At 38.9% G+C, this 576,716-nt stretch overlaps 2 protein-coding genes, 1 long non-coding RNA gene and 1 pseudogene across 12 annotated transcripts; 3 read left to right on the top strand and 1 right to left on the bottom strand.

The window, feature by feature from the left end:
• Positions 1-12,129: 12,129 nt before the first annotated feature.
• LOC141421297 (uncharacterized) lies at positions 12,130-116,558 on the bottom strand. Its single transcript, XR_012445906.1, has 3 exons — positions 116,462-116,558; positions 21,947-22,075; positions 12,130-12,249 (listed from the first exon to the last, which is right to left on the bottom strand). It is a non-coding gene; the product is annotated as an uncharacterized lncRNA (long non-coding RNA).
• A 45,731-nt stretch (positions 116,559-162,289) lies between these two features.
• Stxbp6 (syntaxin binding protein 6) lies at positions 162,290-396,918 on the top strand. Of its 10 annotated transcripts, none has more exons than XM_074068246.1 (7): positions 162,290-162,423; positions 233,249-233,437; positions 314,631-314,681; positions 349,759-349,889; positions 350,822-350,987; positions 389,661-389,818; positions 394,958-396,918. In XM_074068246.1, the coding sequence occupies exons 2-7, from the start codon at positions 233,284-233,286 to the stop codon at positions 394,979-394,981; spliced, it is 684 nt and encodes a 227-aa protein (XP_073924347.1). In that variant the 5' UTR covers positions 162,290-162,423; positions 233,249-233,283; the 3' UTR covers positions 394,982-396,918. The 10 variants fall into 10 exon arrangements, with proteins under 10 accessions (XP_073924347.1, XP_073924348.1, XP_073924350.1 ...); XM_074068247.1 differs by lacking the exon at positions 162,290-162,423 and adding an exon at positions 187,696-188,331; XM_074068249.1 differs by lacking the exon at positions 162,290-162,423 and adding an exon at positions 187,696-188,000.
• Positions 396,919-543,068: 146,150 nt separating this feature from the next.
• On the top strand, positions 543,069-546,231 carry LOC109680646 (granzyme B-like). Its single transcript, XM_020155404.2, has 5 exons — positions 543,069-543,224; positions 544,226-544,373; positions 544,837-544,966; positions 545,124-545,381; positions 545,982-546,231. Exons 1-5 carry the CDS (start codon positions 543,170-543,172, stop codon positions 546,123-546,125), a joined length of 735 nt encoding a protein of 244 aa, XP_020010993.1. The 5' UTR covers positions 543,069-543,169; the 3' UTR covers positions 546,126-546,231.
• Positions 546,232-565,288: 19,057 nt separating this feature from the next.
• On the top strand, positions 565,289-567,169 carry LOC109680625 (granzyme B(G,H)-like; annotated as a pseudogene).
• Positions 567,170-576,716: the final 9,547 nt, after the last annotated feature.

Genomic DNA, 576,716 nt, shown 5'->3' on the forward strand with positions numbered 1-576,716 from the left:
CCAAGTGAGCACCCAGTAGAAAAAGGAAGTAGGTGGTATTTACTAACTTGGAAGGAAGCCTAAGCCACCCAAAGGTGAGGAAGAGAAAGATGTCAGAATCCAAATAGAAAAGTGTGTTTCTTCAACCCAAGGAGAGAGGCAGGGAGGATGGTTCTTACTTCTTGGAGAAATAGATGTATTAGACATATTGGATCTGAGTCAAGATGTGATAGAACTTGTATCCAAGTCATGGCACCAAATATATTACTAAAAAAGTAACATTGATAAATACATTAGTTTTTGTGTCTGTCAGGGAAAGAATTCTAGCAGGTCACAAAAGATGTAGTTAAAAATAATAAAATTTATTAGAAAAGAAATTTACTATAACAGGATAAAAGTGGGGAGAAATGAAAAAGAAAGGGAAACATTTCTTCCTCCCGTGCAGGAAATGGAAGTAGAGACTCAAAATGGTAGCCCCTATCTCTTAGTCTTATACTAGAGAACTGGCAGAATACACGTGATCAAAGATAATGGATCTGAGTGGCTGAGATGGCTGTTCAAACAGGGAGGGGTCATCTTGGCTCATCTAAAACTCAGGGATAAATAAGTATGCTTTAGAACTTCCCCCGACATGGTATTGTCCGTTCATCCAAGGAGCCTAGGATCTTGTTAGCATATCAAAAACGAAAACAGAAGCAGGTAGCTCCTATTCCTATAATTTAGCCTCTAAAAAGAGACAGAAGGAGGTTAGCTGCCCTCTAAATATTTTTTTAAATAGGTGGACAGACCGAGATGGCAGATAGCCAGTAAACTCTAGAACCCTCAGCCCTCACAAGTCTGTAAGAAATCTTCAGATTCATGGTAGCAAGGATCAGATAACCTGGTGATACCACCAATAAGTAGGTGGTACATAATGTATAATAACTGACTTTTAAATTAGCTTTTAATGGCATATAATGGTCCTTGAAACCCAGGCAGTGTGGCTGCTAGATGCTATGCCAGTCTACCGGAAAAAAACTGAAACAACCCCCTGCATACTATCTGACCACAATGGAATAAAACTAGAACTCAACAACAAAGGAAACGGCAGGAAGTACTTCAAACACCTGGAGACTGAACAACATGTTGCTCCATGATCAGTGGGTTACGAAGAAATAATGGAAGAAATGAAAAAGTTCTGGGATTTTTTGAAAATGAAAGCACAGCCCATCAGAACCTATGGGGCACTCCAAGGCAGTGCTGAGGGAAAGTTTGTAGGCATGAATGCATATATTAAAAGCACAGAAAAATTTCAAATAAATGACCTAATGCTGCATCTCAAACTCCTAAGAAAACCAGAAAAAGCTAAACTCAAAACTAGCAAGTGAGAAATAAAAAAAAAAAAGGAATGAAATAAAGAAGAATTAAAGAAACAAAAAGCTGGTTCTTTCAAAAGATAAACAAAAGATTAAAAAAAAAGATTGATAAAGCCTTAGCAACAGTCACTAACAGGAGAGCAGGGTAAAAGAAGGAAGCTAAGAAGGTGAATATGGGTGGTGTACTTTCTATACAAGAATGAATATAGAATTTTCACCATAAAAAGGGGACTAAAATAGAAAGGAGAAAAATAGAGTGGATATATCAATTAAGGTTATAACCACATGTATACATGGAAATATGCCTGTATTTACCTCATACAAACAAAAGTGCCTTTTTTTCAAAAATGAAGAACAGGAAGGTAAAACAAATCCTGTCTGGGGAATTGGCACCAGTGGGAGTGGGGAGGATATAGGGAAAGGGTGAAATACAATGTACTCATGTATGAAAAAGGAAAAATGAGACCTGTTGAAACGTTTCAGGAATGGAGGAGGGGGAATAAAAGATAATGATGGAGAAATGAATTCAACTATGATATATAAGAACTTTGGTAAATGGTAAAATGTACCCCCAGTAAAACAGCAAGATTAAAAATATTTATTAAAATAATATAATTTCCCTCTCTCCTCATCTATCTACCCTGCCTCACTATGAGGTATTATAAAATAATAGTAAGTGAATACTTATGTAATGGACGTACTTGGGAAGCAGGTTTCCTACCTTATAACCCAAGCAAAATATTTATATTGTGTAAGCAATTACCTAAAGAGTGAAGAAAATTTGTGAGAGATAAAAAAAGAGAGAGAGTTAAAGGAAGAGATGAAGAAATGGAGAAAAAAACAGTATGGAAATATCAAATGGGATAATAAGCCAAATCAGCTAATTTGAAAGCAAATTAGCTTCCCAGGAATCATCAAATCACATCTTAGATGATAGACCACTCCACCAACTTGCAGAGCCAACCTTGGTAAGGAGTCATCAGTGTCCCATCACCATTTAATCAAGATTACATCATCTAAATCTATATATGGCACTTCTTCCACTCAGTCTACTTCACTTACATGAGTTCTGCCTAATACCCTACCATGAGCTATGTGATCCTACATTAGTCTTTTTCTTCTGAAGTCTACATTCTTTTTCTAGAATCTCAACATCATTCAATGGACTGGGCACTTTTCCACAATGTTGTGATTCCTTATGCTATCATAAATGCGTGTCTAATTTGTCCAGCCTTAGTTAACAACAAGAGATTGCCAAGAAGTGATAAAGTCAGGGAAAATTCTATGACTGCTATTTTTTTAGTTATCTTAAAGTTTCATGTAAATAGTTATCTAGAGTATAAGGCTAGGTGAACAGAGTTAAATTACACAACCATCCAAACCAAAAATATGTAAATCCTGCATACCTTACATGATACAGATCTTTACTCTCTTCAAGGTGTTCTTGAGTAGATTTTCTATTCCCACTCATTGATCTATAATGGATCCATAGCCTGACCTTGAGGGAAAATATCATGGGTTTGGTCCCTTCCTGACACATCTTGTCACCTGAGCTGAGCCCCCTACAGATGCATTCTCTTCTAGGTTTGTTGCCTCTAACAAGTTCAGGTGATCACAAGTTATTCATCTTTATTTCCAAAGCACTTTGAGAGATTAGAAGAGATGAGAATTGATTAATGTTCTCCATGAAAAGTTCAATAACTGTTTAATCACAGCTTGGAAATAAAGCAATACTTCTGATCTTTTACAAATTAATTTAACGTTGCATTAAAAATAAAATAGTCTGTAAATTGTGCTGTACAGAGATAATCAATGGCTCATTATCTTTTGCTTCTAGCAAAATGCACTGATTCTTTTAAAGCCAGTAATGAGCAATATTGGACAATACACAGTTGCAAATGTGTTCAAGTATTATTGATCCTACACCTATAAAACTAATCTCATCAGGGCAGAATTTATGAGCAGTAATAATGTGAACTGTTCCATAGTCCGTATTAAAGAAATAAAAAAGAAAATTCATGTGCATAAGGCAAGATTATAAGATCACTAGGGAGGGACAATTTCTGGACCCTTATTCTTTGTGCTACAGGCACACCATGGCATTTAATCATTGCTAAATATAAATCTAATTTTAAAAAGATCATTAGTAGTGACCAATGAAATGTTAATAGTCTTTCCATATAACCAAACCACCATGATAAATTCTGTAATTTGTATTGTTGTCACTACTTTCCCTAGACATTACCAGGACATTATACACAAATCACCTATAAGGTTAGTTTTATATAATTTTGTATTTTATGACACGAAGGTAACAGATATTTTGCTATGAAACAGAGCAATTGACTAACTTTGTAAAATATGTGCTGTGCTTGTGTACAGTTCCCCATCACACATCTCCCCTTCTGGTGGCCACTAAGCCCTTTGAACCTAATGTTTCTGAAAATCTTGGGCTAGCACACAGGCAGCTGGAGTGGCTAATGAATATTAGCATCTAGTTTATCCTGGATGCCAGAGGATGGGGAAAAGGAAGAGATGGCTCTTGTGGCTTCTTTAGAAGGAGAACAGCCACAGAGTGGAGAATCCCTCACAGATAGAAAAAAGAGGATGGAAATGAAAATCTAACAACTCCAGCATGCATCAGACAAGATTTTATTATTTTGTTTCACTTTAATTGCTACAAAACAGAAGTAAAAGCTAAACTATTTTCAGGTAACACTAAGAACTTACAGAAATAGGATCATCGCTAAAATGTGTCATAAAAAAGAAATTGCATCTGGCTGAAAGCTGACAGACCAGAGACTATAAAATTAGGGAACTTAAGGTTTTTAAGCTGAGTACTGAAATGTAAACATTTAACTTTCTCCCCTTACTACTTATTTTTATATCAGATAGCAGTAATAAAAATAATAATTCAGATTATACATATATTGAAATTTCCAAATTTTGCCTTTTTAAAAACTCTATCTAGAAATTTCAAACTAATTGCATAGCAATTTCAGGGGTTTAGGAGTGCTGCTGCTCACTAATGTAAAAGTTCATGGGGAAAAAGCAGAACTTGATTTCTTCTCTCAGCATTCCAAGGCCCCAACATTCAGATAAGTGACACATCCCAATCTAACAATAGTAAGGAGAGATGTAAGGGACATATTCCCATTCAACTTCCTTACACAGCATTTAATTCTAAAGGATCTTTTTGCCTATTTAGAGGAACATAATTTTATAATAGAAACATAAGTAAAAACTCACTGCCCAGCATTTCCTCAAAAATGCTGTTAAACTTTTTGCTAAACTGTCAATGTTTCAGACTTTGTTAACATTCAGTTATGTGAACTTAGTTCCATTAAAGGCCTTCTCTCCAAATGCGGTCATGTTCTGAGGTAGCAGAAATTAGGCATTAAACATATTAATTTGGGGGGGGGAAATCATTCAATACATAATAATATCTAAGATAATTAAAAACATATGTCCACATAAAATCTATATATGAATGCTCATAGCAGTATAAACCCAAAGTGAAAGCAACCTAAGTGTTCATCAGCTGATGAATGAATAAAATATGCTGTATATATACACAATAGCTTAGGTATCATGGTCATAAAAAAAACTGAAGTATTGACTTATGCTGCTGCATGGATGGTTCTCAAACTTGTTGTGCTAAATGAAAGAAGCCAGCCATGAAAGGCCACATATTGTTTCATTATATTTATATTAAATACCCAAAGTAGGCAAACCCATACAAGCAGAATATATATTAGTGGTTTTCAGGAACTGTGGGGATGAAGTATGGGAAGTGACTGTTAATGGGCTCAAGGGTTTCTTTTGGAGAAGATGAAAATTTTCTGAAATTAGTTTCTGGTGATGGTTGCACAACTGTGAAGATACTGAAACCATTAATTTCATATTTAAAAGGCTTAATTTTTGCATAAATTATAGTTTAATAAATTCATTATTTAAATTTAAAATCACAAGTACATTCTGAGCCCCAATTCCAGAGATTCTGATTCAAGATCTAGGAGAATGTTAGAAATCTGCATTTTAACATGGTTTCCCTACCCTCAAAAATTTTATTGAACTTGGGGAAATAATAAGCTTACAGTTTAGTAATATGAACTTTGGGAATCTTATTTGAATGAAAGGCCAGCAGCTAAAAATAGAACCCATATACATTATGCAGTTGAGGGATAACAGTCAGCTTTGGGGTAGGAAAGGAACAACCCCTGAGTAGAGAAAGAGAGGAGGTATGCAGATTTGCCCTTCAGCAGATGGGAAAGGAGAAGCTACAGCCTTCACCACTATAACAGACAATCTTTTGGGCTTTGTATATCCCAGAAAGAGAGAGCTATAATTGAGACAGTTAACTCAAGTATTTATTCACTAAGAACTTACATATAAAAGCAAATGCATATTGTCTAAATAGTAGTGTTTTGCACTATGGAAGAAAATGTACTCTTAATTTTCTAGATTCAACTATGACATAACAGAAAATAGAACAAATATTACCATAGTCAAATAATAGGAAAGTTATTACTCTGGAATAGAAATATGGCCTTGGATTTTATCAGCTGTCATTGGACTCATGTAGCCACTGAGACACTTTACAGGTACACAGTCCCAAGATCATGTGTTTTCATATCATGAATAGCCAAAAGGAGAGGCTTATGTGGCAGGAACTGGATAAACTGGTTAATAGCTCTCTTGAAAGCAGATTCTTCTGCCCAGACAAGCCTTCAGATGGGACTGCAGCCCAGCCAGCAGCTAAGGCATCCTGAGCCAGAATCACCCAGTTAAGTAGTTCTTAGATTCTTGACTCTCAGGAACTGTATGAGATAAATATTTGTTGTCTTTTTAAGTTTTAAGATAATTTTTAAAGACTATTAATTTCTAGAGCAGCTTTGGGTTCACAATAAAAACATCCCATAAGCTTCATATGCCCTCATATGTGTAGCTTCCTCTGTTATCAACATCCCCCACCAGAACAGTAAGCTTGTTACAATTTATGACACATTACTATTACCCTACTGGGATAAGTTTTACATAGCAGTAGATAACTAATATGCAAAATTAAGACTATTTTTATACTGTATTAATGGATCATTGGCATGTAATATCTATCATCTGCCAAAGAAACAAAATGTGTAAAAAGTATCTAACAGTATTAATGAAAAAGTCAGAAACCTCTAGAGAAATGGAATAACATGGCAGAAGGGGTTTGGATTCACTACAAGCTCCACCTATTTTTTGGTATATATTTGGTGTGACCTGTGACCTTGGGCAAGTTTCTCCAACTCTCTTGGCGAGTCGGGGAAATGCCTTCCTCATGAAGCTTTTGTAAAGGTTAAATACATGATCAGATATGTGAAGTGTGCATAGAAAGCACCCAGCTGTTTCTATTCTTTTAATTTCAGCAACATGAGTGACCTGGACATGAGTAACTACATAATAATCATATTTTCTTCCAGCATAGTGTTCCCAATTACTTGTCATTAAAGTAAAGTATATCAACCTTTCCTGTTATTTTATGAAAGAAATCTTCTAGGTAGGCATTGAATTCTTTGAGAATGACAGGATCCTATGACTAAATTGGAATGCATATTTTCATTTGTTAATCATAGGTAAGTGGCAGGAATAAATATTATTAAATTTACCTCAGAATTCCAACTTCTTTTACTACCCCCATACTCACAGATAACCAAAAAAATTGGTGTTAATGAGGTTTGAACCCTGGGCATCATGTTTACTGGGCAGGCATTCTACCACTTGAGCCATGTCGCCAGTCCATCTTGCTCTGGTTATTTTGGAGATAGGGTCTTGCTTTTAACCCAGATTGCCCTGGACTGCAACCCTATTTTGTACTTCCCACTGCCTCTGGGATGACAGGCCCTTGCCACCATGCCAAGCTTTTTTCATTGGGATGGGGTCTTACAAACGTCTTATCCCCCTCCCCACGCCCCAAGCTGGCCTTAACTGTAATCCTCCCTATCCCAGCCTCCCAAGGACCTAGGATTTCAGGTGAGAGTCATCAAAGCCTGACGGAGATAACCAATTTTAAAGTGACATTATATTCTCTATGCTGAAGGACAGGCAGCATTTTGGGATCATATACAAGAATATTCCAATCTTATAAACAGCAAGGCCTATCCTTTCCAGTATAGTGAAGAACAGAAATTTAGTAGAAGTTTAGAAAGTCAAAATATAATCACACCTGAACCAGTCCAAAAGAACAAGAAGTTTCATCATTAGATAAATGTTTTGGGGAAAGGTTCCTCTTAAAGCATGTTTCTTAAGTGATAAAACTCTAAGGCTCTTCAATAGAATAGAAGGTATATTAGGATATCAACCTTCCAGTCTTCTGCCATGAGAGATTCCCAGTAGAAATCCTCTGAGTAGTTGAATTACTCCCACCCACCTGCCCTTCCTATCTGCTCTTCCATATGTATGCATAGGATTCTGTCTGATCCAACCACAGTGAGAGACAGGTGCCATCTGCCTCACCAGCTCCATGACTCACCTTGTGATACATCTAACACTGCCAAGATGATGAAGACTCTAGCAACTCAAGCTTGTTAACAGCCCATCTGCTCACCTAGACCTCTACCCTAACTGGATATGAAAACCAGTTGAGGAAGGCCTAGCAGAACAAACCTACACACTGTTCAGCAGACCACTGTGATAGTACTAAGTGAGATTTCAAGATTGTTTATTAAGATGATATATGCTTATTGTGAAATTAACTGAGTTTAGAAACAAATGTAAATAATCTGCTTAGTATTAAGTTTTTCCATAACCATAAACTCCTATGATAGCTACACCACTTGTACTTTTTCTCAGGTGTTTGCTTAGATATCACCTTTCTATTGTCTCTTTCCTGGACCACACCATTTAAATTAATAGCCATCTAGCCAGGCATGATGATTCATGCCTGTAATTCCAGCTACTCTGAAGGGTCGCTTCAAGAGGATTGCAGTTTAAGGCCAGCCAGATAAAATTTCATGAGACCCCCTTCTCACCAATGTATGGGCATAGTAGTACAAAACTGTCATCCAAGATGCACAGGAGGCTGAAATCAGGAGAAATCATGGTTCGAGGTCAACCCAAGAAAAAATAGTTTGTAAGATCCCATCTCAACAGAAAAGGCTGAGCATGGTGGTATGCACCTATCATCCCACTTAACGGCAGGAAGCAAAAGTAGGATTGCAGTCCAGGCAGGCTCAGGCAAAAAGCAAGACTATTGCAAAAGTAACCCGAGCAAAAACAGCTGAAGGTGTGACTCAACCAGTAGAGTACCTGCCTAGCAAGCACAAAGCCCTGAATTCAAACCCCAGTCTGCCATAAATAAATAAATAAATAAATAGACATCTGCCTCTTGGATATCCTATACTTCCCTCCTTGAAGTACTCCATGGTACTTATCACCATATCATAATACATATATGTACATAGTTATACCATCTGTATATCCCATGTATATGATACTATCTAGTTTACCAATGTGTTTGCTTCATATCCACTTGCCTCCACTAGAGTAAAAAGTCCATGAGATATTGCCTGTAAACACAATAGTACCTAATTAAGAGTACTTATTAAATATTTACTGAATGACTACAACTCTGTTCTCTTATTTTCATATACAAATACACAGTCTTAAGGTTTTGTTTCCATCTCCTAACGAACCTTACTACGCTCCCCCACACATAACAGACCAGATCCAGTGCTAAACCCAGAATAAAACTGCCATGAATATTAATTAATGACTTGTACCATTGATTCCAATATAGGCACAGGACCAAAGAGGGTGGAGAAGGAAATAAACTATCAACTCGGCTGAAAATTGTCATGATAGTGTTAATCATTTGTCCACTGGATACTTGCTAAGAACCTTCTATCTGTGCCTTTGCAAATGGCTCTGCCCCAAAAAGAGACTATATTGTAAACATCTACAATCAGTGTAGTCACCTCAGTATGCTGCTGGTTTTGCTTTTGTACAGAGTTCCCAAAGCAATAAAATAGAAGCTTAAATATAAAATGGGCAGTCTCAGAATCTGGCATGATTTTGTATACTATTTCCTTAAATCAACTACTTAGCAAAGGGTAGAAAACCCTTCTGATTTATTAGGAGGAACTTTTAGGGCTCTCTTTGAAATATAGAAGTGCTTTAAAAGCTCAATAACAATAAATGGGCTGATAGCTTATATAAGGGAAATAGAGATAAAGGAGAACTGGAGCTTCACTTTAAAGTTGGACCTAAAAAGGACAGTTTGGGGAAAAGAAGGAGAGATCAGTGAATCTCACATTGATGAAACGCTCCAGAAGTATTGGCATTCTGATGTTTCTTTGCTGAACTATTAAATGGTTTATGATTAACTTGCAAGAATGGACCCAGATTTCAGAAGACATCTAATGAGCAGTGCCTAACACACTGGAGGAATCTTGTTCGCAGTGTGAAAATGGAAGATTAAAATGCACCTATGATTGAGCACATATAACATGTACATTATTTGGAGGTAAAGATTTCCTGAGGATACAAGAGCTATTTCATTTGTTTGTTTAACAGATATTAATCAAGCATCTATCTCTCTAATCTCCAGGACTATGGTGGTGGTGGATCAGACAATCTTCCTACTTTACAGCGCTGGCACTTGAGATGGAGATGCAGACAAGAAGAAGAAGGAGAGGACGGCAAGGAAAAAGAAGTAGAAGGAAGGAGGGGAAGGGAGAAGGAAGAAGAGGAGTAATCTGTAGATGGTGTTAAATGCTGTGAAAGAAATATAGGGAATGATGGTTAAAGAGAGTAACTAAGAGAATATACTGAGAGCAGCTGACATTGAGGCCTCTGGACGTGGAAGTTGTATTTGAAGAACAAACTAGCAAAGATCTACAGATAAGGATTCCAAGCAGATGGAGCACAAATATGAGGCCTAGAGTTAGGAAAGAGCTTGTTGTACTCTGCAGCAGACAAGAAGTCAGTGCAGCTTGAATAAGGAAGAGAATTGTGTGTGATGAGGTTCGAGGGGTGCACAGCAGCCAATTCATGTAGAGCAGTGTGAGCCAGCTAAAGAAGTCTGAGTTTATTTTGAGAAAAATGGGGAATAACCTCTTCCTAAGACTTCCGCTTAAGTTACATAATGTGAACTTCCACTTGCAAACATTAGAAGAGCTAGATAAAATGGCATACAGTTTTTCAAACTTAGTACAGAGCTGAACTTATGATTAAAAAATAAAAGGTTTTGAAGATTCCCAGGTTCTACAGTGAAAAGTGCTAGAAGGGACAGAAAGGGGCACTCTGAATGCTGACATGCTTTAAACTTCCATCTGGGTGATAGTTATACGAGAATATACTTTTATATGAGAATGTATTTATATAAAAATAACTAAGTTGTATGCTTATGATATATGCACTTACTATGTGTATTAGTACATTAATTAAAATTTTTAAATAAATGAAAGCAACCAAAGGACAGAAAGAAAGCAGCTAGAATGAAAATGAATCTCTTAACTGTAACAACAAAGACTAGCATCCAAAGGAATAGAATTCCAGCATGCTGAGAGAAAATTTCTCACTACATAGCTTTATAGCCTAAGAAGTCATCGTTCAAAATATGTGAACAAAATGAAGACATGTTTAGACAAAGACTAAGAATCTTACCACAGATCCTCACTGCAGATAGACATAAATAGGAAATTATACCTACTAGAAAGGAGCAAGAAAGCAAGAAATGATCAGTGAAAAATATGCTACAGATGCCCCTGAACTGAGGCCAGTGTTAAGGGGCCAGCAAGTTATGTTGTCTTTATGTTTAGATAAAATTTCTCTCTTCCTTTGTTTTCTCATCTATAAAATGGAGGTAACACAAATGCTTTATGCATATAATAGCTGTGAAGATTGTGTGTGTGCACATGTGCAGGTACACAGCACATGTCCTTGAATAACTGCCTAGAGATGCACGATGTCCCAACCCTTGACCAGAGGCCAAGGTCCAGGAGCCAAAGAGAGCTCTTTCAGAAGTGTTATTCTTTTCTCTCATTTATCACAAATTGCTTATTTTCTATAAAATGTCTTCTAGACATTCATAAACTAATGGCATACACTTAAAGTTTTTACACTGAAGAGAAAAAGACTCTGCTTAACAGTTTTAAATGGTCATTGTAGCTACTGTATGGTTTAAAAAAAAGTTAGAAGAGCACAAAAGTAGAAACAAGGAAGCCAATTCTATATCAATGGAACAAGTAGTAATAGTGTCCTAAACTGAGCATGAATTATTTTAGGAGAAAATGTAGAAAAACAACAGAAAGAATGAAAAATCTGTTATGAATGATTTAGCAGGATCAGACATGGTGATGCTTGCCTATAATTCCAGCTACTCGGGAGAATGAGGAAGGAGGGTCACAAATTTGAAACCATTCTGGACAATTTGGTGAGACCTTGTCCCAAACTAAAGTTTAAAAAGCTTTGGGATGTTAGCTCAATGGTAGAGCACTTGCCTAGCATGTACAAGAGCCTGGGTTCTATCACCAGTATTATTTTAAAAATGGAGCAAAAAGTTATTAATTTTATCTAAATTCAAAAGCAGAAAGTGCGTTCCTGAAAACTGTCTTTTACTGCAGTCTCATATTGGCTTTCATTTATGCAATACTTTCAGTAACCCCAGCTTCCCCTCCAAACTTATCTCCAACTATTCAATTTCAGACTATACAATTATACTCCCTTGCCTTAGATCATATGATTGCATCTGCCGAAATAGTTCTTTCCCCTTTCCCTGCACAGTCTATGCATACCTCAAAGACTTGATCAGATTTCATCTTCTTTACTCCAGATTTTCTGCAGTTGGAACCAGTATTTCTTTCCCTTATTTTCCAAATGGGCTATGCCAGGCTGCTTGTTTTACCTGCATTGTCACTTACTCTGGATTACAACCCTGAAAATTAAACAAGATAATACTATATTCAATCTGCATTTCTCTACAACTTGTAACACGATATCTTTAAAAATATTGAAAGGATTGAAGTTGAAATGAAAGGCAATTATCATCACTGAACAATGAGAACTCGGAAGAGGAGAATGGGGTGACCATTTATTAAGTGTGGAGACTTCAACACCCACGGCTGCATAAGAGGCCTCGGATCGCATTATCCCAAGAAGTTTGCGTTTGTGTGCTTCAGGCCTGGTTTCCTAAATATTACTTAATCATCAGATATGGGGGGGGAGCTAAACACAATAGATTTTATTTGCTCTCACCACCTTGGGCTCCTCAGTTTGGAGATGATACTCTTATTTAACAGGAAATCTTTTTATTCTTCAGCGTTTTACTAGTTTGTCATCTCCTCCTTCACTTGAGTGATTGACAAAGTCTTTCCCATAAAATCCTTCGTGGAAGTGAACATTATGAATCAGAAGCAGCATCCATGAAATAAATGAGGAGAGTCCAGCTCAAAGACAAAATAAAATGGAAACACTTTTTCTTACATAGTGAAGCAGGTTTAGCTGCTCTTAAAACTACTGCAATGATGTGAAAATTTTCAAAGTTCACCTGAGGGCAACAGAGTTCACAGCAAGTTGGACTGTATGTAGCCAATCTTACTTGCCAGTGCTCATGTCCTTATACAGTGGCTGTTTTGAGGTTTGTCTATGAAAGCTACATACATGTCCTCTCCCAAATGCCCCAAGGCCTAGTTTCAAAGAGGTCATCAACTAAATCATGAGGTTGAAGGTACAATAGGCTTTTCTCAAATAGCAAAAGCATAAATTTGCAAGTTCTAAAACTAAAAGGTTTGGAAAATCCTCTGCTCACTACTGAAGATCCCTAATCCATACAAAACATTTCAGACCACATCCTTTACAGCCCATACATTGGGCCAGTCTTTAGCCCTAGAATGTGGAAATTGTTGCCTTCTTACCATGTGTATGGAATAAGCAAAACTGTAAGGGCAGAACTAAAGCAGTTTCTTTACCTGAGGCTAAAAGATGACAAATGGCCCTGAAAAGATAGTTTTCTGTGGCATAGAGGCAGGAGCGTATGCTGCTGAGGCTCAACAATCTGAGCTCTTCCACTCACAAGATAGTTCATGTCTCTGATTCTCTCTTTCTCCATCTATAAAATGGGAGTAATAATTACTTCACTCACAGTGTGATTATTTATTAAATAATGCTAAATGAAGTGATCCTAATGTCAGCTGTGTGGGAAGTTGCTTCCACACAAATGTGTATGTCCCTTCTAATAACTAATTCCACACTCTCCAACCTTGCAATAGCCACACTTCTCAAAGAAGGAAGGCTTGCAGGAGAGCCAGATGAAAGAATAGACTTTCAGGATGGGTTGTAGCTCAGTGGTAGAACACTTGCATATCATGCATGTAGCCCTGAGTTCCATCCTCAGTTTATTTAAAAAGAAAAGAAAAGAAGTAAGATGTACATGAGGTGGTAAACTCAAAAGGCTCAAATATCTCTAAGAAAAATGGACATTTTTCATACCCACATGGAAAAACTTAAAAGGCTCTTTTCTATTAAAATCTCCTAAATACCAGTGCCAGTGCCTAAAACCAGGCACCAGTGGCTCACACTGTAATCCCAGCTATTCAGGAGGCAGAGATCAGGAGGATCACAATTTGAAGCCAGCCCAGGCAAATAATTCCACAAGACCCTATCTCAAAAAATCCTTCACAAAATTATGACTGGTTTTGAGTGGCTTAAGGTGAAGGCCCTGAGTTCAAGCCCCAGTACCACAAAATAAATTAATAAATGTCCTAAAGCCCCGTCTGTTAAAGGCTTACTGCATGGCACTGCTGGGAGGTAGTAGAAACTTTGAGAGGTGGGCCTAGTGGGAACTCTTCCAGTCATTGGAGTTATGCCCCTAGAGGGATTGTGGGAGCCTCCCTTTTTCATGACTTGGCCATGAGGTGAGCAGATTTGCTCCACACACACTTCCTGCCATGATATACTGCCTCGACATCAGCCCAAAAGCAGTGGGGTGAACCGAACCTGGGCTGAAATCCCCAAACTGTAAGCCAAACTAAAACTTTTCTCTTTATAAGCTAATTATCATAAGTATTTGTTATAATAGAAAGCTAACTAACACACACCCATTCAGCACACAAATTTTTTTTCTACAGCAACTTTTTCATCTTTTTTTTTATTGTTGTGCTAGGTGAGGGAAATTGTGGCATTTATAAAACTTCTTACAATATATCAAATATATCATACTTTAATTCACCCCCTCCACCATTCTCCTTAATCCTCCTTTCCACCCATTCCTGGAATAGTTTCAACAGATATTATTTTTCCATTTACATACAAGTGTACACAGGATTTGCCCCATATTCACCTTCCTTTATCATTTCCCCATCTCATCCCCCCTCCCACTGGGATAACCCCCCTCCAGGCAGGACCTAGTTTACCCCCCTGTTCTCCAATTTTATAAAAGAAAAAAATGACATTTTTATTTGCTTAAGATAGCTATACAGGGAGTTTCCTTTTGACATTTCCATGTATATATGTACTATAACCTGAAGTGTTTCATCTCCTCCATTTTTCTTCTTTCTACCATAGTCCCTTGCTTATGGTGGTTTCAATCAACTTAAAAATTCTGTATTCATTCTTGTACAGAGAATACAACAACCATATTTGCCTTCTTCACTTCCTTCTTTTACCCCCCTTTGTGAATTCTTCTTAGTGTGACCTATTTTTCATAATATCACTTATATTTCTATTGTGTCTATCTCCTACATGTGAGAGAAAACATGCAACTCTAGGCCTTCTGAACCTCGCTAACTTCACTTAAGGTGACGTTCTCCAGTTCCATCCATTTAACTACAACCAACAAAATTTCATTCTTCTTTGTGGCTGAATAAAATTCATGTGTATAAATACCACATTTTCTTAATCCATTCATCAGTAGTGAGGCATCTTGACTAACCATAGCTTAGCTATTGTTAATCATGCTGCAATAAACCTGAGTGTGCAGGTGCTTTTATTGTACCCTGACTTAATTTCTTTTGGGTATATCCTTAGGAATGGAATTGCTGGATCACATGGAAGTTTTTTTAAAGTTTTTTGAGGAGCCTCCGTACTGTTTTCCAGAATGGTTATACCAATTTACATTCCCACCAGCTGTGTATGAGAGTTTCTTTTTCCCCACATCCTCTCCAACATTTGTTGTTGTTTGTGTTTTTTATGGTAACCATTCTAATAAGATTGAGGTGGAATCTTGACATGGTTTTGATTTTCATTTCCTTTATGGCCAGTGATGTTGCATTTCTTCATGCAATTTTTAGCTATTTGGATTTTATCCTTTAAAAAAGCTCTGTTCAGTTTTTTTTGCCCATTTCTTCACTGGGTCATTGATTTCTGGGGGAGTTTAGTTTTTTGAGTTCCTTGTATATCCTGGTTATCAATCCCTTGTCAGATGTATAGTTAGCAAAGATTTTTCTCCCATTCTGTGGGCAGCCTCTTGAATTTAGGGACCATTTTGTTTTGCAGTCCCATTTATCAATTATTTCTCTTAGTTGCTGAAACATATGAGTTCTAGAGAGGGAGTCATTGCCTATGCCTATTAGTTCCATTGGATTCCCTGCTCTTCTCTGCACTAGCTTCAAAGTTTCAGGTCCTAGATTACGGTCCTTAATCCACTTTGAGTTGATACTGTACAGGGTGACAGACATGGGTAGTTTCAGTTTCCTGCATGTGTATGTCCAGTTTTCCCAGCAACATTTATGGAAGAGGCTGTTTTCTCCATCTTATGGTTTGGACTCCTTTATCAAAATTAGGTGGATTCATGTCTGGGTCTCTCTTCTGTTCCACTGTTCTTCATATCTGTTTTTGTGCCAGTATCATGCTGTTTTTATCGCTATATAGTATAGTTTGAGGTCAGGTATTATGATACCTTCAGTGTTGCTCTTTTTGTTCAGTATTGCCCTGTTGTTTGTGGTCTTTTGTACTTCCAAATGAACTACTTTAGGATTGACTTCAAACTCTGTGATGAATATCATTAGAATTTTGATGGGAATTCCATTGAACATGTAGACCGCTTTTTGTAGTATAGTCATTTTCACTATGTTGATTCTACCAATCCATGATCATAGGAGATCTTTCCATCTTCTGTAGTCTTCTTTGATTTCTTTCTTCAATGGTTTATAGTTTGGATTATTATAAATGCAATTATTTTACTATATTCTTTTTCAACCTGTTCATTGTTGGTGTATAGAAAGGCTACTGATTTTTGTAAATTGATTTTGTACCCTCCTACTTTGCTCAAGCTGTTTATGGATTCTAGGAGTTTTTTTGGGTCTTTCAGGTATAAGATCATGTCATCTATAAATAGAGATAGTTTGACTGCTTCCTTCCCTATTTTTATTTTCTTTATCTCCTCTTCCTTTCTTATTGCTGTGTCTAGGAACTCTAAGACTATGTTGAATAGCAGTTGAGAGAGTAGACACCCTTCTCTCATTCCTGACTTTAGAGAAAATAGTTTCAGTTCTTCCCCATTTAGTATGATGTTGGCTATAAGCTTGTCATATATAGCTTTTATTATGTTGAGGTACATTCCTTCTATTCCTAGTTTCATCAAGCTTTTACAATGAAGGGATGTTGTATTTTTCCTCATCTATTGAGATGATCATGTGGTTTTTGTCTCTGCTTCTGTTAATATGCTGTATTACATTTAATGATTTGTATATGTTGATCCATCCCTGCATCCCTAGGATGAAACCAACTTGATCATGGTGTATGATCTTTTTAATACGCTGTTGATTTCACTTTGCCAATATTTTATTAAAGACTTTTGCATCTATGTTCATTAAAGAGATTGGCCTGTAATTCTCTTTTTTTGTTATATCTTTATTGAGTTTTGGGATGAGTGTAATGCTGGTTTCATATAATGAGTTTTGTAGTTCCTTCCCTTTCTATTTTGTGGAAAAGTTTGAGGAGTATTGGTGTTAGTTCTTCTTTAAAGGTCTGGTAGAATTCAATGGTGAATCTGTCAGGTCCTAGATTGTTCTTTTTTGGGAGACTCTTTATTGCTGCTTCAAGTTCCTTGTGTGTTATAAATCTATTTATCTGATTAACATCTTGTTGGTTCAGTTTTGGATGGTCATATGTATCTATAAATTTGGTCATTTCTTCTAGATTTTCCAATTTATTTGAATACAGGTTTTCAAAGTGATTCCCCATATAATTCCCTGTATTTCCTTGGTGTTTGTTGTTATCTCCCTTTTTTCATTTCTCATTTTATTAAGTTGGGTCTTTTCCTTCCTCATTAAGTCAGATTTGCCAGGGTTTTTTTTAATTGTTTATTCATTTATTCATGTGTGCATACATTGTTTGAGCATCTCTCCCCTCCCTCCCCCATTCCCTGCTCCTCTCTCTCTCTCTCTCCAACCCCCCTCACTTCCAGGCAGAACCTGTTCTGCCCTCTTCTCCAATTTTGATGAAGAGAAAACATAAGAGATAATAAGAAAGATGTAGCATTTTTGCTAGCTTGAAATAAAGATAGCTACACAGAGAGATTCCTAGCATTGTTTCCAAGCACATGTGTATTACAACACAAATCGGTTCATCTCTACCAGACCTATTCACTACTTCCTGGTCACCCTCCCATAGTGGCCTCTGCCAGTTTAAGGTTACTTATTAGCTACTCTGCAGTGGGCACATCAAATACTTTGAGTTTTGGGTTTCCTTCCCTTTCCCTGTTCCTCTGGTTTGCATTATCCCCTTAGCATGTGACCCATGTCCACTAACATTACTGCATTTGTTTTAGGTCTGTAATCCGCATATGAGGGAGAACCTATGATTTTTGGTCTTCTGAGCCTGGTTAACTTTGCTTAAGATGTTCTTCAGTTCTATCCATTTACTTGCGAATGACAAAATTTCATTCTTCTTTGTGTCTGAGTAAAATTCCATTGTGTACAAATATCACATTTTCTTAATCCATTCATTGGTAGTGGGACATCTTGGCAGTTTCCTTAACTTTTGCCAGGGGTTTACTGATCTTGTTTATCTTTTTCAAAGAATCATCTTTTTGTAACATTGATTCTTTGGGTTTTTGGTCTCTACTGTGTTGATTTCGGTCCTTATTTTTATTATTTCTCTCCTTCTGCTAGTTTTGGGTTTAGCTTATTCTTGTTTCTCTAGGAATTTGAGATGTAGCATTAGGTCATTGATTTGAGATCTTTCTGTGTTTTTAATATATGCACTCATGACTACAAACTTTCCCCTTAGTACTTCCTTTAATGTGTCCCATAAGTTCTGATAGGTTGTGCCTTCATTCTCATTAAATTCCAGGAACATTTTACTTCCTCCCTTATTTCTTTGATGACTCACTGATCATGGAGCAAAGTGTTGCACATTCACCAGTTGTTTATTTCCTGCTGTTTCTTTTGTTATTGAATTCCAGTTTTATTCCACTGTCAGACAGTATGCAGGGGGTTATTTCAATTTTCTCATATTTGTTAAAACTTGAAATATGTGCCCTGAAAATGGTCTATTTTGGAGAAAGTTCCATGGGCTTCTGAGAAGACTGTACATGTGCTGTTGCAGGATGGAAAACTGGCGATGTCTGTCAGGTCCATTAGATCTATGGTATCATTCAATTCTAGAGTTTCTTTGATGTTGTTGTTGGTTTTGTTTTTTTTTTTCTGTATGACCTATCTATCAGTGAGAAAGGACTAGTGAAGTCTCCCACTACCACTGTTTTGGGAACTGTTTATGTTTTTAAGTCCAGTACTGTATGTTTAATGAAGTTGGTGCACTGACATTAGGTGTATATATGTTGACAATTGTTATTTCCTCTTGATGTACTGCTCCTTTCATTAGTTTGAAGTGAACTTCTTTGTCTCTTCAACTAATTTATGTTTGATATCTACTTTATCTGATAAAAGTATGCTACTCCTGCCTGTTTTTTGGGGGACATTAGCTTGGTAAAATTTCTTCCATCCTTTCATCCTAAGGCAATGTTTATTTCTATCTGTAAGGTGGTTCTTATAAACAACAGATTGTCAGGTCTTCCTTTTTAATCCAGTTTGCCAATTGGTGTCTTTTGATGGGGGAGATGAGTCCATTAACATTCAGTGTTAACATTGAGAGGTATGTGGTGATTCCTGCCGTATAGTTGCTTTTATTGTGTAAGGATTTGTGTATGTGCAACTAATTCTATGCTACTCTCTGATTACTTGCTGCTTTTCTCTTGAAGTTTAATAATTCCTATCCATCATGGCTATGTTTGTATTCATCTTCTGTGTGTAGAATTCCTTTTAAAATCTTGTGTAGTGATAGTTTAGTGATCATTTATTGTTTTAGTTTCTGTTTATCATGGGAGATTTTTATTGCTCTGTCAGTTTTAAATGATATAGCTTTGCTGGGCAGAGTATTCTAAAACTGAAATTGTTTTCAGTCAGTGCTCAAAATACCTCACTCCATGCCCTTCTTGTTTTTAAGGTTTCTGTTGAGAAATCTGCTGTTATTGTGGTAGCTTTGCCTTTGTATATTATTTGATTTTTCTCTATCACAGCATTTAGTATTCTTTCCTTGTTCTTTGTGGTAATTGTTTTAGCTATAGTATGCCTTGGAGAGGTTTTGTTTTAGTCATATCTGTTTGGTGTCTTGGAGCCTTCCTGTATCTGAATGGGCATCTCTTTCTCTAGAACTGGGAAGTTTTCTGCTATTATTTTGTTGAATATATTACATAACCCTTTGGCTTGCACCTCTTTTCCTTTTTCAATGCCCATAATTGTCAGGTTTGGTTTTTGATGGAGTCACAGAGTTCTTTTGTATTCCTTTTGCAGCTCTTGAGTCTTTCGTCCAAGGAGTGTTCTGTTTTTTAATTCAATATCTATTTTGTCTTCAAGCCCTGAAATTCTGTCTTCCACTTTTTTCAGTCTGCTGGAGTGGCTTTCAACTGTGTTTTTTATTTGATTTAAGGGACATTTATTCCCAGAATTTCTGCTTGATTATTTTCTCTGAGACTTTCCATATCTTTGTTACACTTTTTTGTCATATCTTGTGCTGTCTTCTTTATTTCATATATATCTCTTTTTTAAAATAATTTCCTTAGTTTTGTTTTAGAAATTGTTGAACTTCTGAGTTCACTTAGTTATTTATGCATCTTCTTGTGGTTTTTTTATCTATGTTCTCTTGATATTCATTGAGTTGTTTTTGCATGTTCTCCTTAAGCTCCTCTTTAAGCTCATTGAACATTCTTATCATCATTCTTCTGAGGTCAGCCCTCTCCTTTACTTTCACCAAATCTTCTATTATGTCATTGGTAGTCTTCTAAGGAGTCATATTACCCTGCCTTCTTTTTCTCCCCATGTTTATATTTTCTGCTTTGCCCTTGCCTTGTTTAGTTGGGGGTTTTAATCACTGTTATCTTTTCCTGACTTAATTTCTATGTTCTGACTAGCTTAGTTGTTAGCTAGGTTGTCATAATATTTCTGTTCCCTGACCTGGAGGTATACCTTAGCAATAACAAATTCACAAATTCAATGCCAAACCAGTTATTTATATTATCTATAAGGAACCTATTGGTGTTATTATCTATCAATAGTGGGTATTGGGGAGACAACAGTTGTTTGGATAGTTATAGATACTTAGGTAATTAAAAAGATGGCACTAGAAGAGAGGGCAGGAGGGAGGATGGGGTAAGGGGAAGAAGTGTGAGGTGTGGGGGATTAAGTTCCTAACATGTGTTCAGTCACTGTGGGAGAGGGTGCTATCGTTAGGGATTGCAGAAGGATAGGAAGGATGTGGGTAACGTGTAAAGTTGGTATAATAGATTATTCAGTGAGTGGTGAGTATGGAGGAGGTAGGGGCAGTGGGCAGAAAGGGAGGGTGAGGAAAGGAAGGAAAGGAGGAGTGAGGAAGAGAGGAACAAAGAATATGAAGGAAAAAAGAATAAAAATACAAAAAGAGGGGTCAAAAAAGGTACGTGGAACTGGGAGGGTTAAGCAAATTGATATTTGGGTAGAGTGGAAAAAGGAGATAGGTAACAGTAAATTGAAAAAAAATGAAAATAAAAATAATAATTAAAAAAAACAGTTCAATGAATGTTCTGAAATCTTTCCTCTGATTTCAAATCCAGTTACTGATAGTTTTGACAAGGCCTCTCTCTGCATCTCTGCCCCTTCTTGAGGTTGGTATGGTGGGCTGTGTGGAAATAGTTGTTGCCTCACTCTATCAGACAGCTCGGGAGGGGATGCTGCTCAGGGTGTTTGAGCCAGAATTCTCTTGGTGGGATGGGCCATCTAGTGTAGACAAGTTCTCCAAAGCTGTCATGTAAGGAGCTGGTATGTGAGTAGTCACCAGCCCCTACTGCCGGCAGGGTAAGCCTGGGAACTAGAATTGAGCTTTTTGGTCCACCACTTTTCTCTTGGAAGTTTGTCAGTTTCAGCTCATGACCAGTTTCTCCAAGGTAGTGGAATGTTTTGTTTTCACCAAACAGCAGGACCACTCCACCCCCACATAGGCTGGGTCACCTCAGCGTTCCACCCCACCCCTGCCAGGTAAAGGTGAAACATTCCTTCCATTTATTTGATGACCAGTTTTGTTGAGGGGGAGTGATGCAATGTGCCCGCCAACTGCAGTGGACTATGTGGTTCCCTTCAGAGCTGATAAGGTATCACACTTACCTGGCAGGGGTACAGTTTTCTCACTTCTGGGACAGCAAAGGCAGGCAGCACAAGCAGGTTCTGTGTCCACAAATTATGGCAGATCCAGGACATCACAGATGGTCACAGGTTCTCTGTGCTGTGTTTTCACTTTTCCAAGACAGGAGAGAAGAAGCCACAAAAAATGGGAGTAGAAGAAAAATGATTTCCCAGTGGGTGAATCAGAAACTTCTGCCCATCCCAGTGCCAGGGCTTCCCCAGGTATTATGTGCTATGAAAAGCTAATTTAAGGGCCAGTCTTTGAACATTATATGCACCCTATGTATTGACGGTATCTTAGTTGGCAAAAAAAAAAAAAAGCAGGGTTACCCAATCCTTGCTACATGAATCTGAAGTATTTTTCTGAAATCATGGAGCTCAGGGTTCCGGGGTCCCTCAGTATCCACCATCTTGCTTTTCTCTCCCATTGCACATATTTTCAATTTGAATGTCAATATTTATATAACATTTTTTATATATAATCTCCTGGAGCCTTCCCAGGAGGATAGATTTTGTTAACTAACTGGAAGATCTTTTTTTTCCTGAGAACAATTAAAATTTTCATCTTTCTTGTAATGGCTATTGGGTACTTGAAGACAATATTAAGTAGTGGGTGGTAACATATAAATTTGTAAATGAAACCAAGAAAGACATAAATTGTTCTGAATAAAAAGAGTGATGGAGATGTAGCAAGGGAAGATTCAGGAAAAATAAATCAGAACTGCCAAGGTTGGAGGAAAAAGTAACAGAGATAATGAGAAAGCAAGAAAGAGAAGCAGAGAGAAAGAAACCCAAAGCAATAGGGTCCAGAAGAGGTGATGGGAAGTAGTGAGATATCCAGTGAAAATTTCTGGGAATGCCACCTCAAGATGTGAATGATGACCTTATTTTCTTATAGAGCTTTAATTACATTCTACATTGGCCAATAATGCACTTAGGCTGTAGCAGGAAAGGACAAGGGGGCCAGAAAAGGAACAAACAGACTGTGTTCTGACAATGAGACAGGGGAAAGGGATGGCAAAGCAGATAGATAAAACTTAAAATAATTGAAATATGAATGTCACATAGCACTGGCAAAATGCAATAGCTATAAAGTCACATGCAGACATATTGAGCTTTGCTTTCTGTTTCTGTAACCTGCTTGCAAGGGTAAATAAGGTGAGATCCCTTCTGTTCTCAGGGCTCAGCCTTTGGAAATGAGTCCGCTGAGTCTGTACCAGCACAATAAATGTTGCTTCCTGCTAATCTGCCTCAGTGTCCTGTATCTCAGCTCATAATTTCCCGGAACATTTCTTGGGGGCTCGTTTGCTGGGATTGTGGAGATGGTGAGTTATCACCTCCCTTGTCACCATGGTGCATGCCCCAAACCACTGGGAGGAAATCCCACCACGTGCCAATGGACAGCTTGATCCGGTGGGGGGATTCATTCCCCAGGCAAGTCGGGGCGAGGGCCTCGGATGCACAACGGAACCCAGTGAGGCACAGGAATCAACTTGGGAACAGTGCTCATCAGACTGGTGAGAACCCAGATTCAAATTCAGGCCTTCCTGAGGAGGCAGAAGGGGAGGTGATCAGCTAATAATAACTACCTTTTGGGGTGAAGCCATGACTCTTAGTTTGGGGAGAGGGGCAGAAATACTGTGCTTTACAGAAGAGTATAAGACACCTCCAAGAGTTAACAGGGGTTTGAGCTTTTCCCAGGAAATAGTCACAACTGACATTAAGGAATAGATAAAAAATTCAGCTCCAAAAGGGGAGACTCCCACGAGAACAGATGCATCATCCACCATTCCACCGGCTAGCCCTCTGGGTATAATTTTAACATTTTTTTCTTGTTTTGAGAGTGCACTCTAATTGTGTGTGTGTGTGTGTGTGTGTGTGTGTAAATTTGTTTAAAGCACGGTGCAAAATTTAATTTGCTCCTGGAATCCCAGCTCATCTTATGTGAGCTTAAGTTGACATTTTTTCCTGGCAAACTTAATTTATAATATGTCTCTGTGTGTGTACATATATGTAAGCACCTTCAAAATGGTTCTTAAACTGCTGTTATAAGGTTAATATGCTATTCAAGGTAGCAAAAAAAAACTGTTTATTTTAAAGATCTCTGTTACAAACTGCTTAAGCTTTTCACATTTAAATATGTAAACATCTTCAGGATGGATCTTATTATAAAGCAAATGTAAAAAAAATTATTACTCTATTCTACTGCTACTTTTAAGAAAACAGGTTTTCAAACTTGTTTCAATCAGGTCTCACTAAGATGCAGGAATTCAGGGGTTAACACTCCAGCTTAGACCAGAAGAGAAAAAAAAAAAAAAAGGCAGGCTACAGTCTGCAACAGAAATCTGAAAATTTGGGTAGTTAAAAAATGACTTTAGCCTGTTATATTCTGTCATAAATAAAATCTGGGATTTCATTCTCTGTTATAACACATAGGTCTATTAACAAATGGGCTTTCTATAAATTGTTTTTATACAAAAAATAATTTTAAGGTTGCTTTCTTTCTGCTTTTTTCTATACAGATAGAAGGTTCTAAGTTAAAAGGTTTTATAAGTTAATTTCAACAAGTAACCTATTATATAATATAGGTATGATATTAAAGATATGGTTTTTTAAATAAACGGATAAAAAATACTTTTAAATTAAAAAAAAGATAAAGGGAGCTCCCCCAGGGGATACAAAACAAGTTGTCATAAAGGTGAAGAATAAGTTGTCATAAAAGGATAGAGCTTATAAATGCTTATGTGATTAAGTTGACTAAAATCCTGTTACATTAAAGGTTTTTGTAAGGTCAAAATTTAATGTGCTGATGTTAAACTAAAACTTAATTCTCTAAGCTCATGACAACAAGACTATCTTAAAATGTTGTTCTTAATAACATTTACAAAAACGGTCTTAAAAATGGTTTTTGTTTTGTCAAGTTAGCTGTCAGGAATATTTGGCACTACAGGTTAATTGACAAATTTGTCAAGACTAGAATTTATTAAAACACAGAGAAGCAAGAGGCAGCTGAGCATAGGGAGCACTGCTACATTGATAGGAGGGTTAAGACAGATTTACTTATGTAAAGCAAAATTTTTAAAAAGCCAAAGTGCACCCTCCAGATAGGATAAGAAATAAAAACTCAAAAAGGAGCACTACACTGAAAGTTAAGACCTCCAGGTTTTATTGGAGTCAACAGAGTGGAGATGTTAGTCCTATTTCCACATATCAGGCAGAGGGAATTTTTGGCCTGGAATGGCCAGATTGGGCCTGTTATTTTAGGGAGACTCCATTGACTACAGGTTGGTGGGATCCTGCCGTATGTCATGAGCCATCTGTTAATGTCAACAATCTGGGATATGATCCCTTATCAACATCTGAGCCATGATTCTTGGCCACTATGTTTCCTAACTCCATACTTAGTCCCCATAAATATTTACCTGTGTTCTCTGGTGATTTTTGTCAGAGTTTTGACTACTAAGGTAACTGAGTCATATTCATTTAAGAGTTGGTTTATGTTGGGGTTAACAGTAAGGACAGCCATGTTAGGATAGACCCCCTCCTCCTTACAGATGGCTTACTAGAAACTCCCCACTCAACCCCAAAGACTGGCAAAGAGACAATTGTTAACCTTTATCTCCCTGATGGATGCCAAGGACAGTTGGGCAGACAGTGACCTAACTAAAACTTATCTTTCTTGGTTGCCCAGCAACAATATCCCTTAGTGACCTTCCTGGTACTTTTCCACTAGCCCCCTATATCTAGCCCAAGTCTGTGTTTGGCAATGGGCTCTGGCTCTCTTTCTGGGGTCTCCCTCCACAGGACCCCTGCCTAAACAATAAATCCTGTACTGGTGTTTGAGCCATCTCTCTGCCTCTTCCATGACTCTTATTTTCTAACAGTTTATATAAAATTTTCTAGATAACCTCATGGTTAAACAACTGTTGTCTTGGGTGATTCTAATGCAGTCAGTATCCTATATGTGTCTGTGACTGGACTATTTGGATTTGCTAAAACTCTTCTTCCCCCCCACAACTGATAAAAATCTAAGGTTATACTTCAAGAATGACTAAACTAATGTGTATATATAACCTCTCTAGAGCTATGATGCTATTGCTGGTTCCTTATACTAAATATATTTATGTTTTTCAAGTGTATCAAGCCTTCTAAAATACAAAATTTAGATAAACATGGTAAAAAAAAGTTAATGATACTGATAAACTGTTCTGTTAGTTGCTAAACTGTCTATCAAAATTTTAACCAAGGCTCTTTTAAGAGTTTTGTCATTATAGTTCTGATCCTTCTGGGGCATTTACAATCAAGTCCATAAAAAAATGACTCTAATAAGTGTTTATATGTCAACTAGGTTAACTTTTTAGATATCTGATTTTGTTGGATTTTGTTCTATACTGTCCTCGTTTAGAAGCCAATTGTCCAAGGGCAACTCCTTCTATGACTCTTTGTTTCTCAAATTTAGCCAAAATGGTTTAGTTGGCGCTGACTCCCACCTGATCTGCTCATCATTCCCTCCACCCACCAACATGGGACCAAAACCAAATAAACAAACAAAATCCAGGAAAAAACAAATCCTCAAGAAAAAAAATTAGCAATCAAGAAAGATCTTCAGTCTATGGCCGTACCACCCTAAATGCTCCCGATCTCATCTGGTCTTAGAAGCTAAGTCAGGGTCAGGCCTGATTACTACTTAAATGGGAGACAAATCTACAAAAGAGGCTGCTCAGAGACAAACAGTTTGGAGAAAAGGGGAGGATTCCATCAAAATTCAAATGGAGTCACTCATGCCAGATCTCTCAAAAATAGCCAAGGCCAAGAGGATTGAGGAAGTGTTTCTTATACACGTGTGGCCATCTGGCATTAAAGACCTTCCAGATACAAACTCATATTTTTAGACAGGGTTTTCTGCTTAGAGACAAAATGACTATTTTTGCTGTCTCTAAACATGTCCTTTAATACTTAATGATAGTCGTTTTAACTTTTTTTAAAACAATGTGTTTTCTTGGACATATATACTGATACTATATTGTTGCCATGGTAATTCTACTCAGTTAAAAAAAAAGACATTGTCTGGATAAAAGAATAAAATGTCCAGTCATTAAAATCCTATTAGAGGGGCCCTATTGTTGTCTTGTCTATCCCCACTACAGGTAGAGTAGCAGAGATTGCTCCTTGGATCCATCACAGTTGAGTCAAGCCAGCTTCTCTTGAGTGGGAATGCATCCCTGATCCAGCTTCACCATGTGAAATCACCCTCTGGAACATTAGCACCCTCCTTCAGCAGGACTCTGCTTCCCAAGAAACAACAGGGGACCAAGAATGGTAGGACAACAGCCCTGCTGTAGTCACCCCAGGAAGCTGACTAATCTACACATGGCTGAAGCTTGAAGACTCAACTCTCCAATGGGACAAATGAACTGTTTTCCACACCAGTTATTTCACTGTAATGTATTGTCACTCCTTGTCTGTATCTGTTGCTATAGTTCTCACCCTAGTCTTCACCATAGGTTTGGCAGAAACTGCCTCCACTGACTGGATTTATTAGCTCTCTTCTATCTCTTTTGGGCAGGATGCATAATTACTATTTATTTTTACTAATATGGCCTCTTTTCATGGTCCCAGAGCCCTCATCTTGTGACTTATGTATGCATACTACTAGGCAGGAAGTGTTGTCACTAGGACTTTTGCTTTTCCATACTTACTATTCCTGTGCAGTCTCTGTCATTGGCTCATGCACTCACAATCACACCGCCTATCTAGTGTGCTCCCATGGTAATCAGCATATCTGCTTCAACCCCACTTACTTACCCCAGGAGTAATGGTTAGAGATCCGGAGTGTTTAGCCCTGATAAACCAGTGTCAATGCTCTGTGATGCATGTGCAGCTATAGACCAAGGTGGACATGGAGGCACAGGCTGCAGCTGTGGTGGTTTAACTTAGGAAAGAGCCTATACATCCAATTAAAAGTATATGTGTCAGGATATACATATCACACTCTTGGCTGGGTGGTGATGTAGGTTCTGATTATTGCCTTTATTGAAGTTGTGTTCCATAGCCCACATGACAGAGGGCTAAGCACGCAGTTCTCCTTCACAAGGAAAAAGCTGCCCCTGACTGCACCCATGGCATCTATAACCCTGTAAATTTCACTAAGCACACAGGGACATATAACTGACATAAGGATAGATGGAAAGGGCCTTGACCCTGAGAGTCTGATGCACCTCAGATTAGTAACTGTTACCCATGAGAGTTCCTCACACAAGTTTTTCACTCCTTTTATGAGGAGGTGAGGAGTGAATTTTCCATCTCTGCCAAAGCTAAAAACTTGTTCCTCTCACTGGGTGAGTCTATAGCCCAGACACTGAATGTCACTTCATGCTATGTTTGTTTGGGACCAACATGGGAGATCACTGGCCTTGGGAAGCAAGGGAACTAGCTGAACCCTCAAGAACCTTTTGATGAGACTGCTTTTCCAAAACACAAAAAAGGCATCTGATTCCTAAAAACTTCCATCATCGGAAATTATTGTATCTCCTGCCCAGAAGGCTAATTCTCCACCTCAGTGGGGGATTTAACTTGCTTAGGACAGAAGTTTTATAATGACACTGCTCAAGAGACCAAATGATGGGGAGTTCCTAGCCATACAAAACCCCAGCCCCACACACTGGCCCCTTGTCTAATTTCAGAAAAGCTTGGGAAAATCTTACAACAAACATAGATTGATAGGCACCTAGGGGCTATATTGGATCTATGGGAAGCAAGCGTATACAGTGCTATCTAGTAGCTGGTTTGGATCTTACCTGCTAGGCTTAATACGACAATCTTTCTTCTTGCTTCCCCTCAGGCAAGGTAAAAAGAAATCAGGAGTCCCATATATAAAGAAAGATTAAATGGACAAAAACAAGTCCTGGGGCTATCGCACCCCTATACATGTTCAACCACATCATCAGGCTGCAGGCTGTTGGTAAAATTATAACTAATAAAACCACAAGAGCTCTCAAATTGCTGACAAAACAACTACACATATAATGATGCTGTAAAAATACAAACCTCTAAGTCAAGATGATCCTCTTAGACCCTGGGTGGGTCTGAACATCAAAGGGGGAATAATGTAGCAAGAAAGAGGGGGAGAGGGCAGAAAAGAAACAGACAGATTGTGTTCTGACAACGAGACAGGGGGAAGGGATGGCAAAGCAGAGAGATAAAACTTAAAGAATTGAAACATGAAGGTAACATAGCACTGGGAAAATGAAATAGCCAATGGAGTCACATGCAGCCTTATGTGGGTTGAGCTTTGCTTTTTGCTTCTGTAACCTGCTTGCAAGGGAAGGTGAGACCTCTTTGTTCTCGGGGCTCGAGTCCCCTGGATCTGTGCCAGCACAATAAAAGTTGCTTCCTGCTAATCTGCTTCAGTGTCCCTTAGCTCATAATTTCCTACAACAAGGCAGGTACATTTTGTTTTGTTTTGTTTTAAGGGAAGTTGAGGTGGAAAAGGAAGGATCAAATGATACAGAGGAGGACTGCAATTTGCATCAAAAGTTGCTTCTTCCCACCTCCACTAAATAGATGGGAAACAAATATTTCATCATAAGTTTGAAGGGTATTACACTCCTGGTCCGTTCATCTGTTTCTTTAGGGAATAAGAGAAGCCAGATCAAGAAAACAGAAAGCTGCTCAAGGTCAAGAAAGGGTTGGGCTAAGAATCATCTGTTAGGATGAATCAGAGTTTGCTAACATATCCCTACAGAATGGGATAAAAAGAAATTTTCACGAAAGTCATATGTAGGAAGAGGAAAGTACCAATGTCAGTGATACTTGCAAATTCTGGATAGTTTTTTAATCTCATAGCCCCTCCACCCCAACATCAATTAGTGTTTTCAACTAGGTCTTCATCACTTCCCACCTGTGTTATTATATAATTTCCTTCTGGTCTCCCTGTCCAGCCTGGCACCACTCCACCACTCTGCCAGAGGGAACTTTCTGAAACAAATCCAATCATGCAAATATCTCAGCATCAATAATTTACATGGATTTCATATATGAGAAAAATCATCCACCTCTGTTTTAATTTTCTTCTGGACAAAGGGTATCATGCTGAATTTATCTATAGCAAAGACTTTCTGTGATGATTAATTCAACCCTGCTTTCTCTAATCTAAGATTTTAAGGATTGTAAATGTCAGAGAAACAAGTCTATAATATAAAGCTAAACTTTCAAGTTCTAACTAGAAGAATACTAAATTATATTTTATAGTGTAATGTCATTAGTATAAAATGTATAGTAAAATCCTAGGAGGAAATAATCTAAAATTTTAATGGTGTTTGTCTCTTAATGACATGATTATGGACAACCATTTTCTTCTTCATAATACATTTCTTACCTCTTCTACCATGGGTATATAATTCTTCTATAATAGAGGGAAAATACTCAACTTTTTAAAACCTGAACTGTTTGGAAGAGGCACTAATTCTCTTTCCACAAAAGAGAGTTCCTGGTATTTAAAACTGCTATATTAATTTGGAGGAGAGCTCTGGGGTTACTTCTAGAACTTTTGGAAGGACTGGGTCCTCACTCTGTATTTTCTCACGGCTAATGTCCAGGAGACATTGCCAGGGACAATTCCTGGCTAAGGAGGATAAAAACAATACAGAAACTGACAGTCAATTAAAAGAGGCTGCTCTGCAACTAATGAGTCAAGACTGGTGCATGACAATTGTAGCTCTGGCAGGCCTTAACCAAATTCCAAATGCTCAATTAGGCACTAAATGAAGTAGACTTTATATCTGGACTTTGAGAAAATTGCTAAGTGAAAATCATCCAATAATATTCTCAACAAATTTTATGCATAACTTATGCAGGGGCTGGAGGAATAACCCAAATGGAAATCATTAGTAATGATCCTTTTTGTGGCACGTTGATTTCATTAAAGGACTATTTTTTACTTATCCATACTTTCAAATTTTTGGCTTATCTCTTCCCAAGATTAAGTTCCTTTTAAACATTTCTTCCATGCAGGGGAGTAGATTCATGCTAATTTTCATGCTAATTACAGGGTACAAATAGATTCCCATGGCTCAGTTCTTCTCACACCACACAGAACGAACTGGTGAACAACTTTAATATAATAGACATAAAGGTATCATTGGAAAAACTTGGTAACTTTAAACAAATGGTTCCCAACTAAGGGTAATTTTGTCCCCATAAGGACATTTGGCAATAGCTGGAGACAACTTTTGTATATGCATATACACTCTGCAAAGAATTATCCAGCTCAAGTGTCAATACTGAAAAGACAATAAAAAAGAATAAAACAATAAAAAAGAATGCAGTTCTAATTCAAGTTCATGATGACCAGTTTTCAGGAATTTCAGACCAATTTCTTTCTTTCTTTGTCAGACCCAAAGTCGTCCATATTTCTCCTAAATGCCTGCCCAGTAAAACTCAGGATTCTCTTAAATGTCTAGTCATTTCCAAACTTTTTTCTCAGGATCCGAGCAGCAAGCCTTTCCTAATCAGTACAAAGCAGAAAAGTTTCCTTCTAAATTTTATACACACATAGTGATCACATTAATGGTCTTTATCACACTAATTATCATTCTATATTTGGCATAAACTGTTCCACAACCTAAGAGCAGACAACATGCATTAGGTATAAATGAGGTTCTAGGGTGGTGTGGCACCCTATGATGGAAGAAAAGAGGTAGATAAAAGAAAATATAATTAAAACAAAATCTAGTATCAACTACCACCTAAAATCTAGTATCAACTACCACTTAAATTCAGGCCAAACAAAATACATGAACTTGAACAAGCAAACCTGGGTTCAAACTCCAACTCTAAGCTTGGTAGCTACACAACACACAAGTAACAACCTTTTGTGAGTCTCAGTTTCTCATATCGAAAGTGGAAATAATAGTTATATCTACATTCCCGGGCTCTTTGTTGTTGTTTTGTGTTTGGAGGAGATTTCAGGGTATTTTTTTTGTTTGTTTGATTGGTTGGTTGGTTTTGGTTTTTTGATGATCCTTGTTGTGTAACTGGAGAATTTAATTTGATAATTCATACAATGTTTTAATGTTTACAATTTGGATGTTTTGATATATTGCTACCATTTCTGGGGCTTTGGGGGAAGGGGATTGATTTGGTTTGGTTTTTGTTTTGTCTTGCTTTTTATTTGGTTTGGTTTGAGTTTTTGGGACAGGGTCTTGCCATATAGCCTGGGCTGGCCTCAGACTTGTAGCTTCTAGGACTCTTTCAGCAAATGGTCAATAGATAATTGTTTTCTTCTCCCTTGCATATCAGTGTTGTAACAGTGACCAGATAATTCATTTTCGAACACTGTTTGTTCTCCAGCGGGAAGCTATAAAGAATCTCAAAGTCTTGGTTTTCACATTGTAGGGTATACAAAATAAATACATCAGCATCTTGTATGCTACCTGGCACTCTGAAAGTACAGGACGCTAAGATGGCAGCTGTGTTATTCTCCAGGAGGACCTAGCGAGTACGCATCATCCTGAAGGTGATGCCTCAGCCTGATGTGTGTTCTGATCAGAGGTCTCCTGCATCTATGTGATCCTGAACCAAGTGGTTCACTCCCCTGGGTGTCTCTCCTTTGGAACACCTGAACACACCACTCATCACTCTCATAGAGTCCTCGGGCCCTGGTGAGAGGAAAGCTTAACATCCAGCAAGCATATTTCCATTTTCCTTCTATTCTGGGACATACAAGAATAAAAAATTTGAGTTTCAATTAGGATGACATTTAAAACTTTTTTGACAGTTTTGGGGTTTGAACTCAGGGCCTCATGCTTGCAAGCATTCTACCACTTGAGCCATACCCCTATCCCTTTTGGCTTGGTAGTTTGTTTTCAGATAGGGTCTCACTAACTTGTTGCCTGAGCTGGCATCACACCATGGTTCTCCAATCTCTACCTCCCACATAGCTGGGATTATAGGTGTGTACCACCATGCCTGACCTTACTTTATTTTTAACATATACACAAAGCAAAAAAAGGTACATATTAATGCAGTAACATTTGATGTTCCAAAATCTATACACATGGTGTAATATTTGAATCAGGTTAAACATATCTGTATCAAACATCTATCATTTCTTCATTGCTGAAAACATTTGAACTTTCTTTTAGCTTTTTTTGAGATAACTGTTATCTGCAGCCACTCTACTATGCAATAGGACCCTAGACCTTCTTACTCCTAACTTTTCAAGTAATCTTTATACAGTTTCCATGAGTGTACCAATTTGCAGTCCCCACAGTGTGGGAGTGTGCCATTTCCTCCACATCCTGGCAGCACTTGTCATCTTTTGTCTTTTTATGGTAGCCATTCTTATAAGGGGTAAGATGACATTGCATTGTGGTTTTGAAATGTCAGGTTTTATAGTCATTATTGTAGGTAGACGTTGGTAGAAGCTAAATAAATTAGTAATGATATAGGAACAGGAATCTGTCATGTTTGGTGCTTTGGAAGTGAAAACAGAGGGGTCCTTAGGCCCTTCCTTGATTATTTGAAATGCTCCTTAAAATGTTGCCTGCCTCTCAGCTTCAGAATTCACTTTTTTTTCCTATATTTTAGCAATTTTTGTAGCATATATTTCACTATATTCTGCTCTCATCTTTTTACAGCCTTTGACTCTGAGCAATCAAAGTCGGCTTTCAGAGCCACAGTCCGCACTGCATTGTATCATCAACCGCACGATGAACTCCATTTCTCCTCTAGGTTTGTACTGCTTCTACCCTTCACTGAAGCACTGAACTGCTTTAGCAAATTCTTATAAGTACAGGCACTCTTAAGTCCCAGAAAAATTTCCATCATTATTCCCATCTTTCTGTTACTATGGGTTTTTGCTGCCCTAGCTAAGACATACAGTATTAGAAGGAAATCTAAGATTAATCTTATGTGTTTTTCATGAACTAATGCCCAGATAGTTCTCAATACTGGTGCTCCATTCTCCTCTCCCAAGACACTAGTAACAACTCATCTTTCTTTTACTACTGCATTCTTCTTTATATACAGCTTAATTAGCATTCACCCTCTGGCATTATACCTACTTACCTAACTTCCCAAACAATACTAAGAAGGTGCTAAACAGTACTGGCTCATTTATTTCTGTAAACTGACAGCACAGGGTGTGGTATACTAAAGTTAATCAATAAATGTTTATTGAATGAATTGCACCTAAAAGACAAGGCAATTGTACATACAGCATATAGTACAGGGAAACTCTATAAAAAGTCTAAAATCCATGAAAAGGCAGTGGATATAATGGTACCAGCTTGTGCATCAGATGGACTACCACCTGGACTGATTGCAGACTGAGAAAGGTCAACTGGTCTTTGTCTAACGTGAGGTGATGTTGCTAACCAATGACACCACCTTAGGGCTTAATCCTTTGGTTTCATTCCTATGAAACCATGGGCCCTAAATCATCCCTCAGAGGGATAGCTTCTTTAAGGAGCTTGGACAATTACACATTTGAGACTCACTCTTAGAAAGTTTCCTCACCATGAGACTCATGCCAGTAAGCAAAGCCAATACCTGAAATTGTTGCAAGTAAGCTGAACATCGGTAGAAACAGGACAGCCCTTGTTTTCTCTTATGTGTAAGATCTAGACCCATAAAATAATAAATAACATGAATGTAAAGGGAGACAGGTAGAGGAAGTCAGTAGGAAGAGAGGAGGATAGGCAAGAGTAATACAGGATGATATGGTCAAAGTACTTAATATGCATTTATGAAAATAGAATAGAAAAATGAAACCAATTGAATTATAAAAAGGAGAGGGGGAAATGAGAAAGAGTAAAATAAAAAAGGAATAAGAGAAATGTTTTTTGGTGTTACTGTAAAACAATCTTGTGCACAATGTTGTAGAGAGAGTTGAGAAAGAGTATGTCTGACAAAAGCAGCGCCCTCATCACTTTCAATAGTAGGGATATTCTGAATAATCAGTATCCATGAGCAAAGCAATGGCAGTTGATGCTTAATCAGTTTTAGAGATTTGAAGTACTGTCTATGATATCTCAAACCTGAACCACTAATCTGAACCTGTAATTTTCTTTAGAAACAAAGTTTAGAGCTAAAATTATATCTTAAAAGCTTATCTGGTTCAAATCTCTACTTTTACAGATGAAGAAACAAAGCCTAACCAGTTAATTTGTTCAAACTCACCACTGGTTTAATTTCAGATTTCTGTTTAACTATTTTTACTTTAAGTTGTTCCAGAAAAGATTTATGGCAGATACAAACATATGGTCAGTCAAGAGGAAATGTATAACCAAATAAGTTGAAAGAAGCAGGCAGGTAAGAACATGATCAGTGTACCTCAAAGTCTTATAGATTGGATAGGTATGGGAGATAAAATAGCTTTCCAGCATTTCAATAGCCAATCATATAAAGAAAAAACCTCATCCTTGTTCATGGTTTCATAGCTATAAATTAAGAACATAGCAGTTGCTCAGATAACTATATGAGGACCACAGAATAATTTCTCCCTGTGACCTCATAGAGAAATCCATGGGCTTCACAAAACATACTACAGTAAGAGTCAGCTGGTCCTTTCTGCCCATGTAAAATGATGGCAGGTCAATAAAATTTAGACCACTTGGTAGACCTAAGATGTTTGAGGCACATAACTCAATACAGGACTAGAACTAGAAAATAGAAATAGGTGGACTGCATACTCCTGAGTTCAATATTGAACTCCTGTTCAATGAATAACATTTTTCATAAACATCATTGTTATAGATGTTGAATGACCTATTTGTCAATATTTAACCTGTTTCATCATCACTGTTTTCTCCCAACATTAGACTTCCACTCATCTATCTACTGTTCAAGTAAAGGAGCCGAGAGTATTCCTTGATGTCCCTCACTCTCTTCCCACCCAATCAATCATCATGCTTACTAATTTTGCCTCTTTTTTTTGTGATACTAGGGCTTGAACTCAGGGCCTTCACCTTGAGCCACTCCGCCAGCCATTTTTGTGAGAGGTATTTTCAGATAGAGTTGCAAACTATTTGCCCAGCTGGCTTGAACCATGATCCTCCTGATCTCTGCCTCCTGAATAGCTGAGACTACAGGTGTGACCCACTAGCAACTGGATAATTTTGCCTCTTAAATATGTCAGAAACAACCATCTCCCTCCCTCTATGCTGAATTTTTACATCAGCCAGCCATCATTTCTCCTGACACAATTCCTTGAAGCCAGTTTTGATCTCCTCAAGTCATGGTCTACACAGAAACTCTGTGACCTTTCCAAAGACAACTTTGATGATAGCTCTCCTATGCTTAAATTCTTTCAGTATTTCTCTAGTGCTCTCAGAATAAAATTCCAAGTCCTTAACCAGCAAGCCCTGTATTACCTTGTTCAGTCCCTGTGTGTCCCCAGCCTTCTGAGGGCCACTCTCGACTCCAGGCATACAAGTCTTTGGGAATGTCTTTTAGGTACTCTACTTATGTCCATTAGAACCTTGGTGTCACCAACTATTCACTTCTTTAGAACGTTATTGGCATTTGTCTCAATTAATTGGATATTTGTATGGTTATGCTATTATAATCTCTCTTCCCCCATGGACTGTAAGCTTCACAAGGTCCTTTTCTTGTGTATCTTTCTGCTCACTACTCTGTTTCTAACCTAACAGTACCTGGGACACAGTAAGTATTTAAATACTTGAACAAAGAAATACTGGGACAATTAAAAATGGATTAAAAAGTGAATATAGTCGATCTATTACCTTTTTCCTAGATAGATACATAGACAATTTTATGTGCTATGTACCAAGAGCATGGATATACTCTGAGATCAAACAAAAATGTGTGTGTTGTATAACTAGAACTGTATTAAGGTTGGGCCCAAAGATGAAGCATATAATACATTTTCAACACCAAACTCTTAAAGTTACAGCCATATGTTCACCTCACTCTCCTTCCATCTTCTCAATGTTTGCAACAGTTCCACCTAAGTCCTTCAATTCTATGCATCACCCTCATATAAACATTTCATAGATAGATGATGGATGAAGAGAGAGAGAGAGAGAAAGAGACAGAGAGACAGAGACAGAATATCCAAAATCTCCACTTGGAAAAGGTCAAGTATATAAGATGGGTAAAAACAATTTGTAAAATTTTACTTTAGCAGAAAATACATTTATAGAGTACTTCTCTGTTTAAATCTATAAATGAAAAATTAAATGTTATTCTCCAGCAAATAAAAAAGGCCAATATTCAATAGTCTTTATCGCTAAAGTAAGGTCTGCATTTTCTGCTTCCTTTATTTCACAAATAAATTCAAACCCTGCAGTTTCCCAGTATGACAAGTACTGCTTGTTCAATGCCAAGAATGAAAGATCTAATTACTGATGTAAACTCACCTGTGAACACAGCCTGGCAAGAGCAGCTAGCAGGACTCATTTAGAGACTCCTAATGGTTCTGATTCAAAGAACTCCCTGAAGACTGAACTGATTACATCAGGATTTCTGACTGCAATGGTCAAAGTAATACCCACAGGATATGACAGAAATTATGATGGATATCGAAAGCTCTGTAAATCAGAGTAAAATCACTTTCTACCTGAGAGTTCTGCTCCATACAAACTCAGAATATATCAGAGAAAAGTTATTCTCTTCCCCATCAAAGTAATGAAGCTATACAACATACAAGTGTGCATAGGATAAAGAAAAATATCTCTCCTGCATGAAGATTTTCTCTTCAATCAATCTAGTTAGCAATTTGCATATGATACCAAACAATCCATTGCACTATTAAATATATCCATGAGACAAACATGGAAAAAATTGATCAGCCTTCACATTATATATAAATTTATTGTTGAAAACATTCTCCTTTCAAATCAATGTCTTCCAGATATCAAGACCTGTCTTGAAAGTGATCTAAAGTTTAGCACTAGGTAAAAGGATGAGACTGGAGAACATCATCTTAAGTGAAGTTATTCAGGCTCAGAAGGCTAAAAGCCTCATGTTCTCCCTCATACGTGGACTGTAGACCCTAAAACAAATGCAGTAATATTATTGGACATGGGTCACACTAAGGAGAGGCTGTGCAAAGGAGAGAGAGGGCAAGAGAAGGAAGCCAAAAACTTGAATGAGGTTGATGTGCTCACTGTACAGGAGTGAATGTAGTAATCTTAAACTGGCAGAGGTCACTATGGGAAGTTGATTAAGGACAAGTGAAGAGGACTGGACAAGGCGAAGCAACTGGAGCTGTAATACATACATGCATGGAAACAACACAAGGAAGCTCCCTGAGCAGCTATCTTTATCTCAAAGTAGCAAAACATCATGCTTCTCATTTTATCTTTTATGTTTTTTCTTCTACAAAATCAGAGAACAGGAGGGCAGAACAGGTTCTGTGGGGGAGTTGGCATTAGTGGGAGTGGAGAGGTGGCAGGGAAAGGGGTAGGAGGATGAATATGGTGCAAACAATGTATACCCATGTACGTAGATGCAAAAATGATACCTGTTGAAACTGTTCCAGGAATCAGGGGAGGGGGAATGGGGGAGAGAAGTGGAGGATACATTGTAAGAACCTTTGTAAATGTTACAATGTACCCCCACCCAGAGCAACAATAAAAAATAAATAAATAAAGTTTGGCACTGTGACAAAAATGTCAACTTATAGAAATAGTGTTGGGAAATTAATATTTTCCTTATTTTCAAATCTGTATTTATAGGGGAAAACCTACAATTCTGAAAAAATGTACATTTAAATTGAGAAACATCTAAAGCCCAAAATTTATGTAAATATTACACCCCTGAGGAGATGAAGCATAACTCCATTTCTTATTTATTTTTGTTTGATTGTTTTGAGTTATACAAATTAATGGAGGATAGTGTGATATTTCCATACATGTACACAATGTTTAATGACCAAATCAGTGTAATTGGCATATGTATCACAAACATTTATCAATTCTTTATTTGGGAAACATTCAAAGATCCTCTCTACCAGCTCTTTTGATATACAGTTAATTGCCAACCCTAATTACCCTTCTGTGCTGTAGGACATTAGAAGTTCTTCCTCCTATCCAGCTGAATGCCAGTACCCGTTAACCATCCTCCCTTCATTCTCTCTCAACTTCTCACCCTCTTAATCACCATTCTACGCTCTATTTTTTGAGATCAACTTTTTTAGCTTCCACCTATAAGTCAGAATGTGCAGGATTGGTCTTTCTATGCCTGACTTATTTCACTTAAAATGTCTTCCAGTTTCATCCATGTTGTTGCAAATGACAGGATTTCATTCTTTGTATGGAGGAATAGTATTTCATTTTGTATATGTACCATATTTTCTTTATTCATCCATCAATGGACACCTAGTTTCATTCCATATCTTGGCTATTGTAAATAGTGTTGCAATAAAACATGGGAGTGCAGAATCTCTTTGAAATAATGACTTGTTTTCCTTTGGCTATGCAACCACCAGAGGAATTGCTGGGTCATGTAGCAATAACTCTTCACTTCCAAAGTGTGAGGAGTGCATAGTGACTTTCTTCCAAACACTATAGAATTTAAGTGGGGTAAAAACTTACTGAAAAATACCTGAGCTAGGTGATCGAGGTTCATGTCACCAGTTATAAATCATGTAATCTTCATATGAGATTATAAAAATAGCACTTTTCCTCTCTGGCCCACCTCCTCAAAACTCACAACCTTGGTGTAATCACGAAGGAAACATCAGACAAACCCCAGGTGAACGACATCTTACACAATGCCTGACCAGAGTTCCTAAAAATTGTTGAAGTCATCAAAAACAAGGAACATTTGACAAATTGTCACAGCCAAGAGGAGGCTAATTTGGTACATGATGACTAACTGTACTCTCCAGTGGGATTCATGAACAGAAACAAACGTATTAAATACAAACTAAGGAAACCTGAAAAACCTGGACTTTAGTTTTAAAAAAGGATCAGTATTGGTTCAATAATTGTGATAAATGTAACATACTATAAAATGTTATTAGGGGAATATGGAAGAAGGGTGCATGGGGACTCTAGTTTTTCTGTAAATTCCAATTTATTTGAAAATGTAAAAATTTTAAGTTTTTTAAATGAACAAGTGAACTATTTTCTGCTAAAACAAATTAAAGCTACAGATACCTAAAGCCAGACTTGATGGCAAGCCAGTAGTGGTTATCTGTTTATATCCATGTGGGCTAATTCTTAAGTAGTTTTATTTCAACAGTACTAGATAACATCTAAAAGCATGTGTTATATTTAATAATTGAACAAAAAAACCAAGAATGTGCATAAGATTACAAAATCTTATGTGCACTCACTAGCATCTTTTAAAAGTCAATTTTTCTCATCTTCTGGAATATAAGCATTCCAATCTCATCCTGGAAAATGCAAGTACTCACCTTAGATGAGAGCAAAAATAAAGTATGCATGCCTAACAACGTCATTTATGGGACTAACTCTACCTTTCCTTTTAAAACATTCTTCAGTAAATACCTGATACCTAAAAAATCCTTCACAAGATATAAATGTCCTTCTCACAGTGAAGGACATCTCATTGCAAATTCTTCTGGCCCATGGTAAATTTCTCCTCAAATCTAAATGAATGGTAGAATTATTTGGCTTCCACAGCTTGACAATGGCCTTTCATGTAGATGTGGATTTAGGTGAGAGAGAAAGAGGCCAAGAGAAATGTGTTATTCATACTATTATTCAGCAGTTTAGATGTGTTTAGGCTAAATATAGGCTTACAAGATTTATTAAGAACAAAACACCAATTATAATATTCATTTTCATGTAAAATATCTTCCAATTTCAAACAGTGAATTATAAACAACTGACATACATTCATACGAGGAATTTTACATGTTGTTATATGTCCTTTGACTAATACTGACACTATTTACTCTAAAGAAAACATTAAGGGGATAAATAAAACTCTAGTTGCAGGTTTGTTCCTTTATAATATTCATACTAAGGAAGAGCTAATATGTTACAAAATGGAGATTACAGAAATGGATATGTAGATCTGTAAATTGGTCTGTTACACAACCACTAAATGGCTATAGAAACATATGTAATATTGGGAGGGATTTTAATGACAAGCTGTGGTGGTCAAATGAGTGTTTTCAGATCACTCACCATCATCCTCTGCTCTGTTCCATCTCACAGGGAACCATTTCCTTGCTCTCTGGCATCCAGTTTTTTTCAAAAAATGAAACACACTAACAATAACCTAAACATGGGTTTAGTCAACAGTGTTATTACCACACACAGATCTCCTTGGAATCCTCTTTTGTGCTATTTATGTGCACCCCTCCCCCTGCCATACACACACACACACACACACACACACACACACACACACACACACACACTTCCAAGTGATTTCACTTCAAGGGAATACTTGCAGTTAATTTTCAGAAAATTCTTTTCAGGTTTTAACTAACAGAGCCCACTTTGCCTACCAAAGAGCTAGAGATGCCTAGGAATTTACTTTCAGGAGAGGGCAGTCACCCCTAACCAGTAAGGAGATGAACTGGAGTAACAAAACCCAGCACCCAGCTCCTTAGCTTCAGGTCAGGGAACTGAGAAGCAGCCAACACTCCAGATGCTTCCTGTAGGATGCAGCTACAGCTGCCCTCTGAGGAAGTTTCCTGGGCTCTTACCCTTCTCTCATCCTGCCTTTCCCACTTCCCCATGGGCTTCCCAGAAGCATATCTGTTATAATGTCCTTGCTCACAAGGATATTGTGCTTACTTGCCCCATAGTAAATCATCCTAAGGCAGAAGAAAGGGAGACCCTAGGGTATTCTTCTCCTCTCTTTGGTTTAACAGTGTCCCCAGAAGAGGCTACTGGGCCCATTCCAGTTGTTCAATGCAAGCACAACTCAAGTACCTTGTTAAGGTTAGATTATTTGGAAGATGGTAAGTATGACTGAGGATGGAAACATGCAGGTATCTCACATGAAACCGAAGAATCTTGAACTAAAAACTCTTATCTCCATGCTATTTCAGAACAAAAAAGGTGAGGAAGGGCTCAGCAATGGGCTTGCACTGATGTTATTCCCTCATCTTATCATAAGTCCATGGTCAAGAAGCAGCTGGCCGACAGGATAAAAGATGGTTTGTATGGGATTCACCCACATTGTTGTGCTGTTTTCCAAAGTGCAGTGTATATTGATCCAGAGACAAACATAGGGTGCTATTTTTCCCATTATCAGTACACATAGACCCGAAATCAATAGGTGGAAGCAGAAATGATGCTTGTCACTATTGCACAGCATATATTCCATCATTGCAACCTTGGGTACTGATGGTTTACACATCTTGGTTCTAAAACAGTTAAGTTTCCACAAAGAGGCACATAATCCCCCCTAAATTATAAATTGAAACTACTTTCTGAAAAACGTGGGCACTTTGTGCCATCAATTTACAGGAGCAGTTACTCTATCAGCTGTGATGACTTAGCCAATCTATCAAAGGGAAATACATTGCTGCTGCAGAGTAGGGTCAGGAAAGTCTTTGTCAGAATCTACCAGAATACCTCAGAGGACAACCATGACCAGTAGTGAGTCAGTGAAAGATTATAGCAATTCAATGAAGGCAGGACCACTAAAGACCCAAACGATTCAGGAAGAAAAATGTGACTCACTCTGCGCAAAATGAACACGGAGTATAAGAGAATGTAGGTACAGATAGTGAATGAAAATGATTAACTATGGCCTCATGACTAGTTACAGAAATACGCACTGTAGCAGCTAAGTGTATCTTTCCTATACATATGCCTGTATATATCAACAATATATCCATTTTTATCTTTTCTTTACTATTTTATTTGAGAAGTATTTGGCAGTCCTAATTTTGTAATTTAGTTCTCAGATGACTTGGCAAAAAAATAGGTATATAAAACTAATAGAGGGGACTACATCTCATCTAAAGAACATAGACTTGGATAACCCAGTCACTTTTTGCCTATATTTTGAAAGAAAGAAGGAGAACATTTTTCTGTATAAATGACAGCTGCCTCTAGGGTACGGAAATATGAATTTATTGGGAGGCTCTAAATATGAGTAGAAGGGTGGGAAAGTAACAAAAAGGATGGATTGTAACAGCAATTCTCCTTTTTTTCTCAAGTCCCTTTCTTTTCTTCTCAGCATCTGTCCCATCCCCCCTTTATAACAGACAGCTAAATTCCCTAGATCACAGTGTTTAATCAAAGGAAAGAAGAAATGGAGAAAACAGGTTACTTTCTCCTTCTGTCTCTGCAGCAAGGACACCTCCAGCAGTAGCTACATCATTTCTGAGACTCCAGCTTCCACCACATTTTCCTATGACCCCAGCCCTACTTATGCAGCCATTTCCTGGATCTGGCTCTTGCTGGATGGCCCCAGCATCTGAGTTCTGTTAATACCACCCTCCCTTCATCCCCTCAATTCTATGAAAGTAGTAAGCGTTTTTCCACTGTTGATAATTTCTGGGTTGCCTCGTCATCATGCTGGCACCTCACCTTTTGCATCAGCTGTGTAATTCCCTTTACTTTTCACAGTGGTTTCTGTTTATTGATGTTCCTAATACCATTCATAAGTAAAAACACAGAACAACATAGCAGTATGTACCATATTACTTCATCCTTTTAAAGAAAACACACATATACAAAAAGGTTCTGAGCCAGGCACTGTACATCATGCTTATAATCCCAGCACTTGAGAGACATGGGCAGGATTACAAGTTCAATGAGCTACTGAACTACATAGTAAGATCCTATCTCAAAAATTTCTGGAAAGCTATTTCCATGTTGTTAACTAAACCAAGGAATTCAAATGTTACAGCTTGTATATGGTATGTTCCCTCAAGGGATCATGTGTTGGGGCCTTGGTCCCCAGCTGGTGGTGCTACTTTGGAAGGCTCTGGAAATTTTAGGAGTAAGGATCTCACTGGAGAAAGTAGGTCCCTGGGAACAGGTCACTGGGGCTATATTTTCCCTGGCAATTAACTGTCGAATCTCTGCTTTTTCTCTTCCATGAAATGATCAGCTCCCTCCTCCACACACTCCTGCTGCCATGATGTTTTACCTCACCATGGGCCCAGAATCAATACAACCAAGGACCATGAACTGAAATGTCTGAAACTGTGAGTCAAAATAATCTTTCCTCAGATATACTTTATCACAGAGACAATAAAAGTAACAGATCAAGTATTTCCAAATTCTGCACTTCATAGCAATAACTTCCCTTTGAAGTCTCACAGAAGATATATTAAATGCCCATAATTTCTAATAACTATTAAAAGCATCATTATTATAGCTGACCCCAAATCTTAATGACATGAGTGACACGAGACTATGGAGAATTAGTTTGTCCTTACTCTGGAAGGAAATCTAGTGTCAGAGGAGAAGACAGACAACTTAGAAAGGGGTAAGAGATCACCCGATTATTAACACATTTCTCAAAAACAGTTCATAAGTGGCACAATAGCTTTGAATCCCAGGAGCACTGGTCACAAAAACTGTCTGCTCGACTCCAACATTTCTTTTCAAAGATTCTTCACCCAAGGATCATGCAGAGGATTTTGGGTGGGACCAGAAAGCAGAGAGACTTCCCTGAAGTGGACCATGGAATCCTAGAGAAAGAAGAACTAAGAGAAACTCCTTTTAAGCATTCTGGCCCTTTTGAAGTATAAGCAACAGTTGTCTACAGCTGAGGGAGATGCCAGAAGCTCAGAATGCCCAACTGAGGCACAGGTTCATGAGGCTTTGAAAATGGTGGGATGCAAGGTAGGAGAACTGAGAAGAAAACCAAGGTACTGCACACCACTGTGAAGCATGAGACAGAAGCTCCGAACAACTGGGGAAGAGCAGGAGAGTTGAGGGACCTCACCTTCACTGCAGTACACACACGAGAAACCAGCTGACAGCAGAGATGGGACAAGAGGAAAGAACGCTCACTTACTGCTGCTTCCCTATTTGGGAAGCAAATAATTACCTAGGGGGTAGACCAGGAACATAGTCCTTTATATACCTCTGGGTGTTGCCCTTGACATCTTCAGTCTCTTCCAATGGCCAATCTTCACTACTGGGTCAATGTCACTGTGATCCTCTTTTCAGGACAATCTCTCTCTCTCTCTCTCTTTCTCTCTCTCTCTCTCTCTCTCTCTCACAGACCCTGCTGTGTATACAAAGACCTACCCTTCTCTGGACATCCATGTGCTTTGTCCTAGATCCTACAGAAAAACACTGCTTAGTCTCAGCTATTCCCTTTGCCAGTGGTCGTGTGGTTGCTTTAGGCCTGAGCAATGAGGCACTTGTGTCTCATGAAACATGAGCTGTTTGATCAGAAAAACATCTCCTCAGTCTTAAGAAGATACCTGAGAAAAGTTGGTCTTTTCTAGTCAAGGTCATGATTGTCCTTGACCCTTGGACCCAGTACAAGATTCTTACAACTGAGAAAATACCCAAAAAATAAATATAAAAATGCTGAAGTGTGCAAAGCAGAAAGAATCTAGAGGCCATTATAATGTAATTTATTAAACTAGTCAATGCTTGAACTGCCCTGCCATTGGCTTATGAGATGCTAAATATCCTTGTTTAAGTCAATCAGACTTGAAGTGTTCTGTTGCTTATAGCCAAAAATATCCTAATAGACATAGGAACTACCACAGACCTTCTGAGAATAGAGGGTTTTAGTTCTGTTGTTTTGTGGTTAGTAGCTTTTTTGAAGCAAAATTGATATACAAAAATCTGCACATATTTAATGTGTAAATTAATGAGTTTGGATATATATAAACACCCATGATGGTCACAATAATCAAGGTAATAGACATATCCAACACCTCCAAAAGTTTCTGTGCCCCTTGCTGTGTGTGTGTGTGTGTTTGCATGTGTGATAAGAGTACATGAGATCTACCTTCTTAACAAATTTTGAAGTATACAATACTATAAACTATAAACCATTATGTTATACAGCTGATCTCCAGAACTTATTTATGTTGCATAACTGATACTTTATACCAGTTATTGAATAATAACCTCCAATTTCCTGCACCACTTTCTCTCCCTGGGAACATAATAATATTGTCTATTGTATTCTTTGCTTCTATGACCTTGACTATTTTAGGTTCTTAAGATAAATGGAGTTATGTGATCTTTATCCTTCTGTGACTGTCTTATTTCACTTAGCAAAACACCCTCCTGGCTCATACATGCTTCACAAATGACAGAATTTCCTTCTCTTTCAAAACTGAATAACACTTCATTGTATTAATATACCACATTTTCTTTCTCCACTTATATACTGATGGACTGAGAGATGATATTTTAGTTGTTCTGACCAACAGCTCCAAAATCTCACCAGTTTAACATGAAAGTTTTTTAGTGGCTCACATCAGAGTCTGATCAGATGTTTCGCAAATCAATAGTGGTCCAAAGATTCTTACTTTTCCTGTGTATGGTTTAGCATCCTTTGGTATTTCTGTTAAGTCATCTGTGGGAGCCTTTATATTCAATCAGCTGACAAGTGAATTTAGGGAGTATGGAAGATGACACAGGATGATGATTTAAAAATCAAGTGTAGTACATCCCTGCATCTCATAAATACATCTAATCTATTTTGCAGGTTTGATTATGTCCATGTTGAATAGAAACCTAAGAACAATAACACTGATAAGTTAATTTTTCCACACACATAGAGGAAAGATGGCAGTCTATCACTGTAATGAGGATACTAAGGTGCCATCAGGGGCCCAGCTTTCTTATCTTTTCACTTTACCATACTTATCATACATCCTTCTTCTTATGCTTCCAAAATGTTACCCATCACTAGAGATTAGAGCATCACATCAAGTTCCAGACAAGACAGGAGAAGGGAAAGGGCTAAGACAGCTTTCCTAGAAAGCACATCCAGTAAGCTCACTTAATTTTCATTGGCCAGACTTCATTTTCTATCTGAAAAGTATAATTAGTATTTAAGAAGGTTCATTGTTGTAATGAACAAATTGAGCTGTGCAACTAAAAAGGAGGATAGGTATTGAGAAGGCAGCCATGAGCATGTGCCACACCCAGATGTGCCACTCCTCCAGGTTTTAGTTGCCACCTCCAGTGCACTGATGTTTTTCTCCTGCCTCATTTAAGGCCTTTAACTAGGAGCCCAGCCAATCAAAACACACATCCTCATTTTCTTTAATACCCATGAATTGAAGAATTGAAGATTTCAGATTTGCTGTGTCACACAATATAACTCTATGTCCCTGTTGAAGTCACACAGAAATTTAACTTGAGATAGAACAATGTAGGGAAAGGTGACTTTTCAACCAAGGCATTTTCTGCTGTACTCCAACTTTATCCATGTTTTCCTGAACTGGGAATGTGACTCAATTGATTATGTCTATAACTCTGGTTAGCAAGAACAGGAATCAGCAGTTCTGATCTCCTTGAGAACTCATACACATAATTGAAGAGAGGCCCCTGGGGCACATAGCTACAGTCACTGCTTATCACACAACTTTGTCTGGGATGGAGAAGCAGCTGAGAACACTACTTTGCATTCCTTAATGTGTTCACTTGCCCAAAATATCTTCAAAATATTTTCTACTGTATATAAGGTTGATGTTAGATAACTGTGAACACATGAAGATATATTAGACACAAACCCATCTTCAAATATTTTTTTAAATATAAGCTATATGATATCTGAATACTCACAATTCAAATTTGACTACAAGGAATATAATGTGGGTACTTAAAATATACAAAGGACAAGCCAGGCATGGTGGCACATGCCTGTTAGTCCCAGCTACTTGGGAGGCAGAGCCCAGGCAAAAAGTTAGCAAGACCCCTTTTCAACCAACAAGCTGGGTGTGGTGGTTCACTTTGGAACCTTTGCCACATGGGAGGCATAGGTAAGAGGATTGCAGTCAGAGGACTGGCCCAGGCAAAAAAAAAATCAAGACCCTATCCAAAAGGGAGATAGAGAGCTGGTCTAGCAAGCTTGAGCACCTGAGTTCAAACCAAAGTACTGCCAAATATATACGTGTGTGTATGTATTTCTCTGTCTTTCAATCTCTCTCTCTCTCTCTCTCTCTCTCTATATATATATATATATATATATATACATATAATAGTAATATATATGTATATTATGTATACATACATATACAAAAAGGAGTTAGAAAAAGTCACTTCCTTTGTCAGCGTTTAGGAAGGTGATTATGACCTACCTCTAGTCCCTAAGAACAAGTAGACTTTTAAATGGTGAATACAGTAAAAAAAGAATTTTAAAGTGGGGGAAAATATAAGCATATAAATTCAAGAGAAAAATGATGAACTTTGTTCCAAAAAGTATAAAAGACACTTGGAAAACAAAGTCGACATCATGAGTTAAGACCAAGTTATGGAACTGGAGAAGCCTATATCCTTGATGGTTTGACTGTGTGTTCTTGTTCTGTGTTGTAAAATGGGTAAGCCCTTCTAAAAAGTTTTATCTTGGCTGGGCATGGCAGTTCACACCTGTCAAAAGCTACAAAAGAAGCTAAATAGCAAGATCCCAGTCCAGGTCTGCCCAGGCAAAAAAACATGAAACCCTATTTGAAAATAACAAAGCAAAAGGATTGGGAATGTGGTTCAAGTGATGGAGTGCATGCCTACCAAGTGCAAGTTCAAATGCCAGAACTCAATACATACATGGAAAAGTTACATTTTGAAAGGATAGGGGAAGAATTTATAAATGCAAATTTTCTAAAGAAAATGGTCCAAGAAAAAGGAGGTTGGGGCCTAGAATCAGGAAGTCAGAAAGGCACCTTTCTACAGTTTACTTGATTTGAAGGGAACATTAAATCTGTCTGAACTAAACATAATTGTGAGCTAAAACATCATTAATGAATTAGGTATCTTTTGAATAGTCATATTTAAGGAATTGGATATTTTAGGTGAATTACATAACAATTTTTTGTGATGATGGCTTTCTTTTAAAACTGAAAACATCCTTGTTCTCATAAATTATTAAATGGATGCATATTCCTGAGTACAGGCCCACAAGTCTGCAGGGCTGCATCAAAAGCAGCATCTTTGCTTGGCACTGTTGCCCATGGCTGTCTCTTGTTGTTCTTTACTCAGTTTTAAGAAATCAATGTCGTTAGAATAGCAAGCACTGTCCTCCTGCCAGCATAACCTGAGTTACTATGTCAGTCACATGAAGTTGGGAAGTTAAGGTTATTTTCATGGTTGCTACCTAATCTGATGGAAAGATACAGTGAACTGCTCTCCTCAAGTGTCAGTGAAAATACCATCCTGAACGTCATTTGAATGATTCATAAAGCACAATGAAATTTGCCTTTGCTGAAAGGCAGGGAGAAACATGTTAAAGAAGGAATTAACAGGTAAAGAGACTCTAAAAAAATAGGTTCATAGACAAAATATTGGGTGACAATAAGTGATGGTAACACTGCCTCTAAATAGCTCAGTTCTTATTCACTCTTTCAGAACACATCTGAAAACTTCTACTTATTTTCTGCTTGTTCAACTGTACAGATGGAAAGCACAGTAAGATTTAATGTGGAGGGTATTTCCAAAAGTTATTTATTTGAACATCAGTTGAAGAAAAATCCTGTATTCCCAAGGTGAGAAAACTGACCCACACACACACACACACACCTTATCAAATATTTGGTCTGTAATTAAGTTCCAAAATTAGGTATTGGAAGAACATATTTGGTCTAATTCCACTGAAGTGCTTTTAATAGGATATTTAAATCATCCCTCTAATTCCTCCTATACTCATTAACAATTTTGTCAGATAATTTTATGAATAATGTCTCCTCAGAGATTTACAAGGAATTTTCAAAGCTGTGTATCAGCAAGACAAAAGAAAATACCATTTTGTTTTTTAGCTACTTTCTCTGTAAGTGAATGGGGAGAATTACAGGTTTAAATTCATGAGAAAATAACCACTGTCAAATTATCTAGGAACCCAAACTCAAGTAAAAAGTATCTCCATATTTTATTTGTTAAAGTGCCACCTAAAAATAGATGGAGCCAAATTTCAGAAAGAAGTCATGAGATTCCTTATTTTTCTTGCTAACCCTAGAGTCCATCTATTTCTGCTTTGAAGTCTGCATAAGGTTCAAAAGATAAAACAAAAGCTTAGAGAAAGTATGAGGTAAGGAATCCTATACAAATCTCTCCTTCATTAGTCCAAAATTCCTATGAACTTCCAACCCAATGTAAAGACTAAGAAGTAATAAACAGTCTAGGTATAATAATCCCTTGCCATAAAGGAAATGCAAATCAAAACCACACTAAGATTCCACCTCACTCCTCTTAGAATAGCCATCATCAAGGACACCACCAACAACAAATGTTGGCAAGGATGTGGGCAAAAAGGAACCTTCATACACTGCTGGTGGGAATGTAACCTAATACAACCACTATGGAGAATAATATGGAGTCCTCTTAAAAAACTAAATATAGATCTGCCGTATGATCCAGCAATCCCACGCCTAGGGATATACCCAAAGGAATATGACTCAGGTTACTACAAAGTCACCTGCATACCCATGTTCATTGCAACACTATTCACAATAACTAAATTATGGAAACAGCCAAGATGCCACACTACCAACAAATGGATTAAGAAAATGTGGTATTTATACACAATGGAATTTTACTCAGCCACAATGAAGAATGAAATTTTGTCATTCACAAATAAATGACTGGAATTGGAGAACATCATCTTAAGCCAAGTTAGGCTCAGAAGGCCAAAAATCTCATGCTCTCCCTCATATGTGATTATAGACCTAAAACAAATGCAGTAATATTATTGGACATGGGTCACACACTAAGGGGAGAACATGCACAGGAGGAATAGGGAAAGGTAGGAAACCTAAAACGTGAATGGGTTGATGTGCTCACTGTGGAGGAGCAAATATAGTTATCCAAAACTGTCAGAGTGGTTCAGAGATGAACCACTGTGGGTTGTAATACACAAGTGCATGGAAGCAATGTTAGGAATCTCTCTGTATAGCTATCTTTATCTGAAGCTAGCAAAAACACTATGTCATTCTTATTGTCTCTTATGTTTTCTCTTCAACAAAATCAGAGAACAACAACAGGTTCAGCCTGGAAGCTGGGGGTGGGGGCTGGGGGAAGGTGGCCCAAACAATGTATACACATGTGAATAAATGTAAAAATGATTTTAAAAATCACAGATTTTGACACTAGAAGATGAATGGGAGGCAAGGGGCTGTCCTGAGAGTCAGTAACCATAATCAGGACCTCACCCACAATAAAAGTAACAAACCTTAAGATCATACTGCAAAGAATCTGAGGTTCTCACATTTTGAAAATTCGAGTATTCCTCACAGCATATTAAATAACTATGACAAAAGTATATAAAAGAGACCAGGCACAGTGGCTCACACTTGTAACAGCTACTTGGGAGGCAGGGATTGGGAAGATCACAGTTTGAAGCTAGCCCAGCCAAAAAGTCAGTGAGACCCCATAAAAAATGGCCATAGTGGTGCACACCTGTCATCCCAGCTACAAGGAAGGGGTAAATGGGATGATCTCAGTCCAGGCAAAAATGTGAGACCTTTAGTTGAAAAATACCTGAACTAAAAAAGGGCTAGGGGCATGGGTTAAGTGGTAGGGTGCTTTCCTAGCAAGTGCAAGGCCCCCAGTTCAAGCCCCACTACCACCAAAAGTTAAGTCAATCAATAGTTGAAAATATAACCAATGAAATTATAAATAATGACAAAATATATATGAAACTAACAAGAGAACTTCTAAGCAATGTAAAGTAAAAACTCAATAGGTTCATTAAACAACATACTAGACATAGCTAGAGAGAAAAAAGAGCTGAAAGAAATTATTCAAAACACAGTATGAAATATAAAAAATGAAGTTTTTAGATGGAGGTGTTAAAGAAAAACAGAAAAGATTAACAAACTCTAACAGACATGCAATGAAGTTCCAGAAAACTAAAATGGAAGAATTTAGAATAATATTAAAAGAGACAATGACTGAGAATATTCTAGAATTTTTGAAAGCATTCAAACATCAGACTTAGGAAACCCAACAATTATCAAGTATGATAAAGAAATATAAATAGATACAGAGATACAATCTCCACAGTGGAGGTACAGCATTTTGGAAAACTGTAGGATGCCAAAAATCAAACAATCTCAAATTCATCCAGAGACAAGAGGATTATCTTGACTTTTTTTATTAACACTGAAAAGTAGAAACAAAATATGTCCAATCTGTTAGAAAACAAACATAACTACTGATCTAGAATTTTATAGTCAGCAACAAAATCCTTTAATATTGAAGACAAAGTAAGTACATTTCCAGAGGAAAATTAAAAGAGTTCAACTCTGCAAACCTGCATGTATTTGTCAAGGTTCTCCAAAGAAATAGGAGGGAGAAGAAAGAGGAGAAAGCAGAGATGATAGTTGGCTCATGCAGTTATGGAGGATAAGAAGTCTCCTGACCTAACAATTAGCTGGAGAACCAGGAGAGTGAGACGTATAATTCAGTTGAATCACAGAGACCAGAGACTCTAGAATTTCCAATATCCAAGAGCAGGAGAAGATGGAGGTCTCAGGTCAAACAGACAGAACTAATTCACCTTTCTTCTCTGCATTTTTTCTGTCAACACCCTCAACTGACTAGATGATATCATCCACCATGGGCGAGTGTAGATCTTCTTTAACCAGTCTACTGATTCAAGTACTAATTTCTTCCAGAAATGCCCTCATATTCACAAATAATGCTTTACCAAGTATCAGGGCGTCCACTAAACCAGTCACATTAACACACATTAATCACTACACTATACAAAAGAGTGTATATACTTCAGAAAGATATAAAGCATCTCCCATGGAAGAACTAATATTGAAGAAAAATGAAGAGCAAACACAATATAGAATATGAAAACAAATCTAGATAAACCTTGATTAAAGCACTAAGAACAAAGCCTTCTATGATTTGTTTAATAGCAACTTTAAATATACAAAAGGCATATATATATATATATATATATATATATATAAAATTGAGAGGATAAATTGACTTATAATATTTGATTTTTTATTTTAATTGTACAATTTATGATCATTGTAGTATGATCATTTAATACACGTATGTAGTGTGTAGTGATCAAATAATAGTAGTTTCCCTCTCAATAAGAGTTTTTAAACTTTTGATTAATATATAACAATTATACTTATTTATGTAGTATGTGTGATATTTCAATACATGCATATGACATATTCTGATCAAAACAGGGTAATTAAGGTTTCCATCTCCTGATCATTATTTTATGTTACAGCATTCAAGCTCCTTTCATCTGGTGATTCATAAAATGTAACAGGCACTTCACTGCTGTAGAACACCAGAATGTATTACTTCTATCTGATGAGTCACAGTATTTTATGAACCTTGTATTGATAGTCATGGAGGAGGGTTGAGATTTTGATTAATAATAGAAATTTTTAAGTTAAGGATTCATGCTATAATTTGTTCAGAAAATAGTAAAATAGACAAATTGTACATATTATAAGCTAGTGGAAAGAGAAAGTGAGTTGATTTTTTAAAAAGTGATCCAAAAGACAAAGACAAAAACCACTTGATCATCTCAATAGATGCAGAAAAAGCCTTTGATAAGATCCAACATCATTTCATGATAAAAGCTCTAAGAAAACTAGGAATAGAAGGAAAGTTCCTCAACATTATAAAAGCTATATATGACAAACCTACAGCCAGCATTATACTTAACGGGGAAAAATTAAAACCATTCCCTCTAAAATCAGGAACCAGACAAGGATGCCCACTACCTCCACTCCTATTCAACATAGTACTGGAATTCCTAGCCAGAGCAATTAGGCAGGAAGAAGGCATAAAAGGAATACAAATAGGTAAAGAAACTGTCAAAATATCCCTATTTGCAGATGACATGATCCTATACCTTAAAGACCCAAAAAACTCTACTCAGAAGCTTCTAGACATCATCAATAGCTATAGCAAGGTAGCAGGATATAAAATCAACATAGAAAAATCATTAGCATTTCTATACACTAACAATGAGCAAACTGAAAAAGAATGTATGAAAACAATTCCATTTACAATAGCCTCAAAAAAAATCAAATACCTAGGTGTAAACCTAACAAAAGATGTGAAAGACCTCTACAAGGAAAACTATACACTTCTGAAGAAAGAGATTGAGGAAGACTATAGAAAGTGGAGAGATCTCCCATGCTCATGGATTGGTAGAATCAACATAGTAAAAATGTCGATACTCCCCAAAGTAATCTACATGTTTAATGCAATTCCCATCAAAATTCCAATGACATTCATTAAAGAGATTGAAAAATCTACTGTTAAATTTATATGGAAACACAAGAGGCCACGAATAGCCAAGGCAATACTCAGTCAAAAGAACAATGCAGGAGGTATCACAATACCTGACTTCAAACTATATTACAAAGCAATAACAATAAAAACAGCATGGTACTGGCACAAAAACAGACATGAAGACCAGTGGAACAGAATAGAGGACCCAGATATGAAGCCACACAACTATGAGCAACTTATCTTTGACAAAGGAGCTAAAAATATACGATGGAGAAATAGCAGCCTCTTCAACAAAAACTGCTGGGAAAACTGGTTAGCAGTCTGCAAAAAACTGAAACTAGATCCATGTATATCACCCTATACCAAGATTAACTCAAAGTGGATCAAGGATCTTAATATCAGACCCCAAACTCTTAAGTTGATACAAGAAAGAGTAGGAAATACTCTGGAGTTAGTAGGTATAGGTAAGAACTTTCTCAATGAAACCCCAGCAGCACAGCAACTAAGAGATAGCATAGATAAATGGGACCTCATAAAACTAAAAAGCTTCTGTTCATCAAAAGAAATGGTCTCTAAACTGAAGAGAACACCCACAGAGTGGGAGAAAATATTTGCCAATTATACATCAAAGGACTGATAACCAGAATATACAGGGAACTTAAAAAACTAAATTCTCCCAAAACTAATGAACCAATAAAGAAATGGGCATGTGAACTAAACAGAACTTTCTCAAAAGAAGAAATTCAAATGGCCAGAAAACACATGAAAAAATGCTCACCATCTCTAGCAATAAAGGAAATGCAAATTAAAACCACACTAAGATTCCACCTCACCCCTGTTAGAATAGCCATCATCAGCAAACCACCACCAACAGGTGTTGGCTAGGATGCGGGGAAAAAGGAACCCTCTTACACTGTTGGTGGGAATGTAGACTAGTACAACCACTCTGGAAAAAAATTTGGAGGCTACTTAAAAAGCTGGACATCGATCTACCATTTGATCCAGCAATACCACTCTTGGGGATATACCCAAAAGACTGTTACTCCAGAGGCACCTGCACATCCATGTTTATTGCGGCACTATTCACAATAGCCAAGTTATGGAAACAGCCAAGATGCCCCACCACTGACGAATGGATTAAGAAAATGTGGTATCTATACACAATGGAATTTTATGCAGCCATGAAGAAGAACGAAATGTTATCATTCGCTGGTAAATGGATGGAATTGGAGAACATCATTCTGAGTGAGGTTAGCCTGGCTCAAAAGACCAAAAATCGTATGTTCTCCCTCATATGTGGACATTAGATCAAGGGCAAACACAACAAGTGGATTGGACTATGAGCACATGATAAAAGCGAGAGCACACAAGGGAGGGGTGAGGATAGGTAAGACACCTAAAAAACTAGCTAGCATTTGTTGCCCTTAATGCAGAGAAACTAAAGCAGATACCTTAAAGCAACTGAGGCCAATAGGAAAAGGGGACCAGGAACTAGAGAAAAGGTTAGATCAAAAACAATTAACCTAGAAGGTAACACCCACGCACAGGAAATCAATGTGAGTCAATGCCCTGTATAGCTATCCTTATCTCAACCAGCAAAACCCCTTGTTCCTTCCTATTATTGCTTATACTCTCTCTACAACAAAATTAGAGATAAGGGCAAAATAGTTTCTGCTGGGTATTGAGGAGTGGGAGCGGGAGGGGGTGGAGTGGGTGGTAAGGGAGGGGGTGGGGGCAGGGGGGAGAAATGAACCAAGCCTTGTATGCACATATGAATAATAAAAGAAAAATGAAAAAAAAAAGTGATCCAAAAGAATTAAGATAATGCACAGCCTAGGAAACATTTATGGGAAAAACACAAAGATAAAAATGTATATGTAATTCAATATGTATATTGCACTACATTTACAACATAAAAATGTAGGATACTGATGGAGAATAGTACAAAATAATATGCAGATTCAAATACAAATATAGTAATTACATCAAATGTCAATATACTAAGTGTAGCAATTAAAACATGAAAAATTATAAATGCATATAAAAGAATATATGTGTTGCATGTGCGAACCTGAATAAACACACATATAATTTAAGGAATTAGCATACAAAAAATTCAGTTAAAGTTGAAAAGTCCTAAAAAACCTTCTGAGACAATACTAGGCAAAATAAACAGAAAGGGATAAAGATAGTGACAAAAGCTTTAAATCAGCAGGATTTTCACCATTATATTTTATAGCCATCTAATAAAATGACTTCAAAACATACAAAACCAGAATTGACAGACAACTAGGAGAAATTCCAATGCCACAATTATTAAAAAAAAAACAAAAAAACAAAGAAGTATTGTCCTCACTGACTAGTCCCTACAGAAACTAAAAAGATGCCGACACTTCTTAAAAATACAATATAAAACCGTGGCAAGACATAATATCATACTCTCCAGTTTGGAAAAAATATAAAAGATTGAAGAGCTGGACACGGAGCAACAGGAGCGCTCATCAACTTTCAACTGCTTAGGAAAAGGTGGCATGAGCTTCCCTTGACACTCCTGGCATAGACCTTAGAGAAACTTACATGTGTATCTCAGAAGAAAAACATTCACCAGTGAATATATATTACAGCATTTTCAAAAGCCAAAAGTAGAACAGAAGGAAGAATAAAGTATGGTGCATTCCCTCAAAAAAGTTTTAAAGTAATAAAATCAAATGAAACAATGAAAACACAGCAATAACTATACAATGAGAAAATCTCAAGAAAATAGCATTGAATAAAGATTCTAGTCACAGAGCACGTGAATTATGACTCCATTCAAATAACACTTATGGGGTTGGGGTTATACCTCAGTGGTACAGTGTTTTCTTAGAGTGTGCAAGGCCCTAGGTTTCATGCTTGGCACGAAAAATCAAACTAAATAAAGTTTCAAACTGACACAATTGATGTCTGTGTGTGTGTGCTGTTAAAGTCTATGTGAGCATGTGTTACATTGAAGTCTGTTCTGAGTGAGTGTGTTCTGTAATCTAGCATAGAGCTTGCACTGTTTATTTACATAATCCAGGAAAATCACAACATCTGAATGTGTCAGTCACACACCAGACAAGGACCCCCAGACTCCAAGCTCCAAGACATTTTTCAGTCCTCCACAGTTGCCACAAGAAATACATGCAGTAATAAATCAGAAAGGAATTCAGAGTTCAAAAGAATCCAAAGGTGCCAGGTGCCAGTGACTCATTCCTACAATCCTAGTAACTCAGGAGACAGAGATAAGGAGGATGGTGGTTCGAAGCCAGCCAAAGCAAATAGTTCACATACCCTATCTCGATAATACCCATACACACACAAAAAAGGGCTGGTAGAGTGGCTCAAGGTGTAGGCCCTGAGTTCAAGCCCCAGTACTGAAAAGAAAAATCCCCAAGATTCATCACCTTTGCTCCCTCAAATTCCTATTTAAGTATCAATTCCTTATGATTCTGAATTCAACCCACTAAACTACACAAAACAGACATTTTTTTCTATTCCTGATTTTTGTTACCATTTTCCCTTTCTGAAATTGTTCCTGATATACCTCATCATATCAAACTCCTGCTGGTCACTCAGGGTACAAACTAAATGAAACTTTTCCTAGTTCTCCTACTTAAAAGCAATCTCTGAACTGTCAAAGCAGAAGAACCTTTGTTATGATATATAGCATATTCGTTCATTTCTAACTTAAAAACCTGGAATCATATACCCTACACTCAAGAGAACAAGATAGAGTTCCAGGAATTCTATTTACACAATCACCTGCTACATCTCCTGGCAGACATGCTCAAAAAAGATGTTCATGTGACAGATGTACTGACTGATGTTCCTTAAGTAAAAGGAGAAATAAACATTAGACTGGAGTTCTCTTTGGAGAAGATCCCTAGTAGGAAAATATGTGCTCAGATGGAGTAAAGTAAGGTGCCTGGGCCACCCAACCCTGACTCAATGGCTTGGCTATTCCAGATTTCTCATATTTAATCAAAAATTGAATATATCAACCTATCAACTTATGACCGTTATAGACTAAATGTGTGTGACTCCCTCAAATTCAAATGTTGAAGCCCTAATTCCAGTGTGATGGCATTAGAAGCCTTTGGGTTGTAATTGGGGTAGATAAGGGCATGAAGGTGGACTTGATACAATTACTGCCCTTATAAAAACAGAAAGACACCAGAGCTTCCTCTCTCTACCATGTGAGGATACAGCAGGAAGATGGCCATCTCACCAAGCTCTGAATCTGAAAGCACCTTGATCTTGGATGAGTTGCTTAATCAACCCAGTTTTTTATTTTTATACCAGTTATACCAGCCTGCACAAACTAAGATGTGACTTTAAGAACATACAAACACCAACAGAACAACTTTCTGGACATCAGAGAAGAGCCACAGTGATGTCTGTACCAGAAAATTACATAAAACAGCTAGCAAGGGCAGCAGCTGCAGAAATGTGAATCGAGGCCACCAAAGGGCAGAGAGTGATGACAGTCTTCTCAGGAAATGTGAATATGCTTCAACACCTGTTTCTATTAATACTTATCAAATATTTAGGCAAGGAATGTTAATAAATGCATGGAAGTCAGCTTCTTTTTCAAATCCCAACACACTACTTAGATAAGAAAGCTGCAAAAGAATGAAGATTAAAAAGAAGCAACCATCGTCTAATGTTTCTCCATCTCCTTTATGTACAGAAGCCAATGGTTTTGTTAATCACGAAACTGCCCAGGCCAAATGATCAAGAATGAAATGGAATTTCCATATCTTAACCCAAGGATTACTATATTACCTGGAAGCTCCAGTTATACTTCATGAGAAGCCCTGTTCACCAAAGAAGATTGAGCTTGGTACAGCTGAGCTGCTATTTGCAATCTCTCTTTCTGCAGTGACAGCTGCCTATAAACTCTCCAGTCTACCTTTCTGGACATCAGAGAGGAGCCACAGTGATGTCTATAACAGAAAATTACAGTGTGGCCTGAGTGTGGCTTGTTCAATGAGTAGGATAAGTCTCATGGGAAGTGGGAGCAGTCAGAGCATTAAAATCAAGCTGTGGGATACATGTGGCAAAAGACACCAGTTTGGTCTTTGGAAGTGCACACTTGACCCTCCATCTCAGCAGATTTTGCATCCACTGATTCAACCAACCTCAGAAAATATCTGGGAGAAAAAAATGTCTGAATTGAACATGCACAGAACTTTTTCTTGGCATTATTCCTTAAACAATACAATGTAACAACTATTGTCATAACCTTTACCTTTTCATAGCAATACCTGGTATTGGGTACGAGTAATTCAGAGATGATTTAAAGTTTACAGCAGGATTACATATGGTATATGCAAACACTACACCTCACTGTTTTGTATAAGGAACTTGCACACCTTGGGTTTTGGTATCCACCTGGAACCCCAGAACAAATCCCTTGAGTACACAAAGGTACAACTACATTACCTGGCAACAACCCTTTAGCTCTCACCAAACAGGAAAAGTTGAGCACAATCATGTCTCGCTCTGGTCATAATCATGAGTTTAGTACACATTAATTCATATGAGTAAAACATAAAATAAGAACATTACAACTGTCATATTACTAAGGACTAGTTATTCCCATGTCCTGTTCAACCCAAGCACTGCTTGAGTGTTGACTGAAAGTCTGTGGCTTGCAACTGAATTCTTTTTGGGAAATTCCATGCAGCCGGGATATGATGTGTCATTTTATTTAATGCAACTGATCTTTGAATATTAAATTGCTCCCAAAGTTATTTTCAAATGTATTACTTTCAATTGTCATTTACCTGCTCCAAAACCAGCTCAAAAATAATTGAACTCCAGATTTTTATTCAGTCTCCTAGGTCATATGTTGAAAAAGCAGCTAATGAAATTTTTAGGTAAAAAAGCTGATGAAGTAAGTTATGAGAATGCAAAGCAGTGAATTATATATGGCCTTCATTGAAAATGAAAAATAAGGGAAATGTTAGTAGTATTTGCATACTAGTTACCACAAATTTAAGTGAAAGTTATGCATAGTGAGTATCTTGTAATCATAAAATTGAGTTTTCTTAAATTTTTACTATAAGAAAAAAGGTTAAAGTATCTCTTAAGAGATACAAGCTTCATTTGCTTTTTAGTCTTTACATTTCAAGTGTTATCAGAAGGTATATTCGCTAGAAGAACAACATTCTCTTTGTTTAGAAAATGCTTGTGTTGGGAAGTTGATTTTTCCTCACCCACTATTAACCTATCTATGACTTCACTGCCCCAGCTCTAATTTACTATTCAACTGATGTAAGAGTAGAAAGATACTCTTTGTATTAAAAATATACATAAGAGATATCCATTTCTAGAACTGTGGTATGAGTACCATGGACCCTCCTACCAGTGATGTGACCATTCTGGGGCTGAAAACATTATTAAACTGTCCTAAAGACATACAAGAAATGACAAACACCTATTCAAGAAAGTTTAAGTATTAGTGAGAACATTAACAGCATGAAGCATTGCTACGATTTTCTCACATATCTTTACTTACCATAGGCCCCAGATCAATATGGTGGGAGCCTCAGTGTAGGAATGAACAGCCAAGAAGACTAAGACTGTATTATACCTAGCTGCCGAGCAAGGACAAGTAGAACTAACAGACAGCTATGGAATTCTCAACCAATAAATACAGAGTATACATCCTTCCTTAGTGCACATGCAACATTCTCCAAGACAGCCCATATGCTAGGCCACTAACATAGTGACTATTAAGCAAAGGAAAGGTCAAGAAAGTAAGTTAGGTATGCCTACGAGCTCAACTACTCAGAAGGTGGAGAAAGGAGGATCAAGGTTTGAGGCCAGCCCAGGCAAAGTTAGCAAGACGCTATTTCAAAAACAAGCATGCCTGTGGTTCCCAGCGATGAGGAAGGTAGAGGTAGGAGGATCACAGTTGGACAGCAGCTCAGGCAAAGTTAACATGAAACCCTGTCTGAAAGGCAAATATTAAAAAAAGAAAAAAGGACTAGGGGCATGGCTCAAGTGGTAGAGTGCCTGCCTACCACTAGGCCCTGAGTTCAATCCCAAAAAAACCAACAAACCTCACCATCACCAACAACAAAAGCAAAAACAAAAACAAGAAAGTTGTAGGGAAAGCAGGAGCAACCCAGCAGCCACCTACCTTCAGAATTCTTATTAGGAGATAAAAATAAGTCACATATATGAATGCTTAGTTTTGTTTTAAATTAAGTTGGAATTATAGTCCTTTTTCTGAAGAGATATCTTACCCAACTTGATATAAATTGCCAACTCTTTTCTCCTGTAACTCCCACTGAATGGTCTCTTGAATATTATCATCATTAACTTTATTATATGTTCAACTACAATTACAAGAAAAGTCCTTTCATAAACACCAATCAACTAGTTAGTGATGTTTTGTGTCTTAACTTTTTTATTGACAATACTGAATGCAGTTTTAAGTCTACTATCACATAGAGTTAGATACATTTATTGAACCATAATAAACTGTGGTGGCTATGAATACTATTTGATCCATACTTCAGTGTGGCTCCTACCTTGGATTCCTGAAATAATTTAAAACATTTAATTTTCTGTTTTGACTGTGTCTTTAAGAGCACAATGAAGGTAAGAGATCTGGGGATACCATCAATATTTAGGTAATAGAAAATGTAAAACCAAATAATTTGGGATCAATTTAGTTCAATCATGTAAAGTAATTGTTGATTGAAGCAAATCAATGCTTTGATAATGTAACCTAAGAGAGTATAACTTTGATAAAGTTAGGTAAATTGAGAATTCTAAAAAAAAAATGTCTTTTTAGTATACTGCTGTTGGTCAGCAGTTTAATTTCTTGTAGCTAGCTGAATGAATTCATAACTAATTCTATGACTATTCCCTAAAGAGGAGAAGATGGTGTTTACAATTTTAGCAAGAGACTCTGAAGCCTCATACAGAAGAATGGGGAAAGTCACTGTAGACTGGAAGTCTGTGTTTATTTCCCCTCTTACCATTCTATTGTGCACCACATTAAGTGTCACTTGTACTTTGTTTATACCATCCCACCTGTTACTATGCATTACTGTGCACAGCTCCACAATAGCTCAGACCAGTTTTCCATTCTAATGACTGCTCTCTGTGTACCCATACAACAATGGCTAACACCTCCTGTTAGTCTCCTAGGCTAACAGTAATTTAGTAATTTAAAGGTAATTTAAAACCTTTATCTAAGTGTAAGACCATTATCTATGGTCTAAAAGTTACCTTTAACTTGTTCAAATTCCTAGTCCTTTCCAACCCCATGAGCAATGGATCTCAAAATGCAGTCCCCATACTGTCTGAATCAACACCATTTGGGGGCCTTGTAGAAATGCAACTTTTCAGGTCCCCACAGGCCAAAGTTTGAGAGCTACTGTCCTATAACATAAAGGCATCAGGTATATACTTTCTTATTCTTGTGTTATTTCTTCAAATATCCTTTTTTTTTCTGTTAACACCAAAAGTCTGCAGATGACATCCAAACACATAATTTGATCTCAATTACCAAGATGATCACTAACCCCACACTAAGGCACATTGGAGATTTTCTACATACATATCAGAAATGCATAAATCAAAAGTCCACCTGCCAAGTATTTAACTATACACTGTCAACCCCACGAGGGAAGTAGAGTGAAAAGTCTCAATCCAGGAGTCCCCACTGCCAATAGAGACACTGAACCTTTTTCTTCAGTGAATCCATTCTAAGTCATAGGCCTAGCCTATCATTTTTCCATCCTTCTCCCTCTTTCTCTTCACCTAATAGTCAATCAAATGTCATTTAATTTTGAAAATAGCTCTTGCCATCCACCCTATCTCATTTCAATCTCAAATTATTAGCTTTGTTTCCTTCTAAATCCCACACTGTCTATTTTCATTTCTTTCAGCTGGAAAGTGAAGGCTGAGCATTTTGATGAGCTGTGTACATATATCCTAGAGCTTCAACCTAATTATCTTGTGCTAAAGACAACTTCCTATCATTCCATCCATTTTTAATGGACTGTCACTGCAGTGAAAGAATGTCCTGTTTGGAGAAGCAATCTCAGTGTGAACCACCCGGTTATCTTTACTAACCTCTAATTTATGTAAATATTCACAAGGTTGTTTTGTATGCTCTTCACTGTGCATCCCCTAGCAGATTTCTTAAACAGAAATTCCTCATTTATTTTTTCTGTAATATGAAGAATTTTGAAAATGTGATTTTGGTTATAATTCACTAAGATGTCATTCAGCATTGTTCTTCCAACTAAAGATACAAAGGAAATATAAGACAAACCAAAGGCATGAGACTTCTTAGTCTGGACATACAGTAGAGTTTGCCCCAGTTATAATCAATTGTCCCATCCAAAGTGCTATCAACTGACATCTCTCCTTAGGTGGAAACAGTTTGAAGGAATATTTGAAGGGTATGATGGAAATGATACCTGTATGTCTCTCTTTACCATTGTATGAACAAAGCTGCACTCTGCTAGCATTTATATTCTCCTTTGTTTGTTGGTTCCAATATCTCTCTTGCTATTTCACTATGCTTTTTGAAGCTACCCCCAAGTAATTTTGGGGGAAAAAATTGTAACACCAGTGGTATATTCTTAAAAACAATTGTCTGTTACTTTTAGAGATAATTAAAAAGAAGTGTAATTTACACACTGCTTTTAACTTTTCTAAGCATTTCATTAACATTTCTACAACAGAATCTTACTGTAAGGAGGACATCATTTTTGTTGTTTTTAGGGTTTTTTTGTTGTTGTTTTTGAGACAGGGTGTTGTTATGTAACCCAGGCTGGCCTCAAACTCTCCATCCTCTTGCCTCAGACTCCCAAGCACTAAGATTATGTGTCAACATGCCCAGCTGAGAGGAATTCTTTTTTAACAATGAAGGTTTAAAACCTAAAGATGTGACTCTCCAAAGGTCATGATTTAGATATTATTAACAATAACAAAACAGCAGTAGCAAGAGCTTATCACATTTGCTAATTGTTAACAAGGAGTTAAATATAGGTACTCCGAATTCTACACCATTTTCTCTGTGTCTTAAGCCTCTCTGGTACCTCTGAGAGAAAGTAGCTAAGTTACTTAGCGTTACCAAGAAAAACACTTGATGAAAGCCTGAGCCATAAAATACATCATTAGTCATTAGCATATAGTAGAATATTCATTTAGTTTTTAAAATTCTGTTTTTAAGGAAGTACAGAAAAGAAATTAAATGCTACGAAAAAAAGACAGAAAAATAAATCACTGACTTAGGATCCACCTTTGCAGAGGCAAGATCTGCTGTTCTTCCCATCGCATGCTGGGAATGTTATTTGAAACCATTTTTTCTGTCTTGCACTCCAGTATTATGAACTTGGACTAAGTTACTGAGCTCTATTAACTTTGGTCGTTTTGCCTGTAAGATAACATTATTGGAACAGATGATCTCTAAAGCCTCCATGTCCTAATGGTTTCTGCCTCTATGAATGAGAGATGGACAGGTTCTTTCAATAATTTCTGAAGGTGATGATTGAGAACACAGGACTCAGTGATCTTCAAAGTGGATCTGGGCAGCCTCTGCTCAGCGGTTGGCATACTTCACGGTACAGCAGACTCACTGTTCGTCCAGACAGTATGACTCACGAGCCAGCCACATGTTAAGAAACAGTTATTCTCCCCAGTGAATGCTAATCTTGGTGGCTCCTCTGAGTAATACTGACTTCCTTGGGTATGGTAGGAGCCATCAGTTGCTTTAAAATTTTTAAATATTTTGTTTGCCAGTAAACTAAATAAGTTTGCTTTTCCAACAATGCCTTAATACAAAGCGTATTAAATAATGCCACAGGAAGAGAATAAATTGAATACTAGAAAAATAAAGCTATGCTACAATGGTAGGACTCTAAATGTATTTTAAGAATTTCACAAATATTAAGACATTTTATTACAATAGATATATTTTACTTTTATTTAAATTTTCTATCTCAATTCACTACTAAAATAATAAAGTTCACTAATTCTGAATTATTTTCATCATTGTAAAAAAGGTCTGGTTGCTCTATGTATGAAATGGTAACATGTTTTGACAAATTAAACCTTGTAGACAAACCTAATCATATAAATATGTTTTTAAAAAAAGAAAGAAAATTGGGAACAAAACACTGTTCATGACATCATTTCCTCAGTTCTTAAGTATGTCTGGGGGTTAGAAGATAAAATAGTAGATGTCTTTCCCCTTAAATTTTTTATAGAAGCTGCACTTTAATTAAAATACAGATAGATATTACCTTGCAAGGTAAAAGTTGTGACTAGAAGTGCAAAGGGATAACTCTGTTATATTTGTTTTAGGATTCGGATTGCAAATGCAGGGAATCCATAAGATTACATGTGCAAGAAGAACCCGAACCTCATGCTCTAAGTTCTCAACTACATAAACAACAGAAGGTTATAAAATAGGCGTGTGTGTGTGTGTGTGTGTGTGTATATACATACACATATGTTATATATATTCTTAATTGAAAAGTAGCAATTGTACATATTTATGGGGTAGAGTGTGGTATTTCAAAACATGCACAATCTACAATGAGCAGATCAGGGTCGTTGGCATACCCATCACCACAATCAAAATCTTCTCTATTATCAGCTCTTTCATATAGGCCTTTGTCTCCTCAGATATTTGAAAGACTTTCAGAAATGCCCACATAAGTCATTTTCATGGCTTCTATACCTCACCAGTATTGAGACCTCAATAAAATCACTTTCTCAGCATCTTCAAGGTTGGGGAAGGAGGCAGTAAGGGAAGAGTTAGTAAAATACCATCAGAACAACTCATGGCTCGGTACCCTTTTGTATGCCTATTGATTCTGGCTTCAGACTTCTGCTATCCTGAAGGTGCTCATTAAGGACCAGTGGCCCAAAGATGTCTGTGGTATACCATTCTCTCCAGCTAGTAGTGAAGTACTTTCCTTTTCCTCTCCAGCTAGCAGTGAAGTACTTTCCTTTTCCTCATCTACTCCTTCAAAGACTGTCTCAGAGTGGAGTTGTTCTGAACCAGGCAGTAGCTGTTTTTCCCTCCCAGGGCTCAGGAGTAGGTACACAGTTAGCTCCAGGTTTATCTTCCTGGAATACTTATGGATCACTGGTGTGGCCTCTCAGGGTTTCAATCAGGCTACTTTTTTCCATAAGTGCTAACGAGCCATTGCACTATTTATTCTTACCTCCTATCACCCTTTGTTTGCCTTAATTCATTTTCTGCCTCTTCCTCTTTCTTTTCCCATAACTTTCTTTGGTCCTTACAGGTATCCAAATTTCACTATAATGTCCTCTATTTGGTATATCAAGACTGAATCCAGGAGTTCCTTGTACTATGCAAGTTCAGCTTAAAAAAGCACAATCTATTTTCAATAGGAAGACATAGTGCTGTCTGAAAGCCTGGAGATAGCAGTTATATCCATTGAAAATCAATAAAAAGCCCTTTAAAGGCCACCAGTCTCCTTAATAACATTTTTCTTAATGCTGGATGTCCCATACCACAGGCAGCCAGTTAATAGGATTGATTTTTATATAACTCTTGTTCGGGAACATGCATAGGGAAGGTAAAAGGACTTAGAAGAGAAACTGAATTTCTACACCTTCTCCCTAACACAGTCCCGCATTTCTTTTGCAGGAAAAAACTGCAGATATAGCATGAGAAAGTGGTGTTTTTCAGCCACTACATTTGAGTCATGAGTATCCAACCCAGATGTCCCAGAAACTGCCAGATTCCCAGTACTGTCACCAATTTATGGTAAAAATTCCCTCACTTAGCTTTTCTCTGAGAAGAGAAAGAAGAGAAAGATATCTAAAACCAAAAGTCAGCACCACGCTCCAGTCATGTTGACTGATGACTTAATATAGTAAAGTAGGTAGAGACTTCAAAAAAACCCCACAAATTTTAAAAAGTTATCAAAGGAATTTATAAGATCATCAAAATTTTCCAAAATCAATTTTTAATCCAAGGGTAAGCATGATGACACATTCTCCCCAAACAGCAAGAGGAAGAGGCCACTCACTTTCACTTGGAAGACTGGTCCTGGGCAATGCCATCAAATGTGGATCAGGCATTGCACCTCCACCAAGGGCCATGAATTTTCACAGCCAGCTTTTTTTTCTGTTTCTACTCATGTTTCCACTTTGACGTGAGACTCTTCTGACCATCAACTTCATTCCCAGCTCATGCCTTTATCACGCTGGCTCTGACCTTTGACTGGCATCAAGTGGCCAATCAAATTTGTTCCCAATTTTCTCTTTTGTTTATATATTTATGATGATTAAGTTTGTCTGGAAGGTTTAATTTATCAAAACATGTTACCATTTCATACATCAAGCAGCCAGACCTTTTTACAATGACTAAAATAATCCAGAATTTCTTAACTTTATTATCTTAATAGTGAATTGAGATAGAAAATTTAAACAAAAATATATCTACTGCAATAAAATATCTTAATGTTTGTGAAGATCTTAACTTGCCTCATGTGGCCCTATCATTTCTTTCATGGATAGCACTCAAGGTCTGGTATATTCTGACTTTGATAGCCAATGCTTATGGTGAAAACATTCATTTGGACAAACATAGAAGTGTCTGAAACATTTTTAGGAAGGCAGGAGACTTCCTAGCAAATGATGACAACACAGCAGCTCAAAAATCATGCAAGTTATTATATGAATAAAACTCAGTCAACAGGAACAAAATTCTCAGCTATTCCTCTAAAGAGCAACTACAGAAAATATCTGAAAACAACAGACACTGGAAAATTAAGTTGTATAATAAGCCACTACCACTGCTACACACAATGCCATGATATACCAGTCAGATGAAAGATTCCCAAACTCATGCTTGAGTTCTCCCTCTTCTTTAGAAGATTCTTAACTTAGAAAAATATCTGCTGATGCTTCCCCAACATACCTTTCTTTCCTCCTTCCCTCGCTGCTAGAACTCCTCTCAGCTAACAGATTTTCCCAAACTGCCTGACTGCCTGACTACTGAGAGGAAACTCTCAAAACAGTTGATGTCCTTAGAAAGTTCACGGGTTCAGAGATGGTAAGAGAGAAGTTTTAGGAGCTAAGAGTGTCAATTAGAAATGTTCATTTGCAATTTTAAATCAAAGATATTTGTTGTTTTCTTAAGAAATCCAAGGGTAAGTATTCTTTCAGGTTGTCCAACAAGTTAGTGATTTCATCCAACATCCTGGCTTGCTCTTGAGATTCTGCTAGTAGTATTTTGAGATGTTCTCTCAAAAGAGTTGTCACTGTAATCTACGCTGCGCCCTGGGTCATGTTTGTGTATTTTGACTCTCCCCTAAGTGAATTTCTTCTGCACTGAGTACAGTGAGGGGGCAAAAATGGTTGTTGATTTTTGATTCTTAAGCCCTGGACACTCAAGTATGAAAAAGCAATGAATTTCAATCATTTGTATTATTCCAAGAAAGTAGATTACCATGTGAAAGTAATAGGAATACAGTAGAAACTTTTTAACTTATCCCACCTATCACTAATTTTCTATTAAATAATGAAAAATGTATATATAGAGAAAAATCCCAATGCAATATACAGAAGAGTGAGACCACATAGAAGAGGAGTCAGTACATGTTCACAGGTTACTCTGGTACAGGATGTAGGAGGACAGGTGCCAGCAGGCCTTCGGAGAACAGAGAACAGCCAATTGTGCAAAGCAGGACAGCCTGGAGGAAGCGGCATCTGAGTTGGACGTCAAAGGATTAGTAGGATAGAAATGTGAACTGGAGCAGGAGGGACAGCTGAAGACACTTGGATGTAGACCATGGAAGATACATTTAATGAAGGCAAAAAAAAGCATTAAAAGTTGATAAGAAACACAATGAATCAACAGGGAATGGTCTGTAATCCCAGCATTTGGGAGGTTGGGGCAGGAGGACTGTGAGTTCCAGGCTAGCCTAAGCTACATACAAAGACTCAGTATCGAAAAATAAATGACAGTTCTGCAAAAGTGACTAATCTGGAATTGTCATATCAATGGCAAGAAGGAGAGCAAGTTCAAGAAGTCTATGTAGGAAGAGGCTATACCAAGCTAGAGGAGGAGAGTGAGGATGGGAGCTGATGTTGGAACAATGAAGACCAGACGCTGAGGAGAAAGAACCTTCAGCCCCAGAAGCTGAAGGAACAAACCAAGAAAAAGAAGGATGACAGCCAATGACGGACTGCAGTGATTATGGCCACATCAGTGACACCATCAATGGAAGAGCAAGGCCAGAAAGAATAATATCTTATGGAGTTGGAGGAGAAAAACATGGAGAGAATTTTCATTTTGAAAAGCTGACTTCTAATGCTTACTGGCATGAAAATAAATCAATCATGCAGGTGTTTTGAAATGTGAGCCTGGGTTTTGAGAGAAAAATAATGGGGTGCGATGCATTTATATATATGGTGTAGTTGAAACCTAGTGAATGGATGAGATGCCAGGGGTGAGAACACAGAAGAGGGAAGGCCAAGGAAGAAGACGCCAAGCATAGTAACCTAGAAAATGTCCTGCTTAGAAGGAAGATGATTGCTGTCTGCATATATCACACTGTGTAGCAATTACTTGAGGGCAGACACTGTCTTGATCACGATTGTAATCCCTGGTATTCCCCACAATGCATCTGGAGACACTTAATAAATACTGAATAAATAAATAAATCCAAAGGAAAAATAAATTAAAACTAGGAAGAATTAGAGATTGCAATGAAACCAAGTAATGCAGTATCTCTAGAAACAGAATTTTAAGGATAAAGTTGTCTGCAGTGTCATTTCCTATATCAAATTGCTGAAAAAGGAACAAGGGTTGAGCGAAAGCTCCTGATTTGGGAATTCATTCAAAATCTGTACGCTCAAGTTCAGGAGACTTTAATAGAATGGTTAGGGTAGAAGCCATATTGTAACTGGTTATCTGGAAGCCAGCAACTATATATATATGTATACATAAATACATATATGTATATATATATATATACATATATATATTGCTAATGAATAGCATAGTCTAGACTTTACAAACTTCAGCTTTAGAAAGAAGGAAAGACATGATCAGGAAGAGTCACAGAGCCAAGGGATATTTTTGCTTAAAGTGAATTTTCCAAAAGGTGTTTTTCAATGTTAATAAGCATGGAAGAAGAAAAAAAAAGGAAAGCGTTGGTCTAAGATAAAAATAACTTTGCGGTACACTGAGTAAATAAAGATAAACAAATTTCATTACTACAGAACTTAGAACCTTTCACAAGCATACTGTGAGTACTAAATATTCAAAAAAGAGAGAATAGTATATAGAGCAATTTAAAATTATTTAACAGAATGACTCCTTTCCATTGAATATCTCCTAAAATTAGTGTTAATTAGACAGATTTTGGGAAACATGGCTTAAACGATGGGGAGACCTTTATAAGCCAGAAAGAAAAAGATACAAAACAGGAGAAATTGAAGAAGCATTACATAGAGAGATATCTGGTAGGAGAAGGTCTCAGAAGAGTAGGGAGGACCAGACAAAAGCAAACAGATGAAGGAAGGAAAGCTACTCTTTTCTTATCTGTCCAGGAGACATGAAGAGGGAGAGTAAAAGATGTTAACAAATCTATGTAGAGAAAAGGAGTTGAGAGGATTCATACCAGAACACTTTATTCTTTTTAGAAAAGAAAAGCTAAAGTGTGAAAAGGACAAAGGCAAAGCTGGCCAAGGTGAAGAGAAACATGAAGCCATGGGGGTCAGAGAATGACATCAGGAGCAAAAAAACATGAAGAAAGAGAGGCAGACCAAATGTGTGTGTTTTTATTAACCCTCAAAATTATAGCTATGCATAAACTTTGACCAAAAATGTCATAATAATGGCATTTATCCCATAGATATGCTTGTATAAGTCTATAGATATATATACAAGGATGTTCATTACAGTACTGTTTACAAATAGCAGAAGAAAATTATAAACACCTATGTGTAAATTAATTGATGATAATTAATAAATTAGGCCACATCCTTATGTCAAAACAGTATGGAAGCAGACAATAAGAATATACTGACTTGAAATGATGTCCAAGATATGTTATTAAGTGAATAAATCAAGTTATAGAATAATATGTATAGTATGAACCCATGTGAAGAATGTGTGTGTGTGTGTGTTCACAAAAAGTATCTGTTGATTGCATGTCAAAATAGTAGATACTTATAGGCTATAAGTTTTTAGGCTGGTGGAGTTTTCAAGTTTTTACTTACTATCTTCTGTTTGGATATTTTACAGTGAGCACATGTCACATTTATTTTTAGTCCTCCCAGCTCCCTGCTGCACTTCAGGCCCTCCTAGATCTGAAGGCCTCCTAGATCTGAGGGTCACCTGAACGTCAGAGCCATTCAGAGCTGCTGATAATTCACTTTGTGACTGTACCCTGTGATCAGCTCTTTCTGGGTCTCTGGTCTTCAGAATATAAGAATTTCATCCAACTATATTTGATTTCAATTTCATACCAGATTAGAAAGGACCCTTCTGGAACAATGAAAAAAATATTAATTATGGAGGGCAAATAGGTTTTAGATTCCATAGAAAACACAGAATGTCTTCCTGGAACATAAATGTATTTTATAAGTAAAGCCAAATCATGCAAAACTAAAAACTAGTGAAAAAAAAAAAAGAGAGAGAGATTTAGAAATAATTTTTGTAGAAACACAATCTTCCTGAATTTATTTTTTAGGACTACTTTTTGATTAACTTATAATTTTACTGTAATTTTCATTTTATTTCTTTTCAAGGAGGAATTCTTTGAGAATCACTTTTTAGAAAAAGTTAAAATTTGTTCCTACAATGAGCAGTGTAACTATTTTTATAACCACTAGGGGTCAGACTACTACATTAATACAAGACAAGCCCAACTTGAAAAGCCATGTTAGTTGGTTGAGAGCCATTCTAACTTATTTTCCTGCATAAAAACAGAAGACTGGCCATTTAAATTAAACATTACATAAAGAATATAATATGAAAGAAGGAATTTGATAAGAAAGGCTCAGAAAATTGAAACTCTCACTTATAATAAAAAAAATAAAGAAGTTTCATCCTTAATAAAAATTTCAATTATTCACTTGCTCATTCTGGTAGGCAAGATATTACTCCAATCTAAGCGGGCTCAGACTTGAGGATTAATCATTGAACTGGACAAATTCTAAGAGGGCAAAAAGAACTAAAATCAGGAAACTGTCAGCAAAAAAAGGAGAAATCTTCATTTGTAAAGGAGGGCTGTCTGACTAACAGAGGATTGAGATGGATAGCAGAAACACTTTTCCAATGATTTCAGCCATGGTCGTAATAAATCTGAGCCATTTATAGCAGTGAGAATGCTCAGGGTGGGCAGAGGGCAGCCCTGGGATGAGGCCTGTGTTCCAGGCCAGCTCTGCACAAGCCGGCCCTGTGGCCTGAACAAGCTTCTCCTCTTCTCTTGGTCTCAGTGCATCATCAGAATGAAGGAGTATGATCAATCCTCAAGTCCCCAAATTAAACCAAACTATTTTAATAATATTGTTATATGGAAAGTAAGATTGTGAGGGAAAATCTCACCAAACTTCAACATACATATATTTTTTATGAAAATGTTTTGAAGTAAGTACTTTAAATGCAATCTGATCATTCTCTGGAATTATTGAAAAATCAAAGTGAATACCTGTTTAAGTAGGGGTAGAATTGAGAGGTTATAGGTACAGTGAATATAATATAAGCTGTACATCTCTATAAAATGCATTACTATTTCTAACCATGTAAATGTATTACCTACTCAAAATGTTTAAAAGTTAATTTAAGAACTTCATAGATGGCAGTAGTGGTAGCTTACTCCTGTAATTCCAGCTACTTGGGAGGCATAGATAGGAGGATTGCAGTCTAAGGCCAGCCTGGGCAAAAAAGTTTAAGAACCTGTCTAAAACATTACCTAAAGAAAAACAGGCTGGAGGCATGGCTCAGGTGGTAGAGTGCACAAGGCCCTGCATTCAAACCCTGCACTGCCAAAAAATTAAAAATAAATGAACTTAATAGGTGGGGGAAAATGTAGGTGAAAACTACAAATGCAAGTGAAAATCCTTGGTGATTGGAATGTGTTAGGAGTAACACAGGGATATCTATTGCTAATACAAGTTGGAAATAAAACAAGGATATTACATTTTAAATGAGTGGCATCAAATTGGCCAGATCAAAATAGCTAAATCCAAAGTTTCTACCTGCCATTTTTATCACTGGGGCCCCACGCCCTGACCATGCTTCTTATGTCTGAGCTTCTCATTCGATACACTAAGTAATAACAAGGAAATATCACCTCTTTTTCTTTATATGGACACATCCGTGTGTCCTAATGAATATTAATGTAGGCAAATAAACAGTGGAGGAGATCATAGGAAAAGCAGTTTTGCAAATAGCTAAAACCTGACTCAGAGATTTCTTGACATACAGGCTTAATACAATTCCCATAAAAATCCCAACAAAATAGTTTGTAGGTATAAGCAAGATTATTCTAAAATTTAATATGGAAGAACAAAGAAACTAGAATAAATAAAATAATTTTGAAAAAGAATCAGAGGACACAATAAGTCCATTTTATTTTGACTTATTATATGGCTACAGTAATCAAAATTGTGTGATGTTGGTGATGAAATAATCACTTAGATCAGTAGGACAAAATGTAGAGCCCAAAACACACCCACACAAACATGCTCAACTTTTCACACAGGTGCAGAGCTCTTCAACAGAGAAAGAATAACTTTCTCAGCAATAGCACTGAAGCAATTGGATATCCACCAGCCATAAAGATAAATTTTGGTGCAAATTTCACACATTAAGCCATTATTAACCCCAAAAGTATTAAAGGTAGTGAATAGGTCTGGTAGAGATGAACCAATGTGGTTTATAATATACATGTGCATGGAAGCAATGCTAGGAATCTCTCTTTAAAGCTATCTTTATCTCAAACTAGCAAAAACGCTTTGTCTTTCTTATTATCTCTTATGTTTTCTCTTCAACAAAATTGGAGAGGAGTGCAGAACAGGTTCTGCCTGGAAGCAGGGGGAGGATAGGGGCAGGGGTAGGGGAAGATGGCCTAAACAATGAATAAATGAATAAACAATAAAAAATAACAAAAAATAAAATATTAAGCAAAGTAAGAAAAGTATTAAAACTTGGATGGAAATATAAACTATAAAAACTTTTAGAAAATACAAGAACTCTTCAGAATTTAGTACTGGACAAAGCATTTTCAGGTTTGACACTGAAAGCACAATGTGCATGAGAAAAAAATTTAAGTTGGACTCCGACAAAATTAAAAACTTTTGCTCTATAAAAAAACCTATTTACTATGAAGAAATAAGCTACAGATTGAAAGAAAATGTTTGCAAATTATATGTCTCTAGAAAAAATAAACAACTCTCAACACTTAATAAATAATTCATTCAGAAGTAAATAATTCATTTAGAAGTGATGGGAACAGAACTGTTACTGAAGAGAGTATGCAGATAGACAGTGGGCACATTAAAAGATGATTAGTTTCATTAATGAAATGTAAAATAAAAGTACAATGATATATCATTGCATACCTATCAGAATATTAGAATAAAAAATAGTGACAGCACCAAATTCCAGCAAGAATGTGGAGAAATTGGATCCCTCCTATACTGCTGGTGGGAGTTTAAGAAAGATATAGTCACGCAGGACATCAAAATCTAAAGATGTGACTGCCACATAACCCAGAAATTGCACACTCCAGCTTCTAGCCAGAGAAAAGAAAACATATTTACACAAAAACCTGTATGTGAATGTTTTCAGCTACTTTATTTGCAATAGCTGAAAAATAAGATGTCCTTTGGTTATTAAATAGTTGTACAAAAACCGATATACTTACACCATCCAATACTATTCAGCAAATAAAAAAATAAACTATTGACACATACAGCAACTTACAGAGAATTATGCTGAGTCAAAAAAAAGCCACTTCAAAAAGATCATATAGTGTATGATTCCATTTATGTAACATCCTTGGAATGATGAACTGATAAAAAAAGACCAGAATAATGATTTCTCGGGACTAAGAATGGTGATAAGGAACTGAGGTAAAGGAAGGAAGGATGGCTATAAAAGAGCCACATGAGCATCTCTGTGGTCATAAAAATTTTCTACTGTGAGTGTCCCTATGTCAATATGCTGATTGTGTTATTGCAGCACCATTCTGCAAGAATAACCATTGGTAGAAAGTGAGTACGTGGGATTTGTCTGTACTATTTCTTACACCTGAATGTGAATCTATATCTTCAAGCAATATTTAGTTTTCTATCTATAGACTGACAGACTCAAATACATAGATTTATACAACTCTAGTTTTATATATACATAACTATGTGCTGTTTAACAATGGGATACATTCTGTGAGATAAGTCATTAGTCAATTTCGTCATTGTGAGAACATTATAGAGTGCATTTACACAAGCCCAGATGGTACAGGTCAATCACTCCATCTGGATTTGAGGAGGTAAAGCCATAAGATGTATGGCACTGCCACTGGAGTTACATGGCACACTGACAGCAAGCTTTTGTAAAAGTGGAAGAAATATATCCTAAAATAATGATAAAGTATAGTATAACAAACACATGAACAGGTAACATGCTATTTATTATTTTCTATGCATCATATATACAGTATTGTGAACTGTACACATTGTATACTTTCATTTGATTGGCAGTGCAGTGGATTTTATTACACCAGCATCACCACAAAGTGGTGAGTAATGTGTTACACTATGAGAGTGACATCACTAGGCAACAGGAATTTTTCAGTTCCACTGTGCTCTTATGGGATCACTGTCATTTATATCATCTTCATTGACCAAAACATGGTTGTGCTACATGTGGCTGTACATATATATGTTCCTGTGTGGCCTCAAGTTCAGTTATGAGAATTATAGCAGCTAAGCCTATTTTACACTGCTAGTTATGTATTTGTATTATGTATGTGTATGTGAAAGCTATTAAGCAATTGTCTGTCAGTCTCAAATCTATCCAATCTGTTTGTTGTGTGCTTCTGAGACTAGGATTCCACAAAGCACATTTCTGATTTTTCAGCTTCTTCCCTGTTAAGCTGCAATAATAACAGGGAACAAAGAAAAACTAAAAGACTGGAGGATATTGAAGAGGCTCTCACTGTCTCATTTTGCTCTTCTGGGCTTTCTCTGGGTTTTGCATTCATCTGAGCATCATGCACTGATATGTCTCCTTACCTAAGAGTTGCAAGTTCTTCCAGGAGCAGCAGCGAATTCAATTTGTGTTTTTCCCAATACTTGCAAAAAGAGGCACAAAGAACAGGTGTCAGCAAATTTTTGCCCAGATAGTAAATATCTGAGGCTTTGTTGTCCTATGTTCTTGTAGCAGCAACTATAGACAATATTTACATGATTGAATATGGTAAGTGTTTTACCTATAGATACTGGAATTTGAATTTCACATAATTTTCACATCTTATAAAATAGTATTATTGATATAGGTTTGAGTTGCATCCCCTTCCAAAAGATATTTTGTAGTCCTAACCCTGTGCACCTGAGAATGTGATCTTTTGGAAATAAAAATTTGCAAATAAAATTAAGATGAGGCCATTAGGGTGGCCCTAATCAAATGTGACTGTGTCCTCATAAGAACATGAAAGTATTATGCAAAAATATGGACCCTCAGAGAAAAGACCACTATGTTCTCATAGAAGAAGCACAGTGTGGAGTAGGAAGAAGCAGTAGTCCACTACGAGGAGGAAGAAGCAGAAAGCAGAGTGACACAGTTACATGACAACAACAAACATTGACAGACACCACTAGAAGCTAGAAGAGGACAAGGAAAGATGCTACTTCAGTCTCAAAGCAGTGGGTTGGCGGGGAGCATAGCCCTGCTGACTGCCTGATTTTGGAACTTCTTGCCTCCATAACTGTGAGAGAATGAATTTATGGTTATGGTGGCCCTACAAAACATACAATTATTCTTTTGATTTCTTTTATTTAAAAGTGTGTAAAAACATACTTAACTCATAGACCAAACCAAAAACAAAAGTTGGATCTGCTCTCTGGGTCATGGTACAAAGAATGTATTTGTCAAAGAGTTCTCTCCCCCTCCTCCACACCAAGATATCAGCACCATTTTAAACATTATAATTTCCTTATGTTTTCCTCCATTAAATTTTCATTACACAGTTCTTTTGCTTCTTCAGATAACTGTTTGATAACAATATATGTAGTTAACAATGGTTTACATGAAACTCTTTCTGTTAAAATAACTGAGTTCTTTCTCCTGACTACCCCCTGACTGGAATAATTTCCTTTTTAAAAAATTCTTCAAGATTTTGTAAAAAGTACACTGATCTGTAAAACTTTTTTGATGTCTTGGTAATTATTAAATTTAATTTTAGGAAATTAAGATAACTCTTTGCAGAGTTAGAATATCTGACATAAAAATTATATACTTTGCCACAAACTTTAATTAATAACCATTCTTGCTGTAATAAGCTCATTCTCTTAACAACTCTCAAGTACTTTAGAAGAACTAAAGAATGATACCATCTTTCCCTGGAGGAGACATGAATTCTGCCAGGGTCTTTAAAAGTTCAACATATACTTGCCCATTGGCACATCAATTCCATCTGAAGTGTTTATCTAAGAGAAACAGAAATTCATAAAAGGATATACTTGCACAAAATATTCACAATAGCCCTATTGTTAATAATCCAAATCTGGAAGTGATCTAAATACTTATTAAAATAATGGATAACCAAATTGGGATATAACACTATAATGAAATACTGCTCATTAGTAAATAAGAAAGAACTACTGCTAGGCAAAACAACACAGAAAATCTCAGAAACATTATTTTAAGCAAAAGAAATAAAGACACAGAGTGTATATTACATCTGGATAGGAGGAACTAGTTCTGAGCTTCTATAGCACAAGTAGGGTAACTACAGTCTATAACAATTTATGATGTATTCCAAAATAATTAGAAAAAAAGAGTCTGAGGTTTCCCAACACAGAGAAATGATAAATGTTTGAGGAAAGGATAAGCTAATTCCCCTGATTTGATTTTACATGTTGTATAAATGTGCCAGATTATCACACTATACCTCACAACATGTACAACTATTAGGTGCCATTAAAATTTTTATTTTTTTCATGGTTGTTTTTCATTATCATATTATTGTTGTACTGGGGGTACATTATGACATTTACAAAAGTGCTTACAATACATCTTAGTTAAATTCACCCCTCCATCATTCTCTTTTGTCCCTCTCCCCCAGCCCTACCCCGATGTTTTTTTTCCCTTTATTGTTGTGCTGGGTGAAGGTACATTGTGGCATTTACAAAAGTTCTTACAATGTATCACATATATCATACTGGAATTCACCTCCTCCACCACTCTCCTATCCTCTCTTCCCCCCATTCCTGGAGTACTTTCATTTTTGCATTTACATACATGTGTACACATTTATTTTTTGCACTGTATTCACCCTCCTACCCTTTTCCCTGCTTTCTCCCCCCTCCCACTGGTACCAACACCCTCCCCCCACCACAGGCAGGATCTGTTCTGCATTCCTGTTCTCCTATTTTCTAGAAGGAAAAAGAAAAAATGACATTTTTGTTTATTTGAGATAAAGGTAGCTACACAGGGAGTTTCCTTGTAATATTTCCATGTATATATGTATTATAACCCAAATTGGTTTATTGCCCATAATTTTCTTCATTCTACCTTAGTCCCTTTCTTATGGTGGTTTCAGTTGGTTTAAGATTTCTACATTCGTTCTTGTATAAAGAATATATCAACCATATTCAAGTTCTTCATTTCCTTCTTTTATCCCACCCCTCTTGTCCATGACCTCCCCTTAGTGTGACCAGTGTTTCATAATATTGCTGTATTTGTATTAGGTCTATATTCCACATATGAAAAAGAACATGCTGTTTTTGGCCTTCTTAGCCTGGCTAACTTCACTTAAAATAATGTTCTCCAGTTTCATCCATTTACCTGCAAATGAGAAAATTTCATTCTTCTTTGTGATTGAATAAAATTCCGTTGTATATAAAAACCACACTTTCTTAATCCATTCATCAGTAGTGGGGCATCTTGGCTGTTTCCTTAGCTTAACTATTGTGAATAGCACTGCGATAAACATGGGTGTGCAGGTGCCTTTGTTGTAACCTGACTTACATTCCTTTGTTTATATCCCTAGGAGTGGAATTGCTGGATCATATGGCAGTTCTATTTTCAGTTTTTTAAGAATCCTCCATACTGTTTTCCATAGCTAGTTTACACTCCTACCAGCAGCATATGAGGGTTCCTTTTTCCACAGATCTTTGCCAACATTTGTTGTTTGTGTTCTTGATGGTAATTATTCTAACAGGAGTGAGGTGGAATCTTAGTGTGGTTTTGATTTGCATTTCCTTTATGGCCAGGGATGGTGAGCATTTCTTCATGTGTTTTTTAGCCATTTAGACTTCTTCTATTGAAAAGGCTCTGTTCAGTTCATTTGCCCATTTTTTAACTGTGTCATTGATTCTGGGGAGAGTTTAGATTTTTTTAGCTCCCTGTATAATCTGTTTATTGATCCCTTATCTGATCTATAGCCAGCAAAGATTTTCTCTACTTCTGTGGACAGCCTCTTCAATTTAGAGACCATTTCTTTTATTGTACAGAAGCTTTTTAATTTCATGTAGTCCCATTAATCAATCCTTTCTCTTACTTACTAAGCCATTTTGAGTTCTACTGAGGAAGTCCTGCCCATGCCTATTGCTTCCAGTTTATTCCCTGCTCTTTCCTATACTCACTTCAGGCCTTATATTAAGGTCCTTAATCTACTTTGAGTTGATATTTGTACAGGGTAAAAAAACATGGATCTACTTTCAGGTTTCTGCAGGCAGATATCCAGTGTTTCCAGCAACATTTGTTGTAGAGACAGTCTTTTCTCCACCACGTGTTTTTGGCATCTTTGTCAAAAATTAGGTGGGCATGGCAACTCGGATTCATATCCAGGTCTTCTGTTCCGCTGGGCTTCATATCTGTTTTTGTGCCAGTACCATGCTGTTTTTATTGCTATGGCTTGTACTATAGTTTGAAGTCAGGTATTATGATACCTCTAGCATTGCTCTCTTTGCTCAATATTGCCTTGCTATCCGTGGTCTTTTGTGCTTCCAAATGAACTTTAGGGTAGATTTTGCACTATCTGTGATGAATGTCATTGGGATTTTGATGGGAATGGCTTTGAACATGTAGATTGCTTTTGGTAGCATAGCCATTTTTGCTATATTGGTTGAGTCTACCAATCCATGAGCATGGGAGATCTTTCCATCTTCTGTAGTCTTCTTTCATTTCTTTCCTTAATGGTTTGTAGTTTTCTTTGTAGAGGTTAGTCACATCTTCTGTTAAGTTTATTCCTAGGTATTTAATTTTTTTTGAGGATATTGTAAATGGAAGTGTTTTCCTATATTCTTTCTCAATCTGTTCATTGTTGGTGTACAGAAAGGCTACTGATTTTTGTAAATTGATTTTGTATCCTGTTACTTTGCTGAAGCTTTTATGGTGTCTGAGAGTTTTTGATGGAGTTTTTTGGGTGTGCTAGGTATAAGATCATGTTGTCTGAGAATAGGGATAGTTTGACTTCTTCCTTACTTATTTATATTCCTTTTATTTCTCCTTCCTGTCTTACTGCTCTGCCTAAGAATTCCAACACTATGTTGAATAGGAGTGGAGAGAGTGAACACTCTTGTGTTCATCATACTGAATGTTCCCCATTCGGTATGATATTGGCTAACTGTACAATGAAATACTGCTCATCATTAAATAAGAATGAACTACTTCTAGATAAAGCAACACAGAAAATGTCATAAACATTATGTTAAGCAAAAGAAACAAGATGCAAAAAGTATGTATTACATCTGGACAGGAAGAATTAGTTCTAAGCTTCTATAGCACAAGTAGGGTAATGAGAGTCTACAACAATTTATGATGTATTCCAAAATAACTAGAAAAAAAGAGACAGGATTCCCAACACAGAGAAATGGTAAGTGTTTGAGAAATGGATGTGCTAATTACCCTGATTTGATTTTACATATTGAGTAAATGTGCCAGATTATCACAGTATACCTCACAATATGTATAATTATTTTGTGCCAATTAAAGTTTCTAATTTTTTCAGAGTTTTTTATTATTATCATATTATTATTGTACTGGAGGTACATTGTGATATTTACAAAAGTGCTTACAATATATCTTAGCTAAATTCAACCCCCCATCTTTCTCTTTTGTCCCTTCTCCCCTCCATTTTAATAGTTTCAATAGGTCTCATTTTTTCATTTTCACACATGAGTACATAATATTTCCACTATATCCAACTTCCTACTCCTTTTCCTTATATTCTCCTCCCTCCCACTGGCTCCAACCCCCTGAGAGGACCTGATTTACCTTCCTGCTCTCCATTAAAAAAAAAGACATCTTTGTTTAAGAGATCAATACAAAAAGCTTCATTATTACATTTCCACATATATTTGTATTGTATCCTGAATTGGTGCATCCCCTTCATTTTAAACAAAAAATAGTTTAAGTAATTTTGTTTATACAAAGTTTAAGAAAGGATAAAAATAATCATGATGGTAGGAATTAGAAAAATATTTGCCTTTTAAAACATATTTTAATGTATAGTAATCCTACCTTATTCAGGGATTCATTATTATACAAGGTTTTGACCAATCATGTTCAAAATATATAAGTAAATAAATAACTAAAATTAAAAGGAATTTCACAAGTAAATATTTAAAATTCTCACAAACACATGCAGCTCAGTGCTCCCAGCTGGTGTTGCCTTATCATCGGTTGTGTTAAAATCGTTGTGTGATATGCTGGGTGTTTCCCTGCCCTTGATTCTGTGAAAATATTTTCACAGAAAACATTTATTTTACTTTTTGTCTCCCAAAAAGTAAATGGAGTCCAAACACAAGGTAAAAGTGAATGCACTTGATTGAAGTGATCAAGTGAAAATTTGAGATTTTTTGAAAAGCAGCATGTCTTTAGCAAAAGTTGGATAGTGTTATAGGAAAAATGAATGAAGCATCTGCAGTATTCAAAATAAAAAACATGAGCTATGATCAAGTCTTTGGTGAGTAATATTAGCATGTACAACAGTGGTTTTGTGACAGTGATGTGGCCTACTCCATACAGTTTCAAGTTATGGATGCTCAGACCCATTGAAGTGTGGTGATTTGGGTAATTTTAGAGTCCTGAACCCTCTCCACCCCCAGTAGTCTTGGTGTTTCCTCAACAGCTGTCTCCTTGGAACCAGATTCCCCGTGGATAACCAGGGTCTACTACACTTACTTGTCATCAGCTATCCTCTTCAGTAATAAATCTGTTCATGTCTTCTTCCTATTTTCTAACTGAATTTCTATTGTTATATTTTGAGAGTTATTTATTCTAGGAGAGAATGTTGACTACAAAATGGCAGGAATGAATTTGAGGGAGACAGAAGTGTATTTTGATTTGGGAAAGGACTACAAAGACTTATACATTTGTCAAAGCTCGTTATCTGTACTCTCAATGTATATATTGCACTTTAGGTAAACTGTAGTTTAAAATTTTAGAACTAAAACTTTGGGAGAAAAAAGTATAACCTTTGAAATTATAGACTCTAAAACTTTCTTGGAGCAAGCTTTTGCCTCTCGTTCCCTGGTTATTACTGAACCTAACTGGGCTTAACTGGGTGGCAATAGGAGATGTAGAAAGGACACAGGATAGACAGACAGACAGACAGAAAGTTGGGGCCAGGTATGTTGGGTGCTTGAATGGAGACCACAACCCTCATTACTTCTTTTCTCTATTCTCTTCATTTTACTCTGCTTCTTTTCTCTATCTTTATTCTTTAAGGCCTTGCTCTTTTACAATTCTTTAAAACTTTGCTTCTAAAGTCTTTCCTTAAAACCTTGCTTTTTTTTTGAATTTTTAACAAGAAGAAAACTCCATGCTTTAATTAACTAATTCAAATAATTAATATTCATTAAAGAAGCACACAAATACTCTTCAAGTCCTTACCCTTTAATTAAAACTCATACAAATGATGATTCCCAAAAAAATTTTTCCCCTCACTGTGACTGGAAAGGAATGAAATTCCAGGACAATCTAAAGCATGCAATCATACAGGCATACTGCTTTATTAAAACAAGACTGACTTAATATCAGAACATTCATTAATAATTGAAGATCACATCATTAGGTTATAGGAGAAAAATATGGCCATCTGGAGTCAACATCCATTCTTTTTTTTGTTTATTTATTCGTATGTGCATACATTGTTTGGGCCATCTCTCCCCCCTGCCCCTGCCCCCCACCTACCCTCTTTCTCCTCACCCCCCTCACTTCCAGGCAGAATCTATTCTGCCTTTTTCTCCAATTTTGTTGAAGAGAAGACATAACCAATAATAAGACAGACAAAGTGTTTTTGCTAGTTGAGATAAGGATAGCTATACAGAGAGATTTCTAGCATTGCTTCCATGCACATGTGTATTACAAGCCAAATTGATTCATCTCTACCTGATCTCTTCACTACTTCCTGGTCACTTTCCCATATTGGCCTGTTACTTTAAGGTTACTACGTTAGCTCCTCTACAGTGGGTACACCAAACACTTTCAAGTTTTGGGTTTCCTACCTATCCTCATTCCTCCTATATGTGTTCTCCCCTTACTCTGTGACCCATGTCCAATAATATCACTGCACTTGTTTTAGGTCTAAAGTCCACATATGAGAGAGAACATACAATTTTTGGTCTTCTGAGCCTGGCTAACTTCGCTTAAGATGATGTTCTCCAGTTCCATCCATTTACTTGTGAATGACAAAATTTAATTCTTCTTCATGGCTGAGTAAAATTCCATTATGTATAAATACCACATTTTTTTAATCCACTCATCCATAGTGGAGAATCTTGGCTGTTTCCATAACTTGACTATTGTGAGTAGCACTGCAATAAACATGGGTGTGCAGGTACCTATGAAGTTGTATGCCTTTGGGTATAACCCTAGGAGTGGTATTGCTGGATCATATGGCAGATCTATGTTTAGATTTTTAAGAAGCTTCCAAATTGTTTTCCAAAGTGGTTGTACTAGCTTGCATTGCCACCAACAGTGTATGAGGGTTCTTTTTTCCCCACATCCTTGCCAACATTTGTCGGCGGTGGTGTTTTTTATGATGGCTATTCTATCAGAGGTGAGGTGGAATCTTAGTGTGGTTTTGATTTGCATTTCCTTTACAGCCAGAGATGGTAGTATTTTTCATGTATTTTTTGGCTATTTGGATTTCTTCTTTTGAAAAAGTTCTGTTTAGTTCAGTTGCCCATTTCTTTATTGGTTCATTGATTTGGGGGGAGTTTAGTTTTTTGAGTTCCCTGTATATTCTGGTTATCAGTCCTTTGTCTGATGTGCAGCTAGCAAATATTTTCTCCCACTCTGTGGGTGGTCTCTTCAGTTTAGAGACCATTTCTTTTATTGTGCAGAAGCTTTTTAATTTTATAAAGTCCCATTTGTCCATCCTTTCTCTTAGTTGCTGAGCTGCTGGGGTTCTATTGAGGAAATCTTTGCTTATACCTATTTCTTCCAGAGAATTCCCTGCTCTTTTCTGTATTAGCTTTATAGTTTCAGGTCTGATATTAAGGTCCTTGATCCATTTTGAGTTGCTATTAGTATAGGGTGATAGACATGGATCTAGTTTCAGTTTTCTGCAGGCAAATAACCACTTTTCCCAGCAACATTTGTTGAAGAGGCTGTCTATTTTCCATCATATGTTTTTGGTGCCTTTCTCAAAAATAAGGTGGGCATAGCTGTGTGGATTCATATCTGGGTCCTCTATTCTGTTCCACTGGTCTTCACATCTGTTTTTGTGCCAGTACCATGCTGTTTTTATTGCTATTGCTTTGTAATATAGTTTGACGTCAGGTATTGTGATACCTCCAGCATTGCTCTTTTTGCTGAGTATTGCCTTGGCTATTCACAGTCTCTTGTGTTTCCAAATGAACTTTAGGGTAGATTTTTCAATCTCTGTGATGAATGTCATTGGGGTTTTGATAAAACCTTGCTTTTAAAGTCTTCTTTTCTGTTCTTGAAAATCTCTTTCCTTAGACTCACACTGCCCATGTTTTCTCTTAGCTTTTCTTTAACATAATCTCTCTTAAAGTCTTTGCCACCAGACTTGCACTGTCCCATGTTCTCTCTTTAGCTTTCTTAAAGCTTTGGTGCTCGGATTTGCACTGTCCCATGTTCTCTTTAGCTATTCTTTAGCTTAGCTTTTCTATAGCCTATTATAAAGTTCTCAGTGCAGACTTTCTATCAACCCCTCTTTAGCAATTCCCCTTTAAAAGCCCAAAAACAAAAAGCAAAAGCCTCCAGCAAAACGCCCAAAGCAAAAAGCCCTAAAGCAAAATGCCTTGCATCCTCCTTCAGCAAGTCTTTTATATCCAGTGGCAAACAGGTGGAGCAGCAGTTCTTGGGGAGGGGCATGACATGTAACAGGAGAAACCTGCGTTCCTGCTTCTCTGAATGTAAACAACTTAGGAGAAGCTGTTCTGCATTTTCCTCTTCTGTGGCTGAGGCTGTGCCAATCTCAGTCCACAGACAAACATCTTAGGAAAAGCTGTTGAGCTGCATCTTGCCTTGCTAATGTCCAGTTCTCCCAGGCTTCTCATAATTCACTCTCCACACTTTCCAAGACAAGCACCAAAGCTGTCTTGTCTGTTTCATGTCTATTTTAATATGATATAAACTGTATGTTGATCCAATATCTACTAGTGTTAGAAGCATGAGCATTTTTAAGCATTTGAAAAAGCTCTAGCTTCCAAATAAGATCTGTGTAAGAGTTCAAGTTTGGTCTCACCTCCTTTCCACTCTTGTTTTGAAAAGCCTTCAGAAGAAAACTTGAAACTCTTTCATGAAGTTTAACAAATCTTATACCTCAGAGCCTTCTTTGCATGTGCTCCTAAAATGCTCAGGAAGGAGCTAGGCAGGTGTGGTAATCATAGGAAACAGATAGGAGGATTGTCAGTCCAGGCAAAAAGTTCACAGGGATACCATCTCAGCCAATAAAAGCTGGGTGTAGTTGCATACCTGTCATCCCAGCTACGTGGGGGAGCTTAAATAGGAGGCTTGCCATACAGGCTGGCCTGGGCATAAAGTGAGACACTATTTCAAAAATAATCCAGAGCAAAAAGGGCTGGAGGCAAGGCTCAAGTGGCAGAGAGCCTGCCTAGCAAAATCAGGCTCTAAGTTTAACCTTTAGTACCATCAGAAAAAAATTCAAAGCTCCAGAAAGGAGCCCTAGCAACTATAAGATTCTGTAATATATTATAAAACTCATCACGGTGGGTGGGCTACTGGCCCTTTCCATTTTGCCTCTCCACCCAGTAACACTTCCTTAGGAGCTGAGTTTGTGGGAAAGGCTGCAGACATTCTGGGCACTGGGCTGAGGTGAGATGAGAATACAGTTAATCACAATATTATGTCGCATATTCATGTTGCCTGTAGTCAATTCCTTGCATGGTTAATTACTGGCCTTCGCAATACAATTGACTTCCTAGAATACTTCTTCCAGCCACTTTGCTAACTGACCCTCACCCTAAAAATTCATGACCAGACACCTTATTGAGAATGTCCCAAAGGCAGCCAGGAGCCTGTGGGTAGTACAGGATGAAAAGAGTTTGAAGTAAACCAAGGAAGAGACTTGACTCTGAGAAATTTTTCCACTGTGCACATAAATAAATTTGGCAAAATTCCATTCTCATTAACACCTACTCAAAACACAAACTCTTTCCTATTGGGAATGTTTCCTATAACATTTTTATGAGATTGTAAGTTTGCCATACATTTTTTTTTCTTTTCTGGTGGAAACGTGTGAATTATTATTCATGAGAATTCTTATATTTGCAAAATGCAAATCTATAAAGATATTTTAAAAATTGAGTGTATTTGTGGATGAAGTTGCATGTTTCATGTGTCCTGTGAAAAAATAAGTTTAAGGTTATAAAAACACCAGGCTGAAGAAAGTCTTCTGTCTCTTTCATTCTCTGTAGAAAATAACATTATAGAATTATTGTCATAAAAAGAGATGATCAAAAATACATAGCCAAAACAAGTTACAAGAAACATTTTATCTATGTGTCATAAGTTGTCAACTAAAACACTGGATGTTATGAAGTTTGTGATTTGTTGAGATCTTAAAAACTGGAATTTAGGACTGGAGATGTGGTTCAGGTGGTAGAGCACCTGCTTTGCAAGCACAAAGCCCTGAGTTCAAGTCTCAGTCCCTGCATTTTAAAATGCGAACATCAAATTTTATAAGCTTCTGGATCCTGCTGAGTTCAGCCCCTGGGTGTTGATGTCAGCAATCTAAAAGGACAAAAATAAATCAAACCAAACAACAGAGGAGAGAAGGATGTAGAGAAATCATCAATAAGCTAGAACCCTAGAAAGGGGAGGTGAGGAATGGAGGTAATGCCACACCCTCTTCACACAATGCTGTTTTTCTCTTTCTTTTCTTCTATCTTTGCAGTATTTCGAACTGGTAACAAAAAAAGAACTTAAGTTCTGCATGAAAGGTGCTGAGGGATGTGTTTTTCCCTAGAAGATTTTGCTTCATAACAAGCACTGCCTATACAAAATAACTCATTTAAGGGAATATCCACTCTTGGGAAAAGACTAACCTTAAGAATTTTCATCCATTTAAAAATTCTTACAATAACATCAACAACGTGAATAATTTAATCTGCTCATAAAATACTGCCTACTACCGAGCATGACTGGACTCATGCTCAGATTGATTCAGTAAAGACCTGATAGAAACCAAAAGATGAATATCAAGTTGAAAAAGAAGCTCAACTTAACAGCCACTTTCTGAAGCCCACCCACAACATATTATTAGTAATCTAGCCATGCCACATTTTGGTGTGACTTTTATCTTTTGTCATGTGTGGCTAAGAACTCCTTTTATAAAAATATTTACCATTACTTTTACAAATAACATATTGTTGCATATGTGTTGTAAGAAAACTTGGAGAATAAATGAGAAACAGTCTAAGTGCTCACTAATAAGGGAATTGAGAGCCAGGTGTGGTGGCACATGCCTGTAATCTCAGCTATGTAAATCCACTCAGCAATTTTAAGCATATGATGCACTGTCACTAAGCATAGTCTCCATGTTGTCCTGAGCTTATTCCTCCTGTCCAGCTGAAATTCTTTGTCCTTTCTATCTGATTTTTAAACATACTATATTAAGACAACATGGAAGATTTTGTAAATTAGTTTTTTTCTGATCAGAGATATACTACATCATTTTTCTATGCCAATAAATATATATTAAAATAATTGTAAAGTCTTCATTCTGTTCAGACATTCATGATACTTTATACTACTACAATTACTCTCCTCACTTTAATGTTCATTCATTCAGTCAATAAATGATTATTGCACTCTTGTCTTCCCTTCTTTCCTTTGAGAAGGCACAAAGACCTCAGAAGCCATGCATTCTCTGTGTACCTTTATAGTCATAAAAGAAAGACACTGCCCAGGAGTGTGCTGGGAGCAGAAAGAAACCAACATAGTGCTGTATCTTTACCAAGAATCATTAGAATATACTGTTATAAACTGACTAATAGATGCTGAAATGCCCCCCTAATTTCCCTGCTTGCTTTTTCTGTCTGGCTCATTACTATAGCACTTCTGTATTGCTAAAAATAGTTTGCAAACATGCCAGCAATAATTGAGTCTATTTTCCTTAGTCTTCAAGGGACAGAAGACTGATATGAAACTGAAAGTACTCATTTTGAAGAGAGAGCTGGTTTTGCTATTTATTTTTACATGGATTCTCCCCCAGTCTTTTAAACTCTAAATAAAATGATGTCATTTCTCTGGTTTTGATAAGGTACCATACCATATGCACTTACAATGCTCCATAAATATTAGAGAATATAACATGTCTTTTGCCTTAAGAAATAAGGGAACTACCAAGGCAGCTTCCAGTGGCCTCAAGAATTGGGTCTCTGTAATTTTCAGCTAGAAAATGTAAAGCAAATCTGAAACTCTCTCCACTGAAATTTCCGCAGTGCCTCTGTGCTCCAAGCCTCATGGTTCTCTTGCCCTCCAAACTCATGATGCATCTCTCTGCTCCTTATTATGTAGGGTATCGACTATGGCCCACCTGGCCTTGAAAGATTCTGGAGGCTTCCCATAAAAAAGGTACTTACTCCCAGTGGGAATCCAGTGTCTATTCATAGAACAGAAAAGCTCCTAAAAGTTGGGGGAGGTGGAAAGAGAGATTTTTTTTTTTAAAAACAAAAAGAGGGGCATTCAGAAAGACAATATGTTAGACTAAGATCTTAGACAGTTTAAGTGGTGATCTGATCACATTATAAGATTCATATTCAAAGACAGAGAAATGAAACATGGTACAATGCTTAATGCTTTCAGTTGTCCTCTGGCTGTGGGTTGGTCTGAATGAAAAAGATGAAGGTTCTAACCCGGTAGAGAGTAAGCCCTTGGGAAGAAACATAAATTCCTCCTTGTATTACCCCAGATGGGGTATCAGCCCAAATGTATCTGTAAGGAATATGGACAGGCAGAGGAAGTCCAGGCCCACTAGAGGAACTGGGCCTCCCTCAGAAGCTGGCTCAGGTGACCAAACCAGGTCTGCCTCACTTACTCTCAACCTAATTTCCCTATGCTCATTTTTAACCTGTCAGATCACCACAACTCAAATCAAATTCTCAGAAGAATAAGCTCATGACAGGGAAGCTGTACTAATATTCATTTAATTCTCATAATAAAGAAAATGAGATCCCCATGAACTCAGCCCTGCATTGACTAAACCTGGAGAGACATTCAAGGAGCCACATTTGGGTAGACGATGACATATTAAAGTGAGACAGAGGTGAGAGACCTAAAAATCACATTTGGAAAATTGTTAAAGGAAACTAAGGGTGTTTAACTAAGAAAAGAGAAAGTACTGCATAGAAGTCTTCTAGAATTTGAAGGGAGAGGGCATGAAAGATGTTGACCACTCCAGGGCTGGCCAGATGGTAGGATTAGAAGCAGAGAGTGAAACATATACAAGGCAGATGTCTAATCTATATTTCTCAGAAAACACTTAAAGGCCAAACTGAGGTATGATTGCTTTAATTGGGAGTGCAGTCTCAAAAAAAGATGTGGGTCAGGGAAGGAGGAAGAACAAAAAGAAGCTAGTGAGTACCCACAGATACCAAGAAATGCATCAGGCCATTGTTCCTTGATCTGATGGAGCAGTCTGACAGGAGAAAGGAAAACTAGCAATTTACTTTTTGGGTCTTCCCAATCTTCCTATATAGCAAAATACCCCTACAGTTCTTACTTACCTTTCAAACCTGCCCTTCAAGAGGTGCTGAGATAGTCAGAACCCAGTGGACCAAGTGAGCTGCCAAAGACTACACCCAAGACAGAGCTGCTACAGGTGCCACCACAATGCAACCAACGTGAACTGAAGCCCAGCCCTCACCCAGGAAAGTGACACTGGAGTGTAAGGAGGTGAGGTGACCACAGCAGAGGCAGTTTCCCAGGCTTTATAACCATGGAAGTGGGGCTCCAGAGAGGCCCTGGTAGTAGGCAAGGCTGAGGGTGAGGCCACAGACCACACCACACAGTAGGTTGTAGTAAGATGCAGTCATCTAATGTCAAAAAGCGTCTAATGGAGACTAGCTTCTGAAACAGTATGCACAAATACGTAGAGATTTTGTCAAGTGACTGAGCAGGTCTGGGGTAGGTCTCAGACTCTGCATTTCTTACTGACTCCAGGTGAGGCTTTGCTGCTGGTCCCTCGCTCCACTTTGCTTAGTGAGTAGATGCTCTGCTTCATGAAGGAGTGAGTTCTGTCTCCCTAGGTATGTTCTAGCAGATCCTGCATTGATTGATCTTTGGCCATGGAAAGTCAGAAAGGATAGGCAGAAAGTTCTCCTGTCTATCATAAAAGTAAATTACCACTAAAGAACCTTTTGAATTTAAGATATTGATTTATTTTCCAAAGCCCAGTATGTACTAAACCAATGATAAATGAACAATTAGTTAACAAAGAAGAAATGCCTAGCTTAGATCTTGTTCATTCATTGCTCACTTTGCAATGACCGCATGTCAGACCTAGCACACAATTAGCCAGGACCCTAGTGGAAATGTAGAGTTTTTACCTAATGGCAGTTGACCAGAAACAGGTATAATTCATCAGCAATTTATGTCACTAATGCTTTTCTCATCCTCTCCCTTTCGACCTCTCTCCCCATCCATAAGAAACTCAAGTGAATGCAGATGCTAAAAGGTATAGATGATGGTAGGATAATTAGGGACTGTTATTGAACTTGAACTAAATGTAAAGTGAGAATTCAATCATTTCACTTCATTCTCTGATGAATGAAAACTGAAATTAAATCTCAATCCAGAACTTTACAGAATGTATCTCAATAGGTGGGTTTTCTATAAAGGTAAAAGTTATCCCTTTAAGCTAGATATTTGTTTTATATGGATTCCTCTTGTATTGTAAGTATTTGATTCTAATTACTACTTAGAATTGGCTCACCATACTTGAATTACACATAGCCATTTCTCTTTACTTTTCAACTAACTTCTCATATTCTTATAGTTTCCATCATTGGGCATACACAATGATCTCTCCTCCACATACACACTTGGCTTTGTCCCCAAATGCTGGGACTCCCACACGTCAGAGGGAGAAATGGGCTGTTTTCAAGACTGGGCAGAAAGCCCTGGAGTCAGATGGATTTGTAACTGCCACTGCTCTTCTCTGCCACAAGGTGGCACTGTTGAAGACAGACGACCTAGTGAAGTGTGCCCACAGCTGCGGGAGCCTTTGCTGATGTAAACCCAGGAAAAGATTTCTGTGGCTCCAGTGAGAAAGGACAAGCCCACCTCCCAGTGCTGGACAAAGCCACACAGCTGCAGAAACTTGCTTTTTGCCCTTTGGGGTTGCACGTACACACTTCCCAGGATGCTCCCTGGCCATAGCGATGCTGTTCCAGGCTTGTTCCAGTATCCACCCCCTCACAGGTCCCAAGCCTTTTCTCTTTCCTCTCGCAGAGAGGGGTGCACATGTAACTTTTAAGCCCTCGAAATACAATTGGTCTTATTATACTGCACTTTTCTATACAAACTTCGCTAACCCTTCTAGGAAAGCTAACCTGAATGACTCCTAGGTGGTGCCTAGCACAGGGTCCCATGCAATTCCCTGACTTCCTGACAAAATGTATGGAACATAACTGCATTTTTATTCAAGTCTCAAGGTCAACGCTATGAACCTGGTGTCTTGGTTCAGTTTGGTCTAGTTGAGGGGTGCTTGGTTTTTGGTTTTTGGTTGTTGTTGTTGTTTAGTTTTGTTTTAGTTAAATATACAAGTGCCTTTTATGTTATAAAAATTGTAGATTCAAACTGGGCCCCGGGGCTCACACCTGTAATTCTAGTTACCCAGGAGGCAGAGATCAGGAGGATCTCCGTTCCAAGCCAGCCCAGGCAAACAGTTCTAGGCAAATAGCTCAAGAGACCCTATCTTGAAAAAACCATCAGAAAAAAGGGCTGGTGGAGTGGCTCATAGTGTAGGCCCTAAATTCAAACTCTGGTACTGCAAAAAAGAAAAATTATAGATTCAGAGATGATTTGGCTTAATTCATATTATTTTAGAGATCTTAATTTTTAACCCATCTTTGATCCCTAAACACATGTTCTTTGCAACTTACCACACAGCCTCCCTGCCTCCTTGCCTCCCTGCCAAAGGTTCTCTGACAGATGTAATTGCTTCTACTCCAAACTTACTATTCTCTTTTTCATTACTGTTTTTAAGTATGTATCTTTATGATCCAGCTAAATTTGACAACTTTTTCTCCAAAAAAGAGCTATACTTCTCCATCTCTGTGCCTTTGTTCATTTGTATTTCTATTTCATTAAATTATCCTTTATTTTGTATCTGCTTTTTTAATCACTTATCAGTCCTCAAGGTCCACCTGCACATGATTTCTCCTTCGGGTTTTCTATAATCCTTTCTACTGAATATGTTCTCTTCCTCTTCAGATCCTTGTAGCATTTTTTACGTGAGTTTCTTATAAAAATTTCCTTCCTTCATTGCAGGCATTTGAGGACATCTCGGCTTCTATGAACATAGCACTTTACTATTTTATTTCCTGCAGCATCTGGAATGGTATCTTATACTTAATAGGCATTTAGTAAACTCATGCTGAATGGAATTTCAATCCATAAGCATCCCCAAGCCCTCAGGAAGAGTTTCTCTTCAACCTAAACTTGGTCCCTCTTAGCAAACCCAAATCCCGAGAAGGTTAGATACAAAAGGAAAATAGAGAGTAAGAACTAAAGGATGGTATTGAGGACATTTTTATTTATTTTTAATTAAATCTACAGACTATTCCAGTTTTGCCAATTTTTCCAACATCCTTTATAGAAAATAAAATTCTGATCCAGGGACCAATCCAGGATCCCACATTACACTTAGTTACCATGTCCCTCTGAAGTCACATGATGTCAATGTGTCCCATTATTGGTGATGGCATTTTAATGGCTTTGTTGAAGTGGTGCCTTCTCCACTGTAAATTTACTATTTTGAGGATATTATTAAAAGATTGCAAAAGTCCCAAGAGGTTCTGAAGGTTAGAAACTTGTATTGATATATTAACAGCACAGAAAAAAATTATCCATCCCTGCAGAAAAGATGGATAGGGAATTGAGGACGGTGAGTAGCAGGTGTCATTTCTTAGCGCTGATCACACTCCCTTCTCTTGAGGACCATGACAGTGCTATCAGTTTCCTTTCCTGGTATCTCGCTGATCCCTCTCCTCAACCAGTTAGTGCTAGAGTGCCCCAGGAGTTGGTCCCACCTTTTCTGTTATTCTCCATCCACACCTTCTCCCTCTGAAGGTAACTTTTGCCACCTGATTATTTTCCAATCCACAGAAACCAGCTGGTAAGGGGCAGAGACGGGAACTAGTACTGTCACTTAACAACTGTAACATATTTCCAACTTCTGATATTGTCAACACTTGCAGGCTGAGAGGGACAGGCAGAAGGCAAGGGACAGAACCAGAACTTTGGTTCACTTGGGTTCCTCCCAGAACATTCATAATGATTTATTAGGCTGGTATTTATGTTTGTTTATAATGCGTAAGTAGAAACCACCCTGAACCAGTTTCTCTCTGCTTTTTAGAGAGTGATCAGAAAACTCTAGAATTTATAAGGCAAGGCACTGTGTGCTAATGCAGAATAAATGTTTTGTTCTTTGGGGACTTTTGAAGATGTAGGCATGTGTGTGTGAGAGAGTGTGCATATGATGTGTGTGAAGTTCCCTTCTTACCCAGTTCTACTCATCGATCCTTTGTCTGTGATAAGTTGCACTCTGAAGGCTGCTGAACCTCCTGCTTTTCTTCTATGCATAACCAAAAAATTCCAAATAAGTGGGCTTGTAGGACCCTTCACTGCTTTTTAGAGCTTTGTCTGATTTTTACAGTTGGAGAATTTTACCAATAGTATTTAATAGAAGACAAGTGATAGAGGGAAAAGTAAAAAACTCATCAAATTTACCTTCTCTCTAGAAACAGAGTTGTTTAAATCATCTTTAAACTATCTTTAAAATCTGAAATCCATCCAGGAAACCTTTTTCTTTAAATCTTCACAGGAAAATGTGAGTCACACAATTCATAAATTCTTCCCTCTTAGAATGAAATTTTGCTTAGATCAGTGCTTCCTTCTCTTGATAAATTGTCCTATCGTGTCTTCTAGGTCCCGGTCATGTAACCTGTGTGCTAGGTGTGAAAGATTTCACAAAGGTGTGGTTAAAGCAAAAGCAAAGTCTTATTTACTTTCCAAAGTTATAGGGTATATATCCAAGTTATAAATGTGAGGTGTTAAGGACTTTTTTTGAGGCAGGGTCTGTAGGAACATGGGTGGAGAGTTGAGTGGCTGGTCATTGGTCCCTTTGATAGATGGCAGGATGTGCATTCTGGTTAGATCAGCACATTGACCAGAGTGTATTTTAGCCTGGACATTTGTCTTCCGGATACTTTGGTTTCTCAGAGTAGAACAGAGACATCACTAGTTTGGTCTGGTGTAGAAAAGAGAAGCAAAGTTAGGCAGTAGCCTACACAAAATGAAGTTTAGCTACAAAATGGGGTTTCTTAGGCCCATTTTAGCCTAAGAATTTCCAATGTCCAATATCTGAAGGAGCTGAAATATCCAGGTTTAGAAAGAACTCTAAGCCATATGATCATGGTCTCTAAACATTTGCGGTTACATACCCTGTCAATAACACGTATTTGAGCATTCCTATATGTATATGACATATATGTATATGTGTATGTGTATATATGTGTGTGTGTGCTTGTTTGTATATCATGTACATATATTATGGAATAGACTATAAGGTAAAATGGAGATAAATTTTTAAAAGCTGAATTAAAAGAAACATCATTAATTGAAAAATTACTTTAGTAGTACTTAAATGCCTTTCTTCTCCTCCTAGAATTCTTATTATCAGTTGTAATATTTTCCATGCCAGCAAGGTAGTTGAGCACATCTTGTGCTTCTGAGCTTGATTTGTCTTCATGGTCTGGAAGCTTAGTTTCAAATGCCTTCTTGGTCTTGGCAGTGTCACTTGCTCATTGACTAACACCTCAGGTGCACTGCACGGGGACTGAAGTGCGTTGCTAATGAGACTGAATGTGAATCTGCATTAGTTCACTAGGGCGATTGTAATGAAGAGCCAAGACTGGGGCACTTAAACAGGAGAAATTTCTTTTCTCACAGTTCCTGAGTCTGGACATGGAAGATCAGTGTGTCGGTTTTATTTTCTTTTGAGGCCGGGGAAAAGAATTTATTCCAAGTCTCTGTCCTTGGTTTGTAGATGATCATCTTCTCCTTGTGTTTGCTGTGGCTTTCCCTCTTTCATATTTCTGTGACCAACTTTCCTCTTCTTCTAAAGGCACCAGTCATATTAGAGCCTACCGTCAGGAATACATTTTAAATTAATCACCTCTGTAATTAACTATCTCCAGAAAAGGTCACCTTCTGAGACACTAGGAGGTAAGATGGGGTGGGATACAACTCAAGCCTACAACAAAATCCTTATTTCAAATAGTTTTGTTTATAACTTTGAATTTTAGATGTGATGAGCCCTGCTATTGACCATATAATATTAGCTTATATTACTTCTATTATTTAATCTTATTACCAAAATCTAAGATCCTTGTTAACCTAACCACTCTCAAATAAACTTCAAAACATCACAAGATGCCCAAAGAAAACAGATGAATTATTCCACTGCTGTCATCTCCCACCCTTCCCCCAAGACACCTTGATCATCTGACATTGAGACTATTGGAGGACTACCAATTTCTTTATTGCATAGAGTAAAGCTCCAGTTCCATGAACATAGATGTTACAATGTATTTTCCAAGATACTAATGAATTTTCTTGCGGGTATGATCAACTCCACTTTGGAGAGTTCCAATGGAGACCACAGTTTCTAGAAACTACCTGCACATTTTCAAATTCATACTGAAAAAGTTATTTGTAAGAAAGGCCTTTGGCTATGAAGTAGCCTCATTGCAGTCAAACCAAATCCAAATGGCCCAGAGAATATATCATTTTCACTTTCTCTTTCCATCCTCCCTGATACACAGATATTTAATTTTCCCTCCAGGCTCAAGGCAGTGGAATGAGAATAATACAGGTTCTAGCACTTCATTAGTTCTGTGGATGATGCCATTTGAGCCAAACTGTTTGGAGCATTTGTTGAAAATGTCACTCAGAAGATGTCAGCACTATCTGAGTCATGGTTTGATTGAATTTGTAGAATAATGTAATAGAAATTGTGTTCTTCACAAAAGTCACAAGATAATAATGATGGCAGTTAGGAATGAAAGATGCCAAATAATCTTTTCAATTCAATAAAGCAAACAGACAGGCTATTGCACTGAATGGTCCAGGCACTGACTTCAGAGACAAAATGGAATATCACTTATTTCCTAAACAGCTGCAAAGGTAAAATCTCCTTTGTGTAGACTGACTTTGGGCAAGTGTATTCTAGCACTGGAGGATTCAATGAGCCCTCAAAAGAGCAACAATGCAGTTGACACATGACAGATCCAGAAGAAATCAGGCACCTGCAAAAGGAAAGGAGCCCTGTCAAGGAGAGTAAGGGGAAACACCCCTTTGAGGTCCCCTAAGATTCTCCAAGCTGGTCCTGAAGCCAAAATGTAAAATAGCAATGAAAGCCAACTACATGGAAATGTTTTTTGACAGTTTCATCCTCAAAGCGCATTCTAAATGGCACAAAGTAGTTACTTTCTACAATTCTAGGCAAAAAGGAAATAGCCTTGGGTGGATATTACAGTTGTATCTAATCATGGAAATGCAAACAGAGACCAAGGTTGGAGCCTTGATTCTCTGTGACTCAATGATACTTACCTCATTTCCTGACCCACCTCTCTGACTGACTCCCAAACACTCCATGCTACTGTATGACTTAGTGACAGTTCATGTGTCTGCTCTATGAAACTTAATCTGTCCCACTCAGGCCACTTGGCATACTGTCTCTATTTCATTGCACACATTTGTACAATTATGGAGTCTTATTACATTATCATTTTTAAATGCCATTCTACCTTACTAGACTATAAATTCATTAAGATTAGAGACATGTTCTAATCTTTGTAGTTCCAGTGCAAACACTGATCTGGACAATACGCACACAATCAGTGTTTTCATGGACCGCTCACAACAAACGTGTGAACTGATTATAAGTATTTTCATTTTAAGGATTGAGGAACTGTGGTCAGAGGAGACAAGTGACTCACTTGTTCAAGGTCACAGAGCTTTTAGCAGCAGAAGTGGGACATCCACCAAGAAATTCTGATGCCAGGATTAGTCAGTGCTTTTCCACCACCCAGCAGCAAATCCATGCCTTCTATTGGGAGGAAAAAAGAAGCACTCATGCTCCAGGGTAAAGGATGTAGGAGCATAGTGCTGGGTCTGTAAATGAGAGGATCATTTCTTACAGGGCTGGAAGACCTAGAAGAGTGGCTGACTATTCTGTACAATGAGTTAATAAATAAATAAATGAGCAGATGCCTGACTTTAAGGCATAGACAACAATTCACACAAGAAGGTAGCCTAGTGCTGGTCTAGATCATAACTGAATGGCTTTGAGACTGATTCTGATAGAAATTATATGGGGGGGAGGGTAAGTGAATTCTTATTAAAATTGAGACCCTCACCCACCAAGCCAGGTGCATCACTAGTTCAATATATGCTTGCCACCTTTGCCTTGAGCTATCTCAAGAAACTGCAAAGAGGACAGGTGTGAGCCCCTAATTCCCAGTGCTTACACTAAAGCAGGTCCCTGAGGATTCTGAAGTGTTGAGAGAGCTCAAGGAGAGAGGCTTTGGAGACAGAATGAATCTAGAATGGAATCCTGGTTCCTCTCTCACTGCCTGTGTGGTGCTGGGTGTATTCACTAACCTCTCTGGCTCCTAGAGCCCTGATATGTGAAATCAGGTTGGTGCTAATGTCTTCATCTTAGAGCTTCCATGGAATTAAGTAGGGTGAAATTTAGGTTTCAGTTTGGAGTCCTAGGATCTCTGAACATCCTCAGATTTTCCCAAGATTCAAATGGTCTATAAGAATGTAACTTTGTTTTTCCATTTTACAATATTCTAAACAAAATATTAGTACAAACATAACCATGCTGTCTGGTTGAGCAGGAAACCCCTGGCTGTCTATGTATTTGTGTTCACAATTAGGTAGATATCAAGCCAAAGGCAAGCAATGCCACCACACATCCTGCAAGACTTGTGTAGCAGTTTGAACAATGAAAGGCAATGGGGAAAATGTTATGTGGCAGATGACAGTGTTGAAAAGCGAAACATCTGTACCTTTGCCAAGTGTCATATTTATGTTGCCAGAAAATGCACAATGAATACTCTTGTTAAATGCTACCTTTTATTTTTCAGTATGGGGAGTGGGGAATGTGTATTCTAAATTGACCAACCTTTAGTAATTTTAAATGGCTTTATTATTAAAATAGCAAAATTATTATGTTGGAAATGACTACAATTTAAATAATAATTGGCAATGATAGATGTCATGAGGAAAACTTAATTATACCTAACATGTCTTTCTACTATACAGTCAATCAAAATCTGCTCTTTAAAGTGTCATTAATTTGAATTTTACTGATTGCAGTTTTATGTTTAATTTTTGTTTTTGTAATAACATATCTAGATTTAAATTTTTATGTATTTAAGGAATTTTAGAATTTAAAAAATGGTATGTAATGCTGGAAGTCTGCAAGAATTTATTTCATTTTTAAAGAGGTCTGTATAAATTGAAGATCACCCAAATCAAACATTGACCAGAGTCTAAAATCCTCTGATGTGGAAACTAATGACTGGAGGATACAGACAGGAGGGATGGGAACCATGGGGTGACCTCAAATCATTATGAATCTTTTCAGTAAAATCATTGCATAATCTTCTCTCTGCTTTCCTACAAGAGGAAAGAAAAGCCAGCAGAGACATTCTGGATGAGCAAGACTGAAATGTTATCATGCAAATCCAAACTATAAAGGGAAACATCTCACACTTTGAATTGCTGTATCTCATTACTCAGAAATCAGTAAGTAGGGAGAGAGCTAAGAGTTACCACCTAGTCAAATAAGGACTGTCATCCATGGAGGATTCATTACAAAATTACCCTTAATGTTTTTGAACTACAAAGTCTACACATCTGAGTAAATTAACCCAGTGACTTGCTGTAGGAATCCAGCAGAAAAGTGTTTCTAAGTGACAGATAAGCTCCTGTTTTGTCCAAGCCTAAACAAGGACAAAAATATTTCAAAGTTCCAGGGAGGAGGGGAAGGAGATGATTTTTCCTACATAGTACTCTCTTCACCTGTGTCAATGGGCAGCATCACCACCTGTCATTTAAATTTGCCCTTTGGTAATCATGTAATTCCAGAGGAGATGGCAGAAATGACAGAAATAATGCAGCAAGTTCCCCACTTCTTCATGATAATTTAAAGTCTGGCAGATCCATGTAAAACAAGTTTTCTAAATTGTGGAGTCCTACACTAAATAAGAGTTCATTTAGGGTCTGTTTATGACAAGTCTTCTAAATGACTACCTCATAATTGCAGTTTGACAACTATTATTTTTAGTGATTCTAAAGCAGTTGGTGCCTTGTCTGACTAAAGATGGTATAAAGCTCTGTGTCTAAGCGTTATCTAATGTTGTACAAATGCTAGCAGAGTCATTTGAGCCCATATAAAATGATCAGCTGATGTGATCCTCCTTTTTATCTACTACATACTGCACCTAAACTCCTACACATGATAACGATCAATAAGCTATTGATATTTCTGATATTTATGGTCATGCCATTCAGATGGGAGTGGCCTGCCACTGGGCAGCCCTGTTGTTTGGAACCTGTACTACATCTATTTGTCTTGCCTGGGAAAACATTGTTGTGTATATGAGATACACTTATACATTAAAAAGTGGGGCTATTTGGAGTCACTGGCAAAGCCTTCCCTAACTCGTGAGAAATCTAGGATTTTGACTTTATCAGTTCTGTATGCTTGTTATCTTACCTATTAAAAGGTTCAAGGTTTTATTTCAAGAATCAAAACTAAGTTAATACATGTGTATATATAATTAAAACTATGATGCTTACTGTTGTGGCTTCTTTGTATGTTAAATTTATATGTGTTTTCCAAGTGTATAAGCCTCAAAAGTGCAATGTATGAAAAAAAACACTGAACCAAGTTGGTGTCCTCCAAATTAAAAGTTAATGATGGTTTAAATTAGGAAATAAGGCACTTTGAAGGCCACACTTTTAGTGGACTAACCAAAGAGTGTCCTGTAGATGGCACGATATCATACATGTTTTCTTCCTTCCTTTAGTTACAACCTGAATGGAACTTCTTAAGTATTATGTACTGAGACAGAAGAGGGGATCTTACTGAAAACAGCAAATACACAGAATGCCCACAGATGCTTGGTAAGAGAGCTTGGCCCAGTAACCATGACAGTGACTCACTACAGCAGGGTGTGTCTCCTTCTCAAACATTGGAACTGAAGGTTGAGATTGAGAGGCAGTTAGTGATAGATGTGACTGGAAACAATAAGTCAAAAAGTGAGAATAATAGCAGCTCTAAATATGTAACGCCCATTATCTCACTTAATAATCAAACATAGATGATAGTATTGAAAATACTCCCATTTTCAAGACAAGGAAACAGGTCAAAAGAAGCTAACGTGCCTTATTGTAAAGGTAGTAAGCCAGAATTCTAACTCAAGTAACCTCATTCCAAGACTCCAAGCAAGCTACCATGCCATAAGCAGAGATAGGGACGAGCTGTGGATTACTGATAAGAGAAGGCACTAGAGGAAGGAACAGTGACCGTCAGCATCTGGGCAAGTGTGGGATCAGCCTCATCAGTCATTCCAGACACTGAGTAACACTTCACACTCCCAGGCACATACCAGTTCCTGGGATGCCTCACTGTGTTTCAGTGGTTTGTCATGTCCATCCTGGCTGTGCAATTCTTCTGGTTCCTGCAGAACCAGATTTCTTATTTTCACAAGTATCCTTACAATATGCCCTCCCTCCTCATTGCTTTGCATAAACTGTGGGATCACTCTTACCTCTCCAAAGTCTAAGACTGAAGTAGACGCCAAAAGATTATCCAGAAGTGGTTCTTAAAGTTTGGTGTACATTAGAATCACCTGGAATTCTCACTGAACCAGATTGCTGGGCTCCAACCCACAGCTACGTATTCACCAGGTCTGCCTAGGGGCCCAAGAATTTGCATGGGATGCTGATGCTACAGCTCCAGGGGCCTCAGATTGAGAGCAGCTAACCTGGTGCTTCCCCATTTGTAGACAGACTGACTGCAGCAGCCTCACCCAGGAGCTTGTTAGGAATGCAGGGTCTCAGGTCTCAGCACCCACACAGACCTCCTGCATCAGAATCTGCCTTTTAACAAGACCCCCAGGAGCTCTGTGTGTTCATTACAGTTACAGAAGCACTGCTAGGAATACCAGGAAGTTCTATAAAACACCCAGACATCCAGACTTCGGTGCCTGCTCCCTTCCTCCAAGATGCTAATTAAGCAAGGTTAGGAGTGTGGATCACACATGGGGTTTTTAGGTCTCTTGAGGCAATTGTAATGTGCAGCCAAGGTTGTGAGCCACTGACCTTTGGGTCATCCATAGACATTTTCTCTTGCCCCACACCAATTTACAAGATCTATTCTTCAAAGGAAAAAGAGTGGTCATTGCAATATTTATTAAACTGACAGAAGAGGAGAAAGAGTGGAGATAATATTGCATCTGAGATGTCCATTTTGGGCAAGACAGACTGCAGTTATAAAAAGTTGAAAAATAAAATGAGATCCACCATGTAAAATCACTTCTAATCCCAGCAAATACTACTGCAGCACTGATCTGCTACAAATAAAAAAAATATACTTTCCCCAAACAAGTAAAGTACTTTCCCCTTGCCTGGTATTGTTTTTAATTAGATACATAGCTTTTGATAAGTTATCCCAATTCTCTGCACCTGAAGTTTCTCAACTGAAAATCAACAAGAAACCTCTAGCTTATAGTGCACAAAGACTGAATTGGAATCTGTAAAAAGTTCCCAGTGCATGGCCGATCCATCTAGGGAGACCATAACCAGTGGTCTACTTGGGAGAACTTCTCAATTAAATTCCTTAATGATTAGATACTTAATGATCTGTAACACCCTCCTTAGCACCTGCTAAACTCACTTTAGTAAGGAGAGTGTCTCCAGCCTTCTCCAGGAAGCCATAGATGAGTCAGCCAGCAAAGCTGGAGGCAAAGCTGGATCCGTGCCAAAGAGGGACTGGTCAGCAAGTGCTTGAAAGCCAAGTTTGTCAGAAAGGTTTCCTGCAGCTTCAATGGGCTGCAGAGTGGGCAGCAGGCAGCTCTGTAGATGTTACTCTCCTCTGAGAGCTCAGAATGGGAACCCAGTCAGAAAGAGTGTGGGCCAGAATTTCAAGGATTGTATTACCACCAGGAGAGCAGGGTAGGTCGTGAAGAGGTGAGAGCTCCACTAAGTCTCTTGAGAGATCACTGGACATAGCAAATGGGGAGACACAGGGATTGAGATGAAAAGCGAAACATAATTCTTTCAAGTTTGCTTCAGCCATGCTTCTACCTTATCCTCTTATTTAAAAGGTACCTCTTCTAATAGAAGTGTTGTAAAGCTTTGGAAATGCTCAGAGGCATTTTTCAACTTGCAGCCTATATCCTCTGTGTACTGATGAGATTCTGCAGGCACATAATTAGCTGTCTGCAGCTAGTTAATTAAGAGATACTGCAGTAGCTTGGCCTGGAGCACTAAGCAAATCTAGCTGATGAGATGGAATTGGCAAATAAGAGGATTGACAGGACATAGGGGACATGTGTTACTCACTTAGGGGTTTGTTTTTCCAGTGAGTAGATGAGCGGTGGCAGAGACTCCTATAGGTGGATGAGCCCTTCAAGAAGCCAGTTCTGGTCAGGAGAGAAGGATTTCATGACTATTTTGGGCCCATTGTAATAATCAAGCATAAGGTCCACTGATCAAAAGCCTCAAAACCATCTGCACCCTTACTTCGCCTTTGTCACGTAAGATAGAATAGTCACAGGACCTGGAGATGAGGATGTGGACATCTTTATGGCGAGGGGTACAGAGGGAGATTATTCTGTTTACTGCACAGGAGAACTTGGAGCCCTAGTCAAGGATGATAGCAGATGCCAGAAATGCCACATGCCAATTCTACTGTGTGAGGCAAGGCTAAAAGGATGTGAATAGGGAAGGAGGTGGTCAGAAGCATGCAGGTTTGAGGAAAGCAAATTGCAGCTCAGGACCCAAGCAGAGACTGGTGCAGTGCCATTGAAGGCTGGATTTTATAGAGTACCAGTTGCATTCTGGCACCACCACGAGTTTAAAAAATGTGTAATCTACACAAAAATCTCACCAATTAATGTTGTTTGTCCTTCAGTCTCTTATTTTTTCCTTATCCTCATCCCTTTTTTCTATTCTCTGATCTCCTCCACTACTTCCCTTCAACCCTTACTTTTTCTTCAAAGATAGATGAAAGGAAAAAAACTTATGTACTACTGGAGTAAAATTAACATTAACATTAGCTTCTGAATTTTGCTTCATATATACACTACATACCAGGGACATATGGTGTGATTACAACTGCCCCAGGAGCATTGCCTCTCATTCATCTATGAAAATTTTTGCAAAAGTACTTTAGTACCTATTATAAAAAAGCTTACAGTGTCATGAACCCCAGTAAGCATTAAAATGTAAATTAATGGGATGGAGAAAGTATAAAAAATAACTTTTGGAGAAAAACAGCAGGTCAATGTGAAGTTCAGAGTCAAAGCAGTTGCTAGGGAATAGAGACTAAAGGTACTTATAGCACAGGCTGGAGCCTGCTGGTGCACAGGAGAAACCGAATTCTGTTCTGCCTGATGCAGTTCTGCCTGGAGCAGGTTTCTTTTTTTTTTTATTTTTATTTTATTCATATGTGCATACATTTGGGTCATTTCTCCCCCCTTCCCCACCCCCTTACCCCCCCAACTCCCTCCCTTACCCCCCCTTACCCCTTGCTACCAGGCAGAAACTATTCTGCCCTTATCTCTAATTTTGTTGAAGAGAGAGTATAAACAATAATAGGAAGGACCAAGGGTTTTTGCTAGTTGAGATAAGGAGAGCTATACAGGGAGTTGACTCACATTGATTTCCTGTGCATGTGTGTTACCTTCTAAGTTAATTCTTCTCGAACTAACCTTTTCTCTAGTTCCTGGTCCCCTTCTCCTATTGGCCTCAGTTGCTTTTAAGGTTATCTGCTTTAGTTTCTCTGCATTGAGGTCAACAAATGCTGTCTAGTTTTTTTGGGTGTCTTACCTATCCTCATACCTCCCTCGTGTGCTCTCGCTTTATCGTGTGATGAAAGTCCAATCCCCTTGTTGTGTTTGCTCTTGATCTAATGTCCACGTATGAGGGAGAACATACGATTTTTGATCTTTTGGGCCAGGCTAACCTCACTCAGAATGATGTTCTCCAATTCCATCCATTTACCTGCGAATGATAACATTTCATTCTTCTTCACGGCTGCATAAAATTCCATTGTGTATAGATACCACATTTTCTTGATCCATTCGTCAGTAGTGGGGCATCTTGGCTGTTTCCATAACTTGGCTATTGTGAATAGTGCCACAATAAACATGGGTGTGCAGGTGCCTCTGGAGTAACCTGTGTCACAGTCTTTTGGGTATATCCCCAAGAGTGGTATTTCTGGATCAAATGGTAGGTCAATGTTTAGCTTTTTCAGCAGTCTCCAAATTTTTTTCCAGAGTGGTTGTACTAGTTTACATTCCCACCAGCAGTGTAAGAGGGTTCCTTTTTCCCCGAATCCTCGCCAACACCTGTTGTTAGTGGTGTTGGAGCAGGTTTCTTTTTCCCCTAAGTGAAGTAGATTTCAGCATGTGTCTGTATTTCTGTGAAAGACACTGGTGCAGAATCACCCATGATCTCAAGTTACCATTCTCTGCCTCCAGGCCAGAAAGATAGTTCTCTACTAAATGACTCTCCTTCACTTTTATTTGGAGTTTAAATTATAACAGTAACAAATGCTTAATCTATCCTCCCAAAATTCAAACTATGAAGAAATGTGTGAAAAATGTGGGTCACCATATCCACCTCTTGCCCCTTCCACCTTCTCTCCCACAAATAATCACTGAATGGTGTGTATCCTTCCAGACCTTTCTCTATGTACATATGCACATACAGTGTGCACATTACTTTTTTGTTGATCTTCTTAACTTACTTCTATTCAAAATATCCCATATACCTTTCCATGGAAGTAGATTATAGTTCAACCACATTTTTAATTGGTTCCACAGTATTACTTAAGGACAGATGTCCTATAATTTAACTTTTTCTATATGTATAAACATTTACCTGGTTTCAGGGTGATGCCAAAGGTAAAATTTCCGGATAAATTGAGTACATTTTAATGGGTGTTGTCAACTTATAGACCTACCAACAGCAAATCAGAGTTCCATTTTCTCTATACTCATAAAGACACTGGATATGAAGAATTCTTATAATTATTTCTCTATCCAATGGCACAAAATAGCATAGAGTGTTTAATTTGACCTGGTCAGTTACAAAATTGGACATCTTCCCACATTTTATCATAGTGTTTCCTTAAAAGGCTATTGGCCTTCTGAGGACCCTTTAGAAGACTGCTGTGGTCACTGGTGGGCAGTAGAAGGCCACCTGGAGTGAACCTGGCAGAAAGCAAGCTGAGATTGTACAGAAGCAGGCAGAACCATCTTGCAGACTCCTTCGGAGGTCTCTCCTATCTTTCCATAGGCTTTCCTCTTCCTTTCTGTCAACTAAGGAAAGGCCTGTAGGACTGAAACCAATAGTTCTCACCCTGCAAGTTGTCAAGTTTGGGAAATATTAGGATTTTCTTTCACCTTATGGAAGTACTATTGGACAGCAATCCCTAAGACTCCCAAAATGGCATAAAACAAAGAATATGAATTTTAGAGTCAGTCAGACCTGAATCCTCCACCTATTAAACTCATCTTGATCAAGTCACTAAATGATTCTGTTAGGTGTGCTCCTAGAATTGCTACAAGAATTCAGTGGAGTTCATGTAGTACTAGATGCTCAGTAATTCTGAGAATCCCTTTCCTTTTCTTTTCTCTTGCTATCTAGGCCCGTGAAATGTGTTGGATCTCTCTTGCCCATAGGGCATCAATGCTGGCTGGCACAGTTTTTTTCCCCTCTGTTACAATGATGGGCTAGGACTGCTTTTCTGATTCTGTCCAGTCAGCTAATTTTTCTGATGGTTAAGTTTTGTCTGAGATCTTTCTCTACCTTCTACTTAGAAAGATTTTCATGAAGGATACTATTCTTCTTGGTTGTCCCATCATCTTTTCCCCATAATTTAAATCCCCTATAATTTACCAGAAATGCCCCCCCCCAAGCTTGGATTTGGACTTCTTTCTCTTATGTGCCATCCCCCCACATACCATAAATGTATCCCCACTAATGTTTCTGTGTCCCCATCCCCAATCTGGCTTTACTGCTCTGCCATAGTTTTCCTCTACTGGAACAGTGAGACAGCCAGTACAGTTTTACAGGCTCCCGGAAGTTCATGCTGTCTGCTTCTCCAGGTTCTACTAAACGACCAGGAGGAGGAGAAGGTAACAACTTAAGAGAAAGGAATGCCTCTCCTTTCTGTCTCTCCTTCTGGCCTATTAATCACTCTTGGTACAAGAATCTTCCCTACTTCTCTCCAAATATAACAATTTATTAGTCTAGGATAAATCTTTAACAGCCAACTGTATAAACGAGCACACAATATCCCATTTTGAGACCAAGGGCAGAAGTGGAAAACAAAAATTTCTGCTAACACTCCACAAGTATGAGATCAAATTTAAGTCTTATAGAAATGAAGCAAATTTTTGCCTTTTTACATCTGCAGCTGGTCCTATTTCTTTGGTGCTTTCTGAAGCATATGCACATATGATTGCCAGAATAGCAGAGACATAATGTCAATCATTCTTTTTTGGGGGAGAAATCTCCAAGCAGGACTTGCTACTTGGTTTTATAACTAATACCATTAGTATCTTTAAGTATTAAGTAATCATAATACGAAATGCAAACGTTTATATCTTTTACACAGTTGCTATCTGTATTAGTTAGGGCGTTAGCCCAGTTGCTAAACCAAGACCAAATCACAATGGGTCAGAACAAGATAAAAGGCTACTTCTCTGGTTAAAATTCCATTGAATAGGTCCAGCAGATAGAAGCTCTTCTCCACAAGATTACCCAAGGATCAAGCCTCCTGTCTACTTCCGTCATTCCTTAGAATGTTGTTCTTGACTTCATGGCCAAAACCACCTTACTCCACTGCCACATCCCTACATCAGCCTATGGAAAGGGGAAAGAGAACATGGAGACGAGCAGCTTTCTTCTGGGAACAGGGTCCAGAAGTTGCAAGTTCATTCCTGCTCACATGCCATTGGCTATAACTTGATTGTGTGGCCACACTTTGTTAAGGGAAACTGGTACATAATTTCTAACTTAACAGCTATGAGAGGATTAAATTTACACACCATCATTTGCAATAATTTGTTCTTTTTTATTATTCATTTGTTCACATATGCATACACTGTTTGGGTCATTTCTCACCCCTGCCTCCCACCCTACCCTGTCTTCCCCAACCCCCGTCGCTTCCAGGCAGAACCTGCTCTGCCCTTATCTCTAATTTTGTTGAAAAGAAGACACAAGCATAGTAAGAATGACAAAGCGTTTTTGCTAGTTAAGCACAGCTATAGAGAGATTCCTAGCATTGCTCCCATGTACAAATGTGTTACAACCCAAATTGATTCATCTCTGATCTTTACACTGGCTCCTGATCCCCTTCTCGTGCAGACCTCTGTCGTTTTAAGGTTTCTGTATTAGTTCCTCTGGAGTGGGGACATTGAACACTTTCACATTTTGGGTTTTCTACCCATCCTCACACTTCTCCCCTTGTCATGTGACCCAAGTCCAACCACATTGCTGTATTTGCCGTAGATCTAAAGTCCGCATATGAGGGAGAACATACGATTTTTGGTCTTCTGAGCCTAGCTGAGCTCACTCAGAATGATGTTCTCCAGTTCCATCCATTTACCTGCAAATGATAAGATTTCATTCTTCTTCATGGCTGAGTAAAATTCCATTGTGTATAAATACCACATTTTCTTGATCCATTCGTCAGTAGTGAGGCATCTTGGCTGTTTCCATAGCTTGGCTATTGTGAATAGTGCTTCAATAAACATGGTGTGCAGGTGCCTCTGGAGTAACCTGTGTTGCATTCCTTTGGGTATATCCCCAGGAGTGCGATTGCTGGATCATATGGCAGATCTATGTTTAGGTTTTTAAGGAGTCTCCATATTTTTTTTCCCGAGTGGTTGCACCAGCTTGCATTCCAACCAGCAGTGTACAAGGGTTCCTTTTCCCCCCACATCCTCACCAACACCTGTTGGTGGTGGTGTTTTGATGATGGCTATTCTAACAGGGGTGAGGTGGAATCTTAGCGTGGTTTTGATTTGCATTTCCTTTATGACTAGAGATGGTGAGCATTTTTTCATGTGGTTTTTGGTCATTTGAATTTCTTCTTTTGAGAAAGTTCTATTTAGTTCAGTTGCCCGTTTCATTATTGGTTCATTGATTTTGAGAGTTTAGTTTCTTAAGTTCCCTGTATATTCTGGTTATCAGCCCTTTGTCTGATGTATAGCTGGCAAATATTTTCTCCCACTCTCTGGGTGGTCTCTTCAGTTTAGAGACCATTTCTTTTGTCGTGCAAAAGCTTTTTAATTTTATGAAGTCCCATTTGTCCATTCTTTCTCTTAGTTGCCGGGCTGCTGGGGTTCTATTGAGAAAGTCCTTGCCTATACCTATTACTTCCACAGTGTTTCTTACTCCTTTCTGTACTTAATTTGCTCTTTTTAAACTTTGAAAATATGCACAACTGAAAATGGTATCTAAATTTTGTTCCTTTAATTAGTGTATTTATTTCATTAATTATGAATTTAGCATAATAATAATATATTCCTTGTATTTTTTCTCAAGAATCTGTATTTGCCCACTTATTATCTTAGTTTTTTTTTCCATCTGTAAAACAGGATGGCAATAGTGACTACTAATAAGACATGTTGAGGATCAAACAATAAAATGAATAATAGCAACTTTATTTTTTTCTGCCCAATTTGTTCTGATTTCTTGTGGACTGGCCCTGTAGCCATGAGCATAGTGTGTGTTGTAGCTACTATGATGTGGTTTGAGAAGCCCCAGTCACCCTGCCATACCTCCCCATTTTATTGTCTTTGTAGTACTGATTATTATCAAAAATTATATTTTTCAGTGGTTTGGGCTCTTGTCTCTCCCTCCCCAATACAACCAGGATTTAGTCTCTCCTCTTTACTGGTATTTCTCTACCATCAAACAGCATTTAGCACATAATAGGTTCTCAATTAATACTTTCTGGCTAAATAACTGAATCTCTCTCACTGCCAGAATCTCTTGATTTTGTTAGAAATTTAGGGACAATGTGTATTTACCTCTTTTCCAAAGACAAGACATGAAGCTCCATGCACCTTCCCACATCTATTCATTCACTCATACTTCTCGACTCTTCTTGTCTCTTCCCAAGTGTCACACTTACAATCTCAATTCACAGTGCTGTCAACAATTACTCCTTAACATTGCACTGCACTGGTTCACACATAGATCACAGCTTCTTCTAGCATATATACTGTCTAATTGGGAATAAAGAGAACAAAGAGAAAAGAACAACACTGAACTGATTGCCTACAGAGCATTGTCATCATGCAAGTAGGAATGCAGTTGTCTGACTCCCTGGTTGGAATTCTTGAGCTAGCACAAACTGTGCTGGTAACAGAGTGTTTTCACGTCTTCTGCCAAACGATGTGTACTTTTCCAAGCCAGAGTATGAGCAATAGAGTCCATGACTGTGCGCTTACTCCAACACCACTGATGTGGCAGGTTGTAGAAACCCTCTCCAACTCCAGTAAATCACCTTCCTATACCTTGATCAGAGCTCCTATAATTAAAAAATATTTGTATGTTTTGACAGGAATTTCCAAGGACTGTCAAGAGAAGACAGATTTGGTACTTCTAATTTTAAATTCATTTTCTTTCTCATGCAGTAAGAAGTTTTATACATTTTTCTTAGGTACTTTGTCTTATTTTGTTTTCATTTTGTAATTAATATGGCTTCAAATGTATTTTAATATCTTGAAATAAATTTCCTTTTAATTAATAACTACTATGGTCTACAGTACATGAACAACCATTTTAAGAGCTAATAATTATGTAAGTTTCAGGATTTCTTTGTTTTGTTTTGTTTCATTTGTATTTGACAGTACTGGGGTTTGAAAACAAGGCCTTGTGCTTGCTAGGCAGGTGCTCTACCACTTAAGTCATTCCTTCAGCCTTTCAGAATTTCTTTGAAAAATGAAAATGCAGAAAGAACATGTGAGTTGGTTTGGGAACTGAATACTCCCTAATGAAAAAAACTTTCTGCAGTTTCTGTGGAACTTGGTGTACCCAGTTCTCCCAATTCCTACATCTATCTCAACTTCTCTGTCTCTGCTTATGGCTACTTGGCTTCTTTATGAATCAAATGGAAATCTACTCCAGTAACTTCAAATTTATGTCCTGACCACCCTCAGAGCATTCCATATTGGAACAAGGGAAAAATACCCTCTTCTCTCCTTATTCCACTTGAAACACTAAAAACCTATTAACAGGGTGCACTTCACCTTAGAGACACAATACCTGTGTCTTTTCTTTACTTGCTTAGAGAGTCTCTGGTAAAGAGATGAGCAGTTGGCTAGATAAACAAACCTCTTCACCTGTTCTATCATATGATTAGAGACAATGTTCATTTGATGAGGCCAAACACCCAGTGTGTCTAAAATGGAGGCACACTTATTTGTTTCTTCCAGATAAGGCCTGGGAATGACATCTTGGGAACAAGGACAGAGCAGCCTGATATTAATGAGGTGGGCAAAGATGTTTACTATGATGAACATAATAAGCAATCTAAAATATCCCCAGTAAAGGCATCTGATGACAGACTGTGTCTCCCTCCAAGTCTGGCTGTCCTGCTATTGTTGGAGTGGTGATAACTAATTCCAGCTCAGTACTCTTCAAAATGTTCCTCATAAATTGGTGACTTAATACTTTATGACAGGATATTCTTCGTTATGGGAATCTAAGTGATTTTATTAGCATTACTCATGATATTGATTTCTATAATTCAGAAAATGTTAGAAACTCGAATGTCTATAAAACCAGGACTTACAAAACTATCTTGTTCTGGGTTGTATGAGAACAGTGGAGGGATTTATTGGTCTTTAATAAAACCATATTTTATTACCACAGGAACTCTCAGCATTGCACAAATACAGAGGCTCAAAAGGAATAAAAACACTAACACTGATTCAAAGCACTCTCTGACATACGAAGACAGCAAAGTAAAATGGTGCACAAATATATAAAATTCTGAAACAGTTACTTGTGTGGAAGTTTAAAGTTTAATATGTTTAAAAATTTTCAAATTTCTTAGTTGAGAAGATCAATTTTTTTAAATGTTTAGTACATCAACAAAAGTGAACATCAGTAAGACCTATCCCAGGTACTAATGAACCTAGATGATTCAATGGAGACAGATCTATCTCTTTTTTTTTTTACAGTATGTTAAAAGACATTTAAATCTCTGATGTTCTCACATTATTCTTCAGAAGAGTTCAAAGACAAGGCTTTGATAGTGATGGCTTTGAACGTGAGCAGATCTTCATTTCTAAGAGTAAATCAGAAACAAGGTCAAGACAGTGACAGCAAAGAGCAAATGTGGTCCAGGAGCCTGTCCACAAGGTCACCAATGGAAAGGGCAGCTCAGTGAGTATTTTTTCCAACTCTCTCAGCCACATAGAACTGGGTCTTGGGCTTGGAAAACTTCTTTACCAAGTGATAAAGCGTCCTCACAGCCCATGCCAGACTTGTTACCATATGTGGGAGCATTTCAGATTCAATGTATACCTCTTTGCCCTGGTTATGTATGTACGTCTGTGTGTGTGTGTGTGTGTGTGTGTGTGTGTGTGTGTGTGTGTGTGTGATAGCATCTAGCCAACCCCACTACTATAATCTGTCCCTTATGGTGAGGAAACAGGGTCCTTCAGCAATAACGTAAGAGAATTGCATGCAGACCAATTGCCTGATGTCAGTTGTCACAGGGAACTGACACCCAGCACTAAAGCAGGTCTTGAGCAGTGTCTTCTCTGGGTTGAGTGAAGTATTGCTCCATCCAGTACTTTATTGTGTAGTAGTTTCTTTGGGGAGTCTAATACCAAGATGTGATAGGCAGAAGTGGCTCAGACTTCTGCTCCTGTACTCAGCAAAAGATGCCACTTGTTTGGCAGTCATGCTTCAGATGTGGCAAGAGGTCTGGTTCATGGGCACCTTAGGGCAAGGACAAGTTGAAAACACTAAGATAACTGCATAAGCAGATGAGCTTCCAAGTTATCCCAGAGGACTTCTAACAGCACAGGGAGATCTCTAAGATGAGTTCCTCCATTTTCTCTTGAACAGGTTTTAGAAACCTCTAGCAATGTATTGGCCTGAATATAATTTGTGAATCTAACCAACCAGTGAGCAAACCATGAACTGTCTAAATTGCAACCAACCTTAAAAGCCATGTGATCTAAGTTCCTACATGAGTGGCCACGACATGAGGGCTTCTGACTTAGTAAGTCTAGAATTAGCCCCCAAAACTTTTACTTTTAACAAGCTCCACTGTTGGAAAAGCAACTTGGAAAGAGTCAGATCAGACTGATAGAGCTCAGGACATAGAAGTCTGGCCCACCTGATGCCTGGGTGCATAGACTTAGTAGTCAATGGGGAATATTACAGACAGGAAACTGTGGTGTTCAGCAAAGTACTGGGGCACAGCATCAAATAGAGATCCAAACAGACTGGCAGGCAAAAGAGCCTGCAGACTTAAAGTGTGAATACATACTCATTTTTTAATCTTTCTGAACCATAGGATCATTTTTTTAAGTAGGTAGGATAATTCTTACTCCACAGAGTTTGAAAGTATGGCGCCTGGTACATTTCAAATGAGGAAATACAAATGGCCAATAAAAATGTTCAACATCTTTAGCTATCAGGGAAATGAAAATCAAAACTAAATTGAGATTCTATGTCACCTCGGTCAGAATGACCATGGTCAAGAAAACAAACAACAATAAATGCTGGTGAGGATATAGAGAAAAAGGAACCCTTGTACAATGTTGGTGGGACTGTAAATTAATGCAACAACTGTGGAAATCCCTCAAGAAATTAAAAATAGCACTTCCATAGGATCCAGCTATACCATATCTGAGTATATAACCTAAAGAATTGAAGTCAACATGCAATAGAAGTACCTCAATACCGGGGTCATTACTACATTACTCACAATAGTGATTATGGAATCAGCCTAAGTGTCTATCAACATACGAATGCATAAAGAAAATGTGGTATGTGTACACAATGGGGTATATATTCAGCCATAAAGAAGAGTGAACTTATGTCATTTGCAGGAAAATACTAGAACTAGAGACCATCTTTTCAAGTAAAATAAGCTAGTCCCACAAAGAGAAGTATTGCATATTTTCTCTCATACGTAGACCGTAGGGGAAGATAAAGGACATGATCATGAAAGGGGGATTATTAGGGATGTGAAAGGGGAAGAGAAGAAGGCGAGGAAAAATAAGAAGTGTAATAGAGGGGGTAAATATGGTCAAAGTACATTATATGCAGGCATGGAAATGTCATAATAAAACCCCTTTGCACAATTAAAAATGCAATGTCTAAAAGAAATTCCATGGAATCTGAAAGGAAATGTGTTAAGAAATCTACCACAGTTTTCTATATCTGGTTAACTTTACTATCTAGCTTTAAAGTCCTCCGTTGCTCAGTCAGACTCTACACAGCAAACACATTTCTCACCACTGCTTTGAGCCCTGCACTCCACACAGGACTCCGTGCAAGGCTCCTTTCCCATCCTCTCCTTGCAAGGCGGTTGTCCTCACTTTACGTTCTTCCCTTCCTCCTTCCTTATATAAACAGCTAATCCGTATGCACCACTTACTCTGTGCCAAGCACTGTACTGAGAATTTTGTCGGCCTTATTTCAGGGTCACAATTATTCCATGAGGCAGCTATTATTTCAGCACTTTTACTAATAAGGAAAGTGAGGCTTTTTTTTTTTTTCTTTGACACAGGCTCTCACTATGTAACTCAAGGGACCTATGATCTTCCTACCTCAGCTGGGATCACAAGTGTGTCCACCATGCCTGGCTAAACTGAGATTTTTAAGAAGAGACATAGTGTACATAAAATGATACACTTTGTAAATGTCAGAGCCATGAGTAGTCTCAGGTTTATCTGTGGCCAAAGCCCTTCTCTTGGCCCCTGTGGTATACTCTCTGCTGTTGTCCCAAGTTGTCTGCCATTGAAAGCTGAACTAACCACCACCCCCTCCATGAGGTGGAGGGCTATTCTAGGCTTCACCAGATCAAAAGAAACACCAAAAAAATTATTTAAGCACATCAAAGTCTGGAAACCAAATACAGAATCAGTGAGAACACTTCATTATCCCTTGCAAAAGGTGCCCTCGGGCAAACAGGGAAACAGCAAAGCTCACTGAATACTTGAGTCTTTTTCCAGGAAGACATTAGCAAAGACTTGTTTTTTAACACTTAGTCAGAATCGTGAAAACAAATAGTTATAAATGCTTTAGGAAAATCACTCTAAATGTTGGTTTTAACACCATCTTAAGTGGAAAGGGTATTTTAGGATGAACAAGTCAAAGTCTGATGAATTCCCATCTCTGCATCTTTCCTCTGTGCTAGCATTTTACTGTTACAAGCCCTGGCTGGACCCCCTCAGGGCTTGGACAGGAGACATTGAAATCCTCTGGCCTCACACTTTTGGACTATAGTCACTTGGCACTTATCTTACACTCAGTTTCAAAAAGTAAGAGATAATAGATAGATTGATCCAATTATACATATATGCATAGATCTATATATCTATATGCCAATCTAGATGATAGATAGATAATATATGCCTATCATGTGGAAGGTGATTTGGCACAGTTTAACAAAGATTTATAAAGAGACTGCTAAATGCTAGCTATTGTAATTAGGCACTAGCAATAAAATTAGAACAAGATCTGGTCCATGCTCCTAAATAGTTTATACTTACATTTATATGTTACTTCATTTAACCATAAATTAACTCTGTAAGTTATTTTGAACAGAATTTTACAAGACACCAGCGGACATGCAGAAAAATTAAGTAACTTGCTCAAATCTATGCAGAAAAGAGTGGCAGATGTCTCTGCCACCAACAAACAACTTACCATGATAGGCTGCCTGCAAGACTTTCCAAGATCTGATTTCCACTTTGATCCTGTTTCTAGCAGTTCAACTGATATATGAATTGCCTTCACTGATTCCTCTTCCAATAACTTTGCTGGATTCCTCTCTCTTAGGGGCGGAAGTGGTAAGAGTTCTCTAGGGACTGAAATTCCTCCTCTAAACTCCAGGTGGCACTCTGTCACTTTAGGTAGTAATTTGCCAAATGGCAACTGTTGGGCCCTAGGCTCTTCTTTCTGGGGATTCCTTGTCCAAGAAGGAGAGGATCACAGTGCTAGGTTCCATGAGCCTTTCAGTATCACAATTTTTTCTAGTGGTGACCTCCCTGATGCTTCTGGCTTCACCAGATGTCTAACCTCAGTCACTTACCTCCCTGCCCCCTAATACCAATCTCTGTCTCGCAGTCCATACATCTCCTCAGCCTCCTAGACCTGGCTGTATGTTCCAAGTTCTTGCCCTATCCCAAGGTGGTTAATCAATTCATACATACCCACAACCCACAACATAATAGGAAATACCATAGATTAACTCAGTCCTTCGGCACAGAAGTCTGTCCATAAATACTAGTGAATATAAAATGTCACATAAGATAGAGTCCCCCCAAAAAAGAAAGAAAGAAAGAAAGAAAGAGGTCCAATACCAGAAAAGAAGGGTGATAAGTTGGAAGGGATAGTCTAAATCAATGTCTCTTTCTTTCACACACATATTCATACTCTCATTCTCTCTCTCCCTCTCTCTCTCTCTCAATCCCTCCCTTCCTCTCTCCTTTCTCTTTTGCTTCCTTTCCTCTTCTTCTTCTATTTCTTCTTCTTCTCCTTCTCCTTCTTCTATTTCTTTTCTCTCTCTCTTTCTCTCTCTCTCCCTCACCCTCTCTTTTTCTCTCTCCCTCACTTTTCTGAAACTGAAGGCCAGAGTAAGTAGTCTTCACCCCAAGCAAGAGCAAAGGAATCACAGTGATTCATTTGCTGTAGAGCCAGGGCACCTAGGCTTTAGGCCATCTTATGGGCCTCTCTGCCTGTTGGGCTTGCAGAGCATTCCGTGTGGTAGGAAGAAGCCAGGCTACCTCGTGAAGCATGCAGTGTGAGCATTTCTGATAAAAACCTAAATAGATTGCTGAAGAAAGAGTAGTGCATCTCCAAGGAGATATGTTATAATCTTTTTTCTCATTGCAAATAAGTATTTACATTTGTACCCAAGTTAGTATTGAAAATTTTGTGTTTTTTTAAGAAGAATCACAAAGATGAAGAAGAAAAAGCACTACAAAGTCTAACTCTGCTCCTGAGGAGGAGAATATTGGTACTGAAGAAGCAAGGAAATTAAGAACTTGTGCTGAAGCCAAGTGGTACACACTTGTAATCCCCGCACTTAGGAAGGATCACTTGCGCTTAGGAGTTCAAGACCACCCTGATCAACACAGCAAAATGCCCTGTCTCAAAAAAACAAATGTGTTGAGATTCAAAATACCAGGAGACAATCCAGTCCACTGGCAGAAAAGCAAAGGTAGCTAGGAAAACTGTTGCATGGAGTCTGGAAAAAGGGGTCCAGTTACAAGCAAACATAGCAGGAAGGGTTTAACAAATTGCCTGGGTACTTGTGGCTTGTTATAAGGAGCCCCCAATCAGGGAAGAGGGAAATGATTAAGCTGATGAAGATAGAATGGCTAAGGCAAGGCATGGTGTCAGGGACCTGACCATAAGAGCTGGGAATGTTCTGCGGCTGCGGTCCAAGCAGAGGAAATCAGGATGTAAGTGCCAGTGTACAGATGGAAAAGCTAACTGGTGGACACATAGCTGCCAGTCACTGACCCTGAGGACACTACATCCCAATAGTGAGGTCAGATGCCTTACACTCTTAGGCTACATCAGGGACTCCTCAAATAGGATAAAGTGCTAAGCCTGGAGTTATTGGGATGAGTAGCAAAATTTCACCTGAGAGTGGGAATAAGAATATTGCCTATCTCCAGACATTAATGGATGATTTGATCACTAGTGTAGATAAAATGCATAGCCCGGTACTATTCAGTCTTGGAGAATGTTCCAGCAATCTTGACTATAGTACTACTTTGACTATAGTCAGGAAAAAAAGGAGTTAAAAATCTCCTGGTATGAAACTTGCAAATTCATGCAAGGGAATAAAGTAGTAAGGAAGGAGTAACTAATTTCACTTGTAAAAGGAAATCACAAACACAATGCAAAAATGTAGTGTAATGTTTTCTTACTGATTTAATGAATTTTTTGGTAAGCTTTTGTCTGCTCAGTTGGTTCATAATTGTTTTGTTTTCCTTTATAGTAAACTCTTACTATACTAAGAGTGCTCCTTATAGTAATGGCTGCCATTAGTGTATTTTATTTTCTAAATTGATTTCCTACTCTGTATCACTTTGTCATGTTTCCTTGTGTTGTGGGAAGACATTTAGAAATCTTTCTACTGTAATAAAGTGCTTGTGGCTCTCACCACACTTTCCTTCACCCCTGGAATGTGGGGCCTCCTGAAGTTGACCTGGTGATAGCTGTTTATTGGTAATGTCTCCAGGTCTTGGTAGGTCACTCAAAGATCGGCCCTCAGAAGGACATGTTGGTCCCTAGAACTGAGACAGGTCTGCCAAGGCCTTTGGAAGTGATCTTATCATTATGTAAAGAGCTACATTCTAAGTCTACCTGACCACAACAGGTCGAGTCTAAGCTTACAACAAAGCTTCTTACACCAAAACAAGAGATACATGGCTAAACTGTCAAAGGACTTTAGGAGGTTAGAAGCCAGAACTTTAATTCAGTCTAGGTTTAAAAAAAATGTGGATCCTTTTGCTTTCCTCTGAGATGAAAAATGTCAGTATTCTCAGGAAAAAAATTCCACTAACTAAGGTCATGTTCAAAGCATTTACAGAAACACATGGGGTTTTGCTCAGGGAAGAGTATCATTTCAGAGAGAGAAAAGCAGCCAGTCATAAATTTTCTCCCACCCTACCCTAACATTCATGGTTAGTGGAATTACTTTGCTTTTTGTTTAATCTTCATGACAAGCAGTTTTTGTCTGACCTCTCTATTTCTCTTCAGTCTAGAGTTTGTACAACCAGAAGATGGGATTGTAAATTCTCAAGAGACTACAAAGGTGAAAATGGCACAATGTCTGGAATCACTAGCCCTGGCCTGTTTAGGAGTCCTTCCCAAATCATATCCATAAGACACAGAAAGATGCTTACATCTCCCCAGCCATTTTTCTTCATTGATAATCTTTGTTCAGAGATAAGAAACATCTACCTCAATTCTTACTTATTAATACAAGGGCCACCATACAAATAAAACCCTGCAGGTGGAAATAGTCACCATTACTATATACTATTTTCTACATTGTATACACATAATATTCAGTAAAATAGCAAAAATTAAAAGAGAATCATGCAGTACGAAACGAATCCAACTCAGTAGAGTCAAAACCAAACCATTTGTTCTTTAGTAAAGTTGACGATGACAAAGCCTCAAATATGTATATGAAGTAAAAAGCTCCAGAAATAAAAAAACATATGGAGTTCAACTTAGTCCTTTGTGTTTAGTTTGTGCCAAATGAAATGTTTGTGATCTATGCCACCAACAAGTAGGATGACCAGTACACATTGATATGATATTAAGTGAAGTCTGCACACTGTCCACATAATTCAGTTAACTCAATATCATAAATGCCACTGCTAATTTGATAAGTGATGTGGTCAATTCCTCCTTATTTATTTAGTTTATTGATCAGCCCCACAATCCACTTTATGTCTAACCTCAAAACAACACAGAAACATAATTAAAGTGAAAATATAGGACATCTGCTGATGTGATTCAAAATCTAAATCCACGGCAATGTCAGCAGCAAGAACAGAAGTCCTTCTCCTGTGTGATGCCCAGGGAACCAGCTGATAACAGACTGTCCCAACAGAAATGCCCTCACCTGTGAAGGTGGAACAGGCCATTCAGTGATTTCTTTGGGCAAATTTTCACTCTGCTGTAGGGAAAATCTGATCAGGGAATTACCTGATTGGGCACATTGATTTCTGCCCTAAGAGGTATTGATTATCTGCCAGGCCATCACCTCCTTTTAGGTGCACTGCAGAAAAGTCAAAAGATACTTCTCTCACACCAGGCTGGTAACTTAATGTATTACCCTATATGGTGACCAAAGCAGCCTCTGATTAATACAGTTCAGCCAGCCTCAACCTGGTTGGAAAGCAGAGAAATTCAGTGCAGTGCTTTACAAATGATCCTGACTCCAAGGCACCAGAAAAAGGATGCCTTAGAAAACAGTAATGTAGCGAAGGTAAAAGTTTACCTCTGTCCTCTGTGAGTTTTTCAGCAGGCCTGAGAATTAAACTGGCAAAAAACAGAAAAGCATACAAATTAGCATAAGTTTTACCTGACATGGGATTCCCCCAGAAGGAAATGAAGACCTGAAGAAATACAAAATCAAAATACTTTGATACTAGTTTGACCATAGAGGCAATGGTAGAAAAGTACCTGAATTATGTGGGAAGACTGAAACAAGTTCTATTTGTACAGAATTCTGTCAGTCCCACCTTCCTACCCTGATGATAAGAACGGTATTTTTCTTCTAACGCAGGGAGGACATCTTCCACGGGGAGGTTTTATCTGCTCTTTTAAGAAGAAAAGGGAAGGATCCAAACACACTTCTTGCGCCTGCTGGTTTTTTTGTTTTGTTTTATTTTTTGTTTTTAAGTGTCTTTAGTTCAAAACAATCTTTGCGCTGAAGTGGTGTGTTTGCAGGTGGCATATTCTGCTGCCAATAGGTACAAATGAATTGTAAGTAGAAGTGAATGGGTCTGTATTTCCAAGTACAATAAGTAGACCTGCCAGCTTGCCCCCGTGAGACCTTTCAGTGGTTGGCTTTGAAGTTGGCATAATTTTATCTGGGGTTTCTTAGACATTCAACAGTAAGAAGGAACACTTTTACCAGGAGAACTAGTCCTGCTGGCTTTTATTGGATTCAGCCTTAATTTTAGGCAACAAGAAAAACATTCTACAGTGCCATGTGGGAGGAAGAGCACCTGATTGTGAGTCACAAGAGCCAGGTCTGGTCCTGCCTCCGCCAGTGACAATCACATAATCACTCTTCAGACCCTTTACTCCATCTTCTAAATGGGATCAATAGGTTACTTTCTGCCATATCTAGGAATACTGAGGACAAATATTATAAGGTAGTTCAAATAATTTCTAATTGTTTGGAAGAGAAGCAAACCCACAACAATAAGATAGCCAGGGGCATGGGCTGTTTGCCCACAGAGACAGAGAAAGGAGGCAATTATTCAAATAATTAGTGCAGAAACCACTCCTGCCTCCCACAGAGAAGAAAAGACAATACACACACACTTGCCAACACTTACTTTACTAATCGGTGTATTTCACATAAAAGGAAAATTTTGGCTGCTTGAATTACCCAGATAGTTCCTTTAAAAATCTCTATTTCATGTGTGTAGTGACACCCTTATAAGGACACTGTTCTCTCCTTTAGTGAAGGAGATAATAGAAATAAAATTCCCCCTTTCCCTTGGAATTTAATTTCTAAATAATACAAATTATTACATTATGTTCACCAAAGAGAACTTTAGAAGGTCACAGACCTATCTGGAGTTTAGTGGAGGGGTAAGATTCAGGCTTTCAGAAAGCGTCTCTTCACAAGTACATAGTGTCTCCAGCATGTCAGGCTGAATCCTGGGGATTTCCACCTGGCTCTTGCAAAGCATTATAACTTAGCTCTGTGGTTGGGCTGCCAGGACACATACATCAAGGTCTCAATAAATGGCAATGCCTCTGGCTTAGAGAAGCTTTGTGAGATTTTATTGTGATCATTATTCTAATTTCTGGAAAGAGTTTGTGAAAGTTCTTTTCAACCAGCGGATAGGATGGGAAAGTGATAGACTAGCTTGGCACATATAGGTTAAATATTATTTAGAAGGAGAAAAAGGAAATGTTTCTTGGTCTTTCATCCCCAAAATGAATCTACATTCCTAATTTCTCAAACATTTGATATGTCTGTCTGGAAGCCTGTACTTCTCAATTTACAAGACTTATTTACCCTTCTTTGCGTAACTATAACTCAAGTATGTCATTTAGCATGACAATTTCCTTACCTTCACAAAGGGGGTCATTGTAATACTGCATAATAATAACTGAGGATTTTAATTTGAAATGCTTTATTTATCTTATACTTTTAGAGTTGCCCTTAAGTGGAAGATAGTCAGAGCCCTATATTTATGACTACAAGATGTTATATGCAACTTCCTGAGTATAACCTAATTGCCTAGAGGAAAAAGAAAAAAAAAAAAAAACGCTCCTAGAAGCACCTTCTGTTAAAGTATCTTACATTCAGGAGAACATGAGCAAATGTGACAGTAAAAACTTCATACCTATTTATGCTACTATTCCAGTAGCCTTCCACAGCTCCTGGAGGCTGTCAAAATCACCGAGTCTCATAAACTGGGGAAATCAAATTTTCTTGTAATTTACTGCAGAAGTCTTACCACAAACCTGCAGAGGTCAAAGTCTCCCACTTAGGCCTTCATGCTAGGATCCTGTTATTCAAGCAGGAGTTTTGCCCCTATCCTAAGAGACAGATTCTGCTCTCATCTCAGGCCACCCAGCATTAACTCTGCACCCATTCCCCCCCTCAGGAAGCCAAGCTGCTGACCCTGATTCTGAGCAGGTCAAGCTGATCCTAAACCGGAAACCAGTATCAACAAGAAACAAAGCTGTGGATCTCCTGGACCATGGTATCTTCATGTTCTTATTTAAGGTTTTTATAAAGCTACAATTGTACCCATACCAAACCCCAACATTATATTTACGTTCAGAATTCCAAACCAACACACACTGAATTGTTTTAGAGATTGAAAGAGAAAATGTGTCACAATCAAGGAACTTGCTCAAAAACATAACTCTGATTATAAAAAAAGTCAAAGCAACATAACCATATATCAGGTTTTAAAATGTTTTTGTCAAAAAATGTCTTTGTAGACCCATATAAGCCTTCACATTAAAAGTACTCATGAAAATATATATGTATATATTGACTCCTTATTGTGGCATGTCAGTTTTAATAAGGCACTGATGCTCAAATGCTGATCTACTGATCCTCAAATCAGCATTGATGTTCACCAAATCTAAGCAAAGTTAGGGGAGAAAATGTAAAGGATACATATATATATTTATATTATTGTAAGGTCGGCCCTATACTTACCTCCTCCCCCCAAAAAGGATCTATTCTTTGTTGTGACCTTCCTATTTTTTTTATAAAATCTTCTTTTATGAAATAATGGTTATAGCAGAAAGTAGTTATGGTTTTCTGTTGCTATTTGATTTTCTCTCTCTCTCTCTCTCCTTCTCCTTCTCCCTCTTCCTTTTTTTTTTAGGCAGGGTCTAGCTATATTGCCCAGATTGGCCTTGAACTCACCATTCTCCGGTCTTAGCCTCCCAAATACCTGGGATTACAGGCATGAACCACCACACCTGGTATGGCTTGGTATTTTTATTTGGCAAAACAAAATGTTAAAAACCTGATTTGTCTCCAAATTTGGGGGAATTGTGAGTGCTCTATGGAGTTTTAACAATTCATAAGTCTGGGTGTAAGATATATATATATGTATATTATAATATTCATATCAAATGCTATGTGATGACTGGATGTTTCTTCATAACTTTTATCCACTAGTCCTAATCCTGTCTCCTACAGTAACCAGACACAGTTCTTCTCAACAAAAAGTCCTTTCTGTAGTTGAAGACAGTGCCTCTGATCCACCTAACATCTTTTTCTTCAGAATTAAAAATCTTTTATTGTCTTCAACCCTCCTTTTGGGCCAAACCTCAAAATAGAGCCTGGGAGGAGGAAAAATAGAGCTGGGAATAAGAAAAGTAAAAAGAACTTAAAAGAAGAAATACATGTATACTTATACTATTATTAAGAAAGGAAATAACATCTCTTCTATGCTTTGTAAATGAAGGAACTAAATCCAGGTGATTAAGAGATTTAATCAGAATCAAACAGCTTGTTAATGACATTCTGTACACAGCAAATCAACATATCCTACCACTGAGGGATGTATACTTCAAGACAAAGGACAGAAAGACAGTAGCAGATACATGTAAATTGATTCAGCAAACCTTTTTAGTGACAAACCTATGCCATGTGTATTGAAGCTGCAAAGGAACAAGGTAGAGTCCCTGCATTTGTGAAGCTCAGAATCATGAAATGATGTGTAAATAAAACAGCAAAAGTATGAACAAGCCTCATGAAACTACAGAAACAGCTAATTTCACTTTTAGAAGCTAGAAAGGCAGAGGAGAGGACATGACATTTAGGCTGGGCTATGAAGGACACAGAAGAGTTTTCCAAGGAAGGTTTACCATTACCTAAGATATTTACTGCAGAAGGAAGTTCTTGTTTGGCAGAGCAATGCAATGTGTTCAATTCCAGAGAGTTGAACCTAGGTGACTTTGAGACACTCAAAGGAGATAGCTCACAAGCAATTGCACAAGGTAAAAGAAAGTTGAAAAAAAAAAAAAACAGACTTACAAGATTACATGGATACAGAAAGTATAGCTGGAAGAAAACTTTTTTACTCTTCTACCAAATTGGAATATTCTATATGAAAGTTCTGGATGAATTTACTTTTAACTCTGATCCAAGAGGGTTTTCTTTTCATTAATAATGATGAAATAAAAAAGAGAATAGTAAATATACCCTCCAAAGAGGGTAACTCACAAGTATGCACAATTAACCAGCAACCAATAGACCATCTGTATATATGGAACACGTACCCTAGTTTACCATTCCTGGAAAAATAGGATTAAAGCATAGGCTTAGCTTTGAAATTCCATAATGCTGCAAGCTTAAGATTGTTTTCAGATAAGTATGGAAATGACTTCATGATACTTGATAAGAACCCTGAGATTCTTTTCATCCTAGCAGAAATTGGTAGTTTGGTTTGGAGTCTGGGTGGATCAGGATTACTCCATATTGACAGCAGCTGCTCGCAACACAACAGGCTGCACTTGCATGAGACAGTTTTTGGCATGATCTCTTCAACCATGCGCTGGCTGAGCCTACCCACTCCATGTGGCTTCCAACACCCACAAACATCTACTGCTGGGGGTCTCATGACATAAACTTCCCTGTCATCATCTTAACCTCCAGCTACCCTTAAACACAAAACTATGCACAAAGTAACTACTCAAATATTTTTGCTTAGTAAATGCAGCCAAAAAGAACGAAAAGATATTTTTAAAACAAATAAATTTGTGTCAACAATACCCAGCAACACTGTCTCAGGATATATATTTAGAAGTCACCAGCAGGCATGGATACAGGAGAAAACTTCCTGCAGGTGTTGTCTCCTCCTTCCTTTTTGCCCAGCTCTTGAAAGTTTCAAATTGAAATTGAATAACAACCTGATCAATTTGGTTTATACTAACTTCTAGTACTACATTTACCCTTACTGAACAAAATGATCTCTCTGTCCTGAGGCTTCTATTCTGAGTATTCTCTTGGCACCATTTTAGCACTTAAAACTGGGATTGTTTTTTTTTGAGCTTGGATGAGATGCAGAATAATTTTCTGTTATGCATGACTGAGAGGCAGAAAAAATATTTCAGAGAAAGAAGCTGTTTCTAAGTGGTTCTAAGAATAATTTGAAATAGAACTGATAGAGAATTTAATTTTAACAGTACTAATGTGTGGAACAAAATACTAAAATGTTGCTTTCAAACTTTGTGATATATTGCTAATCATACCTGACAGCTATGATCACTACACATTTTGGTTGCACCTAAAGAACTTTTGTCTAGTTGCCTGCATTATTTTGTAAAAATAACTCAAGAGCCTTTCACATCCCTCAGTCACCGAAAAACTCAGGGAAGAATACTTTGTAAATGCAGTCTCATAAAGACCCCAGAACATTTAGTTTGTGCACAAAAGTTACTATACTTATTTCTCTTGGTAGCTTGTCTTACACGTTGAGGGCAAGAAAATTAGGAGCCTCCATAAAAAAAGATAGAGTGCAAAGTACAAAAAAAACCAGACTTTGGTACAACTTATTCACAGATACTGCTCTGGGCTGTTGGTCAGCTTCTCTTCAGTTGAATCTGCCTCTAAGCAAAAAATGCCAAGATCGTCTCAGAGAATATTACACTAAAAAATACTGCTTGCATATATCTTGGCAGGAAGCATTGTTTGGGAAGGAATATCATCTTATTCCAGAAGGATACAGAAATTGTTCAATGAAAAGTGATGAAGTAAATCCAATATGGAAAACCAAGACAATGAAAGTAAAGGCACATTTCACAAAGACTGCTGAAGTTTCAGTTTTGAAATTGTTTGGCTCCTGAAAAGATTCTATGGCTTAAGGCTAAGACAAAGAGTGAGGTTATGTTTCCTTTTTGTCTTCACAGAAAAAGTTGAGGAATAAACATGTGAAATTGTGGAGTGGTTCATTTTATTTTTTAAATATTATTATTTAGAGTACATATTATTTGTACAAAGGCTTGTCACTGCGATATTTCCCTATATGCATATAATGTACTTTGATCACATTCACCCCTCATTTTAAAATGAATTGTGAAATCAAAGCCCTGATTAAAAAAAATTTTTTTTAAGCCTCAAAGGAAGGCTGGGGACATGGCTCAGTGGTAGAGCACTTGACTAACGTGCAAAAGCTTGGGTTCGATCCCCAGAACCACCAAAAAAAAAAAAATGTACAAGAATGTTTAATGGCCTAAAATAAATGTGCATATTTTTTAAAAATACCTCAACATACAGTTTTCCAGCTAATCATGGAATTGGTATATTCCTTGTTCTTTTTCTTTCTGACTTCCTTGTACCACTAATTACAGTTCTTGGCCCCTTAGCCTCTGGTTTCAGCATTTACCTTGTTCTTTCTTTTTTTTCCAACCATGTTTAGTTCCTACATTCCTACCCACCTTGATCACAAATTCATTATCAAAGCCTCAGCGGTGTAAGGCGTTGTGGATCTATCTCTTTAACTTTATGATTTTCTATGTCAAATCTGACAACTAAAATCACATGTTGTCTTTCTTAAACCTGACGTCCTTCCTATTTGCCAGGGCGCACTTCCTCTTCCAGTCTCTCAGACTCTGAACGCCATCAACTATTTAGCTCATACTTCTTCCCAAGGTGCAGTTAGACACTGGGTTTATCCATCATAACATCTCCTAAAAATGTTTATTTTTGAGTGATAGGATTTTGTAATAAATGTATGGTAATTATTTAAACACATACAAACCACATCTCTAATAACAGACAATATGCACAGATACTTCTCTCTATAGATCCATATATTGTATCTGTCTCCTTCTTATCTCAGTGTTAAGCTTTGTATTCATCTTCACTTGTTTCCTCAGCCCATCTCATGGATTTTCAGCCTCCCATTTTCATCTTGTCCATTTAAGACAGACAACTTTCCTACTTGGCTAAGAAAATCGAAGTCTTGAAATGTGGGTTTATTCTCCTCACTTCCATGCTTAAAAACCTCAAAATTTCTCCCACTCTTCAGACATTCTTCCTTCACAGTTTTTGTGTACTCTTGATTTTTTGCCTTTCTGTTATTGGATCTTGACCACTAACCAATTGTTCTTTGTCTTTCTCTCTCTTTCTCTCTCTCTCTCTCTCATATCTTCTACCTCTTTCTGAAAACACACAAATACAAAAACACCTACTTTTTCACATCTACCTACAGCATTTTCAGGTACTTCTCATGAGAATGACACCTTCTTTTAGCTCTGCTGATCACTTACTCTCCACCAGGCCAAGTCTCCCCTTTCCTCACACCACTGCTCTCCAGTGATCTCTGCCTGCCTGCCTACCTTCCCAATGACTCCTTAATCCACTATACTATTTTCAGTCTTGATCACTTTACTGAAATAGAAGTCTCGAAAAATCATCATTTTACTACTAAAAAATGAATCAAGAGACTCATTGCATTTTTTTCCTCTTAGCTTTCTAGATGTCTCTGATATATTTGCCACAGTCAACAACCTCTTGATTCCCAAAATTCTCTCCTTTCACTCTCGAGACTCTCCCTGAGACCCATCCTATTTTCTGGAGATCCACCAAGTTTCCCATTTTGCATGCTTTCCTCTTTCTAACACTTAAGTCAAGATACACCCGCAAAGTCTGATTGTTAGCCCTTTCATTGTACATTCTCTTTGAGGACAGCTTCATTGGTCCACATGTGCCTGGCTTGCAGATCTTGAAATGCATAGATTTCTAATCACTTCCCAAATAGTTTGGTGTTTTTCAAGAACCTCAAATTCAACATGTCTAAAATATAACTTACAACCTTCTCTATGAACTTTTTTCCTTGCCAAATTTTCTATTTAATCAATTTTCATCCATCTTGAAATATAATTTAGTGGGATTATTCTATTTACTGACCCCAAATAGTTCAATCATTACTTTCTAAATATTTTACAGTATCCTATTACTGGAATGTCTTTCTTCTTTCTTTTTAGCAATGCAAATACTGTTTAACATTTCAGATCTAGGCCAAGTCCCTATTGCTACATGGCCTGACCACTTCTGTCGTCTGACTTCTACAGATTTTTCTGATCCATTCCTTCACCACCACCAGTACCCCATGGAAGATATTTAACTTAGGGTCTTGTGCATTTTAGGTGAGCACTGTACCACTGAGCTACACCCCAAGTTGGCCCATTCTTATCATTCAGCAAATTGTTACTTGTGACTCATTTATTTTTGTATCGTAGTTTCATTTACTTTTCATGTGTCTATATTTCATTTATTCAGGTAGATTGTAAGTTTTTTTTTTTTAACAGAAGCAGTGCTCATAGATTATGTTTCCTTAATCTACTTCCCCCATTCATGTACTGAAAGCATGTTTGTGGAGTCAGACTTACCTTAGTCTGTTAAGGTTGCTATGATGAAACAGCATACATATGTCAGGTTTCAGTGACCTATAAATAACAGAAATTTACTTCTTAGAGTTCTAGAAGCTAAGAAGTCCAAGCTCAACATCTTGGACTTCATTTACCTTGTTCTTTCTTTTCTTTCCAACCATGTTTATTTCCCACATTCTTACTCACCTTGATCATAAATTCATTATCTTTATTTATAGATGGCTGCCTTTTTCTTATAACCTCACATAGCAGAATGGAGAAGGCAGCTCTCTGGTGTCTCTTCTGTAAGGGCACTAATCTCTTTCATGAGGGTTTCCCTTATCACCTAATCACTTCTCAAACACCCCACCTCCTTATACTCCTAATAACTTTGGGGTTAGAACTCCTTTCATTTCTTTCTTTTTTTGTGGAAATGAGGTGTGAGCTCAGGGCTTTGCACTTGCTAGGCAGGTGCTCTACCACTTGAGCCACATCTCCAGTCTTTTTTGCTCTGGTTATTTTGCAGGTAGGGTCTTACTTTTTGCCCACACTGGCCTGGGCCACAATTCTCCTATTTTAAGCTTCCCCTATCACTGGAATGCCAGGTATGCCACCACATCCAGGGCATTTAACATAAAGTAAGATGGTTGTAATGGCTTAAATAGGTTCTGTAATTTTCTGGAATTATATGCTGTCCATCATTGACTAAAATTTCATTATATGGTATATGACTATGGTAATAAGCCAATAACAATGTTAGATAATAATGAAAGAAACATATGACATGTCACATGGTATATTCCTGAGTGGAATATACCATCTATTGGAAGACTGAGAAAAACAAATAAGTGCAGCAATACATTGATGTTGTGTTAGAGTTACATGCAGTGTGCTTTGAACACACAAGCGAAACATGCATTGAGAGAATTTAAATTTGTACCAAAAGATGTCACTTGGGTTTATTTTTAAAGAAGGAGTAATAGTTAAAAGGTAAACAATGGGAAAGGGTATTCAAAACACGACAAAAATAAATAGTCCCAAAAAGTACATTTATTTGCAGAAAATTAATAATTAGGCATGGGTAGATTGGGGTGGTAACAGAAATTTGGAAAGACAAGAATCCAAAAGCCTTTAAATATCAAGCCAAGAATTTGACAATGGGAAGCCATGGAGGGGATTTTTAAATGTAACCTTTTCATTCAGAAAGGAATGTAATTCATAAGTTTATAGCTCAATGAATTATCACAAAGCAAACACACCTGTGATATCAACATCTAGATGAAGAAAAAGAATACTTTCAAAACCAATGGAAACGTCTTAGGCACAACAGCATTATGCATAGATTAGAAGGGATGTTTTAAGAACTATTTAGGAGGCAGAATCCACAGACTTTTTAATAGGCAGGTGTAGGAAGCTATGGAGAACAATGGATTAGGGAACCACTTAGAAAGCAAAATGGGCTCCAATCAAGGAACCATTCTGTCCTCAAATAGAGGGAACTGGTGAAGTATACCCAGCTGGACTTCAGAACTGCTGTGGTCTAGTTATTGCTCTGTGCTTCCATTATTCCTGCTTTGGAATGGAAGCACCTCTTACAGTGTTCTGATTGGGTTGTGAAGTGTACAAAGCTTGGTCTTTTAAATTTGCAGATCTCTAGAATAGCATTCACACTCAAGAGTTAGACCACAAATCTTTGTCTGCGTGTGGTCTACATTTAGATGATAATGTTTTTTATTTTGAGGCTGAGTTAGAATGGGGTGAAATTTTTTAGGCAAGAATGGGCATAGTTTGCATGTAGGAGGAATGTAAATAATTGTGGCCATAGGGCAAACTGTGTAAACTAGAAATTTAGCCATTTGATTTTGTAATTCTTATTGTCAAGTGCTAGTCTATTTCTCCACTCTTTTAATCTGCGCTGACCTTAGAACTTGGATTGTCAACTGACTGTACCAGTGGTAAAGTGCAAGTTTTGCAGCCTAACCCTTAAAAAGCATTGTAGTTTCTACTCGTGCTATCTTGGAATGCTGCCAATGGAGCAAGCTGATATAGACTACAAATGGGTAAAAGGACATGCTGAGGGAACAGGGACACTACATTTCTAACAGAACTTTGTAGGTGCTATGGTTTGGATAAGTGTCCACCAAATGTCCACATATTAAATGTGTGTTCCCCAACCCATGGAAGAAGTGGCAGAAATTTTAAGAGATGGGGCCTAGTAAGAGGTGTGTAGTTTACTGGGGGAGTATACTCAAAGCAGATTGTACAGTCTCTTCCCCTTATGCTTCCTCTCTCTGTGTCCATGCTCACCTGCCTTGTCACAAACCTAAAGCAACAGGGCCAATTGATCATGAATTGGAACCCTTCAAAACTATGAACTATAAACTTTTTCTCTATAAATTTATTGTCTCAGGTATTTGTATAGAAAGCTAATTCATTCAGTCTGTGCACAATTCAGAAAAAATATAGATCAGTTTCTGAAGACTGAGCTCATGTTAATTTCATAAGTTCAATGTATAAACCCAGAATACTAATACATTAATTTGCCTTATGAAACAAAAATGTCACACAGACTAATTTTCTTGAGATGGCATGGTTAGTGCATTTCCTCCTCATAGAGCCACACAGAACATCAATTATAATCAGATTACTTTGGAGGTGATAAAATTAGAACAATAGGTGATATTTACAAGATTTACTGTTCTATTAATGTTTTGTAGCATCTAGGATGACCTGGACATATTATATGCAAGGTCAGTTATTTATCTGTATGGAAAGTATTTATCAAATGCCTCCTATGTGGCCCTGAGGACACAGCATTGAGAATGGCAAACATAACTCACCTACATGGAACTTACTCTCTGGATCTTTGCAAAGCCTGCTTTCTGCTGGCTTTTCCTTGAGTCAGCATTAGGAGGACAGGGTTCTGTGATGTGATGTTCTTCATCAGCCACCACTCCTAACTTCATTTAGTGTGACATCTTTCTTTCAGTGGTCTACTAGTCCTTCTTCCTCCCGCTACTAGGCCCTCCTACATGTTAAGCAAGTGCTATGCCACTGAGCTACGTTCCCAGAGTCTCCTTTTCTCTCTTGAAAGTGATTTACAGTAACTCTACTCTTACCTACGTTGCATAGGATCTTTTCCAACTCAACTATTTCTACATTAATTCCTATGTTCAGAGGAAGCAAAATATTCATTCATTCATTCACACTCCCACACTGCTTCTATCTGGTATATTTGACAATTAAATGATATCACGGGGGATTTAAAAAAGGAAAACAATATAGAAAATAGAGGAGATACCACATGTGAAAACAGAAGTGCCCTTCCTTAGTTGTAAATGAGTTTTTAATGTTATTTCTATGAGTCTAAACAGGTACACATACACTTTTCCTATTGTTTCTATTTTAATTCACTTTCTTCTCATCTTTAATATTACATTTATAAAAAGACAATTAAATAGTTCTTGACCTCAACTGTAGTATCTTTTTTTTTATTACACTGGTTTTATAAAGCTTCTTCTTTCTCCTTGGTGAATTGTTGACTTTTGTAGTGCCTAAAAAAAGCTCTGAAATAAAGTGCTCAGTGCTGGCCTGCTCTGGAGTACCACTCTTGCTCATTGTCTCCTACTTATCTGACTCCTTCTTCTTGGTAATAGCTTTCCCATTCCCTCAATGCTAACGGCCTGAAAGCTTCTCTCTTTGGGTTTATCTGGTTTCATTCCATGGCTTTCTTCAAATGACTGGTCTACTCCCACGGCATCATCCACGTGTGCATCTGAATTCTTTGAGAAGCAGAAGCCAGGTATTTAGGGAAATACCTGTGAAAGAAAAACGGGAAGGAAATGTATAGATGTTGGGAAACTTAACAGGTTTCCATGTCGTTCTGACCCTAAGTGAAGGCTATGAGGAAGTATGGAGATGACTTAGACTGTTGTTCAGTTCTGAGGAGTACTGGCAATGTTAGGTATGAGAGTTCTCATACAAAAGTCACTAATTGTAGGAGCCCCCACCTCTGTACCTGACATTGTCTGGGAGCAGCCTGTGTGATGACTGGCCTCAGCACAAGCAAGGGAAGGATTGTAAGGCTCAGCAGCTGAGGCCAAACGCCACTTACGTTCCCTATGGTCAGTGATCTGAGAGAAACTTCCCATGTCTTCCACAAACTACTTCTGATGATTCCCAACCTGTAGTCACCAGCCCTAGTTTCTATTCTTAGAATTCATAACTTTTATTTTGACCAATTGTCTTCAACAGATACCATATATGAACTCCAGTAATGTGTATAATAAGTCATTACTGAATATCATACTATTCTGAGGAAGCTCATAGACTAGACAGGGAGGTGAAAATATAAGAAATAATTACATGTCATTTGTTCTTTCAACAAGTATTGATTGTGTTCCGATTTACATACCAGGCACTAGTACAAGTTCTGGAGTACAACAGTAAATAAAACACGGCATCATGCTCTAGAAGGATAACTAGTGCCAAGTGGATAAGTTGAACGCTTCAACATAGTATATAGATAGACAAAACATTATCTAGGGGTTAAAATACAAATAGGGGTTGTTCAAGTGAGTAAGGGGGAGGGCAGTGTTTTCTAGGTTCTCAGAACTTACGCACTGGCAGGTAACAGCAAGGTGTCATTAACCACATAGCTGTAGCAATTCACAATTTCAAAATTTCTATGAGAAATAAGAAGTACTGGAGCTGAAATTCTGCCCAATGAATAAAAGTCTGTGAAAGGAGGAAGGAGTTATATGAAAGACATTTAGGAGATACAATTGTCAGAATTTGATAACAGACTGGATTTGGGATGTCTGAAAGAAGCTTCTCAATCTTGATGTGTCCAGCACTTGACTCACTTGTATTTTCTGTCTCCCTGATGCCACCATTCACAAAGGTGCTGTCATTGAAAACTTCAGTGGGACCTTAATTCAGAGCTTGGAATGCATGCAATAAGTGCATATTGAGTAACTAGTAACTGTGAGTTAAAAACTATTTGAGCATGAGTTGACATCATTGTCTATAGCTTCAGGATCTTAGTTGGAACCACAAAACCAATACCAATTCTGCTTAGTTTCAGAAGAAAAGGTATTATTTTTATACTTTTAGGTTTTTTCTTTTTTCTTTTTTTTGGCTGTACTGGGGTTTAAACACAGGGCTTTGCAATTGTAAGGCAGGCCATTTACCACATGAGTGATGCCAAAGCCCCAAGAAAAAGGATTTTTTAAATGGAATTAGCTAGTTCATAGAAGAATGGGGGTTTTCCAGAAACACACTAGAGATCACATTTTCAGGAATAATGTTCAAAATCAAACCACAGAAGTATGAAGACATTAATTAAATGTCTCCAATTAAAAGCCAGGACCTTGGTGGAAATGGCTCTGCAGCCAGCCTGGCTACACGTTTGTACCAGGCATGTGGCTATGACAACACTGCATGGCTGCCATTATCAAAATTGGACACACCTGCTGCCACCCACAGTGGGGGAGCCCATTTTGTTAGGTTGCTTACTTCTGGCCTCAAGCCTGCTGTGAATATATCTAACATGGTGGAGCTTTGGTCACATGTATAAGACTTACCTGTAAGGAAGACTGAGGAATTTGGAGTTGTGTCATCAAAGTCAACATTTCTGTATTGGGAAAGGGGTTGTCAGTGGGGAAATTTTCCAAATATGGGAAGTATTCAGGTTATTATGGCTATCCATGCAGACAATGTCCATAGCTTCAGTCCTCCTGTGACTCTAGATAACAATTAATCTGAATGTCTATTTCAAAAACATAGTAGCAGGTGGCCTACATTTAAGAAGGGACAGTCCTTGTCTTAAAGCACACATTTCAGAAACACAGACCCCTCTTTGAAAGTGTGAGGCTCTTCCTTGCTTCAAAGGCATTCTTATAAGTTTTGATTTCAACCAAGATGTGACATTGTTTTCAATGAATGGTTAGCCCACGTTACACAAAACATTCTTTTTCTCCAAGCTTACCAAGCTGGCTGATGATTTCTTCTATTTAGTGTCTTCCATTATTTATTTTGGATTGAATAATAGTCTGTTTTCTTCTCCCTCCTTCAAATTAAACAATTTGGGAGGGCTGTGTATCATTCTGCCAGCTACAAATGTTAATTCTTGAATAAATTTGCTCAAAAGTCTTATAGTCTAATCCAGTGCTTCTAGTAGCACTTTCTGTGATGATAGACGTGCTCTATATTTGTGGTATTGACCAGAAGCCATTAGCTACATAAGACTAATGGCTTAAAGGCAGGACTCGCTTTTTCATTTTATTTAATTTTAATCATAATAACCTTAATTTTAACTTAAATAGTCATATACAGATAGTAGCCAGCAAATTATAAGTGTGGGTCTAATGCTTAACTATCTAAAGAATGAGTCTAGGTCCTTCAATATCTTTTTTTTTTTGGTAGTACTGGAGTTTGAACTCAGGGCTACACACTTGCTAGGCAGGCACTCTATGACCACTTAAGTCATGACTCCAGCCCTTTTTCATTCAAAATATTACTATGCTTAACATCTGGGATGGGGTAATTTTCCTTTAAAGTTCATCATAATCTCTGACAATTACTTACATGACTGTTTCTTTCATTGGAATCAGTTAAAATTGGACAAAATCCAATGTTATAAAATGAGGATTATCTAGATAGCAGAAAGGGAGAATAATCACATTGATTACACACGTGTTTTTAAAGTTTAGTAACAGAAAAAAATGACCACGGTACTATTAGTGCAATCTGTATCACTACAATTATAGGATTAATCATATGATCTTAATTGAAAATAAATTTATAATGATGCTAATCACAGTTTCTATGTTTTAAAAAAAGACAGTAGTGATTGAAAACCACACTAAAACAAGTCTACACTGGACAAAGCATCTAACAAAGCAACTGTCACTCAGAGCCATGTTCAGTAGGCGCCTAATAGTCTACCACACAGTGTGTAGTGCCTAACTTCTGAGCAGTACAGAGATTCAATTTTATCTTACAAAATTTAAATTAGAAAATTTAAATAAATTTAAATAAAGTACAAAATTTTAGAATTCATTGGAGAGGGCAGTTAAACTGAATACAAGTTTGCTATGCACATAAATTGTACATTGCTCACCTGGAAGAATCAAACAATGTGCTTTGCCAAAGATTGATCCAAGCCCAAACAAAAGACTCTTGCCCTTGGAGAATCTCTGTCCTTGAAAGGATCATAATTGAATTTGCTGTGTTCTTCTCCTTTGAGTTATAGACTCCAGAATCTAAATAGATAACTAAGTAGATTCATATCTAAGAGAGAGTCATATACATGTTATTTAACTGGATTGAACATTAAAGTACACTTATGTCTACACTGAGCTCAGTTTTCTTATCCTTCTAGAAAATAATATTCTTCATCATGGAAGCCATCTTGACTGCTGTGTATGAAATTAGGGTGGAAACAAAGTAGAAGAAATGATAAGTGAGGGGATTCAGCAAGAATATCATGCAGAGCACAGGCAAGAACCTGAAAGCAACGTAAATTTTTGCCAAATATACTTAAGTACTGCTCTGGTCTGCAGCATTCTTCAGGGAAGTCAGATCCTCCAGACAAAAAAGTCACTTACTTATTCACTCATTCAACAATATATATCACAGCCTTGCCTTTCAGCATCATTCAAATTACAAAAATACAGACAAGCAAAAACATCATTACTACCTTCCAGGGATTACAGTATTCAGTGAGGCTCATTACCAGACATATTCTGAGCCCCAAGTGACAAAATCAAGTTCATCCTAGCATTAGGTAACCTCTCATTTTTTGGGTGGTATATCACATCTAAATGTTCCAGAAGCTCTAATTCATTTAACTATTTTATATTACTGCAGTACTGAAAAGAAACAAAATAATTAAGGAATCGTTTAGCCATAGCTATGGTAATAAAATGGATAGAATAATATTTCTTTTTTATTTCTTTTGTTTGTTTTTGTGTTTGGGAAAGTTCTCACTGTGTTGCCCAGGCTGGCCTTGAACTCACAATCCTCTTGTCTCAGTCTCCTGAGTGCTAGAATTACAGATTTATACCACCATACTCAGCTTCAAATAACATTTCCATGATGAAAAATAAATATACAGAAGTCACATCTAAACATATAGAGAATTCAAAACCTAAGCATTAGGTTCTCTTATTTTTTTAAAAAAATTATTTGGCAGTACTGTGGTTTGAACTCAAGGCTTTGTACTTGCTAGGCAGGTGCTCTGCCTCTTGAATCACTCCTCCAACCCTTTTTGTTCTTGTTATTTTGGAGATAGGGTTTCACTCACTTCTTGCCCAGGCCAGCCCAGACCACAAATCCTTCATTTTTAAGCTTCCTACTAGGATGGCAGGTGTGCATCACCACACCCAGTGTTTTTTTTTTTTTTTTTTCCTGTTGAGATGGAGTCTTGTGGACTTTTTTGCCCAGGCTGGCTTCAAACAGTGATCCTTCCAATCTCAGCCTCCCAAGTAGCTAGGATTATAGGCATGATCCACTGCTCCCCCCACCTCTATCCCCCTATCCATCCCCCCAGCCAGATTCTCTTATTTTGAAGAGCAATATGAATATCCAACACATCAGGAAGATTTCCACAACTGGAGATGAGATATTCGCTAGGAAAAAAGAGCACTAAATTCATTTTAATGTTTTCTGTGTGGAAAATATAGTGTCCTACGTGAAACATGTGTGAAAGACTTGTTTAATCCTCCCAAATCTTGCTTCCTCCAGCTGCTACATTCTCAGCAGCTCCTTTCAATACCTGGAGGCAGAGAACAGAAAAAATAAATAAATTTATATTAAAGTATCACATTATCCTGTGGAAACCCTTAGAAGGTTTCCTGTAACACACTCATGATACATTCTAAGGTATAAAAATATGGACAGCCAGCTGCTCATAGGGAGCAGTTCTTACAGGCAGGCTCACACAGTGTAACTTCCAGCTTGAGAAGCAGACACACGCAAACTTTTTAAGCTCATCTTCCATGTGCATTCATGCTCTACCTCCAAAGCAAGGTGAAATGTCCCTGAGGGATATTAAGTCACTGGAATTTCAAGGGAAAATAATAGAACATCTACTTGCATAGGTATAAAAAATACAAAATAGATTAAAGGTATAGTGTCTTCCACACTAGGACCCTCACTAGGTGCACATGTTAGATGGGCACATCTTGTATTGTATGTAGAACATAGAGGTCTCCAAAGGGAAATGGAGGGATTCCATGACACCAAGCACTGGTATTTGCAACCTCACTCAATGTTTGCTTCAAACACACTATAATAAATTGTTGTTTACATGTACCTGGTTACATGCATCTAAAGATTATTTTGTCTTCATGAGTAGAATTCAAAGCACCAAGTTTGGTTGTTAAAAGCAGTCACTAAGTCAAAATAGCCAGGGCTCAAAGACTTGGAACAAATTTTATTATGTATTTAACTTCTTCTTGCCTTAGTTATCTCTTCTGTAAAATGGGAATGAAACCATACTCATAATAATGCTTTTATGAGATCAAGTGAGATAAGATTTATAATATGTTTAGCACAATGCTTGGCAAATAGTAAGCATTTATAAATCTCTGTTAAATACATATATTTTCGTGAGATGAGGAGTGTCCCTAAAACCTGTTGTACTTCAGATAGGTCCACTGATTATCTGGTGGCAAAATATTTTAAATTCATGTTAAATTAATGATGAATTATATAGTTTTCTCTTACAGAAAAGATATGTGCTACAAGTTCACTGATCAATTCTGTCATGCAAAAAGATTATTAATACTGAACATCCTAGCAAACATAAAAAGGAAAGAAAAGTTGCTGGTACTTTCTGTGATGACAAGTGCCTGTCAGTAGTAAGCCTCCTTCAAGCACTGGAACCCATACACCTGTCCCATTCTGGTGAAGGTAGTATTTTACCAGTGAGTAAGCAAGTAACTGCTACATTTTGAGTGCTGTTGGAAGCAATAGCCTAAAAAAATGAATGTTTAGAAATGTTTACATTGTTGTGCGTTGTTGTGTGAAATTTTTGTGTGAAAATGTGATTCATTAACATTTTTATTTTTACATGCAAAACAGTTGGAAACAGAACTTTCTAATTTGTATTTTTAAAAATTCAAAAAAGTGCAATATTGCAAATAAATATCTGAAAAGTTGTGTTGGAATTATTTGAAACTTTAAAAAGCAACAATAAATGTGAATTTGTACTTTATATTTTTTATTTATTCTTAAGTAGTGTTTCTTTACTTTTGCCATATTATTCTTAGATGTTTCTTTGATATATGTTCATACCATATTAGTCTAGAAAGACTATGTATATAATTTACTTTTAAAAACAGTGGTAGACCACTTCCCTTACTGAGTTTAATCCCCAGCACTGCCTTAATTAATTAATTAGGTCTACACAATGACAATATTTTTACTAAGATGGGTGTGTAATTTAAATAACACCATTTTACTGTCTGGAAACAGTAATCACTAAGTGTCTACTGTGATTTCCTTAATATATTTTTATTATTGTTGTGCTGGGGGTACATTTTAACATTTACAAAAGTTCTTACAATATATCGTAATTGAATTCACCGCCTCCATCATTCTCCTTTATCCTTGCATTTCTGGAATAGTTTCGAAAGGTCTCATTTTTTCCATTTACATACATGTGTACACAGTATTTGCACCATATTCACCCTCCTAAACATTTCTCCACATCCTCCCTCTCCCCTACTGGTACCAACCCACCAGACAAGATCTGTTCTGCAATCCTGTTCTCTGTTTTTATAAGAAAAAAAAATGACAAGCATAATGGTTTCCTTGTGACATTTCCATGCATAAATGTATTATAACCCAAAATGGTTCGTTTTCTCTATTTTTCTCCTTTCTCCCTTAGTCCCATTCTTAGGGCTTAAAAGTTTTGTATTCATTCTTGAATGGGAATTACATCAACCATATTCACCTTCTTAACTTCCTTTTTTAATCTCCCTCTCTCATGTGTGACCTCCCCTTAGTATGCCCTGTTTTTCATAATATGTCTTCTATTTGTATTAGGTCTATATTCCACATGAGAGAAAACTGCAGCCTTTGCCTTTCTGAACTGGCTAACTTCACGTAAGATCATATTCTCCAATTCTAACCATTTACCTGCAAACGACAAAATTTCATTCTTTGTGGCTGAGTAAAATTTCACTGTGTATAACTACCACATTTTCCTAATCCATTCATCAGTAGTGGGGCATCTTGGCTGTTGCGTCACAGTAAGTTTAAGAAACAGGCTTTCATATTATTTCTTGCTCACAGAATAGGAAGCTAAGGTTTAAGAAGTTAAATCTTTTCCTCAGAACTACCAAGAATGTAAGCAATTGAATCAGTTCTACCTGTCTCTGAAGGCATCATCCTGGTCATGCTGAGTTGCAGCTTTTCTAAATACAGAATACAGTGATTGTGGTGATATTGCCCTTGAGCAGAAAAATAGCAGAAAAAATTCAGACTGGCTACCTTGTAGAAAAGACATTTAACTGAATTTTGGTCACGTGTGCACAGTCTTCAACTTCTAAATGGTTTGTGCTCTGAACTTGGTAACTACTTGTTAGATGAGACACAATGCACTTATGGTGGTATGGCCATAAATGAAATCACCTATTAGGATTGTAGATTCAATTTTCTCTGGCAACAGGATTAAACATAGTGGCTGAATTTCTAGATTATATGAAATACTATTTTCCTCATATCTGAAATATTTGACATTAGCAATTAAAATATTAAAAAGTCAAATTGCTACTATGTCCACAAATACACACACACACACACACAGAATCACAATATTGTTGCTTAAGTAAAAACATGTTCTCAAGAACTGTAGTGATATATAGAATAACTTTGTGTGTTTTCATGAAATAACCTCTAATTTCATGGACGTTTAGAAGTTAATGCTATCAGTTCTTCACAATGCCTAATTTAACTTCAAAGTATATAAATTTAATTTTCTTGATAGAGATATATAATTAGTGTTCCCTTACTTTTATCACAATTGATTAAGCCTGGTTCTTGAGCAAATGGGGAAACAAGGAAGTAGGCAGAAAAAGCAAAGAGTGATTGCAAAATTGATTTTCAATTTTCCTAATGTAGTAAGGAAGAGTTAGAAAAGAAAGAAAATAATGAGATTAACAATGATATGAGTATAATTGTGAAACAATAACAAAGAACACTGTAAAGAGACTATAAGATTGGTTGACACATGGGATGAAGAAAAGAGCCAAGAACAAGGCATATGCTTATTCCCAGCATTCATTGTGGTTCTGCTAGGTGTTTATGTATATTGTAATCTTGTGCAGTGTTTGGATGATGCAGTGTCCCTATACCCCAAGCTCACTAGAAGCTCAGTTGGTCCAGGCAGTTTGGTTGATGAGTGGTGGTGACAGAAATGAATGGACAGTAGGTGACTATGGTGATGGATGTCAGGAGTCTCTGATGCCAAAACCACCTTAAGGTAGCTTTGAGAGCAGTGAATGACCACACTCAAATTATGAGTCCAGGGTTTAAATTTCAGGAAGCACTTAAGATGCAGCATTGTTATTTTTGGCAATGAATAAATGTGAAATCACCCAGTCTGCTCAACTCCAAAGAACATTACAATTGGAATGGTTTTCAGACACCAGGTCATTCCCCTCATCTTTAAGAGAAACATATTTATTTTCTGTGTCAGCTTCCCCAGATTGCTGAACTTAGAAAGATTCTGGTTACCTCTTTCTGTTTCATAATATACTTTTAAATGTTTGTAATTTAACTTCTAGGTTCTCATCCTTGCTAACCTTAAGATAGGGCATAAATTAATACTACTTACCACCTTGCTCTCTGAAACTCTTTTTTCTCTCTCCTACTTTTTAAAAGTGTCCTCCTTCTTCCTCATCTCTGACTTTATACTTTCTATACTTCTAAATTTAATTATCTCTTAACATCTTTCAGCTCTATTTTTCCCTTACAATCTTCCTTGTGATGTCATTCCCCACACAACTCAAGTAATTACTACAACTGAATAACTTCCCAATATATATCTCTGTATTTCTCCCATTTAAATCTCTTGACCCATAAAATGCCAGAACTTTCCATCTAAATTCAATAGTAAATTTACTTGCTAAACCCCATAGGTTCTATTTCCTCAGAAATTTTCCCACTAACTCTCTTTATCCAGTCCTATGGACAGCCTCAGCAATTTTGGGGCAATCGTTATGTCCATCTTGGACTGTTGGATAGCAACACAAATACTCTCTGGACTTCCAGTTTTCCTATGTAGAATCCTTTTGCTCAAGCAGCCTTCAGCAAGTTTTGTATGTGTGTATGTTGTGTGTGTGTGTGTGTGTGTGTGTGTTGTGTGTGGTTTGCTGGGGTTGGAACACAGAGCTTCACACTGTTAGGTCCCTGGCATTCTTGGTGTGGGCGGAAGGACCCAAGGCTACATCTTAAAACCAGATCCCCTGGTTTATGACTGCCTGTTTCTCCCTGCCTGATTGTTTCTCAGCTTGCAAAACAACTCAGGAACCTCCAGTTATTCAACTAGCCAGGCATGTTGACCTGTTTCATCTGGTGGTCACAGATAATCAAATACCAGAGACTCTCTCTCCCTCCCCCATGGCTCAGCCCCTCCTATAAAGCCCACTACCCAATTTACCCAAGTTGCTGATCCCTGATCTTGGGGGGACAGCCCTGCGGTCTGGATTTCTAATAAATCTTTCCTTTCCACACGTGACGTGGTCTTAATTTGGCAGTACCTTACACACACATGCCAGGCAAGTGCTCTACCACTGACCTATACCCCCAGTCCTCTGAAGCATTTTCTGATCACAAAATGTCCTTGTTCAAAAACACTTGATAGCTAATCGAAGATTATATGCATGTACATATATGTATATTATGTCTTAAATACAGAAGATGGCTTCCATTCCCCTTGGTATGCCATTCTCTCTACAATATGGCCATAGCCCAAAGTTATAATGGGCAGCTTAGCTTGTTGGTTAAGTGCCTTGGCTCTGAAGTCTGAGTCTCTGGGATTGAAACAAGTTTTACAACTTAGTACCTGTGATGGGTAGAATTCTAACATGGCCCCAAGAGTCTTGGCCTCTGGTGCACACACATTTTCTTCCATTTATTCAATCAAACAGTAACCTAGGTATTGCTGTGAAGAGATTTTGGGGATGCAATGAAGGTCCCAAGCAATCAGCTTAAGGTAGAACATGACATAATCCCAGATGGGTCTGAGGTAATCAAATGAGCATTTCAAAAGCTAAGAGTCTCCTCTAGCTCTTAGTAAAAGGGAAAGTCAGATTCAAAACCTGAAGACGATTCAACATACTAATACTGCTTTGAAGAGGGAGGTAACCACATGGCAATGAGTGTAGGCAGCCTCTGGGGGCTGAGTGTCCCCATTGACAGACAGCAAGGAAACAGGGACATCAGACTCATAGCTACAAGGAACTGAATGCAACCATCACCAAGAATGAATTTGAAAGCTGATTTCCCCTATTGTCTCCATGTGAAAACTCTAGCTGCATGACACCATAGTTTCATCTTTGTGATACCCTGAGGACCCAGGCATGTTGTGCTGGACTTCTGACCTATAGATCTGTCAACTGTTTTAAACTGACAAATGTGTGGCAATTTGTTACACAGAAATAGAAAACTAACATGTCTTCATGACATGACAGTTAACTTCCCCCAGAGGGAGGAATCCAGGAGATAGTAAGGAGGTAGCTACAATGTTTTTCTATAGAAAAATGATGCCATGGTCTAAATAGTAGAAACCACCAAGTCAGTAAGGCCAGGCCACACTCAAGAGCAGAGAGGTTAGGCTACACCTCTTAAAGGGAGGAGTATCAAAGAATTTGTGGACTCTTTTTTTTAATCACTGCAATTATAATAGTAACAGTTAATGCTTTCCCATTTGTACAGTTGATAGGTGACAGCTTATTTAATCTAAATGACAACCTCCTCAAGTGATATCTTTGCACACATTTTATAGATGAGGAAACTGAAGCACAAAGAAAGTAATCAGTTTGCCCAAGGTCATGGTTAGCAACTGGCTTTGCTAAATGCTAGTCCTGAAACCTTAACTCCAAAAGCTGAGCTCCTAGCTAATATGTCAATTTTAGTAATACGTTTTAAAATGTGTTTCATAATAAAGTCTGTGGACAAAATAATAAAATACTAGCTAATGAAAATGAAAATACAATTGAGTGATTTCATAGTTAGTTCAATTACCATTTTCAGAGATGACTGATTAATGGGTAATTCAAAGTCTAACTGGAAAGAAAATTATAGTGGTTCATCTAAAATTCTGTCATCTATAATTTTCTCTAAAATAGTATTTCAATGCCTTAAATATCAACATAAGAAGTATGCTTACTAAATTAATAAATGGCAATAAGGTAGTAGAGAAACCAATACAACATATAGAAGAATCAAGGTCCTGAAGGTTCTCAAACTAGATAATTATAAAACAAATTGAACACAATGAAAAATTTAATGATAAATCTAGAAGTTCAGCACTTGAGTACTGAATTGGGAAGAAATGACTTAATCTTTGCACTTACAAAAAACAATTTTAGACAAGTGTTATTGACTCCGAGCTTAATGTTTGTCTATTGAGTGTTGTGCCTGTTAGAACTCTGAATAGAACCTTAGGCTATATAAACAGGAATCACTCCTTGATCTTTTGGCTAAGGCCAATGTTATATGAATAGCCAAAGTGATGCTAGTCAGACTAAACCTAGAGAAACCAATTAAGTACTAGTTAATAAAACTGAAATAGGGATGCTGAAATTTAGAGAACAGAGTAACTAGAATTGCAGGAATTGCTGAAAGCATGTCAAAGAGAAATGATTTCTAGGGAGGTGGAGGCAGGGGGATTGGCAGCTCAAGGCCAGACTGGGCAAAGTTAATGAGATCCTATCTTTAAAATAAAATAGCTTAAGTGGTAGAATGTTCTCATAGCATTGAAGAGCCATGGGTTCAATTCCCAGTACCATCACTGTGCAAAAATAGAGAGAAAGAGAATGGATCCAAGAATCCAAAAATGTCTGACTTGAAAAAAAAGAAAAGAAAATGAGAATATATGTTTCCTGACTCAAACACTAGGAGAGCTAAAGTGGGAAAAAATTCCTGCAATTTCCAAACTAGAACCAATATAAAGGCTAGAAATTGCATGTGTTTGTGTGTATGTGTGTGTGTGTGTGTGTGTGTGTGTGTGTGTGTGTGTGTGTGTATGGCAGATTTTTGATCAATGTAAGAACTCTCAAGCTTTCAGTCATCTAACAGCAGTCCAGGCCACCTTAGAAAACACTGATTTCTAGGTCACTAGAGGAATTCCAAAAGTAGCTGAATGGTCCCTTGTCAGATGCTGCAGGGAAGATTCATTTTTGCAGATGGATAGTTGGGAATAAATTACTTTGAGATATGCCTTCAATCTTATCCTACACTATGCTGATAACCTCTTCAATTTACTTCCACTGTTTGGCTTCCTAAACTATGCCCATCAGCCAAACATGGATACTCTGCGCTCTCTATAACTGTCTTTCCTTCCTTGGTTCTATACTTTTTCTCATCTTCTTCCTTTCACCTGGACTGACCCTTGCCATTCTATGAGACTGGTAATAATTAATCTAATCTTCTTTCTGTTTACACTGTGTTCACCTCTCCAGTCTAGCTTTCATGACATTGTGTATTACATTATACACTTCTATGGCTATCTTTATTCCCTATGAAATTGAAAGCTACTTGAAGGCAAGGACCATGAATTGCACATTTTAGCATTCCTATGCAGTTTTAGGTGAAATGATTGCCTATGACTGCCCTAGTAATATATGCTTACTAAATTAGATTTGACACAGTTATTGCATAAAATCAATAGGGAGATTGGAAGGATAATTTAAGCATGTTTTCTGATTAAATGAACTTCTGAAGCAGAATACTTAAGCTTTTCCTTCACCGACCCAGGGTTCTTTTTTTTCTACCTGATTTTTATGGTAGTAAAATGCATAATATTTATCATTTACAGTACACAATAGAGTGTTAGTTAGCACACTCACAGTGTTGTATCATTGTGTAGTTCCTGAACTTTTCACCATTCAAAAGGAAGCTCTGTACCTATTAGTCACTCCTTATTGCCCTCTGCTCCCAGTCCCTGGCATCCACGCTGCTTCTTTCTCTATCCTGATTCAGTTGCAGCTTGACACAGTCTTGTACCAAGTGGTTATTCAGTAAATATCTGTTGAGCTGAATTTGAATAAAAAGGCAATGTCAGAAAATACACATGATGAAAGAGAAATCAAGACCAACAGAAACTTATTGTTTAAAGTGTAAATTATTTAAAAAGGATGCTGTTTCTGAGCTTAGCATGGTATATAGGAAAATGTGAACATTAAGCAAGTACTTTTGAAGTGTAAAGTTCTATGTGAATCTTCTTTTAAAAAAACTTCAAAAGTCATAAAATCAAATCAGAATTCAGCTGTATAATAGTATGCTGGAAGAAAGCCCTTTAAAGTCTAATTTTGCAATTAGAACTTCTAATTTCCCTCCAAATATGTATGAATGAATGATGATAAAGACAACTTGAGAATTTCTCTTGAAGAAATCTTAGGTGTTTCATATATTCTTCACAGCAATAGTTTATCTGTAACTTTCAAATTACTATTGATTCAGATTTTACCTTTGAAAAATGAAATGATTTGGTTAGGGAGGATTTCTTACTCCTGTCTTTGTGATTTCTATAAGATGGAGAGTGCACTGGGGTGAGCTCCCAAACCACATGTCGCTTCCAAATAATAACCCAATTTCAAATGCTAGTTTGTAATCTCATTTATTAGGGATTGCAAAAGACTGAATTTGGTGCATGGAAATATTGCTTTAGTTAATTTTCTTTTCCTCCATATAGTACCTTTATGAGTACCTTTATGAGTTTACGATATTTCTTACTCCTATTGCTAGAGGATCTACTGCGTTAAGCCTCGGTTTCTCTGCCTAAGAAATTAACTCAATAGATCATGCAACTTAGAAGAACTGTGCATTTTTTGTTCAGTGCTAAGAGTTCCTTCACTGCAGAGAGTTTACCAAAGTATAATGATGTGCAAGGCAAGTGACAATTTAATTAAATTCAGTGGCATTAAACTAACCATAAAACTCCCAATGTGTATAAAATGACTCATTTTCAACAAGCCATATTTAATATCATGAAATTAGAACTGACTTAGATATTATTCTAAACAGTCTTGAGAACAAAATTAAGAGGATGTTTTTTTCTTCTGAGGAAGAAAACTGCTTTGCAGCCATGATTATTTTTAGTTATTCTTCCCATTCAAGACATGTAAGGCATGTTTTTCTTTCTTTGTATAACTCAGGAAAAATGAATGAGAAAATTTCTCAAATTGTGATAAGTAGAAGTACAGTAGATATTAGATATAAAACAGGCAATAGGTGTGGAGGGAAGGTCTTCCAAAAAGCAAGAGAGAGTGTTGATTTGAAGGTGTGGTGAAAGTCACATTGCCAGAGGGCATGTAAATGAATCCTGCCTCCTTGGGGTTTTGGCTGACCAGGGTTTCAAGCATGCAAGTACACTTTTCATTGGTAGGATAAGTTCTAGGAATTTATCCTAAGAAAATAACTGGGAAAGTGGACAAGAATGTACAAACAACAATGTTTGAGTATTGTTTACATATAATGGAAAAAATAAACCTGGAAACAACCTAAATATCCAAAGATGGGGGGCACAAAATATGAAGACAGCCATTAAAGATGACTCTTTGTATTATTGTTATGGAGGGAGGTTGCAGCATAATACTCAGTGACAACAGCAATTTACAGAGAGGTGTGCACAGTGTGGGTCTATACAAAAGCCCACATATGTGTGGTTTGGTAAAGATGAATAAATACTGAAATTTTAACAGATTTCTCTGACTGGTGCATTTATGTTTTTTTTTTTTTTTCCTGTTTGCTTATCTGCATTCTCTAATTTTGCTATAATGATCATGGATTTCTTACCTAATTTGAAAGAAAAATTTTATATTGTTTGTTTCTAAGTTCTTATGAGAATTACCTAACATTGACTGCATTATTCTTAGATAACTGTATAAACTGCAAAAATAATAACTGGATAGACAGAATGGAGAATTATTCCCAAATAATAACGTACTGCAGTTCTGTTACTCACACAGCAGAACTATACTTAAGAATATTTGGGTTGGGGAAACTCTTGCCAAAATGCTAGAAAATGAAATGACTTCATTAATGTTGAATGACTTTATTTTTTAATTCAATTTATTTTTATGTAAGTTTATTTCATAAGAGATGTACAGTAAGTTATGGAAATATACAGTATATCTTGGTGTATTTGGGCTGCTGTAACAAAAAATATTATAAACCAGACAGTAAATGAAAAACAGAAATTTATTCTCAAGTTCTGGAGGCTGGGAAGTCCAAGATCAGTAGATTTAGTGCCTACTGAGAGCCCATTTCTTGATTCATAGTTGCTAATTTCCTCTGTGTCTTCACGTGGTGGATGGGAAGAATAAGCTCACTTGCGCGTGTTTTATTAGGACACTCATCCCATTCATGAAGACTGTTCCCAAGACCTACTTACTTCCCCAAAGTCTCCATCTCCTAATGCCCTCCCTTGAAGATCAGAATTTCACCTGGTCAGGATTTTGAAGAGACACAAACACTTAGACCATAGAAGCCTGATTCATTTAAAACTACGTGATATGACTGAGTGATCTTGATGATGCCTCCTTGAGGGCTTAAACTGGAAAATTAGTGACTACAAAAACACATTAAATGCTCAAGGATCTGCAGGTGATAATGGCTTGGCTGATCTAGGCTGGTTTGGTTAGGAAGTTATGCTTCTAGATGCAGCACAACTGGACTTGGCTCTGGCTTTGGATAGGCCTCAGGTCTGCTTCATTTGTGTTTGCTCTGGGGTTCAGGATGAAGAAGAGCAGCTACTGGGCCATGCTCTTCTCATGATAGATCCCTGGTATACAAAACCCAAGTCAAATTATGCGAGCACATTTGTAGCTTCTTTTCACTTCCAAACTTTAGGTTTGGCCAAAGCAAGTCACATGGCCAAACCTAAAGTCATTGAGTCAGGAAAGTACATTCTATTCCACAGGAAAAAGAAAGTAATTAAATATTGGCTAAACACTACTCTTAATTATGACAATAAATGAATCAGTGATGAAAGTAACTTTTAAGCCATTATATGGGTCACTGTGTAAAAAGAGACTTTAATTTTGGGCTTGAGAAAACTTTAGCCAGTCCTCAGGTGAGCATTTCCACATTCAGTTTTTGTTTTAATTTCTTATCTCCTTTGTCTTTCTTTTCCATTCCTCTAAATCTTCAAGTAAACCAGTTGCACACATGTAAACCAATACTACACTAGGGCAACGGACATTCTTTGTGTACCAATATAGCTTTATGGAGTGAGTGTTTGTGTCTCCAAAAATATGATATGTTGAAATCGTGGCCCTCAGTGTGGTTAAGAAGTAGAGCTCTTGGGAGATGATTTGGTGCAGCCATCATGAATGGGAATAGTGTCCTTAGAAAAAGGATTCCAGAGACCTCTCTTACACTTTTTCTGCCATGTGAAGACACACTGAGAAGACAGCAGTCTGCAATCAAGAAGCCCTTCAGCAGAACCCAACCAGGTTGACCTCTCATCCCAGACTTCTAGCCTCCAGAAGTACAAGAAATACATTTCTGTTGTGCTTTGTTACAGTACCAGTAGCTCTTGATCTGATAATGAAAAATACCTGCTCTCAAAATAATTGGACAACTTTGTACCAGGTCTACCTCTAAGAACAGCCAAAATTATTTTCATAGTTCTCCAAAAAAGAGCAGCTGGTTTAAGATAAGACAAAGGTATCATAGAATGGTGTGTTTTCCCTCTGTGACCTCAGAGGGCTCCTCCAACAGCTGAAAAGAAAATCACAAGTTAAACATTTAATTATCTCTAGGTAAAAACTAAAATCAACAACACTACTGGAAAACTGATCTTCCCTGTGCCATCTCATTCTCTTCTTCCTTGAGCAATGGCACCTGCCATGTAAAATCTCTGAACACACTCCTGCCTACCCTCCTCCATCCAGCTGCCAGTTTCTATAGTATTCCCATCTACTGCATTACCCCCAGTGGTACATAGGTTTCATCATGGCATGCATAACACAAAGGGAAAGGATAGAATATTTTCTTGAGATCTCTTAGAGTGTGTCCAATGAAACAGATAAGAGGAAGTAGAAAAGAACGAATACAAATGAATGACAAGATGTCTTCTGTTTCATGAAACATTTATCAAGGCAGTGACTTTAGACTAGCTTTGGTAAATATAACACAGCTGTAGAAGGTTACAGAAGATAATGTGCATGAATTTGAATTCTTGCCAAGAAGAATTTGTATATGAGGAAAGAGTACCATATAACAATATAATTAAAGTCTAAGGTGCAGAGTTAGGGGAAGTCAGTGAGGTTCTGCCAGTTTTGCTGATACCAATCCTTTTGAAGCCTCCTTCTTCCTCTTTCTCTTTTTTCAATTTATGACTGTACAGGGTGGTGACACTGAGTCATTATGAAGAAAATGAATAGTCAAGGTATTTAAGAGGAGGGTTAGAATAAAGGGTAAATGGATTGTGTCATCTCATTCCCCCCATTCCCCAAACTGGAAAGGCAACAGTTCTTGTCTTAACTATCTCACTTCCTTTCTTCATTTCACAAATATCACAATGTAAAACTTGTTTTTGTTTTGATACTTTCAATGATCTTTGATGAATGTTGGTGAAACTAAGACAAGAAATCACCTGAATAAGATAGGTTACTGTTCTTTAAAGAAAATAGCACTTATGAAAAAAGTTCTATAAACAAAGGGATGATTTGTACAGATCATTAAAAATCTTGTATGTGTAGCAAACAGCATTCTATGTGGTGTCTACTGCAAAGCCAGGACCTTTGTGCAGCTAGCAGCTGCACTATTAGGCTGGATAGCTGGCTGGGTTTTAACCTTTGGAAGGTTTAATCCAAGACTGGAGATAAGGAAGTTAACTGTTTAATATATAAGATAGAGGAATGCAAGAGGTGACTAACATAGAGTTTGGGGATTATTAGATGAAATATGGAAGCCCATTGATTTAAAAATCGACTGAGTTCCTGCTCTTGGCTTCAACAGGCCAAGCCAAATGTCACTCATGAAGAAAACTGAAACTGAGTTTATCTGTCCTTCCCAGAGATTAGGAGAGAAATGATAGCCAAATTCTCAAACAGAACAGCCACAACAAGGAAGTCCACTACTTTAACACCACAGTGAAAGTAATCTGAAGCCACTGTCATCCAATCTGATTTTTGTGTAGCACTGCTGCCTTGTTCCTGATCAAGCTGGACTTTTGAATGTCAACTCTTCTTTCATGACCAATGGAATATCTTTTCTAAATCTTTAGGTGAGACCTTGATCAATTAATGAACCACTAATAGAAACCAATTAGATCTTTAAACTAAATTTGGTAAGATTTTGTTTTTTAAGTTTACAGGTTTTATACTTCCAACATTAAGCTATCAAAAATTATCAGATACTGGTTAGATTTTCATTATTAAATAAAGCTTAAACATTATAAAAATGTTTCTAAACCCACTATTCTTATTTTAAAAAATACCATTTGTTTGGTCCATAGGAGCAAATCCTCTCAATTTGCTTCTCAGCAGTAGTAAACAGAGCTGGCTACACCTTTCTTCCTGAAATATTATTTTCTTTATACTCTAATACTCAACATCCTTCCAGTCTCAAAGTCATCTTTGATAGCTCCTCCTCCTCAACAGTCCTCTTAAAGCTGTAATTCTATGCAGTTGAAGAATGGACCTTTTCTTTAATTATTATAATCATTTATCCAATATTAATATCAGTTCTAAACAGATCCATTTTTTGAGTTCCATACAAAACTGTCTAGTTGGTTCTCCAATGTCTTTTGGAAGACATGTCCAAAATGAATTTTTAATATTTTTCTCCCTAAATTTCGAAGCATAACAAGGTGAAAGATCATCATCTACCCAGTGGTTTAAGGAAGTAATATGGAGAATATTGTGGATGCTTCCAGCCCTATTCCCACCCTGCTAGTAAATTTTACTTTTCCTACCTCCAGAAAAAAGTTCAATCCATCTACTTTTCCACACTTACCAGGTTTCAAATTTAATCTAAAATGCTTTGAATTGGTGCTGGTGTCTCACACCTGTAATCCTAGCTACTCAGGAGGCAGATATCAGGAGGATTATGGTTTGAAGCCAGCCTTAGGCAAATAGTTCTCGAGACCCTATCTTGAAAAAACCCACCACAAAAAGGGCTGGTGGAGTGGCTCAGTAAGAACACCAGTCGAGCAAGTGTGGGGTCCTGAGTTTAAACCCCAGTGCTGCCAAAAAAATATATTAAAAATAAAACACTTTGATCTATCTCACCTGAACTACTACAATGATCTTCATAGTATTTTCCCATCTGCTCTTGACTTATTTAAACCCAGTTAGCCCAAGAGTGGTCTTCAAATGTCCACTGCCACTCCTCTGCTCATAAAGCTTCAATAGCTTCCCATTGGGTTTTAAAAAATAAATCCTGAAGACAGTGCACAACTTGGTCCCTTAAATGTTACCCTTCTCCTCTTGTTATGTACTAGTCACTCAGGCCCTTCTTTTACTTCTGTGATGGCCTCAAGCCCTTTCCCACATCTGTGATTCTGTTCCTGCTATTTTTACTTGGAACAGTTCCCCCAGTCTTCTCTTGGCTAATTGGTTCTTTCCTCATTTCCTCAGAAAGGCTCATTGACAAATGCCACCCTCCTAAACAGCTCAGGTCCCCATTATACATTAGCACCCTTACTTAATAGCACAAGTCACAGTTCGTAACTGTGTGCTTACTTGTGGACTGTCATTCTTCCTCATCACACTATCTGGTTCAAATGTAAGAACTTGTACTCTTCTTTTTCACTGCTGGGTCCTTAGTGTCTAGCACAGTGACTGGCCTAGAGTAAGTCTTTTATGTTGGACATGTGATGAGTTACAGTAATATTTTTATATGATTTTATGTTCTGATTTTTTCTATGGAGCTTGTTTCATAAACACCCATTGGTTATCCCATGTATTGTTTATAGTATACACATAATATTGGGACAAATTAATAAGACAAAATTCACTTAATTATGTCCCCATTTCCTGAGATGTGTTACCCATTTTTGCTATTCTAATTAATGTTGAATAATACAGCTACCTCCCTGACGGAAACTTACAGTGGGAGGAATCAGGATTACCGCTTCTAGGTATTTTTGTCCATAGGATCACCAGGTTTTCTCTGAAAGTATTATAACAAATTGCAACGCCCTCAAAATAATGAATCTTGGCTAAAATAGTCTATCTTTTTTACTTTTTGTTTTATGCATTCATTTTGCCCAAGCTGGTCTCAAGTGGCCCTTCTGCCTCAACTTCCTGAGTACTTGGGACGAAAGGCTCATGCTACCACACCTGGCTTGACCACACCTTTTAAATGCTTATCAAAAATTATATGCCTGTTGTATGTGAACTCCAGGTCTTCCCACAAAGTCTCTTGGTGGGATCATGATATTCACTTTATGTACTGCAACATTATTGAGACTACTGAAGTCTAATTTCTTGTAAGTCCTAGGAACATTTCCCATTATATTTTATGTGTGGCAAAATTATAGTAACACCAAGATGTTTGTTAGGAAGATACATTTATGGTGACTATGATATCATAAATCTTATCTAGAGTCAAAGTTATTAACTGATCCAGTTATTCACTAAAAGTAATAACATGACCTGTTCTTTTAACCTTTAAATTGCAGCCAGAAACCCATCCGTCACTTTTATTTGAGGATGCATTACACACGCTTGAATTATGAACACTAATAGTTTTCAAAAGATTTCTTTATAAAGATGGTAGACACTGAAAACATTTTTCAAAACCAGGGGCTGGGGGATGTCTTAAGTGGTAGAGTACTTGCCTACCTTGTGAGACACCCTGGGTTCAATCACCAGTAAGGCAAAAATGAAAGAAAAGAAAAACTACCTCTCTTTCTTCTTCTCCTTCCTTTCTTTTCTTTATTTCTCTTTCTTCTTTCTTTTGCTTCTAGAAAATGAATGTATTAGTGCTCAGATGGGAATAAACACAGTACAAGCAGGCAGACAAAGAGGTGATCATTTCAGAGACCACAGCATGGTTAGAGCAGGGCTCAAGGCTGGAAAACAGAACTGTGATTCTGTTCCTAGAGAGAGGTCTGCTTTGGCCTGATTGGTGAGTATTGTGGTAGGGGTAATTTGAATCTGTTCCAGCCCAGGAAGTTCTGGAAAGCCTGGACAGTTCCATGCCTACAAGTGTCTCGGGCTCTTGTAGGTGGACATAATGATTCCTGGGGCCCTGTATCAAACAGGCTCAAGTTCACCCAGGTCTGAACTTAGTTTTCCAAAGCTATTTACTTCATCAATGGACCTTATGCTCCCCTTCTCTCCCTTCCTTTTTTCTGATGAATAAGCAAGTTTTTTCTGTAGCCCTCCATCCTATATCCCCCACTAGACAAGATAGGAGATATAGGAAGGCTCCAGCAGGGCCTCAGCAGGACAGATGAGCCCCGTGCATGCAGACACGTACAGTTTAAGCAGACCGTGTGTGGTAACAGCCAAAGGGAAGATATAGGTGAAGTAGTGGGAGATGCCGCAGGCTGACACAACCATTGCAGCTCTCCACAGAGAAGGCATTCAGACAGACAGCTCAAAGAAAAACAGGGTAGGATTTAGATATACGGAGACTGGGACTGGAGATTAGAGCAAGAAAGGACAGCAAGGGCAAAGAAAATTGATTTAATCTTTAAAGTGCTTTTTGTTTTCTTCTAGTCTTTCTTGGCTGGGTATCCTAGGGCAGAGCTTCTTAAACTTTCAAGTGTAAATGAATTACCTGGAGATCTTGTTAAAGTGCAGGTTCTGATTCACCAGGTCTGGGGTGGGCAGAGAGTCTGCATTTCTAACAAGCTCCCAAGGTAATGCTGAAGTTGCTATTCCAGAAAGCGCATCTGGAGTAGTAATGTTCCTAGACCTTGTATTTCCAAGATGAGAGCGTTTGGAAATTACAGGGTCATGCATGGGTGTACAGGTCCTCTGGGCTGGACAGCTTCAGGGAACTTGGGAGCGGAACCTTCTTTAGTCTCTTGGAGGGGCTCAGGGACCACACAGAGAAAAGAAAGAACACAGAAACACTGGGTGAGATAGTAGCTCTGTGTAGTCAGTGACTCACATGTGCCCTGGCCGAAGAAGGATTCTTTGTTAATGCAAAGCCTAACAGTTTTTCTGGAGACAGAGTCATTTAGACCTAAAAATAGGTCTTTCAAAATATTGCTGAAATAAAGGAAGCAGTAATTAGGGTGGTTCAGTCTACCAAACTCTGAACTTACCTCAGTAGCCATGTCTGTGTTAAGGTGGAGGTCCTGCTGCTATAGAGAGTGGCTCCAACAATCTTTCTATATCATAATCTTTTTGGTACATGCTATGCATTAATTCAAACAATTCAAGAAATAAGGAAAGAAGAGCTGTATTTAGCTACTTATGGTCAAAATTCAAAGCTAGTCATTCTTAAAGACTAATTTATGGTGTAGAAAGAACTCAGTAAGTTTTAAAACGCCTCTAAACCATTAGTCTGTCCCTTTGGGCCTTTTCTTTGTAAGTACAGTACACATAGAAATACTAGGACATCTAGACAGAAGGTGGAGATTTCTTAAAAAGTACTTTCTATCTATGTAAACTTGTAAAAGTAGAGAGGGTACATTACATCTGTGGAGATAAAATATGATTGCCCATGGCAGAGGAAGTGCTTCCAGGAGAGTTTGGGTTGGAAATCGAAGGCACATTCTTTGTTCCCCCTTCTATTTTTCTCAAAATTACCAATATAGGTGGACAGAGGATGAAAGGAGCAATATTTATTCAGCGTTTTCTATGTGCCAGGTACTATGCTAAGTATATTATATATGATCTCCCTTTTAACCCTCCAATTTAAACCATAACTAGAAGTAATACACATATTTTTGAGATAAGAAATATGATAGAGAAGTTGTTGAATTTGCCAGAGGTTCTAAGGAAAGGACCTGAAACAGTTTCAAACCCAAATCTGTCTATTATAAAACCCATGCCCTTTCTACCACGGCTTGCTGCTTCTCCACATCACGTTGTGTGATGTCCCTTGTCCAGGCAGTGTCTTTCTTTATGACAGCTGATCTTATTAGATGATGAGTTACATTGGGAAATCTGTGGGGTTAGTGACAAGTTAAACTTAAAGGCCTTTAAGGTGCCTTTTCACCTTAAGTGACCCTCCAAATGCAGTCCCCTTGTAGTTGCTATTTTCTCTGCCTTCAATTCTTTCTTTGCTTCTTTTTTGCCTGTCTATTTCTGATTTATCCTGCAGGCCTCAGCTTAATCATTAGATCTTCAAAAAGTCTTTCTTTCATTACACTATTTCTTATCTAGAATTTTAATAGCACAATGTGCCTTTTGATTATAAAACTTATTGCTGATATAATTTAACATTTATGTGTGTGTTCTAAATATCAGATTCCTTATCTCTAAAATGAACTATTTGCTTCCTCTCCCTGATGACTCACTCAAATGGTGACAGGTTGTAATTGTCATTTGTTTACAAGTCTGCCTCAGTGCTAGTCATTGGGTCCGGGAAATTGAAGACCTCTAAGCCTTGTTCCCAACATTCAAGGAACTAACAATCTATCTGGAAAGACATGGATAAGAAACTACTAATGAATAACCAGGTTCCAGATGTAACCAAATGCTGAGATGTAACTAAGTCTTTTTTTAAGACAAAAATTGCTTTGGTTTCATTTCTTCCCACAAGGAACTGTCTCTCCATCTAGTCTCTATTATCTAGATGTTAATATATGAAAACTTAAATGTCTTAGGAGTTCAGAAGCAGAACAAAGTTTAGAGAACAGTAGAAGACCAACAAAGGGAGAGGGAAGCAACAAAGAACTGAAGTTTGCCCTTTCAGAAGTCTTCCATCTTATACTATGCTGAGGAGTCACCAAATTTGATGCCAATAGTCAATATTTATGTTGGTTCTTAACAGCATATAAGAAAAATAAATCATACACCTAGTAAATTGGGGACAGAATACTGTAACATGGAAATTCAGTCAAAAAAGAAGGTGGACTCCAGTTATATACCTACTAAAATTCTTAACAGGTTAAAAACTAAATACCAAGGCTAACTGTGTGAGAAACAGAACAGAATCTTCACTACATGCTCCATGGGTCCATCTGAGCCCACAGTTACCCCAGACCCCACTGTATTGATGCCACTCGAAGCAACAGGTTTCAATCACAATTTACAGATGATGCATAGACTGCAAAACCCACCATCCTATCCCTAGTCTGAGAGGATCACTCCTACTGCCAAAGGAACTATCTTGAAAAGCAAAACAGAGTCCCAAACCTTAAAATAATTCATAGTTTTGATGGGATAGGGGTTTGAACTCAGAGCTTTGTGCTTGCAAAGCAGGCACTTTACTACTGCAGCCACAATTCCAAGAATCCATAGTTTTGAAGGAGAATGGGAAGAAATTATAAAAGTATAGAATGATAGGTTACTAAACTTCTTCCCTTCCTTGACGTTTTGTACCACTTACTCTCAGAATTCTTTTTCATGTCACTGTTCTTTTTCTTTTTCATTGTTTCTGGTGATGGGGATCGAATTCAAGGCCTTCTGCATTCTAGGCAAGTGCTAGATCATCCTGCATACTTCTTGCCATTTGCCACACTCCAAAATTTTGTTATGGTAATGTTCCTTTGAGACCACAAAATACTCTTTAAATTGCATATGTCTTCCACACAGGAGCATGAACTGATCTAATCAAGTTATTTTACTCAGTTATTACTTGTAGTATGCTAAACTAATGTTGGTCTTTAGAAATAGAGAGTAATAGAGAAGTTGGGTTAGATAGGAAAACTAGAGTGAAGATGATAGGTGCATGGAAAAAGGTTTTCACCAGAATGCTAGGAAGTTTAAGACCAACCATGGTGGGTGTCTGTTCTTACCCAGAGAAGAAGAGAAATTTCCTCCTGTTCCTCTATATAGAATTGACATAGCTTCAGAACTTGATATAAATCTGTTAGAATTATAAACCTCAGATAGTAAATAGGTTTCTTGGAATAAGTTTAGTGACATGATTCTTGTAGGAAAATGAATGCTATTCTAAGCAGCTTAAAGGAAGGACTCTTCTATTTCTAAAATTTTGGGGGAATGTAATGAAGATTGAATCTTATGAAATTCCCAATATTCAAGAGATTATGACCAATAAAAATGTCACTTAGATGTAATTTAACCTAAAAAGTCCATAAATTGATGAATTCCTGGGTTTCTTACTTAAAGTCACATCATTAGAACAAAGAATTTGAAAAGTACTAGCTATGCTGTCATAGTAGAAGGATTTGTATGTATGTATATTTCCTTAGTATTGAAGACACTGTGATTGATGATGTTTTATCATAGGTGATGCTATTAAAATAGTGATGTTTACAGTGCCTGATTCCATGGATCAAGCTCTCTGTGCCCACGTCAATTCATTCCATTTGTTATTTAGACGGCACTTTCATCAACAGCCCTAGGCAGCCTAAGATACCTGAACCCAAGGGTGTTTTTAAGTTGTGGTTCACAGTGAGTATCATGAGTTTCAGGGCAACTCTAGATGAACTCGGTTTTTTCTTGCAGCACTTATGCTCTTTAGAGGGTTTTGTCATTTGGTCTGGTGTCCTAGCAGCCATGAGTTTACTTGTGCTACAAGGAAAGTTCATTTTTATGTTTTCCTTGCAATGTAACAGCAATTTAAAAGTCCCTAATGGGGCATCTAGATGTACTACAAGGATTTTTCAGTTCTATCATTTAACAATTAGACTTTAAAAACAAAAACAATTAAGCTTGCTGTCCACGCATATTGTACTTCTGTAATTGTATGCAAGAAACAGGCAAGAATAATAGCTCTTGCAGAGGGAAACTGTCTTCTCTCTATACTGAGCTTTTTTATGTACTGCATTTCTTTTTTACTACCACATGTTATTTACTAATAAGAATTTTAAAATGCAACAATTAATTTAAAAATTGAACAGAAGGGTGTGTGGGGGTGGTTCAGTGGGAGAGCATGTGTTTAGCATGCCTGAGGCCCTGGGTCCAAACCTGAGCACCAAAAAACCCCAAAAAAACAAGAAGAAGAAAGAAAGAGAAAACAGCATAATATGTAAGCAAAGTACCTTACTTGAGAAAGCAGAACCCCTCCCTACATCAATGTTTACATCCTGTTCTTGTTCTTCTTGATGACCTTACCATTATTGTGATTTTTTAAAAATAATAATTCTTAGGAACTGTGGGAGGTAGAACAGAGACACAGAAGATTTTGATGATGGAAACTGATATTTATTCTGCAAATATTTGTAACTACCTGTTATGTGATAGGTCCTGGGCTATATACTTCCTCCTTTCCATAACTTCTGGAAGGCCTCTTGTGTAAACACCCAAGCATTTTTTTTCCTTTGAGAGTCTGCATGCTTAAAATGCTTCCTACAGATAAGCAGTGGTCCATTCTCTATGAATGTGGCAACTGATGAGACACCTGCAGGAAGAACCACTCACAACACAGAACTGAGACACGCCTCGGGTGCCTGTCTGGTTGGGTCAGATACTACACTGATAACCTGCATGAGGGTTAGAGGGCACTTTGTATAGAAGGGGGAGTGATCTTAACTAGACATTTAATATTTAGAAAAGAAAGATGAAAGGGAAGATTAAAAAAGGAAAGTGGTTAGGAAGGAGGAGGTGACTGACTATAGAAACTAGTATAATGCAGGAATGTCTTACTTGAAAAAAATTGTTGAATCACCCAAAAGCTGATTCCAAAGTTTTATAAACAGCATCCAAGTACATTTAAAGAGTTTGCTAAGTCAATGAAACTTGCTACTAAGACAACTTTTGCAAAGCAGTAGGACTTCCTTATTTCAATTCAGATTTGATATAGCTGATGTATAGACAAGAACAATGCCTTGTATTTGGTTAAAGTACTGCCATTTAAAAAACTTCATCATACACTCTTTCTCCAAATCCTCACATGAACTCTGAGAAAATTGTTTTTCATTTCATAGATGGAGAAATAACAGCTTAGAGAAGGAGCTACTTGCCACCTCTAAACCTGATAGGGAAATGGCTGAGGCTAGACCAGCCTCCTTCCCCACTCAAGAACTACCTGTTGGGAATAAGCTAACCCCATGTGTGTCTCTCCAGAGACAGGCATGAGTTTATCAGGGAACTCCCTCTGGTTTTACACAAACAGGAAGCATGCCCCAGTCATCTTTATTCCTCCCATTCTTCCCCTCCAAATCACCTTCCTAGCCAGGATTCCCAGAGTTGAGCTTTGATTTTGCCACTCACTCTCCTCAGCATCTCTGCAAGCTGTCAACCAATTCCTCTACCTGAGTCCCCATCATCCCTGTAATCCTTTTTCCCTTTAAGTCTTGCTCCTTTTACTCCAACCAAGCAGGGCCAAGCTAAGGTAAGGGAGAACACAGAATTTAAGGGTTTGCCAAAGAATACAGCAATCGAGATCAATATTTTAATGCAATGGGTTAAAAATCGAAATTGATGCAAAAGTGCATGATGAAAAAATATCGAATTTTCAAATGAAGATAGGCTCAGCGTTATTGTTAATGCCTTCTGCTTCAGACTCTGAAGTGTCTCTGAGGGGGTCTATTACTTATTTTTCAGTGACTTCTCACTCAGGTACTAATGTGGTTTCCTCAAAGTTAGTTCTCACAACCCCTTTCCACATTAGTTCTCTCTTTTTGAATGCTCTGGCTTTAATCAGTAGCTCTCTTCTGTCAGGGAAACCTATTTCCCCTACTACTATGAAGGCAGTCTGAATCATCTTGGATCCTTTCCAGCGCCTTCCTAAACCACAGTGGGCACTCAGCACCTCTCTGCTACAAGAATGCAGAATACATTGGCTCAAATCGGCTGAGCAAAGAAGGGACCCAGACATGTTTAGTTTGCTCTAGGGTGTTTCGAAAAGATTATTTTGGCAAGATTTGATAAGCAGAATATTTACATGAAAAAATGTAGATCTCTGCCATGTATTGAAAAATCACAAAATCCAGCAAAAGCAGGTGTGAATTCTTGCATGATAGCAATAGGCTTTTAGAGCAGAACAGCCGGCCTGCCATTGCAGCTCTCCCCAGCTGTCTTCCTACTACCGCTCTCACTCATTTTACACTGCCTGCCAGGCCCCATTAGCTCTTTGAGTTTGCCACCCGAAGCAGGGGAACGAGTGGATTAAAAAAAAAAAAAAACCATCTGCCGGGCCCACTTGTTCTTTCCTAAGAGAATAAATGTTTCCTGGCTGTCCTTCCTAATACGGTCTTGCAGAGCGGCTCGCCAAAGCGACTCATCTTTGTCAGTCTGCAAACTTCCACGAGCCTTGAAACTCGCACTGCCTTGCACACACTGACCGGTTTCTCCTGGGTCCCGCGCTCAGGGCCCGCGCCCCTACCCTTCCTCCGCTCGTTCCCTGCGCTCTGCAGCCCCGGGCGGGCGGCGGCCCCCAGCGGCCCCCAGCGGCTGCTCTTTGCCCCGGGCCAGGGCGCTCGGCTCGCCCACGGCGGCACTGGGCATGCTCAGAGGCGGGCGCGGGGGCAGGTTGGCTTCGAGGCGCTCGCACTCGGCGGCGGCGGCGGCGGGCGGACGCGCGGCTGCGGCGGGAGCTCGGCGCGCGGAGTTGGAGTTGCCGGGAGTTTCCCGCGACCCCTCCCTCCTCGCGCGCCGCAGCAGGAGCCCGCGCGGGAGCAGCGAGCAGAAGCGAGCCAGCACCCGGCCGGGCCGAGCCGGGTCCGGAGCTCCGAGCCCCACGCGGGGCAGCCCCCGGGGCAGAGTCTTGCCGGTTGGGACGCGTGCCGCGCACTGGCACCTCCCGGGCACGAGCCAGGCTGCAAGGTACGGTTGGGGCGTGGGGAAACCAGTGGGCGAGGTGGGGTCGGGGCCACGGGGAACAGGCGGTTGATAGTGTCGTGGCTGTTGGGGCGCCCGGTCCCTGGCATGGGGCTCGGCTGCAGGGCAGGAGAAGTGAGCAGGAACCCGCAGAGATGCTTTCAAGTTGGCGGGCGGTGGGAGAAGGGGCTGCGCGTCTGGGCACAGCTGCTTTGTGCGCGCGGAAGGGGACTCGGTTCTGGTTCACTAAAAACCTGGGACCCGGTGCGAGTGCAAGATTAAGCAGACCTCAGAGCGCAGCAGTTTCCTCTGGAAAGTTGAGGTTGGAGTCCTTCTTTTTGCACTGTCCCCGCTGTGGTATAGTTCCCGAGGATGCCGCTTGGAGGCTCTCATTGTGGGGAACTCAGGTCCGCTGGGCCCCTAAACTGAGCTCTTCCACCCGGGCTGAAATCAGCAAATAACCCTGATCTTTGTAATCCCTGGTGTCTTTTCGGAAAATCATTGCTGCCAAAACTGAGGCTGGCTCTTCACACGGGCATGGCTTCCTTCCTCTAGGGCATTTTGCCCTGGGCGATGTCCCCTCCCCAACCTCAGATGTGCCCAAGGGCGCGGGGCTCCGAATTCGCTCTTGCGATGCGCGCCAGAATCCAGTCTCACACACATGGCGGGGCAACGTGGCTGGAGTGGGTGGATGGCCCGATTTTTCCTCTAGCCTTTCTTCAGCGTGAAAAAGCCCCACCACCCCACCCGTTTCATGGTCGCAAAGGACTAGACCTGGAGTGGCAGATGGAGAGTTTAGAAAGACATACTGTACCTTAGGAAAGGGGGCGTGGGGTTTATCTGCCTTTGATAAACCCAGGACTTCATAGTGAATCCTCGCCTAGTATTTATTCTTCCCCAGGGAGTTGGGTGGGAAAGAATAGGGCCAGCGAGTTCACGGAATGTCTACTTCATTCCACCCTCTCCTAAGGTCAGGATGTAGGCGACCCCAGCACCTTGGAACTGGCATTGAGCCTATTGCAAGGGCACGGAGGATGCTCCACTTTTTTCACTTCTTGTTTCGAGAGTTTTGGGATTTTGCCTGCGCACAAGTCAGAGCCATGCTGTCATGACCCAGGGGGGTGGAGGAGCTTCAGCCCAGGCAGTGAGCCGCTGTTCCCCTCAGAGGCTGCTAGTGGGAATCAATCCAGAAATGATTATGCAGGCTAGAAATATGCCTCTCTCTTTTTTTTTTTTTTGGCTGAACACCTTGGCTGTTGGGTTTGTGTGTTAAGTTCTTAAAGGGGCACCCACACATTGCTCAAGTGCCATGTTTTAGGGGCTCACTGTTTCTGTTAGATGTTCTCTACTTTATCCTTGGAGACAGCCCACTTTGGGAAAAAATACACAGGTTGTGGAGTCAAGTACACCTGAGGTCAAGTTGCAGCTTTACAGCTGTGACAAGGGTGATGGACAAATTATTAGTCACTCTGAGCTTCAGTTTTGTCTTCTATGAACTGAGGGGTAATCCTGACCTTATCCTTCTCCATTGCAGGGTTGTTGAAAGACAATGGAAATGAAAAGTGCTAAGAAAACTTTACAATATTATTCATGTCTTAGGCATTGTCTCTGTGATCAGTTTTTTAAATTAACATTCTTAATTATAACAAAACACCTATTTCTTCATCCCCTGTGTACTCCCCACTAAGAGGTTTATTTGCTCCCAACCCAACTCAAATCCATCTCCCGAGTTTAGGGGTTGGAAACCCCTCACACCTTTCTGAGGGAGGCAATGTAGTACAGATTAAGGGACCAGCAAGTTTGCCTTATCAATTCATCATCCTGAGCCCCAGAATTGTCAAGTCAGCAAGGCCTTGGTTTGAGATCCAAGGCTGATGAAGAAATCAGCAAGCCCTGGGATAGAGCTCTGACTTGGCTTTTCATCATGACCTTGAACTAAGGACTCAGCCCCTCATTGGTGAAATCAGTCTGTGTGATTCAAAAAGCCAATGCCAATCAGAAGCAAGGACAGGGGAGCTTGTCTGTTATTCAGTTAAGAAGGGAACATACATACCGGAACCACTGCAGGTATGTATGTTCCCTTATTGCAAGGCCGAGGTGCCAGATATGAGCATTAGAATCTCCTGGAGAGCTTGTTAATCCACAGGTCTGATTCTCAAGGTCTATGATGCAGTGCCACAATTCGCACTTCTGATTTCAGATAGTGCTAATCTTGCTAGCTCCCAGGCCATGCCTGTAGACACAGGGTTTCTTCCAGGTGTTTTAGGAAGTTGCTTTCAGCAGTTTACATTCTAGTTCCTGTACCACTTTCTATTGTCAAGTTTTGATGACTGGTTGCTCTTCAAATGAATGAATTTTACATAAAGATAGGGTTCCCCCCTTTCATACTGTAAAATACACAGCCTCTGGTTTATAGATCACTTGGGTAGACTAAGATTGGTGACCCTTACATTGATAAATCCAGAAACTCCTCTATTTCCTTTCTTTGGAGGTTTTCAGATGTTTGTGGAATGCAGGTTGCATACAGTTCTGGTAGCTTGAACCTTTGAGTTTCAGGACAGGTAAAATCACTTAGGAACAAATTTACAAAGGATTTTCAGTGCATCTTCTCTGAATGAACAGCTTACCCAAGTCTTCTGGAGAGAGTGATGTACACTCCATGACAGTTGTCCCATAGAGGCCATGCCTTCTGGAGGATATGGCCTTGATAGTGGCTGCTGGCCTTCAGGTGGTGCAATATCCACAGGGTTCTGTGGGAGAAGTGGCCTACAATAAAGCACTGTTTGGGCTCAACTCAATCTTAAACTAAATTCCTTGTCCCTCAAACCATCCATGTTCTGTGAAGAGAGCTTGCCTTGACTTGCTATGACCTTGAATTTTAACTGCTTTGTTTCAGAGGCTTCAGGAGCCTGCTTGAGTCTGGAGGGTTCTTGACATAACACCCTAAGGAAGAAGTAGTTTATGTAATGTGGAACCCAAACAGACAAGGTGCATGAGGAGGTCAGTCAACACTAAACTAGTTTTTGTGTTACTATGGTGAATGGAATCCCAGCTGACCATCATCTTTATCTCAGCTTTCCATTTGTGCATTGTGTCAGTGTTAAAATGATTAACACTAGAGAAACCTATCAGTTAATCAGAAATCTATTCAAAAACTCAAGTGTACCACTTAGTGTTTTAGTAGATAAAACTGCAAGGTTCAAACCTGGTTTCCTGACAGTAATCAGCACTTGGTGAAGGGACAGCTTTTGGGTTGTAATTCTTAAGATTTGATAGCTTATTTAAATGGTTCCTCCCACTTACCATAAGCAGGGAACATTTCTGTTTCAAAACTCTTTCCCATAATTTGATGTTTATATTTTGGGTGTTTCCCCTACTTTTTGCTGCTGGGATTTTTTCCAGTGTGAGAAGCCTTCTTCCTTATCACCATTGTTTTCTTTTCTTAGCAGTGACCCCCTGGTATCTTTGCTCCCTTTAAATAAGTCTATTGTGACAAAATCATTATGATACTTTATTTCTCTTTGGTCAACAAGGCTGTTATTACTGAGTCAAAGAGAGTCAAGGCCCTTTCTTCAAACACTGTTCTCAACCTTCCTAGCGGTGCTTTTAAACAAGCACCTAGTTTTGCATTAGCTCAATTCTAAGATACATTTTTTCACATTTCAGCATATTTCCAATTTCAAAAATTCAGACTGATCTTAAACTTAATGAACACATTTGATATACAGTGTCTTTTTCTGTAACCTAGTGTGTTGAGAGTGTCTACCAATTGATGACATCTTAAAACAAAGCAAATTTATTTTCTTATCCCAGTAGAAAATATGGCTTCTACTCAGTGTTGCTTAGTCGACAGAATTGAGCAGTAATTGAATTAGCTCAGTTGTAAGAATGCTATCAGGATGGATGTTAATAGGTGTGCTCTTGTAAAGGGCAAATCAATTTCGGAAGAACTGCCTTTTATTTCCTCCTTTTATGGGGATTCTTAACATGTGATCATCATATCAAAGACTGAGAAGTCCTACATTTAACAGCGGCAACAACAAGAACTTGGCTATATTTATTCCAGTCATCATTTCCAGGAACACAGAACATTTTTGAGATTGTGTGTGAATCTTATAGGACCTCATTGTTGAATTAGCACTTTCTAATAATTCTGTATGTCATTTAATATCAGCTGTGGAGTGAGGCGGTCTCACCTAATAGATCCCTATAATATAGGGACATTTTATGGATGCTGGTTGATTAATGAACTCTCTAAGTGATTATTATTATTTTCTTAATTTCAGAGGGAAGCATTTTAAGCTGTGGAGTCTAGGAAAGTTTCCGTGGAGGGGCTGGGCTGTGATAATGTAGATGAGGGGTTTGCACTTGTGTAAAGAGGAGTTTTTTAGGGTGGTGGTATGATGGAGAGCAAATGTGAAGGCTTATAGTTGTGTCTGCATATAAACAATTTTCAGAGCATACAAGACAAAGGATTGTCTTGTATGATGGTGTGATGGTGGTCAAAGAAGCTATTGTTCAGTTCTCTATTCTGCAAATTTGCTGAAGTAGCAGGTGAGCTCTAGTGATGACAGGAGAACTAGTTGTGGGTGAACAGGGTGGAGGTACAACCTTCAGGATGAGAGTAAGGAGGGTTCCCGGTCAGCAGGAGAGAGTGGAAGTGTTCTGGGCCCTTCAGATGATAGTGGTTCCAGATACAAAGGGTTCATTAACATGTAGGTGCCTTCAGAGAATATTGGAGAGTGGGGAAAAGTGTTCCAGAAAGAAAGTTCTTGACTGGAGTTTCAAAAATAGCAAGAAGAAAGAACTCTTACAACTCAATAATAAAAGGCAAATAATTCAGTTTAAAAGTAAGCAGAGGATTTGCATAGCATAGATATTTCTGTGAAGAAGCATTTGAAGATATGCTCAGGATTGGCAGCCACTAGGGAAATTCAAATCAAAACCACAATGAGATGCCACTTCCTATCCACCACGACGGCCACAATCAAAAAGACATATAGGAGAGATTGGAGCACTCATACAGTAGGTTGCTGATGGGAATGTGAAATGTGCAGCCAATTTGGGAAACAGTTTGCCAGTTCTTCAAAATTTTGAACAGTTCTACTCCTAGGTACAGATTCAAAGAACCAAAAACATGTCCATATAAACATTTGCAAATGAATGTTCATAGAAGCATTAATACTAATAGCCAAGAGATGGAAATAACTCAGATGTCCACCAACTAATGAGTAAAAAACAATGTGGTATATCCATTGCACAGAAAACCATTTAGCCATAAAAAAGAATGAAGTTTTAATTCATGCTACAATATGGATGAACATTGAAAACATGCCAAGTGAAAGAAGCCAGACACTCTAGTGATACTTGCACACCCCTGTTTATGTCGGCACCATTCACAATAGCCAAATGATGGAATCAGCCTAGGTGCCCATCAACAGATGAATGGAAAGAGAAAATGGGGCATATATACCACCCATACTTTTATAAGTATATTGTTTGCTGGAAAATGGATGGAAGTGGAGATCATGATGGTAAGTGAAATAACCAGTTCCAGAAAGACAAGTATTGTGTTTTCTCTCATTTGTGAAAGATAGGGGGAAACAAAACAAAACTAAGTCATGAAAGTAAAAGGGGGACTACTGTAGAGATAGAAGGGGAAGGGAAAATGGGGAGAAAGGAGGAAGGATAAGAAAGAATAATGGAGGTAGTGGATATGACCAAAGTACATTATTTACATACATGGAAATGTCATGATGAAATCTCTTACTACGTGCCATTTGTACATGCCAATTAAAAAAAAAATTCGAAGAGTCAGACACAACAAGCCACGTATTGTATAATTCCATTATGAAGTGTCCCTAGCAGGAAAATCCTATATACTGGAAGTCGAGTAGTGACTGCTGGGAGTGGAGTAGAGGAAGGAAAGGGAAGTGACCATGGATGGGCAAAAAGCTTCTTTTGGGTTTTGGAATTAGATGCTGATGGTCACACTTTAAAACGATTGAGTTGTACCCTTTAAAAGAGTGAATTTTAGGGAATATGAATTATATCTCAATAAAAAATGTAGGAAGAAGTCCACCACGTCTGAGGTCAAAGGATAATTTAAAAAGTGACAAGAGAAGTCCAGGAATAGGGTGTCAATTTCAGGTCAGTTTCTGCTACCTGGAAAAATATCTGGCTTGTCTCTCTTTGTTTGTCTTGAGTGTGCTAGGATTGTCCTATTATTCTTTCTCTGAAAGTCTTTCCTCTGAATTGAAAAGGGTCTTGCTCCTTTTTGCTCCCAAGTCAGCAGGACAGTTCATGGAGAATGCCTGGTTGTCTTCAGATTAGCTTCTTTCTGGATTCCCCTCCTGTTTAGGCTGCCTTGTTGTGAGCCACCAGAGGGCATGCTGAGTAGGCAGCTAACGCTTGGCTTCTTCCTTAAGATTTGACAGTGGTAGACATTTTAGTGTCATTTGCTAATTTGGTTGTGGATCTCTGTCGAGATTGCCCTCTTGCCATTTTTTAAAAGCTCTGACTGTATTCTAACCGAGTTCGTGTGGTTGCTTGGCATCCTGTGAGCATCAGTGTGTTAGGTCCAAAGGTGATGATGTAGCTAGGCTGTTGTCCTGTGGCTAGAGAAACTTCTCTTTAGTGGTGTGGTGTAACAGTCCTTCTCAAATTGGTGCAGGAAGCACCGGGGACCTTGTTAGACTGCAGAATCCCTTGAGTAGGCTGGACTGGGTCCTGGATTCTGCAGTTCTCACACGCTTCCATTGACGCATCCTCTCACGCATCACACTTTGAAGCAGAAACTGATAGAGTGTAGAGAAGGTGGCTTTGGAGCCGTGTGAAACGCAGCGTTACCATCAACTTTCTGTGGGACCTTGGCAAGTTAATTAAGTTCTGGGTCACAGTTTTGTGTAAGATCAGAATAAGACTGAGCTCATAAGCTGTGCCTAGCCTGATTTGCTGGGGATGGTTATGCTATTTATTTTCTTCTTTCCACAAAGGGCCGGCATTGCCTGATGAGGGCTAAAGAAAAAAACACCAAGAGAAAGAGGTTTATAATTTGTGTGGATGGGCTTAATGTGGGCAGTGCTATAGGACGTGGGAACACAAATCCTAGTAGTCAGGGGAAAATTATTTTGCTTATTGACTTTCAAATTACCATAGTTTTGGTGAGATCTCTGTGCTGGTCTCAGCTGGCCAAACCTAAGCTGCTCAGTTGGTGCCACAGTTCCCTGGTTGTGTTGGTATCTGCCCATCCTTGCTAGCTGGCTTTTGCCCTCACTTATTTCTGATGACATTTATTTCTGATGAGGGTGAGAAGAAATAAAAGGAGCTAAAATGCAAACCATTGAGCTTTGGTAGCAGCTGCGGAGAAAGTTTCTGGGAATGAAGTTGCAAATATTTGCTTCACTGTTGACTTGAGAAAATGTGAAAATTCGGTTAGTTTACCTTTTGTGAGTCTGTTAACACTGGGAAGGTTAAATGAATAGTTAAAGGGTAAGCAGTTGAAGAGGAAGAACTGTAAACTCAATCTCGGCATTGACTATGAGTCTCCTATGTGGAGCCTGTGCTACTGGCTCTAGGGAGCCTCGGCTTCCTCTGTGGTGGCCTCTGGCTGGCAGACTGCCCTGTGGGGTTGGTATGAGGGCACTGCAGGCTGAGATGAAGCACTGTTCCTCTGTCATACTTGGTTAGGTAATTCCACCCTCACATGCTTACACAAGGTAAGTTGGTGGCTTGTTCCCTTTTGTTCTGTTTCTGTCTCCTTTGTCATTTGAAGTAGGAGGAAATAAGAAATTGTGTTTATATTTCAATTAAGTTGACACATCCTTTTTGCTTTCTTCTGGGAAACAATAAATAAGAATTTTAAGAATTAAACTGTGGCTTGTGGAGTGGCTCAAGTGGTAGAGCACCTGCCTAGTAAGTGGGAAGCCCTGAATTCAATCCCCTGTACCAAAAAACTGATAAAGCCACAAAATACAGTAAATCCAACTAGTTTCCAGTTGTCACAGCCTGAATTTCATTGCTTTCCTGGAGGTTTGAAATCTACCCCATGAGACCCTGTTCCAGTTCTCATTTGATTCTGTCAAGAGTTGACAGGTTTGAGTCTGTGACGACTGATGATGTTGAAGAAAAGAGGTCGTTTGCTTTGTTAACAATACCAGGGCTGCATTTAAATATCAGTTTAAATACGTTTAAACTGATAATGCACCAACATCAAATAATCAAAGATAAGGTATTTGGGTTGAAGCGTAGTACAGGAGGTCTCACTGAGATGTGCTGTCCTCACAGAAGGCAGAGGGGGAGGTGGCCTGTGGAAGTGGGAACTGCCTGATTGCCAGGGCAGGTGATGTGTGTGCTTTAATCTAGTCACCTGCTGATGACCGAGCCAGGTCAGATAGGCTAAAATCAGTGAGGTGTCTTTGCTTTTAGGCTGCCCAGGGACATGGTGCCTCACACAACCTAAGGTGAAAGCCAGCGGTACCTAGTAGTTGTGAAGTTAGTATTATTCTTGAAGAATTTACTCTACCCCAGCATTAAATAGCAGCAAGGAAGCTGTCCTGCTGCTGAGAGGAGCCAAGAGTACAAAGCTGGGTGTTCCTGCAGTAAGTTCTTTTAAAATTAAATCCTGTAAAACTATAATAATAATTTAAAAAATCCTCTGCTTTGAAGGTAGAATGCCATACTTGTGTAAGGAGCTGAAAAACTAATAAAGTGACCGTCTCTCCCACTTTCACTTACTGAAAAATGAGAAGTGAGACTTTCAGATTCTTTTTCTGATACTGCCAGCCATCCACTGGTTTAATCGCTGATGTAAAAAAAAAATGGAACAAAGAATCCTGAATTTAGAAAGGACCAGCCCTATCTCTCCAACCCCTCTAGATTACAAACTCCTTCAAAAGGGGGAGGGGGCTCATTTTTTTTTAATCCCTGAAAATACAAACTACACACATCTGGATATAGAAGAAAATCAATACAAGTATGTTGAGCTTCTGTTCTTCCAGGATTCCTCTTCACACTCTAGTCCTTTGATCTGTCAGTAAATCATTTTTATTATTTAACATCTACCTGAAGATATATGCTGGCATAGAACATGGTTCTCAACACATTATGATGGATTCCTTTACTCCTCACAACAAATTCTCAGAAGAAGGCACTGTTACCGCTCCCTCTTGTACAGTTGAGAAGCAGATAGAGAAAGGGTAGGTGATGTGTCTAAGGTCCTACAGCCCTATGTAGCAACCGTAGACGCCCCACTTTTCATAAGTCAGCTCTCAAATATGGCCATCCCCCCTTTCCTGAGAGTTACAGAAGAAGGAGACTAGGCATGCCTTTCTACCTTCCTTGTCCTCCTTTCTCCCTCCCTTCCCCCACCTCCCACTTTCTGCCCACTCTCAAGTTCCAGAAAAATGTGACCTGAGTTTGGAAAATAAAGTCACAAGTACAGGATCACATCTTGTTTGTAAGGGCCCGCGTATGGGGTGAGGCCATTCATGCAGGGGCTGGTTAGGATGTATTACTTTCAACTGTGCAAGAAGGAGAAGCGATAGTACTTACTCTTGGGCTCGTATTTCAAGCACCATCTTGCCTAAATAAAGTTAATTCCTAACTCGTGTCCCAGGGAGAAGCATAAGACATTCAGAGAGACATATAGCAAGACAGTGAAGTTGCCTGGAGATAGAAACAAGCTGAAGGCAGAGTGAGAAAGAAACACTGAAGGAAAGTGGGTACTTCCAAGGTGAAAGTGTGCCCATTTCTACCTGCCAGCTGAAATGCTAGCTCCTTATGAAGGAGAAGTGTACTGTGGACTGCCTCTGCAGAGATAGGACCATTTCCTGTTTGAGTTGAAGTGAAATTTCATAAAGAACCCATGCTATTGAGAGTGGAGACTTGAAAGTAACCCCCAGAGCTCCTCAGACTTCTCCAAAGTCGCCTCAGGTTCTCTCTGCTCTTTGCCACCGCCTGCTGTGGTGCGTGTTGACACCATAGGAACAAATGCTGGGATGCCAATGTTTGGTTTTCAAAACGTCCTTGCAGTGCCTCTTTTGATTCTTATAATCACCCAGGCAATTTTTGTAGATGTTGTCCAGCACAAGACATGGGATAGAGCTGGGAGCAGGCCCAATGGATGGAGCGTGACTTGGTGGCTCTTGTGCTTTTCCCTGGGCCTGACCTGTGGACAGTGCATATATTGTCCCCAGTGTGACTGCACAGGAAGCAGCATCTAGACAAGTTTGCTTTTTTGACAGAATGCTGCTGAAGTGTAACATGTATAGAAACAAGTACCAGTGACGTGGGTGCAGTTCAGTGAGTTTCCATTAAATAGGCGTACCTACTTAATCGTAACATAGCAAGAAAGCAGGCCGAGACCTTCCTGTGCCACCCCTTTGGTGGCTTTCTTCTCCACGGAGGTCCCCGTACTGACTTCTCACACTTTTGCTGATTTTGAGAATGTATGCGAGTGCACTAATACTTCTGTGTTCTTTTATGTCTGCCGCTTCAATTTATTTTTAATTGGCAAGTAAAATTGTATTTGTCAGGTATGTCATCATCTTTTGATGTGTGTGTACATTGTGACATGACTAAATCGAGCTAATTAACATGTATCACGTCACCTCTATTTGTGTGAGAACACTTCATATCTCTCTGGCAGTTTTCATTTATACAATATGTTGTTAACTAGAGTGACCACATTGTACTGTAAATCTCCTTAACCTGGTTCTCCCACATGAGTTCTTGTTGAATAATATTCCTTTGTATTGACATACCACAACTACTTATGATAGCTGTTTGCATTGTTTACAGTTTCAGCAAAATAACGCTGTGAACGTTCACGTATACATTTCTTAGTGGATGTAGGTTTGGTTTCTGGTGTGTACAGCCCTGAGTTCTAAGATGTGAGTATGTGTCACTTTAATGGGAACAGCTAGTCTTCCAGTGTGACCATTGATTTGACCCATGTTGTATAATAAATCTCCTAAACTACTTCTTCCATGCAATTGTAATTTTGTGATCTTTTGGCCAACATCTCTCACACCTCCCCAGCCTTGCCTCTTCCTAACCACTGGTCTGCTCTCTGCCTCCATAGGTTTGGATGTCAGACTTCTTTATCTTGATTCTGTGTGTGAGATTCATCTATGCAATGCTAATTTACTCATTTTCACTTTTGAGTAATATTCCTTTATATGAACATACCACAACTGCTTCTGGTAGATGCTTAACTTGTCTCCCAGGAGGTTTGAATTAGAGTCCCATTGCTCCATACTCTTATCAGCACTTACCTTGATAAGTCATTTTAATTTTAGTCATTCTGGTGTTTGTCTAGGGGTTTATCACTATGATGTTACTTTATATTTCCCTCATTAGCATTTGAGCTTATTATGATTGCATGTATGTATAGGCTATTTGGATGCCTTTTGTGAAATACCTGTGCAAGTTCTTGTTCACTTTTGAGTTTTTTTTCTTTTTCTGTCCTTTTTTTTTTCCTAGTACTAGGGTTTGAACTCAGACTCCCACTTGCTTGGAAAGATGCTCTACCACTTGAGCCGTGCCCTATTTTTCTTTAGCTATTTTTCATATTGGGTCTCAGGTTTTTGCCTAGGACCAGACTCTGACTAAGATCCTTGTGCCTGTGCCTTCCACATAGGTTGGACTACAGGCATGTACGATGGTACCTGGCTTGTTCGTTGAGATGGAATCTGGATAACTATTTGTCTGGGGTGGCCTTGAACCATAGTCTTCCTGATCTCCACCTTTCAAGTAGCTGGGATTACAGCTGTGTACCACTACACTTGGCTATTTTGGGGGGTGCTAATTACTTTAAAAAAAGAGCTAAATGAATCATTTGTGAAAAGTATTGAAATTAATAGTCATAGGGGTTACCTGTCACTGGTACCTGATCATACCCTGTAATGTTTTGGGTTAGGAATGCAGGGTCATAAAATCCTTCAGCATGGACAATGTGGTCTAGACAATGTAGCATTAAGAGACCACTTGAAAGCTTAAAATAATCTAATGTATAGAAGTTTTCCTTTTATAAAGCAGTCACTCTGGAAGATATCAAAATATTGCTGAAAACCTTTTTGGAAATGCTTTGAGGTATCTTTTAAAACTATTTTTAGTTGGTTTCAAGATGACATTTGAACCTGGATGTGATATAGGGAAGTAGCCAAATGTCCCTCTTGGGATTAGGGAGTGTAGTTTGGTGATAGAGGCTTGTACAGCACTCACAGCCCCTGGGTGTGAGCCCCCACATGCAAAAGCAAAATAAAATGCCTTGAATAAGGAAGATCCTTCACAAGTGACTTTGTCTATGAGACTTGCTGGTAAAGAGATGGAACTAATTTTCTTTGCCAAGAAGAAAGATTTTAACAGGGAGGAAGAAAGCACCACCCCAAGATGCTGTGTGCAGTGCCCCTGTGGTGCTTATCATTTTGAGTATTCTAAGTTTACAGATGAGCCGGGAGCCAGTGGCTCACATCTATAACCCCAGGTACTCAGGAGGCAGAAATCAGGAGGATCATGGTTCAAAGCCAGCCCGGGCAAATAGTTTGCAAGACCCCATCTCATCACAAAAGAGGGCTGATGGAGTGGCTCAAGTGATAGAACACCTTCCTACCCAATGTGAGACCCTGAGTTCAAACCCCAGTACCACCAAAAATAAATAAATAAATGAAAAAATAATAATTTTACAGATGAAAAATTAGAGGTGTAGAGAGAGAACAGGAGCAGGAGTATTATTTAGGAGTTAAGCCTAGCTGTCTTCCCTTTCCTGGTCCTTATCTGCCTGTGTTAGTCAGCTTTCTACTGCTGTGACAAAATACCTGTGATAAACAGCTTAAAGGAGGAAAGGTTTATTTTGACTCACAGTTTCAGAGTGGGCCTTGAACTTACCATCCTCCTGCCTTGGCCTCCTGAGTGCTGGGATTACAGACATGTGTCACCGTGCTGGGCCCATTGGTGGACATTTAAGATTCAAACCATACCTCTGCCCCTTCTTTGACAAATGTTAAAAGAATTACCAAACCTTCTTGGAAGAGCCAGAAAATTGTGCACTGATGGTGAAGTCTGTTTTCCACACTGTCCTGTTACAGAGCCTGAGGAAATAGCTAGGCCTCTGCCAGCTAGGGCTCTTTGGGGAGAGCCTGTGTCTGGCTTCAGGACACAGTTATTCTTCCTAGACACAGTTATTCTTGTGTCTGTTATTCTGTGTCTGGCTTCAGGACACAGTTATTCTTCCTAGACATGAATGGTGGTGCTGTTTTTTGTGGGTCCTCTGCAGGGTTTTTGGTGTCTCACCAGATCTCATAGGCTGACCTGAAAACCTTGCAATGTCTCTCCCTTTTCTTCTTGACTGGCAAAGAACCACCCAGAAAATGCTTCAGGTCATGTTCATGAATAACGTCATTGTTGAAAATGATATTCTGTGTAGAAAGTAGTCCTTTTTCCTGGATGGATATTTATATAAATTTGGCCATTGAGGCAGAAGATTGCTGATTGAGTAATGTTTATTCATTCCTGATCTTGAAAGAAAGTCACCCTTACTCTTCCCTGAGACAGTGTGGGTTAATGTCTATAGCATCTAGTAAAGACTACAGAAATTAGACCTGAAAAGAATGCTGGTTACCTTCAGATTGATGTACCCCTGATATGGGAAGAACCCAGGAAATATTAGAGAAAGCCCTCCGCCAGGCGAGGCTGGCTCTCACCCTTCCCAGATCATGGACTCCCAATGGCTGATTCTTTCCACTGAGACTGGGGATGTTGTTATAACACCACAGATATAGAAAGCAGAGGTACTGCCTATTTTTCTGGCTAAAAGTGGCATCCTAAGAAGCCTCTGGACTCCCCTTGAGACTCTACACTAGCATGGATTTGTCTTGGGATTCCTTTATTTTTAACTCCTTTCATCTGCACAGACTTGGTTTTCAGGCAGAGCCCTGGGTCATGACCAGGTAACTCAAACTTCCTATACAGATTAGAATTTTATTTATTTTCACACAGTTTTCCCCAGATAAAGTGAGGCACTTGAGAAGAAAATGTGAAGACATTTTTATGAAAACTTCCCTTGGTAATGTGGTTTTCATATCACATTTAATTCCTGTAGAGGATTCCAGAGCAGGTGTGAACTGCTGGGAGTTATTAAGGAGCAGCTGGCCTAGTGGCTGTGAGTACCTGGCGTGACCATCTAAACCTGTTTCCCTATCAGATTCTATTATCCCGTACACACGTGTAGGTTTTATACATCAGATTTGGACTTGTCTGGTGGATATTTCAAATTACTGCTCACCAACCGCCAAAAGAAAAAAAAAGTGTAAATAGTGCTTTGATTTTGAATTTTGCAGTGCAGTGAGTAAATACAAGATGTACATTGTGTGGTAGGACTAGGACAGGATCCTCTGAGTGGTGTAAATAATGACTGCTTCCTGATGGTCACTGGTATGGAGGTTGGGTCCTACTGGCAGCTCTGGCAGAGACACAGCAAACACTGTCTTGCAACACATGGGCAGTATTACCTTGCAGATACAACTGTGCAGCTCTTTTTTCCGAGGAGGGGAAAAAACAAAGGCTGGGAATAAGAACCTTACTTCATAAAATACTTGCAATGTTAATTATATTAAAAGCTAATAGTTGCATGTAAGTAGTGTGATGAACTCCTTTCATTTCTCTTATTTATGTGATCTTCTTAGCCTCATTTTACAGAATAAGAAAGCAAGGGTCAGAGAGGTTGTCCCTTGGTCCCAGGTCACACAGTCCATCAGTGAGTGACTCTTGAATTGGAGCTCCTGACCACCATGCTGTGCTGTGCAGAGACTCTGAGCAACTAGAGAGTGGGGCCAGAAGCTGGGGCTATTCCTGAGAAACTGGATGCTTGTTAATAGGAAGTATATCCTTACGAACACCTCCTGTGTTTGAAGTAGGCCCAGCATAGATGAGGTGTGCCGAAATTAATCAGTTGGAGCAGATTTCATGAACATACAGGATTTTGAGAAGACAGTCTTCCATTGACATTTAGAGTTGCTGACCTACACCCCGGAAAGACTTCTGCAGTGTGACATGGGGGTTGTCACACTCGAGAAGGTCCAAACTGCTCAGTAGTTTATGAATAACCCCCGTACCTCCTCCTCCGTTTATCCAAAGCAAACATACGAGACCATGCTCCTATGCAGAGTCCACTTCTTGTCTATGTCCTGTGGCAGCCTGGGAGAGAAGGAAGAACAAATGAAGATGCCTCAGTCCCCTCTCCATACTCACATGGATGCGGTGTTCCAGTGCTATGCTGGGGTGAAGAGACCCCAAGAAAGTCCCTGCAAAGCATTCTTGTAAAAGGCAAGAGGTCTAGTTTTAAATCATGCAGGGTCATTTATCTCTGTCTTTCTTGGGGTGCCTTTTAAATTTTGTTTTGTATTGAACTTCACCTTTTCACTCATTCAGCAGAAGTGCCTACTGTGTGTAACCAGTTTCCACATGCACACAGCTATGGAGGTACATGTCGAGGGATTTGCCCTACTCAGAGCAATTGGGGCAGTTTTCCTCAGAAAGTGATGGCAAGCTGAGATTTGAAAGATGAGTAGGACTGAAAGAGAAAAGAGGCAGCATTATAGAGGTTACAGAATGTGCAAAGGCCTTGTGGTGGAGGGACTTTGGTATGAGTGAGGGACAGACGAAGGCTCCTGTGGCTGGAAGTGGGGGTTAGTGGATATGAAAGTCGTCTCCAAGAGTTACAAGGTTTCTGAACATGAATATGAAGTGATCTGATTGAAAAGTTCACTTTGGTTGCAGTAAAGAGAATGGACGAATTGTTTGGAGGGAACTCAAAAGGAGACATGGATAGACTATTTAGAAATGCCTCTATTAGTGTATGAACAAATGGTGATAGCCTGACCTGAATGTTAATGATGGAGACAACTGGGTAGAAAGAGAAAGAGGTGATAAAACTGGATATGGGTGATGGACTAGAAGTATGGGGTGAGAAAGAGATGGTTCCTAGTTGTCAGGCTTGCACAATTGCATGATGATGGTGCCATTGCTTGGACATTGCCATGTCTTCCCAAGTGGACAACAGGCTGTTGGATAGCAGGATCTTTTTCTAATTAATGTTGAAGTCTTTACAGTGCTACCCGTAGAAGTTACTCAGTTCGTTTTTGTTGAGTCTGAGTTTCTAGAGAAAAATGCCCTCTGTGCTTGGTGGTAATTAGTAGTTAGTGTGGTAGGAGAAAAGAAAAGCACTGTAGTTGGAGCACAGCCCCAAAGGCATGTGGAGATAAGCTATTGATTTTAGGAAGTGCTCCCAAGTCTTTCTGAACCTCTTAGCACTTGGAGTCTACATTTTTCTATTCCTGATAGACTCACCCTTTCTGACCCCTAGTTTCTTCATCTGTAAGATGAGCTGAGTAACTTCTGGAGTAGTTGCCAGGGCTGTATTTGATAGTGAAATATGAAGGGTTTCACATTAATTGGAGTCTGTCCATCTGTTCTTCCTTCCTCCATACAGTCCTCTCTGCCACTAGCAGATGCAGAGGACACAGGCCCTGTGGTAACAATTGACTTCCGGAAGATGAAGTGTATTCCTTAGAGGGCTCAGGCATATGTCAATGTATTTCTTTTTTTGCCCAAATATGGTAAATATGAATTATTTATACTTACTAATACTTGTAAATATTTATTCCTCATTACATATTTTCGTTCTGTAAATGAGTTGGTGGATGAGTTTTTTGTTGATGTAATGCTGAAGACTGAGGTGGGGAAATGAGTCAAAGATAGGTTAGATCTAGTTTCTTTTTCATGGAGATTGTTTTAGATTTCTGGTCTTGGGTGCTTGAGGCAAGTGTCAACAACCCAGGGTTGAGCGTCTGCTGAGGATAAATGGTCCTCAGTGAAGATAAAGATAAGATGATGAGGTTTACCACCAGCCTTCCTGAAGACTGGAGAGAGGACAGTTCCAATGTGGTGATTGTCACTGGACCTGAGCTCCTACAGCACCTGCCCCCTACACAGAAGAATGCTTGGCACAGGGTGGCGTGTGGTGGCTCAGGCCTGTAATCTCAGCTGCCCAGGAAGTAGAAATCAGGAGGATTGTGGTGGTTCCAGGCCAGTCTGGATAAAAACTTAGCAAGACCCCATTTCAACCAATAAGCTGGGCATGGTGGTGCATGCCTGTTGCCCCAGCTACAAAGGAGGTGTGAGGAGGAGGATCACAGAGCCTGGCCCAGGAAAAAGCATGAGACCCAATCGCAAAAACAAACTACAGTAAGCCCAACTTATTTGTAGACTTATTACATGCATTTTGACCAAGAACAGTAAAAAAAAAAATGATAAACAATAAAAAAATTACAAAAACGTTTTAGGTGCGTAATGCAGCTCAGATGATGCAGAAAAGCTCTCAGTCTGTTCCGAGATATTGTCAGTTGTATTTAAGTCATGTGTTTCCCTGCCCTTAATTTTGTGAAAATCTCCCTCCCAAAAGTACATGGTACCCAAAAGCAAAGTAAAAGTGAATGTGCTTAATTGAAATAATCAAGTGCAAATTTGAGATTTGTTCAAAGGCAGCATGTCTTTAGTGGGCCTTAGGCAGTGTAATGGAAAGAATGAACCAAGAATCCACAGTACAGCACTGAACTTGGTGTATCCTGACCATACGTGTGTTCTTCTCAGAGGTGTTCTCCTTGGAGCCACACCTGTGCATACCAAGGGTCTGTTGTAAAAGCAGAAAAGAGCTAGGTGTAGCCCAAGTGGTAGAACACCTGCTTAGCAAGCACTGGGTGCTTTCAAAAAAAAATTTTTTTTCAGTTGATGTGTTTTCCTCTCATTTGCCTTTACTGTCTTTTATATTTCAATCTTTTTTTCCCATGTGTATAATTTTTCTGTCAATTCAGATATGCTGGAATGACTGTATTTTTTCTGTCTTTACCATTAGTTTTATTCTGTCTTTTCCACTCTTTGCTTTCTCTTTAACTCAGTGATATGGTTGACCATTTCATCCTTTGGTTGGAAATAGGGCATTTCTTAGACTCTTTCTTGGGGTCCAAGAGTAACCTTGTGTTGTTTCCCTTCTGTGCTCATCTGTTGTCTACCACTAAGCATATTAATGGTGACTATGTTACTTTCTTAAATTAAGTAGAGATAATGGGAAATAATAGCACATGCCAAATTATCCTTGTTTGTCTTTTACATTAGAATATATACAACTGAGTATAAAGGTTGCTTGGGAGGTACATTTAGGCATCTCTATAAAATACTTTGTATCCCTCGGTCATTTTTATTTCATAAACTGATGTTTGCATAAAATAGGAGCTTAGTCTTATGCTAAGATGATTGAAGCAAATTTATTGTCCTCTTTTTCTTTGATTTTTAAAGCTTTTATTTTTAAATTGGAATGGGGAATTTGTCCCTTTCTAGAAAAGATCTGTTTTGTATATTTCATAGAATCCATTGTTTTTGAGCAGGAAAAGGCCTTATATATCTAATTAATCTTTTGTCTTCTCTTCCTCCTACTCTGTCATCCTTCTTTATATCTCCATTTTACAGAAGAGGAAACAGAATCAATAGTAATCTTAGGATTCTTGATTGCAGTCTTTTGATTCCTTAGCTCATTGTGATTTTCTAGAACTTTAAGATACTTCTAAATCTTTTCATTTTAAAATCTGACTTTAAAGTCACTTTCTCCTTGAGAATATCGCTCAACTTAATGGTAACCAAAACTTCAATTGGTTTGGGTACAAGGGGAGAAGAAAGCAATGGCTTTGTTTTGTTCTAAAATTAATACAAAGACTTATTGCTGTATGAATAATATCATTGAATCTGGCAATATTATGTGTATATATGAATAACAAATTTTGAAGTGTCCCAGTATTTTATGTGTGGTCTGGCCAAGTTTCCGATAGGTGGAGATTGAATTCCTATTGGAACACACTGTCCTTTTGCTGTTATTTTTGTCTTTATGAGGGGCAAGTACTTGACCTCGTGATTTTTCACTCTGTGTAGGACATCAGGATGTGTCTAATTAATTATTATATAGGGTGTCAAGAAATTGTCGTAGCAGTTATTTTAAATATGCCTTAATTAAAAGTAAAGAACATAAAGAGGATTTTTTTTTCTTTTAAAGAGGAGGTAGAAATCCATGAATCAGAGCAGACAGACTTCTGGAAGCATGAGGACTGCAGCTTTAAATGCCCAGGAAGGATAAGGACCCTGCCAGACTGCATTGTGCCCTGGTGTTTAGGCAGATATTGAAGCTGCATGTGATATGATCTCTGTTCTATTTCCCTTTAAAGCCATCTGCCTAAGATCAGTTCTCCTACTCCCTTTCCCAGCTCAGTAGCATTTTGTTTTCTTTGCTTCCCCTGGGGATGAAGAATTCTTGAGGGAACACTGTCTTCTCCTCAACTCAGGGTCTTGGAGTTATAATTAATTTGACCAGAGACTAGTTATCAGAGTCCATAGGGCTGTAGTGAAATGGGGGTGCCGAGGAGACTTGGAGATCATGCTGGGAAGTGTAAGAAAATGATCTTTTCTATCAGAGTATTTGTTACCCTCTTAGATTACTTAAAAATTCCTCAGGTTGCTGTCTTAGGTGACTTGCATGTTTAAAGGGTCCTTGCTGCTTCTTCTAGATTCCTGTACAGCTCCATTGCCTGCCAAACTGCATGCCTTAACTCATCCCCCAAGTCTTTTAGCCAATCGGGAAAGACTGTGAACTTTGACCTGAACAAATCCCAGGCGAGGGGCAGGTACGACTGCATCAGGAATATAAGGAGAAGCCACTGTCAGCCATTTTGCACCTGCGTGCTTGCTTAGCAGGAGGAAGCATGTGCTTGCACCCTCTGATCAAGAGAAATTGCCTTATCGGATTTTCTGTCTCTTGTGTGTCTGTGTTCGGCACCGGAGGGTTATCAATTCCAACAGAAAGAAGTGGCCAGGCTCTCCTGGTGAGTTCTTGGGCACTTGCCCCAGGCCCTGCCTTGCCTCTCTAGTAGGGTAGGATGCTGTCTTGAGTGTGTGATCAGGCAGGCATGGAGGATTGGGGTTGTTCATCTTTGCTTCCCCAGCCAACTGGCTTTCTCTGTTCCTCCTTCTCAACTTTGTCTTCCCATGGCGGATGATACTGTTCAGAAGCCCTGAAAGTAATTCTCGTCCTTCATCCCACAGGCTCAGTTAGGGGTCTTCACCTCCTTGAAGTCCTTTGTGAGAATCAGCTCACTCAAGGCAGAGCTGATGTGTGCTGATTGTGCCACGTGTATCTTACTCTCACACATGACCATTTGCTCACATGTCTAGACTGAAAACATGAAGAATGAGACTGTGACTTGTGCGTTTTGTACCCTCAGCTCAGAGCCTGGCATACCTTGGGTACCTAAAAGGGGATGGAAGGATGGGTGGGTGGGACACACTCACGGGAGACAGAACACATTTTGGCTGGGATACACAGAAAAGGCATTAAGCATAGACAATAAAGTTGTTTCTGCTCCATACTTACTGGAAAAGATGTATAGTTTGGGTGGAAGTGTGTGTTACGGAGAGTGAGCTTGAGAGTTACCAGTTTTTCCAGAGTAGAAACCATGTAACTGGCAAGAGATGACATCATAGTCATTTGGCTTTCCAATTTCTTTGGTATAAAATGAGAGGCTAAGCTTTTGTGGTAGGTTTGATTATTAATGTAAGGATTAACTGAGATGTTCAACCTGCTCAAGCTCCCTGCTGTGCAGGAAGCAAGGGGTTGGTAGGGTAAATGGTTGCTGTTACATGAAAAAATCAAGTGAATCCTGTCATAAATGTTCAGACAGAGTCTTCACCATCCCTGAAATAAGAATTTGGAGACTCATGGGTATCCAGGTATAAGTATTTATGGGAGATGGGTCATGCATCCTCTTTCCTATTCCTAGTATGTAATACGGTATGATTTTCAGAAAGAAAAGCACTTAACAGCTCCTCAGGGAAAGCTTTACTGTTGCTAGCTAGCACTTGGTTCTAAAAGAAAAATTTTCACATGAGGTATTACCTGGGCATCTTTCTGGTTGTTTTAAAGGATGTATTTGTGTATCAGTGTGTTACTGGTTCTATTTTGATAAGGAAGCTAGTCAGGTTGGTCTGGGATATTTTGATACTGGCTTCAGAATACATTGTATGTGTGCATTTCTTTTCCCCAAACCAGGGAGTCATTTAGAAATCAACAATAGAAGTTACTTGCTAAAAATATGCATGTATGTCTACATGCATGTATGTAGTCAGTCATCCATCCATTTTCTGCTCTGTGCATCACTGTTTTTAACTGGTCTCTTGGTGGTAAATCCCAGAATTTCTGTAAATTTATTTTTAGTGTTCTAAGAGGTTGCTACCATTGTCAGTGATGATGTCCATTTGTATGTGCCCCCAAATCCGGATATCTCAGAGTACTTTATAATCTTCCCATTGCTGTTGGGTGTGTGGCTACTTTCATTTGTTGCATGTCACTCAAATTTATTGGGCTATTGTAGGTTGGACCTTGTACCTGGTATAGGGGCTACTGATAAGAATAAGGCATTGGCCTTCCTTGCCCTGCAGAAGCTCACAGTCTCATTACAATGTGGAAAGTGCTTTAATAGCAGTCTGTGGAGTCCTGGGTATAGTAGGATAATCACAGCCAGAAACTCCATCAACAATGCAGGGGCAAAGACTTGTGGGGGAGAACGTGACCGGGAGCATCTGTAGAATTGCTACTGTCTGTAAAAAGGAAAGCCAGAGATGACGGTGAAGGAGCCAGTTGAAACAGGTGAACATTTATCCTTTAGCAACAGGAGTCTTTAAGACTGGTAATGGAATAATTGGATTTGCATTTTTGAAAGAGTCCTGTGACTTCGTCTTAAGGGATCACTAAAGGAAGTCCCTGCTGTATTCTTGGCAACAGTGCTTTTGGGTGGGCAAATGATTTTTCTCTTGCTTTAATTTCTTTTGTGGCAGCTCTGAGGGAGAGATAGGCAATACAAAAGAAAACAGGTCAGAGATCTGACTTGCCCAAGGTCATCTCCAGTAACTGACCAAAATAGGTGGTCTAATTCTACATTCAGTGTTGTACAGCATGATGTTAAAACATTTTAAGTTACTAAGAGTACTTAAAGGTAATCAACCACCTGTATATCTTTTGTGTTTGTGCTCATTAATTAGACTGTCAGCCCTTTGAGGACTTAAAAGTATTAAATTTGATGTGGCTTTGACACAAATGCAGACCCATAGTAGGCACCACTAAAAATTTGATAGACGTTCTCCTCCAGAGCCAGCACAGGGCTAGATGGAGGGAACATTCGTGAAAACTGAGGAAGGAATGCTATTTTCATTACTGTATATCTCATGTGCACTTACTACGCAGCGTCTCTTTAAAACACTGCTTTATATGCTGTGGAGAATACAAAGTGTAAGCCAATTAGAGTTAAATAAAAAGAATCTTGTCATGAATCAAGCCTACCTGTCTTATTCAGATCACATACAATAGATTTCTTGGCTTTTTCAGCAAATTTTCTTTTTGATGAATGTTAGATGTTGAAATCAAAAGGCCTCCTGCACAGGGCGATTGGAGCTCTCAGGCTTACACATTTGCTTTTCATTAGTGTATGCAATAATTAAGCATAAAAGGCACCTTCCCCAATGAATATTTTTGAAACAAAGAAACAAAAAATATCATTAAATGGGCATAGGATATTACAAAAGAAACTTTTAGCTTGACTAAAAGTTCAGTAATAACACTTCATAAGTAAAAGCCATCTTGTGAGTCACATTTAAGGTCAATAATAAAAATTTTTGTGTCAACCTGTCCCCTCTTGAGTTAGCGCCGAAATGAATGACATTCATTTTCTTACACAACTGGCATACTATTTATGCCAGCGTATTCCTAGGCTCCTAGGAGTTAGAGAAAAGTCAAGTTCTAAATTATTCTCAGTGTTAGAACCCATGTCAGTTAAAAGGCATTTATTGAATTGACTCATTTATGATTTCTTTTTCACCTATGTATAAAAAAGTGGTGCTCAGAAGGCACTCTAGAGCCCATCCAGACCCAGGAGCTAGATGGAGGGAAAAGGATTAGGAAACAAATCCACAGATTTATGTCCGTTCTTGAATTTACTATCTTTAACATTGGGTAATCCTCTGTGAAGTGAGGCTTCTGATAGTATTTTTCACAGATTCTAAAGCATATATTTTTGTTTATTTTACACTTTAACATATTTGAAAATAAGATGTATTTTACAGTGCATTTGTGTTATGGTTTAACTAGTGATGATTTTCTCTCTAATAGAGTGGTGCATATAATAATGGTACATTTTACAATTAGTGGTTTTATAGTTCTGCCAGAATATGGTAATATCTGCCCAATATTGCAGGTGGTTGTCAGGGTCTAATCAGATAATCTTTGCTGGAAAACAATGGCTATGGTAACAAGCCAATAAGTAAATCTCTTTTATATTTGTTCTGAAACTTTTTCTATGCATCTTAGAAATAAATTGGGAAGAAATAGAAAGTGGAAATTGCAAATTTACATGAATTAAAATACCAAATATCTTTCTTGAATATTTAAAGTAACAAAAGAATATCACTGAAGTCTTACAGTTTGCTTCCTGAAAGATTTGTTTTTCTTTTAAAACAATTACCTGAGTCACATAGGTAGAAGGGTAGAAAAATAGCTGTCTTTGGAATAAATATTTGTATACTTACGGTGATATAAACTCCCACTTGACCTTCCTTTTTTTGTGGTGCTGGGGATAAGATCCAGGGCCTTGTGTGTGCTTAGCACTGTACCACTGAGCCACACTCCCAGCCGAGAAGGAGCCAAGCTGAAGCCTTAGCTAATAATCACAGAAGAGTTTCTTAATAGTTTCCACTTGTTTATAAGAGAAGTAGTTATTTGCATTGTTAAATTCTGTTCACAGTTTCCAGTTTTCTTGTCGGAGGCCTTTAAATACTTTTCTGGAAACTTGTAGTACCTACAAGGTTAGGGTTGCGTTTTGTGGTTCCCCATTTAGAACTGCTTTTCTAGAGGGATTTGATGCTGAACTTCTCTCTTCCTGCAATGTGGACTTGAAGATGCCAATTTGGGTAGGAGAGGGGTTGGAGGTGGGAAGAGCATGAATTTTATTTTGGACAGATTGAATTTGAGGTGAGGTTGACGCAGCCAAGTGGAGCCGTTGAGCAGGCAGTTGAATTTGTGAGTCAGAGTTAAAAAAAAAAGTAGCAGTTTTGGTGCAGCAATGGTGGATGAAGTCTCACTCTTGGATGGGATCACCTTGGAAACAAGGAAGATTGTAACTGGAGGTTGACAAACTACCTTCAGCCAGCAGCCACGTTTTACTTTTCCTGTGTGTGTTTTACAGGTATTTGAGTGAGTTGCCGTAGCATATGTTTATGGCTTTTTGGCTGCCCAGAATATATTTTCCCTGTTGGTAGCAGCATCCTGATTTTCTTGTAAGAATTCTCTGTCCTCCAGTCTCAGCCCTTGTGTTTCAGACAAAGTTCTGTGTCTGGTTTCAAATGAAGTGGTTGACCCAGAGTAAGAAGACAGCAGAGAGTGATATGAACTACAATGAAACCGATGTAGCAGGAGCTCCTACTAGAGCTCCATTACTTAGCTCAGGCCCCAAATCCTGATGTCTCTATGAAAGCTCACAATTCTTGTATTGTGGCAATTGAAAAGTACTCCTGGTTTCCAACTGGGTTATACCAAAAGGAGAATCTGCTGGCTCATTTAACTGAAAGACTTGGAGGTACAGCTTGACTACAGGGGTTAATCAATGTGATCAGGACTGGCCTCTGTATCTGAATTCCACTTCTTCCTCGTGGTCCCCATTTTCAGATAAGCTCTGTCTATTCCATGCTGGCAAGGCAACTGCTGGACCTTGTCCACATCCTTCCAGCTTTAAGTAGGAAATAAAGTCTTTCTGGACCTCCTCTTTCACAGTCTCAAAATTCTCTCTGACTGAGCCAACTTCGATTACAAGCTCAGTTTAAAAAAATTTTTTTTATTCATTTATTCACACGTGCATACATTGTTTGGGCCATTCCTCCCCCCTGCCTCCTACCTCCTCCCCCTCCCCCCCAGCCACCTTCCCTTGCTTCCAGGCAGAACCTGTTCTGCCCTTAGCTCTAATTTTGTTGAAGAGAAGACATAAGCAATAATAAGAAAGACAAAGCGTTTTTGCTAGTTGAGTTAAGGATAGCTATACAGAGAGATTCCTAGCATTGCTTCCATGTACAAATGTGTTACAACCCAAGTTGATTCGTCTCTAACTGACCTTTTCACTGGTTTCTGATCCCCTTCCCATATTGACCTCTGTCACGTTAAGGTTTCTGTATTAGTTTCTCGGCAGTGGGGACATCAAACACTTGAACCATTGTGGCTAGGGCAGTAGCTAGAGACCTGTGAGATTGAGTTGGAGTGCTTTAAAGCAGGATGTAATTTGAGGGCTGATTATAAAGATCTGGTTGTAAAAGAGGAGTTACATAAGGTGGTCAGTGTGTGCCAGAGAATGTAGGATGGAGTGGGGTCTCAAGTCCAAATGGATTTCTTAGCTTTCAAAGAGAAGGAACAGAATGCAGCAGGAGGGAAGAAGGCAAATGTTGGTATAGATGTAAGTCAGCCTGATAATGGGAAGTTGCTGTGAGCGATGGCTTCCACGTCTCTTTGTGGTGGCACAGTCGTGTGAGGATGTGGGGATGGTGTGGATGTCAGAAAGGGTGAGATTTCAAAGTGGTGGGATTGCCCAGCATTGCTGAGAACTCATTTGCAGTTTGAACTCGGGAGTTCCACTACCTGCATGTGTGTGACTTTCTTCTTCTATGTGTGTGTCTGCCTCAGTATGTAGACATACTGAAGAAAGTATGTAGACATAGGCAGAGCTACAGCAGACATCACTGAAGGCTGGGATTGGGCAGCTGTAGAAGGAAAAGAGGGTAATTAAGGTAAGTTTAGAACATTTAGTAACAGTGTGATAGAAAGTGCTTTATGAAAATGGTATTCTTTAGAAAGGAAGCTGAGTAAGAATGGACATAAAGTTAAATTGCTGAGGCCCAAACGGTTGATCACAGTGAAAGGGATTTCAACAAGGAAGTTGTATTGCAGTTGAGGGTTGGACAGTTTGGCTGGGTGGTATGTGGCTCGGTTGGAGTGGAGCAGAAGGTGGTTGGATGTGAGTAGAGACAAGAAGGCAGAGAGTATTGATGGGTTTGGATATTGAGGCTGTCCTTGCTGATGGCAGGATTAGGGAGGAAGATTTTGAGCAGAGTTTAAATAAGGTGGTTGGGTTGGCTTATTTAGTAAGAACAGATTTTTCATTTCCTCTAAACCTCCTTACCTATGTTGCAATGGAAATTTACTTAGGAGAATATATATTAATGTTTTTTTAACCATTAACCACTGGTTATGTTAATATGTGTTAATGTCTGTTTTTGAACTATGTATTAGGAATAATATTTTCTCAGGAAAAATGTGTCTTTCACCACTTGTATGTTATGACAGGAAGCGTAAGACATTTTAATATCCTCAGCTCGGAGAATCTTCAGTTGCTGGGATAATTTGCTCATTTTTGCCTTACGTGGTCGTGTTGCCTCTGAAGGTGACTGACAGTGCCATCAAACTTTCAAGAACAGGCCAAGTTAGCTGAATCCCTCGTGGCTGTCACTCCGATGAGGGAGTATGGCTCCACACTGTGTGTTGAGGGAGAGTAAGTAGAAAGCTATGTTGGAGACATCTGTTGTCATGAGCAAAGTGTATGAAGCCAGGCAAGCCCACCAGTCTATAGTTTATATGCAGTGATGTGAGCTCAAAAAAATACTTCTCTCAATGGCAAGGCATCTGAGCCAGTGTTCCTTAGACTTGAAAGGGAAAGGGGGTTGAAAAGCTCACTATGGATAAAGAAAAGCACTTGGGTTTTATAATGAGGCACTAAACCTGTTCATTTCAAAACGTCTGATAGGTTGTGATAAAATCCTCACAACATAATCAGAATGCAGAAATCTGTAATCTAAAAAAAGAACAGCATTTGAGCATGCAGTACATTGGATACAGCTCTGTTACTGGTTCTGAGAAGATTAGTTAATGACAGAGCATAGGTCGTCAGTGTTGATGTTTTCAGGCTGAATTGAGAAAGAAGGAGGCAGGTGAAGCTGCTTAGCACTCAAGGCACCTGCCACAGAATGAAGTATTTTATGGCCTAGAGAAGCTGTGTTGCCAACCAGGCACTGCTCTGCTTTCTGTAGAGCACGCTCTTATTATTCCCCGAGGACTTTGTTTACTCATCCCTGCATGTGCCCATCTTAACACCTCTCTTCTCTTTCTGCATATCATCTGCCTCATCCATTTTCCCAGCAGGGCTAACCTCAAGCCCAACATGGTACTAGATCTTTTCTCTCTCCAATTCGTTTGCATTTACAGTTTGTGTATTTTACTGTTACTGTGAGCGTGCTCTCTCTTCCTAACCCCTAGTCCTTTTGCTTTTAGTTTGCTTTTCAGGTAGGGTCTCACACTACCTTTGCTCAGGCAGGTGTGGAACAGCGATCTTCCTGTCTTGGCCTCCCAAGTAGCTGGAACCATAGGCTTGCCACCTAAGGCAGCTCCTCAGTAAATTTCTAGGTTGTTAGGCTGTGAGAAACCTTAGATATCTTTTCCTTAAACTGTCGCCAGTGCGAGAATTGCTTCTCTAATCTGTTCAAGACTTAACCATGGGCCAGTTCCTTTAAAGCCCAGATGTGTCCAGGAGTCCTGAGACTTGGGTTCTCGCACCTGGGGCTGGAGGTACTTAAGGCTTGCTTCAGTTTTATGTGGAGAACATCTCTAATGCTGACAAACATTGCATCTCCTGGAATTCTATTTTATTCTGCGTTACTCAAGGAAGAACGTTTTTCTCGGGATAATACTTAGTTCAGTCTGGTCCCCTTGTTCTTGCAGCTGTTTATTCTCCTGTGCTTTTGTGCACATCTTTACTAAGAGTTTTAATACCTATAAATGTGAGAGGTGAGGTGTGAGGCCATTAGTATTGCTTCTTGGGCTCAACAGATAGAAGGTGTTTGAGTTAAATTACTGCCAGGGAGCCCTCACTTTCTTATGAGCCTCTGGGAAGTCTCAGCTGAGTGCAGTTGATTGACAAGAATAATGCCTGGCAGAGTGAGATGTTAATTCATGGTAGATATTCTGGGTTTTCTGTTTGTTTGTTTTGGGTACTGGGAATTGAACCATTGAACCCAGAGCATTGTGTATGCTAGCAAGTGCTCTACACTTGAGCCATACCCACCACCCCTTTTGTTTTTGAGATAGGGGTCTCACTAACTTTGTCCACGATAGCCTCGTACTTATGATCCTCCTGCTTCTGCTGGGATTATAAACTGTGCCACCATGTCTGGTTGATGGTATAGATTCCTTTTTGGCCTGTTTGACTAATCAGGAAGATCCTATGATGAAGAACTTTATAAATTAAGAAGTTATCTTTAAGGCTAGAAACAAATCTCGGAAATGTTACATGGAAGGAAGCTGAGGCTAGAAGGATTTTGTTTTGTTTGTGATGCTGGGGTTTGAATTCAGGGCTTTGTGCTTGGTAGGCAGTCACTCGATGACTTGAGTCATGCCACCACCCATTTTTGCTTTGGTTGTTTTGGAGATAATGTCTCAATTTTTGCCCAGGCCAGCCTGGACCATTCCTCTTGTTTTACACTTCTTGTCCTAGCTGGGATGACAGGTGCATGTCACCACACCCAGGTTTTTTCTGTTGAGATGGTGTCTCACAAATTCTTTTGCCTGAATTGGCCTGGAACTGTTATCTTCCTGATCCCAACCTCCCACATAGCTTGGGATGATAGGTGTGGGCCACCTTGCCCACGTATTGGTTGAGATGGGGTCTTGCAAACTTCCTGCTCCACTGGTCTCGAAATATGATCCTCCCAATCTCAGCCTCCCAAGTAGGTAGGATTATAGATATGAGCCAGTGGTGCCTGGCTAGTCCTAGAAAAGTTTGTGACTGTACCAAGCCATGCTATTTAAGAGGCAGATTTGGATCAAGGTCTCAGTTCTCTGGGTTCTGGAAGCAGGATTTGTCTACTATCCTGCTATATACCATATACTATGGTGTATGACCTTGAAAAGTCACTCTTAGGGGAGGAGTTTGGAAATACAGGAGGAAAGACAGAGAAACAGACTGTTAGGAAAGTGCTCTAAGCCACTAGCTCAGTGAGGTTAGAACAGTGAATGGAAAGAAAGTCACACAAAGATCACAGTAAAAATGTGTTTTCTAATGTGCTGAGATGGAGGCAGTATATACTTTTGTTGTTGCTACAGAGAACTTCAGTGTTTTCTTACTTGGGAAGAAGATCTGTTGAGTGATCCATAGCCAAGAGCTTCTGGATAGGGGAAATTCAGGATGGATGCATGAGTAGAGAGAACAAGTCCAGAATTTGACCTAGTATTCCACAAGCGGGGATACAAGCCTGGACAGGTTAGCTTCCTGGTTGGAGAGTTCATCCACTGTGCTGCTTGTCTGCCTTGTTTGAGCTGCCCACTGAGATTCACTGCCTGGAGGAAACAACCATTCCATCAAGTCCTTACTGTTTCAGTTACTATCTTCCATTCAGGTTTGTTAGTTCTAAGAGTTAGTCATTTTTCTTAGCCAGATGTGATGGCACACATCCACAATCCCACAGCACTCAGGATACTGAAGGAAGAGGATCTAGAGTTTGAGGCCAGCCTCATGGGCTACAGAGCAAGGCCATGTTTCAATAGCTCCTCTCTCCCCCTGCACAAAAGAAGTAAACTTTCTTGGAAGTACTCCTGCACTCTGGTGTCCTCTAAGGATTTCATAGAACAAAGTCAGTCACTGGGATGCATTATTGCCCAAGGCCACCCTTAGTCATGTGACAATGACTTCCTGGTTCCTGTGGAATCTGTGATCTCTGAACACATTGCATTCTTACCTTATGTTGCCACCCTTTTATCTTGGTAACTGAGCATCAACTGGTATTCTGTGTGCAGCTCCCTCTGCCTCTGAGTTGCTGTTTCTGTGTCCCTCATATGCATCCTAAAGGTGGCATTTCTCCCACACCTGTTTCCACAGGGAATCAAGTCCCATCTAGGCTTTAAAGAAGACTTGCAGGGTCAGAGTTTGACATGTGTGCTCTTTTACCAGCTTTGCAATCCTGCTTGCACTTTATATTCTTTCTCCCTTGAATATTAATCAAAAAGTTCTATCCAAATTGGGGCAGTCACAGGACGGGAAGGAGTCCTCGCTTTTATATCTTAACAACTAGCACAAATAAACACAGGATTCTGGTGAGTAAAAATGATCTTATTATGTGCACTTCTGCTTGGGTGCACATACATAAAACCAGAGATTCTACTTTGTGTTGAATCCGTCAGGCCATTGACCATGCCGTTACTGGACTTGTTTGCATTAGTACTGCTGCTGTCTCACTGCATATTCAGCATCATCTGCTGTCCCTCTGGACAAGACTCACCTCAAACTCCTTTCATCTCATCTGTCTGCCAACCTCCTTTCTCCAATGTAAGTCTCCAACTTGCTTTTATTTCTATCATTAGCCCCGGGTGCTGTGTGAATCCCATTCCTTCTCCTTGCCCACATGGTTTCTTGTAGCGGGGAATATATTGAGTTTTTTAAAAACAATTTTCATGCTTTTGTAGGCTCATTTATGCTTTCAGCAAACCTTTTCATGTCACAAACCAGAAATCTCTTTGATAACACAAACACACCTGGCATTTTTGCTTGAGTAAATGTCATTGACAATGCTCAGATATTTTTAAGACTTGTGTTCCTTTTTCTGGAATTACGTGAATTTCTCCTGATTGTTCTTTTAGGGCATGAATTTTTCTGAATTCTATTCCTTTGCAAGATTCATGAGAATTTAGTATAATTGGGAAAATAGATTCCCAATACAAAAGATTTTAGAGAGTGTTAGGATGTCACTTAACTCTCTAAATCTCAGGATTTTTTGGAACTTCAGAAATGGTGTGATTTTTTTTTTTTCTAGGTTCAAAGACGGGATTCTGCTTCCATTCATGGTTTGCAGAAGTGAAGGGGACTCTGACTCCATCTTTTTTCTTTATTGTAGACAAAAAGCTATCTTTATTTTATACATGAGGAACCCATGATGTGTACTTTCCCCAAGGTCACACTGCTAATAAATGGCAGATCAGCAATTTTGACTGTGACAATCTATCTGGTCCAAAGCTCATACTGTGAGCTACAAAATTGCGCTGATACATACTCATTTTGACTTTTCTTCATGTTGAATGCACTTCCCATAATACATGTGCCACAGGAAAAGTGGCAGTTGAAGCTTTTCTTTGCTTGTTGTTTGTGTATTTAATAGTAGAGTTGAAAAAGAAAGGCATTATGCAGTCTAAATCAAGCTTTACTAGGCCCATGTGGAAAACAATGGTTATCAATGCCAAGTTCCTATCGTTTTTCTCTTTCATGTTTAATTATTAATAGTTAACTGGTGCATGTATTCTTTCTGAGGGGAATAATTGAAGCTGGTGATAGTTTTCTAAGAATTTTTATCTGAAAGGAGTATTTTCTCTAAAAAGTCATAAATCCATTTCTGTTTACAGGATGCATCCTCCCTTGGAGAATATACTGTTGCTAGGTGTGGAAACTGGGCATTAAACTAAACCGTCCTTTTCCTTCCTCTTTCTTTGAGCTGATGAAGAGGCAGAATGGAGATGGGTGGGTGAACAAAGTATGTATCTGACAGGAGAGGGTAGGAGAGAGCACAGAAGACCCCTACATTAGACCTCAGGTAGCTCTGATTGCTTCCAACTTCTTTTGCTGAAACTGAAGTTTTAGGAGACCCCAAAGTGGTCCCTTGATCTAGGTTATCTAGATAGGGTTTTTGAAAAAAATAGCAGTTCTCCTTGGTTTTGATATCTTCCATTCCCCAAATACAAATAAGTGTGTTATATTGCTTTTATAATCTCCCATGACAGGTTTTATGTTTTGGTTTTTAAGGAAGGATCTTGCTATTTAGTCCAGACTATCCTTGAACTTGTGATTCTCCTGCCTCAGCCTCCTGAGTGCTGGGATTACAGCCATGTGCCACCATGTCTGATTCCATGATAGTTTTATATATTTTCTTCATTATTATATCTTTCTTTATCCAAACCATAGAAAGAGTCATGTAAATAAAACAAAATGTCATTATTATGTAAAAGTAGCCATTGCTAGAACTTTGAAATAAGTGATTTTTTAAAGTAAAAATTTTCTAGTTTCCTCCAAAGTTTAGCATAGTTTGGTAACTACAGAAAATTTGGGAAAAATGGAAGCAAAGAAGAACAAATTCCAGTAGTCTGTACTTTACCAAACTCAGGTCCAGAAGCTAATCCCATGGAAAAATCATTGTTCGAGAAATGAGTGAAGGGGATAAAGAAAGGTTTTACTCAATGGCCAAAGAGAAGAGGGTACTTTGCTCACAGATCAGCTTCCCCACTCCAGGGGACTGAGGGGCTCTCAGATGAGGATAATGAGGGGAGGGATAGGTTGATACAGGGGAGGCTTATTCATGTGTTTTCTGGGAATAGGTAGAGTTCTTCCAGACACTCAGATGTCACCTGTTTTCATCCTTTCATGACCTAGTGTTTCTGGTTATGGCAGCTGGTAGGCATCTTTAGCCTTGAATGGGGAGGAGAGAGACTAGCAAGTCTAGGTCAAGTTAATCCTGCATTATAGTTGTGAACAAAATACCTCTCTACGATCAACATGCAGGACTGAGTAGCATCTGGCCCAAGGGTTCAGGCAGCAAAGGAGACAGACACAGTGGGAAGGCAAAGTTGCCAGGCTTTTACCCCATTCCAGTCACCCATCAGATATCTGCAGGACCAAGTAAAGGTCAGTGTTTCCTGAAAAAGTAGCCTTCACGTCCCTGAAAAGTAACCTGGGAGACTGTTGTCATGAGAATCTACACATCAGAGGTGTTATCTATAGCAAAGCTAGTGGGAGACTAATGCATTGCCCAGCTGTGTGACCTTCAAAACTAGTGACTAAGTCATTTAAGAGCAAGTGAAGTTGGAGGGTTTAGTTAGGTTTTCCCTTGGAAACACCTGTACCCCAGAGTGGGTGGGGGGACTGTTTGCATCTATTTTTTTCCTCTGAAGAGTTTTTTTAATTTTAATTTTTATCCCCTTTTTTGTTTTCTTTCTTGGTTATGATCATATTTTAAAAGTACAGTTTTATATCTTGCTTTGTTGAAAAGAGGTCTGAGGTTCAGAGACAGCTGGCTCAGAACTTCTTTGCTGATTGTGCCCTGTCATTCAGGGTTGCAGATTTTGGCTGGCAGCCCGGTTCATTGTGGCTCCATGACCCACACGATGTGCTGGAGCAGTGCTGAGCAGGCCACACACGCAGCCTTGACCCTGGGCATCTCACGTAGAGCTGGAGAAGACAAACAGGCATTTTCATGGCTACTATTAATAATTTTTAGTCTTTAAAGCTTTTTTCTTTTTTTGGTATGGAAATTTCAAACATGCCAAGCAGAATATAATAACTAGAGTCCATGTGCCTTTTTCCCAGCTGCAGTCGTTTCAATTTATGGTCAGTCTTGATTTATCTACATCCCAAACTCCTTTCCCTACTCCAAATTACTTTAAGTCAAGTCTCTAATATCCTGTTATGTTACTTCATTAGTAAATATTTTCTATACAAATCTATAAAAAATAGGGACTCTTTTTTTAATACTGTAATATTGCACTTAAAATTCAATAATATGTTTGACTATGGATATCTAATCAATGTTCAAATTCATGTTTTTCTCATTTTTCTTTCCAATTTATTTATATCAGTGTTCAAATAACGTCCACATGAAACCATAGCTTTTAGACCCCAGGCCAAACTCGTGGCATTCTACGTGTCATGTCTGGCCACTCCCCTGTGTATCTCAAGTAAAGAGACGTGATGAAAGTCACAGAATGGAGGTTTATTACACAGTGTAATAAACCGTGGGAAGACAGCATGTCAGTTTATCTTGGGCCATCTTCAGGGTATAAGCATTGAGCTTTAGCTTTAAGTAGACAAAAGAATTAGGGCAGGGGCAAAAGGTATGCATAGATAAACAGTCCTCATCACAGGTGTGTTCTAGTGGTCAAATGAGTCAGGTGGGGTCTGGTGACCATTATCTCAGTCCTTGTTTTAAGAATCTGGAGAAATTGTTACTGCTATCATCACGTGAGGGGAGCAATCTGGATCTTCTGAGATGATTATTTTTGCTTCAGGGTGCTGTCCATTACTCCAGCTCCAGGTGATTGCTCTCATTTTGGTGTTGGTTTGTTCTAGGAGGCTCTTTGTTGCTTAGGAATAGTTTTGGTCCCTTGTCCTAAATTTGTTATCAGTCAGTTCTGTCCTTCTTGAAGTCCATCTGCAGGAGAGAATGGCTCAAAGACGGATATACAAATGGAAGTAGGGATGCCAAGCGTTTCTCCTGCATTAGTTCATTCATGGGTCCAGGTTAGGAGTCAGTGCTTTTCAGTAAAAGCAGTTTAAGTATCAGGGTTTTCTTTTTTGTTTTTTTCAGTACTGGGGTTTGAACTCAGGGCCTACACCTTGAGCCAATTCACCAGCCCTTTTTTGTGATTTTTTTTTTTTTTTTTTGAGATAGGGTCGTGTGAACTCTTTGCCCTGGCTGGCTTAGAGCCGAGATCCTCCTGATCTTTGCCTCCTGAGTAGCTAGGATTACAGACGTGAGTCACTGATGCTTGGCTAGTGTAAGTATCTTTTACACATACATTGCAATTGGTTGACATGCCTTTTGGGTCCCTTGCAATCTATCAATTCATCTTTTACTATCTTATCCTTATGATTTTTTTTCCCTAAACCAGACCATTTATTATGTAAAGTTCCTCAGATTCTGGATTTTGCTCATTACATCCCTGGAGTTAAGTGCTCTGTTTAACATATCCCTTTAGCCTTCTGTATTTGTTGTGAACTGTTAATTATTTTCTGAGGCAAGATCAAATTCTATTTCAATTTTTTTTGTCAAGAATACTATATCAGTAGTTTTTTGTTGCCCTCAGGAGGCACTAACATCAGTTTCCTGTGTGAGGAGGGTTTGGGAAAGGAGGAAGGAAGGAGGGAGAGAGAGGGAGTGAGAACAGAGAATGAATATTGACAGCTTATGGTAATTGTTGCTGCCTAAATCTATCAGTTCATTAGGGGTTTCAAAATATTTTTTTCATGTCAATCTCTTTTTTCATTTATTACCTAGTCTAATTCTACAAAGAAAAACTGCTAATTAGCTCATTTGATATCCTGAGATACAGTTTATATAGGAATGGCAAGAAAAGCTTGATTCTTTTCCTTTATTTACCAGTTTTCAAAATAGTAGGTTCTTTTCCATTCATTCAAAGATTACCAACTGGGGAGTAGAGGAGAGGTAACTCATTAAGAACTTATAGATTTTAAAATATTGGTATTTCAATCCCTTGCATTTATCCTTATTGAAACTAAAATTGTCCCATTTTGTCCTCTTTGTGTTGGCTTCTTGATTTCTTTTTTTTTTAATATAACCTTAATAGTCTTTGTCAGCCTTCCTGCTTTCAGTATGCTAGGCCACTGGTTCTCAAAAGTGTGGTTTGAGAATACCTAGAGATCTCCAAGATCTTATTAGGGGGTCTGGGAGGTAAAAAACTTTTCACAATAAAAAAAAACATAACTTACCTCATTTACTTCATCTCACATACCCATGTAAGAGTTTTTGTAGGGACAGTGTGTTGGCTATTAGAATGTGTGCATGTGTGTTCTTGTGTTTTTCAGAATTTTCTAAAGTAAGCTCTTTGAATTCTTGAGTAATTTCTAAGCCTACAAAAGGGTTTTAAGACCAAAAAATTTGAGAACTACTGTTGTAGGCTTATCTTTTGCATTTCTTGCCACATATATGTAATGAGTGGGGTATGTGTGTGTGTGTGTGAGAGAGAGAGAGAGACAGAGAGAGAGAGAGATTTGTTTCATGTCCTACAGCTAATAAGCAGAAAACCAGAATTTGAAGCTAGATGTTTATGCATAGACAGAATCACTCATAAAACAGAATCACTGTGGTCCAAAAGTATATGATTAATTAACGCTTAGAAGCTGTAAACACTGTCCACTGTGCCAGACACAAACATTTTATGGGCTACCAAGTAAAATTAGATGCTCTTTTTCTCAAATGGAATGTCCTTCAAAAACAGAAGTATAGAGTCAGGATGAGTGTTTGGTCTAGCCTCATGGTATGATTAAAAAGCAATGTCCTGAACACGTTGTTTTCCCAGTCACAGCAGGGAAACTTGGAATGCAGTTGTAATTCATTAGTGTGTTAACTTCTGAAAATTTCAGTCATCCAGAGGAGGGCCTGCCTTCACTGTGGAATTCGGTAATGGCTCATGTGTTCTTCAATAATTCCCTAATCTAAGATCCAATCGATTGCTCAAATGTACAATTGAACAAAATCCTGCAAGAAAACATTCAGAAAATTTGAAAGCTAAGTAGTGGTGCTTTAAGCCTTGGATTCTCATTTTTCCATTACTGAATACCATACAAATCTCTAAAATACAAACATTTAAACCACTGGTTTTTGCAACCTCTGGAGCCTTAGAGGAATCTTTGTCTTGTTTTGTTGAGCTAAATTCAGTAACTTGCCATTTCATCACCTTTCCCAGTAACTGCTGCTTGTCTTGGCTAATAGACAACATTAACTCATATTTCCCAGGTATGTGGGAGAGTTTCCATCCTAAGAACAGAAGGTGTGCTTCCAGAGTGGCTAGCAGTAGCTTTTTAAAGTTAGTGCATATAGGAGAGAGGCACCATCTTATGTAATGTCCTTGAGTATTTTTCTAATGTAAGAAATATGTGACTGTACCTGATAGCCTCAGGTGCCATCTGGAAAACTGTCATATTTTATAGGAACTTGGATCAGAGCCCATACCACCATTGGGGTGCTTCCTCATTACTTTGTGGGTCAGGCGGGGGTGAAAAAGCAGATTGTCAAATATTGTAGGGCACATACTGGAATACAGATTTCTTTGTCAGAAAGGTTTTAAATGATAATTCGTTTTTTAATTGATCAGTAAATTCACTTTCCAATAGAACCTCAATTGTTAAATCTGTCATAGTGAAATGATCAAAATACCTGTTTTAGGTGGCCTGTTGCATTTAGATTTCTATATTTGAGATGTCAGTTGCCTGGGCTTTTGTAGCAAGTCATCTCGTTAACTTTGCTAAATTTAGTGTTGGAATACCTGAAAGTGAGAAATAAAGCAGAAGGTGATCTTTTATGGGGATGGGCCATGAAACTCTGTGTCACCACCACAGGTCTTGTCAAAGTTTTATTTAATATTTGGCACTTTGACATATAATATCATATATACACATACGTATGATCTCTGTATGTAAACATATGAGCTATATTGATATGTGTGTGTATATGTAAGTTTCATGCTAAACTATTGAACAGGCCCATGTCCACATGGCAAACATGAATGATGGGTGCCTTGAACTTATGACTGGGGAATGCCAGGAATTTGGGTCTCTGCTGTTACCAAGGAAAATGGCCCCGCCTTTGTACATTTTGGTTTCCTGTTCAGAAAGTTCTGCTTCTTCATAAGAAGAGCTGGAGGAAAGGTACTTTATGTGTGGAGTTTTCCATGAAGTGCAGTCCTAATTATAAGGCTGGGTGAATGCTTTATAAAAACATGTTTTAAATATATGTGAAACATTTCTTAATTTATTCCACACTTACGTAAGTATGAAGTAGCCCAAGGAAATTTGAATTCAGATTTCAAATTTGTGTTTTGCTCACTTCTCATCTTTCTCTTAAGAGCAAAGGATATAAAGGCTTGGCAAGTAGAAATTGGAACTAATTTTAATGGCCCGAATAGGTTTCCTGGAGAAGAAGTTTTATTGAAGTAGAAATGAGGGCCAGATTATTTTTGTTCTTGCTGTGTGTCTAATTAGAGACAATTTTAGAGTAGTCCATAAGTCTGTTTGCAAGTGGGAGAATCCATCATAAAATGAGCCATAATTTAACAACTCTTCGTGACAACTGCCTTGGCTAAGAGTCCCTATGTTGAGAACCCAGAATTCCAGGAATGTGTCTGGAGGTGGAATACATTATAGCTACGATTCCCAAGAGGGAATGAAGCTACGTCAGAATCTCCAAATACACTTTCAAAACTCTAAAGACCATTTCCCTTTCCCCCAAACCTCACTAAGTTACTGTTGGGAACAGTCATGTCTGGTATCTTTCATGCATTTCTGAGTTAACAGCGTGGTTCTCCCATGGGACTAGGGATATGGGGAGAAATTGGGAATGATGGACTATGCTCATGGAGTTTCTTTCTCAAATTAACTGTGGTGATGGCTGGGCAAGTCTGTGAACATACTAAACACCATTGGATCATACACTTTAAATGGCTGAATTTTATGATATATGAATTATGTTTCGAAAAAGCTATCAGAATAGCATGTCTCTGGAGAGTACCACTCTTTCTAGAAAAGATAAATAATGGTACTGAATGATTTACAGTTCATACAGTAGAAGTCATTATTGTTGAAAATTTGGCAACATGTCCTGTATAAATTTGTGATGTTTCGGCTTGATTCTAAATGTAAGTTTTGTGTGTGTGTGTGTGTGTGTGTGTGTGTGTGTGTGGTCTCAGTTTGCATGAAGAGCCTACCTTGGTGTTTGAAGTCTAGTAACAAACCAGTCGAACTAGAAATCTGCACTCTTACGAGAGAGTCAGCACCAAGACAGTGAGTTGTTGAAGAATATACCCTGTTCCTCAGCTGGATTAGGCTGGACACTAGCTGTGTCACTGAGGGGGGTGGTGAGAGTTTCTGGGCATTTGATTATGCTGAATGAGCCTGTGTAACCCAATATTTTGGGCCTTAGGGATGGAAAGGAAGTATATATTATTTATTGGATAGTTTTGTAAAATTTGGTAATTTTTTTCTTTCTAGCTTTGAGAGGCAAGTAGGAAAATGCAAAGAACCAGGTAATCTTCAAATGAGAATAAGATGAAAAAGTCTCAAGGAAATGAAATTAGGTCTGACATACTATGTTTATGTTTTAGGACATAAAATATTTGAAGTGATAAGAATTTTCAACTTATCAAACTATTTTGAGCCAGGCACCCAGTGGCTCACACCTGTAATCCTTGCTACTGAAGAGGTAGAGAACAGGAGGATTGTACTTTGAAGCCAGCTTCGACAAATAGTTCACGAGACTCTATCTTGAAAATACACAACACAAAAAAAGTGGAGTGGCTCAAGTGGTAGACCGCCTGCTTAGCAATCATGAGGCACTGAGTTCAAACCATCAAAAAAAAAAAAAAAAGAAAGAAAAGAAAAAAGAACTATTCTGAAATTTCATTTTTAATTGCTGCCTTAATTTGATGTCTTATAATATGCTTTTAAAGTTGTGTGAGACTACTGAAGTCAAACAGTACAAATTAACTATAAATGATCTTAGTTATTATCCAGTCATTATTTTTATTTTGCTAATGAATTTAGGAACTCCTGATAAAAGTTATATCTTGGAATTCTCCACGTCATCTCTGGATTTAGCACATAACAAGCACTTCCTGAGTTCGGTGCTTGAGTCAGGTGCTTTGGGTAGGGTAGGTAACTAATAAAACTTGAAACAAACCTTTTGAGCATTTATTTGAAGAATGTCTTGGTGAAAAGTGTGACAAGAATGGTGGACGATGTTAGAACAACTCTTCTTTTTGGGATTTAAAAACAGCCATTTTTCTATGAATTGTTAGATGCTAATGTTTACTATTCTCAAAATTTTTAGGATGTAAAATGTTCTGGGTGTATAAAGACTTTTGATGTGAACAATGTCTTTTGTGTAATATATTTTCAAATTGGTAGTTTTACATTACTTTGGGAGTATTATTTAATTACTCTTTGAGAGTCAACAGAGGAGTGAATGAATAGGAATCATCGTTGGCAATAGACACTCTTCTCCATATGCCAGAAACTAAATAAGACACAGATAGAGCTTCATCAAGCAACAGCTTGTTGAATTATAACATCCAGCAATTCCTTAACAGCCTAAAGTAATTTATCTTACCAGGTGCATGGCTGTCTTTGGAAGGCTGAAGTTTAACTTGAACTATACTTTTTTATTTAAACATATTCTGGCTGCTTCCTGTGTATACAGCTGGGTCTAAAGTATGGCAAGTTTGTTCATAGGGAGCTCAGGCGGATTTAAGTCTGACGTAAAGGAATTTCCCATCTTCCTGTCTGGCTTTATGCACAGGGTTATGGTGTAGGCTCAGCCCTGCGCAGAACTGTGGAGAGAAACAGAAGCCAGGCCTGCATGTGTGTGTCTTGTTCAGTGAAAAGCTATCAAAAGTGTACTGAGATTCTGTCCATTTTCAATTTATAGGACAATTAACTTGGATTTTTAGAAGCTCTGTTTTAAAAGTGGCTTGTCTGTGAGATCTCCCTAGATGTTAGTTCCTGGGCTCTCAAAATACTTATGATAGTGACTGGCCCCACAGGCATGAAATGTCACAGTCCTTTACATATCATGGCTGATGGTGCCATCATAGTCACCACTGCTATTGCCCCAATCACAGTCAGAAAGCAATTCTCCACACCCTTTTATTAGCAAAATTGTATACAGAGTAAGTCACACAGCTAAGTATTTGGCCTAAAGACTGACAGTGCTCATGTATACACATGCAGAGGAGTTACTAATGATGAATAAAAAAATCAAATGACTGTTCATTCAGCACGTGTTTACTAAATGATGAGGGATGCAAGGTGTTGTGGAGAATTCACATGGTACCTTGCCAAAGGGTCATGTGGTCTGGTATATGCATAGAATAGACCATTTCCACTCAAGTGGTTTAACATTTGAGGTGGCCTCTGAAAGCCCGTGACAAAGGCTGATTTCTTGTTTTGCTGAGGCATGATTTTTGAGTCAGACACTTCAGAAGGCTGGTGCAGGGTAACTAATCTAGGAGTACATTTAGCAAGTTGACTGGTATCCACATTTGAGGTCAGTGTTTTTTCCACTCATTGTTTAATATATAAAATGCCTTTGAGGTGAAATAGGCTTTCTGTGTGAACAATTGCTCTGCGAAGAAAGTCACCTTCTACTGTTGGAAAGTGTTTAAGTTCAAGTTTAAGGCTTGAAGGTTCTCGGGCAGAAAATGGAATCACTGAAGGCCTCAAGACAACACTTAGCATTTTGCTGCTTGTATGAAGGGGATTATACTTGCCAGCTGGGACCTGAACTCCTCATATGAGTCTATTGTGTGGGTGGGTGCTGTTAGGGCCTTAAGGAGGGCGTGGATGCAGAAGAATTTGTTCCCGACTTGAAGCAGAGTTTCTTCATAAGCTCCTTCTTCTGGGCCCTAATTCCAGGTGATTCCCATTCCTTCAGAAGTAGAGCATTATTCATATTTGTGGGAAGATTCCTGGCATTTATTATGTAGATGGGATCAGTTTACTGTGCACAAGTATATTATATATTTTTACATCTATGTTTATATACACACAGAGACAGGGCAAGGGAAAGTTTGGAAGGGGAAGGAAAAGTCATAAAGTACAGTGGCAGAGGATATTTACTTCCCACCAAAATCCATGTTTTCCTCTTCCTGAGCTGACAGCACGAATGCATTTGTAGCTTTCTTTGTGAATAGGTGCAGCCCTGTGACTGAGTTATAGTCAAGAGCGTGACCATGGTGAAGATAGGGAGCCTGTCAGACTGAATCCAGGGTTTAGCATAGGAAGAGGAACAAGAAACAAAGGTGTTTGAGCTATTAGACATTTCTGGGTTAATTTCAGCAGTGACTAGTTTTTCCTAACTAATACTATAGCTATGTGTGGGCAGAGAGGCAAATCCTGAGGTTTCAGTACCTTAGTCTTACTTTGTCAGGTTACCTGATCTAGTTGTTTCCACCTGAATGACAGACAGGGCTCTTGGTTGAGGGTGGTTACTGTCCTTGTAGGCTTAGACTGTGTGTGTACTACACTCACCATTTATAGATATCTGTGCTTCTGTACTCAGTCCTTCACTCACAGGCTTAGGGTAGAATCTATGGAGTATGAACTGGTGCTTCACATTTTCCTCCTCTTTTCCTCAATTATTTTAGTGCCTGCCTTATGCTCGGTGATATTGGGAATAATGAAAAAAACATGGATTCTGTTCGCAAAGATACTCAGTTGAAATTGAAATTTTGTCAAGAGCTGAGAGCGGTTTTAGCTTCAGGTGCTGTTTCTCTTTTATTCCTAACCCAATCAGGTTTACCAAGACCACTATACAACTCTACTTAGTATTGCCTTCCCTTCCCACATGGACCGCTTAGCAGGTATGGCATTGTCTAGAGCAAGTTGATTGCGTGCCCTTTTCTTCTTAAATTCTGTTGAGCTGGACCCATAGTAAAAGAATCACAATTGTTACTTTTCTGAGGAACAACTGAGTACTGTGAGATAAGGGGAATAGTCAGAAAATCCTGTTCAGCTGTGTTTTAGCTGTGAGTTTCAGCAGATTCAATGGCTCCTTTCATTTCGTTTATCAGTGTATTGCAAGTTAGAATTCAAATGTCAACCATTTTCCTCTTTTCTAGGCACTTACCAGTTTTTATCATTACATCAATTGGGTTATTACTGTCACTTGTCTGTTTTCCTCCTAGGATGATATACTTATCCCCTGAGGTTGGCACCAGACCTCAGCTGTCTTTGCGCTCATTTCACTAGTCCCTTACTCTAAGCATAACACAGTACTCTTTTTATATCATGTATGGCTCAGTCAGTGTTTGGTGAATAATGGATTACTTATATTTCTTACACCGGTAGAACTTCTTGAGTTTCATGCTTGGTGAATTGTTCTTCCTATGTGGAAAGTTAACTTCCGTGTTACTTCCTTATACCATTGTGTTGCTGTTGATCATGTGATATTTCATCTTGTTGTTTACCTTTTGTGACACTACTTTGGCTTTAGCTAGTAACAGGAGTCACCCAGCGTGAGGTTTAAGGAGAAAAAGTGATGGAGTGCTGAAGGTTTCTGTGTGAATGTAGTAGGATGTCTTGAACTGGTCCACCATATAGTTCTATAGCTCATGTCTGGTGAATGGTACTGGACCACATTCCTTTGCTTTTATTGGTAAAAGAATCATCTCATGAGCTGGGTGTGGTGTTGCGTTACTGTAATGCCAGCTAACTTGAGGGAGGCGGAGGCAGGAGAATTACAACTTTTCCAGTCCTGACAAAGTTAGAGAGCTCTTCTCTCAAAAACAAAATAAAAACGGAAGAACTGGGACATGGCTCAAATGGTAGAGTGCTTGCATGTGTGAGGTCCTGACTTTAAAGGAATCTTTTCATGTTACATGTACTATGTTCAGTCTAATAAAAAAACAAAGAATTAATCTTCCTGCCTGGTGACTTGTTTGTATTTTAGGTCCTGCTTGACTCACTGAAGGTTCCAGAGAGTTCTCCAAAAAGGGACTTATGCACATACATAGTTAGGCTGTTTCCCTAATAAAATTACAGCTGAAATTCTTCCCTTGGGGACTTGTTATGTTCCTTCCTAAAAGCGTATTTTAATAGTGATAGTGGAACAGAGTGGTGACCTAACAGGACTTAAGACACGGAGGGCTAGGAGAGAAGCTATGTGTAGGAGGACCTGCCACTCTTCCTTTGTAAGTAGCGTTTTCATCAGCATCTCTGTTTCTTAGTGCAGCAGCAGCAACACTGTCATCCACATGTTCCTTCATTTTTGGGCTCAACAGCTGTCTTCCCTTCCCCGGCTGAGAGATGACTGAAATAAAGGGTCAGACCTTTTCCTCTGATCTTGTTCTTCCTGCCTCTTTTGTCAGCTTAAGGTTCTTTTGTCAAAAGTCGGTGAAATGAAAGATCATCTTCACATCTTTGATTCTTTGACCTTTACATTTAAGAATCTGTGATACAAACATTTTGGTACTGACTTGTTGCTTAACTTGAACTAGGTTTGTGATGACAGGGAAATGACTGTTTCTTTCACGCTATTTAGAAAGCTATATGAATTCCATAATATGGGATTCTCTGTCATAAATTGGCTCCAAGAAAGTATAAGCATTTGTGTTGAAAACAGGTAGGTAATTCTCTCTTTTCAAAGTAGTTTGTGATGATTAATTGTGCAAGCGTTAAATTTTCCCTGCATCTCAAATCACTGTACTAAATGATGCGTTGGTGTATAGCCTCATCTACTTTCAGGAAATCGTTTTAGAGAAGTCCTCTTGAAACATCAATGTGTTACAGGGTTATAAGAAAAGCGCCTTGTTTATTATGAACACAGATTATTGGCGCTTTCTCTAACCGTGCTAAATGGCATGAGTCTACCTTTCCTAGTGGCCTAAATGATGTTGTTTTAAATGGTGACCTGAGAAACTTGCCTATTGACTCTGCAAGTACATGTCAGACCAGAGACCTACAGAAGGGGCATTTTTGAACAAACAGTAATGATGACTAAGTACAAGAAAATGATTTATTGTAAACAATAATGCTGTGTTCTGCTTTCATTATAGTCACTATGATGGAAAAATAAAAAGTTATCACATTAGAGATCTATTTACCTTATGCTTATTAACCGATTCATGTCCAACACTCACCAAAAAAATTATAAGATATACTGAACAGCAACAAAAAACAGAAGAGACAAAGAAATAAGAAACCAGATTCTGATGTGATACAGATGTTGGAATTATGGGATGAGGAATTTCAAAGAATTATGATCTACAAGGGCTGTAATGGAAAAAGTAGACAACATGGAAGAACAGATGGGTAGTATGAGTTGAGATGGAAACTCTTAAGAACAAGTGGAAGGAAAACTGCTAGAAATCAAAAACATAGTAACAGAAACAAAGAATACCTGGGCACAGAGCTGAAAGTTCCAGCCCTCTAGTCATGCCTTGGTCTTTCTGTGATTCGACCCATCATGAAGCAGTGAAAGTCACCTTATTAGCATAAACTCAGGTGTGGTTGAAAGGGAATAGGTCATGACAGTTCATGGTCTATTGATAACCACAAGAAGAATCTGAGAGCAGAGGTTCTTTTTCTCTCCTGTCACAACAAAATACTTGAACGTCTGTCTCTTTACCTCTGCCTTTGGTAACTAGCACCTTTTCAAGGATTTACTTGAGTGATTAGTTACTGTGCTGGTTAGAGTGCAGAGACCTCAGGTCTCTGCCTTACCCTCCAACACACCACGTTAAGAATGAGGCATACACGTGGGGCATTCTGACTATACAAATTAAGTAGTATATTAATGATTTAAAAAACCAAACCCTGTCTTTCAAACAATAATTAACATGAAGAGGCATATATTCACTAGTGTGAGAGCAAGGATTGTATGTACCCAAGAGCAAAAACTTTCTGCACTTTATTCCATGGACAATATGTTTTTGGAAATGAACATTTTATCTTTTAACTGTTAAAGGCAGAATATTGGGATTTTAAACACTTTGTATGAAGTTTTTATATATGGTAAATCAGTATTACCCCAGAAGAGTTTTCTATTAAACAACAAAAAAGGAAACTATTTGAGTTCAGGGGCTGGATCTTAGCGATGCTTCTATCTTCAGTGTTTGCCACAGCTGCAGAAGATGTTCAGTAAATTTAGATTGATGTGTACAAATCTGTGAATCTTAACACATGGACTAAAGTAGCTGAGTTTTGTTTATTTTTCAGAATCCTGTAACGAGGTCACAGTCTCCTCAAACAGTAGTCACTCTGTAGTAACATATAACTTGGTTGAATGAGCATTTGCTTTTTTCCCTTTGATTAACTTGAACTGAAATTCCTACAGCAACAAGGAACATTTTTTTCTTTTATTTGCAGTGGTATTAACAGCTTGACTAGGTGGGGACAGGAGGAACTGGGTTTGAAAGAGAATAAGAAAGCAACCACAGAAGGTGTTTGAACAGACTCTGAAGAGATTTGGGTTTTGATAGTAAGTGGGAGCATGAGAGTAAAAGCCTGGATGGTGGTGTTGAGTTTGAATTTGGTAAGTACAGAAAGTTGCAGTATTTGAGTGCCTGTATATGTGAGTAATGGTGAAGATGGTGAGGACCAAGCATGCTGAGAAGAGAGGATAGGGCTCTGGCCTGTGAATCAGAAAATTGGTTCTTTCCTCTGACAAATATATGCTATGTAGACTTTGACAAAGTCATCTCACTTTTCTGGGACTCAGTTTTTAATCTGAAAATGAGATGTTGGATTAGATTAGTGGCCTCATATGCTTTTATTTTTCCCTCTTTTTTAGAACCTTTTACCTAGAGGAAATTATGCTCAGCATTGGGAGAAAACCAAACAGATAAATGTGGAGCTACAGTACTTGAGTTCTTGCAGTTAACAGGTGTGGTTCCATTGTGTGGAAGGTGGTGCAGCAATTATCCCCTACTCATCGGCAGAAAGCTTCCTGCAGGGGCTCTGTGGTGGCCACAGGGTTTTGGGGGTACACCAGTGGATAACCATGACCTTGTAGAGCAGGACAGTCCTTTCAGGTCTGAAGATATCAAATGCTATTTTGATGACAATACTTCCTTCACCTTTACATTTGTCTCCATTTTGGCCTAATTTCCTCCCTTCTTAAGGTTCTGCTGAGCAGCCATATTCAAGGTGGTTTCTCAGTGCACTGAAAGTGGTTTTCTTTACTTTATGCCTAGCTCTTGACATTTTAATTCTTTCATATCTCTTCTGTTTCTTACTGATTTCCCACTTTTCTTTAGTTTGTGTGCATACATGGACCTTTTTAGGATGAAGAGTTATAACAAGTAACAATTGTTGAGTGCATACCATGGATGCTGTTCTAAACATTTTGTGTGACTTAATCACATTTCAACCTCATGACAATTTCATGAGGTAGGTGTTGACATTATTAGTCCTGTACAGATGAGGGAACCTAGGCAGGCACAAAGAGGCAAATACTGAGACTAAGGTCAAAGATTAACAGTTGTCAGAACTGTGATTCTGATACAGATTGACACAAGAGCATTACCTTTTTTTTTTTTTTTTCACTCTCTTAGCTGTTATTTCCCAGCAAGACTGTGTGCCCATTCATTCTTGTGTCTGTACACTTGGGAGGTAGGTTTCTGCTACTCTCTTCTCCCCTCACCCCACCCACCCCTTTTCAAACTCCCTCTCAAGAGTGAGATGGTCGAGACTTAACTGAAACTCAGCGTGTTTGGGGTATTGCTTTGAGGGAGTTTCTTGAGATGTAGCAGAGGAAAACGTGGCCCAGGGATTCAGGTATAGGAATTTCACTTAGGTTGACATTTGCAACTCAACCACGGAATTTGGTGTAGGGAAGGAAGGCAGGGAGCAGGCACTTGAGCCATTGTCAAAGTCAAAAAACAAGGTGCAACAAGAGAACGTGGCAACACTTTTCTGCTTTAAAATTCTAAATAACTTTGGAGAATGATTCATCCTTTGGTGCTACATCACCATTTTAACCTCATGACAGGGATTTATTAATGTAATTACCTGAAAATAAGTAGGGAGGATATGATTGATTTTTCTATCCAATATTCTGCTAGACATATTGTTGCTACCAAAGATCAAGGGAAAATTAAATGATTAACCAAAATTCCTAAGACTAAAACCTTTGAACTATAAAATGTTACAGTGTTTACACAGCAAAAAATGTCTACTAGTAAATGACCAGGAAGCATTAGAAAAAAAATTAACTTAGGAGCTTTTGGGCAGTGTTAAACTATTTCATCATAAAACAATTTTGGGAGGTTAAGTTTTAAGAAGTAAAATTCATGTACACTTACTATTTTTACTCTCAAAATGATAAAATTATAGAAGAACTAAGCTGTTTCTTTTATCTTTACTATTTGAGGTAAAGGAATCTACAGGAAAAATTTTGAACTCCAAATAGACATGATCAGAAAAGAACTACTCGACATCATGTCATAATTAGTCTGTCAAAACTAGAGACCAAAGAAAGGATAGTGAAAGCTGAAAGAGAACAACATCTTACATGCAAAAGAACACATATAAGATTATCACTTCAGACCTCTCAGCACAAACTCTAAAAGCCAGGAAATGGGATTTTATTCAGCCATAAAGAAGAATGAAATTTTGTCATTTGCAGGTAAATGGATGGAACTGGAGAACATCCTCTTAAGCAAAGAGCCAGGTTTAGAAAGCCAATGATCACATGTTTTCTCATGGGTGGAACAGAGAATGGGTAAAGGGGAGAATGGGTTCCAAATATGGAAACATACCTGTAATTTATATAGTAAAACTACATATAGAGACAAATGGAGAGATGAAGATTTTTTTTACCTCATTGAAGCACTTTTATTTCCACTTACTGAGTTCTGAAAACAGTGTTCAGATTTGTAAAATACTTGGTTTAAAACAGTTTTTAAAATGTCTGTGAGGTTTGTGAAAGGAAAGCAATAAAGTAAGTTTATTGGGATCTCAGCATACATTTTACAGTTAGAAGATGAAATCAGGCTAGTCCTCTAAAAGGGGAATGTATGGGCTGATCATCTTCCAAGGGAGTTTAATTATTATGCTTCCAAAGATAGAAGTTTTATTCCCAAGAAGTGTAATCATTTAGATACTCCTAAAAGAAAAAAAAAACAAAATCTTTTTAACCTATTTTGCTATGAGTCTATAGAAACTAAGGATAATGTCATTTTCTTTAAACTATCTAAAGTGTTGGAGATTGGGCCTAGTGTCTGTTTCACAATCATATTTCCTTAGGAAGCGTTTCCAAATTTCCCTAGTAGGTGTTAATCTATATCTTCCACTCATGGGTTTCTGCATTCATTCAACAAACTGTTACCAACTGCTACTGTGTGGGTTTAGAACTGTGAGCAAGACAAACATGGTATCTCCTACTGTGATCTGCATGTTTGTCTCTGCCCCCAAGTTTACATGTTGAAACTAGTCACTAATGTGATGGTTTTAGGAGCTGAGGCCTTTGGGAGGTGATTAGTACTCTTACAAAAGAATCCCTAGAGAGCTGCCTTGTTCTTTCTTCCATTTGAGAACATAGCCAGAAGATGCCATCTATGAACCGGGAACTGGGCCTTCACCAGACATCAGATCTGCTAGTGCCTTGATAATGAGCTGCTTAGCCTCCAGAATTATGAGAAGTCAATTTCTGTTGTTTATAAACTTCTCAGTCTATGACATTTTGCTACAGACACCCAAATAGATTAAGACACCTGCTTTCCTAGAATACACGGTTTCATGGGAGGAATACAGTCTGTGTACACAGAGATAAGAGGCATGTCTTTAGTTGTGTAATAGATGAGGTTCAGGATGCATGCAAGTCTGGAAAGACTTCTTGGAGAAAGTGCTACCAAAGCAAAGTTAGAATTAGCTGGGTGAACAGAGAAGTTTAGGAACGATATATAAGAGTTGGGAAATAGCCTTGTGAAGGGAATAAAAGAGGCATAGTGGAAAGGAAGCTCAGAGTGGTTCAAGCTTGGGGCATTGGGAGGAGGAATTAGTGTCAGGAAGAGAAGTTAGAAAAATAGTGGCTCTAGAATCCTGATAGCCTTATCAGACCGCTCTCCTGATAGCAATGGTGAGCTATTGAGGTGGCTGTAGACATTTTAGAAGAAGCATAGTGAGTGCCAAGTAGGGAGAATGTATTGGAGGGAGGCAAGGTCTTTGAAGGGTTAAAGAGATAGGATGTCAACACCAGAATTCCATTTTAAATGTTTTATTTCCTAGGAGCCACAACTAGTAACAAGTACTGCATTAGTTAGGTTCCACTGAGATAATAGATGCAAAGTTAGTATTTCAGATAGTGATGAATGAAAATAGGGAATTGCGGATATAGGGTACTGGATGGCCAGAGAGCAAATAGTGGAAGGAGAGGGAATCTAAAGACTAGTAACTTCAAGAGGCTACTGTCTTCCTTGGGGCTGGGGGCCAAAATGGGAGGGGATGTTGTTAACTAAACCTGGAGTGGGGACATTCATAGAATTGATGTGCTGACTGATAAGGCGGTGCTTGGACCTCTAGGGAGGGAATTGCCTTCTGGCCTTGATGGTCTCAGTCAGACCATCAAGGGGGTCTGTGACTGGTAGACAAAGCGCTAAATGCATGGGAATCTAGAGCTATTAGCTACTGTAGAGCCTGACAGAAGCTGGAAAACAGAGTTTCTTCTCTCCATGTCTGCCTTCTAGTCTCCTGCCATTGATTCCAATTGACAGAATCCAATAAGAAGCCAGTTGCAAGGGAGGCTGGGAAATGTAGTTTATAGACTTCTAGCTCCAGTATCATACAATGAAGTCAGAGTGTGGGCTTGGCTGAGACAGCCGGTAACTGATTTATTCCATGCATTTTAGAAGAGTAACTCTTGCTGTATACTGTGGGAAATGAATTGGAGGGAAGGAAACCTGCGTACTGGTCCATCAGCCTGGAGGATGTCAGTAGAAACCTAAGCAGGAAATTATGGTGTCTTGATTTAGAACAATGATGAGTGAGAAAGAGAAGTGAGTAGATGTGGAGAGATTTAGAAAGCAGAGTTGAACAGCACTTGGCAGTGTACATATCATGAGGGACTAGGATCTGTAAGAATAAAGGATAGGGAGGAGTTGAGGAAGCTTACATCTTTGACTTAGGTGTATCATAGTGCTGTTTACTGCGATAGAAACATAGGATTGGAAACTGTTTAGATTCATTCAGTTTTGGACTTGCTGAGTTTGAAGTGCCGGTGGCTGATCCAGGTGGAAATTCATTGCAGATGTGAAGTATTTTCAGCATATAGATGGTATTTGAAGTCTTAGGAATGAATGAGTTCACCAAGAGAGAATTTAGAGTGCATAGAGAAGACAGCATAAGGCAGAACCTGGAGGAACAACAACATTTTAGGAAAGAACACAAATAGTGAAGTTTGTGAAGAGTACTATAAGAGTGGTCAGAGATGTTGGAAGAAAACCAGTGTGTGGTGTCCCAGGAGCCAGGGAACAGTGTTGAAAGAGGAGGTCATGGTCAGTGATTCAGGTGCTCTGCAGTTGACTGCTCTGTGTGCTTTGTGGTTCTGTGATACTCATTACGTCCTCCCGTTTTTCAGAGAACGATTCTCCTCTGCTCGTTTAATCAGTGGTCAGCAAATTCCAGTTTGTAGATCAGCCACTGTGTATTAAGACACAGTTATGCCCATCCACTTATGTATTCTCTCTGACTGCTTTCACACTGTGGTAACAGCAGAGTTGGATGGCTGTATCAGAGACTATATGATCTGCAGAGTTTAAACTATTTACTCGTGGCCTTTTATGTTTGCTGACCCCTGGGTAATGGTCTTACATTAGGTGTTTTATATAAACTGATATGATTATCTTTGACCTTTTATTTTTTCTTTCCCTGTTTTCAAAAAATCTGTTTAACACTGTTAGTGGAGATGTGGAGTATAGATTGTGCCTTCACAGAGTTGGTAATGATTTTGCTTTTGGCATAGAGGTAGAGGAGCCAATGGAATGAAAAGCTAGTGAATGGCTACAGCCATCACTTTCATGACCCTGGGGTTAAGTAGTACTCTTAAAAGGAAAACTGCAAGGAAAAGAAGGTGGAACAAAAGGAGAGAGAAGGAGGATTAGATCCATGGATGCTTTTCCAGCTCTATAATATGTAAGGTACTATATTTGATGTTGGGGTTGCTTCAGTAGCTCAGAATCTGGTTGGAAACACAGACCCATAAGTGACCATTAGTTTCCTACAACATAGTTGACACAGTGATAAGATACGCATATTTGGTGGAAAAGAGTAACACTTAGCCTGGCTCAGTGGGAAGCAGCCGAAGAGGAGTCATGGTATCTAGAGAGGGGCTATTAGTAGTCTCAGGTTTGAGTTGGCAGTAGATATAGAGGATGTGAGCTGAGCTGGGGCCACCTCTCAGCTCTGAATCAGAAGCCCTGTGTGAGAAGCAGGACCCTTGAGCTTGTGCAGTCATGGGTAAATGGCAGTTCTGAGGTCCTAAGCTATCTATTTGTCTGTCTAGGCATTCTTTCTTTTTCTTTTCATTCCTTTATTTTTTAAAGACATGTTTAGTGTGGTTTGAGTTTGTGGGAATCATATCATTGAATTTGTTGATTTTCTCCTAATGTAAAGTACAACAGTTATCTTGCATTAATATATCTTTTGACTGGATTTATCTTGCCTTTGGGGATGATAAAAGCTCAGTGAACTGAGCATCTAGTATAGGCAGTGAAAGTCCTGTGTATTTAAAACTCTGACCTGGGCGGTGTCATTGTATTATCCACACACCTTAATCATAAGAAATTACATGTTCACATTAGTCTGTGTTCTTCTAATGACCTGTGTAAACTGATTTGGGCAGATCTTAGGCCTTTCCTACATGAGTAAAGACAGTGAGATTCATACTTGCAGATTTTATTTGCTGATATTCATTGCTTTTGTTAGGTTCTTTTGGTTGCAAGTAACAACAACTCATTTCAATTACTTTAGGAAAATAGGAGTTTTTCATAAGGTTGTATATGAACTGGAAGAGTGAATGATCCTAAGAAGTTCTGTGTACTTCTCGCTCTTCTTTCTTTTCTTCTCCTTTCCCTCTTTCTTCTCCCCCTCTTTTTGCCCACATATCTACACTGCCCTTTCTTTAACCTACAGATGCACTTCTCTGGAATTTTGCTTGTATATGACTAGTCTTCTTGCAGCCTCTCTCTGTATCATAAATAACCTCAGATCTTCAGCTCCTACTGTTGTATGAACATTAGCTCTGTTTTCTTATAGTTTGCTTTCAGAATCTGATTGGTTTAGCTTATCTCTCTCCTAGTGAGGCTGTATTGTAGCTGGATTTACTTTTCTTGGGTCAAGGGCCTTCTACTGTTCAACCGAGCTTGGACTGGGAGGCATGCCCACATTCATAAAATTAGAAGGTCAGTCAGCTTTCTTCAGAAGCACAAAATGAGAAGCAAGGCATCCTGGGGCACGAATTGTCTTTGCCTAGCCCCAAACTCATTTTTTACACATAATCCCAGTGATCTTCTCTTCTAATACAATCATCACAGGTAAAACTACACAGTCACTTCTTTTCCCAGAAGGAAGCATCTGAAAGTCGTACATTACGAAGCAGCCATGGGGCCACTTACGAAGGATCATTCATTTCAGTCTGAATCCACAATTTTCAATGATGTTTCTTACAACTCCAGGACTCTCCATCCATTTTGCAACTCATAGACTAAATAGTGTATGTGTCCACTCTGCCTGCCTTATGTGCAATGCTGAGGACTGTCAACACTCATTTAACAAAGGGGAGAAGAGATCTCTACCTCTCAATATAGCTGTGAAAGACACATCGTACATTGTCACTGGCTCAACATGGGTTCTGTTTAGAAGACTAGAGTCTACACCTAGGGATGAGCAGTCATCTTGTTAGCATTCTGACGCTTGGAAATAGTAAGGGTTTTTGGAGAATCCATGACTCCTAGGACCTTGGCTTGTGGCCTTGCCTCTTCTTCTGTGAAATGAGTTCCCTGATCTTTAAACTGCCACTTTAAAGGTACTGTCTGTAGGTTGTTGATTGTTCAGGATCTTTGGAAATGCCTTGGAATCTTCTCTTTTCTGTTCCACTTTTCCTTATGAAAATCTGGTTGTGGAGTTATTTTTCTTTTCTTTTTAATGAATTCTTCAAAAGTTAATGACATGACATAGAATAGAATAGAAAACTCAAACCAGGTTTTTTGGGGGGAGTTTTTCCTTCAACCCCTGTTTAAAAAATTAGAGCACCCTAACTTTGTAATAGATAAAGTAGGTATCTATGGGATTTTGGTTCTATAATTCAAGCTTGTTTATTTCTAAGCATTCTTTCTTGCTAATTTCCATGCGGCTTCTAAGTTAATTGCATAGGGAAAAATGAAAAATTTAGTTTTCTTCACTGTATTGATAATACTTTTGGGTTTGCACTTAAATCATTTACTTTTCTATCTCGCAAAATACATTGAGCTGTCTTTATATTTACATACTATTGAGAAGCATATGATAAATGAGCAGAACTGCAATAGTGGAAATTAGCATAGCAATTTTGTAAATAACCCAGCTTGAAGGAACACTGTGGCCAAGAAACACCCATGTCACCAACTAATACCAAGTGACTTCAAACTAATGAAGGCATGGGTACTTTTTAATGATATGTTATTTATCTACCTTATCTCGTTTTATTAATTTTAATTTGGCTAATAAAAGTTCCTGATTTGTAACCCTGTACTCTTTCTCTTTGGGGCTTCCCAGTTCTAGCTGGGTTGCCTTATGCAAAGCCATTCCATCAAATACCACATTGGTACAGTCATCTAGAACCCCAGGCGAATTTCTGTGTTATAGGAAGATACACAGAGTTAGCAGACCAATGGTGTAATAATGGGTTGTCTTAGGTATTTCATATAGGGAGTGAAACACATGGTGATTGTCTAGGAAATAATACCTTGGCATTATATAATATTACGCTCCAAGTGTTTTTATGGTGAACACAGAAATCTAAGAAGTTTGCTGCATAGGACTTTGAGAGAAAGGCTAGATATAAAATTTAAAAACAAAAAGCTAAAAAACCCACAGATCTTCCATAGTTAAGCCCTGATTTGATATCCTTGAAACAGCACCAGTTACACAGAACTGCTTTACAGGTTCAGTGCTCCATCTGGCATAGTCTCCTGACATTTTCTGCCCTGCTGTGCCTCTCCATGGGCAGTACTTGTCTTATTTATCTCTGAGATTCCTAGCACAGATTTGGAACACAGTAGATACTCAACAAAATGCTTGACTGAAAGCATGAAAACATGAATAGATAAGGTCTAGCTTTCGAGTTTCTGTGGAACACTGATTCTATATAAAGAGATTAACTAGTACAGCAGTGGAAGAAAACTACCAGGCTGGGATTTTTAAGAATACCAATCAAGTAGATGCAAATCCTTGAATATACATCTTTGCCTGTTTGTTCAGTGATTTGAATTGGAAAAAGTACCTATGAGTAATATGTGCAGTTTTAATAGTTGTGCCTAGTTTTAGAGTTTGTACATAAACTGAGGTGTCCTGCAGAAGTTTATACCAGTTGACAGTGTTTGAGACTACTGGCATACCACACTACTCTCCCTGACGCACATTATCAGAGCAGTGGGCATGTTGGAAGAGCATATAAACTGTTCATAAATCTTACAAGGGCTGAGCACTGGTGGCTCATACCTGTAATCCTTGCTACTCAGGAAGCAAAGATCAGGAGGATCATAGTTCAAAGCCAGCCTGGGCAAATAGTTCAAAAGATCCTATCTCGAAAAAAACTTATCACAAAAAAGGGCTGGCAGAGTGGCTACAGGTGAAGGCCCTGAATTCAAGCCACAGTACTGCAAAAAAAAAAAAAAAAGAAAAAAGAAATCAAAAACAAAAACAAACTTTTTGAGATTATTTGATAAGAGTAGTTGTTTTTGTTTGTTTGTTTTGCTGCTCACTTCCTCCAACTGAGGGATTGTTGATTCCTCAATCCTGCTTTCCTCTCCCATTGGGCAGAACCTTTGTTTTCTTTCTTCTTCTTTTAATTTTTAAAAAAATCTCTGACCTACTTTCTGAAAATGTATTCTTAGCACTTTCCCAATCATGCTAATTAATTTAGTATTTATGCCAGGTTCTAAATCCTTAGTTATACTTGTGATAAACCAGTTACTAGAAGAACACAGCAACCAGGATGATGAAGGTCAACTAGCATGAAGCCTCATTTTGAACAGTATGACAGGAAGTAGTGGGACTTGAGATTTGAGATTGTAGAGACAGTAAAGGGTACGGGTCTAGTGTTGCCAGGTTCTTCCAATTTTCAAGAGAAACTGGAAATCTGTTACCACTAATTATATGTGTAATACATACATGGGTAAAGAAAACTATTTTTGCAAAACTATTCACTTCTAACCTCAGTGACCATCTCTCTAGAGGTGGGAATGAGTGTTGTTTGGTGCTGGGAATTGAACCAGTGGCCTTGAGCACGCTAAGGGATGAGAATTTTTAAAGTACTGCTCTCTCCCTTTCCATCCCAACACACACAGAACGATGCTTAGTACCAGATGGACATTCAGAGACTTCCTGTTTGCCTCAGACACCTTTTTCCTATAACCAATTGCTTTTTTTTTCCTTTGCAGTTCCTTAAGTATGTAGATTCTGTGCAGAAATGGTTCCTAGTAGAGTATCCTGTGCATTCTACCTTAAGGTGGGGTCAGTCTCTCTGGGCACATCCATTGTGCAGATCACAGGTGGAAGGTACATTAGGTTACTCACACCCACAAACAGCTTCCTAAAGCATCCCTTATGGCTTCCCATTGAAGTGGATCTACCTGCATAATCCATGCAGGCAGCCTAATTAAATTCTTTCATTACTTTTCAAGTAATTACAGTCTCTGAAGGATTAAAAATGCCTCTTGTGCTGGGGAGCAGCAACTTCACATTCTTAACTTAGTCAGTTAGCTTCCTGTTTTCCTTGCCTTTCTCCTTGACTAGATGATTTTTTTCCTTGAATATATCTAACTTGTTTGTGATCTCCAACCCAGGTCATAGTCATTACTCATAAATGTTAAATGAAAAAGGATAGGTACTGTTCTAGATGAAATTTCTTTGTTATTACTGTTACTGTATCCTAGAAACACAAATATTCATCACACCCAGGTGACTATCATCTTAAAAGATTTGGAGAGCTTGGGTCACCACTATTAATTTCCCTACCAGATGATTAGTGGTGGGTGATAGTGACTTTTATTCTTCATCCCATTACTCTATCCCTTTGCTGAACTCACAGGATCTGTCTAAATAGGTTTCTTCTTGAACGCTGCATTGGTTTGCTGACTTGTCAGTTGTTCTTCCCCACTAGCATGTATGTTCCATGCAAGAAAGAACATTATTGATCTGGTTCTCACAATCCTTAATGTCTAGGACAGGGATGCCATGTTGAATGAGTGTATTTATAACCCAACTTTGTTTTACTCTTTGTGCATGTGTTTTTTCTTCTTTTCTTCCTTCTTTCTCTTTGGGGTTTTTTTTTTTTTCAATGTCTATAGCACTCTGCATCTCCTTAGGGTAGCAATACTTCATTCACAGTGGATAGACTTCATTCAGTTGACTCCCATTATTATTTTCTTGATTAGGATGGCAGTCCCATATGCTGCAGAGCAGTGGAACTAGGATAGGATTGCAAAAAGAAGACCCGTTTCCTTCCCCTCATCGGTCTAGGAGAAAAGATACACCTCTTTGAATTCCCTCATAGGTTTGCACAATGAAATAAGAGGCCATTTGAGGAAAAGCTTTGTAAAATACATTGTAATGGACGTGCTTTTGCATATGTAAGCTGATATCCTGACATGCTCATTTGCCTTTCAATCCTGGTCACTTCAAGTGGGAGGAGTCACTCCTAGGGAGCTGATTTCCAATAACCTCCTCTACCACCTTCACAGCAGTCCTGTGAAGTGGGTAGACCTATCGCATTTTAAAGATGAAGATACAGGTCTCAGAAATGTAGAATTTTGCCTATGGAGTAAAGGCAAAGACAGGCTCAGACCTAGATCTTCTGATAACAAATGTAGACTTCTTTTCACCATCCACCTGTCCATCAGGTGGGGGCAGGGTAGAAGTAACTACTGTGTCCTGGCCTGCAGCTTCTGGATGATGATCTTGATCACATGGGCTTGAATGTCTTTGTAATTTGTTAATGTGTGATCCCATTAAGTTTGTACTAGTGTTAATTGGGTTCATATTAAAGTTGTATTCGATTGATAGATTTTTTCTTCCCTATCAAACAGCTAGTTAGGTCAGAAGTTATTTATTTTCTGGGACATGCTGATTAAAAAGAGGTTGACACTGAATGACAGAAGAGCTGATTGAATGAGGCAGAGTCTGCATTTGCATATGAACCTTGAGTCTGACCTGGATTTGTAGATTATTCGCTGACAACCCAAGACATAGACTAGGGATGCCCATGTACCCACTCATCTCACTCCTATGGGGATTTCACAGTCACCAGATGCTGGATCCTCATCATGGCATTCTAGCTTGTTGCTACTTGGGAATCTCACATGAACCTGTAAAAACTCTTCAGTTACCCAACAGGACCTCGTGCAGCTGCCTGTGAAAATCGAGATAATTCTGGCATTTGGGGAGCAGTTTAATAGGGCTCTGATTACAGATTGCATGCACCTGGTGCTGTTTTTGTATCGAGGCTGAGGGGTACAGTTCCAAAGACAAGATCTGGGCTTATCAGATTCCTATTTTCCTACCCTGTTGTGTGCCAGGGCCTGGAATGGGTACCGAGAAGCCCTTACAACAGCTGATTTAGGCACTGGTGTGGTTAGAATGTACCGTTAGGAGAAGACCAGCACTAGAACATTAATTCCCAGACTAATAATGCACGTGCACCTTTGCCCAGGGTGTGTTCTCCTGCCAGTGGCTCAGAGCACCAAGACTGTTGAAGGGGCTTCTGTGGTTGGGGTCAGTACAGAGTCCTGTGGGTTAGGAAGTGGTCAAAGTTATTCTGTGATTCTTGGATTACCCCAGGCTGTTCTACTTGGGCAGACTATCATTGCTTTTGGCCTCCACAACCAAGTGAGAAAACACAAACTGTGAAAATTCAAGGCAAAAAAGGTGACAGCCAAACACCTATGGGCTAGAGGGATTCTAGTCCAGTACTTAATTTTGTGCCATTTCCTAAGAAAAGGAATGAATCTGAGAAGTGTCTGTACTGCAGTTAATCATGTTTTCTGTTTCTTTTTGTTCTCCCACTATACCACTGCTATCTAACTTGGAACTGCTGTAATATTTTACGTAATTATCTCAGGCTTCTCTGATTTTTACTTAAAAGAACATTGCAGTAAAGTTCAGAGCAATGTCTAGTCCAAACCTTAGCTTTGTTATTTTTCAGGTGTATGGCTTTGGAATTACCCTCTACCTCAGCTTCTAAATGAGAAAATTGGATGAAGTAGATAATCACCAAGATCACTGGCATCTATTGAATTTTGAAGCTTAGGAATGCCAAAATTCTGCCCTGCCCCTGCTTTTCAGCCTCAGTATAAGCTATGGGTGGGTAAGGCCTGAAAAGGTATCAAGGAATGGTTGTTGGTTGGCTCATTTGTGAAGATCTTGCTGAGATCCTTCTCACTCTCAGTAAAGTGGAATGGATTAAATTCCCTTGCAGAGCCTTTTAAATGGTGAAACTCAAGGCATTGCTTCTAGGCAAGCTAAAATTGCTTAAGTGCTGGCAGCAAAAGATGGAAGGCACAGAAATTGTGAGGGGGAGGTAACAAAGAGGGTCCAAGTTTTTGCTTTTGAAATGCCAGAGGGGGGTAATACAGTAAAGGAAGTGGAAAGAGGAATTTCCCTTGAGAACCAGCAGAAACCTTTGAAATATGTGCCTTTCATATTTAAGCGTTTTCCGGTTTGGAAAATAGCCTACAAGGTTCATAAAACTGCCTTGTGGAAGCCATCCAAGATCTCAGGAGTTGACTCTCATTGCAAACTGCAGGAATTGAAGGAGAGAGGCCAACAGCTGTGATGAGGCTCAGTGGGCACTGTCCTGTTTATGGAGACAGAGATCTATTGTAGAATCTCTCTGCCAAAGTATTGTCAGCTCCCCAGTTTAATTTGTGGAATCAAAACAGCTCTATCCTAACAAGACTGTGTGATCTTTGCCAAGTCAACAGCGTGACATGCACACTAGAGATGAACAAATATCAAGAAAGAATGACTTCAGACTATAGCCCAACTCATTATCTTTGTAGCTGTTGGGCAGCGATGATAATAATATCTTGCCTACCAGAAATCAAGGCCAATCAGAGGCAAAATTGTGAAGCAGTTGAATTTTGAATACCAAAGTCATATACTAAGTATATGCCTCTCTGTGTCAATATTTGAGGCAATGACAGGGGAAAGTATTTTTGGAGGCTGGAGATAAACCTTTCTACTACCATTCTGATTATACTGCACAGGCATAAATTCACAAAGTTGACCATTGGGGAGACCAATTAAAAGTTAGAATTATAGTCCTTGGTGAGATCCTTATGAGATCATAAGTATTAATGAACCTTATTGAAAAATTTATTTAAAAATCGAGGCATTGAAGAACAGAGTGTCTTGACTTTTAAATTAACAAGGTTTAAAATCGGCCCAGGAAGCATGCCACTTCTGTGCTGTGTCCCGCCATGAAAGACTTCCTGGGAGAGCATAACTCTGACTTGTCATTTCCAGAAACTCACTAACTGAAGCTTCCCAAGAAGTTGTAATGTGGGATCCTCCAAATCAGGGATTCAAGTAGGGGGTATTATTTTAAAAATTGGTGTTAACTGGGTGCCCATGGTTCATGCCTGTATCCTACCTACTTGGGGGCAGAGATCAGGAGGATTGCAGTTCGAAGCCAGCCTGGGCAAATTTTTTGCCATACCGTATCTCAAAAAAAAAAAAAAAAAACAGTGCAAAAACAGGGCTGGTAGAGTGGCTCAAGTGGTATTGCACCTGCCAAGCAAGTGTGAAACCCTGTGTTTAAACCCCAGTACTGCCCACCCTCCAAATGTTAGATTTAGAAACTATTTTAAGGCAGTTATGCTTTGCTTTAAAAAAGAAACCAGAAAACACATATACTCATTTCAGCTATATTTTAGCTTTTTATAGGTTTTGTACACTTAAAAAAAAATGAAGGTTCACTCTATAGGCTCATTCTCTTTTTAGTGTATGTTCCAGGTCTGTTCCAAAACAGAATTAGCTTAATCAAAAAAACTTAAAATTCCCCTGAGATTCAACTCAAGAAAATAACTGGTATAAAAGTCTAATCTTGTATGTTCTGGAGAATTTTTTTTCTTTATTATTAATTGTAGGTTTTTTAAAAGTCCATAATTTCTGGGGGGAGGTTGCCCAAATAATGTATACACATGTAAGGAAATGTCAAAACAATAAAATGAAATTAAAAAGAACCCATAATTTCTGAAATAAATTAAACTGTGTTCAAAGGCAAGGTAATTAACTATTGCCTAACCGTCTGCTTCCTTTATGTATGGGGTGAGTGCCTTTTGCATCTTCTGTCTTTTCTTCAGCATAAGTAAAACAAGCACACCAATTCAGCAAGTAACACAGAGCCTGACACATATGAGGATGTCTGTTTTCATGTGAGAGCAATCCTTGTGTGGTTGTTGTCTGTGTGTGCACATAGTTGGGATAGATTTGGTTCTTTTCAGAACTCTCTGCTGTAATTGATGTCCTCAGGCCAATATATTGTTTACTTAGTTTTCCAGCTAGTCTTTGGACACTTCGGTTACATAGCTCTTTATAGTTTGTTTTATCTTACTACCCATTGTTCTTTGTTTATGGTTAAACTCACTTTTTTTTTTTTTTTTTTTTGCGGTACTGGGGCTTGAACTCAGGGCTGTCACCTTGAGCCACCTCACCAGCCCCTATTTTTGTGAAGGGTTTTTTGAGAGAGGGTCTTGCAGAAACTATTTGCCTGGGTTGGCTTTGAACCATGATCCTCCTGATCTCTGCCTTCTGAGTAGCTAGGATTATAGGCGTGAGCCACTGGTGCCCAGCTAAACTCACTTTTTAAGGCCTGTCTTGAGTTTAGATTGATGATCCTGTCATAATCCTGTGCATGCATTACAGCCTAGTCTTCCTGTTGGTATTTTATTTCTACTTCTTACTGTAGAAGGGGTATGCGGGTGCTTTAAGAACCAACTTAACTGGTCCTTGGAATTTAGACTTACTAAGATTCTATTATCATAATGAAGGATGCTTGTGATATCTTCATCGCACCTTTAAAAAAAAACAACCCTCCAAATGGCATATCCTGCATGTTATGGTGTGAATCTGAAATGTCCCTCAAAGGCCATGTATTTAAGGCTAAGTCACTAGCCTAAGGTGCTATTGAGTGATGGTGGAACCTTTAAGAGGTGGGACCTAATGGGATGAAATTACATCATTGAGGGTGTCCCCTCGCCCCTTCCTCTTTCTCTTCTTTTGCTACTAATCTACCATGAGGTTAGCATTCTTATTTGCTACTTGCTCCCTGCCCTGATACTCTGTCTTGCCACAGGCCCAAAGGTAACAGGGGCAAGCAAAGTTGTACAGAAACCATGAGCCAAATAAACCTTCCTTCCTTTAAATTGTTTAATCTTAGGTATTTGTCACAGTGACAGAGAGCTGACTTAATACCTTAAAAAAATCCTGTGTATCCCATGTGTAGCTTTGTTGGTGGTATTTTTTGGCTTTTTCATATTGTTTGTTAAAATGAGGAGGTAGTGATTAACAAGAAGGTTAAAAAGTACAACTGCAATGCAAATGAACATAAAAACCCAAGCCTCATGGTAAATCAGGGTTCGTTCTTTGGATATTAAACCTACAAGAGGAATGTGCTTACCAAACATATAAACAAGGAAAGAGGAGATGAAAATAGTCTGGGTTTACAGTTGAAGCAAACATGAGTCAGTGGCTCAGAGAATCCTGTGAACATATTTCTCCTGAGAAGGAGAGTTTATATACACAGGAAAAAGAAAGCCGAACGAGCCCAATATTGGAAAAGAGAGTCCTCGTTTCTCTCCTTAAAGAGTTAATTATGACTGTGGCTGTTGTATGGTAGTGTTGTTTTTCCACTGCTCCCAAGGTACCTGTCGCTAGGAGAAAGCACAAGCTGGTACACTGTTCACCAAAGGCTGTGGACCCTGGGGTGGCCCTGCAGTTGCTCAGAGGAAAGGTGCCATTTCCTTTTCAGGCCGAGAGGACTCATGACTATTCATAGTATTTACTCTGCTTTCTCACAACTCTTTGAAGGTGGGAAATTAATAATTTCCCATTGGTTACCAATAACGACTAAACTGAAGTAAAAAAGCAAAAGCAATAATTGAATCTCAATAATATGTTTTTACATAACTTCCAGGTTTGAGAACATGTACCTTAAAACTAAAATGTTTGTAGAAATACTCTAGTCTGGCTAGAGTGGAGTAAGCAATAGATTCTGTCACCTAATTTCATGTTTCAAAATCCAGGGATAATTTTATTAACATGTTGGCAAACATTTTTTCTGGATATCTCCTGTGCATATGATTATACAATTGTACATCCATTAGTTTATTTTCTGTTTGGTAACCTTTTTGTTTTCACTCTGTTATTTTGTGGTCATCTTCCCAAGTCAGTATCTATAGGTCTGTGCCATAATTTTAAAAGGACATGTAAATATTCCATCAGATTGATGGGATATACTTTATTTAACCAATGAAGATTGGTGAATATCTAGATTGTTTATAATGTTTTGCTCTTAAGAGTGAATGTGAGGTAAGCATGCATCTACAATACACAAGTGTGCATGTTCACACATTTCTCTAATAGTGGTTCAGAGTTTCAATTCAAATACTAATCTCTGTGAGGGACAAATTATAACACTTTCTCATAATCCTTAGACAAATAGGGGTCAGCTAAAAATGGCACAGTTTGCTATTTATTAAGTACAAATATCTAAAGATTCTAATTTATAGTCTTGAAGAAAACTACATTTAGTGGCTATTTTGATTCTACATTTGGGATTGAATATGGAAATACTTTGTGAATTCATGAAGTGTTGTACAAACTTTAGTGATTCATTACCAGTGCTTGTTTTGGAATATAAATAGTTCAGTAAATAGAGGGGAGAAACTCCTAAAGACAATGTTTCTCAGCCTGGTGGTGCAGGAGAATAAATTGAAAAGGCCAGTAGGGAAACAAGTCTCCAGCCCTGGCCCCTGTGCCCCTGAATCTCTGATCAGGACCTGGGCTCCCCAGGTGATGTTGACGTCGTCTTTATTTGGAGTTCCTCCTCTAAGATATTTCTTTGCCTGTCTTCAAATATTTTTCTAGCAGTCTAGAGCATATTTTTAGCTTTTATTCTTATTTCTGTTTTTTTCCTGTTTAGAAGTTTCTGGCTCCTTCAAGGATGTTCCTGCAGGAATTTTTGTGTACCTTATTAATTCAGTCTAGACTTTATAAAGTTTTTGAATCCTGCTGTTCCTATCCCATGGAAAGCCCATTCCATGGTCCTTATTGTTTATATGATTGAACTTGTAGCGATTGTAGTTATAAACTTTGAATGTTGTCACCAAAGTTATTTGTCTCTTTTTGTGGCTTATCTGATTCCCCCTTTAGCTTCTACTTGTAAGAACTGTTAGTTAAAAGGATTAGTTGAACTACATGGAAACATTATTTGGCAGAAGACTAAATTTTTTTCCTCGTTTATTATTTACCTGCATGCTTACATGCTATGAAAAGAGGAGCACTTTCATCTTGGAAAGCTATCTTATTAGAGTAATATTGTCTAAGAAAAAGTTTCGCATATTTAAAATCAGTAAACCTTAAGTGAACTTTTATAAAGTGGTTAAATTGATATGAGATTATCTCATTGATCCTAATAAACGAAATCAGAGAAAGCAAAATTGATTTTATTTTCAGAGCAAATTGCATATGTTCTGACTCCATGATGAAGTTTTTAGACTTGAGCAAAATTAACATTTTTAGATAATATTTAGGTTTAAAAATTATGTAATAACATCTGGATTTCAACATTTAGTATGTATATACCATGGAGTTTGAGGGAAGTAATTTCACATTTTTCTACTTTGGTTTCAACACTTACAACATTGATCCTTTCTTGGCTGAGGTCAAGACCTGAGGCATGGAGAAGAAACAAACACATCTCAGCTTCAATCATCTTCAACTGGACAGCATGCTAAAATATTACACTAGACAGTAGAGATGGTTGATTCCAGCAGAACTGGAGCTCTTTCAGGGAGACTTCTAAATCAGTCTGGCTAGAGATGGTGAAGCCCCAAACTAAGGCAGAGGAAATGAGAATGAAGAAAAACTGGTGGAACCAGAAATATTACATCCACAGGACTTGATGATTGGTTGGTTGTTGTGGGAAGTTGGAAGGTTTGAGGAGAAAGGAAGAATCTAAGTTAACTCTCAGTGAAAATTCTCAGTTGATAATTAGATATATGGCTTTAAAAGTAGGATGGCTATCTGAGCTGGACATGTAATTTTTCTTTGTGTTAGTCAGCTTTCCATCACTGTGACAAAATACCCAGGAAAATTCAGCTTAAAAGGAGGAAAGGTATTTTTGTCTCAGGGTTTCAGAGATTTCAGTTCATGGACAGTTCCACTGGTTTGGGCCCGTGGTAAGGCAGAAAAATCGTGGTAGAGAGTACTTAGTGGAGCAAAGCTACTCACCTCAGGGCTTCCAGGAAGCAGAGAGAGAGAGAGGAAGAAGGTCTGGGTCCCAATATCCCTTGCAAGGACCTGCCTGCAATGACCTCATTTCCTTCTACTAGGCCTCACCTTCTGAAGACTGTACCATCTCCCCATAGCACCACAGGCTGACCTGTGCCTTTACAACCTGGCCTATTGGGGGGCATTTACGATCCAAACCATAACAGTCTCATCAGGTTACAGGTGAAAATTAAAGTTGCACTTGTAGAATTTTAAAAATAAAGTGGCAATATAGAGAAGCCCAATTTTAGAAAATAATCTCACTTCTTTTATTTCTGTTATTTGGGTTTACCTCACTGGAGCTCCCATGTCTAGGGAAGACCAGCTGGTTCTCCCCCAAAGTCTTCTACTATGACATTACTTTACTTATAATGTCAATGCCTCTGACCTGGATATTACCATGTTGAGCACATCCACTTCAGAGTTGAATCATATTTACTACTTTATGAAGGTGACATCTAAAACCAGGACAGAATACTTGCCTTGGCACAGCCAGGGCCAAAACATGCTCAGAAGATTGTATGTTAAATGTAGGCTCATAAGGAAGAAGAAGTAGATAGTGTTAGATAAATCAAGCATCTGTTAGTATTCAGCCGAACAGATGACACTATTACCTCACCAGAGGAGCTTTTTCTCAAATGAGAAATAGTTAAGGCATGTAGAATTGCCTGTATGATAATGAAAGCCTTGCCAGTGGCAAGTTTTGATTTGCTAGAGTTCCTCTTCCTCTGCCTAGTCTCCTGACCACAGAGGACAAATAGCAACTGTAGCAAAAATGCTAGTGTTAAAGTACAAAAACATCTTATGCTTTTTCCCCACTTTACTTACTTCATCTGCCAGGTCACTGAGATCACTTGAGTGTCTAACTTCCCTAAAGGATAATCTTATTTCCTGTTTACTTGGGTGGTAAATGGCCATCTTCCCACAGTAGCCCCTGTACTAATAAAAGTGGATATGAATGGATTTTATATGACTGAAAGAAAGACAGTTTTGATCAAGATTTTCTTCATCTAAATGTGAGTAGTTTCTGCAACCATCACTTAAGGCAACCAGCTGCTTTGACTTGCAAATCATATTGTAGGTTTGTTTCTTGGATAGAAAAGCTTTATAATTATATCCTATAGAAGCTTTGGAGCAAGAAAAGGAAAAGCTTCCATGGGATAGTGTAGGTCGGAGTAACACATAGTCATTGGTGCATCATTGCTGTTTTATTTATGTTATTTCCTTTGAATGTACACCTGATTCTGGGCTGGATATTGATTTGCCTTCAGCAAGATGTAAGACCTGATAAAGCTAAAGGTTAAATCATGAGGGAAAAAATACTGTGCATTATTTTTCAGTATTCTCTCTTGAAATGATCCTTCCTTTCCAAACCCATCACTTCCTTTCTAGGCTAGATTTTACTTCTTCTTTATGCTAATATATTTTAAAATTGTTGGCAGGATGACTGCATGGCAGCCAGAGAGCCAGTTAGAGAATTAAAAAAAAAAACCAAGATTTCTTATTTTGTGTGTAATAAAAGAGGGCTCCAGTAGTTTACCATTTTTGAAAGGCTCTCCATGCTGAATTTAGATGAACAATCAGATTTGGAACACTCTTGTAGAGATATAATTCATTGCCCTAAAGCTATAACAGTACCCCTTTTCCTTTCTGATTCTTTCCCTTCTAGCCCACTGTACATTACCACTCCCAGGTGACATTAAAAAACATACACACATGTGCACAGCATGCAGTCTTTTGATACCATCGCCCTGAACAGAAAATTTGGTAATTTCCCATAGAATGAATCTGACAGTCTATTAGTGAATTTCTTGAGAGTGAAGCCTATAAATCCTTCAACTTCATAACACTTATGACAGAGTTTTCCACTTAAGAGACCATTTATTCATATGTAGAGAGTTTCATATTCATGAGTGAGAAAAGCAAGACTTTGGTGGATAAAGTTGGGTTTCACTTTTACAGATACCTTCTGGTATGGATGGTACATTTATTTAATTGCTACAGGTTCAGAAGGTTTTTTATTATTCATATGATAGTAGGAGAGTTAAAAACTTTCTACTTTTAGGCAACTTTTTATTATTCAGGGACTTGAATAAGTGGTCTGCACACATTGATCTATTCAACTCTTCAGTTCCAAGACAGGGGAAGATATCTCCATGTTGCAGTAAGTAAACTGAGGGTCAGGAATTTTGAGATTTATCAATAAATCTAATAGGGCTTATGTGTGAAACTAAAATTTAAGCCTCGGCTTGTTTGTTTCCAAAACGTGGGCTCAATGAAATTACTGGTTTTATCTTTCCTACACCCTATCCCCAAATTTGTTCCTGACCACTGAATATCAGTGTGAAAAAACAAAAGGTCATTTCTATTGCTTACCAGTTTTTGACGGAAAAGATTAAGATTTCCTAAGAGTTTGGTAAATTTTTTTTTCTGATAGATTTTACACAACAAAACCATAGCTATTTCTTTTAACTACCATTTGAGAAAAAATGTGAATCTGAAATGAAAAAGCAAAAGCTATGCTAGTTGGGAGGTGCTGGTCTGACAATGCATAATGAGCTTGGAAACATAGTTTTCTTTCTACCTTGCTTACAGAGTAGTTTGAAATCAACATGCTGTTTCACCAGAACTCCCAGCCATAAAGCTAGGCTCTGGACCCAAACACTGGCCCACAGCAGGAGAAACAGGTAGATAAATAGATAGGAAAATAATTTATTAAATTTTACCAGTTTTTATCAAAACTTGGAAGAAAAAAGTTCTCAGTCTGTCTCTGTCTTGCCCAAAGCAGTCTTACAACTTACTGAAAAAGATTAAACAAAGTTTAGGAAGTAAGCATGGGTAGATTTTGCTGTGTGCCTTAATCTCTTCTTTTACTTTGCTTCTTTTCTCTATCTTTATTCTTGAAGGCCTTACTCCTTTACAGTTCTTTAAAACCTTGCTTCTAAAGTCTTTCTTTAAAACTTTGCTCCTTTTCTGTTCTTTAAAGTCTCTTTCCTTAGACTCACACTGTCCCTTCTTTAGCATAATCTCTCTTAGAGTCTTTGCCTTCAGACTTGCACCGTCCCATCAGACTTGTACTGTCCCATGTTCTCTCTGTAGATTTCTTAAAGTCTCAGTGCTCAGACTTGCAAACAACAGCAGCCGTGTCTAAAAACTACATTAGCATAACTCTTAAAGTCTCGGTCCTTAGGCTTGCACTGTCCTATGTTTTCTTTAGCTTAGCTTTTCTAAAGCCTATGTATAAAATTCTTAGTGCAGATTTGCACTGTCCCATGTTCTCTTTAACTTCTAGCATAACTCACCAGCATCATTCTCACAAGCAGCCCACCAATCAGTCCATCCCCCATCAAAAAAAAAACCTTCCATCAATCCCCCATCAAAAAAACCTGCATCCTCCTTCAGCAGGTCTTTTATATCCAGTGGTAAACAGTAGAGCAGCAGTTCTTGGGGAGGGGCGTAACATTGTAACAAGAGAAACCTGCATTGCTACTTCTCTGAATGTAAACAGTTTAGGAAAAGCAGCTGTGCTGCATCTTGCTTTCTTGCCCTCTTCTGTGGCTGCAAACACAGCCTGCAGATTATTGGGCACAGCTGTGCTTATGTAGGCTTCTCATAATTCACTCCCCACGGTGCCTCAGTTACCTGGGGAATAGTTTTTCTCTTGCAAGATGAGCCTTTTTCCTGGTACCAGTGCTCGGAGGGCAGGCCATTCTTACTCCCAGCATGGTATTTTCTTCAGGATTTTAACTCCTGCTTCTTTTTTTTAATATGTCCCTAAAGGTGAGAGATGAGATGCCTTGAAGCTAGAAAAGAACTAGCATGTGGTTCCCTCTTTTATTTTTTTTTTAAAGTCCTTGAAAATTACAGTACTCTACTAGATAAGTCATAGCCTTAAGCCTGGTGGGAGAGTTCTGTTTGCTAACTTGTAGGAAATCACAATATCAGTCAGTAGTCAACATATTAAAAACCAGACACTCCTGCCCTGTTGTCATTATTTTTTTCAACCAGCGTGAAAAACCTGATAACAATGATAAAAAATGTCATGATCAGAGTATGAGGAGATCTGAGTGTAGATCTATAAAATCTAGATCTATAGATATGTATTCTTGGCTCATATGTTGATTTGTATTCTTGATACCACTAGAATAACCTGCCCTATTTCAGAATTAAAACTAGGAGATATTTCTTTAACCAGTGAGATGCTCTTTTTAAATACATATTTTCCCCCACTGGAAGGTTACAGATGTAGACAGGCTAGAGGTGGGCAGCTGTATTGTTAACATTTGTGAATTTTGTGTTGGGAAGGATGTTCCCATGGTCTTCCATCATAAATCATCGGGATTTATGAGAAACCTTTGATGTGGTCAATTGTCAGTTCCTTAGAGACAGAAGCCATGTCTTCATTTTTAATTGTATCTCTAATACTGAGCGTAAAGTGGCAAAGAACAAGAATCTGTTTACCAGTTGGTTCAATTTTCCAGCGGCGCGATCAACATTTCGAGCTGCATTACTACATATAGCAGTGATCTCTAGATACTCCGCACAATCTGTATGATCAACCCAAAGTTTCTTCCTAAACCTTAGGATTTTTTTTAACTTCCCAAACAAATCTTGGCTAGTAATTAATCACAGATATTTATACTAAAATGACAGAGTAGAGAAGGTTTGTTAAGTTGCTCTTGGTCCTTACAGAGGTAGGGTTCATATCCAGATTGACCTTGAACATGACAGACACAAGTAGAATTAAGACCATTAGGGAAGTACAACTTTCGGAAAACTAAATATAACATGGGAACTGTGTATGTGTGAGTTTGGTGGGGGGAGATTCATTGTGACTCAGCCACACACTGCTTTATTTTCTTAATTATTGGGCACCCACTGCCAGTTAACTATAGGAGGATAATACATGGGAACTGCTGGGTAACATTTCCAAAATACTAAGCATTAGTCAGATACTTTTTTGGAATTCCGTGTCTACTTTGGGTGAAGGAAAATGTTGAGAATTTGGTGAGGTCCAGAGTCTGGCAACTAGATGCAGAGGAATGCTGGAAAATGAGGTTCATTGTAAGAGGGTGATAAATAAGAGTTCATTACTTAACTGATCAAAGACAGCTAAAGGAGGGGTAAATTAATGAACTTCTGCTGCTTATATAGTTATTATGTAGAAGATGATGCAGTTATTTCCACTATGAATGGAATTAGGGAAATAGATTTTATACTTGTGTTAAAGAAGATTTGGAAGAGGTGTAAAGAACTTCTTGACTTCAAGCATCATTGAACAGTGGAAAGACTCCTCAAATGGAAGTGAGAATTTGTGTTCTTACAAAAAGGAATGGGGCGGGTACAGCTTGCCAGTTAAAGGGAGGTACAATTGGGGTACAAGTTGACAAGGTTCCTAGATCCCATTTCATGCTGCTCGTTTCACCTTAGGTTTGACATTTTCAGGGAGTAAATACAGATTTCCTTTTCATTTGTAATTTTTCATAGCTACTAGAAATATGAAGACCTTGCCTTTTAAAGTTTCTATGATGTATTTCAAGCAAATAAGAGGTTAAACTGCATTTGACCTGCAAATGAAATTGCTGCTCACTCTTGTATGAGCTCTACAAATTGTCAGTTCCAAGTTTTCTTTTCTTTCTTTTTAGAAAATTCACTGTGTGCCCACCTCACTTGTTCTACAATGAGTGCGAAATCTGCCATCAGCAAGGAAATTTTTGCACCTCTTGATGAAAGAATGCTGGGAGCTGTCCAAGTCAAGAGGAGGACAAAGAAAAAGATTCCTTTTTTGGCAACTGGGGGTCAAGGCGAATATTTAACTTACATCTGTCTGTCAGGTAACGAAAACCAAATCTTACTATCATTAAAATAACTTCTGTTTTAAGATAGTTAATTCTTAGGTGTCTGTGAAGGTCATACTCATTTTGTAGATTGTTTCCTGTTTTCTCTGTTGTCTTCCTATGATCCTTATTCACTAGTGGTCCCTCTATTTTTGAGGATTGCTTGTATTAAAAAGATAGTGTGGTTTAATTTTAATGTGTTTTTCTAGTTATTAAGAATTTTTGCAAAGGGCTTGACAGATACATTTCTTTGTTCATACTTTCCTTCTTAGGAAGTAGTCCAGCCTTTGGGGATTTTTGTTTTAGAATAGTTACTGGAATTTAGACAGTTGTCATTATTAGCAGCTTGAATTTCATTGACTTTTTTTCCTAGACCATTGCCAATAATTAGTAATAGCTTGTCTTGTGATAAATATTGATACCTTATGGAATGTAGGAAGGAAGATTCAGTTCACAATCAGTGCTTTGCCTGACAGACAGTGCCTTGTCAGGAATGAGCATCTGTTTTATTAAGCTTAGAGTTTTGTAGGATTATTATTTTTAGGAGATCTGTGGGATTTACTGTGGATTCATACCAAGTTTTTTTTAGATAAAATTTGGATAAGTGTTTCATGGAGATATGGGTGCTGCTAATCTGAACACCTAGGGCATTTGTAATAGTTCTGATATTATTTCTTATAATGGGATGATGGAAGAATTAAGTTTGCTTTAATTCATCTTCTAAAAACCTTTCACTTGAGAATAAAACTTTATTTTTTGGGTATACTTTTAGATTTTAAAAATTAAGCCTGTTATCATTATTCACTTTAAGGTATAAATAACTTTTCATTAGATAGAACATGTAAATTTGTAAGACTTTATCTTAGATTAAAATGAAATAAGAATCTAGTATTTTGGTAAAAATGACTTTCCAGGTGAGAGAATTAGCCTTAGAAATATTGGTCTTTTTTTCCCAAATAAGAATTAGGTTAATAAAATTTTATTATTGCTAGAAGATATTAGTGTGTCTTTCATGTTCTAAGCATATAATAGGAGCTCAGTTAATAACTTGAGATTAAGTGAAACAAAGAAGTAGCCTTTCCTAATACCTTCCTTGTGTTTTATTAATAAGCTTCAGATCTTTAAAACACTCATATTCTTAAGTTTAGATCCTAGAGTTTTGCTTGTACCAAGAGTATATGAAGTGATGCCAATAAATTTTGTTTTGTGTTTAGGCTGAGCTGAACATTGATTGAGCTGAACATTGAACATAATGATTCTAATTTTATTAAGCTTTGCTCTCTCAATGTTTCTTTGAGATTTCCCATAGAAAGGTAGTTGAGGGAAGATGGATGGTTCAGAAGCCAGTTGAGTTTTGCCTAGTATAAACCTATAACTAAAAGAGAACAGTTTTATTTGGAATGTAGGCCTGTGCTGTGTCTGCCTATTTCTGATCATAAACTCTGAGAGAGTGATAGAGATTCTGACAACCTCATCTCAGTGAAATAGCATAGCCATTTCCCCTGCCATAGAAGACAATGACCTGGGATTTATTGGAGAGCTGCATTTCCTTTACAAATTATCAAGACCTTCAGGTTTAAAGTCTGAAACTATAAGAATTGCTTTTTTTGTTGCATTCTAATAGAGGAAAAATCTCTTATTCTGAAAGTCTTTATCCTTTTCATGGTTTTGAATTTTGAGAGGATAAAACAGTAGATCTAACATTTCAGCAGACAGTATAATGGAAATTTGGGGCAGGAAAACTCAGGCAACTTTGACACCTGTTTTTTGCAGTATGTTTTTTTTTCTTGTAATCGACAAAGGAGTACCAGCACCTTTATTTAGTAGCTTATATGAAGCTTAGTGGAATACCAGTTCTGATAAACTTATGCTTTAATTAAAGTTATTAGTCACATATGCATTTAGTACCTTTTAAAAATGAATCCATGATAAATTCTTTTTTTTTAATTTATTTTACTTTTGAATTAGCATTCATTAAAAATACAAGGCTTTATTGTGGCAGTTCCATATATGTGTATAGTATACATTGAGCAAGCTCATCCTCTCCATTAAGTATCTTTTATGTGCTGAGTATCCTAGGTGACACGGTCGCAGTTACAAGAAAAATTCAGCTGGGCCCACCGGCTCACCCCTATAATCCTAGCTACTTGGAGGCAAAGATCCAGGAGGATTGCAGTACAAGGCCAGCCTGGGCGGAAAGTTCTTAAGACTCAATCTGAACCAATAAAATAATAGGCTCTGTGGTGTGCACCTGTCATCCCAGCTATGCAGGAAGCATAAATAGTAGACTCATAGTCCAGGCCAGGCTGGGCATAAACATGAGTCCCTATTTAAAAATAACGAAAACAAAAAGGGTCGGGGGCATGGCTCAAACACTAGAGCACCTCCTTCGCCTTGAGTTCAAACCTGAGTACAGTCGAGAAAAAAAAATTACAGACTACTTAGTCTTAGTTCAGTGAGGAAGAAGCAGTAGACATTAATGAGTTATTCTCTAAAATAAGCATAAAATTGTGTAAAGGCCAGAAAGGAAAAAGTGTAGATAAGCATATATGGGGAGAATTTGGACTGGTTGAAGAACCAAGAGGTTCTAGAAAAGCAGAGCCTCACTTGTTTTGAAGAGGACTGTGTGGGTGTGCAGTCATTGCAGGCAGAGGGATGGAATGGCAGCTTCATTAGCAGACCAAGCAGGATTTGAGGCTTCTCCTTTTCCCCTGTCAAGTCTAGGGATGACTTCTTTGTAGTTGACCACACACAGGAGTCTTTGAAGTGAAAGTTGAGCACTAGAAAGATGGTCTTTTTCCTGCTATTAGTGTGAATTGCCTATGCTTTCTGGGAGGCCAGCCCTTCAACTATTGTGGTTTGGTTGATGAAAACCAGCTATTTGTTTTGAACCAGCAAACTTTGTCCAAATTAAGGCAAGGTTCCACAAATAATTCTTAGCTACTCTTCAAACAGTATGAGCCATTAAAGAAAAAGAAAAAGGGGAGAGCATGACTTTAAAAGCTTGCCAAAGTATGCATCTAGGCCTGGGTTTGTTGTATATATCCAGTGTCTTTTACTAATAAGTTTCTTTGTGAGAATTTTTTCCAGTGTTTGGAATAATCTGAGAGGGAGATCTCTAGAGTAATAAAACCTGTTATATTCAAAGAGGTTATACAGAAATGCTCATAAGCTTTATACATAATAAAAATTTGGAAATAACTCAAATCTCCATGTACATGTCGAGTGGATGAACAAATGGTTTTATATCTATGTAGTGGAATGAGTACCTGACAATAAAAAGAAATGACTACACATACATGCAGCAACATGGGTAGATAGATAGATAGATGCAAGCAACAGAACTGACTTGCTCAGTTCTAATTTCCTCCTATCACCTGCCACAGTGCTAGGTATAATTACAATAGTTGCTTATTGGAAGGTGTTGTTTGTGGGGGGGGGGTATGGCTTACTGCACACCTGATTGTAGTGTAGACTTAATTAATGTAGAACTGTTAATGAATTCAAAGAGTAAGGTCACCACCACCCACAACAATCAATCAGTTGTCGTCTCCATGATAATTTGAGTCTATAAAATTAAACCAGAAACACGCTAAGTTAAAATTAGTTTATTAGAATGCAGTTGCCTACTGAATGTTCTGTAATTTCTTGTTTACAGTCTTATTTTCTTGATCCTGTTCTAATTTGGTGTGTGTAATAGATGATGTTAGTTTTTACATTTATGTTCATAAATCAATCGCAGTCTCCTCTTGGCTGCTACTCACCATCCCCACAGAAGAAACATGTGGAGACTGTAACTTTTGTGATGAGTACATTCTTTTACATATCCTGTTGGAATAGAGAAACTTGGTCTCTTTTAAATGGCTTTAAATTTATAGAGAGAGCAAAATTGTCTCTTTTAAAAAAAGATTTGAATACTGTTTGATGAAGTAATTTATGTAAATGGGTTCTATGGAAAGTAATCACAGATTAGGAGTGTAGAACCTAGCAATCCTGTCCTTTTTCTCAGTAGTTGTTAACCATAGATATTTCTTGAAATAACCTTGAAATGTTTTCCAAATTCAGATGGTCTGGCTCCTCATATGTTGTACTAATGTGCACTAGGTAGCTTGGGGAAGCAAATCTGTATATTTTTCCCCCCAGTACTGGGGCTTGAACTCAGGGCCTACATCTTGAGCCACTCCACCAGCCCTATTTTTATGAGGGGTTTTTTGAGATAGGGTCTTGCTGAACTATTTGCCAGGGCTGTCTTCGAACCGTGTTCCTTCTGATCTCTGCCTCCTGAGTAGCTAGGATCACAGGTGTGAGCCACCGGCGCCCAGCACAAATCTGTATTTTGAAAGTGTTAAATGTGCAAGATTCTGAAACTAAGGTTGAGAAGTTAGTTTCACTATTTTAGGGAGTTATATTCTGGATTGTCCACTGGAATATTTGACATGATATACTTTTGGTACTCAATTTTAGAAGTTTCTTGAACTTAAATCTTCTTGTTTTCTGACCTTTATTAAACATCTGGATTTATTCAATTGAAAAGTTCAGGGTAGTTTGTTGAGATTCATTTGGCTCTGAAGTTCCAGGATTCTGGACCCACTTTGTAGCTTCATATAAAAATTCCTACTTATTCCATACATATCATATAGAGAGGAATTCAAGTTGTTTTGTTTTGTTTTTGCGTTACTGGGGCTTGAACTCAGGGCCTACACCTTGAGCCACTCCTCCAGCCCCTTTTTTTTGTGAAGGGTTTTTTTCGAGATAGGGTCTCATGAAACTATTTGCCTGGGCTGGCTTTGAACCACGATCCTTCTGATCTCTGCCTCCTAAATAGCTAGGATCACAGGCGTGAGAATTCAAGTTTTTAATATCAGAATGGACACTTAAACATTTATGAGGATTTGAGAAAATTCTTTATAGGTTTTTATTGGAATATAGGGTAGCCAAATTTTATTGTAAGTGATCTGGCATATAACAGAATTCCTTTTATCTGCTTTCTAATTCAGACTATCTCATCTCATCTCAGAGTCTGTAATTATTAGAAGAGGGAGAAGGGAAGAATACAAGAGAGGAGGAATTAGGACTTGTTAGAAATGGTTTATTATCAGTAGTGGGTGGACTTTCTAAGAGTTTTTAATCCTGAAAAAGAAAAAGAAATTCACACTGAAATCGAAGGTGTACAAAGGTATTAGCAGTGAAGAAAAAAAGCAAAACAACTACAATTATGATACATATTTATTGTTTTTATTATACAAGCAGTAAATGTTGCTAGAAATAGGAAATTTTTAGAAAAATATGTAGAAAAAAAATAAGCATTCATCTTATATGTATTTTATTGTTTATTTTAATTCCAGTTAAACCCACAGCATCTCTAACAACTAGGTAGTATGTTTTTCATTTCACAGATAAAGGAACCAATATTTACCAGAGGTCATGACCTCCTGGAGTCACAAATTTGGAAGTGGCAGAACTAAAAAGCACCCAGTCCCCGATCCCATAAACACATTCATATTGCTGCAGCACTGCATTTCCTCTGGCTCAACTCAGCAGGGGCTGTGGTATTTGAAGGGAAGATTCCGCTCTAACTCCTGACAACTGTAGCATTTTCAGCCTCCACACTGTCTTCCTATATAATTTCTCAGGTTCTCCTACAGTTGGAATATTTGTGAGGATGAGCATCATATCTCTTTAATATAGAGATTTGGTAAAATTAAGTAACTCAAGAAAGCAATTCTTGAGTTATTCCCGATGTCTTATTTCTATGAGTTTTCCTATAGCCTGTTTAATTTTACAAAAATGCAATAGTCTGTGTTGTACTGTTTATGGAAAACTTCATCCTTCTGTGATATGTACATAGAGACATTTGATTAAAATATATAACAACAGTAATTATTGATTACTTAGAGTTAAAAGAAGAGATTTACTTCTGATGCAGTAGATTTGGCCAGCAAGGGTCACTTACAAATGATCTTTGGATAGCACCTGCCATGCACTCATCACACGCTTCAGTGCTCAGTATGGTTGGGGTGGCACCAGCTCACCTTTGGATTGGTGACACTAGTATTGGCAAACTGGCATTTGCTGAGTTCCTCTATCAGATATAGATAGATAGATAGATAGATAGATAGATAGACACATATATGCTCATTTAATCCTTAGAGCAGTGCCCAGAGGTAGCAAACAGTACTGTTCTCATTAATTAGCTTACCCAAGATCATCAGTTGTAACAAAACAAGTATTTGAACCCACATCATTTGATTCCATAGCAGCTGTGCTGTGCTGTCCAATTCCTATAGGCATGAGAGAAAACTTCCCAAACCAAACATCTGTCTTTACCTTAATCTCATGAAGCTGCACTGATAATCATGTCTCCATAATACTTTGGTCTCCTGTAGCTTTAAGTTTTGTTTGGGTGATGACAGTCTTGTGCACTGTTAAGTCTGCATATTCACTTTAAAGAAACAGAGGCCAATAGGAGAAGGGGACCAGGAACTAGAGAAAAGGTTAGATCAAAAAGAATTAACCTAGAAGGTAACACACACGCACATGAAATCAATGCAAGTCAACTCCCTGTATACCTATCCTCATCTCAACTAGCAAAAACCCTTGGTCCTTCCTATTATTGCTTATACTGTTTCTTCAACAAAATTAGAGATAAGGGCAAAATAGTTTCTCCCGGGTATCGAGGGGGTGGGGGGCAGAGGGAGGGGGCGAGGAAGGTAAGGGAGGGGGTGGGGGAGGGGGGAGAAATGACCCAAGTATTGTATGCACATATGAATAATAAATAAATAAATAAATAAATCTGCATATTTGAAGACACTTAGTAGATGTATATGAGTCTTAGAAAACTAACTCCCCAGGGAAATTTGGTATCTCTTGATGGGAACCTGGCCATGTATGGACTTGTTTTGCTCAGTTGTGTAATAGAAAAGTAGATCCCTTGAAGTTTCTTAGCATTTCCTTATGATTCTGCATCTCTTCCTGGGAAAAGTGGTGGTAATAATATTTATCTTTTCTAAAGCCTTATAAGTAAGAGTATCCAACTGTAGAAATCTAAGCATCTAACTTGCATCACCTCTCGTAATCCTCACAGCAGTCCCTGTGGTTATTTCTATTGTACAGATGAAATAGCCAAGGCTTACAGTTGGTTAAGTGTACTGCCCAGAGTTGGATGACTCAGAAGGACAGAGCTGAGATGCATATCTGGGTTCATCTGACTCCAAAGTATATACACATTTCAGTATTCTTTTCCAGGATAGAGCTATGTCTGAGGAACTCTCCCATTCCCTGAAAACAATGTGACAACATTCCATGAGTAGAGTGCTTAAATCTCTGAGGATTTAGAGGAGGTGCTGGCAGCCACTTGAGGTTTTATAGTGGTTTAGCACACTGACAGAGTCTTCTTTCTCGCCCACCTAGAGGTTTCTTTTTCCATTCTCTCATGTATGCATTCCAGGACTAAAACCAGATGGAAACAAGGGAAAGCTCTTGACAGAGGCTGGTGCCAAAACATTTCATTTAAAAAGGAAACTCCATCTGTGCACTCTCCCACCACACAGCCCACTGTTTGGAACAGGAGTTTCGCAGCTGACTCACTCATATTCGTTTTGATTCATTTTGACTCATTGCAAAGGTAGAGCAAGGAGTGGTGAGGGGGACTGCAAACCTAAGCAACATTCCTTCTAGACTGGCTGGTGAGGCACTGAGTACCTGGTGGATGTCCTAAACAACAGCCAAACTGTGCTGTTGTAAGATTGTTAGGGTGTTTGCTGAGCTTATGCTTTTAGAAGTTAGCACACATTGCTATGCACTGACATTTTGACATCATTGGCTTTCACTTACTGTTAAGTTTTAGTCAGAAAGAGGCACTTAGAGAAACAAGGAGCCTCCAGTGCACTCTGTATTCTTCCACCTCTGCTATTGCAGGACACAGGCTTGGACATAAGACTGACTTATGTTAAGATACTGACTCCTGGTTCTATCACAACTTTGAGGCTCAGTTTTCTCCTCTCTAAAGTGGGAATAATATCTGTATTCCAAGGGGATTTTGAAGAGTAACTGAGCTATACATGTGTTTGTATAATGCCTGATTCATAGAAGGTACTCAGCTTTGAAGCGATGTTATTACCACTGGTTCTTGCCATACAAAGATAATTCATCTGCAGCGTTTTAAAAAATGTGTTAATTTGAGTTTGTGACAAACGTGTGTGGCCCCTCTCATGTGTACATCATATGATAGCCTGCATTTGGTCTTGTGGGTTTTCTCTGGCCTCCTTACTGCTTTCGCCTTTCCCTTTCAAGTTTGCTTCCTTTCCCTTCTGTGTCCCACCCCTGACAGGACTCTGACAGCCATTCTGACCCCTGCTTTCTAAATTAGGCTTCTCTTACTCTCTTTGCCCCAAGATTATTTTTCCCCAAAAGTAGATTAGTAGGTGGTGGTGTGCTTCTGTGGTATTTCAGAGAGTCTGGGTGGAAAACATCTAATCCCATGGGTATCTGTTGCTACGTGCATGGGCACTCAAGTCCATTGTATTTGGGTCTCTTTATCCCAGCACCATGGGGAGTGAGAACTGGTTTAGTCAATCAGGTTCCTGTCCCTGAAATGAGAGATGTTATTTTCCTACACCTATCTTTACTGGATCAAAAGAAAAATTAAAACAAAATAAAACAAAATATTCTCTGAGGTCAGTCAGGTGCACTGTTAAGCAAGCAGCAGAAGTGGGAGAGCCCTGTGGACCCAGCTTTTCAGCACAGCTCAGGTTCTTGTTTTTGTTTCCCTAACTCTTTCCTGTTACTCTTCCTGTGTGTGTGTGTGTGTATGTTAGAGAATGAGTGAGGCAAAGACAGAATATGAATGAGTGATATTTCTGTCCCCAATAGTCATGTTAAACCTTATGTGGAGTTTTCCAGAAGAAACTATAAATAACCACAATCACAGTGAAGTTGCCAGGTCTTCAGGACCATAGAGACTAGATGACCGGTGAGTTACTGTGGCCTCCCACGTCCTCTTCATAACAGCTCTTTACTTCGCTAGGTTTTATTTGTCAGCTGCCTATTTATTTGGCCTTTAGAGAGTAGTGGCAGTGTGGTACATACCTCCCTAGTCCCAGGGCGCTGGCCACAGTCCTCCTCTGGAACAAATGCAGTCCAGGGTACATCCCATCTTCTGCGGAGTAGTCCTAGCCCCAAAAAGGAGAAGGCCTGAGCTCTGGACTCACTTTCTAGGTGTGAGCACAGGGCCAGGAGCTCACACGTTCACTCTGGGTCATAGCAGCTGGTGCTTGGATTGGCTTTACAGAAATTTGCTATTATTCACACTAAGCTGCTGCTTCATGGCCTTTTAATTCCCCTGGTGTTCATCAGATTATCAAGCAAGAGGTTTTATTCTACCTGATGGCCCACTTATCAAGAAGAAAATGATTTCCCCGATGTATTCAGACTTTTAGAATCATCTACAACAAGCAATTTATAAATGCTTCCGTTGTGGCCCATAGTAGGAAGCTGTTATCTCAAAATTTTGAAGTACCTGAGTGTTTCTCTTAAAGAGTTCATACGATGGGGATAACTGATCACTTAATGGGCACCAAAGACATCCAAACCTCCCCAAATGTTCTTTTCTCACAATAATAAGTTCCGTTCTATATTTACTTAAAGAGGGCTTTGCAGGGAAAATGGGAACTATTTTTGTGTTTTAGTTGTAAGCCCTCTGAGAATACCAATACTCGCTCTCACCCACCTGCTCAGTGCAAAGTATCTTCATTGGCCACACATGGATCATAGGTGGCTTAGTTCATAGACCTCACGCAAGATCGCATCTGACGTTTGTGTCAGTTTAACAAAGTCCACGGCTCTGAGAAGCCCACGGGCTTGGCAAGTGAATCTGAGATGGCACACTTATCCTTCGTCCTGAGCCCTTGAGAGTCAGGCTTCTGTTTTCATAAAGGAAGCATTGGAATTGAGAGCGTCTCGCCTGTATTTTTCTCACTCTACAGTGCATATAAATAGCGGTTACATAGGCTTTTACCTCTGGTCAGAATCGTTTCTCTCTTGTGGCTAGGTCAAGAGTTAACCGTACTTTTTTTGTTTTGTTTTGTTTGCTAATTTCTGGCAGAACTGGGATTTGAACTCAGGGCCTTGCACTTACTAGGCAGGTGCTCCACCACTTGATCCATGCCCACATCCCTTTTTGCTTTAGTTATTTTTTGAACAGAGTTTTGCATTTTTGCCTGGGGCTGACCTCAGACCGCAATCCTCCTACCCACAGCATCTGGTATGGATGGAATTACAGCTGCATGCCACCACACCTGGCTTATTGGTTGAGATGGGATCTTGCTAATGTTTTTGCCTGGGTTGGCCTTAAACTGCTGTCCTCCTGATCTCTGCCACTTGAGTAGCTGGGAATATAGGCATGAGCCACCATGCCTGGTTATATACCTTTTTAAATCTGAGAAGTGGAGGAACATGTAACTTGTTTAAAGGAAATGTCTACACTGCTAGAGAGTGATAGAATGTACTAGTCTCTCAGTCCTCTATAGTGGACCAAAATGAGCTTATAAAACCTGTGTCTGCCAGAATCCCTTAAAAGTAAAATTTTCTATTGCATTTTGTGTATTTAACAACCAGTTAGCAATCCCCACAACATTAAACATTGTTCTACACCGAGCTCTCTCTGATACATATGTGATGCTTTCGACCTGTAGGGTTATGCCGTTATCTGGTTTCCAACACTTTTCAGGGATACATAAGTGTACTGTGAGTGATTGTGTCTGTGCTTGCAGAGAAAGGGGAGGAAGATATGTGTCTGACCTATATTCAGCCCTAATGCTCCTCAGCTTTCTGTTCAGTTCAGTTGTGAATTCATTAGACGTTTTCTGTTGTATTGTTAGTTGAGATTTGGGGGAAGTGGTAAAAAGCAGTCAGATATATGAATTATTTTTTTTCTTGGAAAAAAGAGTCATTTCATGTTCTGTGAAATGATTCACAGTTGACATTTTATCAGACCTACCATCTGAGCATTCCGAACAACTAGGGTGAAGGAAAATAACTTCTTAGGAATCTTGCTTTACAACTCTAGATTTTTATGTCTGAAAGAATTTGTAGTCATTCTCAAAGGTAATGCCAGTCCTTACATAAGAAATGAGGCCCCCAGGGATTGAGTGGCTGGCCCAATCTCACAGTTAAGAAAAAACTGTGTTTTTATCTTTTTGTCAATTTGATTTTTGACTGTGGCTGAAGAGAGATTAGATGAGGAAGAGATGGATTGGTGGCTAAGGTGAGTTTTCAGATTTCATCTCTCTGCCATTCCTTCCCAGATCAGAATGCAAGAGCAGTTTGTACCACTTGCTGTTGGGAAGAGCCTCTTGGTTGCCAGTCAAGAAGCTGTGTCTCTTCTAAGGTTTAGTTATTATAAGGGCATGGGTTCAGCCATGCAGGCCAAGTGTGTAGGCCTACCCCTCTTCTCTTTTACTTCCTCCCAGACTTGGGGACCCATAATGTGGAATGTACCCGGGGGGGGGTGTTATGTAGGGGAAAAGACCAAATGCCATTTTCTCTAAATGTGTGTGCTCCCTTGAGCTAAGGAAAGAAAAGATTACATTTCAATTGAAAAATTTAAATATATTTTAATAATTTATATTGATTTTATATGTGCTTTATAATCACCATAATACATTAGGACATTAGGCTTTGTATATAATTTACAATATACGCACATATTGGAAGTTAGTATTCAAATTTTTTATTGAAGGAATACTTGGAGACCCCCTAGCTTGAGTCCAGAAAGGTGGAAGTCTTTAATACTTTATTAACATTTTTTGGCCAGAGGACTGTAATCAACTTGATAATCTCTGACTTTAAAAGTAGTTGCTCAAAATAGTGAGCAGATGACATCCCTGTGGACTCACTCCCAACCCCACTCTCTCCTCCCACCCTGCCCCCGACTTCTGTGGCTTTCTGAAAGGTGGAGAACCAGTTGCTATGTATACCATGTCTTGACCCAGGCAAGGTACCGGTCACAGTGCTTGGCACTCACTAGTTGGAAATGCTGGCTCTCATTTCAGGGGTTGTCTGCTCTCCTTTGGGAGCCTGAAATCTGGTTGATACAGTTACTTGTTTCAGTTCTAATATTAGGTTTGACTTGGACAGCATGTAGACATCTGTGGCGTTGCTTTTTTACGGCATCATCAGGTTGGGCCTGGTTTATTTAGTTCTGAAGCTTCTTGGCCTTTTGTACTATTTAATAAAAGGAAACCTACATTTCCTTTCTGGACCTGGCTTTTATTGATTCATCCAGGGGAGTCTCATTCTTTGCTGATACAGCAAAGTCCTTGGCTTCTGGATGAGCTAGGATCTTTCCTTTTTGTATATAATTATTTCTTTGTCAGTTCTTCTACTTTGTGTGTACAGCCTATTAGACCACTTACTTACAGGCCGACTGTGCAACCTTCTTTGGGAAAGAAAGTTTTTGAATGTAAATTCTAATACAGTAACTCCCTCTTTTCCACAAGGGATATTATCTAAGACATTTAGTGGACATCTGAAACCCAACCCTATACACAGTTTTCCTATATGTATACACTTATGATAAAATTTAATTTATAAATTAGACACAGTAAGAAGCTAACAATAACAACTAGTAATATGATAAAACATTTCTAACAATGTACTGTTAAAAAGTTCTTTAACACCTGAGCTGTTTATTTCTGTGATTTTCCATTTAATTTCTTTGGACTGCAGTTGACCACTGTGACTAAAACTAAGGAAAGCTAAATGGCTGATAAAGGGAGACTACTGCCACGGCTTACATGAAGATAAACTTAACTCACAATACTCTCTTTTCTGTGGAATTTGGAACTGCTACAGATAGAAATAACATAGCCCTGAGACTGGACTCGATTTTCTATGAGGATGTATTTCAGAGATTAAAGGAAGGATCTCTCCATTCTGCCTGTCTGTATTGCTCCTTATTCAGGTGTCCTGTCCATCCACCATTAGCTACCAGTGCCCCTGCTTTCCAGAGCTTCTCTTTGCACACCATCATGGCTGGCTGCTATTCCCTCAACCTGACATCTCTCGTTCTCCTTCCTCACCAATACTCTTAAAAGCACAACTCCTCATGGTGACTGATCTAAAATGTTAGTAAAGTTATAATGTTATTTAAAAAACCTGTGAAAACAAATGCATCATTTGAACACCTTCCTTGGAGTGACTTGTATTGCAGAAAGTGGCAACCCTTTCTAGGCCTGGTGGCTCATGCATGGAATCCTAGCTACTCAGGAGGCAGAGACAGGGAAGATCGCCGTTCCAGGCCAGCCACAGGAAGATGTTCACAAGAACCTGTCTCAGGCAATAAAAAGCCGGATGTGGTGGCACACATCTGTCATCCCAGCTATGCAGGAAGCATAAATAGGAGGACTGTGATCTAGGTAGCTCAGACATAGAAAGATAGATCTCTAAAACAGCAAAAGCAAAAAAGGCTGGAGATGTGACTGAGGTAGTAGAGTGCCTGCCTAGCAAGTGCAAGGCCCTCATTTCAACCTCAATACAGAGAAAAGAAGAAGGAGAGGAGGAAAATGGAGGAAGAGGAGGAGAAAGTAAATGGCAACCCTTCTAAAACTAATGGTGGTGGAGGTGGCTGTGGTACTGTTACTGAGAGCATTTATTAAGCAACTGTCATCCCCCGTTTTGTGCCTTCCCTGGGTTGTGTGCACACACGATGACCAGCACCTGAACGGCATGTTTTGACCATGGTTCTGCAGGACTGACTAGATGCAGGACACACTAGCTTTGTAAATACCTCCTTCCGTTTTAAAAAAGTGTGTTTGTGGTATTACGTTTGTGGTATTATTTTAGTTTAGTTTTTTTTTTTTTTTTAAATCACTATGTAGCTAGCCTTCCAGATAAGATTCTCTGGCTTCAAGACTATGCTAGGATAGGAATCTTATTGCCAAGATTTTTGTACATAATATTTCAAACTCTCTTCCTTCTGAAATCTCTTTTTATTTTGAGTTGTAGGAAGCTCTGTGAACACTGAAGTCAAAGGAAGAAAGGAACTTCTTCCCCATAATATGAGCTCTTTGAGTCTGTATTAGAAATAACCTTACAGGTCACATGTGAAGGGAGAGTTTTTCAGAAATGAGTTTAAATTTCTCCACGATCACTTTAATTTTTGCCTGGAGGGAAGAACAGTCTTCAGGGAATCCAGCACTTGGATACAATGCAGTTAGCATCATGAATACTTCCATCTACTTATATTAAAAATGAGATTTGGCTTGAATTACTTTACTTGTGTTTGAGTTGGACTACTCTAGCTACAGCATAAGCCTACTGAACCCAACTAGAGCTTTTAAGTTTTGTTTTTCAAACTTCTGTTTTATGTTTGAAGAGCATCAGTTTCCTAAGTTTCGAGTTTTTTATACATAAGTTTGCATATACTATGTTTGCTTTATTTTAACAAAATAAGGCAATATTAACTATTATTCTAGAGCTTAAAAAAACTATATTGGTACATAAGCCCCTTCTGGTGTGAGGGCTTATTTTGTCAGCCACAGAACACTGAGTGGGGAAAGCCTACGGTCCAGTAATCTCTAACAAAGTGATAGTTTTTTGTGTGTACATAATTGTGTGTTTCTTACATTTTCAAGATAAAGTAACTCATCAGAAGTGACTGTGTAGGAGCAGAGGCTTTGGAGAAAGAAAAACATGAGTTTCAATGCTGTTTCTATTACTACTACCTATATATCCCTCAGAGAGTCGCTTGACCTTTTGGAGCCAAAATATCCACTTAACATAGAATACTGATTAGAAATTGTTACCTTGGAGGACTGTTGTGAAGACAGTGACAAACTAAGGGCGTTTTCTTTGAAAGGCAGGTGGAAAGTTCACGAGTATGGTTAAGTATGCTAGAAGATCTGGGTGTTGAGTAAGAGCGTGAGTGGAGTCAGAGCGTGAGTGGAGTCACACTCAGCTCTGTTTGATCTCAGCCAGATCTCTCTAGCTGTGGTCACAGAATGTGCCTAACCTCTGCTCACCAATTTCCTCACCTAAACAGTGAGGATGACTCACACCTCCTGGGTGGAAGTTAAAGGAGCCCACCAGCAGAGAGCCTAGTCCACTGCAAACCTCAGGAAATGCTGTGTCGTGTGTGTGTGTGTGTGTGTGTGTGTGTGTGTGTGTGTGTGCGTGTGTGTGTGTGTGGTGATGGCGGCGGTGGTGGTGGTGGTTGGGGGAGTGCAAAATGTGGCTGCAGTTGGAGCTTTGGGAATACACACAGGGTTAAAAAGCAGTATGTTTGAGTGAAGAACACAGTGGGATCCACCACTTGACCTCTTTGGGATTGTATTACATGTTAACACCCAGGGTGCCGTGTTCCTGGCTTGGACATGAGTGCAAAGGCTGAGTTTTTGGTTTTGAAAGCATGGTCATTCCACATGTTGCAAAACAGCTACCTGTCCACCTGCTTCATCCCTTAATGTGGGTGGGTGTCTGGCTTTTTTTTTTTTTTTTTTGCACTATTGTAGTTTTGAACTCAGGACTTCATGCTTGCTAGACAGGCACTCTACTGCTTGAGCCACACCTCTAGCCCTTATTACTCTGGTTATTTTGAAGATAAGTTCTCACTTTTTGCCCAGGCCAGCTTGCACTGTGGCCCTATTTATACTTCCCACAATAGCTGGGGTGACAGGCATGCCTCACCATGCTCAGCTTTTGCCATTGAGATGGGCAGGGGGTGGGTCCTACAAACTTTTTGTCTGTGGCTGCCTTGGAATCATGATCCTCCAGATCTCAGTCTTTTGCATAGCTTGAGATGGCAAGTGTTTGTCACCAGATACTGATTGAGGTGGGGTCTCATGAACCATTTGACAGGGCTGGGCTTGAACAGTGATCCTCCCGATTTCAGCCTCTGAGCCATTGATACCCAACTGTCTTACTTAGTTTTTTTGTTGTTGTTGTTGTTTTTTAAGGTGACATTCTGTCAGTTCTTATTTTCTTCTTGTTAAAATGTCTTTGTCACTGGAGTGTCTTAAACCCCAATAGACTGTGGAAAACTTCCATGAGTCCTCACACAGGATGGTTTATACTGTGTGTCCAGGCCCCAGGAACTTCAGGATGTGTTTGATAACACATCTTCACATACTTCTGAAAACTAAGTTTCTGGCTTATCACTTTATGTCCCCTCTTTCATTTTTATGTAAACTAATACCATTCGTAGGATTTTCTTCTATCATTATAAGCTTTAAGACCCAGTGCTGCCATCTGAGAACTTACTCTGTAGTGTCTCAGCTGTGTCTGTGACTAGATACCTGTCCCTGTGTCCCCATACACAGTGGCAAAGCCCTCTGCATGGGTGTGCAAGTCTCTAACCTGGTGCTGAATTCCCTAAGAAAGCCCTCTTCTTTGAGGTAGAACTCCAGTCTGTTCAAAGGTGCCCCCCCCCCGATTTCATTAACCCATGTGATTGACTACCTAGTAGACAATGTTTTCTTCATGTTCCCTTCACTTAATTCTGCCAATTGAAAATTAAACTCTTGTAGTTTTGGATATGAGTGGGATCAATAACCAGTGACCGTGAGCTGCCGCTGAGAAAAGAGCTTAGATTTCAAACAGACTGGGATTATAATCTTATGTGGATGCTAGCTGTGTGGCCCTGGGCTGGTTACCTCCCCTCTCTGTGCATTGATTTCCTGTGCTCTGAAGCTGGTCATTTGGTGTGGTTGTAAAGATGAGTACCATGTGACACACCTGGCTGCTTTCCTGACACTTGGTAGGTGCTGTTGAATGGAAGCTGCCGCTGTTGTGGCTACTACCTGCATAGTTCGTTCAGTGTCCTGGTACTTGTCTCTGTGGATAACTGGCCCATGGAAGCACGTCCCTATCCCCAAACCTCCTGAGGGCTGAGACACTGAGGCGCACCCTCACTTCCTCACCACTGTGTCTGCTGCTCAGCAGTGGCCTGTACTCAGGTTGCTTCCACTGAGGGCTTTGGCTCCAATATCATTTTGCCACTCAAGACTGAACATTTATAATTACTGCTGTCAGTTTGAACAATCTGGGACATACATATCTTTTCATCATTATACCTAAACATTTCTGTTAGATCTGTCGTAGGAATCTTTATTTACCGTTACTGTTTTTTCTTTTTTGATTTTTTGGTGGTTCTGAGGTCTGAACTGAGAGCCTCACACTTGGTAGGCAGGTACTCTCTCATCACTTGAGCCATGCCCTCCAGCCTTCTTTGCTTTAGTTATTTTTCAGATGGTGTCTCAGATTTTTGCTCAGGACCCGCCTGACCCATGATCCTTCTGTTTTCACCTCCCACATAGCTGGGAACAAGGTGTGCCCCACTACACACTACTTGTTCGTGGAGATGGAATTTTGCTAACTTTTTGCCAAGGCTGGCTTCAAACTGAGATTCTCCTAATCTCTACTTCCTGAGTAGCTGGGATTATAGATAAGAGCTGCTATGCTAAGTCCCTGGTAATCTTCTTGAAGGCAGAAATTAATCTGTGAAGTAATATGAGTTTACAGAACAAATGACATTTCTGAGGTGAACCCTTATAAGTAAAAAGTGCATCTTAAGAAGTAACATGTGCAGAAGGTGTTTTCTTAGACTGTTGGGAAGTGGTGCTACCATCTATAATGGGCAAGATGTGTGGATTTGGGCTTTCCTCGTCATTGTCAAATCACTGCCTCTTCACTGCTAAATGAAAAATCCATTCCCTAGCCTTTATTTAGACAGTTTCCCCAACATGACTGAATGCTTGGTGTCTAACAGTGGCCATTGTGCTTGTGGAAACACCTCTGCTTTGTGTAGCTAATGAGTGAATGATGTCCTGGCTTCTTCCCAGCTACAGGTTGGCAGTGGCTCTTCTTGTTGGTGTTCGGTCTTTGCATGTGCTTCTTGGGACTATGTATACTAAGCCCCTTGGCATTCTGTTGAAATAGTTCCAGGTTTTCTAATTTGCATCTCTATTACTGTTTCTGTACCCACATTGTGCTCCTTAGTCCCTATTTCCTTCAAAAAGCCATCTGTGTTCCCTCCTGTGGGCTGTCCCATTGTGGCTGCCAGTACTGTCTAAGAGAAGCCACAGTTTCTTGTTCAAACCAGAGGCAGGAAACTGAATTCTTTTTCTTTCTCGTCACATATGAAGCTCTACACTATTATTTTCTCCTCTGCTTTTCCTTTTAGAAGACCTGTCCGCCTTGTCAATCCAGATTAAATTATTTCACTGATACATGGCCAGTTTGATTTTCTAGTTAGTAAGCACCTGACTCTGATAGTAGTCTGTCATGACTGCTGTCTGTACATTCTTGGATTACCTCTTCTGAGCAATTTCTCAGTTACTTATGTTACTTAGCTTTTAATTTTAAGTTACAAAGCTCTACTCACTTCATCTAATGACCCAAAATTCTGGCCTCATTTGTCTTGGTCCTCTGGCTCCTATTTTATTATTATAATTATTTTTTTCTCAAGATAGGGTCTTTCTATGTAGCCCAGGCTCAAAATCATGATCTTCCTGCCTCAGTTTCCTTAAGTGCTGGAATTACAGATGTGAACTACCATGTCCAGCTTCTGGCTCCATTTAAGGCCAGTCCTTTCATGTGTACTCTATCCCTTGCCCTAATGCTTTTTCAAGCACTGCACTCCTCTGGTTATCTTGTCTCCAACCTGTTTTATAAAACTGTTCCCACAACCATACTGATATTACCTTCATACCACTCTCTTAAAAATCATCTATTCAGGACTCCAGCCCCCTTCCAAACTCTTTTTGTAGTCTGCCTTCTTTCAAGAGATGTCTGCACTTGCTTTGGGTACTCGCTACTCCCTCCTTCACCCTTTAGCCTGCTCCAGTCTGGCTGAGACCCTGCTTACCACTCTTGGTCTTGTTCCTGAAATGACCCTGGAGAGCCTCTGTGTTGTGTAATCCAGTGGCTGCTTTTTCTACCACCTTCCACTTCATCTCTCAGTAGCATTCAAAACAATCCATATTCTGCCTTAAAGCCAGTTCTCCCTTGGCATCAGACATAGTGTGTTCTGTTCTGGTTATCCTACTACTCTGTCACTTACTTTTGTTTTGTCTCTGTTGCAGATCTCCCCTATCTTTATTCTTAAACTTGTACTGTCCTGGCTCCTCTTTCTTCACACTTTCTCTCTTTCCTGCATTCTTAGTACTGACATCAATAAGTGTTAGGGACTATTGTTTCTAGTACTATTATATTTTACATTGTAGGGTAGTTATAACAGTAAAATAAGAATTCAGGTAGATTGCATAGAATATAGAAAATATCATAAAGCACGAAGTTATATTAGTTTTGTTTTTTCTCATAATTTTGTACAAAGATTAGACTGAAACATTTGTTGAAAGAAAGAATAGTCAAATTTATCTTTCTTTGGTTTCAGACATTAAACATCTTGGTTTTCTACTATGTATAAATTGCCATATGCTGTCTTAAAAGGTATATTTTCCAATCTACCAGACACTGGTGTAAACATTTTAAGATCATTTTCTTTGATCTATCCACATCATTGCTTTATGTGTCTTGACTTGAACCATTTTGATCTTTCTTAAATCCTGTGTGTATCTCTGAAAGTCTCCAAGTGACTAATTCTAGGGGAAAGTTGTTAGCTTATGTTTCTAATTAAGTTGCTTTTGTGAAGGATTTAATGAGTTAGTATATGTTTTTAATATACATAAGTCCCTTAGAGCAGTACTAGGACATAGTCAATGTTTAGAGAATGTCTACTATTGCTGTTCTTATTTAAATTCTTATTAATTTTCAACATGGGAAATTCCTTCAGGGAAGGGTGCATTTGCCTGTTTATAGACACAGTGACATTGATGACCTGACCTGCCTTCTCTGTTGGCTAGTACTTTCAGGTGTGGCCCAAAGACTAGCCAGTTCAGAACAATTGAGGTGCTCAGAAAAGAGCAAATTCATGGAACCCAACAACAACAGATTTGCCAAGCCACCACTGTGGGGAGTGGGTACTAGGAATCTGCTTTTAAAAACAGATTTCCCTGGTTAGTTCCTATACATACTAAAGACAGGATTATTTTTATATTTAATAAATTGGAGGCACAATATCTTTCAAGATATCAATCATGGAATTGACCTTAAGCAGCACTGGGTGTTTTGCCCTCATCTTGTCAATAGCAAATGGGAGCCTAGAAAAAATTATCTTCTCCAGGGTCACATCATTTGCTAGGGGCATAGTCAGGCAAAGGCTCCTTGCTCCCAGTTCTGTTCTCTGTACATAAATGCCCCATGTCCAGTGAAACAACCTAAAAGGCTTTTCAGTATTCCTTCCCTAAAGCAGTGGAAGGGACTGTCCTAATGCCAATGGACAGGGAAAGTAAACAGAGTGACCAGGAACAAGACCAGAGAGAAGAGCAACGGTAAGAAAAACTAGGAAAAGAATGTGATGGCTTCATGTTTGTTCCTGCTGTAAGTGTCCTTGGCATGGTGTAGTAGTGAGAGCCTGGGGTTGAAGACCTTGGTTTAAGGCTCTTTAAAGACTTAGCTGGGTATCCCCAGAGTACTAGACTAAATGATCTCCAAGCCCCTTGGAGATGCTAGTTCCAGCATCTTCAGCTTTGCTCTATTGGAGATGATTTTGTTGTTTACTCATCTCTTTGGTGATCAGCATGCCCATCCTGGAGGAAGTGATGAGACCTTCTTTGTTACAGCAGAGCTCAGTAGAACTCCTCATCTTTGCATATGAAAAAAATAAATTGTCACCCTGTTTTCACTCCTTAGTTTCCTGAATTGACAGCCTTCCTTATAGAAAGCTACATTTTGACTTTCTCAAGAAGGATAGAGAAAAGCAAGAGCAAAAAAACAAAAACACTCAATCTTAATTTATAATTCAGATCTGTTGAGAGGAAAACAAGGCATTTAATTCATTTATATTGCTTAATGAAAAAATGTCCAACCATTGAATTTCAGTGACTGAATAAGTAACTGTCTATTTTGAATCACCAAATTACCCTTTTTAAATAAGAAAATACAAATTTTTTCCAGTTCTTTGATATTTCAGAGTCAAAATTAGATCTCCTACTGTTGGAGATTTATAATGATTTATTTAAAGGTCAAGGTGTAGACATTATTCTAACCATTGAAACCAATTTTTATCCCTTTCTGAATGTTATGATCCAATTACATAGCTGTATATTTTATTAAATATAATCAGTTCAGTACTGAATAAAAGCTAGTTTTTATTATCCATAGCAATTAAGTTTTCAAATGTCCTTTACTTTAGAAAACCTGGAAGTTTTCATTGAGTTTACTTTTTTAATGAAGAATTCAGAATATAATCACTAAATGTCATTAAAAAACATAAAACTGAAAGATATAAAAAATTGAAAATTTTGATTTTGATGGAACATTCAGAATGAATAATTTATCAGTCAGGATTCTGTTCAGCTGATTGTAATGAAAAACCCTGCATAAATGATGGCTTAAATAAATCAGGAGTATATTTTTCCCCTTAGGAGTCCAGGTGGTTACCATGACTCCTGTGCCTTCCAGGTCTCTCTACCTTACCTAACTGATTACCTGTGGTTTCAATAGGATGGACCTCCAGCAGAGTCACACTTAATTTTTTGGGAAGGAAGAAGAGGTAGGGCTGAGAGCAAAGGAGCAAGCCTGCATTCACTGGGTTCTCCCCGAGACCCTGGTAACTTTCCAGTGCATTTCATTGGCCAGAACTCTGTCACATGGTCACCTTAGCTATGAGTGAGATGAAGCTAAAAATACATTGCCTATCTCTTGAGTCACCCACTACTACCACAGTCAAGGTTCTGTTAAGTAGATAGGAATAGGCATTGGGTAAGTTACATATTAATAATCCTATTATTCCCTGCAGAATGAGGATATCAGATTTCTGAAAGAGATTTCACCTTAAAGAACTGATTAAGTTAAATAATAGACAGATAGATAGATAGATAGATGAGAGAGAGAGAGAGATGGTGATACAGGTACATATATATTTTTGATCCTCCTTTCACTTGTTTTCTTCTCTGAGTATGTCACTTTTCTCCCTCCAGTAAGAATACCTGTGTTGATTTTTCTGTTACATAGTAATCAGTTTGAACGCAAGTATGCACTTACATGTTGGTCTGTGGAATTGGGAATGGGCCTATACTAAGGATGTCTGTCATTTCTGAGTAATATATTTGCTCTTGTCATAACTTTCTCAGCACTACACACACTCAGATCAAAGGTGATTGTGTTCAGTAAATATTGGATTAAAAAAATCAGATTATCAGTGGGAAAAACATGGAGACAAAATAACTGGCTGTTTGGTTCTGGCAATTTATTATATTCTGCAGGAACATGAGAGATTAGAATTAGTGCACTGTGACTGAAGTGTACTGAAGAGCACCCCTGAAGTTCTGAAGCAAGGTGGTGGGGATGAATATGGTGAACCTCCTCTTTCCCATTTTCACCATGGTGTATGAACCCTGCCCTATGGTCTGCTGGGCTCAGTGCTCCATCCCCTCTGGATGAAATTGTTGGAAATGGGCATTTACCTATCTAGTCTGCTTTCAAATAAGGTTCAGTTTTCTCTGGTAAAATGACACTCAGATGGTACCATTTTTATATCTTTGCTATTTTTACTGTTTATGTCAAGACTTCTACTGGTGGGCTCAAAAATGATTGATTCCTGATTGTTTTGCCTTGGATAACCCCCCAAATCTCATGCATTAAAGGTATGATAACCCCAAAAAGCTCATATATTGAACCCCCAAAAGGCTCAACTGGAGGGTGCTGTTGAGAAGTGATTGCTTCATAAGGATGCTAACTTCATGGGTGAGTTAACTGATTGATAAGTTGGTACTGAATGTGCAGTTAGGAGGTACAGCCTGGTTGGAGGACATAGGTCACATGTGGACATGCCTTTGAAGAATATATCTTTCCCTGGCCCCGTCCTAGCACCCCCACATCTCCCCATCTCTGTCTCCTCTCTCTCTCTCTCTCTCTCTCTCTCTCTCCTTCCCCACCACCATAAGGTGAGCTTCACTGTGTCCTCTTCCACGATGTTGTCCTTCATCATGGGCCCACAGCAAAGGGACCAAGGGACAGTGAACTGAAACTTTTGAAACTGTGAACCAAAATAAATCTTTCTTCTTTTAAACTGTTCATCTCAGGTATTTGTCACAGCAGTGAAAACCTAACACACTGGCTTTCTTCTGATTACTCTTTCCCTTCACTTTTTTGTCAAACTCTATTCTGTACTTTCATTGAAACATTGCTCTTACAAGTTGACTACACCACCAATACTAGATTTAAGCGTTAAGCTCTTCACAGTCTCATTTCTCAAACACAATATGAATTGAAATAAATATTTCAGCCAGAGATACTTGCCTGCTGAGGAGGAAGATCTACAGATACACATCATAGCCAGCTGTTGGCTTCCACTAGCAGCTCCTGCATAAGGCCCTGTACAGGCTACTCACGGGCCCTGGGGATTGAAGGAGGCATCTGCTTATATTAATCTCTGGGATGCTATCACACTGGTGGTTCCTGAGTTAAGTACATATGGTATTGCTGTCTCAAGTAGATGAAGGAACCAAGGAAGATGGAGAATGGAGGCAGAAAGGAGTAGGTGTCAGGGTGGCAAGATAGAGGGCTACCTGAACTAATCTGACAGGGCAATGAGGCCTGAGAAGAGATGCTGAGTAGTGGGGTACATATTGATGGCAGTGAACCTACTGTAGCAAGGTAGATATAGGGTGTGATTCTTGGACCCAGGACAGATGTCAAAAATCTTTGGTTAGAATTCTAAGCCCCCAGTGGTCTGGTTTTCTGTTACTCATCCCATACACATACTCATTTTTAGCCATTTTCTTAATCTGAGGAACTTTTCTATTCTTCTATCTTACTTTAGTTGTATTTCCTATTTCCTCACCTGCTGGATTGGATGACAGCTGCCAACCTCATCTCACATATTGTCACTCAAGTGCCTCTGTGAGGCACTTGGGACTGAAATGATGCTCCCTCCTCCAGACTCCCAAGGTGCTCTTGTGCATCCTTTTCATGATACTTATATTGTCCTAAAATTCAGGTTTGTCTGCTCCTTCCATATGGCAGGATGTTGAGATTAGTGACCTTATCTTACTCAGCTTCATAAGCACACTGTCCAGCACAGTGGATAGCACAGTGTCGTTACTCAGTACTAGTAGGTGAATTTGTCAATGAAACCCAAGGAAACTGGCTGTATTGTCAAATATTATAGCTAAGTTTTTTCCCATCTTGCCAGTTGACATAATACACCCAACTTGCCAAGCCTTTATTTGATTAGTTGGTGGTAATGTCTGTTAGAGGTTGGGGATAGGGTGGGGTAGAGTGATGTAGGGGAAGTTGTTTTGGAAAGGTTTGCATTAAATCAATAGGTCCCTGACATGCACCAGCATAAAAATACACACACCGTCCTTATCAGTCTGCAGTCAGAATATTTACTCATAGGTCAGAAAAGAGGCTTGCAGCATCAAGCCAGCTGAGCAATAATAAAAAGCTTCAGATGATAGATGGAAGATAAAGGGAAGATGAACATCCTCTTAACCACAGGCCATGTGTACATTTCGTTGTTTGCCACCTGTGGAACCACCACCTGGCCAAGTGCTTCAAATGTGAATGTTGAGTTTGCACAGTCCCAATTCCAAGCTGCAACTTTTTTTTCCAGATCAAACTATTTTTATTATCATCATTATTATTTATATACACATTTTTTCATTTTAATAGCATATAATAGCCATACAGGAGGATGAATTGTGATATTTACATATGTGCCTACAATATATCTTAATTAGATTACCCCCTCCATCATTCTCCCTCTTCCTCTTTTTTCCCCCTTCTTTCAACAGATTTCGTTCTTCTGTTTTCATGTATGGATACAAGATACATCCACCATAGTCACCCTAATTCACCCTTTCCATGTACCCACCTACCTCCCACTGGTACCCAACCCCCCAAAAGTCCTATTTTTCTCTCCTGCCCTTCATTTTTTTAAGTATATATTGATAGTCCCGGGGGGGGGTCACCTTGATAATACAGGCCTGTGTATATCATGATTTAGTCAAATTAACCCCCCCAATTACTTACTCATTCTCTACCACCATGCTTCCCTAATATTCAGCAACTTACAGTACAGTGCATGTTATATTCATATATAGCTGAGTTGTTTCAATATTTTTTATTCTCTAACATTTTCTTTACCTCTCCTAACTACCATAGCCCCTTCAGACAGACTCACTAATGCAGTTTTGTTCTATCTATCTACATACATACGTAATTATTACATATGTGTATTTGTGTAATTATATATGTATCTGTATATACATTTAGTTTATAGATCTGACTTCCACATATGAGGGACAACATGTTATCTTTGACTTTTTAAGCCTAGCTTACTTTGCTTAGCATGAAGTTCTCCAGTTCCATCCATTTATTATGGCTGAATAAAACTCCATTGTATATATATACCACATTTTCTTAATCCATTCATCCATCATGAGGCATCTGAATAGCTTCCAAAGGTTGGCTATTGTAAATAGTGCTGCAGTAAACATGGGTGTGCAAGTGGCTCTATCATATCCTGGAGCATATTCCTTGGGATATATGCCAAGGAGTAGTATCGCTGGATTGTAGGCTAGTTCTATTTTTGGTTTATTGAAGGACCTCCATATTGCTTTCCATAGTGGTGCTGCAACTTTTTTTTTTTTGCCTTGTCCCTTCCCACTAAAGTTGCCTGTGCCCACAGAAGGGTAAGAGTTTTGGAAATGAACACCCCTACTCCATTGGTTCAAACTAATAGATATGTCATTATATCTTATATTAGGAACCATTCTAGCAAAAGTTATCCTTTTTACTTCAGCTGGATGTTCTGCTATAGACACCAATAGGTGACCAGGTAGGTCACTCTCCATAGTACTTTGTACAGACTTTACATTATTCTCTTAGCTGTATACAAACATGAACATATCAGATTTCTTTTTAAAAGAATGACATTTGAGGATTAGGGACAGGTATCAGAACCCCTCTTTCCAAAGGAATTAGATAGGGACTCAATTTGCTGTTTTCTTTTTATTTTTAAAATTATTTGTATTAGTGTATATTAATTGTACAAAGTGAGAGGTTTCATTGTGATATTTCGGCACATGCATACAATGTACTTTGATCATATTTTCCACCTCTATTACTGTTTCTTATTCCCCATTCCCTTAACCCTCCTTTTAAAAACTTTCCTACAAATTTCCCTTGCCCTCTTCATTTCCCCCAAATTGTGCCCTTTTTATATGCATGTACACATACGCATACACATTCCACTTAGAGAAAATTGCTGTGTCTTTCTGAGTTGGAATTACTTAGCTTAACATAATGATCTTAGTTCCACTCATTTTCCTGTGAATACATAATTCATTCTTTATAGCTGAATAATACTCCATTGTGTACACAAACCACATTTTCTTTATCCATTCATCTGTTGGTGGATACCTAGGCTGATTCCATGACTTGGCTTTTGTGAACACTACTACAGTAAACATGAATCAACAGGTATAGAGAATTTGTGATTAGAATTAATCCCAGTTAAATTCTGCTGTAAGTCTAGAATATCTTTCAGAGCTAAAAGATAATATAACAAAAAAACCCAATGTGAATGAATGCAGTAACCTGTTTGTGTGTATTACACACTGGAGTAAATAAAATATGAGATTGGTGACACATTTTTCTTTCATATTATTTATGTGGCTGTCAGAAATGGGTGTTGTTCACATTTTGTTTCTGTTGGATGCCATGGTCTAGATTCTGCAAGCATTTCAACATGATGATATAGTACACAGGGTAGAAATTCAATAAACATATTTGATAGCTTTGATTTAAAGATAATGACCACTGCCATCAAAAGAACAGAAGAAAACCCCCAGTTTTCACCTCTAATTAGGCCAATAAAGTTTTTTATTCTCTTTTACTCAAGAGAAAAAGTAACACAGTTTAGATATACTTGGGAAAATGTTGTGTAACTACATATGATTGGCTGTAGCTCAAATCTTTTATTTACCCCTGTGGTTTTCAGAGGAACACATTGCTTTTCAGATTGCCTACCTGAACATGTAGGGTTGTAATCAAGACTTCCCAAACTAGGACCGGAGTCAGGAACATATCCAGACATAAGAGCTACAGTTACTCCTTGTGTACATATGCTCTGTTCTGTAGTCTCTGTTGCCTGGCCACCCAGGTACCACGAGGGAATAGAAACATTATTTGGTAACTGCAGCAAAGCATGTTGGTACTTGACTTGATATAACCCAACTGTACCTCCTTAGATGAATGTCAAGATGTAATTAGAGTTTATTTTCTGCATTTCTGTCTCTTGTACTCTGTAATTTTTTTTTCATTTCTGGCTGCTTGGAATTGACCACTTAAATGCTCTTCCCCCCTGCCGGGCATCCACCCTCCCCCTTTAATATTCCACCAACAAGGCATGTTGAACATGAGTTAAGTGCGTTTACACTTTGCCTTAATAGAAAAGTAACCTTTCAGATAGCAGTGGACAGCCAGTGAGAAGGAGTCATGGTGTTTAGTATCTTGTGAAAGCTTTGGGGAGTGGGTCACCATGGAGACACTTTCTGTTCTGCTTTCATGTGACAGGCCTGATTTGCCCCCAGTACTGAAAATAAACAACGCATAAAAATTCATTCCTTACAGTGCAGTCTAGTACTGCTATATAAGCTAAGTGTGTGTGTGTGTGTGTGTGTGTGTGTGTGTGTGTTTTCCTTTTCTTACGAAAGTTGAAAGAATGCCTTTTCTCTGGGCCTTAGAATCTGGAAAGTAGTTTGATATTGATACTGATTATATAAATCTTAGAAACAATTGGAGGAGTAGTGTCTGCTATACAAAGTGGAGACCCTGGGGTGTTTTATTTTTTATCATGAATGCAGTATAAAGTATAGTTAAGTATTATAAAATTATTGAAGAAAGACGAAGAAGAATCTCCTGAAAAACTAAATCTTTGAATGACTAAGTTATTGTAGATATTAGTAGATAAATGAACCTGAGTGTAGGTGGAGAGGGGACAGCATCTGATGAGACACCATTAAAAAATGGTGGAATTGCCCTGGGCACAACATCTACATTTTCCTTCAAATAGCCAGACACTAGGATTTGTTTTTTTCCTCTAGAGTTTTGTAAGATTTCCATTGTCTTGAGCAAGGTGTGCATGATTGATAAATACAATGAATTGCTGTCTTCCCCACATAAAGGCAGGCAGAATTTTTGTGTTACAATTTTGTACCTTACTAACATTTGCTGAATTTGCAAAGTGACAATGTATTAAGTGATTTTTTGATTGGCAGTTTTTTAAGATGTCATCTGTACTTAAAAAGTGCAGAATAACCGAAATCTCTAAAACCTGAATACGCCAGGTAATTTTCTTTTATTTTAGCCAAATGGCTGTGTGTGTGCCCAAATGGACAGTAAACTTGGATGTCAGAAACAGTAATATTTAAAGATAACACAGCCAAGAAAATATTTGGTTAAAGTTCTTTCTGAGTGTACACACATTTAAAATGTACATCAGTTATAATACAAAGTGGTGATAGAAGTTACTATATTTCATGTATTTCTAAGATTTCTTTTTCATCTCTAAAATTAAGATGCCTCTTAGCATCTGTGGTGTCTTTAAGTTGTCATCAGCCAGGTGGCAGTCATGACATAATTGTGATTGCATGTTCAGATTAGGCATAACTGTTCATATTGTTGTGGCTTCAATTAAGATGGGTTTATGTATAATTGCCCCATAAACTGCATTTGATAATACTGTTCAGTTAGAGCGTGTGTGTATTTATATACATACATGGGAATGAGCAGCATGATGCATGACACGTATAAGTCTAAAAGCTATTTCAGTAAGTACAAAGTGATAAAAAAGCATTGTGTCATAGTTTAGTTGCTAGTCTCTTTACTTAGGTAGTGTCACATAATAATAGAACCTCTTTTTTTTTTCTTTAATTATTCATATGTGCATACAAGGCTTGGTTCATTTCTCCCCCCTGCCCCCACCCCCTCCCTTACCACCCACTCCGCCCCCTCCCTCTCCTCCCCCAATACCCAGCAGAAACTATTTTGCCCTTATTTCTAATTTTGTTGTAGAGAGAGTATAAGTAATAATAGGAAGGAACAAGGGTTTTTGCTGGTTAAGATAAGGATAGCTATACAGGGCATTGACTCACATTGATTTCCTGTGCGTGGGTGTTACCTTCTAGGTTAATTGTTTTTGATCTCACCTTTTCTCTAGTACCTGTTCCCCTTTTCCTATTGGCCTCAGTTGCTTTAAGGTATCTGCTTTAGTTTCTCTGCGTTAAGGGCAACAAATGCTAGCTAGTTTTTTAGGTGTCTTACCTATCCTCTTAATAATTGCTGGTGACTTGGAGGCGAAGAAATCCAGTCTATAAGACACAGTGCCCTTACACAGTGAATGGAATTTCTGCTCTTCTCTACCTATGGCTATGTTTTCCATTTCTTCATCTCACTACAAACTGTGTTGTGATCTCTTGTGTTGCCACTGTGGTTGTGGTGCATCCAGTGCATCCCTTGTGCCTACTCAGCAATCATGCATGTTCTTTTGCTGTGATCCACATGGTGTGTAGGGAGGGATAACAGGAGCATCGAAAAGACAAATGTCAGTGTTGAAGTAGATTTCTGGGATTAAAAGAATAGAGTAAGCCATTAGACTCCCACATGTCTATAAGTTTTGACTCTGGCCTAATTCAGACCCTAGGCAATTGAGCTAACCAACTTCTGACACAGAAATGTAAGCAAAGTTCAAAGACACCAGGTTCTAGCCAAATCAAAGCAATACTCTCAAACCAAAGGGTCACATGTGCTTTGTGATTCTACACTTTCTCTTATTTCTTGTGTTTGTTGTAGCGTCTTGGGCTAGGTCTCTCCTCTGAAAGTAGATATTAATGAGAGTTGCCAAATTATTCCTGTCTGGTCTGTGCTTGGATATTAAGTTATTTGAGGTGTGTGTTCATCAGGAAAAGATTATCATTTCCAAGAGCAATACTACATCTGAGAAGAAAGACTTTTGAGGCTAATCTCCAGTTTCAAGAAAAGACACTAGAGAAAAAGCAGTCTAATACAATTCTGCTTTAGTTTATTATTGTTTTCAAGTCCAAGTGCATATTTTGCAAATAGAAAATTTTATACTCTTTATGAGCACATTTGCTCATTATATTTTTAGAAAATACATTTATTTTATATGCAAAGCCCATCCAACTCCATTTTATTAATTCATTTCCAGTCATAACTCTCTTGTCACATCTATATCTACAATTTATATTTCCATGTTGAAATTCAGATTATTCAGATTATTGGTTATTTTGACTTTTAATTTTGTTGGGGATTTTGGCAAAAAACACGTATGTGAATTTTTTTCTGGATTTTATATTTCATTTGTCTTTTGGTTGTCTCGTTTGTTTCGATACTTCATCTTTAGCTCATATTCAGTATTATTTTCTATGTCTTCTACTTTTCTTCCATTGCCCCAAATTCATTTCTATAATTTGGAGATTCCTATATTATAAATATTGCCCAGAAAATCTATCTCCAATGAGGAGTCTCTGCAGGATACCTTGTGTAGTAAAATGGCTTGTTGATATGAGAAGCTGAGTATGCTTAATTATTCTACATCTGCTCTGTCAATTTTTCATACTTAACTAAAGCGTTTTGATTTCAGTGCTATATTGGAATTATTTTCAGCTTTTGTAACATATAGATGTAAATGGTGCAGATTCTCTGTGGGAAAATCAGTTTCATAGAAAGGTTTTCTGTATGTTCTTTGTATGTTCTCCTTTTCTACTCATCCTGATGCCCCAAGAGAGCTAAAGAACTGTGTGAAAATGCATTAATTTTATATGTCAAACATAAGTCACGTATTTTTGAGACTCTTTAAAAAGAAGTATCTTACACTTATTAAGGGCCTTAAAAGCACTTTTTGGTGTTCTTTATCAAGATTCAGTGTGCTTGCTGTGATGGCTAATCTTGATTGACCACACCATATGACTGGGAGATGGCTAGAAGGTTAGTAAAGCAGACCTCTAGGTGTTGTTTTTGAGGCCATTTCCAGAGATGATTATGCCATAAGGTGTCTGACCTAATCAGTGGTTTAATCCACTAAGGGTTCAAAATTTGAATAGACTATTGGCAGTTGGTAGAACTGCGAAAGGTAGGACTTCATTGGAAATATGTTCTGGGGAAATGCCTTTGAAGGGTATATCTTGACCCTGGCCCCTTCCTGTTAATTTTTCTGCTTCCTAGCTACCAAGAGGTGAGCAGTTTTCATCTGCCACATCCTTCCACCATGAGAGAACGCCTCACCTCAGGCCCAGAAACATGGGCCAACCAACCTCGGACTGAAACCTCTGAAAAGGTGAGCTGAAATAACCCTTTCCTCTTCTTAAATTCTTTCTCTCAAGTATTTGTCACAGCGACAATGCATCTAACATATGTGCCTTAGTAGTTTTGTTTTGGAGAGTGACATTATTGATTTTGTAAACAAATTCTTATACTTCTTCCCAGCTTTCTTCCTATTCCCCTTGGCTTCTGTTACTTGCAGTATTTTTACTTTGTCGGGGACTATAATATGAACATTCTGTTCTGCCAGCGTGCTTCCTCCCATTGTGAGTCTTAGTTCTGTATATTAATGGATTCGATGTTTATTCCAAATCCTTTACCACAGCCTCTCCATTTTGAAGCCTTTATTTTTGGTCTTTGCAGATAGGCTGGGTTTCATCTGGATTATCCAGAGCCTTGTCAAGTGAACTGTGTGTGTCAACATACAGTTCCTGTGTTCTTTCATGCTATGTTTATACTTGAACTTTCTTTCTCCTATAACTTTGTGGTTGTTTCATTGGCTTATTCACTCAGTGTTGTCAGTGGAAGCTGATAGCCAAGCTGATTTTTCCCCTTTAATAAAGGATTCATTTTAATATTAAAAATTTATTTCTTTACATTTTAGGCTTAGCAACTTAGCCAAGAAATGTCTTCATATTAACCAATATAGTCTATAAAGTCTATAAGCTCAATTTTTTATTTTAGTAAGGGTTTCTCCCACCATGTTTCTTAATATCTTGTGCTCCTTTCAGTTGTCTTCTACGAGATTGTATTTGTATTCTATTCCTGTTTCTCTTTAATTACTTCAATTTTGGTACTTTTCTTCCTTGCATTTATTATTGCTTTACAGGTCTTTTTGTCTTTGCTTCATCTAGGTGTTCAGTAGTTATTAACTATTTGTTCCCTAAATTGCTCTGTAACCTTTGGGAAATCACCCAATTTCTCCAACTTTGGCATAGAAATGAAGTTTTTCTTTTAATTGGACTCCATACATTTTGGTTTTCTTTTTAATTACATTAAAAGTGCATGACCAATTTTGATAGGATATAGGATACAATTAAAAATTTCTAAATAAATACATTGAAAAACATTTTCCATAGGAGCATATGCATCCTGTAATATTCAATAAAATTAGGCATCATGGTAATAATAGCATAATGTGCTTAGATTGACAAAGTAATCTCAGTTCCCAAAGGCAGTGTGTAGACACAAAAATAAACAAATAAAGCATAACAGCAACAAAAATAGTACTGAAAATACTGACCCTTTTTGTGAGGACTTAGTCCTCAGTACACACAAAAACTGTATGGTCTGTGTGTTGAGCACAGCTTCTGTCTCCTTTGCTGTGTCTTATCCCTCTTGACCTTTGAATACTGTTTCAGCCTGTCTGCCTTCTACTGTATGTTCTCCTTAGGAAGTTTCCAGTTATGTCGTTTTCAAAACCATCTATCTGTTTCAGAATCACAAACTTATATCTTCATCCTTGACCCCTTATCACTGCTTCATATCTTTACATCCAGCTGCCCAGTTACCATTTCCATTTAATGTCTAATAGATATCTCAAATCTAACATGGTCAAAACAAAGCTATTGGTTTCTTCTTTGTTCACCCAATCCCTTCTCCCAAGTTTTTTTAGTCCATCTCAAATGACAGTAGTTGGCCCACCTAGCTACTCAAGCCACAAATTTTGGAATCATTCTTGATTCTCCCATTTCTTTTATCCCCCTACATCTAATCAATTAGCCAGAGCTAATCAATTAGCTAGAACTATTGTTTCTGCCTTCCAAATAAATCCCTGATCCAACCGTTTTTGTCCATTTAACTGCTATCTCACTACTGCAAGCCATCATCCTCTCTCCTGTAACCCCTGGTGTTGCCACCTAGTGGTTTCCCCACTCCTGTTCTCTTCTCCCACTTATTAAAATCCATTTTATAGACAGTAGGGCAAATAATTTTTAAAGAATCAGCTAGCTCTTACTTTTGCATTTATAACTGTCAAATGAGTGCATGAGTAAATCTAACTTTTGTTAATTGCAGATATTATCACTAGAATAAATCTAAATCTGAGCTGTGACTTACAAGACCCTGAACCATCTTGTGCATCTCATTTTGAAGTCTTCTTGTAGCTTCTCTCTTGTCCTTCAGCCCCTTAATGGTACTCAAGCTACATGGGCCTCTGCAAATTCCTTAGAAATATGAATGTTTCCATTCCCAACCTTGCCATTTGCTTCTCCCTTCTCTGTTTTCTGCTAGCTTTTTGCCTGCCCTGTCCTGATTCTCTGTATAGTTGACCACTGATATCAGGCCTCCACTCAGTGCTACCTCCTTGATCACTCAGTCTGAAAGGTCACGTCCCCACACCCCCAAACAGGCACATGATCCAACCTTAGATTAGATCTAGTATCATTTTTGGAATTATCTTGTATGTGTTTAGTTCTTGTTAACACCACTCTAATTCCTAAAACATAATAGGTGCTCTATTAATAAATGAGAAGGATTGAATTGAAGAAATGAATGCATGAGACTTTAAAATGTATACTTATTCTTTTAAAGGAGCCTAACTCTAACCAGGGAAAGTTTTATGGACATTCAGAGAAATAAGGAAGAAAATGGGAAATAGCTCTTATTTCTTTGGCCATACTGGGGATTGGCTTCAGGGCCTGGCAGTGGCTAGGCAGGTACTGTACCACGTGAGCCATTTCCCAGCTGGTTATTTCTGAGACAGAGTCTTGCTTTAAGCCCAGGCCTAGATTGTGATCCTCCTACTGTGCTTCCCTGCTTAGCTGAGATGACAGGCACTCATCACTGTCCCCAGCCACTGGTTAAGATGGAGACTACAAACTCCACCTGAGCTAGTCTTGAACTACTGTTCTCCCAGTCCCTGCCTCTCAAGTACTTAGGATTATAGACTTGGGCCACTGTGCCTACCTGAAAATAGCTCTTGACATTTAACCTTTTCCTCTTTGTAGGGTTGGTTAAACATAGCTTGCTGAGGACATAGAACATGGATAAACAAGAAAGTATTAATTTTTACACATCTAGCGAATCCCTTTTCATTACTTTTATAAAAGTAGGAGTATAATAGCCACTTAAAATTTTTCTTAAAAAAGAACCAAAGTCTCTAGTCCTATTACTCACACAGATCTCAGCCTTTGTCCACATTTTTTGATACAATTGTAATTTTGTCAACCTATACTCTTTATATACAGTAGAAATTTCAGGAAGTTTCTGTTTAGTGTTATTAGTCCATTGTCATGGCAGCCATCCTGGGCATGTGCACTAGAATAATAAAGTGATTTATTTAGTACATAGAGAAAAAAACCATTGAGCAGCCCACCTCCCCACCTGCAGGTCACCATAGAGAGTATCTTTTCAGAATAGTATGTGCAGGTTAAAGTTTGGACCTTAAAATCTATGTCATAACTAGCACAACACCACAGTCACAACAACATGTGGTGTTGACTTTATCATTAAAGGTATCATTTATTTTTCTAACAAAATATGGCTTCTCTTTAAAAACTGAAAGTGCAATGGACAAATAAATGCTGTATTAACATACTCTGCACATTTTAGGAAAATGTAGACAGAGTGAGATCTGACAAGTTATCTCCATGCAGTTTGTCCTGGGTCTGCCTTACCAGAATGGTGGGATAAGCCATCTAAGAAATATGTCACAGCTTAAAGTGGATTTCACTTCCAAAAGTGGATTAGTTCAGTGCTAAAAGAAGCATAGCAAGTATTGAAGAAATCTAACGAAATAAAACATTTCGGTACCTGTAGCCTGGGGAGTGATTGTCAAGTGGAAGTACCTATAGAAGTTTCTGCCTTGCATCTAGCAGATATAGCTGTGTTCTTTATTATGTGAACAGAGGTGCTGCTTTGTGATGAGAAGTCTGCGTAGTTTCCAGGTTGTGTGGAAGCCAGTTTGTTTGGCACTACTACCTCTTCAGCCAGACTACACTTTTCAGAGAGCTTGGGATCCTAGGGAAGGAAGAGGAAAGAAGTTAAATGGAACATGTTTCCTGAGAGCAGTCATTCCAGTCCATTGAACGATGCCCAGGGTGAAGTAGAGGTCACCTGCCCATCCTCTGTAAAACACTGTTTCTCTACTTAAGTCCTTTTAAGCTGGTGCAGTCTATAAAATTTTGTTGCTGATATAAATATCTAATTTGGAAAAAATTCCGCTCGTGCTGTGTATTCTTTTGGTACTAAAAGTCTAAATGGGAAACCAGACAAATGTTTATTAGCTTCCTTGGAAGTTCAACAATAAAACTTCCTGAAACTGCCTACGTGGGCATGAATGCTTTTTAGAACTGCAAGCTACTCTCTACAATTCCTAGTAAAAGACAAAATAATTTGCTGTGTCAGAAAGAGAATTGTTTGGATAATATATTGCCATAAGCATATGGAGACTTTCAGAAATCTGGCCTTTTGCTTGAGTGTTTCATACCTTGAAGCAGTTTAGGAACAAAATAGTTACAGCTCTGCGCAAGCGTGTGGAAAGAGGGAACGGAAAGTGGCTGCCATTGCAGTGGTGAGTGAGTGTCCCGGAACTGGAAGATTGAAAGGCTTCTGATACGCCTTGATTTCTGAACACCTTTATCTGAAATGCCTGTGACTTTCCAAAGAGAATAATTTTCTACAAAGCTGCAGATTCTATTCAGATATCTGCTCTGCAGTTGGGATTGATTGAAGAAAAACTTTTTCAGGTCTTTTTTACCATGCCCTTCTTTCCTGAGCTTACTCTTCTCTCTTCAATTTGGCTGAATCCTGAAAACCTGTTTCCCTTAGTTGTTCTGCTGAATTTTCACCTGATGCCTTCTGTCATCACTTGGCCTTGTAGAATGTCACACTACAAGAAACTAATGGAAATTTCCTGCCCAAGGGAATTACTGAAGCTGATATTCACATTGTTTTTATTTTTTAGTGAATTTTAAGAACTAAAAACTGTGTTTTCTTCTTAGTACCAAGAAATAATGAAATTCTGGGAGTGCATCGTCTGAAGTAACTTTGGAATGAATAAACCCAAATAAACAATGATCAGATAAGACAGCTGTAAGGCTGATTTGGGGGCTTTGAACTAGTGATTGCATTTCTGCTTTAACCACTAAGGTACTAAATTAATTTCAGTTATGTATTTCTTGCTTTTGTGTTTAGTTTTATCGGAATCTGAAGCGATTGCTAAAGAGCTGGAAAGCAGTGTCAAAAACTGGGTAGGTTATGTAATTCTAATTTGTTTTCACAGTGTGAGGTTTTTAGTAGATTAATAAGCTAGTGGAAGAAGAAGTAATGGGTTTATGATCTAGAGATCATAGAGACACTATTAAAATTGTAAATGAAAAGCTTAGCACGTGGCTGTGATAAAAATAAAAACAAAAACTGGAAGGAAAAAAACCAACAAAACAAACTCTAAGGATGCCTGGTTTGTTTAGAAACATGGACAGGAAGTAAGGTTAATGAGAAGTGAGCTATAATCTTTTTATATTCTAGAATATTCTCTCCCTGTTTTTAGTTCTTGCCATGGTGGTGCTAGGAGCTAGATGCTCTTGTTCTCCTATATAGTTCTACATAGTTTTGTTTTTTCTTTTAATTTCCAGTTGATAGTGATGTACATTTGGATAGATTAGGCCTGGTTTTCTAAGGAAAGTAGAAGAGCAAGTCTGATAGCTCAATCTAATTGGGGAATCACTATTCTAAATTCTGAAGGACTATTTACCACCAGGCAGGGCATCTGAGGGCACTGCGTTTCAGTTCTCTGCTATCTCCTTTCCCTTTCCTCCACTCAGTTGTCCCTGTGCACAGAGGTGTAGCAACATTGGACAGTAACTCAAAGGCTATCTGTGCAGTGAACCAAGATTAATGAGAATTATATCCCTAACTGATTGTATGCTCTCCAAATCTAAAGAAAAAGGACTTTTATTAAAGTTGTAGCTATAAAGATTTGGGAATATTTCACTTTAAATGTTAACATAGTGTACTGAAAGGAGGGAAGAACTGTAATAAAGAAGAATATATCTGGTCAACATATCTGGTTGACATTTCTGGGAATGTCACCCAAAGGAGTGCTGCGGCAATCCATTCCTCAGATTAAGGACATGGAGACTAGGAGTCTGCTGCAACACAAAAGCAGGGAAAAGGACAGCATCAGAAGTGATTTAGAAAATAAATAAACTGTTCTTTGAAGATGTCGTTAGAGAAAAGCTATTGCAAAGTATGATAGTTACAGAAACTTTCTCAACAAATCAAGATTTGAGCGATATCACTCCTAGAGTTCTTAAAGGATTTTGAGCATAATGTTCTCCAGCTTTAGCAATTATAGATAACACGAAAAAATATTTTGCTTGTTCCAATTGACCCTATTTCAAAAAGACATCAACACAGCCCAGAAGCCAAGGAGGAAACAGTCACAGCCACGAGAATCAGACTAACATTTGAGGGGAGGTGGATTATTCTGCCAATAGGGTGGGTATAGAAGGACCCTTTACAGGATAGGCCAGAGTGTGGGGCCAGTGTGGAAGTGTGGAAGCCACAGAGGCACCTCCATCCCTCAAAACACATCACGCCTGCATTCACAAACATTATTCTTTTTTTTTTTTCATTTTTCTTTTATTATTCATATGTGCATACAAGGCTTGGTTCATTTCTCCCCCCTGCCCCCACCCCCTCCCTTACCACCCACTCTGCCCCCTCCCTCTCTACCCCCCCAATACCCAGCAGAAACTATTTTGCCCTTATTTCTAATTTTGTTGTAGAGAGAGTATAAGCAATAATAGGAAGGACCAAGGGTTTTTGCCGGTTGAGATAAGGATAGCTATACAGGGCATTGACTCACATTGATTTCCTGTGCGTGGGTGTTACCTTCTAGGTTAATTCTTTTTGATCTAACCTTTTCTCTAGTACCTGTACCTGTTCCCCTTTTCCTATTGGCCTCAGTTGCTTTAAGGTATCTGCTTTATTTTCTCTGCGTTGAGGACAACAAATGCTAGCTAATTTTTTAGGTGTCTTACGTATCCTCACCCCTCCCTTGTGTGCTCTCGCTTTTATCATGTGCTCAAAGTCCAATCCCCTTGTTGTGTTTGCCCTTGATCTAATGTCCACATATGAGGGAGAACATACGATTTTTGGTTTTTTGAGCCAGGCTAACCTCACTCAGAATGATGTTCTCCAATTCCATCCATTTACCAGCGAATGATAACATTTCGTTCTTCTTCATGGCTGCATAAAATTCCATTGTGTATAGATACCACATTTTCTTAATCCATTCGTCAGTGGTGGGGCATCTTGGCTGTTTCCATAACTTGGCTATTGTGAATAGTGCCGCAATAAACATGGATGTGGACAAACATTATTCTTGAATAATGAACAAAGTATCTCATTCTACAGCAGTGCCTGCATGGTGTGCTCATGGCATGAGACGAGTACTAGAGATGCGTCCACTATGGTTTCTTTATAGCTCTAGTTTTTGGTGAAAATATTCTACATAAAAGGTTTTACTTGTTTTTGTCCATAAAAAAAGTTTGAATTTTACTACATTATTTTAAAATTAGGAATCTAACTTTGACTAGTAGCAACTGAAAACTTTATTAAAAAAAAAAACAGCAGGGCTATGGAGGGTGGCTAAAACTTGTACAGCACTCACTTCTTCGTTTCTAGGTGTCAGTCCAAAGTATTACATGTAGATTAAGTCATTGGATCCTCACAGCACCCCTATAACAAAGTGATTTTTATTACTCTCCTTTTACAGATGAGAAACCAGGCCTAGAAAGGTGAAGTGTTTGCACAAGCTAGCTGCAGAGCAGGGATACAAAATGAGCAGCCTGGCTTCAGATTTGTTCCTAACCACTATGCTAGCCTCTCCTAGTTGACGACTGATTGGACTCTACATTGGAAATATTTTCCTAATTGTAATTCATGATTGACTAATTTATAAATGTGCTGTCCACTATAGACGCAATCGTTCTAAGCAAGCACAAATCAACGATAGCAATGTACTAAGAGTTCTTCAGCTTTCATGTTTTCCCAGTAAGCAAGCAGAGGGAGTGAAATGTGTGACATCTCCACTCTTTAACTTATTGAAAGTTGTTTCTTGCACAAAATGAAGGGCTTTGTGATAGATTAGCTGCTTGCCAGGCCTGTGTGGTAGAAAGATATCCATGTGGCCAGTAAGAGCAACAAGCCAGTCACTGCTTGGCTGAAAACTTCTAGAGAAGCAGTTTTAGAGAGTGTGTCCATCTGCCAGGGTTGTCCTTTGACTCCTGTCCAACTTTTCACCACCCACCTGCATTTCCCGTAGTGTTCTGCTCTTTGGCAAGCTTCCCCCCCTCCTTTGCTACCAAGACTGGTTGGAAATCAAATAAGGGCTTGTTTGCTTATAGAAAGAAGAAAAGTTAAAATAAACTAGCCTGAAATCCCCTTGCCAAAAAGAGAAGAAACATCTGGGAACGTGTCAGGAGTCCTCACTGCATAAATATTTCCATTTCGGTAACGCCATCCAATCTTTGTTTCACATTCAAACTACTTAGAAACACTTGCCCCTTTCCAGTCTTCTGACTAATGTACTTTAGGAACTTCTGGCAAAGGCAATATGAAATGATTTTTCCTTTATGTTATGAAATAACTTCCAAGCAAATCAGAAAATTGTTTGTTGATTTCTTCTCCCTACCCCTGTTAATGTTGGGGAGGAATGGAAATTATAAAATTTATTTGTACAGAATATTTGCAGATTATAAAATGCTTTCAAAACCCGCTGTGTGGGCCAAGTATGATGGTATATACTTGTAATCCTAAAGGGCTCTGGTTCAAGTAGTAAAGCACTTGCCCAGCAAGCATGAGGGCATGAGGCCCAGTGTTCAGTCTCCAGTACTAAAAAAAAAAAATACAAAATCCTTGTATAAACTTACTCAGTATTTTCCAAATTCAATTAGTTAAGTGATTACTACTGTTTCAGTTTATCTATATCTATACTCTGTTAATCTTTAATTAATTTTTTTAAAATTTTGTGGATCGGTACTGGGATTTGAACTCAAGGCCTCACATTTGCTAGACAAGTGCTTTACCACTTGAGCCACACCCCCAGCTCTTCTTATTAATCTTTAAAAGTGAAATTGCTGATTTCTGAGAAATGACTCAGATATTCTATAGAGTTGAGAATGACCTGACTGTAGAAATGCCAAGGTCTTTGTTCTTTGTACCTCCATGGGACAAAACAGCTGTAAGACTGGACAAGGCAGAGGCTTCCCTTCCCCCATCAGACTACAGTTTCTCGTGGGAAATTCATCTCATTGGTGTTTTCTGACCACTGTTACTTTACTTGCTTTGCCTCTGTAATTGCTTGTGTCTTAAATGGAATTCATCTGTGGTTTCAGAAGTAATGGTAGGAAATGTTCCGGTCCTCAGAACAGGATCCCTGTGTCCAACTGTTTACAGAGTGCTTTGTGTGAAGGCATCGCCTAGTGAACAATAGACAGACTCTTAAGAGACTGGTATCTAAGTCACGTTTTGTACATAATAAATGAAAGTACATTTAGGAGAATTAACAATTTAGTGGACTTCTATTGTGAATTCACCTGTAAGGTAAATTCTTGCCTGACCAGTTTCATGTCTTTACGTGTCATGTGTTTGAATGTGGGATGTATTTGTGGCTAGTATTTTATCAAATTGAATATAATACCCGGAACATGGAACTGAGCTACTTTGACACAGTTAAATCCTATTTCTGTCTTTTTAAAAATTTTATTAGCATATAATGGTTATACAGGGGGATACATTGTAATATTTACATACGTCCTTACAATATATCTTAGTTGGATTTACCCCCTCAATTGTTCTCTTCCCCCTCTCCCTTCTCAGAACAATTTCAACAGGTTTCATTCTTCTATTTTCATATATGGATACAAAATACATCCACTGTATTTACCCTCACTTCCCTTTTACTTGTATTCACCCACCTCATACTGGTACCTACCTCCCCAGAAAAGATTTATTTTTCCCTCCTGCCCTTCATTTTTTTAAGTGTATATTGATAGTACAAGGGGATCTCTCCTTGGTATTTCAGTCCTGTGTATATCATGCTTTAATCAAATTAGCCCCCCTTTCCTCTGTTACTTATTCTCTATTACCATGCTCCTCTAATATTCAACAATGTCCTTTGCATTATATTGTATTCACATAGAGATGGGTCGTTTCAGTATTTTTCATTTTCTAACACTTTCTTTACCTCTTCTGCCTCCCATAGTCCCCTCAACAGACTCCCTAATACAATTTTGTTCTCTCTCTCACTATGTACTTGTGTGTGTGTGTGTGTGTGTGTGTGTGTGTGTGTTTATGATCATTTATGATAGGTCTAGCTTCTGTGTATGAGGGAAAACATGGGACTTTTAACTTTTTGAGCCTGACTTACTTCACTTAACATGAAGTTCTCCAATTCCATCCATTTACCTGCAAATACACACAATTTCATTTGTCTTTATGGCTGAATAAAACTCCATTGTGTATATATACTATATTTTTTAATCCATTCATCAGTCATGGGGCAGCTGGAATGCTTCCAAAGATTGGCTATTGTGAAGGTGGTTCTATCATATCCTGAAGCACATTCCTTTGGATATATGCCTAGGAGTGGCATATCTTTTTATGGTCACTATTTCTTAGCTCCAACTTTGCCAGAGAAATTTCTAGAAGACAAAGGAGTTCAGCAGGTATTGCTTCCTTATGATAATTCCCTTAACTTCCTTTGCAGAATTAACTGTTCTATAAGAGTATACCTCTAGCTCGTCCCTTGTCATAATCTGATGTGTTGGACTCAGCTATGGCTCTGTGTGTGTCTCCTACTGATTGTAAGTACCCCAGGACTTCAGACTATGACATAGTCATTTGGCTATCCCCTAGAGCCAGCACAATGGCTAAAATAATAAGAGGTAGATATGTGCTTTTCTATTCAAATTCGTGGAAGAAATAGAAAGTCACGTGGCTAGTGAGACTGTACAGCACCAAACAGGCGCACAATAGTTCTTATTCTTAATGAGTAAAAACTAAAAGCAGGTCATGGCTATTGGTGACTGTAGTTTTTTTCTTACTACTTCTTTTGTGATTGAAATTTACCTATTTCTAAGTGAACTCAAAAATCTGTGTAGTTATTTATAATTTTTGTGAGAAATAATTGCATTGCTGGTATAGAAAAATGTCACTTAGCTTGTTGTGTATGTGCTTATACTCCACTCTGTCTCCATTTTCAGTATATCTGGTCTCTGTTCATCCTTAAATAAGAAACAGTCCCAGGCCATTGTCACAAAATAAAACTGCTAATGGAGCAAAGTGAAGAGATAAGATAAATGGATAGTCCACACACGTATGGAAACTTGATATTAGACAGATGGCATTACAGGTCAGTAAGGCAAGGGTGGAGTGACTGTTCAATAACGGCAACCATGATATTTGATTATTCGTAATGAGGAGAAATTGGCTTATGCCATGTACAGTTCTGTGATTTAAAAGCAAAGTTTAAAACTTATACTAGAAAATACATAGGAATCTACATACTTTCTCAGTTTAAAGAAAGATTTATTAAACAACTCTAGAAAGTAATAAGAGGAAATGTTCACTTGACTGCTTCAACGTAACAGTCTTCTATATACTAAAAGCACCATCAACAATGTGAAAAAGCTGCCACATCTAATGAAAAGATATTTGCAGATTTGTATAACTGACAAAGGAATAGGATATAAGCATTTCTACAGAACATTGAGAACAACGTAGTGGAATATGGTCAAATGCTCCATTCAGGTAGCTCAAAGAAGAGGACATACAGGTAACCAGCAAGCATGGAAGATGCTTGGCTTCACTAGAAATCAAGAAAATGTGAATTATGCAGGCACTCAGGAGGCAGAGATCAGGAGGATCGCAGTTCAAACCCAGCCCAGGCAAATAGTCTGTCTTTAAAAACCCTTTACCAAAAAAAAAAAGGTATGGTGGAGTGGCTCAAGGTTTAGACCCTGAGTTGAAGCCCCAGTACCACACACATAAAAGAAAATGTAAATTAAAATGAGATGCCAGTTCATATTCATCATATTGAAAAGGTTTTGAAATTTGGTAGTACAAGCATTGGTGAAGGGGGTGGAGCAATGAGAACTCTTAATACATTGCAAATAGGAATGTAAATTGATATAATCTCTGTAGGTAACCTCTGAAATTGCTGATGCTATAACTGGAACTAGGCTTACTGAATTTCACTAGTAATGGTAGGAAATATTCAAATCTTTACTACCTAGGATCTTTGTGCTCAGTTATTTGCAATGTGCTTTGGAAAACCATTTGTCAACAATATCTGAAGATGTAAGATGTTCTTATACCCTGGAGAAACTGACATGTTCTTAAAAAAAGACTAAAAGAGTGCTTGGAACAGCATCAATGGTAATATTGAAAACTTAAATTTAACTATCAGTAGGAAAATGAATGAAAAAATAGTGGTACTTTTAGTAAGAATTGAGTTCTGTACAGCAGTAAAAACAATTAAAGCTACATTATCCAATGTGATTAAATCCCACAAACATAAGATTGAACAGAAACAGCTAAATGTAGGAGAATATACATAAAGGCAGCATGGGAAATAGAGTTTATGAACATAAAAGCTTTCCTATGTTAGCGAGGGTTAGTAAGATATGTGCATGGATAGATAGATACATAGATGATAGATAGATAGATGATAAATAAAAAATAAAAATTTATGGACATTATCTTTGTTGGGGGCAGGGTTAATCACACAAATTTTATGTGACATGAAGACATCAGTGATAATTGCTATGGGGTTTTTTCTTACATGGGATAGTGGATGCTTGAGTATTTGGTATTTGTTCTCCATTTCTTTTTGACTATCAGAAGTATTTTATATTAAAAATTAAAATGTAATCAAAAGGAAGGAAACTCATCTTTTAGTGGTATTGGAATTTGAACTCTGGGCCTTGCACTTTCTGAACAGGTACTCCAGCACTTGAGCCATGCCCTCTGCAAAAGGAGGGAAATGATTTTAAAGATTAAAACATTGAATCCAAAGCTGTTTAACTCTGAGGCATTAATACATACATCACTGAACTGGTCATGCATTCTATTATTTTTGTTCATTAATGACCAGAATCTACTTCACTATCATAAGATCTTAAATACTTTTTTGGAATAGTAATGACCTGAGATCTGACAAATTTCTCCACCTTAGGTCCACTCTGCTTATGGTGGAATAAGCAGGAAGTATTTCTGAGGCAGATTGATATAAAAATAATGCATGTATCAAGGTCACCCAATAGAAAGATGCATTTATCCAGTGTCAAAGTTGCTATTGAAAAGTGTGACATTTCCATGTGCTTGTAGAAACTGGAAGATTGCAGGCATGTATTCTCTGAAGAGTTTTGAGAGCAAGCAGAATTGCAGCCACTGTGATTTACCAAAGGTGGCAAGAAGAAGGTATGCCCTTGACTATGTATTTTAAAGAAAGAAAAATAACAGCATTGATAGCTCTGATAGATGAGCACAGCAAAGTGTTGAGAACACCTTTGATCAGGAATCTAGCATTAGGTTGTCTCCTCTTGGCTTCTCACTCACTGATCATGTCACTTTGAAGAGGTCACTCCATCCCTCTGAGCATCAGTTTTCTCATCTATAAAGTTAGGAAGTTGGTTTTGATGATCTGCAAGTCCCCCTTTAAATATGACATTCTTTGCTAATTTTCCATCTCAGGTTTGCTGGGAAGAGAGAGAAGTACAGGGCAGAGGTGAAGAAAGGCAGAGAGAGATAAATAAGGGACAGGGAATGTAACAGAAGTTGGAGGGTGACATTCTGGGGAGATTGCTGGGGACAGTAAATACATCAGATTTTACAAAGACCCAGTTAAACAACTGAAGAATGAAAAGTCTCTTGGCAAGGTCTGGAATCTGATGCATGGAACTCTGGAAAAAGAAGGAAAAATTAGGATGAAGGCTGAGAAATGTGGGAGTTCACTGGGTGTCTCGCCAATGGTGATGGTAAAGGGGGCAGCAGGAAGGAGCACAGGGCCCCAGTGATAGAAGTTGTAGGGTATGGTGCCAATGTTGAAACAAGAAATAGCTGAAATGTAAAAGGGAGGGTTGGGACTTTTGAACCATGTTCTTATTTTAAAAAATAGGAAGGGCAGCAACCAATAAAATAGGTTAAAATAAGCAGATGGGGGCAATTTTGTTCCTATGAGAAAATGACTGTAATTTGCCACCTGCCTTTCCTGAGCTGCTCGGGTCTCTGTACATGGGTCCATGAGGCATGGGTCTGGAGTGACAGCGTGTCTTATAGCTGGTACTGAAAAGCAGGAGCTGTTCTCCTGTTATTTTAATGTCAGTCAATTCTAAACCTTGAATTAGTTTAGCCTCCACTCTCCTTAACACTTCAGAAGATACTACCTAATGTCCAGAAACAAAGGATATTGTATAGGTTGATTTAATCTAATCCTTTTTTGGTATGTGTATTGGAAAATGTCTGTGAAATACCATTTCTTAGAACATAACTATAAATTCCTTTTACAGAGATTACACTGTGCCCTAAGTACCTTATTAAACTGTTAGAACATTGTCAAATCGATTCCTGTTACATCTGGGAGCATATAGCTCATTCCAGATTTTCTTTGTTCAATGGAATAATAACCCCAATAATTGTTACCTTTATTAAGATCTTGTATGTATGGCATTCTATTAGTTAAAAACTTTACAAATATTTCTTCAAATCCTCACCACCCTGTGATGTAAAAGCATGATTCCCATTTTACAAATGAGAAAAAAATGAGGCTCAAAATATTGTACAACTTTCCTTCTAAGCAGCAGTTACAAAGGTTGAGCCTGTTTGAAACCAGGTCAAGCTCCAAAGCTCCATTTATTAAATATCAGACCCTTGTCTTTGATGCCCTGTGTGTGTTGTACAGTCAGAAATCCATGTCACCAGATTTCTGTTTGGTTTTTTTTATTATTATTATTCATATGTGCATACAAGGCTTGGGTCATTTCTCCCCCCTGCCCCCACCCCCTCCCTTACCACTCAACTCCGCCTCCTCCCTCTCCCCCCTACCCCCCTCAATACCCAGCAGAAACTATTTTGCCCTTATTTCTAATTTTGTTGTAGAGAGAGTATAAGCCATAATAGGAAGGAACAAGGGTTTTTGCTGGTTGAGGTAAGGATAGATATACAGGGAGTTGACTCACATTAATTTCCTGTGCATGTGTGTTACCTTCTAGGTTAATTCTCTTTGATCTCACCTTTTCTCTAGTTCCTGGTCCCCTTTTCCTATTGGCTTCAGTTGCTTTTAAGGTATCTGCTTTAGTTTGTCTGCGTTAAGGGTAACAAATGCTAACTAATTTTTTAGGTGTCTTACCTATCCTCACACCTCCCTTGTGTGCTAAAGCTTTTATCATGTGCTCAAAGTCCAATCCCCTTGTTGTGTTTGCCCTTGATCTAATGTCCACATATGAGGGAGAACATACAATTTTTGGTCTTTTGGGCCAGGCTAACCTCACTCAGAATGATGTTCTCCAATTCCATCCATTTACCAGCGAATGATAACATTTCGTTCTTCTTCATGGCTGCATAAAATTCCATTGTGTATAGATACCACATTTTCTTAATCCATTCGTCAGTGGTGGGGCATCTTGGCTGTTTCCATAACTTGGCTACTGTGAATAGTGCCGCAATAAACATGGGTGTGCAGGTGCCTCCGGAGTAACCTGTGTCACAGTCTTTTGGGTATATCCCCAAGAGTGGTATTGCTGGATCAAATGGTAGATCAATGTCTAGCTTTTTAAGTAGCCTCCAAATTTTTTTCCAGAGTGGTTGTACTAGTTTACATTCCCACCAACAGTGTAAGAGGGTTCCTTTTCCCCCGCATCCTCGCCAACACCTGTTGTTGTTGGTGTTGCTAATGATGGCTAGTCTAACAGGGGTGAGGTGGAATCTTAGTGTGGTTTTAATTTGCATTTTCTTTATTGCTAGAGATGGTGAGCATTTTTTCATGTGTTTTCTGGCCATTTGAATTTCTTCTTTTGAGAAAGTTCTGTTTAGTTCACTTGCCCATTTCTTTATTGGTTCATTAGTTTTGGGAGAATTTAGTTTTTTAAGTTCCCTATATATTCTGGTTATCAGTCCTTTGTCTGATGCATAGCTGGCAAATATTTTCTCCCACTCTGTGGGTGTTCTCTTCAGTTTAGAGACCATTTCTTTTGATGAACAGAAGCTTTTTAGTTTTATGAGTTCCCATTTATCTATGCTATCTCTTAGTTGCTGTGCTGCTTCACCAGATTTCTGGATGTTTTGTTTGCGTTGTCTCAAGTGGTTATGGCATGCCATGCCACACCAATAACTGAGTTTGTTTTCATGTTTCCCAAAAGCAAATGAAGCAGACCACAGTTTGTGGGAAAAGATGGTTTCTAGTTGTGAACAGGAGTTGCTTGACAAACCCATCATTCTTCGGGAAAGGTAGATGCTGGGACAATAGATAGGAAAGGCAAGAGGCTGAGGTAGTTTAGGTACCTGAAAGATGTGACAGTGGGGAGGCACTAGAGTTGGGGGCAGTGAAGACGGCCAGATGAGAGGACTTCAGGACCTCTGGGAGTCCCATGGCCCCACTGGGGCCAGACCTTGCTGGCTAACAGAAGTTTTCCAACTCAGGTAAAGTGCACTGAGTTTTATTAAAGAGAATAGTCAGGAATATGCATTTACTCAGGAGACTTGAGTTTTGCTCTCATCAAACTAGAAAAAGTATAGTTAAATCATTGCTAGCAAGGAAATACAGCATATCTCCTGAGGACTATCCATAACTGTTTGAAAATGAGAAAATGTTAAGTAGTATTGATCAAATTTTAAAAGCAGTTAAGAGTTTTTGTGAGCAAATACTGTTTAAACCGTTAGGAAAAAAGGAACTTAAAAATGAAATGTGAATGATAGTGTGGTTATTTTCTAAAATAACCACTTCTCGTATATCTTTGAAAAAGCAATTTAGTTTACAAACATGGGGGCATTCACACACCTTCCTCCAAATGTGTTTCGAGTATTTTGCTCCTAATTCTTGTTTTGCTTTCTGAATGTTAGGAGCAAGCACACTGGTGAAAAAAGAGAGTTAGAGGGGCATCTTAGAGTCTCAGAAAGTTTAAACATACTAAAAATGAAAAGGAAGGGGAAAAAAGGTTGTGTTTTGTGCTTTCTGACACCTAAATGTTTCACATTCTGTCCCCTTAAATTGGGAAGAAAAACTACACACAAGAAATCAAATGACATTTCACTTTCTGGGTATTGAAAACTCTCTGGAAAGCTAAAAGTTTCCCAAAGTTTCTCTCCTCTTGTTTTATTTTAAATTCTTTAGTAGGACATGACTGAAGCTTCTGTAGTTTCAATTTGACATGAACCTGTCTCTTTTGCATCCTGTCATCTGTATAGCTTGTTCTGCATTACAAGCATGCCACCAAAATTTAGGCTCTTGGATACTGCAAGCAGCTAAAGTTTTATGAGAAGCTGACCTTAACAGCCATCCACACCATCCTAAGTACGCATGCATGTGAACTTGTTCATACCCATCTGGCTCACCCTCTCCCATTACTGTTTCTGCTAGCAAATATACATTGATTTAATTAACCAAATTACTGTTTTCTCAAACAAAATTAAGTTATGTGGCAGAATCACAGGTGTGAAGGTTTTTAAAAATCATCACAGGTTTTAAAAATCATCACAGATTGAATTAAAAAAAAACTCCCAGGTTCCAGGTGAAAGCAGAGTTTAATCTGAGGTACTAAGGAACTTAAGGACAATTTGATTTCTTAAAAAAAAATCTCTGTTGAATCTTTCTGAAGAGAAATATTTTTTCTCTAAAGGAAACTGATAAACCTCAGACGTAACTTAAAATTTGTTCTTTGCTTTTTGCTTTTATTTATTTTTTTTTTGCACTTATTCATCAGTCATTGAAACATTCAAAATGTTTTTACGGAGAATTAGGAAATGAAACACTCTCTGTTTTTGCCAGTGTTCTTTTTTGGTTGGTTGGTTGGTTGGTTGGTGTTGGTTTTGATTTTGTGGTGGGAATCAAACCCAGGGTCTGCTGTATACTAGGCAAGTGCTCTGCCTTCAACTTCTTCCAGTGTATTTTTTGTCGGGCAATTTTTTCTTTCCTAGAAACTTTTCCTCCACGTTCTTAAATGATCCAGCTACTGTATCATATCACACATGCCAGAATGAGGTCTGATAATGAGATTATTTTAAGCATTTTAGGCAGAAATTGCCCTGAAAGTGCTTGATTTCTGAGTGTGCTGAACTCCACATTGTGCCAGTTGCATAAGTAAAAGACAGACAACCTAGGCAGCTATGACACATCTCCACCTGAGCCCTGGCACTTGGAGAAGGAAGAAGTCAGGAAGGGTGTGTGACAGTGCTGTTTCTCAGAGCCTCTTAGTGGTAGCAGTGGGATTTTGATCTTGCGCACACTCGGATCCCAGGCACCTGCTTTTCTTCTGCCTTCCCTGTGTAGGAGTGTGAGCCAATAGCCTGTAAGTCTAGAAGCATTCATTATGTCATTGTCACTGAAAGGAATGTTCCTTTCTTTTGAATTCTTAGTTGAGAATAAAGTTGAAACCTCATATTTAGACTGAATATTTGTCAGTTAGTACTCAGATGTAAGATACTATAATTTTGTTTTTCCTACAAGTCTTGCTTTCAATTGTGTTTTAGAGTAAGAGTGTACCAGCCACTGGTTATACTTCTGTAGTAGGGGAGAAGATGGTACCAGAATGATGAGAACTAATTCTCTCTTATGATAAAACATTTGTATTAAACAGATGGATCCTAACTCCTAATCCACTTATTAGACTGCAAATTCCAGAGAATTTTATTAAATGAAGCCTTTTCTCTTTCTTTCATTTCATCAACTAAACAAAAAATTTCCCCGGTTAGACATCCCTGCTTGCAGACGACTGTTTTTAAGAAATAATCACCTTTTTGATTCTTGAATGGGTGAGAATAATCATGTCTAACAAAGGGAAGTTCTAAAGTATATCTGTTGTCTGTGTTTTGGGTGGGCCATAATGTCCCTCCCTGTTTTAGCAGCTATCTCAGCCACCCAGACCCATTATCTCTGGCCACGTATATTCCCCCCAGCTCACCAGTACAGGACTAAGAGATGGGGACCAACATTTTGAGTCTTTGTTCCATTTCCTGGGTGAGAAACAGGAAATGTTTCTCTCTTTTTCTCTCCCCCCCCACCACCTTGTTATACTAAAATCTTTGCTAAAACTTCAAAAAAAGAAATAATCACCTTTTAAAAAATTAAATTTTTTCATGAGTCTTATAAATATTGGTGACTTCCTTATAGCATAAACACCCAGTGATTCAGGCTACCAGTGATTTTAGGTTTGTACTATATTTTAATTAAAATATAAACTATATTTAAATAAACCAACATGGATCATTACTCTATCCTCTAATCCTCATCTCTGTTTTTTATTTAAAGATTTGCTTTATTGCAATATAATTCATATACCATAGAGGTCACCCATTTAGAGTGTACAATTCAGTGTTGTTAATATATTTGCAGACTTGTGCATACTTCATCACCGTCTTTTCCTTTACACATACCCACTCATATCCATAAAAACTCATATCTATAAACAGATACATGTCCTCTTCCAGCCCTAGCCGCCAGCAGCAGCAGCTACTTTTTGTCCTCACAAATGACCTATTCTGTACATTTCATATAAATAGAGTCATGCAGTCTTCTGTGATTGGCTTCTTTCACTTAGCCTAATGTTCTAGATGGTCATCCATGTTGTAGTACGTATCAGTAACTTCATTCCTTCTTTTTATTGTGAAATGATAGAACATTAATTGTATGAATAAACACCATTTTATCTGTTAATCTGTCCTTGGACATTTGAGTTTATGGTCAACAGAATAATGATTCCGCAACATGTACATGTCCTAATCTCAGACCTGTGAATATATTACTTTACATGGCAAAAGGAACCTTGCACATACCTTAAAGGTAGCCAACCTTGAGGTGAAATTATCCTGCATTGCATAGTAGGCCTAGCCTAATCACAAGAGTCCATAAAGGTAGAGAACCTTTCATGTTGGTGGTCCAAAGGAGGTGTGTCTATGAAAGAAAGATCTGAGGTACACCATTGCTGGCTCTGAAGATACAGAAAGGTTAGCATGAGTCAAAGCAAGTAGGTATATTCTGGGATCTAGAAAAGGCAAGGAGTGATACCCATACACTTGTCACATAAATTCATACTGACTTAAGTACTAACATATATGGTAATTAGTTACAGCAGCAATTGAAAACTAATGTAGAGTAGTTTCCACTTTTTGGCTCTTACAAATGATGCTACTATGAACAATTGTGTGAAAATATTTGTGTTCTTGTATGTCTTCATTTGTGCATTTACCTAGTAGTAAAATTGCTGGGTCATATAGTACCCAAAGCCATAATATTTGGAGGAACTGCCAGACAGTTTTCTGAGTGACTGTACTACTTTACATTCCCCAACAGCAGTATTTCCATTTCTCTACATCCTTCCCATCATTTGTTATCTGTCCTTTTGATCCTCAGTATCCTAGTGGATGTCAAGTGTGTCATATTGTGGTTTGATTTATATCCCTAATAAATAAAAAGCATCTATTCATGCACTCATTAGCCATTTGTATATCTTCTTTGTAGAAATATCTACTCAATTCCATGTCTATTAAAAGTTGAGTTTGTTATATTTGTTTTTATATGCTATGGATATCAGCCCCTTTCAGATACATAGTTAGAAAATATTTTCTCCCATTCTGTAGTTTGCCTTCGATGTTTTTTTTTTCTTTTGTCTCTTGTGCTTCCAGTGTCATATCTAAAACTATTACCTAACCCAAAACCATGAAGATTGATGACTATATCTTTCTCTAAGAGTTTGAAGTTTTGTTAGGTCTGTGATTCATTTGAATTCATTTTTGTGTATAGTGTGAAGCAGATGTCCACCTTCATTGTTTTGCTTGTGGAGGACAGTTTTTTCTTGGTTGCAATTAATTTCTAACTGAAAATGTGGACCCACAAAGATTATCTTTGGGTATTGGTGATGCTTTTGGTGCCTGGGGAAAGCAGTTGCAAAATCTGTGCTTCATGTTTGGAGCCTGTTATCCTGGTTACAGCCTTTCCCCACAGTCTTCTTTAGCAAAGACTTTATAATGTGTTTTTATTTTTTTATTTCCCAGTATGGGTTACCAATTCCTTGTCAAAACGTATACAAAATGTAGAAGCCAAGCACACTTTTAGATATTGCATTTTGTCATCATTTCCTCTAGTTTTTGTTTCCTCCTGATAGTAGTGTTCTTCTGCAAAATCATTACATGAGTTGCTATGACTATAGCATTAACTTTACCTTACTAATCTGGAGCTGCTCAGCCCCTTAACTCTCTAGAAATGTTCAAGTGTTTCAGGGACACAGTTGAATTTTCCTCACCCCATTCCAGTTTCTTTATGCTATGCTTACTAAATAGGGAAAAAATTTTCTCATCTCTTCTTAAATAAGGGATGGCTCTGGACCAACCCAAGTTTATCCATGACATGAAGACCCTGAGAAGTAAGTATTGTCTAGGAATGGTTATGTGTGTGTTCAAAAGTTAATACCTCTAATTCCTAAGCTGGAGAGGTCTTTATTCTGAAAAGGACTGGCCTTCAGCAAGTCAGTGCTTCTCAAACTTGAATGCGCTTGCAGATCACCAGGGGATCTTATTAAAGTATAGATTCTGATTCATTATGTCTGGGTGGAACCCAAGATTCTATATTTCTAACAAGCTCCCAGGAGTATTGATGCTGGTGACCCATGGATCATACTTAAAGAAAGCAGGTCTCCAAGGATCATAAATCTTGGGAGAATCCAAAAACCAGTAAACTTCAGAGGCATTTTAATCCGAACCCTGAATTCTTTTTAAAAATTTTTGGACACCAAAAAATATATATATAACAAAACATACCCCCCACACCCTACAAAACAAATCTATCCTGAATATACTTCAGTAGATACAGTCAGGTAGGGATTAAATTTATTAAATAAACTAAAATCTCCCCATAGAATAATATACAGAAATTTTGCAATGGCTATTGGAAAGTCTGGATTTGCATGCCTAGGTGACACAAGGGTCATATTTCAGGCCTTTTGTTGTATTCCCTGCATCATGTCTCAGAAAGGTGTTACTTGATTTGTGCTTTGATGAGCACAGGGTCCAGATTTCCTAGCTGGCTTAAGAATGAAATGGGATAAAAGTTATGCCCCCTACCTTGTCAGTGTTATTTTTCTCTTAGCTCTCCTAGGCTTTCATAGCAATGTAGGCAGATACTTCTAGATGCCTTTGTCATAAAATTCATATCTACCCCAAACTCAAGGGGATATGGAAGTTGGGTTTTGTATTTTGGGGGAATGATGTTACCTTAAATTATACAATGAAAGGCTAGTCACTCCCTAAGCAGGGCAAATACCCAAGAAGTAGAGTCTTTCTGGTAGAAGCTATTGCTCTTTTCCTGGTAGTCACTTCAAAATCAGAGTTAACTACATTATGTATTATAGTTAAACATCATGTTTTTAAAAATACTGTACCTCTCTGTTGAATTCTGCTAATAAACCAATTCTGAAATGTTAGTGATTTTTGAACGTACGACTCACATTTATTCAATTCTTATGATCATTTTAGGTTTTTTATACATTCACATATTATCTATTTTATCAATCAGGAAAGGAAAGGGAGAGAAATAAGTTGATGAGATCAATGAATTCATTTATTCTTTACACCTTCCCCTGATAAAGATGACTCACCTTACAACCGGACTTGAATTAGGCACATAGATTTATGGGTATGCATATTGACTAGAGAGGAGGAAAAAAAGTGTAAGGTATTTACTGGTAAAAATATATGATGCCCACATAGTTTATGCTAATTTCTGTAATTTTAAATAAAAGACTTCATAGCTTAGCTGCTCACCAGAAGAAGGATGAGACAAGCAAAAATTCATGTATCCTCTTACTGGACTATAGTTAAAAGTCCAGGTGACTTGCCTAATGTGTGGTTCTTGGTAAGAACCAGTGCCTAATGGTGGTTGACTTAAGGTGAAATACAATACGAATAGTAATGGTATCAGTGATCATAACTCCAGTGGCAATAGCAATTATTATTTCATTTAATTATCTCTTTGTTTCAGTAATGATGAATAAACCTGAGCTCTATAGCGTGTGTGTAAAGTCCACATAACTCTGCAGAACATCTGTTAATTGATGTCTCTTGAAATGCTCACTTACACTACTATCAGAAGGAATTATATCAGTGTATGTTCTGAACCATAGTTGAAATGAAAGAAGTTGCCAAGCCATTTTATCTGTGCTATTATCTCAACTTACTAATTTTATTCCATTCCTCACGAAGGTAGTTACAGGAATACTGAGAGAGCTCTGAGTCTGACCTCCATAGACACTAATGATAAGAAACGCAATTGTGTACTTTGGTTAAGCTCTGTGAAACGTGACAGATTGTCCTCATCTGTGATTCCCTTCTGTCTTCCTTGAGAAAAGACATTGTTGACCCAAACTTGATGATAAATAACTTCTGATAATAATGGTGAAAGCTGAGGGAGACTTATGTTTTACTTCACAGAACTCCTGCTGCCTGGTACATGTAAGTTTGAAACAGTCAAGAAATCATTTGCTACAACTGAGCAAAAACTGTTAAGCTGAGAGCTATATCCTTTGACTATGTATGAGTGAAATACTGAAATGCTATCAAGCAAACTCATAAATCCTGATCCATCACTGCAATTCTCCATCAGATAATTCTGCACTTGCCATCCTTCTAATGTAAAATTTAAATGCAGCAGTTAAAAAAGACATGTACAGAGAACTAGCAGTGTCCGTGCCAGACCTGTGAGAGACTGGGGTCTGGCACACAGGCCTTCCTTAGGAATGGGGAGGAAAATATAGCCAGCCTGTCTTTGGAGATTTGTTGTTATTGTAAGATTATAGCTTTTTCTTCTTCTGACTTATTAAGGACAGTATAAGAAGTCATTTTGAAGTTCAGTTAAAAAAAAAAAGCTATCTTTTTAAGATGCAAATGTCATATCCCAGTCTTGTGATTGGAAGTATATTAAACATTGCAGTGCATATTGATAATGAAGTGGCACTAATCAGTCACACTAAGAAATAAGGAAGGAACCAAGGACAACTTTAAAATATATCTTCTGACCAAAACTTGGAAGATGGTCCTAGAGTGACAAATGATTAATTAGAAATATGTTGACTTCAGCCCTCAGAAATGAAGGTACTTATAAGATAAAATCCATAAGAAATTAATTTTAAGTAACTTCTTTGCGGCGTCACAGTAGCACGTTTTCCAATACCAACTCTAGTGTCTGTTACCTAATGACGGTAAAAGATGGTGCATAATTTGTTAAAGACTTAGTAATATTGAGTTGCTGAAGAAGGACACAGTGACATGAAAGACAAGGCTCACCAGACAAAAGACAGAGGCCAAACACCTGTGGACTGCAGTGTTTCTTGATTCCTTCCCACATTCTCCAACCCTTCCCTTTTCCATATCCTAGAGACCTCTGTTCCGTTTCTACTCCTTGGCCATGCTTTTTGAGGTGGTTCAGGTAGCAGTGAGACTTTTCCAAAGACTATAGAAGATTTCATCTCTCATTATTTTTAATTGATGCTTTAAAACACAAGGTTAAATGTGGAAATTATATATTATAGAAAAGCAATTCACTTGTCAAATGTTTAACATTTTCCAATAAAATCAAATTGCCTTATAGATATTCTTCACCTTCTTCTCAGCACATCAGAATTAGGGTTCTTTGTAGGGTTGCAGACATTCTCTTCTCAGAGTTGGCCCTGGACACTAACACCCATTGTTTGCTAAATCGTCCTCGCTCTTAATTCCAGGGCTCTGGCAAGGAAGGAATCATTCTTATTTGGCCAGCAAAGGAGTGAGTGAGCGTAGTGATTGAGCTGCCGCCCTTTGTTGGAAGGCCCTCAACAACGTTCTATTCTTCATCTTTAAGACGACTTGTCATTTTCATACCATTTTATGATTCTGTGAATTACACCCATCTCCTGGCATTGTAGGTGTTTGCAGCATTAAAGGTGGGCAGATAACTCAGAATTGAAAAGAAGAAATTATGTAAATAAAAAAGAACCCAAATACCAGCTCACCTAGTGCTGGCTTCTGAAAATATCTCCTTTTAAATTTCTAATATGTTTAGACAAATGCCTTATAATATAGGGTAAAAGGAATTGCTAGAAAACTGAAATGAAAAATGATCAGTTCATATGTTCTTAAAGTTGGAGTCTTTGCTCCCATTTCCTGTGTGGGGAACAGGAAATATTTCTCTCTTTTTCTGCGCCCCCCCTTCCTTGTCTATACTTTTTCCTGTTACACTAAAATAAATCCTTGCTAAAGCTGTTTTTTAAAAAAGTAGTTATTACATTCAAAAGGCATAAAATTACTTTGTCCATGTTTAATAAATGTCTAAGAGCTTTATCTCAGTGCTTATTGTTATTGTGGAGCAGTATGGTTTGTGGACTGTGCAGAGTAGCATTAACCTGTCGTACTCTGATTTACTCACTTGAACCTGGGGACATGCCTAGTCACCTTATTCTTTTAATTGTGATTTTAAACCTTTAGGTAAAGGTTTAAAAGTAAAAAAAAAAAGCACTCAAAGTAAAGCTATGTGAGTTTTAAATGGACAGAAATTTAGCCACGAAGAATGAAATTCTGTCATATGCAAGTAAATGAATGAAACTGGAGAACATCATCTTAAGCGAAGTTAGTCAGGCTCAGAAGGCCAAAAATCACATGTTCTCCCTCATATGTGGTTTATAGACCTAAAACAAATGCAGTAATATTATTGACATGGGTCACACACTAAGGAGAGAACGTGCACTGGAGGAATGGGGAAAGGGAAGGAAACCTAAAACTTGACTGTGGTTGATGTGCTCACTGTAGAGGAGTGAATAAGTAATCTTAAACTGGCAGAGATCACTGTGTGAAGGGATCAGGAAGTAGTGAAGAGGTCTGGTAGAGATGAACCAACGTGGGTTTTAATACACAGTGCATGGAAACAACACAAAGAAACTCCCTGTATAGCTATGTTTATCTCAAACTAGCAAAAATGCCATGTTTTTCTTACTAGCTTTTATGTTTTTACTTCAACAAAATCAGAGAACAAGAGGGCAGCACAGGTTCTGCCTGGGGGACTGGGGGTGGGGGGGCCTGGCCCAAATAATGTATATGTAAAACAATGTACATGTAAAAACAATAAAATCAAAATTTAAAAAAGAAGTCCATCTAAATTGTAAACTCCTATGCATTGTTAATAATTGTGGGAGTTTAAAAGTTATTTAGTGAATACTACTTATTGCATTGTACATGTTTTTGGCATTCATTTTCTGTCATCCCATCACAAAATTTACCCAGCCATCTCTTGTTGCAAGGCCAAGTGGTATTATCAAGCTATTTAATAACATCCATCCAAGGTATCTTTCATATATATATATGTATGTATGTGTATATATATATATATATATATATATATATATATACACACACACACACACACACATATGTATGTATATACACAAACATACATATATGTATGTAGATACACTTTTTTTGGTTTGGGGTTTTTGGTTTTTGAGACAGGGTGTCACTAGTATACCCTAGGGTGGCCTGGAACTTGCTGCATATCCCATACTGACCTCCTGCCTTAGCCTCCTCAGTGATGGGATTTCAGATGTGGACCACCATACCAGGCTACCTTTCATATATTAACTTAGTTTTTAAAGTCTTAAATTATTTAATTGAGAAGGTAATATAGGATCTTGGTTTTGTTTAAAATTGAAAAGAAGAAGCTGCTTTAAAGACTATAAGAAAATAAACTAAAATTTTTGTTTCACTCAGATGTCAAGCAGTTAACTTTTTTTTGAGTTTGAGACTTTCTTATTAAAATTGGATACATAAAAATACAGCATTTCTTACATAGAATATCAGCTTAGTAGGACTCCTGCCCAAACAGGTACTGACTACCATTGGTGGTTATGTTAGCTGCTCTCTTCCATTGTTCAAGTTTAACATGGAAAAGACATGCTTGCTCTCTTACAGTATCTGGAGGGTTGGTTGCCTTGTAAATAAGAATGTCTGTTAACTCTCCATGAGTAGAGAACACGCAGACTAGTGGGTGGAATTCAACAGAGGCTTATTTCAATACAGTGAAGGTTATCAAAATGTACATGGACATATACATACACATTTAGAGGAAGAACTCAACTATGTGCCCTGCTGCAGATGAAGCTGCTGGGGTGATGATGACAGTAGAATAAATGTTTGGAATACTCCAAAGAAGGGAAAAAGACATCCCTGTGGTTGAGTACAGGGATTGTCAGTCAGCTGCCATGCTGATGACTGCCTATGGAGCTGCTGGAGAGGGCACTCCCACCAGGGAAACAGGAGTCTAAATGACCTTTCAGGTGTTCTCCAACTTTGAGAAGCTGATTCAGCCGGTCCTGGCGTCTATAATGGAAACATCTCTCTTCTATGAAATATGTATAGCATTCTTGGCATTAAAATACGTGCCTTTAATCAGGGTAAACTTTGCAACTTACAATTTTATATAAGCTAGAAGATCACAGGATGAGAAAATACATATATATATATCTATATATATCTATATAGATATATATATCATAATTAGTAACCAGAACTTAAGTATAACATCTTAAATCCCAGAAAAGCCCTCAAGCCTACTTTTGTCTACTTCTATCACTACTGTCTTGTTGTTTTCTTGATTATGAAATAGTTTCAACCTATAGAAAAGTAATCCAGATTTAATATTTTGTTTTACCAGTTCTTTTCTCTGTCTCTTTCTCTGCTAAAGACCTACTTACCATTCCATCCTTTCCCCTCTTTCCTTCCCAAAGTCAGCCACTGGGCTGCTGATAATAATACTACATTCATTCATGTAATTGGTTTTTTTCACTTCATTAGGTCATGATTTAAAGGGTATACTCTGGCCAGCAACTGTCCTAGGCTTCAGGGTTGCCAATATAGGAAAAGTTCCCTGCTTTCATGAAGCTTCTATTCTTATTTTTAGAAAGACAGACAAATATGTCAGATGGAGAAGAAATACGTTAAATAGGTGAGAAAAGATTAGGAGCAGAGCTACTGTTTTATTGTGGGTAGTCAGTGAAGACCTTTAGTATGGGGACATATGACTAGTGGCCTGAAGGAAATGGGGACATGACATGCTACAGAGGTTATGGGAAGAACATTCAAGGGATTAGCAAGTGCACAAGCCTTGAAGTGCACCTCACCTGGGGTCTCACGGTCATACCTGAAGCGGTTCTGCAGTACAACTAATCTAGATGTTGTTATGCCAGTTTCCACATGTGAAGAAACTAAAGAGTCATACTTGCTGTTCATAACAGAGCCAGGACTAGCATGTGTCCTGGATCCCAGAACATGTACTTTCCAGGAGGCACAATTTTATTTTTTAATGTACTAAGATTCAGAAAAATAGCATCTGGTCTTACCTTTATGACTGATTCTTTGGTCGAATTGCATAAAATCCTTGGACTTGGTTTCTGCATCTGTAAAGTGGGAGAGATAACATTCAGGGTTATTGTGAGCACCACAGAGGGCTTACGGATCAGGCTCCATGAAGAGCAAAGCACTCGATGCAAGATGGGACTGCTAGGTGTAGGTTTTTCCTGTGGCCAGGGTTCTGAATTGGCCAGCCTAGAGTCTGTAAATCAATCTTATTCTAGGCCGAGCCTGTGTAGAATTTTTCATTCTATGGATGCCCATATCCTGATGCTTCAAGAATTATAGAGGTAAATTTATAAATACTTCAGTGACTGTGTCTTCTTTCCTGCTTTTCCTTAAAGATAACACAGAAATGTAAAGATGGTTTGGTGTATTTAACTGGCACAAATTCTACTGTATATTTCACCTACTTCTATTTTTTTAAGTACATTTCCCTTTGTAATTTCTTGTTTCCTTTTATGTTCTGCCAAATCCCATTAACATGTCCTTGGCTTTGCCTGAGTGAGACCCGACTGCGGGGAGTCACTAGCTCCTTTTGCAAGGGCTGCAACTCAGCATAGTAGCCGACTGCTTGAGGACTGTTGGATCTGAAAGCAGCTGCTGGTCTGCCAGCTCCAGCACAAGCTGTGCCTTACAAGGAAACTGGGACACATTTCAGGTCTGTTTTGGTGAGAGTAGTAGAGGAAGGACCATTTGTAGAGACAGACCTGAGAAACCATAGCAGGCAGAAGGGACAAAAAAATTCCAAAAGTTTGATGCAGGGACCAAAGAAAGGTCATTGAATCTAGAGCACAGTGGGAATGGAAAGACATAACACTGAGGAGGTGGGTGGGACCAGGTCCTGCAAGGCCTTGTCAGCCATGACGTGGAGCTCAGAGCTTATCATATACCTGGTGGGATGTGGGGAATAATTTCTAAGCAAAAACATGACATGATTCATTTCTCATTCTGGCTACCATGAGAACAAATGAGCTAAAAAATTACAACACTTAGACGACTTGTGCCAGGGTCTACTTGTGATATAACAGTGTCTTGTGCCAGGTGGAAGTCACATAAGAGGGAATAAGAGTTGAATTTTGGATGTATGTACAGGTAGCACTAACAGGTCTTGCTAATTAGCTGAATTGGGTAAGATGGTTAAAGGAAATGGAATCAAAGATAATTTATAGTTTTTCAATGTAAGCAGCTGAATAAATTGGTGATATCATTTACTATAATGGGGGAAGACGTAAGGAAGCATGGATTAGGAAAGACTGGGGAAGGAAGAAGTTAGCAAGCCAGTGATGCTATTTGGCCTTGTTAAGTGTGAGAGGCCAATGACTGATGTACACATGGTATTGTTGATTAGAGGTTGCAACCTGGAGTTCTTGGAGTTGGTATGGACTGGAGATGGAGACTTGGAATTCCTCAGCTTTGGAGGGATACTTAAAGCAATTCACTGTCTGGTTAAGGTCACCCAGGGAAAGACAGAGACCTGGGAAGCTCTAACACTTAGAGATCTAACAAAAAGGAAGAGAATCAGAATAGGAAGAAGAGTACCTCCAACTGAAAAAGTAGACTACAATATCTATAATTTTAAACAAGAGGAAATAATGTCAGTGTGTTTTACTGTGGACAGGATGTTGTTAATATTGTTGCCTTAAATATAGAAAAATTCAGAGTGATTACATTGTTTTATTTCTTTTAACAATTGTTAAAAACCAGGGCCAGGCATGGTGGTGCATGTCTTCAAACCCAGCTACTCAGGAGATAGAGATAGGAGGACCACAATTCTAGGCTAGCCTATGCCAAAGGTTAGTGAGATTCTGTCTCAAAAACAAGACAGGCATGGCTGCACACAGCCATAATCCCAAGTACTCCAGAGGTGGAGGTAGAGGGATCACAGTGTGAGGCTGGCCTGAGCAAAAGTGCAAGACCCTATCTGAAAACACTAACTAAAGCTAAAATGACTGGGGGCATGGCTGACTTGGTAGAGTGCTCACCCAACAAGTGTGAGGCCCTGAGTTCAAAACCCCATCAAAAAAAAAAAACACCACCAACTCCTTTTAGTCATACTTTTAATCACTATGACAAATACCCAAGACAAACAATTTTAAAGGAGGAAAAATTTATTTTGCCTCACAGTTTCAGAGGTTTCAGTCCACGGTAGGCTAGGTCTGTTGTTTCTGGGCTGTGGAGAGAGAGAACTTTGTGGCAGAAGGGAGTAGCAGAGCAAAGTTGATCACCTCATGGTAGCCAAGAAGCAAAGAGAGACAGGAGGTGCCAGGGATAAGGTATGTTGTCCCAGCACATACGCACAGTGACCTGCTTCCTCCTACTAGGCCTCACCTCCTTTCTACCATCTCCGAATAGTGTAATCATATTATGAATCTATTAAGGGATCGATCCATTGATTAGACAGAGCACTCATATTCCAGTCATCATCAATGATTGGATCCAACAGTTGGAGACCAAGCCTTCAACACATGAGCCTTGAGGGGGCACACTTCATATCCAAACCATAACAATTTTTATTCTTAAAAATTCCCGAGAACGGAAGTCACTTAAGTTCCTATTGCAGTTAAAAATGCTAACATTGTAGCATGTGTTTCCAATCTTCCTTAACTGCCTACAAGACATTGTTATGTAATTGAGGTGATGATGGGTATCAACAACTCGTATACTGCATTATCAGAAGCAATTTCCCATGCTGCACATTTTAAATAAAATTTTAATGCCTGCACATGTATTTTTAAACTTATATTTAAGTCCTTCCAAATCTGTGATCTTTATCATTCTTTGAGTAGTTCCTGCTTTGTTTTCCTCCAGAGGACATAATGAAGTGGACAGCTCATCTCCTTGACCTAATGTTTCCCTGCATCAGCTCTTACGTGGCAAAAGCAAAAACCTTAGAAGTTTGATTCAGCAAAGCTACCTATAGCAAGGGAACCACCTGATATGAAAACTTTGGAATTCAGCCCTATAATTCATTTTCCTTTACCTTGAAATGAAGGTTTGTCATGAATGCTCCATTTCTAGGTACATTTCATAACAAAACAATCTTTTTAAAATATCCAAATCATCCTACTTTAAAATAGGATGACAGATTTTTTTAAAAAGAACATTGATGAAATATGCAGTACTCTGAATTTGAAATCCTCCAGGCATAAATACTAAATATTTTCTGTACACAAAAGATCATAATCAATGTCAGTTGAGACAATGGCTATTTTGACCTGTTGGTTGAATTGCACTGCATAAAAAAAACATCTAAATGACTTCATTAAAAAAAACTATGATATATACCATACAAAAAAGCCAACCTGATTTTGAAATTTTTATTTGTTATAGAATATTACTAATATTCTGTAGGCTAAAGGAACAATTTATATTCAAATTGAAAAGTAACACATATTATTGAAAAAAAAAGACTATTCGGAGATCCTTCAAAATAAAAGAATAGGATTGTCATTTCTAGGCCTTTAAACAGAAATGATTGTTTGAGACAATAGAAGTATATCTTTAATCCACTTTAAGTTGATACTTGTACAGAGTGAAAGACATGGATCTAGTTTCAGTTTTCTGCATGCAGACACTCAGTTTCCCAGCAGCATTTGTTGAAGAGGCTGTCTTTACTCCATCTTATGTTTTGGATGCCTTTGTCAAAAATCAGGTGGGCATAGCTGTGTGGCTTCATATCTGGGTCTTCAGTTCTGTACCACTGGTCTACAAATCTGTTTTTGTGCTAGTACCATGCTGTTTTTATTGCTATGGCTCTGTAGTGCAATTTGAAGCCTGGGATTGTGATACCTCCAACATTGCTCTTTTTGCTCAATGTTGCCTTGGCTATTCATAGTCTTTTTTGATTCCAAGTAAACTTTAGGATTGATTTTTCAATCTCTGTGATGGATGTCATTGGAATTTTGTTGGGGATTGTATTGAATATATAGATTGCTTTTGGTAATATAGCCATTTTCACAATATTCATTCTGCCAATCCATGAGCATGGGAGATCTTTCCATTTTCTGTAGTCTTCTTCAGTTTCTTTCTTTAGTGGTTTAGAGTTTTCATTGTAGAGGTCATTTATGTCATTTGTTAAGTTTATTCCTGGTACTTTTTTGAGACTATTATAAATGAAATTATTTCCTTTACTCTTTCTCAATCTGGTCATTGTCGGTATATAGGAAGACTAATGATTTTTGTAATTTGATTTTTGTATCCTGCTACTTCGCTAAAAGTGTTTATGACGTCTAACAGTTTTTTGGTGGAGTATTTTTGCATCTTTTAGATATAAGATCACATCTGCAAATAAAGACAGTTTGGCTTCTTCCTTTCCTATTTGTACTCCTTTTATTTCTTCTTCCTGTCTTATTGCTTTAATTTCCAGTGACTGGCTGTAGTCAAATAGAACTGCTTTAGATGCTGTATACTCAACTTTGGGGGTGCTGTGACAGAAACAACAAAGTAATGTCTGAATTTTGACAGGACACAGTTCAATCCATAACAAATGTAAAAAGGGAATATTAAAGCAGTGGTCCTCTATCAATGTAGATGGACACTTGTCCTAACCACTGTGTATGATGATGCAGCTAGGTATAATCACCTTTATTATTCACATAAAACATGTGAAATGACTTTGGAGTTTGTATTCTGCTTGGAAATGTGAGATGTGGAGAACATTTCATTTTGGTTCCTTAAATCTATTGGATCTGATATGAGCAAGCAAGTGACAAGAATGATGTTCCCAGTTTCTGGCCAGCCCCTTGAGTTGTGTGGCTGAATATTATTACTCTTTCTCCAAGGGGACTGTATTTGTTCACCCAAACTATCTTAATACAACAAAGAGAATAAAACCTTAGTTAGAATTGGAAGGTGGAACAGAATCAGAAAGCTTAAATTTGTGTATGCATATGTAGGCCCTTTCAAATATTATCTCATTTAATCCTAGCAAACACTCTGTTGGGTAACATCGCTATTTTTATAAATGAGAAAATGAAAACTGGGTGTTTTTTATAGTTTATAAATGAATTGTGAAGCTCTGCTTTGAACTTGGGTTTTTGCTTTGAAATATATATGCTTATTACCCTTCTGTTAGATTTCTAAGGTACCAATACCAAAGTAAAGCTTTCCACTTTTGTAGATCTTTTTTAAAATAAAGAGGTCTTCCACTGTATGTTCTGGTTGTTTCTATGTGAACTGTTTGGCATCTTAATGATGAACCTTCTTCATTCAAGGGACTGTACCAGACACTATAGAAAATCAAGATCAGTGCTCTAAGTAGCTTGCAGTATGGAAGAGAGAAAAGATAAAGTTTAGTATGTGTTATGGAATGCCTTAAGTGACAAGGACCATCAGATAGACAATGAGTAGGCACATGGACAGGTAAAAAAAGAGGTGGCTTAGACAGGATCCCAAATACCAAAGCGTGCCTATGTTACCTTGGTCCTCATATCATCCAATCTGTGCCCAACACTATTTCAACAATGCAACAAAAGCAGAGACTGATCAGATCAACTGAAAATGGCTAAAATGGCAGCTGTCACTGATCAGGAGATTTTTACTGGAGGGCCTCAGGCACATGTGATAATTCAGAGTAATGCAATAAGGAAAAGTAAAGGACTTTTTAAACCTGTGCTAAATGATTACAAGTTGTTTGCTGTGAGCCACCTTTCACTGTGATTATTAGCCATCATTCATAGATCCACCAAAGTTCAAATGAAATACAAAATCTCACTCAAAGATAAATATATTTCAGCCAGGTATAGTTGCTCATGCCTGTAATCCTAGCTATTCAGGAAGTAGAGATTAAGAGGATCACAGTTCCATTTGAACCAATAAAAAGCTAGGTGTGGTGACGCACACCTGTCCACCCAACTACATCAGAGTCGCAAATAGGAGACTCTCGGTCCAGGCCAGCCCTGGGCACAAAACATGAGACCCTATTCAAAAAATAAAGCATGAAGGGCTGGAGGCATGGCTCAAGTGGTAGAGCCACTGAGGCACTGAGTTTAAAACCCCAGTACCACCACCACCAAAAAAAAAAAAAAAAGGTAAACATTTCACAGTGTTTTCCATGACTCATTTGTACTTGTATACAGAGACCATGAAATCACCTACAAGCATGAAAGGTCTAAGTGAAACAGTATCCCTACAAACTGCTATAACAATCTCATCAGCCTCTTTCACTATAGGAAATACTGTCAAATCTTATTTCTTCATTAACTTTCTCATATGAGGAAATTGGTTTAACTGCACTCTACCAAGGTTCCTGCAAAACCAGGCAGAGCGATAGGTAAATAGTGTACATCATCAAGCTGCAGTATATTAGTGAGTGAATATTTTGTCACCAACTGTGTCTCCATAGTACTGTGAAGTTGCCTAAAGGATCATGAGGTGGTACTCATTCTTGGGGGTGTCTAAGGAATTATCTGTGGTAGAAAGAATAATGATCCCAAGTATAGCCATACTGGGAATTGGAGCTTCAAAATATGAATTTTGGGGAGCACAAACACTCAGTCCACAGCAATCATGCATATATATAGTGTATATACACATATATACCTTTTCCTTCCTAGATCATATCTTTCCGTGTCTATGGCAAATATTACTACAACATTTTAATTTAGTTCAGGTATAGAGTGCTAATATAAATATACCCACAACAAATCCCCTATTGTATACTTAAAATCTGGTTTTTTGCCTATAAGAAACAATTTTTCAGTGATCATTCTTGTAGCTAAATCATTATACTCGTTTTTCATTAGCAAAAAGTGGGTTTTTTATATTACTTAGAGATTTTTATTGTCTTTTAGATGCACAGGTATCAAATTAATGTTAAAATTTTAATAAAAATGCTTTCAATCTGCTCATTATTTTATTGAGTTGTAATGAACATGCAACAAAAGGCACAAATGTAAAGTGTACAGCTTAATGGTATTTTACATGTGTGGGTACCTATGTGAACACCATCCAGTTCAAGATACAGAGTATTTCCACTATCCCAGGTGGCTCTCTTATGCTCCTTGCCAATCGGTAATCCCTATCCTCAGAGAATGAGAAAATTGATTTCTATCACCAAGGATAATTACGCCTGTTCTTGAACTTCATATAATGGAATTATATAGCGTCTATTAATTCTTTCAGGTCTTGGGGTCTTTCATTCAGTGTGTTTTTTGAGACTCATCCATGTTGTTTCATGTGTTAATGTGGGTTTTTGTTGTTCACGAGTGTCCTGTTGATTCAGTCTCTTGACTGAACCCCAGTTTGGGGTTATTATGAATAAAGTTGCTTTGCACATTCTATGAGCTTTTGTAGACATATGCACTCATTTCTCTTGGGTACACAGAGCAGAGTAGAATTGCTAGGTCATTGGAATGCTGTGCTTAATTTTATCAGAAACTGCTGACCATTTTCCAAGTAGTTACAACACTTCATGCTCTACTAGCTACGTGTAAGTATCTGACTTGTTTCAAGCTCTAGCTGTAGCTTGGCATTGCTTTTTGTTGGTTGGTTGGTTGGTTGGTTGGTTGTCATCCTGCTGGTATGTCATGGTAATTCATTCATTGTTTTTCGATCTCAAGAAAGTGTGTTTGTCTAAATAGTGTGTAGGAGCCTAAATAGTTGGATTTGAGAACATTTTGATTTTTACATAATGGAAGATGCGTGTATTTAGTCCTGCCTTGAAATAGGTTGAAAAACAAAACAAAAAAGGCAAACAAACAAAAACCCAATCAAATGAAAAACACCGTATCTATACAGTTAAATCATTTATTGTTCATCTGTTTTTTAAAATAAGATTACTAATTTGACTCTTAATTTTGAGGCAAAGCTTTTAAATATGACTTTCTTGCTTTAAGTCATAAATTTCATTTATTATTCTGACCAGAGTAACATAGTTTATGTAGCTACAAGCAGAATTGCTTCTCCTTCTTCCAATTAGGCATGCAATCCCTAGTTTTATTGCTATTATCTCTGCTTTAAATTTTGTTGGTCATCATTTCTTTCTGTTTAGTCAGAGCTGGGCCATTGCAAATCTGGTTCCTTTAGAGAAGACAGACATTGTACTGCCCTTGTAGGACAGGCTGACACTTCAGCACCAGGTAAGAGGTAATTCATCTTCATGATTTTTGTGGCCATCTTATTGGGCCCTGATATTTTCACAGTTTGATATGGACCCCATTTCCTTGTCTTTCAACCCCACAGAGATAGGTCCAAAAACCTCTAAACCCCACAGAGATGGGCATGACTGAGCCACGTGGCTTGGGGGAATAGTTTGGGGAACTTTCTCTTGTCATTTAGCCCAGCTATTTGGTATAGAGCTCTCCCAACAGTGATCTGACTCTGACTCTACATCAGATGTGATGCAGAAGCCTGGAGTTTATTTTGGACTTCATGATAGAGTAGAAAATAAGCACACACAAGCAGCTTCTTTCTTGGTGTTGGCAAGTGGTTATGTTTTGTTTTGACTCTTAACACTGCTCTCCTGTAGTTAGGAGAGTTTGGTTGGAGTCTGATGTTGTACAAAGCCTGGAATAGTACCACACCTGGAAGATGCTTTGATGAAGACATTTCAGTGAGGCTGTTATCTTAAATGGGTGGAGCCCAGAGGAAAGAGCTTGATATCTTCCCGCCCTTGGATTGATTTCAAATACGTAAGACCACAGAAGTGTGGCTTTTCCCTACATAGGTCCTAAGAAGATGGAAAAAGAAAAATTGAATCTTAGGAACAAAATTGAGCAAACAAGTGAGGGATATCTGTATTTATTTTAATCATTGTTACTATCTGTGAGTCACAATCTATAAAGCATATTACTCTGTTTAACTAGTAGATACCTTGCCATGTGGAATTTAGCAAGTTGCTTAACCTTTCCCTACCATTGGTACTAATGATATCCAAGGACCCTCTTGCTCCAAAGGTCACTGAGAGGCTGCATAATATGGTTTCTAAAAGGACCACTCCAGAGCTGGACAGCCAAGTTCAAATTCCTGCCAAACATAAGACATCTGAGCAAGTTACTTACTTTCTTAGTACCTAGTATAAAATGGTAATATTGACATCGCCCACCTCATAGAATTATAATAATAGTTTAGCGAAAGAGAAAAGCTTTTCTGATTTCTTCTGCAATAGTATAGTTCCTCTGAAGGTTTACAAGGTAAGATATCCCTGTGATGTTTGTACTAATTTGAATTTTCTTATTTCCAACATTCTCACTGGCATAAGAAGGAGAAATTAGTATTGACTTTCTGTTTAATATAATACTTTTGAAATAAAATTCAAAATTAAATTTATGTGTAATATCTAAAGATATTTAGGAAAATTCAAATGAGTAGAGAAAAAAAATGACCCAGATGTCAACTACCCAGATATAACCATTTTTTAAATTTCAAATAAGGCTTTGATTTTCTACTCATAGAATAGCTTCATTGATTTACCAAGGTACAATTATTCTGTATCAATCACTTTAGTTTCCTATGTTTTGTTTACTATTCAGTCATAAGCATTTTCCTCTTATTACCAAGGATTAATTAAAGTATCACCTCTCTAGTTGTATAATATCATTTTGAATAGATCCTTTTGGATTTATGACTTTGCAAGGTTATTGAACATAGTGATTGTTTATGGTTTTTTTTAGTGCTATGAATAATGGTACAATAAATATCTGTGTTCCTATTTAAGTTTGCAGGCTTCATTATTTCTATAGGGTAGGTTCCCAAAGGTAATTCTAACACCAGAGGTCAAGGGCTATGAATAGTTTGAGGAAATTTAGTCTGCAAAGTAACTTCCAAAACTTGTTAGTTTTGTCTGTTTCATTGTGTTCCACCAGAACTGATTATCATCATTTCCCTAATCTATGACAATTTGTAGGCAACTTATGCTTCTACCACTGTTTTTATTTCTGATTCATTGTGGGGTGCCTAAACATTTTATCATGGACTTCTTGCTAAAGGCATTTGTTCTTTTAGGAAATGTCTATTCATGTCCTTAATATGATTTTTATTCACTAATTTGTATGAGGTCTTCATAGAGAAAGGAATACTGGATCTATATATGAAATATTTGGTAGGAATATTTCCCTGTCTATTTGCCTCTTATTTTATTTATTATCTTTTAAAATCATAAAGAAATAAATGAGAGCATATATAGTTAGGTCTCTGCATATTTTCTATTCTCTCTTTCTCTGTAGTTTCTAAGCTAAGAAGTTATTTCACTCTGTAGAAGTTTAGTAAGACTCGGTTCTATTTCCCTCAAGTTTTTCTAGAAGTTTACATAGACATAAATCTTTTTACATTTAATTTAATGCCTTTATGTAAACATAAATGCCTATAAAGGAAAACAGAGGTCTTGGTATTTCCTTAGTTTTTCTTCACTCAGTCATTGATACAGCCTGGACTCAAACGTAAATTCCTTTCCATTTCAGTACTCGGCATATGCTTTGGTGAGTTCAGTAGTATTACCCAGTGGTAAAATTATCTTTTGAAAATCATGATCAAAGAGTTTTTAGTGGGCTGGTGGAGTGACTCAAGTGGTAGAGTACCTGCCTAGCAAGCATAAGGCCCTAAGTTCAAAACCCAGTTCCACCAAAACCAAAAAAGAATAGTAAATATTTACTTCCTAGAGGACTCAGTGACTGGTCACAGTAGATATGGACTCCTTGTCCTGTAATAGCTTGTAGTCAGAATGGAAAATTGGAGTGCCTAGCAAATGTTAACTGTGAGGCCCTCAGAGAAGGGTCTCTGGCAAATAACTTCCCTCCTTTGCCCTCAGTTTCTTCATCTGTGAATGAAATGAGTCTAACTAAATGATTTCTAAGGAGTGCTGCAGCTCTGATATTGCTGGATTTGGTGCACACAAACACATGCACACAGGGACAGCTCTGCAAAGATGCAGCAGCATTTGTCTACATTGCTTCACCTGCTACTTTACAATCTGCAGCACCATAGGCTGGACTCATTCACAGAGTCAGGAAGAGCGATGAAGGCTGATGATGGTAATGAAGAATTATAAAAGCCAAACCACTCAGTCCACAGGCACCTTCTTAGAGAAACCTCTACAGCAGTTCCGGATAGAAAACGAGGCACTAGGAATGAAGGGACTGATTACTCTTGTTTACATAACCCCTCCTAAAAGGTTTCCTTAGCCTTTTTAAGGTATCAGTGGTCTAGTATTTATGAAAATCCCTTATCAAAACCTTAGTCTAGTATGTGTTTCGGAAATCAGAATTGTTTTTTGGTTCAGAAATGTCATACAATACATGAACTAAATTTTATATAACACCCCAGAGGTTTTGAGATAGCACCCTTTATCAAACACATTGATATTTTTATAGCAGGATTCATGAATATTCACAATAAGTTGGATAAATCATGACTGTTATTAACTCTACTTCATTTCATGATAGGTTTTGTCAACAAGTGATGATTTTCATAGCTTTCTGGATTTTGCAAAGTGGATAGGGACTGTAGGCCCAAGTAACCCTTTCTGATTCACCCTACCAGATTCACCTTCTCAAAGTGCAGCTCTGATTGTGGCCTCTCTGCAGAGACCTGTCACGGTGGTTCACAGCAAAGCGACAAGAGTACTTAGACTCCAACTAGCATTAAAGGCTTTCCATCCTGTATCTCATCCCACTGGACAGCCCTTTTCTCCTTAGGTAAAGCCGTGACCCCTTCCTAAACGCCCATTCACCTGGGCCCCAGCCACACTGTACTGCTGAGACATCCTGCAGATCTGCCTCGTCCTTACGTTTGTGTTTATCTAGTTTCTCCTACGTATGACACATTCATCCTAGTTCTCCTCACTCCTAGCCTAGCTGTTTTCTGATTTTAATCCTAATCACTTCCAAATTCCCAGTCCAGGAGGTTCTCCTAGATTTACTTGCTTTGGATTTCTCTTTCTGGGATCTGTTTCTATATTCCATGTCTTTACTATGGCACATATAAAAGACGACCTAGGTTAGAGCACTTGTGTGTGTGCATTCTGTATGAGGTCCTAGAAGAGTAGTCTTCAAATTTTAGTATACGTGAAATTCTGCTTGCTATATAGATTCCTGGGTTCTCCTTTCCTTTTTCCTAAGAGATTTATTTTCAGTAGGTTTGAGTGAGACACAGATGACTACAGATGAGCAAATCTCTGATTATTTAAACTTTCTGTCTTATCTCCTTGTCTATGAGGAACCCAACAGCAGGTTCTGTTCTTAAAATAAGGAGCCACCCAGAACCTAAAACTGAATTATGGTCTTCACATCAGTCCACACAGTACTGCCTTTATTTTTTCTTTTCATCTCATTTCTTCTCCTTTATACAATTCTATTAGAAATGGAGCTCTGCTCCATCTTCCAGGCATGTGAGGAATTTTTTTCAGTTGTGTCTTTGAGTGTGTTGTATGTGAATGAATATGACTTCAATTGTATATATGTCTGGGCCTCTGCTAGGCAGTATTTGCAACGTGGGTAGCTTGCCTAATACAAGGATACACCACCATGAATGGCTGAGTGAAACTGCAGCTCTTAAGAGAAATTAAGTGCAATGCCTAGTAACACTTCTTTTCACTGGGTCTGAACACTGGTTAGCCTGTGCCTGTTATTTAAGTAAGAGCTGAAGAATGTACCCTTAGGTGGAAGGCAAGCACATGCATTTAAATCTTCAGATCACTCTTCTGTAAAGGGACAAACTGAAAGCAACACAAGATATGAGAATTCCTTGTGGTTTTAAATTAATTTCATGGGCACAGCCAATCAGATGGCACTTCACAGTGAGAAAATCTGCGCACTTTCCTTTTCTGTATTTCTGTCTTGCTCCTTTGCTATGTTCACCAGCTTAATAATTGGTTAAATTAATATTGACTAACAAGTGTTTTGGAGAACATTTATGTGCTTATCACATGGAACATGGCTAGTGACAGAAGTGAAAACAGAGATATTAACTTGGCATTATTTACTTAGAGTATTATTTTAGAGGCCAAAACTAATACATGAGAGGTAAAGAAAAAAATAGCCAGACAGGATTGAGGCAAATATCATAAAGCTACTGAGACATGATGTGGAAGGAGTTGGAAAGATTTTCCTGAGCATAATAAAAGAAGAAAGAAAGAGTTAAAATAGAAAACTTTAAAGTTTGGAGGCAGTTATACAGGCAGGAAGCTACATTCTCCAATAGCCTTTCACTGCTTGGTATCTTCCACCTTGGAGCATAATGAAGAATTCTTTGAGTCAGGTGGAGTGATATGTATGTCCTTGACCCTTTGCCTATAAGAAACAGCGATGGGGTTTGATCACAGCTGGGACTGAGTAAGCAAGTGCTTCATTAAAGGATACCCACATGAGCAAAGCAGACTCTCAGGTGGTGAGCATAACCTCAAGATATGCAACGTGTTCTGTGAATTGGGTGATATGGAATCTGTTAGAGCTCTTCTAACCAGTGCTAAGTTTCCTATTCATGGGACACATACCCACCCAGATTCTCCTTCAGTTAACTACATTCTCTCTAGTCTACCCTGCCCTGGCTGCTTAGTTTTCCATCTGACCTAAACCCAGGCCAGTACAGAATCCTGTCATCCATCTTTTGAATATCCCTTCCTGGCTAAGTACATCTTCCCCTCTCACTTTCCCCATGCTAGAAATCTTAGCAGTGGAGTCAGTTTTCTGATTCTTTCACAGTCAAGTAATTTATATTCAAGTCAGTTCCAAGTCCTGGTCATTGTACACTGGTCTGCTTCAGATTTATAGCTCCTCTCTTTGGAGACACTGAGGTACTTTCTAAATTGGTCTTTGTCTTTTCTATTCTTTTTCTTAGAAAGTCCTCAACTCTGATAGTGCTTTTTTTATTTCTAAAATTCAAGTTTCATTATAATTCAAGATTCATTATAATATAGTCCTGCATAATTTTCTATAACAAGTCCAAATTCCCTAACATGACTTAATCCCATCCCATTCTGCTTTTACCATGCAGCCTGCTTTTTCCGTTTCCATTGTTTTGATTCTTTATGCCTATCTATGACCGCTTTGCTCTAATTTTACTCCTGTTTATATTTTACAATTATTTACATTGTATATTAATTTTATAAAATGTCACTGTCCAAAAGATGAAACAACTAGACTAGATTTGAAGCCCAGAATTACTTTACTATAAAGCCAGCTGTCCCTTACATGTGATCTTAAAAGTTGAATGTTACTAAGGTCTATTCTCTATCTTTGGAATTCTTGGGGAATGTTAATGGGAAGGGAATGTGTTTCATTCCCATTTGAAGCAGGAGTAGTTGCCCACTGAACATACCTCGTAGCCCAATTGCTCATGGTTATCATTTTATGCTGGGGATTACTCGTAAGACTCTTGTCGGAATTAGAAGTCACAGATCCATCCTTAACAACCCACATTTTTCACAGATTAGGTCTATATATTTCATTATCTAGCATTCTCAGTGCTTGGGAATTCCCAGCCTAGGGAGGCAGCACTTCCTGGGGAGAAAAAGCACAGACTGAGCCAAATGGCCTAGGTTCTGACTCCCCTTCTGCTGTGCGCTATCTGTGTAACCTTGACAAATTCCTTAATGTGGCTTCTCCAACTATAAAGTGGATTTAAAGATGGTTAGTTTTGTACAGATTAAATGAATTCAGATACTCACAACACTTGCAATAGGACCTGACACACAAACAGTAAGCACCCACCTCCTGAGGGTTAGCTGATGTATTTGTTGTTAGATCTCTTTTATTCATGTAAAAGCCAGTTTCCCTTTATCTCTATTAATGCTACTATCATTGGATCAAAATTAATAATTTTTGGATTGTCAACATCCAACACCTGAGACTCTAGAATCTACTGCTACTCCTGTGACTACAAGAACAGCCAATGGGTTGCACTCACTGCACCATACCTGGGGGTAAGAGCACCAATGCCCTCCTAGTGACTTGACTGTTGGGAAGCCTTTCTTGGGCTTACTTCCTTGCCCTCTTCCCTGCAGAGCTCTTTGGTACAGTGGACAGTGCAAAGTGAGGTTCATTCTGCTCCCAGTTCAGAACCATCAGAATTCTATTCATAGTAATTGATAGTTGAGACTCCTTTCTGTTTCTCCCCAATCCCCTACTTGGTGGCATCTTGGCAACATGCCTCACATTTGATATTCTCCCACATGGCCCCTCACAGCTCAGCAGCCCTACCTGTCTTTGGGCCAGATGGAGCCAGTGCGAGAACAGCATAAGCCAAAAAATTATATTTCAAATGTTACCATGGTGATGCCCTAAAGACACATCCCAGGATGCAGAACCAGGTTCACAGGAGACAGTATGGAAAGGGACACAGCCCCGCCTTTGTATTATTCTTCTGAAAGAATGAGGCTCTTAGTCCAAGGACTGTGGTTGGCCCAAATCAGGGTTACCTTCTGAGGATGTAGCCCTATGATTGCTTCCATCTTGGAATTACTGTCCCCTTACAAGTATAGAAACATCTCAGAAACCCAGCCCTCTGTTTACCTTGGTAATTTCTAAAGCAAAATAAATGTGGGAGAATTTATGTATATTTTGAATAAATTAAAATAATGTGGGAGAATTTATGTATATTTTGAATAAATTAAAATAATGTGGGAGATAATGTGGGAGAATTTATGTATATTTTGAATAAATTAAAAACTTACCTAAATATTTTTCTAGATAACATTTTCTAAATTATCAAAAACATGTAAGTGCCCTCAAAGCTTATTCCAGTGGCAGGGGAAAAGAATATCAGTTTTTTTTCTACCCAGTTAGATGAGATACATTACAGAATTCAAAAGGAGTTCTATGTAAATTCCCTAACGGGTATCCTTGGCATTTTCCTTTCTTCATAAGCTGGGGAGAGGATATTAAATTGATGCTGAGGGTCTAGTGTGAAATGAGAGGGTAGTCTGTTACTAGCCTCTTAGTAACACTTTTTGTGTTAGTTTTCATCACTGTGACAAAACAAGTGAGATAATCAACTTCTCTTGGAAGGGCTTATTTTGCTTCATGTTTGTTTGAGAGGTTTCAGGTTGGCCTGTTGCCTTTGATACTGTGGCAAAGCTGTATACAATGGTGTGAATACATGGCAGAAGAAACTGCTTACCTCATGGCAGCCAGGAAGCTAAAGAAAAGGAGTTGGCATCCTTCCCAGGGCACACTCCAATGACACAACTTCCTCCTGTTAGGGCTCCCTCCTAAAGGTTCTACTACTTGCCAGTGGTGCCACGGACTGGGGACCAAGCCTTCAACACATAAACCCTTTGGGGGACATTCAAGATTCAAACTATAACACTTACCTTTTAATATTCAGACTAAATGTATCCAGGATAAAAACAGAGTATTTAAGCTGTAGTTAGCTCTGATTTGTCCTTCAGAGGGCACAGCACTAAGGAGAGATAGATGCAATCTCCAAGATGATTTGCCCTATCCTGTGTTTAAGTTTGACACATTTTATTTTTGCCTAGAAGTACAAGGTCCATACATCTGTTAGAAAGACTCTGTGATTGGACATCTTTTAGAAAAAGACTCTGTGATTGGTGAAGGCAAACTCTTCCAAGGGCCTATTTAGGACTTATTTGCAGCTGCAATTAACACATTGTCTAAAGGTATCTATTCACAGATGTTATTAGTTTCTCTTCAAGAAATCAGGGCATAACTGAGCAGGAGGAAAATATGGAATGCAAGAAACAGATATTGAACACTGGAGAAGCAAAAAGAAGTCTTGGAATGAGAGTCAAAATGGAGCCCAGGGAGGATAGTAATGCACTGGCATAAACAACTTGTCTGCCTGGAAATGGAATTCTACCCTGATACTCGACTGATAGCTTAGCTGGGTGTGGAATTATAAAGGAATAAAGGTACAAATTTTAAATAAAAGATAGGGCCAATCAACTAGGGGTTTCAGTCCATCACTCCACAGGACTGCTCCTTCTGGGGATAGATCAGGGATTACTATATTCTGAATATCCTATTTCAGTTTATTTCAGAGGACTAAAACTTCCTTTGAAATGTTCAAAGTGTTGTCCCTTTGTAGTCTAGATTACAGTAGTACTGCTGAGAAGCCCAAAAGGATTCTTTACAACTTTATTTCCTTCTACTCTGAAAGCTTGTAAGATCTTTAAATACCCAGTGTTCTGCAATTTCCTAGTGATATATCTACAAGTTATCTCCTTTCTTCTATTATACCATAACTTAATGAGCTCCTTTAGTATTCTTTGAAAAATTTCATGTACCACCCCCCCTCCTCCCAGCCCCATGTTCTTGTGTTTTTTCTCTTTCACTTTCTTTCTTTCTCTCTCTCACTCTTTCTCTTTCTCTTGCTCCTCTCTTTCTCTCTTTCTGACTCTCTCTCTCTCTCTCTCTCTCTCTCTCTCTCTCTCTCTCTCTCTCTCTCATCTCTCTCTCATCTCTCATCTCTCATCTTTCATTTCTCACTGTGCAGCCCACACTGGCCTCAAACTCACAATGCTCCTGCCTCTACTTCACAAATGCTGGAATTACAGGTTGCTCACTACCATGCCCAGCCCCTTGTTCCTTTTATATCTATTGTTCTTTTTGATAGTTCATTGTTCAGATGTTGCTGATCTTGTGGATAGTTAGCTCACATACATCGCACCATCCTTCTAGTTTATCCTTGGGTGCTACAGAGACCAGAAACTAAATGTTATATTTCCTAGGCTCTTCTGCAGCTCATGTTCTAGACATAATTTAGATTCAGCAGTACTCCTTATTATCTTCTGGCAGGCATAGCCGTGGAGGCTTTTCCCTGGGACAGCATTAGCAGATGCACCAGTGTTCAGTCCTAGCTCTGTGAGGGGCAAGAAGCAGGCTGTTTGCCATCCATTTCGGTCCTATGAATTGTGGCAAGCACAACCCACCCAGCTTTGCAGCCAGCAGCCATAGCTCTGAGGCTTTCCCTTGGCAACAGAAACGAGCTTTTGGAGTTGGCAGTAGTTGTGACAGTTCCTACTTAGGAGGCAGGCAGTCTTCTGGTGGTAGAACCCCCCATGGTCTAATTCTCTGTACAGTTTGAGAGCTATACTAAAAGCACATCCCAGTGTCCGTCTGTCTGTTTAACCCTTCTGGAGAGTATGTCATTTAATGTATTGTAAGAAACCATTTCTGCTAAAAATAAATAACACAGGTTCTTTTCACAACAAAGGACCCTGATCTGTATCCTCTTGGACTTATTTCTGTAATTTGTTTCTACATTTTTTTCTTTCTTTCAATGCTCTTTTTAGGAGCATACATATACATATATGCATGCTTTTTCTGAATTTTCTTAGACATCTTGTTATTGTTTATGAGGGCATTAGTGATAGATTTATTTTTTTTTTTTCTTCTCTATGCCTAGTCCCTGTTTTCTCCAAGTTGCGTTTGACTGTCTGTTTAGGTCTCTAACTTTCATATACTATAGACTTGGCTCAGTGAGCTTTGGTTGTCTGCTCAAAGTAGAATTTTAAAAGCTGATTAGAAACCCTGAGTGTGAGTTAGGTTTCCTAAGTGCCTCACTGTAAGATGATTTTGGCTATACTGCTTCATGGGGATACCTTGGATGTTAGCATCTGTGTGACTTTCTTTTGGTCCAGGGTAGATTCCCCAGGAAAGGATTTTCTGATGTTCTGCCTATTAAAAAAAAAAATCAGACTTGCTCTCAGGGTTCTAGGAGCTGAGTCCAAAAAAGAGGAATGAGGAGATTAAGCATAACTATGTGAATCTTTTTGTGTGAGGAAAAAAAAGGTTTTTTGTTTTGTTTTTTAGTGCCTTTCCCCTACCCTAAACTATGTCTGGTACCAAAAGGCCTGGAAAAGGCAGGTACCCATCTATCAGAGCAAAGAAAAGGACTAGGGTATGTGAATGCTTTTGAACAGACTTTCAGCTATTTTTTTTATTTCAATTCCATCTTCACTCCTCCTTCCAGAGAGACCTGATGCCTAAAAACTCTTGGCTTTGAGAGGTTCTCTTCTGTACATTTGGTTGCTTTTTGAGTTTTCCCTATTGCCAACTTAGGTTTCAGCCTCCCTGGTCCTATCTAGTTAGTAGCCACTTGTCCACGTGTTCTTATCTTCCAAGGCTTTGTGGATGTTGTATTCTTTTCCATTTCGTTTGTTTTTGTGGATTTGTCTCTAAAACACAACCTCCCTGTTATCATTTTAGTCAATTTAAGAGACACTGCAAGTCAAGGTGTGTGTATGTGTGAAGATGAAAATTGGCTAACTTTCCTATGAATTGTGAGGCATAAACGCTACTGTATTGGCTTTGCTTTGCATATCTTTACTTGATTGGTTGTTAAAATTAGTCGTGTGTGCCTATGTGTCTTTAAACTGTGTGTTGTTAAACTTAGTTGTGTGTGTCTCAGCTCAAAATAGAATAGAGAAGAACTAAAAGAAAGAAATTCTGAATGTCCTAAAATATACACTGATTTTTTTCTGACACTGCTAGTAGGATTGCTTTAAGCTATACTAGCACCAAAAATTTGTCCTTCACACTGATTGGAAAATACTTAGTGGGAAGCATCTGCAGCTGACTTCTCTGACTTAAACCCCTAGTGCAGGGAGAGGGGTAAGTTGTTGGCTTTCCTGTACTATGTTTTATATGATAGGAATTTGCATTTGCCACTCAAACAACATGCTTTTCTGGCATTTACAGTTGTGGCATTGTGGCAAATCAAAAATGATTTGCTTGAGTTCAGTAAAACTCTTCACATCAGCACATTCTCACTGCTCTTCAGTCCTGGTGCCTACAGCAAAGATTTAATAAGCTCTGTTTGCAAAACAAAAGGAGAAAAAGGGTAATGCCTCATGGAAAGCCTGTTAATGCTTTTGACCACTAACTGCTGTATCCAAATATAGATTTTAGGAAGAAGGGCTGAAGAGAGTGAGTTTCCTCTCAAACAGCGCCCTTTTTATTTTTGCTGTAAGGAGAGAGATTAAAATTGAATGATGGATGTGGAATATATGAATAATGGCAACGTGTGCTAAATAAGTGTTTGGTTTCATTTGAAATTCCTTAATTTCTAGTGATTATAAATTAGCAGGTTTCAGATTTTACTGATTTCAAAGAAAACATCAGGAAGGATATATGACTTACCTTTGCACAGTTAAAAAAGCTGTATTGAAATAAAGCACCAAAGATAGAAAAGCAGTGTGGGTAACACGACAGTACAGGAGGTTTGTCATCAAGACCTTAGCTGTCAAGACCACATAAACTTGAGGAAGCAAAACAGCTCAACTGCCAAGATATGTTCTCATTCATGCTTGGATCCCTGACATCACTTAGGGTGGGGCAAAAACTAGATAAAACTGTAGTTTCCATGTTAGTTGTTAGAAACAGAGCTTAAAGGGGTTTCATGTCTTCGCTGATATGTTGGCTGCTTCTTTGAGAGGGCACAAGAGGAGATGGTGTAGTTTAGTACAGTCGGCCCTCCATACTGTGGCTTTACAACTGTGAATTCAACCAACTCGGTCTGAAAGTGTTTGGAAAAAAAAAAAAGTATTGAATCACACTTAGTATGTACAGACTTTTCTTGTTATTTCCTTAAAAAGACAGTGTAACAATTCTGTACATAGCATTTACATTTATGATGTATAATATACAATCTGGAGATGATTCAAAGTATGTAGGAGGATGTGATATGTTGTAGGCAAATACAACTTTATGTAGGAGACCTGAGCATCTGCTGGTTTCCATGACCAAAGGTCTGGAACCTGGCACCTTCAGATACCGAGGGAGGACTGTGGCTTGGAGTGAAGAAAATAGCAAGGCATTCTACAATGCGTGACTAGAGTTAGGAAACTTGAATTATAATCCAAATTTATCTACTGCCTAGTTTTAAGTCCTTTTAAATTGCTTTATTTTAATTCTAACATAGCTGAAAAACACATGGCATGAAAATGAAGTGCTTTAGAATGGCAGTGTTACTTCAAGTCACATGTAAGTTCAAGTAGCATAAAGTGTTGGAGAAAAATCTTTAAAGCTAACGTGAAATAACAATCATAAAAGTAAATGGAATTATTCAATCCACAGGGCAATTGATACCACCAAATTCCAGAGTAAAAATAGCAAGAAAATCTAATGTGAATTATTGATGAGTTCTAGATATCAAAGACTTCTCAGAGATAATTATTAAGATAACCAATATTTATTATTTGTTGTATGTCCAACCCTATAGTAAAGATCATTAAGTACATTATTTATGATCTCTGTGACAACTTGGATTTATAGTTACTGTTATCATTTGTATTTTACAGATAAGAATATGAAGGTACAAATCACCTCATCTGAAGTCGTACAGATAAGAGGTAACAGATCACTTGTAGCTGGATCTGTTTAACAATTTAGGAGGCAAGGATGGGGAATATCAAGGTTCAAGTCCAGCCCAGGCAAAAAAGCTACTAGGACCCCATCTCATCCAATAAAGCTGAGTGTGTTGGTACACGTGTCATCCTAGCTATGTAGGAAGCGCAAACAGGAGGTTCGTAGTCTAGGCTGGCTTGTGCTGAAATGTGAGACCCTACCCCAAAATAGCTAAAGTTATTGGTTGAGATGGGATCTCCCTAACTTTTTGCCCAGGATAGCCTTGAACCATAATCCTCCCAATCTCCACATCCTAAGTAGCTGGGATTACAGGTGTGAGCCACCACATCCAGCCTTCCTTTCCAGGCATTGTAGAGATCCTGAGGTGCCTCTATTTTGCAAGCATGCTCAACCTCACCAGTTTGTCCTGTGAACTTTGAATATGCCAAATCTTGACTACAGGAAAATAAACTCTCTATTCAGGACACTTATTTTGGAGATGGGAAGGCTCACTATGACAATGAAAACTGGCTTTTGCCAGCTATATTGGGAGAGCTGTCCAACATCTTAGAAAATCTCCACATGCCAAGGTACCAGATGTACTTTTTATTTATTTTTTTTTTCATTTTTCTTTTATTATTCATATGTGCATACAAGGCTTGGTTCATTTCTCCCCCCTGCCCCCACCCCCTCCCTTACCACCCACTCCGCCCCCTCCCGCTCCCCCCCTCAATACCCAGCAGAAACTATTTTGCCCTTATCTCTAATTTTGTTGTAGAGAGAGTATAAGCAATAATAGGAAGGAACAAGGGGTTTTGCTGGTTGAGATAAGGATAGCTATACAGGGCATTGACTCACATTGATTTCCTGTGTGTGGGTGTTACCTTCTAGGTTAATTCTTTTTGATCTAACCTTTTCTCTAGTTCCTGGTCCCCTTTTCCTATTGGCCTCATTTGCTTTAAGGTATCTGCTTTAGTTTCTCTGCGTTAAGGGCAACAAATGCTAGCTAGTTTTTTAGGTGTCAAGGTACCAGATGTACTTTTTAAAGCAATGTTCTTGAGTCAAAGTAAAGAGTAGAAATGACATGAAGACTTCTTGGCGCTCCCAGATTTTCAAGGATACCACAGTAAGTTTTATTTTAGCCTGAGCAAGGCAGGTTGAATAGATCCTTGAGACAACTTGACACTCTTTCTAAATGGGTACAGCCCCATGGTTCTTGATTTTTCCATGGCTAGACAAAAGCAGAGCACTGATGGGGAAGCAGCGGAGTTTGTCTTGGAAGTACAGATATCTAAGGATCCTAAATGAAAGCAGATCACATTTCTCTTCTGTGACCAAGAGCCAGGTCCATACATTTCTGTATGTGGCAGGAAGAATCATTTGTTTGCTTACATAACATGACTGCCCACAGTACAAAGGCAAAGCCATGTCAGGGCAGTGAGAAGCTTTAGAATTCAGTGTTTGTGTGTATTTCTCATGGGGCAAAACCAGGACAATGGAGGGCTTACAAGTGATGTAATAACAAATATAACAGACCTGTGTACTTTACTGAATACATGCATTTTCTGGAAAGTTGATACTGAGGATTGATTTGCCAAGGCATTCAGTGGAGACATGGGGAAAATCACAGGGTATAGTCTTCAAAATGCCATGTCAGCCAGGGCTGCCCACCTCATACTGACTCTTGGCTCAGCTGGGCAAAGCTTTGGGTTTTTTTATTGCCTTTAGAAAGAAGAGCTATTTTAGAATTGTTGTCCTTTGGGAAATAAGTCAAAACAGAATTTCTTCAGTGTGACCTTGAAATTTAAAACAAAATTTGTTGATTCAGAAACAGAAGTATTGGTACTTTCTGTTCCTGAATTTCCATTGTGAATGGAAGGTAGAAATTAGGAGCTGTTTGCAACCAATCTTCAGGTTATTTTATCCAAAATTCATTAATATTAGTTTTGAAGCTAAGGTATATTTTAACATAAGGAAATTGTTCCTTTTTTCTGGTATCCCTTTTAAGGATAAGATTATCTATAACCTGTCCCACTATATAGAATATATGTGGCTGATAAATCCATTTAATCTTGACAGCTTACCAAAGACTTGTTTTTCTTCTGAATAAGATAGGTCCTTTTCGCAAAGATAGCTATGCAGTTACAAACTAAAAAGTTATTATGAGATTTCTTTAAAAAGGGAAAGCATCCTTTAATAACAGATTTTTTTTTTTGGTTTTGCCCTGCCTTTCAGCACAGCTTATTATTTTGTTCTTTTGTTTGCCAATTATTTAAGAGCTTGTGCTGTAGGAAAGTTCCAATTCAAAACATTTTTTAAAAAGCATTCTTCTTTGAGCATCGTCTGGCATTTCCATTAGCTTTTGCAGAAGAATCCAGGGGGATTTAGATGCTAGGGAAGAACAAATAACTGGTCAGTAAGCCAGTTCTCAGAACCAGAGCGGCACACAGGAGACTCCACTGACTAACTCCAGGCCAGCAATTTCAGCAGATCATTTTTCTGTAATAAACTGAGTATTGGGGGTGTTTTCCACCTTAACTAGCAGTCTTCAGAAGTATTCAACGTGGGAACTCAAGGAAATAGGAGGTTCCCTTGCCTAGCAAGTTCACATAAAGCAGAACCTTCAGGGTTGCAGATTTAATATTTGAGTGTCACTCCTGACACTATTCCATGGAGCCTTTCCCAGTGTTCCAGTATATTATTCTATTCATATTTATAGAAAAACCCAGAAGGAGATGTAATTTGGGAATCGCTTTTTGGTAGTAACATCACCTGCAAAGTGCAGTGGTATATAAAAAAAACCCTGTAGGTAGTAAAGGAGTGAAAAGATATGAAAACAGTGGTCTTGGTTTTTTTGTGGTATCCCAGATCATGTTTTTTAAACAGTATAATTTTTATTACCAAAATAATAGCAGTGTCCTTCATGGGATACTGGAATACAAAAAAGATATTAGATAAAAAGTAAGGAAATAAGAACATACTATGGATTTAATTATACTGTATTAGTATGGATTAATTCATTGTGACAGATATTTCCACCTAATGGAGCAATAGGGAAAACTGGATAGGAGGTACAAAGGAGTCCTCAGCTTTTCACATTTTCTATAAATCTCAACCTATTCCAAGATAGTTTATTTTTGTACATCTTCATTATGACATTTTCATCCCCACCACTATCCTCTCTTATTCCTCTTCCCAAATAGTCCCCCTTCTATGTTCATTTTTTTTAAATCTAAATTACACCTATAGAGGAAATACATTTGTCTTTCTGGGTCTGACTTCACTTAACCTAATGATCTCCAATTTCATCCATTCTCCTTCAAATGGTATAATTTCTTCTTCTTTATTGATGAATAAAACTCTACATATATCGCATTTTCTTTATCCACCTAGGTTGATTCCATAACTTGGTTATTGTGACTAGTGTGGCAATAACACGGGTTGCATTTATCTCTGATGGATGCAGACTTAGATTCCTTCAGATGTATATCCAGGAGTAATATAGCTGCATTATATGGGACTTCTGTTTTTAGTTTTTGGGTTTTTTCTTTCTTTTTTTTTTTTTCTTGAGGAAGCTCCATACTGATTTCCATAGTGGCTGGACTAATTTATACTCCTACCAACAATGTATATGGGTACCTTTCTCCCTACAACCTTGCCAGCAGGATACTTAACTTAAAAAAAAATACACACTTGCAAAAAATTTGGTGCATTTAGAGACGCAAAAATGTTCAGAGGAACATGGTATTTGGGGGGACATTTACGTATTGGTTAAGTTTGTATATTTTATAAGTATTCGATATATATGCATATTGTTTCATAATTTCCTTTTCTGAGTGAACATATTTTCATGTCACTAAGTATTTTATAGCCTCATAATTGTTGCACAATATTCAGTGATATGAAAATATTGCAGAATTTGTTTAGCCAATCTCTTCTTATTGGAAATTGAAGTTATCACTCATATTTCATTATTATAGAAATGCAGTGACTTAGCCATGAAATTCAGGCTTTGTTCATATTCACTTTTGTTTCCTCAGGCGAAGTTTCTAGAAATGGAATTACTGGCCCAAAGGATATGTGCAGTTTTAAAAATGTCAATAGGTTTTTGTTATGTAAATTTGAGTAACATCAATTAGAATGGATTCTGTATGAGGGATTATATGAACAAATGAATTTATAGTAGTGACCTGGTAGGCTAGAACTAGTTAGTCAGGAAGCTGGAGACATGCAATTTAAAGCTTTTGTTTCCTTATTTTAGAAGTCTTGCTGAGAGTGAGTAGGGATAGGTAGGGAACTGGAAGAGAAGAGCTAAATAATCAAAGCCCCTGTTGGGGCATGTGAAAGAGTGCTGAGTAGATGCAGGCTGGAGCAGGCTTGGCAGGAAGAAGTGTTCTGGAGACAGGCAGTGCAGGCTGGGAGATTTCTCTCCCTCTGTTGAGTTCTAGGCGGAGGCCCAGCATCTTCAGATTAGTTAACTTGGGGCCAGGCTTCATATGCATGGGATGCCTCCCTTTATGCCCAGTCACCCTGGAGAAGGGTAACTATTGTGAGCAGTGGCTGCTTCAGATAGTTGCCTGTCTTGGTAGGTTAAGATATGTCAGACAGTGAGGGGACAGTACTACCAAGGTAGAGGATATTAATATCCTGATTTCCACTCCTCACAGTGTGAACCTCTAACATCCAACTTGGGGCAAATTGGAATGGATATTCCCATGACAGCACTGGTATATCTTCTCCATACACCTTTCCTACAGCTGACCACTAGCTCATGTATGTACACTCCCTCTCTCTTTCCCACCCTATTAAAGCTACCTTGCAATAATGCTCAGAGCTGTGACTATTCCCAGCATTGCAATTATCCTGCACAAGCATCAGTCCGGATTATCAACTTTCAAAAATGCATCTGTACTTAAATGTATACCCCTGTAATCGCAGCATTCCGGAAGCTGAGGAAGAAGGATTGCAAGTTTGAGGCCACCCTGGGCAACATAATGTCAACCTGTCTCAAATAACAGCAGCAAGAACAATTAAGCAAAAAAGCATCCATGTCATTATTGGGAACAGTCTGCAAGTGATTTCCTAGTCTGTCCCCTTAACTTCAGGGAGTTTAGGTAAATTCCTTTCAAACCCAGCAGCCTCCTGTCGTGAGTGTCTGTAAATGGACATTAGTAGCAAACCATGTTTCTGTTTCCACACATGCTGAATTTGTGAGTGTCATCTCTGTTGTTTTGCACCTGTCATTCTTAACATTTTGTCTTGTTTCAAGTGTTTTACTGCTCCAAAGTTTAAGTGCCTTTTCATGTTTTGAATGAGGCTCATACATTGATTTGAGTTCTTTTCTGAAGTCTATTCCCTAGACAGGGATTTGCTTTTCTGCCATAACTTGAGGACTATTCCAACATAAACTACATCTGCTGACTGTAGCCCTGGCCACCCACCATGGCCTTGGGAAAATGAAGAAATTCAGGAATTGATTGAGTTCCAAGAAAGGTGTCCAGAGCACTGCCTCTGAGTCTCACCCTTGAACTAGTGGCCCAGGAACACTTTGTACAATCCGAACTTTTCCCTTTGTTCCCATTGACTTATTCTGCTAGGATTTACAGAAAAGCCCAGAGGGAGATGCAGTATTTGGACCATATTACCTGCAAGGTACAGTGGTGTAGAGGAAAGCATGTAGGTAGTAAGGGAGTGAAAATAGTGTTCTCAAAATAATACAGTAGTTATCTGAACAGTATCCTTGCTTTTGAGATTTTCAAAGAAGTGATAAAATGCTCTTTCAGTGAATAAATGTAGAAAAACCTATGAAACATGAGTCATCTAACCTTTCAGAAATTAGAACTGCCCCTCCCTCAGTGCTACTTGGCTGTTTTCTGTCCTCTATCTGTGCTTCTCCTTTTCTTTAGAGGACCATGGTATACAGAATTAAATTAACGATAATCATTGGTTTTACTTGTTCTTGTCATGGCCCACTTTTTTATTTGGTAATTTTTATAAAAATTAAACTGGTAATATGGTAATAAATTAGTAAATTAATTGATTGGTAATATGGTAGTAATTAGTAAATTGGTAATATCGGAACTGAGCTGTTTCCATATTTTTGTTTCTTTGTCTCTCTTTTCCTTCCAGTTCCACATTCAGAGTCCAAATTCCCAGCACAAGACAGTGGGAAACAGTGAATCACACACCTAGGCTGCAGGTCCTGCCCCAGGGGCATGCTACTTCCTGCATATTTCCCCATTAATTCTCCCATACTGTGCTCGTGGAACCTATGATAAGCCCCTGTTATAGCTATGGCATAGGGTAAATGTGTGGATGTGAGCTAAGCATTAATGTACCTGTCCCCAAGGAGTTGCAGTCAGTTTTACATTCTCATTGGAATTTTCAAAAATCTTTGATCCTGTCTCCAGTCATTGCATTTTTTTTTTCCCAAGGCCAGGAGCAAATTCCTAGTAGTTCCTAGTTCAGGAAACTTTCCACTGGCTCCTCTAGGGAATATGGTGAACAAGTAGTAAAAAAGTTTGTTAGTGTTTTCAAAGGCACCCCCCAGCACAAAGATGAGTTAGAACATGACAAGGAGAAAAGACAAATGTCAGCTCAGTCACATCACATCTTAGCCTTTCCCTCAGAGATGCAGGCAGACTCTTCCCAGAGCACATGCTGTCAAGCCAACTGGTGAGAAGAGATTCACTGTTTAACAGGTGAAGAAAGAGTGCACTAAGACAATAAAAAGTAATGAGGAAAACAGTCATCACTGCTCACTCCCTGTTAGTGGTAGATGGGGAGCAGGTGGCCCGATACCCATAAATGGGGCATTTCCTGCCCTTGAGAGCCCCTCAGGCACTGCCCTGCAATTGTTAGGGAATCATCAGTTCTGCTTGGCTTTTTATTGTTCACAGCTCCTGCCAACCAAGATATTGTTTCTGTTCTGTTAAAACAGTGCCTAGAGCTCAGGGAAAGAAAGGCAATGGGGAGAGGCAAGAAACATTAAAAGAAGAAGAAGAATAGGGATTCTGTTGAATTGTTTGTACAGTTCCTCTCCTTTTTTGCCCCCTCATCTTGTCTTAAAATAATTGGTTTGAGGCTGTAATAGAATTGCTATCAAATAAGCCCTGAGAATCAGTTATTCTGGATTCAAGAAGAAGGTAAAAGTGTACCAAATGCTATCACGACATCTGAATGAAAGGAAACATTGATCCATAGCCAAGAGCCAGCCTGAGGTAGAAGAGGGCAAAGCATTAAGTACAGAACTCTATTCTTACTTTGTTCCTTACTTGTTCTTTAAAGAAGGAAATTCCTGTTATGATTACCTTCTTTGTATGATAAGCACACATAATATGTAGGGCTGTAGAGAAGTGACAGATAGCCATAGCAAAACCAGTCTTACATATTATTTTGTATGAATTACTATTAATTATTTAATATGAATGATTAGCTGAGAATAGATGGAAATTACCTCTTAGTCTTTAAAAGGAATCTATTTTCTTCTCTACTTCAGTGGTCTGGCTCCCGTAGTTTAAATTTACTTAGATATTAGGCATTTTAAACATTTTCATTAGTGTATATTAATTGTACAAAAATGGTTTCATTGTCACATTTTCATACATGCATATAATGTAGCTTGATCATATTTGCCCCCATTGTCCTCTCTTATCTTCCCCCCTCCTCCCCCACCCTGTACCTTTCCTTTTCCCTTATTGTCTCCCTTTGTTCATGTCTTCTTTTGTTGCTTTTTAAGTCTAGATTCCACATAGGAGAGAAAACATGTGATACTTGTCTTTTTGAGTCTGGCTTATTTTGTTCCATTTTGTGGCTGAATAATACTCCATTGTGTATATATGCCACATTTTCTTTAGCCATTCACTTATCCCTCAGTGATAAGCACCTAAGCTGATTCTGTGACTTGGCTATTGTGAATACTACCATGATAAACATGAATGTGCAGTTATCTCTGTTATATGATAACTTTGATCCCTTGGTAACATACAAGAAGTGGTATAACTGTATAAGTTAGTTCTAGTTTTAGTTTTTTGAGGAACCTCCATACTCATTTCTGTACTGGGTAGACTAATTTGCATTCCCACCAACAGTGTATAAGGTTTCCCTTTTCCCTGCATCCTTGCCAGCATTTGTTTTCTTTTTTTTCCCTTGATTGTTGACTATTTTATTGTTGCTTCTTTTTATACTTTTTTTACAGTTCACATATTTTTGTTCTTTTGTAGAATTTCAGTAGTCTTTCTTATGTTTACAATTTAAAATACATCTGAGGCACATGGCTGTTCACGCCGAAGACTGTCTAATGAGAACTTTAAGTCCTGTAATGTTATGGTTGTCCTTTCTTCCTTGGTTTCACTGCCGCAATAGTAATCATAAGCAATGACCCCGTATTAGTTTATATTGCCCACATAAGTAGTTCAAGCAGACATTGAGTCACCTCTGAAAAAAAAGGCAGTTATTGAGTTTGAATAAAACAGAAGACCAACTGATAAGGACCAAGATGTGTCTTGAGAATGAAGTTTCAGAAAAGTCATTAGATAATTGAATTTAAGATTTCTCAGAGCCCTGGATCAGGTATCTGGTAGGATTGAAGGCCACATATAGAATTTGTGGTTAACACAAACACTTGGAGAATTTGATATATGAAAAAGGTAGTATTGCGAATTCATGCAAAAAAGCTAAACTGTTAATAAATGGTGTTAAAACAAATTGAATTTCAATCTGGAAGAAATAAGATTGTATGCATGCCTTACACTACTCATAACTTCTAAGTAGATAAAATATCACAATATGGAAAATGATATCAACAAAATACTTTAAAAGTATGTAAACATTTTAAAGTATTTTAAAAATATTTTAAATGATTTGTTTGGAGTAAGGAAATAAATAACTATTACTGAGAATCTTGAGACCATAGAAGAAAGATCAGTGGATAACTATTTTTTAGGTGTATAACAAAGCAAAATTGCCAAAATCTCATGGTATAAGTCAGCATGAGTCAAAAAGAAATAATAAGATGAGAGAATACTCAAAGCACAGTTTGTTTCCTTAGAAAAGACCTGCAGAAATCAGTAAGAAAAAGATGACCAGCATTATAGAAAATGGACAAAAAAACACAAACAGGTGATTCATAAGAATATAACTACAAATGGACCTTAAACACATATAAGCCTCAGTAATAGTAAGATGCAAATTTAAAGTACACTGGCATATAATTTCTCATCTCTCAAACTGGCAAAAAAGTAGCTTGACTGTACCCTCTTGGCAAGTGCATGACGAATAGATAGCTTATAGATTTCTGGTGGGAGGGCACAATGTTACAATGCCTATGGAAGGCTGATGGCAATGTATATTAAAATTATAAATTCATTGCTCTTTGACCATGTGATCCAACCCAGTTCTGGAACTTTATTCTCATGGCATACTAGCAAGATATTAATTCAGCATTGTTGGTGATGGTAAAAGATTGGAAAGCACTCACTGTCCATCAAGGTGGGGGCTGCAGGTTAAATAGTTCATATGTCCTCAGGATGGAGTATGTGCAACTATACAAAGAAGGAAAAATACAATAGAGATACCTGTATGCCCATGTTTATTGCAGCAGTATTCACAATAACTAAGCTGTGGAATCAGCCCTGGGGGCCCAACAGCAGATGAGTGGATAAAGAAAATATGGTCTATGTATACAGTGGAGTTTTATTCATCCATAAAGAAGAATGAGATCATTTTGTTTGTGGGAAAATGGATGGAAATGGCAATCATCATGTTAAACAAAATAAGCCAGACTCTGAAAGACAATATTGCATGTTTTCTAAGACAAATATTGCATGGAATCTAGAGGGGAAAAAAAAGACATGAAAGTAGAAGGTGGGCTAATGGGAGAAAAGGAAGGGGAGTAGAGGAATGGGAGAGGGGGATAAGTGAAGTTAAAAAGGAAGTAAATATGCATGCACAAAAATGTCACAATGAAACCCATTATTTTGTAAATTAATATATACTAATACAAAGAATTTATGAAATTGGATCTATCATTCTCAAGAGTACCAACATATAATTTTTTTTAAAAAGAAAGTAAACCTTTTACCTTTTGTAAAAGAAAGGGAGGAAATAAGAATATTCGTATGTGTGTTTCCAGACAAAGAAAGAAAGAAAGGTGTGTAGGATGGCAGGGAGAAGGAAGGAATAGAATATATGGACACAGAGGTGGGAGTACAATGTCTTAATGTATTGTCTTTAATCATGTAAATGTATTAGGTATTTAAAATTAAATACATCTTTGAAAGAATAAATAGTGAGCAGGCACTGGTAGTATTCATAAGTGACTTTGAGGTCTTTGGGAATAGGCTGTCACAAAAGAGCCATTCCATTCAATTAGCAGACGTCCAGCCGACTGTCTTCTGGATGCCCCAGCGAGAGGCCGGATTTCTAATGAACTCACAGATGCTCTTTGCTGTTTAACCATGCTATGTGAATAAAGCTCATACTTTTTGGTATTCCCAATAGGCATAAGCAATGCATATTGCCTATCAGCCCTTTGCTGATAGGCTGCATTGAAGTGAACACTTTTAAGTTATACTTTTGTAAAAAAAAAATAGAAAAAAGAAAGTCATTTGAATTTCTTCTTTTGAGAAAGTTCTGTTTAGTTCAATTGCCCATTTTTTTATTGGTTCATTGATTTTGGGGGAGTTTAATTTCTTAAGTTCCCTGTATATTCTGGTTATCAGTACTTTGTCTGATGTGTAGCTGGCAAATATTTTCTCCCACTCTGTGGGTGGTCTCTTCAATTTAGAGACTATGTCTTTTGTTGTGCAGAAGCTTTTTAGTTTTATGAAGTCCCATTTATCCACTCTTTTTCTTAGTTTCTGGGCTGCTGGGGTTCTATTGAGGAAGTCCTTGCCTATACCTATTACTTCCAGAGTATTCCTTGCTTTTTCCTGTATTAACTTCAGAGTGTCAGGTCTGATATTAAGGTCCTTGATCCATTTTGACTTGATACTAGTACAGGGTGATAAACATGGATCAAGTTTCAATTTTTTGCAAACAGATAACCACTTTTCCCAGCAACATTTGTTGAAGGGGCTCCATCATATATTTTTGGCGCCTTTGTCAAAAATAAGGTGGGCATAGCTGTGTGGATTCATATCCGGATCCTCTATTCTGTTCCTCTAGTCTTCATGTCTGTTCTTGTGCCAGTACCATGCTGTTTTTATTGCTATTGCTTTGTAATATAGTTTGAAGTCGGGTATTATGATACCTCCAGCATTGCTCTAGCCATAAAGGAATTGCAAATCAAAATCACACTAAGATTCCACCTCACCCCTGTTAGAATAGCCATCATCAAAAACACCAACAACAGGTTGGTGAGGATGTGGAGAAAAAGGAACCCTTGTATACTGCTGGTGGGAATGCAAGCTAGTGCAACTGCTCTGGAAAAACAATATGGAGGCTTCTTAAAAATCTAAAAACATAGTTCTGCCATATGATCCAGCAATCCCACTCCTGGGGATATACCCAAAATATTGTGACATAGATTACTCTAGAGACACCTGCATACCTATGTTTATTGCAGCACTATTCACAATAGCCAAGCTATGGAAACAGCCAAGATGCCCCACTACTGACGAATGGATTAAGAAAATGTGGCGTTTATATGCAATGCAATTTTACTCAGCCATGAAGAAGAATGAAATCTTATCATTCTCAAGTAAATGGATGGAACTGGAGAACATCATCCTGAACGAGGTTAGCCAGGCTCAGAAGACCAAAAATCATATGTTCTCCCTCATATGTGGATTTTAGACCTAGGGCAAATACAGGAATGTTGTAGGTCTTGGGTCACATGCTAAAGGAAGAGCACATATGGGAGGTATGGGGAAAGGTAGGAAACCCAAAACAGGAAAGTGTTTGGTGTCCCCACTGCAGAGGAGCTAATACAGAAACCTTAAAGTAACAGAGCTGTCAGTATGGGAAGGGGATCAGGAACAAGTGAAAAGGTCAGTTAGAGATGAATCAACTTGGGTTGTAACACACTTTGTGCATGGAAGCAATGCTAGGAATCTCTCTGTACAGTTATCCTTATTCTCAACTAGCAAAAACGCTTTGTCTTTCTTATTATGCTTATGTCTTCTCTTCAACAAAATTGGAGATAAGGGCAGAACAGGTTCTGCCTGGAAACAAGGGGGGATGGTGGGGAGAGGGAGTGGGTGGGGAACAGGGGGGAGGAATGGCCCAAACAATGTATGCACATGTGAATAAATGCATAAAAAATTTTTTTAAAAAGTCAAACTTAAAAAGTAAAATATTTTGATAATGGCTGGCGTATAAGAAAATTTAAGAAACCAACCTAACTGAACATCTTCAGCTCAAAACACTAGTTAGCTGTGTGTTAAATTGTAAGTGCCAAAATCTGTTCACTTTCCATTTGCATCTGATTCATCATTCCTCTAATTTTTAATGTTCTTAAACATTACCTGTTGAAGCTGTTAAAATCCAGTGAGTGCCTTTGCATACCCAATTAGATGCCCAATTACCAATTTTAAGCTCTTGAGTTACATTTTAAAATGAAATGAACCCAGCCCTGCAGTTGAATTGTTAATGGTAGCAGATCTCAAGGGAAGTGATACTAAATGTTGTCACTCAGAAACAGTGTTCCCACCTTTTAAACAGAAACGCATCCTTGCTGCTTTAACACCAAACCTCATGTGCTGTCCACACTAGTGTGGGTTAAAGTCTGGATTTCCTTTGAAGAGAAGGAAGAAGATTGAGGGCAAACAGAAGTTCTCAGAGCCTGGGCAGGGATACTGGAATCATTTCCTTTTCGAAAATATAATAGTGTCTTTGTGTTTAAGGCCAGGAAGCAAGATCAGGAACCTTGGTGTTCTGTTCTTGAGTGTAAATATATATTTAACAAGATTACTTCCTAAACATTTAGTTTGAACATAGAGGAGTATCCAGGATTCTTGGCCAGGATATGAGTTGCATTACGATCCATCCCAGGTCAAGGAAATCTAAAAGAAATCAGCTGCTCTCTGGTTGGCTTTATTTCTGTACATGTAAATGGGTCCTTCTTAGGTAGTAGAGCCCAACTTTTGCTATAGAAGCACAAGGGTGGTCTGAGGGATGGCCTCTTTCCTTGATCCTTTTTAGTCCTATTCATCCTTCTGGCCACAGCTGAAATGATACTTCTCCCATAAAGTCGATGATCTGCTTCCACCAAAACCCAGCTCTCACCACTCTCCCCCATTCCACATGGTATGTGTTCTTTTCCTCCTCCAGATGCCTAATTATATGCTTTCTGACGGTAAGAAGTATGCATTGTGATATTTATCATATCTTGCCTATATTTTAGCACTTAGGGACTTGCCATTTTTCTTCTGAAGTAAATACTTCCTGAGGAGCAGGCCTGTTCTTGAGTCTCCTGGTGGTAATTTCTACCCCTCAGATCATCCCCTTTTTCCACCGTTACCCCTTGTATATCACTTTCCCTTCAGTATGCACGCAAAGTAAATATCTGTTGAATGAATGTTATTAGTGCCTTTAGATTTTTCCAGAAGAAAAAAAAAATAGTCACACTGCTTTATGATTCAAGTGTTGGCAGTTTAAATTCCTCTTAAGTGAGACCAAAAATTTACATAAATTTCTGATACTCAGTTATGATTCTCCCCAGGGGAATTTAGGAAAGTTATGAGGATAACATTTTGCCACTCCCAACAGAATAGCTTTCACATACCATGAAGTTCCCTTCCTGCCAAGAGATTTTCCCTCCCCACTCCTCACCCCAATAGGTCACCAGCCATGCAAAGGGAAACAGCAGATGTCTTTAGGTCTCTCAGATGAATCTTTGAGCAATGACTGGGTATAATGCATTAAAGATACTCTTGTGTATTGGTCAGCTTAAATGAGTAGATGTTTCACATGCTCTGATTTATTTGGAAAGAAGGGACTTTCTACTTTCATTTATAAAATAGTTTGCTATATTTGTTTCTCATTCTATTAGTGAGGCATCTAGGCCTGAGAGAATGGGTATCTCAGTGTGCAGTAAGCATATGCTGAAACTAGAGTGGGCTCCTAGTGTCCTTCTGGTCTAATTTCATTTTACAAATGATGAAATTTGAGTTTAGACTCAGACAGGAAGAGAAAAGTCTGAAATGCCCATAAACAGGTAGGCGGAATGGGCCCAAGAATCCCAGTCCCCTAACTCCCAGTCCAGTGTGTTCTCTCTCTGTCCCTCCCTCCCTCCCTTCTCTCTCTCTTTCTCCCTTCCCCTCTCTCCCTTTCTTCCTCTCCCTCCCTTCCTCTCCCGTTCTCCCTCCCTTCCCCTCCTTCCCTTCTCCTCCCTCCCTTCTCTCTCTCTTTCTCCCTATCCCTCTTTCCCTCCCTTCTCTCCCTTTTCTCCCTCCCTCCCTTCTCTCTCCCTTTCTCCCTCCCTCCCTTCTCTCTCCCTCCTTCCCTTCTCTCTCCCTTTCTCCCTTTTCCTCTCCCCCTCCCTCCTTTCCCCTTCCCTCCCTTCTCCTCCCTCCCTTCTCGCTCCCTTTCTCCCTGTCCCTCTCTCCCTCCCTTCTCTCCCTTTTCTCCCTCCCTTCTCTCTCCCTGTTCCTCTCTCCCTGTTCCTCTCTCCCTCCCTTCTCTCTCTCCCATTTTTCTCCCTCCCTCTCTCCCTCCCCTCCTCACCTGCTTAGAGTTGTTGCTGTTACCCAGTTATCTACAGTCTAGTACTAATGGGCACAGGGTCCATCTCCCATGTAGAGCAACTTCACAGAGGGGTTTGCTCTATTCTTAGACCAAATCCTGTGCTGTTAATGCTATTTTTGTACAGGTGGAACAGAGGAATTACAGGATGATTTCACTCCAGAAACACTGCCCTCCACTGGAGAACCATTTTAATGAGCATGACCTCCAAACAGGAAGTCAGGAAGAAGCATTACCTTCCTATTAGGGGACAGTAGGTTGATCTATAATTCTTTAAAAGGGCCACAGTATAGTGCTGGGACCCCATGCAAAGGGAGCTTTCTAAGGCTTCCAGAAGGAAACCTTTTCTGTATTCTCACATACACCTACCTTTACTTTGTTGTCTCAACAAACAACCTTTTTCTCATATCTAAAAAATAGCCACTAATTAGCTTTACTCTTTGAATTAAGATGACCTCCACCTATCACTGTGCATGAACCATACTAGCTTTCCTCTTGGCTTATAGTTTGGCTAGCAGAGTTCATTTACATTAGGAGATAATTTGGATTCTCACTGTGTTTCTCCAGAGCCTTTCATATATGGTCGTCAAGATGACATGCATGGGATGGAAACTGTAGCTTAATGAGAGTTGTTTCTATGGGTAGAATTGGGGAAAGGGGCCTTTGACATTCCTCTTTTGAACAAGCATGAACAACCCTCTGTGGAAATGTTGGCTAGAAATGGAGGCTAGTAGTATAATGAATTCCATTATAATTTAAATCTGAAATCAGGACTAAGCACTGGACATGAGGATCAAATGACTATCCCTTTTGTCTTACCTGGCTTCAAATTTTGATATACAGCCTGGATGCCTTCCTCCCAGTCCCCTGCCTTGTCTGGCAGTCTACTGGCCAGAAAACCTTCCTTGCTCTTCAATAAAGGATGAGAGAGAAAAAGAGTGTGAATGAACAACGTACCAGGGATAAAGGAAGTGGTTTCCCCTTCTCTATAAATTGCCATTACTTAAGATTTAGAAGTTCCAACTGGACTTGCTCATTGAATGCTAGTTTTAACTTATAATCCTACAAGTTCTTTCCTTATCTCATTCATAGGCCAGAACAGTTGACAATAGAGTGCGTCTGCCTCTGTACATCAGCAAAGTTAGACTCTGTATCTAAGATGGGTGCGGTGGCCTGTGGATTGTTACACATGCCTTAGGGACAGAGTGTGCACAGGAGTTCAGGCAGATACGGCCAGTGTCTGTTGTTATATTTGGATGCTATCCCTGTGTTCTTCATCCACACCCTCATTGTTCAGATCAGTCAGGGAAGAACCGACCAGAGGATGGGCATTCATCTGCAAAATGAATCTCCTTACAAAGAGTTCTCAGAGGGAGAAAGTTACTGGTTATGGTCCAGTACAAAGGAAGAGAAGCAAATGTTGCATGCAGAAAGGCAGTGACCTTTCCTGTACTTCCTTCTCTGGGGACACATGCTGGCAGGAGTCCAGAGATAGAAGTCACTTCTTCACTGTCCATTTCATTAGGATTCCAAACCAATCACACTGGCCATTTCTACCTTTATTCTCTTCTTTCTGAGATGTGACTTTTTCACCATTCATTTCTACACTTGAGGAGAGTTGCCATCTGAAGTGTTTACTGATCTTTTCTGAAGAATTTGCTTTCCCCTCTTTCTTCAGGCCTCCCTTTAGAGTTTGCCTCCCTCACACAACTGTCCTAGCTCTGCTGGCTTGTTGTACCCTCTGCTAGATCTAAAATAGAACTACCTTGCTTGATCTTCTTTACTCTAATGTAACTTGAAAACCCTTTGCCTAAACTTCTTTGCCTAAAGTGCGACTAAACAATAAAATGGTACTGCGGTGTTACCAGGGAATAGTTTTTCATTTGAGGGAGGTTCATGCATTCTGAAATTAAAATTTGTGATACTTTGTCGTGAATTTGTATGAAGCTACCCTTTGAGCTACATAGCGGGTTAAAATGCTTCCCAAGCAAATGATTAGAACAAATAAGATATATACAAATTAAAAATAAAAAATAACAAAGAAAGATCTGAAAGTTTAGAAGCAATCTTTTGTTTGCTAAAATTGTTCCTGAGTTAGATTCAGCAAAGTCCTAGAATGAATGTTACAGAGAAATACTGTGGGCATTTTGGGAAAGGGAGGGAGTGTGGGCTGTATTGGCAAGGAACATCTGTGGCAAAGGGAGAATCTGGACCTGGTATGTGAAGAACAGGCATGCTTTAGATTTGCAGAAGGTGGCCATGAAGTGTGAACAGCAGCACACAAATAGGATGGACTATAATATGTGGGAGGCCCTGGGAAGAGCCTGGCACTTTGATGGAATCAGTCATGGAAGTGTGGAGTAGAAAGGCAGGGACCAGCTGAATATCCAGTATCCAGAAACAGTTATGGTGATCCACTTTATTGCAGTCAAACCTTTATTCTTCTAGAAATAAGCTCAGTAACCTAGATGTTAATTATCAGGGTTTCCGGGTAGTTTTACCCACCAGAAGAGCGTCTCCTATATGGACAACAAGACAGTTAGTAGCATGGTAAGGACTCACACCAAGACCATTTGCACAAACTTCTTTCTGTGAAGATCTGGAAGTGATGGCTCATTGTCAAGAGGCAGCCTTTCAATATGTCAGGGGTAGACAATGGCATCTCCCCATAGAACTCTCAGTGACATCCCTGACCTCCTTAAGAGAGGAAGCACATAGAAAAGAGGCATTAATTCTATCCTTGTAACAATATCAGGTCCTAAAGTGGCTTTTGTTTCACTGTTAGTCATTTCCTCTAAGTCTGCTTGGAATTGACACAGTTTTGCCAGGCTTGAGGTTTTGCCATGGCTGATGTGTCTGTGCTAGGGTCACAAGTGCCTTTGAACTTCAAAATGTGCATGAACAGCATTGTCTGTTATCACTAACTTCAGGTATGAAATTCACAGCAGCTGAGAAAAGATTCAGTAAAAAGACACTTGGATAACAATGGCCTATTACTTTACACCCATAATTCTCGACTTGCCAAAATAGGCTTGTACTGCTAGACACCAATATATTTCTCTTTCATCCTTTGGACATGTGTATTTTATTTTGTATTTTAGTCAGGAATGTGTGTTCTCAGAGACCCATTTGGTTTCTCAAACCATGGAAAACTCCAATTACCCCCACACAGACAACCTGACCCCCAGTATTCAGCATTCGTTGCAATGGATACTCATTCCTGGTGCTTTCTGTAGTCAAGGAACTCTGCAGATACTTTACTGCACTTTGATTGGGAGTGAGGACTAGTGAAGGAGTAGACCAGAAACCTTGCCTTTGTCGTATAAAATTGTTTAGTGAGGACAGGAAATAAATAGCTTCTCTCCCTCAAGGAGTGCAAGGTGGACTTTCCTACCATAGAAAACAGTGGTAAAAGGACACAATGGGGTACAAAATGTTGGCAGGGCTTGTAGAGAAAAAATAAGTTTATCATGTCAATGAAAAAATTCCTCTATTCTCTTTGAGAATATGGCCAAGAATGGGCCTGTAAGTCATCAAGATAGATAATGAGATGACCATAGCATGTAGCATCACAGTTGAAAAAAAATACTAGTGTACTCAAATAGAAGTTCGAGCAATCTGGTGCTGAACGTGAACTCATACAATATTCAGCATTTTTGTGATGCGTTTTTAAACTGTTTCCCTTATATCTGCCTCCATATCTGAAAAGGGAACATCGAGAGCTCAGCTAGGATCAGTGGAGACCATAGAAGTGGTGGTGATGGGTGCGATGGGGTGAGGCCATCTGTGGGAAGCTGAATGAGCCAGAAAGGTTTTAGTACATTAAAAAAAAACCTGCAGACAATTTAAATTATAACTTTCAAGGATGTGAAAATATTAAGATGCAAATGTCTATAATCATATCCTGAAAGAAGTTCCTTGGCAATGAGGCTTTTTAACTACTGATGTGAGTTGTAAAGTACTTTCATGAGAATAAAAGTTAGAAGAAACATCTATGTAACTCAGGAGGCTCATGCTCAAAGTTAAAACATGGAATGGAGAATAAACCACTTCAAATATTTTGCAGCTCTATAACTCTGTATTACTCTGATTATTACATAGGCAGAAGGGCAAACCATACACATAAAATCAGCTAAGTGAACTTTAATTATGCCAAATTGGTATAATAAGCTGAAAAGAACTTTGGGTTGTGCAGTGAAAAATACAAAATGTTCTTCTGAAAAACCCAATAGGAGCAGTTTGTAACATTTTGTTGATCTGCAGACATATATTTGACCTCTGACCTTAGCTTTAATACTGGCATAAGTTACTTTGTAATACAAAGGTGGTGATTTCTGCACCAAATTTCAGCCAAAATAAACTAAAGTTTGATACCAAATCAGTATCATGCAAAGCGTTTGAGAATTCAAAGTTTTACCAGGCACACTTGCTGGCATGCATGATTCCGTAATGAACTTGTTCTCTGCTTAACACAACTGTATCCTTAATGTTCATTCCTGCCATTCATTTTTTGAATATAATACCTCTGCATTCCCAATAATAGACACTCAGTGACATCCAGTAAAACTGAGGAACCCACTCTATAGTGTAAACACCAACAGGTTGCAGAGGCTCTTAACTATAACTCTAAGCTCCATAGGAACCAAGTTTAGTGACCACCTGTATCCTCTACTGAGAACACAGCCTCTCCCTTTGTCATGAAGTAATGCCTCACTACAGCGACCGTTCTCTGGTTCAGACTGGCCCCATCAGAACCGTCTCTGGTCTAGGCTGTACATCTGAGAGAGGGGAAAGATGCCACAAAACAGCAAATGGAGGAGTGTAGATGCCATGGCCAGCTGAGTTTCAAGAAGAGCTAATGCATTGACAATTGTGCCTTATCTCCTTCAGACAGTTTGTCCTCAATTATGTTGTGATTTATGTGGAAATTGTCAGTGGGGAATTGAAAAGAAAACTGGTCACATCATCACTCACCCAGCACCAGGGGATCTCACATTTTACTCATTTTGTTCTGAATCTTCATCAAGGCTGTGCCTTGCAAAAACCCCAGGGATTTTCTTAGGAAGAAGTCATTTAACACAAGTGGCATCATTTATTTCAGAAATTATTCCTAGGCTGCTATGTAAATACTAATGACATGCATAACAATGTATTCCACCTTGGAATTTGCAGCAAAAGTCAGGGAGATGCAGAGATGTATAATGCTGGCTTTCTGGGCACCAGAGGCAGCTCCTTACTACATGTCAGAATTGGAGTCAGGTGTGCCTGTTTGTTCCTCCTGCCATCCCTTACCTTAAATGACCCCAGATTTTTACAAAAAAGAATTAAAGAAGAAAAGAGACATGGCCCAAAAAGGAATACAGTAAGTGAAATATTTTTAACCATCACCACCAGTCAGTGCATACAACTGGCTGATGGTTATTTTTGATAGGAATGGAGATACATAAAATTTTCCATATTTGAGTTAGGATTCTGAGTTGGGCACTCTACCAAATACTTTGAAGAATGCAAATATATAGTCTGGGGTTCTTGGGGTATTTATAATTTGATAGCTGATATAACACATACATATAAATAAAAATACAGAGCAAGAATGATCTTTTTTCTGATGTGTACAAAATCTGATGTTTAACCTGGGCATGGTGGTGCATACCTGTAATCCCAGCTCTTCAGGAGGCAGAAGCCAGCCCCAGCAATGGTAGCAAGACACTATCTCAAAAACAAAATATAAACGAAATGACTGGGGGTATAGCACAAGTGGTAGAGCACTTGCTTGGCATATGTGAAGCCCTGGGGTCAGTCCCCAGCACCACAAGAAAAAAGACATGATGTTTAATAAGTAATGTCCTCCAATAATACACTCAGCATTGAGGCACAAAGATGACCAGGCCTTGGTGACAGACCTTGTGGATTTTCACATGGAGGGTGGACAGCTCTGTCTATACTACTGCCATCTGGTCTAAGCCACCATTGTCACCTCTCTCCTACACTGTGATAGTGGTAGAAGTTTCATAGGGATTTCCTTGCTTTTATGTACACCTCTGCCATGACCTATTTTCCCTGCAGCAGTTGGACAGTGTTTTTAAAAACAGAAAATTAGATCCCTTTACACTCCTGATTCATGTTTACAAAGCCTTGTACACAGGTGTCTCCAGGATCTGCACTTGCTTTTGTCTGTGACCACATCCATTCTCTCCTTTCCTCCCTATGTTTTATCACTCTGTCTTCTTTTTATTCTTTAACCATGTCAACTTGTTTTCCACCTCTGGGCCTTAGCACTAGTGTTGTGCCCCAAACACTTGTTATAACTGAGAAATGTCTTAGGATTTGTGTTAGTCAGGATTTTCTATAAAAATACAATCTATAGATAAATATATATACTTTATAATGTTACGTTTGTCAGCTTTCCTTCACTGTGACAAAATACCTGAGAGAAGTCAACTTTAAAAAAGAAAGGTTTTAATTTTTGACAAAGGTGCCAAAAACACGATGGAGAAAAGACAGCCTCTTTAACAAATGTTGCTGGGAAAACTGGATATCTGCATGCAGAAAACTGAAACTAGATACGTTTGTCACCTTGTACAAGTATCAACTCAAAGTGGATCAAGGACCTTAATATCAGACCTAAAACCTTGAAACTAGTATAGGAAAGAACAGGGAATACACTGGAAGCAATAGATAATAGGCAAGGACTTCCTCAGTAGAACTCAAGCAGTTCAGCAACTAAGAGAAAAGGTCCACAAATGGGGCTACATGAAATCAAATAGCTTCTGCACAACAAAAGAAATGGTCTGTAAATTAAAGAATGCCACCCACAGAATGGGAGAAAATCTCTGCTAGCTCTACATCAGACAAGGGACTGATGATCAGAATATACAGGGAGCTCAAAAAACTAAGATCCCCCAAAATCAATGAACCAATAAATAAATGGGCAACTGAATTAAACAAAAATTTTCAAAGGAAGAAGTCTAAATGACTAAAAAAAAAAACGCATAAAAAATGCTCACCATCCCTGGTCATAAAGGAAATACAAATCAAAACCACACTAAGATTCCACCTCACCCTGTTAGAATAGCCATCATCAAAAACACCAAAAACAATAAATGTTGGTGAGGATGCAGGGAAAAAAGAACCCTCATACACTGCTGGTGGAATGTAAAACTAGTACAACCACTATGGAAAACAGTATGGAGGCTCCTTAAAAACGAAAAAGAGATCTGCCATGTGATCCAGCAACCCCGCTCCTGGGGATACACCCAAAGGAATGTGACACAGGTTACTCCAGAGGCACCTGCACACCCATGTTTATTGCAGCACTATTCACAATAGCAAAGCCCCGTGAAAACTTTTTGAAACTGTCAAAATGCCCTCTACTGATGATTGGATTTAAAAAATGTGGTATTTATACACAATGGAATTTTACTCAGCCACAAAGAAGAATGAAGTTTTGTCATTCACAGGTAAATGAACGGAACTGGAAAACACCATCTTAAGTTAGCCAGGCTCAGAAGGCCAAAAGCTGCATGTTCTCCCTCATATGCAGATTGTAGAATTAAAACAAATGCAGCAGTATTATGGGACACGGGTCACACTAAGGAGAGGCTATGCACAAGAGAAATTGGGCAAAGGAAGGAAACTAAAAGCTTGAATGAGGTTGATGTGCTGTACGGGAGTGAAGATAGAAATTTCAGACTGGCCAGGGCCACCATGGGAAGCAGACTAGGGAGCAGTGAAGAGGACTGGAAGAGGTGAATCAGTTGGAGCTGTAATACACATATGCATGGAAACAACACAAGGAAACTTCCTGTGTAGCCCTCTATCTCAAACTAGCAAAAATGTCATGTTTCCCTTTTTATCTTTTATGTTTTTATCTTTTATAAAATCAGAGAACAAGAGGACTGAACAGGTTCTGCCCAGGGTGGGCCAGGGGCTGCTGGCACCAGTGGGAGTGGAGAGGTGGCAGGGAAAGGGGTAGGAGGATGAGTATGGTACAAACAATGTATACCCATGTACGTAGATGCAAAAATGATACCTGTTGAAACTGTTCCAGGAATCAAGGGGTGAGGAGAGCAGTGGAGGGAGTGAATTAAAGTATGGAATATTTGATGCGTTGTAAGAACCTTTGTAAGTGCTGCCATGTACCCCCACCCAGCACAACAATTTAAAAAAAAGGACAGGTTTATTTTGGGTTATGATTTCAGTCTACGCTTGCTTGGGCCTGTTGTTTCTGGGCCTGTGGCAAGGTTGAAACATCACAGTAGAGACTGCGTTGTAGAGGAGGCTGCTCACCTTGGGGCAACCAAGAAACAGAGAGAGCGAGGAGGGGTCGAGGTCTCGATGTCTCCTTCAAGGGCATGTCTCCAGTAACCTGCTTTCTTTCTACTAGTCCCCACCTCCGAATAATGTGACAAGCCTTTAGCACATGACCTTTGAGAGACAATTAAGATCCAAACCATAATACATATATAACATACATTCACATACACACGTGTACATACATACACATACAGAGAGCGTGCACAAGAGAGATTATGAGACCTGGCTTACACAATTATGAAGGCTGAGAAGTCTCATGATCTACAGTCTGTGAACTGGAGAACCAGGGCAGCTGTGGTTCTTCCAGTCCAAGTCCGGAAGTAGAAAAGATGAAATGAGGTGACCCAGTTCAAGCAGGATAATAGGACCCTTCCTGGGACTTTTGTTCTACTTAGGCCCTCAACAGATTGTATGAAACCCACCCACATTGAGAAGGACAGCTTTGTTTACTAAATCTACTGATTTAAATGGTAATTTCATCTAGAACCAGTCTCATAGACACTCAGAAACAATGTTTCATTGGGGCACCTTTTGGCCCTGTCAAGTTGACATGTAAAATTAGCCACCAAACTTTGTCTAGATTTAGGGAGAGGTACAATGAAACAAGGAAGATGATAACAGGGGAAAGCATTGCTGTATTTTCATGGAGAAATTTCTGGAGTGTATTCAGAAACAGAGAAGCAATAAGTTGAGGAGTGGGTGGGAGGTGAAGCAGAGAGCAAAGCACACCTCACTCTCCCACCACCACTTTCCTCAAGAGAATGGATATGGTTTCAGGATTGGCCTTGACAGTGCTAAATTCTCATGAAAGAAAGAAAACATTAAGCATCTTCTCAGGCATAGAATAAATCTGAAAAGGAAGGGAAGGAACTACAACTCTAAGGAAGGGTAATTTTAATTAAGAGGTATGTTCCAGTGTGACGAGGGATTAAACCCAGGCCTCATGCATGCTGGGCATTCTCTCTGCCACTGACCTACACCTTTGACCCCAAATCCTTGATCACATGGTGTTCCTTCAAGTATTTTGCTCATTTTAAAAATCGGGTTGTTTGTTTCTTTTCTACTGAATTTTGAGAATTTTAAACAAGTGCTCTGAATATAAATTGTTTCAGATAAATGATTCACAAATATTTTCTCCTAATGGGTAGCTTACCTTTTCATTCTCTTAAATACCCAAAGTTGTTTTGTGGTGGGGGGGTGGGGGGTTGTTGTTGTTTGGTGAAATAGGAATTTCTTGATTTGTCCTGTCATGAATTATACTTTTAAAACTATATATAAGACATCTTAGCCCAAGGTCACAAAGATTTTCTTTCTAAAAGTTTTATAGATTTAAGTATTTTTTATTTTTAAATCTGTTATCCATTCTGACTTAGTTTTTTATAAGGGACAAAACAAAGTATGGGCTGAAGTTCATTTTTTTGCATTCAGTTGCTCTAGTATAATTTGTCCAAAAAGTGTTCTTTTCCCACTGCATTGCCTTTGAAATTTTATTAAAACCCAGTTTTCCATATGCATGCATGTTCTTTTCTGGACCCTCTTTTCTGTTTCACGGATCTGTGTTTCTGACTAATATAATTAGTCAAGACAATGCGACTTGACTAATATAATTTTATAACAAATCTTATAATTGAATTGTGTAAACCCCCCATCTTTTTTTTTCAAAGTTTTTGGTACAAATTTTTATAATCAATTTGTCATATCTTACCAAAAAAACTTCTGGAATTTTGATTAAGATATCATTGAATCTGTAAATCAAATTTGGATGAATTTGTATACTAATAATGTTGAGTTTTCTAACACATGACCAACATGTGTTTCTTCATTTTACTCTGTAGATGAATTTGGAATTTTTTGCCACCTTAAAAATGATGATGCAAAATTGTATCCATACAGCCATTCTGCCTTTCATTTTCATTACAGTATTCAATAAATTACATGAAATATTCAGCACTTTATTATAAAATAGGTTTTGTGTTAGGTGAGTTTTGCCCAACTATTGTTTAATGATCTGAGCATATTTAATGTAAGCTTATAGTGAGCTATGATGCCAGGTAGGTTAGGTATATCAAATCCATTTTTGATTTATGGCATTTTCACCTTATCATGAATTTTTTGGAATGTAACTGTAGAGGAGGATTCCCCTTAGGGAGGCATGGCAGGAGCAAATACCAAGGGCCAGGTAGAATGAGGAATAGGGATCAAATTCCCACACATAGAAAATTCAACCCATAGAATGAGGAAACTAATCCAAGGAAGAAAACAACCAACAAGGCCCAGGAGAAAGAAACAACCAATCACCAAAATCCCTAGTAATTTCATAAAACCTACCCCAAACCTCATATTGGTGGATCATCACCCCTAGAGCTTGCCTACCTGTTGTTTTCGTTCTCCTACTTTCTTCTCCTAGTAAATTCTTTTACTAACCCATTCATTCAAAGAACATCTGTATACTGTGTGTGTGTGTGTGCATACATGTGTATATATGTGTGTTTGTATATATATATATTTATATATATATGCCAATTCCCCCCCATTTGAATTATAAATTCATTGATATCTCAATCATAATTCCAGCAGTTTTTTGGTAGAACATGACAAATTGATTATTAAAGTTTACATTGTAACGTCAAAAAATTGTTAAGTTGAGCCATAAATTGGTGAAATGCTTGGCCTGCACTTTTCAATATATAATAACAATGCTGAATAGTGAGTGTGTATATATGTATGTCTGTCTGTCTGTCCAGGAGGGTAGGCACAGTAATCATCTCAGCTGAAGGTAGCCACAGATTGGAATTGCAGGATCATAAACTATATACATGTTTGCCTTTAGTACATATTATCTACAGTTTACCAAGATAAATTCAGCTAACTTTAATTCTAGATAATTTTCACTAATGTAGTTGAACTTTGTTTTCATCAGAACATTTTTACTGTATTTTATTCCCCAATTTAACGCAGTAAAGAGTGAAGATGACAGGTTCTCAGTGACATCATCCACTTTTTTTTTAGAAAATCATTGAAGTATGCCCTCATTTTAAATGCCTGATTGAAAGTATTGGTAAGTGATGGTGACAAAGAGATAGCAGATAAATCTGTCTTTGCTTTATTGGTAGTTGTAATTATATTTGACAGCTTCTGCTTTCTACGTAATAATAGCTTTGATTTTTTTTTTCCCCAAAAACTTAGTGATATTATGTGTTTAGTATCTGGCCCATTAGAAAATTATCTTACTTTGCCTTCTTCAAGATTTAGTGTCCAATAGTCTTCTCACAAGGAGATCTGTAACCACATAACATTCTTCTGTTTCTTGTACACCAAGTGTATGTTTTGAAAGATTCTGCTCAACAGTGATACATGGTATCATAGCGAGAGGGAACATAGGACCAGGCCCTTGTCACACAGTGGTGAGTGAGTGTCCATGGCTGCAGCTGGATGAATTGCTTCTATCCCTTCTCATTGTAAACGGTAGTTGAGGTCCATAAATTCTTTTCCCCAGCTCTCCTAGGTAAAGTATGTCCGAATTTCTACCAAGTGTTGAGAATTACTGCTTGGCCTGCAGTTTTCGGTATATAATGGTAATGCTAAAAGAAAGCTAGCATCAAAGGATTCTCTCACGTTTTTATTCCCAGCCTTTACACTTCTTTTGGAGAAATTTAATCTATTCTTGAGGCAGGTAGCTGCCTCTTTGATGCCTTTGTTTTTTTATACTCTGTAAGTCTCTCCTAAGAATGGATCAAAAATGATGTTTGTATCTTTTTCCATAAATGAGGAGGTAAGAACAGAAAGGGTTTTATGCCTGTACTTATCCCTTCTGCTTTCTTCTTTGTGTATTGCGGTAATTGGCATCCCAGTCATCACAGCTCTGGTCATTTACTTCCTCTTTATTTGATTCATAGTCATATTACATGAATAGGACATGTTATATCCTTTCCATATAAAATGTAAACGTGGAAGAGCTAATATTAATTCCAGTTTCATAATTCATTGTATTATTTCATGTCCCTTTTACCCAAAATTCATGCAGATTGATTTTCTCTGCAAGTCTATAGAGAATTGTCTAACGAAGTTAAAAAACCAAACACAGTGGGAAACATTGGTTTGCTAAATCTCAGGCCTGAAATCATGTTTTCAGGCTGAAACACAGAATTACTTAAGAGAGATGCTGATAGATTAAGTTTGCAGGAAATGAGATTGCTGTCAGGCTTTTTTTTTAGTGTAAATTAATTGTATAAAGGGTGTGGTATTTACATGTGACCATATAATGTACTTTGATGAACTTTACCTATTACTCTCTTACTGCCCTCCCCCTTTTAAACAGTTTTAGTGGGTTTCCTTGTGCTGTGTTCATACATATTTACAGTGTACTTCAATCATGTTCACCCTCCCCATCCTCCCTCCCCAGCCCCAGTGGTTCCTCCCACTGTTACAATCATGTCATAATATATATTGTTTAGATCTAGATTCACAATTGTAAGAGATTTCAACCTCAATATTCCCCTTCTGTTCTCCTGAAATTTCTATAATTTCTTGATTTTTTTGGTCTTTTCTTTCCACCTACTTTGATTCTCAGGATAACCCTCTTTTCCAGTAAGAAAATGTTCAAACCCCTTAAAACTGTGAGTTAATTCTTAAATTGAATAATTTAGCCTGAAATAATGTTTAATGTTTTGATTTATTCATGTTTTTGGTAGGCACAAGAACTGTTCTTTTTTTTTTTTTTTTTTTTTAAGTGTAACTGGGTTTGTACTCGGGGCCTCCAGCTTGCTAGGCAATAGGCAGGTGCTCTACCACTTACGCCATACCCCAGTCCTTTTTTGCTTTAGTTATTTATCACATTTGTCTCATATTTTGCCCAGAGCCAGCCTCTGACTATGATCCTCCTATCTGTGCCTCCTGTGTAACTGGTATTATAGCTGCATGCCAACATGCCTGACCTATTGATTGAGATGGGAGCTTCCCTAACTTTTTTCCTCAGGTTGGCCTGAACCTCAGTCCTCCTAATCTCCACCTTCCAGCTATTTGGGATTACAGAAATGAACCACCACACTCAGCCCCCATTCTTCCTTTCCTCGAGAAGCCCATTCAGTTACTGTCATCCATTTGTTTATGTGTGTATCATTTCTTACTGTGTTAATATAGTAGACATCATAGTCCTAATTTGGGGAGGGAAGTAGGAACTCAAACCTATAGGAGTTTCCTGATTTTAGGCTTAAGATTTAGTAGTCTAAGAACCTATCACTAACTTAAAAATAGACTGTCCTTTCAAAATAAAAATCTACATATTCGTACGGTTTTTATGCAAAATTATGAATGAGATAAAGAAGAGTCCCTAACTTATAACACCCCTTGAGAAACAGTGTGAGAAGCATACCATGCTCCATTTCCCCTAACATAGTAGGGATGATGTTTCCCTGTTCTAAAAGCGTTATGAGGAAACAATCTGTGCTGCTAAGTTTTATGGGCATTCAAGCCACATCACCCGATAAAATTGCTGATGTAGCCTCAAACCTGAAATTTAGTTCTCATGCATACTGTGAAACCCACCTTAGAGTTTCAAAAGAGCCATAAGAAAACCAGTTCCAAATAATCATTTCTCACCATGGCTGATCCCTCACCATATCAGCACCCAGAAGCCGCATTCGATCTTGCTTTTACTTCTTGAAACTGTGTTGCGGAGGATTTCAGCGTGTGTGTGTGTGTGTGTGTGTGTGTGTGTGTGTGTGTGTGTGTGTGTGTGCACATATGTGTATCAGTCACCTGTGACACAGCCAAAGCAGCACCGGTAAAATCCTGTGTGAACACTGCATTATTCTTGCTCCAAATTGTTATTCTCATCAGCAGTCTTGAAATCACAATGCCTGCCCAGTAGACTCCAGCTGAGCCGGGAGCTGAGGCGGATCACAACCACTGACCTTCACTTACTTATAAGGAAGGTCCTGCTAGGACTCTGTGTCCTAGCAGTAAGGAAATTGTAGGCATGGAAAGTATGTAGGTATGATAAATTCTGCATTTTAGTCACTTGGCCTTATCTGTCAATGTGGATATAACTTTTTTTATAATTTACAGAAATGGCCACATATAGTTATAAGATGATTTAAGTTCAATGTATAAAGGAAACGTTCATGAAACTTTTAGTAAATGTACAAAGCCTATGAAATATGAGATATTAGGGTGAGTAATCATTTTGTTTATATGCTGATAATCTGATCCTTTAAAATATTTTAAGGCTGAGATAGTAATTTGTATCTTAGACAAAACTAAGTTTCACTTTTCGAATGATGATGCTGTGAATAATGAGATTGTGGGGGGAATAGTGTGGCTTTTTGGAAAACCATGCTCTCTCACCCAGTGGACCTTGAAAAAGAGGATCTTTCTCAGAATTGCTTACAGAGTGGGAACTCTTCTGTTTTTCATAACATGCAAGTTACATGCATTTCTGTTTTTCCTTTCCTCATCAGTCTGTTCTCTCCTCCACCAGTTCCACCCTCCTGATTTGCTACAAAACCACATTTGATATGATTAAATAGTACTTTTTGTAATTGGCTAGCTAGTTGTTTTTGTTGTTGTTATTTTGGAAACCGGGTATTGCTATGTAGCCCGGATCCTCCTGCTTCAGCTTCCTGAGTACTGGAATAATAGGTGTTAGGCCTGGCTAGCTAGCTTGGTGGTTTTTAATTAAGTAGAGTTTTCTAATTGGGTACAGTCAAGGTTAGTAGCCTCCAATCTTGTGATTAGAGCCAGGTGTCTGGTTTTATTTTTGTAAAGTATCTCATGGAGAGGTTGTTTTTTAGAAGACATCTTTAGAGCTTTAGTTCATGAGGTGGAAGTGCTGCACCACTTGAGTAGTGATTGTAACGATAGTCTGGACATAGTAGTTGTATCACTGCCTCTTTACTTAGCTGAGATGTGGGATCCAGTCCACATGAGGTTAAAGAGAAGGCAGGAAACCATTCTGTCTTCACAGCTGAAAGCAAAACATCCTGGATTCAGATGCCACCTGCCTTCTGTCTGCCTCTCATGCCAGATCAGGAAGCAGTGGCTACTGGGCATGGGAGTGAGTGAGCAGGAAACATTAAGCTTGGATAACCCGAAACTCATCAAGTTGAGTGATCCCCAGGGTGTTCAACACAGTGGTCCTCGAGTAGCCACTTCTGTTGTTACATTGTATCTAAGAGAGTATCTGTGTTGGGCTGGTCTTTAACACCTGTCTCCACTTGCTACCATCCATTTTACCGGACAGTGGACCCCAGAAGCCGAACCCTCTCCAATTTGAAATTAATCATATTTATATTTAAACTGAAGTTTTTGTACTCCTTTCTATTTAAGGAAGGCAAAGCTGTGTAGCTGTTTATGACTTTAATATAGTTTATCTTTCATTAACTTATTTAGTTAAAAAATAAGTTTATTTAAAGGGAAACATTAAGAAAATAACAGTTCAGCAAACTATAAAAATCACAGCAAGTAGTATCATTAGAAAGAAATTATTTGATTACTCCTTATTTAATAAGCACCCCAGGCCAAATGAAATGTGACATTTGACATTGTTGCAAAACTTGATACTACTATCAAGTTCATCACTTAAGTCGCAGGTTTTCTAGGTATTAACATTATGCCTCTGGCAATCAGCTGTCTCTGTGCCTCAGTTTCCTTGTCTATAAAATAACAGGAGATAATAGCAATAATTCTTTACAACAGTATAGTTGATCTCAAGAGAGAAAACAGAAACTACATAAAACATAGCTTAAAAACTAAATGCTACCTTTAAAAATTACCATGTCAGTGTATAGGAACCTACAGCATCTACTGGTCGGAAGGAACTTAGATTTGTGTGGGGACTTACAGACATGCACATGGGTTTTACGACCAGGAGACATGATTGCAGTCTGGGTTTTGTTCTTCACAAATGTCTCATAGAAGCAAACATTTAATATGTTCTCTCTCTGTCTCTCTCTCTCTCTCTCTCTCTCTCTCTCTCTCTCTCTCTCTCTCTGTTGTTTATTGGGTTTTTGTTTATTTGTTTTTGTGGTACTAGAGATTGAACTCAGGGCCTCATGTTTGATAGGCAAGTACTCTACCACTTGAGCTACACCCCAAGTTCTTTCATTAGATTTTCAGAGGGTCTCATGCTTCAAACCATGATCTGTCTCCAGAGTAGCTGGGTTAATAGGTGTGGACCACCACACCTGCTTGATTTTGGGACAAGGTCTCACTAACTTTTGTCCAGGCTGGCCTTGAATTGTTGTGCTCCTATTTTCACCTTCTGAGTAGCTGAAATTACAGGCTTGTCCACCATACCTGGCATGAACCTGCTTTTGAAATGAACATTGTTCAATGAAAGAAGTATGCTAGGGAAACTACTTAGATAAAGTGAACATGAAGGTGTCTTTCTGTGAAGCTGACCTATAAACTGAAATCTGAATAGTGACCAAGAGATAAGAGGTAACTCTGAGAAGCCGAAGGAAACAGAATTTTAGGAAGGGAATGGCATGTGCACATGGCACGGGGTAGAAAGACATTGCTCCTTCCAGAAGCAAAAGAGCTGGAACTTGGTGGGCAAAAAGGAACGTGGAAAGAGAGGAGCTTTGAGAGGCACCCAAGGGCCCAATGTTGATCCAGGATCTAGCAGGTCATGGTAAGGACTTGCATTTTGTTCTAAGTGCTTTGGGATAGCACTGAATTTTTAAAAGTCAGTCGAATCCTCTGTATTTAAACTTGAGTGGGCCAATTGGTCACAGGCGAGTTTGAGGATAATCGGGGAAGTCCTTTCTAGGGATGATGACATTTGACTTTCCTCAACTCTGCTTTAGACCTTAAAGCCCCTCCCCCAACCCCTCAGGTGACTGTGTATCATTTTAGTCTTTTGTGTAATTCTTACCACCCTGCCCCTAAGTTCTTATCTTAACCATGTCTTGCTCAATCTTCAAATTGCCCACAAATCTGAAATGTTCTATGAATATTTTCTGAGTAAGTAAATACATAAGTTCAGCAGTTCTCAGCAGTCAATGTGCCTCAGAATTAACTGGGATGATTTTAAATGTGGCGCCAGAACCACACATCCCAGAGGTTCCTATTTGCACAGTTCAGGGCATTGGCTGCAGAAGCTCCAGGTGGTTCTGGTGTGCAGAGATGAGAACTGGGGGAAGGGCCAATTTCGTAATCTGAAATATTACCTAGGACCCCTTGAAATGCCTACATGTCCAGCTGCCTCTCATGGTTGTTGAAAGCAAAGCACACATGCTCTGGTTATCTGGACTTTAAAGTTATTAAAAATAATAAGTTTGGTGGAGAGAGGGCTAAGGGAATATTATAGTTAGGTAACCATGGTCAAAGTACACTGTATGCATCTATGGAAGTATCATGATGAAACCCCATACTATTAATGCATGCTAATAAAATTGAGGATGAATTTGGGAGCCTGTAGTATATAGTGGGCACACAGCACTATAAAATTATTCATCCAGGTAATAAGGCTGCATTTTCCAGGTGTGTTTTTGATTAGCTTTCCTTTGGAAGGGGAAGATAAATTTCTGTTTTCCACTAGCCATCTGAAATTCACATCACTTACTTTTACTTATCTGTAAGCTATAGACCCTCAAGACACCAATGCCAGGAAGGGATTAAACCGTGGTTATATCCAAAAAGTGTGGCCATGATATGTTTGTACAAGTGTTTTGATTTCAGAAGGGGAATGTCTTTAACTAATTCTATATAATATGTATATAATAATACAATTTTCAGGCACCTGCTTCAAAAAAAGAAACTAGGATGTTGGAGATAATAACAATAAACAAAAATTAAATAAAACCAGGCTCAGTGCCCAGGAAAACTAGCCAGATGCCAAGAATTGGGCAAGCAATAAACTAATAGGGGAAAAAGGCAGGAACGGATAGAGTTGTAACCTTCTCCAGTTAAAATGACTGCTTTACAGCATGTTCATGGTTGAGGAATTCGGTAGGGAAACTTGTCTTTGTGGGTGGGGTTCCTGCCTGCCTCACTCCAGTGACAAAAGTCCAGTGGAACTTGCCTTCCTAAAATGTGCATCTTAAGCATAGAAGGAACACACTGTGATCCTATATTGTGTTTGATCTTTTATAATGCTGTAAACTACTTGGAAACAAATGGACCCCAAATAAAAACAGGAGTTCATAATAACTTTAACTGAAATTAGAAGGAAAGCTTTACAGTTTCCCAGGATGCTTAGATGTCATGTGATTTACATAAACAAGGGAGGAAATCCTCTTTGTGTTTTTAGGGGTGTGTGTCTAATACAGGAACCCATGTTTTCCTGTTATTGAAAATCATTCTTTAATCTTTTAAGCACATTTTAGGGCCTGCATATATTCCAGGAGTACTGTTTCTTTTAACAATAAAACATAAGAGCAGAGTACAACTATCAGAAAAACCTGTTAGGTCTCCCATTTATGTCATAGGAGACACACACACACACACAAAAAAAATAAATGAGTCAAAATAAATGGATGGATAGAGCCCTGAGCACACTGGTAATATTGCCTGAATGTATTTCGGGGAATGTTTGTTCCTAATGGAACATATCAGGCCTTGAGCCTGTTAAAAGAGGCCATGTGTGACTATAAAACTCCCTGTGATCATAGGTATTAAGGGATGATGACTTCTGGACCTCTAGAGTAAATGTAATTGGTGTGAAATGTTCAGAAGCTTTTAGCCAAATGTAACTAAAATAATGGGTAGTAAACTAAAGCATTATTTGAAGTTTTTAAAAGTTTGCTAAATTCTAGTTAGGAGCAAAGGGAGCTTATACTGCAGCCTTAAAGGCAGTCTTCAGGGCTGGGGCCATATCTAAAGACAGAGTAGTCACCTTTCATTCTCCCCTCTTAATCTCTGCTGTCCTACTTCAGTGACCCCAGACACTGACATTGCAATAGGCCTTGGCATGCATGAACTGTAAAGGCTTCTTACCACCAGCTATGATTGAAGAAAGAGCTTTCTATCCCTCATCCTTCAAGAATTCTTTTACCATCTATTGAACATGTGCACAGTTACTGAAAATAAAGAAAGTGCATACCATGGATGCACAGTTCTCCATGGCAGTGATTGGGATCAAATTCATTGCGGCCAGTGGTGTTTTCCACTTTCCCTAACTCCTTCATGGCATCAGTTCTATCTAATATTACTACCGCCTATGCCTAAGGCTCAGGAGGGGATTGGAGGAAGGCCCGTGAAGACCTCAAATTACCTCTCCCACCATCCTCAACTCTCTAAATCACAAATAAATCAATGAGAAATATTGGGGTGCCTCTTTCTTGGTGCCTGACATCAGTCCGAGAGTTGATGTTGTCCATCTGCAGCACAGGAAGGGAGCTGTTGGCTGAGACTGGGAGGAAAGATTGTCCTGTACTGCAGGTGTAGTGACCTCAGGAATTCATGTTGGTGCCCAGAATGCCACAGACAGCCGAAATCAGATGCAAACTAGATGTGAACTTGATGCTGTTGTAAAGCCAGGTAGTTCTTTTTATTTTACTTACATGTTTGGCAAATGAAGTCTTACTCCTTATCACCGAAACCTTAGATGTTTCCACTGGATCATAAAACTAGAAATAAGCATTGTAATTCCCCAGGAGCAGAGTCCTTCACTTTCTTAAAAATTCAGCCTCCCTATTGAAACCTACCTGATGCCCACCAGCCCTGTGTGCTTCTTCCCCTTCAAGCTACAATTATACTTTTGTAGCCTCCGTTAAAGGTGCTTGGTATTAGTTAAGTCATGATCAGTTTGGGGAAATACACAAATGGAGTAGCTTTTACAATTTTATTATAAACTGCTTGAGAGGAGAGAATATAACTTTTTTCTTTTGCATTCTCCCCTCACCAAAGGCACACATTCATTTCCCCACGTCTCTCTCTTTCCCTCCCCCATCTCTCTCTCCCTCTCTCTCCCCCTTTCTTCCTCTTTCCCCCTCTCTTTCTCCTCTCCCTCCTCTTTCTCTCACTCTCTCTCTCTCTCTCTCTCAGCATGTGCATAATAGATATCATATAGAAACAACACTGAATGAGGAAATAAACCAACCTGCAGGCCCACTAATCTGAATGGCCTTTTCTTGGCAGTGACAAACAAGAAACCCACACAGGCGTCTATCACGAAGGTCAAACAGTTTGAGGGCTCCACGTCATTCGTTCGGAGGTCACAGTGGATGCTTGAGCAGCTTCGCCAGGTTAATGGTATCGATCCTAATCGGGTGAGTGAATTTTCCAATGCTGAGCAAAGGAATTCTCTTCACAAGACAAGTCTCTCTGTCCTTGGGAGTGGTGGTGATGGTTTGAATCATTCTTAACAAGGCTATTTCTCTACTTCTGTTATGGAACTAAAACTTCCTAGTGCCATCCCCTACCTATGGGAAATTGCACATATTTTTGGCATGTTTGATGAAGGAACCTAAGGGATGCCTATGGAAGAAATACTGCCTGTAGCAACGCTTTTCAGCAAAGGGCAGGGTTCAGATCACAATGCTCAGGATTACCAATGCAAATACACTATGTTCATCAAAGGTTTGTTATTTCCTAACACCACTGATGACAAGGATCATGTACTAAAAATCAAATAAATTTAATGACACTTTAAAATTACATTATCTTTCCTTTTGACTTAGTAAAAGAAATGTTTTATGCTACTGATTTCTTTTCAAAATCCCCATTCCCTTTTGCTCACGTGCACAAATACACACACGTATGTACACATACTTACACCTGCCACCCCAAAACATCAGTAATGAAGAAGAATATGTTACTTGCTACCATATACTAAAATATCAAGTAGGAATATTTTCCTACCAAAGTGTAAGGAGAAGATTAATAAAAGCCACTGCCAATATCTTTTTCCAAGTAAAAGATAATACGTGGTGGGAGTTCTGGCACAAGTCAATGTGTAGTTAGGATGTCTTGGTTTCTGTGGTGTAGTATTCTTAAGGACATTTGTAAGATTTGGATTTTGCTCAATAAAGAGAGAACGCTTTATCTTGGACTCTTGATACACTTGGGTCCTTTTAAAGATGAACCTTATGACTGGAACCACCGTATTTGTTTTTGCCTTTGTGGGTCTTCGGGCAGGGTGAAGCTAGAAGCAACATTTTCTATAGCTTGAGATGAGTAGTTATTTCACTGTCTTTTCCAGGATTCTGCAGAGTTTGATTTGCTGTTTGAAAATACTTTTGACCAGTGGGTAGCCAGTACAGCCTCAGAAAAATGCACCTTCTTCCAGATCCTCCACCACACCTGTCAGAGGTACCTCACCGACAGGAAGCCGGAGTTTATTAACTGCCAATCCAAAATTATGGGAGGTGAGTGCGCATTTATATGACTTTTTCATCCTATTTCCTTATATTTGCTTTTGTGTAAAAAGTTATGTGTTCAGGGATATAATTCGAAATAAATAAAAGAATCAAAATGCCCAGAGCTAGACAGCATTCGAACTATTTTAGGGACTTCAGTATATGCTGAATCTAGATATAGGCCAAAGCTGGTCTTTTTAGAAGGATTAGTCACTTAGCTAATACTATTTGTGCTAGAAGAATAAGCCTAACCCTTTATTAGAAAAACCTGTCAGTTTGGTTTCTTTTCTATAATTCCATTGCAGCATAGCATTTTCCAGGTTGCTTTTTCCTGTTATTTCTCAAGATATTTTCCAATTACTAATATAAAGATTCCAACAGATGCTGTCTCTTCCTTTCAAATAACAGACAGTCTCATGTTTATTCCTGAGTGACACACAGAGAGGAGTTTGGACGAGTGCTAAGCCAGGGTTGTGGGGCGTGTATCAGCACTGGCAACACAAGGAGAAACATTTAGAGGGTGCTTACACATTTCGTTCAAAGAATTCACACAGCTGAAAACATAAACTCCATGCCAGTCATTCTGCAAGCTGGGGGAAGAGTTTTTATGTCACTGGTCTTTTTCATTGACCTGTTTTGGTTTTAAAAAAATGTTTTTTATTGCACCAAATTTGCCTTAATCAAATGTTAAATGAAAATCACATTAGAGATTAAGTGTATCTCTCATAATATCTTCTACTTGAACCCTAGATGATGCAGAGTTGGGATAGAAGCCATATTTCTAATGTGAAATTGTTGGCGTGTGTTTTGGATAAAACTAAAGATTGCGTTCCTATAGTTGGAAAAAGGATACACTAATGAGATCAAGTATTGGAATTGCCTTTGCCTATTGTGACTGTGGGTGTGGCTTTTACCCTCGCTTGACCTCGGTCTCCACAGGTGTAACATGTAGAGAGTAGATTAGATACCTAAAATCTTCTTAGTTCTATCATTTTGAGAATCTGTAATTATGATTATGCAGGTTAATTGCTTCTTTTTTTTTTTATGGTGCTGGGGTTTGAACTCAGGGCCTACACATTGAGCCACTCCACCAGCTATTTTTTGTGGTGGGTTTTTTTGAGATAGGGTCTCTCAAACTGTTTCCCTGGGCTGGCTTCAAACCATGATCTCCCTGATCTCTGCCTCTTGAGTAGCTAGGATTACAGGTGTGAGCCACCAGGACCCAGCTGGTTAATTGCGTCTTAACTAGGGAACTAAGAAAGGATTTAGCGCAGTAAATATTAACTGGTCCTGCATTCCTTAGGAAGGCAAAACAACTTGTGTGAAGCATGTTGTAACCTGTTGGCACAACATATGTCCTTAATGAACATAGTCTGTCTTATTTAAACAGTTGCTTATCCTTGATAGCAGTTGTACCAACAAACACTACTGAATTAGTACTCTAATTAATCTTCGTTTCTGCCAGTTATCACAGTTCTGACTTAAAAATTACATGTTTCTGAGATCACTATAATCTGACCCCTTTAACTTTTGTATACCTGGAAATGAAATCTGATCATAATTTGACAAAATCTTCTGTTATTTCCCTATACTTGAGCAATAAGTACTAGATACGATTGTTTATTGTACTATGAAATATACAATTTTGTGATTTTTTTTTAGAGAATACTGGTGTTGGTATACTGTCCTCCACCAGACTCTTTACATATGTTATCGTACCTAGTTTTTAAAGCAGTCTCTAGAAATATCATTTAGTATGTCCACTTTACAGAGAAGGAAGCAAGATCAGAGGGATTGTTAAATAACTAGCCTAGGGTCATATCACTAGTCAGTAATGGAGATAAAATTCCAACTCAGGCTGCACATCTCTAAAGCCTCTTCCTTAGGAGCACTGACTCTGGGAAAGATTTCATTGCTTTGGTGTGCATGGTGCTCCTGGAGTTGTACAGGAACTCTTGGAATATTTTAGCCAGCAGAGTCCTGGGTTTTAAAAACGGAATGGGCAGGAGAAGAGAACTAGAGATTATGGAGAGTTTTAAATGTTCTCCTTATGTCACAGGTATACAATTAAGACAGTAAGCTATTTTTTTTGTCCTAAGAACCCAAGTCATCAAGGACCTTTAAAATATTATCACTTTTTGTTTTTTTATTTTTTGTTCACCAAAACTTTATTAGATTAGATGAAAGCATAGGGAGATGCAGCAGTCCTGGCCAAGCACAGGCCTCTCAAGTACTCTGTATCAGGGCCAGCCCTGGCATCGGGAAGACTGATACCCAGCAATTTCAAATGACTTTGTCAAGGTCAAAGCACTAGAAGCAAGCCTGCCTGACTCCCACTGAACAACACTTTCTTTAACACCAATTCAACATCATAAGGTTATCACAAGTATAATCTCAGGCAACCCTATCTTATATTTATTAATTATATCTATCCCAAGTGATCTTCTTTTTCTTTTTCTGTTGGAGAAGGTTAAACAGAAATGAAGTAGATTCTTTGGTGTATTTGAAATTATTTCTTCTAAAATGATATTTTCTTAGTTCTGAGAAGGGAGATGGATGAGGGGGAAAGATAGAGGGGATGAAGCTAACTAAGATATATGTAAGCACATATGTAAATGGTACAATGTATCCTTTCTGTACAACTATTACATGCTAATAAAAAATGTTATTTCCTTATCTACAGAAGACAAACTGGAAAGCTTAGATCTTCACATACTAGTTCATGATCCTAAAAAGTCATGAATGAAGTCAACAGGTCTAGTTGAAGGCCCCTCAAAACTGGATGAGGGCAGGATGTTCCAATGAGGTGTAAAGCAAAAGGTGCTGGCTTCTCCTGCCTCTGTCAGCATCTTTGTAGCTATCTTCTCTTCTCTGGATTGCCAAAGGATCCATAAGCTGGAGAAGAGTCCCCAAGCTCATTCTTTACCTCCATAATATCTCTCTTTTAGTTCATCAAAGATCAGTCTCCTTTCAAAACTACACATCTATTCATTTAGTTTGCTGGGTCTTTAAACCACTTAGCAACCTATAGAAACTAAAGAAATCTGGGGCCAGTTCTGGCTTCTGGGATGTGACATGCTGTCACGAATGACTGGACCCCTGAAAGTGAAGTCTCAACTTCACATAGTTTTGATTTACTTCTCCTGACATGATAGATTTTTTTTCTCTCTGCTTATTGCAAACAGAGATGATCTTACACTGTTACACGTGATAACACATTTCTGCTTGAACCTTAGACTCTAAGGGAGAACTTGGTTTTAGCTAATTCATTTTGAAGAAACACAGTCTGCTCTACATAGAGCATCAGTTTAGATAATGGCATTTCATATTAATTCAAGGTCCCAAGGGAAACTTTGTTCTTAGAAAATTAGAGCAATTCCCACATGGCTATTTTATTTACACTGACCTTTTGTAGTGATTACTGTTGGCCTATGATTTCTATGACTAATACAGGCTGAGTATCCCTTATCTGAAATTCTTGGGACCAGATGTTAGATTTCAGTTTCTGGATTTTGGAATATTTATAAGTATGTAATGAGATATTTTGGGGATGGGACCCAAGTCTAAACACAAAATTTATTTATGCTTCATATATACCTTATAGCCACATCCTGAAGGTAATTTTCTACAGTATTTTAATAACTTCATGCATGAAACAAAATCTGTGTATGCAAATGAAGAGTCTGGGAGAGTGTTTTTCCCCTTGGGGACACTGAATAATCTGTGTGTTATCCATATTTTTTTTACTGTGATCCCACACACATGAGGCCAAGCATAGATTTTTTTCCTTGGGGTATGGTTGGTGCTCATACAGTTTTTGGATTTGGGAGGCATTTTGGATTATTAATCTTCAGATGATGGAAGGTCAACCTATACTGAGAACTATAGAAATTTTTATTGGTATTGTCAACTTCTGTGTTCGACCCACAAAAATAAGTTCTTTGTAAAGCTCTTTTTTTGTAAGTGGTATAAAATGTTTGCAGGGAAAAGTGACTTATTCTTTCAGGCAAGCATAAACTGAGGAATATCCTAGCATTTTCCTAAGCCCAAACACCCTGGCTATCTCATTCAACTACCTCTTAATCTTTTGCCTAATTTACATGTTTCATCTTTCAGTGGGTCCCCTCAGGAAGAGGAGGTGTACCCACCTTCTCATCAGTTCCACAAGCATTTACTCAGCATTGTTCTAGGGCCAGGCACTGAGCTGTCTGTGGAGATCCAGCCACAAAGTAGGCACTTTCACTGTCTTCATTGATCTTTCCAGTGGACATCAAGTGTAAACAGATACAGAATGTTGCTTATCAGCAAGGTAGTGCCTGAGCACCATTTTTAAAGATGGCTAGCAATTACTCTCTCTTACTCCATTGTTAATCCAGACAGTTTTACTTCAGTGTTTGCTATACTCAGAATTTGGGATGTGGCAAATTGTTTTCTACAAAGCAGCCTATTTTGAAGTGCTGTGTATTTTCACCAGCAGCAGAGGGTATTCAGAAGCATTGCCCATTTACACACAGCTCTTCAGATGAGAGGATAAAACACAGACTTCTGAGTACTATTAGAACTCCAGGACACCGATGTCCCTGATTCTCCTTCATTCCAGTATGGCCCTCTTTTGCCCCTGCTGATTGGTATACTACAAAGGAAAGCTGACTAGCTCTACTCTGAAATCCCCTGGAGTGGACAGAATCTAAAGATTAGACCACAGCATGTATTGTACTTTTCTTCCAAACAATACAGGTCATCATTCAGTTGGGTGTGCAAATATGTCACCTTGTGAATGCCCCAGGCGTGGGTAGTGTAAAGTGAGGTAACAAATTATTTTGGAAAAAAAAATAGAACTGGAGGGATGGCTCAAGTGGCAGAGCACCTGCTTAGTAGGTATGAAGCTCTGAGTTCAAACCCCATTACTACCACCCCCCCAAAAAAAATTCACATTCCATTCCCCTCCAAAAAAATCCACATGAGTTATGTAGCAGAATTGGTATGAAAAAACAAGGTAATTGGTATGGTTATTCTTAATCCCCATTGATTCATGTAGTGGTTTATGGGGACCTGTAACATTCGCCATCACTTTATAGTTCTTCCTTTTTTAAAAATGTTTTCTGTCAGTAAATAAAGACTTTATGAATCTCACATTCCTACACATGCTCCAACCAGGTACACTAAAATGAATTTATGTGTCAAGAAGAGTCATGTATAATTTTGTCCTTCAAACTTTAGTATACCTGGGCATGCGGTCTCTCTCTCTGTCTCTCTCTCTCTCTCTCTCTCTCTCTCTCATTCTCTCTCTCTCTCACTCACACACACACATACACACACACACACAAACATACACACACACACACAAACGTCCCAGAGTTAAGCTGTATTAAAATCACCATGCTATTCCTTTTTGATACCTATGTGTACACACAGATCAACAGAGAAGACCAGGCCTCTTAACTGATTCATTGTTGTGACACAGCAGCAAAATGTTTCTTAAACAGTTCTTTAAATCAACAGGAATCCATGTCATAGTTCCTCTAGTGACTATGTTTATTGTCCTTGAAAAAATAACAGGCTTGAGTTATCCTCCACGTTGGTGCAAATGAAGAAAATGATTCATGGGGAACTTGCCCAAACTCCCACAGCTATTGAGAGAGCTGATGTTTCTGTGCAGACCGCCACTTATTCCCCATCCATTAAATGGAGACCAGCCTCCAAGTTCCGTTAATAGGCACAAGTCTTCTGTTTTTATTACTGTCTCAGATAAGTAGAAGGGACAACAATTTAGTAAGTTCCTTGTGAGAGCTGAATTAAAATTATATTTGAAAGCACATAAATGATATTTAATTATACTGATCATATATGCATGGAGACTGTCATTCATTCTTCCATCACTCCAGTTTCCTCACTGCAGCCAAGACATCTTTCCCTAGACAGCATGATACTTCAGTAAGTCTTACCTTATAGGGCTGGGGTTAAAGCTCAGTGTTTGAGCATTGGCCTGCCCCTGGGCAGCAGAATATCTACAATGCTCTGGTGCCCTGGTTTCAATCTCTAGTACTGCAAGGAAAAAAACTTGTCTTATAGAACCTGTTTGGAGAGAGAAGGAATTTCAAGCTGCCCACCAGTGCCTCACACCTGTAAGCCTAGCTACTCAGGAGGCAAAAGATCAGAAGGACTTCTGTCTGAAGCCAGTCCAGGCAAATAGTTCACGAGATCCTAACTCAAAAAAACCCATCACAAAAAGATCTGGTGGAGTGGCTCAAGTGGTAGAGCAAGCACCTGCCTAGCAAGCATGAAGCCCTGAGTTCAAACCCCAGTACTGAAAAAAATTCAAAATGTATTACTTAAAATAATAATATCCATATTAAAGTATACAATTAGAAAGGCCCACCTGAGATGATTTTTGGGATGCTCTACCACTTGAGCCATACCCCCAACCTTTTTTGGCTTAGTTATTTTTTCTGATAGGGTCTCCTGTTTTTAGCCCCTGGGCTGGCATCTGGTCATGATCCTCCTACCTTGAAGTTAGGATTACAGAGATACACACCACCATGCTCATCCTTTGCATTTTTACATTTTCTTATTTAACCATTCAACCTTGAATAAAAGTCAAATGCTTTTATTTTAAGAGAGAAAATTGAAATAACCAAAGACTACTTTCTTTGGCTCTATTCAGTTGTGTGCATAATATAAATGACTAATAACTAAGGAAAAATTGGGTCACAAATGCTGGGGGGGGGGGTTGTTGTTGTTGTTTTCTTTTTCATTGCTCATTGTCTGTTAGCTATTCAGAAATGCTTACTATGAAGCAGCTGGTGGGGTCTGGCTAGCCATCCTCTCCCAGGAGTGACTGTCCATTTACTGCCTGTGAATCATATCTCACCATCAGAATCTTAAACCAAACCAAGGGCACTTCTGAGGTATTGTTTATTGGCTTGACAAGGACTGTGAACATATTTTGTCTGCTCCGTGGTTAAATAATCTATACTAGATTATTGGATACAGTGAAGAGAGCACACACTAAATTCACTTGTCCCTGTCTTTGATGGTATCACTCATTAGCTCTGTGACTTTCTCTAAGCTGCTTACATTAGACTCAGCTTTTCCATATTTGGACATCCTTGAAGGGTTGGCATGAGGATTAAACTTGAAATCTGCTGGATTTCATATTTTATGAAATAACAGTTTATGCCTGAATATTATATTTTTTAATAAAATCAAAGTACATTGTGTGAAAATGTCACATTGTAACTCACTGTTTTGTATAAATACTATATGCTAATAAAATACTTAGAAAATGTAACATATTTATAACATTCCATGATTTCTTCCAGAATATGTATCAAAGGCATTTTCTCATGAAAGAATCAAGAAAATACTCTTGCTATCCTAGTCCAATGATGTCCATAGGAATTGCAAAAAAACAAAAATAGTAATTTCTTTGTTCCAAATGGGAATGAACTGAACTGTATTATAGACATTTCAGAAGTCTGGATGTTGAGTTGTGTGCCTGGTTTTATAGAATGCTGAATGTGTTGCATTTTATGTTTGACATTTATAGAGTACATATGTTAACTGCTGACTTACCAAAACAATGATGTTCAAAATATATCAAGTGACACTGTACCAGAGTTCAGGGCACATAATTCAAATCTTCTAGTAGAAAAGAAAAGACCTAAAGCATCTTTTCTGAACTTTACAAGAGAATGGATATGTTCTTTTTCCACCAACATGTCTTTAGCCTAGAATATTTCCTTGAGTCCAGTTCTCATTCCACTGCCAAAATAAAGATACATCAATCAAAGTTAAAAATGTTTAATGTAATGCAACATGCAGTGGTATTTCTTAAACAGACATAAAAGATGTCCCTCGTGATGCCCATACTTTTAAATTTACAAATGAATAAAACTTTTAAAGAATCCTGGAGACATAAGTTTGCTAACCAATTTTCTGTAAGAGGACATTTTTAAAATTCACATCCATTATCACCGTAAGTTAATAACAGAAAGTTTAACACTAAAAGATAAAAAGGACATAATCTCTGATAATTAGAAGGCTACTCCTTAAATTGGAAACATTTACTTTTATGAAAAACTTACTTCATTATTCTTATTTCACAGACCTGTGAAAACTCCATCAGCAGCAATATTAAAAGCTGTTACTCTGCTATTACATAGAAAGCAGAATTAAAAATCACCTGGAATTTTGGTGACAGTTAGTTACAAATTCTCAAGGACAACCTCTGGTTCTGAAAGAGGTCAGTTAGTGATTTGACAAGGTCATCCCCACCCGTGGGGAAATCACTCTGAGCACACGATTTTGGACAGCAGATCAGATTGTAATCTTCCAGCTGGAGGTCACAATCCTATTCCTTACTTGAAATAAGGGTAAGGAACTTAGGGAATTTACACATAGTAATGGAGAAACTACACAGAAAGATGAAATTTCTAAAACTTTAGTGAAAGGGTTACGTGTCTTTTTCCCCTTCTCTGTTTTTGATCATTAAAGTAAGGCTAAACCATTAGATTTAGCATAGGTATTTGTTTAAATTTGGACACTGATGTAAATCATAAGTTGGAGACATTTTTAAATTTATAAAACCAAATATTCCCCACTCTTATACCTGCAATATACTTACATATGATTGGGTTTATTGCAAGAAACAAGAACATTAGGCGTGCCAGATATTGGTAATAAAGATACAGGATTATTACATGGGACATGTTATACTAAAATGAAAGTATAAAGTTAAAAAAATTATACTTTTTGGTGTGGGTGGTTAGTGGGATTGAACTCAGGCTTGTGAGGCAAGCACTCTACTACCTGAGCAGCGTCCCCAGGTAAAATTATCCATTGTTTTTCTGGAATTCATGTTTTGTTTTTTTCCTGGCAATCTTTATGGGTATCTTTTTTCTCAGGTTGTAGCCAGCCGTCACAAACAGACCTATTGTTACGTAGACAATTTTTATATATCAGATTACTGATTAATTTTACACAGGGAAGAAAGTTCAGCCCTGAACCTGAATGTCTGGTTTGTTTTTTTTAGAGGTGGGTTTTCTGCCAAGAACAATAAAAGGAACTTGCCATAGATTCTTAGGTCAAACATCAAAACAAAGGCTCCCATTAATGGAGGAAGACCAAGAGGCATACTATCTGAAGAATTAAGGGGACATGGTTGATGGGCTTCATTACCTATAAGAAATAGAACAATGAAACCTTGCAATTGCTTTAAGTGGGGCAGCGAAGTGGTTGCTGGTTGCAGGGGATGGGAAGGTGGAGGGGACAGTCTAACCAATGTACAGTGTTAGGCTGTTTGGAACTGTCACAATGAAAGAGGGGGAAAGACATGAAAATAGGAGGGGGACTATTTGAGAATGGGAAAGGGACCAATGGGAGGAGAGAGGGGGTTGATAAATAGGAACAAAGTACCTTACGTATGAAATGTATGTATGTTTAAAAATGCAATGAAACACACTACTTTGTACAATTAATATAAACTAATAAAATATATACCTATGGAATGAAGCCTAACAGGAAGCTGCCGTGTAAACATTTTGGCTTCCTCTCTGACTAGTCTAGTGGTTTCTTGGTGATGAAAGTGATAGGATCCCTTATCAAACCCATAGCTTTCCTAAAAGTTCTGACTCACCTTTACCCATTGTGTGGCCCTCTCTTGCTCCCAGGTCAGCAAGCACATAAAGTAGCCCTGACTTTATTTGTTTATTGGTTTGGGTTTTGTGTTAGCTGTATGTGATATGGCATTCATAGATCATGCTTTCTCACTACTATAGGTTCCAAGAACAATCCACTGGGTCCTAGGTCTAAAAGGGGAAGAATGTCTATTTCATCATTTTCTAACTGTGGGAGCACATTAAAGCATAAATATTTCAAGTACAATGCATGAGTGGTAGGAAACTAAGAAAGTAAAGATATCATTATATTAAAGTAAAAGCATAAGTTTTAGCAAAGAAAGAATGAGGACAAATATTCATTGGCTTAGGGTTTTATTTATCCAAATTTTGAGTGGTTGAATTGTCAGTTGACAAATGCATGTCTGTCTGAGTGTGTGGGGACGGGGGTACGTGCCTTTTAAGCTCTGGATACTATTAGTGGGGAAGCAACTGTTTTTCTTTTATTTAAATTAGCAGTTCCTGGGGCTGGCTGAGTGGCTTAGATGGTAGAGTGCCTACCTAGTAAGTTCAAACCCCAGTACCACCAAAAAAAAGAAAAGAAATGTTTAAGTTAATAGTTCATGACAAAAGAAGACAATAGTAAGAAGGACTCAGAATAATTTTGAGTTTAAATGTCTAAGCAGAAACTGATTATCTATACTTTGTGAAAATGTAAATGTAATTGTCACAATTACCTATAATACCAGGCCCAGTAGGAAAGAATTTTCCAAAAAAGAAAAATTGATATCTCCCCCCATTGAACCTGATTAAGCACATTCTGGTCAGGATCAGTCTTATGCACCTTAAAATAAGGAGGACTAGAGGGACCGTCTATGCTTCACATAAAATGTTGCATAGAGCTCTAATCTCCTTTGATTGTTCCTCCATATTATTATGTATTCTTCCCACTATCTGGGTTTTACCATAGCCCATTGGCTTTATTTTTCAGTTGGTTGATTTTATTGATCTTCTCCCAGTTTCCATTATGAAAGGTTGAGACCTGTGGAGGGAGAAGTGTTTCTCACAAGGTCAGGGTAGGTTTTCATGTCTGTGACAAAAGCCTATTTGTCCTGATGCTGATTTCTGTGAATGTTAGATTTTGGGGGCAGAAAAATGGAGAAAATGCTTTTTTATAATTGTAAGAAAGTTTTATCAGTACTCTCTCCTTGTTTATTTTCTATAAGTTATTGGCTTTTAAACTTTAAGGTAGAATTTATTATTTATAACTATATATTAATTTACATCATTTAAAAACAATTCTCCTGAAGTGTTGTAACACTCCCCCTCTTTTCTGTACTTTATTTTCTGAAGCATCAGTGCTCAAGGTCATCTATGTTTTGAAATTTTTAAGTGGAAAATTCCAGAAATAAAACCTTCATAAATTAAAAAAACAACAAAACAATTCTCTCAGAGTTGGTATGTAGATTAAGTATTTATATTAATTTTGCTGTCTACAGTAGAGTTGCCATCTTGGCTATTTACATTGCCACAAACTTAAAATAGTGTAAATTTATTATCTTACAGATCTGGAGGTTAGAAGTCTAAAATGGGTCAGTAGGACTGAGTTCCTTCCAGATGCCCTAAGGAAGAATTTGTTTTTGTTATTTCTGCTTCCTGAAAGCTACTCACATTCCTTGACTCATGGTACCTTCCAACATTTTCAAAGCCCCCAGTGCAGGATCTTCAAATCTTTTTCCCAGTCTCTGACATTTCTACCTTCCTCTTAAAAAGACCCTTGTGATAGCATTAGGTCCACTCAGATAATGCAGTATAATCTTCTCATCTGAGGATCTGTAACTTAATCATAGCTACGGAGTCCCTTTTACCATTCACACATTCCAGGAACTAGGGCAGAACATGTTTGGGAAGCAATTATTATACATATACCATTGTTTTAATAACTCTAAAAACTATTCTATACACTGTCAAAGTACAAATTGCAGCAATTGACTTTAAAGGTCTTAATTGGTTTTATTTTTCATTCTAGAATTGGACAACACTTCATTCCATAAGCTAGAATGAGTGGTCAATGGATTAAACAGAAGAGTTTGGAGCAGAAACAAAGAACAAAAGATGTTTAGTCATTTCAAACTTACTCTCCTGGTAAAACAGAGACAGGAAAGAGACAAACAATAAATAACTAATAGGTTAACATCCAATTACTTAGGTTGCATTTTGTAAGGATTAAAGCAGAGAGAACTTCACTGCCATGATGACTGACCTGTGTGGGAATCTGGCTCTCATTCTCCTGATTTTTCAGATCAGATAATGTGGTTTTGGTTTGGTGATACGAAACTTCAGCATGAGTGATTCCATTTTGATTTTTAGTCTGTTGTTTTGGGGCCCAGTGCAGAAGCTTAGGCTAAAATAATTGTCCCCTGTAATTTTTATTTAACACACTATTGTGTAATATTGTCCTTATGTTTAATTATTTTTTATTTACTTTTAAATGTAAAAGTGTACTTTATATATTTTATATCTTACATAAAAAGTATGGAATATATTTTCAAATATTTCCTATAGACTGTACTACTCATGCTAATCTGTTACAATTTAAGACATTTAAATTCAGAACTAAACTTTTTGTGAAGTTCCAGTACCTAAGAAGCTGAAAGGGCATCAGGTTTTACAATAGTGAGAATTTTCTTACCCTATTGTACATTGGCTCTTTCCCTTTATCTAAGGGATTTATTTTTCCTTAGCAGTTGTACTAGTTCTTTACATGTTCCTAGGAAATCTTGCAGTATTGATATTTAAAACTTTTGATGATGAAGACATTGTAGGTCACTTTATTCTGTGAGAAATCATCCTTTTCCTTGATAATGTCCCTTTCCCACCTTCTCAGAAATGATCATAGTGTCCTCTTTAAGGTGTGCCTCTTGAGAGAATGACAAATCCCTTTTCAAGGTTAAATTTATTTAACATGTAATCATTACTGATGAATTCACGTTAGCTGGTTAGACTTGTCTCTTTAATTCAAAATACGTTCAAAAGTGACTCCACATGGATGCATGATTTGGAGTTCCCATGTTTGCTCAGCACAGTATTGCTTAGGGAATGTAATCCTTTGCTGTGGTGTTATTTTACTTCTCCTAGGATCCGTTTCTACTCACAGAACATTTCTGACACCAAAAATGTGGGTTTTCTACACCAAGCAATTCCTCATTTCTCTGTGGGCATCAGCTGGGTGTCCTACAACTTAATTCTGACACTAACCAGAGTTAGTGCAGGGTCTGCAGGTTAAAGGCTCTGTCCCAAAGACTGCCTGTCACACCGCTTGGGAAGCCAGTCACAAGTACTGATTACCCACATTTTGGTCCCACTTGGCTACAAATTGGAAAGTTCCACAACCTTCCCCAGGGTTTGACAATTTGCTGCAACAGCTCACAGAACTCACTTGTATTTACCAGTTTATCATAAAGTGTATTATAAATGACTCAGATGAGGTACATGGTTCAAGGTCAGAACAAATCCAAAGCACCAGAGCGTCTGTTCCTGAGGAGTTTAAGGTCTGCTACCCTCATATGAGGATGCTTACCAACCTCAAAAGTTCTCCAAGCCCCATAATTTAGGGTTTTTATTGAAGTCTCATTACACAAGCATGGCTAATTAAGTCACTGGCCATTGGTGATTAACTTATCTCTAGCCCCTCTCTCATCTTTAGAGGTCCATGGTCCTCTGACCTCTAGAAGGTTCCACCCTCTAATCTTTTGGTTGGTGTCTCTGGCAGCTGTCTCCCACCCTCCAAGACTCACTTCATTAACGTAGACTCAAATATGATTGAAAAGGGCTTATTATGAATAAGAAAGGTTATTCCTTTCTCCTCTGTCCCTCAGAAAATTCCAAGGGTTTAAGGAGCTCTGTGACAGGAACTGAGGGCAGAGATCTAATATAGATTGTTATTATAGTCTGTGGATGAGTTACTTAACCTGCAAGCTTGACTTAAAGGGAATTCCAGTGCTTACCCTGTGGGTAATCCAAAGAATTTTGCAAGATCGTGTATGAAACATTTAGTATGGTGCCTAAGGAGTACTGGGGGTCAAAACGAGCACTCGATGACAGCTGCTACAATTAATGTTTTCTTTTAATCCTGTCTTCCTGTTGCTGTCCCACCTTCTGTTCTATTAAGGGAAATTGGTACAGAATCTAATTTACACACAGTCTTCCTTCAGACACAAAAGAGGTAGTAGAGATTTAAAAAAATAATTCAGACTCTGAAGGCATCCTCTAACCAGATACAGGAGAAGAGCAGTCATACGCATTTGTAGGTGCATTTTTCTTGTTTTATTCCCATTTTACTGGAGAAAAAACTAAGCCTCAGAGAAGTTACTTAACTGTCCTAAAGTCAGACAGATAATAAGCAGTACTCAAGATTTGAACCCAAGTCTGTCTCTAAAATATGTTCTTTCCATCCTCCCCATTAGAGAGACAATAAAGCAAAAAGACCTCTTGATGGAAGCCATCACTAATTTGATGTCTTAACTTGGCTCCAAGTGGGGCAGAAGTGTGGGTAACCCAGGGACCTATTACCTGTCATTGGTATCTAAAGTGGCAGGTAGTGTTTTTGTCTAAAAGTTCCAGGTGTTCCTCCAACAGCATTAGATTCTATTCTCATTTAGTTGCCAGTTATATTATTCTTGAAACTTGATATCGTGTTGTATTTTCAGAGTAACATTTGAATTACAAAATACGCTGTTTTATCATTAAATTATTTTCCAGTTTAATGCCTGACTGGTAAGTTCACTTTCCTAATGCTGTCCTTCTTATATATTCCAGAACATATTTTCTTTTCCTCTAGAGACATATTTGAATTTGTATTATACTTCAAAAGGAAAATGCAACTTGATTAATTGAAATTCAGTGCACAAATTTTTGAGAATGCATTTGTTATACTAAGTATGGTTCATTTGTATTCCTCAACTCTTATGCATAATAGTTATAACCCAGCAACATGCATGAGGAATTAAGGTGGAGTCCTAGACAAAGCAGCCTTCAGAAGTAGAATAGGTATAAATCTTCTTTTCAGAAATAAAAGATATGGATGATATGATAAAGTTTCCTCCAATAATAATTGAGAAAATAGTTTCAAAATTATGATACCTCTTTTGGACTTCTTACACTTCTTACCTTGATCCTTTAAAATTGAAGTAATGTAAGAATAGATGGATTTCTCTCTGATTAAGAATGAGGAAAAGTGCATACGTTTTAAGCTGTAATGCAGATGATCATAGATAGGACACTCAATCATTGCTGCTTCTTAATATTTTTTACTGATTTATTTAGTTTTGTCCCCTGTTAAGAGAAGTAACGTGAAACTTATCATTTAGGACCATCTATTTCCAGTTAGCAAGGTAGTACATAAAAGAAATGATAAGTGAGACATAATAAGCTTTTTCTTTGTTTCTTTCTTTCTTTGCTCATAAAAACAAAGGGAAAAATAAGCGTTATCACTGCTAAGCAGTATAGAATATTTGGATTGTTGCAGTGATAAAAAAGTAAGTATTTTAGAAATTGAATATTGGAGAGCTTGGCATTCTAAATTTGTATTTTGAGGCTCCTTCAGCAGCCACCACATGCAATATAAAGGAAATTAAAAAGAAATAGCCACTTATAGAAAAAATGTATACGTACATACATATGAGCTGGTAGTTCGTGCCTGTAATCCTAGCTGCTTGGGAGGCTGAGATCAGGAGGATCATGGTTCAAGGCTGGGCTGGGCAAAGAGTTCATGAGACTCCATCTCCAAAATAACCAAAACAAAATGGACTAGAGGTGTATCCCAAGTGCTAGAATGTCTGTTTTGCAAGTATGAAGCCCTGAGTTCAAATCCTAAGAAAAAGAAGACTATTCATCAACCAGAAATATCACAGAATCACAAAGCTGTTAGTAGGAATGATGTTTACTTGTCTGCTGGGCTCCACATCAGGAGGGAGGAAGTTTGAATTCCATGCTACAATCAAGACTGAAAGTACCCTTATGCGAAGCAGAAATAGGAGCCACATTTCTTCCTTGGAACCACATCTTCCCATTCCACAAAAGGAATGTACAATATACTGTGACCAACTGCTCCTGTGGGGCAGTGACGTGTAAGACTCTTCATTCCAGGGGGCCAGAAAAATGAGACACAGTCTCCCACAAAGACCTGGACCTACTGGCCGCTCTGCAATAACAAGAATATTACCCAGAACAAGATTTTTAAGTCCAGGAGCCAGTGCAGGAAATAGCAGCACATAGGGAAGAGGGTCAAGGTCTTGAGGAGCAGATGGGAGAAATTAAAACCTACTACTCAAGAAGAAAGTGCACGCAGCTGTGTGAGAAGCAGAGATGACAGGATCACGGTTTGATGCCAGCCTGGTCAAAAACACAAAACACTGTCTGAAAAAAATACTAAAGCCAAAAGGGCTGGAGAAATGGCTCAAGTGATAGAGCCCTTGCCTCCCAAGTGTAAGGCTGCAAGTTCAGACCCCCATACTGCCTTAAAAAAAAGGTACAACATTTTGTATTACACAAAAAATTGAGAGTTGAATTCATCCCAAATGAAATTTTAAAAACCAGATAAATTTGAAAATGAGTTTAAAATATTTAAGATACTCAAAAGATAAAGGAAATATTAAGAAAAACACACTAGAAATTAGAAAAAAACAAAATTAAGAAAATAAATTATTCAAAACAAAGTGGGATAAAGAAGATGTTACAAAATAATGAGCTGGCGGATTGACTCAAGCAGTAGAGGACCTACCTAGCCCCAGTACCACCAAAAAAAAAAAAAAAAGAAAGATGTTATAAAACAAAATGAGAAGGTGAGATAGTAGGATAAAAAGAATTCTGGCAATGAAAAAGATAGTCTTGAAATGTATTCGTTTGACAGAATAAACTCTAGATGGTACACAAAGATAAAATCAATGAGTTGAAAGATAGTTATGAAAAATTCAACCATAGCATAGAATTTAAAGGAGGGAGTTGTAGGTAAAGATAAAATGAGACGCTCCACCGGTCATAGGAAACTCACAAGAGGTTCATGGAAAAGTGGAGAAAACCAGTATTCCAAAAGATAATGACTAAAAACTTCCAAAAGTAAAAACTTAAAATACTGCCAAGCACCACACCTGAAAATAAAGCTTTATGTATAGAAAAATATAATGGAGCAGCAGAGCAAAGGGAAAATCATAAAAGCTACTAAAAATGAGTTTTCCTACAGTGGATGGAAAAACTGATGGCTTGTCATTAGCATCAAGAGAAATCAAAAGTCATTAAGTTAGTATCGCCACAGTTCCAGAAATAACTGTCAACTTGGAACTCAATATCCAGCTTGACTATAAAATAGGCATAAGTGAAATACAAAGATATTTTCAGACAAGCAAAGACTGATATTCACCACCTCCTTCCCAGTGCTGAAAGTTCTTAATAATATTCTCCACTGTGAAGCCAAGTGAACTCAAAGGGTAGAAATAGGATGTAAGAAACAATAGTCATCACAAATATGGTACTGTATATACTGCCAAACTTGATTACTTAAAAATTATTTTGGGTGTTTCCTTAACCTAACTGAAGTTAAGGTTCTAAGCAGATGTTACCAGCAAATGGTTAATCCCAAGTTCAAGTTCCATCTGAGAAGGGCAGTTACTGAATTAGTTTGACTTTGATAGGAAAAATAAGTCAGTTATATTTGTTAGACTTCTGGCTTTAAAATGACAGATTTTTTTTAAATGGTATCTCCCTTCTTTTCCTGAACATTGTCCAAAATCAACTAGGAGAATATAGAAATGCAAACTGTCTCTGAGGAAAAGATTAGCTGTCTCTAACTACAGAGCCCTATGTATAGGAATGGTCTGATGAATGCAGTAGAAGTCAAGGTGGATCCCAAGAGAAAACTCCCATGGCTGGAGTCCCAGACAAAGCCAAAAATCTGCAGAATGAAATAATCCAGAGTACGTGCCAGTAACACCTTCTTTGGAACATTGCAGCAGATGACAGGAATGCCCTGGGACTTTGATGGCCCCAGAATGGCAGCGGTGGATAGAAAGCAAGGAAAGAAGAGCTGAACAGTCACACGTGAAAGCTATATTTACCCCATCTGTTGATGGGGTGTTAGAAAGATAATGGATTCTAAGCAGCCCATGGTACACACCTTGTTTGGGGGAGTAAAGGCTCAAAGAGGCCTCTGTCACACATAATAAGAGATACCTACTGCTTCCTAACATAGAATGTGGTCTTCTTCCTTATCTGGACACCTAAGTCTCCTGCAAATAGTGGTTCAGAAAGTGAACACCTTATTTTCAAATGAGTGGTAATTCCAATAGAAGCACCATAGGGTTCCATTTCTTACTGTGTGTATTCATAAATTTCCAAGCCACAGTTTTTGTTTTTTATAAAATAGGATGATAGTTTGTTCCATACAGAGTTGTGGGTAGGATTAATGACAATATACACAAAACATTAGGCATGTATGTACCCACCACATAGGAAGAAGTTAGCAATGATTCACAGATCAACAAAGACCAGCCAGGCAGAATTTCCAGGCCTGAGCACTAACTTGCCTACCTTTTCCTGTCCCTCTCTAGAGGACAGTGATTAAGGATAGAGATTCAGTGGCCAGGATGCTCAAGTTTAAATCCCACCTCTTCTACCTATAAGCCTTTGAGCTCAGCTAAATCCTTATTTAACCCTTAGGCTTCCCCTTTGCAAAGTAGGAATAATGGCAGTACCCACCTCACAAAGTTGTTTAGAGGATTGAGTGAGTTACTTTTTTTTTTTGGCATTACTGGGTTTTGAACTCAGGGACTTATGCTTACAGACAAGTGCTCTACCACTTGAACCACTCCACAAGCCCATGGGTGAGTTAATTCTTAAATAACGCCTTAAAAAGTATCTTCCACAGAGTAAATACTCAGTATGTATTAGCCATTAGTGCTTTTATTTCAAGAATGACAATTTACACCATAGACATGGTTACCACAATTCTTAGGTTTTTAGGAACAGTCACCTTCTCAGGAAGTGTGATTCTTTAAACATAGAACCAAACATGGACTGATATTTTAATTTTTAAAAATTGTTTGGAGAATATATAACATATTTGGCATCTATAGATCATGATCCAAATTTTTTTTTGTCCATTGTTAGTTAGTTTTTTAAGATAGATAAACATAATTTGTTATGTAAATTGTTATGTTCTGGTACAAGCCAGTTGTGATCACTTATTAGTCATGACCCTAGAGCAGAGGTCCATAAACTGAAGGCCTTGGGCAAAATACAACCTGTTCTTGTGAATAAAGTTTTATTGGACATGGCCACACCCATTCATTTACGTATTGCATGTCACTGCTTTCATTCTACAACAGCAGTTGCCCCAAAGACACTATGGCTCACAAAATCCAAAATAGTTACTGTTTGGCCCTTTACAGAACTGACCATTCTGACTCCTGCCCTGAAGACCTTCAGTATGTCTTTAGTCAGAAACTGCATTTTTGGATACATTTAATGAAAGGACTTTAGTGTACTTTGGAAATGTAAAGGGTAACATAATTAGAAAGAAATCAGTAGTGATGTGGTTCCATATCCGGTGATGTTTTTGTGATTACATAAAAGTCATTAACCCACAAGAAGATGGTGTGGAATTCCTCTCCTTTCTTAGTGTGGGAAATGTCAGATTTAGGACTGCTTGCTGCTGAGCTTTTTGTTAAGGGATGCTGTCGAGGCCAGTATGTCTAAAATTAGAGAACAGAGCAGAAGGAGGGCAGACAGGGACAGACAAAGCAACTTTCACTCACAATCGCAGAACTCAGCTCCCTGTAGATTTGCCTGGCTAGGTTCCCAGATGAGAGAGGAGAACTTTGTAATGTTTTCAGTCTTCATTTTCATTTTCAAGGACCTCTTAGACTTTGGATGATCTAGGCTTTTTCTTTCTTTTTTTTTTTAATGGCTTTATTTTGTTTCTTTGTTCCTTTGTTTTTCAATCTGATTGACTTTCTAACCTTAGCCTATAGAAATCACCATTATTCAAGACTGTTGGGAATTTTAAAATAGGTAAGAAGTTGAATTCACCCCCTCCATCAATTTTCCATTTTCATATATGAGTACAATGATATAGTGTACAAACTTTTGTAAATGTTACAGTATACCCCCAGTAAAACAAAAATATGATAACAAAATTTTTTAAATTAAAAAATAAATAAAATGAAATAGGTAGTAAGTAATAGGATTTCACGGCAATTGAGTTGTCCATGGATATGGGGGTTTATACCCAAACTTGTTCACTCCCCCTGAGTACAGTTCTAAAAGGAATTAGTAAGTACTTAATAAGACATAGAAGAACACTTAAATATACTATCCATATTTTTTAAAAAGTGTACATTTCCTTCAATTTCACAACTATAGACCATGGCAAATATGTTGGTACCGATTTAAAAACCAGTGAAGCTCTCAGATCTTTGTTCGGAATTTAACAAGAGGGAAAAGATTCTTTTGGTTGCCAAACCCCAAGAGATCATTAGTTGTTCCTTCTTTCCAGTTACTATTTCTAGCCATCCGCGGATCAGCAGGGTATCGCTAACACAGTCCCTAGAGATAACTCAGTCCGTCTGGCAAATACGCCTTCGTGCAGAAATGCTCAAGATAGATACTTCTCCAGGACTTGTCATGTTGGAGCTGTGTGCCAGACCTCTTGGACTCATAGCAATACTACACACCACATGCACCTGTTGACTTTTTCATTTTTAATTTTAGAAGTACCAGTTCTGTCCTAGCCCTTGATGAAGTGAACACAAGTCCCTGTGTAGCTAAGCTCCAGCCAACTGTGAGTTTGGGTGTCCAACATGCACTCAACTCCAAAATCCTGGGACCGAGAGCACAGCCTGCTCACATGGAGCCTCCTCTACCCCAACACAGTAGAACATTTTTTCAGCTTTTTTCTGTACCAAAGTACAGACACAAATGTTCACAGGAAGAATGTAACATGGTTATGAGACTTGAGAGGATAGTTAGGTGACAGTAAAACCTCAAGTTCAAGTGATGAACGTAAACAGAAGGATAGATACCACTAGCTGTTGGCAAAAGGGTAGATTTAAAAATTTTGAAGGAAATAAGTATCAAGTGGACCCACGAGTTTGCATCATTCTGAGATCACTTTTTTTTTTTCCTTTTTCTTTTATTATTCATATGTGCATACAAGGCTTGGTTCATTTCTCCCCCCTGCCCCCACCCCCTCCCTTACCACCCACTCCACCCCCTCCCGCTCCCCCCCTCAATACCCAGCAGAAACTATTTTGCCCTTATCTCTAATTTTGTTGTAGAGAGAGTATAAGCAATAATAGGAAGGAACAAGGGTTTTTGCTGGTTGAGATAAGGATAGCTATACAGGGCATTGACTCACATTGATTTCTTGTGCGTGGGTGTTACCTTCTAGGTTAATTGTTTTTGATCTAACCTTTTCTCTAGTACCTGGTCCCCTTTTCCTATTGGCCTCAGTTGCTTTAAGGTATCTGCTTTAGTTTCTCTGCATTAAGGGCAACAAATGCTAGCTAGTTTTTTAGGTGTCTTACCTATCCTCACCCCTCCCTTGTGTGCTCTCGCTTTTATCATGTGCTCATAGTCCAATCCCCTTGTTGTGTTTGCTCTTGATCTAATGTCCACATATGAGGGAGAACATACGATTTTTGGTCTTTTGAGCCAGGCTAACCTCACTCAGAATGATGTTCTCCAATTCCATCCATTTACCAGCGAATGATAACATTTCGTTCTTCTTCATGGCTGCATAAAATTCCATTGTGTATAGATACCACATTTTCTTAATCCATTCGTCAGTGCTGGGACATCTTGGCTGTTTCCATAACTTGGCTATTGTGAATAGTGCCGCAATAAACATGGATGTGCAGGTGCCTCTGGAGTAACAGTCTTTTGGGTATATCCCCAAGAGTGGTATTGCTGGATCAAATGGTAGATCGATGTCCAGCTTTTTAAGTAGCCTCCAAATTTTTTTCCAGAGTGGTTGTACTAGTCTACATTCCCACCAACAGTGTAAGAGGGTTCCTTTTTCCCCGCATCCTCGCCAACACCTGTTGTTGGTGGTGTTGCTGATGATGGCTATTCTAACAGGGGTGAGGTGGAATCTTAGTGTGGTTTTAATTTGCATTTCCTTTATTGCTAGAGATGGTGAGCATTTTTTCATGTGTTTTCTGGCCATTTGAATTTCTTCTTTTGAGAAAGTTCTGTTTAGTTCACATGCCCATTTCTTTATTGGTTCATTAGTTTTGGGAGAATTTAGTTTTTTAAGTTCCCTGTATATTCTGGTTATCAGTCCTTTGTCTGATGTATAATTGGCAAATATTTTCTCCCACTCTGTGGGTGTTCTCTTCAGTTTAGAGACCATTTCTTTTGATGAACAGAAGCTTTTTAGTTTTATGAGGTCCCATTTATCTATGCTATCTCTTACTTCCTGTTTTACAGATCCTAGGAATTTGTCCTATTTTCCTTCATCTTCCCTGCTGTTTCCACCCCTTGTTTTGGATCATTTGTGTTAAGTTACATTTATTCAAAATAAGTAAAGCATTCAATTAGCTAAAAAGGGATGAGAAAAAGGAATGCAGTGCCATATATGCCCTGTAACCTCTAATAATTGTGTCTGGATCAGCTAACATATGAATTAAAATATGCATGTTCTTGATGTCTTTTAGTCCACAAAGGGAAATGATTACTACATTTTGTCAAACTAGTGCCAGTATGATGGTACGTTAAAACATTCAGCTTGCATCTGCAAGTTAGTAAGCCATATAAGGTAAGGCTTTAATTATAGCTCTTATCCTGTAGCCACAAATGCTTAATTAGACTCATGGAAGATTTTACTTGAAGCAAGATTTTTTTTCCTAAAGATTTAAAGAATTAAGAAAAAGAATGTCTTTTTCCATTCACCTTCCTTTTTCTTTTGTTAACTTTTATGCATCCTTCTACTCTGCTTTCTCCCTATTATAAGAACTCACAAAGGAAAATTGAGTCTACAATTGATAACTACCCTTTTGACCTGTTACTGCTTTTCACTTCTGAGTTGTAAATTTTCAAATGCTATTTATCTTTAGTATTTAACTAGGTCTTGAGTACAAACTAAGTATTTTATCGTATAAAAACCCTTTCTGTTCAGGGTTTGGTAGTGTCAGTGTTAAAGGCACATTTCCAGTCACCTTATTAAACATCATTATAGTACCGAAGTGTATGATTTGATACATAAGAGACTTGCTGCCAGCTTTCTTGAGTGGCTACAGAAAGAGTGGAGTGACAGTTCCCACCTCCCTCTCCCTGCCATTGTTTCTTGTCCCCCTAATAGTCACGTTGACATGGTGTACAGTCACACTTGTGTGCCTTAGTATTTACCTTATTGCCATATTATTCTTAAGTTTGCCCATAGATAGATTTTTAATAAGAAAGGAAGTAGGTAATTGTGTCTGCATTTGCACTGTACAAGAGAGAAAATGGCACTGTGGATACTGTTACAAGTCCAAAGCAGAAAATGGCAAATTTATATTAATATATTAATCTGTAAAGTATAGGCTTTCATATTTTAAACCATAAAATTGGGTTTATTCATGCTGCTTTCTGGTAGCACTTACAATTTTGTCCTTGAATTAAGGAGGGAAACTCATTCGCAAAATAAAATACAGTTTTTTGAAAACTAGATAATCTGCTAATTTTTTATTCTAAAATATTTTAAAGGTCTTTAATTTGCTAATTTATTCTTTATATCCTTATAAGATGCATTTTATCAGTTCTACTCCTCCCATTCCCATACATAAAAATAATATTGACTTGATTTGTTTTAGCTAAATAAAACATTTTGAAGAGGGTCTTCTAAATATGAGTGCTATGCCCAAAAGATGATGAATTTATGAGCATCATCCCTTTTATTGATCACAAGAACACTCAATTATGCTGTAATAACAGACCTTACAATCTCAGTGGCTTAAAAAATTAAACATTATTTCTCACTCCAAATATGTCTTCTTTGCTTCTTTAGAGCAATGAAGTTGTGACTCTGGGATCGTTTGACTGTATCTCAAAATTCCACCTCAACACATGTCTTCCAGAGTCAAATTCCGCAGGGGACGAGAGAGCTGGAGGCCATCTGGGCATCTGATCAGCTCAGCCCAGAAATAACACTCACTGCTTCTGCTTACAAACCACTGGCCAGATTACCCATCTCACAGCAAGGAAGTCTAAAATATATATTCAAGAATAAGAAAAACAAAACACAATTTTGTGAACACCTAAGATTATTTCTGTCAAAACTCTTCATATCTATTGTGGAAGAAAACTTGAGAGGCACTTTTTTAAATTCTGAGTTTCAAATCAGGTAGAATGAACTTGATCTTATAGGAAGACTCTACTTTTCTCCCTTTAGGAACTCATATCTGCTATCTGCCAATAAGTTGTCTTTAGCACGCCTTTCTCTGTCAGTGTCTCTTAAAACTCTGCTTTTTCATTCCCATCGTTGCTATTATAATTTTAGCCCTTTTCCCGGAATATTTGCAATAGCTGCCTGATCACAAGTCATTTTCCTTCCCCTCATTCTTCTCCCACCAGCCCAGAACACATCATTACTCCTTCTGGTCCCACACACTTGTAAATTCCAAGGAGCATTAGTGTCTGTGTTACCTAGGTTACGTACCTTAAAGACATGAGGATCATTCATTCCTCAATACACAAGGATTCTTCCCACAAGGGTTGTAAATGACTTACGATGCTCCTTACATAATTCAGCGCATAAAACATGCAATATATTTAACTTAGAAGACATCTTTATCTTTTAGATGTGATTCTGTTTAACATTTTAACTTTTGTTGGCTAGGGATGGAATACACTAGGAATTCATTCTTCTAAATTGAGTTTTTGCTACTTAATCTTTTTTAAAGTGTGGTATTTAAACAGAAGAGGTGTGAAAACATGCCTTCCTTCATTTTCTAAATGTAATAAATACAGGAAGAAGCAAAACTGGCTTTGGTTTCCACTTGCTTTTTGTGTCATCTTTTTCCTACCAGAATCAACAATTTTGGAAACAGTACTATTTCTATTGTAAATAATTTTGATGTTCATCAAATATCTTGATATATTTTTCACATGATAATATCTTTGACAGAATAAACCAAACAATTTAGAAAATTGCTATCGAACTACAGTTTTATTTCAGCATGTCCAGAAACTGAACATTTTGGTGTAATAATTAGAATAGCATTATCCAAGATGAAGACCAATAAAAATGGGATTTAAGCATAAACACTAACCTTTTCAAATCTTTATGAAGCCATAATGTCTTCCATTCTTTGTTAATTTACCACAAATTCGACAAGAATCTATTGAACAGCTAATAATGGTCATTGTGCATGGAGAGGTCAGAAAGTGAAAGCTGAGTGCCATGATCAAGATGAGATACACAAATAAATAAGCCAATAGTTTCAGTACATTTTGTTAAATTCTCCATTACAGAAATCCAAAGATGCTGTGGGAGCATAAACAGGACACCTCACGCAGCCTCAGGGAGTCAGAACCAAGTTCCTAGGAGAGTTGTAACTTGGGTCCCAAGCTGATGAAAAAGGTATTACTATAACATCATGAAGTAGGGATAAGTGAAAATCCATTCTTGGCACTTAGACTCCCACCTCACAAGCTGTGCCTTTCACAAACTGTAGTACAAAAAAAGAATAGGGTATTGAAGTCAACCAAAATCAAGATTTTATCACTGACCACAGTATAATTATAGGTGTTCCAGGATTTCAGTTTTAAGAGCAGAATAATGGTATCTCTCTTAAAGAATAGCCATTAGGATTAAAGAACAATGAATGCAAAGCATGAAAACTAGTTCATGGCACATCATGGGCACTTAGCAAATCATAGTATCTAACAATAATGGTACAAATGGGAATGGTAACTTTGATCACAGGCATCCAGGTCCATAATTGGTTGGGTACTCCTTCCTTCAAGTTTTATCTTGTTGATATGAATTGAAATGTTTAAAAATAGTGCAGTGTATGTTAATTCCTCTGTGTTAATTGATAGTAATTTGATTCCATTGCTGATAATTGCAGTGGATTTTAATGGCCAGTTGACATGAGTTTTCAGAGTGTCCTCCTTAAGAAGTAAAACATGTCACATGAATTCATTAGTAACCAAACAAAATACATTAAGGCCATAGAATTACTAATGAATAATCATGAAATGCATAAAGATTGCATATCAATTTGAAAATTGTTAAATGTGATACCAGACAGATAATAAAAATGTCACCTACAACTATAGCATGGACAGAAATTAGACTAGACATTTGTTAAAATGGCCACTTATTTATCATGATATGCCCAATCTGTCTTTGAGGTGTGATTCTCAATTTCAAATTCAACAAATTAAAATACAAATGTAAGTGATTGTCTCAAATTCATGTGAGTGCCAGCATGGGGAAGAGAAAGAAAGAGATGCTGTGGTTCAAGGAACTGTGCCTAATTCACTTGCCTTTGATGACAGTGTCTGAAGTGTAATTGACCCAACCTTTGAAATTTCCAGTTGCACCACATAAAGGAATTAGGTCAAAACTGCTGACTGACTTGATTCTCACTAGTGTCTTCTAAATAATAGGATGTAACTACAGCAATAATGACCTACTCCAGTAGCAAAGTGACCTTGGTGACCATAATAGAAGATGTTCATGTTATACTCTGCATATTTCTCCTGACGTTTAGCATCAGTGTTATCTTTTCTTCTGTGGAAGTCCATTGTTGCACTTTTCCTTCAAGTTAAAAGGTTTCTCATGCATGGTTTGATACTAACCACATCGCCATTTCTGTTAGACAGAGAAGCATTTAGAAATTGAAAGCTTCCCTGATGGTATGCATATACTTTTCCTTGAAGTGTCTGCTTTTCTTCTCCCTGGGACTTTAGGATTATGAAATTAAAGCTAGGTATTGTCATTTACTGGAATCTTAAACTGATATCCATGTGTGTGCTTACCGGATTGAAGTTCTCCGAAAGGTATGAATAAAGTGCTAAGGATGCATGGAAGGGGAAGCACAACCTCTGTTTAAATTTTCATGAAGCCCAGTTTGCCTGTTTTTCTCTTGTTGCTTGAACTTTTGGTGTCGTGTCTAAGAAACCCCTGCCTAAAATAAGGTCATAAAGATTTATGCCTATGTTTCCTTCCCAGTTTTCTAATTTAGCTCTTATGTTTAACTCCTTCAACTATTTTGACTTAAATTTGTAATTAGGGGTCCAGCTTCATTCTGCATATGAAAAAGCACCATTTAGCACCATTTGTGGGAAAGGCTGCCTCCAGTCCCCAGATTGTCTCTGCACTCCTGTAGCTGCCTGTTTGATGCATCATTCTGCCTTAACTTCTGCCTTGGTCCATGATTCTGTTTCTGAGAATCTCTCTTCTCCATTCCCTTAACAGGTGTTTTTACCTCCATCTTGCTCTAAATGTTCAAATTCTTAAAGCAAGGATTTGTGAACTCCTTCCCTGTCTTCTTTTGGTGTTGATCTCTAGCCCACCTTATCAATTCCCATCCTTTCCTTATGCTGATGGCTTACACGTATTTTCTCTGCCCTACTTCCCCACAAAGCTTCATACAGCAATGTGTGCTTAATTCACTCCACTTGGTTATCTCATAGGCAACCTAAATGTAACATAACCAAAAGTGAAATCTTGATGCTCATATCTGTGTACCCTCCAAGGAAGTTTCTTTTCCTGACAGCTTTTTTTAATCTTATAAGTTGCACCACTCTCTATCCAGTTTCTTAAGACACAGTCCTGGGATTTATGCTATTCTTCCTTTTCCCTTATTTCACATATTCAGTCCATCAACATATTTCTTAAATCTTTCCAGTTATCTCGTCTCTACTGACATCATCCTCATACAGGCCACCATTATCTCTTACCTGAATTACTGCAGCAGCTTCTCAACTGTACTTTCTGTTTCCTCTCTTGCTCTTTTTTCAGACTGTAGGCAGAGTAATAATTTCAAAATGATCTCACTCCAGGTCACCCCTATTGTTAAACCCTGCAGGGCTTCCATTTGCACTTAAGAGCTATCAATAAGCCCCTCTATAGTCTAGCTCCTGTTTTAGCTGTCTAGTCTCTTCTGCAGCCAAGTGAATCCTCACATTCTTAGAACACATAGGTTTTTCCTCTTTCACGCCTTTGCATATGGACTTTTGCCCCACTTACCTCTTGCACATCATAGCTTCCACATTCCCTTTCCAGAAAGGTCTTCCCAACTGACCCTAAATCAGTACCCTTCCCTTGAATACACCAGCCCAGCAAACTGTTTGCTAGCTACTGGTAATTCTTTTTTTTTTTTTTTTTTTTGCTTTACTGGGGTTTGAACTCAGGATCTTCACCTTGAGCCACTCCACCAGCCCTTTTCTGTGAAGGGTTTTTTGAGATAGGGTCTCACAAACTATTTGCCAGGGCTGGCTTTGAACTTCGATCCTCCTGATCTCTGCCTCCTGAGTAGCTAGGATTACAGGAGTGAGCCACAGGCACCTGCTTAACTTCTAGTAATTTTTAATTGCTTGTTATCTGCCTAGCAGTTTTTAAAGTTGTTAATTGTTTAACTACCTGGCAAATTTTACTGTGTCTTAATAATTTATTTTCTAATTGCAACCTATGAGTGCATACCTCTCTTTATATATATGGGGAAGGGCATTACTGGGGTTTGAACTTAGGCTCTCGTGCTTGCTAGGCAGGCACTGTATTACTTGAGCCAGATAGTGTCTTGTTTGCCAGTGGGGGTGGAGGTGTAGGGGTGTGTTTGGTTTTTGTCCACGCCAGCCTCAGGCTGCAATTCTCCCAACCTTCACCTCCCAAGTAGCTGGGATTACAGAAGTGAGCTACTGCACCAAGCTTCTACACACATAACACACACACACACACACACACACACACACATACATATACATATATATTAGACAGAGTGTACAAAATCTTAGAGGCAGTAAAAAAGATGGTATGCATAAGAATGTTGACTGTATTCTTTCAAAAATGATGGAAATATGTGTGTGGAGAGGAGTACTTTTATTTTCACTTATTTCATGCTCTATTTAAATATTTCTACAAAACAACTTGGAAAATCAAAATTTTCTTAAACTTTTAAGCATTGTTTATGAAACTTGGATCATTACACAACTTAAGCTGCAATCACAATTTAATAGAACAGATTATTTTGAGTACTTTAGACACTTTCAACAGATTGAACATGCAAAATTAACAATTACAATACGTAAAGGAATATTATTGTTAAACCTATTACAAAGTAACATGACAGGTTTCATTTATGTTGGCATTATGTCGTAATTTCTTCACAGGTCTTTCCAATGTAATCAAAGCGTTTACTTTCTTATTTCCTGAGTCTAAAAGAACCGGGTTGTCAAATAGTTGTTTCAGGAGGGGACCCTAGGTCTGGATGATTCTCCTAAGGTGGTTCAAACTTGACCCCTGGATGTCTCTCTCGCCAGGTCCCTTTTCATAACTGAACTCACTGTTTTACAGGGGTAGCAGCACTGAGGCCCGCACTGGTCACAGGCATTCAGTGTTTTCAGCTTTCCGGGTTTTCACCCAGAACAGTCCACCTTTTGCTTTTGCTTGGCCAGCACTATGTAATCCTCCACTGCGTCATTATCACACATGGGTCTGGTATGTTAGCATCAATGGAAGCATACAGGTGCCTTATTAGTATTGTAATGTCATGACTCTTAAGCTATCTAGATGTTTCTTCCTCTACGAGATGCAGTCTATTCTAAATAGCCAAATATGTATGTGCACATCACATATCTATGGAAGTAAGTAACTAACTCTTACTGTTAGTTGCCAGGTTGGCCATCAGTGCTCAGCAGCCCTTTCTGTGCAGTTTCTACTTTTTCTGAAGTTCTTTGGCTGCACTTACCCATTGCTATTCACACAGCTAGAAATAAAGAAACATCTTTATATATAGGTAAATACCTAAGAGAAATGGAATAACCAAATATTTTAATATTCTTTGCTAATTTAAACCAATAAAATATGTTAAGCATTCAATTACTATCATTTTGTTTTGTATTTAAACATTATTTTAGGGCTGGAGGTGTGGCTTAAATGGTAGAGTGATCACCTGGCAAGTGCAAGGCCCTGAGTTCAAACCCCAGTACCACCAAAAAAATAAAATAAAATAAAATAAATAAGTAAACATTATTTTAGATATTAACTCCTCATTCATCATTCAGAAGTTATTGTTTCTACAATATTACATGTAAAATTACTTACTATTCTTACAAGTTTTATTACTGTTGACTCTCTAAATGTCACAGCTTTGTACTTTAAACTGACTCATTTTTTTCTTTTAGTACTATCCCTTCAATCTTTAGCAGTACTCTTGCTATATGGCAATAATAAGGGATTTCGGGCCTATCTGAGTTTTTCCTGCTCTATTGCATTAAATACACTATTTTGCTTTCTTCTAGCATAAAATACTGCTAAACACCAAAATCTAAGTGCTAGATTTTCATCTGAGTACTAACTAATGCCAAAAAAAAAAAAAGTGCTATTGCTGAAGCAACGCCCATAAGGACAGATGGACCCAGTATTCCTTATTAAACTTTTTATTCACATTGGTTTTTCAATTTTTGTTTATATTCTACCCTTTTTATGGTAAGAAACATAAAACTTTTAAAGATTTTTCTAAAATTTTTCAGAAACAACAAGGCAGTAGATGAAGGTTGAGAAGCTGTGGAGGGTTGAATAGCCTAAAACTAAGTCAAGGAAGACCCTCTGTGGTTGGTTGTGTCCTCCATGGCAATACAGCAAACCATTGAGAGAAGAAGGTGACAATATCCAGTCAGTAGTGTGGAAGAAGAATGAGGTAATGGAGAACCTAGAGACCAGTAGAGCAGGGAATTCATCCAGGCTACTGAGGTTGTTCAGAAAGATCAGGACAGAATCTAAAGTACCATACTGACTAAAAATAAACCAGAGGGGAAAGTGCCCTTGCTGAAACTGAATGCCCTGAACGCCTGAATATTTGGATGTAGGGTATGATGGAAGGGAAAGGTTAGAGTCAAAGGTAAATTGAGAATGGGAGACAGGGTGGACACATTGAAGAGCAGGACAGATAGAGAGTGAAGAGAGAAAAACTGGGCCAGTACTAAACTACACTTCCTGAAGCACACAAGTGCACAGATAGTGTCTGGCGTATATATGTTCTGCAGTATGTGTGCTGAATGAATCTTACTAATGACACAGTGTATTGAGCTCATACTACATTACTAACACTATGCTAAGTATATATTTCATTTAATTCTCACAATAGACCTTATGGAAAATAAGTACTGTTTTTATTACATTGTGCTTCTGAGAAACAATAGACTTAGAGCAAGCGACTTGCCTGAGGCCTCATAGCTGGTATTTGGCAGAGCCAGATGCAAGCCCAGACCTTCTGACCTCATATCCATAACCAGAAAAATAATGAAGGGAATAATCAAAGTGATGGGAAGAATCCAGAAATAGTGCATTCTAGAAGGCAAGGGGCAGAACAGCCTTCAAAAGGAGTAGTCAGTGAGCTTGTGGTCCAGTGGCCAGGTCACTGGTGAGTTTGAGAGAGCATTCTTAGTAGGGGATGGAGGAAGCACACCACTGAGAGTTGAAAATACTGGGTAAGTATGAGAGGTAACAGTAGGAGGAGGCTACACTTTCATGAATGTTCCTGGTAATGAAAGTAGGGGGACAAGGCAAGCTGAAGTAGAAAGCTTAGCAGAAAAACTGCTAGGTAACTAAGTTCACATCTTTAGTCATGGCTAATGTTGTATGACAGACACTGTTCTAAGTACCTCCCTTGTACATTACCTCAGGTATTCACCACAACCCAACTTTGTATGGTAGGAAACAGACAAACCTCATGTCAACTGAGGAAACTGAAGCACAGCTAGCAAAGTAGCTGACTCCACATTTGAACAGAACTCATTTTTAGATTATAGCATTATATAGAGGGTTTTCAAATTGTGTATATCAAGACTTGAAATTATAGTTCCTAAAGTAAAACCCACTAGCTTACAAGTGTAATAAAGGCAGAAGCCTCCAGCTCATGACTGGTTTGTCACCCTACATAACCAAAGAGACAGGAAACAAAATTCATCTTACCAAATTTAGAGCCACTCTAGATTTTTAACCTCCAGACAAGGGTTCCCTCTTTGAAACTGCACTTCAGCCATTATTCTGAGAATCGGACATTTTCTGAACAAAACAGAATGAAGATTTAACCTTCTTATAAGAGCATATTCAAAAGAACCAAGGTTAAATGAATACTAAAGCTATTGATGAATTTTTCTGCATATCCTGAGTTTGAGTATTAAAAGAGGCATGAATAAAATTCTAAATGTTTGACCCTTGTTATTGAAAATATAGGAACAGTGAACTGAGAGTATGAACTCATCATGGTCTACAGGGAGGGGGCATTGCTTTTCCCTGAGTAAGTAAGGTTCCACTAAATTACCTTCCCTGAGTGAGTAAGGTTCCACTAAATTACCTTCCCTGCTCTTCAGCAGAAGACATTTTCACCTGATAGACTGGCTTATTCCTCCTTTGGTAACTCCAACAACAGATCACTTCAAGCCTTCAATTAGGCTTTGGAGTTCATAAGCTTACAAACTATCCCTGCACACTGAGTCCATTTTTCTTTGTCATCCAGCTCCAAGCAGTAAGCAAACTTATGGTCCCTGAAACTGTCCACCAATTTGACACAAAAGATAATTCTAGAACCACCATTCAACGTGTGATATGTGTTCCACTGCCTCTATAAAGCAAGGCTTTTTAATGTAACTACATGACTTGTCTATCTACTACTAAATTGATGAGCACAGCCTCGATTTATTTTTTTTCTCCTTTAACTTAGGAGCCAGCATAGTTTATTGTAGCATTTCCCAACACAAATTCTGCAGAATTCCTCTACTAAGATGGTCTATGCAAGAGGGTCCTGTGAGTAAATGTGTTTGGGGAACCGCATACCATACCTTTCCTACTCCCACCTCTATCTCCTTACATTCACAGCTTACGTTAGCTTGTTAAAACAAACTTTTGCAATAAAGAGCCAGGCTAGATCATATTCAAAAAGTCATTTTGACATAGAATTGAGTTTTTCTCGTAGCATTTTTTAAACCACAGAGCCACTTTGGGAAATGCTGGCATAACTGTTAAGACAGTTAATACCAAGGTGATCTTGGGTAAGCTTCCTCCCTAAGCACGAATTTCCCTAAATATAAAATAAGGGTAAGAATGTCTTCCTTTGAGGAAGGCAACACCTTACCATTAGCACCTGCTACCTAGTAAATATTCATGAATGGGAGCTCTTTTGTGATCAGTTCACACTGTGTCTGTGCCCCATATGGGTTAACAACTCTTCTTTTTGGAAAGGCTTGGTGTAGCCATGACTTTTAGAGGAATTTATCTGATTTGTCCTTACCACAAAAGTACAAATGAAATTTAACCTTTTGAAAGCATCTTCATCTTAAAACAGAATACTAGAGGTTGCCTAACATTAAAATGCAGAGGTGTGACTTAATATTGATTGTCAGTATGAAGTAGAAAGAGCTAGGTATTGCTCTTAATCTTGTATCAATCTTAGATAATTAATGTAGTCTATGAATTAAGAGCCAGCTTATTTCACTAGGTAGATATTTGCACTTAATCACTTTGTACAAGTAAAACTTGTGTCATCACTATTATTTAAATGTTACTCATTTAGAAAATGTTTAGTGAAGTCACAGTACTAAGCTGAATGTGCTTTGATGTGCCGTGACTACCCTGCAGCTGATGGGCAGGGATAGGGACCTTTTATCACATGAAGCAGAGTAGGTAGGGGCTTTAAAACTGAAAAGAGACAGAGCTGACAAGGAATCAGGTTTCCAGGTAACTGTTTTGCTAATATGTCCTCTAGTAGTAGAAGCACTGAGCAATGAAATGTCACAGACTGGAAGTAGAAAAAGGAAAGAGGAAAATTCTTGGGTGAATCCCACATATTAAAAGTCCAGGAAAGCCAGAGCCAATAACTCCTAGCTACTTGGGAGGCAGAGACCAGGAGGATCACAGTTCAAAGCCAACCCAGGTAAATGGTTCAAGAGACCCTATCTCGAAAGTACCCAACACAAAAAAAACCTGGCTGGCAAGTTACTCAAGTTATAGAGCACCTGCCTGGCAAACGCAAGACCCTGTGTTCAAACCCCAGTACCACAAAAAAAAAGTCCAGTAAAAGTAATTTGAATGTTACTAGTACTGAGCCAGACTTAACTGTACTTTATGTGCTACCCATGGAAGTGGTTTTGCCAAGGAAATTAATATAGATGAAAGTAGAATACAGCCTATTTAATCTACTCAAAGAGAAAATTACTATTGAACATTTTGGGCATGAATAGTCTTAGTCAATTAACAGATTTAATGTAATAGATCTCCCTGCCAATTTTTGTGAGTTTTTTAGAACCCAAATCCATTTACGTGTGTGTGTGTGTGCGTGTGTGTGTGTGTGTGCGTGTGTGTGTGTGTGTGTGTTTTCACAGATTTCAAATTGGTTTTCCTCTAAGTTAGTTAGTTTGGGCAAGTGAAGGATGATTATTATGTGATTATTCTAAGCGGGTAGGTTGATTATGGAATAGAAGTAGTCCAACCAAAACTATTAAGAAATTTCTGTTTTCAAAAAAGTATTCCCAAATGAGCATGTTTACTCAGCACTGGGTATAAAAGGGTATATATTTATCAACCAATTATTTTAGGTGATTTTCTACCTACCTTGTATCCCAAACAGGATAAGATATTTACATTTAAATATCTGTAGATGTGTTTTGTATAGGAGGTTGCTGCTGAAAATTCTGTTTAAATTGCCTCTTTACCAGTTGTAAAATTAAAAAATTTAATTACCAACATAGAGCCTGAAGTCTAGAATGATCAGACTCACATATTCTGATGTTTGAGTTTTTGGTGTATTATTTTTTGCTTCTAGAAATCTGTCCTTTTCTTTCTCTTCTAATGTCACCTGTCAGTATACTTCAATATACTTTGCTCTTTTTCCCTCATTTCTTTTATGCATTAAAAGAAAATCCTTTTCATTATGTTTTCTAATAGTGAATATAATGCTATAACTGTATTTCAAGTTTCTCACTCAATAAACATTTCTGAGTCACTTAACATAAAAGATGTCAGGATATATATTTTAAAGCACACATTGAGTGGTAGCAATGTGAAGACAGTATCGGTGAAGCAAGCCTGGTCTGTTATTCTCTCCAGAGACCATCATTCAAAAGGCAGCTGACTTCATTTGCTGTGGTTGACAGCCTCTTCTCAGACTGCTTGAATAAATTTGGGTAGTAATAGGCTTCCTATCTATTTAGAGAGAATTACTGTTCTCTCTTCCTCAGGAGACTGCTTTATTTCCAGATTTAACTCAGCATAATATGATAGGCCCCAACTTTTGAGTAAGGTGTCCTATTTACAAAGCATGCCTTGATTTAATATGTGTTCAGCTTCTTCTCTGAGCAACTCACTGTGCTACATGCAAAGATATCTAAGAAGTATCTTCTGTGATACTTAGCACTTAGTCCCATGATAGGAGAAAAGAGAGAGGGAGACATGCAGTAGATTTGGGTGGGATTGTTCTGTTTTTCCAGGGTTCTCTAGAGAGTAGATGTGGTCTTAAGACAGGCAAAGAGACAGACCATTGAGCATCTACTGGCACTTTCTATACCTCTTCATCTTCATCTCCATCACCGTAGAAGTCATGTGAGATGAATGTCATGACCCTCATTTTACAAGTGAGGAAACTCAAGACCCAGTGAATTAAATCACTCTCTCAAAGTCATTCTGCCAATTGTGGCAGTATAACAATGCCTGGTCAATAGTATGCAGTTCATGAATAGTTTTGGATGTTGAATAAATCTTTCAGAGAACAATTTTCAATATACACTAAAAGCCTCAATGCAGTTCATGTCCTTTGAACCAGTAATTTCATTTCTAGCAATTATCAGAGATGTGGGTGAAGTTTGTGCATATGTGTGAGACCATGAGGATGGTGAAGAAGGCACAGTGTAGTGAGCCATATAGGAAGCAACCTGTAGTTATAAAGACTAGAATGGAGGGGAGAATGTAAACTCACCTCCCAGTTTTGCAGCTGGATGAAGGAGCTGGGCAGATGTTGAGGTTTTCTCTTCCCAAAGGAAAAGTGGGTATAAAAAGAAAGTGTGTCTGGTTCAAACATAGTGAATTTGAGGTGACTTTAGGTCACTTTGTTGGAATTATCCAGCAGGAAAACGTGGATATGAGCTCATCAGCACAACCTTGTGAAAGATACTTTGTCACTGAAGCCATGAGGTGAATAAGATTGGTCCAGGGAGAGTCTGAAGAAGGAAAAGGACAGAACCCTGGAACTATAGTATCAGCCAAGGATCCAGAGAGAAGAAAGTCAAGTGAACAGAAACTCTAAGTCAAAAGAGAAGAAAGATTAAAAACTTAGGGAATGGTCAATGGAGTAAAATTGAGCCCTCAGAGAATTTATGATTCAGCTGGAAGCCATTGCATCTTCAGGTGGAGAAGTAATAGGAGAAGTGTTGCCCATGATTGAACTTAAGCACTAAGAACATAGATAGCATTTAAAGAGTTGAGGGGAAGGAAAGAATAGAATTGACCTGGAACTTGATAAAGGTGATGGGACTTCACTGGACCCCATATGTAGGTAAAATTGAAAGTGGGAAAGGACATTTCAACTGAGAGAACCAGATTTGTTCAAATCCATTCTTGCATCGGAAATAACTGATAGTAATAAGCAAGGTCATCTTTGAATAGTGAAGGCAGTGTTTGTTCCCTTTTAGTTATGTCATTTGGTTCTCTTTTTTCTAACAACTGCTGGTTATGCAGTATCACATAAAATTGGTTGTGATGTTACCTGACAGTCATCATGTGCAAGACTAATTTCAAAGAAATCATGATAAGAAAGTGGTATAGTTTATACATAGCAAACTCATTTTAGAAACACATATATATATAACTTTTAGACTTAATGGTCCATTCTGATGGCCTTGGTTAGATACCTTTGTAGTTTTATGGCAGCTATTCTAAAATTCCTTTGCTTTAATCCAACCATGCCTAGCCATGAACTTGTAGATTCTCTACCTATCTTTTCCCAGTCCCTTTGTAGCTGAAGTTGTAGGTATATGGACTGTACCTTCCAGTCTCTTATCCATCTTTCTGTCCCATTTTATTGACCTCTTCCTTCTTCACATCACTTGACCTACAATGTGGCGTGGGCAATAATTTACCAAGAGAAATACTTTGAGGACAGAAATGGTCAGGCATTACCCTGGGAAATGACCTGTCATAAGCTGTCTGTGCTAGTCTGCCCAAAATTCTATCATAGTGATTGCAACACCATATCTGCAAACAGGATACAGAATAAGGAAAAGTCACTGGAAAACCAGGGTCCCATAGTAGTGATGTGCCTTCCCTAGGAATATGATCCTGTGCAAGTCTCTTCACCTCTCCAATCTTGATCTTCTTAGTAGAACTTTTAGACAATCAAGAGAGGTAGTATTTGTGAGAGTGCTTTGTGATTGCAGAATCCTTTGTAAATGTTAGGTGGTGATGGTAGGTTACCCTCATAGTCCTGATTATGATGTGGTAGCACAGGGGGACCAAGATTTATCTTCCTAAACATGTTCTGTAGTTCCAGACCTTCCCTTCCAACCCTAGTGCCCCACCACTAGGGGCGCTCCATCGCCCCTGTTCCCTACTCATTTGTGCTGAGTTTTGTCCTTTAAATCTTGGTTCATGTGGCACTAACTGAAACTGGTAATACTAAGTTAAACTCTTTCTCCTTTCTTTAGTGGATAATTGAAGCTCTTGAAATCTCCTAAAGAAGAAAAGTAGGAAACAGTTTCCTAAGTGCTTTGTCTGGACCAGGCACTTTGTTTGTTTGTTTGAGATCCTTTCCCACAAACTACAGACTGTTCCCACAGAGGAGAAATTAGGAAGCCTTTACATCTGAGACCAGGGAAAATTACATTTCTATTAAAAGCCATCTGTGGCTAGATGTATCCATCCAAGGTACAAAGTTAAATAACGTAATAAAACTTATTCAAAGACATAAAAGCTATTACATAAAATGCCATGAAACATCTTCTACTCAATATTAACGAAATACAGCTATAAACTTCCCTTGTTTGTCATTTTACAATTTGCTAGCTCTCAGTGGGTTATGCACCCACACATTCTTCACCATTAAGTTTTACTGCCCAGGTGTGGCAAACAGGCTTCAAGATCACATGACATTTTGAGAGGTGATGGTTTCCAACTTTCTGTGGTATCATCACTCCTGAATTTGGGAGTGCTGTTTCTGCTAGGGCTGGTTTCTGTAATAGCTTTCTACCTATTGAGTCCATGCACTACTGAGGCTACGTATTTCATGTAGTGGAGCCCAACCATCTGAGCCATGGCCCAGGATTCAAGGTTGGGAGCCAACACATCTACTTTGAACTTCATGGCTGATTCATAGCTCTTAGAAGCCATATATTCAGTGAGGGTTGTTTATGTGCTGGATAAAGGAATAAAATGAATGTGAAATATTGAAAACAATAGCATATTATATCTAGAAAAACCCTGTAGCCCCTGTAGTCCTGTTATTATTCACCTAAACTGCAGGTTAAAAGGAAATGCATATAAGATCCACATATATCTCAGTGACCTTGCCTAATTCTGTGAACTTGTCAGAATTCCCATTTACCTTTGCAAGCCAAATCTTACATCCAAATGGTACCTATCTTTCTGAGCCTCCCCAGGAATAATGCTGGCAAATGGATGAGTGTGGAGAGAAGCACCCAGGATTTGTGTAGGTCCTGCAGCCTGGCTATGAGTATTCTTCCTATAAGTCAGTCAGACAGAATCAGAAGAAATACAGTCTTTTCCTAGATGCTGAAGGCCTTTCCATAGCATGGGGTCTGGTCACTTGGATCCGTGCTAAGCCAGCTCTTGATACCCTTGTTCTCCTTTTTCTAGGAAACAGCATCCTCCATTCAGCTGCTGATAGTGTGACCAGTGCAGTACAGAAGGCGAGCCAGGCCTTGAATGAACGTGGGGAACGGTTAGGCCGAGCCGAGGAGAAGACAGAAGACATGAAGAACAGTGCCCAGCAGTTTGCAGAAACTGCGCACAAGGTGGGCCAGCAGAGGGCAGGGGTCTTAGATGCTCTGGTTGTTAGGGACCTGTAGTGCCAAGAAACTTTTATTTCAGTGAGTTTCCGATGGTGGGAGATACAAAATCAAGCAGCTTTTGATTTCCTCTTGACAATTCCCATATGCTGCTATTTACCAGACCAATCTTGAGTTTCTTTGCGGAAGGTCAGGGCTCACGTTTCAGAGCATGGGATGAGAGAGAAAAGAGATCAGATCTCAGCACTTGGGCCAAGGCTTAAAAGAATCTGTGGTAGAGTTTGGGCCGCTCAGACTTCCTTTCCACCTTTCTGTTCCCTGCCCTGTATCTGGAATTCTGTGTCTCTGTCTCTTCACCAAGTGCAAAGCATGCTCTAGCCTCAGATCTAAAGTTTCCTCTGAGCCAGAGTAGGTGTCGCAGACTGGTACTCCAAGTTGCCAGGAGGATTCCTTCCTGCCTCTGAATCCAGAGAATGGGCTTCCTGTGTGATTAGGCACACACCAGGCACGTTCATACTCTAGCTGAGAACTATGCCTTTCAGAAAGGAAAGGGGGAGTATTTATTGGCAGCCATAAACTGAAGGAGAAAGGAGCCTGGTTGGTCAGCTGATAGGATTTATTACTGTCCTTTGCTTCAGATCAAAAGGGCAGTTTCTGCTTTGGCTAGTGATTTGAATTTAGGTTTGCAGAAACAACTTCTGGATGACTCTATTGGTCTGTCAGATTCATGATCTCGACCTTCAGATACGCTTTTCAGATGACCTTTGGGGGGAAAAATTTGCTTCAACAAAATACCCTACTCCTGCCAAGGAAACGAGAACGGACAACCCAAAAAAGCAGCAAGAAGAATATCCCCAGCTGATCTGCAGTGGCCTCTCCCAGGCCTCACACTCAGGTGGATGAGTCCTGCCTTCCTTCCTCCATCCCCTTTGCACAGACATGGTCTTTGAACCACTGCCTATGGGGCCCATGTGCAGTTCCCTGGAGGAGAATTGGCAGGATCTGTCTGAAAATGCAGACAGCCCTGCTGAAGGCCAGGGCTTCAGACTGCTGCCACTGTTGTAGAGAGAGTGGAGTCTGAGTTACAGGTTTTTCTAGTCCCCTCTTTCCCTTCTCTAGACTTTGTGTAGCGGTAATGATGAGATGGAAATGCTAGAATTCCAGCCCCAGCTTCATTTATAACAATAGCAACTTAAATGATTTAAATCTAGGGGTACATGTAAACTGTACATGTACAGACTAAAGGGAATAACTTTTTTAACTGTCCTCAAGTCTAGGAAGGGGCAGTTATCTTTCATGCCTTCCCACAGAGAATAGAGCGATCAGTAGTGCACTGATAAAATTCTGCTAAAACAAGAGTTTGGATTAATGATTAAATCATGAACCAGGTTACAGAGGAAGCTGTGAAATTATTCTTCCTAAGGTAGAGTAGACAATACCTGGATGTCATCATCTACGCAGCCGTCCTTCTCAGTGGGAGTTGGACAAACACCCAAGATGGCCTAAATTTTTAGCTCTGGCAACCATTCCCCCCTGATACTGTGGCCAAGTTTTCTGTGTAGTTGGGAAATGATATAGTATAGTATTTGTACTCTTGTGTTTGAATCCAGCTCTGTCATTTACCATCTGGGTAACCTTAGGCAAGTGCTTAATTTCCCTAAGCCCCTGTTTCTTCATCAGTAACATAGAGCTAATTAATAACAGTAACTGTCTCCCAGGGTGTTGAAAGAATTAAATAAGTTTGAAGCTATTGCAAACTTATTATTAACTGAATTATTATTATTTATAATTATCTCTATGAGAATAGTTTCTGCTGAACCTGCCCCATTCAGTCATATAATGAGCACTGCAATTGTTACTGATGACTGAGGTTCCTTAGCACAGCGATAGAGAAGGAATAGAAATGAGGATGCTGTGCTTTTCAAACTCAAAGAAGAAATGGGGTGGCAGAGTCCCCTGCTGTTTAGAGAGGTAATACTCTCTAAACAGAGAGAAGTCTCTGAAATAGGACCTGTCAGATCAGAAATTGATGAGGCCACCAAAGGCAAAGGGAGCTGTGGCTTTGACCAGAAGGAGAATCGTGACAGTCAGTTTCCTGCTCTTAGTAGGGAAAGATGAGGCAGCAGAGGGATGAGGCATTTTCCATTTGACTTGGTTTCCCCTCAGGTAGATGTTCTCTTGGGAGGGGAGGGACAGCTAGAATCTGTTAGTGTGTGAGAGTATGAGACAGTGGCAGATTCAGACTTGCAGTTTTCTAAAATTAGGATGTGTGTTTATGAATCACTAGCACTGGCAGTCTTCCTAAGGAGAAGATTGACCTCTTTAGGTAAGGGGTGGCTCTTTCCCAGGGACTAGGACCTCTTGTCTGGCCCTCTGGTATAGGCTCACCATGAAGATTTTGTTTCACTGGCCAAGCCCCAGCCAGGCCTGCTAGTAAGTGGAGAGTTCAGAGATCGAACCCAGGCCTTCCACTCCCCCAGACACACGTGGCTTTGTTGACTCATGAAGAGTGGGCTGTGTTTACAAATGGAGGACAATGCACCTGGTAGAGCCCTGAGCAGAGAACAGTAATTCCAGGTGGCAGCTCCTCTGAGCTCCCGGTTGAACAAAGACACTCAACCACAGATGCAAAGTATGGCACAGCTTTCAAGATTGCAATAGAAAGGAGCCTTTTAACTTTTCCCAGAACCCCTGCAATGACTCAGGTATGAGAACGAATGAGTCACTTTTGCACAACCCTTGCCCTCAAGCAATATGGGTGCTTGTCCCCAACAGAGCAGATGGAAAATGATCCTTCTCCCTCCTCGCCATCACCCCCTCATCTCCAGCTCCAGTTAGGCTGGCTTGAGGAAGTGTGATTCCTTCCTAAGCTGTGAGCTTGACACAGTCCCAGCCATAAAGAAAGCACAACTCCACCACAGAAGCAGTCCTGCTCACTTTCCCCTGCCCCAAAAAGCACAATGCTGCAGTGTGTGATTTGCTTTGACAGCCCGCCATGAGCGGTGAGCCAGCGAGCAAGAGCATTACCCACACCTAAGCATCCTCAGCTGCCATTGCTCACAGAAAAGAACATTGATCTGCCCTGTCCTGAACAAGCCCATGTTTGTGGGGAAGAAGGGGAGAATGGCGCTGTCTCTTGGTACTATAGCCAACTGTTTCCCATGGGTCCCTAGGCCAGAAGGAAAGAGTCTCAGGTCTCACTATCTCCCTGGCTTCAGTAATGATTTTTATTGTAATTATCTAGGTGGAAAGCATAGCATTGAAAGAGAAGGCTTTCTATGAAATATTAAGAAAACAAAACAGAGCAAAAGGAAATGTTAAGCTCCTACAGAAGCTCTAACAACTAAATTAATCCATTAAGTTGGAGACATTTTTATAGACATATGAGGAAGCTAAGGTATGGAATGACTGTGACCTTAGAGCTCAAGGTCATATAGCAAAGTTATAGCAGCAGGTATCCTGACCTATTTAGTCGAGTACTCTTCCTGCCCTGCCATCCTATCTCCCATATCCTAAAGCTCTTAATTCCTGAGGGGTCTTTAAGAGCTAGAATGATACCACTTCCTGCAAAACTACCCGTCTTAATACATTGGGGCCACTGTAACAAAATGCCATCACCTGAGTAGCTTATAAACAACAGAAATTTATTTCTCACAGTTTTGGGGACTGGGAAGTCTAAGATCATGGTGCTGGATAATTCCATGTCTGGTGAGGGCCTGTTCCCCTAATTCACAGACAGCAGCTTGTCAGAGTGTCCTTTGATGGCATAAAGGACAAAGGGTCTCTCTCTGCTCTCTTGATAAGGGCACTAATTCCACTCCTGGGGACTCCAACCTTCTGACACAATGGCCTCCCAGAGACCCCCCCTCCTAGTACCATCTCATTGAGCATTAGTTACCAACATGGAAAGTTGGGGGAATACAAACATTCACCCCATAACAATACCTCAAGTAACAACTGTCCAATCCAGTAGTATTTCTGCAAAGTGCAGCTGGCTGTGGCCCAGGGGCTCCTCTTAGCTCTGTTCCAAAGTTACTGCCATGGAAACTGGGGTCTGGCTTGAGCTACATCCTGTAAACTGCTCAAGCCTGTTGGTGGAGAGTTAACAGCTCATTGAGTACGGGGACAGTAGCACTGATCAAATATTTATGGCTGGTATTCCTTATGCACACTTAACAGCTCTGCGTGCATTTGATGGTCCTCATTGCTAAATAATGTATGCAACTGGAGGCAGAGCAAGAAGGGAAAGCCCTCTAGTGAAGGGACTCAGTGTGGCGGAGGGGTGGGACAGATCTGACATAGAGCTCTAGCTCTGTCATTATATTGACCATGGATCCTGAGTTATAACCTTTTTGAGGTCAGGCATTATTAACCACTTCTACACTTTTTGGCGAAATACCTGTAGCACTCCGTGTGGTATCCTGGGCATATTCAGAACTTCACAAACTCTGCCTGATATTTGACTGACTGCCAGCATCAATACAGTCAGTCTGTGGACACTGGTATCACCAAACAGAAGTACCAGGAGCTCTTTCAGCCGAGGTTTCCCATACATAGGTTAACTTTGCAGCACCAGGGCTAGATCCACACAGCCCCTCTCTGCCACATGCAGAACTGTTGATGCTGCTTTTCCTAGTGGGAGCTCCCAAGTTATAACTTCTTACCTGAGGATATCAAGAGGACGTCTAGAGGGAAGTAGTAGATCAAGGTTTGGATTTGGCCTGTTGTTTGTCCCTCGTTAATAACACAATTTAATTTTCAAGAGCTTTCAGCTTGATTGAATGTCCAAGCTGAATATGGAGTAAATGCTTTCAGATTGTCTTTATGCATGCAGTTGACTTTTTATACTTCGTGAGTTATCAGCAAATATTTACATTCCAGGCGGGTTGTTTTACTTATTCTCCTCGTGCATTGATTTCTTCAGTTGTCCCCTCAGTAACAATGAAAGAGCCTCCTCCCCCACTGGGCACACACACCAACAAAATTAATGTCAGGAAGAGTAACAATGTCCAGTGAACTAGTTGGGAAAGGGCTGCACATTTTCCAGGTGCCACTGTGAATAAGGAATGGTGATCAGCTTCTCATGGTGAATGTGGGGAAGGGGCGGAAGAGAGAGTCTCAGTTTTCTCCTCTTTCTCTCCTTAGCTTGCAATGAAGCACAAATGTTGAAAAACTGCCTATCCTGGTGACCCTCTTAAGAGAATGGAAGAGTTCGTTCCGCAGTTTTTACAAGAATTCCGGACCTCCACTTGCTTCTTTCTTTCCAATATATGGACATTGAGGATTTTTTGTTCTTCATTCTCAGATGTTAATATAAATGAAAAAGGTGTTGTGTTTATATATTTCCCTAATAATCTTGCTAAGAAATGCTGTAACAGCATCAGCTTCAGTTTGAATTTTCTCCATTGTGTGTGCGTGCGTGCGTGTGTTCAAATGTGTTTGCATTTTTAAGAAATTTTTTTGTAGTTTGAATATAACATTTGGACCAAATGATAAATTGAGCTCAGTCTAAACTGGCAAACATGTATTTTTTTCTCCTCCCTGATATTAAACGAGAAGTTTTAATGTGGTGACATCAGATATTATTATTCCTGGATGGAAATAAAAGTCAAGCAGTGATTGGTTTCATTCACTCTCCTAGTACTCTTAATTTGAAGAATAAAATTAAAATTCTGTATCCTGAGACATAAGTCTGTATTATGGAAAACAGTTGCATTTATCAGGGGAAATAGCAGCCTTAGATTTTGCTCTTTGCATATTAATCTTTTGCATGAACCATCACCAGCATTCAAAAAACAAATCAGAATCACAAGTAGAAATCTTCTTTCTGAGCTGCAGCTTAAATACTTCTGCTACTTCTTTCCAGACTGATTATTTGCGATTATCATATCAAGGATAAAAATTTGAGTAAGATCTAAGGAAAATCCTACTTAAAAACCTCTGGGTCTTCACGGATATTTTTCTCTTTTGTCACTGTACCAAATATAGTAGGTGGTATTGAAATGAGCTTACATTTTTATCAAAAATTGATTTATCCAGATAAAGGTCTAGGTAAATTATAACCTGAAAAGATGCTACATTTTAAATCTCTTTTCTTTTTGCAAAGCTGTGCCCTTTTTAAAGATCCTCTCATAATGTCCTCTGGCAAGGAACTTTAGTTTCTTCATATCTGGTTTTTGAAGGTTTGAATGATGTTAATGTTGTCTGTTTATTTAATGTAATTTAACGTGTACTTCTTGACAAATTGTATCTCACAGCAACTGCAACTTGCCTGGTGTGACATAAGACAGCATGGCCACAAAGTCTTTGCACTGCTGTGAGATTGAATAGAGTTGGTCACATACCTTTTGATTGTATTTGTTCAAAATAATACTGGGTTTAGAGTCTGGAAGTTTTGTTTCTTAGAAGGTTTAAATGCTAAACATAAAAAATCTGTGCTTGTTTCATCATGAAAGTAGGAGGCAAGCTGGAGATCCCAGACACACTGTCAGTCTCTTACTGCAGGGCATTGATTCACAAGCTGCCTGAGTCTTCAGGACCCCTTTCTGTTTTTCCTTTCCACTGAGCCAGTTGAGTCTACATGTACGATAGCCTCTTACATAGCAGCATAAGAGTGCTTGGAAATTATTGCTGTTGATTTAAATAGCTTAACTTCTCCTGATGAAGCTTTCCCAGGGAGGGAAAAGGTTTGTCTATTGGAAGATAAAAATCATAGGCAGTACATATCAAAAAAAGAGATGGAATTTGCCTGAGACAAATTTCTGAATCCTCTTAGAGAAATTATTCAGTTGAAGAAAACTCTGCAAAGTTCATTTAGTAAATTGTACAAGTTTACTATAATATTTTATAATTTTCTTTTAGTGTCTTAGAATTTTAAAGAAGCAAGGAACATACCATTTAGTACCATTTGAACTACCTAATTTCTAAGAAAAACCTCAAATATTACTCCAGGTTTTGTTTTAAGACAGGTTTTGTTTGCATACTTTAGGTCAGAAAAGAGACACATATGCACACACACATACAGAGACAGATACATACCCACCTTCCCAAATTGGATTCTGGTTTCAGAGATAGATATTTGGTATAAATAATTAAAAGAGTAAACCTAAAACTCTTGAGTTTGACAATCGGCCAAACTCAAGAATAAAATTGGTTGCCAACTATCTAACATCAGTGTTTGAGAAGCTGCCTCTAAAGCACCCGACACTGAGGTCATAAGCATACTGTGAAATCTGAGATTCTTCCTTGGCAGAATTCTGATAGTTACTGTTCATAAATGTAAGTATTCTACATCTTTCCCTCTTTCCTTACTCTGTTTAATCCTTCTAGACCTAAGTCTATTGGAAATAGCCTGAATAAGAAGAAAGACCAATAGCTTCCTCTATTGATCAGCTTCCAGGCCGTGGTCACACACTTGACCTCTGTCAAGTCCTACTTGGCCTTTGCCAAACACAGAGGTCACAGCAGCAATTCCTGCTACTCCTCTACCATCCGGCCTCTTGCAGAACAGCCCCTGATAACATGTGCACAGCTCCTTGCTGTCCTTTTGTAGAATGTGCTGCAATACTGGTCAATACAATCTGACCTAGAAAATGTTGCTGTCATCATTTGGGACCAACTCATTTAGTTGAGCTTACTAAACACATATAATTTGCTTCATTTCTGAATCTGGGGGATACTGTATTTCTGTGAATGACTACTGAAATTATACTGACAATGCATAAAGAAAAGAAACTTTCCAGTGTTACTACTTCTTCCTGGAATGTAGCTGTAGTACTCACTAGTATTATTAGATATCTGTGTACAGCAAGTATGCAGTTATTCAGGTTAACGTTTCATTTTAAAGAATGTATTTGTAAACAAGGTCAGTAGTTAACTTTTTTAAAGCTCTGAAAAAAATTAAGATTATATGTTAGACTTAAAATTATAATGAAATCTGTCATAATACTATTGTGGCTAACAAAGGGTGTGCGTTTATGTAAAAATATTTACAGAATACCCTAAATAAGGGATATTAAAGATAGGTTTCACTCTTATTTTTCAGAATTGTAATACTGCTAATGTCTGCTGTACAGTTATAATTCTTCAGAAGTTCCCTAAGATGTCAAATATAATTTTTGCTTCATTCAGAGACAAGTAACACCTCCTCTGTTGATTCACTATTACAGTAAACTCTAATTTTGTCATTAAATATTTTAACTTGGTGGTGAAAGTTTGTTTCTCTCACTTATTTGTGAAGCCTATGAGACACTACCAAATGTGTACACATCACCCCATTTCTGATGCTAATGGAAACTCTTGTGTGCCTGCTGGAGACCTCAGAACTAGAATTAGCTGGTGGTAAAATTTCATTGCATTCACTGTAATGAAAAACTGGATGCAATAAACACTACAGAGCTAACCTCAGTTTGTACGATGGGCATCTATCCAACAAGATTTATGTATTTTTTCCCTTTTCAAGGGTGAAGCAGTGAAGCCAATTACCTTTCTGCTGATATTATTGATGTGCTCAGCTCGCACACTTGTAGCATGTGCCCCTGCTCAGCAGGCTGTTTTTGCTCCCTGTTAATTTGGAAAGAAGACTATATCATATTATGTCCATTTATTTTTATGGAAAAGTAAATGCAGCTTACTGTGCTGCTCCATTCACTTTCAAGGGGAGTGGCTTGGGTGGCACTTTGAGCAGAACAGCCATCTCTGAGTGGACACTCAGGAAAGCAGATGGAAGGAAAAGACTGCATTCTCCACTGCTCAGAGAAGCAAAAGAGAGGAAGTTAGACTAGTGAAGACCTCAGCTTAATTATGCATTTGAAGGTACCTGATCTTGTGAACTACATTATAAGCCAATTGACGTACAGTTTTTTCTAAATATAACTTTTATTTGTTAGCAAACTCAACATTTATGGGAGGATAATACAAAAGTTTTTTTTTTTTTAAGTCAGTGGAGATTTTCCCTCCACTGTCAATGGGAACATGTTTAGGAAAAAACATTGTCTTATTTTAGTCAACTGTCTAAGCAGTTTGGGAAAGGGGGAGATACATAGAAAAAAGAGGAAGGGTCACAGGAAATACTAGAAATGTATTTCAAACTGAAATTCAAATGTCCAAGTACAATTCCTCTGGATACTGGTTTCGTGAGCCTCTCCCTCTGGCATGGTCCAACCTGGTGTTGCCTTGACAAGTATGCAAGCTCATGCACACATGCACAACTGGCACCGAGAAAACTGTGCTGAGCTCCTTGATAGAGGAGTTTCTTTACACCCTCTTGCCCATCGGGACATAGATAGGCTGGTGGTACTTTCAGTGACCAGTGAAACTGAGAAAGCCTGAGATGGACCTTTATCCCAGCAAGAAAAAAGAAAACACTTAAGAGGCGTGGGAAAGAGCACATGCCACCCCCAAGGCAGGTCTCCCTTTATTTCTCCATATGGGAATGTGTTCACATTTCCCTTCAACAAGATGATGCAGAGGATAGATTTTCTTTTGGTTTGCTTTATTGGAAATCCCAAAATTATATCTGTTATCTTCCCAAAATTATAACAAATACCTAAGGTAATGAAAGAGAAAAGCCTTGTTTCGTTTGGTTTTGACTCTCACTTTTGAAGGTTCCAGTCCATGATCAGGCAGACCCATTGTGTTTGAATTTATGAGGGGGAATAATAGCACATCATGGAGGGACTGTGCAGTAGAGCAAAACTGCTCACCTCATGGCCAGAAAGTGAAGAATAGAAAGAGGAAAAGTCCGGGGTCCCACATCGCCTTCACAGGCCACTCCCCTGATGACCTGAGCATCTTCCAGTAGGGCCCCTGCTTCCTAAAATTCTGCCACTACCTCCAAACTGGGAACCAAGCCTTTAACACCTGGGCCTTTGGGGGACATTCCACATCCAAACCACAGCAACATGTAAAATGATTTTATATAGACACACTTTCTGACGGAAAAAAATTTATCTTTTCCTCTTCCATACCATTTTCCTTGGTTTCTGGTCCTCCTTAAATCCTGCTTCAGCTCACCCTTCCCAAAAGGTCACCTATCAATAGAGCAGTAGCTTACAGTGGCACCTTGACTACCTGTCACAACCAGTTGGAGAGTTTTTAGAAATGTCTACATTTTGCTCCCAAATTTGTCTTTTGGGTGTCCTGGCCATCATGTCTTTTGCAAAGAAAAAACAATGAGGCACCTGGCTTCCGCAGATGCTTACTAGATTAAAACCAGCATCGAAGTTCAACTGAATGTGCATTTAAGTTCTATCACTGCTGTGGTGCAGCCCTCTGCCTTGACCCCATCATATTTTCTCCCTTCAGCCTCATCTGGAGCCTCCAGACTTCCTGACTCATATTTTCATTTCCCACCTCTCCCGCCCCTGAAGTTTTCCACCACATGTTCTTTCTGTTGAGTCGTGGCTGGGTCCCACAGGTCTTCAGGGGGGTTGCACTGGTGGCCTGTTCCACTGGACACCATGGGACCTACAGGCAGCCTTTTGTGGTTCTGAATGGGTGAGTTGTTGATGTGTATTGCCATTGCTCTCTTGTTTTGTCTGTTAGACACTTTAAATGCTATTGATTCTCTCGGGTGGAGAGGGTTATATATTTATATATCACATCCATTGTTTTCCTTTTCATGTGCTCCGTCTCTCAAGAATGCTATTTTAAATGGAGCCTGGCCTCATCACACATCCAAACTTACAGATGTCAGAGGTTGGACCGGAATTTTCAGCCCTGCAAGTCCCAGGTGTCACTTGTCAGCATTAGATATGGAGCCTTTGTCCTAGGACATTGTATCACAATTGCTTTGCCACTTTGTTGATTTGTGAGATGACACAGAAAGAAGAAAAATGAGCCCATGAATTCTGTGAGCTTTATTTTACTCTGAGTTCTAAACAGACTTGGAGGAGCCACAGCTTCTGTTCTGTGCTCTGACTGTGCCACACAGTGCGTGTAATTGTACCAGCATATCCTTGGTGATGGAAACTTCAAGCTTTCTATTAGTTTTCTTAAAGCCAATCCTTTTTTTACTGTCTGAGGAAGAAAAATACAGATCCTATCAAGCATGTATTTTACACAGAGCACAATGGCTTCTTTCAGGGAGTTTTGAGTTTTAGACCTGGAGTTACAATAATGGCAATTATTGTAACTTTTACATTGATCTGAAACTTTTTAATATTGAAGGAACCTTGGAATTTAGACAAAAAGAAATGGGGTTAGGGATGTAGCTAGGTGATAAACTGCTTGCCTAGCATTCACGAGGTCCTGGGCCCCAACCCTAGCACTGCCAATAAAAACAGCAAGAAAATGGGGAGCGGGGGGTAATGTGTGAATTGTGCTCCCAACCCCGCCAACGGAGAAATAAAACATTGCCTTTTAACTGCAGTGAATGAGGGCAGGGCGCCCCCTTGCGGTGATTTACAGGAGCCATCCATGGGGGCCTACTGCTTGCCAGACTTTGAAATCCAGTTCCAGACTGGGGCAACTTTCTCTCTCTCTCTCTCTCTCTCTCTCTCTCTCTCTCTCTCTCTCTCTCTCTCTCTCTCTCTCTCATTATTATGAGAATGAATGAAATAATTAATGTAAAGCCTTTAGCCCTGTGCCTACCACAAATGGGTTCAATGTACATACAGTAGGTTTCTTTGCTGTTATGGATCCAAAACAAAGCAGTGAATTTTGCAGGCCTGTGATGCCTGTGGACCTGGGGGCTGGCTGGTAAAATGGCTGTGCTTTCCTTAAACACATGTTGGCACAGAGCATAGGGCAGACATTATTCAAGCCTTTGGCCATTTTTATGGTTCAGTGACATCGATCCCGCATCATCCCATAAACAACAGCTCTAGGGGAGAGGCTCCTGGCATAGGTACACAGTGGGGGCCTCTTAAACTAAGTTAACAAGGAAGAGATTGACTCAGTATCTGTGTCATCAGCTGTGCCCATGGAAATGAGTGGTTTATGGTCTGCGAGATTATTTGACACGTCCTTCAGATGGTAACTCATACTCTTCTTCAAAGAAACTAAAGATTGTTCTAAAGATGTAGCAGTGTGGTTCCGAGGATGCTGAGAAAGCCCTTCTCAAAAATAAACCATTCCCAACCATAATTTAAGGAGAACCGTTTACTCTACAAATTGAGCCTACGCCTAGAGTGAAAACAGTCCTAAGAGAAATAGAGGAAGCAGCCAGACCTCACTAACATATAAATAGGTGATAACACCCTTTCTAGGAGCATCTTGAAGTTTTGTGCTTAAAGGAAAGAAGGCCTCAGAAAACGCTGATATAGTATCCTGTGTTTCCCTGAAGTTGTCCTGGTGCTGTTGTTTATAATGTCCAGGCAAACCCCACATGATTTTCGGGTTATGGGGAAAGGACTGTTAGACGAGGGATCAGGGACTTATAATAGTGGGTCTGTCATAACCAAAATCGATTTTTTTTTCCTCCTCCCAAATGACAAGCCACACAGATTTCTTTCTGAGAAAGTAAATGAAGTAGAATCCTTCTTAGCAGAGAGCCTACTGCCTTTGTCATTAGTTTTCTGTCCTTAGGAAAACTGTTCAATTTTTTTCTGAATCTGGTTCTTCTTGTGTGTGTGTGCCAGTACTAGGGTTTGAACTCAGGGCCTCATGCTTGCTTGGCAGGCATTCTACCTCTTGAGCCGTATCCTCAGCCCTTTTTGCTTTTAGTTGTTTATCAGGTAGGGTCTCACTTTTTGCCTGAGGCCAGACTGGACCACGATCCTCTTAAGCTTCTCACAGAGCTGGAATGACGGTTGTGTACCACCGCACCCAGCTTTTTTGTTGAGATGGGGGTCTCACTAACTTGCTCAGGTTGACCTCAAACCATGATCCTCCTGATCTCTGCCCCTGAGATTACAGGTGTGAGCCACCGTACCTGGCCCTGTAACAGTTCTTTGTATCTCAAAAGAAAATAATTCCTAGGGTCCTGCCTGCCTCAAGCTGAGGGAAGCATGTGTGCTAAAGAGATGTGGGTTCCTCACCAGACCTTGGTCTCCCACTGTTCCTGCCTAATGCCAAAGGAACATCTTTATCTACTACCTGAGCCCTCATAAGCCCATCTGTGGAGAGCGGATTAAAGCCTATGAGAACTGGACACAAGCAAGGTGAAATGCAGCTCACCTGCTTTTCTGAGATTGGCACAGCCCCAGAAGCAGAACAGCTGTTTCTCCTAAGTTGTTTGTGTGCTGAGAAGCAAGAACTCAGGTTTCTCCTGTTACAATCACGCCCCTCCCCAAGAGCCTCTGCGAACTCTCTGTTTGCCACTGGTAATAAAAGACCCCTGAAGGAGGAAGAGGAGCTTTTTCCTTTGGCTTTTACTTTGGGCTTTTGCTTTTGGCTTTTTGGTGTGGGAAGCTTTTGGAGGGGAAGAGAATTAGTGTAGGGAAAAAAATTGCTAAAGGGAAATTGCTGGAGGGAAAAGAATAGCTAAAGAGGAGTTGATAGAAAGTCTGCACTGAGAACTTTAACATAGGCTATAGAAAAAGGAGGCTAAAGAAAGAACTTTAACATAGGCTTTAGAAAGCTAAGCTACAGAAAGAACTTTGTACATAGGCCTTAGAAAAGCTAGGCTAAAGAAAGACCAAAGAAAGAACTTTGCAGTGCAAGATAGAGGACCTAGGCTTTAAGAGTTATGCACATGCAGCTTGTAGGCACGGCTGTTTGAAAGTCTGAGCACCGAGGCTTTAAGAAAGCTAAACAGAGATGGGACAGTACAAGCCTAGGGGCAAAAGACTTTAAGAGCGATTAAACTAAAGATAAGCTAAGAGAAAACACGGGACAGTGTGAGTCTCAGGAAAGAGGTTTTAAGCAAGGTTTTAAAGAAGACTTTAGAAGCAAGGCTTTAAAGAACTGCAAGGAGTAAGACCTTCCTTAAAGATAGAGAAGAGAAACAATTAGGGTTGGGCATCTCCACCCAAGCACCCAACATACCTGATGCCACTTTCTGTCTGTCTAACCAGTGTCTTTTCTGAGTCTCCAGTTGTCCCCAGTTAAGCCCAGTTAGGTTCAGTAATAACCAGGAATGAGAGAGAAAGCTTGTTATAACAAGGGAGGGAACAAGAAAACCAGCACCCCTTCCACCCCTCCTGCAGCACCAGATGGAATCCCAACTTTCTTCCCCCCATCCAAGGGGAAAACAATACCCCAGACACTGACTGCTCCAAGTTGCCAATGAAGGAAGTGGAACAAAGGCTACAGGAGGGGCAGCCCCATACTGCTCAGGCAAGAAGACTATAGGACTTAAAGGCCACTCCCAGGGGAAAAGATTGAGAGCATCCTAAGATCAACAGGCCATGTGGTGCTCAACAAGTCACCCTGGAGACAGTTCATCCAAGACCATGCAGAAACTGATCTGCACCTTCTGGGGAAGACTTACTGAAAACAACACAATAGACCAGGCACAGTGGCTCATGTGTACAATCCCAGCTACTCGGGAGGCAGAGCTCAGGAGGACCAAGGTTCAAAACCAGCCTTAGCAAAAAGCTAGCAAGACCCGCCCCCCCGCCCATCTCAACCAACCAACTGGTTGTGGTGGTTGATGTCTGTGATCCCAGCTATGTGAGAGGCATAGACAGATTACAGCCTAGGCCAGCCAGAGCAAAAACTCAAGATCCTTATCTCAAAAATAGCCAAACCAAAAAAGGATGTGGTTCAAGTGGCAGAGCACTTGCCTAGCAAGTGCAAGGACCTGTGCTTAAATCCCAAAACTGCCAAAAAAAAAAAAAATCAGAAACCATCGGGGAATTCAGATGTTCCCCTGTACAGGGGCTGAACAGAGGCACCTACAAGCCCTCACCAAGTCTGGCTTTCTGACAGATAACATGGAGAGGGCCACAGAAAAAGCCAAAGTCTTAGAAATTCAGCAGGTAAAAGTGAAACGTGGTAATTAGTCAGTTATCCCAGTCTAGGCACTGATGAAAGGAAAATCCAAGGACATTGACCAGACAGAGGAAAGACTAGGCTCCCCTCAGCTGCACCCCTGGGCACAGCACTGTTACCCTGACAGCCCCTTAGGGCCAGCTGGCCTCACTTTCCCTTTGGGAACAGCAACAGGAGAAGGGACTGGAGGAGACATAACTATCTCCCCTCAAGTCTAATGCTGAGCTGATCTAAGCTGTGGGCCTCACGCTTCTGTTCCTATGAGCACTCCCATGGTTCCCCTGGTAGGTGAGCTAGCCTCCCCATCAGGCTCCTTCATGCACCTATACTCCCCACTCCAGCAGGAAAATCTGGGGACACCACAAGGAGCAGGGAGCAGGAGCCACGGTACAGTCTCTGGGCTCCTTCAAAACCCTGTTCAGTTGTTCCTCTTGCTCAGTTCCTCCTCCCTGAGGTACAATGATGGTGAACAAAAGGCAGAAAAAGGCCAGAGGTGTGGCTTCAGTGAGGGCATCTGCCTAGCAAGTGCAAGGTCCTAAGTTCAAACCCCAGTACTGCCAAAAAAAAGATGAAAGGAAGAAGTGGTGCCCCAGGAAGGGAGGTGAACTTGTAACAGACATCATCCTCACAAAGCATGGGCAACAGGTAGGGGCAATGAAGGGAAAAAACTAAATCTTCTTTCTAAAGCCATTCAAACCTATCCAACCATAGCAGCCTTGCCTATGGACAGATGGTGGCTTCCAACAGTCTCAAGCCTTAGTTCCATAAGCAAATGCACAAAAGACACTAACCTAAAATGTCTTTGTTGTAAAGTATTATTTAATAAAAAATTATTAGCCAGGCATGATGATGCACACTTACAATCCCAGTTATTTGGGAAGTGGAAGTAGGAGGATCATGGTCTGAGGCCAAGCAAACGCACAAGACCTTACCTGAGAAATAAACAAAAGCAAAAAGAGCTGGGGATGTGTCTCAAATGGTAGAGAGTTTGCCTACCAAGTGGAAGGCCCTGAGTTCAACACACACACATGCACAAAAGAGATGGCAGAAATCCTTAAACACTGTTGCCAGGTCTGCTTGGTCCTAGAGAATGGTATCCCCTGAATTCAACAGATTGTGAACAAGCCCTACCTCGCTATTCACCTGCTGTAACTGGCCTGGCCACTGGTAGCTCTTCAAGCACGCAGGTTCTTTTGCACCTAGAAACCTTCACATATGCTACTCTGCCACCAACGACATGTCTTTCTCCAACTCATCACATGCTGTCATCGCTCATCTATCAAGTCTCTACTTACATGCCTCCTCAAAGACCTTCCCTCACCACCCTCTCACTTCCCCATAGAAGTTACCGAGATGTGCATGCACGCATGCGTTCACTTTCTCATCTCACCCATAATACATCAATCTCTGAGAAGCCAGGAACCAGTTATTTTGTTCATCAGCCTACATCTGGAGCCTAAGATGTAGCAGGCACAGTGTGTTCTTGTTAAATGAATGAACCTGCCCTCTGATTAAAGCCCACAGGCAGAAGGACGCGAATGGAAGATGGCAGGGGGAAAAAATCTAAATGTCTAAACACATGAAAAGATATTCAGCCTCACTCATAGTTTGAGAAATGCAGATTGTTTAAAAGCATTCAAAAATGTTTGATTACACTTGATAATCAGATACTATTGGATGGGAGTATAAATTAAGACAATATCTTAGAAGGCAAAATTGTCAGCACATGTCAGGATTTAGGTTGCTCTCTCCCACCACCCTAATTCAGTTCTGCCCCAGGTATGTGCTCTGTGAGACTTTAGCCGCCAGTTCTTCTGACCACCAGGCATAGCGTCTACCACAAAGCACTCTGTGGCTTAGCTCTTCCTCCTTAGAGCAGCTGAGTCACAGTGTCTCCTGACCCTGGAAAGCAGCAAACAGTTTTCAGAAGTTACCAAAGTCCCCAAATCAGACAAATAAAATGACCATGCTTGTCATCTTGTCATGATCCTGTTTATCTGATAATTGGTGAGTACTTCACCTGTTCCCATCCATCTTTTGTGGCCAGACACTTGCCTTTTTTCTGAGATTCCAAGTCCAGAAAGGAAAGAAGGGATAGTGGATTTCTTAGCTGCAAAGTTTTTTATCTGCTATATGGTGTAACCCTTTTATTCATCTAGACCAGTTATCAACTTTTGTATCTCAGTTTCAAATTCATCCTTCCTTTCCCTGCTTTGTGATCCTGGAACCAGACTCTGAACATTGCCCCTGCTATTTTTGGATCCCTTAATAGTTAACCACTCTTTGCTAACTAACAATTCCCTATATTAAATTCTTGCTGTTTGTGTCATGGTTTGCTTCTCCTGCCTGTACCAGGCCTAATAAGTCAGTAGATTCTCAGTCAACTTGGCTTAGCTCCTGTTCCAGAACTTTACCATTCTCCTCAAGTATCGTTGGCAAAAATCCTTACTTTTGGTAAATAGTCTAATTCCTGCTTTCCTTTTGTCAAGGACTAGTCTACTTAAAATAAGTTTGTTCCACTACCTCCATGTCTAAGTTCCTTTTCATTTCTGCACTCCCCCTTTAATAACCCACCATCTATCTAAGGAAGACCCCTCTTCTAGAGCCCTATCCCCCCCCCTCATGCTGCTTCAAGGACTTGTTCCATCAACACTAGTCTCCTCTTCTCGTGTCTTTAATCTCTCCTTCTCCTATCGTGGCAATAGGGAAGCAAGCCAGTTCTGTAAATTCCTCCAGCATTTTCAAAGAAAGGCAAGGGCCAAACAACACATATGAGTAGATATTATCTGGCCCTTTGGTGCCCAGTTTTCTGAATTCTCATCTATGTCAATTTTCTGCTCAAAAGCCGTTAGGGCATCCTTATTATCTACAAAATAAGATCTGAATTCTACAGCCTGGCATGCAAGGTCCTCAGGGTCTATCCCATGCCCTTCTCACTTTCTCACCTATTTTACTAGGAAAGGCCACCGCTTCACCACCTGATTTTGGTCACACTGAAGGCTGGGCCTGGGATGATATCCCCTACAGATCTATTGAAATCCTGACTATCTCACTCCATACCTCTTTTCCCTCAAAATCACCTTGATTTTTTTGCCAGGTCGAAGAAGTCTCTTCTTGTGGATTTCCCACTGTTCTTGGTATTCTGGAACATTCTGCTGTATATCATAGATGTTATTTGTCTACTTGATGGGCAGGTGGCTCCCAGAAAACTGAGATGGAATCTCAATTGTGTCTATATGTCTAAGAGCACACGTTAGTAGATACTCAATAGATGTGTGTTCATGAATTGAATGAATGCATGAACAGCATGCTACCAAAATGCTTCATTTCTTCCTCTCAACCCAAGACAACATGAACTGAGTATTTTTATCTTTAACATTCTTTGTTGCTTCTATTTAGATATTAATTTTTGGATACTTTTTCTTTTGAACCTGAACTCTGCTGAGAAGTCACGTGTGTGTGTATACACATCAAACAAATCCCTTCTCTAAACTTTACTTCCCTCACTGTGGTATTCATAGTGCTTATTTCTTAGGATTATCATAAGAATTTTGTGGCATTGTATATGTTAAATTCTTAGCGTGCTGACTGAACATTTGGGCATTCAACATATGTTACCTTCATTGTGAGATAGTTTACCTACAATAAAGCTAAAGTCTCCATTTTTACAATACAACTGATCTGAAAGACTATTGAAACTACGGGCACCTGTGAACTATGTCAATGCATGTTGCACAAAGAGTATCATAATCTCCTAATGGTCATTCAAAAGAAAGGGCAGAGTCTGAGATGGAGTTGACAAAACTGTCTTGGTGTATTATGGATGAGGAGAGTGTGGCTGGTCATTTTATATTGAAATACAGATGCTAACAGCAAATCTACTGCTTTCTAACTGTAAAGTAGGTGGAGTCAGGGTGGGAGTCAGAGAATTGGAGCAGCAGACCTGGCCCTCCTCAAGAACACATCAGCCTGGGAAGAAGGTACTGGTAAGGGACCTTTACAATCCAGATATGTCTACTCTTTGCTGAAGGCTTCCACCTACACTGTTCTCAAAAGTATTTATGTAGATCATAAATGTAGTCACGCCAAGATATGCAAGAACCAGGATGTGCAAGAGCCAAAAGAGACCTTGAGAGAATGTTTACCAAGCCCCAGTACATAAATGTCTAAGTGACCCAGGAAGAATTTCTCTTCTCTTCATTGACTGGATCAATGGTCCTTTTGTTAACCTTCTCACATAACAAATTGCTTCAGTCTATCTGGCTACCTTAGAAAGGCATTAAGACCACCACTAACTTAGTGCTAGGAATATTTTACCTCTGTTCAGATGGACTGGAAACAGCCCAATGAGAAACACAATTGATGGCTTTAGATAACAAAGTTCTAGGACAAGCTAAGAATCTGGCTTGAGAGGGTCCTTGTGGTAGGCTGAATGATGCCCAAATCAAAAGTGCCCACATCTAATCCTTGGACCCTGTGAATGTGTTACTTACATGGCAAAAGGGACTTTGTAAATGTAATTAAGAAAAAAAAAGCAAATGTAATTAAGGATCTTGATACAGGGAGTTTATCCCAGATTATTTAGGTAGGCCCAATGAAACTACAAGGGTCCTTCTGAGAGGGAGACGATATTAGAGTCAAAAAAGGTGAGGTGATGATTAAAAAAATGCAGGGAGAGAGAGAGAGACAGAGATAGAGAGACAGGCAGAGAGAGGATTGAAAGATGTTAAATTCCTGGCTTTGAAGACAGAGGAAGAAACGATAAGCCAAGGAATGAAAATTACCTCCAAGGCAATGAAATAGGCTCTCCCCTAAAATTTCTAGAAGGAATGCAACCCTACCAACATCTGGAGGACTTATAGCCTCCAGAACTGTAAAGTAATATGTTTGTGTTGGGTTAATCCACTAAGTTTGTAGTAACTAGTTTTAGAAGCAATATACAAAACCAGAAAAAAATTGAGAGCTCCCCTTAGACTAACCTTGGCCATTTATTGAGGACTTCTAGTGTCTGCTGGGGGAATGAAAATATGAAGTCAGACCCCAATCTCAAGGACATAAAGGAAAATAAAATGTTAAGGCGTCCTATGCTCAATGACAAGTAGATGGCAAGGCCAGCTACAGCAATAGACATTCAGAGGAGGGCACTGTCTTTGCTTGTGTGACACAATAATCCTCCTGTGCAATACAAGATGATGTGTGTGGAACTGTGCTTCAGGTCTGTCCTGGGCAGTACAGGCTCATCTCTGTTGTCTCAGTGTGGTCACGAACAGGCATTCCTGTCACCTTGAGAAGTGCCTGCTTCCTGATAAACTACATGGCATTAGACCTACATAAACTACATGGTAGAGCGTTAGACCAGAAGCCACTGGAAGCCATCATACCCTGTTAGGAATAGCTTTGAGCTTGAATCTCAGTGCAAAACCAAAAATTACCTCCAAGTTTTTATGCCACTGAAATCTTAGTAGAGAACACTTTGGGTTGGTTGAGTAAAACAGATTTTAATAATACTTGGCATACAGTTCTTACATTCCTTTCCTGGCAAAGTTGAAGTGAGGAAACTTAAATTGCATTATCAAATGAGACGTAGTGATTTCAACATATGACAGCTCCTGCAGCTGCAGCAGCTGGGGGAAAGGTCTTTTGATTTGATTCGATTTGTTTTTAAGCCACATTTCAGAGCAGGATGGTGGTAGGGGGTTAAGGGTTGGGGAAGGGAAAAGAAGGAAGAGTGGAGAGAAAGAATGTAAGAATAAAAGGCTGAAGGAGAAAGTGAGTTTGTGAAATCTTGCCATATTCACCAGGCTTCAAGAGCAATAGTTCAATTCTACCCTGACCTTGAACCTCAAGGAACCATCCTTTCAAAGACATGTCCTGCTCCTGATGTGCAATTGAACTATGGAGTGCTGTTCAGCTCTGAGTCTGTGGTAATGGGGTCCTTAAGACTGTACAGGTGAGAGCTATGTGTGGTGTTTCTGATCCATCACACCATATCAGATGTGGGCTTTATCATGTCACTCAAACTGTCCATAAAGGGATGAAAATTAAAGTACTAACAAAAAGAGCACATCAAATTATAGGAAGCTATTTAATCTGCTCAAGTTCACACCTACCTTTGGGGGATTTCAATGAGACTGTCTCCCAGCTGTTTTTTCTCTTATCTAATGACCAATTTATTAGCCAGGACTAACACAACATTTAATGCAGGATGTCTTTTGGGGGAATCTCTCTTTCATTTTTTTTCTTTCTTTTTAGTTCCTCTTTGTATTTCCCTTTCCCCGAGGTAACATCACCAGGACTCCCCAGAGCCCTCTGGTCGAGTTTGAAGTTGGTTTTAGTCTAGTCTCCTTTCTCCTGCACATCCTGGGAACATTCCCTTCTCTCTTTTCCCTTTCTCTGCACTTTAGACCTCCAGATATTTTGTGTAGTTTTGTGAGCAGAGGAGAAAAAAGAGGTAGATGAAGGAGTATAAAGAGGGGAAGAGAAGAATTCTAAAGTGAGAAGGGGCAGGGTTGGGAAGAGAGGACAGAAAGAAACAAGGAAAGAGGCAAAGAGTGACCAGGTAAGGGAAAAACCACTAAACACTCCTTGCCAGTTTCAGACCCTGGGCCTGCTCTGTGTTTAATGTCTCAGACAAGCTGAAAACAGGCTTGTGGAAAGTCGTAACACTCACCAAACTCTTGACAGCCGCTATTCTTTACAGAAGCTGTGAACAATTGCCCGCCTGCCAGTGTCTGACTGAAATAATAGCTGTACCTACAGGATCATTTGGAAGACAGATGGCAGGGGCAATCCCATTCATCTGCCAGCAGCCGTTTCATAACTCTCACTGTCCTGTTGGGCCAGGGTGGGAAGGCGAATGCCGCCTAGCTAATCATCCAAGCTCATTAGACACTGTTGGTTTAAAGACAGTTCCCCTTCAGTACCTGGAGTACTGCTGCTCCTCCACCCTGGCCCCTACTCAAGGTGTCTCTGGCACCTTTAGAAAAAGCAAGGCTCCAAAGCCTAAAAGCTTTATGTTTGCTAGGTGGAGTTATTGTTTTCATTTTTTTAACTCTATCCTCTTTTTCCTCTTTCAGTTCAAAAAAGGGGTCACTCACCTTCTCTATTTGCTGCTTCCATAATTCTGACCCATCAGTAGTTCATATTCCAAAGACTGGATGACTTTTCTATATTTTACTGAGTTGCCATTTTCTACTTAAAGTGCCAGGTGCTTTTGTTATCATTTTTATAGTCTGCATTAAGTCAAAGATTTCCTTTCAATGCAATGTTTATGGATTTAGAGAACATTTAAGAGTTCTATATCATTTCAGTACATCTATGATCCTTGGATGTCATTCAAAACCAGTTTCTGAGAATTCACGATATGTGTGTGAACAAGAATGAAAATGGGAAAAATAGGAGTCTCTTACAAGGAAGTGCAAGCTCTATGAGTATTTACCTGTGCAGTGACACAGGGCTCTGCTTACTTTCAGACTCTGCAGTCACCATCAAATTTTTCAATCATTTTTGAACAAGAGCTACACATTTTCATTTTGCATTGAGCCACAAATTATATGGCTGGATCTGCTATGATTGTTGGAAAAAGGATACACTGGTGAACTGGTGAGGGCTGGGGAAGGAATGCCTTCAGAGGTCTAGTTGAGAGACTAGAAATCCCAAGGATGATATATCAACAACAGGGGAAAAGCAAAGACCAGGGCATCTGACCAGGGAAACACAGACAGCAAATGTTATTAATGTCTGTTGAGCACTGCCCTAGACAGGTGTGTGTGTGTGTGTGTGTGTGTGTGTGTGTGTGTGTGTGTGTGTGTGTGTGTATACTAATAACACAAAGTTTCCAAGCCTGAAGAATTACTGTGATTCTCCAAGGTAACTACTCCCTCCAATGATACCTGCTGGGAAACAACTGTTAGTATTGATCACTTCCATGTGATACCAGTTTCACTATGTACCAATTATACTGCAAATTCAGCAAGAGAGCATTAGGAAGATTTGTAAGGCTGAAATGTATGTGGGAATTTATAAGGGGAAGCAGTCAATGCCAGACTGAGAAAAGTGAAGAAGCATTGAGCATGTTGGTTAGGGGAAGTGACTGCTGGAGCTCAAGCTGCCCCAAGAAAGGAAATATTCCTTCCAGACCCATATGGCTGTTGGTTCATAAGGCTTGTACAATAACAAAGAACACACCCCCACTTTCCCCTTGTGGCATAGCCCCCTCCCAACCATTCTCCTTCCTCACACTGCCTCTCCCACCCCACAAATACACAGCGGGAAAAGTCCATCTGGTGTTCCTAGCTTTGGCCGTGCTACTGCCTCTACCTCCCCCAGACTTCAGTCATGGACTGTGCAGCTCATCACATTAAACACACCTAAATTCATACCTCTGACCTCTCCCAAATTGCATAAGTGGACACACCTATGGACTGACTGTCTATGGCAGGCAGAATTCTAAGAACACCAGTGACCCTCGGCCTTACATAATCTCCACACCTTGAATGTGGGGGGATAAGACCCCATTCCTGTGATGTGCTATGTTATACGGCCCAGGGGATCCTGCAGATGTAAGTCAGGGTGGGACTCTTCCATCACATAAGCCCTTTAAAAGCAGAGAGTTTTCTCCACCTGGTGGCAAAAGGAAAGTCAGAGACTAAAACATGGAGACTAGTGCTGCTTTGAAGATGGAAAAGACCACATGAAAAGGAGTGTGGGTGACTCTCAGAGCAGGGACTGACTCCCAGCTCACAGCCAACAAAGAGACTTCATTCCTGTGCTACAAGAAACTGAATCCTGCCAACAACCTGAATGACTTAGAAGATTCTTCCCCAGAGCCTCCAAATAAGAGCTTACATTAGTCAAGACCTTGATTTTGGCCTTCAGATGCCATGAGCAGAGAACCCAGCCAACTCTACTACAGTCTAATCTACAGAATTGTGAGACTATAAATGGCTGTTTAGCTTAACATGTCAAATTCATAGGAATTTGTTATGCAATTATAGAAAAGCAATACCTTTTTAGCCCTTCCCCAGAACTCTCCTGTTTTGTGGTTCAAATCCTAACACTTTAGCCCTTAGGAAAGCTTCTGGAGCTGGATCTGTAGATTTATTGGATTGAAAATAAGAGATCAGAGTCAAGTCACCATTTGGGAGATTATTGCAGATAGCCAATATCAACTTCTAACATAAGAAGGAATCATGTTAGGTAAAATTATTGATTGGAAGGAATAGCACCAACTCAATTGAAACCAGATCAGTGAGAAGGGGGGCTGTTCTTTACATTCTAATGTTCCTTAGAGCCTCAAAGAGAATTCGAACAGACAAGACAGTCAGATGGACTAACATGGCTGCTCCCACCTCCCACCCTACCACCATACTGTTGCTCTCAGGGAAGCAGGGAGAAGAATTGGTTCTTGAGCAGGGAAGGTACCCCCCAAAAATGTTCACTATAAAAGCAGGAAAGCAGAAGTGACTTTTCAATTTTTAATTTCCACATACCCAAGAATGTACCCTTCTTTCCATACAGAAAAGTATAACATCAAATAAAAAGTGGCTAGATTCTAACTAATCCTGAGGTTTCCTCTAACTGATAGAGTGACCCTTAGTACTTCAAGCTATACAATATGGAACTTGGTCTAAATGACATTAAAGGGTTCCAGATTTATTGTTTTGTGAGCAAAAATAATATTATATTGATCCAATTATCTTAACTTTCCTTTGTCCTCCCAAAAAATTAAAAACTTCCCATGAATCCCTCATTGGCTTACAATAGAAAGAAACTCAGCCAAGGAAAACATATGGTTTGTATTCCTACAGAGCTGGACCACCCAACAATCTACTTAGTATTCAAACAAAACAAAACAAAAACAAAAAAATCCACCAGTGAATCCCAAGCCCATGCCTTGCTTGAGAGGAGCAATTGTTCTTTCTGTTCTCACCACCACCATCACCAAGTTGTCTGCCCCATGGCCCTCTCCTACTTGGGACCTTAGAGAGCAAGTCAGGGGCCTTTAGTTCAAGTCCTTCATTTTCTATGCATCAAAACAAGCTGAGAAAAGAGAAGGGATTTGTCCAGGGCCATATGGACAATTAGGGACAGAACTAGGACTAGGGCCAAGTGACTAAAGCTTTCCAGTTGCCCCTGTTCTGTGAACAGAGTAAGGTACATGAGGTGAGGCTGGAGCCCCAGGGGTGAAATGGCAGCCCTCACTAAAGGCATCCATTATGCGTTGAATTGTGTCCCTCTCCAATAAAAATTCATATGTTGAATTTCTAAGCACCAGTACCTCACAATATGATCTTACTTGAAGTTAGGGTCTTTACAGAAGTAATCAAGTTAAAAAAAAAAGGTTTTTAATGTGGACCCTAATCCAGTATGACTCCTGTCTGTATAACAAGGGAGAAGGTGAACACAGAGACAAATGAGAATACAATGCCAGACTCAGGGAAAACATGGCCATCTACAGGTCAAGGAGAGAGGCCTACAACAGATTCTCCCTCACATCCCTCAAAAGGAGTCAAGACTGCCTGCCAACTGATACTTTGATCTCAGACTTCCAGCTTCCAGAATTGTGAGACAATAAATTTCTGTTGGGTAAGCCACCCAGTCTATGGTACTCTTGTTACAGTGACCTTAGCAAGCTACTACAGCACAAAAATTGTCTACACCTTCTTCAATTCAGGGCAATTCAGGAAAAGTGGTGTAAGGACATCCTCCCCATTTTCTTTTGCACCCACCCAGAAAAGCCGAAAGACCCTGGCCTGCCTCTCTTGGCACAATATTCTCAATACCACCCCCATAACTGCCCGTCTTGTCATTCTTTCTTTAAAAAGCACAAATCCATTTGAAAAGAGAAAAGCACTGCAAAATTTACTTTGCAAAAGTATGCTTGTAACTTCTCCTATGATGTATAGACAATTTTGACTCTTCTCTGTGATAATTAGCTATATCCTTTCCATAGGCAGAGCCATCTCAAAATATTTCACTCATCGTGGTCATTGTGGTGAACCACGAACAAGGAAAAGGGTTGTGGGAGGCCTTGAGATTATTTGAAGGTAAAAAAGAAACTAATTCCAGGCAATACAACCCTCCCAATATTTGGGAGTCCTTCTAAATAGTATTTTGTGTACATCCTACATCTACAGCTACTTCTTCCATATGGAACTGGGAACAGATTCATCAGTCATGGATCTCACTGTCACTAAATCAAACTTTGAGATTTTTGGTGTCTATAAACAATTCCTCTAGTGGGGTGCCAGTGTCTCACGCCTATAATCCTAGCAACTCAGGAGGCAGAGATCAGGAGGATCATGGTTCCAAGCCAGCCAGTTCTGCAAGATCTTATCTCGAAAAAATCCTTCACAAAAGTAGGGCTGGTGGAGTGGCTCAAGGTGAAGAAAGAGATCAAAGAAGACTACAGAAAGTAGAAAGATCTCCCATGCTCATGGATGGGCAGAATCAACATATAAAAATGGCTTTACTACCAAAAGCAATCTTACATGTTCAATGCAATTCTCATCAAAATCCAAAGACATTCATCACAGAGATTGAAAAATCTACCCTAAAGTTCATTTGGAAACACAAAAGACTGTGAATAGCCAAGGCAATACTCAGCAAAAAGAGCAATGCTGGAGGTGTCATAATACCTGACTTCAAACTATACTACAGACCCATAGCAATAAAAAAAAGCATGGTACTGGCACAAAAACAGATATGAAGACCAGTGAAACAGAATAGGGAACCCGGATATGAATCTACACAATTACACCCAACTTATTTTTGACAAGGTGCCAAAAACATAATGATGGAGAAAAGACAGCCTCTTCAACAAATGTTGCTGGGAAAAGTGGTTATCTGCCTGCAACTAGATCCATTCCTATCACCCTGTGCTAGTATCAACCCTAAGTGGATCAAGGACCTTAATATATGACCCAAAACTCTGAAGTTAGTACAGGAAAGATTAGGGAATACTCTGTAAGCAATAGGTATAGACAAGGACTTCCTCAGTAGAACTCCAGCAGGCCAGCAACTAAGAGAAAGGATGGACAAATGGGACTACATGAAATTAAAAAGCTTCTGCACAACAAAAAAAAAATGGTCTCTAAACTGAAGGGACCACCCACAGAGTAGGAGAAAATATTTTCCAGCTATACATCAGACAAAGGACTGACAACCAGAATATACAGGGAACTCAAAAAACTAAATTCTCCCCAAATCAATGAACCAGTAAAGAAGTGGGAAACTGAACTAAACAGATCTTTGTCAAAGGGAGAAATTCAAATGGACAAAAAACACATGAAAAAATGCTCACTATCTCTAGCCATAAAGGAAATGCAAATCAAAACCAAACTAAGATTCCACCTCACTCCAGAACACCACCAACAAAAAATGTTGGTGAGGATGTGGGAAAAAGAAACTCTCATACACTGCTGGTGGGAATGTAAGCTAGTACAACCACTATGGAAAACAATATGGAGGCTTCTTAAAAATCTAAACATAGACCTGCCATATGATCCAGCAATCCCACTCCTAGGGATATATACCCAAAGGAATGTGACTCAGGTTACTCCAGAGGCACCTGCACACCCATGTTTATTGCAGCACTATTTACAATACCCAAGCTATGGAAACAGCCAAGATGCCCCACTACTGATGAGTGGATTAAGAAAATGTAGTATTTATACACAATGGAATTTTACTCAGCCACAATGAAGAATGAAATTTTATCATTCACAAGTAAATGGATGGAACTGGAGAACATCGTCTTAAGCAAAGTTAGCCAGGCTCAGAAGGCCAAAAATCTCATATTCTCCCTCATGTGCAGATTATAGACCCAAAACAAATGCAGTAATATTATTGGACATGGGTCACACACTAAAGGGAGAATACGTGCAGGAGGAATAGGGAAAGGGAAGGAAACTTAAACTTGAATGTGGTTGATATGCTCACTGTAGAGGAGCAAATATAGTAATCTTAAACTGGTAGAGTCCACATGGGAAGGGGACCAGGAAGTACTGAAGAGGTCTGAACAAATGTGGGATGTAATACATATGTGCATGGAAGCAATGCTAGGAATCTCTTTGTATAGCTGTCTTTATCTCAAAGTAGCAAAAACACTGTGTCTTCTCTTCAACAAAATCAGAGAACAAGAGGGTGGAACAGGTTATGCCCAGATGCAGTGTGGGACAGGTGGCCCAAAAAACATATACACATGTATATGTGAGTAAATGTAAAAACAATAAAATTTAAAAAAAGAAAGGAAAAAAATGCTAGAGTCAGGATTAGTCCAGAACATGTGAACACAATTCAATGGAAGATGGCTAGTTTTCTGTAAACATGGTTTCTGCTTGATTTAGAACTATACCCTTGTTCTGAGTCATCAAACCATGAAATAAATAAAAACAATTAACATTAAAAAAAGAAAAAAGGTGAAGGCCCTGAGTTCAAGCCCCAGTACCACAAAAAAAATCTTCTAATACCAAACCACCCTGGCACACCAAGGAATTCTAGAGTTTTAGAAACAAGCTTGTCCCTAATAATCTTCTGACATCCATTTGTGAGAATGAATGAGACTGCAAAGCAGTCTCAAGACTAGGTAGGTCAAAGTTCAGAAGCAGATAGATCATTGTAAATCTCCACACCACCAATTTTTCAGCTCTGGCACTCAAAAGCACTCCCCTGGGTGCTGGTTGTTGCCCATGTAGCCTTTGTCCCCTCCCCATGTAGCCAAGGCATTGGAATGCCTTTCTCCAGTTTCCTAAACTCAGGTCAGAGCCTCACTTCTGCTCCTTGAAGTTTTAAGATTCTTACTGCAGTCACCTCTTTGTAATTGTCATCTATTTCCTCTGCATAGTGACCAAACCCTATCAGGTATCCATGACCAAAAGGGTCAGTGGAAAGCCAAGGTCTCTTTTTATAATATTAGAGTGGTGGACTTGGGATCTGAGCAAGCAATGCAGTAGAAAGAATGTGCTTCCCTAGACCCTAACTCTCAAAGGAGAGTGAAATGGGGCCAATGCAAGCCTGGCACCAAAAGATGCAAACTCATCTTCTTTGAGTACTGCGGCACTTTAAGTTCTGAGATAAATTCAGGAAGATAGAAAATAAGAATGATGATAGACTTCTAAATTTTGTGGAGTATTTTTAAATTGTTATTTTATGGTATGCTAGGTAATGTAGGAGGATATTACAATGGGACATAGTCCTGATTCCAGGAGAAGTTTCAAGACCAGCTAGATCATTTAAGCAGGAATAAGAAAGGAGGTACCCTAAAGTCAGTTTTTGTGACTCTTAAGCCATTACAGCTACAGCCTATAAAAGAGAATGAAGAGACCAGAAGGAAGACTGGCAATTAGAGAAAGGCTTTTATTTGGAGACAAGTGGGCTATGAGCCTCTTGCCCCCTTCTATGCCTCACCAGAAGCCCAATGATAAGTGCTTTGAGGAGGCAGCAAAGGACTGCAGGTGACCCCTAGGTAGTTCTGTCTATCTCACAGTTAAGAAAACCAAAGGACTACTCGATGCTGTCTGAGGAGTGATTTGCATTCTCTCTATGGAAAGATACAAGATGAAGATGATTTTCTGTGTGCCGGAGTTAAGCAGAGCTGGAGAGGGAGAGAAAGAGAAGGAAATCAAGGAGAGGAGAGAGAACCATCTCTAAGAGTCTTTGTCCATGATGCCACCTGAAAACATAGTGGGAAAAGAACAGAGGAGAGTCTGTGTGGAGGTAGATCAAAGAGTGAGTCTCTCAGGCAGCCAGCTGCAATGACATCTACTGAAGCAGAGATTTGTGGGTGAACAGCTCCCAGTAATGAGAAATCTCCAAGAAACCACAGAGCATCCAAGAGAAACAAATTTGTCCTGCAAAGAATCTCTATGAGTAATGTTTTCACTTGTGAATCCTACCAAACATTTTTTTGACAGTACTGAGGCTTAAAGTCACCAAGCGCACTTCCACTTAAACCACATCTCTAAAACTTTTAGTTTTGGAGTTTTTTTTTGAGATAGACTCTGGTGTTTTTTCCCAGGTAGCCTCAGGCCAAGATCTCCTACTTATGCTTCCTGCATAGCTAGGATTATAGATGTGTACCACCACACGTGGCTTGTTTATTGAGAAGGGTTCTCATAATCTTTTTACCAGTACTATCCTTGAACCACAATCTCTGCCTCCCAAGTAGCCAGGATTACCAGTGTGAGCCCCTGCACCCAGCCCCCTACTAAAAATTTGATGAAGAAATAGCACTAATCTTACATACCTTCAACAAATAATAGAAAAAGTATGTGTTTTTCAAATCATTACATGAAGACAGAATAACCAGGATAACAAACCTGATAGAGACATTGTAAGAAAGAAAAATTATAAGCTAGTCTTTCTCAAAAATATATGCAAAATTAAAGAAGATTGAATTAAATCATTTGGTAAAGGAAAATACATCATATCTGAGTGGGGTTTAATCTGGGAATGAAAAATTGATTAATGGGATTTACACAGCAGCAGAAAAAAAAACAGGTTTTGTGATCATTACAATAGATGTAGAAAAAAATTCTGTAAGCTTCCATGGCCATTTATTATGCTAGAAGTAGAAGTAAAAACTTCTAGCACACTATGATAAATCTGACAGTGTTTACAAAAAAACCACTAAGATCAGAAATAATCAACATTGTACTTACTGGAGGTTCTCACCAGTGTAAGAAAGCTTTAAATATCTCCACCCAGAGAAGGCAATGCGAGTTCATAACTGTGCCAGTTAGCTAAGACCTGTCCAGCCCTATCACTTCCCATCTCTCCACTCTTCTCCAGCACTGGAGGGAGCACCGAAGTCCCAGATAGAAAACTGGTAGCACAGGGGGGAAAGTAGCTGACAGAATCAAGAAAGAAGAAACCAAACATCCAGCTTCTTCCTACCTCCCTCCTCTCTTTCCATGGCAGATTCCTATCTTGAGCAAGACCATGCTGGGGTAAGGGAGGAGTTTCAAATATACTTCTCAAATTAGGTGTAAATTTTGACTCCTGCCCAAGGCTGGGCATTTAGTTGCTGAAATAGAGTATTTTGTAATACGTGGTAGCTACAGGACTTTTCCTCATCTGAACATCTACTCTAGATTTCAGCTGAGATATAAGGAGAAACGGTATCCCAGAGCAGGTATGGATGGTGGAAGTAGGCATTCAAGTGTTTTTTTATGCTTTCCCTAGGTCTGATGCTTTTTCAAAATCCTGATTAATGGGGCGCCAGCAGCTCCCACATGTAATCCTAACTACTTGGGATGCTGAGATTGGGAGAATCACAGTTCCAGGCAAGCCCCAGCAAAAAGCTCTCAGGACTCCATCTCAACAGAAAAAATCAGGGTGTGGTGGTGTATGCAGTCATCCAGCTATAACAGGAAGCATAGAGTAAGAGGACTGCAATCCAGGCCAGTCTGAGCAAAAAAGCAAGACCCTATCTCTAACATAACCAGAGCAAAAAGGGCTGGAGGCATGGCTCAAGTGGAAGAGCACCTGCCTAGTGGAAGAGCATGAAACCCTTCAAATCCTAGTATCATCAAATGAAAAAAAAAAAAAAACCTGGTCCTACTGGTTTTGTTAATTTAAGTCCTCAAAGGAAAGCATTTCTCTTGGACCACATTTTTCCCTTGTTGAAAAGAGAACTTTCTGCCTTCTTTCAAGACTTCCTTGTGGCCTGTCTTGTCTCAAGAAGCCTATTGCATATGACCTTGACTTACGGAGGGAAAAAGTGGATTTTGCAGGGATCACAGGAGGTGGTTTCTGTACTGGGCCTGAGCAAAAACCTGTTTTCCCAGCTCCACCTTTGTCGTGCTCCACTTGCTTTGGAGAAAGCAAGCAAGAATGAAGCGTAACAGCTGTGGGAAACCTTGTGAACATGTAAAGAGAAAGGCATGACTCTGAGAAGTGTCTCTCTGCAAGTCTGGAATTATCACCAGTAAAAGCCACTCAATCCTAGGGTGTATTCACTATGCAAAAAGCACTCAACTTATTATTGTAATGACTTAATACATATGGTCTCTATCCTCAAAGAATTAATTAAAACCCAAATATGGGACTAATATGTAAACAAAGGGACAATAAAGTACATGGAAAATGAATATACGGGGCTATTAAATGCAGGATTAAAATGTCATCCTAGCCAGTGGAGAGTCTTATCTATTAAAGGCCTTTTTCTCAATAGCTGAGTCTAGTCCATGCTGGACATAGTAGGGCATTTGACCCTTCTTCTGTATCTTCCTTGAAATTCATTTCTTGTCTTACTCCTGTCTCAGAGATCTAATGCATCACTGAGGTTGTTCTAAGTTTATGTTGTGTTCACTTTTAATTGTGTTAGCCGGTTAGAAATGGGAAGCAGATGGACACTTGGCCCAGAGATTAAACTCATCTCGTAATTAGATGGTGTTGATTAATGCTTCCATGCGGTTCTTCTCCTCACTGCCAAGTGAAAGAGCTCTTCAGTGGGGCTCCTCAAAACATTTGGGACATTTGGGAACCAGTGACCTATCCAGTTCCTCCTTGACATTTATTTATTTTTGGATGCTTAACAAACAGGAGTCAAATTGTCTTTGCCTCTAGTTTTCCTCTAACAGCTTCACCACTTGACTTTACTTTTTGGCAAGACTTGAAACTAAATAAAGGGAATCCTAGATAGTCTGGGGCTGAATTTCTGCCTATTTTTAGCAGACTATGTTGGGGAAGAGGTGAGGGCTTCCAAGCAGTTCAGAACCTTAGGAAAGTGCTGGGCTAGGAAGCTCAGCTTCTCCTAATAGGACGCACGCAAGAGTGTGGAGACTGACAAACCTGAGTTTGAATCTTGGCCCAGCTGATTATTAGCAAGTTGTGGTGTGGGGGTAAAGGTTTAAAAACAGGGTCTCAAAATAAAGTCTTGATTTATAACATGTGCCTGCTAACATGGTATAAATTATCTCACCAAAGCTGATCTCAAGCCACTAGATGCAAAGTTGGGGAGAGAGTCCTACCATTGGTTCTTGCAACCCATAAAAGCTGGCTCCACCATACTTGAGTGTAAGCCTCTGTTTTTTTTATCTGTATAACAGAGATAAAGTCACTTGCAGGGATATTGTGATGATTAAAGTAATAACTGCAAGGTGACTGAAATAGAGACTGAGCCACACTAGGAGATCAATAAATTGTCCCCACATAGTATCATTGTTAAGCTGGGCTTTAGGAAATGGCTTCAGTTTTCTGAGCACTCAAAGCCTCAGCCTAAAACTTTTGGTAACTGCATTTCATTACACAGGTATGACCAGAAATCTGAGGAATTGATTCACACCAATCAAACTCACAAGAGTTTTATAAAGTGTTTTATAAACATGTATGTTTTACAAACATATTTACATATATACACATAAATGTTTTATGTGAAGGATGGACTGCAGGAGGTCCCAAAAGGTGATAATTGGCCAAGGAGACACCTCTCCTTCCTAGGAAACATCTGTCTGCACTGAGAGACATCTCCACCCTTAGGCAATACACAAAAAGGCTATAAAAACCCAATTTCCAACTTGACCCACAGGACCACCGGTTTCCAGGTCTCCCTGCATGCCCCCATGCAGCCTTTCTCTTCTCTTCTCTACAAATAAAATCTTTCTGACCTCTGCTGCTTGAGTCTGCCTCTGCTTTCATTCTCAGAGCAGGCTCAAGGACCATCAACAGATGAAAATTCCTGCGTGTGTCATCTGTGCATCATATTTGGTGACATATGAAGGGACAAGTCTTCACCTGAGATCCATACAGGTTGTGCCAAACTGGAAAAGACTGCCTAGGAAGTGACTGTGATCGTCTGGCACTCCAGTGGAATCTGTCTTCCAGGAGAGACGCCCCCCCCAACCATGTCTTAGCTATAGTGGACCTCTCAAGCTGACCTTCTCTCTCTCTCTCTGTCTCTCTCTCTCTCTCTGTGTCTCTCTCTCTCTCTCTGTCTCATTGAGGGCTTCTTGCTTGGGAACCTGAGGAAAAGCTCCAAGCCCATTACAGCTGTAAGGCAGGCAACCTGGGAAATTTGGGGCCAGCTGGGAGCTTATACCAGACTGCCAATGCTACGTGGGTGGAGCCCAACTGCAGTGCACTGAGGCTTTTTTTCCCCTCTCAACTCTCAGCTCCCTCCCCCTTTAAACTCTCTCTCCCTTTCAAGATCTGACCCACTTAGGACGAGGTCCAAGAACAGCCAGTGGAAAGGAAAGTCTCTCTCCAAGCTATAAGGGTGCTCTGGGTGGGGTAACTCCCCAGTGACACCTGAAGACCAGAGATGCAACTTCCTGACCTGCCCTGAGGCTCCAAAGGCAGCTAAGTCTTGGACCCCTCCAACCATGTCCATGGCAAATAAACAATCAGATCTCTACGCTTCCTTTGTGGTTCCTACGGCCAGAGTAGAGGTGACCCCTTGCTTCCAGTGCTCCAGTACTGTCTTTGGCAAGATCGACCTGAACAGCAGTGATGACCAATAATCCCTCATGTGTTGAGCCTGGAAACTCTCTTTCCCCCAATCCTCAGCTTCTCCTTCCTCTTTCCCAAGTAGTTCAGGATGAATGGCCTCCCCCCTTTGTTCTAAACAGGAGTGGGCTTCTTTAGCTGAGTCTGGGAGAGATCCCTGCATCCCCCATGACAGACACCACAGTCTGCCCTCAAAAACAAACAGTTAAAGGGACAGAGACCCCAAAGTTCTTCTGGTTAAGCAGGTTCTGTAGTCTTCCCTCAGGAAAAAAAAAAAGTTAAAGGGATAGAGATCTCAACAGTCTTCTCCATTTTCATCCTTTACTGCAGCAAAATTCAAAAAAACAGTGCCTTCAGATGCTCCCTGTCTTTTCATAGAAAACATGTATGCTTTACAGGATATATAGGGGGGCAAAGTCTACCTCATCAGGAGTCCCCATCCACCCCTTCACAGGGGTCCTCCCTCTGGCCATGTAAGCCCTCTTGGTTACTTTGATAAAGTTATTTTTAAATTATAAGCCTTCAGCTGGTAACCCAGGAACCAGATACCTGGGTCACAGGGCAAACAGGCAAATCAAAACGAATAGATAAGAAATTGATCAGGGGGCACTCTGCTGCAGTGGCTGCAGCCAGAGTACCTAATGTCTTCCCCATGACCTTAGCCACAGGTGGCAGTGGCAGGAAAGCACAGGAGAGAGGGATGCCCTCCCCCATGTAGAGTTTCTCCTTATCTGGGGATGCCTAGGTAAAAGGAGAAATCTCTGTTAAGGTGACCAATTTTCCCTTGTTTCCCTTTTTAGATGGTAAATCAAGCTTGCCTGCTTATTAAAATATTAATTTTAATGAAAGAGACTCAAGTTTTACTGCACCCAGACCTGGCCACAGTATCCTTTGGGAGATGGGGGAAAAAATGGCCAGAAGGAGGGAGCATTAATTATAATACCATTCTTCAATTAGATATGTTCTGTAAAAAGGAGGGAAAGTGGACTGAAGTCCCATATATTCAACTTTTCTTTTTCCTAAGAGCCTACCCAAAATGGCTGAGCAAATGCAGGCTAGATACACAGCCCATGGTAACTCTTTACAAAAAGCCCCCAAATTCACTTGAAGAACCAGAACCAAAAAACATCTAATGCCCAAGGGCCCCCAGTAATGTCAAAGGGGCCTCCCCCATGACAGAAATCAAATCTTTCTTCTCTGGAGAAACAGTGAGTACTAGATTAGGCAGCTATAGCTGGGGATGATTATCACTTACATAAAAGTAGCTCCACAGGCCTATCTCAGACTGGGCCCTCACAACAGGAGGAGGGGGAGGGAGAAGAAAGACAAAGACATTGGATACCTAAAAGGGAACCACAATTCCTACAGGAGATCAGAGAGTGCCTATGTATAACCCTAAGTGGGACCCTGAAAATGACAAGGATGAATGGAGTCATAACCATTTCATCCACTGTATTCTTGAGGGTCTAAGGAGAGCCAAGGTAAAACCTCTTAATTACTCCCAAGTCACAGCTGTACAGCAAGGACTCTTAGAAACTCCAGTAGCTTTCCTATGGAGACTTAAGGATGCTTTACAAAAGCATACCAACATTGTACTGGAGTCACAGGAGAAGACTGTCCTAAAAGATAAATTTCTAACACAGCCCCAGATGTCTGTAGAAAGCTTCAAAAACTGGTGGCTGAAGGGAGCAGATATCTAGACCAATTGGTCCATGTAGCCACATCCATATACTATAATAGGTAGGGACTTAGAAAAAGAAAAGAAGGACCTGGAGCGGGAAAAAAGAAAGGATAAATGGCAGGAGGCTTTGATCACAGCACTCAGAGAGGCTCCCCCAAGACAGAGTCCAAACCCGAGGACATGCTTTCAATGTGGACAGGCAGGCCATTTTAGGAGGGAGTGCCCCTGGAGAAAGCTACCTCCAGGACCATGCCCCATTTGTCAGGGAAAACATTGGAAAGCACACCGTCCCAGGTTCCCAGGGGAACTGAGGCTGGAGCCTCCCACCCAATGATGGGTCCCAGGGCCTTCCATACAGGCTCCTGTGACCATCATAAAAGCAGAGGAGCCCCGGGCAATACTTACTATTGAAAAGCACAAGATCAGCCTACTCACTGATACTGGAGCCAGCATCTCAGCTATTTCTTTCTCTCCCGGACCCAGGTCCTCCAAGAAAATTACTGTTCGAGGCCTATCAGGCCAGCCTCTAGAGCATTATTTCACTCAGCCTTTAGCCTGCTCCTGGGGAGATTTCACTTCTGCAACTCCTTTTTGGTTATTCCAGAAACCCCAATTCCTCTGCTAGGGTGAAACCTCCTATCTAAATTGGGGGCACAGCTACTTTTACCCCCAGGAGAGTACTTTTGCTTGCCTCTGATAGAGGAACAAGTAGACCTCACAGTGTGGACAGATGGACATACCATGGGACGGGCACAAACAGCGGACCCAGTCCTAATTCATCTCAAGGATCCCTCTTGGTTTCTCCATCAAAAACAATATCCTTTAAGACCAGAAGTTAAGAAGGGACTAATTCCCATAATCAAAGACTTAAAAAGACAGGGGCTGCAAGTAGAATGCTCCAGCCCATATAATACTCCTATTCTCAGTGTCAGGAAGGAACCAAACAAATGGAGGCTAGTCCGGGATCTCCACCTGATCAATGAAGCAGTAGTGCCTCTCCACCCTGTAGTTCCAGATCCCTATATACCTTTAGCCCAAAAACCCTCAGGTACTGCTTACTACTCTGTGCTGGACCTAAATGGATGCCTTCTTTTCCTTTCCCTTACCCCCTAAAAGTCAACCTATCTTTGCCTTTGAGGACCCCACATGAAGGTCACCTAGACTGTCCTTCCCCAGGGATTCAGAGACAGCTCCCATCTCTTTGGGTTGGCTCTAACCCAAGACTTGGCAGAGTGGCAATATCCACAAGCTACTCTACTACAATATGTACATGACCTCCTGCTCTGTGGACCAAATGAGCCTGTCGTTTCACGAGCCACTGAATCCTTGCTAAACTTCTTAGCAGATAGAGGTTATAAAATCTCTAAAGAAAAAGCCCAATTGTGTCAGTCTAGGATTACATATTTAGGTCTTGTTCTGGAGAAGGAAATGAGGGCTCTAGGAGAAGATAGAATCCATCTGATCCCGATGTTTCCTCTTCCTAAGACTCTAAAACAATTGAGGGCCTTTTTGAGGGTGACAGGATCCTGTAGAATTTGGATTCTGGGATATGCAGACCTAGCCAGGCCCTTATATCAAATCCTTAAGGAAACACAGAAGGATCTCCAGCCCTTTATTGAATGGGATGACAAATCAGAAAATGCATTCCACTAGTTAAAAACGTCCCTTATGACAGCTCCAGCCCTGGATCTCCCAGTACAAGACAAGTTTCAATTATATGTCTATGAAAAGGGAGGACTGGCCTTGGGAGTGGTGATTCAGTTCCAGGGCATCACTCCTCAGCCAGTAGGTTACTTAAAGAGTTAGATCAGGTAGCCAAGAGATGGCCAGGATGTCTTAGAGCAGTGGCTGCAGTAAGCCTTCTAGTGCCTAAAGTTCAGAAACTTATCCTAAACCAGCCTCTAACAGTTTACAACCTACACAACCTAGGGGGAATTTCAAACTCAAAAGGAGATCTTTGGCTATCTGACAGCTGTCTACTTAAATACCAGGCCCAGCTTCTGGGAGGGACAGAAATAACTTTAAGGACTTGTCAGAGCCTAAACCCTACATCCCTTCTACCAAAGGCAGAGGGAAATCCTGAACACTCATGTGAGGAGGTGTTATGGAGAGTTATGCTGCCCGACCTGACTTAACTGATTGGCCCTAAAAAAGCCCAGATCTAGAATTATACACTGATGGCAGTTCCTTTGTCAAGAATGGTGTCAGACATGCAGGGTTTGCAGTTGTGACAGAATTTAGCATCCTCAAATCAGGTCCCCTTCCTCCTAACACAAGTGCTAAATTGGCAGAACTAGTGGCCCTATCAGAAGCCCTAAAACTGTCAAAAGAACAGAATAAACATCTATACAGATTCTAAGTATGCCTTCCTGATCCTGCATGCTCATGCAGCCATCTGTAAGGAAAGAAGAACGCTAACTACAACAGGAACAACTTCCCATAGAGGTAAAAGGGAGATTACTCTAATAGTTTTAGGGATAACAGCATTGATTGCAGCCCTAGCTGGAACGAGCTATGGGGTGATTGCCAATCATGTAACTACAAAAAAAAAAACCCCAAAACCTAACCAAAGTGGTAGTGGACACCTCAGACCAGGTAGGCCTTGCCATTAAGGACACGCAAAGGTCTTTGTTGTTCCTTGCCTGTATGGTCATGGACCACTGCCTGGCCCTAAATTTTCTTTTGGCTAAACAAGGAGAGGTATGTGCCATGGCCAATACCTCCTGTTGCAAATATATAAACACTTCAGGCATTGTAGAGGAATGTGCAGATTACATTCTCCAACAGGCTAAGTGGCTCTGGGAGCAATCTTTTGAAACTCAGGTTTCTACAGATATGGGACCAAATAAAATCCTGGCTCCTTCCAGGACATGGTTCCTACCCTTTCTGGGGCCTATAGTTGCCATTACTCTCTTGTTTGTGTTTGGGCCTTGCATTTTAAACTTACTTGTCAAGTTTGTTTCTTCTTGCCTAGAATCCATCAAACTACAAATGCCTCTGATGGAGATGAAAATGTCCTACTACTGTGGTCCCCTTGACAACCCCTCTTGGGGTCAGCCCTGATGCTGTGGGCCCCTTCATCACCCTCTGTCAGCAGGAAGCAGTCACTGAATAGACTTCCTTGTCCTTATCCCTAACAGCAGTTGGGGCAATCACTTAGGAGGGTGGGAATTGAAGGATGGACTGCAAGAGGTCCCAAAAGGTAATAATTGGCCAATATATCTCCTTCCCAGGAAATATCTGTCTGCACATCTGCCTGTGCTTTCATTCTCAGAGTGGACCCAAGAACCCTGAACACCTGAAAATTCCTGCATGTGTCATCTGTACATCATGTGAACATATATTTTACAAATATATATATGCCAATTTACTATGATTTAGTAGGTATGTAAATAGAATAATAATTTCTCAAACCTGAACTGAGTCAAATAGCCTAATAAAGAATTTCTTTCTGTGGTTTAGGAGTTTGTTTACATGGAAAGTGCTGCAAAAATATAAATGCTAATTATATTTAAATATTCTTAAATAATCACTTTGATTAAAACAACTAAATAGGGGTTGCCGTCAGAAAATTCTGGGCCTATGCTTACATCAGTATATCCTTAGCCTGAGAACCAAGACTGGGCTCTGTTGTGTCCTCCTTACAGGCAGCTGGCTCTTACATTGACCCTGTGGGAGGCTGAATAGGCAGACATTGATAAGTGGAGAGCCTACTTAACACACTTGAGCGTCCTTCCTGGGGTATCCCAGCCACGACTTTAGTGATGGATTTAAACTCAAGAGGAAAGAGACTACCTACCATTCCCATTTTGCCATTATGAAAGTTGACACATGAGAGAAAAGGTACATTGAAAAGAGCTCAGGTAGGATTTAGCTCTCTGAATTATACCTTAGTGTCTCTCTTCTACCCCTGGGATGATCAGTTGGGCAACACAAAAAGCATACAGTGTAGTGCAGGAGAAAAACCACATTGCAAATAAATATTAAAAAGCCAAAGAAAGGGGGGAGAGATGACATATGAATGAAAGGAAAAAAAAAGGTTCCGTCACCTAAGTGAGGAGAAGCATTCTGGGTGCTAAATGCAAAAGCAACACGGGCTTACTGTTTTTAATCATTTCTTAGGTTGTCTGGTTTTGGTACTTATATGCTGCAAGAAATAAAGTGTAAAAACCAATGACAAATAAATAAATAAATAAAAAGCCAAAGAGAGAATTGCTATGTTAGAGGTGATGGAGCCACATATAGGATGTTATAGAAATATCAACAAAGGAAAACTGGGTATTGGACATGGTTGGGGGAGGATGCATAAAAATTACCCTGAAAAAGGGAGAGATTACAGGTTTAGGTCACCAGGATACAGATTCTAAAAATGCCATGAGCACATGAAGCAATTTTTTAAAAATGGAATGCTCTTGGGAGAGGAAAGACATTGGAATGGAGAGAAGGAATTGAACTGTGATAATCTATAAGAAATCTAAAGCTGAGATGAGTCCCTCAGAGTTTTTCTAAGTAGGAGTGAAGGGAGCCCAGTCTTTACACTATCATGATGATCAGTCATTTAATGTGGGCTTCCCCTGGGGAAAAAAAAAAAAGGTGTGTTTATGGGTGTGTAATTTTCTTCAAATATCTGTGAACAGCTGAGGGCTGTTCTCCAGCAGAAATTCTATGTTCTGGGGAAATCAGGCTTTCATTCCTGAAGAGGATTAGGCAATAGATCCCAGCATCTGCTGTTACAAGAGGGTGGTCTCAGAATACTCTGAGAAGATCTCAGATCCTTGCATCTTTCAGAGATTGGACAGAGACACAGATTGCAAAGCATTAGCAAAGTTTTATTGAAAGAGAAAGGAAAGTGTAGACAGGAGGACATGTGCAGGGGACAGCAGTGGGCTCTGGCCAGATTTTACAGAGACCCCAATCTTTGTTGAAAGGATGATTTATAAGTCTTTAAGGCAAATGGCAGGAAAAGTCTGGGTGGTTTCTGTAGGACAGGCCAGGATAATTGACAGGTTTGACGAGGTCTTGTTATATAACATGGGGCATTCTGCATTCGCACTTGTGCTGATTCCCATGTATCAAATGCGTGAGATGCAAACAATATTCACAAGGTCTTAAGTAAAGGGTATTATTAGAGAGGTCAGATTGAGGGCAGATTTTCCTTCCTGGAGCATGCGCTATTCTCTGGATTGAACCAACCAAGAGACTCCCTTGTCTGTTTGGGGAATTTACAGCTGCAGAGTAATTAACAACTGCAAATGTGACCCAAAAATGACCATTAGAGGCAATGTTCAAGGATGGTACTGTGTGGGGACAAGGAGGAGTTCAGCGTAGAGTGACTTTTGCTGAGGAGGGTTGAGTCTTGTGGGTGGGATGGGGGGCTTTCCCTGTTACAAGCCTGCCTCACTATCACAAAGGAGAAAGGTTTTCTACATATAGAAAAATCCTGAATAAACAATGATGGATGTGGTGTCATGCAAGTGGTTCAGTGCTTGTTGTGGACAAGTTTCCATGGCAAACATTCTGAGGCAGAAATGTCCATACAAGTGGTTGACTGGGCATTGGTCTTAGGAAAAACCAGAGGCCAATAATTATTTGAGAGAGTGCTGAAATCAGGAAAGGGGAAATTGAACTGCAATATAGTTACAACAGAGAATTCAGCCATCTACACTTCAGAGATGTTCTGAATAAAGGTAAAAGAGGTGGGTCAGTCATTGGATATTGGGTGACCCCAAGAAAGATTGTAGAACCTTTCAGAAGGCAAATGACAAGGGCTGGGAGATATTCAGCTGTGAACCATCAGCAGAAAACACCCTTAGCAGTTGGGGGGATGAATATGTTGAGCTTTGCAGACCATAAATGTATGCTGTTGTCCATTCCAGTGAATGTGAATGTTTTCTGATTCTCCTTCCTGATCGGGATGGAAAAGAACATAGCCTGATCTATATGGCATACAACATGCACTGAAAGTTGTGTTAATACGGTGTTCACTTAGCAAGGATATCAATCTACTCTAGCATGATAGCAGTAATAGTGGCTACCACTTGAGTGAGTTTTCAGACTCACTCTAAGACTTGCTTTGTTTTAGCCAGGGCCAGACTTAGCAACAAAATGAGAATCTTTAGCTATGCATTCTTAAGTTCTTTAAGGGTAAAACTAGCTACTGCCTTAAAAAATGATATCTTATCTAGTGGAGTTAGTTCAAGAAACCAATGTTGGAGTTCTGCCAGCTACAATGTAGGTACTGATTATATATTTGAAGAGCAAAGAAATGATCACTGGATGAACAGTAAGAAGGAAGAATCAGTCACCTACCAGAATTCCAGTTTGGTTACCTGGAAGAATAGAAGTTTAAAAAAATAACAGATAATATTGGAATGAGAGTCAGCTTAAGAAAGAGGATTATGATATTTTTTTATATCTAAAATTTGAGCTAAAAAATGCCCATAGGACAAAATTGGATTTATGACAATGAAATTGAGGGCACAATCTAACCTAAGAGTGGCAGTTGACCTGATGAAAGCATTGAGATTAGCTGGAGACCATGAACGACATGAGAAGATGGGCGGCTAAGTATGACACCAGGGAAAGAAGAGGACCCTCTTAAAGAACATATAAAAAATTATCTGAGGTGGCAAAACATGTCATAGGACAGAGCCAAGAAAGGAGAAGTTTTTTAAAAATTCCAAATTCTTCAAAAAGATTCAAAAAGGAAAAATGTGGAGTTTTATATTTTGTCAATTTTAGGGTCAAAGTAATCTTAAAATAGTTTAGTATATCTTAAAATAGTTGAGTGAGAGGACTAGGGAAGATGAATCATTGTTTCAGAAAAACCAGCCACCAAAAGCAGGTTTCAAGAGACCAAAGAAAGAAATAGACAAATCAAGGATTGCACAAAATGCAACTTATTACGGATTTACAGGCCAAGCCTTGAGTGGTGGCAAGGCAGGAGAATGGGGTCACATGCTAAGCCGCCATAGGTGGGCCACAACCCATCGAAATGACCTAGCCTCATTGAACTCCAGTTAAACAGTCTGGGCAGCTGTAGAACAAGATGCTTAGTTGCCTGTCCTAGTTAGTGACTTTGTTCATCCTGTAGGATTTGAAATGTGCACCAGGGCCACTTGGCAAGCAAAATGTGAGTTATAACAAGATGGCTGTGTTCAGGTCAGGCTGGATCATCAAAGTCAGATTTTAGTAATGTGAGGAATTTATGGAAGTGAGAATTTATGAGAGGTCAGTACAAATATTAGTCACAAAGTGTGTGTATGGGTGAAGGTGAGTGGATTTCTTTTAACATTAACGGTCAACTTTTAACTTATTAACATCATAGAAGGAAAAAATATTGAAGTCCTCCTTACTCCCTCCCCCTGGAATCAATGAGAAACAGCTCATTATTGCTTCTGAATGAGAAAGCATCACTTTTCATAATAGAGGCATTCAGATGTTCTGCTAATCAACTGCTTAGACTGGTTGAACATCTGTAGGCTCTTTATCTTGGTTAATGGGGATATTTCAAAGAGCCCAGTTTAAGGAAATTTTATGACTGGGCAAGTTTTATTCAGTGCCAGGCTTCCTAATTCCTACTCTATTAGACACCCTTCTTCCTTTCCATCCCCTTCTCCCCAAATCACCCCTTCCTCCCACTTCTGCAGCTGGAAAACTCTTCAGTTTGTCTGGATACAAAACTATATACATATATTCAGGTTTATCTCTTTATATTTATGTTTATATTGCTTTTTATTCATGTAAATCATATTTATTTACCTGTTCTTAATTTCAGCCAGAATTAACTTATGATTTAATGTGCTCTTGGAAGGGGAGGGCTGGTGATCTATCTTAGGGAAGTGCAAACACAGCTATTGCTGTTTGTGGCCCATATCAAAATGAGTCACAGATGGGCTTGCTGAGCCTGTGGTGTGGAGATTGTAATGTCAGCCCCTTTTGCTGTCTGTAGTATTCAGCACAGTCGTACATTGTGTAAACTTTCCAGACATTCTGCCTGTGGCTGCTGCTATCACAAAGGCCAGTGGTGATGCTGATGACACTGCAGAAAAGGATGCGTTGGTATCCTTCCACTCACAGCTTAGCTCGCCGTCTTCCTTAATGTTCATAGTCTTTAGGCCCTGAGATGATGTCCATCTATTTTCAGGTGTCAGAGACCTGAAAGAGCTTCACTGGTCTTTAGCAAATATAGTTCCCTATCCTTCCAAATGTCCTAAGAAAGAACATTTACCCCTAAGTACTCCACTTGGGTAAGATGTTTCTCCTGGCAAAAACTCCCATGAAATTCCCTACAATAGACCTTTCTGCAGCTCTCCTCCTTTCCTCATTCACTCACTCAGTCACTCATCTGATCACTGATTTAGCAAATATTTTTTCAGTAGCTACTACTTTCTAAGCACTGGAAAATACTGTCCTGGAGATACAGCAGGGAATAAGAAAGTCTGTCCCTGTCCTCATGAAGATTATATTCTATCCACTATGCTTAATCCCCTGTCCCTTCTAGAAAATTTCAGTATCAAAGGGCAATACTCTAAGAGTTTTCTGATAATGCCCGCCTATGGCCCAAACACCTCGTGTGCGGCAAAGGTGACAGAGCTAAGAAGGAGAATGATAGTGGTTCTGGAATGGTTGGGAGACATCAGCAACTGCCAGAGCATGAGAAATAAGTCTATAGTAAAATGGTAATAAAAATTAAGTTAAAAGTAAATGTAGCATTCCATCTTTCTTTGTACTTATTTTCTACTTCCTCATAAAGATTTGCTGAGGAATCAAGTCATGGATATGTGTTGTCCTTGACTTCTCTTTTATGTGTTATTTACATTATTTGATTTATGTACTTTGTAGCCTGAGGTGTCCCACAGTACAGTCTGAGGGAGGCTGAGGGAGTGTGTCTCCTCTCTACCCTATTCCCCTCTCTCAACCCTGGTGCTGCACATATGCAAAGTGTGTTCACTGGGGTGCTCAGTACTGCTTTTGACCACATCTACTCAGTTAGCAAATAGAAGTCAAGAGTAGCCCAATTATGGGCTAGCTTGCTTTAATACCAATGCCATTTTGTCTGGTTTCTTATGGGGGAAATTTGTAGGTTACAGCAACAATGGAAGGCCTTTGCTCTTCATACCTAGTACTGACATAGAAGCTGCATAATGAGTGACTTTTATAGTCACTTCATACTCTTGATCAGGTAAGAGAGCCTTAGAACCCTCATTAAAGAAGCATCCAAATAATTAAGAAGGAAGAACAAGTCAAAGTCTCCATTTTGATTTTTCTAGCTAGAAGTGAAAAAGTTTTTCAACTCCTCTCCCTTTTGTCCAGGTACTGACTAGTTCTTAATCTAAAAAGGCACATGACTTGTGGGGCTTGGGTTATTTTCACCGCAATGGAGGAAAGAACAGATGGCTTACTAGATCTAGAAATTTCCAGGAGTTTATCTCCATTACTCAACAGATCATTAATTTGGAATTTCAAAACCACAACTGAGCACCAAGAAACTCTTTCCTTCAAAGATTGGTAATGATTAGGCTTTCTCACCACTTAAACTTAAAACTTTAAAAATGAAAGTCTAAGAAGGAAAAGCTAACTCAGTGTCCCCACTCCTAGACTTCTAGAAGAAAACCTCTCTTGGCCAGGCTTGTTTTCCTCAGATTCTGCATAAGACAAGATGCTAGTTAGATTGAAATTTGTAGCACACTGCTGGGCAGAAGGAATTTTAGTGACTGTCTTGGCAATTTCATTTTATAGAAAACAAATTCGTTAACTACTAGACAACTTTGATACAAGGCACTGGAAATATAGCATAAAACATTCAAGTAGTTTTTAAATGCATGGTTGAATTCAGAAGTAAGTAAGAACATTGGGATCTAGGGATAAAGAGGTGCTACAAGTGGAGCTGTACACCAAAGTAGGAATCTGTTTCAGGAATCAAAAGGCTTGAGTATTATTGGATGTGTTGGTGGCAGGTGACAAGACCTTGATGGATGCCACATAAGGAGTAGGAGACCCCATATACATTCACATGCCTCAAAGGAAAAAACACAATAGAGGAAAATCATCTCACCAGCAAAGGGAAATAAGAAATCTGGCATATCTTGGCATGGATTCCAGGTTTTATAAGGTAGTCTATTGCTTGCTGCATGCCTCAAAGTCATTTTTCCTTTGGTTATTTTAAAGATAGCGTTTCTTTTTACTTAGGTCACCATGATCCATGATTCTCCTACCTTAAGCTACCTGCTATAGGTGGGATGACAGGCACGCACCACCACACCAAACATCTTTCCGTGGAAATGGGATCTCATAAACATTTTTACCTGGACTGGCCTAGAACCATAATCCTCCCAATCTCAGCCTCCCAGTAGCTAGAATGACAGGTACACAGCTATTAGTTGAGATAGGGTCTGAAGAAATTTTGTCCTGGCTGGCATCGAATGGCAATCCTCCTGATCCCTGCCACCCAAGTAGCTAAAATTAGAGACATGAGCCACCATGCCTGGCTTGAGTTTGTCATTCTTATTTACTACCTGAAAGATCTAAGAAACTCCTACTGAAATATCTCCTCCATCTTCATAAATAATATAATGAGTTAGCATTATAATCTGAGTTAGTAGTTAATACTATAGGAAGAAATGATAGTTGATGAGCACACTGTAGTTTTATTTTTAGAATTTTTATTTTATTTGTGTTAATATATCTACCTTCCAACCTACCTAAGTTCAGACAAAATTCATTCATAATGTAATTGAGTCTCTTTCAAGCAGTTCCTTTTATTGTCATTCTAAAACTTAATGTAAAGAAAATTTCTCTGTTACAAAGAGATACTTGAATTCAGGTGGCTCCAGCAGAATTTTTATGTTGGTTACTGTCATGGTGATTTGAAAAAGAGTAGTCCTAATTATACACAAGGTTACAAGATGTTCTAATAGGTGAAAATCATTTTAACATTCATGAACCCACCTTCAGGTAAATACAATTGAATTCTTAAAGTAAGCAAGCCTTTAGCACCCATAGTGAAATCAAACCAGTTCTATATTTCCTAATATTTATTTATTCAGACCACACAACTCTTCCATGCCCTGCTCCTTCGATTCTGGACCTGTTTGTGGGCCCCATGTCCTGTCTTCTTTCTCTGACTTCCCCTACCCTGCATGCTAACCTGAAATCTCAGCTCCAACCTAGATTTCCCAATCATCACTACTCACCCTGTAGGATAGTTTGTCCTGCGCAACTCCATTAAGTTATCTCCTAAAAATCCCTTTCCTTATGTGGTTCTTGTTAAGAGATGGCCAAAAGAGGAACATGCATGGGATTTGAAAGCAGAAGTGAAGCAACAATGGTTAGTGGCTAAAGATCATCCATGTCAAAGGCAGTGACCAAATGATGCTGAGGTGCCAGTGGGTTCCAGCTTACTCTTGCTCTCTTCTCCTCTATGCCCACTCTCCTTCCTGACCAACAATAGCCCAGGTCCCACCACAGATACTTGCTGATAGATCCATGGAGGCACAGCTGCTCACAGACATGCTTGGCCTCTCAGGCATACTGGATGTCAACTCTGAGTCTCCACCTTCCTTCCTGGACTGTCACCTCCCCAGATACTGTCATACTGAGTTAGGTCAAAGTCCTATAATGACCCCCTACCCCATGATGAATAGTGGTCCTATTTCCCTGATTGACCATGACTGATTGACCCTGTCATCTGGTGCCCGAGAGGTCTATAATACAGAATTGAGTGATAAACATTTAATATATCAGGATTCAACCAGTGTATCTTTCCCCCTTTGATTAAGGAATGTTAGAAAATCAGACAGAAAAGATGGAGTGGCCCTTCTCCAAAAGGGGGAGTATTGACAGATATGCTCTATAAAGTTCCATATTGCTTATTCTCCTGCTCAAAACATCCTTTCCCTGTTGAGCTCTTCTGTCCCACCTCTCATACCATGTAATGCACAGATTTACGGGCTCTAGGTCATAGCAGATCTGCGAAGCATTCTCCCTGTTTCCCTCTAACTCCCTACCCCCATTTGTGTGCTTTTCATTCATTTTTCTCCCCACATGGGACCAGCAGAAATTATACCCTTCTTACAAGCTGGAGTGAAAAGAGCCATTTCTGAGTTGTTGCTTTTGAAGATGCCTTGCTGGTATTGCCCAGGAGCACAACAGCTTAAAAAAAAAAAAGGGCAACCTGCATCCTGGCACACTTCTCACTCTGCGAGTACACCCAGCAATTCCCACTTGGATTTTTTTATAGAACAATTTTGTAGCATTTCCATTTATTACACATTTAATTGCCTTTTAATTGGTGCAGCTGTTTTCAGTGTGTTTGAAGCATGTTGTAACTATCCTCCTCAGAACCCATTTCAGGCTCACTTCCTGCTCTGAATTACATTATTGTGAGTCTAACACTGTGCTTGGGCCTCCCGAGTTTAATCAAAGACTTACTGTCTAGAATAAAAGCTTCTAATATCTATAATTCCTATAGACAGAAAGGATAGAATTACACCATTGCAATGTACCAAGTTCATGTTGACATGTTAATAAACATCAGTGGGTCTTGGAGTCCTGTAACTGAAGATTAGGTTCTAAATTTATTATTAACAAGCCATGTGTCTGAGGAAAGTGGTTTACCTTTCCAGACCAAAGAGGTTGCACTGTAAAAATCCTGTCTGAATTTCACATCCTGACATTCTGATAACTTACCAAAGAATTTCATGCTTTGTATGCCATACTAAAAACATTCTAACACAAAGAGCACACTTTTAAAAATTTTTGTGTGTGAATTATTTTTACTTTTGGCACAAATACGCTCTTCAGATGCTTGTTTATCTTATTTACTTATCCACTACACTAAGGAAGACAGTGGTAGGAAGATCTAGGAGGTCTGGCTGGCAGTCTCTGAACCTTAATATTCACACTGTACCCCTGGAGTGATAATATTTACCTCACAAGATTGTTCTGAGAGTAAAAGGGAAAAATAATCATGGAAGTTCTCTACAAACTGAAAGATGCTGCATAAATACAGGAAATCATTATTTTAATATGAAATATATCCCCAGGTGACATTGTAAAGAGGTCTTCCTGGAAAAAAAAAACTAAACAGATTATAACAAAACCTCAGATATTGCAGGACTACTCACTCAGTTACCCAGGTGATTTAATCTCTGGACAATTTCCCTGCTCACTAGTATCACTAATTGGAGTGAAAATTAAATGAGAATATGCAACCAGTTCAGTCTGCTACTGCGAAGAATCTGCTTAAAGCTTTGGTATAAGGAGCACATGCAAACAAGAAGCTGTGAACTGCATAGCCCTCCCTGTGTGTTTCACAGATGCAGTCTACCACCGAGGGCTCTCACTGAGACTTGCAGGTGGGGGAGAAGTCCAGACTTACTCTCAAAGGAAGTCGGAGAGGGACAGTGGCAACCAGAAAGGGCCAGCCCTGGGATTCACAGCATCTTCCCAGCAAGCTTTTGATGAGTTACACTTTCTTCAGCACTCAGACTGAAATCATTGGTAGAGGTGCCCCCAGAAATAATCACAAATTTCAGTGATGTCTACTTAGGTCATAAAAAGCACACATTTCATTGCTCTAGATAGAGATGTTGGGAATGGTTTCCCTGATGTTTGACTCCTCCAGCATCTCAAGTGGTTGTCTAAGCCCCTAATTCTCTATCCTGGAATGCAAAGCATGGCTTCTATTTCCTGACTGGACTGTCTGACATAAGCCTCTCCCTTTTCACCAAAGCTACATGTAGCAAAAATGTGTTAAATGCCTTCTATAAGCTTCCATGAGCTAGTAACTTCACTGAGTGCTTTATATATATATTCTCATTCTCATAACCTTTCAAGCTCAATTCTATTACTTTCTCCACTTTACAAACAAGAAACCAAGGCTTAGGGAGGTTCAGTAACTTGCCCAAGACCATACAATAAGATATGTAGAGTCACATGCTTTTAGATCTTCAATACCCTGGGTAATATTTTTTCCATGATAATGCATTTTGAAAGTCCAATGGGAGATGAGAGTGAATTAGCATTTCCCCAAACCATGGCCATTCTAGTTGACTAGGCTCCAAAAAATCAGCATGGAAGTTAGCACAATCAGAGATCCAAAGTCACTGGTGAATTAGGAACATAGAAGGGAAGTGTTTGCTGCTTGTGGGCATTGTTAAAAAATCAGAAATGGTTTTGAGTCAGAGGTGGGACCAGGAGAATGGTAGTGGTGGTGGTGGTCACCTATTCAAGAAACTATGGAAAGAGGGTCTTAAATTCTCATTGCTGTTATTTTTCCTTCTGAGCTGAGACCTAAAAATATCCTCTTGTCTGACTTTAAAATTAGGGTTCAGAAAAATCTCTATGCTCAAAGATTCAACCTGGTATTAAAATGAGAGGGACCCAGGTGGATGTTGTTGTGATTAAAAGGTTTGGCACTGGTTATAGGTGTCTTAGTCACTGAAACCATTTCCTAAATCCAGTCATATTAATATGTCTTCCTTCCTAAAGAAATTTCATATATTACTGTATTAGGGTTGGGTTGAGGGAAGAGAAAGGAACATAGTAGAAACAAGTAAGTTAAAGAATCATTTTTATAGTAAACATGTAACTCTTACTGCACAAACTACAATGTGAAAGAAATGTCATATATTTTTTAATGAAGCTGATTTTGAAGTCCCCATCCTCCAAAGTGGTGAGAAATTCAATGTCAGTCATTGTGGAAATTCTCTTTTCTTTCTGCCCCTCCCCAGTGACATACAAAATTTTTGAATTTACTTTGCAGAGCAGGTCAGAAAATCCCTCTGGCGATTGGTCCCCGGGTCACCTGTCAAGCTGACTGTCATCTCACAAGCTCACATAGCTCCTTTAAAATGAGCTTCAACTATGCCACACACAGACTCAGGAATCTTTGAATGCTTAAGTCCTAGAATTCTCTGGAAGTAGGAGCCATTCCTCCCTGAAATGCTTTAAGGGAGTGGGGCTCTTTTTCTAGCAATTTATATCATGATCCTGGAATCTTTTCAATCACAGCTCAAAAGTCCCTTCTGCAGAGAGGCTCCCAATATATAGTGCTTGTCCAGATCACCATGCATTATCTCTAGATTATTCACTTTTGTCTAAATGAAGGTGGTTTTCTTATCTTAATTCTCCATTTCCCACCTCCTGCTGGCCTCTCCCCATATGAATAATAACACCAAATGTTTATTAAAAGTGCACTATAAACCAGGTATGAATCCAAGAGCTTTAAAATGAGACTTCTTTAGTTCTCACAATAATCCTATGATAGAGGTTTTATCTTATCTATTCCACTTTCAAGTGATGCAATTGAAACACACAGAGGTTAAGTTACCTGAAGTTACCCAGCTAGAATGACTGATGCAGAACTTATACCCAGAGCATCTGGCTTGCCTATTGTGCTTCTCAGCCTTCTCCTGTTAAAAATCCTCTAGGATTTTAGTTCAGGATTGTTAAAAATATGCACATCCCTGCCTTCCACTCTTACTTCCTTCTCTTCACTCTTTCTTCTTTCTTTAGTGCTTATTCTGAAAAAACTTAAATTTACTGACTTATTTTCTCATCATCACATCCATAGCCATTGGTTTTGTTCTTTTCTAATAAAAGTAATTCTTTGAGTAACTTTTTCCAAGCAATGTTTTGTATGTTAAACCTTCTAGGGCCTAGTATGCATGAGAGTGTCTTTATCTTGGCATTATATTTAGACGATTGCTTGGTTAAATATAAACTTCTGGATTTGAGACTTCCTTTCTTTAATACTTGGAAAATATTATCAATTGTGTTATATTCAAGATTATTGAGAAGCCTAATGTTAATATAATTATTTTAATTTGAATATGATCTGATGTTTTCCTACCCAAAGCATTTAGAATTTTCCCTTTATCTTTCATATTCTTGTTCTAAATTTTAAAAATCTGTCCAGTTTAGCATCCTTTAAGTCCTTTTATTCTTGAATATTAATATACTCTATTGCTGTGTAATAAAACATATCAAAACTTAATGGCTTAAAAATCAACCTCTTAGTAACTCATGATTCTATGGATTAGCAGTTTGGGCTGGGTTCTGCTGGTGGTTCTTCTGCAGTTGGCTCTAGTCAATTAAATTAATGGGTCTGTTTCTGGATGTTGACCAGCAGTCAGATGTAGAATGAGGGCAACTAGCCGTACATCTCTTGTCATCCAGCTTTCTAGCTCTGGCATATTTATTCAGCAGCTCAGGCTTCCACAAGCAGAAAAAACTGGTAGGTCCCAAGAGGCAGCACTTTCCAAGTCTCTGCTTGCATTAGGTTTATTCTTGTTCCATTGGCTAAAACAAGTCATGTGGCCATGCCTCCACTCCACTGTGGGAGGGACCTACCAAATAGGTAGAGAGAAGTAAAACAATTTAGAGGCTGTTCCTGCAAAATCCACTGCACCCTGCTTTGATTCTGGATAATTCTCTATTACCTTTCTCAAGTATCTTCTCCCCCACATTTACTTTTGCTCTCTCATGAGATTCCTGGCATACAGCTGTTAACTTCTATTTTTATCTTCCATCTGTCTTAACTTCTACTTTTATGGTTTCAACTCTTTAAATCTTTGTTAAAATCTTCTGGGAGAATTCTTGACCTGATCTTTCTTTTCACATTTTTTTTCATTTTGTGGCTATGTCCATTCTATGATCCAAGAGGTCTGTTGAATTCCTTATGTGAAAAATTGTCTTTCATTCCTGGCATCTTCAGCCTGTTTTTCTTTTACTGTTCCCACTTTATGCTTCCAAAATCCATCTTACTCTAATGAAGGATTTTCCTGTACTAATTTAAATTCTGATTCTGTCCTGTTTATCCTTTCAATACAGTCTCCCTCTGTTGCTTTGTGAGTGCAGAAATGTCACCACTTCTGTCTATAGCTGATTTATCCTGGGAGCCTCAATTGTGAAGGCTCAGTCCTTGTTTATGCTTCTCCTGGTGAGTTTTGAGAGTGATTAGTGTGTAAAAACATAACTCTGGATTCCACCATTTGCTATGTATTCTCCAACTCCCAAATAAGTGACCGTAAGACTATGTTTTCCAGTTTTCAAAATAATGAGTACAATATTTTCACAGGTGAAATACCATGGCAAAACCCCTTCAAATAATGAATATATACTTTAAAAGTGAAGGACAGGGATGTAAAACAGGTCCTGTTAAGAGTGGATAGTAGTGAGGTGGGGATGAATGGAGAGATTAAAGGAGGATGAATATGGTCGATGCACTTTATATACCTGTATGAATACAGAACAATGAAATCATTTTAAGTCCAGGGAGAGGGATGAGATAGGATGATGGTGGGGAAAAACCTCACCAAAGTACATTGTAAGCATATATGAAAATACTACAATTAAACCCCTGCACAACTAATATATACTGATAAAATATTTTTAAAATACCAAACTAATAGCTAACATTTCTTGAGCACTTGTAAGTATCAATCCCAGTTTTAAGCACTTTTACATATATTGCATCTTTAAGCTACCCAAGAAACAGGCAATATATTATTATGTCCATTTTTAAAATGAGAAAATAGAGACTGAGAGAAAATAAGTAGCTGTACCAAAAATCTCTGAGAACTAAATAATTGGGGCAGGATAAAAGTCTATGCAGGTTGGCATTAGAGCCTAGGCTCTTGACCTTTATACTATGGAACAGGGAGGTGGGGACAGGGGGAACCCTAGCCATTAGGCCTGCTCTCTACCCTGGTGGGCTGCAGCACTACACCAGTGTTACCTTGATGCTTCTACCTAATTCTAGATAAGCAGAACTTTTTTTCTGCCTGTCAAAGTAATATTCTGCCCATAGCAATGTGGGATAATGAGGAGGATGGAGCTAGAAAACTCTTCTGTAGTCTGTTTTCAATCTTCACATCAGATCTTCTCCCTTTCCCCACAGACATTTTTCCTATCCCCACACATACATTCTAGAAATTCTAGAACCCCATCCCCTTCTGCCTCCCCAGGATCTTTTTGCATTTTTTCCATGTTATTAGATTTATCAAACTTGTTTGTGTGAAATCTTTGGAGTTGGTTCAAGGGAAGGAGCCAGCATCTCATATTAGGTCACCATCTGGGCAGGAAACATCTGCATATGTAATTTCCGAAGTTGTTTATTCACTGACCCATGCCCCCAATACTGTCAAGATCCATGAGTGGTAACCTCTGCTCCTTACCAGATATTTCCTTCTAGCTTGTATTCAAGTACCAAAATAAGCACAGACGCTCCTATTTTCTAATCAGTCCTTAAAATGTATTGGTATCCTACCAAAGGGGATCTCTATACATATTCATATACATAGAATTTAGGGCTAAATTTATGTTCATAATAGACAAAACTTTTGAGTCCTTTGTACCACTGCCTCATACATTGACTTCCTCCTTCTTAGCAATGATGTTTAACCCCTAATGCTTAAGCATTTCTATTGTTTTCCTTGAATAATGCAGGCTTCTATCTACCTTAACAGGGCACCAAGCTTCCTACTAGTACCGGATCTTCTACATATGTCCAGGACTGCAGCTTGTGGGCCAGCCTAGGACTGCAGGTCTTATTCTTGCTCCTCACCTGAATTGTAGCCCGCCTTCAAAGTTTAGTTCAAATGTTCTTACCTCCAGGAAGCCTTCCTTTGCTGCTCAGCTCACAAAAATTTCCAATCTTTCAGAGCACAGAGAAGTAAAGCCCTCACAGATGCAGGATTTTTCTCATTTTCTGTAAGTGTCTGCACTTGGGGTCTCCATACCACCTAAGAGCTTTCTACAGTCCTCACAAAACTAGTCTCAAAGACATTTGAGTTGTAATCTTCCCCCTACTCTATAGATACCCTCTTTCTTTTCCTGTTTATTTTTCATACACAGTATTTTAGGTATAAAAAATAAGCTTTTCTGCATTGAGAATAGAATTATGTGTGGGGGGCATATGTGCCAATCCTTACTCTTTTTCTTTTAGTTTCATAACTGACCCAGTCACTTTTCTTCTGATTCCTATTTTCCTCATTTACAAAAAGAGGGGCCTGGGCTAGGTGATTTTTGAGGTTCATTCTATATATGATTCAGATTGTAAATATTTTTATGGGTCTGGAACCCCATGTCCTGATTATTTATTTACTTACTCATTTATTTTTGCCTCCCACATCACCAAGAGCAAATATTGGTGTTTAGTATTGTTGGATTACTTGAAGAATTGGTGATCATCTTAGGTGCTTTTCTAGTCTTATTACCTTAGTAAAGTGAACCCCAATCTTGTAGATTGCATCATAGGCATATTTTTAGAAATGATCTCTGGAAATAGAAGTTATGTGAATCATTGGACCTACGGGAGTACACATGTCTGATGATTCATCTGAGATCAATTGCTCCCCTGAGAAAATGCCCTCCAGATAGCTGTATATAAACTGAGATGAGCTGAAGGTTGCTTGGGCCATATCTGAATTACATAATTCCCATTTTCCAGAAAATAAAGTGAAGACACTGAGGACAAATCGATTCCATCCACCATGGTGCCTCATGTCTTATGTCAGGAGCCTTTCTGGGAGTCGTGATGTGCTTGGACTTGATCTGAAGGTGGGAAAGAGAGGCGTTGGCTCCACATGAGGTTGAAGCCCTGGCTCCAAGAAACATACAGTCACTGAGGTCTGCAGAAATGGGAGTAGAGTGGCTTCAAAGGCAGAAACCCATATTCCCTTGTTGGTTTCTGAAAACACCTGGAAAGGAGCAGCCTATATTGTCTAGAGTCAGCCAGAGAAAGCTGGAGCCCCCAGGGCTACCCCAAGCAGTAACTGTGTGACTCCTTTCCTGACCCAGGGTTTCTAAAGGAACTTTTCAGGCCAAAACCTTCACAGCTTTCTCCCTATATGGGATGCAGTGGAGGGGTTGACTCTCCACTGTCACATCAGTTAAAACCCAGCCAAGCAGTGGGAATTCTCTGTATTTTGTTCTATTATTAAAATCCAATTACCATCTGGTGGTATGCTATTGGGAAGTGGTATTCTTTTTGGCAAACACACAATGCAGCAGTTTGGTGAGCAAGCTGGGAGCTTTCAGAGCATAGTGCAAAAGGTAGAGAAATAATTTTGTTCCTGTCCAAAGAATCTCATGACCATTGGAATTTTCCTGGCTTCAAGGTAGAGGTATTGAGCTTGACGTTACTCTGGTGTTTTGCTGACCTTTAATATGCTAAACCTTCTGCCCAAGCATAACCCCCCCGCCCCCCCGCATTGAGGGGCTTTACTGTGTCTACCTATTTCCTTCCCTCCTGAATGCAGCTCAACAACCATGAGACGGCCAGGTTTTTCTCATGAGATAGGAAGCTGCTAGTTCTCCAAAAACTGTTATCTGAGGCACACCATAGAACCTTGCTTCCAATCCCTCTCCCCTTTTTTTTTTGACTCACGTCCCCATGGTGATGGAAGCCACACGCTGCTTCATAGTAAGTAGTTTGATCGATGTAGAAATAGTATGATACACATTTGATGGATATAAATAGTGTGATGGATGTTTATCCCAAAGGTTCTCTTGGCAACCTCCGGGATGATTTATTCTACCAAAGTTGAAAGAGTTGTGCCTATACTCTCGTAGACAACCTGAAACCTCTTTGGAAGTTTAAATGAATTACAATTAAGTGAAGTATTGCTAAAGTAATGAAGGAGGCTGAGAGAAGAAGCAGGGGCAGCTTGTCTTCAATGAAGAGACAACATATATTTGTTTCAGATCATCTAGAGGTCTGTGAATTAAAGGATTTTGCTTCTGAAAGTTGATTCTTTGAAAAGATTAACAAGATCGACAAGCCCTTAGCCAACAGTAAAAGGACATAACCACAAATTCTAATGAAATCCAGAAGATCATTACAGAGTAGTTTGAAAACTTATGTTCAAGCAAACTGGAAAATCTAGAAGGAATGGATAAATTCTTAGATGCATATAACCAACCAAAAGTGAACCATGGATTGGTAGAATCAGCATTGTGAAAATGGCCATACTACCAAAAGCACTCTGTGTTCAATGCAATCCCTATCAAAATCTCAATGACTCTCTCCACAGAGATTTTAAAAAATGTATCCTAAAATACATTTGGAAACAAAATAGACCTCAAACAGCCAAAGAAATTCCTAGCAAAAAGTCTAGTGCTGGAGGTATCACAATACACGACTTCAAAGTGTACTACAGAGCCATAACAATAAAAACAGCATGGTATTGGCACAAAAACAGACCTGAAGTCCAGTGGATTAGAAAACTCATCCATAAACCCACACAGCTTTGGGCTCCCCAAAGGAGCACAAAACACACAATGGAGAAAAGACAGCCTCTTCAACAAATGTTGCTGGGAAAAAAGAATATCCACATATACAAGACCGAAACTACATCCCTGTCTCTCACCCTGTACCAAAATCACCCAAAGTGGATCAAAGACCTTAATATGAGGCCTGAAACTTTGAAACAACTTACATGAAGTAGTAGGAAATACACTGGAACATATAGGCATAAGCAATGACTTTCTAAATAGAACTCCTATGGCTCAGCAAGTAAGAGAAAGGATGAGCAAATGGGACTTCATCCAACTAAAACGCTTCTGCACAGCAACAGAAACAGTCACTAGACTTAAGAGACTTCCAGAGAATGAGAGAAAATCTTTGCCAGCTATTCATCTGATAAGGAACTAATATCCAGAATCTACAGGGAACTCAAAAAACTCAACTCCCCCAAAATTAACATCCCAATGAAGAAATGGGCACATGAATTAAATAGGGAATTCTCAACAGAAGAGGTACAAATAGCCAATAAATACATGAAGAAGTGTTCATCTTCCCTGGTTATAAAAGAGATACAAATCAAAACTACATTAAGATTTCATCTCACCCCAGTTAGAATGGCAAAAACAACAACAAATGCTGGCAAGGATGCAGAGAAACAAGAACACTCATACACTGTTAGTGAGAATGCAAATTACTGCAACCATTATGAAAAGCAGTATGAAGGTTCCTCAAAAAGCCAAAGAGAGAACTGCCATATGTCAGTGATACCACTCCCAGGTATATACCCAAAGGAACGTAAGTCAGGATACAGTAGAGACACCTGTACAGCGATGTTCATCACAGCACTATTCACAATAACAAACTATGAAAATAACCCAGATGCCCTACAACTGATGAATGAATCAAGAAAATGAGGTATATATGCACAATGGAGTTTTACTTAGCCATGAGGAATAATGACACCAAGTAGTTTGAAGGTAAATGGATATAATTGGAAGACATCCTGTTAAGTGAAGTAAGCCAGGCTCAGCAAGTCAAAGGCCACATGTTTTCTCTTAAATGTGGAAGATAGATCCAAAAGATAAACAAACATATACACAAAAACAAGCATGATCATATATAAACTCAGAACTCAGATGTAGAACATGTTTTTTAATAGTGGAACTACTCTATGGGACTCAGGGAAGGAAGGAAAGAAAAAGAGAATGATAAAGCGTCAGCAATATTATAAAACATAACATCTGTGAAGGTAGAGGATATAAGAATGTGTTGAAAATGGAGGGTAGAAATTAAGGGGTAAATGAGAGCGATGGAAGAGGTTGGATGGACCAAAGTAAAGTATAATCATAGTGGGAATATATTGAGAAAACTTTGAACATAAACTTAAATATTAATAATGAAAGAGGATTATAAAATAGGTACAGTGTGTGGGAGGTACTTGTGGGAGTGTGACGGGGAATGAAGGAGATTGAGGTGAGGGAATATGGTTGATGACTACACACACTTATATACGAAATAGAACAAAGAAACCTCTTGCAATAGCTTTAAGTAGGGCAGGGTGGGGGTCAAGGGGAAAAGGTCATGGGGGAGTTATCTAACCAATGTACGATATAAGCCTATTTGAAACTGTCACAATGAATACCCCCTATAAGACGAATATATCCTAATTAAAATTTTTTAAGATTTTGTTACTGTTCCTTTCAGTTCTTGAAGTCCTAGTTTGACTGTTTGATTTACTGTTCTCTCTTTTCTCCAATATAGGTACAGCAGTTGCTGCAAATGGAAAGACACTGGAAACAGTCAGGGAGTCCTAAACCTTGCACTCTATACTCAGTGGGCTTCCTCCAAACCCATGCTGTTCTTTTATAGCCAGAGAACTCTTTTATCTAGATTTGAGAGGTCTCTAGAGCCAGATGCGAAGCAGAATAAAAAAACTAGTATTCTTCACCTAAAGTCACACCCAAAACTCAACCTTTTCTCACCTTCCATGGTTACAAGCAAGAAACTCTATCTACAGGAAGGAGAGATGGACAGGACACCTACAGAGGTATCCCAGGCAGGGCAGCAACCTCAGACCACCGGATTTCACCTAGGACTTTGTGACTTTGGAAAGCATTTTTTCTTTCTCTTTTACTTGCAGTCAAAATAGTAATAATCTAAATATCCAGGAATAGTTCAAAATAACCATAACTTTTAGTCCTTCTACTTGAAGACTTACAGCTAGGCCAAACAAAATTAGGTAAAGCTTTTTCCTCAGAATCCTCTTTCTCCCTTTTTTTGTCCTTGTCCACTTTTCCTAATCACCATCTTTCCTCAGGTTTACAGGATCTTTTGGTACACACCCTTCTGATGCTAAAATCCTATTCCTAGAAAATACTATCAACCCATAATGCTGTACTATACAATCAGTGGTACCTCAGAGCCAATGGAATATAGTATTAAGTTGAGATTATGTATTATGTTGATCTCACTTAATCATTACAAAATTCTACAAGATTGGTAATACTAGTCTTCCTGTTTAATAGATAAGGGAAGTGAGGACTACAAGTATTAATCAAATTATTTAAAGTCACATAACTGATAAGCAACAGAGCTGGGATTTGAACTCAAGTTTTTGGTTCCAAATCACATGCTCTTTCAAAACAGTAGTCTGCTTCTCAAAAAAAAAAAACACTTTTCCACACAGGTAAAACATAAAATGAACAACAGAATTTCAAAGGCTGTTCTACTGCAAATGCACACCACACAAGCATCACTTTAGGATGAGTAGTGCAGTGCACAGCTCTATTTCCAGACTCCTGGCAAACAGTAGAAGGTTATTACCTTTTGCAGAAAGAAACACCTTTATCCTAATTTGGAGTAAGCAAGGTAAATCTCTTCTAATTGAAGAGTTGTACACTGAATATTTTGAAGAGCTAACTGAGCCCTCTTCCCTGTAAATAAAAAGAGGACAACACATCAACACGTAGTGGTAGACAAGAAAGACATGGACAATTTAGCTGGCCACTCCAAGCAAAGTGCTACTGTCTGCTCTTTGGTAAGAAGAAATGATGGTCAAAATTAATCTCAAAATGTTTGAAATGCTGATTTGAGGAATCCAATAGTCCCATTTAAGATTATCCATTTTGATAGTTCATTTAAAAATAAAAACTCTTTGGTTAGAATTGCATTTTAAGATGCCCAATACAATAATGTTGAGGTCACTTCATGTACATTGTACATGCCAACTGGGTTTCCTTACAATGCTCAGGGAGGGCCATTATCCCTACCTGTCTGCCCTCTCACACGCCTCAGAGAGAAGATGATGATTAGGCATTGGGACAGAGAAGGAGAAATTCCATGACTGTTGCCCTATATTGAGTCAATGCTAAAACAACAATGTGACCTGTTCTCTTGTTCTTGACAGGGAGACTGTAAGGACAAAAGGAAGAATGCCTAAGCCTCCCCAGTAGTTTTTATAACAAGGGAGTTAGTCAAAATTCCTTTTCAGTTACCCAGGGAAGGTATTAATTTTAGAAAAAAATTATATAAATGTTATGTAGGTCACTTAAATTAAATGAATTGGGCAATAAAGGATTTGTTAAATACCTTTCTCCACTGGGCACTGTACTAGGTGCTGTTTTTATTAAAGACTAATTGGGCATTTAGTTGACTGGGAATAGCAATTGCTCTGAAATGTGAGCTGTTTTAAATAATAGCTACCAGTTTAATAAGAATTTACTCTGCAGACTTTATGGGCACAGAGGGAAAGGGTTTCTGAAAAAGACTTGAGCTTATAAGGCTCATGCAATTTCATGCTACCATGTTTTCTTAGGCATCCCTGAAAATGGAGGTCCCTTTTCCCTGTGGGAGTGATAGAGTCTTGGCTTATTAGTACAAAAATTTTCTGAAAACCCAATAATTGGCTACTCTTTCCAGGTTGGAATTAGTGAAAGAAAAGCAAGAGTATTTATTTGACCAAGCTCATTGAATGCTTGGTGAGTAAATATTTGGCATAAAAATGCCAAGATAAGAACTTATGTTTCCAGTTCCTCTACAAAATAATATAGTTGCTAGGAAATAAAGAAATGAAAGGTTTTATCTTTTGTGTCAGTTGAAAAAGAAAACAGAGAAGTGAAAATGGAACAAAACTTTTATCTCATTGCCATATAACCAAGATAAAAAGTAAGGGCAGAATTTTGTGATAAAATAGACTGTTCTAATCTGTACCCACCCAGTAAGCATATCCAAATTTTGGCTTAGCTCTTCACTTCTACCAGAAACCCTCCACGATCCCTCCAACCAAAAGGGTTCTTCTGCCTGGGCTTCCACAAACTTATTCCCACTCAATGCACTTCTCCTTGTATTGAGATGACGTGTGCACATACTACCTCTCCACCTGTACTGTGTGCTCCTGCCAGGCAAGTTCAGGGCCTTACAATCTACTTTCTCCACAGGGCTTTGTACACAGCACAGAGTCAGAACAGATCTCATCAATGAATGAATGCACAGTGAGTGAATGAACAGTTTCCTTAAAATTCAGAATATTGAATAAATTTCTACATTTCCAAGAAATTGGATTTCAGCAGAAAATTTTATATCTCATTGGAATCAATATAGCATTTTTTTCTGATTGTCTCAAAAAAATCTTAGGCTCATTTGAATCAAAATGACATCACATGTTACATTTGTTTGTTATCTTTTCTGTCTCTTTAATCTATCCCTATTTTTGTTTTCTTATGTATTTGTCAAACAAATCAAGTGGCCTTTCCTGTAGAATATTCCACATTCTAGATTTCGTGGATCACACCCTCTTGGCATCATTTAACTTATTCTGCCATCTTTATATCTTCTGCATGCTGGTGATTAGTTCTCAAAGCTTGATAAGGTTCAGGTAAAATAGATTTTTAAAATGATACTAGCACATAGACTCATGTTATCTCCTTGTTTTAAGTGGCAAAGATTTATCATATTTTGATATTCATCATTTATGCAAATTTCCTGCCAACCCACACAACAGTGACTTTAGTAGCCAAGAAGGCCACTACATAGGTCCTTTATTTCATTAGAGGTTGTAAGTTTGCAATTCTATCATTCTTTATTTATTACTGTAATTTTACTATAAAGGAGTACTTTCCCACATCTCAAATACAGTTGGCATGGATGGAAAAACCAGAAGAAATATTTATTCTTTTCTTCATTAACTCTTAGCATAATAAGTTAATATAAGAGCTATATTCAATACTAACAAAGAAATGTTAGTTTTAGAATATTATTTGTTTTTATATATTGAAGAGTGTACCAAACAGTTGTGTTCATTATTCTTTTTCATGCTCAAATTATCTCACCCTAGACCAGTGGGAACCTCAAATTAATTTCTGCATGCTTTTATCCAGAACTATTTTCTATGAAAATTTTCAAAAATACAAAAATATAATGAACTTCAACAACTGGTAAAATTTTTCTATTTTTGCTATATTTTTCTTTGTGCATAAACTTTTTAAATTTTTTTTATTTTTAAATATATCTTTTTATTCATATATGCATACAATGTTTGAGTTATTTCTCCCCCCCTTCCCTCCACACTCTCCCTCTTCCCCCAACCCCCTCACTTCCAGGCAGAAACCATTTTGCCCTTATCTCTAATTTTGTTGAAGAGAAAGTATAAACAATAAGAAGAACCAAGGGTTTTTGCTAGTTGAGATAAGGATAGCTGTACAGGGAGATTCCTAGCATAACTTCCATGTGCATATGTGTTACATTCTAAGTTGATTCTTCTTGAACTGACCTTCTCTCTAGTTCCTGGTCCCCTTCTCCTATTGGCCTCTGTCACTTTAAAGTTTCTGCATTAGTTCCTTTATATTGAGGACACCAAATGTTATCATGTCTTTTTGGGTTTCTTACCTATCCTTATACCTCCCTTGTGTGTTCTCGCCTTATCATGTGACCCAAGTCCAGTCCCCTTGCTGTATTTGCCCTTGATCTAAAGTCTGCATATGAGGGAGAACATACGATTTTTGGTCTTCTGAGCCTGGCTAATCTCACTTAGGATGATCTCCAGTTCCATTCATTTACTTGCAAATGATAAGATTTCATTCTTCTTTATGGCTGAGTAGAATTCCATTGTGTATAAATACCACATTTTCTTAATCCATTCATCAGTAGTGGGGCATCTTGGCTCTTTCCACAACTTGGCTATTGTGAATAGCGCTGCAATAAACATGGGTGTGCATAACCTTTTGAGAGTAAAGTGTAATCCTTGTGATCTTTAAATACTTCAGCTCATGTGTTTTATGAAGACATTATCCTATAAAACCACGATGTTATTATTATTATTATAGCTTACAAAATTTCAGATGAAAACTTTTCATAATGTCTCCTGGAATCTATCCAATCTATATTAATATTTCTGAATTGTCCTCAAAATATCTTTTAGAAATACCTTCGAGGGATGAAGAGGATCAAAGTATACTTCATATGCACATAAGAAAATGGCACAATGAAACCCACCAAACACTGTTTGAAAAGGTGGAGAGGGAGAGTAGGAATGGAAGTATAATAAAGAAGTTGAACTTCTTCAAAGTAGACTGTAGTATGTAGGGAATTATAATAATGAAAGCTCCTCATATTAATATATGCTAATTCAAAAATGAAATATTTAAAAATAAAAATAGCAGAATAAAATAAATATTTTTCTGAGGGAAGAAGGGAAGGGTGGGGGAGGGGGGCAGGGTGGAGAAATGACCCAAACAATGTATGCACATGTGAATAAATGAAATAAATAAATATTTTCTTTCTCTGCTCCCTAGCATCTGCATTGTTTCTCATCATGCATTTGGTCACTGTGTCTTTTTGGAACTTTTTAATTGACAGTACTTTTCCTACTTTATTTTTTTCTTTAATAATACCAGTTCTTTGAAGACGCAGTCCAGTTGATGTCCTGATTTTGGGATTTGGCTCAATATTTCCTCATATGATCACAACCTATTCTTCTATATCATATGAGCTAGAAAATAGATCGAGGGCTATGCTGTCCCATAGGAAGATAGCATGAGCCATACATACTATGTTAAATTTTCTAAGAGCCACACAAAAATAAAAATAAAAGAAGAAAACTGAAAGATATATGAAAGTGCGGAAAGCTTTGATGAGCTATAATTATGTCAATAATTGTTGAAAACTGAGTGACTGTTATATTCCTTCACCCTTACTTGATTATTTAGCTATAAATTCCAGAAGTTACCTTCATTTCATCCATATATATTTTAGCATATTTTTCTGAAGATAAGGACTGTCTTAGGTAACCATAACCACAAAAGTTATTATAGTTAAAATAATAAAAATATTTCTGGAATATCATGAGATATCCAGTATTCAAATTCACTGTCTTGTTTTCTATTCAAGATCCAAGTAAGTCCCATACATTGCAGCACTTGATGTATATTTCAACTTTCTTTCAATGTATAGGCTGTGTGCCATCTTTTCTTTTCCCTCCAATTTATATGTTGATTATCTATCCCGAAGAGGTTTTCATCATGTAAACCTCTTGCTGATGGCATCCCCATGATGCCCTTTGCCATGTAACTTCTTCCTACTGTCACTTCCTATTGTGGGGCTTTTTTAAGATATATAGATTCACTCAACTATAAAGAAAAAAAAAGCTATACTTAGCATTGAAAAAAATCATTTAGAAAGATACAAGGACAAGACTTTCTGAATGTCAGAACAGTGTATAAATCTTCAGTGGGAATCCTAACAGTTGTCCACAGACTAATGTTCTTTGACGGCAGGGACAGCTCAGGTGCAAGAGAATGAGATCAGTTGGTAGGCGAGAAAGATCTATACCTCCCCCTGGCATAGAAACTCCATGTCCCAAAAGGGAACTAATATCTCTCCTAACAACTCTGTACACACAGTCTGTAAGGACCAGCAAGAGATAAGCCCATTACAAGAATTGGGACATCCATAGAAGCCTAAGCTATTGGTTCCCAGCAGGTATCCATAGTTGATTTGTGGTCTTCCCAGTACAAATGAAGTTTGCCAATGAGGAGTAGTTCTATCATGAGCAGTTTTCAAGGAAACAGTGTTAAACAAGTTCTAGTTTTCCAAAGGGAAGAAGAAACACCTTTGGCTATACTTCCCTCTCATCTGCTATTTCCTATAAATTGATAGTGAGATGTATAGATTTGATCGGATTCACTGTTTTGCCAATACCACTTCATAAGTGATTTTGCATATTTCTAATAGTAAATATATAATGCTTTGTCCCTTTTTTGTAATGTTAGCATATGTTGATTATCAGTGCCCAGATTTATTAATTGATTAGGGTTTACAGAAAGAGATATTCTGATTCTATCAGTTCTTTTGAATTTATCAGCCAGAATACTTTCATGAAGAAAAATTTCCTTTCAACAAGTACTTAGTTAGCCTGAGGTATGCTGAGTTCATAGAAAAACAGTAAGATAAATGCCTGATTCTTCTTTTTAGTTCCACTTATAATAATAATGAATTAATCCACTAATAACCTTCAAAAGTAATAAATGAGGAAGCTGTTCAGAGGAAATAAAGAAAAGAAGTTACAAAGGGGGATGCGAAAGCCGAAATGATAAAGTACAAACATGGGAGAACAAATTGATGTATCTTCCCCAAAGGAGAATATAAAAGAGTCATATGAGTTATTTTCTAAATTTTAAAACTTGGACAAAATGGATTATTCTCTAAGAAAATAAAACTTACCCACCCCAAAAAATCAGGAAAAAGTGTTCCCCAAATAGCACCAGACTCAAATAGCTTCACATGGGAATTCTACTCAATCCTTAGAGGGGAAAAAAAGAAAATCCTAGTGCTACTATAACTATTCAAGAATATCAGAGAAGAAAACTTTTAAATTATTTTTGTGATTTGAGTATTATTTTGATATCCAAACCTGACAATGGTAGCACAAAAGGAAAACAAGTATACTTTCACATATGAGTATCAATGACCAAATTCCCAAAATAGCATTTGCAAATGGACTCAGAATAAAAGTTAAAAAATAATATAAGTCAGACATGGTAGCTTATGCCTGTGATCCCAGTTACTCGGGAGGCATAGGAGGATCACAAGCACAAGATCCTATCTGAAAAATAACTAAAATAAGCAAGGACTGGGGGCATGACTCAAGCAGTAGAGCACTTGCCTACCAAATTCAAGGCCCTGAGTTCAAAACCAAGTACCACTAAAAATAAATAATACATTATAACTGTACTAATCAAGGTTCTTCAGAGAAACACAATGAAGAGTATAGTATGCCTTTAGCATGATGCTGATACACAGCAGTGCATATGTCACCATCACCATTTGGGTAAGAATGTAAGAAAATAATAATATATACTGGTATCAGCTTGAATCTGAAAAAAAATATGCTAGATAGATAAATAAGCAGTTAATAATAGTATAGTAGGTGGTTTTATGGATCTGAGCAGATGGGAAATGGGAGTTTAAAACACACTTTACACATACCTATACATGTGTGCATGTTCACACACAGACAAACACATGTACATCCATACATAATTTTTGAATCAGGTGACTTTATTAATATATTGAATCAGAGTTGCCCAGAGAAGTAGAATAATAGCAAAGTAGTCCATAAGAGTCTTTATACATGTAAAGGAATTTATTATGAGGAATTGGCTTAGACAAGTACAGAGACTGCAAGTTGAAGGCCCAGGAAAACTGGTGGTGTATCCCAGTCCAAGTCTGAAGACCTGAGAAACAGAAGTCAGTAGTGTAAGTCCTAGCTCAAGTCTGAAGACTCAAGACCTGAAGCACTGATGCCCAAGTGCAGGAAAAGATGGATGACCCAGCTCAAGCCAAGAGAGTAAATTCGTCTTTCCTCTGCCATTTTGTTCTATCTGCATTCTCTACAGATTGGCTGATGCCCTCCCACACTGGTGAGTTCAACCTTCTTCATGCAATCCTCTCCTTCAAATGCAAATCTCTTCCAAAAACACTCTAATAGGCACCCCCAAAATAATCTTTTATTAGCTATGGACATTTCCTACCTTAGTCAAGCTGATTCATAAAATTAAAACAATAGTGAAAAAGACATGGGACAGTATTGGGAAATCCCCAATAACATGTTTGGGGGAATGCTTGCTAATTTTCTTAGGTTTTTAATTAATTTGCAATTTTTTTATCATCTCTTACAAAAGAAAGACAGAAAAATGCTTTATCTTCTGCACATGAAAGTCACCTAAAAATATTTCTTTGGGAAAAAAAATCACATATGCTTTAGCTGAACTTTATCATTAAATATTCTGATGATTCTGAATAGATCATTTATTTTCCTTGTTTGTCTCAGTTCCAGTCAGACTACTTGCTGCATAATGCATTGAAGTTACATTTATTTATAGCCTATTAGTCACACAAGCTCTTTGTGGAGATGCTGGAAAATCTTTTTTGAAAATTGGGAAATAGATTTTATGTTCTAATTTTCATCCTCCCATATATGTCTGTAACAGTGGGATATTCTAAGATCATTTTCAATAATTGTCTCTGTAATCAACATCCTTAATGCACTGATTCTAAAACAGAGGCCACATGGTTATATTTTACATGAAAATCTGTGGGGAAAGAGGATTTGAGCAGCTCCAACTGAAGACCAGGAGTCCACCCAAGGGTCCTTTCATTGAGTCTATCGTATATATTCTAGGGAAGGACTAGGAAATAGAAGCTTAATAACTTTAGAAACTGCTTTTATTACATGACAAGAAAAAAAGATTAAATCAAAACAAGTTATACAAATAATTGCCTGAGTGATCTCCCTTTCTATTCCTTTCTGACTGTAGGGTGAAGAATAGTTGTAAATGTTCCATAGTGAGAAGTGATCACAAAACACTACAGATGGTAGGATTTATGGCAGCCCAACTTTTACTGGCCCTTGTCTTGTCGTCTGGATTTCAGGAGAGAGGAAGTTGTACCTGAGCTTGTTTGGGTTCAGAGAAGACACAGGAAATTCAAGGGAAGGGAAGTTGCCTTGCTAAATTCCTAGAGGGATGGGAGTCAACAGCATACCTGTGTTAATCCCAGCCTGCATTTTTTAAGTTTAAGATATACTGTTTTTCATCTATAGAAGTTTCACTTGGTTCTTTTTTAATATCTTCTATGTTTGCTCTTATTATGCTCAGGTTTCCCTAAAATCCTTGAGGATATATGATAGCTATTCTAAAGACTTTGCTTATTTAATCACCTCGGTTACTCCTGATTTTAATACTGGTAGATGTCATTCCCTGTTTCTTTGAATATTCAATTCAACAGTTTTTAGTTGGATCTTGAGAATTTTTACATTTTCATTTTGGAGTGTTAGATTTGTTGTTTTCCTTTAAAGAATGTTTGCCTTCTGTTGTGGATAGTTGAATCTTTATCTGCAGATGACATGCTCATACATAGAAAATACTAACAAAGTATAAAAAAACCTACTAGAGTTAAGACACTTAGCATGGATTACAGGACGCAAAATTAGTATAAAAAAAATCAATTGCTCCAGCAGGGTAATAGAAGCAGCTGATTTTGGGTAATGGCTAAACCAAAAACTCATATATAGAAACAATAATCTATACATCATTTGATTTAAGGTACTACATGACATATAAAGCAAATAACACAAGTGGAAACTGAGAGCACCTCTCATTCAACAGTGTTGAAAGTCAGTTGAAAATAGACTTTCAATACAAATAGTCATCTGCAGAAATAATGATTTTTTTCCAAAAAAGCGAAGAGGATAAATATTAAGCAATTATCACCCAATACTCTACAACTTTGACACATATCTGAATCCTTGAAAACAAAAACATTAAAATTTACTCCCTGCATTAAAAACAGTTATCAAAGTGAGTCGAAAGCTATTTTTAATTGACTTCCAAAATTTGAATTTATTAACTCGTTCAACCAATATTTAACGAATGCCAGCTGTGTTCAAGAACATATTCTTAGGGGATGGAAGCGTACATAGATAAACCAAACACTACTGTTGCTCTCAAGTTTACAAATAAGAGGAGTTGAAGTAAAACAACTTTGATATATGATTAAGATATTATCCCATCTGCCATGTCTCTTTAAAGAAATCTTTCCTCACTCCTGACCAACTTTAGCCTCCAATATGGCAAAGAGACAGCTCTGGGTGACTGCTGGCCCTGCTTCTTTGATTGCCTTCTTCTCTTGTTATTCTTTGGTCTCTCTAGCTTGGTGTTCTGATTTTAACTCTAACCATTCATTCCTGGTCTCCTGCCTATAGCAATAAACTGTGGAGGTTCCATCCATCCTTCCCCCCATTCACTCATTAGCAATTACTGAGTGTCCACTACTGGCTAGCCACCATTCTGGTGCTGACAACAGAGACAGCAGTGAAATAAATAAGACAGATGCTTTTTCAGATCTCAGTCAGATTGGACTATGTTAGCCTGACTGTTCTGTGTACTTCTCTAATCAGAGTCACTGATACTCCTAGAAATTGATGTGTTTCCTGCTGGCTTCAGCTCTGAAAAGACCCTCCTAGATAGTAAGAAAACTATAAGCAAAGGGGAGAGTAGAGAGGGAAGAAGGGTTTACTGAATTAAAAGACATAATCTTCAGTGATCTAGAGAGATTTATGCAAGTGTGCACTCGCCCATACATATGTACATGTGCATACGTTATGATTTCTTGAGATAGGGTCTCACTATGCCCAGGCCAATTGTGAACTCCTGGGCTCAAGCAGTCCTCCTGCCTCTGCCTCCTGAATAGCTGAGATCAGAGGGGTTCACACTGCACCTAGCTTTGTATTATGGTTAAAGACCATGTGTTGCACAGGAAATCAATGCGAGTCACTCCCTGTATAGCTATCCTTATCTCAACTAGCAAAAACCCTTGGTCCTTCCTATTATTGCTTATACTCTCTCTTCAACAAAATTAGAGATAAGGGAAAAATAGTTTCTGCCGGGTTTTGAGGGGGTCGGGGGGAGAGGGAGGGGGCAGGGTGAGTGGTAAGGGAGGGGGTGGGGGAAGGGGTGAGAAATGACCCAAACATTGTATGCACATATGAATAAAAATAAATAAGTAAATAAATTCCAAAAATAAAAAAATAAATCCTTTGTCTAGCCCTGTATCCAGACAGCAGTGGGCACCTACAGATCCATAACCCCTTCTCTAATAATAACTGATCAAATTAGAATAATGGGTGACCATTTTATTCAAGTGACATCGGTTAGTTTCTGCCTCCAAAGAATTGGAATTGGCACACAAGGCAGTTATTATTCTATTGGGCACTTTTTTCTTCTGGAGGTACTGGAGAGTTGAATTCATACTTGCTAGGTGTGTACTTTACCACTTTAACCATACCCCAGCCCTTTTTGCTTTAGTTATTTTTTAAATAGGGTCTCACATTTTTGCCCAGGCCAGTCTTAGACCACAATCTTCTACTTCTGCCTTCCATGTAGCTAGGATTACAGCTGTGCACCACCTCATCCAGCCCTGCTGGTGGGTACTTTTAATGCTAGTGCTGCTGGACCATTCTTACCTGAGTTGAAATGGATAACAAAGGAAGAATGAGGGGACATTTACTCAGAGGCATGCAGAAGTGAAAGTCTAAGTGACCCTGAAGGAACAGACATCAGCAGCTGCCTTACCAACTCAACCTGCCTTCATTCTTTGCGAGCCCTGGCTACATTTCCAGTCCATGGGTTCTGGGATCATCATCATTTTATTTTTGCAAACAATCCCCCTACTTTTCTTTGTTCAAATAATTTGATGGGATTTCTTTTCACTAAAATCAACATCATCAGAACAGGCATTTCACTGTTCTGGCTAATCTGATTTTTTTAGTAACTTTTACTAGTTTCCAGTAGTTAATCAGTTTGAGAACACAGGTTTATTACGGGCTGAAGACCAGAGAAAATACTATTAAAGAGAGGTTAACTGATCCAGGTTCAGTGGCTCATCCTTATAATCCCAGCTACTCTGGAGGTGGAGATTGGGAGGATCACAGTTCAAGGCCAGTCTCAGGAAAAAGGCAGTGGTGGTGCAAGTCTGTGATCACAGCCACACAGGTGGCACAGGTAGGAGGATCGTGGTCTGAGGCCAGCTCAGGCAAAAACATGCAAGATCCTACCAGAAAAATAGCTAAAACCGAAGAGGGTGGGGCATAGGTCAAGTGGTAGAGTACTTACCTAGCAAGGGTGAGGCCCTGAGTTCAAACACCAATACTGCAAAAAGAAAGAAAAAAGGAGAGGAGAGAGGCTAGCTGACAGCTGCAGTGGGGGGAAAAATCTGTCTCTGGATGTTATGGATTGCATGTTTGTGTCCCTATCAAATTAGTATATTAAAGTCCTAACTCCCAATAAGATGGTATTTGGAGATGGGGCCTTTGGGCCTTTAGGAGGTAATTTAGATGCGGTCACAAGGGTGCTTCCCCCTAGTGGAATTAGTGTCCTTAAACAAAGAAAATGAAACTAGAGCTCTCTTTCTGCCATGGGAGTATGCAGTGAGGATCCTACCATCTGCAAACCAGGAAGAAGGCCCTCACCAAGCACCTGACCAGGCTGTCCCCCCTCCCCTGATTTGGGGCTTCTCTATCTTCAAAATTATGAGAAATAAATGTCTATTGTTTAAAACACGCAGTCTATGGTAACAGCCTGAGCTGACTAGTGCTCAAGTCATGGGGTGACTTGAAGTTACCCCATGCACCTGAGTTCACCCAGGGCTGTGGGAGGTGGGGAAGTGTGTTTTGCAGAGCTGTGAACAGAGACACAGTCCCCAATGGAGTTACTGAGAGAACAAAGGCCCAGTCTTTTGAAACAGTCTAGGAGGGACCTCAGACCAAGTTGTAACCACAGGTGCAACACACCCTGCTCAGATTTATTCCTCAGAAGAAGCTGTGGGACCCCAGGAAAGATTTAAACTCTTCTGAATCTCAAGTTTTCATCTTTTCAAATGGAGAACACCAAAATAAAATGCTTACCATTCTTGAAAGTCAGATTCTGCAAGAAAACTAATGCAGAGCTTCTTTCTTATATGTTAAATGCAAAACTTGCAATACATTACACCTGAGACAAGCTTTCCAAAAACACTATTGAAATATCTATGTTAGAAGTAAAATTTCCCATATTAGAGTGGGAAGTCTTTAAAACTTCACTCTCAGCAATCAGTAACATGATCAATTAAATCACCATCCAATAGGTAGGGTGATAAATAAATGGTATCTTTGAGTAACTAGTGACTCACCCTTTCTGTGCCAGCACAGCCATTGTGACATGGGTGTGCTTTCCAAAACATCTGCTTTGGGATCCTGGTGCTCCATCAGTGATATTTGGAATGTTAACTTTCTCGTTAAGACATTGCATTGATTTAAAATTTCTAAATGTAAGCATCAGCTAAAACTTCTGAGAAATATGTGTTTTGTAAAGTTTGAGTGATCAATACAAGAGGGAAATTTCTACAGGGAGATTGGTAATCTGAAAACAAAGGATCAGCCTTGTACCAGTGAAAGCACTGTAGAATAAAGAACTTACCAATACAACTTTTACCAGGTAGCTAAAGAACATCACATGACTATATTTGAGAAAGAAAATCAGGCAAAGCCTGAGTATATTCATGGAAGAACAAGAGCAATAGTCAGATATTCGATTAGTGATTTTCAATTTACACTTCCAGGATCGTTATCTCCTGATTGTCATAAAATTCCTGCGAAGTAGGAAGGATTTTTTTTTTTAATCTCTTCTTGTTTTCAAGTTTTAGCTAGGTTAAATGACCAGCCCAAAATCACACACGTGGCCTTAGAGGCAAGTACTTGAGGCCTCTGACCAAGGTTCTTTACATTTACTGTTAAGTTACACATTAGAGCTCAGCCACCTGCAGAGTCCCTCTCTTCACCTGCCCACAGCCAGCTGTGAATACCAAATGGTGTTGAGAAGCAGGAACCTGCACCTTCATCAATCTCTAGTTAGCTGCCTTGGTTTAGACACAGTGACTAGTGGAACATGGTCTACTTAACTCAAGTTCATTAAGAGATCTCTTTACCAGAACTTTCCTGAAACAGCAAAGTTTCCTATTTACAAGGAGAAGAATACTTGGCAATTATCAATTGGTCCACAACAAAACTGTAGGAAACTTCAGCTTGGCTTTCCTGTCCACAGTGCTTCCCCAAGAGCTTCATATGCCACACACTTCCCACAATTCCCAATGCAAGGACTCTGCCTTTTCCAGTCAATGAGTCCTCTCAGTACATGGAACATGAAAAGAATGTCAGTCTTGATTGGGTATGTTATGCTTTAGAAACAAATAACCCCCAAATCTCAATGGCTAAACAAAATAAAATGTATTTCTCACTCACACACGTCTGGTGTAGGTCTGCAGAGGGGCTCCCTAGGGTCACTTGGAACCTCATGCTGACAGAAGTATCACATCAGTACTGTTCCAAAATGGCTATGAATCTGCTTGGAAGTGATACCTATCATCACTACTCAGCTTCCTTTCGCCAAAACCAATCTCATACCAGTGGGTAACTTCAAAGAAGTGGGAGGTATGATCCTATTTGTGCCTGGTTGGAGAAATTGAATATTAGTGACCAGTCTAATGACAATCATGTAATCCAGTCCCAAGCTGATGCTCGAGACTCCCCCAAAACAGTCCCACATAGATCTCCAACATTCTCCTGAACTTTTCCTGTAATGTTGCTGATAATAAACACTTCACAAGCAACTGATTTAATTTGAAAGGAACTCCATCTGTTAGAAACAAAAATTCTTTAAAATAACCAAAATTAGCCTCCCTATAACTGCTGCTGATCAGTATCTATTAATTCCTCGGCCTCTCAGGATAAATCATTAATTTGTTGAGTGAGTAGGAGATCTTCAAACATTTGATGAGAGGTATCATGATTATGTATTTAATCATTTAATCTCAATGGATCCATGCCCTGCAAGAGATCTTGAATGCAGTACCTTGTGGTATGAAATATGGCATAGGTGATCCCCTGGCATCTCTAGAGAAAATCAGAAGTCTCCACGTTGAGAAGCCTGGGTTGGAAGGAGTATGTGGAAAAGGCTTTCTAGAGAAAGAAAGCCAGTTGGTGTTAGTACAATAATGGAAGAACTAACTTGAAAAAGAAGAACATACAAGGCAAAGGAAATAACTCAAATTAGACAATTTACATGCGAAGCTGCATGGAGCATTCATGGAGTTTTAACAATGTCTAGAATCTAGGATGTATTGGGAGAAGGGGCCTGAGAAAAGTGAGCACCAAATTTTGGAGAACTATAAGGCTAAGCAGAAGGGTCTGGAATCTTGAAAGCTACTGAAGAATTATAAACATAAAATTTACATCAACTGATTCACATTTTAGCACCAGCATTCTGACAGCAGGGGGCAGAATGGAGCACAGAAGGCCAGCTATTGCTGTGATGTTGGATGGGGCCATGAGGAAAGAGCTAAAATGGTGATCTTGAAAAGCAAGGGCAAGATTTGAGAGGAAAAGATGGAAAGAAGAACAATTGGTACTTAATTCCAAAAAGTGAGGCAGGATGTGGTGAGGGACTAAGATGTCTCCCAGCTTTCTGGCATAAGCAACCAGGAGCTAGTGGTACCATTCACTGAGGTAGGACATTCAAGGAGCTGATTGGAGAAAGTTGGCTATGTGACCTAATAATGTTGAATTGGACAGTTTGAAACATATTTTCCATTTGGCTGTTCGTGTGTTATATCCTGTATAACAAACTTGTAAGTAATATGTTTTTCCTCAATTCTGTGAGGCATTATAGCAAGTTACTACACCTGAAGTATAGGAACCCATATGGGCAGAAATGTAGAAATTCTGAGCACCCCACCTGCAGAAATCTGAAGTGGGAACAGTCTTGTGAAACTGAGCCCTTCATATGTGTTGTCTGTACTAACTCCTGATAGTATCTGAATTAAATTTAATTGTTGGATGCCAAGTTGATGTCAAAAAATTAATAATTGGTATGAAAACCCCATACACATTTAGTATCAAATGTGGTGTCGGAAAAACCACTGTGAACACACCCCTGATAAAATCCATAAAATTTTAACTGTGCTCAACAAATATCTTAACCATAAAAAGCAGACCTTTATCACTAGTTTTCCATCATTAAGAAATCATCAGCAGTATTAGTCATGTCTTTCAAAGATGCAATCAGTTGGAGCTAAAAGAAGCTGAGTGCAGCAGTAGACACAGGCACAGGGACTTCTCCCTCACCTTGGACGATACACAGAAACTCTCCTAGTGCCTCAGGGAGTCTTTGCACTCTGATCTAAGCTGACCTCTTGGTTGGGTTCTGCTTCTTGGCCTAATTACTTTAGACTCAGGTGCTATTCTTTTTTTTTTTTTTTCAGGTACTATTCTTGAGTTATCAGTTGGCCTGGTGTCCCAGGTTTGCCTAAGAATGCTGTCTTTTGGCTCTCTTTGCTACAAACCTTGCATGCAACCCCATGATCAGTCTAAACCCACCCCCATAACATAGTAGGCTGCTGAATCACAAAGAATCTAGGCATCTGCTTCTCTGGAAGAGGTGTATGGACAGAGTTTATCTTCAGAGATGTTGACAAATGAGAATTTTGATCATGATGACAAAGGAGAGAAAATAACCTTGTGCCACGAGACCTATTTAAAGATCTTTGTCTTTGCTCTATCTTTGGAGAAAATAAAATAGAGGGGAATCTGGATAGTGACTTCCAAAAATTATGAGGATACTTGAGAGGAAGGTCATGACTTATATTTATTGTTGGATAATTCAAGGAATAACTATTGAACATCAGAATTGGTCACAAATTCTGCACCATGATTTAGAGCTCCTTCCTCCTATCATTGGTAGTGTTTAAGTGTGAGAAAAAGGACTGAGCTGCTAGGAATACTGCAGAAGGAGTTATGAGCTATCTCCAAAACCCTCACCCACTCTAGAGTTCTCTTATTTGGACTCAGAAAATAAGGGTTACAATTACAGAAAATAAGGGCTATTAAAAATGGAAGAATAAAAGAAAAACACATCTTTAAAGTCCAAATATATAAAATGAGTTTTGAAGTCACATATCTAGCTTGAATAAACAAGTTTGAAAATTATAGAACATTTGAGAAGTGAAGAAATGAAGAGTGCAAGAATTCTTATAATTAAGAAGGTTAAGTACCTAATGAAACTTGCTGTGAATCTGCAGAATAGTAATCAATAGAAAGTGTAGATATAAAAAGAGCAGTGAGACAAGATGACCCATGTTTAGTTTCTCTGGAAAGAGATGGTCAGTCATATGTACAGAATGAAATGATGGAGTCCAGAACATCCTGACCATGTACCTTCCCTAAGACAGAGTCTCCCTCATGATGGCAGGACAGGTTGCACCTTTCTCGTCTTGGAAAAGAAGAAAGGGGAGATTTTATTTATTTTATTTTTTTACTTTTTATGTATTTGTGGAACTGGGGTTTAAGCCTAGAGCTTCATATACTTGCAGATACTCTACCACTTGAACCACACTCCAGTCCATTTTGCTCTGGTTATTTTGGAGATGGGATCTCACAAACTATTTGCCCAGGCTGGCATCACACTGTGATCCTCCTGATTTCAGCCTCCCAAGTAGCCACCAGCACCTGGCTAAATTCATCAAAAGGGGAGATTTTAAACTCATGCCCCAAAAAGACCTCTTATTAATGCCTGAAATAATTCCCTCTCAGTCATCTCTGGAGGAAGAGAAACCAGGCAAGAAAATGCCAAGACAACTTAAGTGTTTTGACCAATTCAGACCTCTTCCTTTGATAAAAATGATACTTCAGGAGGTCCCCAGTGAGCTCTTCCATTCAGCTGTGCCCTAAATGAATATACACTAGGGATGGCCTATGTCTGAACAATTGTGGGCAATTAGAGGTCATAATAAAAACCGGACTACCATGAAAAAGTTTGCTATATAGATACCTACATAGCCATGTTTATTAAGGCACTATTCACAATAGCCAAATTATGGAATCAGCATAGATGCCCATCAACTGATGAATGGATGAATCAAATGTAACACACACACACACACACACACACACGTATAATGGAGTTTTGTTCAACTGTAAAGAAGAATGAAACCATGTCATTTGCAGAAAAATGGATAGAACCAGAGATCATGATGTTAAATGAAATAAGCCAGTCCAACAATGACAAGTATCAAATGTCTTCTCTCGTATGTGGAGTCCAGGGGGAAAGGGGAAAGGACATAGAAGTAAAATATATAGAATGTCATAATGAAGCTCCTTACTTTGTACAATTAATAAATTTTAAAAAGAAAACAAATGTCTATTTGGCTGGCCACTAAAAAAAGAAAGAAAAAGATCTGTTCCTTGTCTCATGTTAATCCTCCTACTCCTTAAAAACTCTCTCACGAAGTGGACTTACTGTCCCAATGTGGTCATTCTTCTATCTTCAAAGGACTCTGCCTCTATTCTAATTGCCCTCACTTTTGTCTTGTGCCCCTGAAACATGTCTCAGTGGGGAACAAGTTAATTCCAGCACCCTCTGCTGGTCCTGCAGAAAGACAAGACATCTGAAACTAAATCAGTGAATCTTTGTCAAATTTTTCAGTACCAGAAAGCTGTTTTATTATTTCATTAACTCCAGAGACCTTACATTTTTTTAATCTATCTTTTAAGAAAACTCCAGCTATTAATTATGAGTCTATAATTTTTAATTTATCAAAGTCCTGGGAAAATGCCAATTAGATCAACATGTAATAACCAAGTACTACACAAAAATTATATATATATTTCTAGTCAAACATAAAAATTTATCTTTTATCTAGCCTATACACCATTATTGTGAATAATAGTACAATTTCTTCCAGGCTTTTTTTAAACATACCGAAAATATCTTAAAGACCTGGTTCCCACCTAGATCCTATTGGCCCCAGTTTGATATCTGTTTCAGTACCTAGTCAACAGGCATATCTCTGAAATATCCTTACTTCTGGATGATAGCTAAATGCTTCCTATCACTTGGATATAATTCTTTAAATTCTTTTGGTGCGTTAGCTGGTCATAGTGTGGCACAAAAGGTTAATACGTCTTCCAGAATTGCAAATAACATGGCTGAGTTTCAGGTGTCAGGTAAATAGTGTAGTAATTGTGACCCATGTGCCTGGCTGGTGAGACAGGTTTATGGCTCAGGATACCTGAAGTCCAGTTCTCATTTGGCATCATACCCTGGTATCCTCAAAGTTCCAACTTTATTACAGAATGGTTTCATGGACAGAAAGTTAATATATTCACAAAAGAAATTGTTAAAACATAGCAGTCTCAATAGAGTGCAAGAGATGAGACCTGGGTGGGGGGAGCCAGGGGAATAGGAGAGTCAAGAACAGCAAGGTCTTTGAGGACGAAGACCTGTTTCCTTGCCCCATACCTGACACACATATCACCTCGTATTAAGTGATTTTTCTGTAGGTGTTGTACTTCCCTACCCTAGGGAAGCTTTTGGCAGGATGCAGAGCTTTATCACTGACCTGACAGCTGGGACTGCTGAGATGACAGTCAGGGGTGGCTTGCTGGGTGGTAGAATTGAGCTTGCTGTGTCACTTTGTACAGAAAGTTATATTTTGTGGAGAAAAGATGAATATGCCTCAGAATTATTTTTGGTGTTTGTTTTCCTTTAAAGTAAAATTTTATTGTCATATAGCATACAAATGTAACAGTTCATAAAGTAAATGCAGCACTCAGATCAAAAAACACATCATTTTAGTTCGCAGATGCCATCTTCCTGTCTCCTTCCTGTCTTTGTCCACATCCCACTCCTTCTATCCTGACTTCCAACACCATGGATTAATTTTGCCTACTTCTAAAAAAAAAACAAAATCCATGCTCACATTTCTTTTGCTAAGGAGTATTTTCACAAGGGTAATTCTTATTGTTAGTTGCAATTTGTTCATTCTCATGGCTGTATTTTATTTGTGAATGTGACACAAATTTAATTCATTACTTATGACAAGTTGATTCCACATTTTTACTATTTTGAATAGTATTGGTGTTTGCATTTGTGTACTCTTGTTTTGTGTTCATCTGTTTGAATTTTGGGGGTGTATGTCAAGGATGGGTCAGAGGATGTGTGCGATCAGTTTTTGCAGATACTAACAAAAGATTTCACAAAGCGATTGTGCCAATTTTGAGTGTTAGCTATTGTACAAAGCTAGGTGCCCAGAGATGTTTATGAGGATGAAGAATGGGGAGAGAGGAGATTGTCCCAAGGCCTATGATTTGAAACCTAATGGAAATTTCATGAAAAGGAAGACAAGACAATCCTCAAAGGACTAGGTCCCACCAGTCAGCTTCTCATCACTGGAGTGATCTGACAGCCTGCTTCCTAAGGTTAAGAAAGGAAGGGAGAGTACTACAAAAAGTAGAAGAGAGGAGAAGAAAGGAAAGAGAATCAGACTGGATGTTAGCCCCAAATGCCAAAGTACTACTAACAATCTTACCTTCATAAAATGGCAAATTATATTGATATGCAAATCAATTTGTCTACAGGACCCAAGTTACGAACATTCACCCTGGGAGCTTCCATCTGCACAAGTGGACATTTTTTTTATTCATATGTGTATACAATGTTTGGGTCATTTCTCCTTCCTCCCCCCACACCCTCCCTTACCCCCCCCCACCCCTTCCCTCTCCCCGCCACCCCCTCGCTACCTGGCAGAAACTATTTTGCCCTTATCTCTAATTTTGTTGTAGAGAGAGTATAAGCAATAATAGGAAGGAACAAGGGTTTTTGCAGGTTGAGATAAGGATAGCTATACAGGGAGTTGACTCGCATTGATTTCCTGTGCATTGTGTTACTTTCTAAGTTAATTCTTCTTGATCTAACCTTTTCTCTAGTTCCTGGTCCCCTTCTCCTATTGGCCTCAGTTGCTTTAAAGTATCTGCTTTAGTTTCTCTGCGTTGAGGGCAACAAATGCTATCTGGTTTTTAGGTGTCTTACCTGTCCTCATACCTCCCTTGTGTGCTCCCGCTTTTATTACAAGTGAACATTTATGAAGTACCTAGTACCCAGCCTCCCGGAGACTGCTACCCAATAAGGAAGATCAGAACCAGGAGACAGCACAACACGAATTCTGAGTTACACACTTGCATTTATCTCAACATTTTTAAACCTGCTTGGGGTTTGTGATACTTAAAGTTACCAATCAGTCTCCTCTATTAATCTTGGAATAAGTCTTTTTACCAGTGCTGGTAATTTCCGAGAAGAATAGAAGCTGATCATTGAGCTTTCCCGTAAGATTTTTGTAGGAAGTTTAATTTGCAAATAAATAAGCCAAAATGGAAATGCCAGATGCTATCAGACAGGAGGATCAGATTTCTCCATCTAAACGTGCTTGTCCCTTTTTCTGTTGGATTCAGGGCTTTCCTCTGAATGTCTCAGGAAACTCATTTGCCAAGAATGACTCAGAATTAACCCACTCATGAGAGTTGATTATCAAAGCAAAAAGTTCTGTTTACAAAAGGATTTTGATTGCTAACTGTGAAGCCCTAAGAAATATAGATGCATTTCATACTTATCTCTTTGAAGTTTAGAAATGAGTCCTGTGGTATAGTTGTAGTCATCTGTCAGCTGAGGTCCTCTCTGACACTTTGCTACAGCAGAGAGCTACTACCTACCTGAGTACTTGATCCTTTCATATCTGCCTTCTCTCACATTGGTTTTCTGCTTTGGATTGATTTGCCCTGCAACAGATGCTTGCTGCTGATGCAGGCACACCACATACAGGAACTGCAGATACTTGTAGAGACAACTCCAGCTTTTACTCGCATTCATTTCCTTGGGGCCATTTTTGTGAATTAAACTTGGCACAGTCCTGCCCGTTTGCTTTTGATCCGACGTGCTGGACAAGGAGTTCAGTTCATTTGCTGTCTCTCCAGCAACCGTATCCAATAGCATTATCCAGCAGGAGGCCTGAGAAAACTGCCACTATCAGCGGCCAACAGGCACACTTGAAAATTCATGAGCAATTTGTAAAGAGACAGGAGTTCGTCCCCTCAGTGCTTTAACAGCCCCACCACTGAGCTGCTGGCTGAACTTGTAGGCAGAGGAGGAAATCAACTCAGGCTAAGAATTTAGGAGTGGTTCCAATGCACCACAAGCATTTAGAAGTCTCTGATTTGCCTCTGAATGACACACATAGTATATAGGCTCAGCATGACCAAAATTTAGCCAGGCTAGCTGACATGCAAATGGCTTTGCTCATAGGACCCTAGATATAAACATTTGCTCATAGGACCCTAGATACAAACATTTTCCTTGGCAAGTGGACATTTATAAAGCACCTGTCAACTATTCTCCTAGAGACTACTCACAGTGCCCCCATATCAAGAAATGACAAGGTTCCAGGTAAAGGCCATCCAGGAGCCCTGTAAGAAATTATGCATCTATCTCATTCAAACAGTTTTCTTTTTCTTCTACTTGTGAATTTTTACAGGGCCCTCCCATGTCACCCTCCCTACTTTCCTTTAAACATTCAAAGCTCAGTTAATTCTAAGTAACTCTATTTCTTAAATCAAGACACATACATTTTAACTCCATCCCTCCTTCAGTTCTTTTAACTCTGACCCATTTACCTTTGGAAATGTTTCCCCACTCATAAAAAATGCTTCATCTTGAAGAAAGGGAAGGAATAAATCAAAATTCCCTAGAAACATGAGGTAAAAGGAAACTACCCAGAAGGAATCAGTGTTATCAAATTCTACAACACTTGAAAGTGCATAGAAAACCTGTTCAAATTTTTATCAAGATCATTCTTCTATTCCTTTACCCTCTAAAACTTCCAAAATAAATAACAACTATATGATATTCATTATATTGCTTGGCTGAATTTCCTATGCTAACAGAATAAGATTTTATTGCAAATGTATAGAGTACTTCATTGTAAATGTGTGGTCAGATTATGTATCTGTGAATGTCTCAATGTAATGGGAACACTGATCTTTGTTGATAAGATGGATTTCAAGCATTTTGATTTCTAAATAGCTGACAATAAATGAAAATTTGGAACATAATCAGTGTAACCTCTTTATAAGCCAAGGATAGACTAAATGTATAATATAATTCTGATCTGATTTTCTTTCTCAGCACCAACCCTTGATGGATCTTGCTACCACATTTGGTCCTCTTACCTAACTTAGTCCATCCTGAAAGTGACCTCAATGCTGAGACAACTTGCACAAAATCTTGGAGGGCAATCGTGCTTGGTTATTTGTATTTCCTGGTTCTATGTGTTAATAGTTACCTGGTTATGACTAAATCCTCTCTTAAGGAAAAAATTAGAAAACAAATCCACTGGGAAAATATTAATAAGACATGAAAGCCTGTTCTTAACCACCAACATATCGTCCTTCCTGTGGCTGTGTCCTCTTCTGAACTTCAACAATTAATCTTAAGAAGTGGCACAGTTTTGTTGAAATAATGAAAATATAGGGTTTATTGACATGTAGCTAATTCAATCTTAGAGACCCAGAGGCTATAAAAAGAAAATAAATTGCACAGTTAATCACAAAATATTGTCACAGGAGGGGAAATATATATGTTTGTAGTCATAAAATTTGAAGATGGGGTTAAGGAAGTTTTTTAACAATTCTGGAAGCATTTTCCATTTTAGGTCCCCCTCAAGTTTGAATGCATCTATTATTATACCTACAATTATAAATACATAGCAGTAAGATGAATATATATGTATATATACATGTATATATTCCACAAAGGATCCAGAAGTTTACTTGAGCCATCACTTTTTATTTCTGAACCTAATAGACAACATAATGAACTGATCTGAGTCATCATTCTTTCTAATTTTTTCCTCATTTCTAATGGCGAGCCCTCAGCCTGTAATGGAGTGTTCATCTCAACTCTTTTTTTTATTTGTTTTTTTTTTAAAGACAGGGTCTGGTTATTTGCCCAGGCTGGCCTTGAATTCTCCCTCCTGCTTTAACCCCCCCACCAACTACTGAGATTACAGGTGTGTGCCACCATGCCCAGCCTCAACTCTGCTTATTATAAATGAATGAATTCATAGCAGAGGAGGGTCTGGGAACACTGAAATGCCAGACAACAGAACCTAGTAAGTCATTTCTATTTACTTTCATTCCTCCTCCATACCACAGAGTACCTTTGCAAAGTAGGGTGCTTAGTGGGGTCCAAAGCACCTTCACTGCCCTAACTCCCTTTGAGACAACTTCCCCCTTCCCCCTAGGTTAGTGTTGAAGATCCCCATTAAACATCATCCCTCTTCCAGTTCAAAACCAACTCAGCAATAAGCAATGGAGTCAAATAGATGGAAATGAACTCTTAATGATAGAGCTCTTGGGAACCTGACCTGGGTGTGGGAGGCAAATGGACTTAGTCCTGTTGTCAATATTAAACTTCCCAGGCTTTGAGACTGTGTTCAGGGGCAGCACCTGTCCTTCTGTCTTGCCATCTATTGGAGATAATCAGCCAAAACAGCATATTCTCTGTATGCCAAAGGAAGAGAAAGCAGAGGAGACTGAAGAAAGCAGGGCAGGCTGTGCCTCATATTCTCACCTTCTTCCCCCAGCTTGCTAACCTAATCAGCCGTTCCCACTCCTGCCCCCCACTCACCAAACACAAGCCAGAAGGTGGTGAGAGGCCCCAGAGCTACTCCACCACAGAGGCTCTTAAACTCCAGCTACAGAATCACTTGGAGGGCTTGGCATATGTGCAGACTGCTGGACCCACTTACAGTTTCTGATTTGGTAGGTCTGGGTGAGACCTGCAGATTTGCATTTCTAACTACTTCCCCGGTGATGCTGTCCCTGTCTTAATGCAATGAACTGGAATCACTAGGAGACAAGAATAAGTGTTTCCTCAGCTGCTTTCCCCTTTTAACTCATGAAGCTTAACTCTTGATTCCTACAGTCTATTGTATATGGCATTGTCCTCAGTAAGGAATCAACAGTGTAGCTCCCACTTCATGAGGCTTCTCCCTTGATACTGACCATTATTCTTTCATGGGACTACAAGTGACAGTGATGATTTTAATCCCCAGAGCGCTATGAAATGGATTAGAATATAGGCTTCACTGGACTCACTCACCCCCTATTCTATTTCCCATCCTATATCACATCCAGCCACATTGTCCAGAATAGCTCATTAGAGATTCTGTGGTGAGAGTAAATAATAGCACTAAGATATTCTAATAAAAATGTCAATATTAACAGGCTCCAAATTTTAGTATAGACCTTCTTCCATCATGAATTTCCCAGGTTGAAAATACAACTCCAAAATTAAATCTCATGAATATTAACAACTGAAATTAAATTACCTTGTTTTTGTGTTAAAGGCCAAAAGGAAACAGAGTTCCAAAGGCTACGCTCTCCAATTTCTTATTCTTCTGAGTCCATCAGAGGGATACTCCCTATTTGGGTAGAATTCTTTGGGCAGCTATAGTTGCGCTCTCTTCTGCTGGAATAGGTATAGTTCCCTGAGGACCTTAAAAGTTCAATTCTACTCACGTGCCTCATTGTGGAGGAGATGAAAGAGCACATTAAGATTATTCAAATACAAGTGGCTTTACAACCACTTGTTTTAGATACTTCAATCCTTAGTAGTCAACCTACATCCCAGGAAAAATTATATTCCCAGACCCTCAATTTATTATTGCCAAAGACCGTAGCCAAGATTCAGTGTTATCTGAGAAGGGGATTGAGACAGAAATGAGACAGAATCCTTGGTTTCAACTTTGCATGATGACATTCATTCTATGACTTTGTTGAGAAAACACAACTTGGAATTCAAAGTTTGAATAATAGCTCCGATCAGGAAAGGGACTGAAAGGCCATCTGTGCATACTATCTCAGCAATTTGAGGGCAGCATTTGACATCTAGCTACCTTCTATCAAAAGGTGACTGTCCCAGTCCCTGCTTCTTCTTCTCTTAAGCCATTATTTACATCCAATCCAGCCTGTTGAAAATATCTTAATTAATTTGCTTTTGAGAACTATGCTTCTAGCATGCCACTCCTGAAGTGAATGTGGGTTCTGTCCAGTGACTCAGTCCCCACTGTCTCTTGAAGGGGCATTTTCAGTCCTAGGCCACAGTGGTGGCTGTCACTGTAGCATGGATTCCTGAAGGGAAACTCATTTGGTGCCTCTGCCCAGGGACCAGTGAGAAACAAAACTTTCTTCTGTGTGTTCTCTCAGCTTTTGAATTGTCCGGACTCAGAGCAGATCACAGCTTATTTTGAGCTGTGGAATACAATCTTCTCAGTACTTTTCAGAAAAAAAATCAGTGAATTTTATTTCAGTCTGTTGTGCTGAACTATAATTTACATACAATAAAATTCACAATTTTTAAATACGGTTTGAGCTTTAAGATGTATGTGATCATTAACCACCACAACCATCAAGAAACAGAACATTACGTAACTTTCCCTGTGTCTCATTGAAGTCAATAACCTACCCTGACTCACAAGCCCAGAGGATTCACTGATCAGCTCTGTCAGTGGCTTTTACCTCTTTTAGAATTTTATGTGTGAATCATATACTGTGTAGTCTTAGAAATCTGGATTCCTTTGATTACCATATGCTTTGAGATTCAACCATACTGTTTTGTGTATCAGTAGTACTTCATTTGTATCACTAGGAAATATGGATATAGCAAAATTTATTTGCCCAATTACTAGTTAGTGGGCTTTTGTGTGTATTTATAGTTTTTATCAATTATAAATAACACTGCTATGAACATACACGAACATGTTTTTAAATTCTCTTAGATAAATACTTCTAATATGGTAGGCCATATTCTAGGTGTATATTTAACTATTTAAGAATGTGCCAAACTGTTTTCTAAAGAGGCTGTATTGTTTTGTATCATGACCAGCAATGCATGCAGGTTCCAGTTGTTCCACAGCCTTCTCAATATTTTGGGAAGGCTAATATTTTGGACTTTAAATTTTTAATAGTTAGTCTTCTAGGATTTGGACAGACTTTTTCATGTTAGCTATCCTTGTGGGTGTGTTATATCATCTCATTTACCTCTCCCTAATGACTAATGGAGTTGAGACACATTTCATAGGTTTATTTCCCATCATCTATTCTTTACTGAAGAACCTGTTTAAATCTTTTGCCTATATTTTAAACATCAAATTGTCTCATTATTATTGAATTGTAAGAGTTTTTAAAAATATTTTTGATAACTAATCTTTTCCCAGAACGTATTTTATAAATGTTTTCTCCCAAACTGTGGTTTGTCTTTGTGTTTTCCTAACAATGCTGTTCAAAGAGTAGAAATTTTTAGTTTTGATGTTGAAGTTGCAACCTAAGGAGTCTTTGCCTGCCCAAAAGTCACAACAATTTGTTCTCTAGAAGATTTCTAGTTTAGTTCTTATATATAGGATAATGGTTAATTTTTCTATATGGTATGAGGTAAAAGTCAAAGTATTTGCCACCATATAGTTTATTTTAGCACTATTTCTTTAAAAGACTATTCCTACCTTGGGATTACCTTGGGAATTGAATTACCTTGGAATTTTTGTCAAAAAAACAATTGGTTGCATCTGTGTGAGTCTCCTTCTGAATTCTCTATTCTGACCACAAATGTATTTATGTGTTATTATGCCAATATCCCACCGCTACTCCATGTAGTTTTATAAAAAGTCTTAAAGTTAGGGTTAGTCCTCTAACTTCCAAAATTTTCAAAATTGTCTTGTCAATTCTAAGCCTTGGCATTATCATATAAACCTGAGAATTTACCAATTTGTACAAAATTCATACAGAAACTTATTTTGAGATTGTTGAGAGGTATAGATCAGTTTGAAAGCACAATATTGAGTGTTCTAATCCAGAAACATGGGTTTTTTTTATTTAATTTGTCTTTAAATTTTTTTTCTCAACAGTATTTTACAGCTTTTTGTACAGGTTCCTCACTTTTAAAAAAAATTTCTCTGAAATATTTCACTTAAGATATTTCCAATGCCATTATAAATAGTATTTAAATTTTTCAGTTTTGAATTATTCATTTTCATCTATGAGAGATTCATGCATTGTCTTTCCTTTTTGATCTGTAAATATGGTGAATTGTGTTACTGGATTTCTAATATTAAACCAACCAGGCATCTGACATAAGTTCTAGTTGGTCATTAATGTGTCATCCCTTTAGTATAGATTGAATTCATTTTGCCAAATTTCTATTGAGAGTTGTTTACATCTCTGTTCATGAGAAATATTGGTGTGTAATTTACTTCTCTTGTATTTTTTTCTTGTTTAGGCACCAAGGCAAGGCTGACCTCATAAAATAAACTGCAAGTATTATTTCTTCTTTTTTTTAAAAAAGCATTTCTATAGAATTGGTATTATTTCTTCCTTAGATGTTTGGAATTATTCGCTGTGAAGCCATCTGGACTTGGATTCAATTCCTTTAGTGGATAAAGGCTTATTTATCTGTCTGTTATTAGGTTATCTGTTTTATTCCTTTAGATTTCTGTCCTTTTCTTCTTAACTGAACTGTGGTGATACTTGTGTTTAAATGAAATGTCCATTTCATTTAAGCTGTAGAATTAATTATCATAATGTTTATAATTGTTTTGTTGTCATTTTACTATCTGGTGAATCTGAAGTGACCCTGTTTTTATTCATGATACTAGTAATTTATATTTTCTATCTTGTTTTCCTGATAACTCAGACTGGAGGTTTATCTAGTTTATTTGTCTCATCAAATGTTCAGAAAATGAGTTTCCTAGGGCTGCCACTATAGATCACCACAAACTTAGTGACTTTATGCAGCACAAATTTATTACTTTATAGTTCTGGAGATCAGGACTATAAAGTCTCACCAGGCTGAAGTCAAAGTGTCACAGAGCTTCTTCCTTCTGAGGCTTTAAAGGCAGCACCAATTTTCTTGGGTTTTTTTTAGGGGAGACAGGGGGTTCCAGAGACCACCTGCATCCCCCCATCCCATCCCACTTCCTGCATCTTCCAGCTTCTTGCTTCTATCATTACATCTCCTACTACTAACTCTAATCTTTCCATCTCCTTCTGATAGGATTGACTGTGGTTACATGAGAGGACCCACCTGAATAAAATCTACAAGTAGCCACAATTACAAAGTCCCTTTACCATATCAGGTAACATATTTCCAGGTCCCAAAGATTAGCATATAGTCTTCTTTGGGAGCGATTATTCAGTCTACTATTACTGTCAGTTTTTTATTTCTTTATTTTTCTCTATTATATGCCCAGTTTTCCCCCTGATTTCCAATGTGATATCTATTATTCCTTCTTTTGATTTAGATTGAATTTGCTATATTTCTTGTTTCTTAGAGTTCAAGTTTAGGTCTTTGGTTTAAGATACTTCTTCCTTTTTAGCATATATTAAATTGTACAAAGTAAGGGATTTTACTATGACACTGCTATACATGCATATAATATACTTTGATCATATTTATCTCTCCTATTATTCTTTCTTATCTTCCTTCCTTCCACCTCTCTAGTATTCCCTTTTAACTTTCATTGCCTTGGCATTTTTCCCCCTAGCTTCCACAAATGAAAAAACATGCAACACTTGTCTTTGTGGAGATGGTTTATTTCACTTACCATGATAATCTCTAGTCCCACCCATTTCTAGCAAATGACATAATTTTATCCTTCTTTATTGGCTGAGTAAACTCCATTATGTTTATATGCCACATTGTCTTTATCTACTTATCAGCACCTACTCTGATTCTGTAGTTCGGCTATTGTGAATAGGGCTGTGATAAACATGGGTATACAGGTATCTCTACAATAAACAGACTTTGATTCTTTGGAGGTATATTCCTTGCAGTGATACATCTAAATTATATGGCAGTTCTATTTTTAATTTTTTGAGTAACCTCCATACTGATTTTCATAGTTGGATATACTAATTTACATTCCCACCAACAGCGTGTACCAGTTCCTCCTCCGGCCCCACTCCCTCACCCCACATCCTCACCAGCATTTGTTGTTATTTGTTTTCTTAATGATAGCCATTCTGACTGGGATAGGGCAGAATTTCAATGTAGTTTTGACTTTCACTTCCCTGATGGCTAAGGGTATTGAATATCTTTTCATGTCATTATTAGCCATTTATATTTCTTAAATTCAAAAATGTCTTTTCAGTTCCATTGCCAATTTATTGATTGAAATATTTGATTTTTTGCTGTTCAATTATTTGAGTTCTTATATATTCTAGATATCAGTCCTCTATCATATTAATATCTGGTAAAGATTTTCTCCCATTCCATAGGCTGTATCTTGACTCTGTTGATTCTTTCCTTTGCTATGCAAAAGCTTTTTAGTTTAACACAATCCCATTTGTCAATTTTTGATCTTATTTCCTGAGTTATTCGAGTTCTAGTCAGAAAGTCAATGACTAGGTCTACATCTTGTATTTCTTTTTTTAATACTGTAAATGATTTTAATACTACAAACTTCCTTCAAATACTGCTTTAGATACATCTCAATAATGTTGATATCTTGTATTTTCAATTTCATTCAATCCAAAAATGTTAATTTTGTGAGTTGTTCTTTGACCCATGTATCATATAAAAATGTTTTAACTTGTGGCTTTCTGAATATGTGTATTTTAATGTCTAAAAAATTCCATTGTAAGCTAGTTTGATTTTCTTGTATGTTTTGACCCTTTAAAATTCATTAGGACTTGTTTTATGACTTAGAATATTGGTAAATATTCTATGTTCACTTGAAAACAATATGTATTCTGCTGTCTTAAAGTATTTTATAAAGATGTATTAAGTCAACATGACTAATAATGCTGTTTATGACTTCTATGTTTTTATACATTTTTTGTCTACTTTTTTTTATCAATTACTGTGTCAAAATCTTCAACCATAATTGTGGATTTGTCTCTTTCTTCTTTTAGTTCTATAAGTTTTTGCTCCATGAATTTTGAAGCTCTGTTGTTAGACTCATATCCATTTAGGATAATGGTGTTCCCTTGGTGAACTGATAACTTTATCACTGTATTAGTCAGTTTTCTATTGCTATAACAGAGTAATTGATACTGGATACTTTAGAGAGAAAATAGGTTTATTTAACTCATAGTTTTGGAGACTGAAAGTCCACAATCAGATGACCCCATTTCTTCAGCCTCTGGTGAAGGCCATATGACAGACAGCTGCACATGTAAGAATGTCAAGCAGAGTTGAGCACTTCTGGCTCACTCCTGTAATCCTAGCTACTTAGGAAACAGAGATCAGGAGGATCATAGTTTGAAGCCAGCCCAGGTAAACAGCTCAAGAGAACCTATCTCAGAAAAAAAAAAAATCACAAGAAGGGGCCAGTAGAATGGCTCATGGTGCAGGCCCTGAGTTAAAGCCCCAGTACTGGAAAAAAGAAAAATGTCAAGCAGGATATGCGAGGAGATATCAGGGGACATGCCAGCTCTCTTACAACAATTCTTTCTGGGGGAACTATCTCCTCTAGGAGGTCAGGAGCCCCTGACCTCATTACCTTACTCTAGGTACTACATCTTAAAGATTCCATGTCCTCTCCACATTTCCACACTAAGGACCCAGTCTTCAACACATGAACTTTTGGGGAACACTCAACCATATCCAAACCATAGCAATCACTGTACAATATCCCTGTCTAGTGCTTTGTCTGTTTTCAAAATATAATAGAAGAGGGCCAGCAGCTGAGTGACTGATCCAGGCCTGGCAATTTATGCTGGGCATGTTGTTTGAAGGTCTAACCTCACATGAATTACTTGTAGGATTCATGAAATGTATCTTCCCTCTCTTTTTAAAGTCCGAGACTATAGATTTGTAGCCAAGCCATAAGAAAATTGTTCCATCTTCTATACTTAATAGGCAGCGGTGAAAATATTCTCTTTCCCCTCTAATCAAATCTTCACCCTCTTCAGCATCCTACTGTTCATGGAAACCAACAGAGCTTTTGTACATTTGCAAGGCTGGCCCTTGCTGCTCCACCTGTATCAAACCAGCTACAGCCTGTGGATGAAGTTGCCATTAGCTGCAAGGGCAAAATCTCTTTGGAATATGCTATCTAAGACCCAAAGCTGCCAGCTCAGGTCCTACCAGTCAAAAGCCAATCACAAAACTATGAAAGCCAGTCATGTGACCCGAGTACCTATAAATCCTTAAAGTAAAAAGAAAAAATAAATCACACTTAAGGCTTAAAGTCAGTCAACAAAAGCCCCATGTTTTGGGGCTCCCCAAATGCAACTCCTTGTTTATCTCTCAGGTTTCCTGGATAGTGCTCCATATATTGGGAAAAAGATTCTGTCAAATTCCATCGTCCTCTTGGGCTGGTGCCCATCAGCATAAAGGATCACACTGAATTATAATAAGGCATATTTGTCTCATATCTGCCCCACACAGGTTTCAGGTTTTGGGGGGATTCCCCTTTTTTCTTTTTTTTCCCCCTACATCATCAATCCTTCTCTATCCCTTCCTCTGCTTCAGAAGGGAAGAGATTACCAGTATCCTGGGATGATAACAAGGCTGGGGAAGGTCCTATATCGGGAAGTATAGGTGGAGGATCCCAGCAGGTATCACTCTGGTGGTTGAGCCACAGGCAGCAGCCAGGGGCAGTAGGCTGTGCTGTGCTTGCCTTTCTCAGTAGGGTCTGTTCTTATCTGTGGGTCCTCACCCAGCCAGTTCCTTTCTCATATGGCTTCTGCTGCCTTCACAGTTGTATCCAGGATTGCCTTCTATTCCCCTCCTTCATCCAAGAGGACCATCACACTCTCTCCTAGGTAGGAGGCCTGTCTGTCAGCTTCTCCTCTTCTCTTATTAAATCTGTATCATGGCATATACTAGGTTCTGCTACCCTCAGGGTCATCTCTCTTGATTCTTAAGAGCTAGTTTGGAAGACAAACAAAGAAAAATAAAACTAAATGTTGACCATTCCTTTCTCTTTCTAGCTAGATGTTCTGACCAACTGGGAGAAGGGTTCAGACATATAGGTAAGTACACAGAGCACAGAGATTAAGATTTCATCATGCTTGATCATGCACAGGCTAGCCCACACCACATGAAGAGGGTCTCAGAGGCCTTCCAAAGGAATTCACCCAGAAGCCTATTTCATAAGTCATCCACACAAGAAAAACCAATAACCATCTGCATCTAGGCAAATGACAGTCCTGGTACTTAATTAAGTTAAGGGGCTTTGTAAGTGAAGGCATTGTGGCTGGGAGAGGTTAAGTGACATGCCAAGACACACTGCTTGTTAGCACTATTACTTGGGGTAGCATAATAAGGCATGGTTGACAGCTAGCCCAGAGCAAGATTGAAGGGCAGTATAGAGGCAATCACAGGTGGATGCTTACTTTTACAATGAACCTGCCCAAGGAAAGATGGCAGAAACAGAGAAAGATTGATCTAGGTCAGATTTTGTTCTCTTGTGTTTCTTTAGTTTGCTGTAATAATATGATGTTTTCAAAACTGCTAGCACAGACAGTGCTGTTTTGATGGGACCCTGAGGTAAATTCTTATACAGGTGAGTCTCAGACAAAATGGGACAGTCACTGGCACTTGGAAGACTTTAAAATATTGGCATTGCCCTTGTAATCCTAGAAAAAGTAGATGCCTGATGGGTTTTTCAAAGTTGATGAAGGGCAAGAGTAAGTTTGGGGGATTTTTTTTTGTTTTCTCTTTCTCCACTGACTTTTCAGACTCAGTGGTCACAAATATCACAGGGAATTTTAGCCATTCCTACCAACTATAATATTGGCTGGATCCTAATGGTCCTAATTTGTACCCTGAATTATGATCAGATAGAGCAGTAGGTTCAGCAACGATGGCTGTCCTGAAATGTCCTCTGCCCAATGACTGAGGCTGGGTCTACACCATTCACAGTACACCTGCAATTCAGTCCCTCTCCTAGTGTGGCAGCTTCTCACTGACCTCATCTCACAGTGCATTCTCTACACACATGACACTTGGACCCCACTGGTATTCTTGATGCTTTCCAAGCACCTGGAGCTTGTTTCTACCTTCTAGCCTTGGAACTTACAATTTTCTCTGCCTGGAATGCTCATGCCCAAATCTGTGCATGGTTGGATTTTATTCATTATTCAGACCACTCCTCAGAGAGGCCTCCCTGGTACCAGACTATGTGCCAAGACCTCTCCTTTCCATCTCCATGTTTTACTTTCTTAATAGCAAATATTACTATTATTTCCTATTTATTCATTTATTTACTCTCCCTCCCCCTGGACACTGTATAAGAACAAGAATCTCAACTTCCTTGTCCACTACTGTGTTCTAAGCACCTACAACAGTGCTGGCACATAGTAGACACTCAAGGCATGTTTATCTCATAAGTGAAGGAAAGGGTGATTGTGGATGAAATGTCCAGCATTGCTCTGAGGAAGACCAGCTGCCCACTTGGGGCACACAACCGATGCAAATGTCCTGCTGACTTCCAGACAGGGCATCCAGGAATCACCACAGCCATTCCCTTGCCAGGACTTCAGTGTTTGGGCCCACAGTTGAAAGAAAGAATTATTGGATTGTACTGATATTTGGGTCTGTCATGTCTCAGCTGGTTTTCAAGATAGCAAGGCAAGGCATAGAGCCTTCTCATTTCAAACACAGTGATCATTTCCTAGCCCATTTTTCTCAGAGATGACCCATTTTATAATGACTGCAGATTCTTTCCTTTTCTTTGAAGTGTTATTCACTGTTTGCAGGAGTTAGAAGCTAAGTGTGGAGAAAGTGAAGAGCCCTCTGACAGTGTGGGAAATTATATCATTGTTCTTGGTTTCTTAGCAAAAGGATATGGTAGACTTCATTAAGATCAAAGGCAATCACCATTCACATCCTTCATTGACAAGAATTTTAGAGTTGGTGAAACCTTCTCCACAGTCATCTAGTTCACTCCTCCAAGTTCAACACTTGCCTTGCCATGGTTAATGAGCCTTTGTCAGACAGATCCAACTACATAGGATAGGCAACCAATACTTTACCTCTTGGGAAAAACTTTTCTGAGAATATTTTCCAGTAAGACTGATTATTTTTCTTTAAAAACATTCTCTGTGGGCAGTTGGTGAATATCTTTAAGTCTGGGATTTGGACCATATGGAGTGAAATATTTAGAAATGTTTAGATCTATTTTGTCCTTATGAAAACGAGACTGAGAATAACCTAAGAGAAAATATAACACCATTGGCTTTCCCATTCATAAACTCATTTTGCTCGGCACTTCTGTGACATTCTGTGAGGTGAGGGAGCCTGCGGTTTAAATTTCATTTGCTTGTTATCCTACTGTGAGAGGAAATTATTTCTCCATGGCTAACCCTTATCACGCAGGTTGCACTAAAATCAGATTACAGCTGCTTGTTTTGATTAATTAGTTACTTCTGCCTTTTAAAAAGCCCTGTTTCTTATCTGAGAGAATAAAGCTAAAAAAGCAATTACACTCACTTGTGAGTTTCAGAGTGTATTTTAACAAAAAGCAGAAACAAGTCCTCTATAAAAGTGAGGCAGAAGGCAACTCCTCTACAATCCTGAGTAAACCTGCCAAGTAACCCAAGGAGTCACAGAATTTCATTAAATGCAGTTGAGTTTATCTCTACAGCGCTGAACACCCACTAAATGCCAGGCTATACCAAGAGCTGCAGGGGTTGGATGATAAACAGAACTTCAAAGTTTACACTTAAAAAAAGCCTCAGCCACCAGCCCACCCTCCCACCGGGGAAATCACTTAATGCGTCCACCAAGTGTTCTGGCCAAGGGTCCTGGTGCACATGGGAGTAAGAGTTGGTTTTAGGAAGAGGCCACGCAGATCCAAACCCTGGAGTTGGACCACATTGTCTTAGCTACCGCACTAAGCTCTGGAACCTTGAGCACATTTTTTAACCACTCTGTTTGCTCCTCTACAAAATAGTAATGTTATTTTTCTTGCCAGGATTTTTTGAGAAAAACAGAGATGGTGAGTGTGTAAGATTCCTAGATGAGTGTGTGGCTCTTGGCAAGCCATTGGACTTGTGGCAGCAGCCAGCTCTGGGTTTGCTTTTCCCTTGGGGGGCCCTTCTGTCCTGCTAGAAGGTGACCTTGGAGGATCTGCACCATCACAAGCTGCTGGGCCCTTTTCTGGTCCTCGGTTCTTCAGCAAGAGCTGCCTCCTCAAAAGGGGGGGTGGTTTGAGGCATGGAGCTGGGGAGCAGCGCAGGCAGAAGCACTGAGAAGGCAGTGAGAGGAGGGTCGGAAAGAAAATCCCGGATAATGTGTTTAATTTGACCCATTCCCCGGAGTCATTAAAATGCATCTTCCCCTGAACTCTAAATTGCTTGAGCTGAAGTAATCAGTCCAATAGGCTTTTCTCCCCTCTGAAAATAGCGGCAGCATGCGTTCTGATGTGTGGGAAATCTGTTGAAATACTGCCCTCTTGTGTTTCGGTATGGGAGCAGCCTCTCTGAGAAACGCTGGGAGCACCCAGCTTCCTATCTGAGGCTGCAAATGCAAGGTAGACCCCAAATGACTAGTGTAAGGGGTTTGGATTGGGGTTCTGGAGTCAAATTTTTATTCATGTGATAAACACTGAAACAAACGTCTGTGGCATTCATCCCTGTGTGTGCCTCAGTTTTTTTAAATCTGTAAAATTAGTGATTAAAAAATAATACCTACCTCATGGACTATGCCTGAGATCTTGAAAGTATATTTGCCGAACTTAGAACACGACCTGTCAATGAATAATACAAGTTACTAACAGTCATTGTTCTATTCTATCTCATTATTACACCTTCATTTCAGGCTTTGTTCCAGATCCCAGGGATGCAGCTGGAGAAGATAACATTGTCCCAGTCTTCATAAAACAAATCCACAAACTCTGGACTTTAAGCTATCTGAGATTTTATCCACAATGAAAGGAAAAATCTCTCAGTGTATTTTTTTAAACCTAAGAGAAAAACCATTCACAGTAGCTCAAGAGCTCATTAGGAAATAGTGTCAAGTTTCCCAGACAGGGCCAGAATTGCTGCAGGTGAGTCTCTGGATGGTTTGGAGAGCTCTTCATCTTTCAGATGCTATTTAGGAGTCACCATTCTCTATATCCAGTTCCAGGGTTTATCAACATCCTTAGCTAAAGGCCAAGATTAGTCTTCAGGTGGGCAGACCATGGAGCTACCTGACTCTAACTGTGCTGCCTTCCTCTGGTTCAAATTATACTCCTTTGTCTTACAGAATCACAGTCCTCAGGAATTCTCTGCTAAAAGTACATGCTCCCACACCTGTTCACTGCTATTATTCAACCATTACACATTATTAGTCATTAACACCAGGTATGAGATCTGTTTGTTAACTCTTTCCCAAATTTATGATTAGAGGTGGGTAGGCTCAGAATAAGCACGTTTTTAAAAAATAATTTTTTCTAACTTAAAAAATGCTCATTGTAGACAACATAGATAATAGAGAAAACTAAAGAAAATTATCCTCACCACTATGAGATAATTATTCTTAAATTTGATTCTTCTTTCTAAGCACATACTTAAAGATTTATCTGTAATCAGTAGCTTGCCTGAAATTGCATGGATCTTGGAGTCTGGACGAAATGACACAAACCCTTTTGTCTCCTTGTAGAAGTCCAGAATCCTCCACCCAACTTCTACAGCTTGATGAGGAATTGACTTTCTCATAGTCAGTTCTTGATTTTAACACCTGTCACCACTGATGCTTTCTGCTCATTTCCAGTCTGCTTCCTCCCCGACACACTTCTACATGTGTGAGTGCATGTACACACACACACACTTTTGTGCTTGTGCTAAGCTGAAGACCAGGAAGGAAAAGCGTATACTGAAGAATGAGCTTCAAATAAAACATCAGCCAGGCCTTCCTGGTGTCCTTCAACATCCCCACAAATTCCCACCAGCCACCATGTGCCCTCCTGCTCAGCCTGGGAATAGTTTCAGACTCTCTTTCCTTGTTCCTGGCTTATACAGAGCAGTTTAGCCTCTTCCTGCAGCTGCTCAGGCTCCCACCAACTCTCCTGCACGCAGGCCTTTCTTCCTAATTCAAGGGGTTACTGTTATTATTTTTTAAAGCAAGGATAACTCCTCCTTAGAGGAATATTACTGTCAGTGGGTAAAATAGTGAAATTTACATTTTAATACTGTGGATATTGTATGGTTTTGTATGCTTTTAAAAATATACCTATTTCTTTTTTTCTTTTTTTTTGGCAACACACTTGCAAAGCAGGTGTTTTTACCACTTGAGATGCTCCACCAGCACCTTTTAAAATAAATTATATTGTGAACATTTCACCATGTCAGTAAAGTTTACTCAAAATTTTAATGTCACATAATATTTCATCATTGGGATGAGTCAACATTTGGGGAAGGGGTTGGGTCAAGAAAACGAAGGACATGAGAGGGGCAAGATTCCATGGGCACAGGAGGACCGAGGTTACTTCTTAGGGGACATGGAGGGCTTGTCTCCCCTGGGGAAAGGGAAGCACGTTATAAAGAGGGCTGGGGAAATAGGAAACACCCTTGGAACATTCCAGAATTTAGCTTAGGCTCAGATCTGTCCAGGGATGGAGCAAAAAATAGCCTCAGCATAGCTTTGGTGAGACACTAGAAGTTTAGAATATTCTAAATGTGATTGAAGAAATATATGGGTAGACTAATAAATCCAATTTCTTTTAGGCAATAGTGCATCAGTTGTGATCTATTATTATGTGCCACACAGGGCACACAGTTGGAAATAGACATAATTAAGATAGAATTCTGGAAAAGGTAGTGCCTATATCACTTTTTACAGACTTTAAGTACTAGAATCTTTGCATTAATAGGGTCCCTCTTGGATATTTAGCTAGAGTACCAAGAGAGGTCCTTTCCCAAAAACTTTTATGAAAGTAACACAAGGACTTGATGGCAATGTCTGGGCCCTTGTAAGAAATTAGGCCATACAAAATTTATTGTATGTACACCAGCTCATTACAATGCATCCTGATCATTCTGCCTCATCCATAAGGGCTGTATAGGAACCCTGCCCTGCACGGTTCCTATATCATGCTGCCCTTTTCTCTTCCCACTGAGACTGGGAATGTACACTTGCTTCAAAGCCCTATAAAACAGCCATTTCAAAGATTTGTGTGGGGGATATATTCAAATAATTTGGGTATATTCAAGTAATTTCTATGAAAGTGTTGTGGAAAGCCGCTGACAAATCCTTTCTGCTTTCTCTATTTTTCTCTCACACTCTCTTTCTCTTGTGCACTTTCTCTCTCTCTCTCTCTCTCTCTCTCTCTCTCTCTCTCTCTCTCTCTCACACACACACACACACACACACACACTCACACACACACACACACAACAAAACAAACTTGCCTCCCTAGCCATTGCCTCAGCATCCTCTCCTTGGCTCTGTCTCCTTTCTTCCTCTTGGTGAAGTTTCTGATGAGATTCTCCATTTGGGGTCTGTCTTATAACCATCAGCCACCCCTTCTGAATCCAGTGTTCCACACTGACAAGCCAATGGCCAGCCCTATGCCTCTTTCAACTTGGTGTTTATTTATTGCTGCAGTAAAAAAAGCCACCTCAAAACTTTATGAACTATGACAACAATACCATTTATTTATGTTTCTGATTTGAGCAACTCTCACAGATGCAGCTCATCTCTATCCATGTGCTGTCAGCCAGCACTGCTTGACTGAAGTTGGAGGATCCACTACCAATATGGCCTTACTTCCAGAGTTGTTAAGTTGGTGCTGGCTGGCAGCTGAGCCTCAGTTGGGGCTGGCAGCTAAGATCTTGAGTCCCCGTCTAGGTGGCCTTTCCATATGGTGGGTGTGTGCTGCTCATGGCGTGGACTCCTATGACCTGGCTGTCTCAGGACAGTTGGACTTCTTACCCAGAAGATGGCTCCTTCCAGAGTGCAAAAGTGGAACCTGCCAAGCCTTCCTCATGTCTGGGTTTATAAATCTCAAAACATCTCTCCCATCACATTTTATCAGTCAAAAGAGACACAAGGTCAGTACAGATTCAAAGACAGGTTATTAGGCTCTCCTCCTGATGGGGGAGAGGCTTCCGAGATGGAATGTGTTGTGGTTATCTTTGCAATATGCCACATGCACCTGCCACACCCAAGCCCTTCTCATACCCATCTCTAACTTGCAGAACCTCAGCACAAAAATGAAAGCCATGGGGCTTCCTGTACCCAGAAAGTATTTTGGATAGAAAATCTTTGCTTCAGAAAATATCATGGAATACACCTGATTAATTTGTTATTGAAAATGGCTATGAAATAATGCAATTCTTTGTGTCTCTAGGGTAAGCACACTGGGTCTAAATTCTGTAACACCATCTCTCTCCCACAATCAGCTTTCTCCTTTGCCCTGTGACACCAGGTGGCTATTTTAAATTTCTCTTTTCAATTAGGATCAATTCCTGTTTGTATACCAAACTGAAAATGGATTTTCCATTGATCTATGTCATAGCACCATTCAACAAATAGGAGCTCACTGGCCTTGTAGTGGCTGACTGACACCCACAGAGCCTCAGAGTCCCAGCCTATTAAAATGTAGGTGCCAGTGGGAGGGGGAGATCACAAAGAAAGGGTGAATGAGGGTGGACACGGTGGATGTAATCTGTACTCATATATGAAAATAGAAGAGTAAAACCTGTTGAAATTGTTCTAAGAAGTACATGGGGAGAACAATGGAGGGGAAAAATCTAACTAAGATATATTGTAAACACATATGTAAATATCCCCTTGCATTCAACTTACATGCTAATTTAAAAAATTTAAATGTAGATGTGCAACTATTTAGTTATGTGCCAGGGCAAAGCAAGTGATACTTTCTCAAAGAAAAAGACCTGAATGTTATATTTACAAATGTAGAAGAAGCTGGAGTTCCACCAAGTGTTGCTATGTAACAAATTGACCCAGAGCCTGGTGACCTAAAACCCACTTTTACTATTTCTCAAAGTCATGCAGGTTAAGAATTTGGTCTAGTTTGACAGAGAAAGTCTTCTTTCTCCTCCCTTTCCATGGCATCTACTGGGGTCACTCAGTTGTGTTCAGTTGGCAGATGGGCTGCTCTACAGGGTCCAAGATGGGGTCACTCACACACCTGGTATTTTTGATAATGGTTTGCATGTGGTTTGTTCCCCAAGGACAAAGATTTTAGAAGCTTGGTCTCCAGGGTGATGGCATTGGGAGATGATGTGGAATCTTTAAGATGTGGAGTCAAGTGGGAGGTCCTTAGGTCATTGGGGATTCTGCCTCTAGAAAGAATTAATGCAGTTCTCATGGGCCCCCTGAGCTTTTGCAAGAGCTGCTGTTATAAGAACAAACCTAACCCTTGAATCTCTCTAACTTCCTGTCTAATGAGATGATTTCTCATTTCTCAGGTTCTCCTACCATGACACCACCTGCCATTAGGCCCTCACCAGAGGCCAGGTGAATGGAGCAGCCCAAATGAGACTCTTTTCTTTATGATGTAGCCTACCTCAGGTATTTCATAATAGTAATAAAAAGTAGAAGAATAAAGTGGGGATGCCTGGAAAGCTGAGTGTACTTGGGACTGTCCACAGGAGAAGCTACATGTGGGTTCTCCAGCATGGTGGTCTCAGGGTAGTCAGATGTAGTCTCAGGTGGTCTCAGGGTAGTCAGTTCAGAGTCAAGGGAGAAGAATTAGACACCACCTCCTGCTAGGGGCATGGTGAGGCCGTGCTGCAGAAGAGCTTGTTGGACATGTGTTATTGTTGCAGTGATCTTTGGAACATGATAGCTGCCACAGCTGGCCCAGACCTTGGCAAGAGCAAGGGTGGATGAAGTCTGCCTTTCAGTTTCTGCAGGTCAGCCCCATGTGCTTTCTGTTGTGGACCTTGCCCTTACATTCCACCATGGTCTCTAGTAGCTTCCCCTTCTTCATATTCTGTCTCACTCTCCCAACATTTCCTGGTGCTTTCTCCCTTACAGAACTTATCTATTTTATGTCCCATTTCCTCCTGACCCCGTTAGATGACTGGGGGCAGCACTTTGTACTGGAAAGATCACTGAACTGAAAAGTCGTGTTCTAATGCTTCCACTAATGAGCTGTGTTATCCTAGGCAGCTCACAGCTATTGCAGTTTCCCCACTTACACAATGCTGGGAAATGACTTTGGGAGATAGGATAAAGAGGTCTTTCGCATCAACCTGAATCATTTCTAAACCTAACCCAAGTTTAAAAACAAATGGATAGTAGCAACAAATGACCAGTTAACCCCTCAGAAAATATTTACTCAGCATCTACCTTAAACAATTCTGGGTTTAGTACAGAAGAAAAGGAAAAAGTATAAAATAAAATCCTTATCTTAAGGAGTTTGGACATTCCTTGGTAGACACAAATAGGTGAATGGTATACAAAAAATATGAAACATTTCACTGGGTGACTGACCATGATTTATTGCCAAAAAATAATCTAGGAAATGTATTCTGAGCTCCTTCTGTAATATGAATGTTAAGGTAGCCTTAGAGGTGAGACTCATTCTAACAGGTTTTTTTTTTTAATTTAAGCCCAAGGAAGGAATTGTGTGAAGATTTTGGTTAAAGTGTCAGGGCCAGCAAAAGACATACTCCGGCATGGGGAAATATTAATGCAAACACCATCACCATGTGTCACATGTGCAGCCACACAAATTCAAGAAAATCATGTTAGGTGCAGATATCAATAGAGAACCAATCTTCCAAGAAATATGCTTTTCTTCCCCTCCCACCTGAAGTGAGGGAAATATAATAAACTTGTGTTTTACAGACAGCATATGGCTTCTCTGGCTCTGTGTACTAACAATGAAGGTACCTAGTGTACAAGCTAGCTGGAGGTTGGTGCATCAGAGCCCCCACTCCCACTCCCTTTACTGTCAACCCTGTAATTTATTTAGAAAATCTGCCAGTGGGGGGAAACAATGCCTATCTTACACCTAATTGTTGTCTGTTTTGTGATTCTATAAAAAATACCATTGACCAGATAATTTACAATGAATCCCATGTCCTTTTGAGGCTTGAAGAGCCAAAACAGAGGAGCTGGCAATCTGGGGAAGGCTTTCTTGCTACATAATCCCATGGTGGAAGGGCAAAGAGGGAGAGAGAGGCAAAAGGGGGCTAATTAGGCTCATCCTTCTAAAAGGAATCCACTCCCATGATAATGCTCCACTCCCCTAATAACAAATCCACTCCTACAATAACTGCCTTAATCTAATCATGAGGACAGAGCCCTTGTAGCCTAGTCACCTTTCTAAGCTCCTACCTCTTAAAAGTGTTACAATGGCAATTAAATTTCAACATGAATACAAGAGGTAACTAAAATTCAAACCATAGAATTACCAGACATTTTCTCAGGAGGCTCTCAACATAAATGGCATAAAAATGGAGTGGGAGAAATGCAAATCTAAGCCAAGTCTAAAGGGTCAAGATAGTGTGGAGAAGGACCTAGTGCCACTGTCCAGTGTCTGATTCACCTGGAAAAAAAGACCAGCTCCTCAGGTTTCTCCACCACCCAGATTCCCAGCCATTTGCACCCATGCAGAGCTAGGGCCTAGCAGGACAGTATGCTCTAAGACAAGGCATGCCACAAGGAAGTCTTACTCATCTCACTAGAACTTAGTCATGTAGGAGGGAATGAGACCCCATGAAAAGGACACAAAGCCATTCTCTGAAACTGACTGTCTATGAGGCTGAGAGAGCATGTGCCCTTTACCTCTCTGTATCTCATTTTCCTCACTTCTAACAATAGAATTGGAGGTGAAAAAGGAGGAGGGTGTTGAACTAGATGATCTCTAAGGACCCTGAGCACTATTCATTATGTAGAAAAGTTAAGTGAAATTCAGGATTCCAAACTTTTCAGTTTTAGTTTGGCCTAAATGTAGAGTTAACATAAATCATGTTTATCCATTGAAATAAGGGGTTAATAACCAAAATATAGAGAGGGCATGGTAGCACATGCCTGTAACCCCAGCTACTCAGGAGATAGAGACAGTTCAAGGCTATCCCTGGAAAATGTTATCAAGACCCTACTTCAAAACAAACCAGATGTGGTAGCAGCCACTGGTGGCCCCAGCTACTCAAGAGGAGGAGGTAAGAAGACCACAGTCCAGGATCAGCCTGGACAAAATAGTGAGATCCTATTTGAAAAAAACAAACTAAAAGCAAAGGGATTTGGGGTATGGTTCAAGTGGTAGAGCACTGATGAGGCCCTGAGTTCAATCCCCAGTACAGCCAACACAAGAAAGGAAAAGAAATACAGGAAGAAATGTGTCATTTCTTACATACAAATATGTAGTCGACAATTTTGTATTTGTTGTCTTCTTTTTAAAATGAAGATTAAATAACAACTAAAGTTGACAACAAAATCAAGATCTGGAGAGAATCCAGATCTTCTCACTACAACCTCAGTGCTATTTCAAATGAATTCTATAATTAATCGGGCAATGTTGCAAGAACATATAAAATTGAATTGAAAAGTAAAGTATTAAGGAATGACGTATAAAGTATCTGATGTTTTCTAGTCTCCTACCTGAAGTTTACTGCTACTAAATTGTACTACAACCTAAGTAATGTGCCCCCACTTGTTGCCACAACACAGAACTTAGAAGCAGGTGTGTAGAATTCATAAGGATTAGGTGAGGTGAGGTGATGACCAGGCATCCTGAGGTGACCCTTCAAAACACTTGGGCCCTGTGAGGTTTACATTTGCATTTCTTGAGGATCAGTGATGCCCAGTGAGTATCTTTTCATTTACCTGTTGGCCATTCATCTGTCCTCTTTGGAGAAATGTCTGTTAAAGTCGTTTGTCCATTTTAATTGGGTTATTTATTTATGTATTTACTACTATTGAGTTGTAGGAATTCTGTCTATATTTTGGATATTAACCCCTTATCAGATATATGGCTTGCACATACTTTCTCTCACTCCATAGGTCACCTTTTCACTCTATTAATTGTTCCCATTTCTGTGGAGAAGCTTTATTGTTTGACGTGGTCCAGGTTGTCTGGTTTTGCTTTGATTGTCTGTGCTTTGATGTCACTTCCAAGAAATCATTGCCAAGGCCAAGTTGGTAAAGATTTTCCCTTATGATTTCTTCTAGGAGTTTTACTGTTTCTAATCTTATGTTTAAGTCTTCAACCTTTTCAAAATACCTTATATATATTTTATTAATACAATTTGTTGTTATTAAATGTAGGCCTTGATGAGAGGTGAGAAGGATGGAAGTATGGTGCATATATACATATGAAGACAGCACAATGAAACCTGCAAACCCTGTTTGTAAAGAGGGGAAAGAAAAAGGGGACTAGACATATAACAGAGGGAGTGAACTTGCTCAAGAATAGTGTACACATGTATAGAATTATCACAATGAAATCCACTTCTATTATTAATATATGCTAATTCAAAAACAAACAAATGTGTTTCTTGAATTATTTGGAAATAAACATTTTTGTTATACTATTAGTAGTAGTATTATTATTGGTGGTACTGGGGATTGAATTCAGGACCTTGCACTTTCTAGGCAGGTGCTCTACCATTTAAGCCACCTCTTTGCCCTATTATTATTTTTTTATTGAGTTTTCAGTTTCAGCTGCCCAGGTTTCAAGTAAGGGTAATTAATGTTAGTTTCTATAATAATCCCCAGATATCAGAGGCATTTAACATTATAAAAATTTATTTATTCATCCAATGTTTAATAAAACAGCCCAGTGGCAAACCACTTGCTTAGCACATCTGGGTTCAATCCCCAGCACTGCAAAGAATATAAATTTAAATTAATTAACTAATTAAAAAACAAAGTGTGAATAACTACACTCCTTTGATTCAATAACAACTCAGGGATAGGTAATCTTTCCACTGAGTAGTTACACTGTCTGGCACATGCAACCAAAGAAGGAGAAGAAAGAGTGGAGAGAGAAGAGAATCAGGTGGTTTAATGTCCAACATGGCAGCAGTGTACATGCAGTCTTCCTTGTGTCTACAGAAAAAAAAAACCATATTGGTTATCACCTAACAATTGACAGGACCACTTATGAACGAGAGTGCCTTATGTTCCTAACATAACACCATTTGCTGTTTTCAGCCATTATATAGCTATTCATTGTACAACCAATTGGATTCTATAATCCAAGTCTAAATCAATCTCAATCTCTCTCTCTCTCCTCTTTCTCCCCTGCTCTCTATCTCTCCCTCTCTCTCTCTCCCCAGCAACTATACTGCAGTATCAATAATAGATCTTTGTAGCTGGGCACAGTGGTTCATGCTTGTAATCCTAATTATTTTGTAGACAAAGATTGGAAGAATCACAGTGCAAGGCCAGTCTAGACAAAAAGTTCACCAGACCCCCATCTCAAGCTGTAAAAGCTCAGTATGATAGCACCTGCCTGTCATCCCAGCTACATAGGAAGCATAAATAGGAGGATCACAGTCAGGGCATAAATGTGAGACCCTATTTGAAAAATAACAAAAGCAAAAAAAGAATAAAAGAATCAGATCTTTGTAATAAGCATCGTTCTACTGTGCTGGATGCTTTACTTCCATGAGCTATCCCAGTTGATCTTCACAAAACTATATGAGGCAGACATTAACTATGATTCTCATTTTACAGATGAGGAAGTTAAACAAGCAAAATAATTTGCTCAAAGTCACACAGCAGCAAAGTCGCAGGGCTGGGACTCTTTATCTGGGCCCATCTGACTCTACAACCTGCACTGTACCGGCCTTATGTTTGCAAAGACTGTGCCAGAATGAGGAAGAAGAAAATCTCATAGGCAAGAGCTTCAGTGTTCTGCAATCTTCCTTCTTACTGGTTCTGAGATGGTTTCCTGCAGCTGGAAGCCCCACTCTGCTCCTCTCCACAGCTTTGCCACACATGACATAGACTGAAGTTATATAGGGTCCAGCTTCATGTTGTAGCACAGAGCCATGTTTGTCACTGCTCTGCCTGGCCTCAAAGTTTGCTTCATTTTCTTTCCTTAACTATGGTCTGATCCTAACAGAAAGCATAGCTATAAAATGCAGAACTGTTATAGGGGCATAGGCACATTTGCAATATTTAATATATCGGCATGTGCTGTCTTCACATATTGTGCCACTTTTACCTCCCCAAACAGACTGTAAAACCAAGATGAAAACTGGATTTCCCCAGCACCTGGCATAACACAGCATCTGAGAGACTTGTTGATTAGGGAGGTAGGGGAACAGCCTCACAACACGTCGGCCCCTGTTGTCACCTCTGTTTCTCAGTAATACCTCTGTAAAACAGGGGCTGTGGCTGGAAGAAATCTTAGGGTTCATTCAGACTTATGATTCTATGCACTACTTGTCAGTGATCTTCAAGTGTGCACTGTCAAAATGCTTACATTTTTCCTGCAAAGCCTCAGTCACTGAACAGAGTGAGCATGGTCAGCTAACCTTTCCATACACATGTGAACCTACCTAGATTTCCATAAAGAAAGTTGTATTTTAAAGTAACAAAACCCCTTTGTGATTAAATGACTAATCATTGCAATCAAGTACTGTAAAGTATAAAGAGCCTAAGTCATTCATCAGCTGACACACTTTAAAGAGAAGCTTCCTTAGGCAGACTGCTAGTCATTTATTCAAACCAAGTAAGTATTGTCTGCATGGTCCCCTGAGAAATTTCAGAGAGATTTATTAAGGAATTGAGTAGATTAAATTCTTGGAGAAATTTCATAATTAAGGATTATTTTCAATAAAAAGTTTTCAAGGAGTTAGACCTGATTCATTGTCTTTACACTGTGTCTGCTTGTCTTTCAGCTCAGTCAGGCTCTGTCTAATGTCATAATGCCAAGATATAATAACAGCTGGAGATCAGAGCAATCTTTGGGTGTCAGGTTAGGACAAAATTTAAACCAGATTACACATATTAATGATGAAACCGCTAATAACCCAGGTGGTATTTTCTAAAGCACACTCTTTAAGTCCAAGTACACTTGACTGTTTCCCTTTCAAATGATCTGTTGCAACATCCTAGAAACACTTCTTTGGAGTTCTTCAAGAGTTTTGTGATCTGAACTTATAAACAGGCTTTAAACACATGCACATGCACACTCAGAAACACTCACCAATAACAGGAAGTTTCTTCTTTCAGAAGACACACAGTCTCCTGAGCCCTCAAAAGGAAGACTATTAGGACTCCCATCATACTTTCTCATGGCACCTTGTACTTTTCCTTTGCAGCCTGTATCAGCTGTAGCTGAATAATTGTTTCTTTGTGTGTTTAATAGATTGCTTGTAGGTACCATGGAACAGTCTGAAGTGTGGGTTCTCTGATCCTAACTCTGCCATCCTCTAATGTCCCAGGCAAACCACAGACTTCTCTGATCAGCCAGATGGGATTAATAATAGCATGTATTTCACAAGACATTAGATAGTAAGTAGCTTGTGCCCAACATATCGTGAGTGCTCAATGAACATTAGTAAGGAAACCTTTGCAGATATTAAATGCTTACTGAATGAATGAATGGATAGATGCTTTTCATATAAAATGAGCATAACAAATTTTACCCTGCCTACTGATCAAGATGAGTTTAAGGTGAAATCATTGGTTGAGTGAAAAGGCACTGAACTGCCATTGCTGACTGTACTTCTCAGCCTTAAGCCTTATCTTGTTCAAAAATAACTTCTTAGTAGTCTCAATATTTTTAGCAAAAGTGGAAGAAGCGCTGTATGTCCCATTTTCTTCCATGTAAAAAGTATTCCCAAGCCAGGGCACCAGTGGCTCATGTCTTTAATCCTAACTACTTGTGAGATTAAAATCAGGAGGATTGTGGTTCAAGGCCAGCTCTGAGACCTCATCTCAACCAATAGCTGGCACACACAGTCATTCCAGATATAGTGGGAAGCCTAAAATGGGAGGATCATAGTCCAGGCCAGCTTGGGCCCATTGCGAAGAGGCCAGAGGTGTAGCTTAAGCAGTAGAGCTCCTGCTTTGCATGCATGAAGCCCTGAGTTCAAACTCCAGTCCCACACAAAAAAAAAAGTTTTCCCAGGTAGCAAAGTTCGTATCACCCATATTCCCACTGAAAACAGACAGTGGACTCACAGACTCTCTCCCCGGGGTCCTGCAGAGAAGGCAAGCAATCTTCCCTTTGCTCCTCTTTTCCTGTGTAAGCACCACCTCCCAGGACCTTGACTAACAGTATAGCATTTAAGTTCTGGACACCTTTCATAAATGAATGGACCCTAGAGTTTTCCTCCAGTGGGCAGGGACTAGTTAGAGCTCTGCAGCTGCTGAATGCTAATGAACAGCAACAGCAGGTACCCTGAAAGTGTGCTGGGATGTATGATGTGGGCCCCTAATTAATCACCTACTCCCTGCCCTCTCTGTAGTCAGTGCATTTTCTCTAATTTAGTTCAGTACTACATGGAAAAGTATATTCCTACTGTGAGTAAAGTTCTAGGATTTTATGGAACCTGAGAATCAGAAGGCATTTTAGGACCATTGACCCCAAAACGCCCCAACATTACTGAGTGGGGCCCCTTAGCCCAGGCTATGCTTGATATGGAGGCAGCTCCTGATTGGTCTACCAAGTGCAACTCTAGATCAAGGGAAGACAGCCCAAGACACAGGAAAGACACAGCCAAGGTTTATGGCTACAATTGAGAGACAAAGGAGAACTAGGTAAGAAGAGTAAACAGAGTGGAGCAAGCCACCAGAGATGAGGTGAGACGGTATAGAACAATCTTTCTACTACATTGAGCAAAAAACTTCTCTTGGATACCCATAGGTCCCAGATTAGAGAGTAAGCCTAGGAGAAGTCTTTGGGAAACCAAACAATCTCAATGAGAACATAAGGGGAAAATGAGTTATAATCCAACAATGCTGAATGACAGACTAGATAGATTGGGGAGCAGAAGCCATGATTTCCAGTTCTGACCCTGTCACATGAGCTGTTGGTTAGGGACTTAATCAAAATGGAGTGGTTTCATAGCTATCAAAGCAAAGGACTTTCAAAGTCACAGGTGCTCAGCAGACTCAGTGCCTTGAGATGTTCTGTTAAAGCAGATTGTACTTAGACCTCCTTGTCACACAGCTGACCTCCAAGCCCCAGGCACTTGGGAACCCAGAAGTTGCCAAGTTGCCTGAAACAAGCTAAGGTATTACTGTTTGAATACTCTAAAGGACTTCACTCTGAAGGAGTGAAGGCCTCTAGCAGGAAGTGTCAAAACATCCTCCCAATAGAATGTCTTCTTCACAAACGGCCTAAGAATCTTTCTAATGTCTCCACAACAAGCCCACTTGATCCTCTCAGTGGAATTGTGCCTTTCAGAACGCCAACTGTAGGCCCAGCTGTTGTTCCAAAGTCCATTGCTGTGTTTGTGCTAAGGCTCTGCCTCGCAGAACTGCTCACAGAAAAATACCAACTTAATGGGGATACTGAGTCAGCCTGGTTCCTTAGAGACAGAGGCCTCTTCTGTTGGGAGTCCCAGGTCAGCAGCCCTGCTGAACGTCCTTATGTTGCACAGCAGTCTCAAGTGCTTCCACCCAACTTTCTGTTCCCCTCTCCTTCACTGGGAGCCAGACCCACATCTCAAACCAATGGCTTCCCTCCTGCCTCCCTCACAGGCACTCCCCACACAGATCTCTTGCATATCCCATTCCATCCTAGAGCCTTCTTTTAGGAGGGCCTGGAGTTGCACAGATTATTGGCCATCTTATAACTTGCTGAATGAATGAACTTATTCAGCCTCTTCATTTAGACCCATCAGACCAGTCTCCATGTGAAACAATTATTTTTAAAAGATTGACCCAGATGAGCCCAAGTAGAGATTTGTGCCTAGAGGTGGCAGTGGGCCTCTTTTTCTGGAATCTGTATTTATTAACTGGTTTGCCTTAATGGGACTGAACCTGGAACTCAAACGGTATCAACAACCGGGGGGTGGGATATAGGCATGAACAGGTGCAACCAGCACACTGACTGGGAGGACAAATAGAAACCAGATCAGAACAGGGCACCCCCCAGCATCCAGCTGTGAGCCAAACACCAGTTGGCCCCTTCCAAGCCCTACCTTGGTTCCCTACCTTGTTTGTGTAAAAGTGGAAGCATTGACCTTCATGCATTTCTGGGAGAATATACAATGGCGCAGCCACTGTGGAAACAGGGTGGTGGTTCCTCAAAATGCTAAACAGAATTGTCATGTGATCCAGTAATTCCACTCCCAGGTATATACCCAAAGGAACTGAAAGTGTGGACTTAAACTGATACTTGTACACGTGTGTTCCTATCAGTATCGTGTACATCAGCCAAAAGGTGGAAATGAACTAAGTGAATTGATTGAATGGATAAAGAAAATGTGGCCTATCGATGCAATGGATATCATTCAGCCATTAAAAGGAACAAAGTTCTGATGCACACTGCAACTTGGGTGAATCTTGAAAATGTTGTGCTAAGTGAAAGAAACCAGACACAGAAGGACCAATACTGTATGACAGCACTTGTACCTAGAATACGTAGTCATAAGCAGAAAGTAGGTCTGAGGGTACCAGAGGATGGGCAAGGGAGTAATAATTAATGTTCAATGGTTGAAAGTTTCAGTTTGGGTTGATAAAAAGGTTTGAAGACATTTAGTGGTGCTGGTTGCACAGTATTGAGAATGAAATTAAAGCCACTCACTTACATACATTAAAATGGTCAAAATGGCAAATTTCCTGTTATATATATTTGATAATTTAAAAATTAATAATGTAATATGCCAAAAATCATTAATATGTACACTTTATTTTGAGGTGGACCATGATCCTCCTATTTGTGCTTCCTGCTGGAATGACAGGCATGGGTCACCACTGTCAGCTTTGGTTGAGATGCAATCTCACAAAACTTTTTCCCAAGCTGGCCTTGAACTGTGATCCTCCCAATCTCAGCCTCCTGAGAATCTAGGATTACAGGTGTGAGCCACCAGCACCCAGTGACCTCTACACTTTAAACAGGTAAGTCTTACAGTGTATGTATCTCAGCAAAGCTGATTTTAAGAAGTAAAACTGGTGTACAGCCAGGCCCATGAAATCTTGCCGTAGGATCTGGCAAGAGCATCAAGGAAGAGTAGCTATCTCTCTCTCCATTGACAGTGTGAGGATAGCAATGAGGGTACAAGCTCAGGGTAGATGGCGTTTCCTGAGCCAGGAGGGCAGCTCCAGTGGTGCCCTCTTAACTTGGAGGAAGTGCCTGGAAAGAGGCTTGGAGGTGAAGGACATGAAGACATAGACAGCACCCAGGGAAGTGAAAAGCAGGTCAGGTGTCATGGAGCAGCCATGCTGTCTTATGCATGGATCCTTAAATGAAATGTGACCACCACCACCCCTTACCCCAAGGGCTCCTCAAGATGGTAGAGGTGGGTGGCCCTTGAATAGTGTCAGAGGGACAGATGTTTCAGATTTCCACTAGTGAGAGTTGTCAAGTCAGCTGATCCTCCCCATGCATATCAATGTGATTGCTTGTATGTTGTCAGTCCAGGGATACATGGTCTTTAAGCAAAGTAAGAACTTGACACAATTATGTAGCTAACTTAAAAAATAAGAAAGACAATATTTGCCTATCAGAGCTCTCTGTTTTTGTGCCTATGGAATTTGGGCTCTGGATTAGACATTTTGTTATCTGAATTTTCCACTTCTTGTGTAAGAGGGCAAGCCTAAGGCAATCAGGGAAATCCACTGATTTTTGTCAGTGTAAAAGGTTGACCGGACAACTTAAAAGTGATCCTTCTTATGAATATGACAGTGGCTGCTCCCTTTGGACCCCAAACTTATGTCAGCATGAATGAATAGAAAAAAACCCGTGTGTTCCAGATTTAGGAGAACAAAAAATGATTAAAGTAAGTGTGATAAGTGTTAAAATAGGTCTCCATATTCTCACAACAAATCTCCATGTTAATACCTGCCTGGCTACTGCCCTAATGCACTGGAAAAAAAGGTACTTAGAATTACACAAAAATATGAACTATACATGTAGCACAGCCTAAGTACTAGGAAGAAATCAATTATTTGGGATTATTGTTACTGGAAACTTATTTTTTGTTTTGAATTTTTGGGAAAGATTATATGTACAGTTATACATGGATAAACAGATAAACTGAAGAAAGTCTCCACCACCATCCTTTGAGACACATCTCTTTTCAGATGGATACTTTATCCACAAGTACAAATATGTGTGTTCGTAACTATACAAACACAGGCTAGTCAAAACTCTCTAGTAGGTTGGGAACATTTTTTAAAACTTGGGTTTATTCAGTCACCAGACTCAATAGACAGCCCACAGAATGGAAGCCAGATATTCATCCAATAAGGGACTAATATCCAGAATCTGCAGGGAACTCAAAAAACTCAGCCCCTAAAGAGTTAGCACCCCAATGAAAAAATGGGCACATGAATTAAACAGGGATTTCTCAAAAGAAGAGGTACAAATGGCCAGTAAAAACATGAAGAAGTGTTCAACTTCCCTGGTTATAAAAGAGATACAAATCAAACCAACACTTAGATTTCATCTCACCCCAGTTAGAATGACCAGAATCAAGAGTAATAACAACAAATGCTGGTGAGGATGTGGTGAAACAGAAACCCTTATACACTGCTGGTGAGAATGCAAGTTAGTACAACTACTATGGAAAACAGTATGGAGACTCCTCAAAAAGCTAAAGATAGAACAGCCATAAGATCCAGTGATACCACTCCTGGGCATCTACCCAAAACAACATAAGACAGGATACAGTAGAGATACCTGTACACCAATGTTCATTGCAGCACTATTCACAATAGCCAAGCTTTGGAAACAACCCAGATGCCCCACAACTGATGAATGGACCGAGAAACACAATTATTACTCAGCCATAAGGAATAATGACATGGTATTTGAAGGTAAATGGATGCATCTGGAGGACATCATGTTAAGTGAAGTTAGTCAGGATCAGAAACACAAAAGCTGCATGTTTTCTCTCATATGTGGAAGATAGATCCAAAGGTAAACATATACACAGAAACAAGCATGATCATAAATGAACTCAGATGTAGAAGATGTTTGTAAGAGAGGAACTACTCCATAGAACTTGGGGAAAGAGGGAAAGGAAAATAGAATGATAGAACCTCAGTAATAAGGCATAACACAAGATGTAAAAGTAGAGGATATAAGGATGTAAACTGAAAACTGTTGAAAAACAGGAGTGGGAATAAAGGGGTAAGGGAGCGTATTAGAAGGGATTGAACAGATCAAAGTAAAGCACACTCACAGTGGGCATACATTGAGACACCCCTTTGAATGTCAACTTTTAAATATTGATAACAAAAATCAGGACTGTAAAACCAGCAGTGTTTGCAGGGAGTAACTAGTGGGGGGGAGATGCAGGAAAGAGATTAAGGTTACAGTACATGGTTGATGGACATCATACCTATATGAAACAGAACTTAAAAACTTCTTGTAATTGCTTTAAGTGGGATGGAAAGTGGGCTGTGGGGGAGAGATAATGGGGGCAATGTAAATAATATACAATATAAGTCTAATCAGAATTGTCACTAGGAATTCCCCCCATATACTGAATATATCCTAATAAAAGATCTATAATTAAAGAATGGGTTTATCCCTGTCAATAAATGAAAAAAACTTCAAAGTTTATGGAATTCCTAACACCTAAACATATTTGAAGATTAATGACTGAGAGGATTTTCCTGGCTGAATTTTGTTTTTAAAAAGTAGAGTTATTTTGTGGAAATAAATGCACTTCTGTAGTGATTTAGGCTCCACATATTACCGTGAGGTATGTAGAGATATGCACACAAATTAGTTGTACCTTTTAAACCATTTTTCTCCTGGTTCAGTACTCTGCAGGGGCAATTTGAGTAGGCATTGGTGATGATAAACACCACAGTTTAGAGGATGTTAAACCAAACTTATCAGAGCTCACATAGAGAAAGAAATTAGGCAAACTAAAGTAATTTGACCCAATGAAGTTTGATTCTAAACATCCAGATCAATTAAGCTTCAAGTACTTGCTTGGGTATGGTAGTAAGGAACTGCCACTTAGAGGACTGGGTCTTGGGTATGGTAGTAAGGACTGCCACTTAGAGGGTTTGGAAATAAAGATTACAGAGCCACTTGGTGCTTCATGGGATATTTTGCAGGCTTTGCTGTTTGATCATCCCATCATATTGAAATGAATGGAAAGCAGGTGATGTATCCTTGTTGAAAGCCTCCTGCATTCCAATAATTCGAAGACCTGGTACCCTGAGAATGTGTCCAGCCTTCAAGGTAAAAGCCACCTGTCAGAAAACATGCATAGTGAGTAAGATGACTTCTATGGAAAGGTGAGAAACCCAGGTGACAGAAGTCAGGAGACTAAGAAGAACTAGCTGTGCTTCATATCTCTGAGCCTTGGTATCTAATATACTTTGGATCTTAAATGTGCCCTGATGGCCCATGCATTAAAGAATTGGTCCCCGGGATGATGCTATTAGGAAGTGGGGCTTAGTGGGAGATCCTTAGGTCATTTAGGATCCCCCAAAGGGGCTTTTGATTGTCCCTTCCTCTTCCTTTTGTGTTCTGGCCAAGAGGTGAGCTATCTTCCTTTTGTGTCCTGGCCAAGAGGTAAGCTATCTCACCTAAATCAACAGGGCTAACCATTCCTAGAATGGGAACTTCCAAAACTGTGAGCCAAAATAAAATGTTCCCCTTTATAAGTTGATTATTTCAGGTATTTTGTTATAGTGATAGAAAGCTGACAAACCGTGTCCATCTAGAGAGATCCACACTGGATCATTTCTTATAATATCCCTTTAATCAGGTCTTCCTCTCAGCTGAAAGGAAGTTTTAAGCATGGAAGTGTGTGTCTTGCTGAGTGTGCACATTCAGTAATTGCCCAGTGACAAATGCACCTGAAAAGAAGGAGGTAAGAACTAGGAAGAAATTCCCAATCTGGTCTTCATCTGAATTTGAATGGATAAAAACCATTAGCATCAGTTGTGTGCCCAATATGATTGTGAAACTATCTTAGGCCACTATTTGATGTGCTGGCAGTTAGGGAGCTCTCACCAAGCACTCATCTGACGCATACAGTCATCATATATTTTCCTATCCACAGACTCAGGCTGACGGGTTACATCTAACGCCCTTCCACCTCCACTCCTTTTGTGTCTTCCAGCACCAGAGGCACCCATTACCCCCATTCTGCTCTGAGTTTCCCAGAAGTGGATGGCAAGCCAAATAAGTAGCTTCTGAATATTGTTGAAGCATACATTCCCTGCCTCTGAATACTTATTTAGCAATAAAATATGCACACACTAGTGGTACATTAAATAATCATTGATAATATCTATATAAAATAGAAGTTAAAGTCATATAAGTTTATAAAAGAAGAGAATAAATTTTCCTACCAAATCCCAGAGTTTCATTGCATGTTCCATTGGGTACACACATGGTTTGAGGTTTATACTTATGGCTTTGGCATTAGACTTTTAGGATTGAGCTTAACTCTACCCTTCCCAACTGTGGGGAAGATAGCTAAGTCTTAGTTTTCCTATCTAAGACAATAGTATATTCCTGTGGTGTTACAACTATCTTCACCATCTAGACACTTTTCTTATTTCTCTTCAAAAATTTTTACAGTCTCACTTATTGATTCATGCCTTAAATTATTTGTTATACAAGTATTTATTAAGCACTTTACTTTTCAGTGGTACTTGGATTTGAACTCAGGGCTTTGTACTCACTAGGCAGGCACTCTACTGCTTGAGCCACACCTCCAGCTTTTTATTATTTTGAAGATGGGGGGGTCTCACTTTTTGTCCAGGCCTACCTGGTCCATGATCCTCCTATTTTATGCTTCCCGTCATTGCTAGGGTGACAGGCATGGACCACCATGCCCAGCTTTTTATGTTGAGATGGGGTTTCACTAGCTTGGAACTGCAGTCCTCCCCATCAGCCTCCCGTGTGCTTGGCACACACTCCCACCTATTGACTGAGATGAGGCCTCATCTTGCCTAGGCTGCCCTCGAACTGAAAGCCTTCTAATCTCAGTCTTCCAAGTAGCTAAGATTATAGGCAGAAACCACCAGTGCCTGACTACTAAGCACTCTTTGTACTTTAAATACTGCTGTGGTTGATGGGAACACAACAGGGACCAGAGCCATCAAAGTGCTTGTCCTGGTGGAATTTATATCCCAGGTGAGGTAGACAAATACTAAACAGATAAATATATTATACTATGTCAGGTAGTTAGTGTTCCAACTTTTAAAGATATTTTTAAATAAGCAACATAAAGTGATATGAAAAGGAACAGGGGCTATTTTAGATTGAGTGACAAAAACCCTCACTGAGGGTGACTTTGGATAGGAGCCTGAATGAAGTGGTGGAAGAAGACATCTGAGGAACTGGATGTCAAGCACACTGAGGGTACAGTAAAAAAAAAACAAAACCAGAAATGGTAATGAATGTAAGAAGAAGGAGGGTATTGATGACTTTAACACAGGTAATTTTGTGGGGAAATAGATTGGCAAGAACTGGATAGAATAGGAGGTGAAGGCATAGAGACAAAAAGTACAGATGATAATTTAAATTTTCTATAAAGGGAAACAAAAATAGAGACAAGATTTAGGAAAGGAGATACAAGATTCAGGGAATTCTTTCTCGTTTTATTTTTAGATGAGAGCTAATATAGAAATGTTTATAATTGAGAAAAATCCACTGGAAGGTCATCATTTCAAAGTAAAATAGTAAACTAATAAATGCTCAGATGAGTGATGAATGTTGTCATATTTTATATTGGAAATTTTATATTAATAATACTTGATCCTACCATTGCCAGGAAGCCAAAGAGAGATATTAAAATTCTGCCATGTCAATTATTCTCTTTGCTTCCATTTCTTGAGGGTCTTAAGGGGGCACCCACAAGGAATAACAAGAATTAAATCGTCACTCTACTCTAATGGCTATCCAAGCGCCAATATCCAAGGTCAAAATTCTAACAATGATTGACTAAGATCCTGAAGCTTGGACCCCATTTCCAAATCCTGAATCCAATTAATGGGATCTTATCCTCTCTAGAACACTTCAAGAAGAAAGTTAATTAAAGATAATGATCAGGTCTTAGGCTCAATAACATATCCCCATAGAGTGGCAGAAAGAAGCAGGGACTGTGTGAATGCTTCTTACATCATGGCTTTCCACCCACAGCTGTTATCACCTAGTCAATGTCTTGAGTTCCAGTAGTTCACAATGGTAACTCTTCCTTCCTTGGAGGGGCAGCCAGCAAGGAGGGGAGCAGAGCTGGTTGTGCAATGGCAAGTTCTCTTCCCCCTGTGCGGTGGTTGGTAGATGGATTGTGCTAATCTCTGTGAACCACTCACTCATATTTAACTGGAACCTGAAGATGATATTGAAATCCAAAGGTATGGCCTTCATAGTAAAAGTTTCAGACATCGAGGCAAAAGAGCTTAGAGAAAGGGTGGGAATAATGCTCTCAAACACCTGCCTCCATTTTCCCTAGGTTGTCACTGGTTCATGCAAAATTCAGTCTTCTTAGGGACCTTTGCCCATGCATCATGCACAAGTTCCTCACTAAAACCTCCTGAGAGATCCCTTATGATGTCTACCCTCTCCCTTTCAGGATCCTCAAAAGGACATTCTTTTTCCAAACAGCCCATAGCTATCAAATCACTTGATTTTTATTGCAACGAAAGAATAATTGCACTGGAATCCAGTGACCATGCTTTTTGGGTAGCTCAAATGAAATTTCATAATTCAGAATTAATTAGACAGTGAAAGAGAACAGGAGGCATATTTTGGAGTATTAATTCATGCCAAGTTCAAATTCATTCCATCTCTGTTTTCCAGGGTGAATAATTATAGCATTAATCCAAGGCAGGAGGAGAGTTGTTGTGACTGCAACATATTTCTAAAGAAAATAAAGAAAAATGTCACTTCTCTCCTTCAACTAATGCTCTGAATAGAGCTACATAACCATAATAGTTTTATTTATTTATAGGGCATAAATTCCCTAGGGCTCAATAAACTATAGGATAAGTAAAATGCTAGTCAAAGAGAAAATACAGAACTTTTCTAGGTAATTCTGAAACAAAGTATTGAACAGAGAAAAGTGAACAAAGGGAGAAGCCAAAAATTTAAGGAGAGCTTGGAAAAGGGCTAAAAGAAGGAGGTGATGATGTGATTTTCTCATTTGTCTTTCCCTTTGTATCCCACACAGTCTCCACTGTGACTCTAGGGGTAGCTACCTGGGGAAGAGAAGCGTCACATACGTTTAACCATCCTGAACATCACCCTGACTTCAACATTCTTTGCTACCAAGGCAAAAGAGGTCAGCCTGACCCTTTCCCCACTTCAGATGCCTTTCCAAGTCATGTAAGGTTTATTGGATGTAGACATATTGATGGATCAATGTGGTTTGCCATCCAGTAGGATGATCAGCAATGCACAGGGTGGCTAGCATGTGGCCTTTCCAGTTCCACAACAGTGAAGAGGACATTGGGAAAGACAGAAGGGCCAATGCTATAGAAGGCCAATTTCCCTTCTCTGGAAACCAAAGAAACAGTGTCAAGGCTTGCCAGACAGTCCTGTGGGTGCAGAAGTCACAGAACCACTGGAGAGCAGTCTCCATTGCCCTGACACTGGTTCTTCTGGAGACATGCCCCAGGCTCACACATAGTCCTGCCACTTCTGCCAGGGAGATACAGTAGCCATAATGACTGAGAGGCTGAATTGAGAGACAAGTGAAGAGCTTCTCCTGAGTGCCCCCTCAAATTGTCATAGTGTTCAGAATACAACAGCTCAGCCAGTGCTACATTGGACAAGATGCAATGTTCCCATTCTGTCTTTGTTTGACATGGGGAAGCCACTTTGCCTCTTTGAGCATCTGGCTCCCTATGTGTAGGTGGGGAGCAGGGAATTGGTTATAAGATGTGTGAAAGGGAGGGATCAAGAATGATTCCTCTGGGCCTGCACAACTCTGTGGATGGTGGCACCAAAAGAGAACAGGTTTGGGAAGGAGGAATCCTGTTTTGCACAGTTACATCTGCAAAACACAGTTCTGTTTATTGCACACAGAGAGTTGAGCAGGTCATTTAGAGGGTCACAGAAAGGTTGAGGCTACAGATAGATCTCTTCAGCCCTTTTAGGGTTGAAATTACATAAACTGCATGTACACTCTTGGGAATCTCTGAAGGACTGTGTGAACATAAGGAATAAATGACTAAATGCTTCCTCTGGGTTGTATCAAATTTTAATAAACTAAATCTTTCTTCCCTTATTTTATTGACTTTCTATAACATAAATTGGAAAACCTAAGTTTTAAGAATGTACATGTTTCTTGGAACTCAGTAAAACTATTACTACCCGAAAGTAAAATAATGTCTTATAGTGATGGTTTTATTTTCCCTAAATTGCTCCCTCTTGTGGGCAGAAGAAAAAAAAAACTGCTCGGTACTGCAAGGTCTAGAAGGTAAAAGAACGCAGTCTGGACACGAGAGGGCGCCGCGGAGACGCGCGTGGACGCAGGCGCTGAAAAGGTATTGCAGTGGATCTCCCGCCTCCCCTGCTTCCCCTGACCCAGGAATGCACAGTCCTGGGACTGTGAATCAAGCTGGCGGCCCCCAGGGCTCCAGCACTGACCATTCTGGTCAGGGGGTTCCGAGCCAGACAGGGCTTGCCGAAGGGAGCTCCTTTCAGGCCATATGCACACCAAAGGAGAAAAGTTAAGAGACTGGACACTAAGGAGAAAGAGAGAGGAAAAAATAAAGCAAGCAAAATGAGGGGAAGCCTGAGGTGCCCGCTGCGAAGAGTGGGCAACTGAAGCCTCAGAGTACGAAACCATGGAGAAAGGGGACCACTGTGTAAACCTTTTCAAGTGCCTGCTAGGTGACATCTTATCCCCTACAAGCCCTCCTCCACCCTTTACTGTGGAGGGCAAATGTAAATTGCTGCCTGTCATTAAGTGTGATGACACATCTCAAGCTGACCTGCTAAAAAGGATGCTGAATTTAAGGTGAAATTATAATAATTGGTCTTGTGATTGCAACTTTAAAGGGGCTCTGGGAACTAGATTAGTTTTCCCAAGATTCTTTTTTTAAAAGAAATATTAGTTTTTCCAGCATGCAGAATTGTGAATGAAGAAGTTTGGATATCACACAGATTTGGGTTTCAGTCCTGACTTTCCTTGCTTGCTGGCTTATGATCTAGAACAGTATTTCTAAGCCCTTTTGTGTTTTCATCAATAAAATGAAAATAATAACACTATGTCAGGGGGTTTTGTGAGGGTTGTAAAATAAATAAGATGGTAAAGTTTCTAGTTCATTGTATCCTTTCCATAAGCAATTTGTAATGTGTATGTCAGACGAAGGGTAAAGGGTTCTTAAAAATATAGGAAGGTGTGCACAGGTATTAACAAATAATTCATAAAAGGAGATAGATATATGTAAAAATATATAGCTTGTACATAATTAAAGAATGAAAGTAAAGCCACAATTAAAAACATTTTTCTCCTCCTTTTTGGTTTCTCATTTAAGTTAAATGCAGTCTCTCCCATTGGCTGTCCAAGGTCAAACACCTGGACATTGAAATTGACTATTCCACCAAATATAGGATGATATGAGCATCAAACTAAATGATAACACAGGATTATAAATTGTTAAAGTTTCATGTCTACACTAGTATAAATAGGTTAATGTACAAATAAAGAGAGAAGGGAAGGCTTTTCTTTCCAGAAGAAACTCAACTAATAATAAATGTGTAAAGAATGACCAAATTAGAAAAAAATCAACGTTTGTTGTCCTGATAATAATTCTTTAAGGCAAGAATGTTTGCCACTAGCAGGAGCCTTGGGGAGTGACAGGATATTAGGTTCTTTCAAAGCATCTCTCCACAAGACATTTACTAGGTAAAGCTATACTGGAGAAACCTGGCTGAAAAAAGCTTAACCAAGTAATTAAAGTAACATTGCCAGCAACAAAGTGTGGCATGACCTTTATGATGTGATGCAGTAGGAACCGGCATGGCCTCTGTGGGATCTGATCATGAGGAGTCAGTGGACACACCCAGCCGGGGAGCCATTCTGCAACACTCCTGGCCTGCACTCTAAAACAATCGAGGTCATGTGATGGAAGACTCAGAGACTGTTCCGGATCAAGGGGGCGAAAGGGAGAATGAGGGTGAAGTGCAGTGCATGATCCAGGATTTTCTCTTGCTAGAGGAATACTATAGGAACAGTTGGAGAAATATTAGTAAATTCTATAGATTACATATTAGTTTCAGTAATACTGGTTTCTGATGTTAATAATGGACTGGGTTTTAATGCAGAATTCCTTTTGGAAAAACACACTGAAGAAATTCAGTGTGAAAAAGGCAAGTATAGCTACGAATTAATTTTTTTAGTGAGTGGAATCCTTTTTATTACATATTACAGTGGTATGGTCTGGAAAAAAAGTTTTCAAAGATTTTTCTCAAACACTGCTGAGAGGAAATGTTCAGAACATTTTAAATATGTCTAGTATAGGAAATTCTTTTTTAATTTTTTATCATATTGTACATTGTGACATTTACAAAAATGCTTACAATATATTTTAGTTAAATTTACCTCCTCCATCATTCCCTTTATCCTCTCTACCCCCATTCTTAGAATAGTTTCAACAGGTCTCATTTTTCCATTTCCATACATGACTACATAATATTTGACCCCCACATCTTTTTTCCTTATTTGGAGAAAAGGGAAGGGGGAGGGGAGGGAGACTATTGACCTTTGGAATCTTGGCTAAGGGTATCCAGAAATTCACTATTATTCTTGCAACTTTTCTGTAACTCTGAAGATTTTCCTTTTAAACTCAGTCCTTCCTTTTCATTACCCCACAAATGCAGTCAATCACCAAGTCGCCATGATTGCATTTCCTAAATGTTGTGAAGATCCAGTCACTTCTTTTTGTCTCTACTGCCACAATCCTTATACAAACTACCCCTCTTTCATGGACCACAACCACACCACCATTAACAAAAAATATCTTAATGGCATGATTTTAAAAACTTTTGCGTTCCAGTATCTTTTTAATTGTCATTGTAGTTAAGGCTTAATCAATCAATAACAAAAGGAAAGGTAGCAAAATGCTATGGGAATTAGGAAAATAATGAAATTGTGAGCCAGGCATGGTGGTGCATGCCTGGGTGTAATCCCAGTACCTGGGAGGAAGAGGCAGGAAGAGCATGAGGTAGAAGCCAGCCTGGGCTGATGTAGCTCAGTGGTAGAGTGTATAAAGCCTTGGATTCGATACCCAGGAGTGCAAAAACATTTTTTTTTTGCTGAAATAATGAATTTTCACAGATCTGTCAACTTTTGCATAGATGACCAAAGAGAACCTACCAACTATTAAAACTGATTGCACTGAGCAAGATCAATACAAGGTCAACATAAAAGTCAGTTCCTATGTGACAGCCAAGTAGACTAAGTACCTTTGTTAAAGATAACATAAAAGCAATAAAATCTCAGGAGAAAATATACTAAAATATGTAAAACATGTCAGATTAAAATACTAAAAGCCTTCAAAATCATTTTAAGTGGGGAGGGAAATGAGGGAGCGTTATGGAGGGGGACCACTTAACCAAGGTACACCGTCGGCAGTCGTGGAAGTGTCGCAAACGAACCCCTGTACAACTAGCATATGGTAATAAAAATGTTTAAAAAGTAATAAAAGCCTTTGAAAATAAAAAGGAAGGCTGAATAAATTGAAAAGCTATATTATATCCATGGACAGGTAGCAGTTCTACAAATTTGAAATCTACTCAGCATCTTCTTTTTAGTAACAAAATTCAAAATGTGGCATGAATACATATTGCGAAATTTTTTGCAGAATGACATAATTTTTGACAAAGTTCTGACTAATGAGAAGTGAAGAGAAGTGAAGAGACAGTTCCTATTTTGCTTTTTAGTTATTTATTTTGCTTTTGGAATGAGTCATCACCCCTCTCCCATCTTCCTTTTCCTTGATAGAAATCAGATGTGAGGTTGGGAATATCTGCAGGCATCTTGTGATAAGGATGCAATTAACATAAAGATTCAAAGAAATGTACTTAAACAGGGTCAAGACACTGATGAGAAAAGTCCTGCAGTCACTGCAGCAGCCCTGAGCTGCTCATCTCCAACTGCTGCTCCTGTGAGTAACATAAACCCTTATTGTTTGCACTATTGAAAGTCTGGCTTCTCTTACTTGAATCTAAAGTATTTCTAAATGCAATCTAAAATATTTCTAATTGCCAAATGCAATGCTTGAAAAAATAGAAATTCTCTCCAAAATTAATTCAAAAGATGAAATAGATAGATGTGATCCCTATCTGGCTGAAGAGCATTGCTGCTCTTGTGAAGTGGTGTGACATGACAAACAGAAGCTACCACATCCGGTTCTGGACTGGTTAGGCTTTTGGAAGGGACCACCTAGAGGTTGGACGCTGTGTCCATTGTGTGTGCCACTCTCTCACCCACCACCCATCGGCTCCCTTGGCAAGGATTCAGACTCAGGGCCAGTCCCTTCTTTTCCTTCCCCTTCCCCTCCCAGCCCCTCCCGCCACCCACAGCCATAACCAGAAGCAGGACACAGAAGGCTTTCAGCAGAGCGAATTCCAAGTCAGGGACAGCAGAGGCTGGCTGTACGCTTAGGGTGGGAGCAGTGGAAACTGGGGGAAGAAGGAAGGGTTGGCTCCCCTCATCCACCTCAAAGCGAGAAAGGGGCTGACCTTTCTGAGAAATGACCGTCTGATTCTGGTCACAGGTGAGGGGCTTTTCTGCTAAGTGATTCAGCAGGTCCCCACCCATTCTGCCATCCATCACGCACAGGACAGCTGGTGGTGAGCAAGCCCTTCCCGCAACCCCTGCCTCCGCAGCCTCCCCAGCCTCCGGCGCCCTGACCGGGCCACACCTGCTGTCCTGGCTTCTCGCTCCATTCCTAATGTGGAACTTTCGGGTCCAGGTTCAGCAGCACAGCTGTCCTCACCTTTCCACTCCCGCCACGAAATTCCTGAAAGTCCCCAAAGGAGAGTCCTTGCAAGTGTTCACAGAGAGGTCCTCGGTGGTCCCTGGGCCTGTGTCTCCTCCTGGCTCTCAACCACCCGCCTTCATCGCAGCACCAAGATATCGCCTTCCCTAGTGTCCTGTACTCGCATACAGGTCACAGAAACCCAAAAGGATGCTGTGTGCTCTTTGAAGCTCTTAAAGCCTTATACTCTCGCTGTGTCACAGGCCTACATACACAGCAACACTCCCCTTTTCCTTGGGAACAAACTTTGACGTTCCTACAAGGCAATTCTAGTTGTGCCCTGGTTCCCCTTAGTGATGCTCAGTGAAAAGAGTGCTTTCCTTTTTTGCTCAGGGCCTCTCTCTCCCTTGGGCTATGCCTGGGCAGAAAGCTGCAAGGTCTCCTTGTCCCTTTCTCTCTCCCTTCTTTGACCCAAAGCTGCAGTTCCATTTTGAATCTTTCAATGAAAGGTAAGAGTAAGTCACTGTGCGCCTGGGGACTCACTGCTGTAATCCCAGCTATTCCGGAGTTGAAAATAAGAAGATAGCAGTCCAAGGCCAGCCCAAGAAAAAAGCACAAAACCCTATCTGAAAAAGTTCCTTAGTTCAAAATCCCAGTACTGGGGGAAAACAAAACAAAACAAAAAAACAGACATGGCTTTAGCTCCTCTCCTGGTTTCTAGAGGAACAAGAGGTCTCTTTTGGCCTCTAATTTTTGTTATATGCAATCACCCTGTAGTTCCCACACATACAGCTGTTTTCCCTTCCAGTTCTCCAGTAGAGCCTGAGTTTGTCTCAGTCATCTCTCTCAGGACCTGGTGGGCCTAGTCAAGAGCTTTCTATAACCTCTGGATTTTCAACCCTCCATGCAACAAAGAGGGAGGTGTTTATAAGGCACCAAGACTGTCACATGTTACAGTGGGGAACAATCAAGAAATGTTCAGTCAGGGATGAAGGCAGAATTGTAGGTCAAAAGATGTTCATAACAGATGTATTAATAAATAATGAAATGCAAATCACCTAAAGGACTCCACATAAGTAATTGTTGAATAAACAGTAGCATACCCTCACAGTGAAAAATTCGGCAATAGTTGTTACTGGTGTAGGAAGGTGAATCTCAGAGTTCAAAGCCAGCCTGCATCAGAGTCACTCAGGCTAATTAACAATGCAGATTCCTGGGCATGGATCCTGAGTACTGAATGGGAGGCCCTGGGAATAGGACTGGGCATCTTTCCTTAAGTCCACTCCAGGGATATTCGATGAACATTCAAGTTTAAAAACATGCAATGGTGAAAGTATATAGTTAGTTTTAAGGGGAAATGATCCTTATATGTTGTTAGATGAAAATAGTAAGTTATCAAAAAGAATTTATGATATAATTCCATTAAAACGAATATGGCTAGATTGATAGATATAGACAGATAGCTAGATAGATAGATACTAAAAAGAACACTTGCCAAAATATTAATAGAGGTAAGCTTGCAGAAGATTTTTATTTTATTCTTTTTTACTCATTTGCTTGTCGTGTGTGGTTTCTAAATTTCTAAACAGAACAGACTCTTCTCCAAAGAGAATATGCAAATGACCAAGAAGTACCTGAAAACAAAACACTCATCATTAGTCCCTAGGGAAATGCAAACCAAAACCATAATGAAATGCCATTTCACACCCACTTGTGTAGCTAATTTTTTAAATTAAGGGAAATATCAAGTGTTGGCAAGAATGTGAGAAATTAGAGCCCTCAAACGTTGGTAGGGCAAGGTAAACCATAAGCTGTTTTATACTAAGACACACACACACATATCTAAAATGGTGCAGCTATTGCAGAATGCAATTTGACAACTGCTCATCCAGTTAAACACAGGACTGGCCATATGACCAGCAATTCCACTTCTAGGTAAATTCCCAAAAGAATTGAAAACAGATATTTAAATGTATCTTTGCACACAAAATATTCATATCAGTACTATACATACTAGTCTAAAAGTGGCTAATGTTCACTGACTGGTGGAAAGAAAAATAAAATTGATACATACACATAACAGAATACTATTTGGTCATAAAAAGAAATGAAATCCTGACTCATGTTACAACATGGATGAGTCTTAAAAACATCATGCTGGGTTAAAGAAACCAGACACAAAAAGTCACATGATGTGTGATTCCATTTATATTACACTCCAGAATAGATTAATACATCGAAATAGAAAGCTGACTTGTGTTTTCAGGGACTGGGGGAAGGAGGAAGGAAGGTGATTATTCATTCAGTTCAGAGTTTTCCTTTTGGTGTGATGAAAATGTCTTGCAACCAGACAGAGGTGATGGTTCCAAAATTTTGTGAATGTAAATGCCGCTGTATTTTGTACTTCAAAATGCTTAATGCCTAATTTTATGACATATGAATTTTACTTCAATTTGAAAAAGTCAGGGCCTGGCACAGTGGCTCAAACCTATAATCCTAGCTATTGAGGAGGCAGCAATCAGGAGGCTGGCAGTTTGATTACACCTTGGGCAAAATGTTCAAGAGGCCTCATCTCAGCCGATGGCTGAGTGTGGTGGCCCTGTCATTCCAGCTATGTGAGGAAGCACAAATAGGAGAATAGAAGTTCAGCCCACCCATAAACTCAAGACCCTATCCCCAAAATAACTAAAGCAGAGACATGGGGTCAAATAGTAGAGCACCTGCCTAGCAAGCACAAAGCCCAGAGTTCAACCCTCAGTGCCACAAAAAAGTCAGAGTGGATTCATTTCCATTGCAGGTCTCAAAATAGCCCAGCATTGTTATTTTGCAGCAATACCTCCTGGGTCCTGACCAGGGAGGTAATAAAAAAATTATCAAAAAATCATCTTCTAGGAATAGAGAGGGTTTGACTGACTAAAGTACAATGTATTTACAGATACTATACCACGGCAAAACCCCACTAAACAATGAACAGACACTAGAACAATGAAGGACTGGAGTGTAAAACAGGTCATGCTAAAGGGAGGGTAAATGAAGAGGGCAAAACAGGGTCAATATAGTGAGGTACTTTCTATGCATGTATGAATATGGATCCTTGGAATCTGTTGAAGTCATTTCAAGAAAGGGAGTGGGAGAAGAGGAGAAATCAGTGGAAAGGATGAGCCAAACTGGGATATAGTATATGTATATATGGAAATGTTACAAAGACCCCCTCTGTAAGCTATCATACTAATAAAAAAAATTTGTAAAATGTTGTCTTCACTGGTACTCAAAGAAATGCAAACTAAAAGACTGGGGATTTTGCAAACACAGATTGACCAAGTGCAGTGCTTATTGCTGAAGGACTATAGAAGAAGACATTTTATATGTTGGGACTGAGAGATTAAATTGGTAGTCTATTTTGGAGAGTTATTTAGTAATATTTATTAAGGCCTAAAATGTTTGTGACATTGATAATATATTTTTAAATGCCAATAAATAAAAACTGAGATTTTCTGTAAAATTCTGTTTGGAGAGAAATGGAACTTATTAGTTTTGTACGCTTGAGTTGGATGTGAACATGGGGCAAGCAAAGGTGCTAGAAGGCAATGAAGATTGCTTGTGAGGAGCTGGAGAGAAGACAGCACTGAAGAGTTGAGAGTTGTCAGGCTGGGCACGGCCCATTCACCCACAGGTGTGAGTGTGAGCTTCCTCAGACCCACTCACATAGACAGAGTGAAATATAGATAGATCTCAGTGAAAAAATGCCATCATCATCCCTGGTAAAGTCTTCTAGATCATGTGAGCTTTATGTTAATTCATTGCTTGTGAGTGTAGAATGGAAAATTTTCATCTATAATTTGCATATTACCACAGCAACCACACAGACACCTATCATCAGCTTTCTGGCTCTGTGCCCAATAAAGAATGAAAAGGGCTCCTCCCTCACCTTTACCAGCATTTCATCTAAGATGTTTGTGGTGGGCTTACTGGAGAGATAACTTGGGGGTGGTGTTATCACAGGAAGAGCTGTGATGTTGTGGTTGAAATAAAGGAGGTCCGACTTTCCCCAAATATCTTTTCCTTTTTTGTTTTGGTTTTTGTTCTTTGGCTCTAGAGGTGGACCCAGAGACTTTGCTGCTGAGCTGCACCCCCCAGCCCCTTCCAAATCTTTTCAAATATTTGCTTGAAACAACTTTCAGTGCATAACTAATATTCAAAATGGCATTTAAAAAAGAGGATATGGTAAACCTTTTACTACCTGGGTTGTACGGATATTTGTTGTGTGATTTTCTCCATGTTTTATAGGTTGAAATGTTTATACAGTTAAGTTTGCCTTATTTGCTAATTTATTATACATGGTTTTTAACCAAGCCTAATTTAAAAATAATAAATAAAAGTATCAAAAGAAATATCAAAATATCAAAAACAAAAATTTTTAATTCCCACATGCATTACACAGGTTCAACTGATGCTGAAAATTTCTCAGTCTTGTTATCCTCAATTGTGCTTAAATCACTGTGTGATCTGCTGTTTCCCTGCCCTTAATTTTGTGAAAATATGCCTCTCCAAAAGCAAAATGGCACCCCCAAAGCAAGGTAAAAGTGAACTGCTTAATTGAAGTGATCAAGTGAAAATTTGAGATTTATTGATCTGTGGCATGTCAGCAGAAGTTGGAGTTATGGGGAAAATGAATCAAGCATCCACAGTAGAGCACTAAATTCTGCATCTTCGAGGTGTGGTTTTCCCTCACCAAGGATCTGCCGTAATGATTTTAATGGAATCTTTAACATTATGCTGATTTAGATTCTGTTCAAGTTTATTAAACACCAATTGGTTCCAAGTGCTGAGGTAGGAAATTTCACATGTGTGCTCTGCCCCTCAGCTGACAGGGGTGCTCCAGTTTTCTTCTGCCTGGGCCTCTCTTCTTTGCACTTCAAGGTCTAGCCAGACACTCCTTCACACCTCCACTGCTTCTTTCTAATGTTTCTGGCTGTTTTCCATCTTGAACCCTTCTCATTGTTTTCTTTCTTCTGATTCCCCCCTTTCTTGCTTCTGATTCTATTTGAATTATTTTTACTATAAGCCAAGGGCATTTGGCATTTATGGTTTTTTCCGAGAAATCAGAGAATTGTTAAGTCAGGGAATTGTTCTTATCCTATGGTCTTTGTAATGAGATCATCCTTCTCACTTCTAGATTAATGAAGTTTTCAGAGCTGGGGACTCTAGAAGAATGAGATGTCACTGGAGAGAAGGTGACATCCTCCAAAAATCATGATGAGAAGGTGAATCAAATAGAGTGCTTCATCAGAGCATCAGCAGCCATTTCATGCCTGAAAAATGGGTGTTGGAACAAGACATTGTGGTGGAGAGGAAAAGAGAGAGCTGACTATTAAAAGGGAAAATGGAAGAGAGGGATAAGCACTCAATCTTATTATCTCACAATCATAAGATGACTCCTTTTTCTCCAGGCATAATGGTCAAGTTCTAAATAAGATGAAAAAGGAAGGGACAAAGTCGAAAGAGAATATGCCGTATTGAAAAAAAGCTCTCCTGGAAGTCCTGCTCTTTAACTTTCATTAGCTAGAATTGTGATGCTCTAAACTTCTACCTGCAAAGGAGTCTGAAAAGGTGAGTATATATACATGGGTACATTCCACTCTGAGAAAAATTGGGGTTCTTTAGTAAGGAAAGGGGAGAGATAGCTATTGGGCAGGCATCCAGCAATGTCAGGCACAAATAACATCCCCATTTTAAAAATGAGAATACTAAATCTTATAGCCCTCTCTACAAACATGAGCCAGGAAATCTTTGTGGATGATTAAAGGGACCTTAATAAAACTCATTGTGTAAGCCAGACAAATGGGGACTCTGTAATGAAACTGGATGCTTCATATTTGCCACTATATATGAAGGGATCCTGATAGAACTTGGGGCTATGAGAGACATTTTGATGTGGTTACTTAGTCACCAAGGAGGGGACTTATGCAGCCAGACCTGAGGTAATACACAGGAAGAAATCTGCTTACCCCACCCCACCATCTCCTCAGGTGGTGGCAGCTGAAGAGTTAGTGGGAAAAGTCACAAGCCTGTTATCTTTCTTCTTCAATGAGTTTCCTGAATATCTGTTGTCTTAAAAATGCTCCCAGCCAGGGATAGGAAACCTGATTTGGAACCACCAGGAAGGTTTTTTACTGGGCTTGGCCTGTGAGCCTATAGAGTCTGCCAAGCAGCAGCAAGCCTCCATGATCCTCAGACCTGCCACCTCAGCACTTTCTCCTTCATTCATGGACCCAATGCTTCCCCTTGCTGATCCAGCCCAGCCACCACTGGGATCAGGATGAGCTATTAAACCTTCACCTCTTTGTTTAACTCCAAAAGCTGCTCAAGGATACTTCTGATGCAAGAAAATCACTTAAGATTGTTACCTGAAGGTCTGTGCAGCTAACTTGATTCTTGCATCAAGTGGGCAAGACACAAAGCAAAGTAGTAAAAAGTGTAGTTTATTAAGACTAGGAAAGTTTATTAGGATAGACACTTTCAGAAGTGAAAGTGGTTCATCTCAGAAAGAGGAGTCAAGAACAATGACCACTTCCACAGCAGCCCAAGCTTTTATTGAAGCTTAAAAAGCTTAGAGCATTAAGGATCACCATCTAGGGAGTGATTGTCATGAAAGTTGTAAAGGAATTAGGACAAGTCTCAAGAATCACTCTGAGCATACAATTACACATAACTGCCTAAGGAAAAAACCCAAGGGTTGAGAGAGAAAATTTAAAAGTACAAGATTATAATGACATGGTAATGGACAAAAGGCAATTTTTGGTCAAAGTAACCCCCCTTTTCACTTGGAATCAGGTGCAGAAATACATAATGATATGTGTACATTCCAGAGCAAACTCAGTCTTAAAGGGGATTTTGTTGTATCAGGCCTTCTCCTCTTCTTATCAGTTCACACCAAACCTTCCCTCTATTGATATCGGGGTCTCTTCTATGTTTTTCAGGTGTGCTTAAAATAACACCCAATATCTCATGGTTCTGCAGGTCAGAGGCCTGGGTGGACTCAATTGGATTCAGGTTTTACAAGGATGTAGAGCTAAAAGCAATGGACTCAGAAAGCCAAAATCAAGGTGCAGTCAGGCTGAGATCTCATCTGGAGGCTCTGGGAAGCTCATTCAGGTTGTTGGCAGGACACAGTTCCTCTCAATTGTAGGATCAAGGGCCTGTTTCTTGCTGTCATCAGTAGGCGGCAGCTCTCAGCTTATACTCTCTGCAGATTATGACAATCTGCAGATTGTGACCATGCAGCCTGGTAAATTGAATAAGGGAGGTTAGAGTGACATGGAAGTAGAGAAGAAACTGTCTCTAAACCTTCATAGGGCATGAAGAGTGCTTCTAGACGTGGTAGCATTTGAGAAAAACCTGACCAGAGAGTCAACAGAATCAAGGCATCCTGAGTGTACAAAATGGCCCACATAATTGCAGCATGAAGACTCAAAAGGGGGCATGCCCTGGTGACATCAAGTTGTTCTTCACTGTTCTGTTATCAAGTGGGAGGAGCAATGACAGGACCAGGCTTAGCACACCAAGTCCACCCCTCCCCAACCCACACTTTTGGCTTTTTAAGAAGCATAGTTTTTTTTTATCTGATAGGAAATTTAAAGCTATGAAATAGCTTTTAAAAAGAAAGTCCCATGATCAGATTTTAAAGTGGAAATCTTAATCCAGTAATTCTGTGAATGGTAAGTAGATGATGGAAAGTACAATAGGCAAGAGATCCAAAAGGGAAGTCCAGTCAGGGCCTGATGTGAGCCTCCACCAACAGCTGTAGAGAAGGGTGGTGGAGTGTTCTGAAAGCCCTTTAGGACACAAGATTAACTGGTCTCAGTAATGGGTTTAATGTGGGTAGTAAGGAAAAAGGTTTGAGCAACAGGTAGGTAGTTCTATTTGCCAAGCAAATGAAAAAGGAAAAATGATCAGATTGGTGGTCAAAGATAATGAGTTCTGTTTCTCTGTATTGACTTTGAAATGCCCCTGAGATGCCATACTTTAAATGCTTAGTGTCGTGTGGTATATGGGCCAGATAGAGAACTTCTTATGAGAGGTAAGGTTGGAAACCATCTGACCCCCAGGATTTCTAAGGAAAGTGGCAGGGCCCTTCAGGCAGTGTCTGATGGGGAGCCCAGGGGCAGGATGGAGAAGAGTAAATGAACTGGAGACTAACATTCAACTCCTTCAGGAAATGCCACAAAGTCCCAAAGTCCCACAGAGTCCATGGCATTCAGGGAGCCTCAGAGACGGAGTCCTGGAAGGAAGGAGAAGAGGAGAGCAGTGCAGGGCAGGAGCAACTCCATAGGGACAGTAGAAGGAGAACAAGAAATGGACCACTTCAGCCTCTCCCTGTTCATGTAGGTTCTGATGTATCACTGCTCCTTGCTACATTTTTCTTACCCTATTGTCCTTATTGTCAGAAGCCAAAAGTAAAAAAAAATCAACAACTTTGGTTCCCAGCTAGTGCAGTGGCTCAGGTTTAGAAACCATTGGAAAGACTAGACTCCAAGTTAAACCACCAGCAGCCTGTGCTGTTGAGACAGTGAAGGGTGTGCAGAAATGGCCCACTTGTTATTATTTTGGTTTGTTCTTCAACTTTTAAAAATGGTTTATCCTACAAATTAAAAAATGTCATTGTTTTTTCTTTTACAAAATTGGAGAAGAGGAAGGCAGAGCAGGTCCTGCCTAGAAGGAGATTGGTACCAGTGGGAGGGGGGAGGAGATGGGGAAAAGGTATAGGAGGGTGAAAACTGTGCAAAAAATGTGTACACATGTATGTAAATGCAAAAATGAAACCTGCTGAGGCTATTCCAGGAATGGGGGAGGGGTATAAAGGAGAATGGTAACAGGTAGTGAATTCAAGCATGATATATTTGATATATTGTAAGAACTTTTGTAAATGCCACAATGTACTCCCATCCAGCACAATTTAAAAAATGGTTTATGTTTAGCCCTCAGAAAACTTCTTTTCACTCAATATTTTAATTATATTCTTAAAACAAGATATATTCACACTGAGCAAGTTTTAAAAGCATTAAAAAATAAAAATTCTCCTCCCACCTCTGAATTCAAGTCATCCTGTTTCCCTCCCTGAGAGAAACAAATCAATAATATATTTTGGAGATTTATTCCTGTGGAGACATGTAATTATAGTTTAATCATTTTTAACTAGTGCATAACATTTCTGTGCATAAAAACAGCTATCCATTCCCGGCACATTTAGCTCATCTTTGATGTTTAACTAATACCATTGCACAGAGCACCTTTCATATGCCCCTTTTACATGCACAAGAATTTCTCTAGGCTATATCTTTAAAGTGGGATCCTTGGATTACAGAAGACATGTACCCCATTTGTCTTAGGTATTGCTCAATTACTTAACAAAAATATTATTCTAATTAATGTCCCCAAACTAATTAGTATTATAAAATTTAATAATTTTTGTCAATCTAATGGTAAACTGTAGCAGTTTTCCCTGCCACTTCTCTGACTATCAGGGAGCTTCATGATCTTTTCAAATATTTATCAGCCATTTGAGTTTGTCTTTCCAGGAACTGTCTGCCATACCCCCTGCACACTTGCATTTGAGTTGACTATTTCTTGTAATGATTTTAAACAGTTATTTGTATATTCTAGATCTGACTCTTCACCAGATAGATCATTATAAATACTGGGTCCTAATTCAAACTTCCTTTCCCACTTCATGATACCTTTGGTTATACAGAAGATTTAGATTTTTCAAAGACTCAAATTTATCAGTTTCTACCTATTTCCTTTGAGTTCACACAGTTGACTGAAAATATTAGAAATGAGTTTTTAGCATAATTCTTTATTGTTTCTTACAATGCTCAGGCACTCCAGAACATCAGATGATTGCTGTATGTCTGCAAGACTGACAAACATTCATTCCTCCGGAAGGTTTTTTCTGACCCTTTAAAAAAAAGGTTAGCTTAACCTATCATATAAAAAAGATTAGATTAACCTATCATATTCTCTTACTTTTTCCCTCAAAATATTCACCATCATTTATAATCACACACGTGTGTCCTGTTCTTCCAGATTAGAAGCTAAATCCATTAGTGCTACCATCTGACTCCCGTGATTCATAGAGAACTTACACTCACAAAGAAAACCACACCTTCTTTCTGAATGAAAGGGTTTCCCAGAGTTGGACATTTCATCTCCATCTGTATGATTTAAAAGCCCTTCCCTAGATACTGATTCTCTAATGTTGCTATAATTTGGCTTCCCCCACATCAGCTCACACGATGGAAAGTTTCAAAATTTGCAAGAAAGATACACAGTGATGTTCTCTTTCTGAGGTTCCAGCTGTGGCTACAATGACTGTGCAGAGACAATGGCTCTTTCAACAGAAAACCCTAGAAGGGCGATTTATGGTTAGAGCAGTTAATTGCAAGTGTGTGGTTATTGACTAATCTCAAAGAGTTCTCAGCCTCAACTCATCTCCCAGTATTTTTCATTTTTTTCTATGACACATTTTCAAGAAATTGTTTTATTGTTATTATACTTGAGGCACTGAAATTGGTATCGACAATTATTATCATGCCTTATTCAGGCCGTGTTGGAATGTCTACCATCCATAGCACAGAGGGTTTCCATGCATGGACCCCACTCACCATGCCCCATCAAGAGCCCATTGCAGGTTTCTCTGAGCCTATCATTTGTACCCTCCCTTCTGTCTGTCCAAAGTAGGTTGAAAACAGAATATCAGATGACAACATTGACAAGGAGCATCAGGCATCAACATTCAGTTCTTTTATATAATAAGGAGAAAATTTGGATAAAAGTCACATAGAAAAGAGGAGTTAAGTGGACGTGGTGATTCCAACCTGTAAACCTCACACTCAGGAAAGTCACAAGTTGGAGGCCAGCCTGAGCTACACAGTAAGTTCCAGGTCAGCTGTGGCCATACAGCAAGACTCTGTCTCAAAAAAAAAAATAAAGAAATAAAATTAAAAATAGAGGGAGCTGATAGAATTCCTAAAGATAAAAATTCACTCTTCATATAATTGGGCATCACTAAGGAGACACAATTAGCCTCCACTTTCAGAATGTTATGTTCCTAGAAAGGAAAGTTAGTGGTACAAGGCATGTAGGAAGAAAACTGAAAATCTCATACAAGATAAAAGTAACCCCCAATTTAAAAAAGGCAAAGGGGATGAAATCAAATGCCAGAAATCAAATCATTGATGGAGAGACAGAAAAAGTGAGTGATAAGCGGGGATTTTTTTTTCTTTGCAAAGATTGAGAAAAATGCAAGAGTGGACTTGGAGACAACAAATTAGTTCTAAACAATTCCTTCTAGCCAGATTCCCTGGAGACCCCAGACGGCCCTGGAGAGTTTCTGTTTTCTGTCATCATCCTTCAGTCATCTTCTGAATACTGTGAGAAAATAAGTCTTTTCTGTCAAAGTGTATGTCACCATTTTAATTGCCTGTATTTTCGGCTTCTTCATCTGGATTCCTGCTCAGCCCCCTCTACCTGTGAGAATTGTCCACTACACTGTGTATCTTAACACCTCCCCCAAGTAGGTATAGAATTCAGCTGGTCGAGAAGAGTGTGAACTTTTGATCTGGGCCAACCTAGGTCAAGAAGCAGGCTATTCGGGTCAGGGATATAAGGGGGAATGGATTGCCCATCCCCCTCCCCCTTGTGCTGGTTTTACCCACCTGCAGGCTGGCACCCTTCTGGCCAGAAGTAAAGTTTTGCACTACTGAAACACGTCTTTGTTCCCATGTCTTTAATTGGAATATTTGTTTCTAACAGTACCTAAGTAATTCATGGACTGTTTAGGTGAGTTCTCACCACCCCTGTTCTTCATGTTCACATCTTTTCTACTTTTCACTATTTCCTACCCTCTCTTCCCTCCCTGACAACATACAAGCTCCCTCTGTCTTTAGGCTGTCACTGGGTGCACCCCAGGGCACCTTCGCTGTTTGTTGGCTGCTGTCATCATCTGTTGTCACTGTCTGTTTGTATCATCACACAACTATGAAACAAGAGGAATGAAGTATGTTGACCCATGAGAGAGAAGACCTCGTTGAGGCTAGAAGTTTCCTCTGGTGACTCTGGAGAGCTGAGCCCCAGCCTTTCATTTGTTACTGAAGTCTTTGCCAGTGTAGACATCTCATTTTCCCAGTGAGACACTTTGCCTGGAGAAGAGCCAGGCTAAGCTTCCCTCAGTAGGGCTGAGAATCTCAGAATGTTCTTCATGAGGCTTTAGTCTGGCTTTACTCTACCAATAGGAAGTCTGGGTGAAATTCCCAGTCAGTGCCCAGAAATTCATAAACAAGAACAAGAAAAGGCCTTCCATCACAAGCTTGGTTAAACAGAGGGAAGAAGCATCCAAAGACTACTAGGAGGTGATACTGTGAAGAGAGAGGTTTTAATGGAAGGATCTCCAGGGAAGATTTGCATTGTGTGTAATTTATGAGAAGGCTTTCTCTGAGCTTCAACTTTTAGACTGAGGCAAAGAAAGGAATTCCCCAATTGCACTTCCCCATGTTGTCCTATCCTGACTCGAATACAAGGCAGAGAATGGAGCAAATATTAAGGCAGGAGCAATTTATTTAAGAGATGAAAGCCTAGGGCAGAGACAGTGAGAGAAAAAAAGAACTGAGTTGAGGAGTATATGTTCTATTACTGCAGCTGGCCACTACTCCAAAGAAGTTGCTAAAACAAGTCTCAAGTGTTTCAGCAAGCCTGGCTATTCAGCAATAGGACTTCTGCACAATGAATGTCACCAGAAGAGAATAGCATTCAATGCCTGAAACAAAAAGTGAATTTATTGCTTTCTGGGCAATAAATAGAACGGTGTCTGTAAATCAAGCAGGAGCTAATCCTCTATAGGTTTTGGAAATGTGAAATCCAGAGATTAGTGGGCTTCAGAAGTGAGGATGTTTGGAAATTGACTGGGTTTCAGCTATGGACACTGGGATGAGACTATAGCTGGTTGGCTTAACTACAATTCTCCTTGAGTATCCACTCAGGAAGCCAATTTCCATGCTGTTTCATTGAAGTCCAGAAATGGAGAGGCAACAAAGTGATAGTGTAAATATGGCATCAACTCAGAGAGAGAGAGAGTTCCTCCATGTCTTTTCATGGCTTGATAGATTATTTATTTGTTCCCTCTTTTTCCTTACCTTTACTTGGAAATATTACTTTTTACTTTTCTTTTTTTCCCCCTTCTGCTAATTTGGAAGTTATATACTCTAGTTATGTAAAAATACAGCACATTTCCTTAACTTATCATAGACAAAATTTAACCAACAGGTTTACCTCCTTCTTGAAAGTACAACAAACTCACGACTTTTAACCTCATTTATTTTCTCTGAACAGTTTCTCATTTTAATTCTACCATGTTTTTTAAAATGCATTATAAATTGTGATTATCATTTTATAGACAGTGTTCATTTTCTTTTAATAATTTTTAGCTACTAGGCTAGTTTGGGTTTTTCTGTATTGTACTCTAATATAATCCATTCTGATATTTCTTCCAGTTATTAATTCTCTTTTCTATTATCTTAAATCTTCAGGTGAACTCATTTATTTAGTTTTTCATTTTATTTCATTTTTATTTTTGAAAATTCTATCCAGTTCTCTACTAAGTTTGTTATGACACTTCATATTTTCCTTTTTCTCCAATTATTTTCAAGTTTGTATGACAATATACACCAAGTAAATCCAAAATCTCAAGAATGTGCTGATCTATCCCCTCTAACAGTTACTTCTGCTGTTTCTCTTTCATGGTGCTGTGTTTTCTTGTGGTTTTATTTATTTATATTTTTAGTAGTACTGGGGTTTTAACTCGGGGCCTCCCACTTGCTAAACAGGTGCTACATTGTGGTCCTTTTTAATTGTATAAGTTTGTGCATCTTAAGAAGATTCTGTGTGAAGTGGTGGGCAGGACAGGATTCCTAGGCCTTGATGCTATTTCAAGTCACCATTTGATGATCAGGCAAACAAGCAATGGTAAAATGAATGAAAATGTCTTAATGGCATGCTAGGCAATGTGTTCTGAATCAGAAGACATGAGACCAAGGTTAGAGCAAAAGAGAACAGGAGCGCCGACCACCCCATGCTCTCTAGGAGTAGGCACCTGATGGGAACCCTGACCAGCATATATGTGAAACCCCAGGGGGAGAGACACATGATGAAACGGTATTTCACTGTAGTAATGACTGTGGCAAAGTAGCACCAAATAGTGCTTGGTGTCCAGGTCTCCTGGACATCTTTTTTCCTCGGGAAGACTCACAACAATAAGAAGAGATACCTAGTAGTTGATTATCAATATATAATGTTGATATTATATGATACAATAATTCAACTATTGGAGTATATCCTAAAAAGAGAAACATACTTGCTAAACTTTTAGTATAAACATGTTCTTCTCACCATCATTTGAAATTTTTCAAAACTTAGAAACTCTTCATATAACAAACTGTGAAAAATTAACTGTGGAATATCTGCATAATGGAGTAATATACAAACATAAAGTATGACTTTAGGGGCCCTAGAGAAAACCAGGCTAAAAACATTAACTGGCTGTTTACATCTCATCACTTCCCAGAAAGAAAACCATTAAAATATAAAGACAACACTTTAGCCTATTAGACCAGCAAACACTTAAAAGAATGACAAATACTCAGTAAAGGATTTGGTGTGGAGAAACTCCTATCCAAATTTCAAATATGTAATTGAGTATCTAAACTGCTATAATATTTTTGGATGGAAATTGCTAATACATGCAGTTAGTTTAAAAACGCATGTATGCTTTGAACTAACAAACCTTATTTTATGTTCTAATCCTCAGGAAAATGGGACAAGTATAAAGGTATTCATTACATTAGAAAATTTTGAATATATTAAAAAATGTGAGCAACCTTGATTTAAAGCAAACAGGGAAATTGTTAATTAAATTCTGTTAGGTTCACATGTTAGGTGTAAATGAAAAATTAAAAGCAGCCATTAAAAATGATGATGCAAGTTGAGTTAAGGATAGCTATACAGAAAAATTCCTAATGTTGCTTTCATGTGCAAATGTGTTTTAACCCACGTTGATTCATCTCTAACTGATCTTTACACTGGTTCCTGATCCCCTTCTCATGTTGACCTCTGTCACTTTAAGGTTTCTGTATTAGTTCCTCTGGAGTGGGGACATCAAAATCTTTCATGTTTTGGGTTTTCTACCTATTCCTATGTCTCCTGTATGTACTCTCCCATTGTCATGTGATCCAAGTCCAACCACATTGCTGCATTTGCCATAGATCTAAAGTCCACATATAAGGGAGCACATATGACTTTTGGTCTTCTGAGCCTGGCTGACCTCGCTCAGAGTGATGTTCTCCAGTTCCATCCATTTACCTACAAATGATAAGATTTCATTCTTCTTCATGGCTGAGTAAAGTTCCACTGTGTACAAGTACCACATTTTCTTTATCCATTCATCAGTAGTGGGGCATCTTGGTTGTTTCCTTAACTTGGCAAAAACTCTGTCTTCCTTATTATGCTTATATCTTTTCTTCAACAAAATTAGAGATAAGGGCAGAACAAGTTTTGCCTGGAAGTGAGGGGAGAGGGGGACGGGGGGAAAAATGACCCAAACAATGTATGCAAATGTGAATAAATGAATAATAAATAAATAAATAAAAATAATGAGTTAAAAAATGATGATGCAGATTAATATTTCCTGTGTCATATATAATTAAGTAAAAAAAAGTTAGGATCTTATGTGTAAGCATAATCCCACTTTTACTTTTCTAGCTCCTCTGCAAGGTAAGGAGTATAAGCCAGGCAAGGTGGACATTTTTCATCTGGTGAGCACAGCCAGGAATGTTGGAAGGCTTGGAATTTGAGGGGCTGCCTAGTCTCACCCATGCTCAGACATCTCTGGGCCAAGTCAACCCATAGTCTCCTAGATCTCTGTTCTCCTAGATTCCTGTTCTCTTTTTCAGCACTCTTAATCCTTAGAAGATCACTTAAAATGTCCCCAGCCCTCACTCCTGCCTCTGCATATGACCTTTCTGTGAGCCAATGCCTCCTACCCCTTTTCTATCTGTTTCTACCTGAGCTCCTGATCTGGTATTTGTTTACAGCAGGTGTTTTCTAATGGACTACCAGGGACTTTCATTAAATCATGACTTCTACCTCTCTTGTGCCTTTCCATAGAGCAATTCTGAGCAGCAAATGTCTGCTGGTTTCAGAACATGATCTTAGAGAGTGCACAGGAAGACCTTTCCCCACCTTTCTCCAGAGGTGAGCTCTCAGCCCACCTCACAGTTGTGCAGCTGAGGACCTTACATCTAGCCCTACATCCCCATGAGGTCAGAGTTCAATGGACAGACCACTCACTCAGTAGCCTCAGCCCCTCTTGACCAGTCTCTTAGTTACTAATAAGCAAAGTGGCCTCTGATCTAAGGCCCTTGCTACACACCCAGTGTCTAGTTACCAGTTGAGAAGGAAAGGCATTTTCTGTACTAGGATTGGAAAGTACTACTTTTGCCATTAATCAGCAAACAAGTAGATTTTGAATATCCACTATGTGCCATGTGTTAAATGTTCAAAAGCAAAGATGGTAGGCACCATCCATGACCTCATGAAACTTATAGTTGTAGGGACTTCCATAAGAATATCCATTAGTCTTGGTTTTTGGCCCATGAGGCTGACTTGAATCTGTCTGGGGAATCCATATATATGAAAATCATATTCCTTGAGATAAGAACATTCATTTGTATTACAACTTACTATTTCCATGTGCATTGCCACATGTGAACCTAGGACATCAGGATAAGAGATATAAATGACATGGAGCCCTTTGGATCTGAAGGTTTCTAATTTTGTACTCAGTGGAGCCTCAACCTGGAGTGATGTAGGGAGGAAAAACACAACCAAGACAGCCATTTCTAGGGTACTCTATGGGGTATAAAGTAAAGTACAAACTCTGACATTGAAGAGATCCTGCATATATTTATCTTCCTTAAATAATAGCAGATTCAATGAGAATTATTTTGGAATCAGAAAAATAGAAAACAGCCTCTTACTCACAAGACATCATGCTACATCTTTAGTTTCCAAGCCCACCATGATCCTTCAAAGTTAGCCAGCTCTTATTTTAGAGAGCATATCTGTGGTATGAGACATTTTGTTGACATTTCATCCCACATTCCTGGATTAGTTTACCCAGACATTACCAGAAGCCATTCTCTACCAAGCTTGATACCAATCAAGCTACTTCAGAATTAAGTCTAGTCACAACTGTGGATGAATGCCCCTTGACCAAAATACACAAACACCAACAATGCCAACTCATTCTTACACAGGGAAAATAAGTTCCTGTAGTTTTCTGTCCCCCTCAAAGCTATGCCTCTTTATATCTTTTTGTCCACAAAGACTTCTGTAACAGACTGCCTTAATGATCTTGTCCACCCTCACAATGAAGAGAAAGCAGATGACTTTAGACCTTCCATTTGAGTGTTAAAATTACTCCTATGACAAAGATATGCCAAGATCATGTTTGGAAAGCAAAATGAAGGGATTCACACAAACAAAAACATTCAACAATGTACACATGAACACACCAAATATATGTGTGTCAATATGCTTGTTTAATCATATGTAAAACAACATGTACTTTAAATAGATGTTTATAAATACATATGTAAAACACACAGCTATAGATTTAGGTATAAAATATAGAGATAAAAAGACAGAAATAAAGAATTTCAAAAGCTACCTGAACACATATAACTCATTTGAGGAAAAGATCCTACAGTTAAGAAACATTAAAAACCTCTATTATAGCCCACATTTCCTTTTGACAGATAAGGATTACAAAACCTAGAAACTGGCAGTTGAGCTGTGAAACTAAAGAAGAAGTCATGGCTTCAAACCACCATATCCAGTGTCTTCCAGCTGAGCTATAAAGACTGAAAACTGCAAGAGGTCTTAAAACTGACCTTATGCACACACTCATAATCTCCCAGTCCCAAGACTAAGATGCTCTCCAGTTTCTGTTGCAACATCTCCCTGGAAAGAAAGCACATGGACCTAACAGAGCAGCCATTCCTAAGAGAGCTCTAATTATGAGATCACTTTCCTTTGCTGAGCTGAAATCTACCCACTGTGGCTTCTACCACTTCTTAGAGTGGTAGAGAGGAAAGTTTTCATTGTGACAGACATGCACCTTGTATGTGTGTGCATACACACTTTTGGAAACCACGTGACCTTGGGCACATTGCTTATCATCTCTGAGTCTGTTTCATTTGTAAATGTGACAAATGATAACTTTCATAATGTGATTATGATAACATAATGTGAAGAATTCAATGAGATAGTATATTTATAAATCTCCTAATACATGCTTTGAAACATAGGAAGACATGGATTGACATTAATGCCCTTTGCCTTTCCTCTTCCCTGGTTTCCCCTTTATTGCATTTGTATTTATAAATAGGTAATGCTGCTACCAAATGAAAGTCTCAAACTATTTCAAGATAACTCTGAAGTGCCCCTAGCCAAGCTGGGAGTTAATTCCACAATCAGGATCCTTTCCTCTGGGACACTCAGCAGAAGCGAAGCTTAGCATCCTCTTGGGACAAGGACAAGGCTTTCTTTCCCCTTCTTATCTGTTGTAATCTCTATGGGGACAAGAAAAATTCATGCTCTCCTGGCATCTGTGAGAACTGGGGCAAAGGTGAGATTTCTGGAAAAAAGAGAGATAAACCAAAGGACATGAGCAGATACTAATCCCCTGATTCCAGTCCTCACCATGTCTTCAAGAACTGCTGAGTACCATTTATGACCAATGTGCAGATGTTTGAGATGTTTGCATCTGCAGAGCTAAAGTTCTAGCATATGATGCCACAAGGATGGGTATCTGTCTTGTCAAGGCCTCAGGGAATACTCAATGCTTTGATGAACTTAACATGGCTCAGCAACTAATCCTCAGTCTTCTAAGTTTAGAAACCTGAGACAGGAAAACATAGAAAATGTCTGGAGTTCCCAGTCATGTGTTGGTAAATGATTCAGCACAGTAAACACAGAGAGAATATTGTCATCAGTTACCCCATAAGTCACCCTGGCATGTGCCACTGGAACAATGCTCTCAGTGACCCAGCAGGTTTCTATAATACCTGATTTCCCATAGGGAAGACTTTGATGGTCTGCCTGGAACCAGAGCCCCTATTCTGTTCACAAGTATTTCTCATGTTGTTCCTGAGTTATTGGTCAAAAACAAAGAAACTAAATAGCAGAAGGATCTCTATAATTGGGAGATCATACCAAGACTAGATGATAGACAGGGGTTGTGACTCAAGAATTATTAGGCATGAATTGGAGAGATATGGAGAAATAGAAAGAGAAAGAATCACCAGTTTTGCAGTCATACACTGGAGGTTCTGGTAAATGATTCAGCAGCAAACCTCTGACCAACCCCAAACCAAACCGTTTGCCACATCCTATGAAGACATGGTAAGAAAAGTCACAGCATGAGCCCTTGAGAAAGACAGTAAGAGAAAGAGCTCAGCACGCTAGAAGCTAAGGTGTGAGCTTCAGAGCCTATGGAAGCCGAATGCTCTGGGGAAGTGAAGTGGCCTTGGTGGGCAGAGTTCCTAAAGTAACCACAGTACGATATGTGCAATGTCCAGTTTACAACAAACACACTTCAAATAATACAAAGGAACAATAAAATGCAGCTCACTCAAAAAAGAGAAAATTTCAAGAAAGATTTTTGTGAGGAATACCAGACAATGGCTATACTATACAAATATTTTTAATGGGTTGTCTTGAAAATGCTCAGCGCTGGCAGAAACTGGTAAGGAGCCAAAGCAATCAGTAGCAATGTATGAAAAAGTAGAGAATATTCATAAACAGAGATATTTTGTGGCACTGAAAAGTATGATACCTAAATTGAAAGATTTACTAACAGGATTCAACACCACATTTAGGAACCAAGAATAGGACAGAATCAGTGAAGTTAAAGGGTAAATGAAATAACTCAATCTGAGGAGCAGAAAAAAAAAGAATGAAGAAAAATAAACAGAGCCTAAGGGACCATTAGGACACTAGAGGACCAAATATGTATTAGGTGAGTCCTAGACAGAGAAGAAAGGATCAAAACTATTTTTCATAAATAATGAGCCCAAACTTCCCAAGTACAATTAAATACAAGAACATACACATTCAAGAACCACAAAAACTCCAAGCAGGATAAGCTCAAATGAGACACACTAATAAAACTGTTAAAAGACAAAGTAGAAATATTTAAAACAGCAAAAGAGAAGGTACTCATCACAGACAAAGATCCTCAGGAAGATTCATAATTGACTTCTCATCAGAAACCATGGAGACCAAAAGGCAGTTACATGATATATTTAATGTTCAGGAAGAAAAAATGTCAACCAAAAATTTGATATCAGGGAAAAAGTCCTTCATATTTGATTGATAAATAATAATATACCAAGAATTTAAACAAATAAACAAAAATATCTAAGGAACCAGACTATGGCAGTTCAGTATATTGAAACAAAAATATGCTAAATGGTAACATGAGGTTAAATGAGGAAATACAGATTTCCAATAAAGAAGAAATACTCATATACTGCAGTTGACAAATAAACAAAACAGAAAACTAAACAAATGTAAAGCTCTTTTTAATATAATCCATGCTACAAGAATGCTATTAATCTCTCTGTATAGCTGTCCTTATCTCAACTGCAAAAATGCTATGTCTTTCTTATTATTGCTTATTTCTACTCTTCAAGGGAACTGGAGAAAAGCACAGAACAGGGTCTGCCTGAAAGGGAGGGGGGAGGGGAAGAAAGTGGGGGTGAGGGCATGTGGGAGAAATGACCCAAACAATGTATGTACATCTGAATAAATGAATAATAATAAAAAAAGATTTCCAATAAGAGAACTGCATAGATAAATGCAGGAGCTAGTATTTTTATGTATTTAGATTTATATGTGTGTGCAACTCCTCTTTTTGTTTACTATATTATTTTAAAGAATAATGCATAAAGCAATAATTTTAAAATTATTTTATAATTATAAGATAATTAGAAAAACTGAATTAATTGATTAGCATGCAATGTATTTCTACAACTTGTGACAATAACAACTTAAGGAGGGGGATGGAGTTGGATAGGAACTGACATTAATTTAAATTAAGTTGACATAAATTTAGTATGTAACCATGTCATTTAGGATAGTAACCATTAAGAAATTAACTTAAAGACATATGGAAAAGAAAATGAAGCAGGATTCAAAATAGTACACCAGATAAAAATCAAAACCAAATGAAGACAGTACTGGGAAATTGAGGAGCAAAATGACAGAGTTAAGTCCCTCATTATCAGTAATCACTTTAAATTAAATGGACTAAACTCATCAATTAAAGTCAGAGATTGGAAGAATGGATTGATAATGTGATCCAACTATCTGCTGCTTTCAACAGATTTACATAGATCTCACTCTGTAAATAGGGTGAAAATAAAAGATTAGAGAAAGATATTCCATGCATATAGTAGTCAAAAGAACACTGGGATGGATATATTAATATCAGACAAAATAGACTCCGAGTGAAATAATATTAAAAGAAGTATAGGACACTCTATATTGACATAAAGGTCAATATAGAGTGTGTGTGTGTGTGTGTGTGTGTGTGTGTGTGTGTCTCAGTGTGTGTGTGTGATAAAATTACAACTGTGTATGCACCAAACATGAGAGCTCCAGAAAGATGAAGTAAACACTGGCAGAATAAATGAAAAGAATTGACAGTTCTACAAAAATAGTTGGAAGCGACAATACCTCACTTTAATACTGTATAAACCATCTATACAGAAGATCAGTAAGGAAATGGAAGACTTAGGTAGCACCAAATCAACTAGACATGAGAGACACACAGAGAACACTTACAGCAATAGAAAGCACATTCTATCAGATACATATGAAACATTGTCCAGGATAGACTATATGTTAAAACATGAAATGATTTTCAGTATGATCAAAAAGACTGATATAATACAAATTGCACTCTCCAAATGCAGTGGAATAAAGCTATAAATCAATAACATAGTAAAATAAAAATTCACAAACATGGGAATGCAAAGAAATTTAACAAAACATTTAAATAACCAGTAGGTCAAAGAGAAATCACATGGAAATTACAAAATTCTTCAAGATGAATGAAAATGAAAACATATTGTAAGAAAATTAATGGAATACGGCAAAATCAGTACTCAGAGGGAAATCTAGAACTACAAAAGAAAGAATGATCTCAAGTAAACAACAAACTTTACACTTAAAGAACTGGAGAAAGAAGATGAAATAACTCAAGCCAGAAAATGGAAGGAAATTATAGAGATGAGAGAGAGAGAGAGAGAGAGAGAGAGAGAGATTAAAAACTACCTAGAATTAAATGAAAACTTATTTGATTCTGTGGGACACAGGAAAAGCAGTTCTAACAGGTATTTTACACTTATGAGTTCTGACATTTAAAAATCAAAGACCTAAGGGCAAAATAGTTTCTGCTGGGTATTGAGGGGGGGAGCGGGAGGGGGTGGAGTGGGTGGTAAGGGAGGGGGTGGGGGCAGGGGGGAGAAATGAACCAAGCCTTGTATGCACATATGAATAATAAAAGAAAAAAAAAAAAAAAATCAAAGACCTCAAGTAAATAACCTAAGATGCACCACAGGCCTTGGAAAAGCAAGAGCAAGCCAAACCAAAAATCAATAGAAGGGAAGAATATAAAGATCAGAGTTGAAACTAATGAATGGAAATGAAAGAACAAAACAAAGGATCAATTAAACAAAGAACTGGGTCTTTGAAAAGATAAACAAGATTGACAAACTCTTACCAAACTAACCAAAAACCAGGGAGAAGACCCAAATCAATAAAATGAGAGACAAAAAGGTGGATATTATAAAAGATATTATTGAAATCCATAGGATCAATAGGGAATATCTTGAAAATTTATACTCCAATAAATCAGAAAATCTGGAAAAATGTATTAATTTCTAGATACATGTGACCTACCAAAACTGAACCAAGAGGATATTAGAAAAAATTAAATAAGTATACATTAAGCAATGAGATTGAACAGTAATAAGTAATATCCCAACAAAGAAAATTCCAAGACCACACAGAATTACTGAATTCAACCAGATAGTTAAAGAACTAACACAAAACACAAATTGTCCCATAATATAGAAAGGAAAGGAATGATTTCCAAAATGCTTTTGCTGATAAGAACACACACAAGAAAAGAAAACTTAGACCAATCTCTTTGATGAACATAGATGGAAAAAAATTGCCAATAAAATAACTTTCAAACCAAATTCAACAACACATACATCATACATCATGACCAAATTAGTTTCATTCCACAAGAAAAGGGTAGCTCATATGAAAATCAATAAATGTAACAGAGCACATACATAGAAGCAAGGACCAAAAAAAACGTACATTGCAGAAAAGACAGGTTTTTTATCTAATAGTGCTGGGAAAGCTGAATATTCACAAGTGGAAGACTGAAACTTGTCACCCTGTACAAAAATCAAGTCAAGATGGATCAAAGATCTTACTACTAAGACCTGAAACATTGAAACTACTAGGGGAAAACATAGGGTACTTCAAGATGTAGGCATAGACAATGACTTTCTGGATAGGACTCCAGTAACTCAGGAAATAATAACTAAAATTGACAAATGGGATAGCATATCAACTGACCATAAGTGTTGGATTTATTTCTGGACTCTGGACTCTGAACTCTATTTTATTGGTCCAGATATCTATCCTTATGTCAGTACCACATTCTTTTCATTACTGTCATTTTAGTGAATTTTGAAATTAAGAAGAACAAGATTTCCAACTTTATCTGTTTTAATTTTTTTTCTTTAGATCCCCTTAAAATTCCAAGCAAATTTAGAATTGACTTTTCCATTTCAGCAGAGAAAGGCCATTGACGTTTTGGCAGTGATTATGGTGAAACTATAGACCATCAGGTAACTCCTACCATTTAACATTATGAGGTCTCCAAATCAAGGAGTATGGACCGCCTTTCCAGTTGATTGAGGATTCTTTCATTTATTTCAACATTTTTTTCAGTTTTCAGTGCAAATTTCTTTCACTTCCTTGGTTCAATTTAGTCCTACATATTTACTTCTTTTCTGTGATCTCAGAAATGGATTTGTCTTCTTAATTTCCTTTTTGGATCATTCAATGCTGGTATATAGAAATATATTTCTTGTATTCTGGAAATTGCTGAATTCATTTATTAGATCCTCTAGGTTTTTGTTTGGATTCCCTGGGATTTTATTTATCACATCATCTATAATTCATTTCTAGTTTGCCCTTTATTTCACTGTTTTGCCTAATTGGTTATCTAAGTATTCTAGTACAAGGTTGAATAGCAGTGCACATTTAATGAAAGCAGATATCCTAATTTAGTTCCTGATGTTAGAGGTAGGAAGAACATTCAGGTTTCTAGCACTGTATTTGATGATAGCTTTAGGGTTTTGGTAAACATCCTTTATAATGTTAAGGAATTTCTCTTCTATTCCTAGTATGCTGACTTTTTAAACACTTTGAATTTTGTCACATGGTGTTTTTGCATCTATTGACATGATCATATGGTTTTGCCCCTTCATTCTATTAATATGGCACATTAGGTTTTTTCCCTTATGTTGGGTCAACCCCTTTATTCCTGGGATGAATATCACTTAAGTCATAGGGGTATAATCCTTTCCTTACTCTGTCATATTTGATTTGATTTGAATTTTGCTAGAACTTTTACATTTATATTTATAAAAAATGTTGGTCTGTAGTTTTCTTTTGATGTCATTATCTAGATTTTGAATCAAATAATTTCTAGCCTTATATAATGTGTTTGGAAGTCTTCCTTCCTCTTCTTTTTAAAAGAAGTGTTTGATGTTAATTCTTACTGGTGAAGCTATCTGATCCTAAGATCATCATTATTGGGAGATTTTTGATTACTGTTTCAATCTCTTTAATGTATAGGTCTGCTCCTTTTTCTATTTGTTCTTGACTCAGTTTGGTAATTTTTATGTTTCTAGGAATTTGCTCATTTCATTCAGATTATCAAATTAGTTGTACAAATGTTGATAGTATTATTTAATAATCCTTTTCATTTCCATAAGATTGTCGTGTCTACTTTTCTGTTGTCAATTTTTATTAGTATATATTAATTGAGCCAAAATAGTTAGATTTTTACATCTCAATACATACATAAATATACTTGGAATGGATTCGTAACTCTATTACATTTTTCATTCCCCTTCTCCTCTACATATTCCTAACAGTCCCTCTTTTACATTCCTGTCATTTTCCTGCCCTACTAACTTTACACATAAGGGAACACATGCAATACTTGCCCTGGTGACAACAGCTTCTGTGGCTTGATAAGATTCTCTCAAGGTCCTGCCACTTTCCTGCAAATTATATGAATTTCTTTTTTGTTATAACTGAATAAATCTCCTTTGTGTATATAAATCACATTTTATTTATCCATTCATGTACTGATGGGCACCTAGGTTGATTCCAGGCTTGGCTATTGTGAATTGTGCTACAATAAACATGGGTGTGCATGTATCTCTATATTAAGTTGAGTTTGATCCTTTGGGGTTTATATCTAGAAATAGTATAGTAAGATCATATGGTAGTTCCAATTTTGATTTTTTGAGGACTCTCCATGCTAATTTCCATTGTGGCTGCACTAATTTACATCCCCCCAACAGCATAAAAGGAATCCTTTCCTCACATCCTCATCAACATTTCTTCTTTTTTTTTTTTCTTGAGGGGTGAAATAGAATCCAAATGTGGTTTTTATTTGCATTTCCCTTGAGGCAAAAAATGTTGAACATTTTTCCTGTCCTTATTGACCATTTGTATTTCTTCATTTGAGAACTGCCTGTTCAGTTCTTTTTCCCATTTATTGATTGGACTATTTGTTCTTTTTGGTGTTTCATTTTTTTAGTTCTTTATATATTCAGAATATTAATACCTGTCCAATGAATAGCTGGCAAAGATTTTCTCCCCTTCTGTAAGCTGTCTCTTCACTGTCAATTGTATTATTTCCTGAGCTACTGGAATCCTATTCAGAATTCAAAAAGTCATTGCCTCTGCCTTTATCTTGAAGGGTTTCGCCCATGCATCCCTCTAGCAGTTTCAAAGTTTCTTACATGAAGGTCTTTGATCCCCTTTGAGTTGATTTTTGTGCAGGGTGAGAGACTAGGTCATGTTTCAATCTTCTACTTGCTCATATCCAGTTTTCCCAGCACTACTTGTTAAACAAAACTCTCTTTTCTCCACTGATGTTTTTGGCACTTTTGTGAAGAATTAGATGATGTAGCTGTGTGAGTTTATTTCTGGGTCTTCTTTCTATTCATTTGACCTTTGCAACTCTTTTTGTGTGCTTCTATCATGCTGCTTTAATTGTTATGGCTCTGTCATATGGTTTGAAATCAGATACTGTGATACTTCCAGCATAGCTCTTTTTACCCAGGATTGCTTTGGCTATTCAGGGTCTTTTGGGTTTCTAAATTAATTTGAGGGTTGCTTTCCCACTTCTGTGAAAACTATGATTGAAATTTTGATGGGAATTGCATTTAATCGTCAATGACTTCTGGTAATATGGACAATGTTAATTCTCCTGATTCATGAATAAGGGATGTCTTATCATCTCCTGGTGTCTTCTTTAAGTTCTTTCTTTAGTGCTTCATAGTTTTCACTGTAGAGTTCTTCAATATATTTGATTAAACTTGTGCCAAGGTGTTTAGGCTATTGTTTGGTTGTTTTCTTGACTTCTTTTTCTATGCACTTTCAGTGCATAGAAAAGGTATTGATTTTTTTGTCTTCTCTTTCTTTTTTATTATTGTTATACTGTGGTACATTGTGATAGTTACAAAAGTTCTTACTACATACCATAGTTGAATTTGCCACTGACTTTTGTATATTGATTTTGCCTCCTGCTACTTTACTAAAACGTTTATGGAATCTAAGAGTCATCTGATGGAGAATTTAGGGTCTACTAAGTATGGGATCATATCATGTGTAAATAAGGAAATTTTGACTTCTTCCTTTCCTATTTGTATTCCTTTTGCTTCTTTCCTTTGCCTATTGCTCTGGCTAAGATTTCAAGTACTACATCGAATGAGAGTGGTAAGAATGAACACTCTTTTCTTGCTCCTGAAACTTAAATGCTTACAGCTTTTCCACGTTCAGTGTAATGTTGGGTAAAAGTCCATCATATTTAGCTTTTATTATGCTAAATCATGATCCTTATATTCCTAGTTTCTTCAAAGATTTTATCATGATAAGATGTTGAATTTTTTCAGTGGTTTTTCTGCATATATGGAGATGATGGTGTCATATTTTTCTCCATATAATTTAATAGTTACACTGTGTTCTGGGGAGCTGAAATTTTTTGAATTACAGAGAGGTAGTGGTTGTACTTTTCTTTAATTTTTCAGACAGGCTCTCACTATGTAGCCCAGGCTAGCCTCAAACTCAGGATCCTCCCGCCACGAATTCCTGAGTGCTGGGATTACAGGAAGGCACTACCACCCACACTGTGATTGCACATTTTGAATGCACTGAATGCCACCAAATTATGCACTTTGTAACAGTTAAAGGTATGTTATGTAAATTTCACTTCAATTTAAAAATGGGTCATAATCCTATGCTTAGTATTAAATCATAGCTGCATAAATAATAACTGTAGTACATCCTATACCACTGTAATAATTTCATAGCCCTCTCATGTTGCTCTTGCAGTGAGCTCAAGTGTTGCAAGCATCTGCTTAAAATTCCCTGTGTCACTGATGGTCTCCATGTGGCCCATTTTTCTCTGCAGTAAGTTGCATATAGCAATATAAAGTTTCTCTCAATGCTTGCATATTTTACCATACACAATGCGTATAAGAAAAGTTATCAATGGTTTGTGCCATAGGTAAGTCTTTTGGTCAACAGAAAACTATTCATGTTTAAATTCTGGGGGACTTAAAAATTATACATGAATTTTCAATGGCACAGGGCTGGAGAGGAAAACCCATGCTTTCAAATGGTCAAGTGTATTTAGTTGTTCTTTTGTAAACAGAGATTGTTGAGAAAAAATCTTTCACTTCCATTCTAGAAGGAGCATCAAGCAATCTTTAGTGTGCTGAGCCTGCTGTCAGAAATGTGGCTCTCTAGACAGGACGCAAGAATGCTGAAAGACAATTGTTGAGCTTTGGCTGCCTGGCATACTTTCTCATGTCAAATGATATCAGCAATTTAGTGACTTGACTATGCTTTGGGAAACCAGCCATTTCCCATCCTTAGTTCAAGGGTTTTGTGCAAGGCAAGACACTGGCATTTCCAAAGAAGTCAGTGTGACCTAGCTTAAGCCAATAAATGTCAAATGTAGGACTTTTGTTAACAACATTGAAAAGAGAGGTGGAATCTATTACTGGACACTTGTACTAAAATAAGAGTTGTATAAAATTCCTTTGGAAGGAAGCTATGGTGATAAATGGGTGCCAGGCAGGTTTAGTAGATGGCAATCGTGCTTTGTTACTGCCTTACACATCTCTGCACCATGACCCTCCCCAACCTGAACTCTGGTAACTGGTTTTTCTTTCTCCCACACCAAATTGTCAGCTGTCTAAGAGAACAAGACACATCTCCATTGTGCTTGGTCCTAGCACAAGAGATGGCATTTCTACTTCTGTTACAGAAACTATCCTGATGGACTTAGCAGCATGGCATGGAAGACTATGATATCTATCACTGAGAACTCAATTTTCTGGAGATCCAGGACCTCTACTTGTCAATACCATGTCCCACAGAGCACACCTTGTACCCTTGTGTTCCTGTCTGAGCTGAGACATGTGGTTCTCACTGAGTCATCAGCTGTAGGTACTGAGGTAGTCACTGCATGAGTCTCACACAACTACACAGAAGACGTCATCTGACAAAGGCAGTGCGTGTGGGTAGATTTCATAGAAAGCCTTCTATGATGACTCACCATAAAACCAAAGGAAAACTGTGGTCACTGAGCCCACTCCCCCTTCTTCCTCTGGTGGGTGCTAAAAGAAAGCAAGAACAAGGCTCCAGAAGACCTAAGCAGCCTTCCTGGGAAGATGCAGCTGCTTCTGCTCCTGTTGGCCTTCTTTCTGCCACCCATGGCAAAGGCAGGTGAGTGAGCACCCCACCCTCAGAGGCCCAATCCCGTCCCTCAGCCAGCGCAGATCTCCTGTCCCTGCTGTACACCCCTAATCATCTATCCAAATGTGATACTGGATATGTTGTCAGCAGGAATAGGAGGGCAGAGACTCTAGAAGAGACAGTGGATAACCCCCTCCAACCCTCACCCTTCTCATCTCAAAACTGGGCTTTCCCTGAAGGACACAGTAGGTGGTGGGAATATGGAAGAGAGAAAATACTGAATTACTGGAGAGGGCAAAATGCATCTGACTCTGTGTCTGGGATGAGACACGTGTTCCCCTTACCTGCGGCTTAGCAGACAACTCCAGAGCTCAGCAACCCCAGAATTGGTGGATCACTGTCCTCAGGACACTGTTTTTGCCTCTGCCTAGTCCCAACCCACCTGGCTCCTATCTCTAACCCTGTTCTTCCAAGGCATTTGGGAGATCACATGTTTTCAAGTAGAAGCCATTGTGGCAGGTGTAGCAGGCCCTAATGTCTCTGTTTTCCAGAATCCCTCTAACACAGTCCTATCAACCCTCAAAGAGAGACTAACTGAAGTCATTCGCCATGAAGCCACTGAACATTGACTGGGTACCTACTACATGTCAGGCCTCAAGAAACAGGATGTAACAAAATCTATATTTAAATTGAAGTCTTGGTAGCTAAAATGCAGCACCATCCCAGATCTCAGGAGGGTCTTAGAAACTCACTAGAAACACAAAAGTCACCAGAGGAATTATGAGGAGTCTTGGGGAATTCATTGTTCACAGAGAGCTATGCTCACCTCCAACTATGCTTGGAAGAAATATTTATAAATCAAGACCTGCTTTTCTCTCATTTTCCAGAGGGGGAAAGTGAGTCCTCTTCCCTAATTGCTCCCAATTCCAGGGCATTCAAAGTTCCCAGACTCCCAGTAGGTCTGTGCCACCAAGCAGAACCCAACTGGTGCATCTGATGGGTGCACACAAGCCAACAGACTTTTCTTTCAGGAGAGATCATTGGGGGACAAAAGGCCAAGCCCCACTCCCACCCCTACATGGCCTATCTTCAAAGGTTGGATAATGGTTTTTGGAAGATGTGTGGTGGCTTCCTGATACAAGAGGACTTTGTGATGACAGCTGCTCACTGTTCAGGGAGGTAAGGAGCGGGAGACAGCCCAACCTCCTGGAATCACTCCACAGCGACACCAGTTTCTTCCCAAGGAACAACCTGGGCTTCTAGGAACTTATGTGCAGGATAAGAGAGAGGACCAGCCAAGCCTCATTGGAAAGATAGGCACATTGGTCCCAGAGGCATTGCTGAGTGGATAAGGAGGCTCTATTTTTATTTAGACCTAGGTTGGCATTGCAATGAAAACTAAAGCAATTTCATGTTTCCCTGGGACTAAATGACCCTAGAGAACCTCTGACACAGTCCCTGATGGCTCCAGAATTTTACCTCAATAGCTAAGAAGCAGAGGGTACAGTCACTCCTGTCCCCTCAATTTTCCTTCAGTTGTAGCCCCACCTCGCCAGGCTGTATCCTGCTCTTAACACCTCCTGAGCTGTGTCCCCTCTAACTCCCCACTTCCCTCCCCAAACACACTCTGCTCTCTGTGCAGCTCAATAAATGTCACCCTGGGTGCCCACAACATCAAGGAACAGGAGAAGACTCAGGAGGTCATCCCTGTGAAAAGAGCCATCCGCCACCCAGACTATCAGCACCTCACAAATGACATCATGTTATTGCAGGTAAAGCACACCTTCCTGCTGCCCTTGCTGTCCTTGGTGCAGGGTCTCCCCGTCCCTCTGGGACCCTGCTCTTTCCTCTTTTCCATCCTGACTAACACAGATGTCCAGGCCCAGAGGCCACTGGCTGAACTCAACTCTCTCAATCTTTTCCTGTCAGCTGGAGAGAAAGGTCAAGCTGACTCCAGCTGTGCAGCTCCTCAGACTGCCCAGAAGCAATTCCCAGGTGAAGCCAGGGACAGTGTGCAGTGTGGCCGGCTGGGGGCAGATGACCCCAACAGGCAAACCTTCAGATGAACTGCAGGAGGTGAAGCTGACAGTGCAAAAGGACCAGGAGTGCAAGACCCACTTTAGCAAATACAACAATACTTCTCAGATGTGCGTGGGAGACCCAAAGATAAGACATGGTCCTTTTCAGGTAAAACTGAGCATCTGCCTCTCTTGGCTCTGGGAAAGGGTTTTGGGAAGTTAGGGAACATGGAGACCCAAGCATCAGAGGACTCTTTTGCCCACAAAGCTGTGAGTCTCCCTCTGACTAGCTGGAGAAGGAAAAAACTAGGAGCCCTGCCACTTACCAAGGGGTCTCTGTTGACTACCATTCCATAGAACCATGAGTCTGCAACATGCCACCCTACCTTAGATGTTTCTTAAGGGGCAGAAATTATAGCCAAGTGGCTCTTCACAGATAGCACCTACCCTTATCACTGGGTTCATTCTCCATGTTCAATATCAGCCCCACTCACCTGTCTCCATATTTGGAAGAAATTGTGCCACACACCTTTATAGGGAAGAGAATCCCAGAACCTGGTGGAGAAGACAGAGGCTGGTCTCATGGGTGAGGTGAACCAGTAACAATGTACACGGTGGACAGAGCAGGGCAGCTGCTGGTCCCCAGGGTGCTCTTTTCCCCCAAGAAGGTTGCTCAAGTCATCCTTCTCTTAGAGATGGCAAAAGATAGCATGGAAGACAGGGCCAGTTGGAGTAATGGCTCATTCCTCCTCTCTCTCTCTATTCACAGGGGGATTCCGGAGGCCCCCTGGTGTGCAACAAGGTAGCACAGGGCATTGTCTCCTATGCACGCAATGATGGGACAGCTCCACAAGTCTTCACCAAGGTCTCACATTTCCTAAAATGGATAAAGAACACCATGAACCACCGCTAACTACAGGAGACAGACTTAACACCCTCTTTGACTACCTTCCCTGGAAGTAGGTCCAGGGAAGATGGGAGGTGCCAAAAACTGAATAAAGATGCATTAGCTTCTGAAACACCGGCTTCTTGATTATTGTTTATTTCTTGATTTTATTCATGGGGACCAACTCTGTGCTAGGCAGACCAATGATACAATTCTGCTGTTTTCTGTGTTGCCCATTTCCTTCTCCCCTCCCCACCTCCTCAAAGCCCAATTCAAAGCTATTACCCAGCTCCTCCTTATATGTTCTGTTCTCTCCAGGGCCTGCCCTTCTGACAGGACTGAAGCTGAGTACCATCAAGAGAAACTTTGACGGCTCTTTTCCTGGTCCTCAGGGTGGATTTCTTACCTCCTCTGTGTAATGAAGCAGAGGGAAAGAATAACACCATTGATCGTAGTGACCAAGCAGACATACCTGAGGTCACTGCTTGGGGACATAGCCCCACCACACTGAGCAGGGAAAGGGCCTTCCTAAGTGGGACATTTCTTCGTAGTAAAGAGATGAGTGGGATGGAGATTCCTTGAATAGTTCCTCATTCTCATAGGGAATTAGTTCCCTTTCCCGTCCTCCTCTGAAATCACGGCCAAGATTGGCCTCTGGCCTCTCCAGTGCCCCTCCTGCTCCATCCCTGTTCAGAGTTCTCAAAATCTGCCAACCCCTGTCCTCTCTAGACCATGCTGATCTGAGCAGGTCCCTTTTTTTATCCCCCAACCTATGCCACACACAGCTCTGTGTGGTTCCTTCAGGGTCCCACCAGTAGAGTGCCTGCCCTGCTCAAGCTCTGGGAGAGAATGACCTCTGAGGACCAGGCCAGTGATGCCACCATGCAGGACCCATGGAGGATGATGCTGGCAGGGTTTCTCTCCAGCACAATGGACCCCATCTTTCACTTGGCTAGCCAGGAACACTCTCCACATTGAGCTCAGAGCCCTCCAGTATGCTCAGGGTCCATGGCCACCTGGTCCCTCAGAGCCTGATCCCCTTCAGCCTGTCTCTCCTAGCCACTGCTGGACTCTAGGCTAAGACTCCCTGATGCTCACGAAGGTGATATCAGTGTTTCAAGTTCAAAAGAGCAGAAAGCACAACTTTTTCATCACTCAGGAAACACATACTCATTGAGCAGTTACTGAGTGTCATGAAAATTTTAAAAAAAGAATTTCCCTATCAAATGACAGCTTTAAATTATTTGAAAGTTCTTTAATTGCATGTATTTATGGTGTAAAAAACGATAATCTGATGTATGCTTGTAATGTGGAATGATTAAGCTAATTAATTACCTCATTTTTGTAGTAACAACATCTGAAATTAATTCTCTTAGCAATTTTCAAATAGACAATGTATTGTAAATTATAGTCAGCATGCTATGATGCATTAGATCTCAGAAAACGTATTCCTCCTGTCTAACTGAAGTTTGTACAGTTTGATCAACATTTCCCAGTTCTCCCTAACTCTCCAGTCTTGGAAACCATTATTCTACTCTCTGCATCTACAGGTTCAATAGTTTAGATTGTATGAAAAATCATGCAGTAGTGTCCATCTGTGCCAGGCTGGTTTTGCTTAGCATAATATACTCCAGGTTGATCCATGTTGTTCCCAGTGACAGAAATTCATTTTTTACAGGTGATTGTATTACAATGTGACAACATGCCACATTTTCTTTATCCACCTTTCACTGATAGACACAGGCTGTTACCTGGCTAAGATGAATAGTGCTAAAGGAACATGGGAGTCTAGTTACCTATTCAACATTCTGATATCAAATACTTTGAGTATTTACCCAGAGGTGGGATTACTGGACTATATGTTAGTCCTGTTTTTGTTTTTCAAAGAACCTTCATTCAGTTTTCCATGAGTATACCAACTTCAATTCCCACCAACAGTGAACACGGGTTCCTTCTTCTCTACATTGCCACCAACAGTTGCTATCTTTCATCTTTTGATAATAAGCATTCAGCTGGTGGAAGGTGATATCTCTCTGTGGTTTTTGTTCACATATTTCTGATGATTAGTGACATGGTTGTCTCTTCTTTCTTGTGGTACAGCTGTTTGAACTCAGAGCCTCATATTTGCTAGGCAGGAGCTCTGTCCCTTGAGCCATAACCCCAGCACTTTTGGATTTAGTTATTTTTCAGATGAGGTTTTGCATTTTTGCCCTGGGGCTGGCCTCAGACTATGATTCTCCTTCTAGCCAAGACCACAGGCACATGCCCCCATGCCAGGCTTATTGGTTGATTTGGAGCCTCATTATTTTGCCCTAACTGTCCTCAAACCATGATCCTTTGTATCTTTGCATCTCAAGTAGCAGGTATGAGCCACAGTGCTCTGCTGTGTCTTCTTTTAAGAAAACCCTTGGCTCATTTTTAAAAGGGTTGTTCACATTCTTATTACTAGGTGTTTAAGTTCAAGAGATTGTGCATATTATCCTTATCAAATGTAGCTTTCAAACATTTTGTCCCAATTCATACACTGTTTCTTCACTCTATTGTTTCCTTTTCTGTGTAAAAGTTTTTTAACTTGATGAGATCCTATTTATCTATTTTTACTTTTTATATTTGAGCTTTTGTGATAAAATCCAAACACTCATGGCTAAGACCAATGTCATGTAGCTTCCCCCTAGGTTTTTTCTACCCATTATACAATTTTAGATTCTTCTTTTCCTCCTCTCCTAGTTTCCTGTAATAGTATTTTGTGTATATATACACTGTTTGTCTCTGCACAGGTCTTTACTAAAAGACTATTTTGTCTGATAAAACATAGCTCCACCATTTTCTTTTGGTTTCCATTTGCATGGAATATCTTTTTACCTTCCTTTACTTTCAGTCTGAGTGTTCTTAAAAGTAATGTTTGGACAGGTGTCAGTGGCTCACGCCTAAATTCCTAGCTACTCAGGAGGTAGAGATCAGGAGGATCTCAGTTTGAAGCCAGCCCAGGAAAATAGTTTTGTGAGACCCTCTCTCAAAAAACTCCATCACAAAAATAGGGCTTGTGGAGTGGCTCAAGGTATAGAACCTGAGCCCAAATCCCAGTACTGCAAAAAAATGTAAAGCTAGTCTCTTACAGATAGCATACAGTTCAATCTGTTTTATTATTCATCCATTCATTCATCCTTCATCTTTTTAACTGAAGAGTTTCATCCATTTAAAGCAAATGTTGATAGGAAAGGACTTATGACTGCCATTTGGGAATATTTTCTGGTTATTTTTTAACTTTATTTGAAGACAGATATGTTACACCACCCTGTTTTGAGGAAAGAAGTTTTGTAGGATATGTTTAAAATCTCACAATGCTTATCCTCTCCCTTATTTCTCCTCTTATGTGTATATAATTATTTTCCTACTATTCTTTTTTTTTTCTTTTATTACTCATATGTGCATACAAGGCTTGGGTCATTTCTCCCCCCCGTCCCCACCCATCCCTTACCACCCACTCCACCCCCTCCCTCTCCCCCCCCAATACCCAGCAGAAACTATTTTGCCCTTATTTCTAATTTTGTTGTAGAGAGAGTGTAAGCAATAATAGGAAGGAACAAGGGTTTTTGCTGGTTGAGATAAGGATAGATATACAGGGCATTGACTCACATTGATTTCCTGTGCGTGGGTGTTACCTTCTAGGTTAATTCTTTTTGATCTCACCTTTTCTCTAGTTCCTGGTCCCCTTTCTTATTGGCCTCAGTTGCTTTTAAGGTATCCGCTTTAGTTTCTCTGCATTAAGGGCAACAAATGCTAGCTAATAATTAGGTGTCTTACCTATCCTCATCCCTTCCTTGTGTGCTCTCGCTTTTATCATGTGCTCAAAGTCCAATCCCATTGTTGTGTTTGCCCTTGATATAATGTCCACATATGAGGGAGAACATACGATTTTTGGTGTTTTGGGCCAGGCTAACCTCACTCAGAATGATGTTCTCCAATTCCATCCATTTACCAGCGAATGATAACATTTCGTTCTTCTTCATGGCTGCGTAAAATCCCATTGTGTAAAGATACCACATTTTCTTAATCCATTCGTCAGTGGTGGGGCATCTTGGCTGTTTCCATAACTTGGCTATTGTGAATAGTGCCGCAGTAAACATGGGTGTGCAGGTGCCTCTGGAGTAACCTGTATCACAGTCTTTTGGGTATATCCCCAAGAGTGGTATTGCTGGATCAAATGGTAGATCAATGTCTAGCTTTTTAAGTAGCCTCCAAATTTTTTCCCAGAGTAGTTGTACTAGTTTACATTCCCACCAACAGTGTATGAGGTTCCTTTTTCCCCACATCTTTGCCAACACCTGTTGTTGGTGGTGTTGCTGATGATGGCTATTCTAACAGGGGTGAGGTGGAATCTTAGTGTGGTTTTAATTTGCATTTCCTTTATTGCTAGGGATGGTGAGCATTTTTTCATGTGTTTTTTGGCCATTTGAATTTCTTCTTTTGAGAAAGTTTTGTTTAGTTCACATGCCCATTTCTTTATTGGTTCATTAGTTTTGGGAGAATTTAGTTTTTTAAGTTCCCTATATATTCTGGTTATCAGTCCTTTGTCTGATGTATAGTGGCAAATATTTTCTCCCACTCTGTGGGTGTTCTCTTCATTTTAGAGACCATTTCTTTTGATGAGCAGAAGCTTTTTAGCTTTATGAAGTCCCATTTATCTATGCTATCTCTTAGTTGCTGTGCTGCTGGGGTTTCGTTGAGAAAGTTCTTACCTATACCTACTAACTCCAGAGCATTTCCTAGTCTTTCCTGTATCAACTTTAGAGTTTGGGGTCTCATATTAAGATCCTTGATCCATTTTGAGTTAATATTGGTATAGGATGATATACATGGATCTATTTTCAGTTTTTTGCAGACTGCTAACCAGTTTTCCCAGCAGTTTTTGTTGAAGAGGCTGCTATTTCTCCATCGTATACTTTTAGCTCCTTTGTCAAAGACAAGTTGGTTATAGTTGTGTGGCTTCATTTCTGGGTCCTCTATTCTGTTCCACTGGTCTTCATGTCTGTTTTTGTGCCAGAACCATGTTGTTTTTATTGTTATTGCTTTGTAATATAGTTTGTGATACCTCCTGCGTTGTTCTTTTGACTGAGTATTGCCTTGGCTATTCGTGGCCTCTTGTTCCCTTATAAATTTAACGGTAGATTTTTCAATCTCTTTAATGAATGTCATTGGAATTTTGATGGGAATTGCATTAAACATGTAGATTACTTTTGGGAGTATCGACATTTTTACTGTTAATTCTACCAATCCATGAGCATGGGAGATCTCTCCACTTTCTATAGTCTTCCTCAATCTCTTTCTTCAGAAGTTTATAGTTTTCCTTGTAGAGGTCTTTCACATCTTTTGTTAGGTTTATACCTAGGTATTTGATTTTTTTTTTGAGGCTATTGTAAATGGAATTGTTTTCATACATTCTTTTTCAGTTTGCTCATTGTTAGTGTATAGAAATGCTAATGATTTTTCTATGTTGATTTTATATCCTGCTACCTTGCTATAGCTATTGATGATGTCTAGAAGCTTCTGAGTAGAGTTTTTTGGGTCTTTAAGGTATAGGATCATGTCGTCTGCAAATAGGGATATTTTGACAGTTTCTTTACCTATTTGTATTCCTTTTATTCCTTCTTCTTGCCAAATTGCTCTGGCTAGGAATTCCAGTACTATGTTGAATAGCAGTGGAGATAGTGGGAATCCTTGTCTGGTTCCTGACTTTAGAGGGAATGGTTTCAGTTTTTCTCTGTTAAGTATAATGCTGGCTGTAGGTTTGTCATATATAGCTTTTATAATGTTGAGGTACTTTCCTTCTATTCCTAGTTTTCTTAGAGCTTTATCATGAAATGATGTTGGATCTTATCAAAGACTTTTTCTGCATCTATTGAGATGATCAAGTGGTTTTTGTCTTTGCTTCTGTTAATGTGGTTTATTACATTTATTGATTTTCGTATGTTGAACCACCCCTGCATCCTGGGATGAAGCCTACTTGGTCGTGGTGAATAATCTTTTTGATGTGTTGTTAAATTCGTATTGCCATTATTTTGTTGAGGATTTTTGCATCAATGTTCATTAAGGAGATTGGCCTATAGTTCTCCTTTTTCAAAGGTGTCTTTGCCTGGTTTTGGGATAAGTGTAATACTGCCTTCATAAAATGTGTTTGGCAGTTTTCCTTCCCTTTCTATTTCGTGGAACAGTTTAAGGAGGGTTGGTATCAGTTCTTCTTTAAAGGTCTGATAGAATTCAGCAGAGAATCCATCAGATCCTGGACTTTTCTTTTTGGGGAGACTCTTGATTGCTCCTTCAATTTCATTTTGTGTTATAGGTCTATTCAGGTGATTAATTTCCTCTTGCTTCAGTTTTGGATGATCATATGTATCTAGAAATCTGTCCATTTCTTTAAGATTTTCAATTTTATTTGAATATAGGTTCTTAAAGTAGTCTCTGATGATTTCCTGGACTTCCATGGTGTTTGTTGTTATCTCTCCTTTTGCATTCCTGATTCTACTAATTTGGGTTTTTTCTCTCCTCATTTTAGTCAGGTTTGCCAGGGGTCTATCGATCTTGTTTATTTTTTCAAAGAACCAACTTTTTGTTTCATTAATTCTTTGTATGGTTTTTTTGATTTCTATTTCATTGATTTCAGCACTTATTTTTATTATTTCTCTCCTTCTATTTGTTTTGGGATTTGCTTGTTCTTGTTTTTCTAGGAATTTGAGATGTATCATTAGGTCATTGATTTGGGATCTTTCAGTCTTTTTAATATATGCACTCATTGCTATAAACTTTCCCCTCAGGACTGCCTTAGCTGTGTCCCATAGGTTCCAGTAGGTTGTGTTTTCATTTTCATTGACTTCCAGGAACTTTTTAATTTCCTCTTTTATTTCATTGATGATCCATTCTTCATTAAGTAATGAGTTATTTAGTTTCCAGCTGTTTGCATGTTTTTTGTCTTTACTTTTTTTGTTGAGTTCTACTTTTACTGCATTGTGATCAGATAGTATGCATGGTATAATTTCTATTTTCTTATATTTGCTGAGACTTGCTTTGTGCCCTAGGATATGATCTATTTTAGAGAAGGTTCCATGGGCTGCTGAGAAGAATGTATATTGTGTAGAAGTTGGATGAAATGTTCTGTAGACATCTACTAGGTCCATTTGATCTATTGTATATTTTAGATCTTGGATTTCTTTATTGATTTTTTGTTTCGATGACCTATCTATTGATGATAATGGGGTGTTAAAGTCTCCCACAACCACTGTGTTGGCGTTTATATATGCTTTTAGGTCTTTCAGGGTATGTTTTTTGAAACTGGGTGCATTGACATTGGGTGCATACAGATTGATGATTATTATTTCCTTTGGTCTATTTCCCCTTTTATTAGTATGTAATTTCCTTCTTTATCTCATTTGATCAATGTAGGTTTGAAGTCTACTTTGTCAGAGATAAGTATTGCTACTCCTTCCTAGTTTTCAGGGCCATTGGCTTGGTAAATCTTCTTCCAGCCTTTCATCCTAAGCCTATGCTTATTTCTGTCGGTGAGATGGGTCTCCTGTAAGCAACAAATTGTTGGATCTTCCTTTTTAATCCATTTCGTCAAGCGGTGCCTTTTGATGGGTGAATTAAGTCCGTTAACATTAAGCATTAGTAATGATAGGTATGTGATGATTCCTGTCATTTAGTTGTCTTAGTTGTTTGAAGGTTTGATTGTGTGTACCTAAGTTGAGATTACTCTCTACTGTCTTGCTTTTTCTTTTCCTGTGGTTTGGTGCTGCCTGTCTTTTCTTGGTTAAAAAGTTGGGTTTCACTTTGTGTGTGCAGAATCCCTTGCAGAATCTTTTGTAGTGGTGGCTTTGTGGTCACATATTGTTTTAGTTTCTGCTTATCATGGAAGACTTTTATTGCTCCATCTATTTTGAATGATAGTTTTGCTGGGTAGAGTATCCTGGGGTTGAAGTTATTTTCATTCAGTGCCCGGAAGATCTCACCCCACGCTCTTCTTGCTTTTAATGTTTCTGTTGAGAAGTCTGCTGTGATTTTGATGGGTTTACCTTTGTATGTTACTTGTTTTTTCTCTCTAACAGCCTTCAATATTCTTTCCTTAGTTTCTGAACTTGTTGTTTTAATGATGATTTGTCGTGGAATAGTTCTATTTTCATCTGGTCTGTTTGGTGTCCTGGAGGCCTCTTGCATCTGTATGGGAATATCTTTCTCTAGATTTGGGAAATTTTCCATTATTATTTTGTTGAATATATTACACATTCCCCTCGCTTGCACCTCTTCTCCTTCTTTGATGCCCATGATTCTCAAGTTTGGTCCCAAGCACTGGGAAAGGTGCCACTGCACCTGCGTTGTCAGGCCTGCATGTTTATTTACAGTTCATGTGGGAGGTGGGTCCTCCCCCCTCTCCTGTGAAGTTTTACTCCCACTGCCACTTTCACAAGCTTTCCTGCTCCTGATTACTGGGTGGTGCTGCTGCTCCTGCCAGCCGCCATGTTTGTTTAAAGCTCACGTGGGAAGTGGGTCTTCCCTCCTCTCCTGTGGAGTTTTCCTCCGTCCGCCACTCTCACAAGCTTCCCCGCTCCTGGTTGCTGGGTGCGCGGCCAGCCCCCACTCCCGCCAGAGCCTCTCCGGCCTGCCCAGATTGTTTATTTACAGTCCTTGGAAGGGTTCCCTTCCCCCAATCTTCAGTGTTCTGGGCGCCCAACCCTCTTTCCAGTGTGTCTTTATTGCTCTTATTGCTTATTACTCAGTTTGTCTTTTATCCCCGGGTGGAGGTCAGTCTGTCCAGGGGGCTATGCTGCTCTGGCCCAGGCTTGTCTGTGGGAGTACCATGGTACCATGAAGCTCACCTGCTCCACGTCTTCCCAAGCTGTGTGGGCGCCGGTGACTGGCGGCGCAGGGCCCTCCTTGTTTCTCCGTTTAACGTGAAGTGGAGATTCTCTGTGCTGGCTGGAGGTGTGGAGGGGTCAAAGTTATGCCTTTTCTCACTGATTATGCCTGCAAAGTGTGTCTCTGGCGTCTCTCCAAGATTTCACTATAGGAGGCTCGCTTTCTTCTTCCTCCCTCTAACCGCCATCTTGGAATCCCCTTCTTCCTACTATTCTTGCATGCCTGTTTTCAACATGAATCTTAGAAATTGTCTAAAACTTGTGTAACACTAGGAGGAAAACTTGTTAGTTTTTTATTGCAGTTACATTGTTTGTATATTAGATTGTGGCTTAAGGTATAGATCCATCCTATCCAAGAATTCTTAATATCTTTCTATTTATCAAGTCTACTTGTTTTGAGAAGTATTTTAAACATTTTCTTAAATGAGTTTTTCACAATTCTAGATGAGCTTTTGATAAGCATCTTATCTTTTTTTTGCTGTTGTAACAGATTTTTCTTTTTAAATATATCTTCAAACTAGTTTGGTATTTTGTGTATGTGATGACTATGGATTTTCTTTTAATTTTGAGACATTCTCAATCTTACAGACAAGTTGCAGGTGAAATAAGAATGAAAATAGAATTTTTAAACTTATTGACATAACCACAAGAATAGTATTAAAGTGGAAAGGAGAAAAATAGAAGGGATGAACCAATTCAAGTTATAATACATATATATGCAAAGGTCATAATGAAACCTCACTGTATAGCTATCTTCAACAAACAAAAAGTGGAGAACAGGAAGGTAAAACAGGTCCTGTCTATGGTTGGTAGCAGTAAAGGGAAATATAAGGAAAGCAAGTAGGGGGTGAATATTGTGGAAATATTATGTACTCATGTATGAAAATGAAAAAATGAGACATGCTGAAACTCTTTCAGGAATGGTGGAAGGAGGTATAAAGGATAATATGAAGGGAGTGAATTCAGCTATGATATATATAAGAACTTTTGTAAATGTCACAATGTACCCCAGTATAACAAAACAAAAAAAGATAAAATAAAGTTCCTTTAAAAAATATCTTTTATTTTCAAAAACAGAGAGCAGAAAGGTAAAAACAGTTCCTGTCTGGGTGGTTGGCACCAGTGGGAGGGAGGAGGGCATAACGAAAGGGTTTAGGAAGGTGAAGATGGTAGAAACATTACGTACTCATGTATGAAAATGGAAAAATGAGACATGTTGAAACTATGCCAGGAACTGGGGGAGGAGAGATAAGCAAGAATGATGAAGAAGGTGAATTCTGCTATGATATATTTTAAGAACTTTTGTAAATGTCACAATGTATCCTCAGTAAAATAATAATAAAAAATAAAAATTACAAAAATAAAAAAACTGTTCCATCATTTCCCAAATAATTCAATGTTTAATTCTAACAAACAAGGATACTCATACATAAGAACAATATACAGAAGCACAATATCTCCATCAAACTCAGGAAATTAATATCACTACTGTCACTACCCTTTAATCCTCAGACAGTGAGAAACCTGGTTAATTACCCTTAATATTTAATTGATTTATTCATTGCAACAGAGGTTCATATAGTAAGTCTTTCATCACTACCAGCCCTGGTTTCCTATTCTGACCCTCCATAGCAGGCACCAAATTCATGCCCAAACCTGCCTCGCCTTATCCACACTGCCTGACAAGTTACAACAAAGTGTCCACTCCATAGAGGCTCCTGTCACACTACTAGAGCTCTGTTTCCACTTACAGACCAGCCTCTTGCATGAACATCTTCTTCATCATGATTGAGCTTCCACTTTCTTTCTGGGCTGCCCTTCTGCAAGGACACTCTCCTCACCTCACATGAGTTCTGATGCCCAAGTGGGGCTGCCCAGCACGTGATGTCTGAGCCCATGTATGGGGAGGAGAGTATCCACCCTAGGAGGAGGCCTGGTGTGGGTGCCTTCATCAACCCACACAGGCATGGACACACCATTCTTAATTGCTGTGGCTCTCCATGCTACCAGGGTCACTGTTGACAGCATGCTGTGTTTCTTTAACTAAGATTTGGTTGGTTTTAGTAGAACTGAGGTCAAGATGTTCAAAAACAATATTCTCAAGCCCATGATTTTTTTCTTCCAATGGACATGTTGTCACAATAATTGGTTTAGCAAATAGTTCAGGGATAGCAGAAGTATTGTCATACAGTTCATGGGCATTGCTCTGAGATTACAGCTTTGTCTCTCTGTTATGTGCTCCCACTTCACATAGTATCACTTATTCACTAAAGAGAATGTCTTTGGCAGAACCAGCTCTCTTCTATTTTCAGTACACGTGGTTTAGACAAGGAAGATCACAACCTAGCCAAAGGCCTAAGACCCCTTTTATCCCAGATACCCTTCTATGATAAAATGCCACAAAACCAGAAAAAGAATATTGGGGGTTAAAGGACAAGGAGAATGCACCAGAAGCTCTGACCTGGGCAACCTTCCTAGGAAGAACAACCATTCCTGCTCCCATTGGCCATTCCCTTGTGTCCAAAGGATGAGGAAGGTGAATGACCATCCTCAGCAACACAGCCCCAACCCCATGCAACAGCCCTGCTCAGATGCCACACCGAGAAACATCCTGGCCTGTAGCCATCTTCAAAGTCTTTCTGAACACCCCATCTAATCTACCCACAGACTGGCAAATCTGAGACTGGGTAAGAACACATTAGGACTAGGGCAGAAGGCTGTTCTCCATAAGAACTAATGAGTACTGTCCTCCCCCCACAAAGCATATTCTTATCATCTGGAAAGTGTATTCTTTTATAATGACACTTGGAAGAAGGTTAGAAGCTGTGAGTAAGAAATAACTACTTCTCAAGGCATATAAAAATGTAGTTCTTTGCAGTCATGTGCATGAATGTTCCATTTTCATTCAAATAAGACAGTCCTAGAATGACCTACCTGTCAATATTTCACTGCATAAAATATAGTATGTCCACATTAATGTCTTCAGAGGTAAACAGGAATGAGCTCTTCAATCTACAATGTAGTTGTATAGAGAAGTATTTAGGATGAATAATTAGCAAGGAGAAGAAAATCACAGATCCACAAAGATTCAACTTTTGTAAAAAAGAATACATGTTCCCAACATTTCAGTAGTATAAAATAAATTGGAATGTGTGCGGGGGTGGTTTGGTTTGGTTTGGTTTGGTATCTGTTGTACTGTGGCTCAAATCATGGCCTTCACCTTGAGCCATTCCTCCAGCCCAATTTTTTGTCATGGGGTATTTACAGATATGGACTCATGAACTATTTACCCAGGCTGGCTTCAAACTGTGATCCTCCTGATCTTTGCCTCTGAATAGCTGGGATTACAGGCATAAGCCACTGGTGCCCAGCTTGCAGAGTGTGTTCTTGAGATGAGAAAGTAGGATTACTGAAGCTAAGGAATTTGGAAAACAGATGGACATGCTTATAATGGTAAATGGAGAAAATGTTTCATGGTTGTACACATATGTCAAAATCTATCACTTGGGTAAATATCATGCATTGATTTTATAGATGAAATTGACTGTTCAATTTTTCACTCCCATCAGTAATGCATGAGAAACTGACTCTAAATCCTAATCAATACTCAGTAGGTTATTTTAGTAAGGATACAGTAGTAGTTGACTGCAGTTACCATTTACATATCCTAAAAGAATAAAGGTGTGGAACATCAAAATAGAAGAAGAAATAACTGCCCAGGAAAGGGCATTTAAGAGAAAAGGTGCTGGCTTCTGCAATCGACCTAAGACCTGCACATTTACTAACTCAAGGTATTAAAATTTATCTTTGGTCTATACTCCTTCTACAACACTTACTTTTGCCTTGCTTCAGCCTCTAGTTCTACCTGGTTATATTGGGGTTACACTTTGGTACAATGGCTTTATCATACCCCACCTTTCCTGCAACTCACAACCCTACCAGCCCTATCCCACCCATCTAATTTGGGGACCTTTCTTCATGCAGGCAAGACATTTACTGGACACCTACTTTGTGTCCGGCTCTAGCAGACAAAGAACAAACATGGCTGTTGTCTCAGTTTATTCAAAAACCAGTAGCAACTCACTAGAATCTCAGGGGAAAACAAGAGGAGAGAGAGCACTTGAGAACTTCAGAGAAAGAATTTTCCAGGATTTCTAGGAACTTCATTGCTTGTTCCAAATTTAAATCCTGTCTGGCAACATAAATGTCTCAGCAGGGATTCTGAAGCCATCAGAGAGTATGAGTCTTCTGGGCCACTTTTCAAGCCAGGAATGCTGCCCAAAGGACTGTTAGGACTTCTTTCTTGGTTACTGCTAACAAATGTGGAACGCATAACCCCACCCAACCGCTTCCCTCCCTGTGATGAATCCCAGTCTCCTCTTCTCAATTCTTAGTTCCATGACCACCAAAGTCAGGCTTTTCTTTTAGGGAAAATCACTAGGCACCAGGAGCCAGTGCCTCTTTCTCATCCCTGCATGGATTTCTTTGTATCCAGACTTCAGGGAGCATGATAAGTTGTGGAAGTTTCTTTATGCATGTAGCCCTTGTGCTGACAGCAGCTCACTGCTGGTGAATGTGAGTTCTCACCTGTGTCCCCAGCCTTCCAAGACACCCATAGAGAATCCTCTTCTTGGGAGCTGCAAATCTGAAACACCTAGTAACACAGAAGAGCTCTTTGGAGGACAGTTGAGCTCAGTGCAGTGCAGTGGAGACAAGTCATTGCAAGTAGCCTGTTAGAGACAGAAAGAGCTCGCTGATCCTGGGAAGGATGAGAAAGAGGTTGAGGTTGTGCCTTGGAGCACACAGCGAAAATATGAAGAATTCAGAGACTTGCTTGGAGACAGTCAAGCTCTGTGCATGGTTGAGCACCCTAAAGGAGCTGCTCTAGCTGCCAAGAAGCAAAGGACAGAGATGCTCATTCCCAGATCCCCTTCAACTCCTCCCAGCCCTTCCCTGCTCTGCCTTAGGCTGTTTATCTTCACAGCTCTAGGGCTGTATTCCCTGTGCCTCCACCTCCCTCTTTCAGCAATAATGTCATCCTAAGGGCCCACAGCATTAAGAAACAGAAGAGGACCGAACAGATTACTTTCCTAAAACCCTTTCTGATGACATCATATAACCTAGTTAAGGCATATCCTTCCTGTGATTCTTATGCTTTAGGTCAGGGGTTTTCTGCACCTCCAAAACCTTATTTCTATCCTTTCTTTCACTTCCAGAGCCATGAAGAAGTCAAACCCATGACTATCTAGTCTTTTGTGGGCCATTGGTTAGTTAGGCTTCCCTTCCTCTGCTTTGAGCTGAAAGGGAAGACCAACTTCACTGATGAGGTGAGTCTTCCCACGTTGTCCACAGGAAAAGCCCAGATTATACCAGGTGTGCAGCATGGCTGGCTGTGTATGCATCAACATGAACAGCTTCACACTGAATCCACATGAAGTAGAGCTGGAAATCCAAGGGGTCATCTCTTGATATAAAAACTAATAGAACACCACCCCCAGATATGGGTGGGAGACTCAAAAGCGAGAAGCCTCTTTTTAAGGTTAGATCACCAGCATTTTGCATGCCCTGCTGGGGGCTCAGCAAGCTTTGAGGAGATTCAGAGAAGTGGGAAGGAGACAGAAGCCTGTGTACTCAGCCTTTCCAGAAATTCCGAGTCTGGTCTTCTCTCCCTGGGGGAGGGAGATGGAGACTAAATGCCCTACAATGACTTTATGGCCAGGGATTTCCCAGGGGGAAGAGAGGCAGGTCCAGCCTTGATCAATGGGAGGGAATAGTCAGAGCCTGGCTGGAGCTCCAGGTGTGAAGGTCTCAGGGAAGCAGCAAGGCCTGTGCTGTCCCTAACTGCACACACACACACACACACACACACACACACACACACAGCTCCCTATCAGAGAACATATAACCTTAGGGTAGGAGGGCAGAAAGCAGGACCAGGAGATGGCCAGCTTGTTTCTTCCTCTCTTGGCCTACCAGGGCACTGTGGGCTCCCCCATGTGCAAAAACATGCTCCAGAGCATTATCGCCTTTGGAAGAAAGGGTGGGAAACCTCCATGTGTCTACCCCAAGATCTACATGGAATTTTTTTAAATGAGATCCCTCAAACTGCAGGGATTCAACTGAGGTGCCTCCAGGATCTGCCCTTCATCCAGCCTGCCTTCATCTTCACTGGTGCAGAGGCCAAAAGAACATGGAGTAGGGAGGATGCCCTGGATCTGGGTTTGAGATCCACAAAAATCAAAATCATCTTTCAAGTGCGTTAGCACAGCAGACCTGAGAATAGGAAGTTACAGGCTCCCAAATGAACCAAGACTTCCTAGTCCTGCTGGTGCTTAGGAGAGCTCCCTCCTGGAAGGCAGTTGGAAGATGGTTAGCAAGGTAGGCAGTGTGAGCAGGCTCATCTTGATTTGACTTGTCTGTTTGGCACACAAACTCAGATACCAAAATAATGCCACATATTCCTAAAATCTAACTGGGTCCAACTGTAAGCCTAGGCTGGTCTGCAATTTGATCACAGTTAGTGCTGAGGATTGGCCATACCCAAAATCAAACCAAGTTAGGTAGCTTACACGGTACCAGAAAAATGGAGGAAAATCAAGTTCAATGTCTGTATAGATTGCTAATTGCGGTGCCAGCCTAGCCAGACACATACAAAAACACAGCCCTGGGAGAAGTCAGCCAATCCGGATCCTGTTGCAGAGTTAGGCCTGAACTTTAGGCAAGAGTCAAACCTTCCATCTTCCTTGTTATCACAGCTTTTTAACAGGAGAAGTGTGTGTGTGTGTGTGTGTGTGTGTGTGTGTGTGTGTGTGTGGTGATCATGGTATCCTCAGAAGACTGTCTCATCATCTTTTTTCCCTTAAAAGGCAATGAGGGAGGAATACCTGAAAGCACACACTTCCGGATCTGACTCTGAAACAACCAATGAGGCAGAAATATAAGAACTTTATTTTCTGCATAGAACAGACAGAACAAGATGAAAAGAGAAAACAATCATGTATTTTAAAGGGTTACAAGTTTATTACACACATTTTCAGCTTAGGTGTTGCATTTATTTATAGGAAAAAGACTTTGTGGCTACAATGTATGAAAAGAACAAGTATCATAGACTCAAAGTCACCTTTAATGTAAAAAGCTGGAATTCTGACCCAATGTCATACTGCCACAGAGGCAGCACTGGACCCAGACCTCCCAATACCTGAGTCAGCTCCTTTTCAGACAGGCACCAATCTCCCTGTCCTTTTCCTCAGGGCTGGAGGTCTTCAAGGACATCTGACATCCACCCCACTGTGGGTGTTCAGCCTCCTGGATGTGCTCAGGAAACTCCCTAGAGAGGATACTCCCAGGCTCACCAGTAATCTGCCCTCTGGCAATGGTTTCTGGTGACCTTCATGGCATACTGAGAAGTTCCAAGCTTGTCAGGATCCCATTCTCCCTCACTTTGGCACTAATTGGGTGAGTTACTTAACATGTTCCCCAGCTCACAGGCAAGGGTTCATCTAAAATATTAGGTAAAAAATGTCTCCCCACCCACATGATCTGGGGAACTGCTTTTCTGACCCTGTGACCTCAGCTCTGGCCACCATCAGATCCTTGACCTGACCCAAAATGACAAACTGGATTGTGGTATTTCCTAGCTCCTAACTTCAAAGATGTGAAGTGAGCTGGCTTAGCAAATGTGTCTACCACACCACATGTAACTCATGGTGACATCATTCTTGGTGACCCAAACCAGTTATCTTAGGATGTCATTTACATCAGCCAGCACAAGAGGGCAGCTGGACCAGACACGAAACACTAAGCTAAGATAGTCAAGCAAATCCTGCATCAGATGAGAGAGGGATCATCAAGACTAAACTCACCAAACAAATAATATGGACTTGCAGGAGTAAATCTGTAAAACTAAAAAGAGAAAGAGGAAAGAAACATCAAATGTGATCTGTTTTAACTTTCCTTCAGAGCCAATGAGTTTAGGGTTCCTTCCATCATTACAGAAGGTAGAAGTGCAGATAAACAAGATGAGAGGGAAAGAGTAAACCAGGAGGATTGGAGCCCCACAGAAGGGACCGCTCCCCTCAGAATGGTGAAGCAATGATGAAAGAAAAGGAGAGGTCTGAGTAAATTGATTAAGGATCTACCTAATTAGAGACACAGGATCCAAGCCTGGAGCACAAGGGTGGTCAAAGACACCCCTTGTGTAGATGTTATTTTCCCTCTACCACATTATGCTGTCCACCTGTGGCTTGAGCTATACCTGTTGTCCAGGCATCCAAGCATTTCTCAGTTTTTCTGATTCAAGATATTTTCTGAAACTAAAGGCATTTACTGTGGCCAAGAGCAGGCTCAGCCCTGAAAGGCAGAGAACAAATGAATTCAGAGACAACATTCATCCAACTGGGGATGGAATCCTTGGGCAAATAACCCAGCCTCCTGAACTGCAAAAAGACAATACTGACACCCATTCTATGTGACCCTCAAAAAGCACCAACTCCCAGGGGGACTAACTTTCTGATGCCCACAGTAATAAACTGCCCAGTGATGTACTCTCAGTTAGCTCTCCTTCCCCTGCCTCATTCTTCCTTCTCTTTCCCTCCAGTCCCATCAACCTACTCAAATGAATTGCCTCTAACTAAAGCCTTCTCTTAGGATTGGCTTTTTGAGTGGAAAACTCAATCTAAGTCATTTTTGGATTGTGTTGACTAGTGTAATCCCACAATTTGAGCCCACCTAGAACTCGTGACTATGAGATTATTTGAAAGTAGAGCCTTTGCAGATATAGTCAAGTTAAAACAAGATCATGCTGGATTAGCCCTTCCTGTCTTGTGCTCTAAGCATAGATTTTCATCTGCTTCAGTCAATTATCAGCTTTTTGAGGGAAAGATCCATAGCTTCCTTATCTCTAGATCTAGACTACCATATAATTAGTTGGGATCTTATTAGACTATAAAAAGACCCAAGAGTTGAAAAAAGAAGACATTTTGGATCAGTACTGTCACTGCAGAGTTTCACACAACACCCTCCACCTTCTTGTTTCTACTCTTATTTTCAACTTGTGACTTGGCATCAAGATGTCAATGTGGTGGCAGTGTGATTTTCACCTAACCATAGAATATATACAAACTACCATGTATGGTGATGCTTATCAAAACCAAAAGAGCGTATGTCTGTGAGATCACTGAGCCCACGCCTCCTTCATCTGCCTCCAAAGGCTTTGTCTGCTCTCACCTGGACAGTTCTGACCTCGGCAATCTTCCTGGGAAGATGTGGTCACTGCTGCTCCTACTGACTTTCTTCTGACCGCTGGGCTGAGCCCATCTCACAAAATCCCCTGTGCTCCTCAATTTGCTGTTCAGCCTTTGTCAGGAATTTTCCTCAAATTGAACTCATAATTTTTCTGAACCATGGCTCCCATCCCAACCCCAACCTGGTGACGAACAAGGACAGGACAAGGGAGGCTGTTCCCCAGAAGGTTAGGAGGTTCTTGCCTCTCCTCAGACTTTTCTTCAGCACTTGGAGACCTTAGAAACATTAAGCAGATGATGTGATGCTACAAAGGATGGACAACTAAATCCCTCACTCCAACCCAGAAAAGGGAAACTCAGACCACAATTAAGCAGTGTGGAGGGTGGAGGTTCACTGGACCCAATTTCAGAACTCCCTGCATTAGTCAGTGTCCTCCATCCCTCAGTCCTGCTGAGGAAAGAGGCCCAGCATGCAACCAACCTCAGGGATGGTAAGATGACTGCCTCCAACTCTTCTGTTGCCTTGACTCCACTTCTCTTTGCCTTTGCCTAGTTCACTTGTCCTCTTATTTTCACCTTTCCAATGCCCCAAGCTGCATCTCTGTCTCTGGCAGTCCCCTCCTCCATCATCCCTATGGCCTTCAATCCCATCAGCACCAAGCCCCAACCAAATGCTAATTGGAGGTCATTCATTCATATAGAAAAAAGAAAAATAAACTGAATACCCAAATGTGTCAAGCATGAGAACAGGAGAATTTTTGAAAATCCAACTCCATATTCTCATGGGTAAATTAATACAAAAAGAAACCAATAATGGTGCTGGGGAGATTCAGAGAGTTTGGGGAGACTCACTAAGAAGAAAGAGAGCAAGACATGTGGTACAGGATCCTCAGTGGCTATACCATTGTGAAGACAGACTGTATCTCTTCCGTGTGTGTAAAGAAGGAGGCAGAGGACAAGCACAGTCACAGTCACCCTGCACCCCAGCATTTCTTTCAGAGACCATGAGGGGGATGAAGCCAAGTGCCACTCCAGCCCCTACATGACACTTCTGCAGTTTCAAATTGGGGAGAGTAAGCACAGGTGCGTTGGCGTCCTGGTGCAAGAGGACTTTGTGCTGACAGCTGCTCATTGCTGGGAAGGTGAGGACCTCAGACAGCCCATACTTCCTGAAACCCCCAACAGGGACCCTATCCTCTAGGGATAGTTTAGCCTTCAGAAACTCCCAGGGTTATGAAAACACAAGCTCAAGAGAGCATATCAGAAAGCAGGATTGGGAAAATGAAAGCCTATGAAATAGGATGGGTAAGTTTTGGTGTCAGAGCAAGCAGCACAGTTACATAGAAAGTGACCATGTCAGTCAATTAAAGCAGTGGTGGAAGTGAAAAACATGCAGTAAGGGTCAAAATGCCAACTGGAGCAATTTCATGACATTGCTTAGAAGCAGTATGGAGCCCCTAGAAGTCCTTCAGAGGCAGCGGATACAGTCACTCTTGTCTGCTCACTTTGCTCTCTGTGCAGCTCAATAAATTAACCCTGGGCACCCACAACATCAAAGCATAGGAGAAGACCTAGGAGGTCATCCCTGTGAAAAGAGCCATCTCCCACTGAGACTATAATCCTAATGATTTCTGCAGGGACATCATGTTACTGCAAATAACGGTCACCTCCCTGTTGCCCTTGCTCTCCTTGGTGCAGGAACTTCCTCTGCCCCTTTGACCCTGCCCCTTCCCTCCTTTCCATTCTGGATATCACAGGTGTCCAGGCCCAAAGGCCACTGGCTGAACTGAACTAACTCTCTTGCTTCTTCTCCATCAGCTGGAAAGAAAGGTCAAGATCACTGCAGCTGTGCAGCTGTGCAGCTACTCAGGCTGCCCACAGGCAATTCGCAGGTGAAGCCAAGGACAGTGTGCAGTGTGGCCGGCTGGGGGAAGATGGCCCCAACAGGCAAACCTTCAAACAAACTGTGGGAGGTACAGCTGACAGTACAGAAAACCAGGTGTGCAAGTCCTACTTTAGAGATTTCTACAACAGTGCTTATGAGATGTGTGTGGGAGACCCAAAGATAAGACGTGCTTTCTTCCAGGTGAGACTGAGTGTCTGCCTCTCTTGACTCTGGAAAGAGGCCTTGGGGAAAAGACAGAACCTGGAGACCCAAGCATCATGAGACTCTTTTGTCTACCTGGCTGTGATTTCTCCCTCAGACCAGCTGGAGTAGGAAAAAACTAGGACCCCTGCCACTTATTAAGGGGTCTCTGTTGAATACCATTCTATAGAACCATGAGTCTGTAACATGCCACCAGAGTTCAGATGACAGGATTAAGAAAACTGTGCTCCCTGAGTGTGCAGAAATTATACCCAGGTGGCTCTTCAGAGATAGCACCTACCCTTGTCACTGGGTTCATTCTCCATGTTCAATATCAGCCCCACTCACCTGTCTTGTTGTCCTGGAAACAATTGAGCCACACACCTTTTTAGGGGAGAAAATCCCAGAACCTGGCGGAGAGGATAGAGGCGGTCCACAGGCGAGGTGAACAAGCAAAAATGTACCTGGTGGACAGAGCATGGCAGCTGCGGGTCCCCAGGGTGCTCTGCCTTCTGATATCCCCCAAGAAGGCTGTTCAAGTCGTCCTTCTCTGAGAGAGGGCAAAAGATAGCATGGAAGACAGGGCCAGGTGGAGCAATGACTCATTCCTCCTCTCTGTATTCACAGGGGGATTCTGGAGGCCCCCTGGTGTGCCACTATGTAGCCCAGGGCATTGTCTCCTATGGAGGCAACGATGGGACAGCTCCACAAGTCTTCACCAAGGTCTCACATTTCCTAAAATGGATAAAGAACACCATGAACCACCGCTAACTACAGGACGCAGACTTAACACCCTCTTCCACTATCTTTCCTGGAACTAGGTCCAGGGAAGACGGGAAGTGCCCACAGCTGAATAAACATCCATAGCTCTCTGAAGACTGATTTCTTGTTTATTGTTTATTGCTTGACTTTTATTCATGGGGACCGACTCTGTGCTAAGCAGACTAATGACATAATTCTGCTCTTTTCTGCATTCCCCATTTCTTTCTCCCCTCCTTACCTCCTCAAAGCCCTATTCAAAGCTATTACCCAGCTCCCCCTTATCTGTTCTGGTCTCTCCAGGGCCAGCCCTTCTGACAGGACTGAAGCTGAGTACCATCAAGAGAAACTTGGATGGCTCTTGTCCTGGTGCTCAGGGTGGATTTCTTACCTCCTCTGTGTAATGAAGCAGAGGAGAAAATAATACCATTGATCGTAGTGGCCAACCTGATATAACTGAGGTCACTGCTCAGGGACATAGCTCCACCACACAGAGAAAGGGCCTTCCTAGGCAGGACTGTTCCTTGTGGTAAAGAGGTGAGTGGGATGGAGATTCCTTGAATAGCTCCTCATTCTCATCGGGAATTAGTTCCCTTTCCCATCCTCCTCTGAGATCAGGGCCAATCTTGGCCTCCAGCCTCCCAAGCACCCCTCCTGCTCCATCCCTGTTCAGAGTTCTCAAAATCTTCCAACCCCTGTCCTATCTAGACCATGTTGATCTGAGCAGGTCCCTTTCATTTATCTCCCAACCTACACCACCCATAGCTCCCTGTGGTTCAATCAGGGCCCCACCAGTGGAGTGCCAGCCCCGCTCATGCTCTGGCAGAGAATGATCTCACAAGGACCTGCCAGTGCTGCCATCTTGCAGGAGCCCTGGAGGATGATGCTTGCAAGGTTCTCTCCAGGGCACTTGACCCCATCTTTCACTTGGCAGGTCAGGACAACTCCTCACATTTAGCTCAGTGCCCTCAGCCACCAGTCACCAGTGCTCAAGGTCCTTGGCCACCTAGTCACTCAGAGCCTGATCCCCTTTAGCCTGTCTCTCCTAGCCATTCTGGACTCTAGGCTAGGATTTGACACCACATTTAGGAACCAGGCATAGGACAGAATCATTGAAGTTAAAGGGTAAATGACATAACTCAATCTGAGGAGCAGAAAAAAAAAAAAAGGATGAAGAAAAATAAACAGAGCCTAAGGGACCATTAGGACACTAGAGGACCAAATATGTATTAGGTGAGTCCTAGACAGAGAAGAAAGGTTCAAAACCATTTTTAATAAATAATGACCCCAAACTTCCCAAGTATGATTAAATACAAGAACATACACATTCAAGAACAATCAAAACTCCAAGCAAGATAAACTTAAAATGAGCACACTAATAAAACTGTTAAAAGACAAAGTAGAGATATTTAAAACAGCAAAAGAAAAGGTACTCATCACAGACAATGATCCTCAGGAAGATTCATAATTGATTTCTCATCAGAAACCATGGAGACCAAAACGCAGTTACATGATATATTTAATGTTCAGGAAGAAAAAATGTCAACCAAAAATTCCATATCTGGAAAAAAGCCCTTCAAATTTGATTGGTAAATAATAATATACCAAGAATTTAAACAAATAAACAACAAAGCTAAGGGACCAGACTATGGCAGTCCGGTATATTGAAACAAAAATATGCTAAATGGTAACAAGAGGTTAAATGAGGAAATAAAGATTTCCAATAAGAGAACTGCATAGATAAGTGCAGGTGCTAGTATTTTTATGTATTTATATTTATATGTGTGTGCAACTCCTCTTTTGTTTCCTATATTATTTTAAAGAATAATGCATAAAGCAATAATTTTAAAATTATTTTATAATTATAAGATAATTAGAAAAACTGAATTAATTGATTAGCATGCAATGTATTTCTACAACTTGTGACAATAACAACTTAAGGAGGGGGATGGAGTTGGATAGGAACTGACATTAATTTAAATTAAGTTGACATAAATTTAGTATGTAACCATGTCATTTAGGATAGTAACCATTAAGGAATTAACTTTAAAGACATATGGAAAAGAAAATGAGGCAGGATTCCAAATAGTACACCAGAAAAGAAAACAAAACCAAAAGAAGACAGTACTGGAGAAATTGAGGAGCAAAATGACAGAGTTAAGTCCCTCATTTTCAGTAATCACACTAAATGTAAATGGACTAAACTCATCAATTAAAGTCAGAGATTAGAAGAATGGATTGATAATATGATCCAACTGTGTCTGCTTTCAACAGATTTACATAGACCTCACTCTATAAATAGGGTGAAAATAAAAGATTAGAGAAAGATATTCCATGCATATAGTAGTCAAAAGAACACTGGGATGGATATATTAATATCAGACAAAATAGACTCCAAGTGAAATAATATTAAAAGAAGTATAGGACACTCAATATTGACATAAAGATCAATATATCAAGAGGGCCGTGTGTGTCTCTGTGTTTGCGTGTGTGTGTGTGTGTGTGTGTGTGTGTGTGATATAATTACAACTGTGTATGCACCAAACACCAGAGCTCCAAATAAATGAACCAAGCACTGGCAGAATAAATGAAAGGAATTGACAGTTCTATAAAAATAGTTGGAAGTGACAATACCTCACTTTAATACTGTATAAACCATCTATACAGAAGATCAGTAAGGAAATGGAGGACTTAGATAGCACTAAACCAACTAGACATGCGAGACATACACAGAACTGTTAGGGACCAGGCATGAACCCTGGACTGGAAAATAATGGAGCTTGCATGGTCTCTCCATGGTAGAAGCTGCACAGCCTCTCCTACCATGTTTTCCCAGGACCTGGTGTCTTTTTTTTTAATATATAATAATGCCTTTATAGTAAGTGAAGGTCACATAATATCTCAACAAATATATGAACAAATGGTTTACAATACCTGAATCAAAAAAAAAAAAAGTGGGCCTGGTGCTAAGTGCCTCATGCTGGCAATCCTAGTTTCTCAGGAGGCAGAGATCAGAAAGTCAGCTGGAGCAAGTAGTTCACAAGACCCTATCTTGATAAAAAGAGCTGGTGGAGTGACTCAATATGTAGGCCCTGAGTTCAAATCCCAGTACTGGAAAAAAAAGTGGTAGGGAATTGTCATCTCATAGTATCTGATAGTAACCTGACCTTAATTATATCAAATTAATGCTACAGTCAGTGATGAGGAAACAGTATTGAATGTCACATGTCTTTAATATTTTTTTCTTCTGGCGGTACTGGGATTTGAACTTAGGGTTCTGTGCTTGCACAACAGGCACTCTACCACTTGAGCCACACCCACAGTCCCTTTTACTTTAGCTATATTTTAGATAGGTCCTCACATTTTTGCCTAGAGCCAGATTTCTACCATGATCCTCCTACCTATGCCTCTTTCATTGGGATCACAGGTGCATGTCACCATGCCTGGCTTGTTGGTTGATCTCTGCCTCCCAAGTAGCTGGGATCACAGGTTGTACCACCATGCCTGGCTCATTAATACATTTAATTGAAAGCTTATTGGTTTTATTGTTTGGCTTAAATTGAATATATAGTTTAGTATTTTGTAAGTATTTGCATAGTGCTATAAGCATAAGGAATTTATCACTAGTTGAATGTGGAAAAAGTCATGGTTAAAAAGTGAGGACTTAGGGAGCAATTTTCCTTCATTTCAATCTTTGCACTCCCAGCTACCAGCTGAACAACCTTGGGAGGGTTACTTAAGCTCTTTGTTCTCCAACATCTTTATCAGAATGAAGAAATAGTTCTAGTTGAGTACAACTAGAACTCAATGCAAATTATTACAGTAGTGCCTGTGTGTTGGTGACCTTCAGTCACTGTAACAGATGTGTGAGATAATGAGCACTTATAAAGAGAAAAGGTTCATTTTTTTTCTCACAGTTTAAGAGGTTTCAGTCCATGATTGGTAGGCCTGTTGCTTTTGGACTATGGCAGGCCCATCATAACAGATGTAAAGTACAGCCACTCACTTCATGGCCTGGAAGTGAGAAACAGCAGTAGATGAAAGTGCCAGGGTCCTACAGTCTCCCTGAGAGCATGCCTCTGGTAACACAAAGACAGCTCTCACTTAACCCCATTTGTTAAAGGTTCCAGTACCTCCAATACCACCAGCTTGGGGCCCATGTCTTTATCATATGGGCTTTGGGGGGACATTCAAGATTTAAAAGCTGGTAGCTTTGGAATGGACAATATTCCAATAGTAAAAGTAATTTAGCTCAGTAATTTAAATGAGGGCCCCAAAATATGAAGAAGTCTCTCTGTTGGGTATATTAAGCTATATAAAACAATAAGTAACATTTGCATAGCATATCAGAGTTACAAAGTACTTTATTCCTATTCATTAAGGACCTGGTGTCTTGACCTTTGTTCTCACATCTCCTTGAAGAATACAACCTGCTGTGTCTGCATACCAGCCCCCTGATGCAAAACTAGATAAAGTTCCAGAACTGTTAGGAGACTCCTCACTGATGCCAGATTAATCAACACCTTAGATAAGGTGTCCTGCATGCCTTGATGATTCCAGAACTGATGTGTTGTAATTAAGCTTCTATAGCCTTAGGAAAAGCAGCCCACCAAACCCCATTCCTTTTACCTTAGATCAAACAGTTGTTGAAGCTTAATTTTAACTGAGTCTTTTCCTTGTATGGACTTATAAAATAAAGACTCTGGCTCAGGTAGGCACTCACGTTTCCTATCAGGAAACGTGATCCCAGCTTTCTGATTAATGTATGTCTGTGTGTGTCTTATTTCTCATTGCCCATCGCTCTTTGCCAGGTTCACGCAGCATACCCACACAGGTCAGAGGCACAGATCACTGACAGCAATAGAAAGCACATCCTATCAGGTACATATGAAACATTGTCCAGGATAGACTATATGTTAAAACATGAAATGATTTTCAATATGATCACTAAACACAATGGAATAGAGCTAGATATCAATAACATAGGAAAAAAATTCACAAACATGGGAATGCATGGAAACCTAACAAAACATTTAAATAACCAGTAGGTCAAAGAGAAATCACAGGGAAAATTACAAAATTCTTCAGGATGAATGAAAATGAAACATACTGAAAGAAAATTGATGGAATATGGCAAAATCAGTACTCAGAGGGAAATCTACAACTACACAAGAAAGAATGATCTCAGGTAAATAACATAACTTTACACTTAAAGAATTGGAGAAAGAAGATGGAATAGCTCAAGCCAGAAAATGGAAGGAAATTATAAACATGAGAGAGATTAAAAACTTCCTAGAATTAAATGAAAACTTACTTGATTATGTGGGACAAAGAAAAAGTAGTTCTAACAGGAAGTTTACACTTATGAGTTCTGACATTTAAAAATCAAAGACCTCAAGTAAATAACCTAATGATGCACCACAGGCCTTGGAAAAGCAAGAGCAAGCCAAACCAAAAATCAGTAGAAGGGAAGAATATAAAGATCAGAGTTGAAATTAATGAATGGAAATGAAAAAACAATACAAAGGATCAATGAGACAAAGAACTGGGTCTTTGAAAAGATAAACAAGACTGACAGACTCTTACCAAACTAACCAAAATAGAAGGAGAAGACCCAAATCAATTAAATGAGAGACAAAAAAAGGGGATATTATAAAAGATACATTGAAATCCATAGGACCATTAGGGAATATCTTAAAAATTTATACTCCAATAAATCAAAAATCTGGAAAAGTGTATTAATTTTTAGATACATATGACCTACCAAAACTGAACCAAGAGGATATTAGAAAAAAATAAGTATACATTAATCAATGAGATTGAACAGTAATAATTAATCTCCCAACAAAGAAAACTCGAAGACCACACAGAGTTACTGAATTCAACCAGAAATTTAAAGAACTAACACATACACCTCAAAATGCTTTTGCTGAGAAGGACACACACAAGAAAAAAAACTTAGACCAATGTCTTTGATGAACATAGATGGGGAGAAAGTCCTTGCCCCACTATTCACTGCACAGGGATTAATATCCAGAATATGTAAAGAATTCAAAAATGTAAACACCAAGGAAACAAATAATCCAATGACTAAATGGGCAAATGAACTGAACACACAATTTTCCAATGAAGAAGTTTAACTGCCCAATAAGTACATGAAAAAAAAATCATCAACATCTTAAGCTATCAGGGAAATGCAAATTGAAATGATCCTAACGCTTCATAAAGGCAGAAGGATTGTGAGTTTGAGGTCAGCCTGGGCTACATAGTGAGACTCTTATCTCAAAAAAAAAGGAAAGGAAAGAAAAAAACAATACTGAGATTCCATCTCATTCTAGTCAGAATAGCTACCATGAAGAAATCAAGGGCAGCTGGAATGGCCAAAAGGGTAGAGCGCCTGCCTAGCAAACATAAGGCCCTGAGTTCAAACCCCACTACACCAAAAAACACAACAAAAACAAACAAACAAAAAAAATGGATGTGATGATATAGAAGAAAATGAATGCTTATACACTGTTTGGGGAATGTAAATTAGTGTAGCCACTATGGAAATTAATATTGAGGCTCCTCAAAAAATTTAAATATAAATATTAATTTTAAAAAATAAGTGTGCCAATTCAGAGTATATACACAAAAGAATCAAAATCAACATAAGAGAGAGACACCCATACTTGCCCTCACACAGCCCACAATATTGTCAATCACAAAATCAGCTGAGGTATCTATCAGTGGATGAATAGATAAGGAAACTGTGGTATAAATACACAAAATAGTATTCTTCAGCCATAGAGAAGAACAAAACCATGTAATTCACAGGAGAATGGATGGAATTGGAGATTATTGTGCTAAGCCAAATAAGTCATTCCCACAGCGACAAGTATCACATGCTTTCTCTCATATAGAATCTAAGAAAAAACATGAAAGTAAAGGGGCCGATTAGGGAATAAGAAGGGGAGAAGCAGGAGGAGGGGCCTGGGTAGGAAAGGGTAGTGGTAAGTGTAAATATAATACTTTTATGCCTTTAGCTATTATCTTAGGCTGCTGATCCATTTTTGGTTCATTATATTTGGACTGAGGCAGAGGTGTTTACTCATTCTTTTGCATATGGGATTCAGGTTTCTCAGCACCATTCGTTGAAGATGTTAGTCTTACTCCACTGAATACTCATGATTTCCTTGACTACTTTTATGAAAAAGCAATTGGCTAGGATGAGTCTGTGGCATAAGTAGTATAGTACTTGCCTAGCAAGCATCAGGCCCTGAGTTCAAGCTCTGCAAAAAATATCACCTGTCCATAAGTGTTGGATTTATTTCTGGACTTTGGACTCTGAACTCTATTTTATTGGTCCATATATCTATCCTTATGTCAGCACCACATTCTTTTCATTACTGTCATTTTTAGTGAATTTAAATTAAGAAGAACAAGATTTCCAACTTTTTCTATTTCAATTTTTTTTCTTTTGATCCCCTTTAAATTCCATGCAAATATTAGAATTGACTTTTCCATTTCAGCAAAGAAAGGCCTTTGACATTTTGGCAGTGGTCATGGTGAATCTATAGACCATCTGGAAACTCCTGCCATTTAACATTATGAGGTCTCCCAATCAAGGAATATGGACTACCATTCCAGTTAGTTGAGGATTCTTTCATTTATTTCAACATTTTTTCAGTTTTCAGTGCAAATTTCTTTCACTTCCTTGGTTCAATTTAGTCCTAGGTATTTGCTTCTTTTCTTTAATCTCAGAAATGGACTTGTCTTCTTAATTTCCTTTTTGGATCATCCATTGCTGGTACATAGATATACATTTCTTGTATTCTGGAAATTGCTGAATATTCATTTATTAGGTGTGCTAGGCTTTTGTTTGGATTCCCTGGGATTTTATTTATCACATCGTCTATAATTCATTTCTAGTTTGCCCTTTATTTCACTATTTTGCCTAATTGCTTGTCTAGGGATTCTAGTACAAGGTGGAATAGCAGTGGATATTCAATGAAAGCAGACATACTAATTTAGTTCCTGATGTTAGAGGTAGGGAAGAACATTCAGGCTTCCAGCATTGTGTTTGATGTAGCTTTAGGGTTTTGGTAAACATCCTTTATGATGTTAAGGAATTTCTTCTATTCCTGGTATGCTGAGATTTTAAACACTTTGAATTTTGTCAAATGGTATTTTTGCATCTATTGACATGATCACATGGTTTTGCCCCTTCATTCTATTAATATGGCACATTATGTTTTCCCTTATGTTGGGTGTCCCCCTTTATTCCTGGGATGAATATCACTTAAGTCGTAGGGGTATAATCCTTTCATTACACTGTCATATTTGATTTGATTGAATTTTGCTAGAATTTTTACACTTATATTTATAAAAAATGTTGGTCTGTATTTTCTTTTCTTTTGATGTCATTATCTGGCTTTTGAATCAAATAATTACTGGCCTCATAGAATGTGTTAGGAAGTCATCCCTCTTCTTCTTTTTTAAGAAGTGTTTGATGTTAATTCTTACTGGTGAAGCTATCTGATCCTAAGATCATCATTCTTAGGAGATTTTTGATTACTGTTTCAATCTCTCTAATGTATAGGTCTGCTCCTTTTCCAATTTTTCTTGACTCAGTTTGGTAATTTTTATGTTTCTAGGAATTTGCTCATTTCATTTGGATTATCAAATTAGCTGCACAAATGTTGATAGTATCATTTAATAATCCTTTTCATTACCCTAAGGTTGTCTGTGTCTGTTTTTCTTTTGTCAATTTTTATTAGTATATATTAATTGAGCAAAAATAGTTACATTCATTGCATCTCAATACATATATAAATATACTTGGAATGGATTCGTAACTCTAATACATTTTTCACCCCCCTTCTCCTCTACATACTCCTAACAGTCCCTCTTTTACCTTCTTGTCCTTTTCCAGCCCTCAACCTTTATAAGAGGGAACACATGCAATACTTGTCCTGGTAACAACAGGTTGTTTGGTTTGATAAGATTCTCTCAAGTTTCCGACACTTTCCTGCAAATTATGTGAATTTCTTCTTTCTTATAACTGAATAAATCTCTTTTGTGTGTATAAATCACATTATATTTATCCATTCATGTACTGATGGGCACCTATGTTGATTCCATGGCTTGGCTATTGTGAATAGTGCTACAGTAAACATGGGTGTGCATGTATCTCTATATTAAGATGAGTTTGCTCCTTTGGGGTTTATATCAAGAGGGAGCATAATAGAATAATATGGTAGTTCCAATTTTAATTTTTTGAGGACTCTCCATACTAATTTCCATTGTGGCTGCACTAATTTACATTCCACCAACAGCATAAAAGGGCTCCTTTTTCCTCACATCCTCACCAACATTTCTTGTTTTTTGTTATCTTGAGGGGGTGAAAAAGAATCCAAATGTGGTTTTTATTTGCTTTTCCCTTGAGGCTAAAAATGTTGAACATTTTTCATGCCCTTGTTGACCATTTGTATTTCTTCATTTGAGAACTGCCTGTTCAGTTCTTTTTCCCATTTATTGATTGGAATAAATGTTCTTTTTGGTGTTTGACATTTTTAGTTCTTTTTATATTCTGAATATGAATCCCTGTCCAATTAATAACTGGCAAATTTTCTCCCCTTCTGTA

Source organism: Castor canadensis, chromosome 3 (assembly GCF_047511655.1).
Source record: "Castor canadensis chromosome 3, mCasCan1.hap1v2, whole genome shotgun sequence".
Taxonomy (NCBI): domain Eukaryota; kingdom Metazoa; phylum Chordata; class Mammalia; order Rodentia; family Castoridae; genus Castor; species Castor canadensis.

Excerpts from the sequence above, each read along its gene's own strand:
- Stxbp6 (XM_074068244.1), top strand. The coding sequence starts at position 210,435 with ATGGGATTTTATTCAGCCATAAAGAAGAATGAAATTTTGTCATTTGCA. Across the intron at positions 210,484-233,248 it reads TGAAATTTTGTCATTTGCAG|AAAATTCACTGTGTGCCCAC; the intron begins GTAAATGGATGG and ends CTTTCTTTTTAG. Across the intron at positions 389,819-394,957 it reads TTGCAGAAACTGCGCACAAG|CTTGCAATGAAGCACAAATG; the intron begins GTGGGCCAGCAG and ends TTCTCTCCTTAG.
- LOC109680646 (XM_020155404.2), top strand. The coding sequence starts at position 543,170 with ATGCAGCTGCTTCTGCTCCTGTTGGCCTTCTTTCTGCCACCCATGGCA. Across the intron at positions 544,374-544,836 it reads GCTGCTCACTGTTCAGGGAG|CTCAATAAATGTCACCCTGG; the intron begins GTAAGGAGCGGG and ends CTCTCTGTGCAG. Across the intron at positions 545,382-545,981 it reads TAAGACATGGTCCTTTTCAG|GGGGATTCCGGAGGCCCCCT; the intron begins GTAAAACTGAGC and ends CTCTATTCACAG.